General features: G+C 36.7%; 8 protein-coding genes and 1 long non-coding RNA gene across 10 annotated transcripts in view; 7 read left to right on the forward strand and 2 right to left on the reverse strand.

Annotated features, from left to right (window-relative positions):
- Positions 1-949: 949 nt before the first annotated feature.
- On the reverse strand, positions 950-57,427 carry LOC135078556 (MOXD1 homolog 1-like). Its single transcript, XM_063973091.1, has 13 exons — positions 57,242-57,427; positions 27,355-27,825; positions 12,828-12,977; positions 11,657-11,812; positions 9,371-9,683; positions 8,726-8,827; positions 5,686-6,899; positions 5,174-5,290; positions 4,556-4,702; positions 3,990-4,144; positions 3,436-3,536; positions 2,700-2,866; positions 950-1,998 (listed from the first exon to the last, which is right to left on the reverse strand). Exons 2-13 carry the CDS (start codon positions 27,787-27,789, stop codon positions 1,816-1,818), a joined length of 3,240 nt encoding a protein of 1,079 aa, XP_063829161.1. The 5' UTR covers positions 27,790-27,825; positions 57,242-57,427; the 3' UTR covers positions 950-1,815.
- Positions 57,428-69,220: 11,793 nt separating this feature from the next.
- On the forward strand, positions 69,221-70,985 carry LOC135078448 (putative nuclease HARBI1). The gene is made up of 5 exons (XM_063973003.1): positions 69,221-69,738; positions 69,809-70,090; positions 70,244-70,631; positions 70,712-70,845; positions 70,935-70,985. Exons 1-4 carry the CDS (start codon positions 69,484-69,486, stop codon positions 70,840-70,842), a joined length of 1,056 nt encoding a protein of 351 aa, XP_063829073.1. The 5' UTR covers positions 69,221-69,483; the 3' UTR covers positions 70,843-70,845; positions 70,935-70,985.
- A 10,983-nt stretch (positions 70,986-81,968) lies between these two features.
- Positions 81,969-357,606, forward strand: LOC135078629 (uncharacterized). The gene is made up of 6 exons (XM_063973157.1): positions 81,969-82,033; positions 339,372-339,409; positions 350,267-350,383; positions 351,138-351,268; positions 355,055-355,144; positions 357,438-357,606. The coding sequence occupies exons 1-6, from the start codon at positions 82,015-82,017 to the stop codon at positions 357,604-357,606; spliced, it is 564 nt and encodes a 187-aa protein (XP_063829227.1). The 5' UTR covers positions 81,969-82,014.
- LOC135078449 (uncharacterized) lies at positions 303,754-305,026 on the reverse strand. 2 transcript variants are annotated; one of them, XR_010258614.1, is made up of 3 exons: positions 304,951-305,026; positions 304,609-304,705; positions 303,754-304,512 (listed from the first exon to the last, which is right to left on the reverse strand). It is a non-coding gene; the product is annotated as an uncharacterized LOC135078449 (long non-coding RNA). The 2 variants fall into 2 exon arrangements; XR_010258613.1 differs by having other exon boundaries at positions 304,609-304,887.
- A 2,111-nt stretch (positions 357,607-359,717) lies between the features above and the next one.
- Positions 359,718-384,364, forward strand: LOC135078632 (uncharacterized). The gene is made up of 29 exons (XM_063973160.1): positions 359,718-359,731; positions 360,244-360,348; positions 366,629-366,694; positions 367,594-367,723; positions 368,120-368,333; positions 368,492-368,598; positions 368,680-368,819; positions 368,933-369,571; positions 369,644-369,832; positions 370,080-370,220; positions 370,512-370,679; positions 370,771-370,854; positions 370,925-371,075; positions 371,147-371,675; positions 371,783-372,090; positions 372,173-372,382; positions 372,472-372,562; positions 373,883-374,446; positions 374,551-374,677; positions 374,760-374,983; positions 375,055-375,263; positions 375,349-375,531; positions 376,916-377,039; positions 377,286-377,423; positions 377,629-377,775; positions 381,082-381,234; positions 382,988-383,064; positions 383,444-383,620; positions 384,164-384,364. Exons 1-29 carry the CDS (start codon positions 359,718-359,720, stop codon positions 384,362-384,364), a joined length of 5,610 nt encoding a protein of 1,869 aa, XP_063829230.1.
- A 372-nt stretch (positions 384,365-384,736) lies between these two features.
- Positions 384,737-387,779, forward strand: LOC135078633 (uncharacterized). The gene is made up of 5 exons (XM_063973161.1): positions 384,737-384,830; positions 384,955-385,109; positions 386,302-386,488; positions 386,730-386,865; positions 387,669-387,779. Exons 1-5 carry the CDS (start codon positions 384,737-384,739, stop codon positions 387,718-387,720), a joined length of 624 nt encoding a protein of 207 aa, XP_063829231.1. The 3' UTR covers positions 387,721-387,779.
- A 3,597-nt stretch (positions 387,780-391,376) lies between these two features.
- On the forward strand, positions 391,377-427,335 carry LOC135078790 (protein bowel-like). The gene is made up of 3 exons (XM_063973338.1): positions 391,377-391,801; positions 397,826-398,722; positions 425,057-427,335. The coding sequence occupies exons 2-3, from the start codon at positions 397,842-397,844 to the stop codon at positions 426,351-426,353; spliced, it is 2,178 nt and encodes a 725-aa protein (XP_063829408.1). The 5' UTR covers positions 391,377-391,801; positions 397,826-397,841; the 3' UTR covers positions 426,354-427,335.
- Positions 427,336-480,259: 52,924 nt separating this feature from the next.
- On the forward strand, positions 480,260-483,037 carry LOC135078450 (protein odd-skipped-like). The gene is made up of 3 exons (XM_063973004.1): positions 480,260-480,462; positions 480,860-481,454; positions 482,003-483,037. Exons 1-3 carry the CDS (start codon positions 480,360-480,362, stop codon positions 482,391-482,393), a joined length of 1,089 nt encoding a protein of 362 aa, XP_063829074.1. The 5' UTR covers positions 480,260-480,359; the 3' UTR covers positions 482,394-483,037.
- Positions 483,038-571,513: 88,476 nt separating this feature from the next.
- LOC135078451 (protein sister of odd and bowel-like) overlaps positions 571,514-576,716 on the forward strand; it is a 5,242-nt gene continuing 39 nt past the window's right edge. The window contains exons 1-2 of the mRNA XM_063973005.1: positions 571,514-572,658; positions 575,717-576,716. The exon at positions 575,717-576,716 is cut by the window's right edge and continues 39 nt beyond it. Coding sequence (XP_063829075.1) covers positions 571,613-572,658; positions 575,717-576,092 — 1,422 coding nt within the window. The 5' untranslated portion in view covers positions 571,514-571,612 and the 3' untranslated portion in view covers positions 576,093-576,716. The remainder of the gene's footprint in view (positions 572,659-575,716) is intronic.

Consider the following 576,716-nt stretch of genomic DNA (forward strand, 5'->3'; position numbering starts at 1 on the left):
AATTTCATACATTAAGTATTTTATACTTGGTTAACACAAGACGTCTGGACCGTGAAGTGAAGTTAAACAAAAGCTTGTAAAAGTAAGTTCACATATAAAATAATATCAGAAGGAAATCAATTTTTACATTTGAATTTTATTGCTTGAAAATCAATAAACAATTCATGAAATATTAATAGTTCTCAGAAATAAAAAATAATTTATTCTACATATTTGTTTAAGATTGGAAATAGCCAATTTATATTTGACACAATCTACAATACAATTTTATTACATTACATTTTATTGAATATCCATAAATGCTTTTAATTATACTTGAGCCGATATAGCTTACTTATTATTATTTATACACAGCAAAGTATATTATTTTGATTAAGACATTGTCTACATGTAAATGGACATACAAAAATAATCTACAAGATTCATTTTGCAAACTAAATACTTATGCCACCTTACCACAATAGTCAAAAATACTTAATTGATTTTTAACTTTATTTCAAAATCAATTGGTAAAATAAGTTATTTCGTGACAAGTTTCGTATCTTTTTTGCATTATCACTGGGTTGATTATTAATAATTATAAAATTTTCAATAATCATGCAAAGAATGCAAAATAGGGGAAGTAGAATACACTGAATTTTTTGAGTAAGTTTTATGAAGATGAAATATTTTTTTGATTGAATCATGGATTTTGAAGATGAAAGAACTATTATATCCTAAACAGCTGTTTACTTAACATTAGTTATTGCATTGTATTTATTGTTCAAGTTCCTATGAACTTCACTACCTAATGAGACAAGGCGATTTTACAAAGTAGGTAGTTGATTTGGAGACATATCTTTCACTCAAAATTCTGAGCAAATAATAATTTAAATAAAAAAATTGTAGCGTCTTAACCAAAATTCACTGGTCAACTAAGTTATTTCTATAAGTAATCTTTCCTTTAATAAAAAAAAAACACTGGTTTAGCAAATGTATGCTTTGTCTCCTTCTGACAATGTTGATCTATCTAAGATGAAAAGAGACAAACTAAGGCTTTTATTAAATGTTATAAGACTGAAAAATTTTAATGAAAAAGAGGAATAGGGGTTGAGTGACATCTCCAAATCAACGTGCTCACAATATTAACGATATACACCTTAATTAAAAAGGCACACTAATTGCATGCATAGGCTTTGTATAAGCACAACACGTTTCATTCACAACAATATAGTGGTCACTGGAATCCTAAATATCAGTCGAAACGGAAATTTTCTTCGTAAAAAACAATAAAGATACCTACATACCATTATTTGGTACTGATACTAGCCTTAAAGTACTATGAGACATGCCGAAGTAAATGAGCAATAAACCCATAAGTACACAAAATCACAAACACTCTCGTAAAATTCACATACAAAAGTACCTAATTGTAAAAAAAAACTGTCGATAAATTATAGACATTATAACCTTTGGCTCAAAGTCTATAATCAATGTAACACTTGACAGATAACTGCCCGCTAAAACGCTTTTGATCATTTCCAGTAAAATATTTTGTACATTAAAATTATAAGAACGGAATATTTTGCAAACTTATTAGACGTGGCATAATTTGAAATTTTGTTGATTATAAGAACTGTAAATGATCAAAAACTAGACGAAATCTAATTATAAATACACGAACAAATTATGATACATAATTTGGCAAAATAATACTATATCATTCGGACATCGACTGCTCTCTTGATAAGCTCATCATAAACATTCAAAACGAAAAATAAAAACAACATAGAAACTCATTGGTGTACTTTTAAAAAAAGAACGTTTTGTTTTTTATTACCGGGCAACGATGAAGGCGACGCAGATTGTCAAAATGGCGGTTAGCTTGTCGTAGGTGGCGCTAGCGGCGCTTGACTTGGTGACGGAGGGTAGTCTGACGCTTTTGTAATGGCACGACTTTTCAGAGGTTTCGTTGGATATTAGCTCAGTATAGTTTGGATAGTTCTGGATCTGTATTGGCTGTAACAGAAAAAAAAATATTTAAAAATCGGTAACTTCTATAAAGTTTCAGTGACAATAATAAACCTACTGTAACCGCGCACTTTTGCGAATAACTTCAGTTTTTCTTTTACTAGATTATCAGTTTTGAAGACACAGCTGCGCCATCTTAGTTATAATTATGTATGTACCTAGTTAGATTAACTAGTAGTAACTGGAAAAAGATAATAGTCCCGTTAACTCCTTAGCTAAATATGCTTAATTATGGTAATAGTAGGTTCACGAACGGGGGTCAGTTCTACTCTAGTGTTTTTGGAAAGCAGCTAGATACCGGTACCACAAAACCGGAAAATTTTGGGAGACCGGATAATCGGATCATTGTGGAAAGTCTTGAGGGAGTCCTTTGTCCAGCATTGGACTGCTCTAGGTTGAAACGAATGATTTATACAGGGTGTTAGGTAAATGGGTATATGAGCCGACACTAGCCCATGTTAACATGGGCATATAAATGGTATGGTGAAGTCAGTAATTTGATATCATCATTTTATTTTTTTTAATTTTCATACAAAATAAATTTTATAAAATCCGATTTATATGAAAATAAAAATAAATAAAATGAAGATATCAATTTTCTGACTTCACCATACCATTTATATAACCATGTTAACATGGGCTAGTGTCGGCTCATATACCCATTTACCTAACACCCTGTAGAAACTTACCGCGCCCCAAGTGTCGTCCCTCTTCTTACAGAACGTCATGTGGCTCCCTCTGTACAGAGTTTTCTCGATCTGTTCCGTGAGCAGACGCTCCGACCACGGCATTTCGTTCAGATGGGCCATGAACGTCTTGTTGCGGAATTCGAAAGGCTCGCGGATTATTAGCTCTTCTGCAAATAATAATAATAATTTAGGATTAATTTTAGTAATAATTAGGACTGAATACTTCATAATTTTATACAAAGCATAGAGACAAAACTTATAGTGGCAGAGCATCAAGCTAGATGACTGAAAGATTTTGATATAATCTGATATGCTGTTGAATGTACCACTCAGATTGCTGGCAAACCACCTAACTTTGACCGTAACTTTAACGTTATCCGGTGCTTTTTGTATGGAGTTTGACAGATTTTTGACGTTTGTCAAAGTCTCAAACGTCTTTTATAATGTTTGTTATACAGGCTGTTAGGTAAATGGGTATATGAGCCAACACTAGCCTATGTTAAAATATGCATATAAATGGTATGGTGAAGTCAGAAATTTGATATCATCATTTTTTTTTATGTTCATACATAATTAAATTTATAAAATCAGATTTGTATGAAAATTAAAATAATTAAAATGATGATATCGATTTTCTGAATTCACCATACCATTTATATGCATATGTTAACATGGGCTAGTGTCGGCTCATATACCCATTTACCTAACACCCTGTATAATTTTTAACAATACTTACTCATTAACCCAACTCCTTGGTCGTCTCCTTGCATTGCTGCTTCTTCGCTGTACCTCTGCTGCATGTCAATCTCAAGTTGTGGTGGTAGGTTTTCCAAGTTTCTGAAATTGCAAAACACAAATGTAAAGAAACTGCAATTGGGTTTGTTTTTATTTTATACTTATATCAAAGACAAAAAGACATATAAAACAAACTACAGGATAGTGTGTATCACAAAACGAGTGCTATCTCTATTGTGAACAAAGCTGGCACGGTGAGAAGCAAGTCACAGGACTTTATCAAATGCTATAATTTCTACCTATACCACTTCATCGCTCATCAGTTGGCGCCATTAGTGGTCCTCCTGTTACACTAGCCATCTTTAACGCCCGTTTTCACAATTTCACAAACGATGCTTGCTTAAGTAAAGCAGTAAATCTAACGCACAGCGTTGAATACAGCTCTGTGATTGGTTCGTGTGTCATCCTGGGCGTCCACGCGCACTGTGAGACTTCATAGTGATGTTTGTGAATACGGGCGTTAGTCAGTAATGTTAACGGTAAAGATCAACTCACCCTGAAGACAAGAAGATGTTTTCGACCTGCATCATGCTGAGGCCATAGAATTCTTTAACTCCGAAGGTTTCGAAGAATTCCTTGACCGGCGTCATAGAGTAGCAACCTGCCAACTGCGTGCGAGGGTAGTATAGCACGAAGGATAGGCACATTTCCTGAAACAAATAATTTATGATATAGAATATTCAAGGCCTTATAAAAACAGTATGTTACAAAGTCAAGACTCGGCAGTTAGAATTAATTTTATACTTTAATGCACTCTACATTGTGCTAGGCACAAACCTTCCATAGTCTTGTTACTATTTTAATCTCAAATTCAATTCAATTTTAAGAGCCAGCACACAAAAGAAGGGATTATAGAAAAGTTTTAACATCATCGGGTCATTTAGTCTCCACTACAAAAGAACAACCCTCTATAATTTTGTAGAAGATGGCGGATTTAGCCTACACTCCATGCGTTGGTCATATGATTAGGCAAGACCTTTTATTCCTAGCGGTCCTATTCTACTTTGTTGGAACATCATAATCTATACTGATTTATTAATATTAAAAAAACAACTAATTACCTGTGATGCAGAATAACCGCCCAAAATAGGCTTGTCTCTTGATGTGCTGTCGTAAGTACATTCCGTGATCAGTGTGTCACCTTTCTTGAACTTCCTTCCACCAGGCACCACGCGAGATTGTTGGTAGCGAGCATCGTAGGAGTTTTCCTAGAAAACAATATACAAAATTAAAATCAGTCTACAAAAATAAATGTGAAGTAGGCGCCATCTATTGGAAGACACAAAAAGGAATAGGAAACGTAAACAAAATGAAAATCAGTCTCCAAAAATTTAAGTAAGCGCCATCTATTGGAAGACACAAAAAGGAATAGGAAACTAAACAAAATGAAAATCAGTCTCCAAAAATGTAAAGTAAGCGCCATCTATTGGAAGATATAAAAAGGAATATAATCTTAGCGCCATCTAGTAGTACTATTGATAACTGTTACATTGTCTTGATAGCATGCTTTTAAATAAGCGCGTAGTCGTCGCGCACGGTTATGTGATTTTAAATTTTTATTCTAGATGGCGCTAACTAGCGCCTCTGAATATTCCTAGCGCCTAACGCCTAGCGGTTCTGAATAACTATTCAGAATAATATACTGTAACCAAAATTAATATTATTCTGAATTAAAATACCTCTGATATAACTGGTAGTTCCTGTGTTCCTCTGATGTGCTTTAACGCAATTTTCCTCCCTGTTCCGTGAGCGTGGAGTAACACTGACACGATGTTTATTCCTTCTTTTGGCATTGTCTGTAACAATCATAACGAGATTATAGGTGATGTAGGCGTTTGATACCATACCATTTGAAGAGCACATTAATGAAATCCTTTAAGCAGTGGACGTATATTCCAACCCAGGTGATGATTTGAGGCCACCAACCATCTTTGTTTCTCAGATGTACTTACTTATAGCGTCACTAGGGTTTTGGCATCAGCTGTTGTTTGTTACAACTTACTACCCGCGTGTTGCTTAGATCGAACGAAACCAACCATGTTCGTAAAATAGAGATGTGTGTATTAGGACAAATTTAACCTTCACTGGTTGGATTTTTACTGGCGGTAAAGCTGTAGAGAGAATAGTGTGAGTGAATAGTCCCGTAGTACACAATCTAATATGTACTACATAATCTATGTTTGTTACTCACGCTCTCAGTGCACTCCGGGCTGCAGATGCCGACGGTGCGGTACTGGCGCTGCTTGGGCGGGATGACGTGCAGCGCCGACACCCCTATACCGGCGCCTAGCAGCGCCGCGTCATATACTACATAATACATAATGTGTGTTTGTGTACTCACGCTCTCAGTGCACTCCGGGCTGCAGATGCCGACGGTGCGGTACTGGCGCTGCTTGGGCGGGATGACGTGCAGCGCCGACACCCCTATACCGGCGCCTAGCAGCGCCGCGTCATATACTACATAATACATAATGTGTGTTTGTGTACTCACGCTCTCAGTGCACTCCGGGCTGCAGATGCCGACGGTGCGGTACTGGCGCTGCTTGGGCGGGATGACGTGCAGCGCCGACACCCCTATACCGGCGCCTAGCAGCGCCGCGTCATATACTACATAATACATAATGTGTGTTTGTGTACTCACGCTCTCAGTGCACTCCGGGCTGCAGATGCCGACGGTGCGGTACTGGCGCTGCTTGGGCGGGATGACGTGCAGCGCCGACACCCCTATACCGGCGCCTAGCAGCGCCGCGTCATATACTACATAATACATAATGTGTGTTTGTGTACTCACGCTCTCAGTGCACTCCGGGCTGCAGATGCCGACGGTGCGGTACTGGCGCTGCTTGGGCGGGATGACGTGCAGCGCCGACACCCCTATACCGGCGCCTAGCAGCGCCGCGTCATATACTACATAATACATAATGTGTGTTTGTGTACTCACGCTCTCAGTGCACTCCGGGCTGCAGATGCCGACGGTGCGGTACTGGCGCTGCTTGGGCGGGATGACGTGCAGCGCCGACACCCCTATACCGGCGCCTAGCAGCGCCGCGTCATATACTACATAATACATAATGTGTGTTTGTGTACTCACGCTCTCAGTGCACTCCGGGCTGCAGATGCCGACGGTGCGGTACTGGCGCTGCTTGGGCGGGATGACGTGCAGCGCCGACACCCCTATACCGGCGCCTAGCAGCGCCGCGTCATATACTACATAATACATAATGTGTGTTTGTGTACTCACGCTCTCAGTGCACTCCGGGCTGCAGATGCCGACGGTGCGGTACTGGCGCTGCTTGGGCGGGATGACGTGCAGCGCCGACACCCCTATACCGGCGCCTAGCAGCGCCGCATCGTGCTCGCGTATCACCGGTGTGTAGTACACTCGGATGCCTGAGCTGTCGAGCACTGGAGGGAAAGGTTACTTGTTAATAAATAGCACTAAACAAGAAAATGTTCAATTAAAGATACCCTAACTAAATCATTGGTTCAGAAAGTGGAGGCGCAATAACCTTCAAAGGGGGGCGCGGGCCATCTGTGTACTTTAGTTTAAAAATCCTGCAACCGTTGAGAGAATGCATTCCAGAATGCTCGATACGACCAATAAATAATCTTGACTGAAGGAGGGGGCGCGCGGAATTTTTTGTATGGTCGAAAGAGGGCGCGTCTCAAATAAGTTTGGGAACCAATGCTCTAAATAAAGTGGAACATAAAAATATTAATATGCTATTGAAATTCGCATTGAACAACACATGACACCTGCGTGTTATGTTATGATTGCTCAATAAATTACTGTGATACAACATAGAGGTGTATGTATGTACACCACCAAATTAATTTCTACATGTGGGAATTTTTAATTGGTCCATTATGGATATTTTATTGTTCATCGTTTATGTATAACTATGTTAATCTTGGTCTTGGAAAAATACATCAATTTTTTTACCAATGGGTAACACTGTTACACAAAATGGTGTGACTCAACGGGAACAAACGTTAATAAAATACAGTTAAAATATTGGAATAGGTACGATGAGGAAAATATAATTTTGAAAATATTATGCTGTCCTTGGTTTGTGTGAAAGGGGTGCATAGATCCAAGAAAACAGACATGTGTGTATTGAGTGTCATACAAGAAGGCCCTTCCCTCCACGGCATAGAATATTTTTTATCATACTACTTTGACTTGACAGTAAAGTTAGTCTATGCTTCGGTGGCAAATAAAGTAGTACTCAATGATATTATATAAAAACAAAAATCATTGGTAGTACTATTAAATCGGAAACATTGTATCTGGATGCGCCAAAAGAGGATTAGTCGAACAAATAAACTGTAGATCGTATAAACCATGTTTACTGTTTACGACGGTCTAAAAGTTTATGGCATTTTTATTCGTGGATGTAGCAGTTGGTACAATTCGTGTCCACTTAGCAAGACAGCCATATTATGGTTGCCATTTTGTTTTTTACAAACTATAACATTTTACTGTTTTCTCCCAGATACAGCTTAGTAGGAATCAACACTAACTTAACTATCGTAAATCGCAAGGCATGATGTAGTTAAGGGTTTTTGACTAGTTGGGGTAGTGTAAATCCAAACTTGCAACTTCGAATAACTTGTACTAGCTGAGCACCACTCGAAATATCGACGAATTTCGGGACTTTTCACTCTCTAATTGTCATACATTAAATATGGATTTTTAGTCAAATTGATTCAGTAACTCTTTAAATTCTGGCCATAAGCTATTTTGAAGCGACGATAGCCGAACGGTGAAGGTGTCGGACTGGCCGACTCGTGATCCGAGGAACGCGGGTTCGATCCCCGCCGCTCGACTATTGTGGTGAGCCCACTCGTAACACAAGCATATTTAGCTTACCACGAGGGGTTAACGGGATTATTAGTATTTTGCTAATATTCTTAGGGCTGATTTTTCAATCGTCAGATTACTTTTAACTGAAGAATAAGTTTGGCACAATGACAGTTTCAGTATGGGAAATATGTCAAAATGACAAGTTTATTCTTCAGTTAAAAGATAACTGACGATTGAAAAATCGGCCCTTAAAAAAATAACATCTCAGTGGCTGGGTTTTACTACTTCAGAGCATGACACATGAGTGGTGGCCATTTTTGGTTCTAACTACCTTGTACAATCAAACTGTGTGTGTTATTTATTTTTATAAGTTGGAAGTTTGGAACCAAAATAAATGTTTTCTTTCTTTCTTTCTTTTACTAACCTTCATGTAACGCCTGGTTGTCGTAGTGTACCTCCAGCATATAGTAAGACACCCCGCTCCTCTCTCCAACCGGTATGCCGACGTTCTCCGGTAAATACTCCCCTGGAATCGCGGTATTGTTTGGAATTATTACACTGGAATGCGAGGAATTTGCTGCGGTGATAATAGACAGCTTGGTAGTTGATTTCGGTAATGTGGGTTTATATTCCGGTAAGCAGTTAATGAGGTATACATTTACTACAAGTGTGAGCTCAATAATTCACAAAACAATATTTGTGTGATTGTGAATACAACAGTTATAGCTATCTATCAATGAGGATCTATCATTTCATCATCATCATTTTAGTCAAAAGACGTCCATAGCTGAAAATGAGTAGCTCTCCTCTAAAGATGATGCGTAAAAGATCATTGAACAGTAGTTACACACTTCCTAGAAGCATTATAAACAGTTAATTTTTATAAGTGTTAATTATGCCACGCAATATCAATAAAACTTTATAATTGATTTATTAAGTCCCATGATTGTTGAAAGGGAACACAAGGGAAAACGGTGTGTCTACTCGCACTACCATTTCCACAATAACTGTTAAACTACTACTATCCATATTGTACAGCTTTAAGCTGCTTTATAGTTCGCAAACTCACCTTTAGATCCAATAGCCCAAGCCGCTATAGGCGTCACGCAGGTCGCCCACTGACTGGGTCTATTCGGCCCAAAGAACCCATCGCTTTCCGCCCAGTCGTTCCATAGCTGCTTATCAGGGTCCTCCGCGCACTCATATAGCACCATATGGTGTACAGGCGACAGACTATCCTTCTCTATGACCGGCTGTTTGTCTCTGATCGGTCTGCTGTCTATGATTGGTTGGTAGCCGACGATGTGATGCTTTTTAGGTAAGTCAGGAGCTTTGAAGATCTTGCACCAGAATAAAGTGGCCATTACGTGGGGTATCGTCAGCTGGAAATAAAGAAAAGTTACACTAATTAATTGTTGTTAATTTAAATGGCTTTACTATTGTTAGGAAAGAGGCCGAGAGTTAGGAAATCATAAAACTCTTAAAGTAACGTACTCCAACGATCCACATTCATAGGCACGATATAGATCGTTTCATCCACGAAGACGCGCCCCACTATTCTTCCGCTAATGTTTGAGTGTTATCGGTAAACGCTAAATTATCCATGAGTGCACACGCACACTACAATAATGACGCTCGGATTGCTCGGATCAAACTCCCCGCACCCCGTGCTTCCCTCGACCAAACATTGGTGGGACACGTCTTGCATCCACGAAGACGTGTCCCAATAATTTATTCTTCATGTTTGTAAGCTAATGCCACAGATAATATAACTAATACGTAACTTTTTACTCGGTACCACCCTAGCTATCGATTTTGATATTTCCTTTGTTTAGTTTAAAGTTAGCGAAAGTTTAAAGATTGGTTTATCAATGGCCCCGCATAAAAATGCTTGAAAAGTCCAATGTTCCATTTCAGATTGCCATAGTAAAACCTAATTATAATCAAATTAATGTTACAGCTAAGTGAGAAAACATGTCGCAAGTTCCAGGCACGGTGCGACAATATTGGTGCACCTGGATGTAACAAGGTGCACTCAACTAATTGTAATTTATGCATATAGCTCGCAAACGGGAGCGGGGTAATTTGGATTAGCTAGGTCAGTGGTTTCAAACCTTTATTGCACATAACGAGAGAGAAACACACTTTGTTTGTCATTTTTGTTTTTAACCCTCCCGATGATAGTTGTATTGTTGCCTTGCCACCGTATTTAGAATTGTATATGGATGACACAAAAGTTCAAAAGTTATTCATGAAAACTATTTGTTTTATACAGACTGATAAAGGGTTATATCTAAACGAAGACAACAATGTATTTGTTTCTGTTTGCGACTGTAAGTTTCAACCAGGTTTTAACGTGGAGATATGGCTAGATTTCTCGTCTCCTGAATGATATAAAACTAAGCAAGTTTCTCATTTAGAGGGTATGAAACCCGTAGAATAGATTAGAATATAAATTGTTTTTGGCACATAAAATAATTTCGAATGGTAGGTACAATGACAGAACATCAGACTACACATGTTTGTTGCAAAATCGCTTCTATTTTAAGGGCATAAGAGGCCACTATAGTATAGAGCTTGATGTGCCGTCATCTGTATGTCTGTACCTAAGTTCAATAAATATTTGGTGCAGATTGGAAAGCACTGGCTAGGAAGTGGAAAACACACGCAAACAATGATTTGTTGAAAGCTGGCTTATTTACGCTTATCTAACTTGGCATAATGCAGCGCATTTGGATAAGTAACACGATGATACTGCTGCTGGTAATCGCAAAATTGTAATTCACACTATTACATCTTTAAATTGTAGGTACGTAGTCCATTTGAAACTCACTGAACAAAAAACTTGACAATTCAAATCGAAAGCTCAAAAAGCACTCAATCTCTATCGTTGGAAAATAACTAGTAATTCCGATGGATACAGAACTTTAATCCTTGCCTCATCATCATCATCGTCTCAGCCGCCATAAGACGTCCACTGCTGAACATAGGCCTCCTCCAATGCTTTCCATGTTGCCCGGTTAGTAGCGGCCTGCGTCCAGCGCCTTCCTGCTACCTTTATGATGTCGTCGGTCCACCTTGTGGGTGGACGTCCTATTCTTGCCTAATACGTAATAGTAATCTTGTTATGTTCAATGTATTCGACACAGAAAATCCTGCTAACAGAGTTTTAAGTCCTAATAATACTTAGAGGTAATCTGAGCTACCATATTTGCCCTTACCAGTTGGAGCCACTGTAGAGTAAGGTCCAGTCACTCATCAGTGGCTAAGAGAGTGATGCCAAAAGGTGAACGCAAATACGATACCCCAACTCTTCTACTAATAATTTGTGCTACTATCATGTTAAGAAACTTACATTGTTCAGCCTGACATCCCAGTTCATAAGAGGTACTTGAGGTTTGGCCACTGGCTGCAGCAGACGCAATGGCCTGGATCCACTCTTCACATGTTTGGGGAGCTCCCCATCCGAACCCTCGGGACCTAGCGCCCAGAGCACTTGCACTGTGTCTTCCTGTAAAATACGTGAGAAGTAAAAAATATTGTTTAAATAATGATACTAATTTAGGTTGAGCTAGGAATACTAATTTAGGATGAGTGAAGAAATGGGTCGAGATGTCATGGGTCGAATACGGAATAACCAATGATATTATAGAACTATAGATATGTTACGTTCATAGAAATTACGATTTTAATCCGTGCCGAGCTATTCCAAATTGCACACATTGACAAATGTAACTGATAAGTGAAACAAAAGATACGAAATAGCACGCAAATGAAAGAGATAGCTATAGTTTTAACGATTCTGCACTAACTAATCTATGTCCGCAGCGCACGCATCCTTATCGCTCTAACGTCAAAACAAGATCGCTTTCTCTTTCAACTTGAACATGGCGCATGGCGTCTTGATTGTTTGCATAAATAATTGAAAATATAAATACTAAATAATTTTGCATAATCACATGTGGTAAGAGATCCCTTGTATTTTGTTTACTTTAGACTCATAATTGGTACACTTTCGAAACACACGATGGCATTTTTTATTTATTTTGGTAAGAAAACAGGAACTTACGGTGTGGTACGCACGCGATTACGCACGACGCAGGCCACACGAAGACTAAACACAAGACGTCCCAATTGGGACGTATTTGAGTATTCACAGCGCGAGCGCTTATAACATATCTGCTTTTGTTTTTATATAATATCATTGGGAATAACCCTATTTTTCACTTGAAAATGGCAATGCACGTGCAAAGCCAACTACGAAAAAAATATGACAGCAATTACCTAGGTAATACCTATAAAAAAATAAAGGAAAAATGAAACATTGCTCAATCTTTTTTTTCTCTCATAAAAATGCTGGATAAAACATGACTCTTTTCTCATGTCCACTGGGTGAAATGGAAGTAATGCACTGAGAATCTCTAAATAATAAACATAATTTTAAAATGACCACAATAAAGATTATAATAATAACCGACTTAGATAGAAGGACGAGGAAAAAACCAGTTCAGTAAAAAATCACTTACGCCAATAACGAAGTCTTGCTTATCACACGTATCCAGCTGCCTCCTAAATTCGACGGTGGTGTGCGTGTCATTCTGGTACCCCGATATCAGCTCGTAATTTTGCACGTCGTCAGCAACCGCCAGGTCATCGAACTCCGGTCCGTGACAGTCCTGAAAAAAATCAATTTTTAACGTCATCGAAAAAATTACCACCACTATTTCTTGTTGCCGCCGCAGCACAGTCTTTTGTTTTTGTGCCAGGCGCACCTCGCGGTCGTTAAAATATTGTATAAAAAACTAAAAAGGCATTCGATCATTCACGGTCGTCAGTTGTTTTTCGTCACACACCATCGCGCAGCTATTTTGATTTCGCATATCAAAACCGGAGGTTGCGTCTACTTTCAAAATCAAGTGCCTAAAGTAGAATATTTGTTAAAGAATGTAAATAGTTGAAAATTTAAATTTTATTCTTCCTGTTTAAATAAATTAAAAGATAGGTAATTAATTTGTAATTAACAAAACCATTAACAATCGCCTGAACTGAAAAATTCCAAACCTTACCAATTGCAATTGCCACAGAAAAGAAACGATATCATCGTGTCCATATCCCCGTGCCCGTCTTAACAATACCCGACAAAAGATAAATTCTTACCTCCAGAAAAGATTTACCGATACAATGTAGGAGATAAACAAAAGATACCTCTAAACCTCAGGATATACAGCCGCAATAGATCGGAAAACACACGGAACTTAACCTTTCAATAGACGCGATCAACCCCCGAAAAAAGTAAAATACCTTTTTATTTCCGAAGAAAGACTAATGCGAACGAATGCTGACCTTATTTCATCACATTAGGGTGCTATTCTGGAGTAAGTCGAAATACGGCATCGAGTCGACAGATGATCGCGTTAAAATAGAATAGCAGATGTCTTGCAAGAGGTGTGCAATAAAGATAAATAATAATATTATTTTTTGCCGACAGATGTCGCCCGCACGTGCCACGGCACCTGGCCTGTATGATAGGGGGTTACGTACACCAAATGTCAGATGGCAAGAATTTATCTCTGCCCTTTGTTGCTGGTTAGTCGTCAATATCCAGGCAAGGACGAACAGGATATTGTTAAATGTACAAAAGGACTACGGGACACATGTTAGGAGGAACTGACAAAAGCTTGTATAAGATTGATTGGTGAAATTTTTAACTATTCTCGTCTGTAAAAGCTAAAATCTCCCTTTAATCTCAAATTCATTGGAGCAAATTATAATTAAGGATGTCGAAGTTTGGTGCTTACGAAAAAACAAGGTAAGAACCTTTCTTTTTGGGTCAAATCTCCAGAACATCTGATCCGAGGTCGCCCCGGGTCGTATCTGGTAACTCAGTAATCGGCCGCGGTCATCTATAAAAACAGGGCCCTTATAAAGGGACACCCGACCCCAATTTGCACCACTAATCTCGAACGTCTGTTTCACCTTTATTTTGTAACTGGTTTTGGTGCATTTTGACGTAATTAATATTTCTAGACACCTACGAGTAAATGCCGGAGTTTATAAAAAGGTTACACAAAATCGAAAAAAGTCAGATATCAAAATGTTTAATCAATTTCGGAATTAGCTTCCACAGTGCAATTTTATATTCCTAGGATTTCTCCTACTCTTCTTCTTCTTCTTTTCGTGTCGACAATAAACCTACAGTGTCAGCCCAAAACTCCGCCACAAGAGTGGCGTTGTCAGCAGCACTCATCAAATCCTCCTGAGTGCAGTTGCTTGGGCACTCAGGGCACGACATCAGGTGCTTCATCGACTGGGGAACAAAACCGCACCTGCACTCCTACTCTAATTTCACGGCAATTATATTATCACATAGATGCAATGACAGCTTATATAATCAATGATATTAATTAACAAGAAGAAAGTGAATTAGTTAATCCATTAGGAGGAAACGCCTTAGGCTGTGACTAGGACAGATATCACTTCTCAGATTAACGCTCATCCTGTAGTAATGTAGATAACTTGTGATAATGATATAGGTAGGTACTCGTACATAATCATCATCATCAAACGGTGATGAAATTATGAATGGTGAATTGGTGACACTAAAGAGTCTCTACTGCAGAAGCTAGACCCAACTTCCCCAAGGAAACCCTAGGATCGGGTCCACTGAACTACCTACTCTACACTCCCCCATGGGATGAGAAATTTGATGTTCGCATGTTCGTTTGCCCCTAAAGTCGCTTTATCAATGCAATTCGCAGCGTAATAGATCCATGTCTATTGCTCTGGTATATTAATTTCCTAAAACCTATACAACCTTCATTACGAGTCCGAATCGGTAGCAACACCGGCGTGTGGACACTGAATCGCAAATATCATGCAAACTAGATCACTTGCGCATGCTCGGAAACCTAAGCAAAATCATTTACTATAACGTTACATAAGCACCACCATTGTGTGATCTTCAAGTTCAGACGGAAGCATTAAAATTCTTTCTTCGTTCACACAAAAGAATAAGTTTTGAGAATCAACTTGATGGCTGGCGCATGAGAATCGAAACACAATGGGCACCATGTTAAACGCCGGGTTTACCTAGATCAATGTCTGTCACACAATTTTGACCCATAACACTTTGTGATAAAAGCCCAACGCGAAAGGGACCAGATTTTGGCGAATGGTTTGCGTAACACGATAAAATTCCTTTGCACATCATCTTTGTAGGTGTATTGATTGTAATCTCTGTGAAAATCGCGAAGCCTTGGTACAGTAGTTATGTAGCTATGCTTCATACGTACGTCTTTATTAACGTTCTAAGAAACAGAGAATTTTATACCTGCTCTAATAAGAATTTATTCAACAATGTAGAGTCTGTGGTTTCAATCATTTTTTTCTGTGCTATAGCAATTTATTTAACTTATAATACGTATGTCTGATTGATTACTCTAGAATCTAGGTCCGTATTTCTATTCTTAATAGTACCTACCTGCATAGTTACGCAATTTTGCTTACAGGAGTGGTATTTACCAGTCGTAGTCATATTAAAATTCAACCAAGTGTCAAATGTCAAGTTCATTCAAATAAAATACAGCAAAACATGACCATGCATAAAGAAATTCACGTGTGAAATTTATTCATCGCGGACGAATTTTGCATGTCGTTAGTGAAATAAAAATACAACGATGTAGTTTAATAATCAATTAGGATAATATTTAGGATCTACGCAGCAGCAATTTAATCTATGGTTGTTACTTTTTCTTTTAATAATATCAATATTCAAACAGGCAAAAAAGAAGCTAAATCTCAATAGACCAAGGTCGTTATTGCATCCGCATTGTGGACAAAACAAAATAAATCTTTGAAACGACTACGCTATTATTAAAAGATAAATAAAATACAGCTTATCATTTATTTTAGACGTTATTCGATGTTGAATGCTAGTTAAAATATCGCTTACTGATGGTTGCTAATTCATTATTTCTTGTATGACAAGCGCCTAATGGGCCTTTTCAAGGCAGGAATTAATAGGCAATTACCAAGCTATCCTCTTCTTATAGGAGACACCATTGTTGCAAAGAAATGAAAGAGAATTCACAAGAAACATAGCCAGAAATCGAAACACTTAATATTAATAAAACTTTATAATTTCGGAAAAAATTCAACATGACATGCATTTTGGCCATGCTGTGTCCCAGAAGTAATCTATCTATGCTTATCTGCTGTTTGATAAAATTACCCCTAAACCACAGCGCAAGAGATTAAAAGATAAATTTTATTGAACTTGGAAGAACAACACATTGAAATCTCTAATGTAGTTAGGTACTACAAATTCTAATTAGTGATAAGATTCCTTCGAGACGTAGCACAAAGAGCTAACGAAGATCTTATTGGTTTATAATAAGGTCCTCTTTAAGCACACACATAGGGCATAAGTATAGAAATGTGTACTTCTATTTCTATAAATGCAACCTGCCTAAACAAAACAACTGACCGTGAATTCCATCGTTATTACGATTCGCAGTCTACCAAAGTAAATGTTAATGAAGGCAGGTCATCGCACAATGCGCAGGCGTCGTCAACCAACATGGCATAAGGTGTGTTGGGTAATTCATGCTGCAAGGTGCAGAGGACACCTGCATTTAATGCTTGTACAGTCCGGATAGGAAACAATCAACCTTTTTTAGGATTTGAATTAAATATGACAGGGAAAAAAGCCAATTAGAATTTATCAGCGAAAAGTATTTTTACTTCAATTGTCTATTGCGTTAAGTGCATTGTTTAAAGGATAATTAGTGAATAGGCAAATTAACAAATGCCATTTTTTGTCTACCTTATTATGATTATTTTTCATGATATTGCATGCTGATAAAAAAAAATTGCGTGCGAAAATGTTGAAAGCCAAATTTTTACACGCATTTATATTTTTTATGACATTTGCTGTGTGTTTATTTTGTGTAACACAGTGATGATAATGATAAAATGTGACAACTAAACTCATGATGGCTTCACAAAAATCCAGGGGATTACAGACGAACCCTCAATCTAACTGATATGGTATTGGGGGAAGAATAACAAGAAGAAGAAGTTGTTTAGGCAGAATTACAAGTTTACAACTTGCCTTTCTTGTAAGTCAGCAAAATGAGGACTAAGTGACAACTGACAATACAATATTGGGTCTGACTTTAACGAAAATGCTTTAAAATGAGTACGATTGAGATGGAATACCAATTGATTTTAATTTAATTCTGGTCAGACGTATTTATTACAAGTAGGTACCTACTACAAAATTACGTATTCTAAACTATGCTTTGACCACTTAAAACCCTAAGCTTATGTCAGACTTCAATTTGAATTCCATAAACATCAGATAAAAAACGTCTTATGGTATTTGGTTAGAAGAAGAAATACAATCAAATGGAAATCTACTGAAGTTGTGTGTAAGTGTAGTAAAAGGACCAACCAAATCCACTATTTTGAATAATATTGGTATGTTGACTGACTACTATGTTTTTTTGATTAATTTCGTTGCGGGTCCAATGTCAGTTTAACTTTCCCCGCGGGACAAACTTGACCATCACTGGTTGGGTTTTTATTGGCGGTCAAGCTGTAAGTCCTGGCTACACAAGGGTTGCTGAGGTTGCAGCGGTGGGAACGAAAGGTGGGAATAGTCCCTTACTATTGTTATGGATTGCCATGACGTTTTGCCTGCAGTTCTAAAATAGAATGATGATAAAATTATCAAAATTTTCATTAGATTAAGTGACGTATTGACATGAAACAAATCAGAAACAAACCAGTTGCATTGATAATGCCACGTAACAGAATTGAATGTGATATACGAAATACAAATATTTCAACGAATCACGATTCCCCTGGGAACTCTTGTATCAAATTACAACAAACAATGGACTGGGCATCTGTTACAATAACATAGCGTTGGTTTAAATAAATTCTGGGTATCAACTGCGGCCCTCAATTAAGTTATTGGAAATATTATAACTAGAATAAATGGATTATGCGAAACAGTGGATCAGCTAGGGATGTGTCAGAATACTCTGATCTGGAGGTCCAATACAAAAAGTGTGGGCGTACAGTCGCTAACACATCCACTTCGACTAGATTTTATTACAAAACTGCACTTACGGAAACAATTTCAGATGCCACACTGTTTAGCTTCTGCCTTCATCCGTACTGCATCTCGTAAAAAGAAGTCAGTGTGTTAAGGGTAAAACAATTTTTATGGCGATAGCAAACGTCTTTTACAACGATAGATTTTGCAGAATTGGAAAAATGTCTTCAGCAACCAGACACTAACCTTATAAATAAAACCAATGAAACTTTGAAATTAAAGAAACCAGATAACAATTAAAGAACAAAGTTCTAGAATCAAATATACAAAGACAAATATGTTCTCCTTATGCCACAGAAGTCACAAATCACGAAATAAGAAAATAGTTATTATGTCCGTTACGACAAGCATTCACGTCTGTCATCAATCTGTTTTACGTAAGTAGCTGTTGCAGTTGTAGTGTAATAGCATAATGGGACCACCGCCACTTTTCGCGTGGATGTCGTAAAACGCGACTAAGGCACAAACATGGTGTTACATCAGGCCTCCCCAACCCGTCTGGCCGATAAAACGTTGAGGAAAACTTGAGAGTGTAGGCTGAGTCCTTTATTTTCTTCTGTTTGGTATTAGAGAGATGGTCTTGGCTTGATGATAGTGAAGAAACAGAATGAAAACCATTAAAAAAACAACAATTAATGTTCGAATCTTTCTTCCTATATCCTTCCAACCCTATAGTCCACATAGCAAATCTGTTGCCGAATCCGCTCATTATTAACGCGCTCAATCGGCTCATTAGAGGCGAACCAACCTCTGTACGTGACGGACATATCGTCCGCAACGTGTTCGTTCGTTCATTCATTCGTTCAATACACAGCCAGATGTAACTAGACTGAAAAACGGCAATTAATGGGATTTGTGAGCGGTGGATTGTAACTGATTGGGATGGAGTGTCTTACAATGGATCAAATGTGCGCCTCAGTGGATTCGTCACATCAGTAAAGAACTGGTCTTGTGGTTGGAAATAAGATTCTCTCAACCCCGAGATTCTGACATTTTTTTTTAAACAAGAATTGAATAGAATTATGAACTTGGTTGTCCCTTTGATATAAGAAGATTTGGACTCACGGACGGAATTTGTAACTCTACTTGAAGATTAATTCCTTTAAAGATTTGCTAATTATTGAATGAAGTTATTAATACATAATTAATGTTCAATATCCGTAGGAACTACGTAATTTATTAAATAATAAAACAACTAATGAGGTAGATTCCCTTAGGACGTAGACTAGGGAAGACAGGGTTTTTATGGAAGTCGTACAGAATCTCATTGGCACAGCAACAGCGTAGACTTCATCCACACTTTTGTTGTAAAATATTCCCTATTACAATTGACATAAGATGCCACAGTTTAAGGCTTAATATGCAGTGGTGACTCCTAATAAAACGTCTGTCTCTTTGAATAAATTCGAAATAGACAATATCAATCCAATTTGTGAGACATTCTCTGAATTCCCAATCGTTCCGTCCAATCCTTCATTATTAAATTCTTATCCAATCCTGTATTATTTCAAAGATTCAGTTCTAAATTACTGATTCAACAAACGTATCAATTTAAGTGTGTGATACACTGCAGAAGGCTAATTCTGAGTTCATTTAAAATGCCGGTTCACTATAGGAATTTCAAGTAAGTCGACCGAATAAAACGTGATGTGAGTAATGAATTGTTTGAGCCCGATTGATCGAGGGCACTGGAGGGCGAAGGGTCTAAGTCCGAAATCTTTTAGACAATACACGTCCAAAATTAGAAGAAAAACCCACCCACACGCAATGTGTAGATGCTATTCTTTCATTATTTATTTTGTCAATGTCTGTGCCTTGTTTGTTAAATGGTTATGAAATGTGTCCATCAACCGGCAAAGAACATCACCAAAAACCAAAAACAGGGATTACTTTTTTGCTATTAAATTAAAAAATTATTGATTTTTTTGTGGTATACAAATAAACCGAATTAAATAGTACCTACTTACTATCGGCTACAGCAAAATACTTTCGGGATTGGGATTTGGGACCTCTTGGGATCCAAAATTAACCGATTTACAAAACTTTACATAAACTAATCAAATTTAGATTACTTCACGAGATATTTCGGTGGAATGTTCCCTTTTTAACGAATTGCCTAATACCGCCTTAATACAGGGTGTTAACAGCGTTACAGGCTTTAATCAAGTTACATAACCAGTAGTAATTAAATTACAGGAAGAGGAAGCACCTAATTATTCAGCTAATTTTATTCAATTTGAGGCAATAAGGGGTGAGAGGATCGAAGATTAATGTCGCCATTGATTACTGAAAACTTTTACAGAATTCATTAAGGTAGCTGCTGTTAAAAGTGATAAGCTGTTAAGTATTTGGAAATTTTCATTCAGATTTAGCTAGCAATTTTGTTTTGCTGTTTTATGTCTGAGAATAGAATAAAAGAACAAAGTTTTATGTAATGTGTTTTCTAGCTAGTCAACTTAAATCGCCTTCAATGTCTCAACTCAAGTCCGACAACACTAAGTTCGAAGACATAAACTCCCAAGGACGAGGCACTAAAAACAAAAAGCACGTAGTCTCAAAAGTAGAGCTATAAATCTCGAAAATTCCATGACGTAATGGCATCGTTGGAATTTGGGAGCACCATCATATGTTAACATTAGGTTCCGAATGATTACAGCCTAAGGGGAACCGATAGAAATTAATCACTATGCTCAATATGCTATTAAGTAGGGTCTTCGACATCGATATGGGGGAAAAATAAAAACTAGAGCTGTTACAGACAAAGACTAGGTAGGGTCGGTGACTAATCAGTTCAGTATTTCGTAGACGATGACATAAGAATCTTAAAATCAAAGCCATCTAAAAAACTTTTGGAAAAATTAAGAAACAGAGTTTTACATTTCTTGAAAACCCTGTATGAAAGCACACCTAGTGAAGTTCAATCGAGCATTGATTATAGATTGGTCTCACTTCCTGCCCTTAATCAAATTTGAATATTCAAAAGCGTGCAGGGAATAAACACATGAGCTCTAACAAAAAAACAGATCAAGAACAAGAAATATAAGTTTTATTACTTAGATCGTAAAGTCGAGGTTACATGGAATGGACAACAAACCATTGAGAAGAATGAAATTGATAATTAGCCGATCAGATTTAATGTATCTCGCGTGGAAACCCATAACAGATAGAATGTAGAATAGAAGATAATTGTTCCGCTCGGCTACTACTCCATTCATGTCTAAAGGCCATAAAAAGTTATTGGACGGGCAATATATCATTAACAAAATAAGATTTAAAAAGAATTAGACTCAGCAAAAAAGTGTGCATAACTTAATCATCTTGAGAATTGTGTTGGTTTGGTAGCAAAGAAAAAGTTACGGTAAAACAATACAAATGTGTACTTCGTACTAATAAAGATGTGAGCTGGCGCCACCAACAAATTAAAGAATTAAACGATTTATATCTAATTGCTGATCTTACAGATTTGTTAGCAAGGTAAAGTATCCTATTTTTGAATGTATACCTAAGTTAAGCATTACGAGTATTATAATTAATCATAAGTTACACATCGTTCCAACGCGTATCATGAATGAAAGTCTAAAATTAGACGACGACGAGTCAAACTTAAGGCTTAAGGATCTAGGCCATCGTACAAAAGGACTGAACAAGTGAAACAAAAGAAGGTCGCGGGCACCTTTGCCAATTCGTAAGTTCAACAGGTCTTTAAAAGGAAGATGGCGTTCGAACTCAGTCTCGAAATCTCGTAATTTACGCGACAAGATCGATAGTTCACGTAGTCGAGTGAGTCACTACGTGATTGTACTGCGAGGTGCGTACGGCTTCGGTACTGTCAGGCACAAAATTGACTCCCGCATAATTTGCTAAACAAGTCGTCTCGTGGAATACAAATAGTTTCGACGAGGTTATCCCATTTTCAGAGATCGACATGTCGGAATTTGCTGCGGTGTTTGCTGACGTAGCGATTTTGTAATGTCTCGCATCGATCAAATTCGCCAAGTTCATTAATATTATAAATTTTCCACAGTTAGGCAGAGTTTATATGAAAGATAATTCTCATTTGTACCCTCGTAAAGCCACATTACGTCAGTTATTGCCTATAATTTTGCAGACACAAATTAATAGGCGACCCGTGTTTTAGCAAGGGTAAGGTTTAGTATGACAAAAATGTCCCTTTTATCTTTTACGGGTGAGATACTCGAATATAATATCCGACATATACCGAAGAATTCCACATACTCAAGTAAGTTAGACGCGTATTATCAAATTAGGCTCAAACTCAATTCAGGGTTATGATAAAACTTAAATATTTGGACCAATCAGAGGTTTATCTTGAGTGTTAATTCTTAATTAGGCTGAGTTGCACCACCTAACTTTGACTGTAATTATAACGATAACCGGTGTTTTTTGTATGGAGTTTGACAGGATTTTGACGTTTGTCAAAGTTAAAGTAAGAAAGTGCAGCCCATCCTTAGCGTCCTAATACGGGCCGTAGATCCTCATTCATTCATACCGCAGGTATGTAGCGTGTGACGTATTTTATATCCAGGGAAATCACACCATTGGGACTGAAAAGGGGAATATCCATATTTTTGTGCCTCGAGCGGACTTTTAAATCAACTGGCAAAACCAGACCAAGCCAGACAGACCAGACAAGTGAACAAAATCACAGAAATGCAAAATTCTGAAGTAAATTTTAACGTTCATTTATAAACAATGCTTACTTACATCTCTAACTTAACTGTAAGTATTTTCAAATCAACACAAACTAAGTAGGTAGTTAATACAAAACTACTTAGTCCATTACCAACAGCAAAAACTAAAGAAAGGACAAGAAATATTTTTATCATTTCCTTTTTACCACCATTTTCTTTCTTAGCCTCTTCAGTTTAAGCTTCTGTGCGTTTATAGGTAAAATGAAAAACCATTATACACTTAACCTAATTCTTAGAGCAAACTCCTTAGGAATACAGACGTGGGGAGGTATTTACAGACAGTATAATTCTATTATTTTATATTATGTAATCCACAGTAGGCAGCAGCTCTACTGATATTTTTTCGATCAAATGACGTTATTATAATCTACAGGTACATTACGACGAATTTTTTGATTGAATTTCGACTGAATGTGCAATTTAAAGCAAGGATTTAGTTTAAGACTGATTTATTTGTGCTGACCAATTTATTTCGTTGATATGTTAACCGGTTGAAATAAATATTCCGTGTGTGTGGGTTGGTAATTTGTGTGCATATTATGGACGACTATTATTTATTCTGACTGATGCATGTAATGAATGTTTAAAACAAAAACCAAGCCTGGGTTGCACCATCTTCAAATCAGGTCAAAATTCTGCAAAAACTCGATACAAATACCGGTTACAGTTGTAGTTATGATTAAAGTAAGTGAGCTAAGTCCTTAAGATTGGTTATTTCAAAGTATGGCAATACGACAGCCATTGCAAGAATTGAAAAACGACGTAAAAAAACATGGCTTCTCTTCCCGACTGTACTCGGCTAACTAAGCAGGGATTCCGCAAAGGAGTGGTTAACCATTCGTTACCTTGCGCCCGTTCAGGTCTGAATTTATATGGTTTTAAAGAGCTTAATAATGTTCCTGTTTATCCCCCCGGAATAAGGAACACCTCGATACAAAGTACCGCGAGATAACGCAATATTTTTCGACGAGAGCGCGGGAATTAGGTGATGAGTAAAAATTTTACAGGAGAACCTTTTTCACTTTGGATTTTTTTCACAAAATATTTCAAAAATGAAGTTAGGACTCGTTCCAGGAACCAGTAATATTGTAGGATCTCTCAAAACTGGATTGCGTGTTTGAAATTCCAATTACACATTCGAACGGATCGGTTTTTACGGAACACTGCAAACGGCAGGTTCGTGTGTAGATTCATATTAAAACACAATACTAATTAACGACATCCTGTAAAAAGCAGTTCCTGCAAAAAACGGGATGTCTCCATGGGAACAAGCAGTAGGTACCTGTTAACCTCATAGTTCATAGTAATATACCCGTGTAACTAAAGCACCCTTTACCGTTAAACGTGTCAAATATATCCTTGCATCTCATGAATAAGGTCCAGTCCCATTTTTCTGCGAATGTCATTTTGATATGGGTCCAATCCTTTCCATTCAGGCAATAATAAGCTTTATTACGAACGGGACAAAACTACAGTATCCCATTCGGTCGAACGAAACCCATTAAAAGTTCAGTTCGGTACGGGGATAGCAGGATCGGTGGCTTTTGTTTTCGTATCGAAGCTAAACTATCAACACGACTAAGTTGTTATCATTGGGAAACTATAATCTTGTTTGTGAGATACATTACAAATGTAGTTAGTATAAATAGTAAAAGTAGAGATACCTAATTGAGGAGCCATAGGGATTTCGATTGAGGTTCGTAATTTTGGTCAGCATCTTATAAAATAAAGTCATAGAGGTTAAAGGATCACGTAATAATAATATCTCAACCATAACTTTCTAGTTAATGACAGAATGGCGATAAACGAAATACTTTCAATTTCAGCTTAATTAATAAAACGTCAAACGCATTTTAGTTTGTAAATGCTTTATCGATCGATAATTTAATTCAAGGGATCAAGGAATCAGGTCTTAGCAAATTGGAATTCTACTCAATATGACTGACTTAGTAACAATTTATCGTACGTCTACAATATAAGGACCTAAAAAAGGTATCTACTACCACCGACTTCATTCATAGTCGGTTGACAAAAATAAAATTGATATTTACGAAACAAACACTTCAAATGCAGACACGTGTAAGTAAATAAATAAAATCTCCATACAAAAAACACAGTTGACATTCAAATAAATCGTCCCAGGCTATCTATCTTCGTCAGATTACCCGCGCTCGACAAGGACAGAAGGTCGTGCAATAATGAAAATGCTCGGAGGAAAAAAGCTAACAATCTAACATCTAGAATAAACTTAAAGGATTGCGCATTTGTATGCAAATTGGTTGCGGTTTGGGAGCCATTGGTGCAATCTGGTGGTAGAAAAAGGAATTGAACAACTCAACATTTTGTTTTGGCAGTTACATTTAAACTTCTGTAAAGACCTTTTGTTCTTCTTGAATTTCTTAAAGATGTAGTTCAAGAAAGTCGAGTGTTGAAGTACTTGTAAACAATGTTACCTAATATCATTAAAGCTAGCAAAACAACAGTCTTCATTTACTAACAGGGTTCATATAACGAAGGCTATTACGCAACATAATATTACAAGACAAGATAGAAAACTTTTGGTAACGTAACATTTAACATCAAAGCTCCAAAATGAAAAGCAAAGATTATTAGACCTAATTGGAACATTCCACAAATCAAAACCAACCTAACCAATCCAATTATTTAAAACAGTGGTTCCCAACCTTTTCTGGCCCAGGGAGCACTTTGATTCCTTTAGCCTAGGCGCAGACCACACACTTTCAGCTGGCCGATAGTTGGGCCCGATTCAAATTTGTATGAAGAATCGTCCGATACCAAATCGTTGTTATGTGCGCACTTTCATACAGGCCCATATTGATTAACTGCCCGACTAAACTAATCACTTAACTTAAACCCTTTCACACGCGGAAGTCTATCTCTCGCGAAATTTAAAATGGATCGCGGACCATATTCTAACTCCTGCGGACTACCGGTGGTCCGTGGACCAAGGTTGGAAACCCCTGATATAAAACAAGGAGACAATTAAAGTAGACGTCATGGTCCAGTAATTAGGGCGTTGACTGCCACCGAAAACCGCAGAGCATTGTGTCTTGTTATGCCTAACAACACTTGTAGACAATCAGATCTAGTTACCAGTTGAAAGTAGAAAGAATGTGGATGATGTTACAAGAGAATTTAAAGCAAATATTGAATTTCTGAATAGTTTGCTCTGAAGTCAGATGCGTAACGAGTGGAGAACAATTTACGGCTAGCTTATAAAGAAGCAGAAGAAACTGGACAAGTTGACATGACAGTACATTTTCGTTGCAAAGCGGCACCTTTTACAATTTTTATAGGATGCCACAGTGTTTAACTACTAGCTACTAGCTCTGATCCCTGTACTATTAGTTCTGGTACACGAAACCTTTTCTGTAGAACAAAAAATATTTTTGAAGAATCAAATGATACCTTTTTCACTTCCCATATTAAAAAGTATAACATAATACTATACAGATTCAATCACCAAATATTACTCTTGTATCAAAACTTTGGATCTCAGTAGGTAATTACTTAGGTAAATAGTTTGCAATCTCATAACTTTAAGAGGACCTCAATCAAAGTCATAGAAGCGACGTGTATGGTTATTAGGGTATGTAATTAAATTAACCACAATTATGTTAAGTACAAAGACTTAATTTTATGGTTTTGTATGTGCGTTGTCTTAGAAATGAGAAACGAGCAGAAGATTTTTAAATTTTGGAAGTGTTTCCAAAAAAAAGTTAATATTATTTCGCCTTTACATATTATTTGGTCTTGCTCTAATCTCATCAAATTCTACAAGTATGTAACCATCTTTCTATTATGTACTTCAATAGCAATGTTCCAATTAGATACCTATTATCTATTACCTATTTCAGATATTTCACGAACGAAAAGAAACAATATAAATGGAAAGAAAGAAAACGTTATCAATAACGCTAATGCTCATTTCTGTCTGATGCCCAATTAGATGGTTTCGATTGAAGTCTTAATTGAAAGATGAAAGATACGTCTCTAAAAACATCTTTCATTTACAATGAGAATCACGTCAATCAAACGTTGAGAATCGAAACAAAAAAGTAGCATTTGTTCGCAATTTAACAAAACAAAAAAGCAGCGATTTTTCTAGATTTGATCGGATAAAAAATAAAAGACGATCGGGGCCACCCCAAACATCGCTGTGGGAACAAAACAACAGATGTGGCTGATAATACTCACCAGAACCTGAGCGTTGCCATTCCTGTCGTCAACCCAGGCGACTACCAAATCGGCGCCTCTCATGTTTCTTGCCGAGTTGAATCCCAACCCGACGTAACCACGGGTTCTCGCTTCAAGTCTGAAGGTTATACTCGAATCCGAATTCACCCATCGTAGTAACACGTCTCCGTTCTCATCTAACCGCTCCGAATGCGCCCATATCAGACTCGATTCATAGGACTTCGAATCGAATACATCTCGCCGATGCCTCACTCGATACTGATCGATTATTCGGTTCGTTTTTGCCGTCTTCGCCTCTATTTGCACAAGCCGCTGCGCCTGCGAGTTCTGTGTGGGGTTCGATAACTCATTCGGCTGCGTGTGGCGATTTAATCTTGGCAGTTTCGCTTCACTAAACAAGACGGCGCTTAAAGTTAAAAAGATTTGTAGATGCATCTTCTCGTTTTTATTGTCTTTGGATCATAACGGCACCTGAAACAAAAAGAAGGAGGTAATTAGATACTTTCGAACGATTTATTAAATGTGGATAAGACTAACACAAATTGTTAAAGCTTTATTTATTTTTTTCTCGTTTGAGTTGACCGTAAAATATTGCTTTAATTTTCTTTATTGCTCCACACATGTAGTACTTCATCATACATCAATGCTTAAATAAACAAAAACCCATCAGTCTTAACTATGCTAGAAAAAAGTAGCAAGTAATTACAAAGTTTTAATGACACATCAATCATAACATCACGGCTGCTGTCAATTCATTTCTCAACCAGCTCCATTCAAGCTGCTCATCCATAAAAATGCTTCAAATACTGTAGCAACAAGGATGTGGCTAAACAGGTCCATTTCCGGTGTGAACCCTTACTAAGACCATAGACCGTAAAGAACAGCCATACAATTGCTTGTTCACATACTAGCTTCACCATGGTGAATCCAACCATAACTAGGTGACACTACAAAAATAACTCTAAAGTAATATAACGTACAGATTTACTATTGCAAACTTCAAACGCGTAGTTGAAGGAAACAAAACAATTGATATGGTTCATCCATTTACTCTATGCACCACCATAGATCAACTGGCATGTGAATGAAACGTCGTAAACGAGAACTCTAAACAAAACTGAGTCCGAAACTGGTTTGGTCGAGTTCACATCATCCGCAAATATTTTGAAAGTTAGACAAATAGTAGTAGCGCTAATATAATTATCATACTGGCCGTAGTCAGGCGCCATTATAGGATGAGTCAATGGTCCCATAAAACTGGGCAATTTAGAAAATCACCCAATTAGGAAATGTGGGCAAACACCAGTATTTGTTAACGCCAATTCGCTGGTTATACAAAAAGATGTAACATTTCTCAGTGTAGAACGGTTTTGAAACTTCTTGTGTTGTCTTTTGTTTCTGATTTGGTCAGGAGCTTGATTTGAACTATACCTAGCTCTAGTGCATAGCTCAGTACTGCCTGAGGTATGAGAGCGGCACGGGAGGGTGTTTTTTGACGTATGTCAGCGAGACTTCAGATTTGTATGCTCTTGACTTATGGTCCTATGTCCCCTAGATGGGGCAGAGGGCGTCCACAACAGTCCTCCATCTCTTTCGGTCTTCAGCTTCTCGCTTGATCTCGCTCCAGGTCTTGCCGATCTTCTTCGCCTCGTCCGCTACAGTGCGCCGCCAAGTTTGCCTGGGTCGACCACGTTTGCGTTTTCCTTGGGGATTCCAATCCAGAGCCTGCTTAGGGATGTGATCGGGGTCCCTTCGGAGACTGTGGCCAATCCAGTTCCACCTGCGGCGCTTGATCTGCTGGTCGATCGGTTCGTGGCAGCGTTCCAATAGCTCGACGTTGGAGATTTTCTCGGGCCAGTATATGCCGAGAATTCGGCGAAGGCAGCGGTTGATGAAGACCTGGTGACCTTCCACGTTTCACACTATGGGTGTGATTTGTATGCTCGGTCATGTCATAATATGCCAAAATCATCCCTCCCGTACCGCTCCCATACCTCAGGCACTGACTGAGTTAAGTGGTAGAGCTATAACTGTTGTAATTAATTGAAATATGCTTTCGTTCTTCATGAGGAACTTTGAGTCGGATTGAGCCATGTCAGAGGTCTATGGTGCCCACAAAGATACCAAGGTTTTGACTTGTGACCTCGGTTATGATAAGGGTTACATAATATGTCAGAAGAAGGTAGTTCTTGAAAACACATCTCATCATAGCAGATTACATGCCTAGATCAAAATCTGTGAAGCATACCTATTTTGGATTTTATGTTGGTTCCGTTTAGAGTTTTTCTGTCGGACTTTGGCCTTAGTTGTTTCAGAAATTAAATATCAAAAAAGCAAATTATCGATATTATTTTGGCGTGGGCTAACAATGTAAGAATAATTAATCAAATGTATCGTGAAAATGACGAGATACGAGCATCGAAGATTCGTTGATAATAAAGCGGTAATAGGGATGTTTCCTGGGTCAAAAAGCAAGAGTTTTAATTAGTCCGTCAGTTAACTTATCAAAAAATACTCTACACGTATTTTTCACTTTTTCAAACTAATGAAAATTGAAAGAGATAAAGCGCGCCAAAGTTCATAAGAAGAGGCCCGTGACGTCAATGCGTGCATAAAAGTGCCGCACGTTGTGACGTCGTGCGGAACTTCAACGCACCATAACTATGTAATTATTTGTTAGATTGACAAATAAAAATATATGTGTCCAATATTTTTTGATATTAAACATGACGGAATAAAAAATTTTTTTTAGGAAACTAGCCTATTAACATGCTAAATGGTAATAACTTTCGGTAACGGAATCATGTACCTAATTTGGTTTGATAATTGCCTTCGGAATGCTGAAACAATCGTGGTCGGTTCTCATATAAAGTATAATTACGCTTCCAATTTACTGATGTGCCAAATAACTTCCAACTTGATTAACTGGAGTACTTATTTTTTTACTTAGCTTTAGTAATCAAGGAGTATTTAATAAACTTGGAAGGTTACTACTAAACGCCTCATTATGACTTGTCAGAACAGTCAGTCAACCTAACTGGACTACAAAATTTAATCAAACCATCCAAAGAACTCACTGTGAAATTACTTCGTCGAGTTATGTTTCCAAGCGGAAATTTTGTCACAAAAATGAACCAATGGCAGATGTAGAGCATACACTTCTGAAGTTGGGCCTTTGTTCAATTCTATTCCAAAAGAGCGCTCGCATTTAAAAATAGCGGCCCAACTCTACCGAAGGAAGTATGAAAAATAAACGTGAGAATTTCGTTTTGAGCAAAAAGAGTCGGATGCCATCTGTTCCCGGGGGCACTACGGATCGCACACGAAATTTACGACGGAATCTCTGAATAAATCATACCAATACTCTTTACTTACGTCTTTAAGTTAAGACGTCGCGGTCTCAGGGGCTAAATCGGTGCCGATCATAAAAACTTATCCGAAGGCCTGATCTGAACATTAATGCTGAAGATATAACTTCACGTGAGACACTTTCTTTAGGCTTTAGGTGTCACGTACGTTTCTGGAAAGTAGGTATATGAACATTAAACAATTTATTGCCATAAACGGGCATGTCTTTATCTCCACGTTAGAATTCTAATCGAATACTTAAGCAGTACAAGATTAAAGCTGACACTTACTTAAATAACTTTCAAGGAGACCAGTTTATCTTGTTCCATTATAGCTCATTTCCAAACCTTTATATTCCAAGTTCACCATATTAGAAATAGAACGGAAAGGCGTACGTCTCAAAAAACATTGCGGTTTCAACGGCAGAACGAGATAACAGATCATTATCCACTTATAGGGAGGAAGTTGAAACCGCTCTGTAGCGTTATAAATGAATCCAGATATACTTTTACGGTTCAGTTACGTTCATAAAAAAACGGGCAAATTGACACTGGGCTGCCGCTTTCAAATTATAACACTATAGGCTTCCAAAATTACAGACTTTATTTAATAAAGGGAGGCGAAATTAGCTCGTCTGATTTCCACGATTTGATGTTTTATATCAAGAAACAACTAACTAAAACTTCAACAACATACAAACGTGCAATTCTGAGCAAAACTTTCAGAAACTTAGGTAAGGAGTCTTCCTTGAGTGTAGATATAGACAAAAAAATGCCAGCAAACTCGCAGACGGTTCTATTTGTAACGAGCGAACTTACAGAGCGAGTCGGTAGACCACAACAACGCCGAAGAGCCAAAACTCTGCTACACAAAGCCAAATTTGCGTGACGAAACTTGTAAATTAGGTGTGCCTCACATTAGTTGCAATTAGAGCAGACAGAAGTGGGTTGCTATTTATTCATGAGGCAAAAAACTCATTTTTTGCGACAATGATTGTGATGAGAATTTAACTGAAACTACTAGTCAACAATACGATGATGAGTACAATTGCAATATTGAAGATAATCCACTGCTAAATGAAAGTATACATAGAAGGAGATTCGGGTTAATTATATTCGTAGCTGCGGTAAAATTATTTATAATCCAAAATCCACTATCGAAAAAGGTAAATTCCAATCTGCAGAGTTGCAGAGTGCACAAATCTGAACATAAATAGACTAAGATAACAAATTAAAAGCGATTGAAAAACAAAACGGTAAACAAGTGCGGATGATAAGGGCGATGCTAATTGAACGGCAATTTGCATCTGTGGAATTAACGAACGGCCGATTCCCGTTTTGGTCGGCACAAGTGGATATGCATTTTGGAAGCTCATTTTCTGAGGATTTCATTCCAGATTAAATTGCCCCAGCAAATCTTTTAATGAATGCATAATTATTTCTTCCCATCCGTGATAAAAAGCAATCATGGTTTAAATTAAAACTTGAAAGAAATATCTCAATGACTATATTTATGTCATGTGCAATGCAAAGGTAAAAAGTTCTATCAAATAGTCGATTAATTCGTTACAGAACGATGCATCGCCCACAGTCAGTCTCAATTGGCTGATTTTATGAAACCTCCACACTCGACTGGAGGTGTTGGACCAAAAACAATCATAATTGAAATGTTACGACGGCAGTTTTAACAGGTATTAATTAAATGGTATATCACGGGAGTACGACTACAGAGGAAGCGGATCATAGAGTCGATAGACCGTACGTAGAACGGTTTAAAAATATGTACGTTGTTTAATGTGGCATGACAACAAAACCGTATCAATATGCAGAGGCAACGGTCTAACTCTAAGAGATTAATGGCGGAAATTGTTTTGGTTTTAGAGCGGACGTTTTAGAGGCGTAAGCTTTTTGAATAATTGTCGTTACTTTGTAAAGCGATTCCTGGCGGTTTAAAGTTGCTCATGTGAATTTAAATTTCTCACAAAATCATTTTATAACGACCGTATTCACAAACGATGCTTGCTTAAGTGAAGCAGCAAATCAAACGCACAGCGTTGAATAGAGCTCTGCGATTGGTTCGTGTTTCACCCTGTGCGTCCACGCGCACTGTGAGACCTCATAGTAATGTTTGTGAATACGGGCGTAAAACATTTGGGTTAGTACGAAATAAATACCTATTTATTCTTAGGAAATGAGAACTGAGATACTGTAAACATGTTTAAAATGTAACGGTAGGAGCTAATATTGTACTTATCTGTCAACAAAGTGTTAATTGCGATGAGAGATAGAAAAAACTACAAAACTAATTAGAAGCCGATGAGAAAGGTGAAGACAATGGAAGTTTTAAATACCTTTTGACATGCTGTGAAGAGGATTACAAATTAAAATTACTGTGGATACCTAACCTACTGTAGAAACAGTCACATGCGGTAGTTCTCCAGGAAGTTTAAAGTGCTTTATTAGAAGGGGCAACTCGAACAGACTGTGGGTACGATTAAAATCTATTCAACATGGACTAATTGCAGTTGGAAGTCGAGTTATGGGCAAAACCCTAACGTCCATTGTGAACTTAGGAACTTTGTTTGACTTACTGGTATTGCGAAAAGTTAACAAGACCCATGGATCAAAATTCGGAGAATTTTTAAAGTTTAAAAATTAAATAAGCTTTGTAGACACGAAGCAGTAAATTAAGATTTGCATAAGAGCTCGTGAAAGGCCAAGCCTGAAGACGTTAAAGAAATTCTTACATAAATCAGAGATGTTGATCTCATGTTTCAATAAAAATGTTAGCAATCAGTAGACGTGCATCTTATCTTTGAAGTTTAATTAATAAAATTAAACAATTCGGCTTCATTTTTGGCTTGATTAATGTAGAATAGTTCCAAGAATGTTTCAATTTTATTTGATTTCATTGCTTTCAAAATAATAAAGAGACATCTTAGTAGGTTACTTTATTACAGTCGACCGACAGCAAATCACATTCGTTGCAAAATGACATCTATTACAATCACATAAGGTGCCGAAGAACCGCAGTATTTAGCTTGATGTGACGTCGTCACTACTGCCGTATCCGATTTGGATCCTACAAAAATATTCTCACGAAGTTGTTAAACGAGACAAAATTTTAATTTGTGCTGCAGTTTTATTTAATAGTCACAACCGATTGTAAATTTGTAACGGTATTCCGAATTCTACACAGTCATAAACATTTATTTGACAAGGTTCTTGAATATTGGTGCTTCAATGTGTAGGTTGGGTTACAAATATTTTAGAGCAGACCAGTCTTTTTTTCTATTCCAATCTGAATTTGGAAATTCCTGGTGCATTGGACTCAAGTCACTCAAGGCATTCGAAGATTTATGTTTCCTTCCAAAACTGCTTCCTTTATAGGTCTTGTCGAGTTGGACTTAGAGGTGTGTTTTCCAAAGCTATTTATAAACAAATAAGGGTCCAAACCAGACTCAAACTTAGGCATAAACCCAAGCTTGTCATTGCATTGGTCGAACAACAGTGCTTAGACTTCAACTTATTATTAGAAGTAAATATTTGACCGTCATTTTACAATACAGAGCTAAAGACATTAGGCAGCTCTAAACGTTTGATAATGTCAAAGGAACATTTAGACTTCCAGACAAACATGGAGTTATGAACTTCATGGGCTTTTAGGTCTAATGCAGTCTTGCTATTAGACATCTTATAATAAGATGAGTCAAATGACTGAAATGGGTTATTCTAAACAGATGTTAAACTACCGACATAGAAGGGCATCTCACGAATGAAATAAAGGGAACACTGTAAGTGGTCCTCCATCGGAAACGGATCGTTTTCTACATCCTTTTTGCGATACTCGTCGGATGCCCAGATCTTTTTATATCTCAAGTAATTTTCGTATGAGTGATTCAAATATGCTGTAAATAAGTAGACAAATGACAGATTTGAATTTAACGATACTATTTTCCATTAATTATCCATTAAAAATCCGTCCTCTCCCAGTTTAAATTCAGCGAGCACATCTGTTTCAATTTGAATTACAATCATCGTAAAATACGTTAACCAATTCCGCATACAAATACTTGGCAAGCGTTTCTAGACAAATTAGTTTCGCAGCTCTCGAGTCCACACCTGGGGCTGACGTTTGCTGAACTAAGGCCTAGTTCACACAAACGCGGCAAACTATCTGACAGTCACTGACGTTTGTTGAATCAACAAGGCTAAGCACAGGCAGCACATCATTAGCCTATATTTTTATAGCAAAGTCGTCCCTATTACAGTCAGCTACATAGGATTCCACAGTGTTTAGCTTGACGAGCTGTCGTTATCCAAAAACGCGGAGCTTAGGGCAGATTTCAAAGCAGGGCGTGAGTATCTGCAATAGCTGACTTTTGCTGAACTAAGACCAAGTAGGTAGGTACAAACGCGGAATTTAGTGCGGCGGAGTTGAAAGCTGGATAAATATGGTTACTATGCCTATATCGCATTCATTAATGTCCAATTTTGAAACAGTTGAAAGATATTTCGAATAATTTTTGATTGTAATCGACTACTAATAATGCCAAGTTAAAACTTCTTTATCTAGCTAGCCCTGTAATCGGATTAAAAATTCTCCTTCTATACTCTGACTCTGACACAAAACATACAGTGCTTATTCGATGCAGCTTTGTACGTCTTCATCTAGCTTTACAGCTTCTTAGCTTCGCAAGCATGAACACGCCTTTATACCTAGAGGACGTGGTAAATATCAATTCGCTCTGGGTAACCCCAGTGTGTGATCAACATCATTTGGGTTTACGAATCACGATCACTACTTCAGACTTAGTAGGTAGGAGGTACTTACTTCGCGAAACTATTCCAAGTACAGTCGACAGACTCGACAGCAGCAGTCAAATTATTACCATAGTTAACTGAAGATGTATGTTTGCGGCTATATCACTGGACACTTACTTAATACAATCAATTTGCAAATTAATAGCATAACTATAGTACTAATGTGTGTAGAATAACGTCGATTGTGATTTCTGAGTAACCAGCGTTTTGATCGGATTACAATGACAAGTGGATTTATACGATCAACAATTAATACGTGGGAATATCTTGCTTCGTTTCAAACTACAATCATAGCGATTGCATTGTCATCAGTAACTAATGATTGAATACCACTTAGTTTCGATCTTGATTTTTATAAATTAATCGAGAGACGTGTGTTTATTACGCATTAGCGTTGATTGATTACTTTAGCATGAGTTAGTCCTTGAGAAGTCTTAAGAAACTTTAAAGAGGAATTAAAATCAACATACCTACTATGAGTACAACCCTAACAAATAGCATTTCTACGTTCCAATTTCGAATTTCGCTGCATCCCAAGAACCCGAACCGCCACTGATTCACGACCTTGTAAAAAACTCAAATTACACTCAATGAATCGTCTGCCTGATACGACCAATCAAAAAAGGACATTCTTAATTCAAAAATCACGGAGGCAACCGAACGCGCGCCGAACCGGCACGGGAGAGAGCAACGCCCGTGCACCTGTGCCTCACGATCTGGCATTCCACCAGTCTCTCTCGGGATTGCGAATTCGTTCTCTCGAGATCCACGAAATCGATTGGATCAACTCGAGAAACGACATATCGATACAGAAAAAGTATGACCCCAATACCTACAACTACAGACAACATGATGGAAATTAACAGTCGCGTGTTAGAAAACTGGAGCGTTCAAATCTGAATGGATTCCGGCTTCATCATCCATCGCGTGCGATCTCTAACTTTAATGGGAAATTAATGTCTTTTCACTGTACAATTTATAACACCAGCTAAAATTTTATTGAATAGGTAAAATAAAATTCTTTAGCAAATCCCACCGCATCTAATCACTTTTTATGAAAAGCCGATCCACCTAATCTAAACTTCAAAGAGTTTTTTGCAGTTCGGAATTCAAATCGTCGGATGATAATGGCGGATTAAACGTCAAATCGAGACACGGCCCGTCGACACGAATGCATAAAGCCAGATACACACAAAAACATTTGCACTAGCGCGCTCAAGAGGAGTGTTACGAAAGGCGCCGTGGACCGTGAACATTCCACCCGCCAGTGAGCAATGGCTGAACAGACAAAAACGTCAACAATATCTGGGTAAGCTTTCTCCGGATAACAGCAACTTGAACTTGTGAATCTGGTGGCAACAATGATATTACAGAACTATAGATATGTTACGTTCATAGAAATTACGATTTTAATCCGTGCCGAGCTATTCCAAATTGCACACATTGACAAATGTAATTGATAAGTGAAACAAAAGATACGAAATAGCACGCAAATGAAAGAGATAGCTATAGTTTTTAACGATTCTGCACTAACTAATCTATGTCCGCAGCGCACGCATCCTTATCGCTCTAACGTCAAAACAAGATCGCTTTCTCTTTCTTAACTTGAACATGGCGCATGGCGTCTTGATTGTTTGCATAAATAATTGAAAATATAAATACTAAATAATTTTGCATAATCACATGTGGTAAGAGATCCCTTGTATTTTGTTTACTTTAGAGTCATAATTGGTACACTTTCGAAACACACACGATGGCATTTTTTATTTATTTTGGTAAGAACACAGGAACTTACGGTGTGGTACGCACGCGATTGCGCACGACGCAGGCCACACGAAGACTAAACACAAGACGTCCCAATTGGGACGTATTTGAGTATTCACAGCGCGAGCGCTTATAACATATCTGCTTTTGTTTTTATATAATATCATTGGGTGGCAATGACTCTGAATATTAATCCGCGAGTGATGACCCGTACATGGTCAAAGGTAAGGCACATTGAAAGTGCATGCCACTCGAAAACTATTTTCAATATTCAAATCTGATTGATTTGCAACAATGATATTAAAGAACTATAGATATGTTACGTTCATAGAAATTACGATTTTAATCCGTGCCGAGCTATTCCAAATTGCACACATTGACAAATGTAACTGATAAGTGAAACAAAAGATACGAAATAGCACGCAAATGAAAGAGATAGCTATAGTTTTAACGATTCTGCACTAACTAATCTATGTCCGCAGCGCACGCATCCTTATCGCTCTAACGTCAAAACAAGATCGCTTTCTCTTTCTTAACTTGAACATGGCGCATGGCGTCTTGATTGTTTGCATAAATAATTGAAAATATAAATACTAAATAATTTTGCATAATCACATGTGGTAAGAGATCCCTTGTATTTTGTTTACTTAAGAGTCATAATTGGTACACTTTAGAAACACACACGATGGCATTTTTTATTTATTTTGGTAAGAACACAGGAACTTACGGTGTGGTACACGCGATTGCGCACGACGCAGGCCACACGAAGACTAAACACAAGACGTCCCAATTGGGACGTATTTGAGTATTCACAGCGCGAGCGCTTATAACATATCTGCTTTTGTTTTTATATAATATCATTGATTTGCAAACATCGCTGTCTAAATTGAAATTCTGATATGATTTTTAATTTAATATGAAGGTGGACATTAATTTATTAGGCCACTAAAACTTTAACGACATTGATATTATGGCTCCTTTTATTAATATTTAAACAAAAATACGACAGCAAAAAAACATTCGAAAATTAACAACCACTCGCCATATTTCTCTTGAAGAAATTAAATATTCAATACCAGCTTTAAAGTATTGATATTCCTCTATTAATATTTGTGATAGCTTCGTTCTTGAAACGACCGATAAAATCTTGTCTACGAGGAATACACTACAATACTGTTTGGTCTTACGATCCTTCGCATACAAATGACTGAATTCATTGAGCGAATAGCAGTGTGAGAGACTATAGCATTCCCTAACAGCTACATCATTGAGCGAACGTTGGAAGGTTGACAATAGCAATTTTACCGAGAAAATAACTGTAACAAATACTTATAGCACAAGTCTTTTAATATGTCACAACAATTGAAACGCGAGCATTATCATTAATTCTCAAAGTTCAATTCACGACATTATCAATAAAGACACTGCTTAACTAGATGACCTTGCGTCAAAGAACCAAAACCAAAAAAGAAATTAAAGAATTTTAAACAGGTTCAAATATTGACTGATTAAACTGACTCAGCAGTTTCTAATTCCAATTGCCAAAGGACCTAAGGCAATGACACTTAGAAAAAAGAAAATCATTGTCTATCGATCGTTTAACGTGCGTACAACAGCTGCGCGCGCGCACGCGGCTTCTAATCCCTCTTTCTCTACGGCACCGTTACATAGATCAACGGGAACAGACAGGCACGAAAACTGGGGGTAAAATAAGAAGTTGAACCACCAGAAAAAGCTAGCATTATCTGGTATTCAACTCCGTCTCTCTATTTTTTCCAAAATCTACCTAAATGCACACTGCACCAAAATCTACCTAAATGCTCATTTGGAAGTATTTTAGTGCTTCACTCTTCACTTCTTCAGGTCTTTTTTGGATTTATGTAATTGTTGTTTGTAGTACGAGCATCTTTCTTATGTTCTGGCATTTTATAATTTCTCTTAATGACGCTTAAGAGAAATTATAAAATGCCAGAACCTTCGAATTTGTTCTAATCGTCCTCCTTCCAGTTTATTTTTACTTGTTCTTTATTGCCCATAAATACCTTTAATGTCATGCGAAATGTGTTGGCCGTTGTTACCTGACACTGTCATTAATGACATGCCGAGGTTCCGTGGCAAAACGGACACAATGTTTCCGTAATTAAGACCATTCCGACCGCATCAGCGTACCAAGACGGCCTTGTTTCCGATTTGAATCGGTACCGTTGTAAATCGTTTGCCACTCGGAGGGTTAATCGATAAGTGTGAACGATGTACAACAGATCCAATCGGATCCGTCTTCAATTATACTCGTGTCTAAACGTTTCCGTAAACCGGCCTATTTCTATTGCGACTGAATGAGAATTTCGTTACTGGTTGAATGCCAGAATTGCCAGCAAATTCACACGCGGTGAAATGGCTAACTACGACCCATTTTATTACTAAACAAACTCATAGACTTTGCCTTTGAGTTCTGTTCGAAAAGATTGCTGCAAAGCTGTAATTTATAACTAACGATTCTACGAAGTAAATACTAAGCTCTCCTAAAAAGGAGATACAGAACAGATAATATTAAGAGCACATCTATAAAAGACGAAACGAATGCCATAAATAAATTAAAGACACTAAGATATAATTTTTATTCAAAGAAAACAAAATACCACTCCTCGAGTGCCTTTGAGCAATTCTTCTTTTATTTGAAAAATAAATGCAATATTCTAAATTATTCTAGGGTGAGTGCTCACAATTGAAGTTCCAGACTACGGAAATATAAAATAAATTATGTATAATGAAACTTTCGACGCTCAAAGGAAAGCTTTTGCGACTAGGGTTGCTTTACACATAAAAAAAGAAAAATAAACTACTTCTGCTCACATGAAATGAAACCTTTTTGATGCCTCTGTTAGCCCCATGAGAACGAGGTAGGTACAATTAATTAAATATTCAGTTAAAATCCGGTCAGGTTAAACCGGAATAATCCGGATATTTCCAGTCGTCTGGCAACCCTGCCCAAAATGGAACAGGACTGTCATGGCTGGGAATTCTCTTATTTGCCTAATCTAAAATTCTCATTCAGCCTATAGCTGGTATAGCTACCAACAAGACTCGCCGAGCCCAAAATAACATGGCGAATTGTCGAAGAAAGTAAATTAACGTCTACTTTCCCCAATTCCTTAAATTATCTAATGAGTATTTAATGTTGACATGCTTTCTGTAACGGAATGAACATTCGGAAACAGAATGGAAGTTCGTCGCATTAAGGATGGTATTATAACGTTTCAAGTGGGTGCTCCTAGATTTAATTCCTAGATGGAACACAGAAATAAAGAACATTTTGTAATCATTGCAGGTTTGATGGACTTGATTGTCCGAAAAGAAATTATGCTTCCGTGATTCAGAAAGGACGTTTTTTTTAGTGTCAACGAATCATACTAGATAGACGACTTTTTTTTTTTTTTTTTTTTTATCCGCAACGAGGAAGCTCTTGGCCTGTATCTCACCTGATGGTAAGTGATGATCTGGCCGAAGGTGGAAGCGAGCTTCACCCGGAATCCTCAATCACAGAGGAACTGGCTATCTTACCTCCAACTGCCGGAACACAACAATGCTGTTAACATTGTTGTTATGGCGACAGACTTAGATAAGATGGTGGTAGCTAGCCAGGCGGACTTAGAACAAGCCCTACCACCAACCAAACCGAACAGAAAAATCTGCCCCCACTGGGAATCGAACCCGGGACCTCTGCGTCTGAAACAGGTGGTCTTACCACTAGACCACAGAGGCGGTTAGACTATGACTATGTCGACTCATAAACTCTGATATTTGGGGTGTTACCACAGCTGCACAGTTTAACAATTCATACGATGAAAGAAGTTAGAACTAATAAATTGACGATATTAGTGAAGTAAATCCTAATTTAAGTAATTTGGCAACCGAACAAAATCACCTACATTAAAATCTTTCGAACCTTGTCTTATGCCTTTACGACGTTTTATAATCATCACGCAAAATAAAATATACGGTTTATTGCGATCTACCATAAACTTCGAATGTTAACGAGCGTGTATCATAAACTATATATAGCAATTTTGAGCGTACTTTCTACACGGTTATCAATAACGCAAAGTGCAAAGCAAACTTTTCTCGGTCTCATAACATCTGTTTTATTATCTGATAGCCAGTTTGTTTCTATTTTTATGAACCGATGACTGGTTCTTTGACTCATGCGTTACATTCTAGCATTGAGAGGTTTCGATTTAGTGCTGAGAAAATGAAATGATTCTATCGATGAAATTATGATCTCGGAATAATCATCAATGCATTAACCGCCGGGGAATTTCTTCGTGTCCTCTTTCGTAGTCAAATCCTAGTCATACCCTATCCTAAATTTTGAGAAAACTAAAGTGTCTCTTTTCTTCCTTATAACCGGGCAATCTGTGTTTAAAACTTGAATATTTTTTATTAACATTCTAGGTTCATCTTAGCTAAAGAACACAATTAGACGATGGAGAGAAGTTTTCTTTCGTCATATCCTGAGCCTAAATATCGATAATACATATAATTAATTCCGATCTAATCACACCACTACACAACATCCTTTCTTTTTTATCCGCGTTCGACTAATGCAAATGTATAAGTCGATCGTTCATCCCACGTGAATTAGCGTTTCATACAGTTTTTTGTTTCGGCCCGAGCCTTTGATGCATGGCTTGTATGATATCGGATATAGATTTTATCCAGCGATGTGTAAACTGCTTTATTTAGTTTTTCTACGAACAGCCAATAAGTAAAGAATAAAAAGGAAAAAACGGTAGGAAAATAAAATGATTGAAGCTAACAATCCGACTTCAACGGCCATGATTTATGGTATTAAACCCATATTGAGTGAGCTAATTGGTAAGATGTAAGTATTGACTGATTTATGTTGATTATTATTGAGAAATTCTATATTTTGCAGTAGACTAAGTAAGACTTTTTCAAAATGGACCTAGGTACCTACTATGGCTACCATACTTATATGGTAGTACTAACAAAACTGTAATTAGCAAATAGAAGACCAATTGATCAGCGAAAAACTTTACAGGTCACATGTTACAACTTAATTAATAAGGCTAATTAATATTAGACTAAAATTAAAAAGAAATTGTATTAAAACATTTTCACATGGCGAACGTGGGAACTGGGAATATCGATGCAAGAGATGCGATTAATGTGTGAGAAGCGATATCGACGTTTCCTTGCAAAAAACGACCTATGGAAAGCATGCGATCAACACCGGTGTTTCCTTTCTATTTGAAAGATAGGCTAATAAATATGTAATAATATAATTCACAAATATGTATTATTCTAAAGAAAAAGTGAACATTTTGCAAGTTTGTGTGACCTATCCCTTAACATAATTACGTAGGTACATATTTGAAAGTATTTTACCATTGCCAATATTAACGATCATGAGTTACCAGACAATATTCGTATTAGTAAGGCAACTTGTATCCTATAGGACCATCTCAGATCAGAAATTTTCTGAAGTTAGGCATACTCGGTGATCGCAAAAAGGTTTTTCCTATCTTGACGATGACTGACGGGTCGACGGGACAACGTATATTGACTAATATTTATCACAATGAAATAATTTTAATATTCATGATTCACGAATGACATCATTTTTAATTTACCTAAATAACAATCAAGAATTTATCCCCAAAATCGAGCCCTGAGATTTTGTTTATCCAAAAAAAGTCAAAACAAAAGATAACACAATTACACCCGAGAATTAATTTTCGTCCAACGAAAATTAAATCATAACCGGAGCATCTTACAAGTTAATTTCCAATGGCCAGTATAGTTAACCGTTGCAACATATTGTAAGGGAAATGATCCATTCATCGTTACCATTGTGCCGGTACAGATTTCTTGCAGAGTAAAGTGGACTTTAATTTCTGCGTGCTAAGGGTTGGCTTTAAATACCAGTTTTAAGGGTGGTTAATGCATTTCGTAGTGATGTTTGGCACGGGAACGGACGTTAAAAAAGGGGCACGACGGGAACACACCTGTCGGTAGTGTTGCCAGTTTTGAAGAGAGCGGGTGAATGGCGGTTGATACAATGGATTCAATTTTGGAGGTCTTATCCAAGTCTGAAGGTACAGTCGACAGCACATCGGACTAAAGTTTTGCTGAAAAATGGCTCCTATTACAACTGTATAAGATGCCACAGTATTTACCTGGATTTAAGGGGAGTAACGCACTTCAGCAATCTTAGAATCTCCAGACATAACCAAGGTTATTCAGACTATTGAATTTGATTTGGAAATGGATGGAACCAGTTCCAAAATAAGTTGTGCCTGAGAATCACAGCTAGGTAGAGTTTCGGACAGTTCAAGTTTGCCTAAGAAATTTTACCAGCTTTAACAGGTATTTTCACATAATTTCTTCAAGCGAGATAAAATGTAAGACTATGTTGAAATAACATTTCGATTCATAGCTTTAATTTGAATTGCCATTCAATAAAATCAATCACGAACGATAAGGCAGTCAATTAATTAATCTTATAAATAGCGACGCGCCATTAAACCACGACCACTCATCTCTCCAAAACACACCCAAACAGGAAATCGGTGAATAAATTACCAGTAGTCTTTAAACTCCATAAATTATGGGAATCGGTTTAATAGGCGTCACCACATAACTGGCATGTCATTCACATCACATTACAATCGGAACGTTTAGTTACATCATAACCAGTCCGGTGACAGATCAGTCAACAGACCCAACTCCTGCGCATACGTGCGCCTACGTTCAAAAATTTAAAACACCTGCTACGGAAAAGTAAACCGTAACTTTAAAACAATAAGACCGATAAGAGATACCGGTATTATTAAATTTAATGTATAATTAAAGAACAATGTAGTTCTTTTGATGCCTGAATATAATAACATGTCATCTTTTATTGAATACCTCGAGCCTGAGCCACCTGAGCCAACACTCGGAAGAAATTAAATATAAATCATTGAATGACAAAGACAGACAATAGCACAAAATGAGCAATTTGTAGTAATGACTGTGTAGGACGAAATGTTGGTAAATATCACAACGTGAGTCTTTGTACAGAGAACGTTGAAGCATTTGACCTAATTCTGAATCTCATGTCAATTTGACGTAATTGCAATGCAAATAACAATAAAATAAAATTTAATTCATGAATAAACATCGCTTCTGGAACCAAAGTGTAGTTCCAAACTTCGCTAATTGAATGCCTAAATAATATAGCAGACAAACAATGTACGATAAAATGGCCGCTAATTTATTGAACATTTTAGCGAAGCAGATAATTCTGCCGAAGCACTTATTAATCACTATTTACGTTTATTAATTACGCACGTCGGAGCAAATAAAATACACGATAGCAATATCACAGAGCTCACCATAACTCAAGACGTTGTAGAGATTACACATTTCATTGGAGTTCACGATGTACAACAAGAAAAAAATAAGCAAGTGTGCATCATCGAATTAAAGTAAGCTCCGTATACCTAACCTAATGAAATAAGTTTTTTACTGATGCACTTAAAGAAATCATTTTGTATTGAATCTAAGAAAAATAGCGATCAAGATAGTGCCAATAATGATAGCAGTAAAATAATATTAACAGAATTGAGTGAACAGGAGATACAAATTCGAAGGTTCAACCAAAATGCCTACGGCATCCCAAAATGTGCGCGTTCAAAGCATTTGAGCCAGTCGTTTTATCTTGTCAGTTGGAAGCCGGCGCGGGCCCATCATTAAACGAAATCTCAGCAATCATTCATCATCAACATCGATTTGACCAACAGTTAGGCTGCCAGCGAGCGGGGCTCCCGGAGAAGGCAGTTATTAGGTAAAAAAAACTCACATTACCCAAGCTTCTAATTCAAACTTTGAATATTGAAAATTACAATCAAGTTTTACGATATGATAAACTAATTTGATTGCCCTTTACTCTCGGCTTTGTATCAAATTGTTAGAGATTAATCAGACGGTATAATAATGTTGCTCGAATTGCCTGGAGTGATTCCTCTTATAAATCTTCATTAATAACCTCGTTGACCTCTTACACATCCTTTATTTCCCCTTATTTTGCGAAATTAACCTAAATTCGTTTTTGTTTTGGTTCAAAATATTTCTTACTTATTTTTAATAAAATTGCTACTAAGAAAACTGTAATTTTGTTAGTGTCTACAATTACCTACTGGTAGTCCACACGTTATATTTATAGCACATAAGTAGCAGCAATTTTTACGATATCCGTTTAAGTTGAACCATCAATTTGCATATTACAGCTGTACACTTTACCTCTTATTTGGAAATTGGCAGTAGTCGCGTGCGGGTAATTATTGAAGCAAAAAAAAGATGTCTGCCTTTAGCTTCTTAAAAACATTATGCTAAATTGCTAAGTCTTGCGGAGGTTGCAAAAGGTCATGTTAGCGTGAATTTCCATAATTTAGGAAAAAAAAGTCCCGAAAAATCGTCAAGAAAGGGAATACAATTTTCGCTTATCACACACGTCTTTTATTCAATCTCGAGAGACAATTTCTTGTGTCAACTTTGCCGAAAGAAAAATTGATCCCATTCAAACACCATCCGAAGCTACTTTATCGGTAAGACAATATTCAAATTTTCGATAAATCTCAATAAGGAAACTTCAAAAACATACATTTATTCTCGCAAAGAAATCAAAATTGGAAGATAACAAAAGGAAGGAACAAAGTCCATGTTAAAATTAAGCTTAAGCTTCTTACTTTGATGATTTTCAACACGCAAATGCCTTTGGGCAAAAACTGGTAGCCAGTAAAAGTTCTTTTATTTGCCCTAAACACATGTTAAGGATATCCGGTGTTCGGCACATGTCATTAAGTGCGAAACTGCGGGTATTGCATTACTTTTTGCTCAATAAATGGATAGATTATCGAGTATGTAAATAATGTAATAGGGTCTGTTAATAACATGCATGCGTGTAACTGCTCAGCATTTTGAAATACACAATGTTCCATTGGCATTGAAAATATTAATGAACACAAAGACAAAAGTAAAGTGAGTACGAAAGTAAAACACAGAAAAGAAATTTCATGAATTAGTCACCAGTAATACGAGCGTTATAAAGTAGCGTAAATTGAATTAACACAGTTTGATAAAGAAAACATAAATAAAGTGAGAGTCAGAGATCTTTGACCTCATCTATTTGCTAACCGATTGTATACCTGCAACTGATACAAAATTAGTTTCACTTACGAATCGTCGGCCGTTGAATCAGTGTACAGTCATTCAGATAAAGAAACCTGTTAATAACCAGCTTCCTCCTAAAAAGATTAAAACTCGCACGGGATCGAAATTGCTCTTGACTTCGACTCATGTACGTGAGTATTCAGCTGGAGAAATTTCGGTCGTTTCTGTTGCTAATGTAATCTTAAAATCACGTGAGTAATTACAGCAGCAATTCTTTCGTTTACGGCAACATCAGAAGATAAACCGATACTTAAATTCTAAAATGCAACCACATGATCTTAAAATTCACTAAAGATTTTGGAGGAAACAAACTTGTTTTGAACATCTGCTTGAACATTTTTCTAAACTCGTTCAAATATTCACACGGCCAGTTACTTCCTCTAAAGCCGTCATCAATTTCGGTTCCCAGTGGTACGTCAACGCCTAATTAAGCTAATTATTTTAATCCATACAGTTGTATACAGACGACACCCGGCTAACAAATAGCTAATATCAGTCAAGTTCACAACATGAATCGACCGGTCACGACATGTCTTCTTAACTCAAGATGTTATGAAATAAACTGTGCGAGTATGACTCAGTGCCGTCTGACAGTAATGCTGTTCATTACTTGCTAATTTATGAAGCGTATACTCACTAGACTCTCCAATAAGAACAACACTCAAAACATTATGTCGGTTACTACCAAATATGTCTATTTCTTCATAGCGTTTTGCGCCCACGGTATGTTTACGAGTAATTGCACAATCAACAAGCAGTTGTTGATATGCGTTACATTATTCTGCGGCTTAAAGCAAATTACTTGGGCAAATTCCCCTTTCAACATTGAAGGGTTAAGTCATATACGTTTAATAGTAAGCACAGAGCAATCGCAGACCTTGGATACCTACATCTAATTTTCTATACTCGTATAGTCGTGAGAAATAGGTCCCAGTGTAGAATTAAAATACGTTGGCACAAAAGTGGCTATTCAGAGTGGTCGACGGGAATCAGCAATTATAGCCCTTCGCAGACAGAAGGGCCTGGTCCCTTGATATTTTACAACATTAACGTCTGGGTTTTTTCTCAGCTTCCAATTTAGTAGAGCCACACTTAATAGAGGTCGAGCCGGAATGTTTGCAATTTCACCTCCCTGACCCCGCGCTCTCGGCTATTAACTTTATAAGTTTGCTGTAAACAGCTTAATGCGATCCAAAATAGGCAACAAAGGTGTTTCAGAAGTTACTCCAATAAAACGAGCTTTTACGGCCCACAATAAAATCTAAATAACGTTGATTACAGGAGCAGCATTACGAAATAATCGTCGTAAGCGTTTTTGTTCTTGTTTATCGGTTGCATCATTAAATCTTATCTTGGAAATTCCTTTACGATCGGAATAATTTTCGAATATTTTCGTTTTCATGGCATTTGAATCAGTGCCATAGATGGTAGTATAGTTGTCTTTGTTTTGCTAATGAGAGAGCTATAATAGCCGTCTTGCTTGCTCGTTAGATTGGAACTACGGATACAAAATATTCTCGCTGCGTCGTCACAGATCCTTGTTGCCATTAGCACTTCTAGCCACTCCCACGGCATATTTCCAAATACATTCCCTGGGAAAGGTTCTGTTTGATCTGATTTCGTGTTTGACATAGATGCTCCTAATGTAAACCAATTTTTAATGGAAGTGGTTTATGTTATGGAGTGGAAATTAATGCTCTTTGAAATAACTTTGCGTCAACCGACATAAATATGCATATTCATATTTATTATTTGTGATTTTGTCTACAAAACCATGAAGTGTGCATCAAATAGGTAGCATAATTATGGTATTAAGTGTAGACCAATATATTTTCATGAATGAGAGAATTTAATCCTTGTCAATTATTAATTATTAGGCATAAAATGACACCCTTTTGTACTCACCGAATTTTTTCGATCTTGCCCAAATGGAGTTGAGGTATAGTGTGTTTTGCAATTTCAATGTCTCAAAAAGCTAAAATACGTACAGCAAACGTAACTAACAAGAAAAGGAAACGCAAACACAAATGTTTGCTGAAACGAACCTTTGCTGTGCGCCGAGCACCTGACACTTGCAGAATAGATTTGAACTTGTTATTCATCAGTTAAAAGGATAACAATAAGCCGCACTACAGTTCAATGTGACATTACAATCTTTTTGTCAATTGACTTTGTCTGAATAAGAATACCTTTACCTTTATGTTCCTTTCCTTCTATGGAAAAATAATAAAATTGGCTTGAGCTTCAAACTTAAATCACCTCCACCAAATAGGTAGTTCCTTTTGGAATAAATAGCTTATCAAATTGTAATCATAAAATTGTTGATATGAATTAAATTGATACAGTGCAGCTCGTCGTTTCTCAAACTGACAAGATAAAGGATAAAGAATCTGTTCTGAATCCGATAAATAGCAAAGTCAAAAGCTAAAATAAAGTTTAATAAAACGGGTTTCCAGTGTTCCTACATAACTACTAATTTTGTACATAAATAGAACCTATTTGACGCACTCATGCAGATATTCAAAAGCCAACCACTTGCAAATCTAACGCCCGTATTCACAAACATTACTATGAGGTCTCACAGTGCGCGTGGACGCACAGGGTCACACACGAACCAATCACAGAGCTTTATCCAACGCTGTGCGTTCGATTTGCTGCTTCACTTAAGCAGTCATTGTTTGTGAATACGGGCGTTAAACTATGCATAAGAATCACGAAGTTTGAGATCCAGTGAACTTACCTAACAAGCTACATACAACAGGTATTTTCCCATAGGTAATAAAATCCGCGAGTGAGTCGCACTTCCAACGAAATGAGTCATAGACTCTAGGCATGACGACTTAAAAAATAGCGTTGCTTTTCGTAGTTGTTTATGGCCATTGTCTTTGGCTAAGTTAATTGATTCTCAAATGAAAAAAGCTTTTAACTTATCTTGTTAGCGTTGCCAGCCCAGTTCGGTTGAGGTCAGAGCTATGTAGATTTATTTCAGGATTATTCATTGAGTAAGAAATAAAAATGATTGAAATGAAAACTTATTTTTGTTGAGCGTTCGTCTAGAACTCTAGACGAATTTCCATGATGTCCTTAGAGTTTTGATTGGACTTAAAGAAGTCCTTGATTAAAAACGAATGATGTCACAACAACAATATCAGTTTACTTAAGGCCGGGTAGCAGAGAAAATGGCGAAAAAGAGGTTTTCATTTTTCATTTTTGAGGTACTAAACAGTAAAATTAAAGGCTAAGATTTTTATTGGGCATAGTTGAGGATATTTTCTAGGGCTATTAACGGATGGAAACACGATTTGATGAAGTTGACTCGATAGAATATATTCCCAAAGTTACCTCTATTCGTTTTCTATTTATGGTTTTATTTTTAAAATAAGCGATTTGAGGTTCTAAATCTTTTACTAAACTAAAGTTCAGAAATAACTTGAGGGCTTTTAACGGATGAAATTTTTATATTGCGTCTTATTTAGTTACAATGTTAAAAAATGTGGAAAAAATCGTCCATGACGGCTTGGACAATCTCAATCAGTCGCGCGGTGGCGCTTACGGAGGACGGACGCGTGTCAGTTTTTTGGCTGTGACAGTTCGCGATTTGTCAATATTTTTGACAATGATGACTTTGATGAGTCACAGTATAATAATATCAGTGTTACTGGAGAAAGCTTAAATTTTTAATAATTAAGAATTATCAATTTTGTCTACCTATTGAAATTTTAAATCGTTCGCATCCTTTTAAACGAAGACTCTACTCATGATACATAGTACATTCCTCAAATATGAGACAAAACCAGTGAGTTAAAATTACATTTTAATAGTACCTACAACCTACAGTCTAATTTTTTAGAAATCAGCAGAAATGTCATCAAATATGGCCAACTGACATAAAAATATTTTTAGTCTGTGAACTAGTGATGCGACAAAACCTCTCGTTAATCGCGAAGTGAAATGTTGTAGTACTTGCGTATCATCGCCGGGTGATCGTCAAAATACTAAAAATATGCAACAAAGTCGCAACATTGAATGTGAACTGATTATGAAATTTTCGAGAACAGGAAACAAACTGTTTGTGCAGATGTAATCAAAAAACACACTGGACAGTAAAACAATCAATGATATCCGTAAAGTTATTAAACTTCTGTTGCTTGCTGCGTGATTGGTGGATTTTGACATATCTGTCAATGTCATGTCAAAAATAACCAATCATGCAGCATTTGGACCTCGCGTCTACGTATATTTTTCAATCGCGAAAACCCTCATTGAAAGAAGTTTTTTAATTTCTTAAAAATAAACAATGGAACAAAAACAATACGTAAGCATTAATTGCATAAAAAAGTAAAATAATTTCGTTTAAATAAAACCGACTAAAAATTAAACTGACTCCGAAAAAGTAAACACTAAAAGTAGAAAAATAAATTTACGTTATCTCCAATATTGTCGAAGTTATCGCTGGAAAACTAAACAAAGTATCGTATATTTTTTATTTAAAATTAATCAGTAATCGGAATAAGTGAATACTTAAAATAATATCGATTAAATTTACAGATTATTGTCTATGACTCACAGGTTACGGCACTGATGTGTCAGAGACAAGTCATAGACAATATGGAGATAACACATGATTTTAAACGTCAAGTCAATTTGACAAGTCTCACAAATTCTCATCGTCCACGTATTTTGCTAAAATAATTTGTTTCAAAGATTGATTTCAAACTTGTATAAACGTGAAAATAAAGTTGGTTTCATGGGCTTGTTAAATAATGTGTATGATATTATGAACACGTAAGTGATTATGGTGTAATTGTGTATGAAAGTGTTTGTTTACATCTCTGCTGGATTCTAAAAAATCAAGGTATACATACAATCGTCTTACACTCTTTAGAAGAGCACACTGACACAAATAAATAATAAAAAATACTGTCTAAGGTCTGTAGCTAAAGGTCTAAGCTGTAAGATAGAAGAATCTTCTAGCCAAAAAGATGGCAGATGCAGCAGATGTCAACGGATTTAAAACTGGAGTTCATATGACTCCTTGTAGACTTGAGTCTCTAGAGCGTCCCTTCCTCCACCATACGTAAGAATGTTTCAAAAATACTGTCTAAGGTCTGTAGCTAAAGGTCTACGCTGCAAGATGGAAGAATCTTCTACCCAAAAAGATGGCAGATGCAGCAGATGTCAACGGATTTAAAACTGGAGTTGATGTGACTCCTTGTAGACTTGAGTGTCTAGAGCGTCCCTTCCTCCACCATGCGTAAGAATTTTCACAAAAATACTGTCTAAGGTCTGTAGCTAAAGGTCTAAGCCGTAAGATAGAAGAATCTTATAGCCAAAAACATGGCAGATGCAGCAGATATCAACGGATTTAAAACTGGAGTTCATGTGTATCCTTGTAGTTTTGAGTCTCTAGAGCAGTGGTTCTTAACCTTTAAGTCATGAGGGACCATTTTACCAAATTTCTGTCTTGTCAGGGACCACCTCATAATCTGTCAAAACCAGTTTGACTGCAAAACTCAGTTAAAAGTGGTTTTGACCAAGGTGTGCAATTGCACATCGTGGACCACTTGGAATGCCTCCAGGGACCACCAGTGGTCCGCGGACCACCGGTTAAGAACCACTGCTCTAGAGCGTCCCTTCCTCCACCATGCGTAAGAATGTTTCAAAAATACTGTCTAAGGTCTGTAGCTAAAGGTCTACTAAGCTGCAAGATTAAAGAATCTTCTAGCCAATAACTTTAAAACTATAGTATTTGAACGAATTTTGCTATTAGTGGACACATTTCTGGTCACGATGGACTAATTATCTGCTATACTCTCGACTCTCTAAAGCACAAAATTTATAAAAACTCCAGGTAACAGTGTGTGATGCTCATTGCTCATAGTGATTTTCGATACAGAGCCCCGTACATACGTTATACATAAATTATGGAAAGAAAACACCCAGACCAATACAAACAAATATGTATGCAATTTTAGTATGATATTTTTATTTATTAATAAACAAAAAGACTGAACAAAATTGATGCGTGTACTGATTAATGTAATTAACCACATGCAAAGCTTTGTGAATTGCAACAACTATAATTTATTATCCAAGCTCTAAATAATCGCTACTACGAGTAACTGATCATAAAATGTTTTTCCAATCGCTCAAGCTCCCGAGGATAGGTCGGGTGACGTAATCTTGAAATTCTTTTAGCCGGCGCGGAACTTCCGGAAGGTCGGGTGACGCCACGCCTCTTTGAACCGTGTTTACTTTGGCAGTTATATTCTACTCGTATTCGATTCTAAAATATATTCCCAAAAATTTTGAAAGTTGTTTTAATTTGTATCACTTGGATATGATTTGTATTAGAAAGTGCTGTGAGTGTGACGCTTGAACGGAAGGAAGTCAACCTAACCTAACCAACTGCGTATTTCTAAACTGCGTATTTCTATACTGTGTAGCCGCGAGAGCTCTTTGGCGCGCTGTCTTCGGCGAAGTATTGCGCGCGCAGATTTTGACAGCGCGAAATACCTACTTTAGCAGAAATACCAAGCCTTAAGTGCCTACCTATTTATATTCATTGAACAATAAACTCAGTGGTTACGTTGAATTGACGCGATAATAAATAAATAAATAAATAAATATCCTTAGACATTTTACACTGCGCTTCTAGTCCCAAACTAAGCAAAGCTTGTACTATGGGTACTAGACAACGGATATAAACATACTTAAATACTTTTTTTTGTAAATACATACTTATTATACATAGAAAACACCCAGTCCAATACAAACAAATATGTTCATGCACACAAATGTTTGTACTGTGCGGGAATCGAACCCGCTACCTCCGGAATAGTAGTCCGTTTCGAACCACTACACCAAACGGCCGACAAATAATAGAATAATAAGACGATTTTTGTATCATGTTTCTTTGTGCATAGTAAATTAAAACGTGTAGGTAGAAGAGTTATTTCAGGTTTTTTTCTAACTCGATCCCAGGAGACAGGAGTTAAATTGCCAATGATAGGATGAGGGTAAAGAATCGTCCCGTGGTCCCGTCATCCCGTGCCTCAATGTCCCCCCCCCTGGCTTAAGGCCGTCGGCCGTAGTAAAGACAATCTGTAAGTACCTACATGTGGGGATTCTTGGAGTGCTAGTGTGGTTTTGTTCCCCAGTCGACGAAGCACATGATGTGCCTTGCCCTGTGTAGCGTGGTCAAAACAACTGCACGCAGGAAGATATAATGAAGGCTACTGACAACGCCACTCTCGTGGCGGAGTTTTGGGCTGACACTGTGTAGGTTTGTTGTCGACACGACATGAAGAGTGCCGCCTCAACGTACAGCTAAGGTCAGTCTATCCTACCTATAGCATATAGACAGTGGCGGATTAAGAGTATCCGAGGCCTTAAGCACAGAGCCTGTGTAGGCCCTCTATTGCTTAAATGGAAATGGAAGGAATGGAATGGAAGGTATAAAGTATAAAATGAAAGTTCATCAAAATAGAAAGTGTAGTAGGTGAAATGTAAAACTTAAAACATTATTTTCCTTGCCTTAATCAGAGCAAACTCCGAGATTACATCGTCGAAATTTATCCGACGAAGTATGTCTGCCTCAATACACATTAATGCTAAATAATTAAGCTTATCTGGACGGATTTTCGTTCTTTGCGGGTTCACTTTTTCTAATTTTATTTTTTTATGTAACCCTGAATAATGCTTCTGTTTGGAATTTATTGTACCCTTAAGACTCCGCCTTTATCCGAAACTATCCGTAACTTTTGAATCAGTTTCGGTTACGGTTATGGGTATTTTTTTATTTCGGATATCCGATAGTATCGGTTACGGTTACGGATATCCATAACATCCCTGCTTGGTAAGATGGCCCTCTCCGTTCCGCTCATACCTTTTAAAATGGCTTCTCCACCTCACTTAAGCCAGAAACTTGAATTTTGGGCACATTAGAATAATAATATTTAACCAAGGTAGATAAAGTTAAAAACGGGATTATTTCCAAAAAAAACAAAAATTGTCGACAATTACAGCAAGAATTTACCAAGTGTTATACCATTTTGGAATCCTTACTAAATGCGCCAAATTATGACTTCACTTGCCATACTCGCGTAGTACAATTTTTTTTCAGTACAGTCAGTTTAAACTAGGCAAAATTTTTATTTTGAAATTTTTTTTGGAAATAATGTATTTTTTTCATCCAAGCTGGAGCAGCTGGTTTCGTAATTTTGATAACAATTTAGAGAAGCATTATTCAGGGTTACTTAACAAAAAAAAATTTTGGAAATAGTGAAGATTTGTGGCAACACGAGTAAAAAGATCGTCACCGGGAGTAGATTTTCTTGTTTTTTTTTAATGCCTATTACTTTGACAAAATGTTACATAGATTGTTTTTTATATTTTTCTGATAACCAGCATAACTTGCCTCAATACCCAGTTACGGCTTGACGTTGCATTACGGGACATCCTGTATACACAATTATTATTATTTTAATACGGGTATTATTTTATTATGTAGCATCTTTAACCGCTTGAGTCCCAGACGGCATTAATTAATGTCATAACAATTGATTATCTATTGTGTCTAAATTCGCGGGCCTTGAAGGATTAATTTATTATAATTATGTTTATTCAACAAATGATTGCACATTATTATTATTGTTATATATTTATACTAGCTTTTGCCCGCGGTTTCACCCACGTGAAATTTAGTATGTCACAGATCGTCATAAATTATAGCCTATATGTTAATGTGGGTTATAAACAGTAATACTGTAAAGTTTCAACAAAATCCGTTCAGTAGTTTTTGCGTGAAAGAGTAACAGACGTCCAGACATCCAAACATCCAGACATCATGACATCCAAACTTTCGCATTTATAATATTAGTAGGATTTAAACGGCCTTGTTGATATGCAGTTTAGGTTAGTGTCCGTGACTTCCACTCGGCATGGGGCCCACTGAAAACCAGCGTCGTGGCCTTCCCCACCGTGGGCCACGGCATATGCTGAGTGGAATCCCATTGCGATGGGCATCGCTGTTGCGACAGGATAGCACTGCTCACTGCTCAGTTCACTTTTTATTTCCTTGTAATATTTATGTGCCATTTCTGTCTTTTTCTCTGTCATGTATGTGATGTTCATCGTAATAAATTTTTCTTTCTTTCTTTCTTTAAACGCCACTTGTATATTTGGGAAAACGCGCTTTACTTTATCTACACTTCTTCTTCTTCTTCTTCTTTGATTGTTTGGTTGTATTGAATAGGCTCAAAAACTACTGGACCGTTTTTAAAAATTCTTTCACCATTTGAAAGCTACATTACTTACGAGTAACATAGGCTAAATCTCTATAAAATGTAGGTATGAAATGAAACGCCTCCATCCTCTGCTGGCGCGCCAGCAGAGGATGGAGGCCCCTGGAGAACAGGGGCCCCAAGCACGTGCTTGTAGTGCTTATACGTTAATCCGCCACTGCATATAGAAGCCTAACGCGAGGATTGCAACAGTCCAGCCCAACAATAGAAGACGGGCATAAAGGTCCTTGAATGAATTTCTTCTTTCATAGATATGTTTGCATTGGAAACGGATGACTATGTTCAGCAGATATAAGTTATAATTACCTACCTACCTACCAGTACCAGTCTACAATGCACCTAGGATGTAGGTACCTACCTAGGTAGGTACATACCTACTAAAGTCTATAATTTCGTGATGGGCTATTGATAATTGTTGATAATTAGGGCCGCGGCATACAGGCAGGATGTCACAGTTTATCTTATCTAGCTGGGTTCAAGTGGCTTTGTTCTTTCAGTAGGCTTATTCATAAGTTAGGTAAGAAGTAGGTATAGCTAGTTAAAGGTTTATAGGGAATCTTTCTAACTAAAGCTATCTAATGAAACGTAGAACTTAAGTTAGGGAAGTAATGCTACTCGCAAAAGTCGGAACAGCTGTTAGGTATTACCTAGGTAGGTAGGTACCTGCATACCTACCTAACCTATGATTGAAATTCAAAGAATCTCCTACTTATTGAGTGCCTTGTATTTGAGGCTGGGGTCAGATTATAACAAGATATTTCAAGCAGGAAGGAGCTTACTCGTAACTATGTATGTACCTACGAGTACAGCTACTTATTACCTACCTACTTACATAAATTCGATTCCATAATCCCTGCCGTATAGGTCCTACACGGTCACAAAAACAAAAAGGGCCCCTAAAAATAAAAAGGAATAATTTCTAAAAATAAACAGGGTTCCTAAATTGAAAAACTAAATTAAACACAGATTAATTTCTAATTATGTAAGTAGGTAAACACAGTAACATCAGCTGCTTTTCTCTTCTATGGTAAAAGTTCAATGACCGAGATCTTTGCATTAGATTAAATTATTGCACATTACGCTACCTGGTTTTTAAAATTGTTTCAAGGTTTTTCTTCTTTTAGTCATTGTATTTGCACAAGATTGTGCAAGGATGTTAGACAGTTAGACATCTTACGTACAAACAAATCCTCTTTAGACCAATCCTTCCTTCGTGTATTTTGGACGATTGTTCAAAGTTACCAACTTAATTATTCTAAGACAGAAGCCTTTGGAAACAATGCAGCACTAATCACGAAGATAATGAATATCCTAAAAAATAAATAAAAGATCCTGTCGGATAAAATCAGTGCCGGCCGACGGCATGGCATGGCATGCGAAAAAATACAAAACAAAAATACGAATACTCACTGGCAAATTCGTTGCACAAATTATCACACGATATTACAGTCACTAAATCCTCTTTACTTGTCGAAATTAAGTAAAACAAAAGAAGGTTTGGCACTTAAAAGTCACTTGTTTATTTACGTTCGCTCGAGAATTGACAGTTCGTTGAGGTTATAACGCATGCGCAAAGCAACGTTCGCTCCGTGAGTGGCTCGCTCGCGCAAGACTGATTGAAAAATTGAATGAGTTCTCTCTCCAATTGACCGGCCGGCGAGCGAGACTGTACGAACGGTTCGGTCGATGAACGAGTGCGAGGGAAAGAGAGAACGCTCTGTGAATGAATGTGTAAGCGAGAGAAAATACAATCGAGCGATCTCGAATGGTGGTGGTTGGTTTTGGAGTCGATAGGGTAAAAATACGCGTCGATACTTTATTTATTTCATTAAAAGTGTAATTTATCTACCTGCTAAACACTTAAATTAGATTTACATTATTTTCTCAGTTTGATACTCGTACCATACCAACTGTGCTGTTGTTAATGTTCTTGCATTACTACAATAAATTGAAAATGATGATTGAAGTTGGAGGGTTGATGATCTAAAAATAACGGAACACTTAAAAAAGCAATAAGAGGAATCGGAAATTCACGAAGCACACACGAAGTCTGAAATAAAGGCCTTGCACGCACACATGCATTAATCTAGTTTGCGACTGCTTTTAAAACCAAGATATTTTAGACTTTGTGCGATGCCGCTAAAGGTCAAAGTCATTTGTGTTTATTTTAGTATTGCTAAGGTGCGGGGTAGCTCTTTTATTTTCAAACAGGATATCCTGCCCAGGGTTTCCGAGCATACGGTTCATTAGAGGTGACTATAAAAAACCCAGTAGCACGTGTATACTCGGCCAAGTGGGGTTGCTTAGGCAAAAAAACAATAGTGTAGCGCGCGCTTTTTTAGGATGAATGGATTGGTTTTATGCCTAAATTTTAGCCTACCTATTTCTAACTATTCTTGTTGCTCTTAGTGACAATCCTATTATCCTATTGACTGACGCAATGGTGGAATCACAAGGTGGGATAAGAGAGGTCACGTGGTGCCTGAATCCCGATTCAGTTCCCGATAAAATCTGTTTAGAAATCGTTTTCTAAGATAAATAGGTTAAGATGCGGCACGAAAGTAAAAAAAAACCCTTCAAATGTTAACAAAATTCAAAAATTGTTTATTTTTTTATTTTGGTTATTTTTTAATCTGTGTTCTAGAAATCGGTGACATTGCTGACAATATTAGGATGCGGCCAGTGTTAAAAATTTTAAACAAAAATATTCGAATTCGGAACCTATTGTCTGACTTTACTTTTTTATGATTTCACAAAATGGGCCCTCACTCTCGGCGGGCAAACAATGAATTTCTACACCCACTCGAAGGGTAACAAAAAGACTTTGCCCACCACTCGAAACGCAATTATTAGATCTAATGGGATCTGAGAACAAACACTGGGTTCGGCTACTGGTTATTTGGGAATGGATGTTTTGTTTTTTAACTGCTAGAAGATTTTACTTTTTTTTAACTGGGATGTGATGTGCCTAACTTTATCTATCTGTGCATTCATAAAGATCATTAAGAATTTTACTTTTAATAAACAGCAGCTAGGCTACTCCTACGCGCTTCAGCGGGACAGTCCATCAAAAAAAAAAGCTAGGCTACTGTGCATAATAGGATGGTAAATAGGTAGGTAAGTAGGTAGGTATAGGTACCTACCTACCAGTCTTTCAATCTTGATGATTTTTGTTCGTGGTGACCAGAAGAATGGGGACAAGCCTGACTCTCGCATATTCGTCCTTTCCTCTTTTTCCAAACATTTATTTTTATCATTCTTTTGTTTTCCAGCCAGCGACTTAGAACTTTGGTGTGGCCGTGGCGTGGACCTCAAGCTGAATTTACTATGACATCTATGCGGTTGCAATAAGTGTTATTTTGCAACTAAAATGTCGTGCTGCCGTCTACACACGTCTAAGGGTGGTTGCACCATCTTACTTTGACTTTGACAAACGTCAAAAAGCTGTCAAACTCCATACAAAAAGCACCGGTTATCGCCATAGTTACCGTTATAGTTAGGTGGTGCAACTCAGCCTTAGTGCTTACCAAGTAAGCTAATTGGCTAAGTTCTGTAATGTTCTTGATCAAATTCGGCTCTTAGCTCAGTTTGTTGCCACATAGTGACCGAGCTCGTGCAAGTACGTTCGAACAAGGAATAACTTGGAACTTCGTCTACAGACAGTTATTATTATAACCTACTAAGTATCTTAGAAACTAGGAAATTATACGTTACGTAACAAATGACTAAATTCAATTCTATTAATTAAACGTAGCCTAGTTAAAAGTTCTCCCATGCAAAGTGAGCATGAAAATAACGGAAATACATAGGTACGCTTAGGAGATCAGCGTTTATTCAAACCCATATTATGGGAAATAAACGGTCATCTTCATCATTTAATTTTCAGCCATATAGGACATCCACGGCTGAACATAGGCCTCTCCCAATGATTTTCATAATTTCCGGCCTTCCTGCTACCATTATGAGGTCGTCAGTTCAACTTCTAAATGTCCTACAATTAAACGGTAAGCTAGAAAATATCTCAGTAGATGAGTTAATCAAGATACATGCGCATTGCGCACGACTAACAAATTCACTTTTGTGGGTCGTCATCCTCCAAGACTATGTTACACCACCTAACTAACCTAACTTTAATGGTAACTGAATGATACTGATAACTGGTGCTTTTTGCTTTTTGTATGAAGTCTGACAGATTTTTGACGTTTGTTAAAGTTAAAGTAAGATGGTGTAACCCAGCCTAAGTAGGTATTCAAATAGGCAATCTTTGATTCAACACGTCACTGGCTACATCACATAGGTACCTACTTATATTAACCAACCAATTTACGTTAGAACATTTAGATTAAACCTCTTAGCGAAATTGCTTTGCGTTTTCGTCTCCTCTACAACAATCTTCACACGATAATTGCTGAAAGCTGTTATGTGCTAAGGGTACGGCCACACTGTATGAAGTATAATGTATTGGCTGCCATACCATCCATCGGAGAAGCAGCCTCAGGCAGTACAATAAGTAGTTACAATAGGCACTGGGTGCAGGCAGCTACCTACCGACCGGGCGATGTGAAAATCATTATGGAAGACCTATGTTCAGCAGTGGACTTCCTGTGGCTGAAATGATGATGATGATGATGATAAGTAGTTTTCTACTAGGCGTGACTGAAGACGACTTGACACAGTATTTGAGAACTCTGATCTGTGGCCTGTGTCCAATGATATTAGACTACATTATTATTGATTTGTTTTTTGGAACTTTCCTTATATTTCTCATGTTTTTCGTTTTGCCTTGTGTTATAAAATAATGTATGAGTTACACACAGCAACCAGCATCGTGCGTGTGTCCTACCTTTATGTTCTATCTCATTTCAAAGTGCGTGCAGATTGAATGGAGTGTGAAAGGATTACTCGTAAATGGAAAGTACCTACTTACAAACATTACCTCTGTACTAATCAAAGACTTTCAGTAACAGGTTTTTGAAATTGAATTACCTACTCGTACTAAGTAATAAATTAAATTATTTCTAGGATATAGCGCGCCTACAAGGAAATTTCTTTAGGCTGGAATGGCGGGACATACTCTTAAAAGATTAGTAGAGTAAGATTTAAGATCTTTTAAGTATTTAAAGATGTAGGATGTATGTACACATAGGCTAAAGAAATTAAGTAGGTACCTAGGTAAGGTATACCAAATACCAATGTCTTTCTTACGGACCTACTAGGTACTGTGATTATAGTTAGGTACTTTTAAAGCAAAATTAAATAAGACTTCAATTTACTTTCCTTCAAAATACCCCTCTTTGAACTGGTACCTACATAAACTTTTTGGGTAATATAAAACTTGTTTTACTTACTTTACGAGTTGCGATAAAAGTATTTCTTACTGTATCTGCTTATAGCCTCGCCCTTACGGAAACATTATCTCATTACGAAATACCACAGTGGAAGGAGATGTAGTAGCTTTAATGCACTGAAAAATAATAACTGTCCATGTCCAAAAGGACTATGTAAAAAAAAATATTCATTTTGTACAGTATTTTTCCCCTGGACTCGTTAGTTAGCAACTTTATGAGTTCCAAAACTTTAATGAAATAAGTAAGTTTTGTTAACTTTTTTGTGCCTAGCGTCAGCACCTATTAGAGGTGGGCGCCGATATAAAATTGGTCGGCGGCGGCGCGCCGACTTTTTGACTTCGGCGGCGGCGGCGTCGGCGGCGTGACCTTGTTTGACCTTTATTGATTAGGTATTTTTAAAAAATCGGCTTTTTTAGTATCTTTCGCCAAGACAGTATCTTTCGCCAAGACTAATCAGGTGGATTGCAGTTGGTTGGGGTTTGACACGATAGAGCCACTGGGCGCAATGGTTTACCCTAGCAAATTAGCTCTTTTGATCATAGATACTTTGATATTTAAATAGCGGGCTTGGCTGAGATCAGGTTTTCGTGTATTTCCTAAAGGCCAGCGTACCAATGTGCCGATAAAAGTACCCTTAACATGTATTTTTGAACTCTTTGGAGGCACATAGTTAATGTTGGATTAGCTGACTGTCTGTCGAATATTATGTTCAGATCTGTTTTATTTATATTAATATGGTCTTTCCGTGTCATCCTACGGACCAGGTTTTTAATGCAGGTTGATTGCAGTAATGTGTCGAGGTCTAGATTGGCGAGGGGATAAGTTTCGCGTCTTAAATGATAACATGGTGAGACTTCGGGGCTTGCTTACATGCGCCACTTGGTCAGCCAAACATTAGTGGCATTTAGCTGACTTTGCTTTTTATATATAACAGTCTAGCTAGTCGCTTTAAGATCACAGTTACATTTGAGGAAAGCCGCAGCTTTCTGGTGTCTGGGCTACTTTACTAGTAAATGTTATAGAGTACCGGACCAAGTATAGAGTCCTGGGGTACTCTAGCTCTGCAGCTAAAAGAGAAATTTTTGTCAAGGAGTTTGATTTAAAACTGTCTGTCACTGAGATAAGACTCCATTAGCAAGTAGTAGAAGTGTGCTGGAAGGTACTTTTTAATTTCATAGAGTAGTCATTTATGCTAAACCCAGCTGAAGCCGCAGCGAAAGCAGACGTACAGGATTCTTTCTTTTCCAAACATACTGATTATGGTTGGTTTCTGGCAAAATTTATGGTCGGGTATACTATATTACATGGGTCATACTTAGGCATGGGAAAAAACGAGCAAGAATGATCCTTTTCCATAATTTTAACAATACAAATGTCAGATTAATTGAGCGATAGGAGGAGAATTCGTAAGGCGACTTGCCAGCCTTATGGATCATTTCCAAAGTTAAGAGACTTGCAAGATTCTCACTCAGTGTGTCATTGTCAAGACCATGGAGTTCATGGTGATCAGATCAAATACAGGTGCTTTACGAGGGTCTATTTTGGCTATTTCTTTAGCTTAGCCATCTCTCTTAGCGTTCGTTCGTTAATTTCAGTTGAAAGTCGTCCACTGCTGGACAAAGGCCTCCTCAAGGATTTCCACAAATACTGGTCCTGCACCGCTCGCATCCAGGCACCTCCTGTGACCTTCACCAAATCGTCGGTCCACCTAGTGGGAGGCCTGCCCACGCTACGTCTTCAGACTCGTGGTCGCCACTTCAGAACTTTCCTGCCCCAGCGGCCATCAGCTCTACGAGCTATGTGCCCCGCCTACTGCAACTTGATTTTAGCGATTCTGCGGGCTATGTCAGTCACTTTGGTTTTGCGGGTAAGCGGAAACATGTCGGTCAATTCCTCAGATAGTCAGGTACAAAGATGTCCAGAAGCAGCATAATATGAAAAGATGCAAAATGGGTCCTCTCAAATCACAATGGGAAGGTTTGGCTGCACAGCGCCTAGAATGGCGGGAGATTCTGAAGAGGCGAATCCGCGAGTTCAAAGAGCAGCGCACAACTGAACTCGACGCGAAACGCGATGATGTAAATCCCGTCCATCTGCCGCCATTCACTATAATTATGTTGGCGGCGTGCTCAGATACTCTCAATATGCGAAGAGTTTGCCACGAAGATCGGCTATGTAAGCCATCTTCGGACGCACCAGCGCCGCCAAGACAGCTAAGTCGAAGTGTTCACCATGACCGAAATCGGTCGGTTGAATCATCATCATCAGCAGGAATCAAAGACAGGCATAGTTGCAAGTCTCGGATCAAGTCCAATACTTGATCTTATTTTTGGATTGAACTGTGGATTTTTTGGATTATCCGTGTCGTTAGGTTTAAATAAACCGGCTTGTCATATAGCAAAGGTCTGAGATTTTTCTCGTCAGTTCGCACTCATGTATTACCGGACCTAATAGGCGGAGTACACTGAGGGAGATACTTTGTTGCCTTCCAGAGGTTGTGGTTCTTATTTGCATTCCGAGACATACTTGCCAATATCTGTGTGAGTTATTCGCTTAAAGTATAATCCAATACTGTGGGTTGTCTGCCAGACGAAGGCGGCAATTTTTTTCTTGACAGCAAGAGGGACCGGCGCCTCTCGCGATCAATTATTTACTAGACCAAGCAGCAACTTGAATAATGTACTGGATTAACTGTTAATATAGATAGTATTAAGTTATTCAATCTATTTATTAGTATATCAACGGTATTAAGTTCGCCTTGTGTACCAATTTATATGGCATTAAAGAATAAATATTAAAGTTAGTTCTGCGTTCGAAACACAAATCCAGAAAGTACATTATAGGAGAGGAATAAATTGCAAATAGTTGGTACAGTATCAGTATCGGCGCGCCGACAGCTGGTCGTCGGCGGCGGCGGCGTGGAAAAATTCGCGGCGGCGGCGGCGCGCCGGCGTGGCGCCCACCTCTAGCACCTATGCTATGCAAGTAGGTAACTTACCAGAAGTTTGTTTGTATCACCTTTAACTATCAATTACAATAATTTGGATATAAGAAGCATTATTCTTTCACAAAACGCATAAGTCAGAGTTTTTCATACCATTTTACATTTTCAACCCCCAATGCAAGACATTATTGTTGCAAATAAAAAAAAATTGGATACAAGCGCTATTAACTGTAAAAGTTACTCGGAAGCTTAGAGTTACTCTACAAGTACTTACAAAAGTTTTTTTTTAACAATTTGAACTTAGCCTAAGTTGCAACTTGCACCACAGTTGTTATTTTTAACCTAACCGGTGATTTTTATGTGGAGTTGACAAAATTTTTGACATTTGTCAAATAGTCCAGTCATTTAAGCTTAAATTAGGTAAGAATCTCGGAATTCGAGATACCCAGCTGTAAGTCTGTAAATACTTGTATATTGACACCCTAAAAGTTGTCTCAAAACCTACATATGGTAGGGTGTAAGCAACATTAAATTTTAAGGTCAAAGGTCACAAAAATCGTTTTTTTGCGCTTTTTTTGGAAATATCTCATTTCCTATGGGTTTTTTGCTATTTGTATTTATTATCAATATTGTAGAATACAAAATTCTCTTCAAATTTTGTTCAAAAAAAATTTTTATACGGTGAACCGTTTTCGAGATAGAGGGCGGCCGCTAGTACTTATAATAAATCTGTAGAGAGGTCAATTCTGTACATGAAATATATTTTCAAAATAACTATCAGGGGGTGATTAGTGATCGATACTGATGCCAAAAATGCAATCAGTAAAATTTTTGTCTGTCTGTCTGTCCGTCTGTATGTTCCTTATAGAAACAAAAACTAGTCGACGGATTTTAACGAAACTTGGTACAATTATTCTTCATACTCCTAGGCAGGTAATAGTATACTTAGGAATTCCCACGAGAACAGGAATTAGCGGGAAAATACTTTCGTATGAAAAATCTAAACGCTTAACAGAAGTAAGACGCTTGAAATTTGGCATGTAGGTACCTTAGTAAGCTTAAAGTTTAGTTACAACAAGGAATTCCCGAAATTCCCACGGGAATTAGCGGGAAAATCCTTTTGTATGAAAAATCTAAAACGCTTAAGTTGACCTGAAGTGATGCAGTGACCGCGCGCTCTCCGCCCTCTATCTCGAAAACGGTTCACCGTATAAAAAAATTGTTTAAACAAAATTTGTAGAGAATTTAGTATTCTACAATATTGATAATAAATACAAATAGCAAAAAACCCATAGGAAATGAGATATTTCTAAAAAAAGGGCAAAAAAAACGATTTTTGTGACCGTTGACCTTGAAATTTAATAGTTGCTTACACCCTACCATATGTAGGTTTTGAGACAACTTTTAGGGTGTCAATATACACGTATTTACAGACTTACAGCTGGGTATCTCGAATTCCGAGGTGAACTTACTATAATGACTGGACTAAAAGTTTAAGTAAGATGGAGCAAGTAAATTAATAAATAAATCTTTATTAATTTCTTCACAAGTAAGTTGTCAAATACATGTACATAACAATATAACGCATTTTTAAACAATATTACTTATTGTGAAGACTGGTGCTTGATATGGGTTGAGACAACCTGTAATACAAGACAGCCAGCAAGAAGCCAAGCGCGGATCCAGACCTCAAAAAAGTTTGTGGGCACAGTCACTAAAAATGCCCGGACATACATACATGCCTATCGATCTTATCAATAGATCATAATTAAAACAAGCAAATTAGGGTTGTGGGCATGCCCACAGTGCCCACAACAGTGGATCCGCGCCTGCAAGAAGCCTCTTAAACCGAAAATAACGCAATAGAAAGAATGCTTCTAAACTAAACTAACATGGCAATGCAAGAATTAATTAGGTTTTTTTTGTGAGTGAATCTACTTTGTCAACTTATACTGTGGTAATACAGTCATCATCACACCAAACCATAAGTAAATGAACTTGCCAAGGTTACCCGAATTATTTCGCTTTGTTGGAATTATGTAAATTAAAATAGACAATTAGGATTATGGTTGAATGCCAACATTATGCCGCGAGTTTGGTAGAGTCAGTTTTAGCGATATGTAATTAGCTAATTAATTTACTTTATAGTTTTCGGCTTACATTAAATTAATTATTTACGAGTATTACAGGAAATTTTATGTTTGGACGATTTTTATGCGAAATACTAAAATACGGGTTCGTAATAGTATTTTTTTTCAGCATCAATTAAGACGAGAAAACGTGTTGTTGGATATTTTATTAACATGGCCAGTTTTTAATGACACAGTGACAGTTAAGTAAAAAGATAACAATTAATATTAATTACTGGTAAAAAAAACCTTATTAAAAAGTTTACACTGGTTTGTGATGGTTCGTTTCGTATGTAGATTTTGAGGAGACTACCTACAGTCAGAGCAGAAATACGCATACAGTAATGTAATGTAAGTCATCCGAGCACCCAATTCGTTATTTTTAATATCATTCCGCCATTTTTCCCGAATCAGCTGTGCGCCCCGATTCTGCTATAGGTTCGCAAAGGGCCACGTACAGTCAGCAACTGTGATTTAAACTTTAACTAATCGTGCTATTCATCATCATCATCATCTCAGCCATAGGTAGGACGTCCACTGCTGAACGTGGCTGAACATAGGCCTCCCCCAATGCTTTCCATGTTGCCCGGTTGGTAACGGTAGCGGCCTGCCTGCGTCCAGCGCCTTCCTGCTACCTTAATGATGTCGTCGGTCCACCTATTCTATCACGACTTATTATCTACTATACTATACAATACATAAACCACGTGTAACTACTACCTAACAGTGTACTGCACAATTCACGCAAAACTTTCAAAGAATCCGGCCCTGACCCTACGTCACAAAGGTATCTTGTATGAATGAGTTGGAGTTACGGATATCACTTTTTGGACTTGAATACAAATAGGGATGTCACTGGAAGCAAAAATATACCTATATCTATAAATCACTACGAACAAAAATACGTGATTTTGGTGTCTGATCCTACGATATTTTACTTCCTTATACTATTGAAAGTAACTTTTCGTGTCATCTTCGTAAATCTTTTCAGTCGTGATGGAAATCCGGAAAGAAAATGTTTTCAAAGCTTACCTTACTTCGATCCCAAAGGTATGGTTGTTTCGGCCATACCACGAAAAATACATTCAACACACAGTCCTAATGGGGGAGGTAGGAGGAAGTATGGAAGAAACATATTGTAACATCTTCAAAAGTTTAAACCAAATTCCAAGGGGGATTGTAAATACCAATGTAGCTGTCTTAAGATAGTCGACAAGGTAAGTACGTTATCAATCAAAATACAGAAGAAAGTCTAAATAGAGAGAAACATATTCTTGAAAATAATTATGCTTCTTGCACGGTCGGATATTTCTTCCCATTTAAATATCCGAAAGTTTCGTACCGGAGATTTTTACGTCCCTAACTCTGTAGGCAGGTAAAAACGGTCTCATTCAATAGCAGTACAATGAAAGGAATTCTTGATGTCAAGCATATTGTAGTTGTAGAGTTTGTTAAACCGAAATTGGAGTTTGCGACTTTGTAGGTACTTTTCGTTTGATGTTTGTTGTAGCATTGGAACCTGAGGGAACCGTAAGAATACATAATTTAATCGTTCAAATAAATTAATAACATCAAATTGTTTCAAATTACACGCTAATTAAACCTTAGGGGCGTTTACGCTATTAGTTCAGTAGGCTATGTTTTAGCGAGCTTTGCGTGTGCTTTTAACCGAATTTTAAAAAAGGAGGAGGTTCTATGTTCTACCACATCGATTGTATCTAATAGGCACTTACAGGGCAGATATGTACCATCCTAGACTGCATCTCACTTAACACCAGGTGCGATTGCGGTCAAATACCTGCCTTGTCTAGCATAAAAAAAAAAAAAAAAAAAAATCTTATGGGGCATTTGTAAAGAAGAAAGCTGCAATAATACCAATGATTTTATTAATTTAATGTTTACTCCGTGCTAATAGGTCCTTTAAATGTGCAAATAAATAATTTCAAGCACACATTTTGACTGTCCCACGCTGCGTTTTCTAGTACGTGTCCTCCACTCCAGATCCTTGCTGCCCCATCGGCCGTCAGTTCTGCGTACTATATGTGCCCTGCCCATTGCCACTTCAGCGTGGAAGAGTAGGAAGGCCCTGGATGCAGGCCGCTACCAACCGTGCGATGTGGAAGTCGTGCGATGTGGAAGTCATGCCTATGTTCAGCAGTGGACGTCCTATGGCTGAAATGATGATGATGATGATGATTTTGACTGTGCTGCAGCTGTATCTTAGCAAAAAGCACATCAAGGTCAACACAGTGTGTAGTTTATTCTGCAATCGACTGTAGTACTTAGTACTTAGACCCTTATTCAAATCCTTGTTAAGTAGGTAGCTACTACCTAGCTACATCTCATACCGTATGAAGCGTCCCTGTAACATTAATTCATTAAGTCAAACCCTCCTGTATAACCCTAAGGCTGGGTTGCACCATCTTACTTTACTTTGACAAACGTCAAAAATCTGTCAAAGTCCATACAAAAAACACCGTTTATCGTTAATATTACGGTCAAAGTTAGATGGTGCAACCAGGCCTAAGTCAAACCCTCCTGTATAACGCTAAGATTGCTTGCAACCGTTGTCAAGGCGTGAATTGAAGAGAAAATTTAAGCCGAGCTTCAAATAATCCGGTTAATCCGCACACAGTTAATTATTTTGAGCAGCGACACCTACCGGTTTGTCTCTGAGCTGTTGGCAATTTATAACATCTCCATCATGGTTATGGTTTAGTTATAATAATGATATTATTATCACTTTCAGTTATAATGGCGTGTTAAGGGATTCCACGACCACGACTCTATAAAAAAGTTAAAAAACGGAATTAAGTAGGTCTAAATAGTTCTTCTGAATCGGAAGTTCTTAAGTCAGAATGATGACTATAAAATTACCTTGAATTTGTTTTGATGAATCAGAGTAGATAACCAACATGCTTGAACTTTGAATTCCAATTTCAATATAAGTACCTACCTACATACTAGCGGTCTTATTCATAATCATTTTTCACATTTTATCAAATGCTTATTAGAGGTTTATAAAACGTTTGATAAAAATTGTTATTCATAATCGTCATTTAGCGCTAAAATCCTCTTATAACTGTGTGATAAGTTATCGAGAGCTCGGGCCTTGTTTAAAGCTCTAATAAACCTATTTTAACCTAACTTTTATAAATGTCATTTCATATGAATGTCACTTCGTTGGTTTATTTATTCAAAATATCCTTGCTGTGATCCTTGCTTGTGAAAATGAATGCTATAAATGCAATTGTGCATTTAGCCAATAATGCCGACCCAGCGCGACGTAGAAAGCTCTACCGCCAACGAAGCAACCCATTCGATTTGCGGGACCTAAATTTTAAAATAAAATATAGGTTCAATAAGGACACAGTGCGCACCATCATAGATTTGGTGGAAGATGATCTGGTTCAGAGCGCTAGAGGTGGTGGCACGTGTCCTGAACTGCAAGTTTTAGTGGCCATAAGATGTTGGGGACGTCGTGAGGTAAGCACATAAAAGTGTTTTATTTTATCCCTTTGTCGTGGCTGCTATAATTATTTTCATACATTTTCAGGTACAAGATGATGCTGGTGACCTCCATGGCCTAAGTCAGCCGACAGTGAGCCGGATATGCGCCAGAGTCGCGCATGCAATCGCGAATAAGGCAAATTCCTTCATCAAAATGCCTATCACTATAGGAGAGCAGGAAAGAATTAGTGCCAAATTTAGAGCAATTAAAAATTTTCCTGGGGTGATAGGAGCCATAGATTGCACCCACATTAAAATTAAAAAAACCGGAGGTGACATGGCCCAGTACTATATTAATAGAAAAGGCTATTATTCCCTGAATGTTCAGGTAAAATATATTTTGATTTTATACAGTTTACAACAGAGAAAGATTTGTTTTAATAATGTCTATAATTTTTACTTTGTATGATCTAAATTTTAGCAACATTCAACACTATATTATTGGATGGATTACCTACAGGATACTGTTTTTTTATTTTAGGTTGTCTGTGATGCTGACCTCAAAATAATGGATATAGTGGCTAGATGGCGAGGCAGTACACATGACAGTCGAATTTTTATGGAGAGCAATATAAAACAACGATTTGAGGATAGGCAGTTTAGAGGACGCCTTATTGGCGATTCGGGCTACCCTCTTCTGCCATATCTATTTACACCTATTTTAAGGCCTAGTCGTCCAGAAGAAGAAGCATACAATAATGCTCACATCTCAACTAGGAACACTGTTGAAAGGTGTTTTGGGGTGTGGAAGCAGCGGTTCCAATGCCTACTCCATGGCTTACCAGTAAGCCTCCAAAATGGAAAAGCTGTGATCATAGCATTGGCTGTATTACATAATATAGCCATTGATATGAATGACACATTGTTAGGTAAATGTTATCAATTTGACTGTACATAAGGAATACAAATCTTTATGACAAAATGTTGACAAATTCATAATATTTTTCAGAACAACATATGGAGCAGGTCCCTGTAACTCCGCAACTTTCGACGGAGAACAGTGTTCACGACAACCGACCTTCATTGTTGAGGCGTAGGTCGCAGTTGATACTACAAAATTTTATAAATCAACATTTTTGAATGGTACTAAAATACATTTTGATAAATTCCAACGATTTACTTTTATGTAATGTCATTTGAGTTCATGAAAATGTTGTATTTTAATTTTTCAGATACTGTTCCTGGCATCTTAATGAAAATAAAAAGAATATTTGATTGAAAAATACCTGTATTTCAATTTTCAGTCCAATTTGTTACTATCACAAAAACAAAACCTGTAGTTCTCTTTAAAAAAGCAATTATTCTGCAAAAATTCAAAACAAATTACTTTATATCACTAATTTAAGTACAATTAGTTTCAACAAACTTACTTATTAAAAATCACAGTTCAATTCTTTAAAACAAAGAAATTGCTTAAGTATAAACGTTTCTATTCGGAGGTTATCAACCTTCTACATTTAAAACAAAATAACCATAATTTACACTATTATTATAAAGGCGAATGTTTGTGACTAGGCATATGTGTATTTCCTTTATATCACTAATTTAAGTACAATTATTAAACTTACTTACTAAAAATCACAGTTCAATTCTTATAAACAAATAAATTGCTAAAACAGATAGATTATATAGTCTCGAATAACATATAGGCTTCTTTTTATCCTGGAAAAATGCACAGATCCTGTAGGTTACAGAAATAGTAGTCTACGCAGGCGGAGTCGTGGGCAACAGCTAGTTAATAGTAATCTCAAACTCTTATTAAGTTATGACTAGTAAACATATTCATAGCCGTCTAAATATATTGCAGAAACACAATCAAAATGCGGATTGGAACTGCATAAAATACAAATTAAAAACAAACAGAAGTAAGGGAGGAACTAACTTATTATTTAGAATCTGTTAGTACTTGAAAAACTTTAACATCAAAAGACTTATTATTCTTTATTAATGTGAGTGTAATATTTAAGTTTTTCCTGTAATAATTGATGCTCAAGATCCAAGTTTCTCCCTTTCTTCCGTTCGTTTTCCATTTGAACTTCATGCAGTTCAATCCGGCATTTTGATTCTGTTTCTGCAATTTCGGAAATCCTAACTTTGCTTAAATCAATTAAGCCTTCTTTGTTTAACAGTTTCCTTTTTTTTTTTATTGCTGGTGCTTTAAAATTAGGTTTTGCTTTATTTTCTTTTGCCTCTACTTTTTTATTTTCTTTATCTTCCAATATGCCTCTAGTAGTACAAGCATGTGTATCTTCTATTTCTTCATCAAGTACCACCAATTCATATTGGATTTCTTCATTATTTATCAATTCCTGATCTTGCGTATTTTGAGTTGATTCCTCCTCTTGAATGTTAATTAATTCACTTTTATTTGAGTCCGAGTCAAATCTGTTAACATCGACTACAAATTCATTGGGCAACCAAGATGCTATATCATCAGCCCTATCGTCAGGCACTGATAATGGTGGACCACCGCCAGTTTTAATTTGAGCCTGCCTAGCAATGGTCTTGTCTTTCTTCGCACTGATTTTTATGAGGCTCCATTGCGATTTTAACTGGGTAATGGAGCGGTTCATACCAGCGCACATTGAATTAAACCTGAAAAAGAAATGACAGGATTTTGAATTACAGGTAAAGGCAAAATTTTATATTGAAGGCAGAAATCAAAAGATGTACCAACGTTGTTTGTAAATCAGCCCAAGCCGCAACCTTCCGTTTATTCGTGTTAGTGTCTGTATTTTTATTTTCGATTGCATTTACTCTTTCTTTCACCAACTCTTTCAGCAAATACTGAAAAGCAAACACTAGGCGTCAAACATAAATAAAACCATGCTACAAAAATTAGTAGGCACTTTATCAGGCTAAAAATAAGTACTACCTTATCTTCCTCCAACCAGTTTTCTGATCGTTGCCTTTTAGGCGGTCTGTTCTCCTTCGTCATGGACATAATTAGTATCCGATGTAACTAGCCGGGTCGTCGTAAGAGCTTATTGCAGAGTACAGGGTAAGAGGTACAGAATCCAGAACATACAATCCCAAGTTTTATAAAAGTTTGATAAAACTTGGGAGTTGATCGAAAAAACCGAAAACTTTATTAAATTTTCGTGCCAAATGTCAATGTCAGTAAGTAAAACGTCACAGCTGCCAATTTTTTGTTTTTTTTTTCTGCGATTTGTCTATGATTTTACATGGTCCATCAAGTTAAATCACCAAAAAAGCTGTTTTCGTTCATTCTTTTTGTATAGTCTGTGGAAAGAAAATATTAAACTCTGTTTTAGTTATCAAAGGTTTATAAACGATTATGAATAACGTTTTTTATCAGAGGTTTATAAGAGTGTTTTAAGCCTATCAAACGTTTTAGCTAATGTAGGTTTTAAACCTATATTAGCATTTTATTATGAATAAGACCGTAGGAATTTACCTTTTGTCTGTCAGGCCTCATCATGAGTAAAGTGCTAGTGAAAGATGAAAAATACCTAGGTGAATCTGTTGTGCTAGTAAACCTAACACCACATCAAATAAGTAAAGTAAAGTATTGAATATTTTAACAATTGGAAGCATATAATTTATCAAGACGTAATTGTACCCTCGAACCATGTTGATGGACATAGTTTCGATAACGATAATAAATAGGAAGCTGACAAGAATACACAATGATTACGATAGTGAATAGAAAGCACACAAACAAGACAAATTCACAATCAACTCGTTTGATGCGCTTGCGTCTCAATCACGTTTCATAGAGGACATAATCGATCAATCAAAACCAATCAGAGGTTGATGTTAAAAGTCAAGGAAGGAAGATATTATCATAAACGTATAAATATCCTTAGAATAAGTAAGTGTGAGAAACAGACTAAAAGCACATAATAATAATGTAGGTCGTATAGAAGTCACATTTTCGTGGGAAAGCTGCTGTGAAAAATAAATCAGAAATAAAATAATACAGACGACGAAATAGAGTTCAAACACCATACTACAAAGCCAGCTGCATCTACGGGTTCTAATCCCGTTGATGTCATTTAGGTAGGACTAATGTTATGTATTTGTGTTCAATAATGTATGTATCCATTTAAAGTATGTATCTTCATCCTATATACATATCAACTAGTCTCAATCGTGCAAGGTCTACTAAGTCGCCTTTTAGATGGCAAAACTTTCTTTGTTTGATCCCAGTTGGATCATAATTTTTACATTTCCTAATTCGGCTCCGGTCTTACTCTGACAGTCATTCCCACCAATAAGTTAGATAGCCATGGTTAAAGTTACTCTATACATTCTAACGTCACACCAAGTTCAACAATTTCACTCCAAAGTCGCTCTTATTCCGCAGAATTTAAGAGTGATCTCTCATCTACTATGTGCTATTGAGTGTAACTTACCTCGCGTGTACACCATCGTTTCTATCCGTAAATTCTCTCAAAAGATCCACAAGGGATACACGCTAAGTTCCAGCTAATGGATTCTTAACACATGAAGATGGACGGCTTTTTGCCGGAATTAGAGGAAGATATAGTTTTTCTTAGAAAGCAATTGAGGCTAAATAAGTAATTGGATATACTCGTACCTACACCTAAAAAATGTGTTAGGTTAGTTCCTCTTAGTAACTCTAAAATTTCTCATAAGTAAAGCATTCTCATAACCTACTTATAAATAAAGTCAATGAAAGGTTAAGGGCTCGCAACATATCTTTTTATCTTTGCTTAGTAAAAGGGAAAAGATTACGCTGGAGTTTTATGGCAAACCCACAATTTTTCAAGGATTATCTTTGAAAAAGGTTTACCTTCAACAAGATACTACACTCGAAGGATTTTGGTACGGATTACTTTTCTTGTGTTTAAAATATGAATTTTGTGCCTAGAGTTCCCCAAAAGGTAACGGAACCTATTTTTAACATAATGAAATTCTGGCAATATTTAGGACTTTCCGCCCGCGGCTTCGCCCGCGTGGAATTTTGTCTGTCACAGAAAAACTTTATCGCGCGCGTCCCTGTTTCAAAAACCGGGATAAAAACTATCCTATGTTCTTTCCCGGGACTCAAACTATCTCTATGCCAAATTTCATCAAAATCGGTTGCGAGGTTTAAGCGGGAAAGCGTAACAGACAGACAGACAGACAGAGTTACTTTCGCATTTATAATATTAGTTGGGATTAATTAAAACATGATAAATTAACATAATTATGGTGGACAGACGACCACATAAAGGTAACAGGAAGGTAGGCGCTGGATGCAGGCCGTTACCAACCGGTCATCATGGAAACCATTGGGGGAGGCCTATGTCACAATTTGTGCCTATGTCATGCAGTGGACGTCCAATGGCTGAAATGATGATGATGATGAAATGAACATCACTGGCTATAAAGGTTAAAAAAACGGGCAAAAATGTCTCCTCAATATACTATATAAAGAATGACGTAATATTGCAACGCTAAGAAAAATAATGCACTTCGAGGCAACTTACAGTCTCAGTGGGTACAGTAGACGACAAAAGCGAAAACAGTTTTAATTTTTATCCCCAACCAGGAAGGTTCACAGTCCTATAGATGTTTTTTACAATCCTCTTGAGTTACAAAAGGCGAACAAAGAGATTGAATAGCGTAAAGCATCTTCAAACAATAGTTTCAAGTGCTTTTTTTCTGTGTTTGTAAAGATGACACTTTTGAAAAGACCTCCCGACTGCCTTGTGGTTAATGACACTGAAATATCTCTTATAACTTGAGGAATAGAGTTGAAATTACGGTAAACCTTTGTACTTAAAATGCGTAGTGCTCGTAGACTCGTAGAGTGTAATTGTTATCCTTCCTACTCAACTTTGTTTTGTTGAATGAGCCTCAAAGAAAAAAAAATGCGAAACATAAGGTGATTTTCAATAATTCATTTCTTTGTATGTGCTACTTACTAGAAGGGAACTAAGTAATTTATTATGTAGTAGAGAGAGACTAGAGTACAAACTCGAATTAGATAAGTAAATAAGAATAAGTATCAATCTATTTATTTAATATTATTTTCTTTGCTTGCATAGAATAAGTACCAACAAGCATTTAACACGTAACCGGAAAGCGCAGCGTAGAACGTCCACCCACAAGGTGGACCGACGACCTCACAAAGTTAGCAACGCACTGCATGCAGCCCGCTCTACCAACCGGCCGATGTGGAAATCATTGGGAGAGGCTTATGTTCAGCAGTGGACGTCCTATGGCTGAAAGGATGATGATGATGATATGTTTTATTACATTATCTAGTCCTTTTGACTAACAATAGTGACTGAGTTTCTTGCGCTGCTTCTTCTCAGCACTGGCCCATTTATTGTCCTGAAGCAGTGGTAGGGTTAATACTGGGACGTGTAAAAGTGCTTTTTTTAAGCCTATTTACAGAAATAAATGAGTTTTAAAGAGAGTTTTTTTAATGAGTTTTTTTGTATCAGGAATTCAGGATTTTCCTAATATCTTGATGGGATGAGATCCTATAGTTAACGAAGGTTGAAGAGCTCACGAAGGGAAAGGGTTGGTCGTTGTGAGACATTATTATCAATATGCCACGCATAAACTGATTATAAGCACCCGCTTTATTGGTGGTAGAGACGGTTTGATAACTTTGATAAAGGCTCGCTTGTTAGGATGTTATTGAACTAGCTACTGCCCGCTGATAGACTTGCGTTATTCAATAAACACTCAGCTAAACAGAAATAACGTATTATCTTTTACAATAGATTAAACTGCTAAATAACAACGTGTTTGAAATGCCGTTTGAACATTGTATTTTAGGTTTTCATTGAAATTAGTTAGACAACTCTTCAAAATAGTAGGTATGTAGTAGGTAGGATAGTAAGTAAGAACATAAATATCTCACTATACCCATTTTATGTATCCTGTGGTTAGTGTAGTGAACTAACAACAATGGTATTAACGTTATAATTTATTTGATTTAAGAAAAGTGTTACCAGTTTAATTCAAAGACCAGTCACCCCTTAAAAATTAGAGTTGTGCTTTAATTTACATAGAACTAAGGCAAGGTAGAACGTTGTATTATTTTTTCTTTAACTTCCTCCTCTATTCCTATTAGTTACAACTCACTATGCGTACATAGCACAATAAACTACAGCACACAATAAAAAGTTAGGATATCCGGCATCCCGCAGGGCGTAGTTCCCTCGTCCGGGGCTGCTTTATTGTTTGTCTTTCGGATGACATTGAATGATACACTAATTTAAGAGACACAGAGTAAGTTTTGAGGTTAATTTAGTTGGGTAATTTCTAGAAGTTGTAAGTGGTAACTTAATTAGGTACCCACTAGATACAAGGGTCAGTTAGCTCAATGTCAGACAGACTGAATTTTAAACGGTTTTGTTTGTAGGTACCTAAGTCGGTTAATTCAAAAAGTTTAAATAGAATTTCATTAATATTTAACTACCACTAATAGTTGAAATAGCAATACTAATTATGGTTTAAATCGCCAATATTGTCAAACATAAAATTAAATAATCTAACTCGGAGTTATTTTAGTCTGTTTTTAAGTTAAATAAAGTCCAACGCGTAGCAGATTTAGACGTATTCAATCTTAGTTTATATTCTAAATAATAAATAATGAAGATCAAATAACCAAAAGCTTTCATCTATGTTGAAACTACAATTGAATATTGAGATTCGTTCTCTACGCACCTAAGATCCTACAGTAGAAATGACAATCAAAGCGCTGTGCTGTGATTGTTTGCTGTGACAAAAACATCAGGCGTTTTATGTTTTGTTTTCGTTTGCGATCTTTGAACCAGTTGATCCGATCTAGAGTAGAAAACGTTTTAGTTCCTGGTTGTGACGGATTTTAGGTTTTTCTTTCTTAGTTACAGTCCTTGGAAGCCGCGCTCGGACGCACCCTGCATACTAATAAGCCGGACTAAAAGGGGAAATCAATATCTTTTGGCTGAAATCTACTGATTTTCTTTTTTCTTTCCCCTCTGGACCACTTTGTGGCATCTTGAGATAAAACCTGATAAATTATGATGAAAGGGCTTAAAATAGATATGTACCTACTTACTATCCAGAAATACTTATTTCATTACCTTTAAGTAATTAGAAACGCTATTCTACAAATTATTACATTGATGAAAAAATAAAGTAGGTCGACACTTAATTTTTTCGATTCGACAGCACATCAGACTACACATTTTTGATCCAAACTAACTCTTATTGCAACTGCATAAGATGTAATGGTGTTTAGCTTTATGTGCTCGCTACACACCTACTTAATTTTTAAGCAGCTTAATTAATTGATAGAAGTAAGTAGGACCTACTATATCAAAGCAATGCGTAGCTTTACAAATTTACAAAATCCTTAGTATTTTACTCTTGTCCTTGCTTGTGGACATTACGTACATTAAATTCATTCATTTCGTCTTGAATGGGTGACCCGAGGTAGCCCAAGGACGTTTATGGACGCGGCAAATACGCTTGAAACAGGACCTTTTGGATTTTAATAGTTACACAATACTGGGAGATTTGTTGCGCATGGTTAATGCGTAGGCGTTGAAGGTTGTTTGCATTTAGCGTTATTACTTACATTAGGTAGGTTCATTTAGTTTTATTACTACTTTATTACTTTAATTGAATTGATACATAGGTATAGCTCCACCAACGAATTTTCTAAGGTGTCAAATGAAAGCATTATGTTTATACGTGTTATATTTAGCTTGTTTGAATCGTTTAATTGCTGAATAAGCAAAATTCGAAACCTAATTGTTCCTGTGTGTGCTAGCATTATTAATTGAATAATATAAGTGCTTGCTAACGTTCCCGTATGATTTCCCGTAAGACAATATTATCCAGTTTAGTACAGCTTAATAAATATCGGCATGGCTTGGAAATTTCTCATACAGAACCCCAAATATTAAGTATACTCGTAGGAATGGAATGTTTTTAATAAAATTTAAACAACAATTATATTATATTTTCAGTCAAAAACAAAAATAATTTTGTAGTTAAAACGCGTTTACCTTAGTAAAAAGTTTTGTTTCACGGGCAGACGAATTTTAAATATAGTTAATGTTCGCAATTCGTGTAACGTAACTAGCATCCTTAGTGCTGGTTCTGGAAACCTAATTTCTGAGTAGTTTTTTTTGTTCGGACTAAAACTTTTTTTCTTTCGATTTAGAATTTTATTAAGTAGACATGCAAATTATGTAGGAACAGTTCGCAGTAAGTCATGGGAGAAATGACCATAGACTGAAAGACGCAGCGCAAAACTCTCCCTTACGCTATGCTATGAGTTGTGACATTTATGTAAGGGAGAGAAAAGCCACAATCAGCTCCAACTTCCAGCAACTAGCTGTGGACTTACTTATCATGATTTTTCAAGTAATTATTCTACTCATTTCCTAAGTTAGACTTATTCATTATTCATAAGTGCCACTTGTGGTCTAAACTGAATAAATATTTTTGATTTTGATTTTTGATTTTTTATTCGATTTTAGTTTTCGTTCCCATTAGAAATCAAGGCTAACAAAGTCTGAAAATCGTTTTGCCAGTCTGTTTTCGTATTCGGCGACAAGGGCCTCAAGGCCTAGTAGATTTTAACATAACATTTCGTCAAGGTAACTTAATTAATAATATGCAAAAGTGTCCCGAGCAATTTCAGGGATGTTCCTGGAATTGAGGGAAAAGCCGTGAAACTTTTGGCATTTGTTCACTCGGAAAGGCGCATTTTCATGAAGTATTAAATATGTTTCTGGGGAGTCACGATATTTTATGACCTTCTTGGGTCCGAGGGATGTCAAATTTGTTGGATTATGTTCCATGCATCGTAAATAATGTATGATTACATAGCTATGAAGTCGTATGTCCTGAATTGCTGACTGATTAACGCCCGTATTCACAAACGATGCTTGCTTAAGTGAAGCAGCAAATCGAACGCACAGCGTTGAATAGAGCTCTGTGATTGGTTCTGACCCTGTGCGTCCAAGCGCACTGTAAGACCTCATAGTAATTTTTTTGTGAATACGGGCGTAAGTAATCGATCAAATCACGCAAAATTAACACGTTGGGCGCCACGCGGGTAAGCAGTGAGCCTCGGACAATAAAATTTCTATTGTGTCTTCGCAGTCAACAACTTAACATTTCTGAGTGCAAAAAGTTTCATTGATCCATCAGGCAATAATTTTTGAAATGCCACCCTATTGAATTATAAATGTTCCTGGTAAAGCAATTAAAAACTGTCGACTTAAAAAAGAGTAATTAAAAGGACACATAAATATAATCTCATCACATTTTATTATGACATGCACGATTATACGTCAAATAAAGCAAGTAAAACCGCAAGAACAGCTAGTCCCTGTCGTATAAAATGATCGCCCACTTTCGTGGGGAGGCAGTAAAACTATTTATGATTTACATAACACGAGTGTCTCAATATCACCAAAATATCACAGCGAAAATATTCTAGAAATGGCCCAGGTTAGGTTTTATTAGGAAAGTTTTCTACCGTGATACAGATTGATGATAAAGTTATGAAGTTATGTTATGAATCATGTAAATGTACGAGTTTGAGATAATTCCATTAATATTCCATTAGATATTGTGGAAATTCTTGAATAAGACCTACCCCAAAACACATACGTATTATGTATTATGCCAAAATATATTACTTTTAATTAAGATATTTCTAAGCGAGCGAGAGGCAATAGTTTAGGTGACATCTGCAAAGATTACGTCCCCTACATAACCGACTGCAAAAGAAGAGCAATCTTTTTGTTTATAGCAGCAGACGAGCAATGGTCATGATTCCACGCTAAGATCGTTGTATTAAAAAGTGGCAGTCAAGGTAGCAGCCCCACATCCACATTATAAAAAATTTCAGTGCAACGAACCGACTGAAATAAATCAATAGTTTAAAAAACTAAAAACACGCTTTTAATTACTGCACTAAAAGGTAAAAAAGTGCTCGAAAAGACAAATCCAATTAACCCAAACTCGATGCGATTCCGCCGTTTCGTTTAGGAGTTCCTATGGCCACCTTCCAGTCCCATGATCAGACCAGCTCGATGGTATATTGTATTGTCATCTAATCTACATGATTGCCAAGTTTTATGATGACACAAGACTTAGAAGTGCGTGTAATTCAGATTCTTAGATTCCATTACATAGTTAGTTATCTACACGACGACCTAATAAAAGCGTGTTAAAAAAGTACTACACTCTTCTGTTTCAGCCAAATTTTAATGATGATTCTGATTCTGATTCTGACGTCCACTGCTGGATAATGGCTTCCCCCCACAAGGATTTCTACAACGACCAGTAGATATTAAAGGTTCTACAGTTTTCCTTTGCGCTATACCTTTAAGGTCAGAAATGAAGTTCCAAAAATTTGTAACGCAACAGTGGTTTTCCTTATGATCAAGCCTCGGGTGCTCGGGTTAAGGGACAGTCCGCACGATTGCCCTCTTTCTTGCCCCAAATAAAAATGTATACGGACGCGGTCAGTCCATAGATATTTGGACATTTATTTACTTGCCCGTCACATAAATAAACCCTTTGGCTAACCGGCAATGTTCGAAAAAACTCAACGTTTCGCTCCCACATTTATGAAAGAAAACTCAACACAAACGTATACAGATGCAGTGGAAATGGGCGAATTCGAAAGAAAATCGGTTGGCCGCTTAACCTACTTTACAACACTTGAACTGTCCTGAGCATCTGTGAGTTATGTAACCTTCAAATGTCGCAACAGTGCTGCGGAAAAACCAAACGCTCCGCCAAAAAGGAAAACTGAATGACGGACTGTCAAAACCGCGTGTCGTGCGTACACGCAAAATTCTAACAATAAAACTTCTTACCTTAGCCGGCCACGGTCCATTTATAGCTGGCGCAGCACCCCTTTGATGTACTAATTATCCTTGCGAAAATTTCACGGCACACGATTAACAACGCAATTTATTTGCTATTTTTGTTTTTACGCGAGAGGACGAGGCAGATATCGCCCGGGACCGTTGCCATGGCAACGGGGGGCGCTGGCGGCGCGCGCCGCGGCCCACGGCAGAAGAGACCCCGCCACCGCCGCGGAGGCTGCGTCGGGTCGAACCGTCCTGCTTTTAGCGATCCGCTACTTACGTCATGACGATAAACGTCTGACAACTGTCAGTGCAACTCGATACATCGAAACGGTTGTTAGTATAGTGGTAGTGTTGTGTGTGTGAGTGCATCGGATGCGTGCGATGCTGAGGGGAGGGGAGCTGTGACGTCTGGGAGGGGCGGTTTTCACGCTTCATCATGCCTTTCGAGAGAGCAGGTAAGCTTTTCAGCGATGATGCGATGTTTGCGTGCGGCGATTGTTTTCCAGATGTTCAAAGGACGCCATTTGGCAGGGGATTTTGACGTAAGCACCCAATGTTTTGATTTACGAGGCTACACTGAGGGTAGATGTTGCCTAATGGTTTAACATTCAGCTTCATTTCCAGCCAATTGGGCGAGCGTTTTAGTTACAGGCTGTTTCAGGAGTATGATTGTTTATTCATGAATTCAGAACATTGAATATAGATACATTCATGTATAATGGATGTCATCTCACCTACTTACACAGGCATGGTAATGAAAACCAAACACCAATCTACGAGTACTTTTGCATTATTAATTCAGGTTTTCAGCATGAATCACTACAGTTTATCACTAAATTGCTTTGGCCTTGGCTTTGACAGATCTAACAGCCATAAAACTGGATATAGGAGACTCCAGCAATAAATAAAACAGACCCTCATATTATGCAGCTGGGTCGGTTTTATACTCGTATAATACGTACAATAAAAACGGTCGCAGCTGCAATTTAGAGTTAATTCAGACTAAGTGAAGGTCCTAGTTTATACGCGTCTTTATTATTTCATTAACGCTTTATTTTCTAGTACAGTTCCGTTCAAGTTGGAATTCATCATGGGAAATTGGAGGAAGTCATCATCAAGATTATTTTGCTACAGCTTCCCATAATGACATCATCATCATCATTTCAGCCATAGGACGTCCACTGCTGAACATAGGCCTCCCCTAATGCTTTCCACGTTGATCAATTGGTAGCGGCATAATGACACAGAATAAAACAAAGGGAGCTAACCCCTTATTGTTTTATGTCTGTCGAAGAACCTATGAAAGGTGGAGTAAATGAAATGGGTTCTCGAATGGAGACCACGTCTCGGCAAACGTAGGACATCCTTAGGTCGATGGATCGACGACCTCAAGAATGGCTGGATGAAAAACAGGGGAGGTTTTGCTCTCTGAGGTTCCTTGGGGGAGACTCATGTTCATTATTGTACTGCCATAAGCTGATGATAGTGACCATGATTTGATTTGTATAACGGAATAAGGAGGGAAACTAGATACGAAGATTTCTGTCAAATATTAATTACTTCAAGCTTTCAGCATTGCACGTGGTCATTCTGAAACCATTGAAGGTATACTTTAGTCAACTAGATATGTACCATCCTAGACTGCATCCTACTTAACATCAGGTGCGATTGTGGTCAAATACCTGCCTTGTTAAAAAAAAAACTTCACTTGTACCCAGCTGCACGTTTTAGCAGCTCTATATTTATCATGCACACACCCACACAAGCTTCTGTGATGTTGTGGACTTTAAGCCTATTGACTTAAGGATGAGTCGGAGCTTTGACTTTGAGGAAGGGATGAGCTTTAAGCCTACTATCTGAAGCAGGAGCTAAGAAGTAACGTAAGAATATGTAGTATATCGTCAAGATACAAAACTCCAAAATAAACAAGGAATCCTTTTTTTCAATATACCTCTTATAGATAGACTAGCTGTGCCCGCGACTTCGTACGCATGAAAACCCGTTTTCGCAACATTTTTCATTTTTGCTCTGCAATTATTACTCGTAGCGTGATGGTATATAGCCTATAGCCTTCCTCGATAAATGGACTTTCTAACAGTGAATGAATTTTTAAAATCGGACCAGTAGTTTCTGAGATTAGCGCGTTCAAGTAAACAAACAAACAAACTCTTCAGCTTTATAATATTAGTATAGATTGAAACAGCTGATTGCAGTGAGGAGCTTAGTTGGCGTAACAAAGGAAAAGAGACTTAACGACGATTTATGGATGGTTCATCTTGTTTTTCTATCCATATAACAATCCATTTTTTATCATCACGAAGCGAAGAGGGATCACAAAATCTAATAACTATAATTGAGTAAACAAAATGAAAACGTTTGAAGATGTGCTATCTTATGTAGTTTTGTGTGATGTGTTGTCAATTTGTTGATGAGTAACTTAAAGAATTAAAGGCACTATTTCAAATTAGAAACTTTATAGCTAAACTAGCGGCCGCCCGCGACTTCGTACGCGTGAATCCCGTTTTTCCCGCTAATTCCCGTTCCCGTGGGAATTTCGGGAATTCCTTTCTTAGTGCACCTCTACGGTACCTAAGCTACGTCCCTTCCAAATTTCAAGTGCCTACGTTTAGCCGTTTAGGCTGTGCGTTTGTGGGAGACGAATCGAACGTCTCCTCACATTAATTTATCGAAGGTAGATGTATATCAAATTATAAGCGGCATTGAATAAAGAAATATATTTACAATTGACTATATTACAAAAACATAAAAGAAATAAAATTATCAATCCGAATAAAATTAAAAGAGCGAGTCGCAGTGAAGTGTCAAAGTGACGACCTAAAATCTTCTTTTTTATTGCCGGCCAGGAGCGCGCGGCACGGAGCTTCGCGGGCGGACCAATGAGTTTGCATTGTGGCGTACATAGATCGCCACAGTACTCCCCCGCCAGACCGTAACTACGGTCGGTAGAAGTCTGGATACCTCACTATTCTGCCGCTGGAGGTCTGCCTGACATTTTCTTCATTGGCGTCTGGAATCTCGGCCTCTCTTGAATCCTGTGTTGCATATGCTGGCTTAAGCCTGTCTATAGAGACGTTCACCTCCTTTGTGTTGATGTCCAGAGTATAAAACTTTGGTTGTCTCTTGATCACTCTGAATGGACCAGCATATGGAGGCTCCAATGATGTTCTGAGGCGATCTTGCCGGACGAAAACATGCGAACTGGACTGAAGATCTCGTGGAATATAGAAAGATGAAGTGGCATGCCATGAAGTTGGCCGAGGGGTGAGCTTGGCCATGTACGCGCGAAGCCGGGTTGCGTACTGCGTGACATCGGCAGTCTTGTAATCATCCCTCGGGCTCAGGAACTGACCTGGGAGGCGAAGAGTTTCGCCATACACCAACTCAGCAGGGGATGATTGAAGATCCTCTTTAAAAGCGCTTCGCATGCCAAGCAAGACCAACGGAAGAGCTTCATGCCACCGCGAAGGAGCATGGCACATGATCGCCGCCTTGAGTTGTCGATGTAGACGCTCGACGATGCCGTTCGCCGCAGGGTGGTAGGCGGTCGTGCGGAAGTGGTGCGCACCAACCATGGCAGCAAGGGCCTCGAAGAGGTGGCACTCAAATTGACGGCCGCGGTCCGTGGTTATTCGCTCGGGACAGCCAAACCTGGCAATCCAACCCGACATGAGGGCGGCAGCGCAGCTCTCCGCAGTGATGTCCTGAAGTGGGTATGCCTCAGGCCATCGGGTAAATCTGTCGATGACAGTAAGGCAGTATCTGAAATTAGAGGATGGAGTTAACGGCCCAATAATGTCGAGATGAATGTGAGTGAATCGTGAAGATGGTGTGGGAAATGAAGAAAGTGGCGAATGAGTATGACGTGATACTTTACTTTTTTGGCAGCTGATGCATTGCCTAGCCCACTCTCTACAATCTTTGCGAATCCCTGGCCAAACAAAGCGTTGAGAGACCAGTCGCACCGTAGCTGAACTTCCGGGGTGATGAAGATTGTGCAGCATGTCAAAAACTTGTCTTCGGAAGTAAGGAGTGATAAATGGACGTGGAACAGTCATAGAAGTGTCGCAGTAAACAGGTATGTCACTGTACGTGGTTGGTATCTTTTGAAGCTTGAGGGAAGAACCGTGAAGCAGCAGATCTTGCAGTTCAGGGTCATGCTCCTGAGACTGTGCAAGTTTCTGGTAATCCAAAGTTAATGTGATTTCTTCAACCCGGGAGAGAGCATCAGCGACGACGTTTTCAGGGCCAGGAATATATCGAAGATCAGTAGTGAACTGCGCAATAAAATCCAAGTGTCGAAATTGCCTAGGTGAGCACTTATCTTTGGCTTGAGAAAAGGCAAAGGTTAGCGGCTTGTGGTCGGTGAACACTGAAAATGCTCGGGCCTCAACCATGTGCCGAAAGTATTTGATTGCCTCGTACACAGCTAGCAACTCACGGTCGTAAGGGCTATACTTTGTCTGCGAAGGACTTAGCTTGTGCGAGTAGAAAGCCAGAGGCTGCCAACCTTTTCCAGCACGTTGCTGTAGAACTGCTCCAATAGCTGACTCTGAAGCGTCGGTCACTATTGCGAGATCAGCTGTAGGATTGGGATGAGCAAGGAGTGCGGCTTGAGAGAGTGAAGACTTGCAGTTATTGAAAGCCTCTTGCAGCTCGGGTGTCCACTCGACAGGGTGTGTGCCTTTGACCTTCGGACCAGCGAGTAAGGCATTCAACGGTGCTTGAAAACGAGCTGCATTGGGAATGAAGCGACGGTAAAAATTCAACATTCCTAGAAAGCGTCGAAGTTCCTTCACAGTCTTAGGTGGTGAGAAATCTTGAATTGCTTGCACCTTGGTTTCAAGCGGTTTAGTGCCAGCAGCAGACACAGTGTAGCCTAGGAATGTAACCTTGTCCTGTCCAAAAGTACACTTTTTGGTGTTCACCAAAACTCCATAACGCTTCAGACGCTCAAAAAGCTGACGTAGGTGGATTTTGTGCAGTTCTGCTGATGAGGAGAACACCAAAATGTCATCAAGGTACCCATAGCAGAAATCTAGACCTAGAAGGACTTCATCCATAAATCGCTGAAAAGTCTGTGCAGCGTTTCTCAAACCAAAAGTCATAAACGGGAATTCGTACAGGCCGAAAGGTGTTGTGATTGCGGTTTTTGGAATATCGTCAGGATTTACAGGAAGTTGATTGTACGCTTTGACAAGGTCGATCGTAGAAAAGATAGTACAACCCGCAAGCTGGTATGAAAAATCGTGAATGTGGCGAATTGGATATCGGTCCGGGATTGTTCTTGAATTAAGCGCTCTGTAGTCTCCACACGGTCTCCAACCATCGTCCTTCTTCTTCACCAGATGTAGAGCTGATGACCAAGCGCTTTCAGACCGTCTAGCCACACCGCTAGCTACCATGTCCTCGTACTCTTTCTTTGCAATCTGCATACGAACAGGATCGAGACGGCGAACTGCGCTTCTAGTTGCGCAAACCATAACGCAGGCTCTTCGGGCCAGAAGGGCGGTATTCGAATTCCGACTTTAAAAACTTCTTCCGTAGAGTCATTCATTTAGTAAAATAAAAATTATAAAAAATATTCACCGCTTGCAGGAAGCCCCAGCCTTATATAGCAACGTAGTAGATCGTGACGACGAGAAGTAAGCAGGTAAGTCTTCCACGTTGTCAGCAGATTGAAACGTTTTTCTTGCGTCTTCTTGTATACGGGGTCACCAATATGTGGGAGACGAATCGAACGTCTCCTCACATTAATTTATCGAAGGTAGATGTATATCAAATTATAAGCGGCATTGAATAAAGAAATATATTTACAATTGACTATATTAGAAAAACATAAAAGAAATAAAATTATCAATCCGAATAAAATTAAAAGAGCGAGTCGCAGTGAAGTGTCAAAGTGACGACCTAAAATCTTCTTTTTTATTGCCGGCCAGGAGCGCGCGGCACGGAGCTTCGCGGGCGGACCAATGAGTTTGCATTGTGGCGTACATAGATCGCCACACGTTGATCTGTCAGTCAGTCAGTCAGTTTCTCCTTTTATATATTTAGATGAGAAAAAGATTATATTTTGCTGACACAAATCACATATCTTTGAATCAAACCATATGGAAAATACTGAAAATAAATACTTCAGCAGAATTTCATCTATTAGTTACAATGTTTTCCCATCCAATCACTTAAGTGATTGTGTGTAAAAAGTAGACTCGTTGACACGTCCTAGCCCTTGTCAGCTCCACGTGGCTTTAGTAACTAGATTATTTCGTAGGGCTAGCATGAATGAGATTATTTTATCTCCAGTTTGACCTTAATCCGGACAGAGGTGACCCAGGAATGTTGTTTTTGGCATCGACGCAAACTTGTTAGATGATATTGTTTGGATTCGGCCTGGTACTTATTTTCACTTGGCTATGGGTAACTGCCTATTATTCATTCTTCTTTAAACCTACCCCAAGAAGCGTCAAAGATTTCACGGTTTTTGTTTGGCAGCTACTGGCAGTCTTATTTTGCAGGGAATCAGTCCATTTAGCAGGGGGGGTAACATTACGTTTTCTGAGACATCATAATCATAATCATAATCATTTATTTATTGCTTCATAAGTGTACATAGGTGGTGATCTTAAACTTAGTCTCAACTTATGACCCTGTAAGGGTGTTGCAAATCTTGTATCGTAGGTACATTACTAAATATTCTACAATAGTTAGTAATAATTGTTAATATTGATAAATTATAAAATTAATTAGTTTACATAATTTTACATTACAATTAAAATACAATAATGTTTCTCCATACCTATTCATACATAATTTTCATCATCGCATCCTACTCAAATTATAGAACTCCTGAATACTATAAAGACATTTTGATATAAGGAACTCTTTTAGCTTGGCCAAGAATAATGAGTCTTTTTCAATATTTTTTAAATAGGTAGGCAGTTTATTATAGACTACTATGGACATGTGGTAGACTCCTGATCTTACCAGGTGAAGCTTAGTGTCGGGTAATGCTAATCTATCTTTGTATCTTAAGTTACGGGGTGCTGAATATTGTTCTTTTGCTTGAGAGTAAATAATTTTATTCTCTCTGACAAATTTACATAGACCTAGGATATAAATTGATGTTAGTGTTAATATTTTTAGTGATGTGAAGTGCTTTCTACAGCTTTCAGTTTCAGTTATGTTTACTATTATTCTAACACATTTTTTTTTGTAGAATGAAAAGGTCCTTGGCATCTGTGCTATTCCCCCATAGTATCACTCCATAGCTAAGCCAAGCATGCGCATAGGCATAATATGCAGATGTGGCTGTTTTTAGATCTGTGCATTTTTTTAATTCGTAAAGCGCATAAATAAATCTGGATAGCTTAGTCGAAATTTTATTTACATGTGGTTTCCAATTTAAGTAGGTATCAACCTCTACGCCCAGTAGGTTGCATGAATCAACTTCTTCTACGCATTTGCCATTAAATTTACATTTTATTATTAAAGGTTTTTTCTGGTGAGGATGATATTGGATGAGTTTTGTTTTTGAAATGTTTAGTTTAAGATTGTGTTCATTTAACCAGTTCTCAATGTTTTGTAAATTAATATCTATTTTTTGTACTAGTTCCTCGCTGCTACTAGTTGGCACAATAATATTAATATCGTCAGCGTACAAAATACACTTCTCTGTTGTAATTTGTGGCAAATCATTTATGTATATCAAAAATAATATACATCCCAAGACGCTACCTTGAGGTATAGAGCAATTAGTTTTTATTTTTTGTGAATAATATCTACTTAATGTTTTTTTATTACTTTCAAAATACTCAATAGTAACTACTTGTTCCCTATTTTCCAGGTAGGTGGACAACCACTCATGGGCTTTACCCCGTATTCCAATACCAAATAGTTTTTTGAGCAATATCCTATGGTTAACCATATCATAGGCTTTGCTAAGATCAAGCAACAACGAGACTGCATATTTTTTATTATTCAGGATATTGAGAATCTCCTGTATGTAAGCAAAAAGCGCAGTTGTGGTTGATCTTTTCTTTCTAAAACCATTTTGACTATTATGAAAAATTGCGAATTTTTCACAAAAAGAGTTCAGTTGTTTTGCCATTGCTGATTCTAAAATTTTTGAAAACGTGGATTATAAAGCCACTGGACGATACTGGCTAGGTTGAGTCTGCATTTTTGTTTTTGGTATAGGTTTTATTATCGTAGTTTTGAGTAAATTTGGGAAAGTTGCTTCTAGAAATGATTGGTTTATTAAGTCGGTCAATGGTAAAATTAGTTCATCTTTACAATATTATTAGGATAGTCCGTTCCGATTTATTTCAAATCGAGTGGTATCACCGCCAACGCCTATAAAAGAGGCACTCGGCGCATGGGACACTCATTTGCCCGAGCGACTCCGAGCGGTGAGGTTGTTGGATTGGTGATCGGCCCGATTTGCAGTAAGTCGTATCTTTTCATTATTTTTGGTGGTGATTATTTTTGTGTAAATTAGTGGCTGTTTGATTTGATTCCAATTTCTTTGTAAAATCATTATTTTGAGTAAATGTTATTTTAGTTTGTTATTTGTTGTTTTTTTTTAATGCTACCCGCTTCTGGTTCCTAAAATCAGAAGTGGGATAGGCCTGTGCCCACAAGTACGTTTGATTTCTTTGTCAATTATGCGGAATTTGAACAGCCACTAATTTGTTTTTGTTATAATGCCACGATCATCCCGTTCGCGTGAGAGATCGGACTCCAGTGAAACGTCGCGTCGTAAGGCCAGGCGCACTCGTAGCAAATCGCGCCGAGGCCATAGACATAAACACCGCTCGCGGTCGCGTCGTCCTGCGTCCCGTCATGTTAGATCTCGATCGCGTACCCCCGATAACTCGGTGAAACTGGCGTTAGGTTCGATAATTGCGCGATTGAATGCGATCGAGGAGAGTAACGCGAGCATGTCTCAAACCCAGTTTCCAATTGCTCATGCCAGCACACCTCAACATAATAACGACACTTCGTCAGCCAGTGCCACACAAGCCCTGGCAGACGCACTTATTGCAATAAATCGAGTAAAATCACAAAATTACTATGTGTCAAATTTTGATCCTGCCGTTAATGATTTTGAGGTGTGGTGCGATGAGGTGGAGCGAGCTAGGTTAGCTAACCACTGGGAAGATTCAGAGTGTCTGTCGCGCGTTGCTAATTGTTTAAAAGGGGATGCCAAATTATGGCTAAACGAATGGGCTAATAGTGATCGCTCTTGGTCTAATTTTGTGAAAGAATTTAAGTCGCTTTGTCCTCCCAAAATAGACTACGCTCAAACACTTTTCGATGTCATGAATACTTCTTCTGACAAGTTTTCTACTTACGCTGAATACGCACGACGATCACTATTGCGCCTGCGCATAGTTAAAGGTATTAGTGAGGAACTTATGGTTCAAATAGTGATACGCGGTATTAACGATGCGCAAGTGAGGGCTGCGGCTGCGAACGCCAACCTCACGACAGAAAACTTAGTCTCGTTTTTAGCTATTTATGTCAAGCCTGGCTGTAGCAAAGACAATCGACCTTCTCATAATGTTTTTAGAAAACGAAATACCAACCGTAGTGAAAATAAATGTTTTAACTGCGGCTAGACTGGACATATAAACTCAAGCTGCCCTAAAAAGCGTAAGATTCCTGAAACTCAGCCAAAAATAACGTGTAGTTTCTGCAAGAAGCTAGGACATAGGGAGAGTGATTGTTTCGCCAAAGCTCGATCTGAAGGCCAAAATAATAATCAACGCAAAGTCAACTTATGCAAAGAACTTTCTAAGTCAACTAAAAATAATGACGTGTGTACAGCAGTAATACAGGGTATACCGGTAGACGTTTTGATAGATAGCGGGGCTTTGAACGTTTCGTTAATATCTTCGGCGGTTCTTAAACACTTTTCTTGTTCAAAGAAACAAATTCACTGCGTTCTTAAGGGAATAAGTGATAATGAGATTATTGCTCACGAATATGTCACACTCACAGTTGAGTTCAGCAATATCGCTCTGGATATAGATTTTGTGGTAGTACCTGCCTCTTGCATGAATACGCCAATCATTATCGGAACCGACGTCCTAAATAGGGATGGTGTAACTTTTGTGAGGACGAAAGATCAGCAATACTTGACGCATTCATCCAATACGATCTTAAACGTTAACTCTGTTAATATCAAAGAGCCTAATAAGGTCAACACGCCTCTTCAAGGCGAAGAACTGGATTCTTTGATGACCGTAATAAACGATTTCTCTTCGTTTTTGATAACTGGCACGGCTACTACTACGGTAAAAACAGGCAAAATGAAAATAAACTTAACGAGTGAGGTTCCAGTAGCCTATCACCCCTACCGTTTGTCATATCAGGAGAAACTTAAGGTTCGCGATATTGTGAAGGATTTATTGGATAAGAACATAATCAGGGAATCTGACTCCGAGTATGCAAGCCCAATCATTCTGGTAAAAAAGAAGGATGGCACAGACAGGATGTGTGTGGACTTTCGAGCACTCAATCGCATTACTATAAAAGACAGATATCCACTTCCATTGATCGAGGATCACATTGACCGCCTTGGATGCTCCAAATTCTTCACCAGCCTGGACATGGCGTCAGGTTTTCATCAGATACCAATAGATGAAGACTCAATACACAAGACTGGGTTTGTTACTCCGGAGTCACATTATGAGTACGTCAAAATGCCATTCGGACTATGTAATTCACCAACAGTTTACCAACGAATTATCAACAACACGCTTCGAAAGTTGATCGAATCAGGGCACGTCTTAGTATACATTGATGATGTACTTATTCCAAGCATGACAGTTAGTGACGGCTTAGCTTTGTTGCGGGAAGTGTTAACTACTCTTACCGATGCTGGATTTTCGATTAACCTTCAAAAGTGTTCCTTTCTGAGCAGCGAAGTAGAGTACCTAGGTCGCGTTATTAGCCATGGTCAGGTTAGGCCGAGCCCCCGAAAGATTGAAGCGCTTGTAAATGCACCTACTCCGACGAATGTTAAACAAGTGCGTCAATTTTTGGGTCTGGCTGGGTATTTTCGGCGCTACATCAAAGACTATGCGACAAAAACTGCAAGTATCTCACGCCTTACGAAAAAAGACGTCAAATTCACTTGGGGACCTGAACAGGAGGAAGTCCGCCAATATCTTATAACGCAGTTGACGAGTGAGCCAATACTTGCAATTTTTGATCCTAACTTACCGGTCGAGCTGCACACCGACGCGAGTAGTGCCGGATATGGGGCTGTACTAATGCAGGTACACTCTGATGGTAACAAACGCGTGGTAGCTTATTTCAGCAAAGTTACCCAAGGCGCAGAAAGCAGATACCACTCGTACGAGCTCGAGACGTTGGCGGTTGTCAGAGCATTGCAGCATTTTCGGCATTATCTGATCGGCGTAACATTCAAAATCGTAACCGACTGCAATGCCCTGAAAGCCACCGAACGTAAGAAGGATCTGCTTCCGCGGGTTGCTCGCTGGTGGATTTATCTGCAAGATTTTAACTTCACCATCGAATATAGAAAAGGCTCCATGATGGGCCATGCAGATTATTTGAGCAGAAATCTTCCAGCGATGCAAGTCAATCATATTGATCGACCTTTGAATTGGGCACAAATGGCCCAAAACGCCGACAATGAGACCCAGGATTTAATTCAAAAGCTTAGAGATGGGCTCCTTGATTCACGCCGATATGTGTGTCAAAACGATCTCTTGTACTACCGTTATTCACCCGTAGGTGAAGAGTCACGCTTATTATGTTTCGTCCCTAAAGGACATCGCCTGAGCTTGTTACGCATTTTTCATGATGAACATGAACATATTGGAGCGGACAAGACTTTGGATCTCATACTGAAACACTTTTGGTTTCCGGGCCTTAGGCCCTTTGTTCAAAAGTACACCTCACATTGCCTTATCTGCATTTCAAAAAAACGAGTCCCACGAGCTCCTCATCAACCCATTACTTCCTGGGAAAAGTCAGATGTCCCCTTCAATACTGTTCATGTTGATGCGCTAGGGCCGTTGCCGGAATCGAATGGCTACAAGTTTGTCCTAATACTAGTTGACGCATTCACAAAGTTTTGTATGCTTTTCCCAATGTATCGACAAGATACAAATGAACTGAAACGCGTCCTAAATTATGCAATCTCATTGTTTGGTACACCAAAATTGTTAGTTTGTGACCGAGGGCGTATGTTTGAAGCGTCTAGCTTTACTAACTGGATATCCGAATTAGGATGTGACATCCACTACATAACGCCAGAGATGCACCATGCAAATGGTCAAGCTGAGCGGTATGTACGGACCGTCCTCAACCTGATTCGTGTTGAAAGTTATAACAAAGACTCAGCTTGGTCCGAGGCTTTGCGAAAAATTCAGTTAGTTCTTAACATAACTAAACAGAAAACCACTCAAGTTTCAGCATTGTTTTTGTTAATCGGAACTGATACTACCACTCCTGTCATTCGTGCGCTGATCCGTGATGTTGCTGTTGAAAACAACAGCCCCAATCTTCAGGCAATGAGGGAGATCAGTAGGAGCCGAGCCAAGGACCTGCTTAAGAAAAACAAAGATCAGCAGGACTCTCGTGTTAATCGTCATCGGAACCCTCCAAGAGTATTCAGACTGGACGATCAGGTCTTTGTAATTAAATACTCCCAATCAGTTGGAAAGCTTGACTCGGGCATGCGAGGCCCTTACCGCGTGGTCAAGGTCTTACCAAGCGGGCGATACGAGTTAAAGCTTTTAAGCGGCGCGCGTGGCAAGACCACCCAAGCAGCGGCCCAATATATGGTGCCTTGGAAAGGAGAGTGGTGCCCTGAGAGTTGCGCTGCCTTTTTCGAAAGTAAGTTGTGAGACTGTCTAACACTCCTATGTTTCAGCTTGCTTTGTATGGCCGAGTGTGAGCGTGTGTGAGGCGAATGATCACGCTTTGCGCACCGGGCTGAGAGGGTTCATCAGCCAGTGCCATGGGGCATGCATCAGAGATGCTGCCTTGCAGACGTACTTTTTAGTGCGTTGGGGCTTCGGCCTTGCAGACGTACTTTTTAGTGCGTAGGGGCTTCGGCCTTGCAGACGTACTTTTTAGTGCGTAGGGGCTTCGGCCTTGCAGACGTACTTTTCAGTGCGTAGGGGCTTCGGCCTTGCAGACGTACTTTTTAGTGCGTAGGGGCTTCGGCCTTGCAGACGTACTTTTCAGTGCGTAGGGGCTTCGGCCTTGCAGACGTACTTTTTAGTGCGTAGGGGCTTCGGCCTTGCAGACGTACTTTTCAGTGCGTAGGGGCTTCGGCCTTGCAGACGTACTTTTCAGTACGTAGACTGCCTTGCAGTCTTTGTGGTTATTATGGGGTCTGTACGTACAGATAGGAGTATGAGAATGAGTGACACGTGTGTATGGAATTCTTTGGAAGTATGAAGCGTTAGTGCAGTTGACGAAATAGCTAAGCTTGTGTGTATTACTGAAAGAGGGCCTTGTATGTGTGAGGAATGAATGAATAGGCACATGTTGTGAGACTGCTTTGTAAGTCATAATTTATTTTACATCTACAGGCTATGAGGGTGATGATGACGATGTTGAGGCTGGCCCTTCGGCATCCCATGCTGACTCCGAGGGTACACAAGATACGCCTGAGGAGATACTTCGGGCGGATCTCGCGCTGAGTGATGACGATGACCCGGCTGCAGCCGTGTCACCAACTTTCACCGGCTCTTCAGGAGACTCCACGCAAGACACGCCTGAGGACATACTTCGGGCGGATCTCGCGCTGAGTGATGACGATGACCCGGCTGAGGCTGTGTCACCGACTTTCACCAGCTCCTCGAGGAACTCTTCTTGAAGATGCGGCCGGGGACGGCGCACGTTCAGGAGAGGCCGTATTAGGATAGTCCGTTCCGATTTATTTCAAATCGAGTGGTATCACCGCCAACGCCTATAAAAGAGGCACTCGGCGCATGGGACACTCATTTGCCCGAGCGACTCCGAGCGGTGAGGTTGTTGGATTGGTGATCGGCCCGATTTGCAGTAAGTCGTATCTTTTCATTATTTTTGGTGGTGATTATTTTTGTGTAAATTAGTGGCTGTTTGATTTGATTCCAATTTCTTTGTAAAATCATTATTTTGAGTAAATGTTATTTTAGTTTGTTATTTGTTGTTTTTTTTTAATGCTACCCGCTTCTGGTTCCTAAAAATATTTTATTAATTTAGGAGGAAACTCATCAAATCCAAAGCTAGATTTATTTTTTAAGTATTTAATAAGATTTTCTACTTGGAGTGGGCTTACTGGGTTTAAATACATAGTACTGTCATTTGTTGCGATTACGGGCCTACCAATTGGCTCTTTGTCTATTGTTGGATTGGAACCAATTGATGCAAAATATTTATTTAAAATGTTTGCGACCTCATTGGGTTCGTCTGTAGTATTTTTACTATTGTTCTTTTCTAATTTTATATTTTTAATATTTTTATTTACTTGTCTATTTGTTTTTTCCTTTATTACTTGCCACATAGTTTTGGAAATATTATTTGCTTTTCTCATGGTTTTTATGTAATGGTTTCTTTTTGATATTTGGACTACTTTCTTTAATAAATTATCATATTTTTTACAATAAAGGTTAAGAGTAGGATTATTTGCTTTAATTGATAATATTTTTAATAGACGTTTATTTTTACATGAAGTTTTGATGCCTTTTGTTAACCACTGTTTGTTTTTTATCTGAATTTTTACTTTTTTAATTGGTATACATTGGTTTAGAATAGATATAAGTTTTTGATGAAATGCTTCATAGTTTTCATTTATACTTTTGTCTAACTTTAAAATATGCTCCCAGTTGACTGTTTTCAACTCTAATCGAAAAAGTTCCATATTTTTTGCACTAAAAATTCTTTTTGATACATAATAAAAATTACTAGAATTTGTTTGACACTGATTTTTTAGAGTAATGCTTATTGCTTTATGATCAGAAAGACCAAACTCACAAACATTATTTTTAAAATTTGAACAGTCAAAATTAGTAAATAATATATCCAAACACGTAGAGCTTTTGTCGGTAATTCTTGTTGGTTCTTTTACGTTTAGTGTAAAATTATGACTTTTAAAGAGATTCATTATGTCCCTAGACTGTTTATTATCGTTTAAAAAATCCACATTAAGGTCTCCGCCAATAATTATATTTTTATTCGAGTACTTAGACCTTATAATATTCAAAAGTTTCTCAAGCTGCATATTAAAAATCATTACTTCTCTACTACTATTCGGCCAATATATTACAATTAACATAATATTAAGCGTGGGAACATTTACTGCGCTTATTTCTATTATATATTCAATTGACAAGTCTGTTATTTCCTTACATTCATTAGAAGCTATATAATTTTTTAACATCAATTCATGTTTTTTAAACTTTCCCCAAGAAGCGTCAAAGATTTCACGGTTTTTGTTTGGCAGCTACAGTCTTATTTTGCAGGGAATCAGTCCATTTAGCAGGGGGGGTAACATTACGTTTGCTGAGACATCAAACATCAATTTTTGTTTTTAACTTTCCCCAAGAAGTGTCAAAGATCTTTCGCTTTTTCCAGCCACTACAGCCATCTTTGGTTGATCGTCAGTCCATCGAGCAGGGAACGTGAACACTACGTTTACAGAGACATGAAATAAGACGAGTAAATTAAAAAAGAACAGCATTTCCCTGCGTTACTTAATATAACTTATATCATTACTAGCTCCCAATTTTCCGGCTAGGAAAGTTTTCCCGAACTTTTCTCCCACTCCAGCCAGCTCAGCTTTATGTCTTATTTAATGCGCGGAAAAGATAAATTTCCCTCATCCAGTAATGCAGAGAGGTACTCCACTTTGTATGCTCACATTTCAAGAAAGTAGCCCGAGCTGAGGGTAGTTGAATTACGTAACCTCCGGATTTGGATACTGGGTCACTGGACGTAAGGCTTGATAACATCTGTGGTATATTCAAAATGTTCTTGTGGGAATAATTGCTTTGTATCGCCCTTAAAAGGGTTTCGTTTTGAGGTTTCAGTAAGTATTGTTCTTTTAAAACGGTAAAGTATTTTTATCAGAGCATAAAGGTATGTATAGTGTTCAGATACATTCGGAGTGCAGATTAATCAATTAATATTTTTTCAATGTGTTCTTCGTTTAGCCATGATTTGTAACCTATTTATTTATATGTACTTTTATGAATTAAAAATAAAATAATATAACTCGTAAGTAGCACATAATACTTATAACTGAAGTTTAACAATTTTTTAAAGTTGTTTTTTCACAGCTGTTCTGGTAGAATTTTTGATATTTTATTTGATCGTTGGATCGATTCCCGCCTTAGGCAGTTTCATTTTTTCAAGTTGTTTATTTAAAAATTTTATATTGGGTACCTAAGTTAAATACAACATAAGTTCTACATGGTAGTACATGTTGGGGTCGGTAAAGTTCTTAACTTGCTATGACTTTAATCTCAACTAATCTAACGAAAACAAGAGCAAACGATACAAGAGCTTAAAGCTGCTTTGTTCAAAAAGCCAACGTTCCAGGCCCTTTCTGGACATGAACGGAAGGTATTTCGCTGAAACAACTTTTCCCATACAAACATATTTGTTACATACAGGTGAAACGCTAACGTGATGCGACTTTGTAATAAACTTTTGGAACGCGGTCATGGGATTCGACCTGGAACCCTAACTTTTTGCAAGAATCCTGTTGTTTATCCTTTAGTTAATCAATAGGGAAAGCCATAAATCGAGAGAAGCGATGGTATCGATATTACTGTTAAAGTCTTTGTACCATTTTGTCGAATATGTGATACTTAAATCACAAAATACAATGATCTTATTCAAAACGTAGATTAATTACATACAAATTATGTACGTATTGTAAAAATATTTGTTAATATAAAAAAAAGAATTTAGACTCTACTGGGTGCGTTGTCGATTCCATTATTATTTTTAACTTATAAAATAATAATGACAATTATCGTAGAGTATCTTTTGTCCGCAGCTTCACCCGCGTAAAATTTTGCCTGTCACTGAACTTTTATACAACAATTTATAGTTTCACTGTCTGGGGTCACCATTCGATATCTCTACCATCGATATTATTACAACACTATCTAAGACCTTTTCACGTATTTATTGTGTCATGAAATTAAGTGTGCTCGGTTTACCCTCTAATTTATAAATCTTTTCTTCCCTTTACCGGGTAATCCGGGTAATTTCTGCAGGGGCAAAGATTACTTAGTTTCGTTTGCTTGGTAACCGTTCGCCGAAAACTGTGTGACCTTTAGCTTGGTTGAAATCTAATCTAGTTTGGTTCTAATTGAGTCTTGTAAAATGGCGTGGATCTACGTCTATAAATTTGTGAAAATAAATTAGTTTTTCTAACTCTTTCACAGAATGTTAAGAGTTTTTTAATTTTGACTTGACTGTTATTATTATTGTTAAACTCATAAACTCGCCAAAATGTATTCTATCACCACCTTCGCGTTTCTTTTGATAATTTGGTCAAAGTTTTGTAAAAGACTAACTTTCTGCCCGCGGCTTCGCCCGCGTGGAATTTTGTCTGTCACAGAAAAACTTTGTCCCTGTATCAATAACCGGGATAAAAATTATTAACTATCTTCGATGGCTCCTACGTATAAGGGCGAAACTGCCGCTTACGCCTTTTTCCAATTATTTAAGCAATGATTTCACTTTGCTCTAATCTATAACATCAGTAAGAAAAAAATTTTTTTTTTCCATTAGATACAAAATACAATTTTAGGCAAATAGGCGTATGTGCAAAACTACGCCACGTATAAAGCCCAATCATACGATTCGTCAATCTATACGAGTAGTTGCTTACATAAACATATATTTTTTATAATCCAAATCTTAAATAAAGCCATGAAAATATTTAGCAAATTGTTTTATTTATAAATTATGACACATTATATAGTTATTTAATTTTTAGCGTTAAAAGTCGCATCTCAAACTAATTTGAAAATTATAAATAACTTGAAAAAATCGAACTGCCTAAGGCATCGTGGGTTCAATTCCCGCCTTAGGCAATTCGATTTTTTCAAGTTATTTATATTTTTTTAAAATATGACACATTATGTTAAAAGACCTAACTAAATCTCGAGCACAGTATATGGGCGTATTTGCGTTAAAACGTAAAACGGTACATTAAACGACTTTTTCTAACTGATTTATTATTGATATAGCACATGATAACAATTAAAATAATTACATGCATAAATAAAGAGAGTAATCGCTTAAAATATTATATTTACGTTGTCATTTAAGTCTCTTTACGTTGAACAATATACATGAAATTATAGAAATATGCCGACGTAAAAGGGCAATGCGTAAAATCTCAAAATATATAAGAAAAATATAAAAATTGATAACAGCAGTAGCAAAAGCATTACATGTTAAGGCTAAATGTGAAATTTCATTAAATTCGTTTTAGTAGGTCAGAAGATATGACCCAAAAATATGGTTCTGGCCACTAAAATGGCTCTCCTGTAAAATTTACTTTTTTCACTTACGCCAGTATACGTAGGAGCCATCGATTATGTCCTTTCCCGGGACTCAAACTATCTCTATGCCAAACATCAAAATCGGTGGCTTAGGCGTGAAGGTAAGACATACAGACAGACAAAGTTACTCTCGCATTTATAATATTAGTAAAGATAGTATAGATTTCCCTTGTGCTAAACACAAGCTTCTCGATTGTTATTTTAGGCTATCGATCTAGAACGAACCTAGATTCACGACGAACGTCTGCCGGGGGTATTTATAAGGCTCTGCTCCTCAGGGGATCGCGTATTTGAACGCTACAATTTTGATGAAAGCTATACCCCAACACAGCTAGTAACAGAAGAGAAACGCCTGTATGTACTTTTTATACAGACGTGTGTCTCAAGTGAGCGGCATTCGCGCTCGCACTGGGCCACGATTGTTCTAAACATTTTCAACTGCAACGCGACTGGACGACGAACGATCAACAGCTGTTTTGACAATTTGTATCGCGGTGTCATGTCGTTTTGACAGCTAGTTCAAACGAAGTTGTAACGTAGACGGGGCGCAACAGTTAAACGATTCACTTGCTGTGTTTTAGTAATTTTAGTTTAAAAAATGTATGTTTTATGGAAAGTGCATGAATCCGTTGTTTCGTCTTTGTTTGCGCGTGAACTTTACCGCGATACCAAATTGCACTTCTGCTGGAATGATAATGGACAGTATCTGGAGTGTGGACTTGAGATGAAAATTAAATGCAAATGAGTTGGAGACTTACAAATTTAGCGCAATCTGGGCCCTGTACGGCTAGCATGAAAAACTTTCGAATTCGAATCGTTTGCGTATTCGAATCGCCATCAAAAGATTTAATACGAAAACTACAACAGCGCCCTTGTGAACGTGTCGTAAAGTGAACTTAGTATGAGAAATGGTTGCACGAAACTTATTTTTAGAATGAAAATTGTCATTTTATCGTTTAATTATAAGGTTGAGTATCGAATTTTGTCGAATACGCAAACTATTCGTAGACGAAACTTGTTCATGCTAGAGGTACTGGTTTAGACTGGTTCGCGATTATTGGCGATATCGTGTCCGTGAACGTGGTCTATTTGTGCGTTGCATGAACACACTTTGTCTGTAGATCGTCTTCTGCTCCTATCTATTTTGTGGCTGTACAGAGACCACAGCGGGCTTAGAGGCGAGTTTGTTTTAATTATTGTTGTTGATTATGCAAACATCGATCGTGTTGCAAATATTAGTCGGGCGATTCTGCTGTGTATTGACTTAGGGAATTAGATAGCGTATCTATCTGGTTTTGGTTATAACTTGTACTATACAATTTTTTTGAAGAAAAACTTGCTATGAAATTTCATCTGTACCGATTTTTCAAAATAGATACTTGCATAGTAAAAGACATTTAAAAGAGGAGAAGCATAATCATATTGTCTCTTACTGTTCATAAAAACTGACAGTCTCGTAACAATTACACTCAGTATTAATTATGGTAATATAGCATAATAATTGAGGAAAGCCCCAGAAATACAACTCCAGCCAAAAAGAAGGAAGTATCATATACTTGCGAAAAGAAACCTCCTAACTATAATGAACTCGTTTATCTTCCAGACAAGGAAACGGAAAAAGGGGTTAACGCAGTGTTATCGCTCGATATTCGAATATCGATAAATATATTAGTATCGATTGGTATCTCACCAAGTATATCGATAACTGGAAACGTTCTAATACTATTATTACCGGTTTTTACGGAGACAATACCATGTGCACAATTGCTACAGATTGTATTGTCTTCATCAGTTTAAGAGTGAGCCACCATAGATATTTGACATCGCATTATTGGATTGACGGCGTACAGCCGTAAACACATTAGACTTTGCATTTTTTATTGCGAAATTACCCTATTACATCTACGTAAGAAGCCTCTGTGTTTACCTTGATCTGCTCTCGTCTGTACCCTCAAAAACTCGGACTCTTACGTATTTCTTAACGAGTAGATTCAAGCTTGAAATGTCCGTACCAAGCTCTAGATGGGTATTTCTTCGGAGGCAAAATTTTCGATGTCTTTGGGTATAGTTCTGTAACCAACTAACAAAATGGCATGCAATATATTTTTTCGTATAGCTTAGCTATAGCCCTATCTGGCGCAAATTACATTTTTGACATAATTGCTGTCTTTATACAAAATAAAAATATTTGAAGTGTGATTCTCTGATTCATATGGTGTGTCCGTTAGCCATTTTCCGGAACAAAATGGTTGATGTAGCATTTTCCTTTTGATATATCAATATAAATTAAAATTATTTCGAAAGCTAATGAGTTGTCCTTCTACAAAAAAAATGTGTCATAATTTTAATTAAGTTAGTTTGTTCGTAAAAAAATAAATAAGCAGTGTCCGGCATAAAATACTGATTCATATGGCGTGAGCTGTTCTTGATCATAACTGGTCAGGTTTTAATCATGAGAGTCTGGTTTCTGGCGTGGAGGCAAGCCCATCTTGCAACGGATGAGCTAGAAGGCAGACGTGGAGCTGGTTGGCTTAGAACCCGGTGTGACGAAGGCAAATACTTGATTCATCTGTGCTTGGTTCAGGTGGCATGCTGATTACAATGCCTACTTTATAAAATTACATTATTGCATTAAAAATCTAATCTGTCTTTCTTGTGATGCTTTTGGGTTATATGATCATGTAGAAAAGTGACAACACTGTAGTCTGTATGTATGACAAGTTTTGCTCGATTTTAGGCAAAAAACTGATTTATCTGTGCGTGATTCATATGGTCAGGGCCCTATATGAATCATAAAATAAATTAGTTTTTGGTCTTTCAAGCACCAAAAAAGGGTTTTTTAACTAAGAATGACATCCCAGACTGCATCTCACTTAAGACCAGGTGCGATTGCGGTCTTGTTATGAATAAAAAAACATTATCATTTTTATGTTAAGAATAATTTGTGTTTAAACAGTAAATAAGTAGTATATCCGTTAAGCTAGCAACCATAACACAAGCATATTTGTTGCTTATTTTGTAGCTAAATGGCGCTGTATGAAATTGCCCAACGATTTATTTATTTTTATTATTATTTCAGCTACACTTATGGCGTCCATAGCACATAATAATACTGCTGAGCATAGGCCTCCAATGATTTCGAGATTAACTGATTGCCATTGCTACAACCTCTATAAGCTCATCTCACCTTCTTCACCTTGTAGGTGGACGTCTTAACAACAATAGCTTGGATAAGTGATACAGCTCGGTAGAGTCATCTAAAATACCTTAGTGCCATAAGATGAAAGTCTACATCCAGTGTATCAGTGATGACAAATTGTACTGAAAAGCGGCCTCTCACTGTAGGCTTACGAACCACAAAGTTGCATAGTGTACACTGGAGTGGACTATGCTTGTTTTTTTATGCAATCGAATCTGTAATGAGGAGTCCCGTAAACGATCTAAAGTCGCATGGTGGCATAGTCCGATGTTTTAGCAAGCTGAAGTGATAATGGGCAGGACACATAGTATACAGAAATGATGCTATCCCATCACGTTTCTGGAGTGGAAGCTACGTGCCGGAAAGCTCAGTGTAGAACGTCCTCCCACAGGAAGGCGCAGGATGCAGGCCGCTACCAACCGGTCATTATGGAAATCATTGGGAGAGGCTTATGTTCAGTTGAAATGATTATGATGATGACAAAATATTATGGATGTATACTAAAGTTTAAAAAAAATGTTTTGTCGCGAATTATTGTGGAATCGTTGCATTTGTTCATAACAACAGATCATTGTTTTTGTTATAATATGATTATTTTCTTAATTTAGAGCCAATTGTACATAAATATCATAAATTTTGTTTCTATTTTTGATTAATATGTAACAAATTCTGATTCATATGGGCACAAAATATTTGAACGTCGATATCTTGAAAAATACATTACAAAAACGAGTCCCTTATCCAAATATATGTTATTGGGTGTACCTATTTTCATATGAGTCTATGTTACAAACCTAAAATTGAATTTGAAATTTGTCCATATGAATCAGCCGAAGAATGCCATTTCGAAGAAGTGCCCTAGATGCAAGGAGTCCTATTTTTTCCATTTGATCATTGATCTAGAAATCCAATCCAGAATCAAGAGAATTCCCATCCAACCCAGGATTAAAATATTCGTTTCAGTAATCCGTCGACTCGATAAAATTATTAACACTATCGATATTTCGGCACCACTGGGTTAAACGATCCCATCACCAAAAAACAGACTCTATCTTATCAGCAAACCATCGACTCGATAAAACTATAACACCATCGACATTTCGGCACCACTAGGTCGGCCCCTAATACTTTTTGTCATCTCTTAAGTGACGGCAGTTTTCGGTGATCCCTGCTTTTCCAATAGACGGGAAATAAACGAAGCGATCCGATGCTTTATCAAATCAAGCCCAAATGGGGCCCTCAGGGACTGATGAAATGTCAGTCACGTGGAGTAATGGGATTTTAAGACGTATTGCGCTTGAGTAGCTGATTGTGAAACATACGTGAGTGTCAACCGATCAGCATGGAAATCATTGGGGTGGCCTATGTTCAGCAGTGGACGTCCTTTGGCTGAAATGATGATGATGATGATATATTTTGTACACAGTATTATTATATGTCTCTATTATAGAATTTGTGTAATGGGTTTAGGGTTGGGTAGATGGTGTAATAATAAGGAAAATGTTTTTATTTAATTTGTGAAATAAAGAATTTAAGGAGGTTGAATGGCCTTTTGCGCGGAGGAGGAAAATGTCCCAGATGACCTTTAAAAAGACTGGCAAACAATTACGTACCTACTTACTTGAAATAGAAATACTCAAAATACTTTAAAGGGAAATTTTCAGCCAAATGACGTCCATTGCTGGACAAAGGCCTCCCAAGTAAAATGTAAACGAGTGAAATTTTTGCCAGACTACTTACTACCTAAGTACCTGATTAAAATAAGATTTACCTATAATATTATTGAAAATATGAAGATAATACATACGTCCTACATGATGCGTAACATGTTAAAATAATAGGTATCCATTTAACCATTTCAGCACTTGCAAATGAGCACTCCCCGCTCTGACAGTGGGAAATATGCGAAATATTTTTTTATATTTCACTTTCGCGCGGCGTGATAGACAATTTATTGTGGAGTCTGCCCATTAAGTGGCAGCCGCGGAAAATGAGCGTTACATAGAGGGTACAGCGTCATTCAGCAGTCGAGTACAATGTGAAGTATACTTTAGCTTTTTTGACGTGCTTAATTAGACTTGCGATGACCTGAATTGTCATGATACGTTTTTTGTGTTTCTTTTGGAGTTGCGTCTGTACCAATTTTAAAAAAAAGTCAGGGTTGGTGATATTAAGGAATCTAAAATAGAGCACACATTTTCAATAAAAAGTCTTGAAGTGAAGATTATGGGTAACATGTTTAATTTACTAGCGTAGTTTAATTTACTAAGGCTTCCTTTGTTTCTGTGAAAAATGTGATAAATTCATTCTGGAAGACGGTCAAATATTCCATATTTGTGTCAGAAGTATGTTTAAAATTTAAATATGCTCTTCATTATTCAAAATAAAATATATGATAATTATGTCCATTCATATTTTTATAAATTATAAAATAAAATTTAATTTTGCGCTACTATTTAAATGTAGGTAGGTATATGTCTGGTTCATTTTAAAGTCCTCTTTGCATAATCCGCAGATTTACCATTGCACTTCTGCTAGTTTTAGCATAAACCGCTAACCTTCTTTCTGGAAATCTTTGAGAATTTGCGAGTAGACCCTAACTCCACGGATCCAGTTTTATTTAAATAAAGTTTTGAATAGCCGTGTGATAACTTCACAGCTACTAATTTAAATAATTTCAAAGTAAATAAGAGCTTTAACTTTTTTGTAGATTTGTATCGTTCCTAGGCGCAGACCATCGACTTTTAGTCGGCCGATAGTTGAACCCTATTTTAATTTCTATGAAAATCGAATCGGTGTAATTCCATACATTGTACATACGCAGAACTGACGGCCGATGGGGCAGCAAGGTTCTGGAATGTAAGCCGCGTACCGGAAAACGCAGCTTGGGACGTCAACCCACAAGGTGGACCGATGACCTGATAAAGGTAGCAGGAAGGCGCTGGATGCAGGCCGCTACCAACCGTGCGATGTGGAAGTCATTGAGGGAGGCCTATGTTCAGCAGTGGACGTCATATGGCTGAAATGATGATGATGATGAATTCCATAATTATATGCCCATACTGATTAACTGCCCGACTAAATTATCGGCCGACGAAAAATCGGAGGTCTGCACCTAGGCTAGATTATTTATAAATGACCTTATGTTGTTTGCTAATTCGATTTTTTATGTACTTATTCCTATCCTATATTTTATGAATCCTTTCAAGAGGCAAGTTCGATAGTGTAGGTAATAGAGTAAGCTATTTTGAACTGTTGTCTCTGTCTGTAAACAATGTGTCCGGTAAAAGCTCCACAATTTGAACAGGTCAAACATGATTACGCATGCAAGCACCGGAATTTGCAATATTGCTGCAACTACGCCGATGAATATCCGATGAGTGACGTAAATTGACGTGCCGTGACGTTGTGACGTCGTTGACAGAGCCTGTTTTTCATTAATTACTTGGAAGCTTTGTGTTTGATACTTTAACCCAGAACTTTTTAAATGTAATTTGGCATATTTACAGTTTCTTTTATAGGCATCGCAAGAGAACTTGTACCATTTGGTCGTTTTCGTGCCTCTGGGCATATTATTAAAATTGAGAATTGATTATTATGATAAGTTATTTAAGCATGAGATCGTATTCCGTTCTTTATGACTAGGGGTCGTGGTTTAGAGATTTTTCTACGAATCTATTAAGTATTTATATGTACCTAGTAATTTAGATGTCGGATTATCGAGCAGATGGGATCCTATGGTCTTACAGGTGACCTAGTTCTAAGATTCAATTTGATAAAATGTAAATTACAACATTGCTATGTTTGGACATCTTCAAATACATTATTTTGCCAATAGACAAAGTTCTTTACAACACTCATTATAAAAAAAAAAAACCTGATAAAGAAAAAGAAAATGAACATCGCCCGCTGGTTATTTAAGTACAGATGACGGCACAAACAATATAGCACTTTATGCACTTGTAATAGCTACTATATTCCAGCAAAAATGTGTAGTCTGATATGCTCTTGACTGTACTAACGTGTGCATTGCCAGTGTTAACTCAGCCCAACGTAAGTGCAGCTTGCCAGGTCACGTGGAAAAGAAAACTCCTGCCATGTGTGAAAATGCGTTAAAGATTTCCTATTCCTCTCCCTTTACACAGGGTTGTGAAAACGCGCAAATATTGACCGAACTTGGGAATAAATAAATAAATATCCTTGGACAAGCGCAGTGTAAAACACTGCGCTTCTAGTCCCAAACTAAGCAAAGCATGTACTATGGGTACTAGACAACGGATAAAAACATACTTGAATACTTTTTTTTGTAAATACATTCATATTATACATAGAAAACACCCAGTCCAATACAAAAAAAACCGGCCAAGTGCGAGTCGGGCTCGCACACCGAGGGTTCCGCCGTACAAACGTAGCGGTTTACAATTTATGACGTATTAAATCAAATTACTTACTTGATTCCGTTGCGAGTAGTGGCGAATTTCAAAATATGCGGTATGATTATTTTTTATTTATTTATTTTTCCTATATTTGCATTATAGGTAGGTATCTACCTCAGCGTTTTGAATTTTTGCGTTGATTTAGAATTTCTCACAGTTTAGAGGCAATTAGATTTAAGAAGTGTTTGATATGAATTTCAACTTTAATATCTCTACGCGTTCATGTGAAAAAGGGTAGGTAGTAAGTTTATAATTATTAAAAAAATATTTTATGTCATGTAAGCAAAAATAATATTTTAAATTTTATATAACTTCAAATTTATCATTTTCGCAATTTTTCCTTTATTTGTACTATATAACGTTGCTTCGTGCCGAATTTCAAGATTCTGAGTTCACAGGAAGTACCTTGTAGGTTTTGATTCCCTAGCGTGTGATGGAAATTCGTCTAAGGTGTCGGTATAAACTGCTGTATCTTTTGATCGCGTTAACTTAGAAGTTTGATTTTTTTACTTCTTAAAGGGACAATAGATCTAGGTATTTGGTATAAATTTCAATTTGATACCTTTATTCCTTCGTGAGAAATAAGGTAGTAAGTTTCATTTTATTAAAATATTTTTATTATATTATGTAACTAAAAAATGAAATTTTCGCAATTTTTCCTATATTTGCATTATATGACAATGCTTTATGCCAAATTTCAAGATTCTGAGTTTACGGGAAGTATCCTGTAGGTTTTGATTCCTTTGCGAGTGTCGAAAATTTGTTGAAAATATCGACATAATCGGCTGTATCTTTTGATTGGTTTGGCTTAGAAGTTTGATATTTTCACAGCTTAAAGGGACAATAGACCTGAGTATTTCATGTGAATTTCAGCTTGATACGTTCACGCGTTCTTGAGATAAAGGGTCTTGACAGACGGACGGACGGACAACAAAGTGATCCTATAAGGGTTCCGTTTTTTCCTTATGAGGTACGGAACCCTAAAAATATGTTCATGCACACACATGTTTGTACTGTGCGGGAATCGAATCCGCAACCTCCGGAATAGTAGTCCGTTTCGAACCACTACACCAAACGGCCGAGAATAAACATTAATTGTGTGTAATATTATGAAAAAATAATGTACTATTTGTGGTTCCGATAGAGTAGAATAACACCACTCCCACTTTACCCGTGGACGTCGTATGATAAGGGACAAAAATGAGTACATCAGTAGGCCTAGGATGTGCACCGCGATAGCTGTTATCGCGCCATTTTATCGATTTTACGCGATAAGCCCATATATTTGTCGTTTAAAATCATCGATAAGATCCAAGCCCGGCTGGTGCCTAACCCGTCTGCCCAGCGTGAGGAGTTCCAATTAGAAAGAGACGTTCTTCCTGCAGTGGAGACTAAATGACCAGACGACGATGATCCTACTAATATTATAAATGCGAAAGTTTGGATGTCTGGATGTTTGTTACCTACTCTTTCACGCAAAAACTACTGAACGGTTTTGATGAAAACTTTACAGTATTATTGGTTATAGCCCAGAAACTAAATTTCACGCGGGTGAGGCCGCGGGCAAAAGCTAGTGTATAATAAGGAAATACACTTCATGCTTATGAGCATGAGCAAGCAGAAAATTTCTATACTAATATTAAAAATGCATTAGAGCATCAAAAGGTTAGTTTATAGGATAGATTCTAATGGAAAGTCATAAATTCAGCTTTGTTCAGCATTACTGGGAAGTTTACTAGGTCAGCTGAAAAAATGCTCGCCACGTGTGAAAATTCGTTTTAAAATTCTCACTCTTTGTAGGGTTGTCGTGTTTTTCATATTATTAGAGGCGAACCGTTTTGTAAACTAAGTGGAATGTTTTAATGGGGAAACACGAACTTAGTTAACATTTATTGTAGACCTGCTGGCTGCTAAGCTGAAAAGTTGTTAAATAAAACTCTGCCTAACATAGATATCTTCTATTTTGCATTAAAAGTCGGAGTCCGCTTGCAAGCAAGTTATAGCTTAAAGGAAGACAGATGTCGAAGAAAAGTTCTTAGTACTAATAAGTAATGCATTCTTTCATCATTCATTCATAATCTCGTAAGTCATTTTATCTTATCGGTGGACCCATTTCCACTCATTAACCCTTGGATTCAGCCAGCACCTTCAACTTCCGTCCTGATGTTATAGTCAAACCTCGAAGCTCAAGCGCTCCTAGGTTTGACTAGTCAATCCTCAGGATTGACTTGAAGTCTTAGTCAAAGCCCAAATATTTCGGCCTTTGACTAAAGAATATTAGTCAAACCTAGGAGAAACTAATTTGGTCAGTCAAACGTCGAAACCCCATTTAATTAAATCGGGGTTTGACTAGTCAAACCTCAATTAAAACTTTAATCTAAACTATACTTCATTCTGTTATAGAACTTATTGCATAGGCGTTACGTTCGGTTTTCTTTAGGAGAAGGTACTTATTTACTGCGGTTGTTTGTCAGTGTTTCGAGATTGATCTTGAAATTACTACTTTTAGGGTTCTGTACTTTAAATGGTTAAGGGAAAAGCCATTTCCAAAATATTTAGTTAAATACATATTCACTTTAAAAATAAGTCATAAAAAAACCCAAATGTTTAAGGGGGACTTCTATACAGCAAACGTGATTTTTTAACGGCTTCGATATTAATAACGGCAACAGGTGAACGCTTGAAATATTTACATATTTAGTTGCATAATTATTTATTATTTACTTAAAAATAAATCATTAAATTAAAATAAAATAAATGTTTAAGGGGGGCTCCCATACAACAATAAAAAAGTCGTACGGAAACCTCCGTGCGCGAATCCGACTCGAACTTGGTCGGTTTTCTATAATTGCTGCCAGCCTCTGTAACGCCGCGTCTACTCTGTAAAGATAGTGATAATGTGTGTGGAAATAAATAAATAAATAAATACTTTTGACCGAGTCTATCAGTCGCTTCTAGGATTGACTAGGCAAAGCCCGAAACAGATTATTTTCATTTCGACGTTTGACTGAACAGTCAGGAACTTCTAGGATTGACTTAGTCAAAGGCCGAAATTGGAATTTATTTCGGGGTTGGCCCGAAGGCCTTGGTCAAACCTAGGATAGACTAGTTATTCCGCGAAGAGACTGCATATCGACCTTTGACTATGACACTGACATTACTTTCAACATCTTAAATAGAAAAAAAAGTAGTTTTGACAACCCTATAGACCCGTGCATTATTGTAGGTACTTGCCTCGCACTCTACTAATGGTTATCAAGCCCTTTTGTGTTAGCCGACTGCGCCGATCAATCGTGACTTTTCATTATTTCGCTGCAATCGTTGTTCTTACTTAATGGTGTGTGCTTAATGCACTTTGTCACAGTCATTTTGTAAATTATTCGTAGTCTTAAGTCTAGCGTCATTTTGCAGTCTTTTCAGACAATACAGCTATGAATTTGTATTGTGTATTAAACAATTCATCTTAGTTTTACTGTCTGGGATGATGATGACTGCACTAATTTAGCTTTAGTTTTGTCTACGATTGATGATAATAGTATGTAATTACGAGTACAACCCGAGTAGCAAAATCTGGTACTATTAAAGACCGGAGAACGTTTTATTAAGTCTCTATATAATCAAGTAAGCACTTACAACTTTCTTTCCTTTTCACGCAAAAGCTACTGAAGAGATTTTTTAAAATGCATGTGAATTATACCAGAAACTCGTGAGCTAAAATGAATCTTAATCGTTATTTCTTTTTTTAATTAACAATAATCAATATCTCTAAAATTACAGGTTACCCTAATGCGATAGAGTAGATTAATTAGTCTATGTGTTGGTCCTAAAAAGAGGCCACTTTACTGTACTAATTATGTTGATAATACTAATATTATAAAGCTGAAGAGTTTGTTTGTTTGTTTACTTGAACACTTTAATCTCAGGAACTACTGGTCCGATTTGAAAAATTCTTTCAGTATTAAAAAGCCCATTTATCGAGGAAGGCTTCACGCTACGAGTAATAGCAGGCCTGTTCATCTCCGCGAGTTTACACCGAAAACAAAACACGCACGATGGCCCACCTACAGGATACTATTCGACAAGCCCTCACATACGAGCGAACATTGACTCACGCACGCGTGTTCTTGTGTATGATGGAAGATAATAAAGGAAATGGTGTACTAAATACTGTGCAGTATTTAACTGCCTAAATAATAATAAAAACACAGAATTTACTTTTTTAAGTTGCCTCAAGACACTGAGAGGTAAATAAGTGGTTAATATTATTCATGATAATTCATGCTAAATCATGTATTTCCTCCGCCATTTTCCGCAGTTTGGCACCTCACGTCACATCATTTTACCGAAGTCAGCCCTATAGCTTCGGCGCAGTGCCGATCACTGACGTTTGTCAACAAAATGGTGCTTGACTCTTGAGACAGGCTAAATTACACCATATTGTTAATGACATTGAGCATATATTTTTTTAAATACCTTCGCGAAGTAAAACCTGTACGTAGTACTTATTATTATTCTGTGGTAATAGGAACAGAGCAACAATGAAAAATGTTGTGAAAATGGGTTTTCACGCGTACGAAGTCGCGGGCACAGCTAGTGTAATACATAATCGAGAGCGTACTGCCATCGGCTGTCGGATATTCGAACCACTGCCTGCTTATGGCAATTTAAGCTTTATAATCCACTGGATTGTGTCCCTCGTTACTCCACGGATATGTTCGGTGGATTCAAATAAGCGGAAAATTATGATTAATATTCTTCTTTATACGTCCCGTTATTTGTCGAATTCCCAATGTTGTTATTTAATCATCCGTGGAAGCAAAATGGAGCAGCAATGCGGCAAAATGATTAATTATTGATTAATGGAAATACGAGTGTCGCCCACACAAATTGTAGATTGACCGAAATACCATCCCAGGTGTAATATCTGTTTTATATCTACGAAATTTCGATATATTTAAGAAATTTATACCTAACTAGCGGCCGCCCGCGACTTCGTACGCGTAGACTTCGTTTTACCCTCATAGGGGTGGAGTTTCCTAAAATCCGTTCTTAGACTCACTAAGAACGGATTTTAGGAAACTCCAACCTACGTTCTAAAAGGAACCTCCATGCAAAATTTGAGACTCCTAGCACTTGTAGTTTCTGAGATTTCGTGATGAGTGAGTGTGTCACTCAATCAGTGACCTTTCGCTTTTATAAATATAAATAATCGAAGTCAAATATTATGTTGGTATACAAGAAAATATTATTTATTTATTTAAAACTTACATGCACATAACACTGTACAAAAGGCGGACTTAATGCCAGTCGGCATTCTCTTCCAGTCAACCTTAGGGCCAAACTAAGAGTTGTTTTTCAGTTTATGAGGGACCTGAAAATTAATATTACATAGTACCTACATACCTACTTATTAAAGTAAACCCAATCATGGCTTTTAGAGAATTCGGTCACCATCTCAATCATAATTCATGGCATCAAACATGCGAAACCAATCCGGTACAGTCGATGTCTCTACTTCCGGGACCACTTGTGTCGTAGTTCCGTGCATTGGAACCGGAAGTACGCACCTAACGGGTGACGGAATAACCGATTGGCCGACACACTGCTACGAGAGTTCGTAGCTACGATCTCGTAGTCGTGTTTAGGTGTTGAGCACTTATGGGAGCTACGAATACTTAAACTTTGCTAAATTAGTTATTGATTACTGAACTAGTATTCTTTATACTATGCAATTATTGCTAACATTTCAAACAGTATTAGTATGATACATTTAATTATAAATAATAAGTGTATTTACCTCTTTCACCATTTCACAGGTCTACGCTAAAATTTCCTACAAAACCGGTAGCTTTTGTTTCAAACAGATGCAAAAATTCAAATTAGGAATGTAAGTTTAATTCTTTTTCAACAGTTGGCAGTAACGGAGCAACTGAGCTGAATCCTACCGCAGCGCCTACACGCTCCCTGATTGCGCCACTGACCGTTTTATAGGGATGTATAATATACTCTATCGAATCGATAAACAAGCTACACTGTTTATGGATCGCCCTATCGATAGTTTTTTTTCTAGTCGTTAGGATACACTCTATAAACACGTCATCAATAATCCCGAAGCGGTCGCATAATCGCATAATTGATTAATTATTATTTATTGTGTCTTAATTCGCGGGGCTTGAAGGGCTAAGAACTTGATGTGCCGTTGTGCTAGTTAATTAGTTTAGACGCCATAACATTTGACAAGAATGTAGGTTATTTTAACTTTACCAATTTAACACTGAGTTGCACCACCTTATTTTAACCGAATAATAACGATAATCGGAGCTTTTTGTATGGAGTATGACAGATTTTTGACGTTTGTCCAAGTTGAAGTAAGATGGTCAATTCGGTCTAAGAATCTAACTAGTGAATTCAGAAATAGCTATACAAACAAAAACTTGTATTAGTAGGTGTCGAAGGGTTATGTTTCTTAAGTAAGAAGGGTAAAATAGGCATTTATGGGTAGGTACTTATTATTATTAAATAACGGCGTATATCATTTTAACATTTTCAAGTTCCATATCGACTAGAGTAACAACACTACGTCCAACCCAGAGTAAAATAATGTCACCGCTCATTCCACGCTGTATGCCACCGTCTGTCTTATTGCTTACAAAATAAAAGCCACTTCCATGTGTCAAGTGACCGCGCGTGACCCACTAAACTCGGTGGGATGAAAGAAGGGGGTAATAACATCTTCCCTACAATAACAGGGACGAGGAGGCCCTGATTTTTGCAGACTTCGTTTTCTGGATTATGTTATTTTTTCACAGGTTTTGGAAAGTTTTTAGAGTTATACCTACTTAGTTATTCTCTTCTAAATGCGGTAGAAGTACACAGCGAGATACTTACACACAAATAGCTAGGTACTAGTAGAAACTTCAGACAGATTAGTTGTACAAAGGCTTGTTGTAGATTTGAATAATATTATAAATTACTCCACGTATTTGATACGTCTTAATAGGCACGAAGACGAGTACAAAATTATGTAAGTACCTATGTATAATGGGAAAATAGCTCTGTCAATTTTCTATTAATTAGCTTTGCAGTAAAACTATATTCAATGTTTTTTGTTTAATTTCATCAGCATTACAAAACACCAAACGACACAAAAAGCTCATACTTTGCTTTTGTACTCGAAAAATTCCTATCGTGCATCAACAAAGTTCGTACCGCTCGAAACCGTCCGACACTTCCCGAGGTGGCGTGGCCGTTTGAAATTGTTGGTTCAACAAAGTACTGAGAGTGCGAGTGCATGTACAGTCAGCGTCAAATAGTTCGTGACACTCAAAGTAGCCAAAAAGTTCGCAACACGTCTTTGTTACAATTGTAATAAGGTTGTGTTATCAACTTTTTGAAAACTTTGGGTGTTACGGATTTTACGCTGACTGTTTAGGCAACAGCACATCAGACTATAATAATTATTGTTGTTGCAAAATCAACCCTAAAACAACAGAAAAGATTCCACGGTGTTTAGCTTATCGTGTACACATAGATGTATGGAGCGTGAGCTGAGGGTAAATGGATAAAATCAAATGTAACACAAAGTATCAAGGCGTACATGAACAAAAATGTTGTTCACGCAACTCTTTATAGGGCTCCATACCCACCCATAGGGTGCTAATGGGATCCTATTACTTATTATTTATTCGTCTGTCTGCTTATAGCAAAAAAAAACTAAAAAAGTTGTGAGATCGAATGTATGTTAAATGATGATGATGGCATAAATTCATGTTTTAGGCATATGCCAATTTGGTATCGCCACGCAGTTCGTTCTACGTAGCTGTACTTTTTCATGTCGTAAGATCTACGCCTAGCCAAGCACGTGCACGTGGTCTAAGGGTCAAGCAAGGAAGTTTATTAGGTACATCAGTCAAATAGGTACCTCTTCTTCCTCAAATGGGAAAAGAATTTGGGAAAAATGCCTATCATTACTGTCACCTGTCGAAGTGAGAGTTCTAGAGTCCCTAATATAGAGCATGTAACGTGAATTTTAAGGGATTCAATATCTAGTGTTAGTAAATGTAACACGTAGGTAGTCTAATGTATTCTATGCAAATTTTTTTAGGCGCTCAATATAAAAAAGAAATTTTCTGAATAAGAATACAGAAATCTACATAATGAATTCAAATTATTTACACATAGTACGCAGAACTGACGGCCGATAGGCAGCAAGGTTCTGGAGTGGAGGCCACGTACCGGAAAACACAGCGTGGGACGTCCACCCACAAGGTGGACCGACGACCTGATAAAGGTAGCAGGAAGGCGCTGGATGCAGGCCGCTACTAACCGGGTGATGTGGAAGTCATTGGAAGTGGCCTATGTTCAGCAGTGGACGTCAAGATAATGATGATGATGGGGTCCATGACCATCCAGCTTCCAGCATAGACTATCAACCAAAACTGTTGGTTTTCGTGATCAAATACACCAAAAATATGCCACCAAGATATTTTTAGAACTTAAACGTTGCAAATCCCACACCTTTTGCCCGTAAAATTCCCACGGCCCACCCTTTAACAAACAGGTTTTATTTTGACGAGCGCCGGGGCGGCAAACGGCGCTTTTGGATAAACACAGGCCTAAGCAATTATTCTTTTATCTGGCACGAATGTAATTGGTTTGCCATCGCTTTTAGGTTTATTAAATTTGGATTAATAGACCGTTCGCGTTTTGTGGTTCGAGTTTAGCTTTGTAGCGCGTTGCAGGGATTATTACCTGTGCCCGGTAATCTACCGATTTATTTTCCGATTGCCCGTTTCAGCTTTTAGGTATTTACTTTGATTTTGGGAGATTAGTTATGTTAATACTTTGCCAGTATGCTCAGCTTTGTATCGGTCGGCAAAGAGAGTTGAGGCCATCAACATACGCTTCTTCTTCTTGTCGTGTCGACAACAAACCTACACAGCATCGGCCCAGAACTCCGCCACAAGAATGGCGTTGTCAGTAGCCTTCATTAAATCTTCCTGCGTGCAGTTGTTTGGGCACGCAGGGTACGACATCATGTGCTTCGTCGACTGGGGAACAAAACCACACCTACACTCCAAGTTTGGGCCATCCAAGAATCCCCACCTGAACAGATTGTCCTTACTGTGGCCAACCTGCGTCCGAAGTCTATTTACTTCCAGGCATAACATAACATAAGCTAACACCCGTATACATAGGTGAATACAATGAGGTCTTACAGTGCGCGTAGAGGGTGACACACGAACCAATCTCAGAGCTCTATTCAACGCTGTGCGTTCGATTTTCTGCTTCACTTAAGCAAGCATCGTATGTGAATACGGGAGATAGATTTGTAACTATATACGCTGTTTGGGCTGACGTCTTGCATAGTCGGACTAAAGCGCTGTCTGTCTCGCTTTCAGACAATAACAGGAGTTTGGTAGCTAGTGTATTCGATATTTGAACTTGACTGTTTCGTTTATGTTCTGTTTTCAAATATTACATCAGTTTAAATACATGTTTGCCTCAATTTTTGTTGAGCGTCCTATACCAGCGATAAAAACATTTCATTTCTTTCCCAATTTTGTCATGTACGTATTTAGATTTAATAAACTATATTTCGCAGTGGAGTTACAGAAATAGCTCTCCATCCATTTTATGTCGCTTTAACTTTGAAATATAGCCTCTATGACCCAAAGTTAAGTCCTTGAATTTCATTGTGTGTCATAACTTAGAAGAATATTATAAAGTGAATGTGCGCATCTCTTAAGCCATACTACGTTATATAAGGACATTTTAGTTACGTAAAAGTTCCATCTCTTTTTACGAGTAATTTATGATGATAGAAAGTCTTACTAGATAAAATATCCTTTAATATTCAGACTTCATTAAATTATTAATATCTGGTCTAACAAGCGTTGTATGTAAGGTGAAAGAAAAAAGAATATGAATTACCTTTAGGCAGTATGAGAGAGGCGCTGGACGCAAGCCGCTACCAACCGGGCAATGGAAAGCATTGGGGGAGGCCTATGTTCAGCAGTGGATGTCTTGTGGCTGAAATGATGATGATGATGATGATGAGTATGAGAGTGATTTAGAAGCATCTATAAATCTCCAAGGTATAGATGTTACGGCTAAAGATAGGTGTGAACATAAACTTAAGATTAGCCGGCTAAACTTAAGTTTATCTTCGACGAGGTGTTAATGTTAGTTTCTTCTATCTTTAGCCGCCTAGACTTAAGTGTAACCGCAGGCCCTTGGCTAAAAATGTAGAAGTAAATGGAAAAGGAAACAATGTAATAATGTTTACTATTTCGACAGGAAAACTTACTTTTATGTGCCTATGTAGGTATTCAAAATTACAATTATTACAATAACAAAATATTAATCACTTAACACAATATCTAACTAATCATTAAAATAAAATAATAAGGAACCATTTGGTCATTACAGAATCTTCTGTAGGTATTTAAAATTACAAAATAAAACAAAATAAAACTGCACGCGCGTTGTCTCCCCACCGCCCCCTCAAGCCCTCCGCCGGCCTGGCGCGCCCATAGAATACATTTTTAGCCGTTTCGTTTTGGCTAATGTGCACATTAGCCGGCTAAAGATGGAATATCACGACGCAAACTAACATGTTATCGAACTTTAGCTGCTTCTCGAAGATAAACTTAAGTTTAGCCGGCTAATCTTAAGTTTATGTTCACAACTATCTTTAGCCGTAACATAGATATTAATTTCAACTTAGTAAACCTAATTACAGACAAGAAATATTAATTTAAATAATAAGTTATGTAAGGGTTATTCCTTTTCATGTTACGGAACCCTTAACCGACTATAATATCGCCTCACCTTTGATTCTTGCAATACCAATAAAAATATCCAGGAACCAACATAATCCGGCCCCGTTTTAGGGAACCCAATTTAAGCAACCACTATCAGGGGCAAACATCTTTGAGGGACACTTATTTTTGGAACCATCTCACCTTAATTGGAAGGATAATGTTTCTTTGAAATACCGTTGGATGTTGGAAAAAATTCCATTGAATTAGATGTAAATAACCTAACGAATGTTATGAGTGTAAATCGAATGTAAAGAAATGTCTATTTGAAATATTTATAGTAGGTAGTCTCCTACACTATTATTGATTTACAAAGACAAACAAAACCTTTCAAAACATGAAATTATATCTTTCTGTACTCCATACTGCAACGCACACTTATCCGCACCGTAACGTAAACGCCTCGCCTCGCTGTTGACAGCGCGCGAAAGGCAATGGACAGCTCGCGAAAGGCAATACGGCGTTGATCCCTTTCCGAGTTGATAAGTCTGCTATGACCTTAAGGCGATTAGAGTCCTCAATCCGCGCCAAATGGGCATTTTGTAAAGCCTACTCCTCTTTTACTGCTGGACAGAAATAGTTGAAAAAAATATATGTTATACAACAGTTCAAGAACTACATTTGTGACGTTTGAATTTTCGCTACGTCTCTTTGTTTTGGATTAAAAAAATAAATACGGGACATCGATTTTTTTCTTAAATTCCCTACTCCTCCAAAACGGCTATGTTAATTTAAAAGATTTTTGCACGAATAGATTAGGAATTCTTTAATCTTTAAATGACACGTTGCGTTTTTCAATCGAACATTACTTTCATTCATAAATTTTACTTTTGATAAATTCCGAACGTTTTGCTGTTGAGGGGGCCTTCGCGGGGTGCGGGCGGCAGTCGGCCGCTGGCCTTCAGACGGGGAGGTTGTGTCACTCGCTGCAAACTGACATTAGCGATCAAAATGAATTTTTTCTTTGGCTAAGTTGCACCACCTGACGTGACCTAACTTTGACCGTAGCTTTGGCGATAACCGGTGTTTTTTGTATGGAGTTAGACAGACTTTTGACGCTTGTCAAAGTTGAAGTAAGATGGTGCAACCCAGCTTTTGTTCGACAATAGATTTTATGTCAGAATTGTTCATAGAGTACGTGCAGTCAGACGATACAATTGAATTATGACGCGCTCAGGCGCCATTTTCTACCTGAATAGAATCTATTAGTGTAAAAAAACTATAATTGACTCCAAAACAACTGCACTAGATAAATACAAGTAGAAAAAATATTACGTTATTTATTTACTAGGCCTTTGCAATCAGTATCCAAATTAGGAGCTAGTCAGAATCTGTAACTTAATCGATTTACGTGAAGAAAACAATTTATATTTTTCATACTTATTAGAATTAGATTTTCAATATGTTTCTTCGCGAAAATACCACAATTAAAAATAACACCTGTAACGCCCCTGGGTCTGTGGGTGTCTATGGGCGACGGTAATCATTTACCAACAGGTGATCCGTTTGCTCGTTTGCCTCCTGTCACATTAAAAAAAATTAAGATAAAGTGGTATTGAATTGTTCTATAGAGCTTATTAAAAAAATTGGATACTGATTACAAAATTAGCCATTTTCGGAGTCGGTGGCAGCCTACCTTTTGGTGATTCGTTTTGGAGTTGGTTTTAATTTTTAGTGAAATTAATCTATTTCATGCCTTTAGTAGACTAAAGGTACTCAGTAGACCTTGTTGTTGCCACTGAAGGTGCATAGATACTCAGTACATTGATACCATATTTTTCATGTTAAGTGCAAATAAATTTCCCTAAATTACCAAACCATGAAACGTAACTATATTATTAAAAAGTTTCGCAGATAAAAACTGAAATCCTCTTATAAGGTGATTAATTTTAGGAGCATGTCATGAACCCAAAATTATTAGCATACAAGAGCTTGTTTTAAAAAAAATCTTTTTTTTTATGATGGGGAATTTACTGCGGCGTAGTAGCAGAGATTTTCCGTTTGTAGATCGTAATAATTTCGAAGAATAGGGATGTTTCGTGGATAAAGCAAGAAAGTAGCAAGAGTTTGAATTAGTCCGTCGGTGAACTTACCAAAAAAAACTCTAAATGTATTTTTCACTTTTTTAAACTTATGAAAATTTAAAGAGATGAAGCGCACCAAAGTTCAGAAGATGAGGCACATGACGTCAAGGCATGCTTAAAAATGTGGCGATTTGTGTCGTCACGCGGAATTTCATCGCATCATATGTTCGTAATTACTTGTTTAATTGACAAATAAAAATATCCTGTGTCCAATATTTTTTGATAATGTAAAATTGACGGACCAAAAGTCTTTTTTTAAGAAACTAGCCTATTCCTATGGCCACATTCCAGCTCCATCATCAGACCCTGCAGTTTACCTTAGAGAATTGAAGACTCATGATTTTCAAAGTAGCGTACTTACATAACATTAGGTACTTGCTTATACAGGGTGTCCCAAAAACAATGGATAGCCCTTCAACCATCGATAGGCCTCGCCATGGTCTCCCTAACGTCCAATTTTGACCCCCAGTAAAAATATCACCGTTTTCAAGATTTTTAAGTTTTTGTGCATTTTTAGAAAATTGTAATGAAATTATTTAGGTATAATAATAAATAAATACAAATCAAACGAGCCTAAACTCGATGGAATCGTTTAATCCCGGAGTTGCTATGGGGCCACTGGCATTCCAACTCTACCATCAGATCAGCTCCATGTCATCACAATATTGCATTGTCACCCGAATTACATGTATATCCGAAATTGTAACTCAATCAATTGATGAAGGATTTCTAATAAAAAGACAAATACATTTTCAGTTTATTCTTCATAAGTGACACAGAGAGAATGACAATAGACAAAAGCAGAAACATTTGCTTTTTAGGCCATATACAATACTAGGTACTAATGCGTTCCAATAGGGATATGACTGGGTAATGAAATCGAAATTCTATTTAGTCCGTCAGACAGATAATTAGAAAATATTAGACTCATATTTTTTATTTTTTTCCATAATCGAATAATTACAGTATTATATTGAGTTGAAATGTCGCGTGACGTCACATTTGAGTAAAAATTCTACTCAAGCGTGGCGTATCGCGTTCGCGCCATTTTAACTCGATGTAGCACTGTTATTATGTACCTAATTATGAAAGAAAATAAAAAATATGAGTCTAATATTTTCTAAGTATCTGTCTGACGGACAAATAATTGAAATTTTGTCATCTAGCCTAGTTGTCGTCAGGAAGTTGGTCTAACTAATTCAGCTTGCAAGATTCCACCCGAACAAACATTTATGTAATTACCTACATACATCATAAATTGCAAGCTAAATAAAAGCTTGTAATAAAGTCGGGTTTGTTCAAATTTCGAGAACGACTGAACCGACAAAAGCATTAGAAAATTTACGAAAATAAAATAAAATTTTATCCCGTACAAAATTTTCATGGATTTTGTTATTTTTATTCAATACCTTTACGCCTGAGTTAAATGACACCGACATCAAGGTTCATCAATTTAAGTTTAAAATAATAGGCAGTAATGTATGAAGAAAGAGCTTCTATTCTGTATCTACCTATGCCCGTGTATTTTTGATCGGTGTCAAATCGGAGTTTTTGGTGCGGGGTACGCGGGTGTTGCTCGCGGCGTGAAGGTCAAACGCCCAAGGTCATTGAGGACTCTAATCGCCTTAAACGTCACATTTAAACTACATAGTAGTAGAGGTAAGTATTTTACCATACAACGTATCATCATCATCATCATCAACAGCCATTTACAGTCCACTGCTGGACTATGAGCCTCCTCCACTATAGTGGAGGGTTTTGCCATAATCTCCACGCTTGGCAGGCGGGTTGGAGATCGCAGTTTAAGGCGATTAGAGTCCTCAATCCGCGTCAAATGGGCATTTTGTAAAGCCTACTCCTCTTTTACTGCTAGACAGAAATAGTTGAAAAAAATATATGTTATAAAACAGTTCAAGGACTACATTTGTGACGTTTGAATTTTCGCTACGTCTCACGGTGGGCTGATATTAGAGCTTCATAGACTTAGCGTCGCTCAAAAATCAAGTGTCTAATTTTGAAAAAATTAATATGCCAATGTGTTCCTTTATCAAAAAGGAATATTTTATGTTATGTAACGTTTCTTGATAAAGTTATTATTTAATAAGTTATTGACAATTTCCTTTTTTTTTGTATGGAGCTCAACATTTATTTTTATTTTATTCGTTATTCTTAAGCTTTCTTAAGAAATTGACTTTTGTATTATGTAATGCAACATATAAGCTATGTTATCACCAAGTGTCGCATTTCGGAAATCTTCGGAACATTGTCATTTTGGACTTTAAAATAAAAAAAATAAAAAATTTAAATAACTGCCAAATTTTGTAAAAATAACTACGCCAATGTGTTCCTTTGCCAAAAAGAAATATATTATGTTATGTAACTTTTCTTGATAAAGTTATTATTTAATAAGTTATGGACAATAATTACTTTTTTTTTGTATGGAACTCAACATTTATTTTTATTTTATTCGTTATTCTTAAGCTTTCTTAAGAAATTGCTTTTTTTATTATGTAATGCATCATATAAGCTATATTATCACCAAGGGACGAATCCCGGAAACCCTCGGAACATTGTCATTTTCGACTTTAAAATAATAAAAAAAACGAAAAAAAAAAAACTGCAATGTTATGTACTTTCTTCCGTACTACCCTAACGAGGTGGTGTAGTACTTTCTGATTGGAAGTAAATATCTTTTCCGTGAGCAATAATTTTGTATGCTTGCAGGCATATACGTATGTAGAGCTCCATGACGTACGTAGTATAGTTTGGTCTGCGAAACAAAATTTGCGAAAATGATGATTCTAGCGTTTTAGGGCAACTTGTAAGTGCCCAAATGAACGTTCGGTTTGATGTCTCCAGATAAAATGGATAAGGGAAAATAAGGTTTCTAGCTCCACTTTTTACTATCGACTCATTTCTTTTTCAAATTTATGAAGGAGACCCATTTTTTTTATTCAAAACTAGCGGCCGCCCGCGACTTCGTACGCGTGGATCCCGTTTTACTCCCTTCATCTATCTTATGCGGTTTAGATATTTTCATACAAATGTTTTTTCCCGCTAACTCCCGTTCCCGTGGGAATTTTGCAATATCCTGTTGTAACTAAGCTTTAAGTTTACTAAGGTACCTGCATGCCAAATTTCAAGCGTCTTACTTAAGCGGTTTAGATTTTTCATACAAAAGGATTTTCCCGATAACTCCCGTTCCCGTGGGAATTCCTAAGTATACTATAACCTGCCCAGGAGTATGAAGAATAACTGTACCAAGTTTCGTTAAAATCCATCGAGTAGTTCTTGTTTCTATAAGGAACATACAGACAGACAGACAGACAGACAGACAGACGGACAGACAGACAGACAAAAATTTTACTGATTGCATTTTTGGCATCAGTATCGATCACTAATCACCCCCTGATAGTTATTTTGAAAATATATTTCATGTACAGAATTGACCTCTCTACAGATTTATTATAAGTATAGAAGATAAGCTGCATTTAATTATTGTCGACCTATTTTAATGTTATCAATGAAAAAAACTTAATGGACGCGGAAATTGAAAATTTAATAGATCGTAATTCTGGAAGCAAAACAATCTCGTAATAACTGATTCTCACTTGATAGATAGAAAAACAATATCGTTGATAACTGGCAGCTCTACACAAGCAGCGATGTGATATTTGTAAAGACATATCAAAATAAATGAATAATTTAGACGTAATTGCCGTCAAGAAAGGTTTTCAACACCACCAAAAAGTCCACTATAAATGATCAATTTTATCTAGGCTGATACTGAGATAGAAAGCTTTACTTTTGTAGATTCAGAAAGTGGCCTCTTGAGTCTAACCAATAAACTTAACTTCAAACTGGCTTAATTTCCAAAAAACAAATATTATATTTTAGTAACCTTAGTAATCATGTGGATTAGGCCTCCTGGGAACACCACTATAAAAAACGCGCTTAGTTCTTCACCTCGTTAGAGTAGTACGGAAGAAAGTACAAACATTGCAGTTTTCTTTTTCGTTTTTTTTATTTTAAAGTCGAAAATGACAATGTTCCGAGGGTTTCCGGGATTCGTCCCTTGGTGATAATATAGATTATATGATGCATTACATAATAAAAAAAGTAATTTCTTAAGAAAGCTTAAGAATAACGAATAAAATAAAAATAAATGTTAAGCTCCATACAAAAAAAAAGTAATTATTGTCAATAACTTATTAAATAATAACGTTATCAAGAAAAGTTACATAACATAAAATATTTCTTTTTGGCAAAGGAACACATTGGCGTAGGTAGTTATTTTTACAAAATTTTGCAGTTATTTAATTTTTTTATTTTTTTTTATTTTAAAGTCCAAAATGACAATGTTCCGAAGATTTCCGAAATGCGACACTTGGTGATAACATAGCTTATATGTTGCATTACATAATACAAAAGTCAATTTCTTAAGAAAGCTTAAGAATAACGAATAAAATAAAAATAAATGTTGAGCTCCATACAAAAAAAAAAGGAAATTGTCAATAACTTATTAAATAATAACTTTATCAAGAAACGTTACATAACATAAAATATTCCTTTTTGGTAAAGGAACACATTGGCATATTTATTTTTTCAAAATTAGGCACTTGATTTTTGAGCGACGCTAAGTCTATGAAGCTCTAATATCAGCCCACCGTGCGTCTCTTTGTTTTGGATTAAAAAAATAAATACGGGACATCGATTTTTTACTTAAATTCCCTACTCCTCCAAAACGGCTATGTTAATTTAAAAGATTTTTGCACGAATAGATTAGGAATTCTTTAATCTTTAAGTGACACGTTGCGTTTTTCAATCAAACATTACTTTCATTCATAAATTTTACTTTTGATAAATTCCGAACGTTTTGCTGTTGAGGGGGCCTTCGCGGGGTGCGGGCGGCAGTCGGCCGCTGGCCTTCAGACGGGGAGGTTGTGTCACTCGCTGCAAACTGACATTAGCGATCAAAATGAATTTTTTCTTTGACTGAGTTGCACCACCTGACGTGACCTAACTTTGACCTTAGCTTTGGCGATAACCGGTGTTTTTTTGTATGGAGTTTGACAGATTTTTGACTTTTGTCAAATTTAAAATAAGATGGTGCAACCTAGTCTTTGTTTGACAATAGTTTTTATGTCAGAGTTGTTCATAGAGCACGTTCAGTCAGACGATACGATTGAATTAAGGCATGCTCGGACGCTATTATCTACCTAAATAGAATCTATTAGTGTAAAAAATCGACCCCAAAAAAAAAACGGCACTAGATAAGTAAAAGTTGAAAACATATAATTCCGTTATTTATTTACTAGGCCTTTGCAATCAGTACCTATCCAAATTAGGAGCGAGTCAGAATCAGTAACTTAATCGATTTACGTGAAGAAAACAATTTATATTTTTCATACTTACTTAGGCTCGTTGCAAATGGGCCATTTAGAATTAGATTTTCAATATGTTTCTTCGCGAAAATACCATAGTTAAAAAAATAAGATAAAGTGGTATTGATAAATTGTTCTATAGAGCTTATTAAAAAATGTGGATACTGATTACAAATGCCCGTATATCATGATTGATATTTTCGGAGTCGGTGACAGCCTACCTTTTGGTGATTCGTTTTGGAGTTGGTTTTAATTTTTGGTGAAAATTAATTTATTTCATGCCTTTAATAGACTATAGGTAGTCAATAGACCTTGTTGTTGCCACTGAAGGTGCATAGGTACACAGTACATTGATACCATATTTTTCATGTTAAGTGCAAATAAACTTCCCTAAATTACCTAACCATGAAACGTACCTATAGGCTACAATAATTAAAAAGTTTCGTCGATAAAAACTGAAATCCTCATAAAAGATGATAAATGTTTGGAGCATGTCATGAAACTAAAATTATTAGCATACAAAAACTTGTTTAAAAAAAAGGTTTTTTCTTTTAATTTATTTTTTTATTTATGATGCGGAATTTGCTGCGGTGTAGTAGCAAAGATTTTTCGTTATGTAGCTCGTAATAATTTCGAAGAATAGGGATATTTCCTGGGTAAAGCAAGAGTTTGAATTAGTCCGTCGGTCAACTTACCAAAAAAATACTTTAAATATATTTTTCACTTTTTTAAACTTATGAAAATTTAAAGAGATAAAGCGCGCCAAAGTTCAGAAGAGGCACATCACGTTAAGGCGTGCTTAAAATTGTTGCGATTTGTGACGTCACGCGGAATTTCAACGCATCATGTCTTCGTAATTACTTGTTTGTTGACTAATAAAAATATCCCGTGTCCAATATTTTTTGATAGTGTAATTGACGGACTAAAAGTGTTTTTTTAAGAAACTAGCCTATTCCTACGGCCACATTCCAGCTCCATCATCAGACCCTGTTTGCCTTTGAGAATTGAAGTAGGTAGGTACTCGTGATTTTTAAAGTAGCTTACTTACCTACATATTATTACTTACTTATATTTATATAAATAAATAAATACAAATCAAACGAGCCTAAACTCGATGGAATCGTTTAATCCCGGAGTTGCTATGGGGCCACTGGCATTCCAGCTCTATCCTCAGATCGACTCCATGTCATCACAATATTGCATTGTCATCCGAATTACATGTACAGTCACGGAATGAAAAGGTTCGTCAGTTTTCAAATTGATTCCTTCAACGAATCGCGAGCACATATTACCTTTTGAAACTATGTTACAGAATAATCTCGAGTTAGAGAAAATATATTTAACTGTTCGTCAGTAAACTTCAAAATTATTCAGATCAAAGTTGTTTGACGATTCATCTTGTCAAGAAGATTATTATGATTGATAAACTAAAACCTTCTTGTTGGTTCAACAGGCCATTATTATTTCTATTAAATAAAAAAAAACTACATTTTGTGACATTGCACTGATGGGATAGAAAAATAAACAAGCAAAAACCTTATTCGTTAGCAAACGTCATAGTTATTTATTTCAATGTTAGCAGCACTGTTTCTTGCACGGTTATGTTGGCAGGTTTGATTCTTTCAGTACCTAGTGCAAGCGAAAAGCGACACTAAGGTGACGAACCTTTTCATTCCGCGACTGTACATATATCCATAATTTTAACTCAATCAGTTGTTGAAGGATTTCTAATAAAAAGACGAGATTAAACACATTTTCAGTTTATTCTTCATAAGTGACACAAAGAGAATGACAATAGACAAAAGAAGAAACATTTGCTTTTTTAAACCATAGACAATACTACTATGTGTTCCAATACCTACAGTTGTCGTCAGGAAGTTGGTCTAACAAATTCAGCTTGCAAGATTCCACCCGAAGTACCTACATATTACATGTTCAAATTTCGAGAACGGCTGAACCGACAAAAATATTAGAAAATTTACGAAAAAATAAAAAATAAAAATATCCCGTACAAAATGTTCATGGATTGTGTTATTTTTATTAAATACCTTTAAGCATGAGTTAAATGACACCGACATCAAGGTTCATCAATTCAAGTTTAAAATAATAGGCAGTAATGTCATGAAAAAAGAGCTTCTATTCTGTATCTACCTATGCCCGTGTAATTTTGATCGGTGTCAAATCGGAATTTTCGTGCGGGGTGCGCGGGTGTTTCGCGCGGCGTGAAGGTCAAACGCCCAAGGTCATTGAGGACTCTAATCGCCTTAAAAGATTGATGTTTTTCAGAAAGCGCTGCTGCCCGTTCTCCGTTTGATGTGTGGTCCCTTAGTCGCCTCATACTTATACAACGTATGAAAGGCATAATCTATATCCCAACTAATATTATAAATGCGAAAGTAACTCTGTCTGTCTGTCTGTCTGTCTGTCTGTCTGTCTGTCTGTCTGTCTGTCTGTCTGTTACGCTTTCCCGCTTAAACCTCGCAACCGATTTTGATGAAATTTGGCATAGAGATAGTTTGAGTCCCGGGAAAGAACATAGGATAGTTTTTATCCCGGTTTTTGAAACAGGGACGCGCGCGATAAAGTTTTTCTGTGACAGACAAAATTCCACGCGGGCGAAGCCGCGGGCGGAAAGCTAGTACTTATAATAAATCTGTAGAGAGGTCAATTCTGTACATGAAATATATTTTCAAAATAACTGTCAGGGGGTGATTATTAATCGATACTGATGCCAAAAATGCAATCAGTAAAATTTTTGTCTGTCTGTCTGTCTGTCTGTCTGTCTGTCTGTCTGTCTGTATGTTCCTTATAGAAACAAAAACTACTCGACGGATTTTAACGAAACTTGGTACAATTATTCTTCGTACTCCTGGGCAGGTTATAGTATACTTAGGAATTCCCACGGGAACAGGAATTAGCGGGAAAATCCTTTTGTATGAAAAATCTAAACCGCTTAAGTTGGATACTTCAAATTTGGCATGCAGGTATCTTAGTAAACTTAAAGCTTAGTTACAACAGGATATTGCAAAATTCCCACGGGAACGGGAGTTAGAGGGAAAAAACATTTGTATGAAAAAATCTAAACCGCGTAAGACAGATGAAGGGGGTAAAACGGCATCCACGCGTACGAAGTCGCGGGCGGCCGCTAGTCTTCAATAAAATGTAAGTGAGGAAGGTATATTTTTCAATGTTTGTTTTTATATGTAACCAAATCCCTCCATACCGTTTGATATTCCCATATACCTACCCTACGGGACACAATCTACATGTTTATAGGCGATTGTGCGTCGACACTTTGTCATAGTATAAAGTAAACAGCCAGGCTTCTCTGAGCAAACTGTAAAAAGTTATTTTAGTTTTATTTCTAGCCTTTTCTTTCACTTTTGCCTAGTTAGGTGGTGAAAATAGTGTCGAAATTAACTGAAGCATTTACGGAAACCGAATTAACCCCATAATATTTCAAAGTGTTGTTATCACACATTCATTAGATAAAATAATGACTTACATAAGTAAAGGGAGATAGAGTCCAAGAATAACTGAAACAGCACGGTATTATTTTTTAGTTTGTTTAGTTGTTGTATGTATTGTTTAGTTTTCCAGGCATTTTTAAGGGTATTTCCCCCTGTACCAATGATAATGATATTATGATAAGTAGTAGGAGCGTCTTTTGATTCAGCTAGTACACGTAGTATTGTATATTGTATCGTAGTATACATTGCAGTTGCGATAAAGGCCTGCGAGCCTAGAGCAGAAGTCGCTGTAATAATCCATCTATCTAAATTATAACTCAAAGGTGACTGACTGACATAGTGATCTATCAACGCACAGCCCAAACCACTGGACGGATCGAGCTGAAATTTGGCATGCAGGTAGATGTTATGACGTAGGCATCCGCTAAGAAAGGATTTTACGAAACTCCACCCATAAGGGAGTAAAACGGGATCCACGCGTCCAAAGTCGCGGGCAGCCGCTAGTTGCCAATAAAGTTACTTATTATTATTGAAAAAAAAGTTGTCTGTTTAACCCAGGCTGTGGCATGGAGCCATTAGTTGCTCCCACTCGCCCATTGAGCAAAGTGCCGCATTGTGCTATGATTTGGGTTAAATGAGACTTTTTCTCACACACTCCAGAGCTAGTACATAGCAAGCTCGTATAATTACGCAAATCATGCTATTCGCTAGACACTTGAATTTTATTTTATGGAACAAAGGTTAGCGTGTTATGTGCCTCTCTAGTGTTGGATAAAATCGTATATCCCAACTTTTGACTGAGCTAAAAAGTAGTTCTCATATCTGTCAGCAGGGATGACAGATGTCAGTCCAGGTTGATACGTCAGATAAGGTCGCCTTACTTTAATTAGATTATTTTTTCATTTACGAAACTAATCAGATCAGATAAGCTTAGAATTTTGTCTTAAATAATTTACAGACTCTTTCTTCTTCTTGTTCCTCATTGATGAGGATCGCTTTACTTTACTACGGAGACTCTTTACTTGTCTCAAAATGAGTTTCAGAGATTATACAAAGAAATATTAGCAAGTTTTGATTTTGCAACCGACTTAAGCTTTAATTTATTTTCGTGGCATTTACTAAAGAAAACACCTAAACGAAGTTTCATTTACGACCCAATCAATTTTACTGCTAATTGAAAAAATGTCATCAATAGTTCCAACACAGTTTTCTTACGATATTAATCCCGCATTCGGGAAAACTTCGACAAAATGGTTGCCGATGGCATTTTATCACGGACTAATTAATATCGAAGGCTCTCGTGTTGGCAGAAAGCAATAATCTTCGATATTGCCTTATTTTATAACTTTCTTTTATTATTTATTTGTCAATAAATACCATGCAAGGCCAAGTATTAATAAACCTAGGCCCTGATTTATGTTATACGTACTTAAGGTTTCGACAAATAGAACGTGTACTTAGAGCGCTAGTCTGACGTTGCGCTATAGCGCCGAATTGTATTGATAGAATGTAGAACCTGGTGTCAAACTGATAGAGCGTTCCGTACTAGCGTCAGCGCTGTGTTTGTCATAAAATCCATACTCTACGAACACAATTCGGCGCTATAGCGCGACGTCAGGCTAACGTTCTAGCGCGCGCTAGTCACGCGTTCTATTTGGCGAAGTCTTTACGTTGGAACGAATGTACTACTATGATATGCATTAGAGCCTGTGCAAACGTCGACACTTTTTCGTCCAGTTGCTTTCTCTTGACACTGATGCCCGTTTTCACCATCGATCCATAATTCTTAAGTGACCCCTATGGTAACACATAACAGGTATTTTGTTCTACCAACACAAATCGGCGCTATAGCGCGACATCATGCTAACGTTCTAGCGCGCGCTAGTCACGCGTCTATTTGGCGTAGCCTTTACTTTGGAACGAAACTACTACTATGATATGCATTAGAGCCTGTGCAAACGTCGACACTTTTTTATCCAGTTGCTTCCTCTGTCACTGAGTCACCGACTCGGTTTTCTGTGATGCCGACAATGAACGAGCTTATCGCGTAAATCGATAAAATGGCCCGATAAAATCTTATCCCAGCCCGCTTTCTAGGCCTAATGGTTACGTGTCGGTAACATAATTATGTAAATCTATTAATAAATTATACCCTTAATGACTAAGATAGTTCTGCGTACTATTACTATCATCTGGCTATATCCCAATTCACTGCCGAACTTTCTTCATCTACAAAATCCTAAGTAACGAAACCTAATAGGGTCTCATTAGGAGCCAATTCCTGCCGTGGGGAAACGGTAAATAGAATAAGCTAGTTAATTAAGAGTGAGGAACTTGGTGATAGCCGTGAAAGCACAGCTGTGGATCTTTTATAGACACCTAATAAACCTTTTATTTAGGTAACATTGATGAATAAGGTACACACTTCTTTGCCTTAAAATCCTAATAATATCCTACTAATTATAAATGCAAAATCCTACTAATATCCTACTAATATTATAAATTTAATGCAAAAGTTTGGATGTCTGGATGTCTAGATGGATGTTTGTTACTCTTTCACGCAAAAACTACTGAACGGATTTTGATGAAACTTTACAGTATCATAGGGTATTTGACACCACCAATCAATTGACGTACTTTTTAAAACTGTCAAAACGACACTCTCCCATAGATTTTGTACGGCAATACTAGCATGTGACGTCACAATTTTATCAAGTCAATGAAACTACTTTTTTCAATTGTAATGCAACCAAAAATCGTAATTTACAGGTAATTAAAAATTAATTAAGTTTTTAAGACCAGAAAGAAGTGTCTTTTTAAAAAGTTGTGCTTTAGAATTATTGGGAAATGGTGTCAAATACCCAATTCTTTATACCCAGAATAACATAATAGGCTATAATTTAAGACGATCTGTGACAAACTAAATTTCACGCAGGTGAAGCCGCGGGCAAAAGCTAGTTCTCAATAATTCATGAATGTTAGGTTTATTATTAGGCAGGTAGGGCTCATTAGGTTCTATTCAAATCCAATCTCAGTATTATCAAAAACTCCTAATAACCATTGAACTAGCTGGATATGCAACAATACTTCAATAGGTTTAAAATAATGAAAATAAAAATCATTATTTTTTACCAATATTTGGCACTTAAACGTCAAAATAAATATAATAAAAAAGAGGTAGGTAGCCCTTTAGGGGCTCTTTAAATAGAAATCACTTAACAATTTAAAGGTATTTGCAATATTGCGCAATTTTTTGTTATCCCAAATAAAATAAAATAAAATAAAGTAACCAGAAGCTCAGTGCTATAGAATGAATCGTGTACTTAAGAAAAGGTGTTCTGTTCTTTTCTGTTCTGTTTTATTCTATTATATTCTACCAATAAAAAGTAGTTCTTTTGTCGTATGAGCACTGTCTATGAAAATGGAACCTTCATTTGCAAACTCAAACGAGTCCCAAGTGCGCTCATTAACTATGGCGTCCCATTTGTTTGTTCGTTAATTTATTTTGAGTCGGAACGTTAAATAGGTCACAGAGCCATTATTTGAAAATTGCCAACGTTGCAGAAACCTTAAATACACAGAAAATATAGTTTTTGTTCGTACAAAGAGCTGTAAAGGAAAATTTTGTTTAGAATTTTGCGCTGTTAAGTAAGTATGACAATAAATTGGAAAGCTTTCTCGGCGCTTAGGTACATAATATATAAAAGCTTATCAGGCCATATTTTTGATGCAAAATAGTACGACATAAGATGCCACAGTGTTTAACTTAATATGCTGTCGACTTATTGTTACTAACATACATTTTTCTCAGCGTTAAGAATAGATTCTCAAACTAAGGCTGAGTTGCACCACCTTATTTAAACTGTAACAAAAAAATAACTGGTGCTTTTTGTATGGAGTTTGACAGATTTTTGACGTTTGTCAAAGTCAAAGTTAGATGATAGTTGGGCCCGATTCTATTTTGTATGAAGAATCGGCCGATACCAACAATATTGTGCATGCGCACTTCCATGCATGCCTAAGCCCATATTGAGTAACTGCTCGAATAAACTATCGGCCAACTAAAAAAAATTGGTGGTCTGCGGGTAGGCTAAGATGCAACTCAGTCTAAAATAAATAAGTAGTTTGAAAAAATCGAATTGACTAAGAATTGAACCCACGATCTTTCGCTTGCCGAGCGACTGCTGACAGTTAGGTACCATCTTTCCCAATAGTAAAAGATTTTTATGTAGAAAGTGAATTGTCTCTTACTTATGTTGACGATAAAGACAAGAGCCGTAAAATCGACAAAGCGAGAGTTATCGTGTTTCGCTTATTAAATTATTACGTCGCAATAACAGAAGTAGGTCAACACAGGTGATATAACGAGTCATGTGCGACAGCGGCTCTGTCAAACGGTTGGGAGATAGGGCACTTGGGTTTTAGTACCACCTGAAGAATTGGCGGAGTGAGGAGCTTGTACACTTTGAAAAGTTGCGAAAATATGAAGTATTGAGTGCTGTTTTGCTAGTGTGTACTTTTGTCACCGAAACTCTTCGTGATCATGTTTATTATTTATGACTAGCTTTCCGCCTGGAATTTTTCGGTTTTTTATATAACCTATGATACTTAGCAATAATGTGGCTTTTTATTAGTGAAAGATTTTTTAAAATCGGTTCAGTAGATCCCGAGATTACTCCTTACGAATTAACAAACATACAAACACACAAACTTAACCTAAAATCTGAAACGTAATAAAATTAGAGTTTTTTTTAGAGTACCTACAATCTTTTACTACCGAAATTACTCTGTACCTATGGCTTTGGAATATATTTTATGTACTATAGGTACTCTAAAGATGAAGCTTACGGGTAAACATCTGTTTTGCCTGCCCAAAATATTGAAATTGCTAATAATTTATCTAAGCCGTGTCACAGACAGTTCGTCACTAATCCAAGATTTATGACGCCGATCGAACATGCCGATGCAATATAAAGCGTGTGAGGGCTTTAAGAGGTTTCCTAAAGAGAGCTCAGGGGGGATTAAAAGATGATAAAAGACGCGAGTTTCACGCCCCAAGTTTAATTCATATTGAGGAATTTATCGGAGGCTCTGCGTTTTATAACTTTTACCGAACGACGGCGTTTGTAAAAATACAGCAAGAATTTTTCTTTAATGCGACAGTTTTTGAAGGAATTATATCCTATTTTTCCACCTTCTGCTTAACAATTTTTGCCTGAGACGGATCTGTGGACAGTAACTCGCGGCTCCGTTTCATTGGTGTCCGGTGGACACCATCGGGTTTTAGAGGGTAGGCTCCGCCCTTCTGGCACGGAGAGTCCCACATCACTCACTAGTCGTCCCCATCTGCCAGTGAATATGACAGAATAGGCAAAGCATTTCCCGACATAAATGGAGTAGGTGGAGGGATCTGGAAAGACTTTTGCTCAGGAGTGGGACATAGCCATATAAAGTGTATGAGGGATTTAAGAGGGCGGAATTAAAAGATGATAAAAGATGCGAGCTTCACGCCCCAAGTTTAATTCATATTGAGGAATTTATCGGAGGCTCTGCGTTTTATAACTTTTACCGAACGACGGTATTTCAGGCGCTTGTAAAAATATAGCGGACTTTTCCTTTAATGTGACAGTTTCTGAAAGAATTATATCCTAATTTTCTGCCTTTTGTTTAACAATGGTGACGGCATCGAAAAGGTCAGGGACAGCACACAAGACAAGGAAAGAAAATGAGGGATTTAAGGAACTTTTTGCAGCAGCGGGATATAGCACATGGTATATAAAATTAAGAGGAAATTCCAAGGAAGGGACAACCAGTGGGTGTAAATTAGCTCTCAACTGACAATGTAATTTGAAACTTCTCAATAACATTTCAAGAAATATGGTTCAATTTTAAAGGTCAAAACCATTTTACTAGTTGCCGAGTATCTTGTGGACTGTAAATAATCTTATGTCAGACTTGAGCAGCCGTGTTACGGGCGTTTGGCTTGGCACCAGTCCAAAGTCACCCTCAGAAGCACTGACTCATGATATTTTTCTCAAGATTAGGTTGTATAATATCTGCAATGTTTAAAGACATCTGGAAGACACTTATGCACTGTCCCACCTTGTAATAGAACCTAAGACTACCGAAATCTGAAGAATTTCTTTAAACATACCCATTTTCAAGCACCTAATGTAGGTAGTGCACCTAAACTAAGGTATTTCTCGAAGCGCACTCAACAAGTACCTATCTCTATGTATATTAAATTTGAACATTTGCATTGGTGCGCTTCAAGGAACATTTTAGGTGCCATGCCCTAGGGCACGTTCCTACAAATATATCCTGTTTTTGCAGGAACTCTTTTTACAGCTTCCCGTTTTAGTAATTATACGTGTTTTAATATTGACATTCACACGAATATACCATTTGCAGTGTCCCGGAAAAAACAGTGTGTCCTGTTTAATACTGGATCCCATAAAACTGGATTGCTGTGAGAATGGTCCCTTACCCTTATAGGTGCGCTTGAATGGGTGCGCTTCTATCCTCCTAAATTTCACTACAAACGTTATTGTTATTGTTAACCATTTCGTGGTTGCCTAGCTAAAGCCCTTTGTTCGCCGTCTCCTAGAACAATCTAACGCATCATAAACAATGATCAACAACAATAGAACAGAACTAAACTAAACGCCGAATGATTTAGTGTAATTGCAGTGGAACCGTCTAAACGCAAGACGGATGGACGCAATACAATCTGCATTGTATCACAATTGTGCAGTACGTATAGAATACTACCACAAATTAGTAAAGTTCAGTTGCCTTGATACGTTCGTTCGTTTCAGCCAAATGACGTCCACTGTTAGACAAAGGCCTCCTCCAAGGATGTCCGGTCCTGCGCTGCCCGTATCCAGGTAGTACGTGCTCTCTAATTGCTCTCTTTTAAAAGCAAATTAAGCCTAAACACTTCTATAGGATAGTGTGATACGGTTTAGTTAGGCCATACCATATTCCACTAAATATGTTAAGTATGGATTGGTGGAAGAGCGGGTTTAAACTTTAAGGCATATGACCAACGCTATTATCAGATGTTATCAATCTTGTCTGAAGCCTCTAATAATAAGACAATTACGACTATTCGTTCGGTTCAGCCAAATGACATCCACTGCTGGACAAAGGCCTACGACTATTGCCCAGTGATATTAACCAGAATCAATTTTCTGGAGGAGACTCATAGTCCAGCAGTGGACTGTAGAAGGCTTATGATGATAATGAGTCGACAGCAAATTAGATTAAACATTTTGTTATAGTTGCAAAAAGCACCTAATTGCGACTACATAAGACGTGTAGCTTAATGTACCGTTATCTTTACTTCAAATACCTTACCCTGTCTTGTATCACGTAATACGAGTGTGTAGAACTTTAAACGACAAGCCACTGTTTCGAAACGATATTGCAGGCGATGGGAGTAATCCGGATAATTAACTCCGTAACCTTTGAAATTATCTTCGCTGAAGTAAGGCTAAGGCCACATTAATAAAGCTTCAAGTAGTGTTTATGTTTCATATTGTACCTAAGTAGATCTAGATTCTAGATACTTGTAAAAATGAACATTAAAAACCGGACTAGTATCTGAAAAAAGTAGTTGGTATTTAACCATTATCATCGTCAGCAGGACAATTAAATCTTCACTGCACGAGCTACTGAGCTTTCATTTTGCACATACAAATGGAGGATTTGGTCTACACATGTGCAATTGTGAATCCCTTATTCCCGTTTTCACGATCAATCCCTAATTTTTAAGTGACCCCTATGGTAACACATTACAGGAATTTTGTTTTCAAAGGGGTCACTTAGGGGGCATCAGTCACCTTTTATGACATCCGTGGCAAGAGGGGGAGGACTTGTTCTACTTTGCCGGGAACTCACGGCCTAAAAATTACTAGTAAAGATATAAGCTCACTAGCTTCTTAAAAAATAACTCTGAAGAAAATTGCCTATTTGGCAGCTGACCAGTTTCTCGCACTATATTTTCAACACTATGACTACAAATGCTAAGGCAGTTAAAAAGTTTTGGCCCTGAATTTATCAAGGGCAATACAGAACTGGCCTTAACTCGAATCTCCGTCGTAACTGAGGCTGTTAACCGTGAATCCGAAGCGAAGGGAGATTATCCAGACGAATGTGTTTAGAGAATTGCCTTACAGCGTATAAAGTTAATCTGACTGGGTAGACTGAGTGGAAGTAATGAGGTATTTGGTAAAGCACTTGAGATCTTCGTCGAGAATCGCATGACGGTTTTACGAAGTACGCTATAGACAACGAAACAGCAATCGGTTAAGTGGCGGTTTTCTGTTTTTACAGTAGCTGGTATGTCTTTTTTAAACAAGGGTCTAATGCCCGTTTTCACCATCAATCCCTAATTTTTAAGTGACCCATAATAATAATAGATAATAAGGTAATACATAACAGGAATTTTTTTTAGTAGGGGTCACTTAAAAATTAGGGATTGATGGTGAAAACGGGCATGAGTAAAAACACTTTTATAAGTGTAATTTATTTTTAAATCATATTCAAATGACATCACGATATTGTGGTGACTCATTACTTGAATAATTATTTTTAATTGAATTAATTATTATTTTTTTATAGAAAGTTGGATTTTAACAATTCTGGCGATATCATTAGTTTACTGTTAATCATCAATCAAATATCAATTAAGCATACATTTTTGTTTTTTGAGTAGCTCTCGAGCTTATGAAAATTTTAATAACAGTAGAGTAATTAGTATTTCAGCTTAAATTTTCCATTGCGGTCCGTTAAAATCCCGTGTCATTCTGTTTTAATTAAAATTATGACAATGCGGCACGAGTCGATACTTTTTCGAAATTAAAAAAATGGAACGACATATTTTTAAACCATGAGCATTCTTTAATTAATTGGACTGACGTCATGTTCTGTTTGGTTCGTCTTTTATTTTTAAGGACAATGGAACATTTCATTATTTTTATTGGTCTGATAGGTTTTTCCCTCTATACTTCACCCGCGAATTTTGGTCTGTCACAGAAATACTGTGGCTCTTTTTAAAACTGGCAATATCTTTTGTTTTTCACGGTCTTTAACTATTTCTACCTTAAATACCTACTACACCAAAATGTCCAGTAGTTTTTGCACCAAAGTACATCGTGCTCATTTCAAAGAACGCTTGCTGTCTGGTCACTGAATACCCATTTCGGTTTGTCGAAACCAAATTTTTGCTGCAAAACCACTCCCATTGATTATTACGATCAATACTCCAATTGCGAGATTGCATCTGCCGATGTGAGCATCCAAAATATGTACCTTTTTATACTTTTGCATTATTTCTTAAAATAATTTTATCAGAAATTTACATGCTCGATTATTTTGTTTCATATTGGATGAAAAGTCACAAAACTCTTTTATTTTTGCCAGTACGCTTTAAAAACACTTTTACACGTCTCAGAAGATAATGGTTTTCGGAACTGATTTTGTTTGTTCTTTTAAGGTCTCACTGATTTCTTTCAAAGCAGAATAGCAGAAGAGATTCTGCCTGTATTATTTATAACCCCCTAGGTACGTTACTTATTTAATCAAAACGTTAAATGTACGCACATTTTCCGCATAATTTATTCCGAGATGTTTTCGTCTCTTGTGACGGGTCCGTAAAATACCCTCCCATTTTCGTAAGAACCCCTGATCGGGGTCCCGTCGCCTGTCAATGTCGACCCAGTTGGATAACGGATGCATTCAAATTTGTAATACGAAATTCGAAATTCAAATACATAGCTGGGCACCGTTAATCAAATAGTTAACTTCGTTAATCGTTAAACCGTTAATAAAAAAATTAACTTCGTTAAACGTTAAAACGTTACATTTAGCAAGATTTAACGCAAGTTAACGTTAATCGTTAATCCGTTAACCCATTATAATAGAACGAAAAAAATAATTGTATGCAAGGTTCAAATAATTTCGAAAGCTTGTATCGCGCATGGAATTTATTCTTCTTTTTAGCCAGACAGTTTTGACCGTTCCAACTCCTTGCCAGACAGTTTTTTTAGGATAGCTGCCAAAGCCACGATGACCCAAACTTCATAATCCACCAACATTCTAACCTATACAGTGTGAGTCACGTTAAAGTGTACATATGAAAATAGATGAAACTAGACCTATTTTTATCGACAAAAAAGAGGTCAAATTTTTTTTGTGATTTTTTTAAAAAAAATTATAGAATTTTTTTTCTTCCAATTACTTATTGTAAAGAAAACTTAATAACTTTTGAACTAAGCGGTATATCCTGATAAAATAAAAACAGTAATAATCTATATTTATAATAAATCTGTAGAGAGGTCAATTCTGTACATGAAATATATTTTCAAAATAACTATCAGGGGGTGATTAGTGATCGATACTGATGCCAAAAATGCAATCAGTAAAATTTTTGTCTGTCTGTCTGTCTGTCTGTCTGTCTGTCTGTCTGTCTGTCTGTCTGTATGTTCCTTATAGAAACAAAAACTACACGACGGATTTTAACGAAACTTGGTACAATTATTTTTCATACTCCTGGGCAGGTTATAGGCTACTTAGGAATTCCCACGGGAATGGGAATTGGCGGGAAAATCCTTTTGTATGAAAAATCTAAACCGCTTAAGTTAGACGCTTGAAATTTGACATGCAGGTACCTTAGTAAACTCAAAGCTTAGTTACAACAGGATATTGCAAAATTCCCACGGGAACGGGAGTTAGTGGGAAAAAACATTTGTATGAAAAAATCTAAACCGCTTAAGTTAGACGCTTGAAATTTGGCATGCAGGTACCTTAGTAAACTTAAAGCTGAGTTACAACAGGATATTGCAAAATTCCCACGGGAACGGGAGTAAGCGGGAAAAAACATTTGTATGAAAAAATCTAAACCGCGAAAGATAGACTCTTAAAATTTGGCATGCAGGTACCTTAGTAAACTTGAAGCTTAGTTACAACAGGTTATTGCAAAATTCCCACGGGAACGGGAGTTAGCGGGAAAAAACATTTGTATGAAAAAATCTGAACCGCGTAAGATAGATGAATGGGGGGGTAAAACGAGATCCACGCGTACGAAGTCGCGGGCGGCCGCTAGTGCTAAATAACAGGCGATACTAAAAAAATACATAAAATACACATAAAATACTACTTTTTGAAAAAAAATCTGCTTTTCAATTCGTGTTTTTTTGCAAAAAATGCCCAGTAACCGGTGATTTTTATTATTTTGAATTATTCTCTATCGTATTACCTTCGTAATACCAAAAATCGCATGTCTCTATCCCTATCACAACGTTTGCAATGATCGTTTGAACTAAGCCTTTTCGGGCGCGCCATTCAACGCTTCGTTGACAACGAAACTGAAAATGGCTCTAGATTTGTAATTTTGATAAAGACAAGTTAGATTTCAAATAAATACAAAAGATTTCGAAGTAAAATAAGCATTTTAGTTAAAATTAAAATTGTCTCTACCTGTAGCGGAGAATAATGTTGTGGCAGGCCTTTGTTCAAACGATCATAGCAAATGTGACATGCGATTTTTTGTTTTACAAAGTTAATACGATAGAGAATAATACAAAGTAATAAAAACCACCTGTTATAGGGGCATTTTTTGGAGAAATTTATCAAATAACCAAAAAAACACGAATTTAAAAGCAGTTTTTTTTTTCAAAAAGTATCATTTTTTATTATTTGTGGGCATTTTTTGTGTATTTTATGTATTTTTTTATTAGTATTGCCTGTTAATTAGCATTATTACTGTTTTTATTTTATCAGGATATATATACCGCTTAGTTTTACAGTTATTACGTTTTCTTTACAATAAGTAATTGGAACAAAAAAAAATCTATAAAAAATAAAAAAAAATTTAGACCTCTTTTTTGTCGATAAAAATAGGTATAGTTTCATCTATTTTCATACGCTGACAAACTTTCAGCTTTTATAAAATAATGTTGGTCTGGCGTTCACCAGCTCTTAGTCAGTATTTCAATCTCAGAGCCTTGGTTCAATTACAATACAATTTGGCACCAATGTGCTCGAAAAGACAAATCCAACAAACCCAAACTCGTTAATTTTTCACCATTTCGCTTAGAAATTCCTATGGCCACCTCCTGACTGTCTGTATGTATGGCCATCATCAGGACCCTGGACATCATCTAGTACTAAAGTGCTCGAAAAGACAAATCCAACACCCAAATTCGATGCGATTCCGCCGTTTCATTTAGGAGTTCCTATGGCCGCCTCCTGACTCCATCATTAGACCAGCTCAATGGTACCACAACATTGCATTTTCATCGTACTTACATAAGTATACCAAATTGCAGCTCAATCGGTTGAGGAGAACTGGTCTTAAATTCAGTTGCAAGATTTGTCCCACACATACTAACAAGTGAAGTCAATATAAGCAGGCCTGTTTATCTCCGCGAGTTTACTTCGAAAACAAAAAAAGCACGATGGCACCCTACAGGAGTACTATTCGACAAGGCCTCACATACGAGCAAGCATTGACTCACGCACGCGTATTCTTGTGTATGATGGAAAAAAATTAAGAAAATGGTGTACTAGTAAATACTGTGTAGTATTTAACTGTCTAAATAATAATAAAAACACAAAATGTACTTTTTTAAGTTGCCTGAAGACACTGAGAGGTAAATAAGTGGTTAATATTATGCATGATAATTCATGCTTAATCATATAATTATTTCCTCCGCCATTTTCTGGCACCTCACGTCACACATTATTTTACCGAAGTGAGCCTGTGACTCTTGAGACAAGCTAAATTACACCATAATAGTTAATGACATTGAGCATACAGCTCCACGCAACGCGTTTTTCTAGTGTTTTTCAACGTGCATGCTGTATCTTTTTGGTAAATAGTAGGTATTAACGATTAACGGACTTAGGATAATTTAACGGAAGTTAACGAGTCCGTTAACATTTTTTAAAGTTAACTTAAAAGTTAATCCGTTAATAGAAATGTTAACTTCGTTAATTAACGATTAACGGATTAACGAGTTAATGCCCAGCTATGTTCAAATATGACGAACGGAAGTCGAGAGGTATATTTCGATTGTCAAAAATAAACTGGAAATAGCAAAGAGTTTTTAAACAAATAAGGACCTTCGATGACTTTACTTTTTAACCGACTTAAAAAATTGTTGGAGGTTATATGTTCGGTTGTATGTATTTTTTTTCCTAAAAGTAGCTTGATAGTGATCCTAACGAGTGTAAATATCGAGGTCTAATAGCAAATGGATTTTTAATGGTCTTTTCGACTCGCTAGGATTTCTTTTGTGCCGTTAAAACACAAAGGGTACATCGTACTATAGAAGAAAATCCATATTCTGAAGCTTTTCGCAGTCTCAATGATTCCAATTGCAGTGGTCAACCTCTAAGCAGTTTTAGGTTACGGATAATCCTGAAAGATATAGTAAAAATTTTGTTCGTCATTTCGTTCTATTGGTTTTCAGAAGGATTCACTGAGTAATATTTTCTTATTTACCCTAGAAATGGTGGATTATTTCATTTAAGAGCTTTTAATCCGGTAAATCATTCCCTTAACAACTAAGCCCTCTTTTATTTATATTTTTCTTGAATGTTTTCTTGAAACTTTGTATCGGGACAGTATTTTTGTATGGGTTCTTGCTTAGTTATTTAGTAAATTATGTTATCACCATGGTTTATGTCATTAACGTTACTTATTTTATCCAACCACCATTTGGATCAAGAAACATGTTTAAATGAAATCATATTTAGCTGAACAATGTTTCATGTTATGATTAATACGATTTCAAATGTGAAAATAATAAAATGAATGATGAACCAACGGCATAATAAGATTTAGAAAACACAACCAAATACAATAACAATAATCATTTGTCTATTTTCTTTGTGTGTGTTGAGAAAACTCACCAGTGTATAAATGTAACAGAATTTTCCGAATTCAACATCCAACGTTATTAATTCTCAAGGCATTCGCTCAAAACGATACTGGATAAAATAAAATAATGTTTGCGGAGATACGTTCGCTGGGAAACTCGAAACTGAAATATTCCGAGGAAACGGCTATGCTGTAATACACACAGGCCAAATATAACAGCCATGGATTTCGTGATGTTTAAATAAAGGATATATTTATTTACTTAATACTATCTTAATGTTTTGTATACATGAGTCTTATTCAGATAAAAAATAATGCCTCTGTTTCATATTACTGTAGAAGAGTTGTCACAATAATATTCAATTATTTTGGAAATATCAGTGACTATAGGTACTGACACTGTTTGATGATGATCTAGATCTAGAAAAGAATAGAAAAACGACTACTTCAGATATTAATTAATTACATCAATGGTAAATTAAAGTATGGCAAGTTAAACCTCGGTGCATGGCTGCAGGAGCCCCCTAAGACAGCTGACTATTAAAATTCCGCAATGTTAGTCACTAAAAATATAAGATCGATAGTACGAGATGCTTGATAAACGACGATTTTTTTGCAGACCGGTAACTAAATGAGGTAAGGCTTATGACTGTAGTGACTCTTCTTACATTACTATGCCAGGTATAATTAATAAGAAAATGTTTCGCGGAATCGTTTCGGTATATTGAGTCTTTGTTTCCGTTATAATTATTTGGGAAGGGCGTGAGATCATTATATTAATTTGCTATCGTTTTGTTCTGTTTAATCAAGTTTCGCAGCGTTTTGGTACGGGTTCTGTTAAGGCTTTAATTAGTGGAACATTAGACGGTTCTTGATTAGTTTTGTTAATATTCCCTGGTTGTTGTGGGTTGAATTTGTATCTATTTTACGTTAGAATCTAAAATACGGGTTTCTCTGAAACCTATATTAGGCACCAGTCTCTCACATAAAAGATGCCTCAAATAATGTAATATTGTTTTTTTTTTCAAGCAAGGGCGTCCCTAGCTTTTGAGCAAAGGGACAGTCTGTCCCAGGGGGTGGGCAGTCTGGCCCAACGAGGTGCCAGTATTCAGAGATTTTAGGCAGTGTTCGCTGCTTTTAGATAGTACAAAACGTAACTTAGAATTCCAGGTATTTCCAGGTAGGGTTTTTAATAGAATATTACGGTCCACTGTGAGATTGGGAGTGTCACGTGAACGTGCGTAATAAACATTATTAGTGCATACTTTTCAGGACAATAATAAAATTAACAAACAGCTTTTTTGGCTTCACAAAACCCTTATTCCATCTTTTTGCTGATTGCGCGAGAACTCCACCCTTGTAATCGTAACGAATACGTTTACACGTAAACAGACTTACGTATGTAACTTTAATTAAATTCACTTTGATTTGCCGACACATAATAAATGAACCAAACTCGCGTACGAGAACGAGTGATATTTCAAACGAATTTTCGAGCAATTATTCAAATATGACGCTGAAAGTTTTGCGAACTGAATGTAATTTTAATTTTAATGTTGTTAAGGGAATTATTAAATTCTCAAATGCGACGGATTGTGTGGGTGGGTAGTTTAGAAATTATAGAAATGTCAATAATTCGTTCTGTACGATTACATACAAAGTCGCGACTTTGCTTGAACTTTGAACTCTATGAAAGGTCAAAAACTATTATATCAAAAGTTTGATATTTCAATAACATTATTCCAAATGCTGATTTATTGCAGATATTATTTTGATTAAAAATAATTTGTATTCAATGCTGCCTTCAATCTTGGATAAGTTTTTATCTGTTGAAATTCAATCTATAATTAGATACTAACTTTGATTAACTATACTTCTTTCGATTCTAAGCAACTAATAGCAAAGTGTAAGTTACTAACGAACTAAGTAAGAAGTCCCCATAGAACGAGTTTGTCCCGCAAGACGTAATCGCATCAGAGAGGCGACGCGACAAATTGGGACTACATTATGTTGCAATTTTGCAAACTTGGACCTTAAGGCCGGGTAGCAGAGAAAATGGCGAAAATGAGGTTTTCATTTTTCATTTTTGAGGTACTAAACAGTAAAATTAAAGGCTAAGATTTTTATTGGGCATAGTTGAGGATATTTTCTAGGGCTATTAACGGATGGAAACACGATTTGATGAAGTTGACTCGATAGAATATTTTCCCAAAGTTACCTCTATTCGTTTTCTATTTATGGTTTTATTTTTAAAATAAGCGATTTGAGATTCTAAATCTTTTACTAAACTAAAGTTCAGAAATAACTTGAGGGCTTTTAACGGATGAAATTTTTATATTGCGTCTTATTTAGTTACTATGTTAAAAAATGTGGAAAAAATCGTCCATGACGGCTTGGACAATCTCAATCAGTCGCGCGGTGGCGCTTACGGAGGACGGACGCGTGTCAGTTTTATGGCCGTGACAGTTCGCGATTTGTCAATATTTTTGACAATGATGACTTTGATGAGTCACAGTATAATAATATCAGGAGAAAGCGTCGCCAAAATAAAAGAAGAAGAAGAAGTGTTACTGGAGAAAGCTTAAATTTTTGATAATTAAGAATTATCAATTTTGTCTACCTATTGAAATTTAAATCGTTCGCATCCTTTTAAACGAAGACTCTACTCATGATACATAGTACATTCCTCAAATATGAGACAAAACCAATGAGTTAAAATTTCATTTTAATAGTATTGAAACAAACGTAGATTTTTGCAACGACTGTGTTTTATTTCTTTTACATGCTACCATAAACAATATTTAATACATATTTTGTTACAAAGGAGTTCTAATATCAATACCCCCACTTAACAAAATAAACTTATTAAATTTAAACTGTGTTTCATTTAATTATTCATGACAAAACCTATTACATTAGTCAGTTGTAACGCCTAATAAATGAAGAAACCTATAATGCTTACACGACATTATTCCCTTTGTCAACAAGTCAGCAGGCATCTCATTTGAACACAAATATTTAATTTCAATAATCTCATCTTTAATATAATCTCTAATAAAATGATGTCTGACATCAATATGCTTTGACCTATTATGACATTGGTGACTTGTTGCCAAACTTAAAGCACTTTTGTTATCACAATACAAAGTTATTACATCTAACTTGCCTGTGAGCTCATAAATTAAATTCCTTAAATATATAGCCTCTCTAGCAGCCTCCGAGAGCGCCATGTATTCGGCCTCTGTACTGGACAGGGCCACTGTCCTCTGCTTTCTACTTTGCCATGAAATTACAGAGCCAGACATAACAAAGCAGAAACCAGTATAGGATTTCCGATCTAGCATATCACTAGCCCAGTCGGCATCAACGAATCCTACTAACTTTACATTCCCTTTGCTATATTTTAAGTGATACATTTTTGTCTTTTGTAAATACCTGAGAACTCTAATTGCATAATTCCAATGTGTTTCATTATATGCATTGTTGAACTGACTCAAGTAACTGACAGCATAACTTATGTCAGGCCGGGTCAAAACTGCAAGATACATTAAACTTCCTATCAACCTTTGGTAAGGTATAGCAGAAATGCATTTTTCGGATTTTTCTAAATTCAATTTGCACTCAATAGGAGTATCTATAGTTTTACAATCTGACATTTGGAACTTAGACAATAACTGCTCTATATATTGAAGCTGATCTACAGTTATTACATTGTTTTCTCTATCAACATTAACATTCATGCCCAAATATCGTTTGACAGGTCCTAAGTCTTTCAACTTAAATTCTGAACCCAACATTTTTTTTAATTGTTCAGTTTGCAAGCTATTATTAGAAAATATAAGAAAATCATCAACATACAAGCAAATTATGATTTTAACATCATCATCAAATTTTGTAAACAAGCAAGGTTCAAACTTACTAATCTTGAAGCCTATGTTAACTAAACAATCTTTTACTCTTTCATACCATGCTAATGAAGATTGCTTTAGCCCATAAATTGCTCTTTTAAGTTTTAGAACATTACCATTCCCTTCTTTCACAAACCCTTCAGGAATTGACATGTATATATTTTCTTTTAAATAGCCATTTAAAAAAGCGGTTGTTACATCTAAGTGAGTGATGTCCATTCCAATTTGAACACTCATTGCCAACAATAAACGCAATGTAGAATGTCGCACAACAGGTGAAAAGGTGTCCTCATAGTCAATGCCACTCCGCTGAGTAAAACCTTTAGCCACTAACCTTGCGCGATGACGTACATTATTATTACTGTCCACTTTCTTTTTCAGCACCCACTTACATTTCACCAATGTAGCACCATCTGGTAGCTCCGCCAGCTCCCACGCATCATTCTCCTCAAATGACCGCAGCTCCTCCTCCACTGCTCCTTGCCATTGTTTACCTTCTGGACCATTTATGGCTTCCACAAAATCTATCTCCTCCATATCTGCTGTACTGCTAGTGCATAGATTTGTGAAACCATACTTTTGTGGTGGTCTCCTCTGTCTCTTCGGCCTGGTATTTGGAGTCTGAGTAACTGGATTCACACCTGAAGTATTTGTTGCTTCTCCACCATCTGCACTTTCTGAAGATTGTGAGACTGTAGTTACTGTGGTTGGACAGTTCAGGGATTCTTGCTGTTTCACATCCCCCACTGAATCCCTATCCTCTGCACACACCACAGCTTCATCATTATTCAGGACCCAGATATTGTTGGAATCTTCATCTGAATCTGTGAGTCCTGTCTCTCCTTCCATCACAATAATATCTCTGCTGGTGGTTACTGCATTCCTTTTTGGATCATAGATGCGGTATCCTTTCACATTCTCGGAAAATCCCACAAGTATCTGTCTCTCCGCTTTTCTATCCCATTTCAATCTGCGTTCTTTTGAGATGTGGACCATTACGGGACTTCCAAATAAACGAATGTGACTTAAGTCAGGTTTTTTGCCATGCCACGCTTCATATGGTGTCATATTTTTCAAGCTTGAAGTTACACATCTGTTCTTCAAGTAAACAGCTGTGTTAGCTGCTTCAGCCCAGTACTTTTTCTCGAGTTTTGCATCAAACAACATGCACCTGGCCTTTTCAATGATGGTTCTGTTGGCTCTCTCACTCACTCCATTTTGTTCTGGCGAGTAGGCATTCGTTCTTTGATGAACTATCCCATGGGTCTTCAAATAGTTCTCAAATTCTCTACTACAAAACTCACCGCCATTGTCTGTGCGAAGTACTTTTATTTTTCTGTTTTGCTGATTTTCTGCAAATGCTTTGAACTCTTGAAAATACTTGAACACTTCATTCTTACTTTTCATGAAATATATGAATGTCATACGGCTGTAATCATCTATGAACAACACAAAATATCTGGCACCTCCTATGGATTTCGTTTCCATTGCACCACAGACATCTGCATGTACTATCTGTAGAGGTTCTGCACTTGTGTTACTTGAATGAGGAAAAGGTAGTCTCATTTGTTTACCTTCACAACAGGTTATACACTTCTCCTTTGTCATGTCACTAATGGTTGGGTAAGAAAAACCATTGACTAAGCCGTTCTTCATTTTGTTCATGTCACTACCGTTGATATGAGCTAGTCGCCTGTGCCATAACTCTGCGTCTGCTACTGCTGATGCCGCTAATCCACAATCTGCTTCCTTTGTCATAAGCTTGTAGACTCCATTAGTCAATTCTGCAGTTGCAACCAGTACATTTTTCTTGTTTCTGATGTAACAATGGCTTTCATTGAAGTTAACTTTGTTCCCATTGTTAATCAATGCACTTACTGATAGCAAATTTGTAGTTAAACTTGGCACACATAGCACATCTTTGATTGTCACATCGTAGTCATAACTAGTAGTTATCTGTACATCTCCGGAGCACACAACTGGCACTTTCGTATCATTTGCAACAGTTATTTCTGATAAACTTGGAGAAAAATTCGCGTTGTTTATCCAACTCTTGTTAGCTGTCATATGTGCGCTGGCACCAGAGTCAACGTACCATTCAGTTTTATCGTATGTACCATTCAGAAATACCACACTGAATGCATTGGTTTCCTTTTTCTTTAACAACGGACACTGATTTCGATAATGCCCCTCTTGTTTGCATTTGTAACAAGTGATTTTCTTTGTTGATGAATTATTATCTGTCACTGTCTTTGTGTTGACACATGACGGACCTCCATATTTTTTCGGCTTAGTGTTGCCAGCGAAATTTTTGTTTTTCGCTGCAAATGCTGTTCCACTAGTACTGCCTTCAAAGTCACTTGCAACTTCCATGTCGAGCAATTTTGTTTTGATGACATCTGCAGTTATCGAAATCCCCGAATGTTCAATTGCCATGATCATTGGAGTATAACGTTCAGACAATCCTGCCAATAATAATGACCCAACCCATTCATCAGTAATTGTAAAACCCGTGCCATTTAACCGTTGCGCCGTTTCGACTATTTGCGTTATGTAGGTAGCCATTGAGTCGCAATTTTCGAGTCGTATAGATATCAAATGTCGAAGTAGGGTTATTTTCCTTGAGAAACCAGAGTCATCGAACATGGTCTTCAGTGTATTCCATAATTCTGCCGAGCTCTTAGTGTTCTTTATGTGCACGTACAATGCTGGGTCAATCGTCAATATTAGCTTTGCCTTCGTTTTTGCGTCGTCTATTGGCTTTAGTTCAAAGTCATCCGTTGGCTTTATATACATAACCATGCCTTCTAAAACCAGTAGGTTTTCTGCCGCAAAACACCACTCGTCGTAATTCTCCCTGCCTTTCAATTTTGGCACATTTGCAATATAGTTCGTAGCCATTCTGTTTCCGCAAAAATAACGTAACACAATTTATCTATTTTGTACTAAAATAAATCTGATAAAATTGTTTAGGCCCATAACCTATTGAAACAAACGTAGATTTTTGCAACGACTGTGTTTTATTTCTTTTACATGCTACCATAAACAATATTTAATACATATTTTGTTACAAAGGAGTTCTAATATCAATAAATAGTACCTACATACAATCGTCTTACACTCTTTAGAAGAGCACACTGACACAAATAAATAATAAAAAATACTGTCTAAGGTCTGTAGCTAAAGGTCTAAGCTGTAAGATAGAAGAATCTTCTAGCCAAAAAGATGGCAGATGCAGCAGATGTTAACGGATTTAAAACTGGAGTTCATATGACTCCTTGTAGACTTGAGTCTCTAGAGCGTCCCTTCCTCCACCATGCGTAAGAATGTTTCAAAAATACTGTCTAAGGTCTGTAGCTAAAGGTCTAAGCTGCAAGATGGAAGAATCTTCTACCCAAAAAGATGGCAGATGCAGCAGATGTCAACGGATTTAAAACTGGAGTTCATATGACTCCTTGTAGACTTGAGTGTCTAGAGCGTCCCTTCCTCCACCATGCGTAAGAATTTTCAAAAAAATACTGTCTAAGGTCTGTAGCTAAAGGTCTACGCTGCAAGATGGAAGAATTTTCTACCCAAAAAGATGGCAGATGCAGCAGATGTCAACGGATTTAAAACTGGAGTTGATGTGACTCCTTGTAGACTTAAGTGTCTAGAGCGTCCCTTCCTCCACCATGCGTAAGAATTTTCACAAAAATACTGTCTAAGGTCTGTAGCTAAAGGTCTAAGCCGTAAGATAGAAGAATCTTATAGCCAAAAACATGGCAGATGCAGCAGATAACAACGGATTTAAAACTGGAGTTCATGTGTATCCTTGTAGTTTTTAGTCTCTAGAGCAGTGGTCCTTAACCTTTAAGTCATGAGGGACCATTTTACCAAATTTCTGTCTTGTCAGGGACCACCTCATAATCGGTCAAAACCAGTTTGACTGCAAAAATCAGTTAAAAGTGGTTTTGACCAAGGTGTGCAAGTGCACATCGTGGACCACTTGGAATGCCTCCAGGGACCACCAGTGGTCCACGGACCACCGGTTAAGAACCACTGCTCTAGAGCGTCCCTTCCTCCACCATGCGTAAGAATGTTTTAAAAATACTGTATAAGGTCTGTAGCCAAAGGTCTAAGCTGCAAGATAAAAATATAATCTTCTAGCCAATAACTTTAAAAGTATAATTTGAACGAATTTTGCTATTAGTGGACAAATTTCTGCTCACGATGGACTAATTATCTGCTATACTCTCGACTCTCTAAAGCACAACATTTATAAAAATTTTGCTGCGGTAATGCACTCCAGGTAACAGTGTGTGATGCTCATTGCTCATAGTGATTTTCGATACAGAGCCCCGTACATACGTTATACATACATTATGGAAAGAAAACACCCAGACCAATACAAACAAATATGTATGCAATTTTAGTATAATATTTTATTTATTGATAAACAAAAAGACTGAACAAAATTGATGCGTGTACTGATTAATGTAATTAACCACATGCAAAGCTTTGTGAATTGCAACAACTATAATTTATTATCCAAGCTCTAAATAATCGCTACTACGAGTAACTGATCATAAAATGTTTTTCCAATCGCTCAAGCTCCCGAGGATCTACCGATAGGTCGGGTGACGTAATCTTGAAATTCTTTTAGCCGGCGCGGAACTTCCGGAAGGTCGGGTGACGCCACGCCTCTTTGAACCGTGTTTACTTTGGCAGTTATATTCTATATTTATTCGATTCTAAAATATATTCCCAAAATTTTTGAAAGTTGTTTTAATTTGTATCACTTGGATATGATTTGTATTAGAAAGTGCTGTGAGTGTGACGCTTGAACGGAAGGAAGTCAACCTAACCTAACCAACTGCATATTTCTATACTGTGTAGCCGCGAGAGCTCTTTGGCGCGCTGTCTTCGGCGAAGTATTGCGCGCGCAGATTTTGACAGCGCGAAATACCTACTTTAGCAGAAATACCAAGCCTTAATTGGGGGTGTTAGAAATTATACTGCAGCAGGGGAGACCGAGGAGGGGGCTACTCCAACACCCTGATTACGTAGTTTCTGGTCTATCTGTCGCCATCGCTCATGCCGGCAACTTGCTTTGCGTGAGAGAGATGGCAACATTTGAAACGGATAACGTTTTTCGGAGTAAATCCCGCTGAGTCGTTGCGACGGAAACTAAGAAAAGGTCAAGTTAACTAATTTTCTTGACCTAAATTATACTGGTAAAGTAGCCAAAGTACTGAAGTTAGATGTAAGAACAACTGAAAGTCATCAGTGTTTTCAGAAATAATAACCTCACATAAAATAACACATACGTATATCCAATTACTTGTTACGGGTATATTTCTACTATACTTAGAACTGTAGAAATAAGTATATTAATGAGAAATGATTGAAAATGGTACCTGAAATATGCCTACTTAGTAAAATTCAAGTTTGTTTTTAGAGCTCAAATGGAGACCACTCGTATTAACAAACAGCATAAGACTGTCTAAGTGACTTTCACTGCTCCATAGACTGTCCTTGAAGATAGCTGTAACTGATTGCAAATTCAATCAATGGGAGTGTTTGTGGGTCTCCTCGGCCTGGCTTATATCCAGAAGCGAACTGTAAGACGATTGCCTGCTCGATAGATTGACGACCTCAGAAGTTAGCTAGAAGTGGCTGAAAAAAGTAGGAGCGTGCTTTGTGAACCTCCTTGGGAGGCTTACCAACGATGAATTAATGCATGATGATGATAAAATTTAACCGCCTCTGTGGTCTAGGTGGTAAGACCACCTGCTTCAGACGCAGAGGTCCCGGGTTCGATTCCCAGTGGGGGCAGATTTTTCTGTTCGGTTTGGTTGGTGGTAGGGCTTGTTCCAAGTCTGTGTGGCTAGCTACCACCATCTTACCTAAGTCTATCGCCATAACAACAATGTTAACAGCATTGTTGTGTTCCGGCAGTTAGAGATAAGATAGCGAGTTTCTCCGTGGTTGGCCTGATCTGAGAAATACAGGCCAAGAGGTTCCTCGTTGTGGATAAAAAAATCGCCTCCAACACATTAGACATCATGTCTAGTTATAGACAACTAATGCTTCAATAAGGTCGTTACCTATCAAACTTACCAACACTACTAATTAGGGTCCCTCCAAACACATTAATGCCTCCAATTTGTCCCTCGCTGTGATTCGATTACGTCCCCTAGCCGGCACAGAGGGAAACTTGTGGTGAGGATCATTTGCATCGGCATTTGTTTTGCTATGGCAATGGTAACAGGATAGATGGATATACCTATTCATCTACCATGTTACCTAGTAATATAGATTTTGTATCTATATCATACGCTACAAAGTTGAGGCAAATTAAAGCGTGGGAGAGAAAATTATGGAACATACTTGTAAGAGTTTGCCCTCTTTACACTCTATGAAGAAAATCAAGAAAAAATACTCTGTTTTTAAGATGTGCTCGCTTCAATGTGTTACGTCCATTAAAGCGGTTAGTACCTACTCTATGTTGCCCCTATATTAAAGGTCCCCAGTTTTCTTTTAGCTAGAAAACTGTAAGCAACTTTAAACACACTTCATTGCTTAAAAGGACAATGCCAAACATTCGTGCATCTGAGCGTACATCAATAAATTGGTGGTTCAGACATTACATTATACGGAACCACGAAATTGCTTGCCCGACCGGTAAATGTGGAGCTAACAGTGTGCAACATTAATTATTAATGAATTTAGTAAATTCACTTTAGTCGCTGCTTTGGGCACGTGTTGAAAATCTATTTGTGTGTCGAGCTATGTTTAAGCATGTTAAAAACTTTTGTATTGGGCGGAAATTGAACCTGAGACCTCTGGTCAGGTAGGCAAAAATACATTGCATAGAAAATATTACTTACTAGCGGCCGCCCGCGACTTCGTACGCGTGGATCCCGTTTTACCCCCTTAGGGGTAGAGTTTCATAAAATCCTTTCATAGCAGATGCCTACGCAGCTACGTCATAACATCTACCTGCATGCCAAATTTCAGCCCGATTCGTCCAGTGGTTTGGGCTGTGCGTTGATAGATCACTATGTCAGTCAGTCAGTCAGTCGGTCACCTTTGAGTTATACAATGTGTCCGGGCATGTAGTGATCAAACTTTCAAGGGCGAAATCTAGGGACAATTTTATCGATAAAAATACTTCAAATTTGGGGCTTGACTCATTTATCGCAAAATTACAAGGATTTAAGTTTTTAATTTTTAGTTTTCACCTCTTCCTTTAAAAACAAGTGAAAGCGTGGGTAGCTTAACATTAATAAGCAAATATTTTTTATCATGCGATAGCCAATAAAATTATCTTATAGTAGAAGTAGAAAACAGACACAAGTTTCATACATTTTATGGGAGTAAGAATGGATTTAATTAGAAAAATACATGACTTTTTTCACTTCTTTTTCAATTATTTTCCAACACAAGAAAAACCAGGACGTTAAAGTATGTTTTATTTGCATTGTATTATTAGTATTTGAGCTATTTTACAAAACGAATGTAAATTTATTAGTCTACGTCTATTAGTTTTGACGTAATTGTTGAACAAAGATACCCCTTCCCAGCCGGTTCCATACCGCGTCGGAATAGGTTGTGTGATTCTTTCAGGCAGTGCATTTTCGCATGTTAGCAGCGCTATGGAACCGGCTGGGAAGGGGTATCTTTGTTCAACAATTGCGTCGAAAGTAATAGACGTAGGCTAATAAATTTACATTCGTTTTGTAGAATAGCCCAAACACTAATAATGCAATGCAAATAAAACATACCTTAACGACCCGGTTTTTCTTGTGTTGGAAAATAACTGAAAAAGAAGTGATAAAAATCATGTATTTTTCTAATTAAATCCATTCTTACTCCCATAAAATATATGAAACTTGTGTCCGTTTTCTACTTCTACTAAAAGATAATTTTATTGGCTATCACATGATATAAAATATTTGCTTATTAATGTTAAGCTACCCACGCTTTCACTTGTTTTTGAAGGAAGAGGAGAAAACTAAAAATTAAAAACTGAAATCCTTGTGATTTTGCGATAAATGGGTCAAGCCCCAAATTTGAAGTATTTTTATCGATAAAATTGTCCCTAGATTTCGCCCTTAAAGTTTGATCACTACATGCCCGGACACACTGTATATAAGTATATTAGATGATACGAGTATCTAGCTAGCTTACGCCCGCGGCTGCGCTCGTGCGAGTTTTGGTTTGTTGTCACCGATAAAACGCACGCGTGTTCATGTTTTAAAAATCTAGTTTTAAAACTGTCCTGTGATTTCTCTGGGTCTCAAATTATCTTTACGTTCAATTTCATCTAAATCGGTTCAGTGGTTTATGACATTTATAAATTAGATGGGGAGTTATTTACAAAAACAATTACCATGCTCTGGTACTATTTATATTGGAAATTGCCCAAATATTCTGTACCAAATTGGAAATTGATGAAATCTTGTCACAAAGAGGAAAGGAAACAAGACGCGGCTCATGGGCTGTGACGATATTGATAATGTTTACGCTCGAATAAACTTTAGCAACGATAACGTTGTTCCTCCTTGAGTATGCTCAATCAAGTGGTTTTTAGGAGTAATTTCGAATATGCTGCGAACACGTGGAATTTTTGCGAGTTTTATTGTTAGACGGTTTTTATTGTACTGAAATAAAGTAACATTGATTATTTGACGAAATAAATGGTTCATTTCATTTTATGTTGATTTCTCGATACAACGAAATTATTTTAAATAAACAACTTGAAAAAAATCGAACTGATTAAGGCGGGAATCAAACCCATGACTGCGATAACGAACGAAATTTTAGTTTATTTCCCAATTTAAGGGTTATCCCGAAGGCATCGTCAGATTCTTAGGGTAAGTAGAGGTAGGTAGCCTTTCTACCAGAGAGAACCCACTCACTAGCGGTCTTCGTGGTGGATAGACAATTTTATGCATATTCCAGATAAAAAGAATGAGTGTCAAAGTATATATGCATATTTACTCACCCAAAGTTAATTACTTTGGGTGAGTAAATATGCAGATATAGAAATCTTTCGTCAATGCCAACAACTCGGTTGATATCAAACATTGGCACCTACCATACACGCCACTTGGCAATATCAACATACCTTGATTGTTCACCGCAACTGATTTGATTATAGCAAGCTGTAGAGTCCTAGCCAAATCATAACTGCATAATTTTTGTTCAGTTCAACACCTCTTAGGACTTTAGAAAACACGTTAAGAGTAAACATTAGAATTAGTTATTTGATTTTGCTCTATCTTTAAAAAAACTGGATATAAAAGATGTGAACCGAACACATCACCGAAACTCTGAACGAACTTTCTTTATGACAGCTTCACAAATAAGGATATTTCTTAAATTGGTAAGGACATTGATAAACTCTAAGGATGGTTATTCCTTGGCATAGAGCCAAGATTGACCAATCAAGGCACATTAGATTCTATGGATTTATAAAGTTTGATAACAGTGTTTTAATCAAAACATCACAAGAAGTAGATTCTAACATTTATTCAAAAGATTACAGCAAACGAATATTCTCAACTCGCACCAGTTCTTACGAAGTTTTCATAATACTTGTTTATGTCCCGTTCCCCTTTCATTTTCTAATAATAAGGGGAAATCAGAACCTGTTGTCAATTCAAAACAGACATAAAGGTTGTTTAAACGCAAAGACGCTTACGTTACACGATAACTGTGACACTTTCACTGAAGGACGTAATCGTATAATGTCGTCTTAATAAATATTTCAATTAATATAAATAGCTTGTAGCTGCGGCTTCACCCACGTAGATTTCGGAGTAGGTACTTAGCACAGAAAGATATTTTTGGTATGTGGGCTTACCTTGAAATACTCGTAAAATACTTATTTCATTCCATATAGCGTAAATAGGAGAGGCTTATTCCCTACGTGTTAATAAATGAAGGCTATGTGTATAAGTTTAAAAGTCTTTAAAAGTTGCTGTCATTTTAAAACTATTTTAAAAGTCCATTTATTAGTTGCTGTCACATTTCATATTATGTCTTTTGAAGTCTTGTCACACATGGTAGTCAATTCAATTATTACATAATAATATATCGTAAATTAACTCATCCTCATCTTCTTCTTCAATCTTTTTATAGTCGGCCCTCCTCGATCTTCAATGCGCCAAGACAAGTACCTTCATCACCCCACATTATATCTGGAAAATGCAAAACAATACAAGAATACCTTACAATATAACAAACCGTATTTCAAGTAATCCTCATTAAATTTGATAATTAGAATATGTTGTCAATTCAAAACAGGTACAGAGATTGTACAGAACCGCAGGGCGTTTGGGTAACGCGATTATAACTTGCGACACTTCCACCCTTCACTGAAGGGCATAATCGTATCATGCAGAGATGGTGACAAATTGGATGCCGTTGTGTATATTAAAGGGCGTAGCACATTTATCAACCCGGAAAGGGATCGTAACCGTATCAACTCGAGGCGTCAGCATTCCTTGTATGAAACTCCATACTGCAACGCACATTTATCCGCACCGTAAACGCCTCGCCTCGCGATTGACAGCGCGCCAAAGGCGATGACAGCTCGCGAAAGGCGATACGGTGTTGATCTCCTTCTGAGTTGATAATACTGCTATGATCTTAAGGCCGCTTTTCCACTAGAGATGTGCGAGAAAATGAGCGTTGCAAGGATGCAAAGTGAAGCTGTGGTGTGGTGTGAGCGATTTTGCTAAGGAAGTGTGAGCTACAGCAGTGCGTTAAAGCAAAGTGAAGTTTTGAAACGGTGCCCGAATGCGGTGCGAGGATGCGTAGTGGAGCTGTGGAATGGTGTGAGCGAATGGAAGGATGTGTGAGCAAGCTGAGCGGTAGAAGATACGAATCGAAGCTGTAAAGCGATGTCCAGATGAGCGGTGTGGGGATGCATAGTGAGCTCTTTTAAGATAAACAAGAGGGATGCATTGCACCTACCTCTAAATATCGTAAAGTACTGATAAATTCTCGCTCTCATCCCTTGCATACATTCCTTGCTAAACATTCTTAGTACACATCATTCCCCTAAGTTTCGACCAAGAGCTGAGCTGAGTGAGGCTAAGTAAATAAACATAGTGTTTATTAAACCATCCCTCGCTACGCAGTTAGGCTCATCTCTAGTGGAAAAGAAGCCTAAGTTCACTGATATTATAAGTATGTTTTATTTTATTTACTGTATTTATTTATTTATTTGACTATAATATATATTGAAAACCAAATTCAAACAAAATATGATCAAGACTGGTTCAACTTAAAATTATCAAAAAAAAATGCCATCTAATTAAGTTACATAAAAACTCATAAAACTCATTTATTTTTGCAATTAGGCTTTTAAAAAGCACTTTTACAAGTCCCAATATTAACCCTACCACTGCTTCGGGACAATAAATGAACCAGTGCTGAGAAGAAGCAGCGCAAGGAACTCAGTCACTATCAGATAGCATCAATCACCTTTTTTTTTTTTTTTTTTTTTTTTTCGTCAGGAAATGCATGAAATTGCATACCCACTGGCCCGGGGGAACCAGTGGGTTATGTAAGGCTCTCCCTACCAGATGGGCAGGGCCTACTTACTAAAACCTGACGGTGTCCTCCCGAAGTCTTTGGGACGGAGCTGCGAGTTATTGTCCGAGCTAGACGGCCTAGACATTCTTTCGCGGCTCCGCCCCGGACTGTGGCTCGCTCTGTTTGAGCAAGCGACGACTGGCTTCAGGGGAGTAGTACCTCCCCTGGTCTTCGCTAACGGTGCGCGTGAACACATGCGCGCGCCGCCGCCACGGGTCCTCCTTTAGCGGCCACCAAACACCCCCGTGTCTAGTAGCCGAGGACCCTTAAGAGGGGGCATGGAGATGGTAGTGTCTCCTGCGGTGTCCTGGACGTCGGCGACGGTTCGGTGGAGCGTCAGGCGAGGCCTCTCGCTCCCTCTCCGCCGCTTCTTTCTGCGACATGACCTCCTCACAGAAGTGGAGCACCGCATGCCATGCATCTGGGCTCTCTAGCATACGAGGCAGGATGGCCCGTAAGGAGAGATCTTGTCCTACCTGTTCCACGAGGATTTCGCGCTCTGCCACCCAAGCTTGGCACACTTCGAGTGTGTGCTGCGCGGAATCCTCGATGCCCTCTCGACAATGCCAGCAAGTGGCACTTTGCTCCCGTCCTATCCGAAATAGATAGTCGCCGAAACAGCCGTGGCCAGTTAGTATTTGGGTCGCTCTATAAGAGAGACGACCGTGTTGCCGCCGTACCCACTCCTCCAACACCGGATGTATGGCGTTTATGGTACGACGGCCTGATTTACTCTGGGCCAGACGGCGCTTCCATGTCTCTATGGCGACATCTTCATGTCTCGTCCTCTGTGCCTCGACCTCTCTGGGTGCTGGTCGCTGATCCTGAGCTCTTTGGTCTCCTCGCCACTGAAAAACTGCGGCGAGGACCAGGGAGTCGAGATCCCAGGGTAGGGTTCCGGCTAAGGCCAGGGCTGCATCTGTCGAGATGGTGCGGTAACCTCGCACCACTCTTGTTGCCATGAGCCGTTGGACAGCAAGGAGCCTTTTGGCGTTTTCTCCAGGAAGGGCGTCAAACCACACAGGGGCTCCATAAAGGGCCATGGAGCGGACGACGCCCATATATAGCTTCCGGCACAATCTGTCTGGGCCTCCGGTATTGGGGAGCAAGCGACTAAGCGCTCCTGCGGTGGTCACCAATTTCGGTACAAGGCTCTTGAAATGTGCCTGAAATCCCCAGCGGCTGTCTAGTGTCAGGCCAAGGTACCGCATTGAACGTCCTACGGGTATGCAGGTGCCTCCCACGATCAGGTGGGCTCCATCCGGTGGCGCCTGTCGGGCCTTATAAAAACAGATGGCTTCGGATTTTTCAAGCGCTACCTGTAGGCCTAACTCTCTCATCCGTCTAACTACTATTGCTACGCCAGCCGTCGCTCGGCGTGATGCTTCAGCGTAGTCGCCTCCACGGGCTGTCACTAGGGTGTCGTCAGCGTAGCATGTCACGCCGACTCCTGTGATAAGTCGCCCTCGGAGGACCCAGTCAAATCCCAAGTTCCACAAGAGCGGTCCTAAAACTGACCCCTGTGGAACCCCACACGACATACTTTGGCGAAGGAGGCCACGCTGCGTCTGGCAGATGACTTCTCGGTTTGCCAGGTAGTCGGCTACCACTTTCTGCAAGTAGGCAGGCACTCCATGATGGATGAGGGCCTGTCTAATGCATGCCCACGGCAGAGTGTTGAATGCGTTAGCAATATCTAATGATACCGCTAGAAGCACTCCGCCGCGGGCAATTTGCTTCTCTGCAATCTCCTTCACCCGAAGAATGGCGTTAATGGTGGAACGCTCTGCACGGAATCCAAATTGTTGCGGCGAGAGATTGGGCCCCACATTGTCAAGGTGCCGGACAAGACGCGATTGGATGACACGCTCCAAGAGCTTCCCACCCTCGTCTAATAGCACTATAGGTCTATATCCCGATGGCGAATCAGCTGGCCGTCCCGCTTTAGGCAGGAGAACTAGTCTGCCGATCTTCCAGGCCATGGGAAACTTGCCCTGTTCTAGACAGGCACTGAAAAGGCGCCGTAAGCGTTCTCCAAGTGCCACAGACGAGACGACCCACGCTTTTCCGGGGATCCCGTCCGGACCAGGTGCTTTGTTTTTGCTACGCAGCCGTAATATGGCTGCGCCAAGCTCCCCCTCTGATACGGGTACTGGTGCTTCAGTAGAGGCTACTGGGTGGGGCCTCATGGCTGGTGGGGTGTGCTCCGCCCGAGATGGGAACAGGGTGGAGATAACTGAGCCCAGTAACGCCGGCTCCATGATCTCCGTCACTGGTGGCGCCCATGGTCGAAGTTTACCTCTCGCTACGCGGTATGGTCGTCCCCACGGATCACGGTTTAGTGAGTCCAGCATCTCTTTCCGGGCCTGAACTTTGGCTTTTGCGATGGCCACTCTAAGGGCTTTCTTGGCCTGGCGGTAGGTCTCGTAAAGGGTGTCATCTAGTGTAGTATCGCGACGCCGCCTTCGTCGATGATTGGAAGACTCCCGCTGTGCGGCGATAGCGGCTCTGCGCAGTTCTGCAATGTCCTCCGACCACCAATAGACTTGACGTTTGGGGGGAGGCGGGCCAGCCCGGGGCATTGAGGCATCACAGATATCTACCATAGCCTCCCGGAACCATGCCACCTCCCGCTCCACTTCTACCTCTTCCCTGCCAACTGGGCTCCAAGCCTTGACAAGGGCAGCTTCCTTCATCATGTCTCTATCCAGGCTCGTCAGTTTCCAACGCCGGAAAATGTTCGCCCGAGGTGGGCTAGGCGCTAGCGTGCTTGTGTTAGAGGCAGAGACGTCAAAAGTGATATACCGGTGATCCGATAATGACTCTGCCTCCGTCATGACCCTCCAGGCAGTGACCCGATGCGCCACTGTAGGGCTGGCGAATGAAATATCTACTATAGATTCGCCCTGCGGTCGCACGCATGTGGACTCGGTCCCAGTATTAAGAACTGACAACCCTTGTACGACGGCCCAGTCACGCAAGATGGTTCCGCGAACATCCGTCAGCCTTGCGCCCCAAGCCGTGGCTTTGGCATTGAAGTCTCCCGCCACAAGAGAAGGGAGCGAATGCTGTTGAAGGACGACACCCAATCCGTCAAGGTCAGCCTCAAATTCAGCAACACTTCGACTGGGAGGAAAGTAGACTCCCGCCACAAGTAGCTCTCCACACTTGGCGACTACGAAGCCGTCCCCTCGTGCTATTAAATCGGGTTTGTGTGTGCCAGACATTAAAATAGCCACTAACTGGCTTTGGTCAGAAGCCCATTTGTCCACATTAGGTGGGATTGTGTAGGGCTCTGAAATTATAGCCAGATCAATGGACCACTCTACCATATGCTGCATCAGAAGATCTTGTGCCGCGATGCAGTGGTTAATATTCACCTGCAGGACTTTTATGGCCATTTTATTTATCGGTAGTGTCCATTTCCTCCATCGTGCCTAGCTCTGGCGAGGGCATAGAAGCCGGAGTTACACCGGTTCCATCCTTGCCCCTTCCTCGTCGTGTCCTGGGCGGGGAGCAGCTTTTACTCCCCACTTTATGCTCCGAGCCTTTACCCGCCTCTGCGCATAGAGGGCAGAATGGGGTTGCGGAGCAGTCCCTGCTTTTGTGACCGGGTTTACCGCAGCGGTAGCAAAGATTGCTGCGATCCACCTGGGATTGGCATTGTGCGCCAATATGACCTGACCCTAGGCAGCGGTAGCAGCGCTGGGGCTTAGCCGGTAGCACTTTGACCTGAGCTGAAACCCAACCTACCAGCAGTCGACGCTTTGATATTTCGCTTGCCGCTGCCACTGGTACCTTAACTATCGTTGATCCACTTCCAGAAAAGGACTCCCTGATTGGGCCCACTTTGATGACCTCCAGAGTACAGTTGGCCGCTTTCGCGATTGCGGCCGCCACTTCATCCCCTGTAATGGAGTCATCTAGACCTGAGATACGTACATCCACTGTTTTAACAGGCCTAGAGACGCGCACATCCTCCTTGGGGAGCACTTCGCGTAGCTTTTCTGCGAGTGCGTCTGCTTTCTCACCACTAGTGACACCAGGGATTTCCAGTAGTTTCCCCCCGGTTTTCGCTTTCTTGAAGCGGAGTCCGGAAATGCCGAGTTCCTCAATGTTGATTTGGGCTCTTGCGTCCCGGATCAAATGCTCAAAGTTAGTGCCCTTCTCCTTTGCCTCCGGCTGCAAAGTCAACAGTATCGCTGCTGAGCGCGGCGGACGAAGTTTGGGCGTCGCCTTCTGAATACGCGCCCCAAGGCCTGTTGACTGAGCGTCAGTTCTTTGTGGTTGCCCACCTACCTTCTTTTTCCCGCGTTTTACCACCGTGGTCCACCCTTCTTCCATAGACACAGGTGGTGGGGGTAGCGGACGTGGTTCACGCGTGGTCGTTAGCCCTGGGGCTGGAATCGACCGTTTGGCACCTTTCCTCTTTTTGCTTCTCTTTGTCGTTTTAGGAGAAGGAGCAGGCTCAACGGTTGCAGTTCTGGGAGCCGCAGCCGGAGTTTTCTTTGTCACAGTGTTGGGTGCCGCAGCTGCCGCTGTAACCATGGTCACCGTGGCAGGTTTGTCTGCCGGTGTTTTCCTTGGTGCGGGTTTTGGGACGGGAGATTTTCCCGCCGAAGACTGAGTGGCCTTAGTGGGTGGCACCCTTGGCACCGTCCTCTGGGCCGCTTTTGGAGTCGTCAGTGGGGTCGTTGTCGCCGAACTGGACGGAAGGGACGGGAATTCACCATCCTTTTTCCTTCGGTCTGCCGCAAGCGGGGGTCGAAGGCGCTCTTCCGGCATGAGCCGGGGCTGTAGCGCCTCTATCCGCGCATTCATCATGGTTCCGACTTGAACCATAATATCGCGTGTTAGCTCTTCTCTCTCGGGTTGAGTATATGCAGGTGCTGATTGGGTCTCCATATTCCGTTCGTTCAGGATTCGTACTTCCTTACGGAGGTCCTCAAGCTCCTGCTTCATCTTTTTATTGGCCGCTGTCAGCTGCCGTATTTCCTCATTTGGGGTTCGATCTAAGAGTGCCGATATAGCCCCAGCGATGTTTGTGGAGGACTCTTTAAATGTCTTCTTGAAAGGTCCCGATATGTTACCACACTTCTGGTATGCGAAGATAACAGCGTTAGTGCTAGTGCGAATTTGCTCCAGCAGTTCGTCTGTCGTCTGCTCTCTTGCCTTATATTCGGCCTGAGCTCGCATCTGGAGCAATTTTTTGTTCCAGAGCTCTGCCTCTTCATCCGCCTCCACGGATTTTTGGCGCTTGTCCTCCTGCGCCACCAATTCCTTCGCCAGCGCGTCTTCGGCGCGCGCTCCAGTCTTGACCGGCCTGCCTGGTTTCCTCTTAACCGTGGCTGGTCTCTTAGCTCTCGATGACGACTCAGCGGAGTCATATCCTCTTTGCGGCTCTTCGCTTTCCTTAGGTCTTTTAGCTGCTCGTTGCAGCCTTGGCCTCAGTGGAGATCGCGAGCACGCCCGTGAACTAGTGAGTGAGCCAGTCTGTGAGATGGTTCGAGTTATGCTCGATCCAACCGACGCGAACGACACGTCAGACGCATTCCCATCCATGTCAGAGTCATCAATATCAATGCTCTCAGTTTGAACTTTGGAGCGATTCACAAAGAATCGAGACTCCTTGACCTCTTCGTTTTGTACATTATTTACAGAATGTGCACTTTTTACATTTGCGGCATCACCGCCCTCCTTAGTTACACTTCTATTTACATCATTATTTACAAGTGCGGTTCTGCTCTCGGCAGCCCCGCTTCCCTCCTTACATACAGCAATATTTACATTATTTACATTAGACGCAGCAAGCCGCGAAACAGTGGGTGCCCCCCCCAGATACGTAGGGCAGCCCGCGGCCGAAGCCGCGGGGCAGGATTCCCCGGCGTTGCCGGGACCTGCCTGGGGAATTATTCTTTTACCAGCACTGTCCATTTTTTTTATACTACTTACGGGCGCAGCTGCCCCACCATTACTCCCGAGAGAGGTAGCGGCCGGCGCTACTCCGCCGACCATATCGCACCTTTTAGGGCCCGATATTGCACTTCAGCCCCCTCCAGACCTTCGCATCTGAGGGTTTTATAGACTTTTCCTTGTCTTGACCCCGCCTTCCGTAGCCGGGGCCCCCGGCCCTCCTCCGTTGGGGGGTTACGGGTTGCCCGACAGGCCCGCCGAGTTGACGTAACCTGCCGCGCAGGTGAAGAGTCAGCCGCCCGCGTGACAGAACACGCGGACGTTGCCCGGGGTGCACCACGTGGAGGTCCCTCACCATCGCACCCCATAGCATCAATCACCTAAGTTATAAGTTTATTATTTCAAGCTGTATCGACTGAAATTAAACCTGCTTCGTGTGACTAATACGATAGTCGCTAGAAAGGATCCTCCTAATTCCCTTATACGAAGCATTGTCAGGATCGACAATAGTTTCTCTTATAGCATTGTTTCCTCGGGCAAACGAAATAAGGGTATCTGCGGATAATGTGCCCGTGTATAAAGGAAAGCCGATTGTCCCAATCCCACCTCGTCATAATGCCGACTGAACATCGGGGGACTCCGATAAGGTTAAACGTGGAATTCTGATCTTTTTGTACAGAATTTTGGGGAATATATTGTATGGAAGAGATGAGGAAGATACGATAGAAATTAGGAGATCGATAAATGAACTAAAGTCAATGACATAGCCTCCATGTGCCCGACGAATTGACGGAGCAAGTTGAAGTGGCAATAGGTAGGGTACAAGTACGCAGAACTGACGGCTAATGGGGCAGCAAAAGTTCACATACCGGAATGTGCAGCGTATAACGTCCACAAGGTGGACAGACGACGTCATAAACGTTGCAATCAATCGGTTAATCTGTAAATAATTGGAGGCATATTGTTCAGCAGTGGACGTTCTGTGGCTAAAATGATGATGATGAATTATTTCTAGAACTATTTTTAGAATGAAATTAACATACTTACCTACCTGACATTTTTAATCGTAGGATTTTTCTGATATTTTTTACTATAAGTTTCTATTGACATAATTATAATTTTAGAAGAGCACTATGATTTTAATTTATTTACATAAAGTGTCTCAATAAATACAATACGATGTGCAAAATACATAATCAAAACAGTTTACGGTGACAACATTACATATTAAAATTATAGGTTCCTATGCTATGTCAGTTAAGCTCCCAATATAAATTTTTGGTTGGATTCTAAATTAGGTGGTTTATGTGGTTTGGCCATCATCATAAAATTCGTTATTAATAACTAATTTGTATTCAAATTTCAGAGCATTAGCCATTCTACGAAACTAATTAACTACACTTGTAGTTAGGATCATGTTTAATGAAGAGTCCTTTGTCCTAAAAAGTGGAAATTATTTTAATATCAACATGTCCATGTCCACTAATTTAGGGTATAATTTAGCAGTAAATATTGATTATTATAGCTGTGAAGTAGTGGATATGATGGCTAAGAATGGTGGAAGGTGGCTGCTTTTAGATTTGGAATCTTGGAATTTTAGACTCGCGGTAGAAGACTGAACTGGCAATACGTAATATTTGCAAGTTAACTAGGAATAAAATCAAGCCTTTTGAGATTTTTGTGATACCGTGTGAAGTAAGGACTGGTCACTAGTAAAATACACTAAGCATAGACCAGATTAAGAAAGGTAGCGCATGTCCACAATTGTGTAAAAAAAGTGATAACAAAAACAACAACAATTTCCTATCTTCCAACAATACCTTTCTAGGAACTATCCACAATGAATTGCCCTGGTCTAATCCTAGACTGGAACGGTAACCTGGTTGCCATGGCAACCGGAACTAATTACCTATCGATCCTGCGGTGATGGATGCGCTGGCATTCTTTGTGGTGGCTCCCTTGCCCTATTTCCACGAGCAACGAGGTTATCCTAGATTAAATTGGAGGACCCAGTGTTTCAAGCGACATTGCACACTCTGTGTCTGGATTTAATGTTTAGAATTAAATGGAAAGGACCGAGGAGATGCTAGCTTGTTTTAAGGTTGGTGAATTGGAATTGAGACAGTAAATCAATGTTACATACAGTTGGATCTAGAAAGAAAAAGCAGAGCGAACGATCTAATCTTATGTATTTTCAGATAAGTTGGGAATAAAGGATTTGCCACACTGGATGTGTTCTGCGGGCAGCGGTTAGGTCAAAGGGAACGTAGCCCGCATCATCTATGACTCTTTAGAAGAAGGAAACTCCCTCGCGTTAGAAGAAGAAAAACAATTTATAAAGTTGACAAATAAATATATCCCACTCTCGTTGCCCTAATGGAAATTTTCTCAAAAATACTAACGATACTTATAAACTAATAGTGGTATAAGTCCTGCATCTGCATAAACTGTGGCCCCAATAAATGACCCCTGGACCACAAACAAAAAAAATAAAAAACCCTTCAAAACGGGATCCGTACCGCTCCAATTTACCCGGCAATCACGCTGGGGAAAAAATGGATTCGCGCACGCTTTTGTTTTGTGAAAACACACACTAAGAACACAGTTCAGGAGATTTCAGTAGTCTTTTTAACCCACAAAACTGATTAGAAAAATTTTCATCACCATCACCATAGGCCCAAAATAAGCCACTTCCATCTTCTGGCTGACACCTTCTACTTTTACTTTTCGCAAGTCGTCGCTACACCTAGTTGGAGGATGGGTTGTCTTATTTAGTTTGTTGTCTGTTGTTTGTTTTTGTTGTTTATTTGGTTGTTTTTGTTGTCTCATTTCCCTCAAACGGGGAGCAAAACAAGGATCATCCAAAAACAACCAAGTGCTGTAGAAAAATAAAATTGATTGAAGCAATAGATTCCACTAACTTCACTTTAGCCTTCAGGTTCTCTTTTTTGTAGGAGACATATAAAGGGACTATTCCCACCTCTCGTTGGACCCGCAACGAAATTAATCAGAAGAACATAGGAGGAGTTCGAAATTAAGGTTCGACTTCCCTCCATTGCAAAGCGGATGACAGGTGACAAACAAAGGTTTAAAACCTTTAAGTAGGAGACATATCCTAGTGGTTCTGGTAGACAGGGTTCTTACGTTTGCTCTACAGGTTTGTCACAACTCTGCTTATCAGAGAAGTGACCATGAGCGTCCCACCTGTACACCATGGTAAGAATGTCACTTCATACTACTAACCAAGCAAGTCTACCGCAACAATGCTCTACTACGCTAAGAGTCGGGAGGCTGTGAAATTAATGACGTCATAATTTCCGGGTCGTCGGCCAGCGGGGTAGCGATCATCGGACCATTACGTCATGTCGCTTTAAAAGTTGACGCGCTGGCTAGATTGCCGAGCAGGAATAATGATTTAGTTACATTTTTCATGGGTTCACGCGTTCGCTCGTGTGTTATTTTGAAATTATGCCGATCTTTTTGGTATACGAGTATTTCTGTGCTCGATGTTGGGGGCTTATGTAAGAAAGACAATTGTTACGTAAACATATCAATTTCTGATATAAATAGGTACTGTATTTTTGTATTAATGTACCAGTATTTTTAGCTAGCTCAATAGAAAGGTCGTATTGTTTCATCTGAAACTAAATTAAAGTAGAAACAATGTTCATTGTCTAACTGAAGGATAACATAGACGTTCATTGCCCTTTTCTAACATAACATTCTATTTTGTTTCAGGTAACCGACGATATGGAGCAAGTAGTGCGCCAAAGTTTAAGAATATAGGTACATATTGCTAGACTGCGTTTTAGTTGTACTTAGTACAATTCAATTACATCGCACAGCGTTATAGTTTGTTGTACTTTAGTCTATTTGTTGTTAGATCAACATATTTACAGGCAAATATGATATTTCAAACACTTCTAGCGCGATATAAATTACCTACAGCGCCATCTAGCGTTCTCATAACACACTAACAGCACAGGCCGCATATATCAACCGGACACGTGCTCCAAGGATCTCTCTGACCCAGATCTGTCGGCTTTTAATCGCGTTTTGATGCATGCTTTGTCTGCGGCAGAAGAGACATTATTCTGAACAGTTTTTAATGGAAACTCAAGTGGAAAAGGTAATTTGTCGTACCTGAAGGCTAACGACTGGAGGACGACTTTGTTGAATTTGTGCGACGTTATGAATTGAAAAAGGATTTTTACTTGAGAAAATTGCCTATGACGTAGATAGACTCGCGACCTTTACGCTGGAAACACTAAATAAGAGCAAGGTCTTGTTTTAGATATAATATGTATGTATAGACAAGTATGTGGCATTAGTTACTTAACATGCAAATAATAAAGTGATCATTCGTCAAAATTTCATTTGGAAAATGTAATGATTTGAAGTGATCGCTCCCGGTGAATCAGCGCCTTTAAGTATTATAATTATTAATTTACACCTGAAATTCCCACATAATTTTCCTTCTATTGTTAAATCTCAAACGTCAACGTTAGCCAACAGATTTCAATTACAATGACACAAAAATTGGACACAAACGAAGCGATTAAGTAACTAATTCTCTAAGTTGAGGATCTCAAAGGAAACGATGGGAAAATAATGAGAGTAAAAAAATGAGAAATGCCCAAATGCGCAGCTAAAGGAGAAATACAAAGCACTTTAACGAAAAAATGGCATAGAAATGTCTTTGTCTTTGCGGAGTTTCTCTTTTTTTGCTGAGAATATATTTTAATGTTTTTTTTGTTAGCTTTTATTTATGTTGCCTTAGGGAAATTAGGGATCGTTACCCTAGACGTCTTTTTGGTAAATGAAAAGAGTCAAAATACAATAATAATTTATGATTGTGTCAAACGAAAGTTAACTCTATCAATACAGAGTTTCGAATACAATACTTACCTTACTGATAAAAATAAAAAGACATGTACGAAGAAAATTATGGGCAAGGTTCATGAAAGGGTCTACCAAAGGACATTGTCAGAAACCGCCTAAAAAACCGCCCAAAAACATTAACCCATCATAATTATTTTCTATTTTTTTTAATACATTAAGCACCCTTTCATTCTAATGGACACTTAAGCATTGAAAAATTAAATAAATAAGTCTTTTAACGTTTATTCTATAATACTATTACAACTTCCGGACGTTTTGGTGCGTGGCATGGTCTAAAACCTATCAAGTTCCATAATTTTTGCCGATAAAATCTGTACGAGGCATTACCGTACTTTATTGCTGGGAGTCCATGTATAGTGATGTTCCTGCGGCCATCATAGACAATAAAATATCGATTTTGAAAATAAAATAAATCGATTAAACTGCTTTGAAGACTAGATTTGCGTTAAAAGCTAAAAAGATATTGACAGTTTGACACTATTACAAGAAGATATCTAAAGTGTCCAACTGGTCGAAGGTCGTAAATAAAATAAAAATAATTAGGACCATAAACTGATATTCATGGTATCATAACTGTAAAAGTGTCAGAATCCGATGTTGAATCCAATGCCAGTTGAAGTGTGAGAAACATATATATTTTTTTTTTATGTGACAGGAGGCAAATGAGCAGACGGATCACCTGATATCAACCTAGTATAGTTGCCAGTCTCTCATAATCTATGCCAATGAGGGTTTTCGCGATTGAAAAATCCGCCAGATGGCAATACGTAGACGTGAGGTCCAAATGCTGCATGATTGGTTATTTTTGACATGACATTGACAGATATCCACCAATCATGCAGCATTTGGACCTCGCGTCTACGTATTGCCATCTCGCGGATTTTTCAATCGCGAAAACCCTCATTCATAGCACATGTATAATAATAGACCAAATGAACTTTTATAGATTGTGAAAGAGAAGATAAAGATTTTATTATTTTATTAAAATCTTGCCACGAGGTAGTTTTTCAGTAGAAACCAGGATTGGATAATCGCTACAGGCAAGTATCAGAACATTTTATAAATATTTTTAATCGATTATATCCATGTGAATCGTTTTAATAAATTGTCATTTTACTTTTTCAATTAAAACTTTTTCAATCCCTAGTCTTGTCAAACTGTCATAATGTCAACAAATTATAAATGTCACGTCAGTTGACTCAATTTCAGTCTTCTGTGCGTTTATTGTATTTTTATTTCAATGAAATAGTGCTAAAGGGTTAGTACTAAAACTGAAAGCCTTTTTTCAGAAAGAAAACCAATGTGGTGCCCTTATTATTCATGCTGTTTGAAAGTTACAAGTCAGTGATACAGAGTTGCCGACATTATAACTCCGTAGTGATACCATACCAAAGAAGAAGTTTTCCTAAACACTTGTGTTGTTTTTATATGTGATCGAATAAAAAGGATTAATTCTACTGCTCAAATGGAATATCTTATCCCAAGAGACCGAATATAAAAAAAACCTCTCCATAGAAATTATCACCATCACGAGGATGTGAATTTTTTTGAGAATTTGATATTGGTCCTGTAAGAAAAGTAGTTGTATTTCAGTAGTAGAATCAACCCTTCTTGTTTCATCAGCAAGAGTAACTATAAAAACGCCCTGTAGGTAGGTATTATTAAGCTGAAGAGTTTGTTTAGTGTCAAAGACTGTCACACAGTGTAACTTAAATTGGCATATTATGATAATGAACATAAAAACTTAAATAAATATTTATGTTAATATTTTTTCTATTTATTTATTTTCCCAAAGCTTCACAGTGACAGCTGAAACAGCAATACTGTTAACAAAACAGTAAAACTAAACTTGGAACAAACTGTTACAAATATGAGGGGTTTAATATTTTACAAATTAAAATAAAACCGCATGTTGCTTTACTTTCTCGTATAGGTAATAAATGTAATTAATGGCTAGATTATTAATGTTACTTTGGTACCCTCAATAGTGAGGAAATCTTATAAAATGGTAACCCTGATTTTTATTGTCATTCAAGTGCTCTTTCTTCGCATAGGCTTCTGTGATTTGGCCAAGGGCCACACACATTGCGATAACATTATGCGACATTGATTTGACAGCAGCGGAGTGAAGTCTTGCGACTATGCAAAATGATACCTGTAATCGTAGCGCATACAGACATAGACGGGGCGGGGCACATAGCTCGTAGAGCTGATGGCCGCTGGGGCAGGAAAGTTCTTGAGTGGCGACCACGAGCCGAAAGACTTAGCGTGGGCAGGCCTCCCACTAGGTGGACCGACGATCTGGTGAAGGTCGCGGGAGGTGCCTGTATGCGAGCGGTGCAGGATCGGTCTTCGTGGAAATCCTTGGGGGAGGCCTTTGTCCAGCAGTGGACGTCTTTTCGGCTGAAACGAACGAACGAACGATACGTATTACCACTATTTACCAGACATTACTATTTATTGCATACTCGCCGGATTACACGTAGGAGCACGCGCGTAACAGCTTCGGCCTTGCATTATTATAAGATCTTGTTCCGCCCTTTTACGAACTTCCTCCGTGAGGATATCCCCGCCGAATTCTATGATGAACCTATCAAAAGTCATATTCTGCAATGTCAACCCACCACAAGGTGGACCGACGACCTGATAAAGGTAGCGGGAAGGCGCTGGATGCAGGCCGCTACCAACCGTGCGATGTGGAAGTCATTGGGGGAGGCCTATGTTCAGTAGTGGACGTCCTGTGGCTGAAATGATGATGATGATGAAGAAATGAATGAAAATGACAAATCTTCGAACGTGTATAATACCGTGCCAAACTATTGCCGTTTTTGTTGTAAAGATCATGCAGCGCTACTTGCGGATATTATTGGAAAGAAAACTATGTGGGCTCTAGATCTGAAGCCGCTTTAACGAACACGAAGTGCTCATACAATGCGGCGTATTTTCTTCCAGTCTTTAGTCAGGACTTTAGGGGCATTTCACGCGAAGCGGACAGCGAAAATCAAGTCAGGTTTTGGATTTTGTTCATATTTGGATTAAATGTACTGCTATATGACCTGAATGGATGTGCATCATTATAATTTTTTTATGAAGCTTAGTTTATTTTTTATGAGCGTTCAAAAAATTGCTAAAATTTTAGGAACAGATTTTTCAGAGGCTATTACTGCTATTATTACATTTGATTAAAAATAAACTAACTATTGGACTTTTGAGAATAAATAACTGTGTTTCTTACTGTTTACTACAAATTTGAAATTTCTTATTTGTTCACATAGAAAACCGGAAGTAAAGTTTTAAAATCAAATTTTACAAAACTTCGGTATTTTTTAAATTTTTTATTTTTATTTTAAAATATACCTAGTAGTCTATAAATAACATGTGTAAAGTTGTAGAATGGAGTCTGTATTGGTTTTTGATTTAGACGCAGTACAGTGCGAGCGCGCCGCAATGAGCGCCGTACTGGCTATCGACATTTGGCTACTGTATAAAAATTATTTGTTCGAAAATAACTGAAACGTTAATATTGTTGCATGCATACTCTTAAACAATTATAATTTTGACTCGGCGAACTTTGTACCGCCTAAAAACAATGATTGTTGGCATTGAGATGGTATTACGTCGCAGACCACCCATAACTTATTGGATGATATTCTTAAAACATTACCCTTCTTTTTGGGTAGTCGGGATATGTTAGTCCAGGGTGCCAGCTATCTCTATGCCAAATATCATTAAAATCTGATCAGCCGTTCTTTGTTTTATACATAAAACAAAGTCGTGTTAGTTACACGATTTATAAGTCAAGAACGGCTGGGCAGATTTTGATGAAATTTGATATGGAGGTAGCTAGCCAACTACCTAAAAAAGAGGAATAATATTTTTAGTGTATTATTCAATAAGATGTGGATAGTCCGCGACGTAATACGCACCATCTCAATGCCAACAGTCATTGTCTGTTAGACGGTACGAAGTTCGCCGAGTCAAAATTATAATTGTTTAAGAGTATGCATGCAACAATATTAACGTTTCAGTTATTTTTGAACAAATAATTTTTATACAGTAGCCAAATGTCGATAGCCAGTATGGCGCTCATTGCGGCGCGCTCGCACTGTACTGCGTCTAAATCAAAAACCAATACAGACTCCATTCTACAACTTTACACATGTTATTTATAGACTACTAGGTATATTTTAAAATAAAAATAAAAAATTTAAAAAATACCGAAGTTTTGTAAAATTCGATTTTAAAACTTTACTTCCGGTTTTCTATGTGAACAAATAAGAAATTTCAAATTTGTAGTAAACGGTAAGAAACACAGTTATTTATTCTCAAAAGTCCAATAGTTAGTTTATTTTTAATCAAATGTAATAATAGCAGTAATAGCCTCTGAAAAATCTGTTCCTAAAATTTTAGCAATTTTTTGAACGCTCATAAAAAATAAACTAAGCTTCATAAAAAAATTATAATGATGCACATCCATTCAGGTCATATAGCAGTACATTTAATCCAAATATGAACAAAATCCAAAACCTGACTTGATTTTCGCTGTCCGCTTCGCGTGAAATGCCCCTTTAGTCGAATTAAAACCCCGGTTGAACGTGATATAGCCGCACTAGAATACGATGCTTTTTTGCATAATCGCAAGACTTCGTTCCGGTGTCGACCGAATGTTATCATGATGTATGTGGCCCAGGGGTTACCGTAGCCGCTAAGGTTTGAAACTTCTTGCTTAAAAAATTGTAGTCTTTGGCATAGACTACGATGGTAGTCATGGAGATAGGAGTTTGTTATCTCGTGTCAGATGTAAATGGTGAAAAGAAAACTCATGATTCGTGGTATTTTTATGTAATATGTAGGTATTTTATAAAAGTGGAACCCCGAGTGATCTCCAAAACCCATTCTATTATTATATACGATTCGGCTTCGATATCTATAATACAATAGGAGTTTATTTCATGTGTCAGATGACAAGGGTGGAAACAACCTACGATTCATGTTGTTTATTTACGTGCAATATGTGGGCATATTGTAAAAGTGGAATGCCGAGTTGTATTTCTAAAACTTGTTCTATTATTTTATACTATTTGGCTGCGACTCGGCGTGACGACAATACAAAACATTTTTCGCGAATCGGTGTTCATACATTCACACAATACATTAGACGCCATGTTGTCATAAACGACATATTATAAAATCGCTGTGATTTAATATTCTTAATCATTAATTTTATGGCAAGTGTCCATCAGGAATCATTGTTCTTACACACAGAATCGTATTATTTCGCTTTCGGGTAGTAATATGTCAAAATTGTTGGTTCTTTAGGCGAACAATGTATGGAGAACGAACATTGTCCTTTATTGGACGCAATGCAGCACTATTTGTTATACCTACCGGGGAGTTACAAATTTATTATCTCTGTAGGTACGTGCTTATTGTGAACTAGCTATACCTGGGACCTTAGTATATTTGTGCAATTCTACTTAGTATTTAATGATTTATGTGCGACTATATAGAGCTCTTTAATGACAGCTTGACACCTGTCAAGTTAATAGACCCAATAATGAACTGTCCTACCCGTGACATTGGCAGGCGGGCGCCATCGTCAATACCAAATTCGATTCCGATTTTTGCCATGTTGAACGATGGTGGCGCCCCCTGTCAATGAGTTTGGTGGGACAGTTCAGTGTAGCTCGTAGGTAGATTGATGCCGGTGCTAAACCAAGAACTAAGTTAGTTTAGCTTAATTCGCATAGATGTGAAGCCTCACACTCGCACACTCACTGCGGGCGCCCGTCGCACAGTCGCGACAGCAATATAATTACATGCGAGCGATAAGGATGGGTAGCTTGGGGTCATTGGACAAAATTCTACGTGCTCACGGACCAGACTTTAGTAGTTTGCATGCAACTATGGAAAACAACTCTTGGGCTGAAACCGGCATAACAGCGTATTAAACACTTGACATGACTAAGGCTGAGTTGCACCATCTTACTTTGACTTTAAAAAACGTCAAAAATCTGTCAAACTCCATGCAAAAAGCACCGCTTATTCATCATTTAGGTACCGTTAAAGTTAGGTGGTGCAACTCAACCTTACTTAGTGTAAAAGATTACGAGTAGTTACATTAGCACTAACTTTCAATGGGTTTTATTTTATGTTACACAACTGTATACCTAACTAGCTGTCGTTAAAACTACATCAAAGCGAAGATGATGGATTTTCACATTAGACACAGTCTCACCACATTCCAGCGTTTCAATTTGGGCCAGACTGCTTGTAAAATAGTTTTTTCTTACTTCGTAGGTGTTTCTTGAAGCCATTTCTGAAACCATCCATCCATCTGATATAAATTGTTGCAAAGATTTTCTTTGTCATCTACCTACGCAATCCTACACCTACGCAGTGGAGATGAATGGATATACAATTTCCAGTAACTCGTAGCGATAAATGGAAAATGTCTAACTATCCACACCAGCGGGGAAATCTATTTTTGACGGCGTATCAGACTATACATACACATTGTTTATCTAAGAGAAAAGATTTGGTTGTTTGTTTGTATTGTATAGGCTCCAAACTACTTGACCGATTTGAATAATTCTTTCACTATTATAATCTTACATTATCTCTGACGAAGATAGGCTATAGAATATATTCAAAAATATATTTTTATTGGAGGTACGAAGCTCGCCAGGTCAGCTAGTGTGGAAATAAACACGAAAATATACATGGGCATCAAAAATATCTAACTATTTTGTAAGCTAGCAGTGGTAGCTGTGGTAGGCTTAAATGTAAAAAATAATATTGGGGCGTGCTCTAAAATTTTGATGATTTTTTTGAATTCTACGCTGCACTAGAATTGCCAGATTTACCCTTTGGGGATGCGGATTTATTAGTAGTGATTTACGCCCGTATTTACAAACGATGCTTGCTTAAGTGAATCAGCAAATCGAACGCACAGCGTTGAACAGAGCTCTGTGATTGGTTCGTGTGTCACCCTGTGCGTCCGCGCGCACAGTGAGACCTCATAGTAATGTTTGTGAACATTGTGGCATTCGACAGCACGTCACACTACCCCACTATGTATCTAAATTTATGTAAGTCAAAGGTGACTGACATAGTGATCTATCAACGCACAGCCCAAACCACTGGACGAATCGGGCTGAAAGGCATGCAGGTAGATGTTATGACGTAGGCATCCGCTAAGAAAGGATTTTACGAAACTCTACCCCTAAGGGGTAAAACCAGTTCCACGCATACGAAGTCGCGGGCGGCCGCCAGTATGGAAATAGAGGCTGAATTTTAGCCTTACACATAGCAATAGATTAACACTAATCCCCGTGACGTCATGACGCCGATGCGGTAACACGTCAGATTACGCTATTATCTATTTCAATGCGCTCTAATTGCGAGTCGTATAATATGTATGAAAGCGTTACACGTATTTGCGTGAAATTTGAACGCGATGCAGAGAGTATAATTCGCATTAGTTTTCAAATTATTATGGTCGTTATTATACTATCGCATTTTCAAGGCGAGAGTGAATAGGCAATTACAGGGCAGATATGTACCATCCTAGACAACATCAGGGGCGATTGCGGTCAAATACCTGCTTTGTCTTGCATAAAAAAATGTGAAAATTGTTTCTGTTGGAATAACCTTAAAATATCCAAAAACAGGAAGGCATGTTGCAGTTAACACAGTTAATAAATCCTTGTTACTTTTAAGAAGTAGTTAGTTTGTTGATTGGAAGAAAAACTTTAAAGTTAAAATGTTTATCTGAACAATGATTTCTCAACTGTAGTAGGTAAGTATATGGTTTGGTAAATAAAATAACATAACGAAAGAAGAAGAACGACATATTTGCTCTTTATTCAGATTTCAGACGACATAGTACATACAAGCAATGGCGTGGTGATTATGTAGTGGTAATAGGTGCTTTTTGGAACAAAATATGTAATCTTATAATATGCTGTTGACTGTACTATGACTTGATGCATATCGATATAACCCAATTTGATGGTGACCACAGTCTTAAAAGCCTTTCACACCCTCAACAGTTTACTTGCGTTTTACTATCGGCACCTAAAATCAGGAAATATGGGAGTGCAATAAAAATCCAGCACCATTTCCCGTCCCGCACCGAATAGCTAACAGTCTGTGGATTCCTAAATAATCGGTTTGACCTAGATTAAATTCCAGATAGACCTAGCTATAAGCACACATCGAACCCACGACATGGCCAAATTTGAACAGCCAGGTAACGCTGTTAAAAAAGTTACACGCTGTTTCAATCTGATTTTGATTATTTATTGATGTGGATTAAAAAACTGTATTTTATTGTATTTAACTGACAATATTTAATAAGCACATGTGAGCTTTTAGGAAATTTAGGATATTCTAGAAAAACGATTTCAAAGCGATTATACTAGTACAGTCACGGAATGAAAAGGTTCGTCAGTTTTCAAATTGATTCCTTCAACGAATCGCGAGCACATATTACCTTTTGAAACTATGTTACAGAATAATCTCGAGTTAGAGAAAATAATCTTTAACTGTTCGTCAGTAAAGTTCAAAATTATTCAGATCAAAGTTGTTTGACGATTTATCTTGTCAAGAAGATTATTATGATTGATAAACTAAAACCTTCTTGTTGGTTCAACCTGCCATTATTATTTCTTATAAAATAAAAAAAACTATTGTCAATTGGTCAATGTCATCATTGCATTGCACTGATGGGATAGAAAAATATACAAGCAAAACCTTATTCGTTAGCAAACGTCATATTTATTTAAATGTTAGCAGCACTGTTTCTTGCACTGTTATGTTGGCAGGTTTGACTCTACAGTACCTAGTGCAAGCGAAAACCGACACTAAGGTGACGAACCTTTTCATTCCGCGACTGTACATATAGGTACGTGCATTTGGTGTGCGCTTATTTGAAAAATATCTGGGTATAGTACACACATCATCATCATCATTTCATCCATAGGACGTCCACTGCTGAACATAAGTCTCCTCCAATGATTTCCTTAATAACACAAAATAAATACACAACATACTTAATGAATAAGTTGAAAATGAAAAATCATTATTCAGTTTAGTAGACCAAGATTTGGCACTTATGGTCAATTTTGCAATGAAAATATGAAATCTTAAGCGAACTGACCTGTTCGTTTATTCACGGAATTGGAGTGAATTAATATTCAGCTTTGATCATTTCTGAATATTCAGAAGACTTGATTTGAATCGGGCATTTCTGCTTACTGAAGTTATTGCAAAGTTGTTGCATCTTAGTACGAGTACTAGTTTTAAACATGTTAGTTCTATTGATCTGCCGGTGAGGGAAAGATCTAAAAATTTTTACATAAACATAACTGTAAAGGTCAATTCATAAACATCAGTGAAGCCACAGTTCTGTCAACGTGTTCGCTCAGTTCAGTATCAGTGCTTCAGTATTGCGTCAGTGATTCAATTCACACGTCAGTACTTAGTTCACGGAGCTTCGGTGATACGTCCGTGATTGCCGGTCCGTGAATCCGTGACTGAGCGAACACGTTAACGACACTATGACGGAACAATATTATTTTATTTTTAAATAAGTATACTAGTCTCACAATATGTATACGTAACTTGTCATGCTATGGTATGTCATATTGCGATGAGATAAACTATCAAAGTATAGGTCCAAATAAAGCCGAGGTAGGTTTCCATTAAAACAATTCTCGAAACATGTCGCAACAGTACAAAGCGGCCAAAATTCCTTTGCCCCAGTATGTGTTTCACTGTCAGCTTTATTCCCAACCATAAAATCCCCTGAATTGTATCCTACAAAATAGTAGAGAAGCTTATCTTGGCACCACAGTACTGAATCGGCTAAATTTTTTATACGGTTCAGCAATGCCCGAGCCCGTTAGAGGCATATTCCTCCAGTTTGTTCCAGATTATTCTGGTTTATTTCAGATCATTCTGGATTATTCGTACGACACGAAAGTTTTTAACAATTCATTGGCGTGCTTTGTTCATTATACGAAGTAACGTTTGCGAAGCCGGATTATTGGGTATGTTTTCCGTGTGCCATTATCCGAATGTAGGGAAGAGGTGATAATGGTTTGTTTGAATGTAGCAGGTTTAAGTAGATTTTTTAAACCCTCGTGCTAAGCTAAATTGTGCTTGTGTTTCGAGTGGGTTCACCAAAACTGTGATAATAGTCTAGCGACTCAGGGTTCGAACTAGACACCTTTATTTCTTTGGATTTTGGTCCAAAAATGTGTGAAGCATGTCAGGCCTCCTTTTGAAACTTTGATAAAGATAAATTCAGCACCTGATCACAACAGAAAGTGGGCATTATGTTCTAATAAATTACTAAAACCAATGCGTATGCATGTAAAATTTTATATGTTTAAAAACTGAATTTCAGGATTTTAATATGGCTCCGATTTCAGTAGTTATAAATTGCTTACAATAACGTCCTCAGGAGTACTACAAATCAGTGCGAAATAATTTTCTGGGCTTTTATTATTCTGAATATATGAATATTATTTCAAACTGTTGCATATTCATTGAATTCTGCCGAAACGGAGGTGCCTTTAGTAGGTACAAACTTCGTAATTTTGATTGAGAGGGACAATATTTAATTAAGGTAGTATTACACTACTGTAACTAATTTATACATCAGTTACTAGTTTTAAGGTGTGTCTGAAAAGAGGTAAACAAACAGACTTTTTATACATATGGCTGACATATTTTTACCTACTTAACATAACGTCTTAAAAAAATCTTGTTTCTTCTGATAGTCTAGTCATCGCCAATAGAAACCTTCAATTTTGTAAATGTTTAAAACGTTAAAAAACTGTATCGTTGTAGCCAATATGCTGTTGTCATAGTGATATTGACGAGTCAATGTCACACTAGAAACGTCAGAATAGAGCTCGGACGACTCCGCGCACTCTTGTGTTAAGTAATAAATTGTATCTAAAATGAGGTACCTAATAGTGACGTGACGTATAACGTGAAAGTTAATTATCCAGTATTTTATTTACGAAAAAAGATATTACCGATCTTCTAATAGTAAATAGAAATCCAGTCAAAAAGAGATTAATATCTGCATCCTTCATACAAGTATTACTTCATCTTTCATTCCGTTTTAGCAGGAATTGTTTTTCCCAGGATCCCGCATAGTAGTTTACGTGTTTTACGCCCGTATTCACAAACATTACTATAAGGTCTCACAGTGCGCGTGGAGGCATAGGGTGACACACGAACCAATCACAAGAGCTCTGTGATTGGTTCAATGCTGTGCGTTCGATTTGCTGCTTCACTTAAGCAAGCATCGTTTGTGAATACGCCCGTTAATCCGTTTGCACTGCACTCAGGAGGATTGGATGAGTGCTGCTGACAACGCCACTCTTGTGGCGGAGTTTTGGGCTGACACTGTGTAGGTTTGTTGTCGACACAAAAAGAAGAAGAATCCGTTTGCAGTGTCTTGCAAAAAACAAAACCGTTCGAATTTTTTATTCGAATATTATTATGTTTGGTTTGGTTACAAAAATTGCCAGTTTCTATCGGCGCGGACTATATCCCTTTAATTTCGAAGAAGGCATCATTTTATTTGCTTTTTATGTTTTTCATCGCATAGACAGCTGGTGCGAGTGAACCTTTTATCGCCTGGAGACAAAGAACTCGTTATAATAAACTTTGTTTGCTACTACGTGACTGTTCTTAAGATTTATTAATATTGAATACGAAATTTGAAGGTTTTCTTGAAGACAAGTTATATGCATATTTTGTTTACAAAAATGGAATTAATTCTAGCAGTCTTTGTTATAACTATTCAGAGTAACTTGGTAAGCATTTTAACTTAAGAATTAAAATATCGAAGCAATTTTATTGATATAAATTTTAAGCGATTCACATTCAGTCTCACCATTTATGTTTTGGGTTTTATCTGTCTACTCACTAGTAGGTATATCACTCAAGGCCAACTAAACTAAAAACAAAGTACGAGCCTTCGTAGTGGAAAATTGGCCTTCAGATTTAGCCCAATTTTCCACTACGAAGGACTTAGTAACTTTGATCCTGCTATAAAACTTCTGTACTTTGAGGATGGATTAAAACAACAGTTCTTGCTAAAGCTGGTACAAAACAAAAGAAGGCCTGTTTTTGAAGGGTTCGAAATCCGAGTTCGAATGTTACAGATTCGAATATTTTTTTCTTTTAATCGTGATGTTTTTCTTCTTTTTTTTAGTTTATTGTCAAATATAAGGTTTACTTATTTGTTCAAATGCTTTTTTAAATTAATTTTATGAATTGTGAAACTGGCGAATAGTCGATAATTGAAAACCAACGTAAAGAGCATTGAAAGAATAAGTTGCAACGACGAAAAGCAAAAGATTTTGACTGCGATATAAATGAAGATCAAGACTCGATATAATATGAAGCATAGACCAGGGATTTTGATCGGTATATTCATTTAATCTCTAAGTGTGTCTTACACATGGTACGTTTGAACCTTAATTTTGTAATACGTGCCTAACTTCGTATACCTCAAAGGTTTACATTAAATAACTATCTACATAAGACCATATTTAACTAATATAAATCTTCAAAGGCATGTCTTGAGTTTGACTATTTTAGTCTAAATTCATTTAGCAAGTCTAACTCAACTTACTAACTCACCAGTTTTCCCTAAATGGAAAATGTTTAGCACTAAAGAATACTTTATTTCGACGCAGCTATAAACAGAATCGGATCGGAAAGTTTAACAATTTCGCATAAAAGCAATCTGTACCTTACATTTGGCCTAATTTCATCGAAAGATCTGGAAAGTTAAACAAGATATAAATAAAAACAGAATCTTCGGAAGGAACAGAAACTCGTAACTTTGCCCATAAACGCGAACTTGAAATACAACTCTGCTGTAATCTTGATGTTACTGTCTTTGGGTCATTTCTAAGAAAATTTTAAGTTAAAAACCTTCGAAAAAAAAACAACTAATGTTGACAAACTTTTCAACTTAATATATATTTTTATTTATCTTTACTTCTTTACAAAATAACCTACATAAGACAAGATGACACTACGTCTTCTGTCTCTGTGTCTAAAGATCCCCCACTAGGTGGACCGACGATCTAGTGAAGTGAAGTGCCTAGATGCGGGCAGCGCAGGACTGGTCAGTGTAGAAATCCTTGGGCGAGGCATTTGTCCAGCAGTGGAAGCGTCATTTGGCTGAAACGAATGAACGAAGAAACATTATTGTAGACAAACATTTCTTGCTTGCTTTTGAAATTCAGCCAGTCTCTTAAGTATTGGTTTTCGTTCTGTAATATTATACTCATCTCGGTATAAATAAATAAAAATCAAATTTTAGGCTGCTTAAACACAAGTCGGCTCAACAGCTAGGTGGTAACATTTAGCTAATTACAGAGCGCCAGGGCCGGACTCTAAATTAGAAGCCGTCATTAATTGCGAGGGCCCTAATGAGTTGAACGGCGTTATTAGCAGTCGTTATTTTGTACAACGTGCCGTTATTGGACTATCTGAATTTAATGGGTTACATTTTCCAACCATATTCAAATATTATATTATAATTATACCTATCTATACGAAAGTAATTTGGTCTCGTTAACGAATTCCGTTTAATTGTGGCAGATAAGTGGGACTTGGGAGAAGGTTATGCTACATTTTGCCAAAATAATGAATATTTATTTTGTAAGAGGAACTTATAAATAAAGGATATGAAAATGCTTATTGATGTGGTTGAATGGTTTGGAAAGAAGTCAATTGCCCAATTTACTAGCCAGCGTTGTGGGGACAGTGTAGACCAAATTCTTCACTTGCCTTTGTAAATTAGAAAGGGTTGTACTTCTGCCATAGAGACTAAAGGACTAAACGTTGATGAAGTAAAGAGTTACTGTGGCAGATTAAAATCCACAAAGGCTGATGTCATTTTGGATAAAAAAATGAAGCCGCCAAACTTAACAAGTCAGGAAGTCTTCATAAAATAAAGTCATCTACCACTTAACGTTTTAATTTACGATCCAAGAGGCAAAATAGAGGTTGAGGGTTGCATGGGAAATTCGACACCTGCCCACGGGGAGTGCCTTGGAACCGTTGGCATAAACGAAACGTTATTTGTATTTTGACTGCCTTTTTGGAATAGTAACAACTCGATAACGGCGCTCGGGGGAGACACAAAACTTGTTATTTCATAGTACCATGTAAATAACATTCCGTATTCACAACACTATTTGCTGCAGTTAGTATGATAAGGGTTATTTTTTTACAGGGCTGAGTGTGAGTTTACGTCAAACGCGCTCACTAGTGAACGCGTAAAAAAATGACGGATTGTGCAGCGCCTCTGGCGGAAACTTTCAAGAACTAAAACTTTCATATATTTTTAAACGCGCTCAATATAAACTAAAACACACTAGGCCCTCTGGCGCTAAAGTTTTTTCCACTTTGTTCCGTCATGATATTAATCTAAGAAACAGTGATATGGGGACTTAGAACCGGCCTAACCATAACGAATTCTATTAATCCGTTTGTTCGTAAACTTATTACGTTTAAGCCAATAAAGTACCTGCATTTCGATGACTATTATAGAAGTCTAGATTTCACTCAGGAATCGAGTATCTTTTTCTACGAGTGCTGGTAAAATTCGTAATCGGTTCTGTAGTTTACGTAATAAACGGTATTATGTTTAAAGAAAATAGCATGCACAGATTTTTAAACTTTTCATACGTGTGCACGTGCGCAAGACTAACGGCTTCGTACATCGTCTTCAGTGTGCTTACCATGAGTTTACGTTAGGTGTGCTCGCTAGCGACTACGTAAAAAATTGACATATTGTGCAGCGCCTAGCGGCTACTTTCAAGAAACAAAATCTTCATAGATTTTTTTGACGCACTCGCTAGCGAGCACTCCGAACGTAAACTCATGGTAAGCACACAGGAACAAAACTAAATGCAGGATTTGGATTTTGGCTTACACTCTCCAGGCTGGCCAGACGCGTTGGGGTTTGATATTCGCACATTAGGCCTAATATTATTTGGCCCCAAACGCAAAAAGCGAGTACATTTTAAACAGCCTTCCCGTTTTCCCAACGTGCCATTTGCATAATTTGTAGCGCGATGTTTAGTGGTCCGTTTGGTTCCGTTGAAAGCGATTGCTAATTCTCAACGAGTATGTACTGTGAAGGAATGATTCTTATAGGTACCTACTTTTTTCGATTATGGCTTATGTGGTTTGTTTGCGCATATGCGCTTAGAGTCAAAGTTAATGTCAAAATTCCTTTATTTGTATGGACTATTAAAAAAGTGCTAACAAATCGCCAAATATAAAAAAATAAAAGACTAAAAAAACTTTAAAGTTTTGCTCTTAGAGCCTTCACATGTCTCATAATCTTTTTGCCCTACAAGTGCTTCGAGACCAATTTGGCAAGACGTGTAGAGTCAAGTAATCAAGATTCTAATAATCATTTTATTGATGTTTAAAATAGATGGAATAGATAAGAATGAATATTTAGTTAACACACAAAAGCGATAGAAATCTAACAATAACAACACCCACCCCGCTCAGTAGGTATATCGCGCCAACAAAGATCGTGACTGGACACTGATTTTCAACGGGCATTTTTGTCAAGCATTTAAATATTTAATCCTTTTACCTTTTTGCTGTGTCCTTGCCGACTTAAAATTACTCTGATATGGCTGATTTATCACAGGCTGTGGCGCAATGACTTACAGCGTGGGAGGGCCAAGGATATAACACTCATAAACTAGGCATTTTCCCATTCTCCAGGAATTTCTCCCGAGGATCCTCCCCGGAATGGTTTCTGCTATATTTACGCCTCCTGTATCTAATTTATGGGTTAGTGTTCGATTTTATTGTGGCAAAAATGGTTGAGGCTAAAAGAGGTAATAATAATGATTCAATCGGATTTGAACGTGAAAAGATTGGGCTATAATAATTTAATAAATTTAACAGTACAGGCGAAAGCATGTAGACTACAATAATAATTGTTGTTGCAAAATTACACCTTTATAAGATAGAACAGTGTTAAGATTGAATTGTAATTTTTTTGCCATAGCTTTTTTTCCAAAAACCGGGATAAAAATTTAACTTTCTATTTCAATGGGTCTCAAACTATCAACACCGCATTTCATCTAAATCGATTCGGTTAAAGCGTTAAACCGATTCAATTTAAGCTTGGAAGACTAATAAAATGTTCCGGCAGTTAGAGGTAAGATAGCCAGTTCCTCCGTGGATTCCGGCCATTCTGGGTGAAGCTCGCTTCCACCTTCGGCCTTACTTACACTTACCATCAGGTGATATACAGCCAAGAGCTTCCTCGTGTATAAAAAAAAACATCCATCCTGACCAACCTTTTATAAAAATCTTAGTAGGATCATTAGGTATTGTTTTAATGAAACTCTCCATGATGTTAATAATGTCATATTATATCGTATTTCATAAAAATACGCGTCAGTATTACCTATTCACGAATCTCATAACCAAAACCTAGAGAATTGTTTCTGAGTTAGATTTATTTCACTTCGGGGAGTTTCTTCGAAGCGAAGGTGTTTGGGCAATAAACTACATTCTGCGAATTCACTCAGCACTTCGCAAGTCATATGAATTTTTGAAGTAAGCTTATAAATATTTTTTCTCTTTATTAAAAGGGCTTTGACAAAATGATGATACTTTTTTTAAAAGTTTGGTATACTGTTACCAGAGACAATTAAAGATATGGATTTTGATTTTATTAAATAGATTTTTTTTGGGAGAGTGGAATATTTTCTTAGCAATTTTGTACGAGCAAACTGAAAAAAAAAACCGATTACTAGAGACAATAAATTTACAAGAATGATGATGATGATGATAGTTAAAATAATGATACTGGGTTTAGAAAAATACATTAGTTTTATTCCAAAATAGTAGTTATTGACAAACAAAAACTTAATCAAAACTTACATTTTACCTTTTCTACAATAATAATAGCTTACATAGTTAAATCGTGTTATAAGTCATTATCACCTCCTTTCACTGGACCCAATATAATAATTTACCCGTTTTTTGGGGACAAAAATATAACTTTTATTTTATGGTATTCTTTTGATATCTTTTAATTTTTGTGTGGTTGTATCATTCAGATCATCAAAATATACATAGACTAAACAACAAAAAAACATTTCTATAAGACAGTAAACAACTACCGAACACAATAAAGCCAACCGAATTACGAGCCTGCTCCTTTTGTTGAAGTCGGTTAAAAAGGAGCCAACAGCATTCAATTTTATCCAAACAATAAATCCATCCGATTCCATTAACTTAAACAGGTTTAAGAATTGAGATCCAATTATGTGTTTTATTTATTTATCCGTCAGCTTAAACTTAATTTGATTTCGCGGTGACGGCGGCGGGCGATAAAAAGTCGGCAAGTGTGAGTCGGGTAAAAAAGTTGGGATTTTCAAGCTGAAAAAACATAGGTATAAAAGTGAAAATGAGGTTCCTTATTTGCAAATAACTAGGTAATTACCTACTAGGATTAAGGCTTTAGTTTTCGAAGTAGAATTGCATACAAAGAATAGTTTCAATTATTGTTAAATTATTTTCAGGTAATTAAAGATATTGCTCCTCTACATAATTACGGCTATCATATAGGTACGCACTTTCTGTATTTATTACAGTTTAAATAGGATCTGACTGTCTGAAAAGGAAATATGATTGTGTCCTTCAGAAGGTACAAAAATCCATTGCTGATGTTCAAATTCAGGGTTTGTTCAGGAAGCTTAAAACCATCTCAACCAATATGATTTGAAGGCATAAAAGTCCTGAACGAACCCTATTGAATATAAGATACCGATATAATAACAAAAAGGGCCTTCTGAGATTGATTAGACGCTTTGAAAATATTATGATAAAGAACCCCAAAATTCTTTCTACGGCAAAAATTAGCTTTACGTCACCCGGCCATTGACACGTTTCAGCTTTATTTATTATATCCTACAATAGGGAAATCAGCCCATTCTGACGAAATTGGTAAGGAATGGAAGTTTTTATTACTGAAAGTATCTTTACGATGGATGTTTGCAGAAGTGCGATGGAATAAATTGGTTTTACATTGGGTTGAAAGAATACAAAGATTTTAGGTAAGTTTTCGTTGACGTATTCTGTATTTTTCATCGTGGAGAGGATTCGTGATGTAGGTTGAGTTTTTATAATGTTTTTTACGTGCTTACTGTTTGTTTTTTATTATTTAAATTAACGTTTCATGTTTTAATGTAAATTTGTCTTTTTTAACACGACTCTATCAGAGCTCCAAATATACAGAATTATTTAGAGCAGGTGCCTTCTTCTAATTGGTATAACTGGAATTGTAAATTCCAAAATTTATTTGAAATGGTGTTTTGCCAAATATCAGTAGAATAAAATATTTTACGTTAAAGTTTATGAATGTAGACATGTTTTTAGGAAATCATTTTAAAGTTTACACATTTACTTATTTTGTTTTTTGACCTTATTTTAAGAAAACACTTTATCCATTTCACATTTTTCATTTATCCGCGACTTGCACAGTATCTTTTTGTGAAAGAGAAAATAATAGTCTGCAAAAAGGAAAAATATCAAAGAATTCTCTGCCAAAACACCTTCCAGGTAATGGGACGTCATCCAGCGAAAAGCTGCGACTGAAAGGAATAAAAATATTTTCGCTGTTTGCTTGGGAGATAAAGAAAATGTCCTCACTGACATATAACATCGGTGTTTGAACGACAAAAACGCCTAACTAAAGATAGGTTGTATTGGTCGTCAAAGGTTTTTTGTATTATACCAATATTTTCATGAGACTAAGGGCTGATTTTTCAATCGTCAGATATCTTTTGATTGGAGAATAACCTTGTCATTTTGACATATTTCCAATACTGAAACTGTCAATGTGCCAAACTTAATCTTCAGTTAAAAGTTGTCAATGAAGGTTTTCGCGAATGAAAAATCCGCCAGATGGCAATACGTAGACGCGAGGTCCAAATGCTGCATGATTGGTTATTTTTGACATGACATTGACAGATATTATGTCAAAATCCACCAAATCACGCAGCAGTCAGACCCCACATCCACGTCCCGCCATCTACCGGATCTTTCATTCGCGAAAACCCTCATTGGAGATGAATAGGACTTCTATTGAAATAAAAAATGAAAAGGTACTAAATACTTTTGCCTACCTATATTGTATGAAAAATTCCAGAAAATCAAAGAAAAGTAATATGTCAAATTATGCTCCTAGATGTTTATTTCGCACAGACAGATAAACTTCATGGCAGTAAGTAGGTAGGGAAAAGTATTTACATTTAGTATTAATATTTTATTTCAATAGAAGTCCTACTATTCACCTCTAATGGACAACTAAATACAAATAGAATGGTTTCAAATATAATACAATAGAAAGCCTTATTAAAACACAAATGATCACACCATTTGTTATTTCAGATCGACACCATTTTGTATTGTTTAACAAACTCATTGTTTAACGAAATAATTTTCGTTTTCAACAATTCAGCGAAAACAACGTAATTATTTTCAGGAATTGAGTTTGGCGGTGGAGTTGAATACGTTAATGAGTTTATTTTATAGTAGGTACAGTCGACACCACATCGGACAATACATTTTTGTTGTAAAGTACCACTTGTTACAATATGTCACAGCGTTTCGTTTCATATGTCGTTGACAATTTTGTTGGATGTATATTGTATATTTTTAAATATTTTAAGTCTATACAACAATTTATTGTGCTTATGATAAGGCCTTCTAAAAATCCGAGGTATTCCTCGAAACGCACCTTTCAGTGTGCTTACCATGAGTTTACGTTATAGTCTTTTTCACGTAAGATGATCCGTATGACACTTCAAGGTTATCCATATTACGCATACTACATATTATGCAGAATATTTTTGAAAAAATATTTGTATTTTATTAGCAATATAATAAAAAAAAAATTAAGTACTTCTCTTGAAATATATAGTAAAATCTGAGTCTATTGATTATATTTTAATTAAATACGATGTAAAATTATTTTTTATTTAATGTACGCAATGTGTGAAACGGAATAGATTTAGTGCTGGGGTATTTCTTGTATAATAAAATCGATTATTTCCTTGATTCATTAATCGATTGCAATGAATACTTAGTTATTAAAAACATCACAAAAATCAACTATATTTTTCGATTATTGACTTTAATAAACGCATTGAAAATAAATTAATAGTTTTTAATTTAAAGAAACAGAACCAGTACTTTTTAGGAATCGTTTTTTTGAACACGAACCATGAAATTTAAATATTATCAATAAAAAATTGTTACAATAATATTTGTAATTAAAAAAAACATGTTTTTTGTTAAATAACACCTATACAAAATATTTCTCTAAAAGTAGGTTTTACTAACTCTTCGAAAAAAATCGATTGATAAATCGCTATGGTTTAGTTATGTGACATCTCTAAATCTTTCAAACTCGAAACGTCATACGGATCATCTTAGGTGAAAAAGACTATAGGTGTGCTCGCTAGGTACGTCAAAAAAATCTATGAAGATTTTATTTCTTGAAAGTAGCCGCTAGGGGCGCTGCACAATATGTCATACATTTAATGTCATTTTTTTACGAAGTCGCTACACAGCACACTGGTGTGATAACGAAATTAGCATCTTTTTGCAATTTTTGTTTAGGTGTACTACTTACTTTAGGTGCGCTTAAAATGATAATTTTATTTTTTATTTTTTTTTATTTTTTTTTACAGTTCTATAGTGTACATTTTTAATCCTAGGCTGTTATAAAAATTAACATTTAACTGTTTTTAAGCTAATTCGCTTGTTAAAAACTTATAAAATATACATTTTATCTATATTTACGAATCGTAAACTAAATTAAAAATTTATTTATAACAATAAATATTTGCCTATGTAAGCTTTAGTTAAGCATTACATTTGTTAGCATGTTTTTAATTATTGTAATACAATGGAAAAAACCAACAGATAAATTTTGTGGGGGTAATCACAAAAAGCGACCGAACAAAATAGTAAAGGAGGCACGAACGAACGAGCGTTCGTAGGCAAAATATGTAAATGAGCTCGTCAATAGGAACAACCGCCCGCGCAAGCACCCGCACATCAATGCGCGCGCAGCGCACACGATTGTCCGATCTCTGCTAGTTATAATTAGATCGAGAACCGCGCGCGCAGCGCCCGCCCGACGCCCAGCGCTCGCGCCGACCACAGTTGCTATTCATCGTCGCACTCAAGAAATAAGTGATGGGGTAATTTGTATCGATTATATTTGTCGATAAATGATAAGTTTTTCTTTCTAGTCTTACAGATATTATTAATGAGTTTATTTTTACTATTTAAATTTTTATTAATGTAAAAGTTTTTAGATAATTTATAAATGTATTCGTAAAGTGTGGGAAAATTTATTTTTATGTGTAATTTGCGTAGGTTGGTTTTAAAGCGGGTATTGAAAGCAGATTTTAGGGCTTTATTTTGGACAACTTGAAGCTTATTTAAATTTGTAGAACATGTACTGCTCCACACTGGGCATGCGTAGGTGATGCAAGGACGTACCAGTGTGCGATAAATACAAAGTTTGGTCCAGCTGCTAAGGCAAGCTTTTCTGTTCAGGATAGGATACAGAATATTTATGGCTTTTATGCCTTTGAGCCTAAGATTTAAGGTGTTATGGCTCCAATTTAGTGTCCTATCTAAAATAATACCTAGGTATTTAACGGAAAGGCTCCACGGGATCTCGTATCCTTCAATTTTGAGGGTGCGGGAAGGAAGTGAACGTCTTCTTGAAAACATAATTGCTTCCGTTTTGGAAGCATTGATTTTTAATTTCCACTTGTTAAAATAGTTTAATAATAGGACAAGAGATAGTTGGAGCCGGTCAATAATTAGGTCAATGTCTGCGCAGGAAGTAAACGAAGCAGTATCGTCGGCAAAGCAAGCAAGAGTGGTACGCGTTTGTATAGGTATATCGTTCAGGTATAGTAAGAAGAGCTGTGGGCCAAGGATAGAACCTTGCGGCACACCAGCTGGGACTAACTTAGGCTCAGATGATACATTATTTATGTGTACTCTAAAGGAACGGTCGGTTAAGTACGATTTTATGATTTTAATTAATGAAGAAGGGACGTCAATTTTAAACAGTTTATGAATAAGAGCTTCATGCCACACAGTGTCGAAAGCTTTCTCAATATCGAGGAGAAACATGCCAGTCGACTGTTGCAAATTAAGGCAATGAGACACTGATTCAGCCACTCTAGCTAGCTGTTGGGTAGTTGAGTGGGATTCACGAAACCCAAACTGTTCATCAATCAGAATATGCTCAGTGGCCAGTCGAAGGCGGAAATACAAGATTTTCTCGAAAAGTTTGCCCAGACAAGGGAGCAGGCTGATTGGGCGGTAACCAACGGGGTCAGACGGATCCTTGCCGGGCTTGTGAATAGCAATTACTTTGGCTACTTTCCATTGGTTGGGGAAGTAGGCCAAAAGCAAGCAGGCGTTAAAAATTTTGGTCAACAAGACTATACATTTGTGTGGCAAACGTTTGATGAGATGGTTCGAAATTTCATCTGGTCCAGCAGCTTTACGTGCCTTGAGTGTGGATATGCATTTAATTATTTCTTTTGGTCTAACTAACTGAACCGGCGAATCAACCGGAAGATCACTTAGACACTGTAAAGAGGTGTTGACAGCGAGTTGTTCATCGCTGGACCAGTTATGAGTGAGGAGCATATTATTTGAAAAAGTGCTGGCCAAGATATTTGTCTGCTCTTCGACATTAGAACTTAGGTCACCAGCCACCGTTCTGAGAGGAGGAACTGTAAAAGAGTTCGAAGATTTAAGTCCTTTAGCAATGCGCCAAAGGTCGGAGCCGGGATTATCTACCTTTTTTAGCTTACTATTCCACAGTTCATCGCGGTGGTTTTTTTAAGCAGAATTAATTTCCTGTTGCAGGCACTTTATTTCGATGTTGAGGAGTTTACGTATGCTACTATTAGTTTCCTTGGAGGAGTAACGTCGGAGCCGATTTTTATATTTTATTTTTCTTTTGATACATCTTGGTAGCGTGGATTCCCATGGTTTTAGGTTAGTAATTGGGATATGACAATCTCTTGCTGAAATTATAGTATTTTGAAGTTGTGTGATGGTTTGGTCAATATCAACAGCGGATTTAAAAGTCTTGTTGTTTAGGTGCATATTAGCATTTAAATAGCTGCAGTAGCCTTTCCAGTCGGCTTTAGCGAAATTGAGTTTTTGTATGGCCTTACGTTGCAACTTAATATCAATATTTACGATGACAGGTAGGTGGTTTGAGGAGAGTGCATGAAGAGTTTTGACCGATTCTACAGTATGTATATTTTTAGTAAGAAGTAAGTCGGGATTAGTAGGTAAGCTATTTTCATTGTAATGAACAAGTGTTGGCTCGCTGGGGCCGTGAACAATGAGTTCGTTAAATAACATTAAGTTGAAAATTGTTTTGCCATGGGAGTTGGCAGGACCCGGGGACCAGTAAGAATGTCTAGCATTTAAATCGCCCATGATTAGTATCTTATTACCCGAGGAGGTAAGTGCACTAATGTCACTGGAAAGTAAGGTCTTGTTTGGTGATTGGTATACTGAGTAAACAGTGATGTTACCACTAGGCAAGCTGAGAGATATACCTATGACTTCCAAATTTTGAGTGAGTGGGGTAGAAACTAGACTATGTTCTAAGTCAGCTCTGACCAAGATTGCAACACCTTGGCCGGAGCCGTCGGGTCTACCATCAGTTCTATAGCAAGTAAAACCAGGAATCTGGAAGGTTAGTCGTTTGGTTAATCTCGTTTCATTGAGTGCGATAATGTCTACATTGTGGTCACTTACCGCCAAAGCCACAAGTTCAGATCGCTTTTTGTGAACGCCGTCGGCATTCCAGTAAAGAATGCGTAGCTCATTGAACTTAGACATAGTGACCAAGGTGAGACATAATAAGAATAACCTTATCCAAAAAGGTAGTGCATTTAATAAAGTTTTCCTTGAGGTCCTTGACGGCAGTAAGAATTTGGAGCATTTCACTGGTTACCGGATCACTCTGGGTGTTGGCGGAATCTTGACACGGGGGAACAGTTCTTGAGTTCATGCGGGGAAGTTTCAGCACCTCAGGCTGCTTTGATACCTTAGCTGGATGTGAGATGTGTGCCTGGGTGGTAGTAGCGCTCTTGGTGGCCTCCGCGTATGATTTTGCAGGAGTTTTGGAGCTAATAACGGCACTGCGAATTGATTCACGCTTAGATTGAATGCGTTCAAGGTACTTCAGTCGCTCATTACACTGTGAGTAATTGGCTGGGTGATCTTGATTACAGTTGCAGCAACGAACGAACTCAATTGAACCTTTGGTAGGGCACTGCGAGGTAATATGATCGGCGGAACATTTGACACACCTGGCGGGTCTGTTGCAGTTGCGCGAGGCATGGCCAAAGCCTTGGCATCGATAGCATTGGGTGCATTTATTGCCGCTCGGTTTGAAGCGTTCAATCACAATGGCGCAGTTCAATAGGTATTTTATTTGTTTGAACTTCGACATGTCAGTACCGGGCGGAAGTTGAAGGATTATCGGCAGGCATTGAACCGGCTTGCTAAGTTTTATGTGTGTAGCCGTTGCGCCTGGAAACCCTAAGGTCTCCAGTTCATCAACCAGGCAATCGAGAAGGTTATTCGGCAATCCCTTGACAACCACTTTATGTAGCTTTTCATCCTTTCTGGTGAAGGTGTGAAACGATGCGTCTTCTATCAGGAGACCGCTCTTGACTGCCTGATGTCCTGTAGGGGTGTAACATTGTATTTTGACTCTGTTGTTACCCTTATACTCTAGATGATAACTTTTGTCATACTTGTCGATCACGTCTTTGATATATTGATGTGTCCAGTCCTCGCGAAGCTCAATGACAATCGGAGGAACATTTCTGGATTTCATCTTCTTAGAAGCCTTTTTAAAAGGCTCCATTGTTTCATAATCTTGATCAACGGCGAGTTTACTGAAACTGTTACTTGTACTAGTTTCATTATCTGCTGAAGGTCGTTTTGGGACAGCGATTCTCTTCGGGTATCGCCATTCATTAATTTCGTCCCCAGGTCTTTTGGCTGGGTTCGCATCCAAATTCGGGGTCGATGACGAACGTGTGACGAACTTGTCCATTTTATCGATATCGATATCAGCGCATCACTAGGATTGCGGCCGGTAGAAGTACGAATTTTACCGAGTGCGATGCGTGCGATCGTAGCGAGCGACCGAACCGAACTGAAACTGAAAATGATCATTACGAATGGTTTTAACCATTATACTCCCTTAAGGATTCTATACACCAAGCCAGACAGCTTGGTGTCGGCCGCTTTATTTCAAAAGACTCATATCACTCATATCCATGACTTTGGTAATACAACATGTCAAAAGTCGACGTTTATATTCAGCGGGTTGTGTTGAATGCATTAGATAACAAAAACAATACTAACGGATTATAAGTTATAAACTGAAAAAAATAACAGTACGTTTTTAATAATCTACGTTCCACGTTAACTAAAATATAAATACTCGTAGTTGGGTCTCCACAAGTTCTGTGCCAAAACCGCAACGCAAAGCTCGCCGCAACACTTTCTGAAATGGAGGTTGTTGTATGAGATTATGATGATTATTATTTAGGGGTTGTTAATTATGGGATGAACTTGTGAGGTAGGTACTTATTTGTTTTGATTATAAATAAAATGTAGGGTCCATTGCAATATTTATTACAAGTTTTAACTAACTTGTTACATTTAAATCTATGAAAATCTCAGACTTATTTATGTTAAGCCTCGAGTTCAGAGTAATTCTTTTGTTATTCCAAAAACTAAGCTTAATCGCTGCATTTTTATTATTACTTAAAATGATACCGCTTAGATTTTTGTACTGAATTATGCAGTGTAAGTACTTCAAAGTAATCAAATGATTAGTTTTTGGTTAAGAAACGCTTTCAAATAGATTTTCCAAAGTTTTAATAGGCTTCTCACATTTTAAATCACGAATATTATAACAACTTATCATACAACTTTTCAGTCTGTAAAATGATTATTTTATCCTTTAAAGTCTAGGATCCAGACGGCGTCGAGTAATTACTCGCACGCGCTCACACCCTCGTTTAAAGTTGCTCGCTTAATGATCCCTTAAATTTTGTTCACTTCTACTTAGGGTGGGTTGCACCATCTAACTTTAACTTTGACAAACGTCAAAAATCTGTTAAACTCCATACAAAAAACACCGGTTATCGTCATAGTTACGGTCAAAGTTGCTAAAATCAAGTGGCAGTGGGCGGGGCACATAGCTCGTACAGACGATGGCCGTTGGGGCAGAAAAGTTCTCGAGTGGCGACCACGGGCTGGAAGACGTAGCGTGGGCAGGCCTCCTAGGTGGACCGACGATCTGGTAAAGGTCGCGGGAAGAGCCTGGATGCGGGCAGCGCAGGACCGTGCATTGTGGAAAACCTTGGAGGAGGCCTTTGTCCAGCAGTGGACGTCATTTGGCTGAAACGAACTAACGAACGAACGGTCAAAGTTAGGTGGTGCAACTCAGCCTTAGAATTACACTGTGTACAGTCTCACATGTAACAATTAGTTGAGGAATGCAGTTTGTAGCGTGTTAATGATGCTTTGTTTTTCAGCACGGCTTTTGGCAAAATAGAAACTTACCGTAACTTGGATGTCGTGCAAATAAGTAAAGAATCGCATGAGTTTGATATAAGTAAAAACATTTTGAACAGTATCAATAATATTTTAAAATTAAATAAATAAAGGCTTGTCGATGACCGGGCCCTAGCCCAGTCGTTTAAAATGGCGCACATTAGGATACGCGTCGTGGCAAATATGTGGACTTATCACGTAAAATCGATAAAATGTCCCGATAAAAGTTTATCGTGACGCGTATCCTAGGCCTACAGTAGCCTTATTCATGTAACAAAACTTCAACGACAACAAAACACTGAGTTGCGATCCTATCGAGTAATCGTTCTATCAAAATGACTCTTGTGAATACGGATTTAGAACTGTTTTTCAATGGGACGACTTCTGATAGTCAGCGAGATCTTGACTGTCAAAACACGTGAACTATGCCACTGGTTGTGGTGCTGGATGCAAGTCGCTGGGCGCTAGCTATCGGAATCATTGACAACGTACTGTGGCTGAAATGATGATTAACACCTATTACACTCCAAGCCATTGTAGAGTACTTTACATTGCCTAGTTAATATTTAAACAAACTTAAAGATTTATAACATCGTTAAAATGTTTGTAGACCTGTCCCATACAGCCTATAACATAACAATGAGCATCTGAACACTCACCCGTATTTCTAATTATAATAATCATAAAGAGAAAAGGATTTCGAAATTTCGAACGCTACGCTGGTTAGGCATAAATTGAGGGGTCCTACTCTGTAAACTTATTATCGTTGCTCACATAAGTCTTTTGAAAGACAAAATGAGCGAAACCGGTAGTCAGGGCCATCTTTAACCTACTAGGGGCCCTGGGCACTTAAGGATCAAGGGGGGCCTATATCTGTCATCTGGAGAAAGGTCTTTTGAGTAGACAGGGTCGGTCCCTTCGGTCGCGGGGCCCTGGGCACGTGCCCAAAGTGCCCAGTGGAAAAGAGGGGCCTGCCGGTAGGCACTAAGTACTTATCCAAGTATTACTATACTCTGTGAGCATAGATTCTGTTCTGTACCTGGTCAGTATTTTGAAATGGCTATGGGATTTATTAATTCTATGATTGAAATTAAATCTCATGCATCTTTTCGGCACGAGTGTAGTTTATCCACTACACCTATAACGACTACTGTCGATCCCCATCGTCCTCTGGAGTACGAGTATTATGGTGAACCCAAGCATATTTTAGCTTGGCTGGAGGGGTTAACGGCTACTAATTTTGTATTGACATTTAAATACTATTTAAAAATATCCTAGCTGTTTCTCAAACGAAAACGTTTTTCGGAAATGTGAAACCATTACAGGGTAGAGCCCTAAGTCCCAAAGTAATTTATATCAATGACAAATTAAAACAGTCTTAAAAAACTGTAGCATTCAAATGAACACAGTTGAAATTATGAAATCGCTTTTCACGGTAGGGCCCAAGTCTCAGCAATTATGTTGGAGACGTACAGGACGTGTCCCAAAGGAGTAAAGGAGAAACAAAGCGAGATAGCAACACAACGTGCGTGTGAATTATAAAGCAATACGCTGTATATGCGGCGCGGCAATTATTTATTTCTACTTTCATGTGGATTCCGCTCCGAAAGCGGAATACATTTTCGGATAGGCAACCGTTTTATTCAGAAAATCCATTTAGTACACTGAGTATTGGAATTACCGGCTTATTAACGAATGCTTTAGAGCTGAAATTGAGCTGAAGTAAGCTCAATTTCAGGGTTATTCATCATCATTTCAGCCACGAAACGTTTACTTCACCAGTAAGCGTACTGTGGCTGAAATGATGATGAATAATTATTATCTGGGAATCCAACCAAGAGCTTTTGGGTCACTGAGTCGAAAGCGTTGGCATTTTCTGAGTATTTTATGTATGTTTTTAGTATCGCCTGTTATTTAGCATTATTACTGTTTTTATTTTATCAGGATATACCTCTTAGTTTAAAAGTTATTACGTTTTCTTTGCAATAAGTAATCGGAAGAAAAAAAAAACTGTAAAAAGTTTAAAAAAAACTTAAAACTTTTTTGAACTCTTTTTTGTCGTTAAAAATAGGTCTAGTTTCATCTATTTTCATATGTGAACTTTATCGTGACTCACACTGAATCAACAAAGAATTGCCACTGTCGAAGGGCTGATAAAAGAACATAATTTATAAGCTAGCTCACATAAGCCTGTATTTACGTAACTGAAAATTCTTCGCGATCGTTCTAACTCGAACCGGCTTAATGGTGCGAGCTAAAGACAAAAGTGCCCATTTTCAAGTGAGCATACTTAAAGGCTGAAAAACAAGTGTTGGATAAAAATTCAACTCGAGGAAAGTTGCTAATTGAACAACTTGGAGTTCCTGATTCAATGTCTCAAGTAGTTTTACTTTAACAGAGTATTTTTTTGCAGATAGCAAGATGTCTCGGGAAATTTTTAAAGCCTGTTGTGTATTAAAGAAATTGAACCCTGCGTTTGTTTGAAAAAGACATAAAAAGACTATCATCCTGTCTCTAATCCACTATTATGACTAAAAGTGTCATGTTGCTCTATAAGAAAAAGTAAATGTTACTATCAGTTTATTATTTTATTCTTTTCAGGACACTAAAAATCACCATAACTCAGTTTTCACATAAAATAATTAAGTATAATTTATAATTAAAGCACTTTTACATGTCCCAGTATTAACCCTATCACTGATTCGGGACAATAAATGGGCCAGTGCTCAGAAGAATCAGTGCGAGAAACTCAGTCGCTATCGTCAGCCTCTTTTTAGGGGTTTATGAAGTCTTTAAAATACATTTTTGAACAAAGTAGTTATTTGAGATATGGCCACTAACAATTTACAAATAAAATTAAATTCCAGTAAATAAAAATCCAATGAGAGTACATTAATTTGAGCAGCTGACTTATAGTCGCTATCTGGAGAGTCAACGGTCCCATAACGGTTGATGAGTTGAATTCCATTCCTGAGAGGAAAAATACTTGTACCAGAGTAATTTCTTGAGCTAGTGTGTTACTTTTGTTCGATTAAAAGTTTATAGCCATAGTAAAATTAGTTTTCAAATATTTGTTCTACTGTTTGGTACAATATTGTGGACCTGTTACGAAGATTTGTTAAAGTAAGTGATAAATAAGCCGTTACATAAGTAAACTTACTTTAATATATCTTATCACTTACCTACAGTCAATTAGACTTTAGGTAAGTGATAAGATATATTAAAGTAAGTTTACTTACTAAACTCTACGGAGAAGTATTAAATTGAATTATTTTTTTTAATTTCCAGTATAAAAAACTTAGTTAAAAACCTGCGATAAAATCTAATACGTTTCCATTAATTAATTTCATTTGGTACTCCGAATACACTAAACATATTCGTATATTCATTATCCACAGACTACTCGGAATTTCAATCAGCAAAATTTAATTGGTTTCAATTTTTTTCGTGGAAACTTATTTCTTTTGTACTACTTTTTAGAACACAAATATCTACCAGCGAATCTCATCTATCTTAATAGAAAGACTTTATAATTTATTTGTATAATGTAAAAAGTTTTAATGTAAAACCGATCACAGTTTAAATCAACTCTCTGAAAAGGATTCCTATCGCCACTTCAAAATTCAATGAAGTGTCAAGGTCAAGCCAGTATCTGCTCACTTTACTCCAAAAGTCTAAATGAAGTTATGCGTCCAAGTGATCTGTTCGTCTGTAATTTGCGCCTTCGACTTCCAAAGTTTGTTCCGAGTTGAAAATGAAAGTGTTTTCCAAATTATTTGTGAACCAGATTTGGAATTAAATAAAAATATCATTTGGATTCTGGCAAAAGTTTTGCTGAAAACGAATCCTGATTATTTTTTGTTTCCAGACTTAAGTAATTGAAATGTTTTATGTTGATATTTAACAAGAAAGTCACGTCCATACGTCCTCTAGCAGAAAAAAATGGCCAAGCGTAGCTTACCAATTTTCTTCTTGATAGAAAAACGTTTAATCTAGTGATCCTAACTTATTACAATGAACTCTAATGTGGTTGAAGTAGAAGAAAAATATGTTACACTCATTTCTTGATAACATTAAATACATATCTTACAACCTCCACCAAAACTCCATAGGTAGCTAACCAGTCTCACTTCAAATCACAGAAATATACTTGGAATTACAGAGTAAATTTGAAATCTCATCTGACGACAAGCTCGAAAGATTTGTAGCAGAATTTTTGCGTTGCAAACTACTTTAGCATATCCTCGCACGCCGCATATCCACCGCGGTTGAGAGCACCATTAGGAACTAAATCTGTCGCTGTAATGCAGTCTGGGAATGTTTATGATACTTTTTAATAAAAAGGGCTTAGTTTTTAAGTGTGTTTTTTAACTTTATGAAACATTTTTATTGGAGAGATATTTAAGAGTAGAGACCCGGCCGTGCAAAAGTTCACATAAAGTGAGTTAAAAGTCTGCCCAGAACTTCGGTAACGGAGATGTCAAATAAATATTTATTGACTGTATTTCTTTTACTCAGTATTTCTTACACTCTACTCTTCTACTTTGAGTAAGTTTGAGATTTAGTCTTTTAAAGCTAGTGAAAGAAGATGAGCACAAACTAGTGTCACTTTCTATTCTCCAATCAAGCTCTTTAAAGACTCTATCTCCTTCTCAGTTCTTTCTTTTAGTGAGATTAAATTTGAGATGACGTCTTTTAAACCTATTAAAATAGGACACACATCAAGTAACGTCAACCTTTTTTTTTATTTTATTTTATAGCCAGTATTAATTGACTTTACTGAGCATAAATCCGAGCATGTTGGTAGAATTTCAATAGAATTTAATGGTCTCTTAAGTTGTATTTAAACATAAAACGTAGTTTCAGAATACTATTCTAGAAAACTTACTACGTCAATATTACAAATGTCGGTAGGTAAGATTATTCGATCAACGCCACTGGCAACGTGTCGCCTCGTATATCGGGTTTGTACGGAAAATAATAAATTTTCTGATACAGACATATCAATGCGGCGCAATTTGTATGACTTCGGATATATGGTGTTCGACATAGACGTTTATTGAATAGGCTGCCATAACATGTAGATCTGCTTATGGTTATTGAAATTGCTTTGAACGCAGCAACTACCATAAGCGAAAATATAGACACATTTATTTTATCTTCAATTCAACATGAATCACTACATAAAGAGAACTTATTGTAATAAGCCTTTTTCTACCAGTTAACTATTGGGCCAAGCAGAAAAAAACATATGATGCCTTAAATACAAATAAAGGAAAATTCTGCTTCTTCTTAGCACTGGCCCATTTATTGTCCCGAAGCAGTGGTAGGGTTAATACTGGGACGTGTAAAAGTCCTTTTTAAAAGCCTATTTGCAAAAATAAATCTGTTTTATGAGTTTTCTATTCAACGTAGAAATCTTAATATGACAATGTTAAAATGAAAGTAAAGTTAAAAAAGACAAATAGTCCGCATGGCAGAAGGTTTTTTTGAACAATAGAGGTATTCAAATAACTGAAAAAAAAGGAATTTCTATAAATGGTACAACCTGTCCTGTACCTAAGGGCATATTCATCTTACCATGGAGACATAAGTTCTCTAGTTCCAAAGCCTCGTTTCGAGTTTGAGAGCCTATTCCTTTTGAATTTTATTTTATTTTCTAGATAAAACTCAGTATAATCAGTTAAGTGGAACAGCTTATCCTGTACTTTACTCCCGTATGAACGTTATTATTTTGCCACTCTTTTCCTTATAACTGTTAAGAACGAAACAAGGAAATTGACAAAATTGAGGAAGTTTGCTGTAAGAGCGTATAAAACCTTTTTGTTTCTGTTACAATTACTTAACAATGTTATGTAATGTAACTTAGTAAGGATACTTACTACAACATTTAAAATGTCAATGAAATTCAAGGCCTTATTTACATTTTACAAACGCTGCTTGCTTGAGAGAAGCAGCAATTCGAATGCACAGCGTTGAATAGAGCTCTGTGTTTCTGTCTCTGTCTCTGTTGGTTCGTGTTCACCCTGTGCGTCCACGCGCACTGTGAACACTAAGTATTGTGGTGGATTCGGCTACCTAAGTAAACTCCGACAAGCGTTACTTCGACGTTACGTTACCTACTTCGACACTAGTGAATATCGACATGACTTTACTTCGACACTACACTACTCAGACAAAGGAGAATATCCTTTGTCGAAGTCATGTCAGAGTTCAGTTTTTGAGCCGAAATTGCAAAAATTTTAGAGATCATTGTACTTATAAGTTTTCCCCAACTTGAATATTACCCAGCAGGTGCATATTTCGCCAAACAATAAGTAATAATATTAAGACTGCAATATGTCTTAGAAATATTTCTGATAGTAAAACTTTGTGAAAGTCACACATATATTTTTAAGTTCATTGTACACTCTCAGCAAGATATCTCAAGTTTCCTATTCTATACGATAGCGCGTCAAGCTAGACTCTGTGGAATCTTAAGTCAGTTGTAGTAGGGTTGAGATTGCAATAAAAATGTCTGGAAATTTTTGAGTCTGAGCAAAATTGCAACCTTTGTCTCCAAGATTCCTTTGTGAAAGATAAGTGCAAGAAGTCGGAGAATTCTTAAAAGTAATACCGATAACAGAATATAGGAATAGTAATGCAACCCGATAGTAATTGTTCTCTGCAGTTTCAGATCGGTATTGTTTCACTGAAACTGCAGCTGCTATGGACAAACAAAATGTTAAAAGCTAAACAATGAAATTGTATAACTCCAAATACTGTCACTTAGATATTTTCAGCCTAAAACCAAACAAATTTAGGTCGTTGTTAAAACAGTAATTACTTAACTATTTACTGTTTTAACAACGATGGGATATTTAGAGCTTTAATTAATTGCCAAATTATAATACTGTATTTAACTTAGCATCCAAAAAAAAACCTTTTTCTGTTTCTGTTTACTCAATTTCTAAAAACGATACTTATGTAAGAACTATTTGTGAAAACTCTTTTGGCAAATGTGAAGTTTAATTGGTAACTCTATGTGTGTTATAGAATGCTGTTTGTTTTCCTAACAATAAAATAAAAAAAACAGTGTGCAATCTTATGCAGATGAAATAAGCTTGATTTTGCAAGTTTTTATAGCCTAATGTGCTGTTGCCTGTACATATAACTTTTAGGACCAAACATTAAAGTCCTATAGAGACTGATGTAATTTTTCGTAATAACCGCTGCGATACAAGCTTTCTTGCTTAGTGCAGAGACCGCCAGAATAAAATTGTTCATGTGCCATCTTTTAGCAATAAATACTTTTTTACTTTACTTACTTTACTTTTGTTCTAAAACAATACTCTTAAATAACTTGGGATAGACCAAAATAAAAAACTCTTTATTTTCTATAAATTATGTTGTATGGATGAAAACTAAAAACATTTTTCACCTAAAAATCCTTCACGTCAAATACATTTTCATCGCCCGTCCATATTTCGTACGTAAAAAGTTTAAAAAAAATTATAAAACCCTGCTGCCGCAAAATCAATTAAAATTCATCGCCTCTCCGTATTTTGTGAAAAATCTAACCCTGCAAAATTCGTACTTTCGAAGGACGTTACGAGCTCAATAGATCGCCAATATCAATGAGTTTTTTTATAATAGGATCCGAACAAAGTTTCAGCTTCTGGCTGAAGCTATTCGGCCGAAATGTCTTGTATAAAAAAAAACAGTCATAAACTAAACTACATAAAATGACGTTTTTGATAGCCAGAATGCTGACATTAAGAAAGTATATTTTTATAATCAATTAATCAAATAATTTTTAATCCTGTCTGTCATTTTTAGAACAGTTTCGGCTAAATCTAAAAGATGGCCGAAAAATCGGTCTTGTTTGCGACAAAAACCGCGTGCGCGCCGATCTTTTGAACCAAAACATTAGAAATCAATTATGGGTTAACACTTGGCGGTGTAATTATCTTTTTGTATTCGCTCTTTGTGTGGGCGGGACTTTTTGTGTTCAGGGGATAATTCCAAAAAACGTGATCCGAAGTTACGAATGTTGCCATCCCTCTCGAGCAAACCGAGATGCCAGCATGAGCGACGGTGACAGATAGAATCGAAACTACGTAAACAGCGATTCGGAGTAGACGAACTTTCGTCTGAGGATAATGTTTGAAAGTTGAAAGTCGAATGTAAAGGTCGATTCTTTAATTTTATATCCAACTTGGAATTAATTACTCGAGTAATGCCTCTCAAGTAATTAAGTGTTTTAAGTAATTCTAATGCATTGAAATTGTTTAAGTGATTAAGTTGAAGAAGAAACGAATTCGGCAGACTTTAACTTTTGTGATATAATATAAATGTTTTTCGATTGGTTTTGTGTGATTGGATTTTGACTTTGAAATATTCACAGACATGACAGAGAATTCAATAATAGAACAAAATATAGCCAAAAAATATTTACATACCTACCCAATATAACTATAAAAAGAAAAAAATATGAACTCAAAAGAAATGTGAGTCTGGTATGGACATAAAAATAGTATACTAAAACTTACTACGTCAAAAAACCATTAGATACCATTACTACTTAGGGCAAGGAAAGGTTAAGTAATGAATAGAGGTAAAAAGAATATCAAGTTTCAGTCATAAGAGAAGAGACTAATAATAAAATAACTAAATGACAGCATAAAGGACATAGAAGGACACTTTCTTCACATAATATTCTCGATTAACTTTGAAAGCAACACGGTCTAATCCTATTCAAGTACCTTCACACAATAGTTAAGACGAAGCATCGTATTGTACACTGGTTCAGTGATCTCACTTTAAAGAAAAGGTCATGAAAACATGGACAGTCTCAGAGATTTCCAAAGAATAATAGATGTTACCCGTGTGATACCCGGGTTCACTGCTGTTTCATTCATAGCAACAAAATATGTAGATGATTTATTTACATTATACCGTCATACATTTGAATTTGAAATACCTGTCGTTCATATTTTGAAGTAGTTTTTGGAGGAATACTTATCTGCTGTGTCAAATTCGTATACTTAACATAGCGTTGTTCATTGCTTTTTACCTAATACAAGACAAAACAATAAAAGTTTTTATATTTATAATGCCACTTATCTATGTATATTTGAGAACTAAGTGGTCATAGTGGTCGTGCTAAATTCTACATAAAATATATTGTTTCGATAAAATTTACTAAGCTCTGGATCACTTTAGCCCTTGTTGGTAATTTTTTCTATGACAGCTGAGCGCACTACCGTGGTGTCAGTTTTCAACCGACTTCAAAAAAGGAGGAGGTTCTCAATTCGACCCGTATGTTTTTTTTCTATGTTTGTTACGCGATAACTCCGCCAATTATGAACCGATTTGAACAAATCTTTTTTCGGCGTATAGGTAATACCTCAAGGGTGGTCCCATTTAAATTTAATAATAGAAATACAACCCCCAAGGGTGGAAAATTGGGGATGAACTTTTTTATACGCAATATCTCCGCCGATTATAAATCAATTTGAACGATTATTTTTTTGTTGAATAGGTATTATCAAAAGGGTGGTTTCATGCGAATTTGAAGAAAATATTTCATCCCCAAGGGTGGAAAATTGGGGATGAACTTTTTTATACGCAATATTTTTTAAATTTTAGTTTTTTTTGTGATCGCGCATTTGAAGTCGGTTTTATTTTTTTTTAAAAAGTTAATTATAATGAGCCACGTAGACTAACGTTTGGAAAAAAAATGCCAGTGCGCCTACTGTCTACTACCTTCACTGTGGGCGAACTGTTGGATATTTAACGTCTCCTAAATATTTGAGAGACATTAAGATCATTCCTAGAAATCCCCGAATATCCTTTATTCGCCGTCGTCTAATAATCCTTTAATCGTGGTTCTTAACGGGGTCATCTCTTTGGGTTCTTAATTAATGAAACTGCAAACATTGAAACCTTTTCTTTTACGGTTTCTTCTTAAATAAATGCTGTGTCATTTGTTTCAGGTTGGTTAAAATGGGCTGCAATTTTCTTTCTATAGAAAGTCTTTAGAGGAGTTTCACTAGTCCCCGTTTCTTAGTAAGCAATTAATTTTAGTTGGAACTATGAATGTAGGAAAGCGTTGCGCGGGACGTCCACCTACAAGGTGAACCGACTTCATAAAGGTGGCAGGAGCAACATGGAAATCATTGGGGGAGGCCTATGTTCAGCAGTGGCTGAAATGATGATGATGATGATGATATTCAATCAGCATAGGTCAATCAATTAGCTGAAGTAAAAACAATAAAGTTAATTAACAATCATTCTTTAACACCTTCCCAGTGGAGGTACAATTGTCCGAAAACACAAAAACAATTTGACTTTAATCCCCCTGAGAATAAGACACTTTTGCGGTCGCAGTCGTCATTCATTTTAGCTCTTTTTTCTGTTTTTGTTCTAGATAGTGAATTTTATTGCCAACTTGGAGTCTCTTTACGATGAATACGTGACGCTTCTTTTTTGTTTTATATTTCATGGCATAGATAAATAGATGAAAATTATTCTGCGTCATCTTGTAACAAATTGTAGGATTATACTTAAGAACACCGAAGCCGACTCGTTAGAACAATTTTAGAGAAGATATTTTCTAATTAGTTATTGGCCTTCTCAAAGCTGGGTACTGAAGTGTGCAGAATTTTTAATTAGACCAATATTACGAGCTATTAAAACTCTTATTAAGGCAGAGCCTAGAAATTTTTACGACTAAGGCCCAGAACAGACGGTGAAACGCAACTGCAACGAAACTGCAACTTTCTGATGATTCTGATGAATGAAACTGAAGGTTTCAAACTGGTCGCGTCATATTGTGTGGTCTCTCAACGGACGCTATATCAGAAACTTAGATGCAACTCAAAAATAACTAGCAGTTGCAGTTTCGTTGCAGTTGCGTTTCACCGTCTGTTCTGGGCCTAAAAATCGACGGCTACTACTTATTATTTTGTGAACGTTGACTTGATATTAAGTCTAGCCGCACAGACCACCGACTTTTAGTTGGCCGATAGTTGGGTCGGGCTGTTGATCAGTATGGAGATGTATGAAAGTGCGCACATTACACATATTTGGTATCGGGCGATCCCAACTATCGGCCAACTAAAAATCGGTGGTCAGCGCCTAGGCTAAAACACTAAATTTGATACTATTATACGAGATCCTTCATAAAACAGTTCCTGCAATAAACGGGATGTCTCCGTGTAATTTCTATTCAGTTTTGAGAAAGATTGAAACTTAGCTGATTTGTTGTAATAAATTTTTGTATTTTGTTCCCAAATTACGCTTAGCTATTGCTATTTTGGGATGTCAACCTTCAAACGCTCCCGGTCTGGATTCGCCCCCTATTGGCTAGGGGTGATCTATTTATACGCGATCTATAAATATGTAAAAGTTATCCTTATAATGCCTTAGGGCGGGTTCTTTGGGCAGACATAGCTGGAGGCATATGGGAGCTTTTATGGGATACAATAATGTCACGTTTTCGATTGTTACGAAGAAGTTTTTACTGGACAATGTGGTTTTGCTTTTTTATATTCTAAGATCTGTCAGCTATCGTGGTTAGTTAGATACAGTTCGATTCTGAAAAAAGTGCCAGGTTCGATTCCTAGATAAGTATAGGACAAGTTATATGAAAAAACAATTTGTTTTCATTAAGTTTTCTTTATCATTAAAATGGTTATAATAAAAAATAGAATAAAGATATGTAGGTATTTGAAAATTAGGTAGGTAGTTTGCTTAGTACTCTTTTTCAATTCTTGGAGTTTTCTCACCCAGTATTAAAATTATAATCATACTCTAGGTATAAAAAACCTTTCATTAAAACCAAATTAGTTATCTAATAAACTGCCCTATTCTGTCGTTGGTAAGTATATCCAATGATATAAGTAGGTATATCATACGCCTAATAAAGCTTAAGTAAACAAACACCTACACAGGTGAGTGTGTGCGTTATCAGTCCGCCCAGCCATCTGGGCTTGGATTTGGTAGTTACTATTGTTAGCTCAATATACAGGGTGTCCCAAAATTTGCACGTCACACTGACAACAGAGAACTTTTCTATGGAAATGAATAAATAAAATAAAATTGGTCATATCTTAAAACTTATGAAACTTTTCTATGGACATAAGCTTGGTCGATGCGTCTTAGACTCAGCCACCTCCAGTCAGTGTGACGTGCTAATTTGGGACATCCTATAGCTACAGATAAAACCTTAATTATTCAAGCGATTCGAATATTAGGAGACATCTATCGGGATAAAGGTCAATGCGTCCTTTGTATTGAATATTGGTCACAAATAATTGAATTTCTATCTTTGGAGACTCAAGGGACTCTGCCTTTGTGATTTGTGTAAGAGTGTTAAATTTATTTTGACGTAGCTACTTAAAAAGTGAAAAATCTATTAAAACTAGTTTTTTCTAGTCAAGCTCGCATCAATATAATAATAGTTTATTTTGCCAATTAGCTTTTAAAAAGCGCTTTTAGATGTTGTGGGCTATAAATTGTAAGTAATTAAAAATGCTAACAATGGTATCAAAGTTTCTCTTACTGATTATTGCTAGCACCAGCCTACTTTGTTATCCTAAATCAGTAGCTGTCATCATCATCATCATCATAATCATCATTAACCTCCCCAATGCTTTCCATGTTACCCGGTTGGTAGCGGCCGTAGGTGTGGTAAGCAGTAGCTGTGATAGGGTTAAAATTATTCTGAGACGTGTAGCAGAGCTTTTTAAATATAAAAGAGTGCTTTAACTTTTGCACGCCCGTGCTTAATTAAAAGTACCGAGAGCAGAGTTACTTAAAAAAAGTAAAGCTTGATTTACTAAGGCTAAGTTGCAACACCTAACTTTAACGGTAACTATAACGATAACCAGTGTTTTTGAATGGAGTTTGACAGATTTTTAAGTATGTTAATGTTAAAGTAAGATGGTGCAACCCAGCCTAAGACTAAGACTAAGAATTATCTGTTTTTGTTAGGTGTAAGTATAAAAATTCTCAATTTATAAAGAAAATCATATTTTAAGTCGAATAACAATATTATCAGGCCTCCATGTTGGAGTATCAAAGAACTCGACGATTCGCTGAAATTAACATAAATCCAATAAACTCTATTGAATCACGAAACTCGAAGAAATTCAATGTCAACAAACCAAGATAGGGATTATATTTTGTATTCGCTACAATAAGTTTGAGGTACGAGTATTTGTATTATTGAACAGAGCTGGGTAACCTGGGACAGATTGGCAAAGATTGAATTCAAATAACGCTTATACAGGATGGTAACAGTAAGTGATCTCGCTCGATTATTTCTAAACCATACAAGGTATCTAAAATTTTGGCTTAGGTGAGTGCCATGTATGGAAAACCAGATGTATGGAAGCTGGAAATATGGATTTTTTGGATAGATCCAGTTTATTCTGTAACCAATTTATTGATACCGTGTGATAAAGCTCTTGAAGCACTTTCAGGATAAGTTTTTCGATATCTTGTGTAGTTTAGAAATAATCACGTCTTATCGTTTTCACTCAATATATTCGATTTTTTGATTGGGAATGAAACCCTTTACTGATGAGACAAAACTTGATTGTTTAGACGATAATTAGTATTGGATAAACATTTTATTTTAGTAAAACTCTACATTTCCAGAAATCTTTTCGATATTATCTAAATAATTTATGTGCACGTTATTATAACTCGCCCACGGTCGGTGTTTCGCAAAATATTACTGCTTCACTAGAGCTAGGTTAACTAAGCGCCAAAGTTTATGAATAATGCATTTAAATTTTGTACTCTGCGTCTAAAAATAATATTTTTTTTGCGCTTAGTTATTTTTTCTCTAAATTCGTATAGGAGTTCAGCATCATCATCGTCAATTCCAGCCACAGGACGTTTACTGCTGAATATAGAAATCCCCAAATGATTTCCATATTGACTGGTTGGTAGCGGCCTGCATCCTGCTACCTTTATAAGGTCGTAGGTCCACCTTGACGTTCCACGCTGCGTTTTCTGGTACGTGGCCTCCACTCCAAAACCTTGCTACCCCGTCGGCCGTCAGCTCTGCGTACTATGTGCCCTGCCCATTTCCACTTCAGCTTGCTGATTAGCAAGCTGAACTAACTAAACTGAACTAAGACGCAACTCCTTTACGGACTGACAAATCTGTCAGTCCGTCCGAGTTGCGTCTTAAGGCAGGGTACTCACCTGCCATGTAGCACGTAACGTAGCATGTAACGTGTCCAACCTTCAAGTGAGTACGGCTCGTCTATGGTCATGGCGTATCTAGCTGCGAGCTCCCGGATCCTAAAGCGAGTCGCCTTTGTGCTCGCAGTGATACCGCCACTCGGCGGGTCGCTGCGATCTCCCTGCGAACCACGCGCAGCTCGCAGCGGGCTCGTGCCTATGTACTCACTTGATACAGTGTCTGATACATTACATGCTACACGGCTAGATGAGTACCCTGCTTACTAATAATAATAACTACTTAATAAGATGTCTCTACAATTTAGCATTGCGTTGCTCCCCGTTGCATTGTTGTAGACCAACTTGTAGTTGCTGAAGCTAATAAATGACTCGTGAAACTAGAACGTGACTTCTTCGCGAGCTGGTCAGCAAACATGGAGTCAGCATTGGCTTGGTAACAATACAAAGCACGAAGTGTAATATTGTTACACTAGTTGGGAGTTCCAATTCGATGCGGAAGGCAGGCCAACTTGCATTACGTAAAGCTGGTACAGACTGTGAGAGAACAGCCACACCGTCCTTTTGTATAATTAAATAGAAAGCACTTTCGTTCGATTGTCCGTTCTTTTCAGCCAAACAACGTTCGCTGCTGCACAAAGGCTCCCAAGGATTTTTGCAGCTGTCCTGCGCTACCCTCTTCCAAAGATTTTGCCTTGCTATAACTGGTTGTGTTGGGTAATGTCATATAAATTCATTATTATTTTAAATAAGTATTTAAAGGGTCTAAGTCTAAAAACAAACTATAATAATGTTGCTTGAATTTCAGTAGTTAGGTAGTATATATGTTCGGATTTATAAAAAAACTTACTTTGATTTTTCTGCTTCTCTCAAATGTTAGTCAATAAATGTTACGAGTTTCAGTTCAAAATTTCAATTGTGTTAACCGATCTATCTTTGCTTTGCTCTTTTATTATGTAACCACTATAAAATAGGGACTAAAATGTACAAAGCACACCTATCTTATTTCATACTGAAATTCCTACGTGACCCCGTGGTCGCGACAACCGCAGGACGGCGTACTTTGTGAATACTTATCATTTTGTACTGTGGAAAGTGTAATTTGAACCATTTTGTTTATAAAAAGGATAGCAGTTCTCTATTTTACTCGCTAAAATCAGTAATGATTTTATACAGGGTGTAATTTTGAAATGCCACCCGGAGGGTAAGTAATCTTAATAATGTTGATAGAAAATTGTACTCAAAGAAAACATTCCTGTATTTTTGAAAAGAAATAGAACTGCATACAAAGATTTCTTACTGATTCAAGTAGAGACTGAAACTCTTTTACCATCATGATTCAACATTAACTATAATATTTCGTATTTTTATAATATGGCCGTATTATAAAAAATATACTGTGGAAGAGAAGGCATCACTACAGTAAAATTCGTTTATTTTCTTTTAAAGGTTCTGCAAGGCACGTCTTCATATAAAACATTTAATTTTAAATGTTTTTATGAACAATTCTCAGACCAGTCGCAATTTTCATTAGTATTTTCAATATGCACACAATGTCAGTATTCCCAAGGGAGCTTGCTATCTCCAGACTGATTTATTTGTATTCCCAGAGCCCGGGCATTAAACGTATACAAAATGAAACGCGTGCGTGGACTAGTTTTATTTTATCATGTATTTATTCAACTGTTTCATTTTTTATTAGTCGTGAAAAGGAATGTGAGAAATAGTTATTTAATTTTTAGCGTTAAGAGTCGCATCTCAAACTAATTTGAAAATTATAAATAACTTGAAAAAATCGTAACAGCGTATTACACTTGAAAATTTCGACGGGTTCATCCAGTGTCTAAGTAGCTCAGTTGGAAGAGCAGTCGCCCGGCAAGCGGAAGGTCGTGGGTTCAATTCCCGCCTTAGGCTGTTCGATTTTTTCAAGTTATTTATAATTTTCAAAATGTGAGAAATGTCGAGAGAATCCTTCAGATGATTGCTTTAAGAAAATTTGAAGTTTGATGTGTACTTATTGTTATTATTGTCTAACTAAATAAAGCACTGTGATATTCAAAATTGATAAAACATATTTTTTGATGACAACGGATTTATTAGTTGTATAACATCACTATCGGGCCATAGTCTCTTCTCTCTCGTTCTTCTACTCGTAATTATAGGAGCACGACACTAACCACATACAAAAAACAGACCATTAATATGGTTGTAGATATTCTAAGTATTTAGTGTGTATTTAGAAACAGAAGGGGTTTTCTCTAACTTACATAGAGTTATGACTGTATTTGACGTATAATAAATTCATATGTGGCAAACGTAACATCAAAGTCGCTTCAGAAAACGTCACGAGAACCGGGTCAGGCCGAAACCTATGTACAGACGAGGGCATGATAAGCTAACCAATGTGGCTTATGTAGATGTGTTAAGGGTTCATTTTGCAACAGAAATGGTACAGCCTGACGTGCCTCAGTGGACCAAACAGAGGCAGCAAATTGTGAAGTTCTAAATAAGTTACCGTGATGAACGCGTCCGTCATTTTGGTGGAACAGTGGCTTGTTAGCACACGGACGGAGTCAGCGTTAAAATAGTGCTTAAAACGTTGAAGTTGAGTAAACAATAAATTGACAGGCAGATGCAAATAATAATTTACAGCTTTAATAAAACATTCACTATTATACAGTAACTAGCGGTCGCCCGCGACATCGTACGCGTGGATCCCGTTTTACCCCCTTAGGGGTGGAGTTTCGTAAAATCCTTTCTTAGCGTCATAACATCTACCTGCATGCCAAATTTCAGCCCGATCCGTCCAGTGGTTAGATCACTATGTCAGTCAGTCAGTCAGTCAGTCAATTAATAAATGTGCGGATTGATAAAATTAAGTATAGACTCTGAACTGTATTGTATACTCGTAGTCTTATTGTTAAGTAGGTCAGTTGCCAAAATACAGTTAGGTAACACGGCTAGGTAGGCACGTAGGAAGCCTTAAGCACCGCAGGCATCTGATTACAGAGACAGGCCATCTGCAGAACTAGAACACCTTAAACCAATCATTCTACATTGAATGGTATGCCGACAAGTGATTTATTTCTAAATTTCTCTAGTTCTCTAAATAAAGAACCTGCGGGAGGCCTATGTTCAGCAGTGGACGTCATGTGGCTGAAATGATGATGAAATAAAGAATTATCGTAGCAAACTTGACGTAAAAACGCTATCCAAGTTTTTGTTCAAAAAATACAATATTTATGAACTGTTTTTCCAACTTGTTCGCAATCTAATTATTACTGCTTTATAACCTTTATAAAACCTTTAGTTGATGCTCCAAAACACTGTTTTCAGAGTATTTTGAATTCACCCGGAGTATTGGCTTTTCACTCCACTCGGAAAGTTCGCGCTTTAGCTACACTACATTTACCGTTTATTGGAAAATGCACAGTCGGCAATAGTTTGATATCTGTTTTAGTATTATTCAGCATAGCATTGTATTAATATCAAATATTTTCAGCTTGAATAAGCTATTTTGATTTATTGTGAAATGTGCTTTGCCATTGAAGATAATACATATATTTCTACTTTAATTTTCACGTAATGGGACGTCCACCCACAAGGTGGACCGACGACATCATAAAGGTAGCAGGAAAGCGCTGTACGCAGGCTGCTACCAACCGGGCAACATGGAAAGCATTGGGGGAGGCCTATGTTCAGCAGTGGACGTCCTATGGTTGAGATGATGATGATGATGACTTTAATTTTCAAATTTCATTGTTAATATTGTGATACTATAAATAAAACGGTGGCGTATAGGTAGATACAGCTATTTTTCATTTTATTCGACTTGGAGGGTTTATTTAAACCAGGCAAGAGAAAATTAGTGTGATGGGAACAAGTGTGTTAATTACACTAACGTGAACACTAAGTCAATTGACCTGATAAACCATCTTGGCTGAAAATGTATCCAGTAATTTTAAAGGAAATAATATTAATACATTACAAACTGAAATCAAAATGAATATTACAGCTAAAACGCAATTAAAAATCAATGTAAATAAAATCATCAAATAGTAACAAAATTAAATATGAAAGCATTTTAAACCCGTGAAAAGTCCGTATTGACAGTTCACTTGACTCGGAAACTTCTCGCTTTCGCTCCAGCTGCCCTGTTTATCGGATCGGAAACGCAACTGTTACCGGTTATGACGCGGGAAACTCTTTCATTCGAATATTGAATTTAAAGTAATATTTTATTTAATAATATTTCATTGCTTCCTTCAATTCTGAGCGTGTTGAAACAATAATGATAACTCATTTACAGTTTTGATCGCTAAGTTAATTGGTTGAAAAAGTTAATTCAATCATTTGTTGCCAAAAATTGGAACTATAGAATGTATAGACAACAACTATTATGAATAAAATTTATTTATTGAAAACGGTTTACTTGATTTTCGTTGTGGAACCCGCAAAAGACCTATCATCAAATATTTTAGAATTTTTAGGCAGTAAAGTTCAAGCATTCTTTAAAACACTCGTATTGAAAAAATATATACTTTACTCGTAGATATTATTGAGCTTTGCCTGTATAGTCTGAGATATTTAGACAGTTTATATTAAACAAAAGTAGGAGTACATTATCAAATATAGCATAACATTATTCCAGAGATAACACCGTTGTGTCTATTGTTTCAAAACTCATTATATGGTAGTAGTAAATACAATACAATTTTACTACTTCACAAGTACCATTAACATATTAATACTTTAACTACTGGGTAATGTCAGAAATTAATGAGCAACAACAAAAGCGGTGAAAGCGCGAAATATGCACAGTAAATGCTAGTACAAAATACATCTGTCGGCAAACTGTTTTCCAGTTTTAGCACTAACCTTGTATCTGAATTCCCGGTACTGATCCGCTTTGAACGCATTTCGTATGTGCATTTGGGACTTTATTAAAATTGTTTAACAACCGAACGCGTGTTTGCGATGTGCGAAATTGAATATACATGATGTATTTGTGCTATAATTTATAGTATTATGTTGACACTGTTCTATTTCCTTTCATTCCCCTCATTCCACCACATGTAAACGACGATGTTGTGAACTTTTTGGCTACTTTTATTTGGGTGTCACGAACTATTTGACGATGACTGTACAGTCGCGAATCAGAATTAGAGGTGGGCGCCGATATAAAATTGGCCGGCGGCGGCGCGCCGACTTTTTAACCTCGGCGGCGGCGGCGGCGGCGTCGGCGGCGTGACCTTGTTTGACCTTTGTTCATTAGGTATTTTTTTAAATCCGGTTTTTTTAGTATCTGTCGTCAAGACTAATCAGGTGATTTGCAGTTGGTTGGGGTTTGAGCCACTAGACTTCACTAGAGCAATGGTTTACCCTAGTAAATTAGCTCTCTTGATCATAGATATAGGTACTTTGATATTTGGATAGCGGGTTTGACTGAGATCAGGTTCTCGTGTACTTCCTAAAGGCGAGCGAACAATGTGCCGATAAAAGTACCTTTAACATGTATTTTTGAGCTCTTTGGAGGCACATAGTTAATGTTGGATTAGCTGACTGTCGGTGGAATATTATATTCAGTTCTGTTTTATTTATATGTATGGTCTTTCCATGTCATCCTACGGTCTAGGATTTTAATGCAGGTTGATTGCAGCAATGTGTCGAGGTCTAGATTGGCCGGAGGATAAGTTTCACGTCTTAAATGATAATATGGTGAGACTTCGGGGCTTAATTACATGCGCCACTTGGTCAGCCAAGCAGCTGACTTTGCAACAGTCTAGTCACTTTAAGATCACAGTTACATTTGAGGAATGCCGCAGCTTTCTGGTGTCTGGGCTACTTTACTAGTAGATGTTATAGAGTATCGGACCAAGTACAGAGTCCTGGGGTACTCCAGCTCTGCAGCTAAAAATAGAAGATTTTGTCACCGAGTTTAATTTAAAACTGTCTGTCACTGAGATAAGAATCCATCAGCAGGTAGTAGAAGTGTGCTAGAAGGTACTTTTTAATTTCATAGAGTAGTCCTTTATGATAAACCCAGCTGAAGCTGCAGCGAAAGCAGACGTACAGGATTCTTTCTTTTCCAAACATTGTACTGATTATGGTTAGTATGGTTTCTGCCAAAATTTATGGTCGGGTATACTATTATTACATGGGTCATACTTAGGCAAGGGAATAAACGAGCAAGAATGATCCTTTTCCATAATTTTAACAATACAAATGTCAGATTAATTGAGCGATAAGAGAATTCGTTAGGCGACTTGCCAGCCTTATGGATCATTTCCAAAGTTAAGAGACTTGCGAGGTTCTTCTCACTCAGTGTGGTCATTGTCAAGACCATGGACTTCATGGTGATCAGATCAAATGCAAGTGCTTTACGAGGGTCCATTTTGGCTATTTCTTTAGCTTAGCCATCTCTCTTAGCGTTAGTTCTTTCGTTTCAGCCGAAAGACGTCCTGCGCCGCTCGCATCCATGCACTAATTCTTGCGACCTTCCCCAAATCGTCGGTCCACCTAATGGGAGGCCTGCCCACGCTACGTCTTCCGGCTCGTGGTCGCCACTCAAAAACTTTACTACCCCAGCGGCCATCAGCTCTACGAGATATGTGCCCCGCCCACAGCCACTTGATTTTAGCGATTCTGTGGGCTATGTCAGTCACTTTGTCCTCCTGCGTCTTTCGTCCTCAATTAGCGTAGTAGGAATCAATCTAAAATACCCATTTACCAAAATTTCCATTCACGTATATTACAAGTGACCTCAATTAATCAAAGCCTTTGTGCTATTTACTAATCATAATATTCACAAACATTACTATGAGGTCTCACAGTGCGCGTTGACGCACAGGATCATACACGAACCAATCATAGAGCTCTATTTAACGCTGTGCGTTCGATTTGCTGCTTTACTTATGCAAGGACGTTAGGAATGGTACCTTATTTCTGATTTGTACATAAGACTGCATACGTAATTATATCCGCATTAATCATTTTTGTTTGAACTTCCTAACTAGAATCCACTGTTCAAATTTTGGATATCACTTCTCCTTTACCCGGAATTTGCATAATTAATGTGGGTAGGTAAAGGTAACAATCGCAGCTCAAGGGATCAAGGTACACTCACGAGCAAGGAAATGTATCTACCAATAAATTAATGTCTTTGCAATGGTGCCAAAAGGTTTTTTTATGAGCTAGCCTGGTCCGTGAGCACGTAGAATTTCAGCAATAGAATTACGCGCGAGCGATAAGGATGGGTAGCTTGGGGTCATTGGACAAAATTCTACGTGCTCACGGACCAGGCTTTATACACGTACACGTATCTTGTATCTTGCGTTTTCGAAAGCCTTTAATTTTTTGTAAAAGATATTTTAGTACTTCTAATATGGCATGACAATTATAACCATGCATTTTAAAATTTCAAACTTACCACAAATGGTTAGGTATGTAATATTTTTGTTTCGGGATTCAACACAATTACACGACCACCTAACTTAGCCGTTATGACAATTAAAACCACATGAACTTTCACAAATACTTGACCTCAAGATCATACATTTTTGTTTAATTAAGGCCTTGATACGATCACTCAAAACTCATCAGCCTCACTGGTCGTCTTAACTATTTTCTGTAAAATTTTATTTTATTTGATTGTCGTTATTTGGAAAACTTTATTTATCTGATTAATTTTAATCATATTTATTTATGTAATATTTCAATGCTCGCAAATGTACTCCTAGTTTCTACCCTCTGGTGGTGGACTGGGCCCTGAAATTTGTATGAGCTCTTCATTAACTAGTTTGTTTAGTTTAAGCAAGTCCAGTTAACGTGGGCAGAACTGTTGAAAAACTACCGCAGTTTGGTCAGGATTAATCTGTGAGGCATTTTAGTTGTAAAGAAAATAATAAATCACTGAAACTCATTTGCCATTAGAAATATTTCATTGTTCTATCGCTAACGAGTTTTTGATTTGTTACAGGTAATTAAAATACAAAAGCAGCTTGAAGACTAATAAAGTTATCGACATACGTAAGTACCATCGGCAACAGTGTTAACTATCCATTGCCTGTCATGTCGTCTCGTTCTATCGCAAAGAATCATCATTATTTTGATGAGAGCGAGAGCAAAAACGGAAATGGATAGTTAACAGTGTGGCCGTGTATACATACATTATTAGATCCAATTAAAGCAATAAAAAAAAACTTAGATTATGAATGAAATGGGAATTTACTTCGTTCGTTCGTTTCAGCCCAATGATGTCCACTGCTGGACAAAATAATAACAATGCAATGAATTAACCTTTAATAAGTGAATCTTTGAATTTTTGAAGAACAAAGTTTTCCATTCCCTATAACTTGTCATGTCACTTGCATGAACAACTCTGATGTCAGTCTATTATGAGCCGACATTTGAAATAGCTCAAACAGATTAATGCACTTGAAAATGATTCAATGTCATGTCATGTCATGTCATGTCGTTAACTCATCGTCGAGTTAACGTGTCCTGACATTGAATCATCACATGACGCGACCAGTTTGAAATTTTCAGTTCGGTTTCATTCATCAGAATCATCAGAAAGTTGCAGTTTCGTTGCAGTTGCGTTTCACCGTCTGTTCTGGGCCTAAGCCATAGATTTAGAGCCATCTGGATGTAGGCAACGCAGGACCGGTTGTTCGGAATATCATTTGTCCAAAAGTAAACAGAATTCGGTTAAAATTGATGCTCTGTCAGAGGTAATCAATTTTCCGAAAGGGTCGCACAAAAACGACTGCTAGACTTTAGATTAATATGAGTTAATTACAATGACAAATATACAGAGTGGAAAGATAAAAATTAAGTACCTTTCTAAATTAACTTCGCCCACGTTTCCATTTGTTTTTAAAACAACGACTGTTTCTCTTTGACCTTTAGATGTCATATTCCGGGACGTGCACGAATAATAAGCTTCATTCGGAAAAAAATATTGTTTTAGTTATAATAAAGACTTTTAAAACAGTTGAACTCCATCAAGTTACCTCAAAGTATGGGTTATGTTATAAGGGTTTAAAAATGTAATTGCTTTTCATGATCGAGCGAGATGACGTCAAAAAAAGGAAGTTGCCAACTCGCACGTATTCGGGAGTATCGCGTTCGTGAGCCAGTCAGAATAAGATTAAAAAAATAATAATTAAAAAACGTCATTGAGTGGTAGGTTGATATGCTGCCTGTAAACATTAAGTTTACTTTTTCTCAATAATAAGAAACTCATTGTTAGCTATCAATTTAAGGCTCCAATTTGAACGATCTGAACAAAGGTTGGACAATTAATTGAGGCAATTTACATAAAAAGTTTGTACTTAATTAAACCAACGGGTTCTCAATTAAAATAGTATGTTTTTTGCCGACCCTTTTCACGGTCTGTGTCGATTTTTGCAATAATAATTTATGGTTAAACAAACTTACCTTAAGTGAAGTTTGACCGTAATTATACGAGTCGCTGCATCCGAAGAGATTTTCATATTTACCAGGTAGTCCACTTCTCATTGTACTAGGCATCGAACATTTTAGAGCATACAATACAAAAAAGTACTTGTTATGACTCGATATCCGGCGGTAGTGGGGCACGCTTACGTCACACCCCTCCAACCGTCGAGTCGTCATTCATTTCAGAGTATGATTTCGCTAAAGTTAAGTAAGGGTAAGTTAAGTGTAAACTTAGGGGTAGGGCGGGAATGAAAATCTCTTCGGATGCAGCGACTCGTATAATTACGGTCAAACTTCACTTAAGGTAAGTTTGTTTAACCATAAATTATACTTCGTCGCTGCATCCTCGAGATTTTCATATTTACCAGGTAGATGTTTAGAGAGCTTTAGTGAAATCAAAACTATGATAAATACGTTATTTAAATAAATAAGACCTTTATAAAGAATATTTATACATAATAGGTATTATCGTTAAGTAAAGCATTATCAAAATGCGTAGCAGACTAGGTCTTGCTTCAAAATTTAAGAATATAATTCAAGGTAATTTTCTAGATTAGCCTGCTGCTTTTCTTTTAATCGATTCTATGATAACTTTTCAACGATTAGTTGTTGCATGACGGACACTTTGTGCGGAATATAATTTTGGGTTATATCAATATAACTCTCACGTAATGAAAAAATATTCAAATATGTTTAATCTATCCTAGAGGTTCTTGCATTGTGGTAAAATTTCTTCGTAGTTTGAGATTAGTTTTTTAGTATTAGTAAGGATACGAATATAACTTGTTATTCATGTAAACTTGTAAGAAATAATTGTATTTGCTGGAATAATAACTCTGATATTGAAAACAATACTTCAAAGTGCAACTGGGATCGCCCGGGTGCTAAATTATTAGTAAAATCACCGGTAAATGCCAGGTGTCCCATTCTTCATGTAATAAATACTTAATAGTATTCTGATGGTAATTTTCTGCTTCAAATAAAATGTAGCTGTTGTTTGAAATTTTGTTTACACAATAACTATTTTCTATCTGGGGGTCAGATTTTGTACATTGAGCTATGATAATTGAATTTATATCTAGTTTATGATTTTTATTTCCCCAAGAATTAAAACAATTCACTAACGTGAGAGAAGCACAATGTTTAGTAACACTAGCTTTGGATTGGAAACATAATAACCAAACTGAGAACGATAACTTTATATTAACAGAATATAAAATTAAAGATTAACTAAATAAGTGGGTACTTCGCAAAAATTTGCGCGCAATCCGTGAGTATAGCCAGTCAGCGTGCTCAGTCCGACAGAACGTCGGCCGGCACACAAAAGAGGTGGGTTATTCTAACTACGTTCAGGTAATGAAATGTTTTATTAAACGTTTTTGCAGATAAGTGTGTGTGTATATAAGATTGGATAACATTTATTTATTTATATTTTTGCACACAAAACTGTACAGTGGTGGACTTAATGCCAAGTGGCATTCTCTGCCAGTCAACCACAGGTCTAGTAGAGAGACTAAGGCGGGGCAATAAACATGAAAAATAAAATGTATAGATTTTGATATATTACCACTTTTCCTTTGTATATTACTGAGTTTATCTGTCAGTAGCACAAATTGAATTATTTATTTACTATTAAACGCGGTCTTAATAAAAAAATAGTTAAAATAAGCAATTTTAATACATCATGTCAAGACCGATTTCATGTATCGTATATTATAAGTATACGCTTAGAGCAGAGAGCGTTATCTAAAATTGTACTTTGATGTCATTTTTTCTGAAATAAACACTTCATTGCATGCAGAGTTTACCTCTAATTGACTGTGTACGTTATAGATGTTATACTTAGTGTTTTAATAGAGCTTATGCTCTTACTTACTTACACTTACACAAGAACTTATGTTCTTGGTAAAGCAGTAGAATAAATAAATTAATTTATTTATTACTTTACTTTTACTAAGTAAGTAAATAGTACTTAAAAAAATATTATATTTCCTTGTTTTGTCTTATTGTTTGTCAAACCAATTGTGTAGCAGAAATATTCATACATCGCACAGCCTGCTGTCTGTAGCCGATTAACTGTTTCTTAATTATGATGTTATAGGTAAATATATAAATTAAATAAATAATAATATTTGTATTTATTGCTTATCATTTTTTGCGATAGAAAGAAACCGAAGTCACGAGATAATGTACTAACATGAAGTTGGGGCCATTTCCCACACTACATTATTTAGGAATAAATATTCAATTCGTCATTCCTATAGAATGATAGTTTATTGGGTATTGTTAACGTTTGGATTCGTTGTTATGTCGATAATATTTATGGAAATTTACCAGTTTTTTGTTAACTTTGCTAAAAGTAATATGAATAGGTATATTAAGTAATGGGTATCTTAATATCTTGCTTGTGGGATAAGACTCTTTACATAAAGTCATTAATTTAGGCGACTGAACTAAATTCTTTACTCAAGTAAAAGAGATGAACGTAAGTGGTTTACGATTATCGTAGAATTACTCTTCTCAGTTAAACTGGATTTGATATACATATCCAATATTTATGTATAAATTATGTATAACTATGTATTAAAAAATATTGCAGTTCTTAGGTAGACCAAAGTGAAAATGTTTATAAGTTGTTGGCATAAGCTTCTGTTTTGTAACTATGGAATGAAGCTGGTATACTGGTTTAAATTAAACCTTATCACGAGACCAGAATAAAGCGTAGAAAGCGGAAATAATTCGCTGTTGTTTGTTTTGGACGAAATTGCTGTAGCAATCGCTGGTCGTCGCTGCTGTTCATAAGGATGACCGAAACTGAAACTGCTGATGTGTTTTGGCACTCAAAACCTAAAGGTAGGATTACTGCTATTAAATATCTGATGTAATCTTAATAATTTTGGTGTTTTAAATGCCACCGTTCAATAAAGCTGCTGCTCAAAGAATTGCGACAGTTGCACTACTACTGTAGGGTGTTGGTGATGTTTGCGCACGCGCACACATACAGTAACCGGATGGTGTTGAGGAAAAGAAGTGCGTGAACCGGTTACCCCACACAGAGGCAAATATTCGAAAATAATATTTGAACATTTAAATAACATTTTCTTGATTTAGATTAAAGTCCTTATTCCTATTGTAATTTTAATTTAATTTATGGACTTGTATAAAAGTTTTAAATAAATACATCTTATCATTTTGTGTATTTTTCTTTTTTATTACTATTTCTGCGCTTCCTCGGGCAGTTACCTTGAGGGATAAGCCCCCCGTTTTAATTTATTTGCGTAAGAGACACGTGACAACATGTGCAGGTATTTTTAGTCAACTTCTGGATTGACTCGTCCCTCAGTCAATTAGCCAAGATTCGCCCAAGCGTTCAGAATATTATCTCATCTCCAAATTGGAGTGCGTACGTACACCTCAGTTTTACTTTTTAGGCTGACCTAAGCCTTCCAAAATATTATTGGCTAACGGGATAACTTTTCCGTGTCTGATGTTAAAACAATTTACCTATGTAACCTCTATATCCGGTTTTGCTGGTTTATCAGACTGATATTTCCTCCTGTGTTGAATCATCCGATTCTTTTGATATTTCGAATCACTACTCTAGGTAATAGTTATAATATGACCTCAATCGCATCGAGGTTCTTCATAACGATTATGGTATTTCGGTAGTAATCGCATTACTACTCAAGGAAATACATAATTTATATAAGGTCTCGCTGATGGTTTACAGGTTGATTATTCGAAATCATTGTTTTAGTACAATTGAATATAGTTTTTTATTTTATTCAAATAGTTTAAACAAAAAATCTGATAGGTAGGTCCTGTATGTAAATACACCAGCCAAGTAAATTTAGTTACGTTCAATAGTAATTATGATAGCAATGGACGCACTCACCTTACGACACCGTTTTTCGGATGGGGCGACATAGGTCGCGAAGGGCAGTTGCAGAGCAGCTGAACCACGGCGGGGTCCCACCTGGGCGCACGAGAAGACGACGGGGCGGCGGGGCCAGTGGCCACGGCAGGCGCGCCGTGCGGAGGCACGCAGGGAGTTTTTGTTCTTGTGAACTGTATGTCGGTAGTAATCGCATCACTACTCTAAGAAACTCGTATTTGACCTCAATCGCATCGAGGTTCTTTATTAAGATTTTGGTATTTCGGTAGTAATCGCATCACTACTCTTAGGAAATACATAGATTACCTTAATAGCATTAAGGTAAGATTCCATGAACACGGTATGAACTTCATCACAGCACAACTGACATCACAGCACAACTCACATCACAGCACAACTCAGTGTTAAATTAGGATCCAATATATTACGTACCTATGTACGAGCACAGATTGAACATAGTCGAAAACATTTTGCCATTCCTTTTACAGTTGGGTAAAAAACAAAATAATTATTTTAAATATTCCCCAAACTCATCTGCCTCTCGGTCGGTACACTCATGCCAGAGTGGTCGTAGTCATCATTGTGATTCACGATGAGTGATGTTTTTTGCAATACGGCGCGATTCCTCGCAGACTGCAGCTTGCCAGGCACTTTCGTTGGCGGAGCACTTACTTGCGGGCCTTGCGGCCTTGATCCGGTCTCCTGATTCCCCAACAGGTAGCCATTATTATCCTCCAAATGTCGCGTCGCTCTAGACGACGTAATAACTGTATATTTTATCGAAATGTTTACTTTTATGGTCATTTCACATTAAAACACACACGAAGCACACACTTTTTCCAATTTAATTTAATTTAATTTAATTTTTGCGGCACGAACGAGAAATTTCGATGTTACGATGCCCGCACTATCGAAGCGAATGACGACTCGACGGTTGGAGGGGTGTGACGTAAGCGTGCCCCACTACCGCCGGATATCGAGTCATAACAAGTACTTTTTTGTATTGTATGCTCAAAATGTTCGATGCCTAGTACAATGAGAAGTGGACTACCTGGTAAATATGAAAATCTCGAGGATGCAGCGACGAAGTATAATTATTGTTCTACAATGAAAAAAGTTATTGTTCTACTTCTAAATAAATTAAAAATTTTAAATGAAAGGTCTTGCAAAAATGGTTATTTTCGGAGACATTTTATACCGACATGTGAAAATCTAACATTAGTACAGTGTTTTGGCTTATCTATCTGTCCCTACTGGGAAGTGAATCCAAGATCAAGGGAGTCGAACTCGCCATCGATTGTCATGTTGAATTAACTAATGATCGTGGCTATATAGAAACTCTGCGGGGCACATAGCTCGTAGAGACGATAGCCGTTGGGGCAGGAAAGTTCTCGAGTGGCGACCATGAGCCGGAAGATGTAGCGTGGGCAGGCCTCCCACTAGGTGGACCGACGATCTGTTGAAGGTCGCGGGAGGTGCCTGGATGCGAGCGGCGCAGGACCGACCTTTGTCCAGCAGTGGACGTCTTTAGGCTGAAATGAACGAACGAACGATATAGAAACTCGACCAATCACAACTCTATGCCCCAGTTAGATTTTAGAACATTGTTCCTTTTTCAGTATCAGAAATCGAGTCACTTTCAAGGCTTTGATTGTTATAGCAATTCAACCCGTATTCGATCGTCCCCTATGTGACGGTCACAAACGAGTAAACCGTCCAGCCAAAGGACGTGTCAGATGAGAGACTGATAAGAAAAATCTAAAGTAGGTCAGCCACCATCTGACCGCATTGGGCAGAGAGGCTGGAATAGTAGGCTGGTCACAAATGACATACTGCAACCAATTTCCTACAATTGATTTTCAGTCCTTGTACAATGATTTGGACTTCCTAAGCTTTTGGATTCATTATTAATTGTTGTAAGCTGTACCTCTAGCATGAACAATTTTCGTCTTCGAATCGTTTGCGTATTCGATAATATTCGATACTCAATCTTCGAATTAAACGATAACGTGACAATTTTGATTCTCAAAATAAGTTTCGTCCAACCACATCTCATACTAAGTTCACTTTACGACACGTTCACAAGGGCGCTGTTGTAGTTTTCTTACTAAATCTTTTGATGGCGATTCGAGTACGCAAACGATTTGAACTCGAAAGTTTTTCGTGTTAGCCGTACTGATCATCTACTCGTACTTAGTCACAGTTTACGCACAAAATTTTTGGAAACATTTTTTATAAAAAATAAATAAAATCTTATGCCAGAGTTCTCAAAATAAAAGAAAAATAAAAGTAAAATACCTTGATTAATGAATTATGAAAAGTTCCTGTTTATACCTAAGAGCTCTTACACACGAGCAGCACATTGACGACAGCAAAGGCGACCGCAGTCGCCGTCACTTGTCGGCAGCTAGCTGTCGACGTGCCCGCAGCAAGCTGTCGACACGTCGACGTCTGCCGTCGACGAGTCGACAGCTTGCTGCGACGACCGTGTCGGCGTACGTCTTTGTACAGGAGCCAGCCAGTTGAAAATGGATTTCATTGAAGAAACACTGTTTTTGCATTTACCCTTCGTCGTCGACGAAAGAGAAAGAACCGGTCATTGTGGGTTTAAGAAATGTTATTGAATAGAGAACGAGACTACACACACCGACGCCCATGCTCTATTTTTTAATGTTTTATTATGGTAGCCTTCTAAATTCGAGTTCCATATTATTTCATTGTTTTTGACAGCACTAATTTTTTAGCAATTCCGAATCAATTTGTTCGGAACTCATTAGGTGTGCGTGTAAGCTCCTGGACTACTGACAGTTGACCTTCAAAATGGCGGAGGCGGCTAGCTGTCGCCACCTGCCGGCGGCAGCCGCGAACGCGTCGACAGCACGTCGGCAGCATGTCGACAGCTAGCCGTTCGTTCGTGTGTAAGAACCCTAAGGGTTCTTACACACGAACAGCATTTTGCTGTCGACGCATGTAACTGCAGTCGACGTCAGAAGGCGACGGCTAGCTGTCGACATGCTGCCGACGTGCTGTCGACGCGTTCGCGGCTGCCGCCGGCAGGTGGCGACAGCTAGCCGCCTCCGCCATTTTGAAGGTCAACTGTCAGTAGTCCAGGAGCTTACACGCACACCTAATGAGTTCCGAACAAATTGTTTCGGAATTGCTAAAAACACTGTTTGGAGACAACATGATCAACGAGTGTGGCAGAGGAGGGCGACTCCGGCGGCGGACGCGGGTTCAAGAGGTCGAGCCGCGACCTCAGTTTACGGCCGGTGGCGTCTTTCCATTCTATACATAGCCAGAACGCAAGGGTGTGAAACTAATCGAGTATAGTTTGGATATGACTTTTTTTACTAAGCTCCTCCAAACTATACACGACCAGTACGCATACGCTGCGTACTGCTCGCGTATACTTTGTAGTGACTTAGGTCAATTATCTTCCTCCAAAATATACATCGCCAGTACGCATACGGACTAATCATGTATGTATTGTAATAAGTGCGTGATTACAATTTATACGCGAGTAGTTGCATGCTAGTCATTTTGACTTATTGACCTCTCTTTCTATTACATACTAGCTTTCCGCCCGCGGCTTCGCTCGCGTGGAATTTTGTCTGTTACAGAAAAACAATATCGCGCGCGTATTTGCTCACCGTTTAGACCTACCCTGGACTACGACAAACATTTTAAAACCAAAATCAGCTCAATCGGCCCAGCCGTTCTCGAGTTTTAATCAGACTAACGAACATCAATTCATTTTTATTTATATAGATAGATTAATTCATATCTGCGTGTCTACTTTAAACATTGAATCATCTTACGACACGTGTCATTGTTTTGATAAAGGATTTTTTGGTGTTTCTTATTCTGCCATAGAAAATATATTTGTTTTGGGGCTGATATTTCACCTATTAAATACTTAATTAAATACTTTTTTTTGTAAATACATACTTATTATACATAGAAAACACCCAGTCCAATACAAACAAATAATTAATGTTCATGCACACAAATGTTTGTACTGTGCGGGAATCGAACACGCTACCACTTCGAACCACTACACCAAACGGCCGACAATACAAACCTAGCATTTAAAGTCTCGCATAATATTGTATTTAATGCGCGTTGAACTTTCTTCTCTCACTCTCTCTCATATTAATTAAATTGTTATTTAATTTGAAATCTACCTAATCAATTTAATTTCAAAAACCACTTACAATAGTTTTAAAAATCTAGATTTATTATAGATTCAGTAAAATAATAATATTTTATGTAATAATATCAAATAAATGTAATTTTAAATATAGTTCCATATTTTACTGAATTTTACTAAATCAATATCAACTAAACAGACTCTAGTCAAGTGTAAGTGGTGTAGTAGAAACTAATCGAGTATAGTTTGGAGATGACTTTTTTTACTAAGCTCCTCCAAACTATACACGATCAGTACGCAAAATTCGTGTATAGTTTGGAGTCACAGATTTACAAACAGGCACTCCGAAATATACACGAGCAGTTTCCTATGGGTGCGTTCTGGCCATGTATAGAACGGAAAGACGCTCCTTTGTGCTGTCAAAAACAATGAAATAATATGGAACTCGAATTTAGAAGGCTACCATAATAAAACATTAAAAAATAGAGCATGGGCGTCGGTGTGTGTAGTCTCGTTCTCTATTCAATAATATTTCTTAAACCCACAATGACCGGTTCTTTCTCTTTCGTCGACGACGACGGAGTAAATGCAACAACAGTGTTTCTTCAATGAAATCCATTTTCAACTGGCTGGCTCCTGTACAAAGACGTACGCCGACACGGTGGTCGCAGCAAGCTGTCGACTCGTCGACGGCAGACGTCGACGTGTCGACAGCTTGCTGCGGGCACGTCGACGGCTAGCTGCCGACAAGTGACGGCGACTGCGGTCGCCTTTGCTGTCGTCAATGTGCTGCTCGTGTGTAAGAGCTCTAATGAAAAAGTTACTAGCAAGTTTTTGATCATTGCTTAAAGTAAGTTACTTTAAAACTCAATAAGCTATGTCCAACATCTTACACAATAAGTAGTTCTATAATTTATCTAGCTAGGCTAAATTGTAAAGGCTAACTTTAACGAAGTTTCGACATAAGTACGTTTGAAACGCCAAATATTTACAATTTGGCAAATTACAAACCAACTTCAAGTAATTAGTTGCTTAGTTAATTTAGTGCGAGGAATGTTTATCTTACAATCCAGTATCTACCTATTAATGGGAGAACTAATCCCTACTAATATTATAAATGCGAAAGTAATTCTGTATGTCTGTCTATGTCGACTTCACGCCTAAACCACGGAACCGATTTTGATGAAATTTGACATAGAGATAGTTTGAGTCCCGGGAAAGGACATAGGATAGTTTTTATCCCGGTTTTTGAAAACAAAACTTCACGCGTACGAAACCGCGGGCGGAAACCTAATAGTCCTACTAATATTATATTATAATAGGTATTATAAATGCGAAAGTTTGGATGTCTGCATATTTTATTTTATTTATTTTATTTTGTTTTATTCAGAAAACAAACAGCTTACAAATATATAAATTGCATAGATACAGTGTTAAGTGTGTGAGATTTATCTGGATATTTGTTACTCTTTCACGTTAAAACTGCTGAACGGATTTTGATGAAACTTTACACTATTATTATTTATAACCAGAATAACATATAGGCTATAATTTATGACGACATGTTACAAACTAAATTTCACGCGGGTGATGCCGCGGGCAAAAGCTAGTTACGTATAAAACCTTATATTTTGTATCCAGTACGCTAAAGGCTTCATACCTTTTAGGATTTAACTTTTAAAAATTGCATTCCAATCATAATCAACATTCATCTTTGTTCCCCTGACAATCCATTTGAGATATTGCTAGAGCAAATGGAATTCAGGTGTAAAGGTTACTCCGTAAGAATCGTTGTGGGCATCCATCACTATTTGTTGGAGTAAGAAAACATAGGAAAAGTTATATTCCAAAATAGCATCTATTGCAATCACATAAGATGCCATAGCATGTACGAGTAGCTTGATACACTATATTGTTCGCATCCATGCTTTTGTTGGTTTGTGAAAGCCAAGTTTTAGTAAGCCTTATGTTGCATTCATTTCTTCATGATTTATTATGAAATATTAATAATATAAGCAAGAGTCGTTATTATGATATTTTTATTGCTGGATACTTTTGCTATAATATTCGAAACTCGATTATTGAGAAGTAATTAGGTAATTTAGTTAGTGACTGAAAATGTAAAATAATTGAAACAATAATGATCTCTCTGGTTCTAATATTTTTCAGTATAAAAATTCCACAGTGACAAAAGAAGACTTCTAATTTTCTCCCTCACAGTTTTATTTATAGTTCCTCTAGCTCATAATATCTCGTTTCGAAAGAAATTAAATTAACTTGTCAAAATACCCCTGACCATTTCAGTCTAGAGCAGGTGTTTACAGCTGAATTTCATTAACAACACCCACTGTAACTTCGCGTTCAAGTTATTTCACGGTTGGACCCTCGTCATTAAAAGTTGGGACAACGTCAGTTTTCTGTATCGAATTATCATTTCGTTATCATTCTAGGTTGGGGGATCAGCTGGATAATGCTGAGTTATTCGTCCCTGCGAGTTATTGGGAGTTGAGGGCGTATTGAAGGACATAATATCTAAATATCCAAGGATATCTACATCTACACTAATAAATAGAATAGATTTGATTGTTTGTTTGTATTGAATAGGCTCTGAAATTACTGGACTCTTTTAAAAATTCTTTCATCATTAGAATTCGACATTATTTCTGATGAACATAGGCTATACAGCGGTACGAACTTCACTGGGTCAGCTACTATAACCCTTCATTTGCATTTTGGGGGGATCCTGCATCTACAGTGGAGACAAAATATGATATATGGACTTTTCATTAGAAAACATCGACTCCCTTCTACCGCAATTTAAGATACTTATTTATATCTATAAAAGCGAAAGGTCACTGCTGACTCAATCACTCACTCATCACGAAATCTCAGAAACTACAAGCTAGGAGCCTCAAATTTTGTATGGGGGTCCCTTTTAGAACGTAGGTGCTCACTAAGACGGGATTTTGCAAAATTCAACCCTTTAGGGGATAAAACGGGAGCCACGCGTAAGAAGTCGCGAGCGCCCGCTAGTATTCTACTATAATTTGGGTTTACTTATTACAAAGCCTATCGGAAAACTGTGAGGATGGTAGTTCTATTTTAAGCAAAATTGTTCATTTCCCTGGTAATTCCTGGTATAATATCCCTGTGAACTCGTCTAAGTAAGGCATACTCGTACGCTTGTGATGTATATTGTAGGTTCACCACAATAGTCCAGCGGTCGACGAAGGATTGAAATGGCGTTCCTCGAATTTCGATACATCGCTAGGTTATTGTGGCTTCACTCATAGATTACTAATAAGCTACTACATAAGTAACTTTGGTTACATCCTATGTGGTAGCAATAAGTATGGTTTTTGAAGGGTGAAAGATTTTACAGATTTTGTGTTACTTAGGCCCGGTTTTTTGATTCGTAGTTAAAATAACCAATGGTCAAATTTGACAGATGTCAAATGACAAGTGGTTAAATATCAGAAAAAAAAATGTTTTTCGAACAATGGTTAGCCTGACTTTTAGTACATTTTTAAACTATTAGTTAATATTTTGTTAATATTTAACCATTAGTAGCAAAATTTAACAATTTGTTATTTTAACTATGAATCAAAAAACTGGGCCTATTGGCACTCTATTATATAAAACAACGTAACACAATTCTGCCACCTTTCTTTAATTAATTAGAGATATTTCTTTTTCCTTTAAATAATTAGCAAAAATTTAATATTATGTAAGCGGTGTTTACACTCAACATAGTCTAAAACTAAGCAGATTTTGTATTATAGAGATTATGTAAAGTTTAGGTATAGATTGAAAGACGAATTTTATTGCAATTTCTCTAAGGTTCTTTTTTGAATGGATGATCAACTTATTCGTCATGGCAAACTAAAATGTATATTTGTCGCTTTCCTGAACGACTTTCCCACATGAGAGTAATATTAGGGCTCTTAACTGAATCCTTTGAGATATACATACGTCCTCATAAGCAGGCATGTCCATTTCGGAAACTTTGATGGTACAAAATGATGCAGAGTCAAATTAAATTATTTGAACTGTTAGGTCCTTTACACGTCCCGGTTGCCGGCTATCCGGCGCCGGGTACCCGGTGGTGAAGTGTATGGGCATGCCGGATTAATTACGCCGGAACACATGTGAAAGCTACGTACCATGCCCATACACTTCACCACCGGGTACCCGGCGCCGGTTACCCGGCAACCGGGACATGTGAAAAGGGCCTTATTGTAGTTGAGTTTTAATTATTTGAAACTTTCTGAGTCGCAAAATTGTCTTGTTATAATGTTAAAATCTTTTCAGTCAGTTCTATCGGACAATCTGTTGCTGATAAAGATTTTTTGTGTCCCTTCCTGAAATCCCCCGGGTTTATCCTGGGTTAGATAAATCTGACAAGTTATAAACTTATTTGGTGTATTTTAAGCACATTTACACTATAAACCTCTATTTGTGAAATCCTTAGAACCTTTTCTATCCGTCGGGCTATGTTCGTTTACGCGACTTTAGTTCCTTTACGGATCTCCTCATTTCTGATTCGATCTCGTAAAGAAACACCGAGCATAGCCCTCTTCATAGCACGCTGTGCAACTTTGAGCTTCTATATAAGGGTACATAGTACGCAGAACGGGGCAGCAAGGTTCTGGAGTGGAGGCCGCGTACCGGAAAACGCAGCGTAGGACGTCTACCCACAAGGTGGACTGACGACATCTAAAGGTAGCAGGAAGGCGCTGGACGCAGGACGCTACCAACCGGACAACATGGAAAGCATTGGGGGAGGCCTATGTTCAGCAGTGGATATCCTATGGCTGAGATGATGATGATGATGATGATGATGAATTATTTATGATGACCAATAGATAATTCGGTACCTAGTTCGGTTTTATTTTAGAGTAGGTATCATTTGTATCCCAATAATATCTCAGATCAGGTATTCATAATTTCAACAACCCTTATTTTGCATCGTATAATTGTGGTCCGTACTAATTTCCTATTTCGCGGTCCCCATAAATTGGACCCTTATAATGTTCAAACACATAAATTCCCTTCACTGAGGATAATGGGTTCCGTCATATGCAGACACCGTAGTCAAATAATTTTGAACTAAAACTAATTTAATTTGAATTCCGAATGTTGATACATTCCAAGTTACGTCAAAGTTGAAGATACGCCAGCACATCAAACGTGATAGTTGCTTTGACTCCTAACTACTTGGTACATTAAACAGCATATTAGAATATACATTTTTATTGCAAAATGGGATTTATTTACAACTCCATAAGACGCTTCTGTTTACCTTAGCGCTCGTTCTCACGGCAATCCAGTTTTGCGGGATCCAGTAATGCAGGATGTACGAAGAAATTGAACAGAATGAAATTAGTCCAGTAGAATTAGCTTTTAAATCGGAAATAATTCCTACAAAAGATTTTATTGTTTTAATGGCTTCATTGGTTGCCCATTAAGACTCTCCTAAGTTTTCGACTTCGACGGAGTTGTGCTTAAGTGGTGGGGGCCCCCGAAAGGGGCATTTTTTCGGTTTTCCGGTTATACCGCGTAAAGGACTTACCCTATCAAAAAGTGGTCTTCATGACGGTTGAAGGGCACTTAATCCTGCATTGAATAAGACCAAATTCATATGTTTTGGACAAACCGTTCTCGCGCTAAAGTTCGGCAAAGTAGAAAATATACGTATAATTAATGACCCTCTCCACGTCCAATGGTTTGTTACCCACAGGCTTCCAAGTCTTGAAAAGGGCCACCTCAACCAGTGTAACCCTATCAAGGCTTACGAGCTTGATGCGCCTATCCTTGTTCGTCCCAGCCGTTCCTTAACTGCGGTTGCTGCACCTCTTCCTGGCACTCACCTGAACGACTCTGTGTTACCTACTGTGGCTGCCCCTCTTCCTTGTGTCCTCCTGCATGACTACGTTGCCTAGCCGTATGCCTGGTCTAAGGTTGTCTAGGACCCATAGCTTTGCTCAATTTGGGACTAGGAGCGTAGTGTAAAATGTCGAAGGAAGGATATTTATTTATTATTTGCGGAGTGTATAGCGGAGTCTGGTACGTTTTGTTTGATCCACGACTGCCAAATACAAAACTCACTGCCAAGGAAAGGTAAGCTTAAATGGGCAATATGGTACTACTGATGTACCTGTTGCCCCAGCATTCTATTTTTTTTATTTTTTTATTTATTTATTTTTTAGTGAAAAAACGTATTAACGTCTAAAAAAAAATGTTCGCCATTCTAAGGCGAATTAATTGGAATTAATTCATGTTAATCGTGTAGAAATCTCTACGCCAGACGATAAAATATGAATTATGACTAAATATCAAACAAAGTTCAAGAAACAAAAAATAGGTTTATGTCATGTACTGAAACCAAAGCGTCTAACATTTTCTGAGACAATATTAAACCAAGCTCCTACTCCGTGTCTTTATTCAGACACCTTGATTCAGTCAGCTTCAGTATTATGACTGTGATGATTGAATTTTTATAATCATGCTAAGAAAAAATAACAAAATACTAATTCTCAATTTATACTTCATAGAAAGGGAAGAAAGACTCATTCATTATTATGAGTTTGTGGCAGCGTTATCGATTCGTAAAATAATATCGCATTATTTTTTGGTATTATTAAAAAATGTCCTTAATCTAAACTAAAGGTTACAAGTAGTGGTAGTACTGGTAGGTACCTACATAATACATAGTTTATTTTATGTGGTTGATTCGTTCTTTGACTGACCAAAGTCCACTAGTCCGGTTGTTATTACAAGCGGCCCGATTTCTTTTTTGATGCGTCAATAATTTTCTATTACATTGATTACAATGTAATTATTATTGTGTTATATTTATAAAGGCATAGTTATTATCGCTTTAACGCATAATAAGATACTTTGCTTGTCTAAAAGATTTAGCAAGATAAGAAATGATTCAATGTATTTCATGAAGTCGCATCTCTTCTTATGAGAATTCTAACGTTATACATAAATAATTTATACGAACCAATTGTAAAACAGTACATGGAGTTAAAACTGACCTTTTTTTTTTATAGTAAATAAATAATAATAATGATGATGAAGCCTTACTTTGTAAGACTATCAATAGTATTGTTAGCATTAATCATATTACATTGATTAGTAGGTACAAACCTACATAATAATGTTTTTCCAATACAAGAAAAAAATGACGTCATCTTATATACCGATACCGATACAGTTTAAGGAAGCTCTTAGATTTTATCTATTATTCATAGATACAAGCTGGTGAGACGTCATGAATAAAAAAAATAAACTTTGTAAAAATATCAGGGCTAAAGAAAGGCCGCAAAGAGACAAACAAAAATGTTGCCTGTTTGTTCAGATACAAAACAAACATCCGTTAAAATAAGACCATAATTCTATTTGCTTTTCAGTGGCTATCGTGTTTATGTAATAAACATATATTAATAAGTTTCTTTAAACCAAATGAATCTTTTGTTAAAGTTTAATTGCGGTTAAAATATCATCCCTTTTGAAGTGCTTAAACCACATAAACTTTGTTTAGCATCTTATATAAACACTATCTAAGTCCACCATCTAGGAACATTTTTTTTTTTTTATCAAGTGGGTAATCTCAGAATGTACTCGTGTCGACGGATGCGATTAAGATATGATTATGAAAAAAATCATCTGGGTTCGAATCGGGAATCGAATAGGTATCTCGGTACAATAAATTCTGTAACCGGAATATTAGGTACATTGCATTTAAAATAACAATATTTTAAGCGGCCAGCACATACCTGTACATAGATCGCGCGTCGTCTAGGGACGCGGGTTACCTTGGTGTTCTGGTCGGTCTTTAATGGCGCTTCCCGCGTTGCGCTGGCAGCGCTGGGCATGCGGCGGCGGCGGCGCGGCGCTGCGGCGTAAATAACGGCGCCTGCGCTTGTGGAAGGCGGCGTGGTTGCGCCGCGGGCGGGTGATAGGTCTTAGCCCATCATACCATACAGCAGGGCGTAGCTTGTCGGTACGGCCTCTGTATAAAGCCTCGATTCACACAGTTATGCGAACGGCTAAAGCTTAAATTATATATTCAGTGCAGCAGCCTGGATTAGTTGTCATATGAAATAAATACCTCTTTTCCCGTTTTAGAGGATTATAATGAGTTATAGTTGTCGACCGTCGATGTAATTGGTCGACCGACCGGAAATGTAGAAAGATCTTTGTAAGTTTCCAACAAAAAAATGTGAGACTGATAAGTACTCACAATCACAATGTCAGTTAATATGAGTCGTTGCATAGAAAAAACGACATATTGTCATACTTCATATATAAAGTAGGCATTTATTTCCACTTCGACTCGGTTCGGTCAACAAACCGGCCTAAGGTTTATTTAGAATCTTTTATTCTGACCTTATAATAGCAAGTAATGAATCTACATAAATGCACTTTGAATTTTGATCTGATACTTATTTCTTTCTTACTAGAATTTGTATTTAGACCAATATCGATTGGTGTAATGTATAAAAATACGAAACAACAAAATTATTCAGTTACCCTTTGTAGCATTGAACAATGTGTATGGCCACAGGGTCATCGGTCGTTATAAAAGCAGGCGGAGGCTCGACTGGGGCGAGTGCGTCCGCGGCGCCGGGTCATCATGCTCCAAGACGGTTGATGGTTCATAAGGTGTAAGGCCAAGAAGGCAAGCTCTTAATGTGGGTAGTTTCGTACAAACGCAACATTTTTCTGTATGAGCTCATTATGTTCTGTTTTTACGGCTTTTAAAAATGGCCGAAAAGAAGATACTTAACTCGTAAAAGTGAATAATATTACAATACCTGGCTATCTCGGTAGTTAATATCTCGTTTTTACTCGCTAGAGCAAAAAACGGCTACTGGTTAAAAAATAACCGAACATAAAGTGGCTGCTGGTTAATATCTCGTATTAACGCTACTGGTTAAAAAATGACCCGCAAAAATGACCGAATATAAAGTGGTTGCTGGTTAATATCTCGTATTAACTCGCTAGAGCAGAAAATGGCTACTGGGTAACATCTCGCATTACCTCGGAGAAAAAAATGGCTACTGGGTAACATCTCGCATTACCTCGGAGCAAAAGAATGGCTACTGGGTAACATCTCGCATTACCTCGGAGCAAAAAAATGGCTACTGGTTAACATCGCGCGTTAACTTGGAGCTAAAAATGGGTCAAAGTTACGCGTCGTGTCACAACGCTTATAATAAAAATGTACGAGCACTTACACAAAATAGTTGTTACAACCAACCCTGTGTTGGGTCTAATTCTCATCACTACACTGCACAACTTAAAATAATTACGTTTTTTGTCGGTAAAAACGTCCTGGTGACGTCACTTAAGCATTTTTCTTATACTGCGTGCGGTCGTTGCGCGTGCGCACAAAGGAATGAGACCGCTCGGACACCGAGCCCACAGCGTGGTAGGGGTGGGGTTGCCCGCTCTTTTGTTTTTTACTACTACTACGCTGAATATTGTGTGCGGATTGGCTTGTCGTACAGGGGTACTACACGGTAAAATAAATCTCGGAGGCGAAAACAGGATAATTATATTCAGAAATTAATACAATAACGTCAATTTTCTTTCACATTCACCTCAATGGTTTTCCGCTTTCACTGCCGAACCCCAAACTCCAAAAGACCTTCAAAGTAATCTCAATAAAGGATTACGTACAGACGACAGCTCATCACTCTATTCATTTTTGTTGTAATATCACCTCTATTACAAAGATATAAGATGCCAGTGTTTAGCTTGGTGTGCCATCGTCCGTGTTTAAGAGGATCCCGGAGGAGTGGCGTAATTTCCAAAATGACATTCCATTTCGTGACGCGTGGAAACGATTAGCGTTTGAACTCATACAGGAAAATATCCTGTTCTTTTAAGATTTTAGGGATCCCTTAATGTAGTTACGGTATATCCACGGCGTAATAGAAAGTTGTGATTTGGCATAGGTTAATTATGTTGACAATAAAATATTTATTTCACCGTAGTAGAAATAAAAACTTTTACGTTTCCTTAATCACGCATATAGCGAAGTTAATACTTTTACTCTATCAGTCTATAGTATTGGATATTAGAGGTTTGTGAAGGCCATCTTCCTATTCAATTATCTATTTGCGAATTTTTGAATTCTAATCATTTTTATTAAACTCAAAGCCAAAAAAGCTGGTATGTGAAAACAATTATGTTGTGATGATATCAAACGTATTTTAGGGAAAATCTTTAAAACTATGTGAGCTCTAAATTGTTCGTTCAATCGTTCGTTCGTTTCAGCCAAATGAGGCTGGACAAGGGCCTCCCCCAAGGATTTCCATAGCGAGAGCTCCTACACTGCCCACTCTAAATTTTACATTGACAGTAAAAAAATTGGCAATAAACGTGTTGACACCACCAATCAATTGACGTACTTTTTAAAACTGTCAAAAAGAAACTCTCACTTAGATTTTATATGGCACTACAAGCAAGTGACGTCACTATTTTGTCAACTCAATTTAACTCCTTTTTTCAATTACAATGCGACCTTACGTAAGTTACAGGTAATTTAAAATTAATTAAACTTTTAAGACCATAATGAAGTGTCTTTTTAGAAAAGTTGTGATTTCGAATTTTTTGGAAATGTTGTCTAATTGTCTATTACCTGACCCTACACTGCGTGTGGCCCAACACGCATGTCGGTGTTTATTTCTGAAATATCTTATTTCTTCCACAATGCGAGAGATTTCGCTGATCTGTTTCTATGAACCGCATTGTTGTTTATCGTGGCAACATCTGTGTTTTCCCAACAGTTGGGTGTCTCCATTTTTCTTTTCGGACTTAGTTTTGTTCTTGACGATTTTTATTTATTGATCGTAAGGTTTAAATTGACAATGATTTCTTAGTCATATTTACTTTGGTAAGTTTATTTACGTCTTAAATAAAATAAAAATGAATTTATAGCAGACCAATCTCAGTAATAGTTTTTGTTGGATAAGGTAATTAGAAATAAGGAATGACGGACACCTAATAGTGTGATAAGGCTGTTTTATCTAGGGAGATTTACGCCCGTATTCACAAAAGATGCTTGCTTAAGTGAAGCAGCAAATCGAACGCACAGCGTTGAATAGAGCTCTGTGAATGGTTCGTGTGTCACCCTGTGCGTCCACGCGCACTGTGAGACCTCACAGTAATGTTTGTGAATACGGGCGTTAGAATGTCACTATACTATCCAAGGAACAAATTTAATGACAGTAATATTCATGTCATTATTATTGATTTCATTAAGTAATATTGATGTCATTGATACTAATAGTGTCTGGAAGCTTATATTAGTGCCTATGTATGTGAAGAAGACATTCTGGATAGAACTTATGAGCTTCCTAAAAATACTCCCACTGTAAAATTTTTAGCATGTTCCATATTTGCAAAGATACAAAAGCAGTTCAATATTTCAGGAATACACACTGATATTATAATTAAACAGCAGTTAGAAATTAATTAGTGCCGAGTAACATCCCTACATCTCGCTCACCGCTAAACTCTGAACTCTTCATTAAAAGTTGCTCTAAATATCTGCATTATAAATAGTGGTGTGAAACGTAGAGCGTAGAGTTTGGAACTAATCGCACATTCATGTAAGCGAGGTTTTCATGTTTACACAATAGCTTGATTATGAAAAGAATGCGAAATTTGACGTACGTTTTTCTCATGTTATGACGTTTGAGACTTGGTTACAGACTGGTTCATTTACCTTACCTTTCATCATCATCACTTCTGTCTAGAGGTGACCGAGTTTCTTGCGCTTATTCTCAGCACTGACCCATTTATTGGCCCGAAGTAAAAAAGAGTTTAAAGTGATATTGGGACGTTTAAAAGCGCTTTTTAAAAGCCTACTTGCAATAAGTACATAAGGCCGACTCATCCGCCATAATAATAATGTCGTTAATGATTTTAAACCCAACTTGATTGCAATGAAAAATAATACAATTTGAGACTTATGACTTTTTTAGTTCAAATCAATGACATTTTCATATGGAAAGGAAAACCCACCATTTCACAAGTTAGTATCACTTATGACACTTTCTCATTTTCCCATGGAATCAATCCTCAAGTTATGACTTATGAAAGTTCACATTTATGCTGTAATAACTGAAGAGTGTTTCATAATAGTTTAGGTTTTACGACGGTCTTTGATCGCTGGACGCGCGATAAATACTAAGTTATCGCACCGCGAAACTTAGGATGGGTTGCACCGTCTTACTTTAACTTTGACAAACGTTAAAAATCTGTCAAACTCCATACAAAAAACACCGGTTAACGTTATAGTTACAGTTAAAGTTAGGTGGCGCAACTCAGCCTAAGTATTTATTACCGCAGGCGAATTCGCGGTAAAAAAAGGCTAGCTAGAGAAACAATATTACCATTCTTATGAAGTCTAATGATAATAAGGTTAGTAAAGAAAGAAGATAAGCTACAAAAATTTTCCCGTTAACAGTTATTATTAATCTGTGGTTACAAGATGAATAAGATAAGAGCCTTTACAAGCCTTCAAAAATTAACCCTTATCTAGCTGTCAATGTTGTTTTTTGCCAACAATTTAATGCAAAATTCAAAAGTCGCTCTTTATTTTGGGACACCCTTTATTATTACGGCTTCCAAAACCGGCACTATTTTTGAACCGTCAAATATACAGGCTGAAAATGTTTTCAACCTAATCACACATTCATATATTCCCAGTTTATTCACGACTGTACAATGGGCAGAGAAGCCTAGATTAAAATGGCGGACGCAGCTTAAAATAGCTATTTGGGGACTTGAAAAGAGGGCTTAATGGAGCAGCAAGAGGGAACGAGTGTTTGTTTATTTTTTGTTCTGTTTACACGTATCAATGCGAATCGTTGGACTCTAATGCGTTAATTTATCTAACAGAGCATTTAATTGAAAATTGAATTATACCTACGTCATAATTTATTTTGTAAATATTGGTGATAGCCGACCTTTTGGGCATGATTATAGTCGGTTAAGGGTTAACATTCTAGTCGTAGTTTTTTCAAGTAATATTACCGCGTTGCTGAAATATATTCAGAGCAATGCTTTTTGAAAAACTAAAACGCTTAATAATTGAGCCACAAGAAAACCACAAGATAATCACATCAACTAAATGAACTTATGACATTTGAAGTTCAGATTATTATTCTTCTTTATACTTCGTTCGTATAACAATCCTTGAAAAAATATTTACATGAACTCACTGAACTGAAAAGAAATTGTCAAATTATTCCATAAGGCTGCGTGAGTGGGTATTTTCGTGACATCTAATAGAAAGTTTTTGGTCGGGAACATTTTGCGCATTATAAATTCTGATCCTCAAACAAATCTTGGACTGTGAAATATTAGTTTTTGTTACTTAATTAACTCGAACAAAAGCCTCTACAAAATGCTCTGACAATTTAAAATTAGCGGCCATTACTGTCATTCGTTGATGTTCATTATCGTCTTGAAAAATTGGTACCGAAATCTCTAAATACTCGGAAATTACAAGCCTTTGTTGGAGATCACTCCGGCGCCATTGTCTTGGGCTGCCATGAATTCTGAAGGACCATAATCAAGCATTGTATTGGATCCCGAAAGGTAGCTCTTGGAAATAATTGCGGTCGGGAGTGAGTGGCAGCCAGAACAATCGCGAAGTTTCGACGTTGCTGTTGCGATTCTCTATGCCATAGTGCAGATAATTATTTAAATTAATATTCTAAATGCAACAGTAATTTAATCGGATGTTGTCCTACCTATAAATTAAGAATTTACGGGTATATACAAATAAAAGCAATTATAAAATAAAATATTCAGCTATAGTATTGCCACGCCATTGTTTTTAATTTTAGATTTGATAGTTACTGTAAAATACCTAATACGTAGGTACCTTTAAAATCTGGAGAGGACAGAATTGGACCTGGATAAGTAGGGGAAAGTAGTACGAGTTGATCCCCTGGGGTAAGATGATCTTTCGCGATTGTGCTGAAACCACTAACGTCATTTAGTTTCTTTCACTGGTAAAACATAGCTCTGGACACATCCCCGCCTCAGTCAAATCGTAATGGTGGCGTGAGCGATACATCGAATTTGACGAGAAAAAAGAAAAATTGTGTACTTCTGATCTAAAATAGGCATGACTTTGAGCTTATGTTACTTTTATTCAAACAATGTTAAATGTAATTACTGTTGTCGTTAGGCTTTCTATTATGTTTAATTTTAATATTTTGGCCATAAAAACGTAGCCGCGTACTTGTAGATTATTTTAGCAAATATTTAACAAAAAGTGGGACTTGGGTCAAGATGATCCCTTCCTATATGTACGAGATGATCCCTGGGAATTAAAACAAAAAAGTCAATGGAGTAGGTAAAGGGAAGTGAAATAAAAGAAAGAGAACTTCATATAACTCACCTGAGTCTGAAAGAGATGATACTGAGTGGCTGTACTGAACAGAAAAGTTTTCAAGCGATACCAAGGGTGAAGGATGGATAAAATGTTATGCATGTGGAAAATGGTGCCATAAAGCATGTGCTGTGGTAGAGGGTGATGAAGCAGGTGAATTTATTTATGATATATTCAAAACAGCTCCAGCCAAAAAGCGTTTCAATTATTTAAACGCTTTTTAGCAGGTACTAAGAAAGAATCAGTTATTTTCGTTATTTAATTCGTAAATGTTTTTCTTTTCTAACTTTTTAACGATTTGTTCGCATAATTAGGTACTCCGAAAGGAATATAACCGGAAAAGAATAGATCATAGAACAGAATCATAGGGATCATCTTACCCCTACCTGGGGGATCATCTTACCCACAGGGGTGTACAAGATGATCACTTTGTAAGGTTTTGCAAAAAATGAAATATTTTAATGAAACCTCAATTAATTTCTGGTTTTGAGTATAAGGAAAGTTGGATAGATAAATATACTAGTAGCAATCGTCTTTATTTTTGGTTTACCTTGAAAAATATGTATTTTACAGCGTTTCCCGCTTAAGGGGATCATCTCGTACTACTTTCCCCTAGTATTGTATAAGAAGAGGTCTCATAAAAACATGTGAGTGTGACCGAGCTTATCCTAAGGCTTTAAGTAAAATGAAAATAAGGATATACTGAACAAATTCAGTATTTGTGTATGAAGCATTATGTTTTTGTATTCAAGATTTGATTCCTTTTCCTTGTACCATGGCAGCGGATTTTGCTAAGAATGGATAATCCTTCCACACGAGTGTATCGTTTATAATCTTGTTTGTGGTGACATTGTTCTAACTCGATATGTAACATTCAACTCATTACATGTCGCAACAATGTAACTCAAAGTTTTGGATGTCCTGAAAAGAAATAACCGGTCATTCAGTGTCAAAGTCAAAGTCAACATTTCTTTATTTGTAACTATTTAAATAGTACTTACAAATCGTTAAATATTTTTATCCTAAGAAGGCTCTACATGAAGTGACTTATGCTTTGAGTACTTAAAACTAATTTTGATTGCATCAAATGCAATGTTTTTACGTAAATAAGATATTGTCAAAGTTCGTTGGCGTGACCTATAGTAACAATAACTAAGACTTATGTAAGTTAAATAAGTCCAAGTTATTTGCATTACGTAAATATACGTAACAGTAATTAATAGCCTTTTCAGTAGCAAACAAGAAATTTTATCAAACTCTTGTAAGAAAATTTAAGAGCAAACTAACGAAGTTGACTAACTGATACCCTTGATTGTTCTTAACAATTAATTAAAACTTTCTTGCCCAACTTGCCCTTTTAATAAAGTTTTGTAATTCTACCTTATTTATCGATAGCCGTGCTATGCCATAATTGATTGGCAGGAAGAAGGCGCGTATTAAAAAGTGCGTAGTGTTAATCATATAAAATATTAAGGTTAGCAAGGAGGTTTGGATGGAAAATTGTTTAAAGTCCCATTAAACTTTGCAATGTTTAAAGAAAAAAAAATGTAGAGTGTGAAATCACCTCTTAAGATGATTTGAGAAAGTAAAAAGAGACATGCTAAAGTAAAAAAAGTAATGTGGGTACGCTTTAATTTGCCATATCCATAATATTTGAAATAAGTTTCAACCAAAACAATTTTTATCGTCCATCGTCGATTAGCGCCATTTCAAATGTAGTTTACACGTGGAAAATGCGATAAAGATGCGTCAGTTGCCGCCCGTTCAGCCTAGTTCCAGTCACTTTGATATGTGCGGTGCATTACCGTGTTCCATTGTGTGCGCGTCCCGCCAACCGCCTTCCATCATGGCGGCGTCAGTCGTCCGGCGACCGTGGCGGGAAACTGGCGCGCGAATCCGAATTCGATTTTGAAATGTGTTCGAAATTTGTAATTTGAATTTGAGGTGTCGTCTTTTGTCAGTATTTAATATAACTTTTTCGAACTATTTAGTGTTGTAGTGTAGCAATATCGATGTTAGGTGTTTGTGAAACTTTCGTATTACGGTTTTAAAACTTTGTAGTTTATTACTGTTTAAAGCTATTGTAAATAGAAGTGCTTTTACGATTTAAACTTTATTAGGACTTAACTTTAGAAATAACATTTTATGACTAAGCATTTTAGTGAAGTTGCAACTTTTTAGTGGTAGTTTACGAATCTCTAGTGAAGCTTTCATCAGTGTTAAGGTAAGTTATAATTTAATAGTATTTTATAATTTTAAGACTTTCAAACCTGAACAAAGAACGAGATTAATTTTAGACTGACTGCCATACATAATGAATATCATTTGATTCAAATATTTTTGCGTTACCATTTTTAAATCTTATTTCCCGATCTGATTCCCGGCCGGGCAGAAATTGAAATGATGAATTTTAATTTCTGTGACGGGTCTGGGTGTGACTATGTATAATATTTATGTATTAAAAAAAAAAGTATATAAGTAGTATATCCGTTAAGCTAGCACCCATAACACAAGCATTAAGTTGCTTACTTTGGGGCTAGCTGGCGCTGTGTGAAATTGTCCAAAGATTTATTTATTTATTTATTTATTTTATTATTATTTGCTGTGTTTAAAAAATGTAAATTATAAACTTACTGATCTTTAAATAATTAAATTCAACTGCTGAGATTTTGTTGAAGATTTTTTTCAAACCTTAGACTTACGAGTGCCGCAGCAACAGGCTGTTTCTTAAAGAAATTTCTATAACTTACACATTTTTAAATTAAGATAGTTAACTGACATTTTTTTTCCATTTACAAAGGTTTTCATCCACACCAAATTATACCCACAACAGGATTAACTCGACAAATTATCCCGCCATTGTCACCCAACACCTAAGTCTGAAATTTCTGTTTATGCGACTAATTTTTCATACGACCATTAATTGTCATACGCAACACAAAAACACGCTTGCCTTTTGTACGCTCGGATGCGAAAATCTCGTACTGGCTATTTATTTTTATGTTCGCACACCTGCGTAAAATAACTGTACGTCAAAATAACGCTGAAATAACGGAGCAAGTTAATTTTTTTCACCATAATTTGAATAATAACGAGAGCGCCGGAGCTATCGTTTATTTTTATGTGCGACTTAAAAGGAAGGCTCGGGAAGAATAAAACAATAAATTAGGATTGTGCTCATTGGTAATATGTCAACGTTTTCCACCGCAATTAATGTAGCAACAGAAAACGTTTCAAAGATTATGTGAAATGAGTTTTCTCGTTTCCAAGAAAATGTCTTTTAGATGCTCGTAAGTCTTCATATTATAAATGGGAATTTTAGTAAGTCTATTCAGTATATTTTCACGCCAAAACGAATGAATTGTAGTAAAAGGTTTATCCTTGAAAAGGATAAAATCTTATCTTTTGTTGGAAAATCGTTCTATTCTTTTGTTAAGCGGAAAATAGAGGTTGTGAATAAGTAGTTTTGATTTTGTGAGCGTATTTTATACGCTAAAAACTTTGTGCTGACATACAGCTGCTATTGACTATCAAATTAAACAACTTTAAATTCTAACAAAACCTCACAGAAGCTGCATCAATTCCTCCGCAGTTCGACATTATTGAATGTAAATATAGTTTTAACTTAACATGAACTTTACAAAGCTATATTAAACTAAACGCACCAACATCCCTAGCAATATAGGATTGGCAGTCGGGAAATTGCGTTGCTTGTACTGACGGGGAGTTGCCAGCTTATTTATTGTTCAGCTGTTTTACATCACTAGCCGTAAATAGTTCCACGGCGCGTTCGATTTTGGAATAGATTTAAATTTAAAAATTGGAAATTTTCTTTTTTAGACAATGAAAATACACTCGTCGTCAAATAAATCGCACCTCCCGCGACAAGCACTTTGAAACGTATGCATCCCCACTTCCCACCAATATTGACACCATTTAAAAGCCTAGTTCTAAACTTCATTTCATTAAAGGAAAGGTTTTTACCTTAAAAATGTCACTTCTTCAAAAAATAGGTAGTTACGTTTGAGCCAACTTTTATGGCAATAAAACTGTTAAGTTGGGATTAATCGCTATCCATCTGTTAAAGAGGACACGTTTAATCATTATTTGGTTTTATAACCATAAAATTAGGTCTAATTGATCCCAGAGGTGAGCCCAAAGTGAGGTCTTCTTTCAAGTCACATTTATGGTATATGTTAATCTTTTAATCTTAAGAGCATATGACGATTTGTAAGAACTATTTATTAGTCTAAACAAATAAAGAAATTTTGACTTTGACTTTTGACTTTGACTTTTATTAAGAAATTAAATGTGTTTTTCTTTAAGGATATTTATTGGGCTTTCAAATAACACCAATATTGTCGGGGTACCATGATTGTGTCAGAAGAAAATCTTTAAAGTTCGCTTCGCGGAAGGTGCGGTTTATTTGATGTTGAGTGTAGAAATAAGTTTTGCACATGAGAGAAAACTTCTTACGTAATGCTATAAACTAGATGCTGGCATGATTGAAATAATAAAATGGTGTTATTTTTTTACCACATGCCTGATGTTTTTTCTCGCCTGTGCAAAGAAGGGAATGCTAAAGCAGAAAATAGAATGCAAATGTAATAAGTAGCGCTTGACAGTTTCCGATTAACATTATCATCATTGTGAAGCGAAAACAAAAAAACTCTTAAATAAGTTAGTCTTATAAAAGGCGAACGTCTCCAAGAGTGTGTTTTCATCAGAATCAAAACATTTCTATATACGAATACCTACTCGTAGCTTTCGCTCGTGACTTCGCCCGCGAACTTATACAAACAAGTATCTAAATAACTTGATAAGCATTATTTATCTTAAAGCATCTTATTTAAACAAGTATGAATACAAGTTTTGATTAATGTTGTGTTAGTGTGGAACTAATTGGAAGTTAACTGCAGTCGTAAAATAAATAAGCAATGCTATCAACTAAGTTTACTCTGTAAGTTGGTTCACTTTTCGTTTGATTAGGCACTTAACTTGTTGGTTAATGTAAATATTAATTACATTTAACTTGTTTGAAAATGTAAATAATTACAGTTATGTTCTTGGAAATCATGAGTGCTAATAAGCTGGTATTTATCTTTGGAATAATTCTTGTTTTGCTTCGTAGTCATTTTTCATTACGCTAGGTTTTGCTCACGGCTTCGTCTGCATGTTATTTGGTCTGTTACAGAAATATAAACAAATCTGCCTTAGGAATCACTCTATAGATAGATGAAAAAAACTGCTTGCAATTTTATTCCTTACTAGCTGACCCGGCGAACTCTGTTCCGCCTTAAAAGCAATAAATAAGCAAATCTTTCCTTATTTGCTCACCGTTTAGACCTACCCTGGACTACGACAAACATTTTAACACCAAAATCAGCTCAATTGGCCCAGCCGTTCTCGAGTTTTAATCAGACTAACGAACATCAATTCATTTTTATTTATATATATAATATTTTTTGAGTTTATCGCGAAAAGTCATACGCAACGAAGAACTGTCATTATAATATAGTGTTAATAGTGAAAAATCTAAACGTTGAAATAACGGTATCGTTATTTATAGCCAATGAGCTGCTGTCATAGTGACATTGACGTAGTAATGTCAATGTCACACTAGAAACGTCAGAGGAGAGGGACGCTCGCTGACATCTCCACGCGCTTTTGTGCTAAGTGATGAATTGTATTTAAAATGAGGCAATTTATTGTGAAAGTTACGTATTCAGTGTTTTATTATTATGAGAATAGATCTACCGGCCTCTAATAAATAGTATTAGATAGTTATTATGGTACGTATGTGTGTATTATTAATTTGAAAGTTACACCCAATATCTATCCAGGAGACATGACATTAATTAATTAAAATTGACATAGATCCGGATTCATTTGTCTTTATTTGACATCTATCAATTATATTATGTGACAGGGCGAATGCGAAGGCAGAAGTTATGTAATTTATTACTCACTTTTAACGCCCGTATTCACAACCGATGCTTGCTTAAGTGAAGCAGGAAATCGAACGCACAGCATAAATAGAGCTCTATAATTGGTTCGTGTGTGACCCTGACCCGCACAGGGTCACTGTGCGTCCACGCGCACTGTGAGACCTCAGAGCAATCTTTGTGAATACAGGTGTAAGTATAGTTCTGTAAGACTAATATTAGGTACACAATAAACTTAATTGATATAACAAAGTTGAATTATGTTTCTGCCACATCATAAAACGTACAATTTCATATACCCAGCCTGATCGTAAACTATCGTGGTTGGTAGAATAGCTCAAGTTCGAGCTCATAAAAGTTGTGCTTTGCTTGAGTCGTATTTCTAAATCCTAGCTGCTAATATAAGTTGGAGAATGGCAATTGTACAATGAATTTTAAAAGATTTAAAAGAAAATGTTATTACTGCTGTTTTGTAGTTATAGGTCTTAGCTGAAGTCTGAGGTATGGGAGCGGCACCGGAGGACGGGTGACTTTGACATAATAAGACGTGGAAGAGCATATAAATTTTTTAAAGAGAGTCTTCCTGACGTTTGAAGACTTAAAAAAACTTTACCGTCCCGCTCCCTTACCTTAGGCACTGACTCAGCTAAGCGCTAAATATGTATATATAACTTAAAGGTGACTGACTGACTGACTGACATAGTGATCTATCAACGCACAACCCAAACGATTTTACGAAACTCCACCCCTAAGGGGGTAAAACGGGACCCACGCGTACGAAGTCGCGGGCGGCCGCTACTCGTAGTTATCTACTATAAAAGCGAAAGGTCACTGACTGATTGACTCACTCACTCATCACAAAATCTCAGAAACTACAAGTGCTAGGAGTCTCAAATTTTGCATGGGAATTCCTTTTAGAAAGTAGGTGCTCATTAAGACGGTATTTGCAACGGGATCCACGCGTACGAAGTCGCGGGCGGCCGCTAGATAATATTAAAAATATAATACTTTATTACTCCCAAGAGATAATTATGTCCTATCTTCCTATTAAATATAATATTGAGTCATACAGGATGTCTGCACAGGGAAGTGTTATGGTGTCTCGTATTTTTTTATTGTCCTCTGGCTTTATGGTGTATTTCATTTAAGAGTATTCCCGAAAGATAAGTATTTCTGTTATCAAATTGGCGAAACAGTGTGTGATAATATAAAGGTTTATGTCGTCATTATTATACAGGGTGCTAGGGGGAACGATGTAGTTATTTTCTTGTAAAAATAATAAATATATAAATACGTATTTGGTTTACTTATACTTCTTTAGCGTCTATTAGGGTTTTTTGATTCACAAATGCAATTTAATAATGGCAGGGAATTTTAATTTTCATAAAACTTTTCGGCGAATATAAAAGGTCTGAAATAAGCTTTCTCAAGGTCATAGCATTTTTTTAGAAGCGCTTCGAAAGTAACTTCGACTATCACGTAGAAAAATGTTGAATAAAAATATCAAACACTACCCTTCTCATGGATCCATATAAGCGATTTTTTCTTATAAAATATATCATTTCAAAAGGCTTATATCTTTCGCAGAATACAATATTACTTGGAATTCCAAGTAATATTGTATTCGCTCAATTGAGCGAACTTTTGTTGTATTCATTATTAAACAAGGATCAATATCAATACCCACATTTCATCGAAAAATTCGTTGGAAATATTCTCGTATTTATTACAAATATTTATTTGGTTATTCTATATTACGGATACAACCACGTAACTCAATTAACTAGATTTAATGGTGGATTTTTTTTTATATAACTACTACATACACTATATACACATTCCAGGAAACGTACTGGGCTTAACCTTTTCCAGGAATAAAAAATAACCTTATTGCTGTCGTAACTGTGACAAATCTATTATTTTCTATTAATGAGTTGCTAATTGCAAAACTTGTGGGTGGCTAAACCAAATTGGGTATTTTCTCTTTATATTTGAAGGTTTTTAAAATATTAATTAGAAATTTCGTTAAAATTTCCAATTCGGAAAAAACTAAAACAAGACGATGTGTTTCAATTTTTTTTATTGAAAAATTTTGTCCTCAAAAATTTCAACTGATAAGTACTTTTACAAATTAATTCCATATAAAATATGTTTTTAATTCATTAGAAACTCCGTTCCAATAATTGAACCAAAACTATTTAATATTACAACCACGTCTGAAATATTCACTTAACCCTTATCGATGGAAGTCAGAAATTCGTCGGTCGTCCAGCTGGCCAGTATTATTTACTTTAACCCTAAATTTACCGATATAACCCTCCAACTTTTTCAATTAGAGCACGGGGTGGGGATTAAAGCTCTTTTTCGCAAACTCGTAATATTGACCCTGAGATCGCTATTGAAAAACAAACAAGCAAAGTTTTAGAATAGAAGTATATTTTATTTATCTAGGTGCTACATGACACATATTGCTCATATTATTGTCCCTAAGCAGTGATAGAGTTAATAAATGTGTCCACTTTGCATAATCAGTACCTAAGCAATAATTATGGCAGTCTGTAATTAAGTCTTAGATTTGTCTTTATGGTTGTCCTAATAAAAATAAATAAATATAATTCTTCTTCCTAACCTCAATGGGATATATAATGAAAATGTATTCATTTATAAATATTTTCATTTACTTAACAATAAAGTTGTAACATGAATAAATGTATACTAGCAAGAAGGTACTTTGGCTGGTGTTACCTTAATAAGACTTAAATGAAACCTAAGTGAGTCTATCTTATAAAATAAACAACACAATACCTTTATTCAATCTAGTTTATTCACAAGACACGCACAAAAGTGTAAAGAAACCTAACATGCCAATATACACAAATACGTGCGCAAAGTTCTCATAAGGGCCCTTACACATTGCGACTTTTTGCTGAATAAACGCAATCCAGTCTCGATGTAGCATTGACACACACGCGTTACTAAAAGCAGCGACACAGCGATCAGAAGCAGGTCGCGTAGCTGCTGTGATACAGTCGCGATTCTAACGCGATACAGCATCGATGTAAACGCGATACAGTATCGATACAAGCGCAACGATAGGTGCATCGCTACTCACGTACGGCTGCTTCGGTGTAGCAAACACGCGTTTCTATAGATTTAAACATGCATTCATAAGCATGTTTACGCTACAAAATTACATTTTAATCGCTGGAGTCGCGATTCAGTCGCGCGACTGTCAAACGTGCGATTGTATCATTGCTAAAAGTCGCAATGTGTCAGCTCCCTTAGTACCAAGGTCGTAGGGGCAAAGAAAAATATAGGGGTCTTATTTTTCATAGAGCACTTTATGTAGCATAGAGACGACATAAAAAATGCAAAGGAAGGGAAATTGTCAGCGACAATACTTTAGTGTAGTTTAGGTGACTCCTTTATACACTGTTCAAGTGGATAGAAACTACGCGGTGGTTTTATATTGGTTTTATTAAAACTTTAACAGAATTACAAAAGCAATTATGTAGCTACTAGCTTTCCGCCCGCGGCTTCGCCCGCGTGGAATTTTGTCTGTCACAGAAAAACTTTATCGCGCGCGTCCCTGTTTCAAAAACCGGGATAAAAACTATCCTATGTCCTTTCCCGGGGGACTCTAACAATCTCTATGCCAAATTTCATCAAAATCGGTTCAGTGGTTTTGGCGTGAAAGAGAGACAGACAGACAGACAGAGTTACTTTCGCATTTATAATATTAGTATAGATAGTATAGAAAAACTTTGACGTTTTCACAGTTCAGTAATAATGTAATATTATGTTCAGTTAAAATAACTAGCATGATGATACCTAAGTACAGACTGAATAGATGATTTGGTTTAAAGTACCTCAAATTCATTTAAATGGAGCTGAAAATACAAGTAGCTTCCTTACAAGCTGTCGAAGTTCGTGAATCTTTTTCTGAAGAGAAAAAATTACATCCAGCAATAAAGGTGTGCTTTAAAAATCTATTGCTGTACGTTAAGGCGATTAGAGTCCTCAATGACCTTAGGCGTTTGACCTTCACGCCGCGAGCAACACCCGCGTACCCCGCACCAAAAACTCCGATTTGACACCGATCAAAAATACACGGACATAGGTAGATACAGAATAGAAGCTCTTTCTTCATACATTACTGCCTATTATTTTAAACTTAAATTGATGAACCTTGATGTTGGTGTCATTTAACTCAGGCGTAAAGGTATTTAATAAAATAACAAAATCCATGAACATTTTGTACTATATAAATATTATTTTACTTTTCGTAAATTTTCTAATGCATTTGTCGGTTCAGTCGTTCTCGAAATTTGAACAAACCCGACTTTATTACAAGCTTTTATTTAGCTTGCAATTTATGATGTATGTAGGTAATTACATAAATGTTTGTTCTGGTGGAATAGCTAGGCTATGGCTAGATGACAAAATTTCAATTATTTGTCCGCCAGACAGATAATTAGAAAATATTAGACTCATATTTTTTATTTTCTTTCATAATTAAATATTAACAGTGCTACATCGAGTTGAAATGGCGCGATACGCCACGCTTGAGTAGAATTTTTACTCAATGTGACGTCACGCGACATTTCAACTCAATATAATACTGTAATTATTCGATTATGGAAAAAAATTAAAAATATGAGTCTAATATTTTCTAATTATCATCAGTCATCATCCCTATTGGAACGCATTAGTACCTAGTATTGTCTATGGCCTAAAAAAGCAAATGTTTCTGCTTTTGTCTATCACTTATGAAGAATAAACTTAAAATGTATTTGGTTAAGGAAACGAGAAATCTGGGCATCGTTTTTGACGCTGGTTTGCGCTTCGAGAGCCATGTGCTGGGTCTCGTCAGAAGCTGTTTCTATCGACTGAAGATTTTATACAAGGTCCGTAATCTTTTGTCCGAAAAGTCGCGTATCGTACTCTGCGAATCGCTGGTATTGTCACGACTTAATTATGGTGACCTCGTGTACGGGCCACGCCTCTTGAGTAAAACGAAACGCATGATACAACGTGTGCAAAACGCATGTGCCCGTTTTTGCTTTAATATATCTCCACGAACACATGTATCACCGTTTCTAAATAGTGCGTCCATGCTGAATATGGAATCCCGCAGAAGGCTACATATGGCCACCCTTATGTTCGATCTCGTTTCGCTAGAAAGTCCCGACTCCCGAGTACCTGCATGCTAAACTGAGGTTTTCTGATTTCCATAGGCGTTACGGGCCTGGTCTGCCCAGATCTGCCCGTGTACCCCTAGCGATGCACAAGCACAGAACTGTAGGTTTCACAGGCAGTTTCCGCTACCAGGCTACTAAGTGTTGGAACAATATACCACCTCCAATAAGAGCAGCCAAATCAAAGCATGCATTTAAGACTCTGCTTAAATCTGCATTATTGGAGTCGCAAAAACCTGTAACCTGATTGCGCCTTGGTAGTGGTTTCTGATCTGGTCCAGTGGTTTCATGCGTGGTTGTTTTGTTGAACCCTGGCATAATTTGCATTATTTTTATTTTTATATTATTTTTATCAGTGTATTTTCTCCTTTCCTCTTTATCATAAATATCTTAATCTATTTAGTTATATTTATGTACTTAAACTCACCACACCCCAACCGTCACGTTGACGTGTTACGCGCGTTCTTTCGTCCTTAGGCTATAGCTGAAAATCAGTGGTTTGCTTTTAAGTAAACCAATTACTGAGCTATTGCCGTTTTGCATTGCTGCGACACACATTTCTGTATAAAGTGTGTACCTATATTGTATGTCATAATGATTTTTTTTCTTTTTATTTCTGTCTTACCATACCATGTCATATTGTCCTGAGGGTACTATTTTGTCCTACTTTTGGTACTTTCTGTTTGTAATGTGTGTTTTTGTTATGCAACGTTTTATCTATCTATCTATCTATCTTTTTATTAGAAATCCTTCATCAATTGATTGAGTTCAAATTTCGGATATACATGTAATTCGGGTGACAATGCAATATTGTGATGACATGGAGCTGATCTGATGGTAGAGCTGGAATGCCAGTGGCCCCATAGCAACTCCGGGAATAAACGATTCCATCGAGTTTGGGCTCGTTTGATTTGTATTTATTTATTATTATACCTAAATAATTTCATTACAATCTTCTAAAAATGCACAAAAACTTAAAAATCTTGAAAACGGTGATATTTTTACTGGGGTCAAAATTGGACGTTAGGGAGACCATGGCGAGGCCTATCGATGGTTGAAGGGTTATCCATTGTTTTTGGGACACCCTGTATAAGCAAGTACCTAATGTTATGTAAGTAGGTACGCTACTTTGAAAATCATGAGTCTTCAATTCTCTGAGGGAAACTGCAGGGTCTGATGATGGAACTGGAATGTGGCCATAGGAATAGGCTAGTTTCTTTAAAAAAGACTTTTGGTCCGTCAATTTTACATTATCAAAAAATATTGGACACCGGATATTTTTATTTTTCAATTAAACAAGTAATTACGAAGATAATGATGCGATGAAATTCCGCGTGACGACACAAATCGCCACATTTTTAAGCATGCCTTGACGTCATGTGCCTCATCTTCTGAACTTTGGTGCACTTCATCTCTTTAAATTTTCATAAGTTTAAAAAAGTGAAAAATACATTTAGAGTTTTTTTTTTGGTAAGTTCACCGACGGACTTATTCAAACTAATCGATTAAGTTACAGATTCTGACTCGCTCCTAATTTGGATACTGATTGCAAAGGCCTAGTAAATAAATAACGTAATATTTTTTCTACTTGTACCTATTTATCTAGTGCAGTTGTTTTGGAGTCAATTATAGTTTTTTTACACTAATAGATTCTATTTAGGTAGAAAATAGCGTCTGAGCGCGTCATAATTCAATTGTATTGTCTGACTGCACGTACTCTATGAACAATTCTGACATAAAATCTATTGTCGAACAAAAGCTGGGTTGCACCATCTTACTTCAACTTTGACAAGCGTCAAAAGTCTGTCTAACTCCATACAAAAAACACCGGTTATCGCCAAAGCTACGGTCAAAGTTAGGTCACGTCAGGTGGTGCAACTTAGCCAAAGAAAAAATTCATTTTGATCGCTAATGTCAGTTTGCAGCGAGTGACACAACCTCCCCGTCTGAAGGCCAGCGGCCGACTGCCGCCCGCACCCCGCGAAGGCCCCCTCAACAGCAAAACGTTCGGAATTTATCAAAAGTAAAATTTATGAATGAAAGTAATGTTCGATTGAAAAACGCAACGTGTCATTTAAAGATTAAAGAATTCCCAATCTATTCGTGCAAAAATCTTTTAAATTAACATAGCCGTTTTGGAGGAGTAGGGAATTTAAGTAAAAAATCGATGTCCCGTATTTATTTTTTAATCCAAAACAAAGAGACGTAGCGAAAATTCAAACGTCACAAATGTAGTCCTTGAAATGTTGTATAACATATATTTTTTTCAACTATTTCTGTCCAGCAGTAAAAGAGGAGTAGTCTTTACAAAATGCCCATTTGGCGCGGATTGAGGACACTAATCGCCTTAAATCAATATCAGAATTCAAGTAAAGGATTTTTCATTCGATTTCTCCCCAGTTTTACTCAAAACTTTTTCGCTTCTGCTGCTTTTTATTAAATCCGCTACAGAAATTGCTTGTTAGCAGAATAGTTTCAATACTGTCGACACTTTTTCCATGGAAAATTTTCCCGGAAAAATGAGTAATATAATTATTTAAATTCATAATTTGTGCCTGCAAATATTTTATGGGGTTGAAATAAAAAGAGTGATTTACATTCACAATCGCGTCATTTGAAATACTCGAGTAGAGGATCGAGTTATATCGATTTTACGTTCCGAGAGAACTCGATATTTGGAATACAATTCTCGAAACAAGTAATTAAATCGTTAACAGTATCGGCAATAAAGTGCCAACTGTGGTAAATGGGGGTTGAAGTCAAGAATGTAATTAAATTTCAAAGCCCCATTGATTAAAATGTTACGATTCACTTACAGAGCACGAACAATTTAAGTGTATTGATCCATCGAGTGGGGATTTAAGGGATCTTCAAGTGTTCTGGATAGATTTGTAGGGATTGTAATCCCGAATTATCTAATTCACACTTCGATTAAGATTTTGGGGTGATCTTGAATGTTCAATTTGTTTGACTGAGAGCCGCGAGGGTCAGAGCTCTTGTGATTGTAGATAAAATGACCCTTGAGTACAATCGTAAGAATTTGATTAAGGCAATTGACTAAATTGAAAAGTGCTAGTCTCTGGTGCCTAATTGTTTTAAATTACATCCTTAACCTACATAATAATTATGATAATGGTCCCCCCCTCTAAAAATTAAACTGTTGGCTTAAAAAATCTGAAAAAAATTATAATAATAGTGCTTTTGACGAACTTCCAAGGAAAACTATAACGGTTAAGATATATCAGTTAGTTTAAGAGTAATAGTCGTTTAACTCATGTATTATTACTTTTTTTTCGGCGGTAGGCGTTAAAAAAGTACACACGACGCTCCTAGTAAAAATTCGCTTAAAATTAGTAATAATCACTATTATTACCTTATTATAACGCCACTGTGTCTAAAATACGGTAATTTAGACCCACTATCGTTTGTCGCAACTTTTATGGTGTGACACCATCGCAACACTGCACTCCTGTACCGGCTCTCCATCACACTGTCATCACATCGTCGTCATGGCTACACTATCTGACGTGCAACAGCTCCAATCGTCTCTCGAGGCATCGCTACATCAGCGCATGAGCCAGTTCGAGTCGCAGCTCAGGACTTCAGCGGAGCCATCATCGCTTGTTCAGCTGCACGAGGAATTCAAGGCCTTCAAAGAAGTCGTCCACGGTATCTTATTGCTACTACGCAAGCAAATAAGTGAGCTTTCCGGAGTCACGGACACTCTTGAGATGAGGTACCGAAGGAAATGCCTGCTGTTTGGAGGCATACCGGAAGACCCCAAGGAGCAGACCTCTTCGGTGATAGTCGGCATACTGAGGGATCGGTTCGAGATGAGGGACTTGACAGCTTCTCAGTTCTCAGCATGTCACAGGCTAGGAACTGCCTCTAAAGACCGCACACGACCTATCCTGGTTCGCTTCGCTGACCATCCGACAAAGACTGCAGTTTGGAGGAAGAAAACTGCCTTGAAGGGGACTCCTACGGTGTTATCAGAGTTCCTCACACGTAGGAGGCAACAGCTTTTTATAGAAGCACGCAAGCGGTTCGGCATAACAAACTGTTGGACGTTGGATGGCAACATTTACGCCAAGCTGCCCGACGGCACACGTCGGCATATACATAGTGAGGGCGATTTGGATTGTGCCAAGCAGCCAGCGTCAGCAGCCCCAGCGAGAGAGAGCCCCGTGACTACGGAGAAGAGGAACAAGATCGGTTCCACCGCGTCAACGCAACGCTCCAAACGCACGGTCACCAAGCAAATCTCCGGGAAGTGATTACCCCACAATAGTGCGTGCTCACTTGGCTGTCTTTGGAGGTACCTTTACCCACTTTTGCACATTCTAAAATCTCTGTTTACATCACTCACGAACTTTTTAATTTCACAATTTTTCTTTCTAACCTCTTTCTTGCAATATCTGTCAAAGTGTCAATTATGACATTCTTAGCTTCGTTCGGAAATCTACTATTTATTTTTTAATGTTTTTTTTTTTTTTTCTCTATTTTACACTATAGTCTATCCAATATAGCTTGATTAGAATGACAGCTGCCATCAAAAGTAACGACATAACGAGTTATAGGTTTCTGGAACAGCAGAGTAAAAACAATGATGACCTATTGCGTTTCGTTTCACACGATCCCGTAATGCTTATATTTGTTAATTTCTTTTCTTGATTTTTTTTTTGTCTGTTTTTTTTTTCCATACACGGTGTATGTGTGTGGGTCTGGTACCTCCAACCTTAAAAATAGATGTGTTTTTTTAATTAATTTTGTAAGCCGGCAGGCCAAAGTGCTGTGTTTAAATATTTTGATTATTTATCGCTAGTTAGTGCCATATAATATTATATTTATCTTATTTTTATGTATTGTATTTATATATGGATGACGAATCATTTTACTCTGCACATGATTCTCTTTCAACTGAAGATGAATCTTTTCATGACATTCTTACCCTCAAAGATACTCTATCTCATAACTTCTCTAACACTAAGCGATTTCTCAATGTTTGCCACATAAACGCACAAAGTATTCCTTCCCACTACTCTGATCTTCTCGACTCTTTTTCCATCACTAATCTTCATGCTGTCCTCGTTTCTGAGAGCTGGCTCAAACCTTGCCTCGACTCCGCGGCCTACGCTCTTCCAGGTTTCATTCTTATAAGGAATGACCGCACTGGTAAAGGTGGTGGCGGTGTTGCTATCTACCTTCGTAGTGACATCCCATATAGGGTGCTGTGTATGTCACCGTCTCCCTATAGTGCGACGGGCGAGTTTATTTTCATCGAAGTAAACGTGAAGGGCGTCAAGGCTGTCCTTGGGGTGGTGTACTGCCCCCCTGGGGTGGACTACCTCCCCAAGCTCGAGTCTGCTTTAGAACCGATTTCCGCGGATTACATGCATCACTTAATCATGGGCGACTTCAATACCAATCTTCTTGTAAATTCCTCTTCTTCTACCAAACTTACCTCATTGGTCACTTCCTTGAATCTCTCTATCCTTCCGTTACAAGCCACCCACCACAATATTGATTCCCCTGACACCTTACTCGACCTTGTAATCACATCCGCACCTGACAGTATTATTGCGCATGGCCAGTGTCCTGCACCAGGTTTCTCACGACACGATCTTGTTTACGCGAGCTACAGGCTACACACTAGCAAACAGAAACCAGAGACCGTGCTTATGCGTAGTATGTCTAAGGTGGATGCAGACGCCATTAGGCGCGATGCAGCCTCACTCGACTGGGATCAAGTTGTGTCTGCAACAACTATCGATGACAAGGTCGCCGTCTTCAACTCCAATCTACTAACCCTCTACGACGTGCACGCGCCGCTGCGGCTTGTGAAACTTAAACGTCCTCCTGCACCATGGATCTCGAAGGGTGTGCGTATGGCGATGACTCGTCGAGACAGGGCCTTCCACATCTACAAACGTGACCGCTCTGATATCAACTGGAGCAAATACAAAACGGCTAGAAACCGCTGCAATCAAGTGGTGAGATCTGCCAAACGTCGTCACATCCATGACAACATTATCGATGCCTCTTCAGCTGATGTATGGAAGTTTCTCAAAACACTGGGTATCGGTAAAAATCCTACAAAGCTCACCCACTCTTCTTTCTCTGGCGATGACCTCAATACTCATTTTTCCTCTGCTTCCGTACTGGATCCACTCATTAGATCACAAACCATCTCCGAGGTAACTTCCACAGCTCTTTTGGTTCCAGAAGTATTTGTTTTCTCTGCGGTGTCTGGTGATGGGGTCAGGAAAATTATCCACTCCATAAAATCCAAAGCGGTTGGCGTCGATGACATCAGCCGTACCATGATCATTATACTCCTTGAATTCCTACTTCCTTTCATTACTCACATTATAAATTTTTCCCTATCCTCTGGCACATTTCCTCGTATCTGGTGCAAAGCTTTTGTCACCCCTCTTCCCAAAATTCCAAATCCTGCCACATTAAATAACTTTAGGCCCATATCAATACTACCTTTCCTTTCCAAAACCCTGGAGGCAGTTGTTCATTCTCAGCTGTCTAGTCTCATTTTCACCTCAACCTTCTGAGTCCTTTCCAATCCGGTTTCCGTCCGGGTCACAGCACCAGCACCGCATTACTCAAAGTAACGGAAGACATCAGGATGGGAATGGAGCATGGCCAACTTACCTTACTGGTGCTTATCGATTTTTCCAACGCCTTCAACACAGTTGATCATGAAGTCCTCCTATCGATGCTATCCCGTTACAATTTGTCACCGGTTGTTATGGATTGGTTCGCCTCTTACCTCTGCGGGCGCCAACAGGCGGTACGCATTGATAAAACTGTTTCCCACTGGCGTGACCTTCTGACCGGTGTCCCGCAGGGTGGCATACTTTCACCTTTACTTTTCTCAATTTTTATTAACTCTATTACCCACAATATTGGCTCATCTCACCATCTTTACGCCGACGACCTTCAATTGTACCGACATTGTCACCATGATGAAATTGATCAAGCAGTACAGTACATAAATGACGATCTGGAACATATCAGAAAATGGTCGAGTCGTTACGGGGTTGCTGTAAATCCCAACAAATGCCAGGCAATAATTGTGGGTAGCCAGCGTCAACTTCGCCGCTTAAATATGGATGATGTCACCTCTGTCAATTTTGATGGGGTTGATATCCCATACTGCTCGTCCGTCAAAAATCTCGGTCTTTATCTAGATTCTAGCCTCAGCTGGACAACTCAAGTATCTGAGATAAGTCGGAGGGTCATCGCCACATTGCGTTCCCTTTGCAGACTGAAATACTTCCTTCCAATTAAGACCAAAATCTCCCTTGTCCATACCCTTATTCTTCCGGTCATAGATTATGCTGATGTATGTTATCCTGACCTAAACCAAATTCATGTCAATAAGCTAGACCGGCTCCTCAACAACTGTATCCGGTTTATATTCTGCTTGCGCAAATATGACCACATTTCCTCATTCCGGTCTAAGCTTCAATGGTTACCTATACCTTTTCGACGAAAAGTCAGAATCCTTCTAACACTTTTTTCAATCTTAAACAATCCAAATTCTCCTTCTTACCTAAAATCCCAATATACGCTCCTCAGTTCGACTCACTCTCGTCAACTACGTTCCTCTAATACGCTTCTTCTTTCCACTCCTTCTCATCGTACTGGTTTTCTTTCCAACTCTTTTCTTCTACATTCCATTCGTCTTTGGAACGGTCTCCCTGAAAACGTCAGGCAGGCTCCCAGCAAGTCCACCTTTAAATTCCATGTGCGCAAACATTATCTCGCTGGTGTTTCATCTTCATAATTTCTGTTCAACCTCCTTTTTTTCCCATTTTTTTTCCTTCTCTCTTTTTTTTGTCTCCCTTTGTCATCCATCCTATTATTATCCTATGTATGTGTCTATGTATGTATTCATATGTTATTTATGTAATTATATTTTTTTCTAAATTCGTAATTATTCTATACCGCCTACTTTATTCTCAGTTTGGCCCTAAGGTTGACTGGCAGAAAATGCCGAAAGGCATTAAGTCCGCCTTATGTACACCGGTCTATGTGCATATAAGTTTTAAATAAATAAATAAATTATGAAATTTCATACCTAATAAAAAATCCATAAAAAAAAATTAAGGTGACTTTAGATGAAGTAATTGCTAACTTCTGAAATATTTGTGTTAACGACGGACAACTACGGAACCCTACCCTACGGCACGACACGCACCTGGCTATTTTCTTAAAATATACAAACGATTTTATCCTGCATTTATTGAGCAGCTTAAAACCAACCTGCTATAACTAAACCACTAACATTATTTCATGTCATAAGGTTGCCACGGAACTGGAACAATAACTTTATTAATAGCTCCCACGTAGTAACTGTTAAATTGCTATTATATTCCTCCTCTGTTGCCGCTGGTTGCTTTGTCATGAGATAATAGTGGCAATACTTAATTAACTAATTGTACTTGGAGGGTGGAAAATGTAGTACGCAGACTTGCGGTAGACTCGCATCGTACCGCATTTGCACGGTTAATTTTATATGCCTGTATGATTTTTTAAATTGTTTTTTTTTTACATGGGGCCATACTCGTGAAGTAGGAATAGTGTATGATGTGTATACTATATCTAGAACGAACGTTTAAAATAACTGCTTAGCATTCTTTATGAACAAAACATTGACTTCACTACATTCTCTTACGAGTAGAAAAAAGCAAGTCCTCCATTGTGTCTGATCGCGATACACTCAACAATTTTGATTTTTACGAGGTTTTCACCAATAGATAGAGTGACTAATGAGAAAATTTTAGGTATCTTTCTGTAATAGAACGAAGTAGGTTCATGCAGGCAAAGCCGCAGGCATGCAATGATCGCATTAGTGACCTGTGGTGTTTTCATCACAAAATATTGAAGCATTAATTTCTATTTATGTACACACTTATAAGAGGGTGATGCTACTCCACTTATTACATATTGTGGTAATACCAGGCCTCCGTCACTCGCCTATGCCGGCCGAGATAATTACCTACAGCGCGTGACAACTTCAAGTTGCAAATCAGTAGGGGTGTCCACTTTGAAAAAACATCGATGTTTTTTTCGATTCGATATATTGAAACTGTACATCGATTTCTTTCGATGTATTGGAAGAAAACATCGATGTTTTGTATAAATCGAGTACTTTTTTAAGTTTTTTTATAATCCACTAATTTAAGCATTGTCTTATTAAAAAAACCGGCCAAGTGCGAGTCGGACTCGCGCACCGAGGGTTCCGTCCGTATCATTGATTGATTTTTGAAGACCTATCCATAGATACCTTACACGTACGTGTTTGACGAAAAAAAAATTTTGAGTTTCAGTTCTAAGTATGGGGAGCCCCCAATATTTATTATACTTTTTTTTTTTGCATCAAAATCTTAATGCGGTTCACATAATACATCTACTTACCAAGTTTCAACAGTATAGCTCTTACAGTTTCGGAAAAAAACGGCTGTGACATACGGACGGACAGACGGACGGACAGACAGACAGACAGACATGACGAATCTATAAGGGTTCCGTTTTTTGCCATTTGGCTACGGAACCCTAAAAACAGTAAAAGCCATACATGAGAAAAATCTTCATTATATACAAGACATATTAAAGTAAGAACAAAAAAAACATCCGGATTTATTTTTATAAGTTTGTTATATCCTAAGTATTTCCAGTGTTCTTTTGGAAGACTTTGCTAAAACAACAGTTTATTTAAACGTTTGCCTTTCAGCCTATTTCTTTGTTGATTGACACAAACAAACTCGCCAACCGACACGCGTGACGCGACATTGACATAAGTTTTTTTTTATTGTCACTAGAGACACTACTCACTGCACTCGTACGCAGTGTTGCCAACATTTTTAAAATACAAGTTGGGTTGTCCGTATAAGTAAAATTTTAGTGGTCAGACTTGAGTTTTATGAAATTTTAATTGGTTATCATCGATTCGATGTTTTAACACTGAAAACTTAAAAACATCGATACATCGAGTATTTCAATAGCTTTTCAAAACATCGGATCCATTCGATGTATCGCATTGTAAACATCGATGTTTTCAATATATCGATGTATATCGAATATCCCTACAAATCAGTCAGGGCCGCCGCGTGCCTGTGAGCACACGCGTATTTCTATACACGCTCGGACATCATCGTCACAATCAAGGTTTATTGTTCGAACAGCACTGTTATCCTTCTTTAATGAAAAATCGTAATATTTAGGAATAATAATTAACTGAGTAATTTAAATAATTAAAAAAAACTAGACTTTTTAATAATTTTGAAATATTTAAGACAAAAATCTGTAGCAAAAAAATTATTTTAGCTAATATAAACATTAACTTTACTTCACAGTGTCTATTTTCCGACACTACACCTTTTAAAACTGTTTGTCCAATTTCGAATTATCGCAACACTGAAGTTTATTAATAAGTACTTTAGAGATGGTACGATTATACAAACACCACTAGATTAAAGTTTACCAATCGTAAATACAATAAATTATTTTACTTTGCTTATACAACCCTGACGCTTGTGCTGTGAGGTAGATCAATTCTGAACACAAAAAAATTGCGCTCTTGTGAGCGTAGTAGTAAGGTGCGATTTCGAATGCACCATGTGCGTTGGATATTTTGCATTATTATTATTACCGTTAAAATGTCGGCATCTGATCCTACACAAAGGAGTGCAATTTCTGTTGCTACTATTATGTATTCTGTGGTAATACTCGGATCGTAGATACATTTATATTAGACTATAACTACCTACTTACGCGGTATAGTTGCGGTGGTGTATAATATGTAGTTATCATGCAAATGATTAATATAATTTATCGTCCTATTATCTGTATCCATAGAGATATAGAGAGATGCCAACCAATGCGCTGAGTTCTGTTCAGTTTCTGTCGCATCAGAAATTCAAACACACAAAGAAATCAAAATATGTGCTCAATTTCCACTACACACTCAACGTTCAAATATTTTTTAGTACTACTGTCATCATTGCAATGTGTTCTGTTTTTGGGCATAAGTATTGCTGCGACAGCGGCCCGGCCCCGCCCCTTGTCTCGTCTCCATATAGTTTCTATGATCTGTGTCTGTATCTCATCTCTCTATTAATCATATTATTATAATATTTTTTTTTTGATTTGTAATAAAGAAGCAAAGCAAATACTTGTTAGATAGACCAAGGCAATCAAATGCTAGGCTATCGTTTGAAATCTGTTCACACACTCGACCAGAGTAAACATCAATATCGAGTATTGGCAAAGCTTTTCTATGAACAAACAATATTATTTAGGTTGTTAGTAGAGATAAGTATCGTGTGTTTTGATCTATTATTAGAATTACGCCCGTATTCACAAACGATTCTTGCTTAAGTGAAGCAGCAAATCGAACGCACAGCGTTGAATAGAGCTCTGGGATTGGTTCGTATGTCACCCTGTGCGTTCACGCGCACTGTGAAACCTCATGGTAATATTTGTGAATACGGACGTTAGAGACTGTCAAAGTAAAATTCACAAACTGTGAGCTATTGCTATCAATATAATGCAGTTTAAACACCAAACCCCCCGATATGAGTCGTCGACTTTTGACATGTTGTCAAAAGTCATAGAAAGCATCGTCGACATGATTCTTATGAAATAAAGCCGCCAACACCAAGCAACTTCTGGGCTTGGTGTATAGCCGACTTGACTGTTGGTTTTGTTGTTCTCTCTAGTGTAACGCCCGTATTCACAAACATTACTATGAGGTCTCACTGTGCGCGTGGACGCACAGGGTGACACATGAACCAATCATAGAGCTCTATTCAACGCTGCGCGTTTGATTTGCTGCTTCACTTATGCAAGTATCGTTTGTGAATACGGGCGTTAGTCTATTATTGTACAGTGTATCTCTTTAAATTAGACAATTTTATTGCAAAATAGTGCCTAGTGACATAAGATGCCACATTGTGCCATCATCATCATTAGTAAATTGGAAAAAAGTATTCCGTGTTTTGTGAAATAAAGCCGACCATTGCTAAGTATATTAACGAGAGCCATTCCAAAAAACGCGTTTTCCGCTCTGCAACAAACATCAATTTGTCTCTATCAAGCCGACGCGAGGTTTCAACGTAATTTTATACGGACCCACGAGAGAGAAACTTTATGAATTACGCACAGAATATTCAATGTGCTGAACACCACTCCTATCGTGGTTTATTTGTGAAAATGGCTTTCAGAGGAAAATAATACTAGGTTTATTCTTGGGAGAATAGATGAGCGATTGGTTCGTTTGGCGATATCTTTTAAATTGATGGAAATCTTGTTTAGGTGCGTATTACAGAACGAAGCCTAAATATTGATTAAATTTTCTTTTGATTAGTTCAATTTCAATACTTAGACCAATCACAGGACAAAATCTGTGACTGAGATTGAATAAACCGAGATTAGAGTGTTGTTTTTTAAATAAACAGTTAAATCTTTGTGTTATAATTATTATATGTATTGTACTGTAGCTGAAATTATCCAATCATTCCAATATTTGTGTTCTACGGCAAATTGCTCAAGAGTGACAGATGGAAATCATGGATAGGTCAGAGTAGACGCCCAATAATGGCAGAAACTGGTAAAATCATCAATCATTCATCTATAATTGAAGCCGGCCATTGTCAACACTGAATCAATATTTCTGTAGTTCTTTACATGAAAGCCTGACTCAGTAACTTTAAAATAAAATAAGCACATTAAAATCGCTCTAATGCGACGACAACGTCCTTCTTTTGTCTTTTCGTTCTTTTGTTTCGCTGCGGGTTAAAAACAAGTGACTGTTTTTACGTATTTTCAACGTATGTATTATCTTTACATCCCAGTTATTCAAATACGAAATTGCATTCAGACTTCGATCACAAAATGCATCGGAGGTTGTCAGCATATGTATGACTGTGTATCGTAATCTACGTATTTGATATTCGTTCCACGAAAAGTCGCCCGAAGCGATAAACGCTACGTTTCTACGTAGATTTGTCACGCGGCCTCGCGTTAACGATGTACACACATTGAGCATGTTAATTTAAATCCTATCCTAAAACCTGAAGGTTCGGAATGGCCGGGCTTATCCCTGCAAAACAATTCCACATTGGAACTTTAGAGCGATTTGCGCGAACAAAGCGGGCAGGGTCGGGCAGAACCATTGACGTAGGTACAAAGTTTTATTTTTACGGTTTACAGTAAACGAGATGGTGGAATCTATGTGGAAAGGCAAGTGAGGGCATTTTAAAATACGTTTCGATTTTAAGACTAAGGCTGAGTTCCACCACAAAACTTTAACCGTAACTATAACGCTAACCGGTGTGTTTTGTATGGAGTTTGACGTTTGTTAAAGTGAAAGTAAAATGGTGCAATCCACTGCTTATGTGTGGATTTGTTACAATAACGATATGACTATTTGAAACTTTTAAAAGATAATAATTGTGTCGACATTCTAATTAAGTTCTTTGAAAGAGCGATTGGGACAAACACAAACAAAAAAATCTCAATAAATGCTTATGCTAATGCATTCAATTTTGTCTCAATTATCATAAGATGACCTACATCGTAATAAGTGTTACACTTGAAAAGTTTTGATATAGGGTGGGTAGTCGAACAGTGAACCAACCAGATACGCTGAACCACCGCCATATTTCAAAAAGTATGACGTTGCCAGTTCCACCGAACGAGTCACTACGTGTCTCGTGGATGCCCTTCCCCTCTCCCGTAGTGCGCCGGCGACTGTGGCTAAGGTGTGACGTGTGGCTGCGAATTCTTTGTTTCTCGACGACAAAAGATAGTTTTTTTAGTTATGCTTTACGATTTTTGTATTTTTTGCTATTTATATTAAGTACGAAATCTATTTGGTATCAAAATTATTGTAGTTTTATCTGTATAATGAGCACATTCCGTGATGACCATTCCGCGTACTTCTTATTGTTTGTGAACTCATAAGTTGAATAGTGTATGTTTTGAACAGTGAACCAGGTTTTCAAAGTACACAGTGAACCGGTTGACTGTTTTTTTATTTAACCACCAAACGGTTGATTAATTACCTAAAGGCTTTAAGAGGCAATTTTCAGTTATTTTTGTTTAAAGAAGGATTTTTCTTTTCAATTGTGTCTTGTGTTATTTTTGTTTTCTGTGATTTTTTAAATGAAGACTATTTGTTTACCACCAAAAAGGTTGATTATTGATTACTTGAAGGCTTTATTAGACAATGTTTAGTTATTTTTGTTAAAAGAAGCAATTTTTCTTTTCATTTGGGTTTTGTGTGAGTTTCGTTGTTATTTTTGGATTCTGTGATTTTTTATGAAGACTGTTTGTTGAAATAGTCATTTTTATTTCCATTTGATTTTTGTGTTGTAAAAATAAAAGCTGATTATCTAAAATTATGTTGTTTATTTTCCAAAATCATAATTTTTACTCGTAATTAACTTTATGGTTCACTGTTGAAATATGGGTGGTTCAGTGAAAACTACCCGTAGTACACAGTGAGCCAAATTTCTTTTTTTTTTAAAACCTAATTTAAGTTACCTTTTTATTGCTGAGGCTAATTTTAAGCCTAAAAATTAGAAACCTTATTAAATTACCTGACTGATAAGACCATAATGACATTTCTAGCTTCATTTTCCAGCTAATTAGAGCATTTAGAAAAAAGGCCGGTTCACTGTTCAACGATGCACCCTATTTAAGTGCTTACTCATAGTTACGTAGTTTATTGAGCAGAAAGGTGCCCGATAAGTTAAGCTAGCTACTGCCTAGCTCGCATAAATATTTAGGACGACGTTTTTTTTAAGGACTGTTCGTTCATTCGTTTTAGCCGAAAGACGTCCACTGCTGGACAAAGGCCTACCCCAAGGATTTTGCACAAAGACCGGTCCTGCGCCGCTCGCATCCAGGCACCTCCCACGACCCTCACCAGATCGTCGGTCCACCTACGTCTTCCGGCTCGTTAAGGATTGTAAACTCTTGAAAAGGAGGCTGACAATAGTGACTGAGCGCAAGACAATAGGGACAGTGGTGCCAGGTAGAAGCCCAGGCAGTCCGTCGCCAAGCGACGTCAAACCACCGACTGGCAGTAGCCAGTCGAGATGCAGCACGGGCCATGAGCACAAGCTCGACGCCCGAACCGGCCAAGAAGGTCGAAGACCTGTGATGATGATGATGATGAGCGCAAGAAACTCGCGTCGCGCTGCTTCTTTTCAGAACTGGCCCATTTATTGTCCCAGCAGTGGTACGGTTAATACTGGGTGGGACGTGTAAAAGTGTTTTAAAGCTTATTTGCAAAAATAAAGAAGTCAATTCCCTTAGAGTGCAGATTCTTGCGCTTCACTTAAAAGCAAAAATATCAAGGCTTCATTTTTATTAAGTTGCCTTTAACACTAAAAAGATTATTCGATAGAAATTACTTTCTAACCCCTTCAAATATTTTCACAAACTTCGAAACGATGTTTGCTGTTTAATTGGCCAAACTTTTATCATTTTGGCCACCAAAATAAATTTTTAAATGGAAAAAGTTTTGACAAGGTCTGCTATATGCTAATATAGCTTGGTTAGTTGAATTTTGTGGGGAAATAATTGCTACGACGGCTTTAATATTAATGTTTCTTGGCTTGCCGTAGGTCATGTATGACATACAAAGAGTGACAGAGTAGAGATACGTACACATCAGTACATAGTATAAGTACTTCTCTGATAGGTATAGTGACTGTGCGTGTGTGACTGTATTTGCTTGGATGACCACTGCCGCGTCACTGTCACACAATGCAAAGCTGCATAGTTACTAATACTCGTGCATAGCTTCGCACGCCAAGAAGATTTAAAGTTTGTGTAGTCAACCACAAACAATCATGCATACTGTACTTGTGTAGGTTACACCAAATGCGATTTTGTAATGAAAACTGTGGTGACGAGATCACGGGTATTATGAGCAGATTAAAAATGATCTTAAGGTGCGGAATATAATTCCACAGGAAAATCTTTTCATTTTATTTGCGTTTCGTGAGAATAAAAATGTTCAGGCTAATTCATTACCGCGTCTGCAGAAACACGAAATTGAATTTTCCCTTCATTTACACGGCTGGATGTTTTTCCTTCTTTCAATCAGATGTGTATGGTGTTAAGATGAACAAATTCTGCCTCAAAAATGAATATATTTTTGTCTAAATGAGTTTTGTTTTGATGAATGAACTTTATTATACGCATGGGTTCATAATTAGAAGACAAGGAAGGTTAAAGTTTTGATTTGGAAATCTTGATTTTTGTCGGCCTTACATTTGTTTTAATAAAAGTTTCGGCATAAAAAGTGTATAATTTTAAGATTTAAGTGAATTGAGGTCGAAGATTGATTGAAATATTTACTTTTAATTTGGGTCGAAATAAAATTATAAAAATAAAACAGTTTGTTAAAGCATCTAATGTTTCTTGGAGACAGATAAATTGCCTCACTCTGGCCGTTTATCTGTTGGGGAATCTTGGCAGTGTTGTCGAAATTCTAGTTTATCGATACACTCTACGACTTTAAACTATATCTCAAATAAATAGGGATTAATTTTCTATAATGACTCAATAATGAATGATAAACAAAAAGTAGTTGTGGCTGGACTCCATGACTGCACGACACTGGCCACGAAGAAAACTTAATTCTTTTCGACAGCAAAATTTTTTCTTCTATTTTTTTCTCTTGTCTCATCTTTCTAATTTTCACGCAATGCTTTGTCACGACTGAGGTCACGACAGTTTGTAATTAATTATCAAATTATTTATAGGTATTTTTGTTTTGTCGTATTATTATCACTACGAAGCACACAACACTAGTTTCTTTCTTACAAGTTTAGGCCCACAGCTGAGTCACTACACTAAACAATCAACATTATATCGACATTAAACTTCCCCACAACACTACTAGACAGTTCAATTGATCTGTTTTTCTGTCACGATGACGGATTCTCTGTCGCCGTCGAGTAATGCCATCTTCTCGCTTTGATGTGAAGGAATTTATCATTTGATCTCATTTCATCAAAAGAGTAACGTTTTTGTATTACCTACCACTGAATAGAAACGTATGTTTTATAAGTGATTGATAGGATAAGAAATAAGCTTCGAGTTATTGTAAAAAGTAGGTTAGTCTTCAAGTTTTTCTTTAATCAGATAATCTTTTCTCTGTCTGGTTTCCCAGATATTTTTGAAAAATAACTGTCCAATACTGAAAGTTAACTTTTCTAATAGTATATTTATAGATGATGGGATTGATTACCAGGTTGTGTCATAAAGTAATACCCATTGCTCGTTAATTCAATCAGGAAATAGACCAGGGGAGACCGAGGTCAGTTGTAACAAACGAGAGTTCTGACATTGTCGATTTTTTGGAACTTATTAACAGTGCGGGTCTCGCTGATAGCAGAGTAAATACAAAAGAGTACCTAGGTCATCTTCATAGAAACGCACCGAGCGCGGTTTGTATGTGAGCGCGCCAATATACGTATGCGGCGCGCACGCACACACTGACAAAATTCGGCGCAACCACCGCTAATTACCGCTAAATTGAAGATGACCTACTCATTTGTATTTACTCTGCTGATAGTGAATAGGTTTCCAAAAATCTCCCCTACATTCATCCAAGAAACCAAAATTTCCCTAAAGGCAAAGCTCAGTATTCTGTACTACTGATTGCAAGTATTCTCACTACTGAATACCTCCCACACGCTTCCGCTTTTGTTAAGGTAACTGCGGTCTACGTGACTTGGCTGTGTTGCTATAAATATTTATGCTCTTTATTTGGCGGTGCAAAAGGCATTTCAGCTGTTGAATCTTATTTGAATACAGATAAGGTTGATGTAGTTTCGATACAGACCGTAACTTGTTTATAGAGGGAATGATGAACACTGATATATTGTATTATTAATTATGCGTGTTGATTTGGAACTTTATGTGCAGGTAAAAATTCAGTACTCTTTTGTTAGGGACTAGACCGAACACTATGTATCCGCACCTTTTTAAGGCGACAGTGAATAGGCACTTACAGGGCAGATGTGTACCATCCCAGACTGTATTCCATCAGATGCGATTCCGTTCCAATACCTGATCTACATAAAAAAATAAGAAACTTGTCCTAACCTATGCAGTTTAACGGGTATAAGGAATAAATAGCACTGGGTCTGGGGAAGTATACAATATACAAATAAGAAGGTGCTATAAACTTCTATGACTACATTAAGCATGTCATCTAACTTTCGTCTACTTTAAAATTTTACTTCTAATTAAACTGCAATTTTAGATAACAAAGTAAAACTGTAATTTTCAATGTATCACTGTTGGTTTCTATAAAATAAATAAATAAGTAATTGGTATAATCATCCCAACGCTAACATTAAAAACCTTTTCAATTACTCAGTGAATCTTCACTTACATTTCACTTAGTTCATTCGACGCCTCCGTTTACCCAGAAAATGTCTTTATTTTCGTTCAATTTCCTTAGAGAATATTATAACAACAACATAAGTGAAAGTCCACGTAGATAAATTTCTTTGTTGACGGATCTCACTGAGGAGCTGTCACGGCGCATAACCGATGGTCCTGTTTGTATAACGTTTACGAATATACTTTTTGGAAGCTGAAATATTATTATGTTTTTGTTTTCGTAAATTTATTACGTGGCTTTCAGTATACAACTCAGACCTTTAGACATTTCAATTTTGTTCGTAAATACTTTGAAAAAGTACAAAGAGAGACGTAAATTACAGTTTAATGTGAACAAATAAATCCATATGTAGTTTTTTTTCAGGAATCATAAATTATGTAGCTTTATTAGTTTTATGTATTTTATTACTTTTATCATATTACTAGCGACCGCCCGCGAGTTCCTACGCGTGGATCCCGTTTTACCCTCTTAGTGGTGGAGTTTGGTAAAATCCTCTTTTAGCGGATGCCTACGTCATAACATCTCATCAGCCAGTCATCATCCTCAGCCAGCCGTTAACTTGGTCGGACGTGTCAGCGCTATGAAAATATTTGATTTAATTATTCATTACCAATATCGCGACCTACATTCTCGGAACTCGGAAGTGTTCTACTGTGTCGTTCGTTTCTAATTAGACACCAAACTTATAATGTTAAGTGATTCGACATAGTAATATGGAAGGAAGTCCCTTCAACCGGAGCGCGCTCACGCAGCGCAGCCCTCCGCCCACGCCCTCGCAGCGCGCGCCCCCCGCCGCCCCCGCCGAGCACGTCATGGAACCACTCGAAGTGGTGGCCACTTCAGAACTCCAGAACTGGATGAAAAGCATCGAGCAGTGCCTGAATGAGGTGTGCATAATCTCATCGGAAGGAAAACTCAACACTGACCAGAAACTGAGGATTAGTAACCTGTGCAGAAGGGTGAGCCATGGAACATCCCAAATGGCCGTGCAATACCAGTCGCTGAAGCAAAAAGCTATTCAAGCTCACAGTAATGTGCAGGCCCTCAAGGAATACCAAGACCTTTCACAGCAAGTTCAAGACCTCAAAAACATAATTGAAGTGACCTCTAAACCAATCCCGGGAGCAGTCTCCTTTGCTGACATGGTTAGAAAAAGCCCTGACAATTTTATTCAGCCCAAAAATGTAAGTTCAGTGGCGATTTACCCCGCGGATAAAATGAAGTCAAGCGAGAAGACCAAGAACCTAGTGCAGAAAATTATCAAGCCTGAAGAAATGAAATTGCACGTAAGAGGTCTACGGAAGACTAGAAATGGCGGCGTCATCATCAGCACCGACTCAAAAGATGACATTGAAAAGCTGAAGCAATCGGCGCAATTAAAAACCTCTGGCCTTACTATAGACGAGTCCAATAAACGGAAACCCAGGATGATTGTACTCGGAGTTCCTGCTTCTATGCAAGAAACTGAGGTTTTTAAATGCATTTACCATCAAAACTTAGCCGAGAAACTACCAAATACATCATTTGAAGCATTTATGTCATCTGTTAAGCTAAGTCATAAATCAGGTAAGAAAGATGCTGAAACCTGCAATTACGTCATAGAAGTCTCAGCTCAAATAAGAAAGACCTTAATAACAAATGACCGAGTTTTTGTGAATTGGTCCTCGTGCCCTATAAGAGATTTCACTCTGGTGACAAGGTGCTTCAAGTGTCAGCAGTATGGACATGCTGCAAAGACGTGTCGGGAGGCCACCATCACTTGCGGCCACTGCGGAGAAGTGGGTCACGCGCTGAAGGACTGCACGAAAAAGGACGAGCCATCAAAATGTGCGACCTGCTTACACTTCAAAAAGCCCAGCAATCACAAGACAGGTGACACTGAATGCCCTGCTAAAAAACTTGCAGAAACAAGATACATTAACTCCATAGACTATGAAGGCGCTTAAGGGCTACCTGCGAGTTATTTGTGTTATACTTATTATTTATTATTAGATAGGTAGGTTAATTTCTGACTTAGATAGTGTATTCAATTTTGTTCCATTTATAATATTAGTAACTAACTGCAAAATTACCGATCACAGAACTGTTCTACTAACCTTAAAACCGAAATCATTGTACTCGTAAATTATTATTTTTGTTGACACAGACACCTGCATGCCGTATGTAATAGAAAACGCTAAGTAAGCAATATTATGTAGCACAATGTAATCGTAATAAATGATTTTAATTCTTAGATTTTGCTTAATGTGTATAGATTTTAATTTTTAGTATAAACATAATTTGTATGTAAGTGGTTTGTTTATGTATAATATGTATTTTGCTAATGATAGTTAAATAAAGTATCGCTAAGCCTTTATTTCGCCTAAGATACAGGAAAAAAAATCCTAGTTCAGGCACATGTATAATTTTACCTTTTGTAGCATAAGATTAGCCTAGAGTTTAAACTGTCAAATAAGTTATTCAATAAAGAATTTATTTATTTATTTATTATCTACCTGCATGCCAAATTTCAGCCCGATCCGTCCAGTGGTTTTGGCTGTGCGTTGATAGATCACTATGTCAGTCAGTCAGTCACCCTTGAGTTATAATATGTCGCAGTTATCTTACTGATAAAGCCGTAATATAGTTATATTTAGAATATTAGATTATGACTACTTAGTAACTCTGTCTATTTTTTTTCTGAAATATGGTTTCTTAGCAAACTTTACGAGTAAGTTTGTGCACAAAATAATAAATGTACAAAATAGATTATTAAATAGACGTTTTATTAAAACATAAAGTACAATATTCTTGATCCTAAAGAAATGTTTTCAATATACAAAACAGTAAACAGTACGTTATGTTTATATCAGCTAGGAACATTTTCCATCGCACACAATAAGGCCCAAAAGCTTTGTAAATATTGAATGTTGTTACGACGTTGTTTTTCCCTTGGAAATTTCATGGGCGTCAAGTTGCCGGAGAGTATTTTATGGAGGAGATCAATGGTTTGAAAGGATCCATGGTTTTCATGGCCTTTTACGATACTAATATCGTTTTATTGGTTACTTTGAATAGGAATTGTGATTTAAGCTTACTGAAAAATGTGTTTATTTTATTACAACCAAGTACGTTTATTATTCTGTGATTTAATTTTGTACATTTTGTGTAAAATATTAAAGTTTTTGGTACCTAAGGTACAATTACTGCAAGAATTTTAAAGCTAGGCTACTGATTTTGTTTCCATTTTGAATGAACACTATATTATTTCTTTGTTACATTTTATTAGGTGCTTTTCATCTTTGAGCATATTTTCTCGTTTTCTCATTAGAACAAAATAGCACGGCATTTGAAATAAATTATGTATTGATGTCAATTTTTTTAAACATATTTTTTTTTGGTCAGATTATTATGTTATTGTTTTAAGTTCGTTGTCTTGACACTCAGGACATAGATTCTTTGTTATTGTAATTTTATTCAAACCTGTTCAAGACGGGTACCGGCCAATAATTCGGTAATTATTTCCCGGGAGCCCGCATCCCATTACATGGCACCTTACAAAGAGGTTTAATTAAACGTCTTGACGAAGAATTAGCTTTTTGAGAACAGTTGTGGCTTAAGTCAAAAGCTTTTAGCATAACATTCAACTTGTTTGACAACTTATGCTGAGTTGCCACCACCTTATTTTAATCATAACAACCACAATCATCATCATCATCATCATCATCATCATCATCATTATTTCAGCCACAGGACGTCCACTGCTGAACACTTCCACATCGCACGGTTGCTGGTAGCGGCCTGCATCCAGCGCCTTCCTGCTACCTTTGTCAGGTCGTCGGTCCACCTTGTGGGTGGACGTCCCACGCTGCGTTTTCCAGTACGTGGCCTCCACTCCACCACCACAATAACCGGTGCTCTTTATATGGAATTTGAGAGATTTTTCACGTTTGACAAAGTTAAAGTGAGATGGTGCAACTCAACCTTAAACATAGGAAACTATGTATAATGTTTGTCCCAATTCATAAATCACGTGATTTTAAAAGCATTTTTACGTTGATTACGCATTATTGCAGATTTGATTCAAATTACAGAATTTGCTACGGTATTCGTAGTCACTGATGCTACGGTCGTAGTTAGGATGATTTCGTAGTCATCGTAGCCGCTACGAATAGCAACGAAAAATTTGCTATGAAAACTTTGTAGGCTAGGAAGACAGATCCCAACTAATATTAGGGGAGGATGGGGGAATTGCGGACGCGGGGTAAATACGGACTAGCAAGTACCTACTCAATCCCTCCCCCCCGCGGCAGCCCGGTGCTGTCATCTGTTTCTTTCTGCCATTTTAGTGCCATGCAAAAACTTACGACAGCCGGCTGCGCACAGTTTGAAAGGTAGGTAAAATTTAAAAAAATTGTGTATTTTGATCTAATTTTTAGTGTTTTTTAATTTAAGGGACTGGTCTGAATACTAAGTGATGGTAAAAAGTTATATTATTTATTGATAGCTTTGTCAATGAAGTTTGAATCGCCAATGTTTCTTTTTATGGAATGTTTTCATAACCTACAAATTTATCTCTTTGATTTAAAAATACCCAATTGGGTTAATTGCGGACAAGCCTTGCGGGGTAAATACGGACGTCTGCAATTACCCCTAATTCGATAAACTATTTAAAAATTTACCAATAACTGGTACAAACGGGCAGTAAACAAAAAGCATTCCATCATTTTTACCAGCACACCAGAAAAAAAGAATCTAGAAGAAAAGGAACAAAAGAAATCAGACAAGAAAAGAAAAGCCCAAGAAAAACAAAATAAAACTACATCTAATAAGCTAAAAGGATCAAAGGGTGAAATCTAAATTATTTTGAAAATGAAGGAAATATTGATTACTTTTGCATTTATTGTCAGGAAAAGTACTACGTTCATCCACCCGCCGAAGACTGGATTAGGTGTTTAAAGTGTAACAAGTGGGCACATGAGAACTGCACTGCAGGAAGTTCTTCTAAAGGCTTTACTTGTGGTTTTTGTCTGTGATGTGGACCTGTCCGTAATTAACCCAGCGTTAGTCCGAATTTACCCCGAGCGCTGCGGGTAATTACGGACAGACAAGGTTTTGTTTTTGCTAAAAATATTCCATTTGTTGATTGATCTCGTTTAATAAGTATAACTGTTTTTGTAGATGTTTAACTAAAGATTAATAATTAATGAAGAAAATCTGATTATTACTAATAGTACGAATGTTGTGCGTTATTTCCCTTCAGCGTCCGCAATTCCCCCACTCTCCCCTATAAATGCGAAAGTAACTCTGTCTGTCTGTCTGTCTGTTACGCTTTCCCGCTTAAACCTCGCAACCGATTTTGATGAAATTTGGCATAGAGATAGTTTGAGTCCCGGGAAAGAACATAGGATAGTTTTTATCCCGGTTTTTGAAACAGGGACGCGCGCGATAAAGTTTTTCTGTGACAGACAAAATTCCACGCGGGCGAAGCCGCGGGCGGAAAGCTAGTAGTATATAAATCCATAATTAAATACAGTACTTACACCAAAAAGTGTTTACTGTAGCCACTGTAGAGTGTAGATATTAGTAATCAATCATGATGGCCGTTTTTTTTCAACCGATAAGTTCTTAGAACTACCATTTTTTTCTTGTAAAGCCCAACAACTTGTTCCACGGGCAAATTATTTTAGTCAACCAACTTTGTTCTTGTAATATAACAGCCAAGTTTTGTTAGGGCCAATTTTTAACGGTCTTCCTTCCATACATATTTCATTCAGCGACAAAAGTTCGACTAACATCCTAAAAGTTTGCTTAATCATGAAAAATTCCTGAGTTACCTTCGCATAATGTTGTTAGGCACTTTCGTTTAGACGTTCCGGCATGATGAAAATGTGCAATCATGTAAAAAAAGGAAACTGTGAGAAAAATATTTGGCTAAATCTTTTCTGAATAAGTTTTTTAAACAGTTTTATTTAGCATGCCCTATTTATTTATTTGGGTCGAATCTATTAGTAATTGAAAGACCCACTTCCTGTTGACGGATTTACCTGAAAGGTACGCATTTAGTTCTCATGACATTAAAATTTATTTATGTAGATCTCTTTGTGTATTCATATTAATTGTATATTGATTATGCATTTTGTAACCCAACGATGAAATACTATTTATTTGCATAGATAAAAAAAAAACATAGGAGCTTCCTATCGTCTTTTTAACTAAATCGTCTTTTTTTTTTCAAATAGTTCATGACACCCAAAGTACCTAATAAGTTTGCAACACTTCTTTGTTACACTTAAAATTAGGTTGTGTTATCAACTTTTTGGTCTTCTTCTTCTTAGTCGGGCACTCTTGTTGCGCTGATGAGGTCATCTCCGAGGGTAGCTCTCCTGGCGATGTACTTCCATTTCTGATGGTTCCACTTTGGGTATCACCAAGTATTTGACACTGGCTGTATTTAAGAATAAGAATACTTTATTCAGCATAGAATGTAGCTGTATTTGACAGGACGACTTGCCATCTCTTTTGCCTTCTTTTATTTATTTTATTTTATAGTACATTTACTTGGATATTTTCAAATGTAATATTTACACAAACATCACAGATAATTTCAGCAATAAACAAGTGAATACCAATAAGACATCTCCGAAGACACGATCTTGTTTAGTGTTTGCAACTTAACAGACGTACAAACATTGATTTATGAGGGCAATAGATGAGATTAGTTCGCAACTCCCGCGGTGGATCTGGCGGGAACGAAGTGCTGGTAATCCGATTGGGGCAAATAACTTTTTGATTTGGTTCCGCTTTTGGTACTGACTTTGCTTGGTTGATCAAAAACAAGCTCTGGGACTGAAGGAGTTAGTTATACAATCTAAAATATAACTCAAAGGTGACTGACTGACTGACTGACATAGTGATCTATCAACGCACAGCCCAAACCACTGGACGGACCGGGCTGAAATTTGACATGCAGGTAGATGTTATGATGTAGGCATCCGCTAAGAAAGAATTTTACGAAACACCACCCTAAGGGGGTAAAACGGGATCCACGCGTACGAAGTCGCGGGTGGCCGCTAGTTGCACAAATGCCTGTAAAAGTGTCTTGACATACATTTTTCGACAGAGTATTTTGAATATTAGTGAGTTTATGTCTTTATGCGAAAACTACGTCACTACGTGTTAAAAATGATATAAGAAGAATTTAGTCATTACCACGAGGCGTTGTAAGTACTCGTAGGTGTTCAAACTTAATAATTAAATTAGAGAACACAGCTGAAAAGTTAAGCTGTAAGTACACATCATAAAAATGACGCACTTAATTAGACCCGTGATTCTTTATTTTAATGACCTTTTGTCATATTTGATTTGCAATTCTTTCACTCACAAATGAATGTACTTAATTTGAAAAAGAATTCGTCTGTTATATTCGAGAATCAGCATCAAAGGTGGAATTGGTTTGCGCAGAATGTACTCAGAGTTATCGTTATGCTATTTCTATGTTCTGCGAAATATGATTGGTTTCTGCACTTTACGTGGAAATATTACACGTTTGGTATATTATTGAGTCGTTTGATCAAGTCTATAATATTGTCGTCCAAAAAGGTGCCTGTCTCATATATTTATTTGCTTTTGTACCTATTTATAATGTCTGGCTTATGCTAAGGGCTTCTGTAAATCCGGACAATATTTATTTTATAAAAAAAAATTGCGAGACAGTTTTTATACTCTGCGACGAAATTATACGAAAAAGTAATAGATATTTAATATTCTTACTATGAAAGCACTGAGAAATGAAATAGATACAGAGCCTATCTAAGGATTTTGTTCATTTATTAATGAATCCTACTAATATTATAAATGCGAAAGTTTGGATGTCTGGATGTTTGTTACTCTTTCACGCAAAAACTACTGAACGGATTTTGTTGAAACTTTACAGTATTATTTTTTGTAACCCAGATTAACATATAGGCTATAATTTATGCCGATCTGTGATACTAAATGTCACGCGGGTGAAGCCGCAGGCAAAAGCTAATAATATACACGAATATCCTTGGGAAAATGATATTACTGGGATGAAATCCGTGATTTCTGGCGTTGGTGCAAGTTACCCGAGTCTATCTTCGGCCTGATCTCTTTCCTCATTGTGGTCAAAAAGAAAGCTTTCAATCACTACGCCAAATTGTTTTTCAAATAAAAAAGAAGACCCATCCTCCTCGATTGGACGTCGAAACCAATCGTCCGTCTGATTCCATCAAACCCGCACGGATTTGATACAATTTCTTTAAACTTGAGTTGTCAGTGACTCCCCCGGGCGTCCGTCTGTAAGCGGCAATTTGTTGGATGTCTAGCGAACTTCAATGTCTCTAGCAAGATCTAGGTTGAATTGAGAGACGTATCTTGAAACTTTCATGATGGACCTTAATCTGAGACTTTTCAATCTTTAACAATCAGATAATCTATTTGTTGTCTACTAATAATATATTTGTGTCTTCTATGAGATAGGTACTTTTCTTCAAGCTGAAAATTTTGTAACTTCATATACCTAATATGAAGTTTTAAAAAGATAGTCTGCTTACCACTTTTATAAACTGAGAAAAGAAAATTTCACACAGCAATAATTATTTCTGATATCTATAATTTGTATTAATTACATGATTAATCGTTTGAATAACAGATGTTGAACAATATGCAGTGATTGGAGTCTGAAATAGAACACACAAAACGTTTACACTAATTGCAATTTAACCACAAAACATTTTGAAAATGAAATGTTTGTTTACACAATATTATAAACAATCATGCTGAATAATAATGTTTATTTCATATTATTACTAGACTCCTGAGATAACATAAATTTCAAATGCTTTTATTAACTTACAAATATTGAACGTTACATATTGTGACTAAATAAACAAAAATATCCTGATAGCATACCTACAGTAAAATAAACGTATTCAATGAAACAGAGCCTGAGAAATATATGAGGTTATTTGTTGTTTTAGGAGAAACAATATTGTTACTCGGAATATGGTAAGTACAATATTGAGATTTATCAGTGAATCGAATCGAAAGTATTATTTTGGGGCCTCATGATCTGTTATAACAACAACGTCAGAACGTAGTGTTATAATTTACTAGCTAAATCCGCGGTTAGTAAGTACCAACCTTGTAAAAAAACTGTTCAAAGTTATATTTTGTCTTGTCTCCCATTTCTGAGATAATACGTAACCAGGTCCACTGGATCGCAACTGTCAACTCTATATTATAGATCGTTTCATCCACGAAGACACGCCCCACTATTCTTCCGCTAATGTTTGAGTGTTATCGGTACACGCTAAATTAATTATCCATGAGTTCACACGCACACTACAATAATGACGCTCGGATTGCTCGGATCAAACTCCCGGCACCCAGCGCTTCCCTCGACAAAAATTGGTGGGGCGCGTCTTCGTGGATGAAACGAACTATAAGGACTAACCTTGGAAAAAAAGTTATCGTTTGTATAGAACGTACCCAGGACCACTGGATCGCAACTGTCAACTCTATTTATAACTAAGTTAGGTATGAAAGTGCTACCCGATTGTAAAAAAATCACTTTCTAGATTTTACTTTTCAAAAAGAGCTTTTGTTCTTTCTCAGAATGCAATACATATAAATCTTCTAGCCAAAACTTTATCCGCTACTTTCAGGTGGAAAAATGTAACAAACAGATATTTTTGCATTCAGTAGATATAATAAATCTCTCCCGATTAAACCGTCAGGTGCAGTTAACGGTATATTAAATTTATGGATATGAATAATGCTGTTATGAGAGGTACAGAAAATATTATTTTTGTCGAGTAATTGCGTAAAATAAATACCACTTTCATATAGAAGAATAAATTCATATTTTTTCTGCTTTACAAGGTAGTATAAATGATTGGGTAGTTGTATAGAAGGGTCATAAAACTTTGGTGATTTTAAGATGAAGTAATTAATATTGTACAAAACTGTAGTAAGTACGTGTTAGCCAATACCTATCGTCAAAACAACAGAAATTGTTTATCATCACAAAATCCCTTGAATCCCAAGTATTACGAATTTTCATTAATCTCTTATTGTTGCTGAAAATTTAATATTGTCAACGGTCGACCTTCTAAGAGAAATTGAAATTAATTTCGGTACAGCGATGCATGCGGGCCATAATACCCATAATACATGGTGACATCGCTTTAAGCTCGTTTAAATTTTTGAATTCTATTGTTGGGTTTTAACATGGATTAACAAGGTTTTATTATCTTAGGGTCTTTCTACGATAAGCTCGAATTAATTTGTTTCTTTTATTAAAAATACTAGTGGCCGCCCGCGACTTCGTACGCGTGGACCCCGTTTTATCCCCTTAGGGGTTGAATTTTGCAAAATCCCGTCTTAGTAAGCACCTACGTTCTAAAAGGAATCCCCATGCAAAATTTGAGACTCCTAGCACTCTTAGTTTTTGAGATTTCGTGATGAGTGAGTGAGTCAGTGATCTTTCGCTTTTATAGGTAGATTTTATTTGTATTTATTAATCTAAACTAGATGACTGTGTTTAGGCAAAACCACTTGAGACAGACGATTTGTGTCAATGAAAACTCTATTTTATTTTATTGCTGTTGCAAAATCGCACTTATTAGGACTCCTCTCTTATCTTTCCATTACGAAACGAGCCATATTTTACCGTCTCGAGATAACGAAATAAATCGTCGAAATAAGTCATCTTATCAGATGGAAAGTAAGTATCAAATAATTAAGTACTAGCTGACGTACAGGGGGTGTTACATCAGAAATAATAAATGAAAAAGAATTTTTCGAATCGGTCCAGTAGTTCAAAATCTCTATCTATAAAATGTTACTGTAGAAGAAACGCGACAAAATCTTTTTATTTTTATCTCGGAAAAAGATTCGGACCCTTTAAATCCCATTGAAATCGAAACTGTCACAACACTTTATTTCAGCCAGGTCACAATGGCGGCTTATTACCAATGCCCAATATTGGGCGTCCACTGGCACAACAAAACGGAGCCGTGTTTACTCGATTTGTTTACCAAACGGCCGAAAATGAAACGAAACTTTAGCGGGCGGACATAAAACTCATTTTCCATTGCGGTACGATTATAAGTTTTGGAAATGGTGGCACATCGCAAAGAAAACAGCTTATTCATTAAGAGGTACAACAACAGAATTTGTGCTTTCGTCATGATCGTCATCAGCCTTAGGGATCCGTTCCTGGACATTAGTACACAAGGTCATCACGCGCCTTACTTACATAAGTTTAGAAATTGCCATTAAGAACCATTTTACTCCCTACGGTTGCTTCTGCAAGCAATGCAGCAATGTGGCAAACTCTATAATTAATGGTGTATAGGCATACAGCCCTTGGTTCGAATTTGTCTCGATATCTTTTTACTCGTATTTATTACTAGCGGCCGCCCGCGACTTCGTACGCGTGGATCTCGTTTTACCCCCCCCTTCATCTATCTTACGCGGTTCAGATTTTTTCAAACAATTTTTTTTCCCGCTAACTCCCGTTCCCGTGGGAATTTTGCAATATCCTGTTGTAACTAAGCTTTAAGTTTACTAAGGTACCTGCATGACAAACTTCAAGCGTCTATCTTACGCGGTTTAGATTTTTTCATACAAATGTTTTTTCCCGATAACTCCCGTTCCCGTGGGAATTTTGCAATATCCTGTTGTAACTAAGCTTTAAGTTTACAAAGGTACCTGCATGCTAAATTTCAAGAGTCTATCTTACGCGGTTTAGATTTTTTCATACAAATGTTCTTTCCCGCTAACTCCCGTTCCCGTGGGAATTTTGCAATATCCTGTTGTAACTAAGCTTTAAGTTTACTAAGATACCTGCATGCCAAATTTCAAGAGTCTATCTTACGCGGTTTAGATTTTTACATACAAATGTTTTTTCCCGTTAACTCCCGTTCCCGTAGGAATTTTACAATATTCTGTTGTAACTAAGCTTTAAGTTTACTAAGGTACCTGCATGCCAAATTTCAAGCGTCTAACTTAAGCGGTTTAGATTTTTCATACAAATGTTTTTTCCCGCTAACTCCCGTTCCCGTGGGAATTTTGCAATATCCTGTTGTAACTAATCTTTAAGTTTACTAAGGTACTTGCATGCCAAATTTCAAGCGTCTAACTTAAGCGGTTTAGATTTTTCATCCAAAAGGATTTTCCCGCTAATTTCCGTTCCCGTGGGAATTCCTAAGTATCCTATAACCTGCCCAGGAGTATGAAAAATAATTGTACCAAGTTTCGTTAAAATCCGTCGAGTAGTTTTTGTTTCTATAAGGAACATACAGACAGACAGACAGACAGACAGACAAAAATTTTACTAATTGCATTTTTGGCATCAGTATCGATCACTCATCACCCCCTGATAGTTATTTTGAAAATATATTTCATGTACAGAATTGACCTCTCTACAGATTTATTATAAGTATAGATTTTTTAATAATATTTTTAATGATAGAACTGTTTTATTCATACTTCGTATCTGTCCTTAAAATTGAAAGCAAACGCAGACCCGCAAGTGTCGGAAAGTGCCATGGAACGATGAAAACTTTTGGTTCGCGGGACAAGGGCGGAACATGCGGGTAATTAGGCTTTTTAGAAGCTATGAATGCGCTAATTTGTGTTTGATGTTTTAATTACTTGTGGAAACAACGTTGGAACGTTTTCGCTGAATGGTGTTTGATAAATTAAAAAGAGATGAAAATACTTTTTGAAAGAAAAAAATGAATAGGTACCTAGTTATTAATTATTTTTTGCTTGAAGTCTTCTCTCCTCTTCTCCTCGATTAAGTAGGGTTACATACCATAACAGTCAGATAGTCCTAGTCATAATTAATTTTCAGTACAGATTTCTCGTCTAAAGTCTTCCAACTAATCGTTACTGACAAGTTTACTTATAAGCTATGTTTGCCATCAAGCAACAGTAAAATTTTGAAGATTTTTTGTTTGCCTTCTATTAGTAGTTACACTTATTTGCATGCCGTGGCAGCCTTTAAGTAAGGCAACACCACATAATGTTTGATGTATTAAGGTTATATTAGATAAGGTGTATGCTTTGTTGGCTGTCCTTAAAATAAATAAATAAATAAATAAAAATTAATACCATGTCGTTCGACATTATTGCAACATTGCACACTGTGGATACATGATATTAACTCCTATGAAGTTTGTGCTGCAAGTAATCTTTAGAGCGGCACGTGTAAACCTAGCTTTAGGCTACATTTCCAGCGGGATGAGCGCTTTAGAGAGCTTTTCGTAAAGACGTAAGCGACACGAGTGCTATGATAAATGACAATTATTATCGTTACGATTTTTTGTAATACATAAATACTTTTTTAATTAATAAAGCCAATAGGGGTGGAGCAATAAAGAAAAATGTTTTAAAAACCGAAAAATATTATTCGAACTATTTTCACACTAATGTAACTATATTTCTCAACATCAGTGAAAACGCAGCCTTAATTATTATGAAAAAGGGTTAGGTGACCCAGTTACGATAATTTAATGAACATTTAGCATTTTCTTTACTAATTGATTTAGGACAAGGTTTTAAATTAATTCTAGACACGGCGGAGTTTTGAACTTGATTACTTCATGTTCGGATTATAACTTGTGTGGATTTGGAAGGGATAAGACAACACCCAATTATATTTTAACTGTGCTTTTATGGCTTATTTATAATTTGGGATTTATTCTATATTGTATACTCCAATTATAATAACATAATCATACTTGTGAATGTGAGAATGTGATAATAGAAGGATAAGGCTGCCAGATAAGGAAACCAGATATGTGCGAGGAAGGGATGTGTTGGTAAAGAACCAATAGAATCGCTTCATTTACCGAAGCGAGGCATTATCGCACAATATCTCTGGCGGAAACAAGGTTCAATGTTTTTGAAGTAGTTGACACATTGCTTAATGTTCATTTGTTTTATTATTTACCCATTAGTTAGGGTCGTCGCCGCGCAAAGCCGAGACAGTTTAGATAGTTTTGATTTTGATTTTGATTTTTGATTGATCTTCTATTTATTAACTGAGTTCACTCTCCAATGTTACATCTGTGAATCTAGACAAATTAACATTCGTTATCGATATCGACAGATATTCGATAAAATCGGATTCATTATGCATTTGTTAGAAAAACAAAACATGTCAACAGTTCACCTACATCGTCCACAAGCAATAAAGCTAAATATAGATGCAGAGTAAGGCCAAAGGTCACATACATCTGCCCGTTACATTCTGCCTATTTGCACTCTGTAGATCTGTAGTATGTTACACTTTTGGGATGTTATGGATATGTAGTTTCGGTTATGGATACGGTTATGGATATAGGAATAATATTATAATAGTTGTCCAACACAGTTCATTCATGGCCGCACACTTTACATCGAATAAAAAGTAATAAATATTGATACTAAATGGCATTAAAAAGGTAAATCAGGCTGTTATGCCTTTACATAATATAATGCTATACAAAAAACAATTTAAACTGCATCAACCTACATCCGAAACTATCCGAAACTTTTGAATCGGTTACGGTTACGGTTTCGGATATTTTTTTATTTCGGATATCCATAACATCCCTGGTACCTAACTATGTTACATAAGCCTTTATTTCGTTCCCTGCCCCAGAGCAGTGATCACACAATGTCTGCTCTTTGACCCAATTTGAATGACGTCAGCATGCATGGACCGTTAATATAATGTTGGAAACGTGTAGGTCAGGTGAATTTTGCGTGAATTTTACACCATAATTTTATACAGCGCTATCTCGTAGGTACCTACTACCAAACTAAGCCTTTGGTATTCTGGGTATTAAATAGGTAGGTTAAATAGTACTTACATGTTATTAGAATGTACTCTATCATCTAACTAAATGGTCACAAAACTACTATCGATATCGAAATAGATAAATGATATACTTATGGTTACTACTCTGTAAATGAATATCTTTCTGACAATTTATAATGATTTGTGTGACAATTTGAGTACCTAAGTATTTATTAATGAAATGTTTTTTTTCTCTCCCACTGACATAATATTGTATTCTGCTGACATTTTCTGTATGACTTAATTAACTTATAATTATTAATAATTGACTTGTATTTGAATTGTATCATTTATTGTGTTATAGCTTTTTTCTACCTATCAATTTCTTAAAATGTAATTTGACCAATCATGTATCTTACTATTATTGTATGCCCATGCGGCGGAACAGCTGATCTATCATACAAAGGACATCATCCATTTTGGTCCAAAATCAAAAGTGCCGGCCAAAAAATAAAAGTGCTGTATTCTGATAGAATACGTCCGCCTTAGCATTTATTACTATGGCACCAAAGCTGTAGCACCACTGTGCATCGTAGTATTTGAGTTCTAAAAATATATGAAATGACTGACTTTGATCTCATATATTACGACGCACAGTGGTGCTACAGCTTTGGTGTCATAGTAACAAATGCTAAGGCGGACGTATTCTGTCAGAATACAGCACTTTTTTTTTATTTTATTGGCCGACATTTTTGATTTTGAACAAAAAATGTATGAATCGTCGATGAATTTTAGATCTCGAATACTCGACGCACAGTGGTGCTACAGCTTTGGTGCCATAGTAACAAATGCTAAGGCGGACGTATTCTGTCAGAAGACAGCACTTTTTTTTATTGGCCGACACTTTTGATTTTGAACAAAAAATGTATGAATCGTCGATGAATTTTAGATCTCAAATACTCGACGCATAGTGGTGCTACAGCTTTGGTGCCATAGTAACAAATGCTAAGGCGGACGTATTCTGTCAGAATACAGCACTTTTTTTTTATTGGCCGACTCTTTTGATTTTGAACAAAAAATGTATGAATCGTCGATGACTTTTAGATCTCAAATACTCGACGCACAGTGGAGCTACGGCTTTGGTGCCATAGTAACAAATGCTAAGGCAGACGTATTCTGTCAGAATACAGCACTTTTTTTGTTGGCCGGCACTTTTGATTTTGGACCAAAAATATATGAAACGTGGATGATGTCCTTTAATGACCTGACTTATGTACCTGTGATTTCACAATAAACACAATTTGAATTTGAATTTGAATATATCTTAAAACATAACATGTTCCTCGTTAACTTACTTAAAAATATCTCATTTTATCATACATTTTATGAAACCAATACAAACAATACCAACTGACCTAATAACTAGTGTGGAAAAGTGTCCCATAATTATAATAACCGTATCCTTACCATTTATTCCGAAACTGAATTGTCCTAATTGATTAAAAAGTTCACGAGCGATATTTTTTTATTTTCTACTTTAATACTTACGCATGTTACTGGCCATTAAAAAAGCATCTACAGAACAAACCGATGTTTTCTCATTAAATTCCTCCATTCACTTTACGACTAGTCCAATAAAACACGAGAACAGGCGCTGTTAACTGCTCAAAGCCTATCCAATTTACTTTTTAAGGAAGATACTGGCATAAAAAATATTACTTATATAAAAACTGGCCATGTGCAAGTCGGACTTGCGCACGAAGAGTCCCGTACAAACTGGTAAGTGTCTAAATAAATAGTTTCTGAAATTAAGGATTTCGAGCAAAAAAATCACGTTTGTTATATTATTATGGGAGCCCCAAATTGTCTTAAATATTTAATTTTATTCAATTTTTAGTATTTGTTGCTATACCTGCAACAGAAATACATCATCTGTGAAAATTTCAACGCTCACAGTTCATGAGACCTGGTGATATTCACAGACGGTCAGTGAAGTCTTAGTAATAGGGTATCGTTTTTACCCTTTGGGTACGGAACCCTAAAATATACGATGTTTTTTCGTAAGAGGCCGCTTTATGTACTATCATGGTTTAATGAGAACGTTAAAGGATGATGACTCCTTTACTTAAACGCTTGAGGGCCTGGGACTCGAGGAAATTACTTTTGGAATGGAAGAATGAGGAAGAATAAGATGCAAGAAAAGATCCAATAAGCGTTGGTAAACAAAATAATTATGTACCCAATTATATGCCAAGGAAATAGCGTTTTCTTGGCCACAATAAAAACGTCATTAAAGACGAAAAAAATTATCTGTGAGAATATAAAAAAGAAAACCCTGAAACAATTATTTATTATAGGCGTTTTGTTTCACTTGACAAATTCTATTTAAGATTCCTTAAGTTAGATGATGATAATGGATAATAAAAGCCTAAAAATATACTGAATACAATTCCGAAAGCCCTCGACTGTTAATAAAATTATCATAGCTTAATCGAAATTTTTTCGTAAATCTGATTTTGTCTTTGACGAACAAACACAAACATTTCCCGAAATTGCTTTCGTAATATGACAAAATTAAATTGTTCGTAAAAAAGCACGCGTCGGGAATACATAGGATTTCTTTTTAATTTGTTCATGTAATGAGATTAAGGAGAAACTCCAGAAAGTTCCGTTGTTCTTTTATAGGCTTCCATTTTGATCTTGCCGTAGGTTTAATTTTATATCCCTTTGTTATTTATAGTTATTGTTCATAATGAATGAATTTATGACAATTCTGTAAAGGGGTTTAACCCATCAAACACCAAGCGGTCGCAATACCGACTCATTGATCATCTATTGTGTCTCGATTCGAGACACAATGTGAAAAAAATGTAGCCATTCCCAGCTGGGAATGGCTACATTTTTTTATGTGAAAGCATACTTTCACTATTTAGTACTAAAAACAAATAATTCAAAATGGTAGTTCTAAAATTAATCTAAAGGAGACCGTTCTGCTGGCCAGTATCCAACAACTCTAACATCACAATTCACCACAACCACGAGTCTTTGCAAGTTGGTATTTTTTCTAATATCCGATAGCCCAGTTCACACACGAGTACATCACTATTATTCACGATCAACTGCAGTAGTAAACACAACATACGGCCGCAGGGCTGCGTTCACAAACGGCTGAATTTATATGTTTCAGTTCTAGCTGAACAAATAAAATGTGCTATGTATGGCCTTTGTGACAAAGAGTGCTGTATGGAAGTAAAAATTACAATGCCTGTTTGTTCTTATGTTTCTTTAACGATGGTCTTCTGCTTAAGATGTGAGATGAGGGGTTAGAAATACAGAGGAAAATGTTTAACGCTTATAAAAGCTTTTGTTTCAAATATCTTCAAGCTCATCACTTATTTTACTTGCTACAGTTTCTGCCTTCAAGCATAGTCTGTTTTAATATTATACTAGCTGACCAGGCGAACTTCATACCGCTTAATATGTTCATCAGAAATAGTGTAGGAAAGAATTTTTCAAATCGGGCCAGTATTTTCGGACTCTATTCAATATTGCTAGTTTTTTCCACGAGTATTATTGCTATAGCCACACACACTCAGATATTTTTTAATCTTAAATTATTCAGTGCTTAATAAGTTTTATTTATTTATTTAAGTATAGTACACAGCACAATATCAATCTGTTTTAAAATTATTCAAACATATTGGCCAACGGAATAATAACTTTACCATAACATCTGTGATATTGCAGATGCATTAAAATCGGATTGCAGTTGCCTTAACACATGTTTGCGGTTGGCCATCTGTATTGGAAAGTCTGAAGGAACGGGAGCCTACATCGTTTTGGCACCGTGCCTAATAGTGTTCTATGCTGTAGGGCTGCCACTTAATTATTTATTTATTTATTATCAAATATTTACCAACAAAATATCATTTCACATGCATCGTTACATTATAAGAAAGCTAGAATCTAAAAGATATGCCTTTACATGTAAATACAGTTTTGTTATGTTATTAGGCTGAGTTGCACCACCTAACTTTTACCGTAACTATAACGATAACCAGTGATTTTTTATGGAATTTGACAGATTTTTGACGTTTGTTATACACAGTTAAAGTATGCTGATCCAAGCCAGCCTCAGTATTGTTGATATCTGATCAGACTATAAAATATTTGTCTTATGTCAGTTTAATCTATTTTGGGACAAACTTGACATTCACTGGTTGGGTTTTTATTAGTGGACAAGTTGTAAATCCTTGCTACACAGGAGTTGCAGTGCACTGCGATAGTGGGAACGAAAGGTGGGAATAGCCTACTAAAAACATCTTTTGCAATATAGTCTATTACAACTATGTACACGAGATGCTATAGAGTCTGTAGCTTGATCGCCCGTCTGTACGATAAATTTTGTGTAATATTCAATCACGGATTAAAAGCCGATTGGGTTGAGATTAATTTGTGCCTGTTGATATAATCCTATTTCAATATCATACCGGAATATACAATTTCCGATAAGCTCTCTCTGTAGTAGTCTCCTCTGTCACTGTGTAAAGCCTGGTCCGTGAGCACGTAGAATCCCGTCCAATGACCCCAGGCTACCCATCCTTATCGCTCGCGCGTAATTATATTGCTGTCGCGACTGTGCGACGCGCGCCCGCAGTGAGTGTGCGACAGGCTTTAGAATAGACACGACCACGATGCTTCCGGACTTCAAGGTCTAATAACTAAGATAATAAATATCCTAATTCAATATTATTCGTATGGTGTAGTGTCCAGCTAGTTTTGAAATATCTCTAGGACTAATATTGACAATTGAGTTTGCAAACCTAGCAGACCTAAAGAACCGTTATAGGCCATGAATATGGTTATATAGGACTGTTGCAACTGCTTAACGTGCTCTGAGATTAAAATGAAAATCCACACGATAATTTGAAAAAGAAGAAACAATCAGTTAATATTCTTGCATAAAAGTCATATTAGACAATATTTTACTAAAAGATCCCATCTTTACGGCTGTGCTGTATGCGACCTCGTAAAAACATAAAAATCGGCTTTTTAATTTTTTGAGCTGGCAAGCTTAATTTTTTACCACAGGCAACCCTACAAACATAATGCTATTATGCGACGTCACGTCCAACTGCAGGCAGGGTCCGGGGACTTTTTCTCCCAAGATACTGTAGAGATTTTTGCTTTGAACGAAGAAAGTTTTCAGAAAGCAATTAAGAGCAAAAAGCGAATTTTCCAGAAAATATTTTAAGCTCATAATGTCTGGCAAGTTGGAGTGCCATTTATGTAACAGATCTTGATTGGTTAAAGGATTATTTAATAAAGAGTAAGGTGTTACTTTCTTTAAAAAGTGTGAATTTCTTTTTGTACATATTGTTTAATCGGAAAATGAGACTAAAAAGTTGTTTTTTTCATGAAAGTTTAAACCACTTTGATTAGTAATTACTATTTTGTACCTACCTTTAAGAGCCATTTCACATTTTCGTGCAAATTTCTAATATTTTGGAAGCATGAATTACTATCTTAAGCAACACCCAGAGATTATTTAATTACTGCGAAAGATAGTTCAATCCTTGTTGTTGACCAATAATGTAACGGATTTACTAAAACTCTTTTGATTAATTCTCAGTGCCCCATCTCCCACAACCATTTTACGGAAAAATTGCCGCAGACTCAATTTCAAAGTCATGTATCTATTATTTATGCTCGTATAATAAGCTTAAAAATATATAGAAATCATCGGACATATATTCTTGTAGTCCAATAATCAAACGGATTCTTGAATTTCATTACCATTATTGAGTAAAATCTAAAAATATTTTGGCAAATTTTTAAGATTTACGTCACATTTTGATCGTGATTTTTGGTTTTAATACACAGCAATAACAGCAATAAAAGTATCCCAAAATAAAGAATATTCATTGGAGAATTGATTTCCACAGTTATTGTTTAAATATTAGTAACTACTTTGTCAAAAAATTGATGTGAATATCAGTATAAATTACAATGCGGAAGCCGACATTGATTAGTACGGCGCGAGCGCCCGTCAAGGCAGGACCTGTGTCATTTTTCCCGCCATGACGTTTACGTGTGTTCGTGTCATGAAGCGGAGATTTATACGGCGACCAAATACTTTTGATACTATGCCGGGAGGTCCGTTTTGAGTCGGCCGTTTGGTGGTTCGAAACGGACTAATATGCCGAGAGGTCCCGGGTTCGATTCCCGGCCGAGCAGAAATTGAAATGATGAAATTTAATTTCTTTGACGGGACTGGGAGTAACTATGTATTTATGTATGAATTTAATTTAATAAATAAATTATAAAAAAGGTTGTAAGTACATAGTATATCCATTAAGCTAGCACCCTTACACAAGCATATTAGTTGCTTATTTTGGGACTAGATGGCATTGTGAAATTGTCCAAAGATTTGTTTATTTATGTAATGATTTTAGAATGTATATTGTATTTTATACGATTGGTTGCTTATGTTATTGTAACAATTTTAGTAGAATTTAAAAACCCATTATTAAATTTAAATACTTTATTTGACTACTTCCTGGACATGTTACAGATATTAGAATGATTTTGGGCATTAATTTTGTATTGTATTCGATTATCTCATATTCATTGTATAATGTAATTATTTTAGAATTTTTATTGTATACAATTTGGTATTTTAGAAATAAAAATGATCTAAATTCATAATTAGGTATTGCACTTGACTACTTCCGGGGCATGCCATCGATAAGTCGTTTTGAGCGGGTTGACGTTGACGATTGGAAGGGAAAGTTACCTTATCGCTGGCATGCTACCGACAGGCAGTTCGATTTGGGCTTTCAAACAAGATGTACTTATTAGTAAGAAGTAATGTTGAAATTATTATTGTGTATATCAGTGGTGTAGAAATACATACTTGAACAAGTCTTCGATTGGTTTATTTTACATTTATTTATCCGCTTTGAGTTTTGTTTCGTGAAGAAGAAAAAGAACCGTTTTGTTTCGAGAGGGAAGTTTTGTTGTTAAATCAATAGTAATAAAAGAGGAAAGATTTGATTATTTGTTTGTTTGAAGGCAATAGGCTCCGAAAAGAATTTCTTTCACTAAATGTTTCCTATGTTGGCTATAAAATATTTTCAAAAACTTTACTCCAAAATCTTCGATAATTGGTCGTTTAATAAATAAATTAGATAACATATTAATATTTTTTTATTGTTTCCAGTACGATTTCAGTACTAGTTTTTAGAAATTCTATGATTTAACTAAAGTGTTATTTTATGCATAATTTATTAACTTCTAAAATATATTCCCTATTGATAGATGACGTGCTTCGTATTTGGTTAAAAAGGTGTAGAATGTTATTTTGAAGATAACTTGCTTACATAGAGATATAGAAAGATGCTAAGTAATGCGCTGAGTTCGAAACTCAGTGTCAAAGAAATCAAAATATGTGCTCATTATCCACTGCGGTATCAGTAACGTTCGAATAATCTTTAGTAGTATGCAAGCAATGTAAACTGTTTACATTATAACGTCGCTGCTGTCATCATTGCTATCACAAGCAATATGTTCTGTTTTTGGGCATATTGTTGCGACACCGGCTCCGCCCCCTTATCACATTTCCCTTTAGTTTCTGTGATCTGTGCTTGCTTCGAAGTTGATATCAATTAAATATTCCTTAGTGCTTTTGATTTAAATTATTTTTTTTATTTTGACACGTGTTTGAAAAATCAAGAAATAGTCAATAATACAACAAATGAAAACGAAACATTGCATTGCAAGTTGCAATGTTTCAATATTGATGAGGAGATTCCATTGGAAAGTCTGTATTCATTCCTAGGATTCCCCTAACACCATCAAATTCAAGAGAATTCTAGAGAGTGCAGTTTCCCATCTCATGCTTAGGGCCACGGTTTAAAATAGCGTGGTTGCATAGAGCCTGCAACGGGCAACTGCGTGCGCTGCTCATACTAATTTTCGATACAAAAACAAGTGTTGGCTCACGAGTTTTAGCGGAGTTCCATGTGGTAGCGGGAGTAGACTTAAGGGAAATCTATGCTTCTCCGACGGCCAGTTGTAAGTTGTATGCTCCAGAGTGTGCACACAATAGCCTGGTGATTTTAGCACCCGAAGGAAATGTTTCAATTTTGTTGTAGAAAGTTATCATAATTTTGTAAGTATTCAGATATTTAAACATACCTAATAATTTGTAGGTTTTATATTAAAAAATATTATCATATAACAAAATTAATAATTTCTTAGAATAATTTAGTTTTATTAGAACCAGTTTCCACTTCTTCGCGGAAAAAGTCGCGGGCAAAAAGCTAGTATGGAATATGTAGTATTGCCCGCGGCTTTACTCGCGTGAAATTTAGTTTGCTACAGATCGTCATAAATATATTGTTATTCTGGTCGACGCCAGGGATGGATGAGCATCGCTGTCGCTGGCGACAGGGTCTTCTGGTTAAGGGTTCATGACGTAGTTCTCAGGCAAAATGAAATCCACTCATAGAAATTAATAAACTTAGTGTATTCACGAGAATAATTACACACAGCACTAGAGTCGTATCGGAACTGAGTGAACCAACGGTCTTGCGATAGGAACGTCCGACCCGAGTGATAGTTGAACACAAACTGCCTAGTACTGCTGTACTGTACTGTAAAGCTTCATCAAAATTTGTTCAGTAGTTTTTGCGTGAAAGAGTAACAAACATCGAAACATCCATACAAACTTTCGTATTTATAATATTAGTAAGACTTGTAAGAAGAAAGATAGTAAGATGAATTTATTTTAGTTATTTGTTAAATAATAATAATATTTATTTATTTCTTAGCTCTGTCTGATAATGGATCTGGAGGAGTTGCAATGGCCACCTCCATTGCAACTCCATAACAAAACAATAGAACCCTATGGAGTTTGGGCTTGTGTAATTCGCCTTGACGAATACTTCGTCTAGGTAAATGATATCCAGGGTCCGACGATGGAGCTGCAAGGGGGCAGATTTTTTTTCACTGTGTGACTGTCTTTATTTTGTACTTAATATAATATATTTTACATATTATACCTATTCGTGTTTCATTATTAATCGAAATAAGTATAAAAATCTTTAAAAGACTAAATAAACTCTATTAAAATTTTAAATTAATTTATCATGTTTTAATACCTTATTCTACCTTAAAATTAATAACTTATATCAAGTCTTAATACGGTCACGGCTCAAGATTTTTTTGTCCATTTCGGCGTTCTTTTTACTCTTTTGTCGTTGCGTTGACAGTTTGTAGCTAAATTCGCGCGGAATATTTTTGTGAAATGGCTCTTATTTTTGATCAAATTGCAAATGTTTATTTTAACCGTTCAATATTTTAATAAGTGTTTTATTTTGTTACAGGTAAACATACAAAAATGGAAGCGTTCAGCTGGTTAGTCCAGTCCATAGGTATAAAGAATACGACCACGTAGTTTAAATCACATATCGACACAAAAGGTCTTAAAACAATGTGGTATCTATTTCACTTTCTATAAGTAAAAGTTTATGGAACGAAACCTCAAAAATTCTGCTTGTAATTCTTATCCCCTAATATAAATTCCAACTAAAGAAACCAGATGTAAGCCATATTATATGAACGCAGGAATTCATATGGGAAACAAAAAATATGCGGCTTACTTTATGGTTTCAGGATTCATTCCAAAAATATCTTTATAGCGATGGCATAAAGTACACACATGAGAGGTAGCCAAAGACAGTAGTGATGTGAACTAATTCTATCGATGCAACTGTAATGTAACCAATGAAAATAATGTTAAGAGTGTTTGAAAAAAAGTGTCATAGGCATTAGGAACGCGATGTGAAGCGACGCAACGCGACCTAAATAAGTAATTAATGCAACCAATACCTACTTCACTCGAAGGTGTTTTACTTAGGTGATTACGTAGGTCACTAATGCCCGTTTTCACCATCGCATCGATCCCTAGTTTTTAAGTGTCTCCTATGGTAACACATAACAGGAATTTTGTTTTCATAGGGGTCACCTAAAAATTAGGGATGGTGAAAAATAAGAATACGACTTATACGACTACCTAATCTTGATATTTTCGAATCTTGATATTGGCATTGCCTAGCTGCGTTAAGAAAATTAAATCCATTTTTTACCGCCTAGAGCCACCAAACTATCGACAGTATCACATCCTTAGTGATACATTTCGGTGAGTTGAAGATGGCGAACAATCTTTTGTACGGACCCGTAAAAGGGGACACAAAGCTCGCAGTGTAAATTGTGGAATGGCTACTGCAGCGCAGTTTCTTTGCAACGCACTGCAAAGGATACTCAGACTGGAGCCCCGGGCTGCCGTGTTGATGTCTGAAGAGATATGGCTTTGAGTGTACTTGGCTAAGTAATTTCTGGAATTCTTACAAGATAAGATTTACTTTATTTTATCTAGCACTGTAATTTAACCTCTGGTTAACGTTGAAGGTCTGAAGATTGTTTGAGAAGAAGCTTTTTTCATTATCTTGTGTATAGAGTTCCGAAGAATTTATTATAACGTTTTTGAAGAAGATTTAATTAGGTATTAGGAAAATACAAGAAGCATTTTCTGTAAAATATATTCAGAATTGACTGAATACTAAAAATTATACCTGATTAAGTACCTAAATTCTTTAATGGAAAATGTAAGATGAATAGGTAAGTGGTAGATATAAAAAATATTTCTTAGCAATCATTATACTTAATTGAAAGTTGGCTATAGCAGCTTTAACAGCGTATGAACAAACAGACAAGAAGTCATACTAAAACATGTAACTATGAACCATCCGAATAATGCAAATACGCTACATCGCAACAGTAATAATTATACTATCAAGATGAAAAGCCAACAGCGTGCAAAGTAAATTCTTCGTTCGTGGTTCTCCAAGAAATACACTTAAAGTTCACATTCCTGTGTATTTTGCATTGTATTTTAGTTGCAGTGTTGACCTTTCCACTAACAATTAACATTCTAAATGAGCGCACTTTAGTGTAAACAACCAAACAAATGCATTCTCTTTATGTACGTAATTACTTTGTGTTTTCACTGTAAGGCTGAAACTGTAGAAAGAAAATGAAAAATTGCTTATTTACAGTTCCTGTAGTAGTTAAATAGTAAATAACATCCAAAGTAGTTACTATCAAGCGAAAACTTGTGGATCGTTGTCTTGACGCCTTCTCGTATTTACTACACGGCTTTTGATGTTACTCCTTCACACAAAATCTTCTAAACGGATTTTGATAAAACTTAAAAAAAAAAGCTACAGCTTAAATAATAGAAAGAGACTTAACACCACAGTACCAACAAATCATTGTCATCAAGTTATGAGAGAGCAGTATTTTACTGTATTTCAAACAAGAAACGATTCCAAACTTCAAGTTCAAACGAAATATTTCAAAACACTTCGAACGCAGGTGCTACTTCCCAACAATTTACATCTAGCGCCACTCGCTGAGTTTCTTAGCACTTAACTTAAACCATCTCATTTTTCATTATAATCCTCATAATACTTGCCGTATCCATAATATTCTAACAGCCCTGAAGTACTCGTATATGGCTGCCATTGGAGCGAACTTACCTTTGAAGTAAAGTGCCGACTGCAGAAAAAACGGACTAAAAAGCTGAGTTGGCAAAAGACGTGCGTTGTAAGCGTGTAATCAAAGTTTGGGTACGACGTTTCGGTAGTTTGATCGTTTGACTTGTTCGACCATGTGATTTTGAGCAAGGATAAGGGAAGTTTATTTGGAAATCGTTATACTCTTTGACGATAAATCTAAACGTGTGCAAAAGAATTGGCTTTCCGAATTGGTTTCTGGAGTAGGAATCGTTGATTCTTTCTCTTTGAAAATCTTGTTATTATTTTATATGCTGTGTAAGATGTTTTATACAAAAAACTAATACTTACTTAAATACCATATCAGGTTGAAATACTAAAGTTGTCATTACGCCCGATATTACTGAACGTAACAAAGAAAGTATTATAGAATGTTCAACTCTTATCAATTTAAGTAGAGACATTTTAATAACGGGCAGCGTTGTATTGTATAGCAATTGTTTTTCTTCAGTTTCATCATCAGAAACTTTCAACGTTAATAAGTTACATAATGTGTTTTTATTTAGCATTGTTAAGGTACTAACTCGTACCTACTTGTTTACTACTGAAAAGTTGATCATGAGAAACAGTTATTTTGTTGGTAAAGATAGAGTGGTACAAAAGAAAATTACTTACAGCGTTGTTACTTGCAGTATTTCGGTTACCCTCAACCTCCATCACGTCAAAGCCATTCGCGTGCATTTCGTTTACAACTCGAGAACAACGAAACTGTATTGTAGTTTAGAACGAGATAGTGCGTTCACCTCAAATAAAACCAGCGTTCGGGCATTGTGAAGTCAGAGAGACATTGACTTAACCAAATATCGTCTATATTGTGTACTCGGCTGATAAATATCGTCTCAAGTCTTAATAAAAGTGTAAGTGCTCAGTAAAATTTTTGTTTTCAGCAATATTGCGCCTGAATTATGAGTGGATCCTTAAAAATATCAAATGGTGTGAAATATTGTTTTTGAAGCAAAAATTGAGTGAGTTTATTTGTAGTAAAATGTTCTTGAAATGACTGCCTAAAGAATTAAAGATAAAGCTGACAGCACTTATTTCATTGTTGAAAAAAAAATCATCGATTACTACGAATTATAAGTGGCATCTTATTTCGTAGTCTTATTTTTATTGTGATTGCTACCATTGTCTGAAATAATAATTTTGATTATTACTCTTAGACGTTTGACAAAATGTTTAAAAATAAAATGTGAAAGAATCTCTTTTATGACTTTGTAAAGGATTGCAAGATAAGTATAAGAATGTAAGTAACATTGTAACTCATCCTTTTATTGCATTTTACGCCCAAGAGATAGAATGTGTAATCTTGAAACGTTTTCTTTTAAATGTAATGCTGCGGTATTGCTGCAATTGTATATTGTCATAAAATACACTGTTGCAAATGCAGCTTTAAGTGAAGATGGAGAATGTTCAATTTCCACAAATTATTGTACGTCATATTTACGAGTATTTCAGATTCAATCCGGTAGTAACAAAAATACAAAGTTAAAATACTATAGCATTCTTCTACGCAAAACTTGTAACTAAATAAGTTTTTCGTTTGCTACAGAAGAATGTATGTTCATCGACTTTTATTCGAAGAAATACTTAATAACAATTTTTTGTAAGTGTCTTTGAGACATAGCGAAGGGATATCGTAAATTTCTGACAAGCGTCAAGGAATATCTCAATATATCATATTAAAACTAAACATAAAAGGTCCCCGTAGACTATGTCGTCATCATCATCATCATTTCAGCCACAGGATGTCCACTGCTGAACATAGGCCTCCCCCAAAGACTTCCACATCGCACGGTTGGTAGCGGCCTGCATCCAGCGCCTTCCTGCTACCTTTATAAGGGCTATGAAAGAGTATGAAAGTACATTACAACGATTCCTTATAAAAATTAGAAGCCGACCAAACTATGGGCCAATAAAAAGTTTGTAGTCTTCGGGGACTCCAAAGATACCTCTATAATCTGAAGTGTCATGTTCATGTCATATTTCAATTAAATTGAAAACTTTGCTTGAGTGACGTGTGAATATTGCTAACATGATGTAAGTAGTCCCTTATTTTGTGTCGCTGGACAATAGAGTGACCCGTAGTGATTGATGTTGCAAACCGGGAGCGCAAAATGGTTTCCACTAGTGATGGTACTGAGGTTCGATTCCGATTCCGAAAGTTTGGGAATTCCGATTAGTTTTGCACTATCGATTCCGATTTTGGTTCCGATAAATTTCAATCAGAAGTTAGGTGTATCGGAGGTCTATGCATAGTTACGCGGTGGCGACGCCAAGAATAAACGAGTACAGACTACAGGTTAATACAGCTCCACAGATAGTACCTTCCGTTTGTAATTGCACACTAATAAAAAGGTCCGACAGCATGAAATATCTCGGTGTCTTAATTGACGAAAGCTTGTCCTACAAAAAACACATTGCTAGCTTGTCAACTCGAATACGGAAATGCCTCTTTATAATGAAAACTCTACAACACTCAGCACCAAGAAAAATCATATTCCTTGTCTACAAGTCTCTATGTCAATCTCTGATGATATACTGCATTAGAGCCTGGGGAGGAGCTGCAAAAACTGTTATGATCGAACTCGAAAGAGCACAACGTGCAGTACTAAGAGTAATGCTGCATAAGCCTTTTAGATACCGAACCGACCAGCTGTATAAAGAATGTAAAGTCCTCCGAATTCGTCAACTATATATCCTTCGCACTGCAACATCCATGCACAGCACAATCTTGAACTCTGACAAGTATGAAATCCTCAACAAACAACGAGTTTTTAAAGTTCCAACCCCTACCATCCATACTTCTTTTGTAAAACGCCAACCACTGTTCCTCTTTCCCCACATCTATAACACCATTTGCCACCAAGTAGATATCAGAAACACAGTAACAAGCAAAGCTAAACGGTTAATAGAATCCTGGCTTTTAGATTTGGACTATGATCAAACAGAAGAAATCATAAACGCGTCATACTAACTAATAATCTAACACACATTATTCATACACTCACACACACACACACACACACACACACACACACACATATACACACACACACACACACACACGTTCGTACGTTATACTTACTACCATTTTGTATTTTATAATTATAATTAAATAATAATACAATTTCTATCCTATTCTTAGTAGATTTTCTGAAACCAAAGTTATGTTATGTTATTATTACTATTTTAACTAGATTTATATAAACTATATTTAACACATTAAAAGCCTATAACTAGTTTTAACACGTCCGTCCTATCAGACCGATGTCAATACAAAGGTAATTGTTTGAATTGGCCGCTGCGATACAAGCTTTCTAGCTTAGTGCAGAGACCGCCAGAATAAATTGTACATGTGACATCTTTGAGAAATAAATACTTTTTTTTTTTTTTACTTGTTCAGATATTAACCTAACTGTATTTTTTTTTGAAGTAATAAAAATGTAACTGACGATTAATGTGTGTAATTTTACTTTCTTAGACATTTCTCTTCTGCTACCGGTTTCGATTTCGGTTCCGATATAACCACCTCCGCTCCGTAACATCCCTAGTTTCCACAATGATTAATTTATACGTGGCAACTGGCCACATAGACAATTTCAAAATTACTGACCTTCATACATAATCCCTGTTGTGTTGCTATCGAATAGGGTCTATGGAAATTGCTACCTTAATAACGATACATAATCCTGAGGCTTACCCTGGCACGTTTTCGTATCAACTTGTACATTTTCAATGTGTGGTTGGTGGAAATTCATCATAGCCCGATTATGGTCTTTGCGTGTTCATACTCATGTCAAGGGTCGCTTGTTTTAATCATCATCATATTTTGTCAGTGGTGTATAAAGTATTTTACACATCTACGGTTTTTTATTCAAATAATATGCACCTAATATCCTAACAAAACGTCGTATACCTAGGTAGATATTACAAGGTTCGAGACTATATTGATGACAAGGATGCGTGGTCAGTTCAGTCTGCACATATTTGATTGATGTAGATACTCGAATTTGGTTATTCTTACCGTTAGATAATTCCTGGCAATTAGTGGTGACTGAGTTTGTTCCGGCGTTTCTTCTCAGCACTTGTCATATGTTTGTCTCGAAGCGCTGGTAGGGCCCAAAAGATAAGGAGACATGTAAAGTGCCCCATAAGGGCTATTTTGACGTTCATAAGTGCCACTTGTGGTCTAAACTGAATAAATACTTTTGATTTTGATTTTGATAGGTAATTACTTAATCTCAGAGCTGTCTTTTCAAGTCAAAGTCAACACTCTTTAATTTCTAGTAACGCCTCTGTGGTAATGGTGTTAGGAGAGTCAGATTATCTCAACCCAGAGGTTCTAGGTTCGTATATTGTATATTTGTTCCTAGTATGTAAGCGCAAGCTGAGGCAGAAAAGTTCTCAAGTGGCGATCAGATTTGGGTAAATTGCCAATTTGGGTAGGCCCCACGAGGTGGACCGACGATTTGGCGAAGGTCGTGGAAAGTACCTGGTTGTGGGCAGCGTAGGGCCGGTCATTATGGGAATCCTTGGGAGAGGTCTTTGTCCAGCAGTGGAACTTCATGCGTCACGTCGTAGTTTTGGTTGAAACGAACGAACGAACGAACGATGCAAGCTTGAGCCGACCAGATCAGTACCTAATACGGTGCTTCGTAGAGCATGTTGATTGTTGAGCCATGTCAGATACGTAGCCTCATTACGTCTGACAACAGAATTGTGACCACATATAGTAGAAAATTCCAAAGAAGTGCAGACGTTGAATGATCCGGGTCCTGTCAATGGCGATACAATTGCGTTAGCTGTTTCCACTCTCAACAAAGTTGTTTAACAAGTAAGACAAGTTCTAATTGGTGTTCCAGACGGAGTCAGCTGAAGGTAATAGAACTCAGGGGTTAAGTTGTCATTAAAAATAATGAAGATAGGATTTTGTGATATTTTTTCGTGAAAAATGTTTCGGTATTTCTATTATTGAACAAGTACAGATAATTTCATAATAAAAGTGTAGAAACGAGTTCAATGGTTAGCTGTAACCTTTAGGTTACATAAACCTTTAGGTTGTAAAAGGTCAGGCATAAGTAACATTTTATAAAATAACTAACACCCGTATTCACAAACATTACTTTGAGGCCTCATAGTGCGCGTGGATGCACAGGGTCCCAAAAACCTATTCATAGACGATACTTCAGTGGTGACAAGCACTATGCGTCCCTTAGAATGAACGCAAAGCTAAGGTAGCCAGGGAGCTGTATTACGCAACGCATAGTGTCTATTTACGTCAAAATTTTTAGGTTATTCTCGTTTTTGAGGTTTGTTTGCTTTATTTATGGTTGTATTCGATTAATATTATCTTACAATGGATTACAGTAGTGAAGAAGAATTTGATAATTATATCAATGAGCAAAGTAGAATAAGTACCAGAAAAGTGATACGGGATTCCCAAAATCCCTTTGATTATTACAATTCAGACGAATTTAGTTTAGGTTTTCCAATGATGGGGTACTTTTCATACTTTTACCACTGATAAAAGAAGACCTGAGGAAATTATCTGCGAGGAGGCCTTCCAGTGCCACCTACATAATGTATCAGTTGCTAGTGGCAAATAAAACATAAAATTTTTAATAAAGTTTTATTTTCATCAATCTTCAATGTCTAATTTAATTTTATGTATTTGTAAATCATAAAGCTTTTTTTCATGTTCTAACAAATTGTTTTCTCTTTCTATCAATATTTTTTCTCTTTGTAGCCCCAACTCGTGCAAAGCCTGGTCTTGTTGTATATTATTCAATGTGGTGCGTTTGATTCTTGTTTCTGTCTTAATCTTCATTCTTGCTACTACTAATCTTAATTTCTTGATACCTACCTGAAAAGCAAATTATGAATTTAATTCCTTTGAGTATATTCTGCTTAGTTATTCCTCATAAATCTACGTACTATATATTTTAAAAACATTACTTACTAGTGGGTGTTGAGAACGTTTGATTGATTCCTGAGAAAGTTCTTTCATTCTTTGGGTCTTTAAATTATTCCAGCAGCTTTTCAGTTGATGTGTGAGCCTTTGTGAAACATAAAATATGGTTGAGAATTGTAAGCCACTGTTAGAGTTTCCCAGGCTTGCTTCGTCAACTCGATATTTTAGAGAGGATAATAATATGCTTGTCTTCAATAATAGGCCTTTCTCTTATTAAGCTACAATCAGCAGCTCTCTTTCGGAAGAAGAAAACGGCAGCTTTTTTATCTGAAAAATAATGATTGAAACATGATTTTCACTATTATTATTAATCGAAATATTCATACTAACCTGATAGTTGTAGTTTTATCCATATTTATTTATATTATTTAATTCACAAATCCACAAAATAACGACACTTATAAACTGTTGCACCGTTTGAATGACAGGAATGTCATGTCAGTTAGCGGAGTGAAGTGCGTAACATAAGCGAACCAATCACAGAACTCTAATCAACACTCTGATTTTGCATAGTCAAGGGTCGTTTAAGTATTGTTTATGAATTGAAAGGCTTGTCATATGGAACGCATTGAGAAATGTCTCATTTCGCATAGCGTTGCTGCTTTGCATAGGTAAGTATCGTTTGTGAATACGGGTGTAAGTAGCTTTTACAACAGAAAATCTTTTTTACACGGTGATAAAAAACCGAGATAAAAACTGTTTTGAACTGAGTCTCAAACTATCTTTATACAAGTGAATCTGAAGTGGTTATAGAGTAAAATAATTAACTTTAAAAAAAAAAACCGACTTCAAATGCGTGAACACAAAAAAAAAACTAAAAATTAAAAAAAGTTCTACCCTTGGGGGTGAAATATTTTCTTCAAATTCGCATGAAACCACCCTTTTGATAATACCTATTCAACAAAAAAATAATCGTTCAAATTGGTTCATAATCGGCGGAGATATTGCGTATAAAAAAGTTCATCCCCAATTTTCCACCCTTGGGGGTTGTTTTTTCTATTATTAAATTTAAATGGGACCACCCTTGAGGTATTACCTATACGCCGAAAAAAGATTTGTTCAAATCGGTTCATAATTGGCGGAGTTATCGCGTAACAAACATAGAAAAAAAAACATACGGGTCGAATTGAGAACCTCATCCTTTTTTGAAGTCGGTTGAAAAGCAACAAAAATGGTCTCTCTATCGAGTTACTTTCGTGTTTTTAATATTATCATATAAATTATAGTAATTATAGTTTAATCTCGCAACAGCTATTCTCTAAGGAAATAAATACATAAGGGAAGGAACAAACACATAAGGAAATTGTAGTGCTCCATCTTCGTATTTCATTAACGCGCCATTTACCACGCAAATGAATAAAAATAGTTTTACGTCCTCCCATTATTGCAATGCGTGCACTTTCCTAACCACGGACTGTAATTTAGGGCGTGAATCAAGTACAATGCACAGCACATCAGAATGTGTTTTTTGTTTCAAAATCGCTTCTATTACAAGTACTTAGGATGCATCACTTTTAAGCATGACGTACCGTCGCCTGTGCAAAGAACAGCACATCAAACTGTTAATTTTTGGTGCAAAATAGAACCTTATTGCAACTACATAAGAAGTAGTGTTTGATACTTGATGTACCGTCTGTAATTTACGGCTGCAATCTCATTTATTATTGCCAGGCAGAGTTCATTCCGCTAAATATTTTTGTGGTAGTGATGGGCTGGTGTGGTGAGGCGAATACGAATTGCGGAATTGTGTCCGTTTTGGTATATAAATGTACTAAATTCGTACGAAATTTTGTTCATCAGCTAGGCTAGGTACGCACTTAACCTTCACTGGTAGAGTTTTATTGAAGGCCATGTTGTAGATCTTGACTACACCTAGCTACAGAAGTTGCTGAAAACAACCAAAAAGAGGGGAAATACATAGGTCCATTAAATTGTCAATACACCTCTAAGAATTATGTCTCAATTGCGCTAGATTTTTAATACAACTATTTGACATTTTACTACCTACTCAAAATTATCTTCTGTGTCTGAATTAAAGGACAATGTTCGTTCTCCATACATTGTTCGCCTAAAGAACCAACAATTTTGACATATTACTACCCGAAAGCGAAATAATACGATTCTGTGTGTAAGAACAACGATTCCTGATGGACACTTGCCATAAAATTAATGATTAAGAATATTAAATCACAGCGATTTTATAATATGTCGTTTATGACAACATGGCGTCTAATGTATTGTGTGAATGTATGAACACCGATTCGCGAAAAATGTTTTGTATTGTCGTCACGCCGAGTCGCAGCCAAATAGTATAAAATAATAGAACAAGTTTTAGAAATACAACTCGGCATTCCACTTTTACAATATGCCCACATATTGCACGTAAATAAACAACATGAATCGTAGGTTGTTTCCACCCTTGTCATCTGACGCATGAAATAAACTCCTATTGTATTATAGATATCGAAGCCGAATCGTATATAATAATAGAATGGGTTTTGGAGATCACTCGGGGTTCCACTTTTATAAAATACCTACATATTACATAAAAATACCACGAATCATGAGTTTTCTTTTCACCATTTACATCTGACACGAGATAACAAACTCCTATCTCCATGACTACCATCGTAGTCTATGCCAAAGACTACAATATTTTAAGCAAGAAGTTTCAAACCTTAGCGGCTACGGTAACCCCTGGGCCACATACATCATGATAACATTCGGTCGACACCGGAACGTAGTCTTGCGATTATGCAAAAAAGCATCGTATTCTAGTGCGGCTATATCACGTTCAACCGGGGTTTTAATTCGACTAAAGTCCTGACTAAAGACTGGAAGAAAATACGCCGCATTGTATGAGCACTTCGTGTTCGTTAAAGCGGCTTCAGATCTAGAGCCCACATAGTTTTCTTTCCAATAATATCCGCAAGTAGCGCTGCATGATCTTTACAACAAAAACGGCAATAGTTATTAAGGTGCCAAAATTATATGATTACTTTGGCACGGTATTATACACGTTCGAAGATTTGTCATTTTCATTCATTTCTTCATCATCATCATCATTTCAGCCACAGGACGTCCACTACTGAACATAGGCCTCCCCCAATGACTTCCACATCGCACGGTTGGTAGCGGCCTGCATCCAGCGCCTTCCCGCTACCTTTATCAGGTCGTCGGTCCACCTTGTGGTGGGTTGACATTGCAGAATATGACTTTTGATAGGTTCATCATAGAATTCGGCGGGGATATCCTCACGGAGGAAGTTCGTAAAAGGGCGGAACAAGATCTTATAATAATGCAAGGCCGAAGCTGTTACGCGCGTGCTCCTACGTGTAATCCGGCGAGTATGCAATAAATAGTAATGTCTGGTAAATAGTGGTAATACGTATCGTTCGTTCGTTCGTTTCAGCCGAAAAGACGTCCACTGCTGGACAAAGGCCTCCCCCAAGGATTTCCACGAAGACCGATCCTGCACCGCTCGCATACAGGCACCTCCCGCGACCTTCACCAGATCGTCGGTCCACCTAGTGGGAGGCCTGCCCACGCTACGTCTTTCGGCTCGTGGTCGCCACTCAAGAACTTTCCTGCCCCAGCGGCCATCAGCTCTACGAGCTATGTGCCCCGCCCCGTCTATGTCTGTATGCGCTACGATTACAGGGTATCATTTTGCATAGTCGCAAGACTTCACTCCGCTGCTGTCAAATCAATGTCGCATAATGTTATCGCAATGTGTGTGGCCCTTGGCCAAATCACAGAAGCCTATGCGAAGAAAGAGCACTTGAATGACAATAAAAATCAGGGTTACCATTTTATAAGATTTCCTCACTATTGAGGGTAACAAAGTAACATTAATAATCTAGCCATTAATTACATTTATTACCTATACGAGAAAGTAAAGCAACATGCGGTTTTATTTTAATTTGTAAAATATTAAACCCCTCATATTTGTAACAGTTTGTTCCAAGTTTAGTTTTACTGTTTTGTTAACAGTATTGCTGTTTCAGCTGTCACTGTGAAGCTTTGGGAAAATAAATAAATAGAAAAAATATTAACATAAATATTTATTTAAGTTTTTATGTTCATTATCATAATATGCCAATTTAAGTTACACTGTGTGACAGTCTTTGACACTAAACAATCTCTTCAGCTTAATAATACCTACCTACAGGGCGTTTTTATAGTTACTCTTGCTGATGAAACAAGAAGGGTTGATTCTACTACTGAAATACAACTACTTTTCTTACAGGACCAATATCAAATTCTCAAAAAAATTCACATCCTCGTGATGGTGATAATTTCTATGGAGAGGTTTTTTTTATATTCGGTCTCTTGGGATAAGTTATTCCATTTGAGCAGTAGAATTAATCCTTTTTATTCGATCACATATAAAAACAACACAAGTGTTTAGGAAAACTTCTTCTTTGGTATGGTATCACTACGGAGTTATAATGTCGGCAACTCTGTATCACTGACTTGTAACTTTCAAACAGCATGAATAATAAGGGCACCACATTGGTTTTCTTTCTGAAAAAAGGCTTTCAGTTTTAGTACTAACCCTTTAGCACTATTTCATTGAAATAAAAATACAATAAACGCACAGAAGACTGAAATTGAGTCAACTGACGTGACATTTATAATTTGTTGACATTATGACAGTTTGACAAGACTAGGGATTGAAAAAGTTTTAATTGAAAAAGTAAAATGACAATTTATTAAAACGATTCACATGGATATAATCGATTAAAAATATTTATAAAATGTTCTGATACTTGCCTGTAGCGATTATCCAATCCTGGTTTCTACTGAAAAACTACCTCGTGGCAAGATTTTAATAAAATAATAAAATCTTTATCTTCTCTTTCACAATCTATAAAAGTTCATTTGGTCTATTATTATACATGTGCTATGAATGAGGGTTTTCGCGATTGAAAAATCCGCGAGATGGCAATACGTAGACGCGAGGTCCAAATGCTGCATGATTGGTGGATATCTGTCAATGTCATGACAAAAATAACCAATCATGCAGCATTTGGACCTCACGTCTACGTATTGCCATCTGGCGGATTTTTCAATCGCGAAAACCCTCATTGGCATAGATTATGAGAGACTGGCAACTATACTAGGTTGATATCAGGTGATCCGTCTGCTCATTTGCCTCCTGTCACATAAAAAAAAAATATATATGTTTCTCACACTTCAACTGGCATTGGATTCAACATCGGATTCTGACACTTTTACAGTTATGATAACTACCATGAATATCAGTTTATGGTCCTAATTATTTTTATTTTATTTACGACCTTCGACCAGTTGGACACTTTAGATATCTTCTTGTAATAGTGTCAAACTGTCAATATCTTTTTAGCTTTTAACGCAAATCTAGTCTTCAAAGCAGTTTAATCGATTTATTTTATTTTCAAAATCGATATTTTATTGTCTATGATGGCCGCAGGAACATCACTATACATGGACTCCCAGCAATAAAGTACGGTAATGCCTCGTACAGATTTTATCGGCAAAAATTATGGAACTTGATAGGTTTTAGACCATGCCACGCACCAAAACGTCCGGAAGTTGTAATAGTATTATAGAATAAACGTTAAAAGACTTATTTATTTAATTTTTCAATGCTTAAGTGTCCATTAGAATGAAAGGGTGCTTAATGTATTAAAAAAAATAGAAAATAATTATGATGGGTTAATGTTTTTGGGCGGTTTTTTAGGCGGTTTCTGACAATGTCCTTTCAAAAGATATGTTTACATGTTCAGTCTTTAAAATCATTATTTCACCATTAATCGTATTCAAATGTGTGTAAATAAAATTTCCATTCTCCGAATGAAAAAATAATTCACTCCACCCCTATTTGCAGGCCGAAAAAGCCGGTTGGGCAGGAATTCTAGAAAATATTTTGCGGCCGAACTGAGAAATTCCAAATGGAAAATTTCCCGGGCGAACGGGGCATGTTTTAATTAACGAAACTGAAGGCGGTGCATCCGTGAAATGCTGGTCTCTAGGGGCGAGATGTAACACGCCTCGTTTCGACGCACTCTAGACAATTTCTCCGCCTTGCGAAGTTGCGAGTACGTGCTTTAGTGTTATTTTGAAGTATTTTATTTGAATATTGCATATACTTTATCATGCATCTTTTTCTTCTTCTGTGACTTTTACAATTTCATTTAGGGTCGGCTAGCTCTAAACCATCAATACATTCTGTCTTCGGTTGTCTGGTCATAAGTAGGTATCCTAAAAGCCAAAATGTGATATAAGTCTGGTTTTTAAGGAAAAGTAAATGAAAATGACTAGGATGTCTCAATTTTTTTATCGCAGAACAAGGCAGTTTGTTTGACCGCAATCGTACCTAAGGTTATGTAAGATGTTATGTAGGATGGTACATATCTGCCTTGTAAGTGCTTATTCACTGTCGCCTTGCGAACAATAAATATTTCACAATACATACAATAATGATTGGAGAAATGTGATGATACTTCTATTGCCGTTTTCCTATAAATTTCCACGACAAATTAGTCACGTAGGCTAAACGAAGGGAAAGTAACTTTAGCGTTTCGCCTTTGAAAGTTAATTGAACCGAATAAAACAAAACCTTAATTCACTGTTCATTTGATTATCTTGCTATTCTTTACATGTATAACTTTTCATGTTAAGTAAATGTTGTTACCCAACTTTCCACACAAGCCTCCCCAAATGTTGACTTTTAGTGCTTGCATATAAAATATGTACGCTGCGGTCGTACTTACTCAAAATTCCTCAGTTATTTCTGACTTTCAAGGATCAACGCGGTGCGAGTGTGAATTTCAATGGAATTTCGTTTGTCTTTTAAAGTTCTTTGCTCTTTGGATTGCACATTTGCTTAAATGGAATCCGTGGTGTATGTAAATGATAGTTTTGAAATGTCTTTCAGACATGGATCACCCAAAAGGCATTCTCTTAGTCGTCTGACTGTAAATTAATAAAATTGTAATAAACACGCTCCTAATCCATAAAAATGTTAGGTAACTATTAGGTACTAAATTGGTATTAAATGATACCAAAGTTAGAAAAATATAGGTACCAGGATTTGGGAATAATAATTCGTTTTATGAATGTGTCTGATAAGATTTTCATGTATGTCATCTTAATATCTAATCCAATTTCCAAAGCCGCAAGGTGCTATTAAATGATACGTATCAGCAATTTGTCTTCCATACAAATTAGGGCACACCGGTGCTTGTGAAAATTACTAAGCCATTAGCGAGTTTCACAACTAATTAGCACGGTGTATGTAAGTCTTATAGTGTAGGGACACCATAAAAATAATGTAAGAGGACAAATCTCCTGAAATATATTTAGGGCTGATTTTACAATCGTCGGATAACTTTTAACTGAAGAATAAGTTTGGCACATTGACAGTTTCAGTATGAGAAATATGTCAAAATGACATATATAACTTTTAACTGAATAATAAACTTATTATTCAGTTAAAAGTTATCCTACGATGGTAAAATCAGCCCTTAGTAGTCTTTTGTTTATGAACATACGTGCTATGGTTACTTTGTAGAGTATAAAAAGTATATGTCAATAGCAAGTTGGTCAGTAAAAAAATGTATCAACATTAGCAAAAAATCAACATAGACACAACTGAAAAATAATAGGTACGAGATCCACGAACCCCGATAAATGATCGTGATGACACGGCAGATAATTCGATTGTTGCCTACTGTTGTTTCTGTAATTGGCATCTGATGAATGATACATTTGTTGTTATTTTCAGAACACTAGTCATTTCTATATCATCAATAAGCATCCATAATTTTACCTTTAATCAAATAGAATCGACTAAACACACATTAAAACAGTGGCAGACATATAAAGTCATTGGTTAAAAGGTACTTTAAAAAAAAATGTATGTTTAGAAGCTACTAAATACCGACAATAGCATATCAAGCTACACATGTTTGTTGCACAGTTACCTACCTAACTCAAAGGTTACTGACTGACTGACTGACATAGTGATCTATCAACGCACAGCCCAAACCACTGGACGGATCGGGCTGAAATTTGGCATGCAGGTAGATGTTATAACGTAGGCATCCGCTAAGAAAAGATTTTACGAAACTCCATCCCTAAGGGGTTACAACGGGGTCCACGCGTACGAAGTCGCAGGTGGCCGCTAGTTTTAATTCAATTTCAGGTCATAAAGTTCATCTTGACATGTCGTAGTCTGCACAAGTGAGATGGTACTTTAAACGCAAAATAATTAACAGTCACGTTGAGTTGCGGTCGGAAAATAATATCGAAACAGAAACATTAATTTCATATGAAATCGTATCAATTAACGACACCAATGTTGCGGTTAATTAACGGTAGTACAACAATAACGAATAAATTAGGTTTAATTGGAACCAGCTCGTGGAAAAACAATCAGGTGTGTGTTTGATTTTGTGGTGTTTAAAGGTTCGGCCAAACCAACGCGATCAACCGGCGTGCAGCGATGGCGATCAATGCATTAAGGTCTGGTCGCCATCGCTGCACGCCGGCTGATCGCGGTGTGATCGCGTTGGTTTGTCCGAACCCTTATTGATTGTTAGTACGTGGAAATGTTAGTGAAACAAATTATGCCAGTTTTCTATTAGTGTGACGTAAAGGTCGTTTTTAATTATGAGGTCCTTTGTTATTGTTCGCATAGTCTAGATGTTAAAAACAAAGAACACACTAAAAATAGTAGGCAGATTGTAATGCAAGGAGGAACTACAAATTATCGCAGTATTAGTAATAAAAGCTTATTTTATTCAAGTTATTTAGTAATATTTAGGTACATACATTTTTATAATATTCCGTAATTTGTATAGAAACTTAGTAAGAAAAGGGCCGAAAAGAATCATAATCATAATCATTTATTCATTCATAAACATGGGTATTACAGGATGTCACATACAAAATATTCTTAGGTACAGCCATGATTCACCTTTATGGTATATGAATATAAAAAAAGAAGAACAAAGCAAAAACAAATATTGAAAGCAAGCAAAAAATATTTTATTTTGCAACACCATTTTTTATTCGCCAACCAATCGAGCTAAAACTCTGCAATTTGTACAATGTAAAAACAAAGTGCCTCTATTAATCTTAGCCTTGCTCTAGGGCAAAAGTCCGAAGTCGATAAAAGAAAAGTTGGACCAGTCCCACTTCAGAACAAGTGTACAGACACCCTACTCTTGCAAAGTTTGCGAACCAAGGGCAGTTTAAAACTAAGGAAGTTGACGGCACATTTAGTTTATTAATGCGGGACGTAAGTTAGGAATCAATTAATGGGAACCAAGTTTTCATGCATTTTCAGGCGAGATTTTACAGGAAGATTGTTGTGCTTTTACGTCAGTTAACTTTGTGCCTGTAAAGTTACATTACCGATTTGAACAGGTATTTTGTTGATTTTGTCTGCTTAAGTCTGCTTGTAATGTCACTTGATAAATTCCTATCAAGTTAAATTTCAGTTGCCCTGAAAAGGCTTTCGTGCTCGTACAAACAATTTATTTTATTATTACCTTAAAAATGAGGAATTCGAAAAAATCTGTTATAACTATTTTGACTGATTTTAGAAAATCACGCACTCATTTTTAAGGTATAATGTGTGAAAATTCACATGTCACTTTTGCTATCATGCCCAATAGCTCTTTGTCACAAAACCTGTACGAAATCAGTGAATAAAACATAGTTAAGACATTGTATTGTAGTTAAATTATTCAGCGTTCCTTGTCCCACCTAAAAGCATTTCTATCCACCGTAAAAAAAGAATTTCTACCCACCGCAAAAATAAGTATCGCAGGTAAAATCTCTCTTGTAATATCGTTAGTGCCGGCTTTCGATTCAATCTCTCAGTCAGAAGCTTCAAGCCCTTTCAGCGTTATCCCACATCTCTATGAATAGGTCATTGGAGCTTAACTGCGGATATTCTGGATAATTTACGAGAGACCTTTGAAAGAAAGTAGAATTTATGAACTGGTTTTAATTTGCACGGAAACTTTGGTTCGCTGATGTAACGTGAGACTGTGAGACCTCATAGTAATGTTTGTGAATACGGGTCACACACAAACATCACTATCAGGTCTCACAGTGTGCGTCGACTCATAGAGTGACACACGAACCAATCACAGAGCTTTATTCAACGCTGTCCGTTCGATTTGCTGTTTCAGTTAAGCAAGCATCGTTTGTGAATACGGGTGTAAGAGTATTTGTTGCAAAGTCACATTTATTACGACTAGGTAGTTAAGATTCTATAGTTTATCTTGGATATGTCGCATCGCACGTACCTGGATTAAGATTCATATCTTTTTAATATTTTCTTAATTTTTTTAAGCTTTGTCTTTCATCGTATCAGTACTTTAGTTGAACAGGTATTTATCTAGGATATCTTTCTCTACCATGACGTGGTATGTAACAACTAATAAAGTCTATTTAGGTTTTAAGTAATTGTTTTCTTATTTTTCTTTAACGTAAAGTTAGTTCAGTTTCAATTGGACATATTAATAAGTACTATAAGTATTCCATAATTAGTAGGTATGAAGTGTACCATGTTAGCTTTTTAATATTCCGATTGAAGTTAGGTGTGTATGTAAACAAGTTATTTGACCTAACTAAACCAACGATGTTGTAACATTCTGCAACTATTAAACTAATTGTAAACTTCGGTATCCCTTAGGTCCTGAGGTATTGAGCCTGTATAAGGTACACACGACCCAACAAATGAGCTCTACGCTTACAAGACACGACACGCTGTGAGACGGTATCAAGTATCAAACTTATCAAGTCACTGTATACCAAGAAGATGCATTGACTCACTCCTGTAGCGCCGATGTTTACTGTTAAGCCACCAACGTAACACCTACTCATCTCTTGGGAGCACTTAAGATAGATTACTTGAGTTTAACTACTACACTCGCGAGCAAAAGTATGGAATCACTTACATGAAGTTGTTTCCACGCGATCTTGTGTACTAACGAATTTGTTAGTAACAAAAAATGTGGCACCATTTTAAAGATTAAACTTTTAACTTTCATTTGATACCAAATTCATTTAAATCACACCAGTATTTAAAAAGATATCCCGGCTGATGTGAAGAAGTAACGAAAAAGACATGTATCAACTGTTTGATACGTCGCGAGTTGCGGCCTATTTACCCCCTATAAAAGCACGCGTCGGATTTTTTGCTTTCACACGTTGATTCATACACATCTCCGCTTCTTTTGACACTTTACCTGGGATTCTACACCTTCAGAAGCAGCACAAATCGTTGCACTATTGCAAGAAGGGCTCAGCCAGCGGGCTGTCGCACGTCAGCGCCACATAAGCCAGTCCTGGGTTTCGAAAGTTTTAAGACGCTTTCGGGAGACTGGTGGCTTTATCCCGAGACCAAGTTCTGAACAGCGCCGGTGCACATCGCAGAGGGAAAACCGTTTTTTCATGTCAACCTCTCTATGAAATCGTCATTTGACTGGAATCGACGTCCAGCAAGAGCTCAGAAATGTTCGTAGGATAGCTGTTAGTGAGTGGACAGTTCGTCTAAGATATAAGCAATAGAATTTGACTCCAAAAAGGCCTGCCACAGGCTCGAAACTGACGGCAGGTCACCGATAAGCACGCTTTCAATTTGATCGTACACATCTCGATGGGAAGTCGAGCAAGCCACCCCCATAAGCCACTGTTTCAGCGAACCAGCACTGCACAAATCGCTCCCCAAGCCGCCTATAAACCCGAACTCTTCGACTGCTGCATTGCAAACACAGTCTGCATTCATCGGAGAACAGAACTCGCCTCCATTACTCGCCTTCCCATCGAGATGTGTACGAGCAAATTGAAAGCGTGCTTATCGGTGACCTGCCGTCAGTTTCGAGCCTCTGGCAGGCCTTTTTGGAGTCAATTTCTATTGCTTATATCTTAGACGAACTGTCCACTTGCTAACAGCTATCCTACGAACATTTCTGAGCTCTTGCTGGACGTCGATTCCAGTCAAATGACGATTTCACAGAGAGGTTGACATGAAAAAACGGTCTTCCCTCTGCGATGTGCGCCGGCGCTGTTCAGAACTTGGTCTCGGGATAAAGCCACCAGTCTCCCGAAAGCGTCTTAAAACTTTTGAAACCCAGGACTGGCTTATGTGGCGCTGACGTGCGACAGCCCGCTGGCTGAGCCCTTCCTGCAATAGTGCAACGATTTGTGCTGCTTGTGAAGGTGTAGAATCCCAGGTAAAGTGTCAAAAGAAGCGGAGATGTGTATGAATCAACGTGTGAAAGCAAAAAATCCGACGCGTGCTTTTATAGGGGGTAAATAGGCCGCAACTCGCGACGTATCAAACAGTTGATACATGTCTTTTTCGTTACTTCTTCACATCAGCCGGGATATCTTTTTAAATACTGGTGTGATTTAAATGAATTTGGTATCAATTTAAAGATAAAAGTTTAATCTTTAAAATGGTGCCACTTTTTTTGTTACTAACAAATTCGTTAGTACACAAGATCGCGTGGAAACAACTTCATGTAAGCGATTCCATACTTTTGCTCGCGAGTGTATAAGCATAGGTTGTAAAATGGATTTGACACGTTTATTGTTATTGGGAATTTTGGAGATTATATTGAGTATCTATAGGAAGATTTGGAAAATGTAAAATAAAATTGGGAAAATGTTTCAATTGGGGAGTTAGGACATCCGCAAGTATCAAGATTTTTTTCGTAGCAGTTACGAATTATACATATTTGTTGCGTTCTTATTATAACTACGTAAGACACTAATTTGTATTTTTTTATCTTGATGTGCAATTGTCTGTAAATCCCAGTGCAAAAACCAACGATGAGCACTTTCGCGGATAAACGAGCTTAGCTCGATCTTTTTTTCACAAAACCAGAATTCTCACGGAAAATCAATTACGAAAGTGCGGCTATCCAGCAAAAGTGAAGTACAACCTGGTTTATTTTTCGCTTGTTAACGCCAGCGCGCCAATCATTGGCACCTCGCCTCTGGAATCGGCACCGATGCCGGTAAAACTGCCAATTGACTGAGAAAGTCTTAGATTTTCCCCCTATAAAATTTTAACGAGATCTCACTTTTGTTGTTTATAAGTTCCGAAGCGATAGGGCCGAAGTTATTTGATGATATTGCATTTCCTTTTAAAGTTAAGTGAGACTTACTTGACTGCGATCTATCGATAGAAATTATACTAATTTTGAACACGTGCTCGCGTAGTGTTTAGTTTTTGAAGGAAATAAGGAAATTTTTATGTAAAAGGATTGTTAGTTTTAGTAGATATTTATTCTTTTGGATGAATTAGGTCGTATAAGTTTCAAATTTGGCCACAATCTAACCGATGTCATGTGCAGATACATTCTAGCATGGCATATACCTACTCGTATACTAAGCAAGTTGCTCTATTCACTCTGGCTTCAGCAAATGGAATGTCAACAACGTGGAGATGACGCGTAACATGTGTCTTGTTTCCCTAAAGTGGAAGGAGATTGACAGTATACCTATCTACCTTTTGAGATTCTAGATATTGTATTCCGCCAGACTATACCTATTCCCAATAGACTGAAGTCACAGATATTACCGATATTCTTCATTTCACGATAGTTTGATATGCTCTGTACCTACTGTATATTCCATTAGGGCTTATAAATTTTACAAAGGGTCTTACATTCTTTCTCCCAGGTCGTCGGGTTCTAAGAAATTCGGAGAAGAATTAAATGAAAAAGAGTGCTTAAAATTATTTTTTGTATAAGTAATGATCAGAATTAATAACTTCAAAGTACACTAAGATACAAAACAAGATCAGTGTTTTAATTTTACTGCCGCCTTCCATCCATTTTCAAAATATCCTAACTGAAGTGTAACGAAGTCATTTTTTAAAAATTTGTTATCCACGCGGGAATGGAACCCAAGACTGAAGTCATTTTCTCGACATTGTTAATTTGTTTCGTTTCAACCAAATGACGTCCACAGCTGGACAAAGGCCTCCCCAGGAATCTCCATAAAGACCGGTCCTGCGCTGCCCGCATCCAGGTTCTTCCAGCGACCTTCACCAGATCGTCGGTCTATCTAATGGAGGGACTGCCATTGTTAATTATTTAGGTTGTTTCCTACCAATTTTTAAATACCGGGTCAGATTAAAACCCTTAACAGTTTTCTTTCTTGAGAAAAATAACGAGCTAAGTTTTAAAAAATGCGGTCATTTAGTTTTCTTCGTCTTCGACTGAGCTAATAAGTCACGATCGGTCTAATCTAACTCTAGATTTAAATTCTTTACAGACCGTAAAGTGGAGACCCAAACAAAGCAATCACGAATGTAACCAACGAATAAATTTTATTGTTAGAAGAGCTTTTTGGTCCACCTGTGAATAATGTAGGCCCATGAATAAAAGACATAAAGGCGATTTTTTATTGAAACACCCGTGGGTAGGGATGGTTAATTTAGAAATAGGCCGTTTCAGGTTTATTGTGCTGTTTTTCTACCAATTTCCTTAGATACTTGATTGTATCTTGTTTTATTGATAGTAAAGATTTTAGTGCTTTTTTAATTGAAAGTATCATGGGATACGTCTCACAGAAAAGATAATTAAAAGAAATAAAAGCTTGAAAAAAAGCCACCATTTTCTTGCTTTTTCAACATTTTGATTTTATTTGGCTTGGCTACGCTTTTAATTTCAGTATTTTTTTCAATTTTAAACATAAATTGGCAGCCATTAAGTCTTCTGTTACAATTTTTCATTAAAAATTAAAATATTTTATTAAAATAGTAGATTTTCATCGCATTGAAAAAAAGGACGCAATTATTTTCCATACACACCCAATATCTTCTACGGCTTCAGAAAGTATACTTTAAAGGTTATATTTTCCAATATTCGAGGCATTACCATGTCGTAAATATTTATAGGGGAACCGTGTAGAATGAAAATTAAATCACACTCGCACTTGAAGGGATCTCTTTTAGGCTAAGAACTCACGGCGCGATTTTCACTCGCGCCCGCGGCGGCGCGGTTGTGAAATTGCGGTTTTATTTCAAAACTCACGGGAGCGGTTATTTGCGTGGTTATTCTAAGAACTCACGGCGCGATTTCCACCCGCGCCGCGCGCTAAGTCACTGGTACAAAATGGTTTCCCGCCGAGCGGGACCCGATAACAACAGCGCCCGCTGCGGGCGAAAACCGCGTTGTGCATTAGGTTTTACATATTAGTTTTTACATAAGTCTCTGCATTCTACAGAAGCTGCGGGCCCGCAACCGCCGCCGGCGCGGGTGAAAATCGCGCCATGAGTTCTTATCCTTACCCCTCAAGTTCTCAGCAATATTGTCTCCCATGGACAAGCGAATTGGCTGTGTTGAGGCGTAAATGAAGGTTACGGCACAGAGCTTTATTGGGGCAACGAAATCTCTATTTAAGGAAGGTAGGTACTTATTTTTACCCTGGGGTTTTACTGATCAATGACGGATTCTCGTACCTTTTTGGTTTTATCTGGTAAAAAAGGTCCAGGTTTTTAGGAAGGTGTCTTTTATGCCCCAATCGACCCGTTGTGGCATGAGTTTAAGTATTATCTAAATAAATTGATGCTTCAGAAGACAAACCTGCTTATTTACAGATCTAGCAATTTTACAGGAGGGCACTTATTACTTTTAACTTAAAGTATAAATCTTCTGCTGAATCTCAAAATTGTGCAAAGGAATTATTTTTAATTTATTTAATGCAGAACAAGGCAGGTATTTGTCCGCAATTCATCGCAAACCTACATAATTTGTGGATAGTACATGCCCTGTAAGTGTAGTCAGTAAAATAGTAGCTTGGGCTGGGCTTTGGAGAGCCTCCATACTATACGATTAAGTAGGTAGGTCATGTCATGTATCATTAAAGTTTGTCTTTTCTGTAGAATGATTAGTCTTTGTACACGTTTTTCGAATACTCCCAAAAAGTATTTTAGCTAAAATCTTAACGACTGTATTAACATATTCAAATTATGGTCTTGACCTGACCCGAAGCCATTAGGAGTTCAAGTGCTGACCCGAGATTCGTAAACCTTAATTGAATGAGATTATTCTATATTTTATGGGAATATCGTTAACTTCATAAATTTTTAAGATATTCTGAAATACGAGTAAGTCTCATTGGATTTTCTGTACAAAATCATGTAAGTTAATTTTTCTTTCAAATTCGCTTTACAAATCTTATTTAGATTAGGTATAATGTTTGTTTCATATTAGGTAAATAAAAGCCGTAAATGGAAATGTAATTTGTCCAGCTATGAGCAGCGCTCAAATACAATATAGTGTCTAAAGTTGAAGTCGGCACTTGGCACTAATGTTCTATGCAGTATTATTTTAGTAGTAAAATCATCATCATCACTTTCAGCCATAGGACGTCCACTGCTGAATATAGGCCTCCCCCAATGATTTCCACAATGGTTGGTGGCGGCCTGCATCCAGCGCCTTCCCGCTACCCTTATGAGGTCGTAAAATAAATTATAATAATTTACTTTTGGCTATGCTCGGAGTTTCCCTACGTGATCGAATCAGAAATGAGGAGATCCGTAGGAGAACCAGAGTGACTGACATAGCCCGCAGAATCGCTAAAATCAAGTGGCAGTGGGCGGGGCACATAGCTCGTAGCTGATGGCCGCTGGGGCAAGAAAGTTCTTGAGTGGCGACCACGAGCCGGAAGACACAGCATGGACAGGCCTCCCACTAGGTGGACCGACGATCTGGTGAGGGTCGCGGGAGGTACCTGGATGCGAGCGGCGCAGGATCGGTTTTTGTAGAAATCCTTGGGGGAGGCCTTTTTCCAGCTGTGGACGTCTTTCGGCTGAAACGAACGAACGAACGAACGAATTTACTTTTGAGGTCAACTTGCGTTATAATAGAAACAAAATAAAAAAAATCATGAACTTCTAAGATTTGTATATTTATATTTAGCAAGAAGTTGTCTGAAAACTTTTTCCAATATCACTCTTATGCCATTCACCATAAAGATTTCAGCACAACTTTGCCGTCGCATACCCAACCGTGTGATACGGCAGACGTGACTAAAGAATTACAGAGAGTAATCTCAATGGACCTCCAAGGAAGTTACTCGAGTTAATGCTCCCTGAAAGTTGGGGACGTGTCTTAATATTGTAATTGTATAGTTAGTCTGTTCTGTATACAATACTGTACTTTAATTATATACAATATAGTTAACTACTTTTCTACTGAGAAATTGGAGTGGAATAAATAAATAAATATATTATCCTTGGACATTTTACACTGCGCGCTTCTAGTCCCAAACTAAGCAAAGCTTGTACTATGGGTACTAGACAACGAATATATAATATACTTAAATACTTTTTTTTTGTAAATACATACCTACATATTATACATAGAAAACATGAACATGAATGAAACTTATTTGCACGTGGAAATCATATTTTTATATTATGTTGGTAATAGTACACACTAGAATATGGATTCAGGGTAAAATGAACCTTTTTTGCACGTAAAAGTCATATTTTTGACTACGTGTTATGAGATTTTGTTTTTTATGTGAGTTGTGTATTAGCTGAGGAAGTTTCCTCTTTCATAGGTCAATTAATAGTTATTTTCGGACAAACACATTGATTCAAGTCAGCAAAAAAAAAAACTAACCGAATTGAGAACCTCCTCCTTTTGTTAAAGTCGGTTGAAAATATAGATAGAAACGTACCTAGTGTTTGCACCTCTTAAGAGTGATAGCAGTTGCAGTTGCATTATGTGCTTGCTCTTAAATGTAATAATTATTACAGGAAACAAGTAACCATCATCGTTGGCGGGGCAACTTAATGTGAATAAGTAAATGCTAGCAATCATTTCCAAATAACCTGAAATAGTTCTACAATTTTAAGTGAAAAGTGAGTAAAAGGCTATAAAACTGAAACTTGACAAAGCAATCAATTTAAAAATGTATCTGACTTTTAGTTTGTCCAAGAACTTAAGTATCTTCTCGCACTCAAACTTTCTGCTTACATTTTCAGGAAGTTTTCTTCTTAGTTTGTGATACACATCAACTTCAAAGTTTCTTCTTGTTATTTCTACAAAATTGTTGAAGTTACACAAAAATATTGAATCGCAGCGAAGAAATAGTAAAAAGCGAAAGCAGTTATTTCACTGTCAGATAGCAGCCGAAGTTCGAAGCAAAATATAAATACGGGTCCGTAGCGAGGACGCAATATTGCGCTTATTGAAAACTGACTTTTAATATTTTTGTTAGAATGCAAATATTCAGTGTGGGTGTTCCGTTGTTTTATTTGAGTTATTTTATGACTAGAACTGAATTTCTTGTTAATATTTCGCGGTAATGTTTACTGACGCTTGTATCAAAACATAACGTTTTAGCACAGAGCGTTTATAGACGCGTCATCTAAATTTTCAAATCCATACATCTCTCTCACTCATATTAGAAAACTGGATGTGCAATAGAGGCAGATCCTAAAACACGGAGTGGCAAAGCTGATATAAAATATACTCTGGTCTCCGAAAACGGTCAAAATTAGGTCAAATAACCTCCAACTTTATGCCTACGAGCATAATATCCAGGCACCGTTAAATGGGGTCAGATGGTCGATGCGTATTTCATCAAATAACTACATTATTATAGTTTAATATTCATTTATAACTTTTAGTTTTATACAGTGTGACCCATTTGTGTGTGGTCAAACAATAAGGTTAAAATGTAATATTCTTCCCCAAGACAAGGAAGTTTAAATCATCCAAAAAAAATTAACCTTTTCATACAAATTGTCTTCAGCAATCAGTCAATTAGTAAGGGGACATTGTATTATTATTCCTTTGGCAGAAAGTATAGTCTGGAACAACCGCGAACAATGGAGTAAATTGCTTCCTAAAACTGGTATAAAAATTTCTTGCAAACACTTGAAAACACAAAAACCTACCTTAAAAATGAAACGGGCGGGCTTATGCCGTTGGAAAAGAATTTTCTATGTTTGTTTAAACTAAAACGATCAATACGACTTTGACTAAAAGCTGCTGAAACTCCCAACGTTTGACGACTAGCTCTCAACTGAAATAGCGCTTCGCGTTTGCATCAAAGTATTTTCTAGTTTTTTGAAGGATTAACGTAAATAATATGCGTAAGCATCAGCTTAAGTGAGAGTCAGATTAATGATGATTTTGGTGATGATGATGATAATTATGATGTCATAATTATCAAGTCTTGATCAATGTTTTCTCATTGTTTTGCCAGAGCTTAGAGAGGAGTTAGTAGATACCACTGATAAAAATGATTGTGTTGAGGATGGTGAGATAATGATAACAAAGATGATCGACTTTGAGAGCGGATCATCATCGATTTATCTTTTAAGACGTAAGCATCTGCCGATGACAAGCATTTATTGAAAATCAGTGATTGACTCCTAAATCGTTAACTAGTATTAAAAGTGCATTTACCTACTTTCTGTAGATTTGAGAAAGCCTAGGTTTAATAGTAAACATCTGATGGCTGACATGATGATATTACTTTAACGTCATTGAAGCTTTCGCGTTGGAATGCAAGTAGCGAAAACGCAAATTTACACTTTGAAAAGTTTACACAGCAAATATGTCCGCAACACCCCATGGCTTAGGGGACGGTCCCAGCGGAAATTGCAGCACTTCCCCGATTAGTGACACAACCACCGCCTAATGGATCCTTCGTCCAAGTTTGATATACTTACCGGGGAGTAAGTAAGAAAACTTTCGTGGAGAAATATGTGACAGCTGGCCGCTTCAACGATTCCAACTGGGGGTTTAACGGTTGCACTTACATTACGACTTTTCCCTGTTTGTGGTATGTAGGATTTAAAAAGAAAATAGATTTTTTATTTTTGTTTAAATTTCCATTACACTTCAAAATATCCTATCTAAAACATTTCTACAGTAGTACAGAAAAGTTAGCATGCGGCTCGGCAAGCGAAAGTTTGTCATTTCAAGTCCTTTTCTGAGACGGACCCTTTTTTCAAGTTAATACCCTCCTTGTGGCGCATTCGGGTAAAAATCATTTCTGACACAGAAAATTTCCAAATCTACGTCCACGCCAAAGTCTTAACCGCACTACATCGATTGATATCACAAAATTAATCATTACCATCTCGCCTAACTTACCATTTGCACACCCTAAAACACCGTTAAACTCGCACTCAAACTCTGAAATATTGCATGAAGTTGCCAGTTAATCAATTTATCAGGGGCATGAATTACGATTTCCCTACCATATTTCCCATCAACGAATATCCTCCGTCGATGAAGGGGAATCCATCAAGCGATTACGGTATTCGACGAAATTAGTTCTGGGACGGATATTACAAGGCGATGGCAGTTAGTGGCGATAAACAGGATCTATGTTTTGATGAACTGGTTTAAGTTATATGCTTTAGTTTAATGTTTTAGAATTTAGAATGTTTTTGTGACATATTTTGTAATTTGTGAATTTTGACTTCTATTAAATTTTGTAGGATAATGTAATTAATGCCTAGTATTGACGTTGCAATGCCCAAGCAGGGTCCGGAAACCTAAGTATTACCTACAATTTAACATCCAATGTACTAAATGATGCAATGAATAAATTAATCATTAATTATGCCAGTTTCATTCATGACTGAGCTATTTTAATAACTTGTTTTGGCAATGTGATAATTATAAATTAACAGAAAACTGACTTTTAAACAACGTTAAAGATGAACTCATTGAGTTAAAGGGTTCTGTTACTTTATAGTCACAGTCCTTTCAAAAGCATTGATGTTTTTTAACTTGAGAGAAAAATAGTTTTTCTAGGATTTCAGTTCTTAGTTCCAATGACCTACTTGAGCACTTTTTAATGTTGTGAATTGGAATTTTCTCCCTTTAAACTTTTTCTTAGTAACGGATCCGCTGGAAACCCTAGCTGTGCTTCAGCAGGCAAGTTCTTCGAACTGTGCCTGAAGTCTGGAGAGGTATCTTTGAAGAATTTTATACAAGTTGTAGCATCTTGCAATACTTATTTGCTGTAATAAACTACTATAAAATTGAAGCTATTGAATTTATTTTAAAGTAGTTATTCGAGTTTGCAAACCTACGAAAAAAGTTTATTTTTTACTGTCAATGGAGTTGAACTCTTTTCAATAGTTTTTTTCATGAAAATAGCTTTACGATTAGTTATTTGCTATCTGGAGTTAGAATTTAGGACAGAAATACTTTAGTCGAAGATTAATGGATAGAAGAAAACAAAAAAAAAACCTCAACTAAAATAATACCTACTAGGGATTATACGACACTCTGGCTTTATTTTTTTTTAGGAAAATACGACATTTACTCTTCATTGATATTTAAAATTAGTAGGTAAAAGAGTGTAGGTAATTGTGTGTGATAAAATAAAAGTAGAAGGTACACATTACATGGTATTACTTACTTGTCGAAATGAAATATTACCGAAAAGCCTCATATCATGCGGCTGAAATGGGATGGCATCAAATTGCCGAACGTTTCACCGGAGACGTGACTGCAAACCGCGATAGCCGATTGCCGAGCGGTTGTGGGGATGCACAATTAACGAAGAGTGGGTACAATTGGCAACAAAAATGAAAAAAGCCTTTTTAAACAATTTTATATGATTTAGCACTTAATTATGATGACTATGGAAGTAAATATGCAAACGTCGAGCCTCTCCAATCCGTCTAGCCAGGGTGAAGACTTGAAGCTAAATTCTCCATTTGCCCCGGGTAAATTAGAGAAGGTCGTGTCACAGGGCGTGTCGTGTTCTTGATGATGATGGAGATACATTATATATCTCTATACTTTAAGCCCAAATAGAAACGTCTCACTGCTGGGCTCAAACTTCAGGCAAAATATTTTAAGTTTATCAAACTACACCTAACTAACTCATATAAATCTATTTCCATTTATTTTCGGGTCTATGTTTCTCATCCTGACATATTACGAGTGAGAAGGATGAACATATTCGAAAATATTTATGACATTGTAAGGACTTATGGAATATCCCCATTGACATAGGGGTTGGTAATCACCACCCGCCACAAGCAGCTCTATGAAAAATGTCTAAAAAATATCCAACCCTCAAACTATCGAGGTCCGTTTAGAATTTATGATGCCTTCCTTCCATCCCAGGTGTTGCGGACCTATTACGTAACCGTTATTGAAACTAACAACGTACTTACGACCACATTATGTAAAAGCCGTTCAATTTTGAACTCTATTTCTTGGCTTTAAGAACCTGTCGATTATATCGATGATGGATGGTCGCAGGCGGTTGTAGCGCGCTTCAGTTAACGTTATAAAGTTAGTACTTATTTGAACAGTTTATAGTTCTAGGGAGAATATTTACCTAAACAGTCTAGTCTGGAATGCAAATCTAGTGTGTCTGGAAATTATGTTTGCTAACTAGATGGGTGAAAATGTATGCAGTTTAAGATTAAATTCAAACACAAGTCTTTTGACATGACAGCTTAGAATTTTAGTTTAACACTAGCTTTTGCCCGCGGCTTCACCCGCGTGAAATTTTGTTTGTCACAGATCGTCATAAATTTTAGCCTATATGTTATTCTTAGATATAAACAATAATACTGTAAAGTTTCATCAAAATCCGTTTAGTAGTTTCGGCGTGAAAGAGTAACAAACATTCAGACATCCAAACTTTCGCATTTATAATATTAGTAGGAAGTAGGATTAATATCCTACTTCCTATATAACAATGAATCCTACTTCCTACTAATGTAGGAAGTAGGATTCATTGTTACATCAAATAATCACTGTTTATGCTGTAGGTTTCACAACCTGACAAACAATACAAAACCATTTTTACCTAATTTCCTTCACAATCTAGTTCTTATTTTGATTCCAAGAACTAGGTCTTTTTCCCATTACTAGTTAAATTCTTCTGCTTAATAAACTCATCCTAATTAGTTAACTTTTAAACTTTAAACGCAACGGAAAAGTACAAACTCACTCGGATCAGAGAAACTTTTAAATAGACGAGTTCTTTTTACGTTCTTACTACATTTTACAGCTAGCTGACTTCTTACTGCCACTTCTTTCAGGTGCACTACCCTGTGTAACATAAAGCGATAAATAAAGAAAATAAATTAAAATACTTTTTATTGCTTACCACATAAATGACAGAGAAGCAAAAGTTGTAAAAGTAACATCCTGTTAGATCATAATTTGGAGTTAATTTTTGTCACAAGAGAAGTACAAGTTGTAAAAGTATCGTTAAATTAAAAGTTCACATCCTGTTAGATTATTTTGATGTTAATAAGTTTGTGATGAATATACTTGGCGTAAGTGGTATCGCCTAATTTTGAATAACTGTACATTATTCCGTTGAGGGATTTGTTCATACCAATTTTGTTCAAAGCACACTCAAAACCAAATGGCAGCGGTTTAATTTCACTTCCTAGCTATTCAATCAACTCCAAACAACTCCACAAATATCGAAATCCTCTGTGTAGTCGATAAATATTAACTTCGGGCTCAGTTGCGCATTGATTTGCGAATAATCCCCGATTTGGACTAATAACACCAGTGAGCTTTGCGCTTAAACAGAAACTGTTAGTCCGGGCGAGCAGAGAACCAAATATTGTAGTAAACTAAACTGGACTTAGGCATTCTAAAGCGAATGTCTGTTGGGTCTTTTGGTCTGGAGTTTACAAACATTGACAAGCAAGGCGTCTTATTATTGGGACTATTGATTGATTAATTGATTTTTATTGCACGAATTTGGCGGATTCAGCGGTTTCACTTAGCAGTAGACCTATTTGTATAATTTATTGCTTGAATAATACCACGTGACCGCTGTGAAATTTTCCCAAAAAAAATATCTGCAGGTTTTAAAAATTTTAAGCATCCCAAAATATTTATTCAGAGTATTTTTTTAATTTTACGCCTGGCCTACTTTGATTAAAATACGAGTACTTACACCACTAATTTCAGTAATTGGTCACCAATTTCTAAAAAACCTTCAGTTGAAATCTCGCCTTTGTAGCTATTGGAAAAAGGATTGCTGTTACGTTGAAATGGCGTTCCAGTTTCCGTGGAACTATCGATAATCCTTTCTGGGAGTTGGCTGTCAGAGCAATACAATTCCTATACTATTTGTTTGGTACTATCCCATTCCTCTTGGTATTACGTTACGAGTTGCAGTACCCAGATATAAAATCCGGTATAGAGGAAAGTGCTTTTTAGAATATAATGGTGCATTGCATAATTTATGCAATGCATAATAAGGCAGGAATAAAGAATTATTGCCCGACCCACTTTCCTGTTATAATGAAATGAAAATATTAGGACAAAAACAGCACAATAGACTATATTTTTGTTGTAAAATAACACCTATTACAACTATACATAAGATGCCATATCGTTTAGATTGACGTGCCGTTGTCTTTAATGCCCTTGTTCAATGTGCATCGTGGCGCGATATTGCACTCTCCGTTATAAAGAGGGCATTAATAAAAGTTCCATTAGCTCTCACTGACGCTGCATCAGCGATACCATGACACCTTTTGTATCAAAGATATTGCTAATACCTCTAAAATTCAGATTTAGGAGCACCAAAGCACTCTTATACAGCGTAAAACTGCTTAAAGCTGCTAAAAGCGCAATGCAAAATTCTATATCAATATTCAATCACCTATGCTTCTATGATGAACTTAAAAACTACAGAATATTTACAGGCCCTGTAGGGCAACGACATAATTTTCATTCAATTTTTCTATGAACAGAAATTAATAAGTTCATTTTTTACAGAATTTGGTATATTTGTATAGGGCAATAAGTTTAGTCTATTTTTTTTACAGAAATGGTTTAATATTAATTTGAATGGACGAATAATAAAGAATATTAATAAAGAAAAAACAAGATTGAATTTGTTAGAGAATAAAAGACAATCCGGGGAACAAACACCTTTTGATACTAACAAAGCCATCGCAAGAAATTTTGTATTCAGGAGAAACATAATGAGAGGATCTCGGGAAATACTATAAAAGATCCATTATGGTACTTTTGTAAGTAAACCCAACACAATATACCCGCAAAATAACGTCTATTGAATTTAAATTGAGGTATCTCCTTCCAAACAAGAATAACTTTAAGATCATGACTTATGTACTTAGTCTGGGAGGTAATTGGAGTATTGATTGTTTTGGAGTTTGGATGTTCAGACCATTTTGGGAGATTGTTGGTTCCAAGAATAAGTAATGTTTGTGTTACTATAGGATGAATAGAATTCATGATTAAATTACGAATGAATACATTCATTTAGTTACGTAAACTTTTGTTGTTCGCAACTTTCATACACTTACCGTCTTACATAGAAACACTCATAGCTGGATTCAATCTCATACTTAACTCAATAAATACTATATTAATATGCTTGAAATCTTTTGAACTTCCTTTCTGTTAGTTCGTTTCAGCTAAATGACGTCCACTGCTGGACAAAGGCCTCTCCCAAGGATTTCCATAACGACCGGCCCTGCGCTGCTCGCATCCAGGTACTTCCCGCGATATTCACCAGGTCGTCGGTCCACTTAGTGGGGAGCCTGCCTACACTAAGTCTTCCGGCCTGTGGTCACTACTCGACAACTTTTCTGCCCCAACGTACCTCGTTCTGTACGAAAAACGAAGTACGAGTACCTACGTTGGGGCAGAAAGGTAAAAAATGCAATAAAATTAGTTCGGTTACAGATTTGAGAGCATCATCACTGTGAAAGTTCTAAAATACCTTACAAGACAACCTCTCAAATCATTTTCCCGACTGCCCTTTCCACTTTGCAAAGAAATCACACTGTTCGAAGTGAATTTACAAGAAATCCAAGCAGACTGTTTGTGCAAGAGTCGATCCCACCACCAATCGGTGTCACTGGAAAATGTTGTACAATTTTCAACCTTACTACTTTGGCTTATGTGTGGAATGGCTAGCCTTTTTCCGACCCAGTGTAATCACATTTCGTGTAGAGCGGAGGGTGCTAGGAATATAGTGAAATGTATGCGAATCTTATTTAGAATGTTGTTTATAAGCAATTTTGATGGTAAAGTAATAAGCTAGGTGTTTTGCTACGGCATTTGTTAAGTTTTTTGGAGCATACTTACTTATATTATTTCGGATTCGTTTTATGTATTTGAAAATAAGCTTAGCATAACAATAAAGGTGCTCTCTAACTGGGCGCATTCACGATAATGCAAGATTCAACTAAATGTAATGATTGGCCATAAAGATATAGAAAATTTTCTAACTGACTCTTTTTCTTTGCGGTCCAGTGTATTAATTGCACATTTTGTACATAAAAAACTTTAAATTAAATAAAACCGATCATAATGTAAACACCTCGAATGTTGACTACATAAAACCGACTCCAAAAAACATACACTAAAAAGTAGAAAAATAATCACTAAAATTACTTATTTATTAGGACGAATTAATATTTATGTATACCATGATTGATACTTTTGGAGTCGGTGCAGGCAAACTTCACACGTTTCATAATCTTGGCACCGACTCCAAAAGTATCAATCATGGTATACATAAATATTAATTCGTCCTAATAAATAAGTAATTTTAGTGATTATTTTTCTACTTTTTAGTGTATGTTTTTTGGAGTCGGTTTTATTTTTTTTATAAAAATTAACTTATTTCTTGCTTTTTAGTTAACTAATTATTACCTTGGTGTTACCACTGAAGGTAGGCAGTATGTTCTTAATGTCAAGTGTAAAATAATATTCCCTACAAAATACAGGTTACCATATCGGCAACCTAAAAAGACCTTAAACCGTCAGCCCACCTTAAAAACATGAAAGAATACAACTGTTAGGCTATTTGTACCTATAATATTTAAAGAATTATCCTCCAACTCCTAAGCGTTAAGGAGTTGTACCTACCATGACCAGTTCATCGTGATGAGATGATGGCTATCTGATGCAAACACTTGAATAACTTTAGAAACTATACTTATCTATAAAATTAAAAGAATTATCCTCCAACTCCTAAGCATTAAGGAGTTTTACTTTCTATGATCAGCTCATGAATTTGAGATAATGATTTCCATGAGCAAATACTTGAATAACTTAAGAAAATGTTTGAAAAACGATATACGTGCCTACAAAATTTGAGGGTTGCAGTCGATTTCCCTAGGATCCCATCATCAGATCCTGACTTGGTGACAATGGGACCACCTCAGAAGTGTACCCTATCGAACAAAAAAAGAATTTTGAAAATCGGACGGACGGAGTAATCGGTGAACATACATAGAAAAAAAAAAAAAAACATACATACAGTCAAACATATAACCTCCTCCTTTTTTGAAGTCGGTTAAAAAGCAAACATATTTGTAAAGACCTTCCCATTTAAAAATCCAGTCCAGCGAACACTGGAGCAAATAAAGAGTAAGCGCAAATAGAATAAATGACCCAATTTCGGACCGCGTACGAAATGAACGGTTTTTGTTATTTTCGACTAAGCTCAATTTGGATTGTTACTATAATGGGTACCTATTATGAAAACTTACCTACTACTGACTCCGAAAATTAACGGTTTTTCCATTTAGAAAAAGTGTAAGGCTAAGAATTCATGGCGCGATTTTCACCCGTGCCCGCGGCGGTTGCGGGCCCGCAGCTTCTGTAGAATGCAGATACCTACTTATGTAAAAACTAATGCACAACTCACGACGCGGGACGTCGCAGCGGGCGCGGTTGTATGCGGGTCCTGCGGCAACGGCGGGCGACTAGTAGAATCGCGCGGGCCGTGGTAACCGCAGCCGATCCATTTTGTACCAGTGACTTAGACTTCTTAGAATAACCGCTCCCGTGAGTTTTGAAATAAAACCGCAATTCCACAACCGCCGCGGGCGCGGGTGAAAATCGCGCCGTGAGTTCTTTCCCGCGGAAAACCCCGTTTTTATGCAGGAACTGTTTCTTGCAGGATCCCATTTAGAAGTTTACGTATTTTAATGGTTAAGTGGAAGCATAACGGCCTAGAAACAAATTGTATGTAGCTTACATACACAAATAGTACGGCTTCCTAAAAAAGGGAAAAATCTTTTGGGGTAGGTATGTTTAGTGGATGGGAAATGTTGGGCTTTTCCATATTGCTAAGGAAAACAGTGTTTAACAGTAGAATATTAGGAAAAAATACATCACGTGAAAGCGCTTCAAAAGCCTATTTGCAGAAATAAATTACTTACGACTTTCATAGTGTACCGCTGACAACCTCAAGGTCTAGTCTGATAATATATATGATAATAATAGGTCAAAATTACTATATCTTATCGCAAACTATTTCGGTTTCGCAAACAAACCTAATATGTTATCCTTATAACCCTAAAAGCAAGTTAATGTACATTCACTTAACTGCTAACTGCTCCCACTATCCCTTTTAGCGGTACTATGTTACTAAATATACTTAGAGGGAGAAAAACGATGATGGGGTTACATGGTTTTCTTGTTCAATCTTTATGAGAAGTGAATAAGGGGTTTGCTTCTATACTAACGCAACTTTATTTTCTCAGTTAAGAGCGTTTACGTCTAGCGTGGCATGTCAAGTTTAGGTAATTTCGATGCTATTTTTATTCACACTAAAATAATTATGACTGTGTGCGTGTTCTCACGCTCTATAGTCAAACCAAAATACTTTGATCCACCATCGTAAAAGTGTGCTAGGCTGTCAAGTGACAGCTCAAGGAAACTATAAAATCTTCAAATCTTCCAACACCGACTCCATAATTATAAATAATGGTATACATTAGTCCTAATCAATAATAAATACGTAAATTCTTTATCAAATAGTAAATTATCAAAGGTTTTTTACTATTTTGAGAATATTTTATACAGCCTATGTTCAGCAGAAAAAAATTTGAATTTTAATGGTGAGAGATTTTTTCAAATCGATTCTATTCAAAACAAACTTTTCCTGTTTACTATTCTTTTTTTATCCGGAAAATGCATAACATTTCATACCCACCAGCTGCGGGGGCAGCTAGTGGGTTATGTGGGGTTCTTTCTACCAGAAGGTGGGTAGCCCCTACACCCACTAAAAACCTGACTGTTTCTGCCATGATCCATATGAGTGATATGAGGGAACGCGGGACATCGCCATTGGCTGTTGCCTGTAGCATTCGTCCTTAGCCGCCACCAGACACCTCCATGTCTAGCGACCGAGGACTGTTAGGAAGGGACAGTTGGAGACCATAAGCTGTCCTCTTGCGCCCAGGGTGTCGGCGGCGGATAACCGAAGTGTCGGCTGAGGCCTCTCGCTCAGGAGGAGCTTTCCACTGCTTCTTTCTGTGAAAGAACACGTGCACAAAAAGTAAGCACACTATACCATAAGATTATTTGTCTCATCATATATTTTATACTAATGTAGATATTGTTTCCGAAAGCGACCGGGTTCATTCCGTACCTGTACGCTTCATGCGTTCTCTAGCAAAAGCTGAAAATCAGTGTTCTTCCCTTTTGAGGGTAGTGTTTATACTGAGCTCTTTGCTTTTTGCATCGCTGCGGCACACATCACTCTGACGCAGGGAACTATTTGAAACGCTAGTCATCTTTATCTTATGTTGTTTTGTCACTTTTGTTATGTTGCAACTGTTGAAATTATTACTAATCTGTGTAACAAAATACCAGTGGTGTCACCTAGTGTGTTTCTTGACTAACTAACTTTATTTCGATATTGAATTGAATTTCAATAGCAACTATACATAATGTGTGTGTTAAAAGCATTAAAAAAAAGTGTGTTACAACAAATAAACAATTTATCTATCTATCTCACGCCTCTTCCCGATTGGTAGGGAGAGGTCATTTCCAACCGCCGCTCGTTCGCTTAGGCTGGGCACTGTTGGAGCGTGTCAGTCTGCTACGGTGACTCACGTGCCAAGACTGCAGTGTTAACTGACAACCATCTAAAGGCTCTCGGCCTATACGGTGGAGGAATGGCCCGAAGCACCCATGGCCTGGTAGAACCTGGGTCGCCCTTTGTGTGAGGCGATCATGCCGTCGCACCCACTCCTCTAATACAGGCAGAACTGCCTCTATGGTGCGACGTAAAATTTGGCTGACGGCCAGGTGTACCCTTCAGCACTCTAGGGCCTAGATCCTCAAGCCTCTACCTTTTGGTTTCCACCTCTCGTGGTGCACGTACACGTACATTTCCCCTTGGGACCTATGGTCACCTCGCAACTGGCGTCTATTCTCGGTTGTCGACACTAGCTTTGTCGCCACGGAGGATAAATGGCATAAATAATATCGATTGTCACCAGTGGTGACACATACTTTCCCAGTTGTAGCTACAGGCTTTCTCACAACTTATGACAAATTAGAAAAATACATCCCAATTATGCCTAGTGGGGACGTACACAAATATTGACGCAAATGTCATCGTGCATGACATACGTAAAGTAAAAGTCAAGTAAGACAGATGAATACAAATATTATTAATTTTATTTTGAACTAGCGGCCGCCCGCGACTTCGTACGCGTGAACCTCGTTTTACTCCTTAGTTCGTAAAATCTGTTGTTTGATATCATGTTGATAGATGGCGTTCCACGGCTTCCCCCGCATGAATATTTACGAACGTCAAAAACAGTAGTTTGTCCAGCGCTGTAGATTTTAACCAATGACGATAGATTGCGCTTTTTAGACACGTCTTATTTATTTATTGAAATTTATTTGTCACATATCGTAATAAATTATAGCCTATAATTATGTTAATCTGGTTTATAAACAATAATACTGTAAAGTTTCAACAAAATCCGTTCAGTAGTTTTTGAGTGAAAGAGTAACAAACATCCAGACATCCAAACTTTCGCATTTATAATATTAGTAGGATTGTTATACGTCGCCACTAATGACAATATTTTTTTTCCCATTTATCCTCAGTAGGGACATAGTCAGTGTCCACAACCGGGAATAGACGGACTGCGGATTCTATGCGGTATCCACGAATTACCTCAGCCTGTGCCTCAGTGATATCATGCGTTGCGCTTTTTTGAACAGTAGGATGCTCCACGACTACACAGCACTGTGCCATACTCGAGCCCCATATAGGACCATATAACGGCGCGACGCAAAAGTATTGTCAGCGACTCAGTGCACCCGGGCCTCCGAGATTAGGCATCAACCGGCTTAGTGCGCCGGCGGTAGCCAAAAGCTTAGGGGTGAGACGATTCAAGTGGCCCTCAAATGACCACTGTCCAACTAACTACAATCCGAGGTACCTACCGCAAAGATTTTCCGACTGTAATATGTTGTGTATGTTCCCCCTACAACTAGGTGGGACCCTGCTGGCAGAGCATTCCTATTAACTATTCTGTAACCACCTATTTATGGCAAATAAATTATTAGTATTATTCCTCTTTATAATATTAGTATACATACACATAGCTTGTGGTTCCAAATTTTCGTCATTCGTTTTCGTTTCATCGCTAAAAATAACTTAATTTTATTTTTCATTACGTCTGAAATAGAATTTGTAGTAAAAATAGACTGTAATGAAAAATAACAATAAAATATTTTAATTACCACGTGATCGCAAAATCTACCACCAAGATTTTGCGGATACACTATAAAAGTCCAGCTACCTGTCAAAGATCAACGTACGCGTGACACATGTCAGCAGAGCACCGAGCGACGTGACCTCACTCTGGAACGCCTCGAGGCGGACTGAATTTGAACGATTCGTGCGCGGCGTTTTATAGTACTTTTCAAATACTCATAGAAAAAAAATTACAATGAATTATTTTAAATTTCAAAGTAAATATTTTAGATAAGATATTCTTCTATTATATTAAGCTATTTTTGTGTTGAATAAAGGAAGAATATTGGTGAAAAAATCACTTTGATTTTTGGGTATTTCACGTTTTTTTAATTTGTGATTTCTTATTGTAAAATGCTTAAATCTAAAAATTTTCTCAGATAACTATTTGCCCAAGGATCTATGCTATACGATATAAATGTTTGTTAAATCGTTTTCACAGTATTTTTATAAAAATTTCAGCTTGTAAACTGACGCTAAAGTGGAAATTTACAAAACCTGTGTGGACTTATCTTGATAGAATTCTTAAATACTAAACTAATCGCAATATTTTCTCAATTAACTATTTAGACGACGAAATTGCCTAACTATTTATGCCTATAACATATTTGTAGTATTACTGGTTAATGATTGTAACGAGTTGAAAAAGTACTGTTTTTGCGCCAAACGGCGTAAACGCTCTTAATGAATTAATACATTTTGGCTTTTGCCCACGGCTTCGCCCGCGTGAAACAAAATTGATCACAGATCAATAAACTTGGTAAGTACTCGTGTATTATGTTATTCTGATGTAGGTATAAAAAATAATACTTAAGTTACATCAAAATACGTTCAGTAGTTTTTGAGTTACACATCAAACTTTTTTTTCTAAACTCAATTATCCTTTTATCGATTCTATTCTGTCGATTGTAAGAATATTAATTTGAACTAGAAACTGTAATAACAGTACAGACTATCGCCCGTATTTACAAACATTACTATGAGGTCTCACAGTGCGCGTGGACGCTCAGGGTCACACACGAACCAATCGCAGAGCTCTATTCAATGCTGTGCGTTCGATTTGCTGCTTCACTTAAGCAAGCATCGTTTATGAATACGGGCGTATAATTTCAGATAGATAACGGTGCAGACTTTAGTTTTGTAAACCAATTAGCTAATAGGGAAGTCACTTAACTCATTTGAAAACTTTGCCCCAACTAATGTTAAGACTAGAGCATACAGTATATCGCATTACGGGATTATTTATCGTCGACCTACTTCTGCAGAAATGAACTTTGTATCTGCATAATATTGGGTATTCGGCAGTAACACCTCATATGAATATGCACCTTCTGCAATTGGAATAAGATTCATTTTCAAACGGCACTAGCGAAGTAGGTTCCTATTTGCAGTAAGCCGAAGCTGTACATCTTTTACTTAGAGCAAATAGAGCTCTCCTGCGAAATTATAAAGTGCATATTAAATTGGATTTTATCTCGGTCACGTTGCGCTTTTGTTGCTGAAGTGAATTAATATTATAAGACTTAACTACGTATTAGAAGTTAATAATATTGGTTGTGTCTAGCTAATGTTAGAGTAACTTTTGATAAAGTCGTGGAAGCAGCTTTATTTTTTATTTATTAAGGTATACTTACCAACAACATTACGTTATTACACCTTAAACGTTTAGCTGGTTTATAGAATCCTAAGAATTCTAGAACTTAGAAGAAATCCAACTATTATTTAAGTTATTCCATAATTTATCATACGTACCTCTACTAATGATACGAATATTCATTTGAATACTTTTGGCAACATAGTTTTCTACTCACAAAGTTAATCGAAAGACACGCACGAGAAAAAATATTTTTTGATAGATAAATACAACCCAAGCGAACGAATCCGCGAGAAAACTCTAGTTAATCTCTTCAAACACGTTCACGACACTGGGCATAATTATTGCTCATCCCTTACTTCATACGGGATTCGAATCCGCAACTGTAGACGACTGTGTAAGGATGATAATGCAGAAAAGGGAGCAGGGGGCGTAGTGTGCGTTTACGTCAAAAGCATTCGATATCTTCTGCGTTAAAAAAATATATGAATCGCCCGCCATCGCTCGGCCGTCGCCGCCAGTTTCATGCCCGCAAACTTACGAACGTGTTTGTCTTCTCTAAACAATGTTACCAACATGTCACTGCAGCACTGGTTCGCGTCTAAACGACGGAACAGGTAACATTTCTCTCTATCTTTCCTCCATAATTTTCACACCAATTTTCGTATTTAAACAAAATTGTCTGTCTGAATTTTGTGCTCATTGGAATCGTACAAAAGTTGTACGGCTCGTTAAGTTCTTGTTCGCCTCGATGTGAAAAGGTTAATTAAGTAGTAGGTATACGTTTTTCTCAAAGTATTAACTTACTGCCATTCATTTTAGATTTTCCAGTTGCTTCTCCTTATAGCATTTAATTTGTATTTTGATGAGTTTACGCAATGTCGAGTAATTTTCAGAAATACGTTCTCGAAATTTATTTAATTTATGTGAACGTGGAGAAATTTACACTAAATTGTGAGTTGTAAAGCTTTTGATTATTTCGTTGAAGTGTGAAATTATGCTCCTAGAATTGAGTGTCTTAAGAAAATATTAAGTAGGTATTTACTAATTATTGTTGAATTACATGAACTTATTTTATGGAAATAAAATTAATGAACTCACTTAAATTAATATTTTCCACTTATCATCATGCTAAAATTCATCAACTTAATACCTATCGTAGGTACTGCATAGACACCAAATCACAAAATAAAATCATTACGAATTAATTTCTAAAGAGGTTTCATTAGTATGCTGAATGTAATGAAGTGTCGAAATTTTTTCTTTTCTGGCTTCATACTGGCCGCTAACAAATAGCTTATCGACGAAAAGAAAAATACCTACTTGTTTCTATAATTCGCATGTCTTTTGTTTTAGTTATCTGTAAGAATTATTTTACAATGGAAAATATTTTGGTACTTTTTAACTATTTTTATACTTCAAGTAATTTAATTTAAAATGTTTAAAGGTGAATTTATTGGCCCTTAAGTTTTAATCAAAATATCATGTTACTCATTTGTTTCGTAAATGGTAATACGATAGTTTACGAAAATTAAATGATTGTGCAACTTAATGTTCTGTGCTGGAGATAAAAATAAAACTTAATAAAATGTTTTTCATTTGTTTACAGGTGGTGGACCAGGAGACAGTGTATCAGTTTCAGCTCAAGTAAGTTTATTGCTATCTTTCCCTTATATAAGTTAAGTAGGTACGTACTTTTACGTACATAGGAGGGCACATAAAGCCTAACATCATGACCACCTTATGTAGTCATTATAAATGCTAAAAAGTATAATTTGATATTCTGGGTTGATAGGGGTTGATGGTGTAAATAAATGGTGATAAGTAAAAACATTTAAGACCAAAAAAACATCTAACTTTTTTCTAGTAAAACTGTTAACTGTTAACATAGCGGATATTGCAAAAATCCACTCTGTATACAAAAATATCAATCATTACTATGATATACGAGTATGTATGTAAGTATATGATTTTGATTGTATTCGGATGATTGATTCTCGGATATGGATTCTATTCAAGTTTTCGGACTGCATCGTTCAAAGTCAGGCTTTGACGTTGAATAGTGGTCATCGTTTATTTACTGGCATATTTTGGCAGTTCATTGTAGGTATAAATGATATGACATTAATATTCGTGTCTTTGAAAACGGTATCACAGAAATGTAAACACATATTAAACTAATAAACTAAGTGATATTTTAATATGGTAGACCCCCATTTTACTGCGCTTTCTGATCGTAGGAATATCTTTTACTTTACATAACAATAACAATAAAATAAATAGAAAGTATTTATTTCAGATAAATAACTGAGATCCATAACAAACAATATACTCGTATACCTAATATCAATAAGTCATGCTTACAGTGTAGTAGAGTAAATGTTATTTAGTTATATCAATATCAATTTTAGAGTTCTCAAAACAAAAAACGGTTTCATACCTTGTTTAATTTCCAATTCAATGGAAAAAAGGTATAACAATGTTTGCGTATGTACATATTGTACTCTTGCCAGAATATAAAAGATTTGGGGAGAATTTACCCTGTTCAATTCTCAGTCACGTAGGAAACGCTCACGTCCCCAGTCGAGCGGGGATCGCAGTCGGGGTTATCATAATTTAACAACAGGTTTCCCTAAAATTTCCTTGAAGGACCTTCCTTCAAGTTTTTTTTGGAGATTGGTACTATATTATCCAAAGTAGTCCCTTACAAAGGCATAGCTTTCGGGATATTAAGGTGGCGGTACACAGGCCAGTAAAGCGGAATAGTAACCCAGTTCATTCGTTCGTTAGTTTCAGCCAAATGACGTCCACTATACTGGACAAAGGCCTTCCCAAGAATTTCCATAACGACCGGTCCTGCACTGCCTGCATCCAGGTAATACAAGTAACACAGTAGGTAACGACATTTCTATTTAACTGGCCTAATGTAGACACATATTTTATGCAGGCAATAGTGGACACTATCAACTAAAAATATGCGATCAACTCGCTGGCCAGATACAGGCATGCCAGTATAGCGTACGAGTATACCTATGTCATTATAAAAATGTGATCTCTCCAGATTATAACCTACGTAGATAGATTACAATCTAACTAACCTAACCCACTGTTAGTTTACAATTTCACGCGTTGTTTTATAAACTGACGTAGTTCACAATTAGTCATTGGAACGTGTATCGCCACCTTTAGGTGTAATATCAGACAATACGACATATAAAATTATATTGTCAAAGTCAACCGGGATGAAAAGGTCACCAGACAAATACTCGTACATTTGTTATTATTCCAATATTGGCTTCAAAGCTAAGTATACTGTTTTTATTGTCTTCGTTTATTGCTGTAGCAGTTATTAAGACTATTAGTCATATTGTTCTCGTAATTCAATGTTCGCTCATGTATTAAAAACAAAAATAGCATTCGTTCTTTCGTTCGTTTCAGCTAAATGACGTCCACTGCTGAACAAAGCAATATTAGTGCAATATTGCTTAAAAATTAAATTATATCCGTAGGCCTAAGATGTGCGCCGCGATAAACGGTTATCACGCCATTTTATCGATTTTGCCCATACATTTTGGCGTCGATAAAAGTTATCACGGCGCGCATCTTAGGCCTACAGTTCAATGATTTTTGATTAAGATTTGACACGGTGTTTTGACACATTAGTAATCTGTGCTATGACTAATAAAGGTAAAATTTATGAAGCTCTGTAATAAATGTCCTCAAATCTTTTGGGCCCTTTGTCGCTTCGAGTCAAAAATACTCGCATGGCAAGTGCTAAGAAGAAACGCCAGAACAAATTCAGTCATTTCGTGCTTTAAGATTGAATTGTACAGCAGCGTCAAATAGTTCATGACACCCAAAGTAGCCAAAAAGTTCACAACACGTCTTTGTTAAGATTGGAATTAGGTTGTTTTGTCAAGTTTTTGACCACGAACTATTTGACGCTGACTGTATTAAAGATCGTTTCTCTCAAAATATCTCATATATATATTTGTATCTTTGTTGTGTTCATGCTCTGTAACATGTATTTTACTGTTGCATTTCACTCAAAATTGTAACATTACAAAATCATCAGTATATCGCAATATTACACAGCCAGCGCACCTAATTGAAAGTTCCCTTCCCCACGGGTGCAAAAAGCACTAAGCCCATTTAAAATGTGATTTCTCCGTAATGAAATTCCGTCTGAAACATAAAGACTGGAGAAACCCTTTATTTCAAGTCTCCAGGTGTTTGCCCTTATATTTCTGGCGCAAGTAACGAGTGATAACGAAACAAATAAAAATAAATTAATAATGGTAGAGTTATTATTTTTGCTTATCTCTGTATTCTTGTTTAAGCTATGGTTTTCAAAGACAAAGAATATATACCTAGCTACTTAATTCGTTTATAATATGTTAACAATTTTTGCATGAAAGTGACGTAGTAAACAAGACGTCATATCAAAAGTACCAATTGCACAGAAAAAGTGTTATATTTATTTAACCTACGACCTATTTTTTTTCAAACATTTCATGTGTTGTTTAAATGCAGGAATCATTCCTGCAATCCCATACTAAATAACTAAGCAAAGCTTGTACTATATTCAATAAACAACGGATATTGAATAACTCTTTTTTAGTAAATACACACACAATATGATACGTAGAAACATCCAGACTAATACAAATATAGATATGAACACACATATTTGTATTGTGTTGGGATCGAATTCGCGACCTCGGCGTGGTAGCCAATATTGACAGTTTTATATTGACCTCCATAACAATTTGCTCGTGTGTACAGTCACGAACACTGAAATGTAGCACTAAGTGAATTATGTCACGGGATGAAGCACCTGGATGCGGATAGCGTAGGATCGGTCATTATAGAAATCCTTGGGGAGGCCTTTGTTCAGCAGTGGATGTCATGTACCTGAAACGAACGAACGAAAATGATTCCGATATAACTAACTAGCTGACCCGGCGAACTTTGTTCCGCCTTAATGGCAATAAATAACGGGATAAAAAGTATCCTATGTCCTTCTCCTGGCTCTAAACTACCTCCCTGACAATTTTCAGCTAAATCGGTTCAGCCGTTCTTGAGTTATAAGTGGAGTAACTAACACGACTTTCTTTTATATAATAGAAGATAAGGTTTATATTCCAATGAAAATGTATTTTTACACTAATATATTTATAAATATTAAACTCTTGTAGCTTGGCCTAAACGTAATCAGACGATCGTTGAATCCCAATGCTTTTAGGCGTGCATTCATTTTCTACTCAAGATAATCATTATTCTTCGTTATTTTAATTATTCTCTGACAACTCTTTGCGTTATTTGAATTTGAAATAGAATTTGTTTTGGAGACTAATTGGTTTCAATCGGTTTTATTTAATTTGTCTCACGAATCTATATTGAAAATGAAAACGAAACTTTATCTATCTAAGAAATCTAGCATGTCTACACTTAGGTAATTGGATAGCAAACGCCAACGACTTTGTTTGTGCATACTTAATTCTAAAATTCGATCCCCGTTTTTGAGACCACAATTTGCGTTAATTTTAATTTAATTTATCAACTTTTAACTTACGGTACCAAACTCTCCTTTCCCCCTTCACGTCAATTCATTCCAATAAAATACGTTGTAAAGAAAAGTCGCTTTCCGCTGTCTGTCCCTATGTATGCTTAGATCTTTAAAACTACGTAATGGATTTTGAAGCAGTTTTGTTAATAGATAGAGTGATTCAAGAGGAAGGTTTTTATGTATACTTAGCACCAGTGCAAAGCCGGGGCGGGTTCTGATTTCTGAATTTAAGATACTGCCTTTTTACCAGACGCATGCTATTCTTTTGAATACAATATAAAATAAATAAAGTTCTTAAGTATGAAAGTTTATTAAAACCGCATTTTGCAGTTATTTAATTGTATCTCGCGTCTCAGTTTAAAAGCTTTGCCGTGTTCTGCATTCGCTAGTTTCCGAGTGTTCCTGAGATTTAAGAGTTCTTAGCAGATATCTGGACCGCAATGAATGTACTTGAATAGTTGACAGCTATATTTTGTATAGTTTTTGTCTATGGCTTCGCTCGAAGAAAAAAGGAAGATAATAAATATAATTTTGTCATTCAAAATGGCTTTGGGGGAGGCCTTTGTCCAACGGTGGACTTAATTTAGCTGAAACGAGCGAAAATGTGATGCATATTATTATTCATAAATATTCCGCGTCGTACAAAATTATAATTCAGAACGCAATGAGCTGAAAACTATAATTTCCACTCCAGTTCATTTCAAAAAACATTAAATTATTAATTTCATTTCATAGACTTAATAAGTTTTCCATTTATTTCCAGCTGTTTATTTCAAATGAACAGCTCGTCATGAAGCCCGCTGAAGGGAAAATTTCATTTAGATGCGATTGCACTCTGATAACGTCGTGTTAAATGGAAAAGTTTAATAGATTTTTTCCACGACTGTACTTCTGATCTATCTCTGAGATGAATGCGAGAAAGTACCGCCATTTGTATTTTTCCACTGCCCTAGTCTATTTTCAGTCTCTTTTATTATCATAAAATAAACAGCATCTTTTTACATTTTAGCTTTTACACGTATTTTTCTTAAGAAATGAATGGAAGAAAAATTCCGTTATTTTATACGAGAACCAGACTGTAGTAACGAAAGTAACGAAACCATTAAAATGACAAATAAGGTTGAACACTGTCAAACTATTCTTCATATTGCTTGGATGCAATTTTCAATCATTGTTAACCCTCTGAAAAGTCAGGGCAAGGCAATTTTTCTTTTTCGGCCTGACAGGTTCAATTTTCCACTAGGTATTGGTTTTGGTTTGCCGGTCATTTTCGTTTTATAGGAAAAGGCAAATGAAGGTTTACCGTTTGTTTCTAAAAATATACAGCATGTTTGGCGGAAGGTAAGGTCAATACAAGTTCGCCCATTTGATAGTAGCTCATTTAGGGTCAAATGGGCGAACTTGTATTCTTAAAATGACCTTATCTATACACTCACGAAGTTTGTCTAACCTTCCGCCAAACACGCTGTAAGTATATAATTTTAACTAATAATACCTGAAAAATACTTTTGCCATTCAAGTGTCATTAAGGCTGTATGTTCAAGAACCTAAAAGTACACTTAAAGTACCATAATAATATCCAATTAAGCGAATTTTTCAGGACTCGTTTCGTTAAGTGCGTACTTTGTACCCGGTACCTTAATATCGTGGTCCTTAAATTTCTTTTAGAACAAATTTCGGAAGATTAACGACACGCTTCTAATTCTGCCCTCTCGGGCCTTGGTAAATAATTACCGTACCTATTAAGTATGTTAAGTACCATCCCGTGTACAGCATAATAAACGGTTTTAATTCTATGGTGTTAAAGTTGATGGTTGAAGAATCACCAACCACATTCGATATTATGAAAACAAATGACTGCAGAGGGCTGAGTGTGAGTTTTCATCAAACGCACTCACTAGTGAGCCCGTCAAAAAATGTCATTTAATGTATGACGGATTGTACAGCGCCCCTAGCGGGAAACGTTCAAAAACTAAAATTTTCATACATTTTTCACTAGTGAGCGCGTTTGATGTAAACTAACACTCAGCCCACAGATCCTAACCAAACAATATTGGAATAATAATATACTTCACTGTATTTTTTAATGTAAGTGATACTAATGTTACCAAATTAATGTCACCAATTTCTCCCGAAATAAATCTTTGCTTCCGCAATCTATTTCCAAACAGCGCCATCTAGCTCTGTACAAAGTAAATTCACAGTATGAATTTAAAAGCATTATTGATCAACGTATAAATACATATTTCAGTCTGAACTGAACTTGTATTTATTTTTGAAATAGCACAGCCGTTTTGGAGTGTCCGCGCTATTTCAGTCAAGTGTCGGACATTTATGTCACACAGCGCCATTCTCACCATACAGCGAAATTCACGAAGTATTTATATACACCGAAACAGACGTAGTGTACTTTAGCACTCGTAAAAGGAATTTGATGCCGTTTTGCTTCACAACTATTAAAAGCTTTTACTACTTGTTGTTTCGGTTGCATTAAATCTCGAATGCTTTCACGAATCTGAAATGACAAACTTCATACTATAGAGTCTACTTTTATGCTATTCTATAAGTATTACAATAAAATGACGTATGATAGTTTTTTCTTTTCTCTGGTTTTAAATGCTTACTTACGAGTACTTGAATAGTGTTGTTTATACAAAACCAATACTGTGCACATGGCCATAAATATTTTTTGTCACTTTGATTTTGACTTACTTATTTACTTTAAATATCTGAGCAGCAGCAGTTTTTCGTTTAAAGCAATTAGCTTTGTTATCTAACAAATTGAATCTTCCATAGGCTCGTAAAGTTGAAGAATGTAGTGACAGTAACAAACCCGAAATCGAACGCACAGCTTTGAATAGAGCTCTGTGATTGGTTCGTGTGTGACCTTGTGCGTCCACGCACATTGTGAGACCTCATAGTAATGTTTGTGAATACGGGCGACAATCTTGTTGTAATATAACTCTTGAAGTGACTTCTGACGTTAATAGCAATGCTTTAACGTCTGCTGAAGTCGTTTCAAGTTAAACTCAAAAGTCATTAGGTAGACTTCATTATGAAGTTTATCTATCTTAAGACCGCTTTGTTTGTGTCCAACTGCCTTTATAGTTGGAAATCAGGAGGCCATTACTTTTAATTACTCCAAGCTTTTCGCTTTTTATGATGATGAAGGATTAAAATCTGAATAAGTTGTAATATAAAATGAAAATAACAAATATGCTATTTTGATGATTTCCCTCGAATTCTCTGGTACTCTATCATTGGATCCTGATTTAGCTCTTAAGAGAACACTCTCTAGAGTCTAGAGTAAAAAAAGTCAATTGATCCTTAATTGCGGAAAATATTAGTAAAAATATATTGAACGAAAAAGAATCAAAATGCAATCGAAGCTAAACTCATTATTATACCTTTGAAATATAATCGGGTATACTCGTACATTCTGGCATTTATTATCTTATTGCAGGTTAAACCTTGTCAAACCTTGTCAATGTTGCCTGAAATCTACTGGGAGGTCAGATAAAGCCCTCGATCTTAGTCCGGCTTAGTCAAGATGCATTGGGCACCTGGATGTTTGAACAAGTTTGACAAATAGGCTGGCTCGCTGCCAACATTGCCTGGAGTGTAAGGTAAATTATAGGCTTCAAACACAGTGTCACTGGAGAGAATTTATGTACAGTCTGTATTACTAGACTTAAAGTAAGTCCTTGCAAAATGTCTAAGGAAAAGTCATCATTTATTTGCTTACTTGTTCAAATGGGCTCTTTTATAGCACTTTTACACGTCCCGTATTAGGTACTTTAACCCTACCAATGCTTTGGGTAAATAAATAGGGAAAACAAAAAATCATCACAAAAATTGTAACTACGATTAAAAGTGAATTCTAAAATAAAAGAAAAATTACCTTTTTATCTTTTAACGAATGGACGCAAAAAAGCGCTTATGTAAATATCTTGAAATCACAAAAACACTTGATGTCCGATCTTCAAACTCATCTTTCGTAACTGCCAAAGGCTCATTCCGAGTTTCAATTGCAATCGAATTTCCATTCAGCTGAGTTGAGCGTAGGAACGTACCGTTATTATCGATAAGCCAAGTCTAAATGTCGATAGATTATGATAGGTAATAAAATATTGAACGACTTTTAAGATTATCAGAAAAATCTAATCATATTTTTTAAGAATTTGTAGAAAAACATACTCTTCAAGTTTTTTAAGATTTTTAAACTATTAGCTAGACTTCACACACTTAGAAAACAATAATTGTTTTCGTTTAGGTACTTCGTTAGTTCATTCACAGGTGTAAAAACTGTCTTGAAGATTTTCACATGCCATTAATTTCATTAAGATATTTTATGATAATTCACATCGATATCTCTATCGACACTGTTCCTATCTCTAGACGAGTGTCGGTCCAAACGAGAAGACGGCTTGCAATTATTGGCCGAACTTGGACGGATTGTGCCTTTATCGGAGAGGCAATGAAATACGGCCCTTTGTTGCTCGAGATCCTCTTTAGAGTTTGCACTTCTTTCCTTTGAGAAACTAATATAACGGTAGTAAAACAAACTACTTGGCTGCCAAGAAAGTCTGGCGATTGGTTTGGGAAATTAGTGCCACTAAAGAAAAACAAAAGATAGTAAAGACATTACTCACAGTGAACAATGTGAGTCTTACTCAATTTATACGACAGTAAAACTTTCTGTGAATTTATGGTGTAGCACGTCATATGAATAATAGGGTGGAGCACGGTTGTATGGGAAAAAAATTTTTTTTAGTTTCGAAGTTCTAATAGGGGGGGATTTGTGCCTTATATGAAAGTATAAATAACTGTAATTTTTTATCCCATTTAATGAATATCTTCTGCCTCCGCAGTGACTTCAAAATTTTAAAATTTTATTTAAAGTTGAAAGTCGTCTAAGGTGAAATATTGCGCTCTATTTATTAGTAAGAAGGTATTAAATGACAGATAATTTATAGATTAGATATTTACTAAGGTAATATAAAAAGAAATATATACAAGAATTAGATAAATTACTTTAATTATTATGCTTGAAAATCCTTTTCTGATCAAAATTTAGGCATCACGTTTCGCGATTCCAGCTTGACTTTTATTGCACCTTATTAGTGAGTTTCTGGATGCAGTGAGAAATAGAATCTTTGATCGTAATCTTCACAGGTCCCTCAACAGCTTGAGTGAGGTAGAGAAGCCTTAAAACAAAGGGTTGCTCTCACCACCAGATTTGACAATGTGCTGAATTTCTTAGTCAAATAAATATCTCAAAAGCGGCTGTTTGGTTAAGTAAATTAAATAAATATATAAAATAGCATTAAAGTGTATCACTAGTACTTAAAAAATTCTAGGTATTGAAGGGTGACTCGTACTGTGTGACTTTAGTATGCGACGAGCGGCCAGCTCTCTGACATCGTAAGAAGACTGCTATCAGGATACTCGTAATAGCTTTTTCTCCGGGTAACTAGTTCTTTAATCTTTCATAGGGTATCTGGCAGGCCTCTCGAGGCCATAATAATTTTAAACAGATGACGGGTGCCATCTTTGCATGATGGTTTTGTCTTAATCAAAAACCAGGAAGAAGCATAGACTTTAACCACAATAGTAGCCAGAGGTATCAAAATTTCTATTGGATTTTAAGTTACTACAATACAAACGTAGTATTCGGTACGCTCGTGTGATCTAACGGGCATGTTACAATTCACCAGGAGAAATTATTGCGAGATTTTATGAGAATACGCCTAATTACCGCCGAAGCAATTTTATGCAAGTTCTGCTGATCAGTACTCAGATAATTGGCCATTTCTGATCACATTTGTCCTTCAATTTGTTCAAATTTATAGATAGGCAGTTTCTCACATGTTTCCAGAGCTTTTCCAGTAGACTATCTGACAAAGACGCGAGTCGCGAAAAGGGCCAGAAAAATTCTCTTCTCGCGCTCTCTCACGCCCTTATTAAAATTATAAACCCAAAGCCTGGCTTTTTTGTGTATTTTACATTGAAAATATAGCATATCAGTAAACGATTTGTGATAAAAAAATTGTATTTTTATTTAAATATTGCACAGATATGTGGCGCCTAAGTGAGGTCTAAAACCAACTTTTTTTACAAATTCAATGTCGATGCGGAGGCAGTTACTCTAAACCGAATTGATTAATATTTTGCATGTCTTCATTTAAGCCCTAAAGGCACAAAATTTTGACTATTACATTACAGATATCTGAAAAAAAAATTTTCGCTCCACCCTTTGAATAAGGCTAATAAAAGAAAATGTGATGATACAGTGGTTATTAAAATATTCTGAAATATTGCTTTCAGTCAGTGTAACTTTCGTGTTTTTCTTTCAGTTTAAGCAAATAATAATGGTAATTGGTATTGATATTTCAGTAAAAGTCAATTTTAAAATATTCAGACATCTTTCGAAAGTTTATTTTAGTAAATACCTAATTATAACAATGGTTTTACTTATTAACTTGTTAATACATTTTTTTAATTAATTTCAAAGATTTCACATTTCAAAATGCAATTTCATACTTACCGTTCTGGTATCGTCTTATGAAACTCTTAACGTCTGACACGTTTCTTCTTAGTCGTACTCTTGTCAGAGTGGTCCTGGTTGCGCTGACGAGGTACACGGTGGGGTGTTTGATGTCATCTTCGGAGGTAGCTCTCCATTTCTGATGGTTAGAGGCGTCGCGTGTACACTGGACCATGGTGGACTCAGTAGCCTTTGTGATGGCGTCTATCCAGCGGTTTGGCGATCAACCGCGTGATCTCTTCGCGTCTGCGACTGACACGTCATCATCATCATCATCATTTTCAGCCATAGAACGTCCACTGCTGAACATAGGCCTCGCCCAATGATTGTAGACTGACACGTAGTTATTACTAAATTATCGTATTAACACGTATGTTTTCTTCTACAGGCAGATATAGCACATTCGGCCAAAGGCTACGAATCGGAGGATGAGAACGCGAGCAGAAAGCGGCAGAGGGCCATTGAGGAACGGCCAGCCGGAAAGACCACCATGTACTCGAAGCAGGTTAGCTGAATTACCTATATCATCATCATCATCATCATCATTATCATCATCATCATCATCATCATTATCATCATAATCACCATCATTATTATCATCATTGTCAGGGATCATTTGATCTCCAATGATGAACCTCTTAATTTACCAGAGGCATTTGGAGGATTAGGCTTATACACTCCCGAACACGTTGTGTTCATAATATTACGAGATATACTAATTTAATGTAATGTACTACTAGTGTCTGAGTCTTATAGCTTTGAGAAAGTAAAACAAGACCTATTTAATAGACCACAATAATTCACAGTTCCAAAGGAATTGAAGAAAAACATTCTATCATAAAATGAATTTCCTGCAGGTGAGGTCGGCGGCAACACTTAACAACATTCTATTTGATTTCCGTATTTCAGAGTTTTTACTTTTTTTTAAACAAGTGGTGACTGGTGTACGATGTGTTTAGTTATAAAACGAATTTTTTCAAGGAATTTGACTGTTACATGCTAATTGCCGACTAAATTCAGTGGCAAGCATTTTGTTTATTATGGAAAGTAGGTAGACATGCCCATTTAATAAGGGTTTGACCTAATCTTCAGAAATCAATACTGTTTACTAGATAAACGCTACTTTAAAAATAATGATCACTGTAAAAACTAATTTGGAAAACATTTCTTGTGACATTACAAATTTATGCACTCAGGGTCTGTTCTTCACTCTTCCTCAAATTAATGATGTGGTTCACCATAATTTTTCATTGTCCCAGGAATTCCGGGAGCAGTACTGCATCAACAACAAACAGCTGGATCTGCTGGAACTGGAGAAGTCCAAGAAGGAGCGATTCCTCGGATGCCTCTCTCAGTACCATATTGAGAGTCCCTGCTCCAGAGCCAACAGGTAATTTATCATCACTATTCTTTCTTCATTCAGACCTTTCTTTGGCGCATTGGAGAATATTTTTCCACAAAAAGGCTTTATGCTATGTGCTTACTCGTATCAATCAGAAACTCAAACTCAATTTCAAATTTTACCATCAAGTTTAACTAGATCGTTTCCGGGAGCTGAAGAGTGATCTTACATGAGACAAGAAACTATAAACCTGAGTACCTAGGTATATGGTGGTGGCACGATAAAGAGTTTTGACAAAAAGAAGGGCAAGCAAATGAATCTACGGCTAGGTCTTAATAATGAAACATCAATATTAACTAAGCGAATTAAAAAATAAAACGCAGAACAAACAAACAAAAATTGTAAAACAGCGTTTGAAAATCACCTTACATCGATGTGCATCTACAATCAGCCTGTATTCAGTCTCATCTCTTTTATCGATGTCTTCGCTATGATAGACGTGCCCACCTGATTGGATATGCCACACGATCAGTCATCTGCGCGATCCGATTGATAAGATGCTGCTTGAATGCATCGAATAGTCTAAGTTCGGTCCATATGGAGATCAATCGGTGGAACAGATTCCAATCAGGTGAAATGCATAGCCGAGTGGCAATGAATACTCACTACTGACCAATATTCATACAGACTCAATGTACTCCAATCTTAATGCTTGTACACATCATATAACCATTAAAAGCCAAAAGTACTCTGCAGCCTTTGGCTGTGCAAATTGTAGCACTAACCTATTGTGTCCGGATTTCATATTCCAAAAATCGTTATCGAAATGTTTCATTTAAGGTCATTGATGTACGAATATCTCATGATTTAAAGGGAAATGGGTCAAAACGTCGAATAAATCAAATAGTTATCGAATATATCCAACCTACACAGAAGATAGGGTAGAGCCGAAAATATCGTACTTATGATTTATTTAGGAAACGGATGGGTACTTTTTAAGAGCTGCCCAACAGGTTTTCTAGAAATCATCAAGTATCACAAAGTGTTTGATGTAAATTCTGAGAGGTAGATAAAAGGGTTTCTCTCGAGAGATACTTGAGAGGGTCAGAATCTAGACGTGAAGTTTCTAAGAGTTTTAGTTACACACCTTTTATGTCTTTTGTTAGAACATATTGAATACAATCTTATAATGTATGTTTTATCAAAATAAAACCAAAGCAGTAGGCACTTGATGTCTTTAGGACGTCCTTTTTATGGTACGACATTTGAAAAAAGAAATACATTATTTTAAAAAAAAGTCTGAATAAATTAAGTATAAAGATAATCAATTGAACCGTGTGTTTTCAAGCACAAAAATGTATCACTCAAGCACGCCACTTAAGCAAATCCCAAGTTCCAAAGTACATTAGTAGGCACTTGCAAAAATTGCCAGCTTTTAAATTCCCCGTCAAAACGGCGAAGTTGATAGGAGTTTAAAAGTTGTTATCTGGGATTATACCCCACACACGCTAACCGATGTTGGAGTTGCTAATGTTTTGCTCCGCTAAGAAAATAATTCTCTCGAAATGCAGGGTTTGTTTCATACTGACTTTTGGGCACGGCTTTGCCCGCGTGGATATTAGTTCAAGGATTTTTTTCGTTCGTTTCAACCGAATTACATACACTGCTGGACAAAGGCCTCCCCCACGGACGTATTTTCACATTTTTTTTTATACACAACGAGCCCAAATCTCTTGGCCAGTATCTCACCTGATGAAAAGTGATGATCAGGCCAAAGGTGGAAGTGACTGATTCAGTGCTTAGTTTATTTTTACTAGTGCTGAATCGTTACTCGATTTCGAAAATAAAAATAGCCTTAGTTCGTATCTTAGTTACCTTTTATTATTACCTTTAGTATTACCTTTATCACAATGTCTTCCATCATCATCACCTTTTAAATCCTGAATAAAGCTCAATATCAGTATAAAATCAATGATTGCTTACAAACTTATGTATAAGTTTCCTACTTTAATTTGTTTTCCTACGTTATATCCGGATCAAAGCCAAACAGATTATTCTCTTTCCCATTTCTTCCCACTCTACTACAGTCTACAAAACTTATTGCTTACGAAATCAAACCGTGCCCGCCCAGGGATCCCGAGCGGGCAATCTTTGGTACGTGCGTTCCATGCATAACTTACGATCTTTTGCTCAACGAGTGTGTTCGTCAAATATCTGACCCTACCACCTAATAGCGAGCCATATTTTTGTTTATTTACACCTAATTTTCTACCCAATATGCCGGTATCCTTCGTCTGGGAATACAAAAGGGTAGGCCCGTTTATTGATAGCTGACCGTTTGTTATAAAAGTGATAGGGATGGAATAACAATGTTTTGTTTATTTGTTGTTGTACCCGTACGTTTTTTCATGTAAAAATAAGTTAAGTATTAAATTATTGTGGAGGGTTTTGCCATAATCTCCACTATCTATCTATAAATCTATAAATCTATAGTGAAGGAGGCTCATAGTCCAGCAGTGGACTGTAAAGGGCTGATGATGATGATGATGATTAAATTATTGCAGTTTTTAGCCACACTGAAAAAATGTTTGGTAGCTCACTTGTTGTAAACTGAACCAACCCCGTAACTAACATTGAGACCAATACAAATATTATTAGATGAACACCTGAAATACCTACATATAGGTATCAAATAAGGGCTGTCAAAAAGTCTCTATCATCTTTTATAATCCTTAAGTTATACTTAAACTTCCTCTTAAGGGATACTTATTTCCACGTTTTATTGTTCCTAACAAAGATGCACCTTCAATACTCTTTACTGTCTTAAATCGTATCAACATCTTCAATTTCGTCAAGTACCCACCGTTCCTATTCTAACGCAATGAATACGCCCCCTCTAATTCCTACGAATTGGCCTAAGTTGATTTCTACTATAAATGGAATACCCTCACTAAAGGTAAAGGTAACAAATTGGCCGTTTTATTATTCCGTGCCCTTGTAATCGTATTAGGACTCAAGGGATAAAAGACGACGCCGAAATTTTTTCAGCATTTTCATACCAAACTTCTTTATTCTGAAGGCGTGCCTCCCGTAATTTCACCCGATCATATTACAGCAACATGATTTATGGTTTTCAGCTGATTCGCATATTGAAACTCATAAACGTGATGGAGTTGAAGATTTTAGGTGATATTTCTAGTATTTTACTTAATTAGTCTCATGATAATGAGGTGTGAAAAGAAATGGAATGCGATTGGAGATTGTCATTGATGTCATTTGATTTCAACACAGTATTGTCACGGGAGTTTCCATGACGCATGTTGTGATACAATAGCCGTCATCACAGTGCTGATGTCTCTGTCACAGAGCTTTGTATGGAAATATGACCATGGCACTTCGTGACAATAACCGTACTACCTATCGTTTGCAGAGTTAAAGTTCCGCACCTCAAAAGACATACTACTATTTACTCGTATCTTTTCGTTAGAGCCATGTTTGGTACCTTCAAATCTTCGAGGTTTGATTGCCATGATGAACGTTAAACGACTTTTTAACACACCCATAAGATGTTACAGAACGTATCCAGTTCTGTCGTCTGCGGTCAGGTCAAAGTAAACGCAGCCCGCATCATATGAACAACATTGACGGTCTCTATACGAGTATTTTGTATTGATGCGATCTGATAGCGCGGACACGAGCAAAGAACGCAAATTGACAGTTGCGGGCTGCGTTCATTTTACCTGATCAAATGCTAAGGTTGTTCGAAACCCTACGTGCGCAAGCCGACTCGCACTTGACCGTAATTTTATTAATATGATTTAATTTTGTTCACAGAGCATCATTTCTATCCGTGTGTGTCCGTCGTAGAGTGCCCTCGGATGAGAATCTCAACTCCGATTATGCACCAATACAGCGGTATCCCAGGTAAGCATTACAATAATAAAACATAACCCTTTCTAATGATACTGAATAAATATTTCTTCTTCTTCTTCTAAAACACTTCAGTATATAGCCCTTACAACATAGCCCTTTCTAAAATACTCTAGGAAGTTTTCGCAAAACCCCATGGATAAATAAAACAGCTCTTGTTGAAACACTTGAGTAAGTTTACCTATTACCATAGTAAAAGTACCTTTTGATGACGTACTATTTTTTTCTGTAACATTGTAAAATAGTGCCTCTTTAATTTGTAATTTGCGAAAAACGTTCAAAGTAGGTAAAAAAAATAAAAACAAAAGATTTAACTAACTTTCCATTGTAGTATTCCATCAACTTAATTGTTCCAATTACAAAATTAAAGTATCCAAGTTAATTTTTGCTTAACATAAATAATTGAAGTCGTTAAACGAAACTCAAGATCAGTTACAGCTTAATACCAAGTCGTAAATCAGAGAGTACGGCTTATTAATCAGGCGAAATAACTCGACTGAAATCTCTATTCGAGGGTATTGTGATATCGTTCATTAATCTGTTTTAATCTCTATCGATCGAGCATAAACACTGCTAAATGTACGCGGAATAAAGATCTTAATAGATCACATTATACAGGATGGCCAGAGAGTTGATGTTCAAAGCTAAAATTTATATTCCTTACATGAAAGTGTATCTAAATCACCCCCATGTATGTTCTAGTCTACGATTTTGTTTAGTTTAGGAGAAAGAGTTAATTTTGTATTTTTTTCCTTTCATCTATGGTTGGTTTTTAATGTTTTTCTCATTCTGGCGAGCACTTGTACACCACGTTCTAAATCACAAAATTAACTCTATCTCTATCGTATCGTCTAATCGATATCGTAGAACATACCATGAGGGTGATTTCGATACACATTCATGTAAGGAATCTAAATTTTAGCTTTGAACGTCAACTCCCTGGCCACCCTGTATAGCTCATTGTTGTGTAACAAAGTAAACAAGAAGATTAAAGGATCTAATCGGGATCTAAAGAAAATACGGAATATTCTAGGAAGATGGTTTTAGTGGAATAGATAACAATTGTTTTATTTTGTTAGCACTTGTGCCGGTGGTTTTGCCCGCGTTACTTTTGGTTTGTCACATAATGTCTATTTTCATCCATATTTATAGCCTTTGATCATCACCAATAATAATAATGTAAAATTTTAACGGTGAAAGAATTTTCCTAATCTGTCCTATAGTTTCGATGCCTATTTAATACAAACAAACAATAAAATCCTTCCTCTTTATTGTAGGTACTTATAAGTGCAGAAAAGTTAACTATTGCTCAGTTATTAATATTCATTCTAAAACTTTAAATAATACCTACTTGTTGAGCAAACTCGTTTGAATACAGCGAAGAAGATTTATGTTCCAATAAGACACTATTGAAGTGGTTCTATACAGAAACTTCTTAATTTGATCCATTAAAACTTCCAAAGTCATTTTGGCAAGATTATCTTTTGCTAAACTAAGAGTTACAATAGTGATTCTACATCAATGGAAATCTTAATCGATTGGAGTCCTCTTTGGAATTGTATTGATGGCTAATAATAGCTCTGTCTGGGACTAACGTTATAATATACAGACAATAGCGTCTTAAATTGGAACTGGTATTTCTTGCTTTGTTACATATTATACGAACTTTCTCATTTACAAGAGGAATAATACCTCTTTTCTCTTATTTGAACGGTATTTGTACTTTAATAATACTGATTTACCAAAGCAAATTGCCTAGATACTCGACCAACATCTAAAGAAGCTCTCGCTAGATGGTTGGTCGCCGGCGGATAAACTACTTTTAAGTTTTTTTTTGTAAAGTATTTTTATTTTATTTTTTGTAATACATTGTAAAAAATATATTTAAAATTAAGAAAGAACTATAAATAAAGAGACAATAATAAATTTGCCATAGTGCTATATCTTCCAAGCTTAGCCAATCTTAGTGTTATAAAAAACTATCTGGGATCTTCATATTCCATTAAAGAATCTTAAAGCATATAATGGAGCGAGCTTTGGTTTGATCTTTAATAATGTATTCACATATACTCGTAAATTCGCATGTATTACCACCACTTCTAATGCTTCAACCACACCAACGCGAGCAGATCGCCATCGCCGGCGCGATCATAGGGAAATGACAGGTCGCGTGAACTGTCATGGGTCGCGCGACCTGTCATTGGCCTTTGATCGCGCCGATGGCGATCTGCACGTGTTGGTGTGGTTGAAGCTTTAGAACAGCAAGTAAAAGAACAATCTTCTCCAGGTTTGGCCAACCCTCCCCGGCCCCGCCCGAGGTGTGCGCATACGACGCCGATCTGGAGTGTTCATACTTCCGACGGCGGCCGCGGTCCGTGTGCAGCCAACCTGACCCCAAACGCTACACCTGGATGCCAGAGGATGAAGACTTCACCCGGATGGAGTGGCCACAGTAAGTTTAGCACATAACTAAAAATAAAAATAAAAATAAATATACATAAATAGTGGGACGTCCATCCACAAGGTGGACCGACGACGTCATAAAGGTAGCAGGAAAGCGCTGTACGCAGGCCGCTACTAACCGAGTAACATGGAAAGCATTGGGGGAGGCCTATGTTCAGCAGTGGACGTCCTGTGGCTGAGATGATGATGAAATATAGATAAAGAGCACTAAGCGTTTCGATGACTCTTTTATAATGCGTACAGCTAGGGACTGGAATTCGCTGCCTGCTGCTGTCTTTCCTGAACACTATAATCCGGGCCTTTTCAAGGCGAGAGTGAATAGGCACTTACAGGGCAGATATGTACCATCCTAGAATGCATCTCACTTAACATCAGGTGCGATTGCGGTCAAATACCTGCCTTGTCTTACAAAAAAAAAAGTTTTTTGTAAAAAACCGTTAATCCTTTACGGTGAGCCAAATAAATGCTTGTGTTACGAGTGAGTCACCAGAACCACCAGAACAGTCCAGAGGCGAGGTTCCTCGGATCACGAGTCGGACAGTCCGCCAGCTTTACCATTGGGCTATTTGTAGCTTAGTACATTCATTCTTTATTTCTTTTATCAACAAACGTCCACCTATAATAATAGACAAAGGTTTCCCCCAAAGATAATTCTTCGAATCATCGATCTTCCGAGAGAAAATCTTGACGCTCGTGGATTCGTTGTTTTAATGAAAAGACGGATTTTATACAGTTCACCTTCATTATGAATAATTTTTCTATTAACTTTTCTTCTAGTCTTGTTTTTAAGGAAAACTTATTTCTAATACAGGCCGGGCTATTTATTTATTTGGAATCCTTATTTTGATCGTTGTAACGACAGCGGGTATAAAAAAAAACTCATAAAAATTTGCCAATTAATTTAGACTTTCTTTGAACAAATTAATATGGATGTTTCATTATTGTATGAATAATATAGACCGAATGTAGAATACCGAAAAATAATACCTAACTAGATAAAGCATAAGCACAGCGAGCAGATAAAGATTGATACACACCCATTATCACTCGCAGTATCTCCTTTTTATAGGCTTTACGCATCCATTTTACCCCATAAAATGCGTTATCACGGAAATAATAATTTAACCGAATGTTTTTTCCTCGATCTCATATTCAAAATTATATTTTTCATCACAAGATTTGGGGTGAGAATCTTCGGCGCATTTATTTATTTTTAATAAAAATGTCGGGTATAATTTCATTTTATATTAAAAGTATACTATAAATAATAGCAAATAATAAAGAAGTAATAAAGAAGTAAGTCTATCAAAGACAAGCAGAACACTAATAAATTGTCTCTAAAGCCCTTTTCAAACTAAAGGCATTCTAATACCGTAATTAGCTTTAGAGTTTCAGGATTCGAGTTATTTATTAGGACATGGTATATCCATTCTGAAGTTTGACACTCCAATTATATCGCGAAGTTGGGTTCATTCAGCACGCCGTATAATTTTAGTTCTTGGCCTGTTTATGCCAGTAGCTCTAGTCAACTTTGGACAGGTTGATAATTGCGAGTGATTTGATAAATCATTCAAAGATTCGACGTAAACTTTAGTTTTGATAAATCAAGGTTGATAGAATGATAAGTTAGATTAACTGGATTGTTTACTTCGTAGAAGAGTTTGTTTTAAAGCACGTTTGATTTTTATTTTATCGATACGAAAATAATTTATACTCAAATGAATCAATGATCGGGTTCCCATGACCAATAAAATCAAATCGATTTGACTAATTCATTCGATTAACTCAGATGTTCACTTATGGTTTGTGCTTTAGTTTAACTGATCGTAGGTATGAATGTGAATTCAGGGCATGGTAGCAGTTCAGTGGAGGCATTGTGCACAAAGTAACCAATATTTACTTCGTAAACAATTAACAATGCCTTCATGACCTGACCATGCAGACTGGTTGTTATTATAGTGCTTGTTGTTCCAGAAGGCATTGTATAATACCCGAGTATACATATACAGAACAACAAGTTTACATACATTTTATGGGCAAGCTCCAACGTTAATATTGCAGACAAAACATGGGTCAACTGGACTAGTAGCTTTAATTTAAATATATGGATGTAATAATGTACGTAGGTACACTAAAGTAGCCAGAACCTTAATAAAGAGCTAGTAAGACCAAACTAGAATTTATTTCAGCCATAGTTTGTTTTACACGACGCCTATTGACTAGTAGAATCCTCCAGTAAATAACGCAATGAGAAACTATTTGTAGGATATTTTTGGGTAGTCTTGAAGTCTATTTTATCTTTTTTATGCAGCACTGATAAGTTACCTTATATGATTTAAATTACACCTGATGATAAGTGAGATGCCGTCTAGAATGTTATGTACTACCTACATATTTGCCCGTAAGTACCCTTTCCCTCTCGCCTTGAAGAACCCCGGATTATTATAGTGCTTGGAATGACAGCAGGCAGTGAATTCCAATTCATACTTAAAGGTTCAGCCAAACCAACGCATTCACACGCAATCAGCCGGCGTGCAGCGATGGCGATCAATGCATTTACCTGATCGCCATCGCTGCACGCCGGCTGATCGCGTTAGTTTGTCTAAATCTTAATTTAAATTTTGTTCCAGATCGGTAATAGAAGATTCCGCGGGCTGGCCGCAGAACTACAACGCCGACAAAATGGCGTCAGTGAGCCGTGGAGGCTCGCTGCCCAGACCGCCCTCTATTATACCGTAAGTCTATTTAATTATTAGCAATATTAATAAACATTCATTATTATTGTTATTTTTATCAACCACTTTACCCGAGGTGAATGGAGGATTTGGGCTACACTCCCCGGTTGATGTTCGCATGTTATTTGTCCCTTAGTCTCCTCTTACGACATTTACGGGTAGTGTAATGCCCGTTTTCACCATCAATCCCTAGTTTTAAAGTGACCCCTATGAAAACAAAACACCTGATAAGTAGTACCATAGGGGTCACTTAAAAATTAGGGATTGATGGTGAAAACGGGCATAAGTGTCCTATTTTGCACACGGTAAATGCTGTAATGCAGTGGAGACTAAGGCTGGGTTGCATCATCTTACTTTAACTTTGACAAACGTAAAAAATCTATCAAACTCCATACAAAAAACACCGGTTATCGTCAACGTTACGGTCAAACTTCGGTGGTGCAACTCAGCCTTAATGATTTGATGGTGATTTTAGCAAGTACAAGAGTTTGTGAAGTCCGTATTACTCCAAACATTTTGGTCTTATATTATGATCGCGCCGCCATTGTCGTCTCGTATTTATTAGTTAATGTAGTATCCTTAGGGAGCGATATTTCTCACTTTACCAGAATTTATCAAGGATGTTACCCAGGAGTGTATTTTCAGTCATCGAGGAAATGTGTTGAGCCCAGGTATGTGTCTACGATTTTGTTTTAGCAGTCAGTAAAATATTGTAACATTTTCCGATCAGTGAAGATATTATTAAGTGAAGATTTTTTTTTATTACTGTGATTAAAAATTACCCTCTAGTGTTTATTTTTCAATCAAAGCTATCTTGCTTCACAAATGCAGGGAAGAATAAAAATTTATTCGAAATAGGTACTTAATTGCTAAAATACAATAGTACACTGTGTAAGTATACTACCTAAGTACTTAGATTTCTACTGTCCTAATTGAGGTCAATCTATTTCAATCACTACCGTCACAATCTCAATATCTCACTAATGGCATTGATTAATTGCATTAGCTGATTTGATTGAAGTTAATGGGATTTACTTCACTACAGATTGTTTCAATTAATTGTGCTCTAGCAAAAAAATATTATGATTTTGAAATTGTAGCAAGCAACAAGCCTTTTTCTAAGAGACTTTTGTTCAAGGAAGTGTATGAAAATATGAATAAGGTATTTTAAACATTCTAAAGTATGGAATATCGTCTACCCCGCTGGGAATAAATCTCATCTCTACCAACACTCTATTACAGTTTTCTTTTTTCCGTTTTGTGTTTTAGTTCCATTTTTCTTTGCTTTATTTAAGTAATTTTACTTCACTTTACCTAAGTAAATGAAGGAAAATGGTAATTTTAGATTCATCTTTTTTCCATTTTCCCCATTCGAAGGAAGCCTAGGTCGAGGGAAGATGGGAATGCCTCGATTTTTTTGTATTACACTGCACCTCAATAGAGGGTATTTATTTTACAAATAATGTTAAGTATTGTAACCAATGGCGCTATAAAAAATGAGATCGACTTCATTTTGTCGACGAAGAAGCATATATTCAATGATGTCTCTGTGATCAACTCGGTCAAAACAGGAAGCGATCACCGAATGGTAAGAGGCACATTGAATATCAGACCCAAGCTCGAGAGGCGTCGACTGATGAAGTCTACGCTCCGCCCAGCGCCCATCCAACTCCAAAACCCCGAAAGCTTTCAGCTCGAGTTGCAAAATCGTTTCGAATGCCTAGGAGACTGCGAAAATGTGGACGAATACAATGACAGGTTCGTGGAAATTGTCCAAACGACTGGGTCTAAGTTCTTTAAAACCCGTCGTCCAAAAGGAACCAAAAAGATCTCTGACCTCACCAATAAACTTATGGAAGAGAGACGAAACTTGGTTCTGCAGTCCTCTGAAGATGCTGCTCAGTATCGGCGTCTTAACAGACAGATCTCCAAGTCTTTGACTCGCGATCTACGCCAATTTAATACAGATCGTATTAAAGAGGCGATTGAGCGTAACAAAGGCTCTAAAGTGTTCGCTAGGGATCTGTCTGTTGGCCAAAGTCAACTGACCAAGCTGAAGACCGAGGATGGCAGAGACATCTCGTCGGGGCCTGAGTTATTGGAAGAGGTTGAGAAGTTCTACGGACAATTAGACACGAGTGTACGTACACCTGTCACAAATCTAGCCGAAGACCCAAGAGCTAGACTGACCCGACACTACACCGAAGATATCCCGGACGTCAGCCTGTACGAGATTAGAATGGCTCTCAAACAGCTGAAAAACAACAAGGCACCGGGTGATGATGGAATCACGGCTGAGCTTCTGAAAGCAGGCGGAACGCCGGTACTAAAGGCTCTTCAGAGGCTGTTCGATTCCGTCTTACTTGAGGGAAAAACGCCTACGGCATGGCACAGAAGTGTGGTGATACTTTTTTTCAAAAAAGGCGACAAAACCTTGTTGAAAATTATAGACCCATCTCACTTCTGAGCCATGTCTACAAGCTGTTTTCGAGAGTCATCACGAATCGTCTCGCACGCAGGCTCGACGACTTCCAGCCTCCCGAACAAGCCGGTTTCCGAAAAGGCTTTAGTACCATAGACCACATACATACGCTACGGCAGATTATACATAAGACCGAGGAGTATAATCAGCCACTTTGTCTGGCGTTTGTGGACTATGAAAAAGCCTTCGACTCGATCGAGACCTGGGCAGTGCTACAGTCCCTCCAACGGTGCCAAATTGACTATAGATACATCGAAGCGCTGAAGGGCTTGTACGAAAACGCCACAATGTCGGTCCGCCTCCAGGATCAGAACTCGAAACCTATCCAGTTGCAGCGAGGGGTGAGACAGGGAGATGTCATATCTCCGAAACTGTTCACCACCGCCCTGGAAGATGTTTTCAAGCTTCTGGACTGGAGCGGATTCGGCATAAATATCAACGGCGAGTATATCACCCACCTTCGTTTCGCGGACGATATCGTAGTCATGGCTGAGACCGTGGAGGACCTAAACACAATGCTCGATGGCCTCAGTAGAGCCTCTCAACAAGTGGGTCTTAAAATGAACATGGACAAGACAAAAATTATGTCAAATGCCCGTGTTGTACCCACTCCTCTGAAGGTTGGAGACACTACACTCGAAGTTGTTGACAATTATGTATACCTGGGACAAACAGTCCAGTTAGGTAGGTCCAACTTCGAGAAAGAGGTTAATCGTCGAATCCAACTCGGCTGGGCAGCGTTCGGGAAGCTTCGCGAAATTCTCACGTCCGAAATACCGCAGTGTCTCAAGTCAAAAGTATTTGACCCTGGTGTGTGTTGCCAGTGATGGTGTATGGCTCTGAGACGTGGTCGCTTACTATGGGCCTCATAAGAAGGCTCAAGGTCACCCAAAGAGCGATGGAGCGTGCTATGCTCGGAGTTTCCCTGCGTGATCGAATCAGAAATGAGGAGATCCGTAGGAGAACCAGAGTGACTGACATAGCCCGCAGAATCGCTAAAATCAAGTGGCAGTGGGCGGGGCACATAGCTCGAAGAGCTGATGGCCGCTGGGGCAGGAAAGTTCTTGAGTGGCGACCACGAGCTGGAAGACGTAGCGTGGGCAGGCCTCCCACTAGGTGGACCGACGATCTGGTGAAGGTCGCGGGAAGTACCTGGATGCAAGCGGCGCAGGACCGGTCTTTGTGGAAATCCTTGGAGGAGGCCTTTGTCCAGCAGTGGACGTCTTTCGGCTGAAACGAACGAACGTTAAGTATTGTAAGTCTTTTCTTTTGTTTTATTTCTTCGTTATTATGTTTTAATATAGCAGTGTGTACTTAAACAACAAACCTCAGATGTTCGTCAATAATAACGTTTTTCTCGTTAAGCAACGTTTTAACCTATAAGGGCCGATCGCCCCAGGTCACCAGAATAAAGCCACAAAAACAGTTCCAGATATTTTCTTTTTTGTCCAGCAAACCCGCTTAACGACTTCATGCTGACATAGCTATTCGAACATTATCCTCCATTAATTGGTGAATTAATTTCTGGAAAATTCCAAATACATTTGACCCAAAATGGTTTCGTTAGCGGAATCGAATTTCACAATTTTGTTTTGCCAAACGAAAGGTGTGTTTGAATTTCCCAATTAACTTTGTTGCTCACCTCTGTCAAATGTTTTCAATATTTAATTTGTGCTGTTTTGTTGCCTCAAAATTTTTTAATGTTTGATTAGGAGAGCGTGTATTTTTCCAGTTGAATTTTGTTCTTTTAATATTTTTTTTCTATAAGCGGGCAATAAAGCTTTTAGATGACTGTTTTTGTTTAAGAAATGAAATGGAATTAAATGAACTTGAGTCAATAGGGTGCTCTTAAGTAGGAATTAGAAATGTAAGGAAATTAAATGGACTTGAGTCAAGGAATTACAACGTTGTATGAAACGGAAGACCTAACAAAAAGTGATAAATCCGTTTTATAAAACAAACATTGACTATGTCAGACTACCATGAGTAGTTCCAACTTGTCATTCATTATTTTGTTTATTTCCTGTGTTTGGTGGCACTACAACAATAAAGAATAAACATTATTATTATAGACACAATTAGATCTAGCGAACCGAAACTTAAACTAACAGAAATCCATACAATTTCCCGAATCAACTAAGCTTTAGAAGCTTTCAATTACAAATTACGGACAAGTCGGCCCATGATCGGCATTTGTGCGCCCTAATTTGAATCTATATTTAAATCACGTAGCAAAGGGTGGGCTAAGCTTTACACATTTGGCAAATGATGAGAGGGATGAAACATTGTGTAATACTTTGCGGGAAGCTTTCTCAAGCTTTGTTCTAAACTGTTCGTGCAATCACTTGGTGCTCTTTTATTTATTACGTCATCACAAGTTTATATGAATTTGTACAACGAAACGTTTTACGCATCCATTGAGTAATTTATGACGTATAAAATTTTATCAATAACAGAAACACCTAATTGAAAGATAGCTAATAAACTATAGTCGGTATTCCCTGCTCGTCACACTAAAATTTGTCTCCAGTGGGATTCGAACCCACTACGTCAGTATTTCTCTCCAATACTTCTCACCATGAAATTTTCACAATCATTTTCTAACCTTTAGAAGGAGCACTTTGAACCACACGTACACTGAATCTTCAGGCTGGTAGTGTAGTTAAAAAGTCTTAGCAAAAGTATGTCCACCCCCAGAAGTAGCCCTTGACTATGCAATTATCATTTCTGCATAATCAAAAAACCCATCCTAACTACAAAAGCCCAGAATAATATCTGTCCACTAACAATATGCCATCAAAAATAACGTCATCATCTCTATTTGCTAGAACAAATAAAAGTCAGGAGCGTATCCCGCCCTCATTAAAAGGTAATAGGCACAACAGGGTAGAACAATGGCCGCTTCGCTATAATGCAGTTATACCCCCATAAAAACTCACTGCCGGTATGGCACTATTTCCATAAATAGGCACTACAGGTTGGATAGTTGTAGAGGTCGTGAGGGTGAATATTTTAGACTCAGTGTATGGACGAGCAAAGGGATATCTTGTACAGTGTGCATAGACTTAGCTTATTGCCTCTCTAAGTTCGGTATTGTTAGGGTTTAGATCTAGGAACGGAGTGATAGGGCGACACAGGACCGGTCTTTGTGGAATTCCTTGGGGTGGCCTTTGTCCACCAGTGGACGTCATTCGGCTGAAACAAACGAACTGAGTGATATTGCAACTCGCATGGACGAGCAAAGGAATTTGGTGCAGTATGCATAGCTTAGCTCATCGCCTCTCTAAATTATTTTTAGGTTTTAGGTTGGAGTAATTAGGTATAATGACAATTTAATTTCATTCCAAACCGTCTGTTCTTCATTCATTTAAAACTAATAAATATATTTCACCATCGGTTTTACGATAGAGCAACAAAACCCGCCATCAAACGCCACACCCATAAGAGTAATTCATAAAAATGACACGCCATTTGTAAGAACGACCAGGACCACTCCACCTCCATTACACTTATTGTGACTTCCTCTTAGGTCTGCTTTAACTCACTGAAGCATTATGACATGACTGTAATGCTTATCTATTTTCCACGTGGTTTTTAAAAGAAAGACACGAATGAAGGATAGATAGTTCAGTACTATAATCTCGCCAAAACCAACGACATTTTTGGTTGCCGAACCTGAAAGCACAACCATTTAAACATACCTACTCGTAAATGCACAATGTGATCCTAATTCCATCGTCACCTGTACCTGAAGATCTTACTTCTAGATACTTAAAGGATTTGTTTGTACGTTTCCAGCTGTCCTGCGCACACACCGATCCCCCCGCCTCCCCCGCCACCACCTCTGACCATGGCACCTCACAGGTAATATAACTTTAGTAATTAGAACTAGAACAAACTGCTGGCTTATACGAGTACTAATTAGAATTAGAACAAACAGCTGGTTTATTTCCACGCCTTTTTTTAAGTAAATAAATCAGTTAAAAAAAAAGCACAAAAAAAATTGACAGAGCTTATTGCGATCTAGAAGATTGTTGTTAATCCCTTGTGAGAATTTCGCATAGGGAACCCGATAGGCCCCACCAAATGCCGGAATATGGGTACATTTTTTTGTAATTTTCAACTGATTGTGACTTCTGAGGAATATGGGAAGAAAAAAAGATGCGTTTTCCCAGAAATATTCTGCATAATTTGAGCTTAGAACCTTTAGGCCTGAACTGTTAAAACACGTCATTGATTGTATTAATCTTTGATCTCTCAAAAATGGCACAACCACACACGACATACTCGTAGTGCTTTCATCTAACTAAACTAAAAGCCTTTAACTCCTGCACAACCGTTCCGAAATGTTCTCGAATAACGAGGTCACAAGTAAAACTTTAACAGAGAGCAGCGGGCGAGCCGTCTGCATTAGGGCTTCGATCCCCTAATCTAGGAGTTAGCCTATTCAATCCAGGCTTACATTTAGCTGAGAGTTTTTCCTGGAATTATTTTGGGACGCGTTCGTTAATTAACGAATGTAGTTGGGGTTCTAGGTTGATTCTATTCCTACTATTATCGGAATTACTTACTGTAACTGCCCTTTTATTTGAAAGGCAGGAAACAATCATGGATAACTCAATATTGGTAACATGTTCAAAGAATTGCCTTTAGACAGTTTATATGAAGTAGTGTTTACAAAAAGTATTTTTTGCCAAGTAATCGAGAACAAAGCTTCAAAAAGGTCTTGGGAAAATGCATTAAATCTTTTTTAAACTTTCCAGAACAAAACACGTATCGTTTGCTCGTTCACACACATTGACCACGTTCGACGACTCTGTGATGCCCGCCGCGGTCGGAGGCAACCGCTTTCGGAGAGACTGCGAAAGACTGCTCGATGGAAGAACTTTAAAGGTAACAGCCATGATATTTCTAACACGTACGTACGTAACGTAGTATAGTGCGTTATTTGTAAAGTAAGTAGGATGTTTAACAACTCTTTATTTCCTTAAGAAATTAATAGTTTCTGACAACAAGAGATAGGTGTATTGTATTATTTTGATTACATTTTGACCAATGATAATCTGAATTAATGATTTTATTTGCCTTTCGATATATTTTATGGAATCCTGCCTGCTCTAATTTTATGAGTTTACGATCAAATGCCTTTTCAGTGATTAATGACCCATCGGCGAAATACATCATCGATGAAATGGTAATGATGATAAAATGGCTTTCGACGCAATAACTTTCGTATTAGAACCAGGTTTATATGTCGTACTAAATAATTGTGTCTCTTTTCCTTTACAGTCTGAAGCAAAACAACCCTACAACACACTGCCAGTAATGTTCCAACCGTACAGTCCGTATCCTCAATACATGCCGCAAGCGGCTCCCGCGCCCATCCACTACTCGTCGCAAATGACGCAGATGTCTCAAATGCAGCCGCAAATGCCACAAATGCCACAACAAGCAGCCACTCTTCCGAGGTCTTCTGCTGAACAACCTAAAGTTGTTGTGCTTGGTAAGAAATGTTTAAATTAAGTCATTGAAATAAGATTAAAAATTTACTAGGATGTTTACTTCCTGATGATTTAAAATTTAAAACTCTTGACAAATTACTAGATACTGAAACACTTGCAGTTTGAAAATATTTAACTCAATATTTGTTTCGACTTTCAGATAAAAAAGGAGTTATGAGGACTCAAGCAACACAAACAGAAGTTTGTTTAGGAAGAAAACCTTTGCCTCCAAATTATTTGTCGTTAAGTCCTAGAACTATAAAAAGGGTATGTTTCTCAAAATGAATTTATTACCTAATCAATAACAAATAAACGGAACAACAATAATAGGTATCTCTCTCTTTCCAGGTTAAAATGGTAGCAGCAGGTGTTCAAACTAATGGATATACAGTAGGAGCTAGAAGATTAACCAAATCATTCTCTGAAGTAGGTGGAGATAGATTAGCTGGTCGCGACACAACTAGTGAAATCAGTGCTACAGTAGAAAGGTAAGAAAGTAAAAATGTATTTTAGAGCAATAATTTCCTATATTTTCAACATAGATGCATGATTTGTGTTCCCTGTTTGAACCTCTTTCATACCTTGTTCATGTTTTTTTCAGTTTCATTGCCAATGATCACGATAAACTACATAGAACGCAGTCAGAAGAACCACCCAGATCCCCTCGATCCCCAACGTCCATGATGCCTCCCTCACCGCTAATGCAAAGAATGGATTCTGACGAAGTCACTTCATCATCAGTAAAATCCGTCGCCTCATCAAATTTAGATAAATCATCCGAACTAAGCGCATTACAAAGACAGGCCCAAGAATATTTCCAACAAAACTTCCAATTCATTCACGAGAGCGACAGAGATGACACCATCGATGACGACATAGAAACAATAGAGAAAAGCATGGCGTTAAATAGAAGAAATCTGGAATACCTTCAACAAGAAATAGCGAAGCAAGCTAAGACTCAAGACAGGTCGCTCAGGTCAATTTTATCAAAAAGTACTAGTGACGCTTCTCAAAAAACTATCAATTCTCATCCGCTATCAAAAACATCTACATTCCAATCGGAGCCTTCAACAGAAACTTCAGCTACAACCACAGACGACAGTGAAAAGAATGAAAGGGAGATTATAATAGACTTTGAACCTAGGCCTGATGATGAAGCGATACCATTTACAACATTACGCAGAAAAAACAAAAGACCACTGCAAAAGACTCTTTCAGAGGGAGAAATACTATTAGACGTGTAAGTAGTCAACGATAATTTAATAAATTAATAAGTTTTTTTAAACTTTGTCTAACATATTTGTTTTCCTAGAAGGAAAAGCGAAATAAACACAAGCGATGCAAAAGACGCTCCTATCGTCATGTCAACTAGTCAAGAAAACATGGTGAGAGAAGACCGAGAAAGAGAAGCAATTTACAGACAATACATTGATCAAAATTATACGCAAACGCCTATCAAAGACGAAGGAATATTTGGATTCGAGCCCGATGGATCTTTTAGGTAATAAAAATAATAGTGATAAACTTGTTCAAATAGCGATTGACAGCACAGTAGGTACATGGCACAAAATATTCACTGCTGCTATCATTAGGCGAAAATTGAACATAGCTACACATCCACTGAACATTCATAACTGTTACAAACTCACTTTCTAACCAACACGAAAATACTCTTTAGTGGCTCTCTAATTTTCACGACTATACGCCATGCTATCCATCCATGCTCATTCATTTAATTCTCTTCATAGTTCTTCAGACGGAAATGGGCCATATGAAGATTTCCATGAAAAATATATTAGTTACAAGCATGAACCGTTTAGAAATCGAAGCGTTAGCTTTGAGGAACCAACAGAAATTATTAATAAAAGAGCTGAAGTTCCTGAACTCAGGTACGGTTGTCGCGAACACAGACGTATTGGCTTGTGCAATATACCTGCTTTACATGTTTTTGACTTCTATGTGGAATTATTTGTTGTGGAGTTTATTTAATATGTGGTTCCTGACATAATATACGAATCATTTATGATATTTATTAATTAAACTTCTCATGCACAATATTTTACCATTATTCCTTTTTCCTCATTGTTATTGTTGTTGATTTTACGTGTTTAGTTCTGTAACTGTTTTGTTCTGATTACATCAACATTACGTTATATTAAAGCATTTGTAATTTCTTCCAGTACTGCAAAATCAAGTCCTGGATCGCCAGAACCAGCAAGCTTAGATGTTGAAGTGGACCACAAAATAAAAAGAGCTATTATTTCGAGTACTGTTACGACTATTCTTACTCCTTTGGAAAAATCATCGCCGTGTGCATCAAACGAGTCATTGACTGTAGATCATAGCAGGTACTTACATGGTTGAAGTTTTGTTAAGAATATGTAGCTAAGGCTAGTCTTAGTTAAATTGTAATAAATAAATATTGGTATGTACTTTCAGGGATCATTCCGATGGGTTGTGGAACGAATCGCAAACCACAGTTTTACAAGTGGATTCTGGGACTGAAAATGGAACCGTGATAAGGTATAGTCGAATTTGAATGAACAAACGATAATGAATTTTGCATAAATTCTAACCATATTTGTGATTTCAGCTCATCAGATCTCAGCTCTTTAGCAGCATCACCAGGAGCACTGGCTTTACTGACGCCTACATCAAGAAGAAAACAACTTCTGTTATTGCAACATCAGCAGCGATCATCTTTGGATACGGATGCTTTGGATGAAGAATTCGATGCTTCACAAGTATGAAATGTGATTAATAAAATTATTTTTTAGAAGTTATTCTAAATATTAATTTCATGTTATTTTTGCAGAGCCAATCACCTACTTCACCAAGAAATAAACTGGACACTTCAAGTTCTAGTTCAGCACAAGCTCGATCGTCCCTCTCACCACCTGCTGTTGTTCCAAATATTACATTACCTATAACAAAACAACCGACAATATCAAAAAATATATCTCCCATGGGGCCTCAAAAAATCAACCATACACCAGCAATTGCTATCACTCATCCAAGCCTAGATTTAGCAGATGTGCCATTCAAACGAACTCCTAGTTTTATCAATAAGAAAAGAGAAAGAGCTTTGAGCCCATCAAGAAGAAAAGATTTGCAAAAAAGAGCACAGCAAAAAGAACCAAACGGAACTCTTCCTAACCAAATTGTAGAATCTCCTTCTGAACAACCACTCGCTAAAGCTGCTAGCAGTGAAACTAGTTTAGCACGCACAGATTCTGGCAAAATAAATACCACTGATGTTTCCGAAAGCACAACGACCACCGAAGATTATGTAACGGCTAATTCAGACAGTTCAAAGAAAAGTAATTGCAAAAACCCGAATCAGAGTAAGTATTTTTCCTCTTTCTTACTGAAGCAAGTTTATCTTGAATGAATGCCATTGCATCTTGAATCTATACTGTAAATACACTTCTTACTTTCTTGTGTGTTCTAGATCCCGAAAACAATAAAGCACAAGAAGGATCTTCGTTTGAAAGTGCATCGAGTCTTTATTCTTCCACTCGCACAGAAAACATTGCTGAAGATCTAGTAGTACCAAGTTTTTCTCCTCCATTACAAATCAGTGACGACTTCATAGTCCCCGATTTAGTATCACCTCCTTTACCGTTACCAGAAAGATTACCAAGAGCAGCGGTAGAGAAAATTGAAGTAAAAGCAGAAATCAATCCAACACTCGAGTCAATAAGGAGAGATAAGACTGAATTTATAAAAATAAAAGACGATGTTCCCAAAGTTTCTAAGGTATGCACATTTTTTAGAGCTAAATTGATTATTTACCTTAGATATTCTATGATTAAAGATAAAAATAAATATGCATTTACAGATTTCAATGAGAGATATGGTAAGTGGTAAAAGTAGTTCTAGCGGAAGTTACAGTATAGGTGGTTCAAATCCTAACATGACAGAAGAAGACATCGATAAGACTCCCACTGAAAAAACCAAACAGATTTCTGAAAAGATTGAACCGATAACCAAAGCTGATAAAGTTACGAGTCCAATGGTCGAAAAAGAACAACTGGTTCCCAAAATGATGGTAATACTTGCTATTATTATTAATAATATTTATAGTACTTATTGCATTATTAACTGCTTTAATGAAATTAGCCAAAACATGTCTTTCAGGGCTCATTATCTGACGATGAGAGAAGTGTTCATTATTCATCATCAGGGTATTATGAAAGTCCAGTAGAGGATGACGATGATGGAGGTTTGAGTAAGTGCAACTATTTAAATAAATAAGTTTTTATAGCTTTTATGATTAGGGGAAGATGGGTAACAGTGGATCGTGGGTCACAGTGAATCACTTTGCATAACTTTGTATGTATTGCACGCACACACTCACGCGCTTGTGTGTTTGATGACCTAGCGGTGCCCCCCGCGCCTAACTAGTTGCTCGCAGTGTTTCGAAGCGGGAGGCCGCGCGGCGACTATCTCGAGACTAGGAAAGTACGAGAATAAATTTTAAGGTTATTTTTGAACACGTGTTTTAAACATATTAAATTAAATTAGCTGGATTTTTGTCTTAAGGCCTTGCTCTTTAATGTTTATGGTGTTATTTTGTAAATAGATGCTTGTGATATACGCAACAAAAACTTTTTTAAGTTTGTTTTTTTGATGAAGGTATCTTTGGGTTTCACTGAATCATTTTGAATTGGGAAACAGTGGATCGAGATCAAGGGTTGTACCAATTTGATATGGACTTTTCTAGAATAGATCTAGGTACGTTAATTAGTTTTCTTTTCTACTCAGAAGATGTTAAATGTTTGTAGAATAGATCTGCGTTATCTAATATTTTTTTATGTTGATTTTCTACTCATAGGATGTTACTGTTGAGTTTTCTTTATTAAAATTTGAATTTTATGTCAAAGTGGCTAACAAATTGCTTATTATAAAGTGTTCCTTAAGGGTATTTTGACGGATCTAGTCTACCTACTCATAGTTAGTTTATTTCAGTACTTTCAAAGTATAAAATGTTGACCTAATTGAATATTGAATATCTTTGTTCAGTGATTCAATGTGAAGCACTATTTTAGAATTTAATTTTTGTTGTCTTTTTGTTCAAAAACGGTAGTTGCCTAGTTTAATTTACTTTGAGTTTAATTTTTATTTAGAGGGAGTTCTTCATTTGATTTTGACTTGCAACAATAGTGTTGCTCAACTAAAAGTATTATTTGATCTCATTACGCAATAAATAATAAATATTGTGTCTATAATTGGGTTTTATTACTATTATAATAATGATGATCCTGTGTACCCCATATGATCCAGTGTGCCCAACCCACTGATTCACTGTATCCCAAATATGGGTCACAGTGAATCAATCACCACTTTTTAAAAAAACGGTTATATCTCATTAATTTATCGTGTAATATGGCCGTTGACGTTTTTTTTCAATAGACAGATATATTTATAGCTGAATCATTCAAAAACGCAGTACTTATAGCTTAAAATTCCGTAATACAGCCGCTTCGAAAAAAAATGATTCACTGTCCCCCATCTTCCCCTACCTTCAATCAAGCAATTTTATTTTTAGCATACAAGCATTCACAAAAATATAGATCAGCGAGACCAAAAACCTGGTTATCAGATGAGAAAAGAAGAAAAAAGAAAGCGTTCACGTTAGAGTTTTCAAAGTCTTATGATGATTCAGTGTCTACATCACAAGATGATTGGGGTAAGAAAGTAAAAGACCCAGATAGTATTAGCCAAAAATCAGAACGTAGTAGTATATTCAAGCCTACATGTAGTAAATCTCCTCTAGAAGAGAAAGCGCCAGAAGTAAGAAAAAAGAAAACGCACTTTGAAAAAACCAAAAGTGTTCAATCGTCCCCAAGAGAGCCAAAAGACATCGAAAGATCACTAAAAGAAAAGCCTGTAAAAGAAAAAGATCCGGAACCAAAGAGACCTCAAGAAAGAGAACGATACGTGAAAAGGACAAAATTGAAAGCGAAAAGCCCAACACAAAGTAAAGCTAGTGATGGAAACCATGGTTATGGTAGGCCCCATTACGACAGGCGGGAAGCTATGGGTTCAAATATGAAATTACATCTAAATATTCCCACTTCCGATGATTCAAGTGAGCAATATCGAAAAGAAGGTAATTATGATGGTATGGTATAAGTTGTTTGTAATTTACACTACTAATACATATTAAATGCCAAAGTTTAAGTAACTTTATTTTCAAAATGGTTTTTTTTCTAGGTACAGGCAACGGAAATATCTCTCCAAGAAAACACAGGCGGTTGCGAGATAGTCCACGAAGAAAAACGGGTGCTAATTCTAACTCAATAAAGTCTCCTACTTCTGGTAACAACCATTCAGGATACAGGTAAAGCCACATTTCAATAAAATATTATTTTATTTAGATTACAGGCTATTTGTGATATTAAATTCATACTCTATTATTTCAGTTGCAGGCCACGGAGAAAGAGTGGTTCAAATGAAAGCATATCACTACCTGGCAGCTTGCCTCGCAGAAAACAATCAATACCTACAGTTCCTTGTCTTAGTTCCTTAGAAGCGGAAGACATTGAAACCACCAGAACACTCGTTAGTGCCGGATCAAGATTAACTCCTTTGCGATACGTGAAGAGTCCAACAACATCTCCGAGACATCATCGTAAGCAAGATAGAGGTTGTTCCTCGCTTAGATTTAGTATTTTCTCATATAAATGCATTAAAATAACTTCTTCTTTTGTATCGTAGATTGTAAATTCGCAAAAGCAGCATCAGCAGAATCCTTAAGATCAGTTTCACCAGGTTCTGACTCCGTATTTTATTCTGAACAAACAGAACACAGCCTAACAGGAGTCGACGGCGAGGCCAAAGCACATTGCTTACATTGTGGCAAAGAGGTTCATATAGTTACAGCTTCACACGAACAGGACAGAGCTTCAAGGACTTCCCATACAGATGTAAATATTATAATTTTCTTACTGAGTAATTTATTTTAAAATAAAACTTAAAAGTCTCCTTATTCAAAATTCCTTATCTTTTTAGGAATCCTATGCCGATGCACAGCCTGATATTGTCCCAGCACCGGCAGGATTTGCAGATTCCCCTTCTTGTATCAGTTCAAAAAAGCATGCGACTGGAGCTCGCTTATATAAAAAGCTGGATAAAAGATATCGTTCTGAAGACAAATCTAGACACTATCGACATAGGTCTGATGTGCGAGCGAAGGTAATAATATAATTTATCAATATTTTTTATTACGTGTCTTCATGATATTATTTCCTGCGTTGTCAATACTTTTGAACCAAAATTAAGTAATGTAAATATCAGTTTTAACACATCTATTGTTTATATTATCAAAGCCGAACCCCCATTTACAAACACACTTGTATGAGCCAGGCAAATTCAAACAATCTTCAGTTTCGTTATCGCAAACATAATCTTTTGAAAGGCATTCGTTTATGTCCACACACATGCCGAACTGAGAAACCCAAGTAAAACCACGTTTTTCGCAGTTACAAGTTACATTCCACTTATTCGCAATCATATCTCTCAAGTTTTGATTATGCTTTTTGTGCACAATGCATTGCCTGTTGAATTCGTTTGATTTATTTTCATTATAACATGGGTTGTTTGGACTGTCCCGACATTGGTTTTCGTGGCTTATGTGTTTTAATGGACAGCAAGGATCTGGACAGAAGCTATACGTGGCGCATCCAAATGACAGCTTATCATCAGATCTTGGATCGTGGTTTCTGTGACCAAATTCAGTATCCAAGCAATTAGCAAAATTATCACACGTATCTCCAAGCATAGACAAGACAGGTGTTCCCAACATGGTGTACCAACACATGTAATAGGATGCAGTTGTACGCCACTGAAATTTTTCAGTCGGACTATCAAAAGGCAAACTACTTCTTTCTGAATTCAATCTGGATTCCTTACATTCTATATCAAGGTTTTTGACTAACGTTGCGTTGAGGACAGCCCCTTGATTTAAGGCTGTAATTACATCATCGTTTCTACTGAATGGCGCTGTATCTATCACAGATTGCAAATATGTTATGCATTTGTAAAAATCATTTTCGCAATTCTCAAAGACTTTCCAGTGTAATGTCCTCAAAATGGGAGTAGGAAACGCATCATAGTATCCGATCAATTCGTCAGACGGTTTTTCGTGGTAATACCTTTGATCCCATTCGTTAAATTTATAGTTTCGCAAATAATGAGCTATGTTTTTCAAGGCCATTGATATCCACTTTTCGTCGACGTAAACTTGAGACGTGGACTCGATGATTTGATCAGCAGTGAATGATAGTTTTGTTGTAAAATCTATTTCAATGCCAGCATCACTATCATCTTGATTGGTAGAGTCGCTTTTTCTTATGAGTAGAGTAACAAGCTTAAAAATTATCAACAATCGCATTTTAGTTATGGCACCTACAACCAGAGCTTTTTTTAGGTTCCTGTCAAAATATTTGACATTCTGTTTTTAATTGGTCATAGATAATATTTTGGCAAAAATACCTAAATTGAAAACTTTTTGCAATTGTTTATTTCTAATTTGATGAATGATTCACATAGATTCAAAAAGTATATTGATTGGTTCTAGTCCGAAGAACGTGGCAAGGAGGAATATGCCTCTACAGAAAAACCTCAAGACACTCGTATTGCTCGGTCTGCTGGCAATAGCTTGGATAAACTAGCCGGTTCGAGTGCCAGCGTCGATCCTGATGGTAAGATTTTCCTCTAAATAGCTATCTACTTCAGCATAGTTTACTTTCAGAAGAAGTTTTTGGTACCACCACAAATTAATGAAATATATCGAAATAAAGGCTCCTGTTTCAAAAACATACCTAAATTCTCATCCAAAAAATCATTGCCTTTGAGTTTCGTGCAGGAGCACACATCCGTATTTTCACAATAAAATTTACAATTTAGTGCGTAATTGTGGAGTTTGAATTCTTTCAACTATCTACCAGAACATGAAGAGTGCTCGGGCAGTTCTGAAGGTGCTGAAGGTGGCCGGGAAGAGAGAGGAGTATACGCTGCTCCATGGTGGTGTGGAAACTGGATACTGCTCTCAGAGAATGACGATCACTGGACCAGGATTCCACCAGGTAAGTACTCGTAGTATAATAAACATTTCATATTTAAATAAATTCAGAATTTGGTAATGGTAGATGATAATAATAATAAAGTAAGGGTTTATTTATTTATTTATAATCTGCTTGAAGGCTCACAGAAAGTCCAACGCGCCAACAAGTTTTACAATACAGATAATTTATAAAACTATAGTAATTAAATATAAATTTCATTTTTCAGATGTCTTGGAACGAATCGAAAGCAGCAAAGAAGATCCTACAGAGTCAGAAACTGAATTTAACAAAAGATATGTAGCTCTAACACATAGACTTGTACATAGACGCGCTTGCATTGAGTTGAATAGACGGCAAGCAAATAATACATTTGGTAAGTAACATATAAGTATCCTCTCCTATACATAAATAAAACTGGGATAGTGCATGCTGGATGGAAAAAATAATTCTGAGCGGTCGAAACCAGAAAAGTAGTTTATAAGATATATTTTATGTGTGCTTGTACGAGCAGGTAAGTTTGAGAAATCCACTAAGTACATTTTTATTTTACCTTTGTTTTAAATTAAACCTTAGATGCAAAGTTCAATACGCCCTCCATCCATACGACAAGAAAAAAGTACCTACTTAACTATGTATCTGAAATTCAGTAAGTTAATATTATGAATTTATTCTAATTAAATACTTTAGGAAAATACACAAAACAATCGTGTCGAAACAAATTTTAACAGAGAAATTTATAAAAAAAAATAAAACCGACTCCAAAAAACCTACACTAAAACGTAGAAAAATAATTACTAATTACCTACTTATTTATTAGGACGAGTTATTAATATTTATGTAGGTATACCATGATTGATACTTCTGGAGTCGGTGCCAAGATTATGAAACATGTAAAGTTTGCCTGCACCGACTCCAAAAGTATCAATCATGGTATACCTACATAAATATTAATAACTCGTCCTAATAAATAAGTAGGTAATTAGTAATTATTTTTCTACGTTTTAGTGTAGGTTTTTTGGAGTCGGTTTTTTTTTTTTTTTATAAAATTTTACTTATTTCTTGCTTTTTAGTTAACTAATTATTACCTTGATGTTACCACTGAAGGTAGGCAGTACACTGAGATCAAAAAAAATTGGTTCATAATCGGCGGAGATATTGCGTATAAAAAAGTTCATCCCCAATTTTCCACCCTTGGGGATGAAATATTTTCTTCAAATTCGCATGAAACCACCCTTTTGATAATACCTATTCAACAAAAAAATAATCGTTCAAATTGGTTCATAATCGGCGGAGATATTGCGTATAAAAAAGTTCATCCCCAATTTTCCACCCTTGGGGATGAAATATTTTCTTCAAATTCGCATGAAACCACCCTTTTGATAATACCTATTCAACAAAAAAATAATCGTTCAAATTGGTTTATAATCGGCGGAGATATTGCGTATAAAAAAGTTCATCCCCAATTTTCCACCCTTGGGGGTTGTTTTTTTTATTATTAAATTTAAATGGGACCACCCTTGAGGTATTACCTATACGCCGAAAAAAGATTTGTTCAAATCGGTTCATAATTGGCGGAGTTATCGCGTAACAAACATAGAAAAAAAAAAAAAAAAAAAAAAAAAAAAAAAAAAAAAAAGCATAGGGGTCGAATTGAGAACCTCCTCCTTTTTTGAAGTCGGTTGATAAATAATAGTTTACCATGTTATTGAGGTGTGAACCAAAATTATGTGTATTTTATGACAACGTTTATAACCGTCAACAGATTTATGAACAATTTTATTGTTTGTTTACGGTATAAAACTAAATTTTAGTCAAATACAAGTCAGAAAACTCATTTGCATCCAATTATCACTTAAAGTGGTGTAAATTAACGCGCTGTTAAAGTATTTCAACGCCTGGCTGCCCTTCATTTTCGTTATGTTCGTTTCGTCTAATTACGTCATCGGTAACTATGCGCACGTAACTGCTCCACATAGTGACGTGTACTCCTATTTTCGGTACTCCATCTTTAAAATATCATCACCTATTATTTCTGGATTGTCCCAAAATTCTTTCAAATCACACGCATTGATACAATCACCGATACGTGACGTAACGCAAAACTTGTTCAAATTATTTTTGAATTTAATAAGGTCGGCGGAACCTTGATACATCAAATTTAGCTGTTCATTTGATTGATGCTAATGAGAATGGTTTTACTGAATCAGCAATAGTTATTGCTGATAAAAACAGGCGCGGAATAAACGTAACGGACTAAATTTAATTCTGAAACCGCTTTCCACCTCTGTACTCAGTTGTAAAAGACGCGCGACTGCGGCTGGATGATATTTTTACGACTGGCGTGGAGCACGGTCGGGTTTATATTGATTTTGTATCAATAACGTTCTGTTAACATATTGGCGAACGAGTGACGCAATTTTAATACGGTGGAAGCTTAAAATTAGTGACAAAATTAGGTCAGTTACGAAGTTCAAGAGCGTTTAGGACGCATTCGACAACATGGGATTCATGTGTGAGTGTTTCTGTTTTTCTCGATTAGTTCGTCAGTTTATTTTCATCTGTATAATTTTTTGGTTTTCTTTTTTTAGTTAAAGATGTGTTGTCGAATTCTAAGGGCAGTCTCAGACAGAAGTTGGAAGAAATCTTCAAACTTATGCTTGTGGTGTGGTGCCGACAGTGCGAAGTGAACCGGCTAGTTGCTCTAGAGCCATGTGGTAACAATTTAGAAATACTCGTAAATTCTCAGTGAAATAATTATGTTTTATTAACACCGTAATCGATAATATTTCTAAAAAGATAAGCGCTTTTGAAGAATTTCTCATAGAATGACTAAAGCTTCCGATTTTCTTTAACCTCTAGGACACCTTTCCCCAAGGTTACGTGAAATGGCAAATGATCCCATATCATTAGGACATTAGGTTTGTAAACTTTCATTTTGAAAGGCCTATCCAGATCTAAAGGTAACTTACAATATTGATTAAACACGATCAAAGCTTCAGAAAGAATCTGGGCGGTTCTCAAAACTGCAAAGTTTTGGTAAATAAAATGTTGCATGTTACGTACACACAAATTGCACTTACACTAACCCGTAATTACAGCAAACGTACAGTATGAATGAACATACTTTGACAGTTGGACATTTGCCAGACGATTCAGTGAAAGCCATAAGGCAAATATTGCACGTTTCCTACGGCAAGTGTCGGAAGTATGTCAGGGTCGGCTTTTGGAAGTTTATTGTCGTCTCTAGGCCGCTATTTCGCTCTTGAGATAACGAACTGGGTTTCAGGTCAATTTTTATGTAGTGCTCCTATAAAAATAGTGGTGCATGCAAAATAAACATCATAGTCTTTGGGATCAATGTTATCTGACTGAAGTTTTCGTATTCAATATTCAAATAACTAGTACTTTCATCACACCCTATAAATGTGCAGGTAAGTGAAGAAGACTAGGGTGGAGTGTAATTTTTGCCCTTTTTTTTCAAATAGCCCTGCTGATAGTTGTGATTTAATGACTAATGTACTTAATCTTTTACCTCTTCATAAAATTACTCTAACATTTTTTTACAATTAGCGCACAAAATAAACAAATTTTCACAAATTACTTCGTCAACATGTTTCAATACATTAGCTAACATTATTTTGTTGAGAGGTTTATTAAGTTATTTAAATTTTCCTTCCAGAAAGCGACAAAACAGTGGTAGTGAGACGAGGTAACGAGGAGTTCGGATTTAGGATCCACGGCAGCAAGCCCGTAGTGGTCTCGGCTATCGAGCCCGACACGCCGGCGGAGACCTCGGGCCTTGAGGTCGGGGATATAGTTATAGCTGTTAATGGTGAGTTGGCTTTACATTCTGCTGATTTAACGTGCTAATCATCATGTACATTATTCAGTATCTGTAAGGTCTTCATTAATCGTTGATTGAAAATCTAGGGTGTAGACGTTTGGGATATAATGAGTGAGCTTTGTTTTACAGTTTAGTAAATTAGCGAGTTGGTAGAATTTACTATTCTATTTATTTACTGTGTAAACTCTTTACATCGTCACTCAATTTAACGACAGACTCCTTATAACGTCAAAATCTCTTGACTTTTGTTGGTTTAACTTGTGGTATCCTCAAATTAATGACCTCTCTATCTGCCATAAGTGTCGTTACATGTATTGTATAGATGTTACTAATATGTACAGAGTTTAAACTTGATTTTGAACATATTGAAATTCAGAGAGAGCAAGGTTTATGCGTTGCTCTTGATAGATTTTAGGCTATTTATTACGTATCCAATGTGGGTGGTCAATAAAAATCTCGGCAGACATAAACCGTGACGGGACGAGAAGTTCACGTAGCGTGATGACCGCGTGTTATTAGCGTGCCAATCATTATAACAATGTATGGGAGACGCCGCTAAATATCACGGTGTTTGCCTGACAGATTTCTGTGACACGCGATCCACACGTGTCGTGACGGGACTTTATTTTCACTCGCAGTCACGCTTCTGGTGTAGTCTTGTGAAGCCTATAAAATGTTTTTCATAGGATTGTTTCCAGCTTTAATTGGTGATAGGCTTACCTTATTCTACGGGTTGATGATCTAAGCAATGCTATCCCTTCCAACATCATCATTTAAGCTACAGGACGTCCACTGGTGAACATAAGCGACCCCCAATGATTTCCACAATCCTTTCCATATTCAGCTCAAATCTTTTACTGTGGCGGGCCTTATGTTTGTTTTCACCATCAATCCCTAATTTTTAAGTGACACCTATGGTAACAAATAACAGGAATTTTGTTGTCATAGGGTTCACTTAAAAATTAGAGATTGATGGTGAAAACGAGCATTAGTCAATAGAGCTAAGATATTGAAATTGTCTATAGTCTTTTTCACCTAAGATGATCCGTATGACGTTTCGAGTTTGAAAGATTTAGAGATGTCACATAACTTAACCATAGCGATTTATCTATCGATTTTTTTCGAAGAGTTAGTAAAACCTACTTTTAGAGAAATATTTTGTATAGGTGTTATTTAACAAAAAACATGTTTTTTTTTAAATTAAAAATATTATTGTAACAATTTTTTATTGATAATATTCAAATTTCATGGTTCGTGTTCAAAAAAACGATTCCTAAAAAGTACTGGTACTGTTTCCTTAAATCAAAAACTATTAATTTATTTTCAATGCGTTTATTAAAGTCAATAATCGAAAAATATAGTTGATTTTTGTGATGTTTTTAAAATAACTAAGTATTCACTGCAATTGATTAATGAACTGCGGAAATAATCGATTTTATTATACAAGAAATACCCCAGCACTAAATCTATTCCGTTTCACACATTGCGTACATTAAATAAAAAATATTTTTACATCATATTTAATTAAAATATAATCAATAGACTCAGATTTTACTATATATTTCAAGACAAGTAGTTAATTTTTTTTTATTATATTGCTAATAAAATGCAAATATTTTTTCAAAAATATTCTGCATATGCAGTATGCGTAATATGGATAACCTTGAAGTGTCATACGGATCATCTTACGTGAAAAAGACTATAGTAAATCAGAATTTAGATGCTTCATTTTTTTTTTCAGGGATCAATGTTTTAGATAAGACACATTCGGAAGTAGTTAAAATAGCACACTCCGGTTCGGAAATATTGGAATTAGATGTAAGTAAATTTTTTTCTTTGAATTTTCCTAGCGCATGACTGTTAAGGCCTCTCGCCCACGGCGACTTTTTGTAACGATGCAGTAGCGATCTGTCGCGCGTCCTCATCGATACAGTCGCAATGCGGTCGCTAGCTGTGTGCCCTCTTCCACGTAAACGCGCTTCTGTCGCGATGCAAACGCGATCAGTAACCCTCGAGCGATAGCGATAGCTGTAGCGCGTTGGCATCCCTTCTGTAGTGCGTTGCAAATGCGACTAACGCGCGTAAGTAGCGATGCTGTCGCTCGCTTGCGTGGGCGAGGGCCCTTAGATCATATTCCTATTATGTATTATGATTAGACATCCTTAGATCCTATATTTACTGGCTAAAAATACTACAGGTGGCAAGAACATGCGAAGTGGTAGCATCCCTAGCCCACGAAGGTGGTCCGGCTGCCTTATATTCGGGATACTTGTGGAGGGCGGCGCCTCTGAGGCCCCACCATCCTCCAAGATGGACGCGGAGGTGGTTCGTCCTGAAGAGGGACAACTGCTTGTACTATTACAAAACCGATAGCGTGAGTAGTCTACGTTATATTTTTGTTATTAAATTATTATTATTAAGACTTTTCATGTTTTATTTATGTTAAGCTTTTTATACACCATGTACACTGTCTTGTTTGTGGTTCATTAAAAATTCACACATTCTTACAAAAATCGAATAAACCTCTGAAAAATGATTAATGTTAAGATTAAAAATTAGAAGTAACTTAGGTAATAAGTTACTAAGCTTACAAAGATTATCACAAAAATAAATTTATAGGAGCCCTTTTTTAAAAAAAAGTCCTACCAATATTAAGAATCATAACATTATAGTATAAGTATCTAATAATATTATAATCTATATAAGTATCCTAGAACAGTTACGGATTATGACTTATAGTTAATTAATTTCAATACTCATTATTCTTGGTATTTATTATGCGTACATAAAAGCAACCGTATTTTGTTTCAACAGTTTAAGTGGGTGACATCTTTCATTTATAATCCCTAATTATCTTCGGCTGAACTTTAAACACACATTTAACCCGTTTATTTATATCCTCGTATTTATATTCCAGAGCATTCACCCAGTGGGTGCGCTGATGCTAGTGAACTACCAACTGACTGAAGAGGACGCTGGTAGACCGCACGGCTTCAGGCTGCAGCGCGGTGGCGGTACACGACTGCAGTTGGCGGCGGACACTTCGGAAGCGGCCGCTAGGTGGCGCGCGGTGCTGGCTCATGCTATTGATGCTAGCAATCAGGTAGAACATGATTGATTTTAGTATTAATTATCTAGTGAACTATCAACTAACTGAAGAGGACGCTGGTAGACCACACGGCTTCAGGCTGCAGCGCGGTGGCGGTACACGACTGCAGTTGGCGGCGGACACTTCGGAAGCGGCCGCTAGGTGGCGCGCGGTGCTGGCTCATGCTATTGATGCTAGCAATCAGGTAGAACATGATTGATTTTAGTGTTAATTATCTAGTGAACTATCAACTAACTGGAGAGGACACTGGTAGACCGCACGGCTTCAGGCTGCAGCGCGGTGGCGGTACACGACTGCAGTTGGCGGCGGACACTTCGGAAGCGGCCGCTAGGTGGCGCGCGGTGCTGGCTCATGCTATTGATGCTAGCAATCAGGTAGAACATGATTGATTTTAGTATTAATTATCTAGTGAACTATCAACTAATTGAAGAGGACGCTGGTAGACCGCACGGCTTCAGGCTGCAGCGCGGTGGCGGTACGCGACTGCAGTAGGCGGCGGACACTTCGGAAGCGGCCGCTAGGTGGCGCGCGGTGTTGGCTCACGCTATTGATGCTAGCAATCAGGTAGAACATGATTGATTTTAGTGTTAATTATCTAGTGAACTATCAACTAACTGGAGAGGACACTGGTAGACCGCACGGCTTCAGGCTGCAGCGCGGTGGCGGTACACGACTGCAGTTGGCGGCGGACACTTCGGAAGCGGCCGCTAGGTGGCGCGCGGTGCTGGCTCATGCTATTGATGCTAGCAATCAGGTAGAACATGATTGATTTTAGTGTTAATTATCTAGTGAACTATCAACTAACTGGAGAGGACGCTGGTAGACCGCACGGCTTCAGGCTGCAGCGCGGTGGCGGTACACGACTGCAGTTGGCGGCTGACACTTCGGAAGCGGCCGCTAGGTGGCGCGCGGTACTGGCTCATGCTATTGATGCTAGCAATCAGGTAGAACATGATTGATTTTAGTGTTAATTATCTAGTGAACTATCAACTAACTGGAGAGGACGCTGGTAGACCGCACGGCTTCAGGCTGCAGCGCGGTGGCGGTACACGACTGCAGTTGGCGGCGGACACTTCGGAAGCGGCCGCTAGGTGGCGCGCGGTGTTGGCTCACGCTATTGATGCTAGCTATCAGGTAGAACATGATTGATTTTAGTATTAATTATCTAGTGAACTACCAACTGACTGAAGAGGGCACTGGTAGACCGCACGGCTTCAGGCTGCAGCGCGGTGGCGGTACACGACTGCAGTTGGCGGTGGACACTTCGGAAGCGGCCGCTAGGTGACGCGCTGTACTGGCTCACGCAATCAATCAAGCAATCCTACATTTATGGTGAAGCGAGCTTTTTCAATATAAGAACAGTACAAAATGATAAATGAGTGAATTTATCACTAAAAATATTAAATGTACCTATTGATCTCAGTTAGGTGCAATGTTTTAACTCAATTTAGATATTCTTATTTATATTGAATCAAAGTTAACCTGCGCGTCATCTACAGGAAAAACTTTGAACTTAAAGAGCTTCTCACAAAAGTTACAAAAGCTTCCCACAGAGGGCGCGCGTTCTTATTTAAAAACTTTGTCTCGTGTTATTTAAATTGTATAATAGTTTATTAAATGCAAATGCGATTGTTTTAAAATAAATAAAATAAAAATCTTTAGAATACTTATAACATCATTTCTAAAGTGTAACCACATGACGTGTGGCATGCCTCTTAAAAACTGGTATAGATAATTCAACATTATATCGGCAGATGGCGCTGTACTTAAAGCTCTAAAAAGCTCTTTAAGTCTTGATTTTCTCAAAAATGCTTTTTGCAGTCTTATTTTAGATTGAAACAAATAGATACATGTCATTGTGTAGTTGTTTATTTCACGTTTAAGTTACACAGTTTGAGTGATAAATTGCATTACCTACCATGCTAATGTAATTCTTTTCGTTCCAGCGAGACGGCTGGCTCGAAGTGACCATGCGGAATATGAAACTGCCTCCATCCTCCATACCGAGGCCTGACTGCTTCGGATATCTGATGAAACTTGGGTCCAAGTGGAAGTCCTGGGCCAAGCGCTACTGTGTGCTGAAGGACGCCTGCCTCTACTTCTATAATGATGGGAACAGCAAGAGCGCTTTTGGTAAGGATATGAATTAGTTAAAAAAGTTATTGGAGAGCTATAATAATCCGGACTATTCTAATGCTGTAAATGCGAATGAAAATGTAAACGCTTATATTATGGTGTGGTGGTGTGTATCTCACCAGGACGGCTCTGTCTGTATCGAGAGTCGCTTAACAGAAATAACATGTAGCGCAGTGTCGCTGATTTGCGGTCCATCCTTTATAATGATGACAAATACATAAGTAATGTTTGCCCCCAGGCATGGCGTGCCTCCACGGGTACAGGATACAGACGTGCGCGCCGGGCGGCAAGAAGTTCGCGTTCGAAGTGATGCCCACAGAACCCAAGCAGCGACACTTCTACTTCCACACGGAGTCTGAAATGGACAAGAAACGGTATTTATTAATCTCTTTATTCCAATAATAAGGTACTTGATACCACTATTTTAAAACTGGCAAAACGAGACTCTCATAGATTTTGTAGGGCAATACAAGCAAATGATGTCACTATTTAATGAACTCAATTGATTTGTGAATGGTGTCAAATACCCTTAATATTGATTTGTTGGAAGCACACCAATCTTCTACCTACATAAGAGTAGGCGCACACTATTGATTTTTAGTTGGCCGATAGTTGTGCCCGATTTCAAATTGTATGATGAATCGGCCAAATCGAATTGGCGTAGTGTGCCCATACTGATCAACAGCCCGACTAAACTATCGGCCGACGAAAAATCAACGCTGTGCGCCTACTAAGGTAACAATAACCCAACGGTGTCGATGTCAGTCGGCCGATCCAAGGATCAGTAGTTCGAATCCCATCGCCGCTGGTCTATTGTGGTAAACCCACTCCTAACAAAAGCATTATATTTAGCTTAGCTGGACGTGTTAACGGGACTATTAGTGATTTGTGTAATACAATAATCTTTTTTTATAAAAATACTACACATACATAATTATTTCCTTCTGTTTAATTTTATGTAGGTAGAGTCAACCTAACGGGCTTTTTTAACTTTGTCGATGTTTTGGCAACATTTGCCCACTTTTGACATTGTTCATAAGAGATTAGTTCTATTTATGTCCGAAAAGTTCTACTAACTAAACCGAACTAATTTTGAGAATCGGACCCAGATAATAGAAAGTCCGATTATTTGAAAACTAGACCGCCATTGATAAGCATTGTGTTCTTCTCTTTTCAGATGGATGGCAGCGTTGGAATACTCCATAGACCGGTGGATGAAGGCCGGTTGACGACGACATTCTGGTGTCTAAAGAACTATACGATTAATAATAATGGATCATTAAATTTATTTATTACCGTTTTAATTATTTCAAACTTAACTGTCATTCCTTTTTAACACTATCAAGGAGTCTTCAGCAATCGTTACAATAGCAACAAAGTCAACGTGATTTGTTATCAAAATACTTACAGTAACTAAGGCTGAGTTGCACCATGTTACTTTAACTTTGACAAACGTCAAAAATCTGTCAAACTTCATATAAAAAACACCGGTTATCGTTATAGTTTCGGTCAAATTTAGGTGATGTATTAACTCAGCCTAAGATTACCAAAAGAGCTGGTCTATTCCGTTTAGATCCTACAAATTAACTGAGATGTGCTTACTTTACTTACTTTGAAATTATTTGGGTAAAGTTGTTTTTTACATCTGTTCTATTCTTTAAAAAATTTTTTTTCATGTTATGTAACTTTAATACCTAGGTACACCATTTTTTTTAATTTGCCGGGAACGACGAGGGTTAATCTATTGGGAGAAAAAAAAATACTAATCTGTAAAATATCAAACACAGCGTTAAGTAACGGTTTAAGATCCTTAACACGTTCACTGTTCTCGAAACGAAATAAATGTATAAAGACGAGACGCGGTTATATTTTACAAAATAATTCCGAAAATATGATAATACAAAATGTATAAAATATAATTATTATAATCAGATTTATTTACAATTTTTATTCAGTGACTGTTATTCATTGTAATGTACAAGGATGAGACCAGTGGCGGCGTAGCATGGGTTGGCACCCGGGGCGATACACCCCCCCCCCCCCCCCCCCCCCCCCCCCCCGTGATAAGTCGTAAGGCACCCCCTGGTACCCCCCAGGATTTTTTGGGGTTACCTACCGATTCGAAGATTGAAAGACAATCGCACCCCCCCCCCCCCCCCCCCAATCATGACTTAGACCGCAGACTTGCCATGCAGATGTGCCAGTGACCTACTAAGCTGTGAACTTGTGTCACCCCCTGATGCTTGGCACCCGGGGCGGACCGCCCCCACCGCCCCCCCCTTACGCCGCTACTGGATGAGACATTTTGTGATCATAAGGTGACAACGTGATATCCCGTCCTACGTTAGTACCTACCTGCAGACCGTTTTAAAGGTAATAAAATATTTAAATCATCTATGTACGTAGTACTAGGTACAGTTTTATGAAAAGTTGCAAGTTCGAATAATTTATCAGAATATTATAATATTTGTTAAAATTATATTGATTACCAACTTGTATACTTTAACATGACCATAGTTTTATTCGGATTTATTAAAATTATACATTAATATACAAATTATATGAATAAAAGGACGCATCGAAAAATATAACATTATTAAATTTATATAGCTATAAAGCAAAGTTATTCTAAAATAGATTATACAACATTGTATAATTTACATGTTTACGTATCATTACACATAATAAACGATAATACGCCCTTGTTTATACACGCTAAATTCGTGTATGGTCTGGAGTATTCGACGATGAATAAATGTTCGTAGTTTATAATCAATAAATATTTATACCTAATCATAATAAATATTTCATGCATGTTTACTCAAATTATTCAAGATAGAGAATTGGAAAAAATATTTAAAAATATCGAAACATGGTAAGTACTTAATAAATAAACTATGATCGCTACATAACAAAATCTATCGATATTTTTTTCCGAATATTTCATTAAAACGTACCAAATGACAATTGGAATGTTAGTAGTAAGTAATTATCATAACTTATATTAGACATTTTGAAGATTATAATATATAAAAATATAGTAACCAAATAATATTCCTATTATATTATGTAGTAGGTATTATTATCTTAATTTAGTTGTGAAATGTAGGTTTTAGAAGAATAATGATATATCTAAATATTTGATGTGCCATACATGGTGATTACTTTAGTAAGCTGTAGTTAGAGGTTTTTGACTTATTGGTAAAGCACAATTTGTTGTATGAATTTGTCATTTTCATATTTTGTCTGTAACCTCTACATTTTTATACAATAAGCGATATATGTCAGTGTTGTGAATTTTCGTCTAAATGTCTTACAAATACTTTCAAAGTTATTTCATATTTCTTTTGCAATTGTAAATATGTATAATTTAAAAGGGGGTTACAGTTTTTTACTATAATTATATAATAATAAATGTGTATTTTATAGTTTGTGTAAACGTTCAGTAAGTATATTTTCCCCTTTAGAATGTGGTCCATACTAGGTGACTTAAAATTGTGCATTAAAATGATATTAAACAGTGGAATAAAATCCACTTCGACGATTTGTATATAAATAATCATGTAAAAGCTCAAATATATTTAAATGATAAAATAAAAAGACTTGAAGTAAACAGAATCGGTAAAAAGCTTATAGAGTAGCCTTGTATAATAGTGAGTGTTTAAAATATAGGCTATTGGATTTATTATAACATTTGTTTTGATTATTGCAAATTTATAAATGCACGTTGTAAGATTATAATTTATTGTTTATGAATAACATATAGATTTATCGACATTGTAATGTTTAAATAGCTATTAATGTGTTCAGTATATAAAATAATACGACTGTCACATCTTTGAAATATTTATTTAATTTAGATCAAATAATATTGAATTATGTAATAAAGAAATAGTAACTGCGTGGTAAAAAGTAATATATTTATGTGTGTTGTATAATGAAATAAATGTAGAGACAGCTTCAAATTTTACATAATATTTCGTGGGCGATTCCAAATTAATAGTAGAACATCAAGAAGTGTACCTACTTTCTTTTTGAATTTGATTACATATTTGGAGAAACTATAAAGTTGGGTACTAAATATTAGAAAGTCTACATTTATTATTTCAGGGAATTAAAATACGTTCAAAATTTATGTATATCATACTTAGTTAGATAATATTTAAATGTTTAATTTAATTTCAAGCCAAAAACTTGTGTCAAATAATAAATACTCTAATGAAAACACTCATTTTCCATAATTTTCACAGATGTATTTTGTTTTAAACGAGTATGAAATTATAAAATTAAGTCGATTTTTTAATAATATAATGTGACCGTATAATAGATTTCGTTGTAATAAAGAATTAAAAATATTTTTGTGCTTTTATTCATTTTAGCTACTTCCGCTTAAATATTATCTTCTCGCACAACACAATTTACAATTTCACATTACTTTTTGGAATAGACGCGTAGACGTGTAGGTTAACCTTCATATTTATTTATTTTTTAAATTATCGTTATGACTCCCGTTGATAAATACTGTGTTAAACATTATGGTTGTTAAATAAATCTTAAAAAGTTTGATGATTTTACTTTACATATTAAAATTTATCTTTAACTTTATATTACTCCAAAAATCATAGATCAAGTTGAAAAAAAAAATACGAATGTGTCAATGAGTTATCCAAAAACGCCACCAATTAGCGTGTACCAGTGAAATTCACGATCAACTCCACCGGCCGATGTTAATTCACACAACTTATAAGCTACTAACACGAAAAATAAACAATAAAAAGATATCCTTCCCTTTTTTATCGCTCCCAAAGTAAAAACATAGGAGGCTTGCGCGCGGGGAGGGGACACGGGAGCGCTACTGCCTACTGCGTCGGCGCAGTACGCGCGCTCTACTCCCACCAGTCGCGCGCCAACCGCGCACGCGCAGCCTAGTGATACCACCTCAAAAAACAAGTGAAACAAAACTTTGATCAAACGGATTACAGTGAACAAACACTAGTGATTACATGTGACAGTGAGGACAAGTTTAGTGATACTGATACCATATCTTTACACCGCAATAACTTTTTCGCTCCACGGTATCTATTAACTGTTTTATGGGCTGTACAGTACCTCTATTGTTGTGTGCGCTGCCACTAATCTATTCACCTGTCTCGACGCCACCTACTGCGGTTGGACTGTGAAATGTGACAAAAAATTGCAATGAGCATCCACTGTCGGACGGACCCCCCGTTTGTAAACTTTGCGGGATAACTACCTGACTACTGGAGGGTTGGGTGACGTTGGACGATCAATCGGGCAACTGGTCGCCTTGTGAGTTTTCAACAGTTTTTTGTAATGATTTTGGTAATTTAATACAGCGGATGTGGAATAAATTGGGTACGCTGGGTGCGCATCGTCGTAGCTACCTGTTTAACGCCATGTGCTTGATGCTGAGTTATTGTTTTCATCGCAGATGCCACTAAAACAATTCTGGGAATAAAGGGTCTGCGGTTTACTCCATTGTTCCAAAGCTTTACAGGGGCATTTGCTTAACATTTCCTGCCACCGTGTTTCGCAGTAATTATCACGTTAGTTAGTACCATTGTATTCTTGCAAAGGAGATTTATTATGTTAAGGCTTAATTAATCTTTATTTACTTTAGCATAGATGTTACCTTCATTAATTAAAACATTTGTACTAAACTTCTTTTTTTCTTTGATAACATTATTTACATTGTTTAGTTGATGTATTATAATAGCTAACCTTACTTGTCGATTCATAAAACGTTTAAAAGCTATCTCATTTCATTTCTACCTAAACTGTCTGTTCATTAAATATTATGCAAATTCTAAGCATAGCACTCAATCATTTATGTAAATCAAGGCTACTAATTACATATGTACGACCAAAATGAGTCTAAGCTTCTAACGCTTCCAACATAATATTGTGTTTGGGCATAATGGATTTCACGACATCAAAATCATCGAATCCATTTTGATAATAAGCATAGAAATAGCTTCTAATCGATTTGTGGACGATAATCGCATACCTTTTAGTATTACTAACGGAACTACTAACGTACGTACTACAGCAGAAGCGGGTGATTGCGCGGTTACTGAACAAATAGTAGTTAATCTTTACCATCAACTGATAACAGTAATCTAATCATACGTGTTTGAAATGATGGTTATCACCTTGCAGCACAAAAAAGAACGCCGCGTGATATTCCGTATATAAACCTAATTGCTTCTAATAGACATATTGTAACACGCATACTTACTTAGCTCTTGAGATAACGCCACCACAATCAAAACGGCTGATGGAATGCATGTTTACGTCAGAAACTTTATTGTACTTCAATGTAAGTGTCACTAACTCACTACCTACTCAGCTACTCATGGTGAAGCCTCAATTTGAATAAAAACTAGCCATTTCTGTTACACTTTTTGCTTTGAATTGAGAAGCATCGATGGAACATGTCAAATTAAAACAAATCCATATAAAAACTAAGGCAGTTAGGACTGCATCAAGTCACAGATCTGTGCATCAAGCAAAATACTAGTTCTTGCATCTCACGAAGGCGAGTGAGCTTTACTTGTGTGTGTCACGTACATACACATAACGATAGTGTAATGTCTATCAAAACTTTTGAAAAACGAACAGTAGCGAGCCAACAGTCCAACACACATGTAAGCTCACTCGCTTTCCTGACTTGCAACTGCAACAACTATAACTGAAAGTTGAGTTATCTGTATTCTCAGTAGATCCTCAAGTAATGCTTGTTGAACAGTTCTTCTCGTGGCAAGTTACCGCATGACAATTTGAACCTTATTGGGTCATCAATAGAAAACATTTTGAAGTCAGCATAAAGCAAGCTTATACTTAAGATTATCTTTGATAAATTGAGCTTTTAGAGCTAGTTAACTTTCTTAACTTGAGCGTTGAAAATTCTGCTTAGTTTATCTTCATCAGTAGCACACTAAATTCATCAAATATCGACAGATTGTCCAATTTCAAGCTACATCACGTATCTATCAACAGCCAGAGATTAAGACTCTACAAATCCTATGAAAATATTCCCAAACTTTGACAGCTTCAAAATCCCATCATAATGTATTGTGGTGTCCATTTCAATCTTCTTTTCATCTGGTTCACAATAAGACCCAGTTGCAATAACTTTAAATATGACTTTTACCAGGTACATGTTTCTCGTTAGTTGTCCCTTGAGTTACGTGACTCAGATAACGAATTTTGTCTCTGTACTGTCATGTTATTTTGTATTTTCTTTGTGAGAGCGTCGTTCATTATGCCTACGCGCAATCCAGCAACTGTCACTTATTATTTTAATACTTTTAGGGTTTATTACCACACTTATTTAAGTGGATGTCGAAAGAGTTGACTTTTGCCCGTTTTCACCATCAATCTCCAATTTTAAGTGACCCCTATGAAAACAGAAATCCTGTTATGTGTTACCATGAGATTCACTCAAAAATTAGGGATAGATGGTGAAAACGGGCATAAGCGACCAAATTAAACGAACATCTAGCCTCCCCAAACCGTCTAGCCAGCGTGGGGAGACAAATCCTTAATTTTGTCATCATCATCATTTCAGCCACAGGACGTCCACATTGTGCATTGGTACCGATTGGGCGGCCTGCATCCTTGATTTACTTTTGGTAAATTAGAAAAGGCGTGCTCCTACAGCAGACTGGTAAAGCTGATGATGATGTTAAAAATTTTCACAATCGTTGTTCCAATAGTCTCTTTAACTGTTCATCAGGTTGTCATAAACCTAATGAATCTTTAACGATGTGGTAATGCCAAGTGAACTGTTTGAATAATATCAAGATCGCAATGAAATATTCAGTGCTAGGTGGCGGGACTGTGAAAGGGCTGCGTGTTAGCTTTAAGTCAATCTCGATCCATACATTTCAATAACTTAGACCATTTGTGTTGTTTGAAATCTATCGTACGTTGCTCCCTATAGATTCTTGACTGTAGGCTTGTCTGTATCATCTAGTATTTGGCAAAGAATCAAAATGAATTATTTATTGACTTTAAATAGATGGATACTTGGTAAACGTAGATAATTAATGTTACACTAAGATACTTTTACAATTAAATAAGTTAGTCCCGAGTCGGAAGACGTGGCGTGGGCAGGCCTCCCACTAAGTGGACCGACGATCTGGTGAAGGTCGCGGGAGGTGCCTGGATGCAAGCGGCGCAGGAACGGTCTTTGTGGAAATCCTTGGGGGAGGCCTTTGTCCAGCAGTGGACGTCTTTCGGCTGAAAACGAACGAACGAACGAAGTTAGTCCCAAACTACGCAAAGTAGCGTATGAACTTCTATACATATATTTCACAGAAAATACTATAAAACCATGACATCAGTAAAATGCTTGAATCTCAGCTGGTGTTTTACGCAAACAGACATGACGGCTAGAATATAAATATCAGGGAACATGATTCGGATATTTTCATAAATATTAATTGCTCAGTTAACATAAAACTTGATTTATAGCTGATAACGGTACCCTATGTCCGTATTTTGCGCAAACTTCAATAGGAGGTAAAATTACACGCACATGTCTTAGAAATTTTAAAATTTCGAAGCTTTGAAGTATTATTTTAAAAGTTTTATGTTATTGAAATGACCAGTATTACATCTATACGACGATTGCTTACTGCAGCGTCCGCATACATATTCATATCTCTAAATTCTCAAACCAAAGAGAGATAAAAGTAGTTTTACGGCTTTGGAGCAAGTAAGATGGTAGAAACTCGATCAGGCATTACCTTAGAGGGAACGAGATGGGCTGTTAAAGGCTGTACGTGCGAGAGGGAGGGGTAGACAATCAGAAGGCTTTTACGGTAGAGCGGGCAATGTTAGTGAAATGTGGGGCCGCGTTCTTTCGATTGCGCCTGAGTAAATTGAATCTAAGATTAATATTTTGTTCTGCCTTCAACTGACGACTGACTTTTTTAGATGTGGGAGTGATAAATTTAATGTTGATACTAATAATTCATTGGAACTTTAAATCGGACATACTATTCGTGTAACAGTTTAAATAACTAATTGCGTTTTTAATCGCTTTAAGATAAATCATCATGGCTAAAACGCCCGTTCTGATGTGTGTATTATCAAAGAGTTAGCTTTCTCAATTTAGAAATTAATCCTACATAAATATTTGATACACTATTTCAAGAGCACGTGATACGTATACAGCTGTTTCTAAAGCTTAGTTTTAAAAACATATAAAAACGATAATGATAGATCTTTTGGTGGACCCCAAAGACAGTAATAATTATTGAAAGCTAAACCTAAACGTGAAATTTACCTAAATATGAGTGCAGGAAAAATAATGATTAGTTGTTGGTTGTACACCACAACCATGGTATGGAATCCCATACAAACTCCAACGCCGGAAACAACCATAAACCTCGTGAAAACATACGAGGCACATAACTACTCGTAGCTGTGAAGCGAGCCACATTATGGTTTATTGTCCACCGACTAGTGATGGGACAATACTTCGTATCCGAAGGAAATATCTAGTCTTTACAACTTACATAATTATTAGTCTAGGCTACAAGTTTGAAATATAATTGAAGGTTTTGAGGGCTTTGGATGTTTATTTCTGATCAATTAATAGAAGTAAAGATCTGATTCTTATATTGGCTAAAAGAGACACTATTTTTATTTTTAAATATAACCCCAACTTATAACAGACATAGTATGTAATGCTACATAATTTTTATAAAAATCACATCGTATTACGATCAATAATGATCGTCTTTTTTCTCGTCCTTTTATCCTTTCAGTTACAAATTTTTAATCTGCAATAGAATATTCTGATTCTCACTAGTAATAATGTATGTATACCTAAGTTCGGATCTTACCACAGCTGCAAACATACCCTATCACTATCACCCATGATACTCATTTTAGATGGAAATAGTCTGTCCAATCGTAAATCTCGGAATAGCAATCTTTCCAAAGACGTTATTAGTGTTATACAAACACAAAGGGTAACTATGCATTCCATCTCCCTTTTTGCCTATTTACGAGTATATTTTCATTTAACTAAATTCACAGAACAATGGTTAATTTTGATTTAATTTTCTATGCTACTTTTTCTAAAATTGTTTTGACTAAAAAATAAAAATATCAAGTGCGTTTTGGTCTAATAATCTGCTGCATTTCAAATGATTCAAATCGTTTACTTCCTTCTACAATACAGACACAATCAAATAATGTAGGCAGGTATGCTATTTGTTCAATTTCATTGTAGATAAGCTGTAGGTTAGGTTCTAGATTGTTTCTGATAGAGATCTTAAGATAATAAAAATAAAGATATGACTAAAAGTAGGGTAAAATTGTATGAATAACCGATAGTAAATGTGATCGTACCAAATGTCAATAACCACAGAGGAGCTTGTTTGTAAATTTTACCAATCTTGACAATCTATCAGTAGACATAAGCACATTAGGAAACATTAATATAGCATGAGACACATTTCGCTACAACAAACCAGACAAGACACCATTAATACAGTATTTTATGCAGTCGTTGGCCATAACTCAAGTATTGACAATTATCGAGGCGAAATCCGGTCACCATTAACATTTCCAGATACCAGAAGCTTAACAACTGATAAAGCGAATAAACTGTTGAAAGATGCATGAGGCTGGATTTAATCTTTGTAAGTAAGATAGATTGTTTCCTCATAGATGTCCGGAATAGTGAAATCTGTGAATAAAATCTAACAAGTAACAACTTTCCTTAGGTAAAATTATAGACATAGATAGAATCTCCATGTTTTCTTTATGTGCGTTCGTTCGTTTCAGTCAAATGACGTCCACAGCTGGACAAAGGCCTTCTACAACGACCGGTCCTGCACTGCCCGCATCCAGTGTTCATGTTATTCTTGAATTATTTTGTTATGATTAATAGGTATGCAGATCCTGTAGGTTCTGAAGCAATGTCAAATTGATGTACTTAAATGAATGTATTGATACAGCTATAGACTCATAAATTATCACTAGGATATTGATCTGTATCACATAGATATATGTTTATTCATTAGCTACCCGTGAGAAGGAATGTTGCAAGATATTATGCTAATATCAATACTTAATGGTAACAATGCTACTTAATTAGGCATGATTCTCGATCCATAAATCTTAATAATGAACATTATGCTCTCAAAAATAATAGCTGGTCTATTTGTAGAGTTTCTTGTGTATAAATGAATAAATTATTAAAGAGAGTTCTAACAATGTTTTCATAGTCATGTTACCTGATTGGTATTGGCAATGTGTTGCCTCATTGTCTAATTATGTGTTTGTTTTCAGATGATTTACAACCGTGATGTCGGACACCGGTGGAGCAGTAGTATCCCGGGCGTCGACACCACGCCCTGCACAAGATGCTCCTGTAAACGCCCCTCTCAGATCACGTCATGACCAGTTCCTCGCTAGCTCAGCTGAAAGAGCACAACAAAGACCTTCATCCAGTGGCAGAAATGCCAACGGTAACTTCGACTCCCCACCATTACCCTACCGACAAATCACCACTGGTTCCTTATTAACCTCCTCCCATCGGGAAACCTCAGCCTTTGTTCCTGTAGTACCTACTAGATCGATCCACCCTGTAATATATCCAAATGAAATGCACCCAGCATTGATCCCCTCAGAAATCATGGAGCGAGAAAGAATCATGGATAGAGAAAGATCAGACCCCGCGAAAGGATCACCCGAACGAACACCGGGTAACTTTCCAAAACGAAATTCTTTTGACTTGATGGCGATGATGGTCGAGAAAAGAAAAGAGGTGGCATTGAGAGAAGCAGCCGCTGCTATGCTACTTCCTCATCATAGAACGTCTTCGATGGATGGGATGATGTCTGATGGTTCATCCCAGCCACCTATTTATGGCCCACCTGCTGGTTTTCTTGGTGCTCCAGGACCTTCACCTACAACTGCTGGCAGCTTTACTTTTCCTGGAGCGGGATTATTTCAACCGGGGGCTGGTCCTCATCAAATGCATCCACACCTAGATAGACGGTTGCTTCGAGCGCCTGGACGTGCATCAAGACCTAAGAAGCAGTTCATTTGTAAATTTTGTAACCGGCAGTTCACCAAATCCTACAACCTCCTCATCCACGAGCGGACACACACAGACGAGCGGCCTTATTCATGCGACATTTGCGGCAAAGCCTTCAGAAGACAGGACCACTTACGCGACCACAGGTAAGATTCTTATTCACTCGTAATTTATTCACATAGCCCGTAATTACGGAATAAATTGTGCCTGTTGATGGCGTCCGGTTCCTTGCACATTTTAATTTTCCACCACGCTGATCATAGTGTAAACAGGCCTAATTTATATGCACGTAACGAGCAGCCGGTGTAACTCGAGTTGCAGATGGTAAGCCGACTGTAGTCGTATCCGCTCGACTACCTAGAAACGGAATTATTTATAAGTCCCTGGCTTCTTGGAAATCAGTCTATCTTGATTAATAGTAAAAGGTGCTTGTACTTTCAAGCGCGCGAGTCGCTTTAGTTCTTTGGGAAGTTACGGATCTCGAATACACATACTTTGCTGAGCAATAGTGAGCGTTGGTCAGCCATTCTGATTGGAGATAACGCGTGAATGATATATAGCCGTCTCGGTTTGGTTATGACAGTTAAAAATAAGCTGATGGAGGCTCACTAATATCGAGTGCTTATTTAGTTTTGAGATAAGCTTGTGTTCTAGTGCACGTTTGTTTTATCTCCGTCTGAATATAACGGATTATTATTTATTACTTTTGATTTAGTACTTTGATTGCTATTTATTTGACAATTTGTTTATTCAGAATATAAATTCTTCTAAACAAGTAACATTTTAGATTGACATTAAAGATAAAAAATATAATGAACATGAATTTTTACACATTAGCATAGTCAAGTCTAACACCTTAGTTCCCAAAACTGAGCCAGACTAAACAACGTTTAATTAAAATTTCGTAAAAAAGGCTTCACCTAATGACCAGTTATCGAATGAGGTGATTCTGATCAAGTTTGATCCTCGATGCAATCATAAATATCAATTTACTATGCCGAAGAGCGGTTGGCCGAAACCAATACAATGGAAAAAGATACAGTAGGTAAGCTTCACGATCAACGGTCAGGTCAACCCAGTAGAGATTTCTCTCGAAAATGAGAATTGATTATGCACTCCTAGTTTTCTTCTCAATATAAATTCCTCTAATTCATAATAATTAAATTCATAACATTAATTTGGCATATTTTTTACCTACTTCACCAATTACTTCAAAGCAAAAATAATTCCAAAATCGCCTGAAATCTAAATAGCACCTTCATAAAACAAAAATAAAATAAGACATTGATGGTAATCTGCATTGGCTGACTGGCTCTACTTCATGAGCGTTCATTGTGTATTCAATATGTATAATAGTTTGGCTTCGATATAAATTTACATTTGGCTTTCTGAGAACGTGTTCGAAGATTGGAGGATTTAAAAGATAGAGGGTGGGGGAGAGGTTTCAAGTCTTTAAATCTAGAGGTAATTTGAAACTACTACGAAAGTAATTAAAGCTTGTGAACTATTTATAGAAAATCAATCACCTAAAAGCTTTTTATACAGATAAGTTAAAAGTGTAAATCTAGACACGTACCTATTTTATATACATTCTTAAGCAATACACAATGCCAACCAATTAAGTATTTCACATGTTAGTAAAAATGTGAATTCATTTATACAACGCCATGTAGGTGTCACTCATGTAAAATAAAAATAATTTGACTATACAAATAACATAGTAATCAAAACAAAGATAACCATTTCTAACCCATTCTCAAAAACCATAAACTTTAGAACTTGTTTTCAGCAAATTAAACCATGATTCACACGAAGCTTCCTTCTCCACCAAATTCAGTTACTACGCGGCAAAATAATAAAACTAAACATAAAAACTATTTGGTGATTTCTGATGGATCCCACTGAGGTATTCGTCTCACATTAAAGCAAGATTTTTTATGTCCCTCAGTAATTAGTTTAAATTTTGATGACTCACCCGGTTCTATTGGAGTCGGTAATGGAAGATAGAATTGGTACGGCCAGCAAGTTAAGTCCCAAGACCGGTTTTGTTGTAGGAATTGGATGTGGCTATTGGTAGAAATAGTTCAGCATGAGTATTATTCAGGGAGTAGTTTTACTGAAGTTACATTTTTAATACTAATGATAGTATGACCGACGAGGCCTAAAAGCATACGAAACACTAATATGAGAAATTTGTCAATTTTGTCAATTCAAAAAGGATCGAATTTAGAGATTTTTGTAAATAGTCACCTAGTATTCAAATGTAATGTTCTATATCTTACAAATCTGATTTTTATAGAGACAATCATTTTAGGGTAGCTGCCAAAGCCACGATGACCCAAACTTCATTACCCATGTTGGGAGCATACGCTGACAAACTTTCAGCTTTTATAAAATAACGTTCTGGCGTTCACTAACTCTTAGTCTTAGTAGGTTACACTTTGTTATAAAATTCAAACAATCAGTTCCATTGCTGACGCTACCCTGACTGACCAAACCTGTACCTTAGTTTGTAAGGCAATTTATACTTCTCGGTCAGATAGTTTCGCGTTATCATTCTCAAATTGTCGATTGAACGTTCAATGGAGTCGTGACAAAAACTTTTAAGGTTTTTTTCACGCCCGAACGAGTAACTGCAGTAGATAGTCAACTTAAGATCTGGGTATTCTTTATTTCCGAAGACTTAGGGCACATTTTCGCTTGTTGTTTTTCATGTAATTGATCATTGAAAAGGTTTAATAGTACCAGATGAGAACTTTACTATCATACATGATTTGTGAAATAATATATTGAATGTAGAAAATATTCTAAAAAAGTAGATTTAAATTAAAAGGCGCAGACGGCACGCAGGTTAGAACTGTGTAGCATCTTGTGTAGCTCCTATTTCAACTGTTGACTGTACAACGAGTAATACCGTGAATTATTAAATTAATCTTGCTTATTAATAACAGTAGCTTAAGGAAAACATGCAAACAATGTTAAAACCATATATCACAAAAAATCCAGCCGAAGCTACATTGATGAATAATTACGTAAACTAACGTCGTAAGAGGATAAATTATTGTGAAATAACCGAAACAAATGATTCAGTATTTATCAGTAGCATTATTGTTTTGTTCATTGCACTAATAAAACAATGAATGCAATGAACAACAGATGACTACAAACAGTCTAAAGAACAAACTACATGAATAAGTCGACAATACTTGTCTGTCTGTACAGAATCCGTACTAGCACTGGGTGGGACTCTATTATTTATTAAATTTCTGTAGAGTATGAACATTTACGATCAAATGAAGGTATTATTGTAGTAGGTATACTTATTCAATGATTTTAATAAAATACGAGTAAGTTGACTAGTTGGTATTAATATTGATATAGTTTACATCAAAGAATGACCTCTCTTGACATTATTTAACTACATAAAAAATCGCCTCTGCCGTTCGTTTTTCAGAAATTAGTATTAATTTCATACTGTCATTTCTGCATCAATAATTTGCAAGATGTATCGATTAATATGACGTATAAGTCGATACTCGAGGTGCATCAGGTCTGCATAATGCCTGGTTATTATCCTTGCCGTAATTAATACCCAAATAAACCGCCTTCCAGCCCAGGACTTGGTCGGCCATTACGAGTTTCTTCGAAGTTTTAGCAAAAACTGACAATTTGTCAGTGTTATTATTAAAATAATAGCTGAATTGAACGTCCAAATGATACTGTATGGTCATGATGTGATTTTATGAGAGAAATATCACGATTTTGTTATTAAGAACTTGATGTTTTTGTTAAATGCTATTAAGTAACTTGAATCTAAATAGTTTTAGTTAGGTAGATGCGATTGAAATTATTTTTCTTAGGGCTTAGATTTTACAAGTCTGTTCTATGCATGAGATCATTGGTATGCATCAAGTTGTAGGAACCTTTAAAATTACTCATTTTATAAGTTTAAAGCAGATATCTTTATACCATTTGAATTAAAGTCTGACTTAAACCTCTGACTTAAACCTCATTTTATTGAAAGCTTTTAGTGCTCAGATGCTCAATTTGGAGTCTCTCAAAATATCATAAATTTGCCATTTTCAAAGGAGACCTATAATCACCTTATCGGCACAGCGGCTTTCATCTCAGACACTCATTTTGCATGTTTATACAGCTATTATTAAAACATGAATTACGTTATTGAGTTGAAAAATAATACAAAAAACGTATGAATATTTAAAGCAACCATCTTACGTAAATATAAAAAAGTTTTAATGATCACGCCTTATCGTGGTCCGATCGACGAAATCGATGCGTGATCTGAATTTTAAGTCCAAAATTTGAGAGAAGGAATTCGGCACAGTAATGAGCTGATCGGAAGATTCGGTAAAGATATTCAGTGTGTATTAGTTCGGAATAAACGTTTAACTTTTTATAATAATTTACTCCGAAATGTCAAAGCCCTCAGTTTTTATAAAATTCAATTCTAACCCTAAATAATGGCAGAATAAGATTGAAAGCTCATCATAATTCCAAGAAAATTAACCATACTCAAATATTAATCAGTGTCGACAGAATATTTTCGTAAGGTTTTTACATTAAAAATGCCTTTAATCAAGAGGCCGACAAAATTCGTCGTTAATAAAACACCGTCGATGGTCATTTCCCATCAGAATTGAGATGGATATACAACTATAGTTAGTATACACACGCCATAACCTGTAGTACCGGAGATACGAGAATAAGCACATGCGACCGCAGCTTTACCGTAGATACTGAGAGTAGTGTTGGTTGTATAAATTCTATGTCGATATTAGTCAAATGACGAACATACCAGTAAGTATGTACGTTTTACGATAATGATAGAATAGAAAAATGAGGAAATATTATAGCCTTCGTCAATGGTTTTACCTATTTACCAAACCAAACAATTACCTAAAATCTAACTAAACCTATTAAAATTTTGTACAATGTTATTCAAGGGGAAAAGCAAATGAGAATAGCTTTAAAATAAAATGTATCAGTTTGTATTCTTTAGTTACACAAGTGTTCGTAACAAAAACCAGAATCACGATAATAACCAGTAAAAATAATTTCAGTTGAACTATGGAGATCAAAACATCGATATAGCCCCAACACTAAGCTGTAGGAGTACGCACTCCTATCATTAATTTTCTACCTTGCAAGCGAGCAATTTCTTATATGAAAAACTGGTTCATATCATGAGAAACGGGTATTAATGATAACTTGAATCTTTCTCTAGCAGTCCTTTTAAATTGTAACACCTTATCTTATAAACTTCACTGGAATTAATTTAAGTTTAAAAGCGAAGAACTTGTTATACTCGTACTTACGAGTACAATCATCAAAGGTCAGTTAAAGTAGGCACTTACGAGTAAGTACTCCAGTTCTGATACCAGCCTTTCCAAAAGGTAGTTTTAATCATTTATTGGGTTTAATTGATAAAGTTAGAATCTACTATATAAAAATAAGTCGGGTTTTCCTCCCTGACGCTATAACTCCAGAACGCACGAACCGATTTCCACGGTTTTGCATTCGTTGGAAAGGTCTCGGGCTCCGTGAGGTTTATAGCAAAGAATATTCGGGAAAAGGGGGTAAAACGGGATCCACGCGTACGAAGTCGCGGGCGGCCGCTAGTAGTAAATAATAATATTTATGAAAAAGAAAACTACATTTTTATTACTAGAGATAAACTAGCTGCTTTAAATCGATACTTTGTTGAAGATTTGTCTATTCAAGTTATTAATCAAATGGAGGTTGAATATGATTTATTTTTGCATTGAACGTTTTGTCTCGAGGCTCATATGCAATTATGATTACTCCGAGACCACATATAATAGGGTCTGCAGCGACCCACTCGTTCCGATCGCTCAAGGGGCTACAGCAAAAAGGGATATCAAATTAATACTGAATCCATAATAAATCAAAGGAGGCAGGTGCACTGGTCGCGAAGAATTTCGCCTACGGTCAACTTTAGAAATTATCATCCTCGGACCAATTGATCCGAGACGCCGCTGTTTGGACATCGTTTCCGATAATATTAAATTGGAATCTTTGATATTCGGATTGGCTCCTAAATATTTGGATGCCACACGAAATTTTAACACGCACATGTTTTGGGAGCGCTTTTCGTGTGATTACCGAATTATCATCTTTTTTACTTTCAAATTTTTCAAAATCTTTTGTTTTGGCATTTTGAGAATCTCTTGAATTATTTATTCTTATCCGTTGGCCAGTCACGTCATTTCGTTAAAACTCTTGATTGTTATAATCACTGTGTTGGTTTCCTCTACATATGAACGTCCGTTTGAAATGATCGTGACCGACGCTATACAATAATTAGCCACAAACTCCGTACAGTCCATTCGGCGATTTCACAGTTTCTTATTGGCTTTTGAAAGTTGAGCTGAGAGACGTTGCGCAATTTTTTTTCGTGCGCTCGCTCCGGTCCGAAGTTAAGGACGTTTTTATTATCCTTTCGCACCTGTTCGAATACTGTTTGCAATTTAAAGAAATGTAGGAGAAGATAATTTACGAATACCTTACTTTTTCTTCAAGAAAAAATCAAAATAAATTTTAATGTTTAAAAACTTCTGTAAAGCAAGCTAAATGCTTTTGAATGTTAACGTATTTTTTTTTTAATAATATCATCCACTCTCGCTCATATTTATAATATTTTTGTTTGATAGGCTACAGTAGGCTTTGTTACAGCAGAACTAAATATATTGAACATCTTTTTAATATTTCGGATGCTATTATTGTCAAATCAGTGCAGGTAAACGAATTATTTAAATTATACGTTCGGTCGCGTGTTGGTTTGCAAAATACTTTTTTGTCGCATCAGGCCAATTTGGCAGAGCATTGCGTGATTCAGATTCTCTGCTGTTTTGAGTTCCAGCTTTATCATCTTTCTTTGTTTCATTTTGTTTTTGATATTTATCAGCTACAAGTTTTTGAATGTTTCTATCTACATACTTTGCTTAGTATAGGTACTATGCTTATCTACCATCTCATCTAATTCACTTCAAGATGGTAAAATATTTACTTAGCATTCTGAATTCTAAATTAAAGTTCGAGAAAAGTATTACAGTCAAAATCTCATATCGCCAAAGAAGCTACAGTTATTTATATTAAAACATGACAGGCTAATCCGTTCAAGAATTTTATAATCCGCCTCGCACAACCCCGTGAGATATTTCTCTGAAATTCCACGTAATTTTCAATAAATACGAGTTCTTTTCCTTTTTCGACATCATTCGTAAAGTAAGAAACGTTTGAAGCACAGAACAATAAGAAGCTTAACTGTCCATTACATACAAAACGGAGTTCTACTTTACACGGATCCCCAAGAAACAATAAATCTTAAGCTCAAGAGATAAAGTTTAGTTTTATTTGTAGAAGCTGAAATTGCGTTTAAGGCGTGGGTTGACAAAATGTATGCTTATCATCAATTTAGCGTTTGTATGCTACCTAATCCAGTTTTTAAAAGCCATTAAGCTTGTAGTAGCTAGTAAGTTTTTAAATGCTATTATGTAGAAAATTCTGATTAACTTTATTTATTTTGTAGTAGATTAAGCAAAATCGTCCGTATGCAACGATAAGTCTCCTTTTAAAATTATAATTTTAAAATATGTAATGATCTTATCCTCTTTACATGCGTTATGAAATACGGACTTGAAGCTCAAAAATGCTTCTTCAAGAGAACTGGACTTAAAATATTTCCGAGAGATTTCGAGGAGTCGAGCAAATAGTGACCGGTTGGTTCTTCAAACAAACGCAACGTTTTCTCTGGTGGAGCGTGCATCTGAACTTTTTTGAGCCATAATCTCCTTCAAATAGGGTAAATTTTTCTTTGTCGTCTTCAGAAGTACCTCCATGGCCTCTAAAATCCAAGCCAACAGTGCTTGTGTTTACTCGGCATCCTCTAGTGTTTGCCTGTGAATATTTTAATCAATCCGAAGAGTCTTTATTTAAATGCATAGAAAAAATACCGCGTTGTAAAAGTTGTAATGTAGTAAAAAGTTAAGTGTAAAAAGTTTTGTATTACTTGATCTACCAATATTTAGTTCTCTGTCTTCTGTTGAATGGCAAAAAGTATAACAAATCTTTTTTTTTTGTTGTAGCTTTTCATCTTAATTTGAAAAATTCCGTTATGATCCCTTGCTTTGATATTTTGATAAAATAACTTGACGTCTGAACACAAACTTTCCCAAATCATATTAAATTTAAATCCTTTAGCTCTACGTCCACATTTGTCAACCAATTGTTCCACAGCGTGTCCCAAAAAACAGGTTTTGAAAGTATTTCGAGTTAGAGTCCATTGTTATTTATGAACATGGAAGAAAGGTCTCCAAGGCGACTCTGTATGATCATTAATCATACGACGACGTCTACCTCAGATAATATCCAACCTTTGGAGCCTTCGAATAATATTTAAAATACATGACCTTATATTTTTTAGGTTTCTCTGGTAAAAAAACCTTTTACGTATCTTATAGGTACCTGCCTAAGTTCTTCATTGAAGTCAATTTCCAAAACTTGCCTCAAACTTAAGTTTTACTTCAAGTAGAATTTGTTTAATAAACACAAACATCACGTACCTAAAGCACGTATTATTAAAATTTATACACATATTCAATTTGGAATGTCAACTAACAAAAACCATTAACTTACAGATCGAGATAAGGTTTTAATATTTCAGAATGGATGGCATTAAAGTTGTAGAAGTGTATTCGATGTTATCTGTACCAGTGGATAGCTTTCCAAGGGGATTTAAAGCCATACTGGCTATCAACCGGTTGTCCTTGGCGGATGAACCCTTGAGCGTAAGAATGGCCACAGTGTACTAGCAGGGAAAAAGTTATTTACTGCAGACGGTGCTATATTTGGTCGATTTTATCTTGCTATTGATACGGGTCTTGTCTGAAACAATCAATTTAATGTAGATAGTGTTACATATTTTTAGTAATTTAGGAGACGCGATCGAAACACAGATTCAGTGTATGGATTCAGTATGGGAAAATCAAAACTGCTTTAGTAAACTGTAGTGTGTGACTTCTGAATAGTCTATGGTATCTTTAATTTAAAAGAACCAGGCAGTGAAGCTCTTTGAGTTCCAAAAGACGAAACCATAATTGACAGTAGCTTACAAATCTATGAAAAAACCATACGCGGCGATCTAATCCTGTTTACAAAGTGAGTTTTCGGTTGGATTCACTCAAAAAAGACGGCTTAAGAGGGACTGGCCTGTTTCAAAAGAAATAATCACGTTATTTATTACCAAGGCCTGAGACCAACCAACTTTAATCTGTTCTAAGCACGTACAGACCGATTTTATGGAGATTAAGATCGGCTTGAAAACTTTTTCGAACAGCAATAAACATTTATTAGTATCAAAACTAGATTCTAAATTAATGAAAGCAATTACCGACTGGTACTCAGCAATGTTTTTGTAAGTCTCGCCTTTTTGTGTTCTACATAATAATCTTCGGTTTTAATTAGACCGGCTTTTTCAAACACATTATTTACGACATCAATCCAACTTTACGGTTTTATGTAATAAAATTATTGATTGCTGTCAATTTACGCAGTTGTCGTAATCGTTTATCAAGTTCCTATTAAACTAACACTAGACTGAGATCACTTTAAAATATTTGATAAAAAACTGTACAGTATTTTTTTCTTAATTTTTATTTTATGGTGAATTTTCATAAACATTTTTGATGATGAAGATAAAAATAACAGATACCTAAGTATACCTAATAAGAACACGTAAACTAATTGGTTCTATATACATATTTTTATACAGGCTACTTAATAATCTTCTAGAAGCATCGCAACTACTCGTAGTAATAACAAATTTCCTATTAACCAACCAATCAGGCGAGCAAACTATGTTGTAATCATTTCCACATGAAAAGCTCCAATAAAGATGAGATACCACCGATTACACTCAATTACAGACAGCACTAAAAATGGATTTACGATGAAACCGAAATTAACACTCTACCCCGTGGCCTGATAGCACCTACTCATCTCGACTCATAAATCAAAGAGCACAGCAAGAATCGACAAAACAAAATTGTAGCAAGGATTCCAGCTCTAATTGGATTTGTACATAGTGGATCTATCAGTATACATTGATTAATGGTATCGGAGGACTGAAGTATAATTGCCAGCCCGGACCGTCATGAATCAACTGCTAGAGTTATAAATCTGATAATTGGAACTAGTTTTAGAAGCTTGAATAATAACACAATAACGCGGCGGAGAAAGGTAGCCGTAATCTATACGTTTGCTTTGATGTAACACTGGTTACTGTATCCAGTTTAGGTTACAAGTTAGAGAATTTTTTGATTGTGTAATATTTTTACTTGCGGAGATTTTGTTACTAAGTCGTATCTTGAGATGATTTGTAGCAGATTTCTTGTTACTAACTTAAAACTGCGTGTTCACTTGAAAATTATTGTTAGAAACTACATAAAACTAATGTCAAACAACTAATCATAATATCAAGTTTCGGCAGACAGTATGTGAACCGTGAAAAATTGTTTTGGAACTATTCAAGCAAGATCAAAATCAAGATGTTCGGGCGTATGTATCGAATATCATACAATTTTTTGTCGTAAGAATCGTGAGGCGCCATTTTTTTACTTAATCTGAAGCTAGTAATATTGACCTTATGAAAAACGTGGACCAGTGTAGTTAAAATGATGATTTAATTAAATTAATTACTGTTTTCCTAGTTGAAAACATGAAATTGTACGATAAAAACTAAACCTAGTCAAAAAAAATAGCTGTGAACACAAGTAGTATTGATTTTATTATTAATCTGCATTACAGTTTCTTGCGTTTAAATGTCATCTGTGAAAGTCAATGCTCTGATTCAAAAGACACCAACATTTTAAGAACACTCGTTCCTTTTTTCTTTCTGCAAGTTCTAACTTATAAGTCAGTCAAAATAGTCATACTTATTGGACAATGCGATTTCGCTGATGTTGTTTTAGTGTAGATTTTGACCAGTGAACACACCTGTAGCTTCGGCGAAGTCAAGTACGCAGCGCAATGAATGTTTGCGTCAGTCAGAGGTGAAATTGAGTGTGAAGCGGCAGCGGCCAGCCGTCGCTCCCATTACGTCGCTTGGGCTGCGTGTGCGCCGACAAACCGGCTGCGGGCGCGGTACTGTAAGATGCTGGTAGAAAGCCTTCTGGAACAGTATTTGTATATCGTTCAAATACGAGTACCTATAAATTGGTAAAGATTGAGAATGTGTCTTCTGTAACTGAAATAGGTGCTGCTAGATCGCTCTGTCATGTCATGGGAGTATCTTCATCGTTGTCAAGTCATGTGTACTGTTAAAGGAAATAAATAGTACGATACAATGTTTATTATAAGACCAGAGGGAAATTTCAATTACAGAAGATACCTTTTGATAACTGAGTTTGGTGCGAGTAAACATTCCGGTATCAATTTTATGTTAAATTCTCGTTTGAATATTGATTTTAAAAGCAGCGCCGGTGAAGGTATGCCGACTTCATACCACAGCGCGGCTCGGACCAACCTCTTTGCCTCGCTCCATTAGTATTTTCCATTTATTTTTTGTCCACGTACCTGTCCAACTTTTGGGGATTTGACTTTTTATAACGCTGGCCGCGCGACGAATACGAAATTTCTTGGGCACACAACAGAAAATAAATGATGGTGCGTGGAGCTATTCCACGACGTGATCTGTATTTATTTTTAATTAGATTTTTTGGCGTGTCAACTGGAATCAAACCAGTATCCGAAATATAACTGACGTTCCTTGTAATAAAGATCTTGACTAAAGCTACAACCAATTCTTATCTAGCCTCTACCTACAGTCAATTTTAGTCCAGAATAAGCGATATAGATTACTGAGTATTTACTACTGTAGATAAGCCAAGACAGGCGTAGGTAGTCTCAGTACGTCGGAGACCCACCGTCTAGTACGTTAATGAGTCATTGTACTAGCGTACGCTGATTGAAAGCAGCACGCCTACATAGAATCTATTAAACGTGCACAAACGCAGCCCCGGTAATGACCTATTATACTTTGAACCAGACAACCAAGTCTTTTGAAACTTAAAAATTTGAAAGACAATGGAAAAGTTAAAGATCATGACGTTAGAATCATAAATTAAGAGCTGAATTTAGATGAAAATGAATGTGCAAGTATTTTTAAACATCCAATAGAAATCAATATGATTAAAATAAGACAAGTTTAAATATCGAATAGCAAAATTAAAAAGCTCCGTTTATTGACGTCTCATTTCGCTAATCGACTTAGCAAAAAATATTCGTAACTTTGAATGCTAATAGATGGAGAGGTTGCAAATATATTCATGTGGACAACACTTCGGCTCATTAGCATTATGTCATATGCTACATGTAAACGTTCAGCTACTGCCAATACGGGTTCTAATGCTCATATTTTAGTAATATTCACTGCCCAGACTTTATGTTAATTAAGATACAAGTTTGGCTTCGACGTCCACGTGACATTTTCAATTTGGGTTTGATTTTATATTTAATACAGAAATAATATCAGAGTTTACTTTGTGATTTTATGATCATTCGGACTTTATCTGTCAAACTAAAGTTTGAGAGTCCGTTATTAAAGATTTAGAGATTTTAAATCGTTATTGTACAATAAAAACGTTTTAATTACTGGAATTGTAATTACAAATGAGATTATGGTGACGTTTTATGGGACTGTTAAAGTTCCCACAAAGTTAACTCGATTCCTGACCATTCTGATGTTAATGAGTTGAAAGTAAGAGAAGCGTTGGCGTCCGTTCCTACCGACGCCGAGGTATTAGTAGCATAACAATAAATCGACTTAAAGGAGACCAGCTTAGTTGCTTGTAAAGAGATAAAACATTGCGTGGGCACACACGACAACTTGAGCCACAGTTGCTTAAGTACGGCTTTTATGTAGCCTAATACGGCAAAACTTCTTCCGTGGGACACCGAGAAACATTCGAACATACACCTTAAAAACAGCGGGGAGCAGCCATAATTTTAAGACCACAGCCGACTCCCTTGATCGTAACGTAACGATAAAGATTATTAAATCATACAGACTGCTCACCTCAATTGCCTCCGCAATAACTTTAATTTTTAACGATGGTCACCGCAAAAAAATACGCGACAAAATTTTACGGAATGTCGAAAGTGTAACTTAGATCTTAAATAATTTACATAAAAACATGAGCTTTTAGTCTCAATGTATCTTTTAATATAATAAAATCAATAGAAAATGTGGAATGGCCAATAAAATTACATTCTGATGCATCTCGCCTGAAAATCGAATGATTTTGAATAACAAAATCTGCTACTTCATTATACAAATCGCGGGATTATGTTAATACGGACTATTTATAAGCAGTTTTGATTTACTTATATGCCAGTGTGCGCTTGTAACCGTTTCTGAGACTGAATTTATGTTTTATCTTCGGCTACCGTTTTGCATTTGTGTGGGTTTTGCAAATACACCTAAATAATTAAGGATGCGTTATTCGTTATCATAAAATTGGTTTCTTTGTCTTTTCGGTGATATTTATGTTTGGGATTACTTAATTTAATTGCTGTGATGTCATCTCGTCCAGTCAGTTCGATGCCCTGTTTCAGAATGTTGGAAATTAATGTTCTGTTTTTTGTATCCTTATTTATGACCATTTTTGCATCTAATTAGATAAAGTCTAGTGTTCTAATTAAACTTTCTGTTTCTGAGAGGTTTAATTCAAAAGCTTTTTGTATTTGAATGTTATAGAAAGCGATTATTGTTAACGTGTTAATGGTCGTTTTGCGATTAATCTAGGTGATAGGAAGCTTAGATGTGGAGATGGGCTAGGTGGGTCTGGTGGCGGGAGGGGATAGGGCAGTGACCCACGCCGCGGCATTCCAACGCGCGCAGCGGATGGACCTGCTCTCTTTACTATAACGTAGGAAATGTTGGAAAACGGATTACGTTTCATAAAACCAGAACATAATACAAAAAAAATACACGATGGTAGATAAAATTGTTGAAATATTTGCTTAATATTTAAAAAAATACTTAAGTTTATATTCCAATTCCAAAATAATACAAATTTTAATCTAAAGTTTGTCTCAAATTGTAATTAACTCAGTTCTGACTGGATCGAAATGCACAAACCGTTCAGAATATTTCTGACATGATATTCGTTTTGCTGTCACAACGGTTGTACTGTTTGTCAAAAAGAAACGAGGACGTTTTTGAGAACCTGTTCCGAAGCCGGCAAATGTCTGTACGCTTCAATGAACTCCATTATAAAACAAGTGTTTATACCAACATCCTGTGTAGTTTAGCCTCTTTCGGATTCTTTACCAGCCTTTTTATCAATTACTTTTTTATTCTCCGTTCATTTCCTCATTTTCTTGGCGCCAGCTACATTTATTTCTCCAACCATTATCCGACCAGTAACTGTAATGGAAAATATTTTTTAATGTAACCCATTAGCGCCAGTCCACGGTCCTCTCTGTAATTTCGTGTCTCGCTTTTTTTAATCTCGGCTGCGTCCGCGCCATGATGGGATTCTGAGCGACTGTCCATCGCGATCCTTATCTCAAAGTGTAATAAGAAGAGACAGACGTTACTTATATTTTATTTAACGTCAGGATTGATCGAAGTGGCCTGATAAGCCAGCCGAGAAGGAAGATTTGTTTATATCATTAATTATGCGTATTCTTTTTAGTCGTTAAATATTTAAATGTCTCCGTTCTAAAGTGGATCGTTTAATAAAACGTTAAGTGTATCTGCCTCGGTCTTTTTTTCATTTCAAATATCGTTTATTATTTCAATAGACAGACTCACAGTTTTATAGTTCTCAACGGTTTGGAAAGAACGTTCCCAAAGCAACTTTGTAATTGGCTTGTTAATTTTAATCTGGTGTCGGCGGCTTTGATAGGTTAGTAAAGTTGCTTGACTGCTAATTCCGCATCAGTCATCGAGCTTAATCGTGAATAGAAATTTTGGTTTGATTTTGAATATCGTTATTACTATCACTTGTGTCTAAATTACGTTGTTTTTTCTGTTTCTTGAATTTGAGTTAACTGGTTTTAAATAAGAGTCACTTCTAAACTTCCCATGCTTAATAGGTTGCTTAATGTTTTAGGCGATACTTAAAGAATAATAAGAAGTTACCTACAGCGGAGTTTACTGTGTAAGTCACGTGATATAACAGCCTGAGTTATGTGTACTTTGGCGGAACCGGTCCAACTGTCCGTCACAGCAGTGTTTGCGTGTTTCGACTAGCTAGTGGAATCCATTCATGAATATTATGTAGAAATATTAATTTTAATTCTACTAAATACCATCCGCTTATGTTTATTAATTTCAATAAAAAAACGTAACTTTATGAGTAGGATTCAATAAATATGAATTTCTATTTGTTAATTACACTTTTATTCATAACAATCTCACAGTCACAATAGCGCATGCTATTGAAATTATAGCGGTAAAGCTATTTCCTACAATTTTAATGGCACCAATGTCATTCCAAATGTTTCCTAGAGGCAAATTAACCATAAAATCGAACGATAAGGTCAGAGTGCGGTAATTTGCGGAAATGTTTACTGATATAGCAAATATTGAAGCAAAGATAATAGAGAAATACCAATATAATTGTTAGTGCGATTGAAAGAATCGCACACTCGAAAATTGACGTGAATCGGAATCGTAGTCGATATCCGCAGTTACTATAATAGCCCAGTAGAACCAGTCAATCATGTTAGCAATAAACTAAATCTGTGCTATTTCGAAAAGTTTATGTGAGAACCAAAACTTGCCTTGAGGATTCAATGGATGACGTTCACGAAATGAAAACCGACCCTGGGATGTAATGGGAGGAGGGGTCATTACACCTTTTTGTTTATTTTCCATAGAGTAATGATATATTATTTACGTGGGGCATTCTTTGCATGACTGGGAAGGAATCTCAGGAGTCATCATCATTAAGTGAATTCCGTCGCAGACGGCTCATTCAATTACGTTTTTTCGTCACGTTCTTATTGGCAATCTAATAAGGTATTAGGCCTTATATATTTGAGACCATAATAATCAAAATTTTTCGTCTAATAAACGAAGAAGTATTCGAAGTAGTAGTTTTGTACTTTTTTAATGATAGTGAAAAAACATTGCCTCGATTGATGACTTTGCCATTTATCCTTCTGAACAATAATTTAGAAGTTCCTGTCTGATCATTATAATGATTACAATAGGCCGTGTGCAACGCACTTCCTACGTTAATTAACGGTCTGCCTTCACCTCCGTCTATTTCCTTAAAATATCATCAATGGGCATGAAGCTATAATTGCTTCATACACCAGGCAATGTTTTCTAATGTAATTACTTTATAAAGAGTTGCACAAAAAGATAACGTACCTATGTTAATAACGCAATAATGCGATCGCTAGATGAGAACGTTACAGCAATTAAGTTTTCAAATAGCATTTGCGTTGTTATTCACTACACGGTAGCCTAGTCTACATAAACGATTCAGCTGCTGTCTAGATAGATAGTTCAAAAAGCGGAACGCCTAAGCAAAGAATCGGTACAACAACGTCCATTATAAGGATTCATTGAGGGAGATACCTACGTGTCTAGACTATCTAACTACATTACTTTTTTATGATTCTTTAGCAAGTGAGCCCAATTGGTTGACAAATTAAATAGTCCTGATTAAAATCAAGCTACAAATAGATCTGAATGATAAATCGATAAAGTATAACTACTTCTTGATGATGTCGGTTCTTTTGATTTCCATATGGATGCTAGTAACACAATATTGCCGCTGTTAATAATATTAATCGCGGCGATTGGCCACAAAATGCTTTAACGTAATTCGATTCGGCCAAACTGGAACTCTTGCGGAACGGAACCAATGTAACTTGAGCCCCCCATGTCGTCTTTCCTTTCCCTTTTACTGTGAAAAACGGGGACGGAAAGATTTTGCAGAGGCCTCTGAATACTGGTGAGGTGGCAGAGTATGCGTCGTCGTCGGTTTTGCCTTGAGACTTGAAGCTCAAGTTACTCGGATCACGTTCAAGGTGCGCCTGCACAGTTTAGTGATCGCTGACGTTAAAATTCTACGGTTATTACAGCGCTTTGCACACTATTTGAAAGCGATAATCTATACTTAATCTCTTTACTGTACCCCCAGTGAAAAGGGATCTAACTCGACTTGGATCAAAATTGACTTTATAACATAATGTGAATCTCTGAAAAATTAGCTATTTTTGTATCTAATCGGTATGTTTCTACGACGTATAGAAAAGAAAATAATTTTGTGCCAAATGATACAAGTAAGGCTTTGTGAACCAATTTTGAGTTTTCTTTCGTGTATATTGATACATGTCTACTTTTAACAAAGTGTACCGGAGGCTTCTTTCAATTTTTTATTGTGTCAAGAGGTACGACTCGTGTTACTACTTTTTACACGATTGAAGTTGTTCAGATTGAATTTGTGATTAACAATATAAGATGACTCATATTAATATACACAAAAAAACTATGTATTGTTGGTTGGTGAAAAAGAATGTAACTTAATTTATGGCACAAAAAGTAAAAGACAAATGATTATTTATTTTGTGTATAATGATTCAATTAGACTAATACCATTAACCACAAAAGTTTCGTACATGTGTAAAATGTTATCAGTTACTTAGATCAAAAACATTTGAAAATCGCAACTAATGATTTGGTTAATTATTTGGTGTAAAATGATATAACTTAGCCCAATTGTCAGATTAAAGGAAAACATAATGCGTAGTTTATAAATCAAAGAACTTTAGTTAATAGTTTTAATAAATAATGGTTAACATCTACTAGTAAAACATATAATTTAATTCATAGTGCCTAACGTTGTCAATAAAAGTACTTAATAAGTGCATTATAGAATTTACAAGAGCTCCAACTACCAGAACTCTTTATAAACAAAACTCATCACCTTAGACAACAAATTGAAGTGGGCGAGTCATGTCGAGAACAAAATAAAAATGACCTGTATAGCATTCCATCAGTGCAAGAGACTCATTGGTAGTAAATGAGGTCTCAACCCAAAGATAACACATGCTCTACACGTCGGTTATATGGCCCTCTTACACATATTATTATAGATCACTTGTGTGGTGGCACAGAACACAACTATCAACAGCAAGATCAAAACTCCAAAGCCTGCAACGCCTAGTAAGCATAGCGGCCACTAGTTGTATGAGAACCACTCCATCGACATCACTTGAGTACCTTCTAAATCTCAGATCTTTAGACCTCATCATTCAGGAGGAAGCGCAAGCAGCCGCTCTAAGACTTAAAGGTAAGAACGGCATAATTATAGAAGCAAAACAAGGAGACAGGACATTCCACGATCCTGCACAAAACCCTAATAAAAGAAATACCTCTCACCGAGGCACCAATCGGCAGAATTCCCTGTGTTCACTCTTCGACTGAAGATTATAATATCCAGCTTACAGCGGAAACGCAAGATTGCTCTGGAATCAATGAAGTTAGGATATTACACTGACGGCTCCAAAACCCAAAAAGGTACGGGAGCTGGTGTCTTCTCGAATTACCTAAATATACTAAGAATATCAACAACACTAGATAAACACAATACAATTTTCCAAGCAGATTTCAATCAGAGCAGCACAAGCGGTTGCAACCATAGACATCCGAGGTCTGAATATAAAAATAATCTCAGATAGTGCAAGCAATACAAAGCAACTTAATATACTACATTATAATACTTATATTGGAATGCCATGACGCGCTCCTAAGTCATTGCAGATGCAAATGGCGTTACCCTGCACTCCTGAAGTGGATCAAAGGATACAGTAACTTCTTGGGCAACGACGCAGCAGATGAACTGGCCAGAAGGGGATCGTACATGACGGTATTTGGTCCGGAACAATTATAATGCCGATACCATAAGCACATGTGGGTATGTTGTTCGTTGAACAAATGATGAAGTCCGTTCGTTTCAAACGAAATTATTTATTACTTTCCACAATCAATTCACGAAGGAGAAACAGAGCACTTCAGTTATATTCTGTGACACAAGTATAAAGTAAGATTGATCGAAGAAAAAGATCGTTACACAGTTCGTACTACGTAATCAGTTAGCGGTCGTCGCGAGCCGCACGGGTCTCGCGTAGATAGCAAAAGTCGTGACTGGCGCGCTGGGCGGCCTGCGCAGGTAAGTAGCGGTGGAATAGCAAACCGGTTCTCCGACGAGCCGCGCGCCGTAAATATGCAATATCTAACACAATACGCGTAGTCTATTTGTTTGTGTAAGTTATTTATTTAGAATATAATATGTATTAGGTATTTATTTATGTTTGTTATTAAAATATATGTGTAGTGTATTTATGTTACTGTTTATCAAGTGTGTTTGTAAATATATTATAATGCTATTGATATTATCATAATTTATGTAATGTACTATAAATATATAATGTGTTTGTATGTAAATATTATAAATGTTATGTGAGTTCCCCACATCACTCCCCCTCGAGAGACCTTGCCTAAGGTCGATAAAAATCCGGAAAACGGACTTGACGACCAGAGCGCGTTGTTCTAACCGCTGGAGTGGTACTACTGGGTTCTGTGGCTGTTGTGTTACATTGTTCGGTCATGATGTAGGCTGGCTTCAGTCTGTCTACCGAAACTGTGACTTCCTTACCTTTGACACGAATTTTGTAAACCTTTTGTCCTCTGTCTAACACCTCGTATGGGCCTGAGTAAGCTGGTTGTAAAGAACTTCTCAAGGCATCTTCACGGAGAAAGATATGAGAACAAGAGGAAAGGTCTTTGTAAATAAAAACTTTTTTAGTTGAGTGGTTTGATGTGGGTACTGGCTGTAGGTTGTTGGCAAATGATCTGATTCGTGATACGAAATCTGTCAAATCAGGGGTGCATTTGTCAACATTAGAGCCTAAAAATTCCCCTGGTAGTCTTAAGGGCTCACCATAAACAAGTTCTGCCGATGTTGCTTGTAGGTCTTCCTTAAAAGAACTTCGTATGCCAAGTAGTACTATAGGCAACGCTTCGGACCAACTGCTATCACTGTGACACATAATGGCGGCTTTTAGTTGACGATGAAATCTTTCAACTAGGCCATTGCACTGTGGGTGGTATGCAGTGGTTCTGCGGTGTCTGAAACCTAATGTTTTCGACAGTTGTTGAAATGTTGCACTCTCAAATTGCCTCCCACGGTCGGTTACGACGTCGGTAGGGCAGCCGAAACGAGCAACCCATCCAAGGAGGAACGCATTGACCACAGATTCCGCTGTAATGTCGGTAATAGGGACAGCCTCAGCCCATCGTGTAAAACGATCGACCGCTGTCAAACAGTACCGATATTCTCTGGAAGGCGGTAGTGGTCCGATGAGGTCTAAATGTACATATTTAAATCGCGCTGTGGGTAAATCGAGGGTACCTAAAGGTGATTTAACATGTCGATTTACCTTAGTGCGCTGGCAGGCTAAACATGACATAGACCATTCTCGGCAATCTTTCCTTATCTGTGGCCAAACGTATCGCTGGGCTACAAGTTTGGCGCTGGCGTTGGCTCCAGGATGGCAAAGAGTATGCAAACTGTCGAAGATTTGTTTACGCATGGGTTTGGGTACGAATGGCCTGGGGGTTGATGTGCTGACATCGCAGTACAATTCTACGCAACTCCCAGGTATTTTCATTTTCTTTATGCGCAGGGAAGACTCCTCATTGATGTAATGAGATAATTCTGGATCTGACTTCTGCAATTTGGCCAATTTCTCAAAACTTACCGGTTCAGTTACTTCATCTACACGAGAAAGAGTATCAGCTACTGTATTATCTTTCCCGGAGATGTGCTGGATATCTGTAGAAAATTGAGAAATGTAGTCCAGATACCTGTACTGACGCGGAGTGCAGTTGGTTTTGCGTTCACGGAATGCAAAACAGAGAGGTTTGTGGTCCGTGTACATGGTAAATTGAGAAGCCTCGAACCAGTGGCGAAAATATTTTATATTCTCATATATTGCAAGGAGCTCTCGGTCGTATGCTGAGTATTTCTTTTGTGCCGGGCTCAACTTGCGTGAGAAAAATGCTAGTGGTTGCCAATGACCGTTTTGCAACTGTTGTACTACTCCTCCCATGGCTTCATCAGAAGCATCAGTAAACAGTCCGAGTTTAGCCTTGGAGTCCGGGTGAGCTAGCATTGCTGCGTTGCAGAGACTTGACTTGCACTCCTCGAAAGCTCTTATTGCGTCTCCACCCATGACAATCGGTTGAGAGGCTTTGATAGACCCAGTCAGCAAGGCGTTCAGGGGAGATTGGATCTGGGCAGCTTGTGGTATAAATCTCCTATAGAAATTAATCATCCCCAAAAATCGCCTCAACTGCTTGGCTGTCTGAGGTTGTGGAAATTCCTTGATAGCCTGGACCTTACCTTCCAGAGGCCTGGTTCCGTGTTGTGAAATATGGTACCCTAGAAATGTGACTTCGGACGCCCCAAAAACGCATTTCGAAGTGTTGATCACCATACCGTAGTCTCGCATTCTGGAGAAGACCTGTCGGAGGTGATCTTCGTGCTGGGCTTCTGATTTTGAGAAGATGAGGAAATCGTCCAAGTATGGGTAGCAGAATTCTAGGTCTCGGGTCATTTCATCAACAAATCTCTGGAAGGTTTGGCCTGCATTGCGTAAACCAAATGTCATGTATGGAAACTCGAAGAGTCCGAAGGGTGTAGTGATCGCCGTCTTTATGATATCCTCCTCGTGCACTGGCACCTGATTATATGCCTTGACCAAATCAATGGTAGAGAAGACAGTACAACCAGACAGGCTATGAGAGAAATCATGTATGTGGCGTATCGGGTACTTATCTGGTATAGTCCTGGCGTTGAGTAACCTATAGTCACCACAAGGCCTCCAGCCGTTATCTTTTTTAGGAGCCAGGTGTAGTGGTGACGACCATGGCGACTTTGATGGACGAGCTGTGCCGTCTGCCAACATTGCGTCGAACTCAGCCTTTGCAATCCTCAATTTGTCGGGGGCCAACCTGCGGGGTGAACATGACACAGGAGGGCCAGGTGTTGTGCGAATGTGATGTACTGTATTGTGTTTAGGTGTACGCGGTGTGCCTGGTGGTTTGATAATTTCAGGAAATTCAGAAAGCAAATTATGATATCGCGAAGTTCCAGTCACAACTTTTACACTAGGTATTGAGTTATTATTATTAACAATACACGCTACAGTAGTTAAATTAGTTGTACCATCAATTATTCGTTTATTACGTATGTCAACGAGTAAATTAAAATACGACAAAAAATCAACACCAATAATCGCTTTAGTTACGTCAGCTACTACAAATTTCCAATTAAAGTCTCTACGAAGGCCTAAATTGATATTAAATTGTACATAACCATACGTATCTATAGTCGAACCGTTAGCCGCGCACAGTTGGTAGTTGGTCTTCTCACGACGATCACGGAGTGCAGAACGAGGGTAGACGCATAAATCGCTTCCGGTGTCAACGAGAAATTGAACTTTCGATCTGCGGTCCGTTACGAAGAGGCGACCAGTGGAGGGTAGGCAATCTTCAGCCGCCATTACAGATTGCCCTGAGCGTTTCCCGATTTGTAGTCGCATGGCTTCACGCACTTCTTAGCTTGACTGCCGAACTTGAAGTGGTACCAACATTGTGGGAACTTTCTATAGTTGGACTGGGAACGCGTTGATGGAGTCCGCTGTCGATTCTGCTGGTTTGACTGCTGGTTTGACTGCCGGTTACGAGGGCGGGAACGGCCGTGAACATCTGCACTTAAAGAGCTGACCTGCTTTGTTAGTTCCGCTATGCTCCGTGCCATCATTTCTAATGCGGACTGCGTACTCGTAGCGCTGGTGGCTGCTACCTGCGGTGATGATGGCGCGATGTCATGCACTCTGTCAGCTAGGTCTGCCAGTTCGTTAAGAGACAGGCTCATTTGTGATGCAATCACTGTCTGCAGGTTGTTTGGTAATCGGCTCGTCCAAATTGTGCGAAGAAAGTCTTCCGGTATGTTAGGGCCGGCCAAATGCTGCAGATGTCGCAGGAACTGCGAGGGCTTGCGATCACCAAGCTCTTCCGATTGCAAAAGTTGCTTCACTTTCCTTTCACTGGACGTAGATAGCCTCTTGATTAACTCAGATTTTATCTTTTCGTATTTTCCGCTACTCGGTGGTGAAGTGATGATGTCTTCAACTTCGACAGCGAATTGACGATCGAGGTGCGAAAGTACGTAGTAATATTTCGTGTTGTCGTCGGTAATTCTCGCCATCGCAAACTGACCTTCGATTTGTGAAAACCATATTGAGGGTTTTTCAGGCCAAAACGGGGGTATTCTCACGCCAACTCGAAATGTTTCAGGTGCTGGTAACGTATAATTTTGTTGGGGGGTAGTTGCGTCCTCCATTTTATCTTGTTCCGTCGTTATAATACTTGCGTCGAGATATTCTTGATCGCTCATCTAGGATGCTTGAGTCGGGGTCACCAGTTGTGGGTATGTTGTTCGTTGAACAAATGATGAAGTCCGTTCGTTTCAAACGAAATTATTTATTACTTTCCACAATCAATTCACGAAGGAGAAACAGAGCACTTCAGTTATATTCTGTGACACAAGTATAAAGTAAGATTGATCGAAGAAAAAGATCGTTACACAGTTCGTACTACGTAATCAGTTAGCGGTCGTCGCGAGCCGCACGGGTCTCGCGTAGATAGCAAAAGTCGTGACTGGCGCGCTGGGCGGCCTGCGCAGGTAAGTAGCGGTGGAATAGCAAACCGGTTCTCCGACGAGCCGCGCGCCGTAAATATGCAATATCTAACACAATACGCGTAGTCTATTTGTTTGTGTAAGTTATTTATTTAGAATATAATATGTATTAGGTATTTATTTATGTTTGTTATTAAAATATATGTGTAGTGTATTTATGTTACTGTTTATCAAGTGTGTTTGTAAATATATTATAATGCTATTGATATTATCATAATTTATGTAATGTACTATAAATATATAATGTGTTTGTATGTAAATATTATAAATGTTATGTGAGTTCCCCACACACAGATCAAGACCTGGCTGCGCTCCAAAATAGAAAAATAACACCACACAGAATGGAAAGATTGTGAAAGATGTAGGCAAACAAAAGATGCAGTTGTGGATATTATATCGAAAAAGTTAAAGACTCATAAGACTAAACAGGGACAACATCCGCAAGGTCCTAAGTGTAATAACAGGTATGTTAAACAAACACCTACACAGTATAGCTGTACAGACAGCCTGCTGTGCAGAAGATGCATGGAGGCAGAAGAAAAACCACAGCACGTGCACAAGGAGTGCAGAAGCGTAGCAGATCAACAGGCTCAAATTCTCCAATCACCAGGGTCGCTGCAGAAGGCCTGTAGAGACCTAGATAGGCTGCTGCTACCTGGGGGGATCTGGAGCGGTTGGAATAGGAAGATCAAATAGCGCACAATGGTCTAATCAAAAGGTTAAGTGCAATATTCGATTGCCCTGCAAAACTAACTACGTAAGTCCTTATGAATGGATACTATGTATAAAGTAAATAATTATGTAAATGGCATGTGTTGCTGGACTTTATCTGCTTAGCTCGCAAGTATAACATGTCTTGTTAATCATGTCTCTATTGATTTAAGAAGATTCCCGTCTTAGGCAGTTCGATTTTTTCAAGTTATTTATGATTTAAGAAGAGGCTGACAAGGGTGGCTAAATATCTTGCGCTGCTTCTTCTCAGCACTGACCTATTTATGTCCCAAAATAAAAGTAGGGTTCAAGTGATACTAAGACGTGTTAAAGGGCTTTTTAAAAGCCTCTTTGTTGAAAACAAATGCATTTTATGACTTTACTTTTATATTATCCTTCTGTAGCCAAAAAGCAATCAATATAGCTTGACATCATCATCTCTGGTCCAGAGTTTGATTCCTAATAAGGTAATTGTAGAAAACAAACTTTTCTCTGTCTCCTGTCTAATTAGTTGATGTGAAACCATTGTTGTTTCTGGTCTTTATTACCCAATTGCTTCAACTAATACTTACTTTAAAATAGGAGATAATTTATGTGATTTAGGCCGATATCATTCATGGTATATGGTGTAATAATTAATAAAATAGTAGTTTCAGATCAGAATAAACATTTAAGAGTAAATAATTAGAATCCACTCTAAAATTCTAGCCTTATTCCTTTACAATCGCCACTTATATCACTTTACACATAATTATTAGGATACTTAGATCGCTATTATGTTAGTTAGATCAGTTTACACATTTTTTTTCTCATCACAAAATTGGTGTATATTGATATAAGTAGAAATTTTTGGACGATTTACCCTAAATAACCTGAAATAATGATTCCTCATAGTGTATTTACTAATGTTTGTTTTACAACTTTTTCTAAAACTAAAGAAACAAAAAAATATCAACAGAAATGGCGTAAAATGTATCACTTTACACTTGTTAGCGGGTGGTCAATTCAGTGTGGTGTAAAATGATTTATGTCCCATTACATCACTTTACACGAATGTAAAGTTGCCGTGCATGGCGATATAACTGGGTTTTTATTTAATTACGAAAAAACTACATGCTATATTTCCCAAACTGGCACACTGCCTAATTATATCTAACATTACCTTTCACCTAAAAAATATTTCACCAAGTTATCTCTAATAGCGACGAAGCAGGATTTTTTTTAACTTCAAATGCGATTTCCCAAAAATCACCATTTTCGACTTAACTCCGTTTTCACTGGGGGTACAGTTGATCATAATATAATTTCATATGAGTACATAAAGTTACAAGTGCAGCTAGTTATCTTCCTGTAACATAACATACATAATAATTTACACCACCACAGTCCGTTGTCATGTCTACTTTAAATGTATTTACTGGCCGTTGCCCATGACTTCATATCTGATTAAAACTTTTAATTAAATGAACACAAGATCTTGTCAATAGAGTCGAACAAAATAAATTACAATATGCGCAATTAGATTAAAGCCAGCGACTAAATAAAAACTATACACGATACTTAGCTTATGCCTATCGATATTAATTATAAAATAAACATACCTGTAAGAATAATAATTACCTATGTCTGTTGTTTTTAAATCCGTTTTGCCAATCAATGATAAATTACTCTTGAATCCAATCAAAACTTAGTTTCCTTTTTCTACCTTATGGTGCAATGAAACATAATAAATAAATGTTCCTCCTATAAAGATCTACAGAACTTATGCTCCACTCTACTCCGCCCCTCCTCAGACATTTAATTAAACCGCGATATTTTATGGTACGAATCATTAAATTGCTTATGGCCCGCGTTCGCGAAGTAATAACTTATTTACACGTTTATCCCTCTCATACGTTAATAACAATCCTTTATTCAATTTGGCTATCTTTGTTACAGGTACATACATTCAAAAGAGAAACCCTTCAAGTGCACAGAATGCGGGAAAGGATTCTGTCAGTCCAGAACCTTGGCGGTTCACAAAATTCTTCATATGGAAGAATCTCCACACAAATGCCCAGTTTGCAGCCGAAGCTTCAACCAACGTTCCAATTTGAAGACCCATCTGTTGACACACACAGATCACAAGCCGTACAATTGCAACTCTTGCGGAAAAGTCTTTCGCCGAAACTGCGATTTGCGGCGACATGCTCTGACACATGCCGTTGGCGATGTACCCCCAGGAGACGTATTAGATGTCGGAGAAGAAGACATTGGAAGACCTGGATCTCCTATTGAGCCCGGTTACGACGATGAAGACCCGGATATTTCGTCTCCAGAGCATTCACCTGTCAGGCGAGCTCGGTCATCATCTATTGAAAGTATTGGAAGAGAGCAAAGTGAAGAGAGACCGCCGCCAAGAAGGATGTCTCCTTCTCCCGTTGAGCGTACTCATTGTCATCATAATGAGCCCAGAGACCGAGCGAGTCCCTACACCATGCGACCGCAGCAATCGGATAAACATCGCATGCCGTCCGCAGATCCCTATGAAAGGCGGCGTTACACTTCTGATGAAATCATAGAGAAGGAGATGCGTTACGCAGAAATGCCTGAGCAGCAAATTCGACACCCCCAGCTACAGATAAGAAGAGACTTACATCAAGTAGCTCCACCTGATCCTTCTAAGATTGGGCAAATGTCAAGTCCTCCAATCGACCCAGGGCCTTCCAGCATTTATATGACACCGTTTAGAAAAAGAAGTCATCCACCAGACATTGGTGAAAATGTAAGAACCTGTGCAGCTGTTTACAGAAGCCGATCGCCTGAACCAACGAATTTATCTATGCCTCGTCCTCCGATTGGGGGCAGTGAAGTAGTCGTTGGTATACCACCCTCTATGATGGGAATGCCTTCGTATCACAAGTTCGGGTTGCCGTTGCCGCCGCCTCACTCACAAATTGCGTATGGACCGGTGCCTCATAGTATGTTGGGACCACAACAGACTGTTGCTCAAGATTTGATAGTGAAACACGCCCCTCCTAAAGATACTGTACCAAGTACTTCGACAAGCGTGACAAGCTGTAAAGATAGTCCTCAGACTAATGTGAAGGAACACGAGGAAGCTAATTCGTGCTCCATTGCTAACGGAATAAAGAACATTGTTGGTATACAACCAAACACCAACCCCAAGCCAGGAACGAGTCAATCCAGTGGGCCGAAGAAAGGTTTTAGTATAGAAGATATAATGCGACGTTGAGTCGATTATTGTGTGGCTAGAATAGTGGTGGATCATGTCATTTTAAAAAGACGAGTTTGTCGTCTTAGCTAATTGTATTGATGTAGTAATTATTCTCTTGAGAAGTATTATTAGTAAAGTATGTATTGATGTAATGTCATGTAAAATTGTTAGCGCTATGTTTGTACGTATTTGCAATGTGGATTTGGTTTTCGTAAAGATCTCATAAGGTTTGTTTGTGCAGTGTTTTGTTTACCTCCAAATTTTAAAAATTAGTAATATCAAAATTTAGGACTTTTATGTTTATTTTATGTTATTGTTGGATTTTGAATGTAGTTTTTACACAGTATGCTGTCAGTTGAAATCCATCAGTGCTAATTATTTGAATATTGAAAATGTTTTTGATAGATAAGTGCCTTAGTTCTATAGACATTACGACTGTTATTTATTATTTAGGTGCATTAAGTTTAACGGTAAAATAATAAGCTTCATAATAATTTAAGTTTTATTTTAATCGTGATATCGATTGTAAATAATTATTTGTATTGGTCGTTGATCGGATAGTTGTAAGTTTTTTTTTTTTCTGTAAATATACATTGAACCAACAATTTTATTGGATCTTTTTAAATGTCGTCAATTAATTGATACAAAATAATGTCCTTATTACATAATATTTAATCCTACTAATAATTTAACTACAAACCTTCGACTTTCCGATCATCGGTTATGACTTTAAGTACCTATATTTTTGGTTCTATTTCCTTTAAATAGTTTAAGGTATTGAAATTTGTTAACTTATATTTCTTAAAGTAAGTTATTTGTGTATCTCAAGGCAATAATAAATGTATGGTTTTACATTAAAATTAAGAAAGTTTACATTGTTTATTGTAGCAATCAGAAATAAATATTTCTAAATTGTTGACAGTTAAAATTTAATGATAAAAACAGTGGCAGATTTGCTCAGATTTATTTTTAGCAAACATTTTATGTAAAATAATTATTTTTTACTTATAAATAAATTATAATGAAAGACAATCTCACACGTATTTTATTTTGCCCCTGAAAAATTGTCAGTAAAAGCACAGATGGTAAAAGGCTAAAGGCTGTTATTCAACTGGAAAATCAACCCTATTGATATTAATATTAATTAATAATGTGGAAAAGTGTGCTTTAGCTTAGTGAAAATTAAGTAGACAACCTGTCGTATACCATTGTCTAGACTCTAGACATTTATATATTTTTTTTAATAATTATTAATGGTCAGTTGACAGTCAGTTGTCTCTATTAAAAATAGAGTAGGCCACAAAATGTACCTACAGATTTAAAAGATGATAATAATAAAATATCTTCCCTTTTACCAAAATATATAACTTTTGTATTAAAACGTTTTGTTAAATGTGCCTGCCTATACTAATAGAAGACAGACTTACTTTTTTCTACAAAGTTACCATGTTACCGTGTAATTTAATTTCAAAATACTAGAAGTCATATACTTCAAGAAGCAAGACCTTCATATCATTTGCATACAAAATTGAAATAGAGCTTATAGAATCATACTACTACTCCTTTATTGATCGCACGTCTACGAAGAAGGCTCCAGACGTTATCCTAAACAGGGTATTAAGATAAACTACGAGACTAAAAGAATTTTATGGCAAATGACCACGTTTCATAGCGCGGACACCATTACCGACTGTCAAAGAGACTGAATTTCCATCCAAAGAGGAAAGTAAAGCATACTGATGTAGATCAATGTCCATGAAGATTCTTTTAGTAGCTAAGAGCTTGTCAATAAGTAGAATAAAACAATTGAGAAGTAGGTACTAGAGAAGACACATAAATAATTTTCTTTAAAACTATTTTTTATAGTCAACGATGCAGCGATGGAATTTACGACTCCGATGACTACTGTTTTGTTTAACAATGTCTTAGGTACATTTTATCTTAATAATCAAAATCAGGCAGTTTTATCACTGTAGTAGCACATTAGAAGAATATTTTCTTGGTAAGCATCATACAGAATTACACAATTATGCCACAATGTACGCTTGATGCGCCATCTTCCATATAGCCTACAACCAGTAACTTATTAGTATCAGTAATCTGTGCTACAACCAACATAAATGCACGGTGTTGACTTCAGAAGACTAACGCCCATATTCAAAAACATTACTGTGAGGTCTCACAGTGCGCGTGGACGAATAGGGTGACACATGAACCAATCACAGAGATCTATTTAACGCTGTACGTTCGATTTGCTGCTTCACATAAGCAAGCCTCGTTTGTGAATACGGGCGTAATAAAATTAGATGCACACAAATCTTCATTTGTTTCTACAACAAAAAAAAAGACAAAACATTATTTATTTTTAATCTATCCGCCATCAAAAAACCAGTCAGTATTCCGTCCCCAGCATGTTAAAGGTGTTTCTTTTACGACCACAGTTTACGATCCGGCCACCTCTGCCATTCCGACCGCCGCGACAGCTACTCAGGAGTTTATGCAAATCTGTTGCCGCCGAATGAAAAAAAAATAATAAAAATATTTTTACGATCGAATGTCGTTTCTCGATATTTTAATCCGACCGAGATCGAGGTGAAAGTGCTGCGGCTGATATGCGAAATGAGGTAAAGTGCTTTGTTTTAAAATAGCAAGGCCTGATTTTGATTTTTTTTTAAAAATCGTATTATAATAATTATGCTAAATTCATAGTCAGAATAGAAAAAGAAAATAAAATAAAAAGTAATTTATAAAATTGCTCATAATTAATTATTAAATATATTCAATAAAAATAATTTAATTGATTAAAAATTCTATATTTATTGGATATCAACTGACTCACTCATTCATTCAAGTTCTATTACTCACTCGGTCGTTTTTACTTTATTGCAATTCGAGCACCAAACAGTCAGTCGCTATCCAACCTCCGCTGTGAACAGACGTCTCGAGGAAAGTTTGTGAAGTGTTTTAAGGTGTATAGTGGTGGAAATGCTGCTCGAGTATACCCAGGTGAGTTATTTTTATGTACATATTAGTGTTTAAGGTATATTAGTGAATTGTTTTATTTCTGTTGTTCCTGAACTCCTTTTATTACAAAGCATGGAAATTGAAGAAAGAAAATAATGTGTTTATTCAGTATCGCCCATACATATTTTACAACAATAACAGTTACAACAGTCCATAAGTTGAGTTGTTCCTTTTAAGAAAAACTTACATTTACTCATCATCATCATCATCATCTCAGCCACAGGACATCTACTGCTGAACATAGGCCTCCTCCCCCAATTACAAATACAAATACATTTACTCAATAAGTCATTAAAAAAGCTTATTTTCAAAGGTCTACGACTATATGGTTCTTCGTTTCCCACCATATCAATGAAGTTTTAAAATATATTTTTAAATTTTGTCCCTGGGCTACAACACACTCATTTCAATTTAAGCGAGACTAACGTACAATATCGTGCCCACCCCAGGTTGTTGGGCTACCGATTCGAAGATGATGAACAGACTCACTCATGAGCTATGATACCAATCGCACCACCCTAGATACGCCAAGTTAAATAAAGGTCATTGATTCGACTTCCATTAGATTCATGTCAATCGAAACTGGCAAGTTTTGAAAATACCAAATAATTCTAGTTAGAACGTAACATAACGGTTTTCACGTTTCAACCGTAACAGAAGCATCGGTGGCAATCGATTAAGCTCGATTCTGTTTTAAGTGAAATATCCGATTAAATGTGTTGCTGCTCGATCGGACTTAATGCGTAACTGATTGTCTTCTATGTATAGTTTAGTTAGATAGTTTCTCCTTTTATGCTTCGAAGTAAAATTTTTGGTGAGCATGCAAAGTATCACTTAGCTCGAACTACTACTTTACCAGCCTATTTCTTCCCAAGACTTATTTTCAGTGTTCTTTGATTTTCAGGCGGCTTCGAATTGGTGATAGAAATGGAAGACTGTGGCAGATCGGAGATTATGGCAGATTGGTAAGTGAATTAATACATATTATTACCTTTATTGAAATGAAATATTATTTTATTATATTAAAAGACTTGCTGTCATATGTTTAGTGTCACTTACAAAGTCTAGCGATATATCGCAACTTGAGACTTATAATAAATTAAAACTTACAAAAGAGTGCGAATAACAAATCACACGTTTTATTATCTTGCCAAGCACGTATCACTCACCTCACACGTGGAATATTTCACCGAATCGTCTCTATTTCGTGACTGTAGAGACAGTCTCAAGTTCCGATTAATCGTAAATCCAAACCGTGCACTGAATCTAAAAATTCAATGACTATTTGTAATTTTAGTCGAAAAAGTCCTCACTGGGAAACCTGCATGGGTAATCTAAACCACTGTGCGGTACGTGATGAGAAAACTTAGTTAGGCTTTACTTATAAATGTGAACATACCTACGGTCTAAAAGAATGAAGAATAGCATTAAATAGTTCTGCAGACTCCTTTTAGAACTTTAGAGTTTTGGCATTAATTTGTTGTTAGAATTAATAACTCACGATTGACGATATCCACTTGCATAGCTTATAAAAGCTGCAATCATGACGTATACTGTGGTACTAATAATGGTCTTATACAAATAAATATTATTGCTAGATCCAATTTGTAGCGCAGTAATTTCGCTCTACATTAAAATATCGACAGATTAAAATAACGGAGTTCACTTTAAATGGCTTACTTATTAGTGGTATTTTGTATTACAACGAAAAACAACAATCCTACACCAACATTTCACCGAAAAAAGTAAATAGTTTTTTTCAGTTCAATAAATTAATGAAGAGCTTGGGTATTCTCATATTTTATTAAGATTTCATAATCATAAAAATACACTATCGCACTATTGCTGGACATTCTATGGAACCGTGTGTCCATAACATTTAAAGTGCCGACTTAATGCGTACAGAATACATGTCCACTGTCGCAACTGACTCATAATAAGTGAAATAAACTCTTGTTCGCTGGTAGTCGCAATATGTAAAATAAACTTCGGTCGTAACACTTTTGTAACTGTTCCTTGAATGGATGACGTTATGAGAAACTTGTGTGACAGGGTAAATTGACATTAAAATTGTATCGCGCGATGTTAGTCAATTTGATATTTTGTATGCCTAGAATATTTACATTCACATTTGCGTCATTATGTAAAATGAAAAAGAGTTAGTAAAAGTAGTCAAGAAAATGTTAAATTGATCAATATGAGTGTAGGAAAAATCTTCCATTTTCCTCTGGTAAAGTCGAGAGGGTCATACTCCCACTGTGGAGACAAAAATGATGCCTCGAATAAACTACCTTACTGATTAAAAAAAAAGGATTTAAGTTACTTTCTTTTACCACAATAGGAACCACCATTTAACATGGCTAAATGAGATTGAAGTGTCCTCTGAAAAGCACCCACACCACCATAGGATTTTGTGGTATAAGTACCAAAATATTGGTCATAACTATTTATCATTTTCATTGACGTGCACTCTAAAAATCACACATTTTCTTTCATTCCAAAATGAAGTAATTATTTTCTGATTCCCAAATTATAGTAATGTAATAAAATAATTTTGGAGACTGAATCTCTGAAACAGATTCTTTAAAAGCCAATTTTAATAAACATCAAACTGTAAAAGTCGTCTTACGATTTTAAATAGTAAAACAACAATAAAAACCTAAGACAAAAAACCTTTTGTTCATCCGTGGATCCCCAAACTAATCAATAAAACGATCAATAACGAATCTAGCTCCCACTGACTGACTCTGATTGGATGCGTTTGACGCTCTCTTCCTGTGATGTAATTGATAGCAATAAGTAACAGGTGTGCTAGAAAGTTGCCAGGCGAGTGAGGCTGAGAAATATTGCTCTCTATAAAAAAATAATCATTTTAGCTGTTAAAAACATTTTTTATATATTATGATTTTGACAATAATAGGTATTGTCATAGCACTACACACTGTGCAGCTACCTACTACATAAGTAAATACGTAGCATGTCGTATAAAATTTATACGACAATGTATGTTTGAAAATCTTGAACTAAACATGGAAAGGGTTAAAACTTCAAGTTCAAATCGGTATTTGAAACGATTATTAAAATTTAATTTTAACGCATTAAAGCACATAATGTCTCGTTCTCTATGATAATGGCTCCACGAGTACACCACTCTACTGATCGCAGGTAACGCTGAAGTTAATTTTGCTAATAAAAATCAAAATAATCTTTAAATTCAGTGTTTTACTTTCTGATTCGTCCCTAAAAGACCCAAGTGCATCATAAATCCAGCTTTGCGAGTAGTACCTGAAAGTTGCTATTTAAGGAACGCCTAACTAAGTGGTTATAGCACGAGTGGTTATCGGCCCGCTTCGTTATCCGCGATCTGCCGAATGGGCCGGTCGCATTGTCCGCGCGCTGCAACTGTGCTGTGCTGCGACCACATACAGAAGGAACTTAGGAAACTTCAGTAATATTTAATGGTATTCTTTTAATGGTAGTTTTTGATCGTTTTTTTTGAGTCTTTGATCGTCCTGTCATCTAGCATGTTTTGTCAAACCATCGATGACATAAAACTTAAAAGCATAGATTCACATATCAGTGGTTCGATGTGATGGGATGTGATGCAAAGTCTTATTCCAACCACTTTTTTTGTCGCGGAGGAAATGCTTTGCGCGCCGTCATCACTGCCGGGGGACAGGGTGGTGTGTGGTACTCCCGACGCCCTGAAAAGGGCGCTGCTCCATCCTGAAAAGGACGGGGTATACCCTCTAACAGCCCCGGCCTGCTGGCCACCACCTAGGGGAAGAGTGGAACGGTCGTACAACCGCCTTCTCCACCCCCTTCTCCACCTGCGGAGCGATGGGGCGAGAGGATCGTTCTCCCGTATCCAGCGATAGATGACAGACCCCAGCTTCTAGCTCCCAAGGAGGAGTAATGAGATCCTGAGTGCTATTTAAGGAACGCCTAACTAAGTGGTTATAGCACAAGTGGTTATCGGCCCGCTTCGTTATCCGCGATCTGCCGAATGGGCCGGTCGCATTGTACGCGCGCTGCAACTGTGCTGTGCTGGGACCACGTGGAGTGGGAACTTCTGAAATATAATAAAATATTGTATTATCAGAAGTTATCCTTTGTATCTGTTACAGTCAAAACTCATAATCAGTCAAAACCACTTTTGACTGCAAAAATCAGTCAAAAGTGGTTTTGACTGATTATGAGTTTTGACTATAACATATCCACCCACAAAGTGAACTGACGACCTTATAAAGGTAGCAGGAAGGCGCTGGATGCAGACCGCTACCAAGCGATGTGGAAATCATTGGGGGAGGCCTATGTTCAGCTGTGGATGTCCTGTAGCTGAAATGATGATCCCTTATGGACTAATGTGGCACTGGCACTGTTTGGTAAAACCATCAATGGTTTTTTGTGTTAAAGAATAGATTCGCCATATTTACGGACATACAGGATATTGCCGCCTGAAATGATTGTCAAATGACAGGTGGTCGAATCTTAGCTCTTGGTGTGAAATCTTACTACTAGCTGGGCCAGCATTGATTCCCTCGAGGACATGACTGCAATTATGTTTAAGAGTGTTTTTAAAAATAATGCTCAAATAAATTGACTGACTCCGCTATTTCTCACCTGCTACACGGTCCGATGTTGGGCTGGTTCGTCACCGGTCCAGCGCTGGACCTGATAGAAATCGGCTCGTCATGCCCTAAGATAAGGTGAATTCCAAGCCAAAGTAAAAAAAAATTAAAATTAAAATGTACCCAGCCCCGCAGTGATCGTGGCAGCAGTGTTCTCTATGTAGGTACGCATTAGCTGAACGGCACCGGCCACTCCGCCGGAACGCGAGCGGTTACGTACCTGATTGCAGGCTCCCAGGGCTGGCTCGCGCTGTATCCTGTTACAAAGTATGCATTTTATATCAACAAACGTAATGTTTTAATACAATAGTAACGTTACCGTACTGTTACCTTTTTTCACGCTTAGACCACTACACCAATTTAGGTGAAATTTGATAAAGAGACAATATCAAACTTGGCCAAACTTATGGACAACAGCACATCAATTTGAAAATTATAAATACATCAAGCTAAACACTGGCATTTTTTTAGTTTTAATAGAGGATTTAGCAACAAAAATGTATTGTCTGGTTGCCTCCCTCGTCTCCTCACAGACGTGGCGTGACCGCTGTCAATTCGTGTCTAGTCTTTTCAGATTAAACTTAACTTTACTGATATGAAATTGCACATCTGCAAAATATTTGTCACCGTATGTTACAATGACTTGAAGGGGATCAAACCTTGTGCTTAAAATTTAACACAGCTCTGCGTTTAAATGTTACGATTTCGTGTCAATAACTTCAAAAAAAAAACAACACACACTCAAAAAAAAAACTAAACCCCAACCTGTTAACCCTAGCGCCACCGGCCACCCGATACATTCTACCGCCTAATTAAAACGGTCCACGGGACCCTTTATCGCGAAGATACGATTACTGCGGGTTGACACGCAAACTCTCGTTTGTGTCCCCACCTTAGGGTATTTTACCCTAAATTTAGGGTATTTATAAGCTTTTAGGGTAGAAAAAATATTATTTATAATAATTGTCAGGGTAGAATAAATAAATTTTTTAACAATTAAATGTACGTTTAGAAGAAGAAAAATACTGAAATTTCTAGGACTACTATGAATACATTCTATAATGTTTGGAAAACTGTGCAGTAGTTAATAATTAGTTGATAAAAAATAATTTAAGTAACTAATTTATACCGTAATTTATGCGTACCGGAAGGCGCAGCGTGGGACGTCCACGTACAAGGTGGACCGACGACATCGTGAAGGTAGCAGGGAAGCGCTGGATGCAGGCCGCTACCAATCGATCAATGTGGAAAGCATTAGGGGAGGCCTATGTTCAGCAGTGGACGTCCTATGGCTGACATGATGATGATGATGATGAACTAATTTATTGATTTGGTTTATTTAAAAAAAATAGGGAAAAAAATAATAAATTATCTTATTAAGGGTAATGTCGACAACGGTTAGGGTAACAAAAAATCGGAGCTGGCAACACACTCTCGTTTCGTCGGTCCGGTCGATCCGACCGATAACACAACCCGTTCGCCATTTTGAAATTCGAAATTGAATTCTTTCAATTTCACCCGAGATTCGAGATTTATTTTCGTTCGTATATCACCATTGCCAATTAAATATGCTGAAATATTCAGGTCGGTTGCGTAGTGCTAAGTGGTTAAATGTTGGAGTAGAGCGTTGACTTTTAAATCGAATACAAAGGTATAAATAAAATAATATAGCCGTTTTGACTCTACCAATCCATGAAGGATGTAGAGACGACACTAAATCATGCTTAAGCCTACCCGCAGACCACCGATTTTTTGTCGGCCGATAGTTTAGTCGGGCAGTTAATCAGTATGGGCGTGTTTGGAAGTGCGCACATTACACCGATTTGATTTTCATACAGAATAAAATCGAGTCCAACTATCGGCCGATCAAAAATCTTTGGTTTACGCCTAGGCTAAAGCTCTGCTAAATCACAACTATTTTTACTACATAAATGCAAAGCTTTTACAAACATGAAAAGCCATATAAAGCCTAACATTTTCAAAAATATAAAGCCTAAAATGAACAGGATGTAAACTAAAAGCAATACTAGATTTTACCGACTTCAGAATATGGTCTTGATTCAATAAAATGTCTATAATTGCCAAGTACAATAATACTGTCAAGGGAAGTAGACATCAGTATTAACTTATCAAAGCAATAAAGCTATCTAACAGATATTTGCCTTAATTTCCGCTAGCATCTCAATGCTAGCGGAAGCTGTAGTTGGAGCTTTTATAGCTACTAACTCATTAGTAGCTATAAAAGCTCCAACTACAGCTTTTACAAGTTACCAGTAAGAGCTTCCGTGGTCATACACCTGTCATACATTTGCATACCCTAAGGTCTATGAAGTGAATGGCTTAGCCCAGTAATTACTAGGCAAGTAACGTCAGGTGCAAAAGTATGTATTAACTTGCCGATCGCAAAGGTAATTTAAAGATAAAACCCTTTTAAATAGGTGTTTTAAGGTCAATAAAAGTTGGTACGATTATTCTGGTCTAAAATTATGAGGGTAGTAAGTAAGGAATATAATTAATGGTTTTTAATTAGAGCAAAATGGGTAAAAAATCAGCAGGCGCTACTAGTAAATATTATAAATATTTATAAGGTGAATTGGCTTTTTTATAGAGGATTGCCTCTGGACCTGGATTTGCCAATTTACTGTCAAAATATATTATACATAATTATAACCTTAACCGGTTTTTTTTGTATGGAGTTTAACAGACTTTTGACGTCTGTTAAAATTAGTAAGATGGTGCAACCCAGCCGTAGAATACTTGCTAACTTTGTAGTAAGTGACTCATTTAGGTGTCTATCGTTTAAAACTAGTTCTACTTTGATCCCAATTAATATTTACCTATGAATAATACACATTTTACTGGCCATAATAAGTACCCTTTCCATAAAAGCCTTTTACATGCAAGTTTTAAAGAAAGTTTATGACTAATATAACCCAATTTAACCTTGAGTATAGACTTAAAGTTGATTGCTTCACTCAATATTTAAATGAATACTTATTCACTCTACGAGTCTAAATCTCGCTCTAATTTACCTCATCTACCATTACAACCGTTTTCTACTACATCACAAATACAATACCTACAGTATCTGAAGTTCTCTTTGCTTACTTAAATGATAAGTCTTCCAGATAACTTTTCAAACCTTAATAACTCCAGATTAAATGAAGATCTGGATGAGTTATTGTACGAAAATATTCCCTAAGTGTAAGTAATGTACTACGGAACAATATAACTTTAATTGCATTTGGGACTTACAATTTTAATAAGGTTTTATGATTTCTACAGAAAGCACCCAATAATCTATATAGTGGTCTTGCTTTGGATTGACCACTCCATGAAACTTTTAGTAAGTAGGTAGGAATTCCAAACTACAGCTATTTTTCTTTGTAAGAAAATAATTGATCACAAAGCAGTAAAACCTTCAGTTATACCCTAATATCTTCCTGACTGGCCTAAGAATCGATTCCTGACTTTAGGTAGGCAGGTATTTGACCGCAATCGCACCTGGTGTTAAGTGAGATGCAGTCTAGGATGGTATATATTTTATCTGCCCTGTAAGTGCCTATTCACTCTCGCTTTGAATAGGCGATTATAGTGTTCAGGAAATACAGCAGCAGGCAGCGAGTTCCAGTCCCTAGCTGTTCGCATTATAAAAGAGTCGTCGAAACCTTAACGCGTCGAAATACTTGCGGTTTTAAAAGCTTGTAATTGTATTCTTAGGCTGAGTAGCATCACCGTAACTTAAACCGATGTTTTTGTATGGAGTTTGACAAACTTTTGACGTTGGTTACAATTAAAGTGAAATGGTGCAACCCAGGGTTAAATTATATAAATGGAAAAATCAAATTAATAATCAAACGCCAATACCCTCCAGGCCCACTACTCGGTCGCAGCATCGGGTTGCACGGGCGGTATTCAGGCACAGAACCAGTTTGGTTCCCTTTATAGTGCGGACCGCCTGCGCTGCAGCTTGCGTGCGGTGACTACGCTGTTTGAGCAGAATGAGACTGGACCAGAAAAGTGTAATTATGTAGTGTTTTGGTCAAAACGGTAGATAGTGCAGGCAGCTATCAACCAAATGATCTGGAAATCATCGGTGGAGGCAAATGATGATGATGCGGATGACGGTAGATAGTCCCTTAATTTGGTCACATAAGAAGTTCAAGAGCACCAACCTTGGCGCTAATAAGTCATTTATTTTTGAAAATCGGTTTATGAAAAAGGGCCTGAGTTAAGAGTTTAGCCTGGCTTTAAATCACTGGGGTTAAGGTTAACTAATGTAAAATCACTGTGTATTTGTTAATTTAGTTATTATTTATTCATCATAAAGGTAGAGCAAGAAGGCGTTAGCACGCCGCTACCATGTATGGGAATTATTGGGGTAGGCCTATGATCACTAGTGGTAGTACTGTTGTGGATGAAATGATGATGATGAACTTAATTTATATTGCAGGTCTGAGTGAAAACGATTCTATGTTTAGAAAGCTGTCGGTCTGATTGGGACTTGTACCTAATGTTAATGGCAAGAATATACTTACCTCCTCCCCTACATACCTATGCATATAGACAAAGACAAAGAAGTCTAGCTAAAGCTGCAATCAACCAATCAAACTGTCAATGACCACGACTAATCCACTAAGAGTATACGATTTATAAATAAATTGCTTCTAGTTCCTAGATGTTTATTGTCTCGTTACACATCCAAACCCTGGTAATCCTACCGCTGTTCTATACCTATACACTTACAATGAATTGGAACAAGCTATTTCTTGGGCTAGACTTAATGGCGTATCAGGCAGGCTTCTAATTAAAACTGAAATGGAAAGAAATTACTGAAATTGGCTCTTGATGTTACTTATTATGCAATAAATAATGACAATGCAGCATCAAAGCGGCTTAATGTTAATTTAAATTATGCACATAATGAGTCATTTCCTGAAAGTCTTGTGACGGCTTTTTTAGTCCTTGAATAATAAATTGATGATGTAAAGTCATTTTTTGTTGGAGCCAACAACCTTTGGGACATAATATTTTCGAAATGACACGTGCATTATGAAGAAAACTGTAGGTGTAGTACAAAGCGTATTAAATTAGATCAATAATACAATATAGAAACATCGTGGTACTGGCTTTAATAAATAAATAACATACTGTTTTGAGTTTTACTTTTATTTTCGGTATTTTTATGCCCGTTTTCACCATCAATCCCTAATGTAATAAATTTCTGTGACCCATGAAAACAAAATTCCTGTTTTGATACCATAGGGGTCACTTAAAAATTAGGGATTGATGGTGAAAACGAGCATTAGTACCTACTGTGATTAGAATCTCAGAATGACCCATTATCCAAAATTCTAAAACTTGAATCCGTAACACTTTTCATAGAAGTAAATTCAAATAGAATTTAGATTATAGCTCAAACTAAAGTCTACCTATCAAGGTTCTAGATAAATATAATGGAAAGGTACCGCCAACTTCAACAATAGAATAGAATGGCTAAAGCTCGATAACAATAAGATTAAATGGCAACTTCAGTTTCGATACTTCTTAATAGGATTTAGAGTTTCTAAACTTTATCTTAAATTTGAATCACGGCGTCCGATGGTGGATTTCACCAACATTTTTTCCCACAGAAACTTACCACCATACTCGTATTTTGGAAGTGGCTTGATTCTAATCACGAAGCTTATATTTTTTATGAATAATCAAATAAAGTTGGTATAATTTCGTTCCATCCATGAAGACTCGCCCCACCAATTTTTGGTCGAGGGAAGCGCGGGGTGCGGGGAGTTTGATTATTCATCATCATCTCAGCCATAGGACGTCCACTGCTGAACATAGACCTCCCCCAATTCTTTCCATGTTGCCCGGTTGGTAGCGGCCTGCGTCCAGTGCAGTTTGATTATTAGTTTTACAATTTAGATCGCAGATAATATGAACTCCCTTCTCTCTCTGAAAGCTCTCCCAAAATCTCTCTGATTATACTATAGTACTACGTAGATAAAGTTCACGTTAAAAGACCTTGGAAACCTTGAAAACCATTAAGGCAGACTAACTTTGAGACCGAAGTTTTTATAGCCATATAAAATTGATGGATTTGAGTTAAAAATCTTTCATTAAAACAGTTAAAATATTGAAATCTTTGAGACAATCTTTTTCAGTCTGTATCATTCCCTATTTTTATACGAAAAATAACAAATTTCAAAGTGTATTGTCGCGGACTATAATATATCTTATAACTTCCAAAGTTCCTTTTTAGGAAGTATTTTTCCCATTGTTTTACAATGAAATGGAAAACGGACTTGGTATTATCTACTTCTGTGTGTATTTCTGTCTCTTTCATACCACTACACCAAAGAACAACCTGTCTCTGTCCACAAACAATGCCATATAACGTACCACAAAAAGACAACGTAATAGTGATGTGCAATACCATGTCGATAGTTTTATATTTTTTCATCGACAAACTGTGTTCCGGGTTGCAATTTATTATTAATAGTTACAAAATAATCGATGAATTTTGAGAGTTCTTCAATAAGTAAATACTTAATAGGAAAAAGAAAACGCAATACCTAATTAAATGTAAGCACTGACACACAAGAGTTAGATGTAAGTAATAAACAATAAATTATAGATTTACGTATGTTTCATCTTGTTCATTTTTAGCTTGAAAGCTTTTGATAAGTCTTGTTGCGTGGCGCGTGGTAGAGTCGGTTGTCCCAGTATTGAATAATACTGGGACAACCGACCTAATATTGAAGAAGAAGCTGCTAAGAAACCGTAGATAGTATTACTTACCAACTCTTACCAGAAAAATAAACATCCATAATCATCATCAAAAAAATCTAATCAACATGGACATACGTAAAGCACTTTCAAAATATTATTGCCTTAGCTATTTTTTTAAACGAAAAATCGATATCCATACCCCAAAAAAGTATCGACAATCGATCCGGCCTGCACGTGCTACTGCCACAAAAAATATTTTATCGTGCACAGGGCAGCCTAAAAAAACAAACAGCCAGTAAGTCACTCTGGCGGGCGGAGAGAAAAGTTATTATTATTTTTTGTCGCACGCCTTGGCAGCGGCCAGCCGGACCTGTGGTGTTCAAACATTTGAATGTTTGGCCTTAATTTTTAAGTAAAGTTTCTGAAAGATAAAATATTTTTTTGCAAGCTAGGACTGGCAACTAAGAGCTAGTTCCAATTGAAAAGCTTATTTTGTGTTGTATAGTTCATTTATCGTGGAAGGCTAAACGGTGATGACATCACGCTATGATCAATAGCAGCGGAGCATCAAAGGAAAATATTGCAAATATGGGAATAAATACAAACCATTTTCACGCGTAGTCTGGTTCTTCCTGTATATTTTAATCATTAGTAGAGTAAAATTGATTGACAAACGAGTAAAATTGTCCTTCTTCCAAACCATCTTTTTGTTATAATTTTGTAAGTCAACTGTCAAATAAAACCTATCCGTCCCCCGGACACGGCCTGAGCCGAGGTCCGAGCCTACCGTGGCGCCCTCAGGCCGCGTCCGTAGTCCCCTCGATCGGGCCCACTAGAGTGAGCCCACCGTAGGCTGGACTTTGGTCCAACACCGCGGTGGGCAACCCTCTAGTTGGGTTCGCCACTGATCGGGCGCCTTATGCGCTCGATACGGCCTGATCGCGAACGTCGGTCTGCGACCGACGCGGACGAGCCTGGGCTTCGCTCCGCGAAGCCCACACTCGGCCTCGTCGGCACGCGCAACGACGATCGCCAAACGGCTAGAGTACCTTCTGTACTCGCCACTCTGCCCGGTGAAGCTGGAAAAGCTCCTCAAGCTACCAGCGCGCGTCCCTTCAAAAAAAAAAAAAAAAAAAGTCAAATAAAAATAAAAATTTGAATGCACCAATCAATAAGCCAGGTCATCATCGGTTAAAGTGATTTGAAGTGGTTAATTCATAAAAATTAAGTAAAGTTTGAGATACGCTGTCTTCGAGGTATAAGGCGCATATTTAAACTTTTTGAAACCTTATACACTACATCAAACAAATTTCTAGCACTTAAATTATGGGGATATTCCACTAATAAAGTTAAATGTGTATGAGAACTTTAATCCGGTCAATAAACTAAAAAAGGTTTTAATATAATGACGCAAAAGTAAATACTGGCACAAATGAAAAAAAGAATAATACTTAGAAGAGCTATAAAAGAAGATAAAAACAAATGAATTTGATGAAAACAAAAACCAACCAAATATAGTGAAAACAATGTAAGGATAAAGTGATGCATATTGATGAATGTAATTTAGGGCAATTTCAAATCATTTTATTGTTTTATTCAATCCCGTCCACATAATCCAGGGTCGATTGACCGACAGTATAATAAGCGTGACAGATCTCAGGTTGTAAAATTGGGTGAGGAACTTAGTGAAGAGCGCTCTGTTAGTTTTGGAGTTCCCCAGGGCTCCGTCCTTGGCCCTACATTATTTTTAACATATATTAACAGCCTCTGTAACACTGATATACCCAATGCCAAAATTTTAACTTTTGCCGATGATACTGTTATCGTATTCACTGGTTCATCTTGGGAGGATGCACGCCTCTCAGCTGAGAATGGTATGCGCGTGGTCATGGATTGGCTTAGAAACAACCTGCTCACGCTCAATTTGAATAAAACAAAGTATGTAACATTTTCCATATATAAAAATAGACAACCAGGTCCAGATTTCACACTAAAAGCTCACACATGTTCAAGCCATGACGTTCCATGCGACTGCTATACTCTATCAGCCACGGATAGTATCAAGTATCTTGGCATAATCATCGACAAAAACCTCAATTGGAAGCATCACATTGATACTCTTAAGACCCGTATACGTAGACTCATGCCAATTTTCAAGAGGATACGATATCTCAATGATGATAAAACAAATAAACTTGTTTATACTACTTTATGTCAGTCTATAATTTCATATGGTATTTCTGCTTGGGGAGGAGCCAAAAAAACAATTTTAATAAATTTGGAGCGTGCCCAGCGCTCTATTTTGAAAGTGGCTAATTTCAAACCATTTAGATACCCCACAAAAGATCTATATCGGGAGTTGCTGGTTCTAACTGTCAGGCAAATTTTTATAAAATATATTGTCACAAGACAGCACTCTACTCCAACCACGACTGACATATCTCGACGAAGACCGCACAAAATTTACAATGTTCCCATTTGTAATACAAATTTTACCCGATGTTTTTCACACTATCTTGGGCCATTTCTATACAATCGTCTAGGCAAAGAAGTTACACTGAATGACAAAACGAAATACCTGTGTGGAAAGGCAGTAGAAGAGTTCCTTCTTAAAATGGACTACGATGACACTGAAAATATATTATCTATTGTTGTTTAAACATTACCGAATTTATAAGTATATTATATACAAAGCATGTTTTATTATCTTTCCTATTAATACAATATACGTACACACAATTCGAACTTTATCATATATTTATATTTATTAATCTATTAAATTTATTTATCTTTATTTTTAATGTTTTAAATAAATAATTATACACTGGTTGAATGTATTGAACTAAAGTTTCTCTTTTTAAAAGGCATGATCTCAGTATTTTAGATTTACATAATTGTTATTTGTTTACTTATAAAAAAAAAAAAATTAAATTAAAAAAAAAAATGTTTCTACATCTACATACTAATTCATATCTTTAAATAAAAGTCTGATGTCAAGTAACAGAACTATTTACATTCTAGCCATACAGATTATGATCTAAATAGCGAAATAAAATTTATCTGTATTCCGCGCGTATACTGTATTTCGCTAGTTCACGTCATCATGCTCAACGCAGCGACCGGTTTCTCGGCCGAGTCAACACGCACGCTCGCTAATATGGTTCTTATCTGTATGGAGCGAGAATCACTACCTTGCCGTAACACAGTTTTAACTAGTACGGGAGGTAAAGGATTTTAGCCGTATACCCACATATTATTAATGTATTCCATCATAGTTTTTAATCTTAAAAGACTGTATTTATTATTTTTAATTACTTAGATTACTTAAATTGCATTTTAGATTTATAGTTTCTTTCTTGTATAACTACCTACTTACTTTACAAGTATACGACTATTCTGTAAGTCACACTTTGTTGTTGTTGAAATAAATTTATTATTTATTATTTATTATAATTTTGTTGCATAAGGAAAAGTTTTGCTTAAATTTGCGTTTTTGTTTAGCTTTTAATTTTTCAGGGGAAAAACAAAACGTTTTATCAGTAAACATTATAGCTACTGTACTAGAGCCCAAGATGTTTTGTAACAACACATCACTTGCATGAGAATTGGAACTACAATTAAAATTAGTTAGTGCAGACTAATAATTTAAAACAATCCTACTAATATTATAAATGTGAAAGTTTGTATGGTTCTCTGGATGTCAACATGTTTGTTAGGTACTTTTTCACGCAAAAACTGCTGAACGGATTTCGACGAAACTTTACAGTATTATTGTTTATAACCCAGAATAACATATTATTATAGGCTATAATTTATGACGATATGTGACAAACTAAATTTCACGCGGATGAAGCCGTGGGCAACAGCTAGTTACTTATAAAGAAGGTACATACAACTTTCCAGGAATCACGTTAATTACACGTAGATAATACAAAACCTAGCAAGAAGAGCTTTAAACAAGTACTCTTAATTTGTCCAAGGTTCAAATTTTACAAGGAGAAAACGCTTCAAGCACCTACCACATTTTTCTGGAATACTGGATTTTAATTACGAGTGTAATGATTATTTTCTAGCTATGATTTAAGTGTCGTCTAATACGATCTGGATCCTTCAAACTTGAGCAAAAACCAAACAGTTGCTATCACCTCTATCAAAATTGAAAACTCTTTACCAAACACCGCCGATGTTATCATTAATATAAACGACAGCATTTTGTATGGGCTATTAGTATGACAAGTTATCAATCAGCCATCTTGGGGATCACAGAGCATGCGCGATCGACCCCTGCGGGGACACGCCCCGACCCAGTGGGGTGCAGGGTTTGAATCAAGGGGTGATTGTAGGTACAAACCAGGGATGTTAAGGATATGAAGTTTCGGTTATGGATACGGTTACGGATATTAGAAAAATATTATACCGGTTTCGGTTACGGTTACGGAATGAAATAATTTCGGATCATCCAAAAGTTTCGAATAATTTTGGTTACGGATATTAGAATTTTAAAAATGTAAAATTCAATTAGCAAGATGCTGCGCGACCCACATAGCCAATTTATGTAGGTACTATGACGACATCTATGATAAATATAAAACAGGCGGGGATATTGGATGGTGCTAGGGGATGCCAGACAACAAATATATAAAATATTAAGATTTAGACTCCGCATTTATCCGAATCTATCCGAAACTTTTGAATCGGTTACGGTTACGAATATTTTTTTTGTTTCGGATATCCTATAGTTTCGTTAACCATAACATCCCTGGTACAAACCACGGTAAAACAAGCTAAGCTGTGAGTAACTTATGTAGCTGCAATAAGAGCGACTTTGGAACAATAATGTGCAGCTGGAATGCGCTGTCAACTGCTGTACATTAAACTAAGAAGTGATAGGTCTTATTGTGGTTACAGTAGATGCTATTTTGCAATTAAAGTGTGAAGTTATTCTGATGTGGGCGACTGTAGCTGACGGGATGAATTCTGTGCTATGATACCTAACTAAATCCTTTGTTTTTAAACCTTAAAAAAATGCTTATTATTCGGGTGTGTGTTTTGAAATATTACTAATGTAGGTAGATAAAAGATAGAGTAAAATTTTTATAAATAAGGCAAATAATAATTACTAGTTTATTCAATAACGCAAACTAAAAGGAAAGACACATTAGTAATAAAATATAACATATTAAATTAACCTTTATAGACTGTTTGTGTTAGGTACGATATTTTAAAGCCTTAATGCTTATGCTTAAAACCTTAATTCTGATGTAAATAAGTATTTTGTAATCAATTCCTATATAGTGTCAGGTAATTAAAGCACACATAGTCAAAAAATCTGTGGAAGTTATCATAACGACATCACCACAAAGTTAAAATTTACATGCTATTGGTAACTAGTACGGGTCGGAAGACGTAGTGTGAGCAGGCCCCTCACTAGGTATCCCGACGATGGTAAAGGTCGCGGGAAGTACCTGGATGCGGGCGGCGCAGAACTGGTCGTTATGAAAATCCTTGGAGGCGACCTTTGTCCAAAAGTGGACGTCATTTGGCTGAAACAAATGAACGATTGGTAAAGAAGAAAGTCGCAATAAAAACTACACGTGCTAAACCAAACCAAATAGATAAAGCCGCGAGCAAAATCTACCAAAATAAGGTAAATCAAAGCAATCCCATTTAATCAGCGCCTCCCTCAGCAAGGCAAACATTCGTGTGTAATAACCGCCCACGGGTTTTGCTCATCAGTGTACTAATCCGGGCGAGACTACTTAATCAGTTTCATTACAGGTCCGGCCGTGTCGGCAAACATTGACCACAGGGAATGCGAGAACAGCCAGCTCGGTACAAAAATTGCCACCTAATTGGTCTTTCATTTCTTTAATTCCAAGAACGTCCCCTGCTGGACAAAGGCTTCCTCCATGATCGGTCCTGCTCTGTCCGCATCCTGCGACCTTTACTAGATCGGTGGTCTTTCAGTCTTTAATGCTGCATTAATAAGTACTTTCATAAGGCCAACTTAATGCTGCAGGTTGAAATGGCTATGAGTCTCATAAGAAGTACATACCTACTTTTACTTTACTTTTTCAGTAGTGGAATTGGGATGGTTCCTACTAGTGACAATAAATTTTCAGGTAAGGTACTCGTCAATTTATAGAGTAAGGTTATTGGTATTAAACTAACACTGCAGCACTGATCTCTATTAAAAGAGCAAAAAGATAAGAAAAATTTAAAAAAGCGTGTCAAGAAAAACTGAAAATATTCCCAAACTATTCTAAACGTTCCCCACAATATATTCCCTAACTGGCTGTTCTTCCTAAGTTACGTACTACCAAATCGATGTGTTTGCGTAGCTGCGGAGCTGTAGGCTTTATTGGGGAATCGATAGCCAATTTTGACGCAGTACGTGCCAGCACCATCGTATTAGGGCACCGGGGGTGGGTGTCAATACAGAATGACATTAGCACGATGTGTATTCATACGCAGTTAATACGTAAAGCTAGTGCTTGATACCTTTGATAGGGAAAAGGAATTTTTTTAATTATGGCTTTGTAGCTACGGTTTGGTTTCTTTGTAGATAAGAGTGAAACGAAGCGAGAGATTTTACTGAAATCAGTAAAAGCTTGGCTGACTGAAACATCATGCGGACTTTTTGAAAGGAAAGAATTTTTCTAGCGGTCAAATACCTTTTTCTGCATAAAAAAAGTTATTGAAAGATTTTTTTTATACTTTACGGCGTAATCTTTTGATAGGTTACAAAACAAACAACAAGTCAAAGAAAAATAATAAGAATGATGGCAGAATTTAAAAGCTTGCTGCACGCCAGTAGATCAAACATACTTTCTAACCACACGACTACGCAAGCGCTACGTACTCGTATCGAAGCTCTACATTACCTAAAGCTGTATAGATATGCTCTACAACGAAATCTAGCGCATGCACGTGTAACTTATTTCTTTGAAACGATTAAGCTGACGTTCGGATGCTATGGATCGATACAATAATGAAGTACTTTAGGAAGTCCATAGATGGCGCTGTGCGCTAAGAGTGGCTAAATGTAACACAGTAAAAACATTATAAATAGAATTAGATTTAAATCAGATTATGTATTACATACTGCTATTTATACAATAAAAAAATGTGTTGCTGCTAATGTTTCTTTCAATATAGAAAATACATACTACCAGCGCCCTCTGTTTGTTGTAAGAGGAACTCCATACTGGACATCGATTTGAAAAACTGGCGGATCAATAAGTTATATAGTTCCCTTGTTAAAATGTATAGGGTGCTTTAACTGCTATCCAATAATAAAAATAAAAATAATTATATTTAATGTTGAAAATTTTAAATGAAAGAAAAAAGAAAGAGGTCCTTTCGTTTGAACTTTCTTTTGAAGTCTCTCCAGTCTTGCAAGCTCAGGTAGAGTTTCTTTATCTTCTTCTTTTCGTGTTGACAACACGCTGGGCACGACATGTGCTTCATCGACTGGGGAACACTTAGGTTGAGTTGCACCACCTAACTTTGACAGTAACTATAACGATAACCGGTGTTTTTGTATGGGGTTTGACAGATTTTTGACGTTTGTCAAAGTTAAAGTAAGATGGTGTAACACAGCCCTACACTGTTTTTATTAACAGTCATCTTATATTTAAAGCTTTAAAAAGCATCTTAAACTCTTGTTTGCCGTATTTAAATATTTGCAGCGTTTATTTTTGATTTTTCAATCCCAGTTTCCCGCCAATATTGTCCGCCATCCCGCAGATTTGCATGCAGAAGCGCCACTTCAAAGGTACCCGTTGATAACTACCTTTCTATCAAGTTTATTATTGAAAACCCAGCACACAAGCCACATTCAAACATATTTCTAGAAACACAAGGTAGAGTTTCGATTGCGTCTCAATTTCAGCAATCTTGGTGGGAAAACTGAGCGCGTATTTTCCGAAAGTGAGCTTTGAAGCTTAGTTTTAAAGATGCTATTTGAATACAGGTTTTGTTTGATAAATATCTTTCATCTAGAAACTTCAGAGATTGGTTTATCTCAAAAGCGAGTGCTGAGGGGTGGGTTAACACAATTTTGTACCGGTGAATGAGTTTTGGTAGCCGCCAGCCATCTTCTTTCTGTGTTTTAGATTCAAATCAGATGATGAAAACTGGATTGCTGGAATAAAATGTTAAATTAAAAAGCATTTTTCAGGTAATTATGAAATTCGAAGGCTGGGTTGCATCATCTTACTTTAATTTTGAGAAACGTCAAAAATGTCCATACAAAAAACACCGGTTTTCGTTATACATAGGTACGATTAAAGTTCACACGTGCATAATTGTATATTAATACAATTAATGAGAATGGAATAATTACTTACTCGTGTAACTCACGATAGCAGAGCTGGTCAAAATCTAACCAGCCGCTTCAACTTTTGAAAATAACTTTAATAAGTCTAGCAAATATTAATAGTTGTAAGTGCAAACTCCTTAAAAATGTCATTTGTTTTAAAAAATATTTGCAATTTTATTAAGCCATCAAACAAAAAATCCTACACCCTACGTGTCAAATAACGCGATAGAGTCGCAGTGGGTGGCAGTCATAAGCGCTTGGCAGTACGCAGCATCTGTTCTCGCCAAATCTCTGACGCATATATCTAAAACGCAATATAGTAAATACCTATAGTCGACAATTTTTGTTCATAGAGAATTATGCTGTTAGAGACACTGGGTCTTTTTATTGTAGAGTCAGAAAATTAAACTTTTGTTGTATAAAATGGCACACATTACACCAACGTGAGATGCTATAGAGCTTAACTTGACGTGCTGCTGTCTCAACGGTCTTCGGCATTACCAGCTTATTAAATTTATACTTATTCTCATATTATAAAAATAGAACTAAGGATACAATAACAATTAATGAAAAATAAAGAATTTTCGAGTCGATATCCCAAAATTTTGCTTTGATAAAAATCATTAACAATGAAAGTTTTCAAAATACTAAATAATAAATGTAGGTACTGCTTTTATTCTAACCGGGTAAAATAATTTATCTAAATACATTTTCTTAACCTATTTCAACACGGGAGAGTCAAGAGTTCAAAATCAAAACAAACACGCGACTCAGAGATGACTGATCAGTGATCATCACATTTCTAACAACCTGATTCGGTATCATACTAACCAAATAAATCGATAAAGCTATCGCCATAGCAAACACAGTAAAGTACGAGCGACAGGTTCTTACTATAGGAGATTAGCCACATATCGGTTCAAGTAGTTCCTGTCAGAATTGATGAGAGAGCAAATAAATAGCGTTTGATGTCCCATCGTTCCCACACTACTTTTTCTTGATAGGGAATTTGGTGTCAGGTTGTGGGATGAAGATAAGGAAAAAGTAGTAAGAAATTTGCTGCAACTTGCAACTAGGGTTGCTTATCTGGTATATCAAAGGTGACCGAGTTTCTGCCGCCACTTCTTCTCAGCACCAGTCGATTTATGTTGTCCCGAAGTGGTGGTAGGGCAAGCTAATTTTTGAGACGATCAAGCTATATTGGGAGTATTGGGTCGTGCCCTAAAAAGAGCTTACATACTAATAAATAATTAGGATTCAAACTCATGAGCAGTATTACATGAACAGTAATCGGACCTAAGGGAAATCACGAATTCATAAACTGTTCGATTAATTTAGTCTTAAAAGTATCACTGGAATAATTGAACCTATGAGCTTGAGCACAAAGTAATAAGAGTACGATATGGCCTGAAAAGCAAACTTGGCACTTACAAATTAATTTTCTAATGAAGTATGAATTTTCATATTGAACTTATCCTGTAGTTCAAGATGAGCACGCACAAACCAAAAATCTTAATTCGAAAACCGGGCGTCAGTGATCAAATTATAATCTCACATAATAATATCTACAAGGTAGTATCAGTTGCTAGTCATGCAGTAGTCATAGCATTAACAGTGATATTGATTTGTTACAATGCAAAAACAAAGATAAGTCTTGATAAAGGGTCATCCAACGGAAATATTTCCTGAGAATCTGATTGAGGAAAATATTTACGATGTTTTTTCTGACTGAAATCAAAATCTCGTCTAAAATGATGAATCACGAATCATAATGACCAATAGGATTGTCAAAATTACTCGTACACGGTCAAATAGGATTCGTTGAGTGATAGTTCAAATGAAATTACTCGAATTTCAACGATTTTCTTACCGTAAGAACCGTTTTATAAAGTTACTACATAGGTACTTTATTTATAGTTGAGATGAGAATTTGCTAAAAACTATTACTGTGTTTGTTAAAGAACTCTGTTTAAATCTAGTCAAGAAGTTTCCTGCTTGCAAAAATAACTTGAATAATTACATCACATCATACTTCATGTGATAAGTTGTATAAGTTCAATCTACGAGTATCACATAGGCATAATGTAGACATTAAAATAGGCATTTTACAATAGCAAAATAACAATTATATTATTTTTATCATTTACGACAATAATAACTGACGTCATGAATGATGTAAGTTATACGAAGCCGTGACACATTTTCTTTGTCATAAGCCTTAAGGATAACTTTATGATCAATTAGGTTTTACGTTACTTTTGCCAGAAAATGATGTCAAGATATTGATTGGTAGTCATTTATTAGAATCAATTTTAATAATCAGTTCCTTTCTGATAAAATATCTGCAAATGACGAGTGGTGATGACATAATAATTATGGTTTTTGATTACTTACCTACTAAAATTGAAAACGTCATTTTGTATTATTAGCGTTTTTATATACTCGTATTTTTTCTTGTTTAAGTACCTACTGAAATTGAAAGCGTAAGATTCGCTCGCTGTTGCAGAAAATAAACATAAACAAAATATAAAAAAAAGTGAATGCTGCATACATGTTGTTTATGGACTAAAACAGAGCTGAAAAATCGAAGTCTAAGGCTGAGTTGCACCACCTAATTTTAACCGTAACAATAACAAGTACTTTTTGTATGGAGATTGACAGATTTTTAACGTTTGTCAAAGTTAAAGTAAGATGGTGCATTATTATTAACGAAAAATGTATACTTACTACCTATATTTTCACAGCTCTCGATGGATATTTTCTGAACATTATTTCGTACACTTCGTGTCCGCAATAAATTTTAATTTATTTGTGTTATAAGTGTACAGATAACGTGTAAATCTAGTTCAAAACATTTCTCACGATAATTTATCTGTGGATCGGTACAGATTAGCAAGCTTCCACTTGGACGGGTCACCACTTGACCGATAAGTGCCGTTCCCAGGGCTGTCGGTAGCTGGTGTTTGATGGGTTATTGATCTGTTCAAAATATTTGGACGTTTTCAGGGGTAGATAACCTTTTATGGACATATTTTTTACGATTTTAAAACCCTGTCTAAAAAAAACAATACTTAAAAATTTTATCGATAAAAAGAGGCTTCCGGCGACTGGGACCGCAATTAACTAGGACCGCGGTCCCAGTCGCCGGATCCATAAAAAAAATAATTTTCTTCCGGCAACTGGGACCACTCATAGATAACTTTAAAGAAAATATTATTCAATCCAAAATCGGTACAGTACTAAAATCCATGAGTGGTCCCAGTCGCCGGAAGAAAATTATTTAATTTTTACGCATCGGGCGACCGCGGTCCCAGTTAATTACGGTCCCAGTTGACGGAATCCTCGATAAAAATCCTGTCAAAACATTAATGTATGTTTTTATTTTTTACGATTTGCTACATGTTATTGAAAATACAGGCTTTAAGATTACTTTCACGTCAAAATGGTAGTAGGTAGAATATTAAGATGAATGACTCTAGGTAGAACAAAAATATAATAATTTTTATGGAAAAGTTTCAGCGGTCTAATCGCAGGAAAGCGATCTTTTCCATCCAACCCGCATAGGTTAACTGTTATTATAAAATTAATGTAGACCCATAAAAATACTTAACTTTCCTACTTATTTTTATTATGATCCTTTTGTTAAATAAAGTAATTAAAAGACATCAAATCTGACTTAAAACTATTTCCTTCATCTAGAACTGTAGATAGACCATGAACTCAATTACTCTTGTACAGACAAGCACATCAAGCTAAACATTAAGGTATCTTACGCAGTTATGATAAGCGCTATTTTGTAATAACCATGGAAAGTTTGATGTGCTGTCGACCATACAAAAATAAATTCACACGTTATAAAATAAGTAGGCGTATAAAAACGTCGGCTAAGCAAATGTTTGGCGAGATAATGAAATAATTCCGTGATAATTTGACGTGAGAAAGCGTGTGATAATCTTGAGGTAGGTACGAATTTTATTATCCTTATCAATATTCTAGCTCGATCTTTTACGTAACATTTCAGAAGCATAAAATCTTTTCTATTTTATAACACCACAAATTATTAAGTTATTTAGTTTTTTGTAATTTTGAGTTAAATACCAGCACCTTGGATATAGGTAAAGGTTATCGTTCAATTCTGCATTTACAACAATTTACGCCCGTATTCACAAACATTACTATGAGTTCTCACAGTGCGCGAGACCACGAACCAATCACAGAGCTCTATTCAACGCTGCTGTACCTACCACAGATAATATGCTGTACGTTCGATTTGCTGCTTCACTTAGTTCACGGAGTTATTTGAAAACTGTGCAACTGTAACTCTTTGAAGTATTGACCCCAACATTATTTTGTGCAATACCTTCTTTTTTAGTCCTTCAGATTCTCTTGTTATGGTGGTTCTGATATTACCAATGGTGTTTCCACAGCTTCGTATAATAATTATGTAGTTCCAAAGTTTAATTAGGACATACACATTATTATTATGCATACCTATCAGGAGGCACGATAGCTTTCTTAAATCTACACAAACCTACTGAGTCCCGATTTGACCAAACTTTTGTCCGAGAATAACTCCTGGTATAACTGGCACACTGACAGTTTCAGTATGGGAAATATGTCAAAATGACAAGTTAATTCTGAGAACCCATATTTAACTACTCTTGTTTGGTCGAATTCACCCTGAGTTCTGTTAACTACCTAACCAACATAGGACAACATAATTTTATATTGCTAACAGCACCCGTTACAGTAAAGTCCCGTTTTTTGCTCGAGCAATCATTGAATTGCACAATAAAGTTTCAATGTCACTGTAATACATTAACAAAACAATTGCTTTACAGCCCTGTTGTCTATGACGTACATTGGGCAATAGAAGTTACTCTCGTAAAAGACAAAAGAATCTGAACCTTAATGCAAAGGCATTAGGTAGATCTTGGCATAAAAAGAAATCTTGTACAATTTGCGCCGACCGCGGCACGGAGTGGCGTGCTCCATCCACGCGCCAGGGCTGTAAAACAATTTAAAAATATAATGAACAAAATAATATTATACAAAAATGAAGGAATTCTTTACGGATCATAACTGAGGACAATATTTTCGGAAGGTCGGTACAGTCGTACACAGGTTTCTTGTTAAAGACTCTTGTCAATGTTCAAAAATATGTTTTTTGCAACCATTCTAGACCTCATTTACGTTAGTGAAACTATTTTTAACTGCGATAGAACAAAAAAATGGTTAGTACCTATTTAAATGCATTTTATTTGGTGGTAAGTATTGGTTTTATCGAGGTACAATACTCTAAGAATAGTTGAATGCAAATAGTTCAATAGTTTTCCAAGCGGCACGAAAGAAGCAAATATTATTATTTATCATCATCAATGGCAGTCCTCTGCTGGACGAAAGTCTCTTCCAAAGATTACCATCTCCCACTTTCTTCAAAAAACCACAGTCAGCTGTCTTAGAAATTTTCAGCATTTTTATGGCAAAAGATAAAATCATCATCATCCGCTTTAATATAAAATAAAATTTTAGATGGACAAGATAAATAAACGTTTTAGATACCTAACAATGTAGATTCAAAAATTATTGAGGAAGTTCTCCATTTCCCATGTTTCAATAGCAGAAAGCAAGAATGGTATTTTTTGCATACTAAAAAAGATGAACCAATTTTTTGTTATGTGCTCTTATTTATAAGTACACAATAGCTGACTTTCAGTTTTAAAACCACCCCTGTATTGTTAATAGGAGTGTAAATATGTAAAAAAGTATAACAATTAAAAGTGAATTGAAAGTAATAATGGGAACATCTATTTTAAGGAAGTAATTTAGTGGTTAAGGTATAGTCGGTACATTATTATAATAACACTTCTCAGTTAAAAAATCTTCTGCCCATAATAGGAGACTTGGCAGCCTATGTAAGTATAACTTTTCGACGATCAAGACACGCAAGACTAACTGCTTCAGCTAGCTTTTTCACTTCCCGGGCAGTTCTGTAAAAAGTTTTTTCAGGATTTTTTTATTTATTTATGTACTAAATCAGTATTGGCCTTAAGTAAGTAATAATGACTTAGATTTCCCTATTCTCTTCACATCCTTTGTCACCTGTCGAAACTAACAGTAAAAACGGCAAATAACAATAACAATTAATTACAACAACGTAACCATTAACGTTCTGCGTTATTCCCTGTCACACCACCAGCGGGGTGCGCGCGCGCCGTCAATATGACTTAACACGCGTTAAATGTCAAATCAATACAAGCTACAACAAACAGACGGACACATTAACGCTAACAATGAAGACAAAGGAGGCGCTTGTGTCTCAACTATTGTTTACTAAGGAAAACCATTAAAAATTATTGACCGACTCGGAGAAACAAGTATTTTGTGAGCATACTGAGAATTTGAGATGGACATAGATCAGCGATATTTGGCGACGTTTGGGAAAAAATGGCAGTAAAAAATATTATAGAGCTAATTCTACATAGCCGCGATTTGAAAATGTAGCAGAAAAAGTCACAGCAATTAATTTTGCATAGAGCATTAATAAACTTTATGAAAAATCTATTCACGTTGCATTGCATCTAATAAGCGCATAATAAACCTGAAAGTTACGTCATATTATGAGCCACTTTCTTTGAAAGAGTGAAAAGTATAAAGATATGACTTCCCTGAAGCTGTTCATAAAGCTTAGATAGATCATAAGTAGCCCGTATCTAAATAAGATAGCTACATAGCTTGATCTGCTATCGACTGTACCTCTTATAACAAAACTAGCTGTACAACAACCTAGATATGACTAATTTTATCACATTATGACACAATCTGGTTATCAGGTGCCTACCTATAATGTGATTTACATAAACATAAAAGTTCAAGATTTGTGGCAGCAGCTGTAAGTACTAAAAATAATTTATATTCCAAAATTCGTCCTACCGTTTTTACAATGCTGTAAACCAAATCGATTTGAAATCAGTTTTATTACCAAATTCAACAAATAGTTCTTGGTGTTTTTGCTCCAAAAGGGTTTTATAGTTCGATTTACCTAAACACATTTTGTCAATAGGCTACCCTTTGATTTTCAGTTTTACAGTTTGGAGTTCAAGCATTATATTTTGAAACTTAAATCCTAGGAATAAAGACTAGATAAACTCATTTTGGAGGCAAATTTTAAGTTGTGAATCTAAAACAGGGTGTTTTCATGATTGACATTTTATGGGCGACATTTTTTGTCATCAATTCGCGGAACGTTTGTTTCCGTAATAAACCCTTTTAAACAGACGATAGCACATCAAGCTAAACCCTGGCATCTTATGCCTTTGCAATAGGTTCTATTTTGCAACAAAATTGTATAGTCTGATATTATGCTGTTGACTGTATGTACCTACGTATTTACGACACGTTTTGTAAATTTTACTCAAATCGGGTGACAGATGACGAGAATGACGCCGAAGATAACAAAAACTTGCAATAATAAAATGCATTGTGCGCGTATCTACGCTGTGATAATGGGTGTGTCGCTGAGTGCGTGTAGTGACAGATTGTAACGCAACAAATGCTTTAGAAGCCGAGTGCAGTGGTTTGCTTGATGGAAAAAATGCACGCACATGCTAAGGGTACTATAATTTTTCACAAACTTTTCAGGGATATGTTCATCAGACAACGGCACGCCCCTTTAAATATGACTGTATTTTTTGACTTGAGTGAAATCAAACATTGGTAACCCTGTATAGGACCTGTAGTTAAACGTGACATGTGATGTGTTCTACTTAGCTAATTTACTATGAATCTGTTTTAAGTGGGATATATTCCTAAAATTCCTTTTATTTATTACTGGCTGTAACCGCCACTTCGTACGCGTGAAAATAGTCTGAATAGGTAATTTTCTCGTTTTTGCAGCATTTTTCATTGATGCTCCACTCTAAATGGTCGTAGCGTGATTTTATAAAACCTTAAGCCTTCCTTGATAAATGGGCTTTAAATGAAACAAACTTTATAATACTCATATTATGTAAGTAAGTAAGTAAATGAACTTCCTAAAATATGTTCTGTAATGAAACTCCCAAAATTATTTCTAAATACAAATATTAAAAAAGTTTAAACCTATTGCAAAAATAAAACGCTTGACAATAATACTGAACAATAACAACACTTATCGCTAAATGCAAAATTATGTTTTTCTGCATCACTCTACTGGACACTGCATTTTATCAGTTCGATTAGATTAAAACATGTTTTTAAAGCAGGAAAACAAACAGTAGCTAGAAAATAACACAAACACTGCATTATACCTTTATACTTCCAGATCGAAAACCAAATAATTTTCCTACATAATTTGGTAAAATTTTAACTTTATTTTGCACAAAAATAAACAATAGATGAATGATAATAAAACAAAGGTTACAATTACTAGGCCTTATTAGTAGAAATTAATTTTTATGACAACACTGGGAGAGAAAAGTGTAGGTGGTTGGTTTTTTCCTAGACGTCAGATGACTATGGCAGCATAAAGTCTTATACCAGTCATGAAATCAGTATTATTTATAACCCACGCCATATATTTTTAAAAACTAAGCTAAGCATGCTTGTGTTTCGTGTGTGTTTACTACAAGAGTCCAGCTTTCCTCGGCCAGTCCGACCTTCACCTTTTGGCTATCATGGCCTACTTCTATTTGATTCAAATACATATAATAGGGATGATGACTGGGTAATGAAATCGAAATTCTATTTAGTCCGTTAGATATTTAAAAAAATTGGACATATATATTTTAATTTTTTTCATAATCGAATAATTACAGTATTATTGAGTTGAAATGTCGCGTGACGTCACTTTTGAGTAAAAAATCTACTCAAGCGTGACGTAACGCGTCATTTCAACTCGATGTAGCACTGTTATTATTAAATTATGAAAGAAAATAAAAAATATGAGTCTAATAATTTCTAATTATCTGTCTGGACAAATAATTGAAATTTTGTCATCTAGCCTATTCTTCGAGTAAAAGTTGCATAGAACCATATTGGTATTTCAACCCTGACAACCATGGGAAACTTTAGATAACTTCAAAATATTAAAATATCAAGACAGTAAAACCATAACATATCGCAGTCACTTACCGAGGGTGGCAATAACTTCACCCTTACTCAAGTAGCTCTCCGAAACTCCGATCATGGGTACTCAACATTCCTATGGGTAACACATGTCGACACGGCTCTCGAGGCATCTCGCCATTATTTTTATCTTGTGTGACCTCACTTATGATGTTAGATAATACACTTATGAGCAGAGAACCCTCTGGTTTTGTCTTAAAATTAGTTGACAAAATTAAATTCTTAGTTCTGCAACCGACTTCACACGTATGAATTAGCACACAACACAAACACATCATAATGATGCGTTCGTGTATAAACTGTAACATGGGAATACGTCATATTTCATTAAAATCCGATTTTGCGTCAAAGAGTACACGACTATTACCACTTCTTATTCCCACCGCTGAAACTCCTGTGTAGCCATATCTACAGCTTGAAATCAAACCTCCCTCAACTGCAAAACATCAAAAAGTTAGGAACATGTATTTATCTCCTCAAACTCTACAATAATTCCTAGTATACATTACATTAGTGCGTTACGGTTACGTTGCGATGAGTTGATGCGTTTACCTACAGCCAGTTTCAAATCTGCTAAGATCGCGTAGTATTCGGACTACTGAAAGTAAATTCTCAATTTTTTATTTTTACATTACACACCCCAAAACTTGTGTTACACCTTCGTACCAAATAACATTTTACCTACCGTAAACCTGAGAAATAAGTAACTTACTTATTATTTTTTGCTTTACTCATTTATCTTAAGCTCCATCGTTACTTTTCGTGTGCGATAATCGAGTGATAATGTTCACGGGAAAGGTGTTCGTCTTGAGTAGATATTTTTAACGCGCCACTCTCGGGGAAGATATGTTTTAAAGCCAACGATAAACTCGGGGGTTTCTTTATCGGGGTGCACTTTACAAGTTTTTTCGAAACAGCAGCTTTTTGTCCTATTTTTGGTGTAAGTGAACGCCACTTTTGTGATAACTGAAAGATTTGTATAATTTTCTTGACTCTACATCTTTGTCATGAAATACTGAATTTACAATACACCTTTCAGATGAAATAGTGTCTATCCAGTAACGTACATAATATTAGTTGACTGATTGTATGATAAATCTGAAATATTTGTTAGCTTACTATATCATAGATTTTCAATTCATAGACATTATGATATTATTTTCAGCAAAGGATTAGGTAAGACAGCCATATACGCAGACCATCGATTTTTCGTCGGCCGATAGTTTAGTCGGGCAGTTGATCAGTATGTGCATGTATGGAAGTGCGCACATTACACCAATTTGATTTGGCCGATTCTTCATACAATTTAAAATCGGGCCCAACTATCGGCCAACTAAAAATCGGTGGTCTGCGCCTAGTCTTAGGCTGGGTTGCACCAGCTTACTTTAACTTTGACAAACGTCAAAAGTCTGTCAAACTCCATGCAAAATACACCGGTTATCGTAATAGTTACTGTTAAAGTTAGGTCTCAGCCTCAATCTTATGTATCCCAAATCGTTATAAGTTAATTTCTTGTTGTTTTGTCAAATCTAGGTAAGCTATACCTACTTATTTGAAAGAAAAAAAGAACTCAAAAGTCAATTCTTATTTACCTATATTTTCTATCTTGGCAGAATTTGTGCGCCTTCATTATTTAAATTACAAAACGTTCCAAAAACACGTCTATAATTAAAAAATCGCCATATCATTATGTCCTAGGGCGGCAGCTCTATCGATAAGCGTGCCAGATGCCCGGCTGACTGTTGACGGTTGGTCATACGCCCACTGCTCAAGTTACTGTGATATCGATTGACTAATACATTTTAAAATTAAACAAGTATGTATCAAGCCAATGATGACCAAAGCTTTTATGAACACTGGCGAAAGAACACACAAAATGTTTCGTAACATGATTTTTCTCAATAAAAATATGTAACTAATTTATAAATACCAAATAGAGCAACTTATTTATTAATTAATACTGTATACCTAATTAATTAATTGGTTTATAAACATCTATCAAATGTGAAACATCTGGAAACTAATATCACTATTGACTAACTGCAAACCTAGTAATTTGATACTGTAAAATGGGATATGGAAGTATTTTAGATATCCGTGCTTTCACATTATATTATACTCGTATGTTAATACTCAATAGTTTTGGTCAGGTACTTTTATGAAATACAGCGTTGACATAATATGTATTTATTTGGTAAAACTGTTTACACTTTTAGCTGTTTTTTTACTCATAATAAAGGCCATTTTGATTAAATTGAAATGGAAAACATACTCTGATCGTAACTAAGCTACGTTACATTAGCTAGGTAGGTACTCCTCCTTTTTTGTAGAAGGCGTAGAACGTCACATAAAATAAAGTTCAAAATATTCAAACTTACAAATTAAGGAATTGCTCCATCAACTAACAAATTAGTGGTAGCATTCCGAACTTTTTGCAGAAACCAATTTCACGTTCTATTTACCGTTGCAGGATCATCCCAAAATTGATGTTTCGCTGAATTCTGTCGCTTGTATCAAACTAGCTTTTTAGACCTTCCGAAGAAGTTGCTTCTCGGATTTCAATGCGACACACGTGTTTGTTTTTTGATGTGCGTGTGTTCTGTAGTGCTGTAGTTGAAAATTATCATAATTTTATCGATATCGACACTTATAATAACAAGTGGCATGTTGTAACTATCAAGTTACATAGTGGCACGTCTAAAACTGTATGCGGACTCGATCATATAAATATTAGAGTAGAGCTTTAGAATGTACTTTACTTTAGAGTGGATCTAAACGTTTGTGACTTCATGACATATTGAGATTAAACTCCGATTGCTACATCAATTAATTGATGGTATTGTATCAACTGAATTTTAATCTTATTATAATGAATTTGGTTCAATTTAAAACTCTTTGTTGTCTAAAAACATAAAATAGTACAGACGTTATAAAATTCGAAGAAGTATAAAATTATCGATAGTTCGATATAACTAATACACATCACTAGTCCTTGGATTTGTTTTTTGCGATAACTTTGACACAGATTTCGCTAGCTACTGAGATACACTATAAGTACTCGTACATGTGTTAGGCACGTCATGTTTTGCGTCAGAATGTGTCATTATGGACCCTTGATATCGCTAAACGTATCACATGTCGAATTTTCAAGTATTTTAAGTGTTTACTATCTAAATTACATCTTAGTTTGATTTTTGATACTTATGGTCCCATAAATTTCAATTGTTTTTTATTTGCACTTAACATAGCCGATATGGTCTTTGCGTTAAATAATAACATTCTTCATCTGCCAATGTCAATATTGTTCTACAAATAAAAAATAAAAACTTTTGCTTTTTATCTCTCACGCTTTGCACGAGTCCGCTATTCTGTTTCCATTTTATCATTACCATTATGTTTCCACATCTTTGTCGTATAATGAGAATAGAGACTAAACTGTTTTGTTCACGCGCATCACCGACATATTGTCGCCATTGGATCCCTGCCAAGCTACAGTTACAGTCCAATGATCATTCTGGTGAGGATTCTCTCCATGCTTATTCAAATGGTCAAAATACTAAGGCACGCTTACACGCCACGCGCCTTTGTACACCTCTTCACGCTTTTCATACCGCAGTTTGTCACAATTTCGGTTTAAATTTCTGAGAATATGCCCCAAAAGTTTGTAGCATTTCGATTTCAAGGTCCGTTATACAAACTCGAGACGTCTGTCGACAGTTACGCGTTTTTTCCTAGGAGCTTTATGAGAACCAATAAATATTTCAAATGTGGAGCAAATTATTGGAACAAACTTCCATGGTAGTCGATAACTGTTCTTACTTTCAACGGAATGTTCTATTGTGTACTGTTTGTTTGCTCCTTTGTTTCTGGACCAATAAACAGTTTCGCTTTTAAAGGTCGAATATTACAGATGACTAAACAATTTTTTGCTACTGAAGCATATTTTTGTGCAGATTTAGTAAGGACAAATAATTTTAAGAAAACAGTGTAAGAAGCGAAACTTAAAAAGAGAAGCTTAAACAATTACCAAACTGATTTCTAGCTTATAAACTGTGAAACAAGTGACGATATTTATGTGTTCATAGTCATAATTTTCTACGCTGCCCAATTAATTCATTTTTTTTATGTTAGGCAAAAGAGAAGTGTTTCAAGTTCATCATCTCACATATGATCTAATTTAATGATATTTTCTTCAAAACTAAAAATGATAATTAGATCTACAATGTTCAATTACCAGGTACAATGATTAAAACTGTAGGACTTGGGAAATGTATCATACTTTCAAATACCACATCCATCCAAAAAAATAACTGTACTATCTAATTTATGAACCAAAAAGTCGTAATTCAAATAGGTATCTCAAACAATGATCCCAATACAAATGTTATAATAGAAATTGTCTCAGTGAAAGTACCCCTTTTACTGGCCTTCCCGTCTAATGGAGCATTGCAAATGCGACAGAATACACTGCATTTCACTTTTACATCCTAATTACCCTTTCTGCTACAAAAGCTACCCCTTTATTTGGACAAAATAGAATTTATGGTTACACAGTTTCGCGCAAACGGCACAAAAGTTTCACAAACAATTGACCAAGGACGTACCGTTTAAATGCAACTCTTTCTTCTTTAACTCATTTAGCGGTCCCTTTTAACTGTCTTTGAAACCCGTTTGAACAAACGGTCTTAGTTACGGTGAGCTAAAGGGTAAATAGTGGAACATAACAGTTTAGAACAGCGACGAAGAAGTTGTTTGAAGAACGATTTTGAGCGTTAGAGCCAAGTGGAAGGTTCCTAATTGCAATGAGTTTGTTTGGAGCGTTTATTTGATTGTTTTTGTCAAAAATTGCTAACCCTTGCGCGATTTTCGATTTTTATTTCCTTTTATTGCGCAGTTTTTGCGATCGCAAACCCTTTAGTTATAAAATTTATAAAAAACAGTTATTTCTTCATTTGCAAAGCGTAGTTTACAGTTAAGTTTTGTTTGCTAATGTCTGGCTTTTTATTTCGGTTTGAAGGTTTTTAGTGATTCGTAATTACTTTAACAATTGCAAATGAAAGAGTTGCATTAAGAAACAAATTACAAACACAGTTTGCAGAATAAAGGAAAGGCAATGAAACATTAGTTAATTTGTTTCTTGAAAATGTAAAAAATGTTCTGAGAAGTGTACACACTAGTACACAGCAAAAGAAATTGGCATACTAGTAGGTACAGTTTTTTTCAAATGCTTAATACCAAGTCAATGTAAGTATAAGATGTGATGCATCAACAAACATTATATAGGTAACGTGTTTAGTTTGCGACAATATCAGGTTTGAAATTCAAGATTACTAATAATTGGGATAGGTATTATAAACCTATCCGTATACATCACATTTCAACATTACAATAATGAAAAAGTCTGGACCTGTGGGTCTAAAATGACTACATTTATATGTTTTATATGGTTCCTATAGTTTATTCTGGTAAAATCAACGATCCGGAAAAGTTCACGGGAACTTGTTAGCGTGGAAGTGTGGGATTGTTAGTTGTGGAAATCCTTTGAAGAAGCGTTTGTCCAGCAGTGGTCGGCACTAGGTTAGGTCACACAAAATTATGAAACATACATTATCGCTATTTTAGAACCACTGATCTGATGGAGGCATCTTTGGAGTGACATTCTAGATCCTTAATTAATAACATGTAAATGAATAAACAATAAGTTATAGAGCTGGCGATACAATTAGGCATTGTGTGCTGAGTATTAAATAATTGAATATTGAATTAGCGATAAAGCTCCTGGTATTAAAGTATGTTCTTGGTAGAATAATAATTACAAATTAATACTTTATTGACACACAAATTAATTCGAAAGGTAGGAGTTCTCTGTCTCGTGCTAATATATGCCACGTTGCTGATAGTACAATCACAATTTCAGACATTTTAAAATTCGACTGATAACGATGATTTTTTCGAACTATGACGCAGAACTGGCCTAACTGTAGCAAAGTACAACGAGCGCCGTTACCTCGATACAAATTTCCAAAACCTGACTCCTGATTATTGCCCCAACATCCTAACTGCTTCACATAACGGCACTGTTTTGTCTACTATTGTTCAAACTGTAACCTCGTCGGCATTTTCAAAGGGCAAAATTTGACTAACGGAAAGAAAGTAGCTGAGTTATAAAAGTCTATAATAAAACTCCTTACATTTACCGTAAGCATAGAAAAAACAACGTAAGGGCCGAAACATGTGCAAGGAAGAAATGTTATAAGAGCAGTGGAAGGTTGTATAACTATAAAAGTAACGGTAAGAGAAAGAATAGGGTCAAAATCTAAATCGCGATGCTTTCTAATGGATTTGCAAATAAAAACAGTAAAAAAGTTTTTGAAAATGTAGTTTTTAAACTTTTTTATGTTTTTGAGATGAATAGTTTCTCTTTAAGTTGTGTTAAAAGTTCATAACGCTTGGAACTAAACGCTTTTTAATATTGGCCTATTTCAGCTTTCTAAAACATGTTGATAAGAAGGGCCTACATAAAGAATTTGGATTTGATTCAAGTATCAAATCTAAATAATTCTTTATGTAGGCCCTTTTCAGGGTAGGTACTTATACACGTTCTAAACATGTATAGATTTTCCTATTATCACTTCAGGATAATGTTCTAAAATCTATACTTAATTTATAAAGCTGAAGCACAGAATAATAATAAGTACTACGTACAGAAGTTTTACTTCGCAAAGGTATTTAAAAAAAATTATGCTCAATGTCATTAACAATATGGTGTAATTTGGCCTGTCTCAAGAGTCAAGCACCATTTTGTTGACAAACGTCAGTGATCGGCACTGCGCCGAAGCTATAGGGCTGACTTCGGTAAAATGATGTGACGTGAGGTGCCAAACTGCGGAAAATGGCGGAGGAAATACATGATTTAGCATGAATTATCATGAATAATATTAACTACTTATACCTCTCAGTGTCTTGAGGCAACTTAAAAAAGTACATTCTGTGTTTTTATTATTATTTAGACAGTTAAATACTGCACAGCATTTAGTATACCATTTTATTTTCTTCCATCATACACAAGAATACGCGTGCGTGAGTCAATGTTCGCTCGTATGTGAGGCCTTGTCGAATAGTATCCTGTAGGTGGGCCATCGTGCGTGTTTTGTTTTCGATGTAAACTCGTGGAGATGAACAGGCCTGGCTGAAGAGTTTGTTTGTTTGTTTGTTTACTTGAACGCGCTAATCTCAGGAACTATCGGTCCGATTTGAAAAATTCTTTAAGTGTTAGATAGCCCATTTATTATTGAGGAAGGCTATAGGCTATATACCATCACGCTACGAGTAACAGGTGCAAAGCAAAAATGATTTTCACGCGTACGAAGTCGCGGGCACTGCTAGTGTTCTTATTTTGATATCGGCTGGTGTTGAGGAGATGTAGTATAACATATTTAACATACATTACAATACAATAAAGTTTTCTCTTCGTTAGGTGTGTACATCATTCTATACGTCATCATTGTCTAAAGATGCAGCGAAAAGAAAAAAATGGCACGAAAATTTTAAGCAGTTAGTGATGGAAAAATCAAGAGCATACTTAAATGATACTTACCTACTCGTAATGCTTTTATAATACCTATTTTTAAATTAAAGGCAGTGGAAGGAGGTTATACACCCTGCTATCTATAAGTAATCAAAATTTAAAGCTATTGTGTGCCAGTGTGCGATTATCACAATACATAGTTTTTATTATTTCTTAGCATGACATGGTAGCTATTATATCTGAGTGCCTACTTTATAGGTTAATTTGCTAAATGCAAAATTATTACGTAACTAGACTCTCTATCTATCATACGAACTGCATATTTACGTAAACTAATTCTGCAAACGAGTACCTGACAACTTAACGGTGAAATGTAGCTTCAGTTACGTCCAAACATTTTGCGCAATAAAAATTTCTCCTAGCTCTTTATTTTCGCCACCAAACAATAGGAGATATTTTTATTTGAATTTTTACGCAATTTTAGTTTGTTGCGTTGCAAAAGTGTGAGGATAAGATGTCGGATCGCCTTTGCTGTAACGCCGCTAATGGACCCTAGGCAATAGTCCTTTACAATTCGGAAGTATACAATACACTGGAACAGTAGGACCCAATGAGTTTATTGTAGGGAAGAATAGATGTTTACAACCACCTTTGTTACTTCATCCTATTCCATCTTTGAAATTGTTTTAAGGGTGCCGATGGGCGCAGGCCGATTTTTGAAGACTTTTTGCTACACTTTTTCTAGTGCGCCAGTATTAAAGCTTTGGGAGTTATGCAAAATTTTGCAGCTTATCGCTGATTTTTATTGCCTGTTGGTACCTACCTAGTTTTGTTTCGTGGTGGTCTATTGCCTTAGAAATATTTATCAGTTAAAAAAAAACTCATTTTTAATTGGGCCAATAATGTAGAAATTACTTTCCTTCGGCTTCCTTAGTAAAGCAATGTACATTTTTATTCCTTTTTATTTTTTGGACTTTAACTCCGTGAAATAAGCAAAGTTACACTTGTGAATAGCTTTGTGTAATATATTTATATATTTTTTTAAATTAAGAAGTAAGTTTATTCAATTCTGATGATAGACTATTAAGCAATATTAAGTTAACATATTATCTTATTGATACCTAAGGGTATCCATATAGTGTTCATGACGATCGTTATTCAAAGAACATTAATTAAAACTGTAACTACCCTCGTATATTACTTTGTGACTTCCTCCCTGCTTATAAGCGTATAATGGAACTAATTTGTTGTTCAAACAGGGGACCCTTGGAGCTCAAACATGTATCGTCAACATCAATGTGGCGACCCATTAACATTATGCAGTCTTTATTGTCATGAAGTTAGAGTTCAAATTGATCTTTTCTTGGGTTTTCGGATGATTTTGGAAGTGTACAAGCCATAACACCCATACATTTGTCACGTGACGATAGAACGTTTTCTGCTCTTTGTGTACATTGAAAGTACCTACAAAGAGGTGTAAATGACTATCGTGATTTTGTCTGCACGGGACGGATTTATTTTAATTGGCAAGATTTAAGGCCACTTTTAGTAGGTAGTTTAGAGGGAAATATTATGAGAGTGATGATAACTTTTTCTTCTACTTATTAGTAACATTTATAGCGAAACTGAAAATAATTTAGATATTGCAATCCTAGTTAACATACTCTGAAAGATCGATAAGAATCTTTTTTCATTATAGACTCTTTTTACTCGACTACCTACGCCAGAAGGAGGTATTATAGATAACTTAGTTTTCGTCGGTAGCACCTAATTAATTACCTAGATTGATTTCAACTTAACATTTTCGCTTTAAGTTAAAGCGAAAATGTAAGCCTTTAACAGTTTTAATCTTGATCGTCATCTAAATAAGAAGACTATACATAATACAAGATGCAATAATATGTGTAGCTCTATACTTACTCGCATACATTTTATACAAATCCCAAAAAAGATCCCAAACAATTCGAAGACGTAATCACTTTCCCCACAAATCGATTTACGGATCGATTGGAATTTGACTGACGCAAAACCAGCCCAAATGTATGAATAGGCATTTATTTATTCCGCAATTGACAGATCGTTGTAATATCGAACTACTGAACTGCGCAAGCGCTTCAAAAGTGCGATGTGTGGTCCTCGACTTAACAATAGAAGTCAAAATCGCGTGAAATTACGTCATTTTGTATCAAGTGTGTTTAATTTTATGTCGCGAAGTGACAAATGCGGTAGTGAAGTGACGAGCGCATTGAAACTCGTGTGATCGCGTCGATACGGCTTTGGTCGATCGAGCGTGCGCGTGAGTCGTGAGTGTTTTGTTATTACAACTTTTAACAGCAGTTTGTGTGTGAATGAAAAAAATGAGCGACAGTTGCGTTTAGATGTCGGTTGTCGATGTATCGACTTTGTTTATATGAGATTTTTTTTCACGAGCTCGTTTTGAGTCACTTTAACAGTAGGTACTTAGATCGTTTCAGCCAAAGCTTTTGGACAATTCCCTCAAGGATTTCTACAACTATGTACTTTTTATAAATAAACGTAAAAACTTTAACACATTTGCGCAAGAAAATATCGGTTATGTATTTTGTAGGACTCGTGGTCGTGGGATATTTAATTTTGTACTTAAATAGCATTTAGTTAGCAATATTTTTAGATTTTTTTTCTTTCTTTCTTTCTTAAAAATGCCCTAAGTATTTAACAAATAAATTTTATGTACAGTTACAAACAACCCATTAAATTGTTTCAGCAGTTTTAAAAAATAAACTGCAATATCTAAAACTAGTGCAAAAACTTCAACCTGGGTGGTCTTAAGTGGCGTCAAAGCGTGCAACATTTCGGTTTGTATACTTTAACCATCCCATTCTTGTTCTTTGTAATTACAACTTTCTGTTCTATGAGATAGAGTTCAAAATGGTTCGCTTAAGTTGATGTTTTGACGCAGCATCGTAAGCAAATATTGGTTTTAGACTGTCTTTATGAATGAAATTTCCAAACTACAAAATGTTTGAGGTTAGCAACGTGAAAGGGAATTGAAACCAAACTGACGAATCCATTGCTTGTTTGCTTAAGTGAGCAAGTGGCGCTTCTTTCTATGTTTGGTTTCGCTAAATTATTGGATATTTGGATAAATAAACCACGCATATGATATTTTCGACGTAGTTTTCTACAGTCTACAGCCAAATAGTTGCTATTTTATTTTTTCGACATTCAATTCAATCAATTTCAGTCTACAGCATTATCGCCTTAGACTTTGTTTTGAAATCCATTATTTATTTATCAGCGGACTCTACAAACATAGTTACTGTTAAATTTTTGTTCTAATATAGTTCTTATTACAATGGCCTAAGATGCTAGTAGGTTAAGCTTGATGTGCCGTCTGTACATAGACATACTTTCTGTGGTAATCAAAATATACCATCACCTACTGTTTTGATTAGATAGAGACTGATTCTGGGAAATTATTGCATGATTGGGTACAGTCAAAGATAACCTTCGCTTTATTATTATTTCATCTAGATTTTATTTCAGGTAATACCATATTAGGTACTAGCTATTGATCGCAACTGCGTCCAAGTACAGCCTTCGTTAGTTTCAGAAAAATGACATCCACTGCTGGACAAATTATAAACCTTAGTTAAGTAATAATGACTATTTCGATGTACGAGTACCTACATTACATTATAGCTAACTAAGTAAATTTTTCATCTAAATAAGTCCTGTAATTTTCGCGTAAGAGCGGTAACAAACGCTCATCCTTTCGTTCAAAAACTCCGATTTAACCTACACTTAATGTAAATGTCTTTAATAACATAATTTCAGTCTGTCTGGGAAAACCCGAAATACTTTATGAATGGACAATCCCAAAACTAACCAGGTTGGAACGTTTGAAGGCGACGGTTATCAGATAAATGAAATGGTTATGACGGCTCTCAAGTAATTCTTTTAATGAATTCAGGATATTCCCTTTACCTTCGAGAAATATGAGGCGCCACAGGCAGTTAATGACTAAGTTTGATTCATCATCATTTGCCTGTTTTTTTCTAGGTTCATAATATTGATCAACTTGTCAATGATTTGAAAAATATTACCGGTTATATCATCTTCAAAATTTTAGGCAATGACGTCCACTGTTCAACACAGGCTTCCCAATGACTACGAGCGAACTTACAGCTTTGAGCAGTATAACCTCTGAAGTTCGTGTTCATCAGTCAAGCTTTGGTTTGTAAGCAAAGTCCTTACCAAGGCACGATTTAAATCACATAGGTATTTTTGGAATGGAAAATGCATGAGGTATAAGACAATTAAGCGGGACAAAACCGTTCATCAAGAGTACTTAACTATCAAGTTCAACCATCACTCAGGAGCTAAATTAAGATCCTTCATACATATCGCGTACTTGCACTGACATCTATTATCACCCCAGATTATACGTAATGTATCCACGGAACAATACACAGGTAGTCGCGATATCGATTCAGAGTATTTGATAACGAAATAACAGATCAAAGGGCGCCGCCTGCTATCGGACTTCTGAAAGGCCGCACTTACGGTAGCCGTTGATATATTTTATAGCGAGCCGTTTGATGTCGCCGATATGGGCGATAATGTGACAAATTAGTGAATTTTCGTGACAGAATTTCGTTGTACAATCGTTGAATCGATTTGGAATGAAACATGGTGGCTTATCGATGAGGGAATTAATCTTGCTGCCGATCTTCTGGGGTGTTCCCAATACTTTTGTAGTTCTATAAATGTATGAGTAGACGGAAACAGCATCTGTAATTGTTTTTCTTAAATGCTTAACTGGCAAGCGGGAATGTAGCACCTTAAGGTTCGCAATCACCTCATAAGGTAGGTATAGATAAATCATAGACAGATATAGCTGCCGTTGACTGATGTTTTTGTATTTGGGACTGAGTCTATCTTTGACATTGATTTCACCTAATTGATGATGAGATGCAGCGTCAGATGAGACACAGCAACACAGGGCCGATCATGTTAAAAACCTTGAGAGAGACCTTTGTCCTATAAGTGTCATTTTTTCTGAGAAGAAAAGAATTAAGGTGCTCTGCAACGAATGATAACGAGTGGTGAAGGAAATTAGGAATACAAGAAGACGACGACCAAAAGTCGTCATAATTGTTTCAGTCACTGGACGTCCACTGCTGATCTCTCCCAATAATTTCCAGATCAGCTTGTCCAACGCCTTCCTGTAACCTTTACGAGGGCATCTGTCCTACTTGCGGGCGGACGTTAAAATATACTTATAATCGAAAAGAAAAAGCATCTTCAACAATCAAGGCCTATCCATTGGTATCAAGGGCACGCTGTTTGTAATAAATGGTCAATAAGTATGATATTATTCAAGGAAAATCATGCTCTTAACTTTGATATCATAAAAATAGATAATTGCATTGCTAACAACAACAAATGAAGATAATAATGGAACAACTAATCCAGTAGTAAACGATTTGAAATCATGAGCGTTCACTTCAGCGATAAAGTCGGCTGAACAAAGGGAATCCGCCCTGAATGACCTAATTAATCCTGAACGCTAAATCCTTGACAGTGTTATCGTATGAAGACAGTATGGTAAAATAATAGCGATCACTAGTTTATTGTGACAAGCGCTATCGCGCGCGTCTATCAATTTTATATCAAGCCCGTTGGCGATTCATAAGCGAAAAGCGGTTCATTTAAACGCGCTTCATAGCACGTACGACATACGTGTAGCATCATAGCACACTCAGTTTGTGGTTTGCAAGGCTTCATTTTAGGTATCTTACTTTAGAACACGCCAATAACGTCCATCGATTTCGCTAGTACGACTAGCGTACAAAATTTACCAAGATGTAATTTTAGGTGCATCAGCTTTATAGGCAAACATTGAAGAAAATACAACTCTTTTTTTCTGGTGTTACCTTAATTGCGCCATAAAAATATAATAGAAGAGAGAAGCCACCACTATCATTAACATCAACATCATTGTCATCACATGTCGATTGTGCCTCGCGAACCTATGCGCCAGATGGCGATGACGGCTTATGATGCATGAAGCTCTAATGAACTTAATATTACTAAATCGCTACAGCTTATGCCTTGAATGCAGCACACAAACACCGCAGTTAATGTGTCGGCGTTGTAATGTAATGCAGCGCTGCTTAATCAGCGAATTATAAACGCTTTTCAGCCATCACACAATGATAATGTTAGTACAGATATGTGACGAGCATTCTAAATAAACTACCGGCGGCTTTTGCTGAGCTATCGATCAGTTAAGGTTCATTTTTGCACGTCAAATATATGTATAGTCGTCTGGTAGAGTTTAGAAGTGACTATCGGTCTAGGTAATCTGTCGTATTTCGTGGGGATACTTGTCGGGACTATTGAATGAAAGTAGAGAACTTTGAAAACAAAATTGCTAATTTGTTTACTTACCAGTAAATATGGATGACATTATGTAGAACTTGTTAATTAAAAAAATACTCGTATGTAAAAGTAGAGGCCACTTACCGGAAAATATAAAAACACACACATTAGGTGAACTGGCGACCTCATAAAGGTATCAGGAAGGCGCTGCAGCGCTGGATGCAGGCCGCTACCAACTAGGCGATGTGGATTTTATTGGGAGAGCCATAATATTATGTTCAGCAGTTCGGTCTTGTGGCTGAAATGATGATGATAATAATGTAACCTTCTATGATAAACATAACTGACGAACCTTACTGCCACTAGAAGGTATGTCTATGCTCGTAGGTATTGTGAATTTAATATTTGTAATATTTTTCTATCTAAGTACTTATTTTGTTAGTCAAGAGGGGACAATCAGAGATGTGGCAATCCGTGTGCATCATCAGAGTAGATGCTTTGATAACCTTTAGTTAACATTGCAAACTTATATTGATAAGGTAGAAATTGTAACAGAAAAATATCACCACGGATCTTCGTGTAATTTTAGAAGGTTAAATAATTTAGGTCTACCTGTTTTTTTCTAAAATTGAGGTCAAAAGGTCACACATTCAATAGTACTACACCCATGCATGTTTTATAGTTTCAACACTTTCCTGCTTTCTGAAAATTCTCAGAAGAGGTCAAATTGATAACATGTGTTAACAATAGCCATATTTTATGAAATTGGGGCAACAATAGGTTCACATTACTGAAAAATACCAGCTAATGTGACTGCATGACCCCAACACAATAGAGGAACATACATGTCTTTACAAAAGGTCACGCACCCAGGTCATACGAGGTCTTTGTTCATTTTGTTTAATTTTTTCTAGTATTCCACTGATAAGCGTCAGGTAGTTCGGCATTTTCAAAGCAAACGGTGGCAAATAATGCGCTCTAATGCTATTATTTCTATTGTATACAATATTGTAATATTGTTTACACCCGCAGACGGGTATTGTCCATTGTTTTTGTCCGTCGCCGAGTCGGTGCTTTGAGCCGGAGGAAATTGGAGCGATATTGAGCCATTTATTGTAATGGCAGTGTAAACATGAGTAACCTTACCTGTTGGGAACTCGTCGATAAGATACAGCGGACTGGCTGTTTTACTTGCTGAGATTTTAAGTATGAATTAACTAACTTTTTGCCTGCGTCTTCGAACGTGTAAATTTTGATCAAAGTTGCTTGAATAATTCTGATGTCTAAGCTGTTATCAAATCCTAAAAACCCACTGGCCACCATATCTTGCTTCATTAATTGACAATTTTGGGCTGACACTGGTTTATTGTCGACACGAAAAGAAGAAGAAGAAGAAGAATACACAATATTGTGCACTTTATTGAGCGCAGCTTATAGTGAACCTATTGAATAGCTACAATGACAAGTAGAATATACCTAATGCATTTGAATTAACCAGCATTGATGGGTGACAAACAAATCAATCTATTACACATTTTCACGTTTATAAGATCAGCGTTAATTCCAAAAATGTTTACCATTAAAGGTGATAATTAATTAGATCATACTAAGTAGGTACACTAAGTAGGAATTGCATATTATAATTATGAGTCATGGGGTAATGATGATGATACCTGCTCCTTGACTGTGCCTTCTTGACTCTGTTTGGCTTCGATATTTAATTAGTTTAAATAATTTGAAAGCTTTTGATAAAGTAGAGGCAAAAAGTATGAGTGACTTTTAGATTAATATGAGCAATTTCATATAAAATTGAGGTGGAAAAACGGATATTTTAAAAGCATCTAAAAAGTAAAGTCTTAAATAGATAATAATATTATTGTGGACGTGCAAGAACAATAGTTTAACAAAGGTAAACCAACCTAACTTGCGCAAGGGCTTAGCCCAGCAGAATTGTTCCCTTATTACAAAAGAAAAGGCTGAAATTGGCTTACGTCTAATCCTTTCTTTCTCTATCTTCAATATTACCTATGCTTTAGAATTGGCTTAAAATTTAACTTAACTCTCGTAAACTGCAGTCTCACTAGCTAGGAGCATGTAAATAAAACATGGTGTAGCCCAAATATGAGCAATTTGAGCCTAGGTGCAGAGTGCAGACTATCGATTTATTAGTTAGCCGATAGTTGGTTCATCATCATCATCATCATCATTTCAGCCATAGGACGTCCACTGCTGAACATAGGCCTCCCCCAATGCTTTCCATGTTGATCGATTGGCAGCGGTCTGCGTCCAGCGCTTCCCTGCTACCTTTACGATGTCGTCGGTCCACCTTGTAGGTGGACGTCCCACGCTGCGTTTTCCGGTACGCGGCCTCCATTCCAGAACCTTTCTGCCCCATCGGCCGTCAGTTCTGCGTACTATGTGCCCTGCCCATTGCCACTTCAGCTTGCTAATCCGTCGGGCGATAGTTGGTTCAGACTGTTATATTCAGTATGGAGATTTATGAAAGTGCGCACATTACACCGATTTGGTACCGGCCGATCTTCATACAAATTAAAATCGGGCCCAACTATTGGCCAACTAAAAGTCGGTGGTCTGCGTCTGCGGTTAGGCTAACATTCCAAATATAAAGTATGCAAATAAATCACATTGTGATTATCAATTTTTTATTTTTGCTACATTTCTAGTAGAGCTACGAGTATGTTAACATGTACAGACGACTGCACAACAGCCTCCCAATTGTCGTTGCAAATTCGCTTCTATTTCAACTATATAAGACCCCATAGTGTTTACCTTGACGTCATGGTCTATACTATTAAAACTTCAAGTACAGTTAAATTCTTAATCCGTTCTCTTTGAAAACCCACACAATCATCCTCAAAAAATTAAGCATGATAATTGCTGTTATCAGAATGTAAATGAAGAAGTATTTAATTACCGGTTATCATCTCGACATTTTTATTTGTCTGCTGCTATTTTATTATTTATTATATTTGCACTGTAATTAAAATGTAGGCTACTTATAAAATTAGTGTTTTACCAGCCTGGCTCTACGGCGCCGTTTGAGTGGATTTAGTTTCGTCACAAATGCGAATCCACCAAAAGTTTCTTTTTAACTTCTTGTCAGGATTTTTATTACTAGAGTTTAATACATAGGTATCGTAGAAGGTGACATAAGAGAGAAATGTGCAAATCCCCAGCCCATCTGGCAAAGTAGCGTGGGGAGCGTAGACCAAATATTCTGTCTGCCTCTGGAATATAATATTTTACTAATGCCTCTGATAAATTAGACCGGATGATGATGATAATGAGAAGATATAAAATACTGCTTCATCATCTCTCTCAGCCATAGGACGTCCACTGCTGAACATAGGCCTCCCCCAATGCTTTCCATGTTACCCGATTGGTAGCAGCCTGCGTCTAGCGCTTTCCTGCTACCTTTATGATGTCGTCGGTCCACCTTGTGGGTGGACGTCCCACGCTGCGTTTTCCGGTACGCGGTCTCCACTGCAGAACCTTGCTGCCCCATCGGCCGTCAGTTCTGCGTACTGTGTGCCCTGTCCATTGCCACTTCAGCTTGCTAAACCGTCGGGCTATGTCAGCGACATTAGTTCGTTTACGGACTGCTTCATCATCATGAATTTTATTTGGGTATTTATTTGAGTAAAATCATAGTCGTTTTTAATTATATTACAGCAATGTTTATTTGAACAGATCTAAATCGCTATGAATACAGGTTTATCAGAGTGAACATTAGAATTTGTTTGAACAACACTAGGAAGACTTTGACCGCTTTATTCCTAATTGCTGTAATCTTTTGTTTATTGGTACTGTCGTATGGGGAATCCGATTGTAAAAAACTTAGAAGCAATTAGTCTTTATCTGGGCTGTTTTAACTCTAATTAAATAGGTATGACTGTACCACAAACAACGTTATGTCGTAATTTGAACTCTGCTGCTCTGACTTTGGTATATTATGATGTATTAGATTAATCTTATTTGCTAGTGAAGAAAAAATATTTTTTCAGCATTTTCCAAGCTGTCATGACTCTACATTTTTTGTGGCGTACGTGATAGATCTTACAAAAATTTCCATATTTTTCTTACCTGTATTTAAATGTAGGCAAAATAATCAAATTGTTAATTTTACTACAGTAGAAACCCACAACATTCGTCGTCAACATATCTTAAAAATATTATGTCCTTGTCCATACTTATATTATTTTGTGATAGTGAAAATAATATATCACACACACACAATATTTATGTAGTCATAACACTATTGAAAAAAAAAACATTAAAAAATATAAAATGAGATTGCTCAGATGCAAATGCCGTTTAATTCGATTTGTATACTCGTTCAAGCATCAAAGGAACGCAAAACATACATTACCAGATACAATCTTAATCAAGAAACATTTAAAGGGGTGAATAATAGAGTCGATCAACTTTTTAACTCTATTAAGTGGCAATTTTGGTTGCAAATTTTAAATGTTCGCAGTAGTTTGATTCACGACTTTTTTTTTTTTTTTTGGTGTTCCGCAGGGATTGATATTGGGGCCTGTTTTGTTTCTCATGTTTTGAATTCGTAACTAAATGAGTGCTGAATTTAAACCCAATTATAGTTCTTGCATTAATAAATGGTCACAAAAGACCAAAATGAATCATTAACATCATCATCACTTCAGCCAAAGCAAATGGTTATGTCTTAGCACTTGGAGGTAAAATTGCTAGATTCTCGATAGCTTTCGAGAAAAATTTGTTTCCACCTTCAACCTAATCATCACTTTCATTAGATGTGATACAGGCTAAGAGCAATAAAAATCGAATCTCTGCCGAGTAGAATGGGATATTTTATAAGTAAACTAAAATGAAGGAAAAGTTAACAAACAAAACTAAGAGTATACCTATCTTGTCTCGAGTCAGATAAAACACATTGTATTTATACAATGACGTGTTAATCTTCAGCGAAGAATTTATACACAGAAACTGTTTTGAAACAGAAGCTAAAAACCAACAATAAGATAAGGGAAAATTTTGTTTTGACATCAAAATAATATTTTTTAAAAATACCTACATATTGTTTGTATTATTTATGATACAGACTGTAGTTTTATAGTAACTAAGTAATTTGTTCTCTAAGTTCAACACTTAGAGAACTTAGAGTTAACTTTGAATGTTGAAACCACTACCATTTTTCATCATCCATCGATTATTACCGTCACCTACTTAATGACGAATGACAAACGTCATGTAAACATGTCTAACTCGGTTAGCTCATTACCTTCGCATATCACATTACTAACAATGGCCATCATAACAAAGCCATTATGACACTCGTCAACATCTTCTGTCGAATTCGCTAACATTGCTCAATCGACGCAACAAGCTCGGCTAGACTGTACAAAGTATCTACTGGCATATGACCTTAGTTAGTTAATATGCTAACGAAATTTAAACTTAATGACTAGTATGCTAAGGCTTATTTTGGGATGTTCGTATGTGGGTTACAGTCAAGTTTATGTTTGAGTCGGCGCCTTTGAAGTCCCACAAAGGGTACCGCGTCCCCACCTGAGCCATGTTTGCGCGTCTATCCACGCGACATGTAAATCATGCTTGTGGTTTGCCCGTATTCACTAACATTACTATGATGTCTCACAGTGCGCGTGGACGCACAGGGTCACACACGACCAATCACAGAGCTCTATTCAACGCTGTGCGTTCGATTTGCTGCTTTACTTAAGCAAGTATCGTTTGTGAATACGGGTTTTAGAGACTTCGATAGTTGGTTTGATAGTTCAAGTTTGGAAGAGAAACTCGGAGACAGATGCACGTTAGTGCATGATAGAGTTACGTTAGGCAATTTCATTGATTCCATGATCGATTAAAGAAGTGCAGTGTGATCTTGGTGACCTTGATGACCTTAATAAAATAAACGTATTAAAAAAGATGGTTTTCTAGGGTGGTTTTAGTACATTTTTATTGGCACTGAATTTGTGTTAAGCCTAAAATCTGATGGAGCCACTGCTACAATCTTATACTTCAACCATATTTTAGCAAACTTGATTCTTCAGTGTTTGAATTACTCTTGTGTGCATCCTGAAAATGTTAATGGATAGGATTATTCTGAATAATAATCTCTTATTGCATTATGATGGTTGATCCCAGCCCAGACTGATATGAATTTAACTGAAAATTCATGACTTTACTACTTTCAGGCAGGAGGTTATTGAGCAAGTACATTGAGCAAGGCTCTACCTATAAAAAAGTACCCAACACTGACTTGCTTTTTTAAGCAGTCTACTAATACGACAAAGTTCTTCTCTTATTTTGGACAAACCATTTCACTTAATATGATTGTTTTGTTAAGTCTTTATTTCTCTGTTTTAATTTTTTTCTTATTTCCTTTCCTAACGTCTATCTCAGAAAATATGTAATGTGCGACTTAACATCGTAACATATCGAAGTACATACTTCGATTTCATATCGACACATCTTCGACTTCTCTTTTACTCATGGTTGTATCCCAGGGCGAGTGATCGAGGCAGGTAGAGTCAGAATGTCAAGTCCTTTTGTTTAGGATAGGTAAGCCTATTTAGTTTTGCGCAAGCTTTTGTTTTTAATCTGGGGATCCTTTTGTTAGTTATAAAGCCTCTTTGTTTGCAAGATTGTATAAGTCTATTTGCACCGACTATGCCTTTTGTGAGATCATTTTATTTACAGATTAAGTAGTAAATCCCGGTTACAAAGTTGCAAAAGTTCGGTATAGGTTTATGAAGCGTATGTATTTATATTTATCTTTTTCGATTTAGTAATAATCTTACATTGGATAGTTTTACATCTCATTCATTACAATTTACATACAGTCATAAATAGAATGCATTATTTCCTTGAACAGTAGATTGGACTTACGTTAAGTAGCCATGAGTGGTATAAATAAAAAAAAAATATAAAAAATAAAATTTGTTTATTTTATCAGACACTCATTATAGTACATTAAAAATTTTTGGAAGATAACAATTGTTGTTCTGAGTGTGCGATCTGGAGCCTAAACTAGGGTCACCCTGTATTTCAGGCCTCCAGGTCCCCCGGTATAATTACCACTAAGAAATTACTTTCACCTAATTACTAATTAATTAGTTGTGCAATTAAGCGGCTTAACAGATGTAAGTACTTTAACCAGTCACCGAATATCAATTAATCAAAGTCATTAAATTATTGACGCTTTTCTAACGATTGTTTTCGTTGAATTTGATTTTGAAAGTGATTTTTTATTGAGGTAAGTACCAATATAGTTAATATTTCGGTAGTTAGGATTATTTAAATTAAATAAAAATGCCCTATTGAATTCACTAAAATAAAAGAGACAGTATGGTAATGATCATACAAATGATCATAGGGACAATTGATTTTTCTGTGATTATAATCAATATTTGGAATGATTGATCAATGACAGTGTTTTAAATAAATTCTAGTGATACAGTTTTATTGTGTTTTGTTCAATGGTTGGTAGCGTCCAATGACGGGAAGTTTAGGTTTCTGTCTTTAATTTATAGCAAATATTTTGTAATTTTATTAATAACTACTTTATAAACTTCAAAAATTATCTGTTAAATGTGACTCTACAATCTACATAGTTTAGTACCTTTGTTTTTTACAAAATTTACCGAAATATCTGAATTAATATTCCTCCTACATACTAATTAGGTCAATCCATAATAGCTCTACACATCGCCACTTAGAGCTTTCACTGTTTCCAAATCTCTACAATAGCGTCTGGTTCAGCAATACATCGCAAGCAATAGAAATACAAATTACAAAGAGCCCGAACAAAGGCTCCAGTACAAAGACTTGCCTACAAAACGAAATTACGAGAGCAATTCGCTCACCTAATAGCTTCACTAGGGGACGCTGTGTCACCAAAAATTTGCATTGAGTTAGCAAACCGCTCAAAACCAAAACGACTGAAGTTTTATTTTACTAAAGTGACAAAGTTCCATCTGATGCAAAAGTGAAAGAGAACAAGGACTTTGTGCAACTAAACGAATGAGTTCTTAAGTCGATTCGCGATGGTGACCAATCGATTCCGAAGGCAGAGCTCGGTAAGCCCCGCCCACTAGGAGGCGCTTTGCCGCTTAGGGAGCCGATAGTCCGCGGCGCGTTTGATCTTCCCCCTCCCTCGTCGCGCGCGCAGTTCCTAACACCCAACGCACACAAACTCATAACGCTCCGCGCGCTCTCTCAAGCCGGTTGTCAGTCCCCAAACCGGTTTGGAAGTGACAACAGTGATACCAAAGTGCTGTGCCCCAGTGAACGTTTGAATGGATTGTTACGAAGTGGACATGGAAGATAAGCCGTACAGTGTTGATTCTTCGGATGATATCAACATTGAGGAGGAGGAGGAACATATCGAGGATAGCCACAGTAAGTATTTGTTGGCATTTTGTTGTTTTAGTGTTTGAACTTTGGAGTTGTAGATTTGTTATCGTAAACATTGTTACCATTGAAAAGAATGAGTGATTTGGAGCAATATAAAATTCAAGCATAAAGAATTTGCAGTTATATTTTTAATTTATTGCGAAAATCATAGAGATTAGTATGAAATAAAAAGGTAATAAAATAAACATTCGTACTTTTATTATAAACAAGGTGTTAAGCGAATGTAAATAAGAGAGCTGATTTAATTCTTTTAATATTAGGATTTGATACGGATTTGAAGAAAAAGGAGTCACAATAATAACATTAGCTCTTGACAAGATAATTCTATTCATATAGGTACAATATGTGATTGTCCCCTAACAGCAAAATTTTTTCTCCCCAGGCTATCCACCAGACTTCCCGATCGAAGCGTTGGTGAAGCTAGAACGGCCCTCTCCCCCTTTGCCAACCCCACCGCACACGCCCACTGACGACACGCCTCCCGCCGTCGTCATCTCCCGCCACCAACCGGGGTGGACGCCACCCGCACCCCAGCAATACGCTGCCTACCCTCGACCGGCCATGCAGACCCCCTACCCCTACGAGAAAGCCCCAGTACCCACTTATCCGCACCCAGCGATGACGGCCTACGTCCAAGCCCAAGCGCAAGCCCAAGTCGCAACACTACCACCCTCAGCACCCTACCACGCTATGCTCGTCAACCAGTGGATCAGGAACGCTGCTCTCTACCACCATTCTCTAAGATACCCAGGAGTCATGGCGCAAAGAATGCCCGGACGGAACCCGCCACCAATGAGGGCACCAGGCGTCCCCGGTGCGAGACCCAAGAAGCAGTTCATTTGCAAATACTGCAATCGGCAGTTCACCAAGTCTTACAATTTGCTGATCCATGAAAGGACGCATACAGACGAGCGGCCGTATTCATGTGATATTTGCGGGAAGGCGTTTAGAAGACAGGATCACCTTAGAGATCATAGGTAAATATTTTTTCTGCAATAATGATTGTAGGTTTAAATATAACTCATTTCATTGAGTGTGTCATAAAACTTTTTGTTTTTGTCTCGTCAATAACGATAGCCGTATCAGTAATTAGTCTCCTATTTATGGGGTTTCCATTTCGTTTAATGTTACCACTCTAATATCAACAACGTGATTTAGGACGTGTTTCATCGAGCTCCGTTGACGATAAGAAAGTAAAAAAATAAATTAAAAGTGTAAAACTTTTTGTGAGGTCGCGAGGCGGCGGCCGCACGCGTCCTCGACCGGTTTCATTCTTTACGATCACCATATCTGTCTTGCTCCGCCGGCGAACAAATTACACGTTATATTTCTTCGCTTTTACGAGACAAACTTCCTTTTTTTCTCACATTATACCCTGTATACATTATCAGGGTAATGTGGTATTACTTTGAATTTCATTGGCAACGGCTATTCTACTTATTGAGACGTTAAACCTGTTAGGCATCGTCAGTTTCTAATAGTGAAAGTGTGACTTTTATCTAACGTTTGTTTTCTATTTTTCCAGGTATATTCACTCGAAAGAAAAACCTTTCAAGTGCACGGAGTGCGGGAAAGGTTTCTGCCAATCCCGGACTTTGGCAGTGCACAAGATTTTGCACATGGAAGAATCTCCCCACAAGTGTCCGGTGTGCAACAAGAGTTTTAACCAAAGATCGAACTTGAAGACCCATTTGTTGACGCACAGTGATGTGAGCAAGCATCACCTGGACCATCTGGAAGGCTGCCAGGAAGTGTCATCAACCAGTCAGGTCCCTGAGAGTTCTCTGTTGGATCTCTCTCACAAACCTTCACCTCCACCAGCGCAGTACCAGATCTTGGCGAGTCCTCACCAATCCCCTGTAGAAGCACCCAAAAGAACGCTAGGATTTTCAATAGAGGACATTATGAAACGTTAAAACTTTAAGCCTTTTGGATTGTATAAAATAGCTTTTATGATTCGTTACTTCTCTGATGGAATCCGTCGGAATATAGTAGAGAAATGTTTCAAAATCAAAGATCAGTCTTATAGTATTTATTATTATTTACCAAAGATATATCTCATCGACTGACTAGTAGAGTATTCTGTCTCTGTCTTCTTTTGTGTCATTATTTAATTCATAGCATTATTTTGATTGTAATAGTAATTCATCGACCTCTTTGCCAAATTACAATGTACTTCATACGGTACCAAACTACGGAGGCTGGTTACGATTGAACGATCTTTTTCAAGACTAAAAAGACTGATGTTATTGTTTTTATTTTAATTTTTATTGTTATGTTTTTCTAGAGGTTTATTTATTGTGATAGATTTTAAGCCTAAGTTTGTGGTTAACTAAAGTTACCGAAAAGTATTACCTTTGTTTTAAAGTTTCATCCAAATTAGTGTAAGGCTTTTCAGATAATGTTCAAATTGATAGATGTAAAAGTAATTTTAATTTATAATAGCACAATTCGATTTAGTAGTAATATTCTGTACATTCCTGTAAATATTATGATAGCTAATAAGTCGACGAGGCTACTTATAGAAAAATAAAAACAACTAAGAAAATTATGCAAATTATTCTAATCTTTTATTTACCTGGCTTTAAAAAAACAAAAACGAATCAATATTATTCAATGATTCTCTCACATTCTAAACAAATTATCTCTATAGTTACTGTTACCATAATCAACCAAATTATGAAAGTGGAAACTAATATTGCCTAACGCTATAGCGTGCAAGCAATTTTGATCCATAAAGAGAGTGGCCTGTGGCCATTTATGGCGTCATGGTTCGTGCAATACCACCAGAATCTTAAGATAATGTAAGAGCCAAATTAATTATAGGTTTCAATGTTGCGTAAAATTTTAGTAACGCTTAGAACCCGGTACGGGGCGTGTTAAGTTTATTTTTTTATATTTGATTTTGCTTTCATAACGTTGAGCATTTATATTTAACTTTTTTTTAACAAATAATTATTAATGGGTTTGCCCTTTTCACTTCATAATTACGTACTAAGTTTATTCATTTACAAACCTACTGCATTATGTACTAAAATACTGGTTTGTTTATTTCATCACAGAAAAATCAATACATGTCATAAAGTGAGTATTAGCATTCGGTAGCTGAAACTGTACTTTAGGTAGGTACTACTTGTACTGAACACTGTTTTTGGTGCTTATTTACAAAAAATAAAATACACTTTTTCCAAATTTTATTATAAATTATAAATAATGACAGAGTTTTAAATTTAGAAAAAACAGGAATAACTAAATACATACATAGTTAATTGACCCTGGCCCGTAGATTTTACTTATAGAAAATAGTAGTATATTTTACTTATAGTAACCAACGAGAAAAATATAACCAACAATTATTATTATATTTTTAAATAGTGTATATCTTTTTCAATAAATAAATAAATAGGTATATTTATTCATAAACGACTAATATATTCCTTGCATAGTAAAAAATGATTAAGATAATAGGAAAATAGCGCATATTGATTATACTATAATTAGGTAAGTAGTAATTCAAAGTTAAAACCTAATTTTCGATAGTATAAAACATTATAACTTATAAATAAGATTCAAAATCATATTTGGTAAAAGAGTTTAAGTTTTTCATCGAAACTAAATAGTATTATAATAAGAAATAACATATTTACATAAAATACAAACATTCATTAATTAACATCAAACGTAAGATATGATAGTACTCTATGACTCTACTAAGTAATTGAAATAAAAAGTTAATAAATCTTTATATTATGTAAACGAATGGGAAGAGTTTTCAACAAAATGCAATAGACTTAATAGAAACATAGAGCTTAATATTAAAATCAATTAATGCAGTTTAACCCTGCAAAATCCATTATGCGGTACTTATTAGTCCAAGTTGAGAATAATTTGCTTACTAGCGACATCTAGGTGCCACCGTGCGAACTGTAAATTGTCACTTAGTTCAACAGGATGTCGCTACGCGTACCGTATTTGGTCATTGGTGCTTACTTGATTTTCTATTCCTTTACGGTTTTGGAGTTTCTGATAGTTGCTGTTCAGTATAAAGATGACATGTAAAATAATATTGTACATGCTACATTATTATTATCGTTATAAGTATGTACCCATATTTAGGAGGCTCTACATTAATTTATAAGTTTAAAATAGGCGCTACAAAAAGCTGATAATTTCTGAGCTTGCCGTAGTTAGATAGTTCCTTGATTGTTTTTGCGTCATATTAATAGTAATCTTCATTAAATGTTTGTAATAATTACTAACTGTAATAATAAATTAAAAAACAAAATTCAAACATTTTTTGAAGCAAATAGTGAGCTTTAAAATAGCAAAAATTTTAAAGTAACATAAAAGTTAATATAATAAATAAGACTAAGATATTATTATACTAATTTTACTAAGCTTATCTGGAATTCTGTAAGTAAAATATGGTTTAGTATTTTGTTTTTAAACTCTGTAGCATGCGAAAAAAAGCTTAAAATGTAGAGTCTTGGACTAACGATGGAAAACAACACAATTAAGTATTTAGGCCAAAGCCATTGCAATCTTTGAGTATAGATAATAGCTGCGTTTAAGAGCAGACAGCGAAATGGGCCAAAAATCTAACCAATTGTTCGATTCGAAGTAAAACATACCTTGATTGATGATTGAAGCTTACCGCCAATTTGGCAGTCAATGGAAATTGCAATGAATCCACTTTGATTACGCTGAAATCACAGAATCGTTAAAAACGTTGCATTCCCATCACTATTTTTGTAAGCTTACAGATAGCAAAAGGAAATCGGTACAGTAGTCCCGTTTTACCTTGTATCAAGCATAGTTTCTGAAAAATACAGTTTAGACAGTTTTTGCAAATTTCAAACCACTGATTTTCTATTATTATAGAATTTCAGTCTAAATGTACGATTACCCAGCAAAGTTCAAATTCTTAGTATGTAGTGTAAGCCCTTTTCAGGTCCGTACCTGTACGTCCCAAATAATACTCGTAGCTTACACTTATAGCACTCCGGGACAACATACCAACTGGTGCTGAAATACTACATAAAAAGAAGTAAAAATACCGCATGAAAAGCCAAACATGAATAGAGGAAATTCATTTATTCTTGTTTTATCGCATTTGCTATAAACAACTGATCTCAACCCTGATTTTAGACTTCGTGTGCCACTATAAGAAATCCTTCTGACTCAGCCTCAATTTGTACGGGTTCTGTCTGCCTTTGTTCCAATTAAAAGCAATTCATCGAGGATTAAAGTCAAATTTGGAAGAACCAGCGCAATATTTTACGCGTTCCTGGCTGTCAGAGTACGCGCCGGCATCAGTGTTGTTGATTTATGGTGAAATTGATTTGATTTATCGATATTAATACAGGCAGTTCGATTCAATTGGCGTTGATCGATAATTGTTAACGCATCCCTAACGAATATCGTTTCTGTATTTAATTTTGTGATATCAATCATCATTATATGAAATATTAGATCCTACTAAATATTATAAATGCGAAGGTTGTGAGGATGGATACTTGTTATTCTTTCATACAAAAACTACGGAATATTTTTTAAAATGAAATCTAGGAATCGTTTTTAAATTCACGTACCTACCATGGTGTATATCTCATAAAAGATTGTATTTGATTATTATAAATCATTTTAATTACATGAGTACTTTGTGGAAATCCTTGGGGGAGGCCTTTGTCCAGCAGTGGACGTCTTTCGGCTGAAACGAACGAAAGAACGAACATGAGTGTATTAATTTTCTTGTTTCATGGTACAGTCTCGAAAATACAATCGTTGAGAAGCTTAAGTTTTTGCAGCTAGTAATATTCACTAATGAACTTAAATTACCCACTTAGGTAACGTAGTATACCGAAGATGCCTCCAAAAACTAGCGTGGGTGAACAATAGTTATATTTAATGAAGATTGCATATAGCCTGAGGAGCCACATCACGTAACGATCACTGAAGTAGCACACAAAATGCGGCATTATTTAGAGATTTATTACTGTCTAGATGATATAATTGTGTTCTATACTTATTATTCTGACGGTGATTTATGTTTGGCCGCGAGCGGTCCACCGTTTGAAACAAAAGGTGCGTTTTTGGGATACGATTTCGTGATTTATGTAGAGTTAGTCGATTAAAGTTTACTGAGATCGAAGAAGTGGCTTTATGTCAATAAAATATAGAGTCAAATAGTGAAATCATACCAATAAAAAACAGTGCATGCAAGCCCGTCATTGTTCTCTTTAATTTCTCTACCACCTTGTAGTATGTGCACGCGCCACCCTCACACTAACATACAATAATCCTATATATTTGATGTTGCTGTGTAAATGGATACACAATATACTCGCATCGCACAGTATAAACTCTTTCATTGTCAACTCCCGGTCCCCACATTACAACCTGATATGTAGTTTGTTTTCATATAGACTTCATCACTCAAATTCATAATGATTCTTTCTTAGTTTACCATCAACGGCCTCTTTAGGAAACCCATACACGACCTAAAGAAAGAGCCTATCCAAATAATTTGCTTTGTGTTACTTGCGTGAAATATCTATGGTCTTCTTCGGAAATATTGTTCCTTCTATTTCCTTCTGAAAATTTTTGTAGCGCATATGATATTTGAACTTGTCTCGGAAAGTTCCTTTATTGATAGAGTTTCGGCAATCAAGTTGTAGATCTTTTTCCAGATTCAGAGTGGCAGCGATTGGATGTGGACGTAGTAACATCCATTGCATCATTTTGTGTTAAAAATACATTTGATTTTAGAATTTTTAAGAAGATTTATAATTTATGATTATGGAAAGGATGTTTTTAGAAACCTAAAATCCTAATACCTCTAGTTCTCGCCTAAGGCATTATAAACCTTTTTACACACACAGTAACCTAAAATGCCGAGCATTTTCCCCAAAACCACTGGCACACCGCACTCCCGCGGCGCACGCGCCACCCTCACGCGACCTGATTGGCAGCTGTCAATCATCGCCGGCGATTCGACATAATAGGCTTTATTTCGACCAATTACGACCCCAAATTGCATTCGATGAAATGGTAAAACACAAATACAGATGGCTGAAGGCAAATAGGGAGTGAATAGTGAAATTATATGGTAGAAATGCTTTGGAAAAAATATCGCTAGTTTTCTGTGATAGATTTTTATTAAATGAGTAATAAGTACAGTCATTTTATCAGAAGTTACATTATTTCATTACATAAGACATTTTTGTTCTCAGTAAAAAAATATTCCTTTATAAAAAGTTTGATAGCATTTAAAATAATTAACCAAAAATTAAAAACATATCGCACGTCCTCTAAAAGACTGTCACAACATAAAAAAGCGTGTTTCGAGAAAAAACGGTTTTAAGTATTTTTTTGACTTCGTAACAATGTTATGATCACTCGGTAGATGGATTTTTTAATCGTTTTATATGAATTTTATGGACAATTTATTAAACTTACTTGAGAAAATTTTAAGTTAAAAAAAAGGTTGCAAAAATATAGATTTTTCCTTAAATTTATAAAAAATGGCCCATAATATGACACTTTTTTTGATTAGGGTGTTGTAATTTATGTAATAATACAATATATGCAGATGGAATTATTTATTATAATAGCTCTTATAATAAGCTATAATGTTTATAAATCTAATAGGAACATCAAAAAGTCACATAAAAAGTTTTTCCTTAAGCTAAGGTACACATAATCAGTCATATTCATCCAAATTTAAGGTACTCTCGTAGATTTAATCTTAAAATATAAACATGAAATTACAAACTTTTGAAAAAAGAGGCATAAAAATTTGGGATGTGGTTGCTCTCTACCAAACTTAGAAGACCCCTTTTTTAATTTCTTTAAGATTTGGTTTACATTTATAAGCCGGTTTCATTTTAATATTTCTAGCGGACAGTTGCTTTTTTGTGATTTGAACTTCCTGAAACACAGTTTGTTTATATGAGTGTTTAATAAAAACTTTAGAGGGTTCACCTTGAATCACCTTGAAAACTTTTATTTCAGCAGTTTTTAAATTTTTGGCCGTAAAACCCATATCGTCAGCTAAACTTTTCATAGAGAAAAAATCTTTAAAACTCATTTCATTTACATGGTATGGGTTGCCTTTCTTCTTGGCATTGCGTATTATTTGAGCGTACTGGCTGGGGACATAAATTGGTCCAGATCTGAGGTTCTTCTTTATAGATTGTTCAAGCTGTGCTTCAAATTCCAAAAGGAGATGTTTCTGTCTTCCATTATAAGTCAAAATTAAATAACCTGAATTTTACTATAAGCAAACTGGGATCTGATCACACGGAATGCTATCTATGGCATGAAGGTGAAGCTAATCGAGGAGCAGACGAAATCGGAACTTGCGTACTTAATTTCATCGATAAAATTATGAATGATTACTGTGGTTCAGAGCTTGAATTAACTTTTTTTTCGGATAATTGTTGTGGACAACAAAAGAATAGATTTATTTTTTCTATGTATATTTTCGCTTTGATAAAGTATGCCAATATTAAATCAATAACCCACAAATACCTTATAACAGGCCACACCCAGAATGAAGGGGATTCAGTTCATTCCACCATAGAAAAATCTATAAAGAAGAACCTCAGATCTGGACCAATTTATGTCCCCAGCCAGTACGCTCAAATAATACGCAATGCCAAGAAGAAAGGCAACCCATACCATGTAAATGAAATGAGTTTTAAAGATTTTTTCTCTATGAAAAGTTTAGCTGACGATATGGGTTTTAATGCCAAAAATTTAAAAACAGCTGAAATAAAAGTTTTCAAGGTGATTCAAGGTGAACCCTCTTAAGTTTTGATTAAACACTAATATAAACAAACTGTGTTTCAGGAAGTTCAAATCACAAAAAAGCAACTGTCCGCTAGAAATATTAAAATGAAACCGGCTTATAAATGTAAACCAAATCTTAAAGAAAATAACAAAAGGGATCTTCTGAGTTTGGTAGAGAGCAACCACATCCCAAATTTTTATGCCTCTTTTTTTTAAAGTTTGTAATTTCATGTTTATTTAAGATTAAATCTACGAGAGTACCTTAAATTTGGATGGATATGACTGATTATGTGTACCTTAGCTTAAGGAAAAACTTTTTATGTGACTTTTTGATGTTCTTATTAGATTTATAAACATTATAGTTTATTATAAGAGCTATCATAATAATCTGACACAATATAAACACACACACACACACATAATAAACACACGAAACACACTTCGTTACTAAACAGTAAACGAAAAGAAGATTGGATATGTCAGATACAAAACGGCCATAACCTACAATATTACAGAATTCCAAGCACGTATAACTTAAAATATCTAAAACTGGAATGAATAAAAAAGACATAACCTATATCGTGTCTCTTTTTTTAATCAGTTTGCACAAGTTTTTGCTCAATAAAAAGAAAAAAGTGACACAACCTAGAATGCATCTGTTTTGCCTACAAAAAAAAACACAAACTACTGGAAATTTTGAGTAAAACAACGCCATAAACTATAATGTAACACTCTTTTGGATAACATTACGAACTTTTAATAAATAATGAATGCACTACACTGTAGTATTACGTGTTATGACAGTTTTGCACGCATTGTATTTATGCAATTTGAAATTAACTTATCCAAAATACAGCCCCAAGACAGGTTATGACAGTTTTCACGATCACTAATACACGTCCACTCGTCGCAAGTATCTATACGACACTGTTCGTGAGTGAGTCATGCAAATTCCTGCTCCCGTGAAAACTGACACTTGCGCCATCTAGTATCTTTTTTTCATACCACAGATACGGCTGTTTTTTCCATCGATAGGAAATCGAAAGCGGAATAAAACTGCATTTATAACTAAAATCACATTTTTTCTGTGTTATGACAGTTTTTTAGAGGACGTGCGATATCGTTCTTCCGAACTAATTTCCAAATTGCTCTTTATAATTAATTCTGAAAACAACAAAAATCTTCACCAGATAAATGCTCTGATATCCCCAATAATTATCTAGCCTCACCCTTTTTCAAATTTTGTTTGACATGCCTGTGTCAGCAATGAAAACCGTTACCGGAGCGGCCATACTTTTTTCCCTTTCGTCTACTATTGTAACACCTTTATAGTCTTCGTCATAAGGTTCAGAATCGTTTATATTATTGTCTATGTGGTTTAGATTGTCTATGATAGTACCAATTTTAAACGCCTGCTTGTCAATCTCGGGGATATGTTTGACAGCGCGCTAAGGTGTTGTCGGAATTATTTCACCTTGAGGTTTCGAATTTGATGTTTTTACCTTGCATCATTGGTATCATCATCATTATTTATTTTGGAAGACTTATTGGATTTGTGAAATGGCGTTGTTAATTGTAGAGGATTGCCCTTGTACACTTTATGCAAAAAAAATCATTTCTGTCCTTTTTTTCAATGCAATTTAAACTGATTTTAGCCAATAATATTGTCAAAACTTTGAGGTGGTTAATTTTCGCAACTTAATAATAGACAATAATACTTATTTGTAAAATAAACTTTACAAATTATTGACGTGTCGTCTCGTAACGATTGATACAAAATATATCGACACTTTTACGTGACACGTTTTAAGTTCATAGTGAGAGTGCTTAAAATGTCTTTATAGATTTTCATACAGAAAATCTGCGTCTCAATATTGTTAAGATATTGTGGCGTGGACTGCATAATCTTATATGATACTTGGAGTTATAGTCGTAGTTCATCGTTCGTTCACATGCCTAAATTTCAAAAATTCTCGATTTAATAAAACTTAAAAATTTAGGATCACACCATACAAGGATAAAATTAATTATACCAAAAATGACGCAAACTAATGTTTTTGTAGCAAAATTGATCTATACAAATTATCGCATCAGAGTCAATTACGAAACACCTGCTCAGATGTTACGTAATTGTACACCACAATCCGTATTTTGTTACATTTAATTGTTGTAATTATTACATATAAGGTAACCGTTAATTTGGACCTAGCAATTAGATAGATAATAGTGGAGTGATTAAAACGAATTTCAATACAATCTCTTAATCAACCCGTCTTTTAGACTTCTTGGTAACCAGGTAAACCAAAAAATGGTGAATCGATGTTTGAAACAAAGTAAAGGTATAATTATAGAAGATCAAAATGTGAGTTGCACAGTTTGGACCAGTTATTAAATGTCGGGGGCAAATGCGGTTATAATAGTCGACTGAGGTAGAATGATATGGAATAGATGTTTAGCTGTGCCACTAGTGCGTCCATTCATTTGGTAAGTTTTTGTTAAAAAATAAACAAAGAGCAATGAATTACGTCAGATAGGCACTTTTGATATAAAGCTCTTGTAATCTATAAGGCTAGCTGTTAGCTGCATGCAATTTGTATGCAAGTATTTGGCATCGCTAAATTGGATTTGTTTCAAATTAAGTAGTAGGTATACAAGCTCCTTCTTCTGAGCTAACTTTTTCTAACATTTGGTCTTGGATCTCTACTGACCATGCTTTCGGTATCACTTTCTATAGCGCAAATGCTGCAGGACTCTACTATTACAGTTCATACTCTTCTTCTTTAGCAGAGTGAGCTAAATGTGTGCCTAATGACATTATTTAATAATAATGGAAAACATCTGATGTATTTTCATCAAACTTAAATCTCTAAACTGCCAATTCTTAAAAATGTCCTCAACGAATCTCTTATTTTGGTCACCGTGCGTGATTACAGCCCATTTCTGTATTTCTTAGTTACCACATTTTACGATACGTGCCTTCCGTCTTGGACTATATCATTTCGCAAGTAATAGGAATCGTCCCAAAGGACGTTTCATTCATATAATCACTGGTTTGGGACACTTTGACGTGTGGATGAGAGATTTATGATCATATTTTGGAAGCAATGATGACAAATATACGTCAATTCTTTCTTTTTGGTATATTTGTTGAAATTATACGTGCAATTTTGCTGGAATGTAGTCGAAATGAATAGATGACATTATCTAAATACGATTTTAATGTTACTTTCATTTTCAAATTTATTAAACCTTTTTATTGTTGAAAAAAGGAATGTAGGGTTTTTGGCACAAATTATGAGATACATTTTTGAATGCATGTGCCTAATGTTGATGAAAATGTGCAATTATGCTTGATCTCTCTATGTATGACTTTCTTTTAAAGAACAGTTTTTGACCCTAAGATCATTTAGATGGAATAATAAAAAGTATTTCGATTGAATCTAAAGCATAATGACATCTAAAATGTTCATGTTCATTATATCCCATAGATATTCAAACCTATGACCGCAGCTGGCCCAGTTCGATCCAAAAAGTACCAGACCAGGTGGCTGTCTATCATGGTTTACAAAATTCCACTTGATTAGTATACTTATGGAACAAAACTGAATACGATTTTCAGATTTCCCATTTCTACTGTGCTATTAAACAACGAGTTTACATTTTTACAATGTAACATAACAACCGAAATGCAAGCTGTTTGAGACATCATCATCATCATCATTTCAGCCATTCAGCCATCAATCCACTGCTGAACATAGGCCTCCCCCAATGCTTTCCACGTTGATCGATTGGTAGCAGCCTGCGTCCAGCGCTTTCCTGCTACCTTTACGATGTCGTCGGTCCACCTTGTAGGTGTTTGAGACAGCCTCATAATAAATGTAACATTTGAGACCCTTCAGTTCTAAGATTTTACAATGACAAAGTTTTTTCCTTAATAATAATAATAAGCTTCAATACTTATTAACTCTACCAATATCAGACTGTTTAAGTAGGTATACTTCCAAGTAGACCATTGCTGATCCCGACCCATTAAAATGTTGGTAGGCATAGACAGTAAACTAATATCGGCGCCACCACTACCATTCGGCTTCATTGACCACAAAGTCTGACCGCAGACTAATCAAATAACCCGTGTTTAGGCCGTCATTTCCAAAAATGAAGGCCGGGATAGGCCGGGTTATGAGAAAGTTGCAAATCATAAAAAAATTAAGTCAGCTGCCTAACAAAATTTGTCTCTGGGAGACTTGTGAACGTGGTCATGTCTTTAACAATAAGCGTTTGAAGTTGTGGTTTGGGATTATGTTTAGGTATTACTTATTCCAATCATTTATCTAAAAGGTATTAAGTTATTTATTATAACACTAAATTAAATCATTATGATACCTAACCTAACGGTATCTGTCTACATAAGGCCTTTTCTAGAATAAAACCACTTACTTATACATAATATTTGGTTTAACAACTAGTATGTTGTTCAATTTACACATTGAAAAGCTAGAAAAGTAGAGGACACTGATAAGCCAAATCGTAATTATCATGTTTCTACATATTTTCACCTAACGGACCTTCTGTTCTTTTATGATCTATGTCAAAAATATGAGGTGTTTACGTTAAAATTATTGCGTCCTATATTTGCGGGATCCATTTCGACAGACCACCTATTATTAGCAAAGCAATATTTTAGTTTTTGTGCCATTTTGTCAATGGGAAATACGGTTGCCGATTCCACACTTAATTGTGTGTAGTCATTTGTGAAATATACCGATGTGTTGAGGATCAGTGGTTTTGGTATTGAACCGCTTATTAGTTTGAAAAATGCGTTATTATGTAGCTAATATTGAATGAATCGTTTGACAAAAAATGAGGAAAACATTGACAATTTAAGATGAAGAATTAGTAGGTGTAATGGTTGTGCAAGTAGCTTGTGAATATGGTCAAATGTGCAGTTTCAGACGTATTCGGTTTTACTCCGTCCTCGGAGCCCCTCTGAAAGAAAGAAAGAAAAATTGTTAATTTCACAATTCAGCCATTCCTTGATTGTTTTTTCACCATTTTTAAACATTAAGCGAGTTCGTGGAGTGAGAGATCAAACTTAACAAAATTAAATAAATAAATAAAGTGTATCCAGTCTTTCAAGTGGGTGGGTCTTTAAATATTGTAATTAGAAAATACGAAAAAGTTCAATGTCAGTGACTTATGATGCTGAATTTAATCACTTACGGCAACTTTAACTAAAAACAATCTGAAAACATGTACCACTGCTTATTGCGTAATCCTGCATCGTTACCGATGTTAATGACCTCACGTTTATAAGATTAAGTCTTCCCAATATCAAATCCTCATCATCAAGCCCCTCTCGTATGTTACATAATAGAATATGACATAGTAGGCTATGTCCTGTATTACAAAATGAAACAGCAACTACAAAAAATAAGCGCAACAGTTAAAAAGTCGTCCAGGTGGAAAGTTTTTATAAACCACTGATATGAATGTGTCGCTTTTATTAGCAAAACAAGGTATTATGATTAAAGTCTAGGAATAACAAGTAGTAATGTATTATTTTCTAATAAGTACGGCCTAGTGTAGACCATGAACTGTTGATGAGATGACTGTAATTTAACAAATTCAATGTATTTACTGCCTTCTACTCTTCAGCATGTTTTTATAAGTTTTGTACTTACGTTGCGCAGGGGAACCTTCTATAACCGAATGTATTGTGTCATAACGAAGAAGCAGTGACCGAAATGTCACAGATTAATTGCTAAGATTACAACCATAGGTGCTCTTAACTACCGTTTAAGGTAATTTTCTTGTTAAGATAAAAAATAATGCGAGAGCACGTGCTGTTAGTAACGATATGTATCGAGGGGTTAACAAAACACTTTGAAGTCGTGAAGGGGTATGTGTACATAAGAAAGAAACATTTATTACGATGAACATCACACATACATATAAGACATAATTGGTGAGTACAGTTGCGTGTTTTCAGTGTTATTTACTTTAATAATTACTGAAATACATATTAGCATAGCTACAAAAAAGTTAAATGGATTCGTAAATGATAGATATCATCGAAAATCTGGAGCTAATAGCTCTACAATTTGTCACATGCCGAATCCGAACCCGAAACCTCTCATTTACTACTCAAACCAACAAGTCCTTCAAGCAGCTTTAAAAGACCACTCGAAGCATTTGAGTACACTGGTAGTATTTATTTCAAACTTTCAATCTCAATATCGGTTCTATAATGTTATTAATATGTAGAATTATAGCCACTCAAAAAATACACAGAACATTAAAGACGACCTTTGTACAAATTGGTGCACCAAACCAAACAAAACGTAGACTAACAAATACTAAAACCTCCTAGATTGCTTCACCCAAAAACGACTCAAAATCACCTGCCACTAACACCCAAAACATTAAGGCAAAGGTCCCGCACGACTTCGCCTGAAGCCAATTCGGTTATTAGGGATGCGTCGGCGCACCTGTGTGAATATTTCCATAATCCTCCTAATTAGAGGTTTGCAGATCTTCCCAACGGTTGGGCCGTTACTGTGGAGGCAATAAATTGTTCGACATTTGACCCCGCGGAGCAACTTTTTTGGGAATTCGCCCTCGGGTGACGTCCCGGGATGGGAGCGGAGGTACAGAGTAGATGAGCGTGCGGAGGGATATTTTATTTGTTTTAAAGACAACAGGTGTGATTATAGGTAACTAAGATGCACAATAAAAATACACAAAAATTGCGGAGATAAGTTCCAATCTGAACCTTGAAAATGATTAGGAAAATTTAAAGTAATAGTTCTTTTTTTTAAATAAAATTACCCACTTACAGACTTCTATTTTATGGGTAAAGAAATCTTTTCAAATGGTGTATTAAACAAATTATGATGGCAACAATTTCATATCTGGTTTCGTCATAAGCGTCCCACATTCACAGAATACAGTTCCATAGCCTAGTCGTCGTCCATTATTTAACTTAGTTCTCCAGTTTCGAAAGCTAGACGGCTTCACACGAAACTCTGATGATCACATAAATCCGCCCACAGGCGCGCTGCTCGTGGCTAATGTCGGCCATATTTATCGCGAGATCGTCAACCGCGGAGCGCCCCAGGGCTCTCCGCCCGGACCCGCGTGGTTCCCACGTGCCCTGAATGCTCGGATTGCGTGCGACTCCGTCTACCAACCATACTTGTACACATAAAGACTCCGTTCCACCATAAACTACACCACCACCATCATTATTAAATTTAACATCACCAGTATCTCACACATTCTCAGTTTGAATTCCATAACCTGTGGCTTTATTAAGAAACAGTGGACCGTACTGTGTAAGATCACAAACAGATTTGGATGCTGCTGCAGTGGGTCTACCGTTTGCTCCAGGCTAGAGCTTGGTTCTCACCTCCGACTTTTATGACCGTGAGAATTTCGTTCGGAATAACAAAGATTTTGGTAATGATAACGGAATTCTTTTAAGCATATTATTATGTTGCTTGACTCTGGGTCTAGAAAAGGTATAAATAAAAATTGATTTTATTTTTCGGCGACCTTGCTTAATACGAGTATTCGCGATAGCACAAGATTCATCTATCAATCATAGTATCAATTTGTGTTTTTAGTGGAAAATAACAACACTACTATCACAGTATATATTTATCTACTGTGCTACTATACCATTTTTAAACCTCAAGAATGTAATTACGAAGGGATTTGTCTGGCCTAAAAGAATTCCAACATACGTGAAATCCTTTCCCCAGATTCCAATGTTGAGAAAAAGTAAAAACATAATTTGAGTTCGTAATAGCAGCGTTCACGGTAATAACGATACTAAGCCAGAGGTGATTACAAGCGTTTACCGAACCATTCGGTAATCGATCGGTAATATTGGTGGATTGGTAAATTCTGTAATCTTTGGGATAAAATTTAAGGAATCCTCGAACGTCAGCTGGGGTAATAGTATTGTCTGGACTGTCTTCTTTCGGGAATTTTACGGTAAATATAGTGTTTAGCGAAGATATGGTAATGGTACAGCCAACTGGTCGTGACGATAAAAATTCCACAAAGCTTATTTAACAATGTTTTAAGTATGTATTTCGAGCTTACGCTGATGAAGAGAATTAGACATTTTTCATAAGTTTTGATTTGATTATGTATTAGTTCCTATCAAATTAGTAATCAAGGTAGAGTTAAGAAACAAAACTACGCTTTCTGAAAACGATTTACTGTGCCAAATTCAATTTAAAATCGAAGTTTGTTTAATGCCTAATTTTCAAACAATATTAATGAGAATTTAACTTCACCTTGTTTAATCCAAAACCTATTTCGCAGTTTGAAATAATCATTAGCCTCCCAACATCCCTACTTTGTCGGCTCGGATGTTTCGGCCTACCGCCAATTAGAGCCAATTTTCGGCTAGCACAAAGGGTCTGCGTTGTCCTAAAGACCACAGTAATTAAAACAAATAGGGTCAAAAAAGGCCCGGGGCGCCATAGGGCGGTGACCGGCGCGCGTCTCGGCGTCGCCGCAAGCGCAGCCTTTCATTATAATCTTAATCTAATTATTGAATTCGTACAATGTTATGTTTACATTTTTTTTCTAATTTGCCCCACTATACTTAAGAGTGGATGCATAAGCGTTAAATGGCACGTTTAGAGCAATATATCATACAACGAGTCACTGTGAGGCTCGAGGTGGTTCTCACGGGGTTTTTTGGACACTAAGCATTTAGGCTGTGGGTCAGATTATTATATGGTTACAGTTCTGCCTCTAGATGATTGTCACGATTTTATTATCCAGGTATTGGATTCGGCGGCATTTGGGACTCTGTTCTTCAGGCTTGGCCCTACTTAATGTTATGTTTTAAACACAGGGGTCTGTTTGAAAAAAGATCGATCTCATTTTCGATTATGATGTTTTGTATCTAGAAAAAATATGATGTAGCTGTATAGCTAAGTAGGAAATTTTGCCCATTTTCTTTAATATAAAACTGAAGCAAAATAAATTACAAATATTACTACTATACTTACATAGATTATATTTAAGTAATGTTAAACATTATCATTAAAAAATTTAAGTAATAAAAATGTGGTAGGTACATAAATGACAAACGGCACTGCTCCAAATGACAGACCCACTATTATTTACGTAGGTAGATAATTAAAAGTCTGCGCCTGTGTCAAATAAATCAGATAACAGACATATACAAAAACTCATGTTTTTCTTTAAGCATTTTCATGTAAATCCCAACACAAAACCTTGTTCTAGCTGAATACAATTTTAAATTACACGCAACTTATTGACAACTTATTTAAATAGCTCGAATAGCTGAGATGCGTTGCCGCTGGCAATTTGACTTTCTAGCATTATAAGCTCTATTGTCAATGGCATAAGGAGCAAGATGTATGAAGTTCTTGTATGAGTACATCGTGTGATCCCATCCATCACTCGCGGTAACGACCTCTATGCAAAACGCTGACGTCGCAGTCATCCTTAGAGAACTTATAGAGCTGGTAACACCAGTGTGCCAGTAGGTGTTGCGGTGTGATAAATAAAAGTGATAAGAGTTACCAGACATTTTTTTTAAATAAAAACTTAAGTAATACTCAATTACTTTCATAACTAAAACGTCAGTTGCTTAGACTAAATTCGGAAAAACTTTTATCAGAGTAACTGTGTAATAAATCATTCAATAAATTTGTCACCAACCCCTACTCTTCCCACGGGTGTCGTAAGAGGCGACTTAGGGACTACACATCAAACAGAGAACGGGCAGCAGCGCTCTCTGACAATCAATCTTTTATACTGCGATCTCCAACCCGCCTGCCAAGCGTGGGGATTATGGCAAAACCCTCCACTATAGTAGAGGAGGCTCATAGTCCAGTAGTGGACTGTAAAGGGCTGTTGATGATGATGATGAAATCATTAGACTGTAGGAAGACGATTTTCTCCAATTAAAGTTTAAGCTATGATTTTTGTGAATTTCACTGATGCAATTAGCAATAACTTTTAAAAATTAAAAAGGACGCAAGCAAGACCTACCTATTTACAAGTAATATGATGAAATGCATCAGTAGCCATCAACAAAAGAACAAAAAGAAAAGATGCATCAGTGCTAAGATAATGGTGACTTGAGAGACTCTGATTGTATTGCTCTATGAAATAAATTCAGTCTTTATTATTTTTTGCATTAGATATTGTTAAAAATGAATGTATTTTTGGCTAAATATCTCGCCCAAAAATTACGAAAAAAAAGTACATCACAAGAGTATGAGAGAGAGAGAGAGAGAGAGAGAGAGAGAGAGAGTATATAAGTGTAAGTTTTCATAAGTAATTAAATAGTAAAAAGTTTGAGAACCTTATATTGCTGAAAATGCACATTCTTCAATGATCATGTATCAGTGTCATGAAGTAAAAATTAATTAAATTCATATTACGATCGTAGTTGTATCAGCTCTATAGAGGTCCAACTCTAAGTTTTATGATTTCATTTCATAATTTATACATACGCCGGGATCATTATTTACTGTTTCGCCCGGGGACAAGAAAGGGGTCAAAAGATGCCACCAGAAAAAATCACTCCGTAACAGAGCTTTAATGGGATTGCTTTTATGCGTCGAAATAATAAGGGATTGTAATTACGCGCGCTTCGATTTGAAGGCTATTTATTAAGTTTGTCTTATTAATTTTATGTACTACGGTTAATGTGTTTTTGGATTTAAAATGAGTGGAGCATGGGTTAATGTAAGAGTTTAAATAAATATTGGACTTTTAGGTACTATCACAGCGCTTTTTAGGAGATTTAAAATGACTGATCTATGTAAAGTTTCGCAATTTGCATTTTTTTTGTATTGCTCTGGGTCAGTGTCTAATATTTTATACACTACATAGTTAACCCTTACATATTTTTTTTTCATTTATTTACCAAATAAAAAGAATTACAGACAAAATTTGTTTTGACAGCATTCAGGAAACCACTAAGGTTTGTGTTGATGCTGTTGCAGTTCTACATCGATACTTATGGTTACAATAATAATTACAATTAATTTACAATATTTTATGACTTTAATTAATCATCCCGAATCTAAACAATACCCGATATGTTGACATCTCATTTATTTCATATTCAGAAGCAAATGCGTTTTAATTTTATGTTTGATACTAGCTTTCCGCCCGCGGCTTCGCCCGCGTGGAATTTTGTCTGTCACAGAAAAACTTTATCGCGCGCGTCCCTGTTTCAAAAACCGGGATAAAAACTATCCTATGTTCTTTCCCGGGACTCAAACTATCTCTATGCCAAATTTCATCAAAATCGGTTGCGAGGTTTAAGCGGGAAAGCGTAACAGACAGACAGACAGACAGAGTTACTTTCGCATTTATAATATTAGTTGGGATTAATTGGCGTTATATTATTTTTAAATTCCGAGGGTAACTCGTTAAATAATCGCGGTAACAAATACGTCGCTGTGCGCTTGCCGTAGGTATTGTTTGCTCGGCGTGTGCACAGCCGGCGTGTGCATAATTACATTAAACTATGTATTATGAAATAGTTTAAGTATGTATATTGATATTATTATTGTGTCGATTTTGCTACTGTACTGTCAGAAAATTTTCTGATGAATAAGCTGCACATGTTGACGGTTTTTGCATAAAAAATAATATCTCAAAACGGAATTGTTCTTTTGCAGGCGTAAAAATTTGTTCAAAAGTTGAGTATTTAGCTTCGATTTTTTTAAAGTAAGAATACGGAAGAAATACCTCCAAGATGGCATGCGCATAAAAGTAGCGATGAATACACTTTCAAAATTCGAATCGCATTCCTGAAAATTTTCGAAACGAGAACATAAATATTTCAAATGAAGAATGAAGACGGTTGAGGTTGGGCTCATTAATGCTCATTTGGCGGGATATTTACAGGCCAATTATGTTATGGTGTGGCTTATTTATAGTGCGCTGTGCGCTTGATTCATGGCGTCTTAGCGTCGTTACTGTCAAAGCGGGTGTATATTTCAGGGGCAAATATTAAACGTACGTTATTTCCCAGTTAAAACTATTGGGTCCTACCATCGACTCTTGCGCATAAGTGAAAATTGTTTTCGATTATATGAACGTACTTGGATGATGTTTTTCAAAAGGTTCTAAAATACAATTTATGAGTTCAGGGAATCATAGGTTTTGTAACATTGAATATATTTTCTTATTTTATTTAAATAGGTATGTTAAAAAACCGTCCTTTATGCTTAACACCATTCAATTGGTTGTAACGTGGGATTCTTTAAAGATTTGTTGTTTCTGCTTTAATATCACAACGTTTTATTAAAATCCATCATGTAGATTTAAAATAATGGAGTAACTAACACCCATGTATTCTAACAAACTTTCAAGTTTATAAAATTAAAAAATAAAAACTATTGCTGCAAAATAGAAATAAACTTGCCTTTAAGTTATTATGACACCTAAAACTTGAATGATACCACATAATTTAACCAAACCATTTAGAATTTTTAACCGTAAACCACCGTACGAATTATAGTACGGTCCTATGTCGCTTAATCCATAAACTAGTGATTAATAGACCGGCTGGTTACTTAATCCTTTGTGGCAATTTGTCAGCTGTCATTTGCGATAAACAAAGGACAAATGCGCTTGACAGGTACGAAATGTTGTGACAGCGTCAACTCACGATCTGTCTTGGCCAGTCAAGTTTATGATTGGCTGGAATTCTGGCAAATGAAGCGATATGTCATTGTTGATTGAGTTTGTATGTGAAATTATGATGTGCGAGTGATTCACGTTGTTTGTAGATTTAGATTCGGTTAAAAAATTTGAGTGAGTGGTAACTGACATTTGATTTTCAGTTTTTTATGACGTGAAATCTTTCATGTAAAAAAGTGTTGCTTAAGATGTGTCTACTACTTTTTTATCAGACGTGGCAAACCCAAGAACCCAATCGTGTTTTTGATTACCGACACCAAAAACTTTTTAATTGGCGATGAGTACTTATGTGTCAAGTGGAAACAACTTGTTCTACACACAAAAACTGTCCACCTTTTGGCAGAGTTATTTCATGTTGATTAAATATAAAAATAAAATATACACTGGTGGCTTGGATGGGACACAAGACACAAAAGTGTCTCCATTTGCGTAACCTCTTAACACTCGACAGTTTGATATTTGACAATTTGACCATCAAAACATAGTAGGTACTTTACGGTATCATTGCTCAAGCAATCAATGGTGGTATAGTAACCACATAATTTTAAACATTATACTTACTGTTTGTTTAGGTGTACAAAAACAATGTAAATAAAGTTTCCTGTCCGATTAACCTATTGTATACCTACCTAAGCACTGATCAGTACAAGACACGGTGACTTTAGAATGGCAGTCTGAAATCCCCGACATAAGGGTTAAACTGTTGGAATTACCTATTGTTAAGCGCCAAACATTTTACTACAATTTTCACCCTTTCGCGTGTACATTTTTACTTAAATCTAGATAACATCTAGACACGGCAAAGCTCCCGTCACAGCGGCTAGGCCCAGTAACGAGCCCCTCGAACCACATTTCACTGGTCACGCCTCCCACCATCTGATTACTGCCGATTCCAGAATAGATTTAGAATCTAGAGCGGCAACACGCGATTTGTATGTACGAGTAACTGTGGTTTTCTTTCATGGGGTGCTTTTAGTGATATCTAAGTAATATGCTTATTTTTTGTATTTCCTTCTTATAAAAGGTAATTAGACAAGTACCTATACTTACTTAGTAAAGTCGACAAAAATCATTTAGAAATAACTAGACTAGATTCTTTCCTTATTATCTACTTATTCTACTTAGGTAACATAAACTGCATAGGTAAGTGATAATATCCGATGAAAATGTCATGGTTATAAGTCAGTTAATACATATTGTATCAATCCTACTAATATTATAAATGCGAAATTTTGGATGTCTGGATGTTTGTTACTCTTTCAATCAAAAAGTATTGAATGAATTTTGTTGAAACTTTACAGTATTGTTTGTAACGCAAATTAACATATAGGCTATAATTTATGCCGATCTGTGACACTAAATTTCACGCGGGTGGAGCCGCGGGCAAAAGCTAGTAAATATCATATTCCTAAACCCGTAACTTCTAATCCCTTGATTGAAAATTGAAATAAATCTCCGAGTTACATTAACAGAAGAAATGACAGTAATTCGAAACGGTACATAATCCATTGCCTAACGAAATCATCAATACTAAATAAAGAAATCATACGCAGATTGCAGCTAATGACTAATTTCAATGAGCCATGGGAAAGTCCCGTCGAGGAGTCGAACCTGGGTCGTCACGTCCAAATTACAAGCCGGCGTCGGACGTGTACGACAGTAATGTGTGCGCATACGACAATAATCGTGGCACAGTTAAACTGACCTTTTGAGTTGTTTAGTAATGCACGATGGTTGAGCAATCTGAGATAGGGGACAAAAAGTGATGGCGACATACAAAACTAACGCGGGAAAATAATGATACCTTCTAAGGAGGTTTTCACTTTTCTTTTTCTTTGGATTGGCCATCAACAAAAAAATAAAAATAAATGAATGCTCCATCTAAGTATCAATTTAGAAAAAAATACGCAATAGTCATTTGTTTTAACGTCTTGTTTTTTTTTCTTAAAAAATTTTTTTTTTGTTTTCATATTCCTCTGATGTTGAGATTTTGCGATTTATTTCCATTCTTCGATATTCGCAAGAACAACTTTATTTATTAGTCTACCTCAACTCAACAAAATGGTGTTTGTACATAGTGTTCATATTTTACACTGTGTTCTAACCGACACAACATTGTATGTATCACACCCCACGTAGCATGCCAAGCATATGTTCCACCACTATCCACGCAACTGCACGTTACGTTCCCAAGCCTATCACATCATCAATGTGCAAGTGGAAACGGAATACGTAAAGACTGGAATTAGGGTTGCTATGCGTCTGAAATTCCCTGGATTTTAGTGTGGATGGCTTTAGAGGTCCAGGGAGCTTCTACGTAGGGTTCCATTTGTTGTCCGGGCTTAAAATTACTACCGGGCTTACTAATTAAGAGCAAAATATTTGACGATTTGTAAGTACTATTTATTAGTCTAAACAAATAAAGAAATTTTGACTTTGACTTTGACAAGTCTAGAGAATTTGCAACACAGGATACGTTCTGTGGTCTATGGTCAGGTCAAAGTTAACGCAGCCTGCATCATGTTTAAAAAAACATTGTCGGTCAGGGCAATACAATCTGTGGCTATGACCAGGCAATCTGTCAGCAATGCCGTTTACTTTCTTTCCTTGGTCAGATCGTAACAATACCTACAAAACGTATAGAGACCGACAATGTTGTTCATACATATACATGATGCAAGCTGTGTTTAGTTTGACCTGACCGGAGACTGCAGAACGCATTCGGTGTGGAAAATCCTTTAGGCCTATCAAGTTCAAGTTCAAACGTTTATTTGCCATGCCCAGCCGAGCAACGCGACTAAGTCTTAAGTGTTCGAGTTCTGGACTTAAAATGCGGGGGTTTCATGTGTCTTACTCTAGTTCTGGTAGCTAAATTTGACAGCTGGCAACCCTACCTAAAATAAGCATCATCTGATAACAGTGGGTGGGAACGCAAGGCGGGCGAATTCTAAATTCCCGTGAACTAGTTGCAACTTGCGTAGAACATTAACAGAATTATGTAGGCTGATAAGTATTGCGGAATTGCAGTGTTTTCAGAAGGCAAAAAAATGTAAACTAAACGATTTGAATAAACCTATTATGTGGGATTTTTATGCTAGGTTTTATCCTTTTATTTCTTTCTTTGCTAGTCATAACATACCCATCGAATATGACCAGTTTCTGTACCTACCGTCTACGCTCTACAGTACCCTTTTTAAAATCATCACAGTCATCGTCATCATTTCAGCTACAGGACGTTCTGCTGAACATAGGCCTCCCCCAATGACTTGCACATCGCACGGTTGATAGCGGCCTGCTTCCAGCGCCTCCCTGCTACAATTATCAGGTCAATCTTCTTTTTAAAATACAGTTTGATATCTCATTCTCTTTTAGTTATAAAATTCACTAACCATTAGGTAACATATAAGAATTATGGTGGTCTGATTTTTGCGTCGTTAAAGTTCTATTATACATATTATGTATGTTTAAAATAATAAGATTATGGTAAAAAACTATACTAGCTAACTCAAACCACGACAAAAAGTAAAAGAATTCCCGCAATTAAAACACTAATTCCTGAGCCATTTTTTGTCAACAGATAACGTGTTGATAAAAACATTCTGTTCGCGGAGTAAAACAAGCAAGAACACAAAAAAGACACCAACCAAAGACAAATCTCACACATTAATTGCAATTTATTCCTTTCGAAAATTAAATTAAGGGCGTGCTGGGTAAAAAAAAATTAAACAAGTGAAGATCGCGTGTCAGTGTCCAGTTAATAACGGCTACCTTTTACTTGAGCCTTAAGGATATCTCAATCAGGAGTCAATAAATTGATTGCTATAATAAACCTCATTAGTCATTGTGCCCCGTGTTTAAATCACACGAGCACAGTCAAAACGTAACAGTAAGCCATACGTGCATTGTAATTAATTAGATAATGTTCCCTTTAGGTACAATTTTGGGCCCTACGAGTATAAGCTTGTCAGTAATATATTGTTTTAAACTTTCATGGTCACTAACATAATGATTATTACTAAAGGGATTGCTACCATGTACCTTAATTAGTAGCAATCCCGTCAGTAATAATAATTTTGTCAGTAATAGACAGTAGCTTTACCATGAATTAAATTAAACATCATCGCTAAAGTGTGCGTTGAAATTCTATGAAGATTTTATGTCATTTTTCAACTTTTTACACAATCGCTAGCGAGCCTTCTTTATGATAAGCACACTGATACTGTTACTACCTGTCTCAGCGAAATAACCTAGGAGGAAACACTGCTTGACGCTCTACGCGTTTAAGAGGGATCGATTTACAAAATATTTTATTCCTCAAAATAGAGCTCTAAGCAGGAGAAGTTATGTACAGTTTAATGGCTTTTTCTCTACTGCTTTCATGAAACGAATGTTACAACTGTTATACTTGTGCTACACCACGATGTTTCTATCAAAATATTTTATTAGTACATATTGCGTGCTCTGCAGGCTACTTGTGTTAGCACGCAACGTGTTTTTGTGTGGACAACTTGCCCTTTGGGCGGTTGTTTAAAACTTTAAAACAATGTTTTATTTATTTCTCAGCCAGGTTCAATAACATCTGTTGTATTTTATAAGTACAAGAAAAAAATCTTATGACGCTTACGCCATGAATTGACTCTAAGACAATTGGATTTATATTTTGAGATATAACTATTCTATACCATTGTTTACATTAGAAACCATTTAGGAATGTAGAGTTTTAGCTTGGGTTATCACTCTAAGCATAATTTAAATTTAAATAAGTTTATAACAAAAAAGTGTTGTTAACATCCATTCTATATCTCTTCATCTCTCTAAATGTACTGCTTTCAGGCTTTCGATTGCTCTATGATTCAAAATTTCTAATTTCATCTGCGCACTCCCATCATTTTCATTATATCGCAAAATATCAACAATTATCCTTGTTTTTTGTTTTCTCTCCCACAATAAAGATCACATTGATCCAGTAATGGCTACCGATTATCTTTCTCACAGTTCCCTGAGAATTCAATCATACAAACTATTTTAATGGCCCGATTTACAATCAATACGACGTTCCCACTGGAGTACGCTGTCATTAGCTCATAATTTGGACTGGTGGTTTGTTATGGGAGAAAAAACTTTGGATGCGAAACTTAAATAATTACATTGTTGCAGATTTAGCATACGGTTTAAAGAAAGAACGAAAGAAAGAAATAGAATTTATTGGACACAGTAAGCACAAATTATAAACAATAACAACACAAAACGAATATATAAAATAGTGGGCCACTGTGTCAGCATTTATCCTGACATGCTCGTGAGGACATGTCAAGAAACTGGTCTTCCGCGAGAGTTTAAGTAATATTTATAATAAACAAACTTTAATAGAAATTAAAAAATAGCAAAATAAGTAAAGATAGGTGCAGGTAAAGCAATTGGAAGTGATTCAGCTGGTGGGTACTCTACCTTGATCCTAAGTAGAGTTCAATTTGATAGCATAATGTTAAGCAAACAACAATGATGAACAAGGTTTGCAAAGAAATACCTAAACCTGGTATTTACTGCAAATATGAAAAGGTATAGGTAATAAACGATTTAACATTTTCAAAATTACACTTCACTTTTCATTTTACAACGCTATCTTTTTGTTGTCTATGACAATTCACACAGCCAAACTCTTTAATTAAATCTACGAAAAAAAAAACACCCGTGATAGAACCCATGAAAAAATCTGATCCCTACCTTATGATATACTATCAAAGTAACAAATCTGCAACGTTCTATGGCCGACCCAATTCGCAGGCCCGATCCTGTGATGAACCTGGAAAAAATCTGATCCCTACCTTACGATATCACCTATCAAAGTTACAAATCTGCAACGTTCTATGGCCGAACCAAATTCGCGGGCTCGCTGCAGCCATCTCCTTAGACCTGATTAGCGTGGGAAATATTTCGCGGTCGAGTAGTAAAAAGAAAGAATTTCGACCAAATTTGGTCAGACGTATGATTCCACAATGTCGATTATTGTTGGGCGAGTTACTTAAATATTTGTATAGAGCTGATATTTTTGTTTAAATTTGATTAAATTGAGTTGATTTGATTTTTATTTCAAAGATGTAATCTTTACATTATGTAGAAGCACAAGCGGTTGAAGTTTTTGACGCAAATGTGCTCATTATATTGTAAATATAATGATGAGACAAGGGGCCAATTTTAGTAAACATTGAAAGAGAATCAAAGTCAGACTCTCTCGTCCCGTTTTTCTTCAATTCCCAGTTGGGAACCTTGTCTAGGTTAGGTACTTATCACATCAATTTGGTGACGACGACACGACAAGGAATGCTTTAGTTAGAGTCTACGATGAGCAGTCAATTTCTACAGGGTGGAAACGTGATCTCACTCCATTATTTCTAAATTACTGATCCTGAAAGTGCTTCATGAGATCTATCAAACGGTATCAATAATAGGTTACAGAATAAACTGGATCTATCCGAAAATTCGATGTTTTCAGCGTTCATACATTTGGTAAAGCCACATAATATTAAAAACTACGCAAGATATCGTAAAACTGGTTACTGATTCTTAAATTGCTTCACGAGCTCTATCTAACGATATCAGCAATAGGTTACAGTATAAACTGGATCTATCCAAAAATTCAATGTTTCCATTTTCCATACATTTAGTAAAGTAAATTAAAAAAAAAGATGACTACATGACAATGAACAATGAAGAATGTTCACTAATTTTGTTTTTTAGCTTTCCGTATTCTCTGTTAAAAATAAAAAATACACGTGAAAGAATTATTTCGATACGTCAATTAGTTTCCAAGATATTGAATTTTAAAAGTGCGGGCGGCGGCCGGCCCGCCATTTTATGCGCGTGACGTCATATTACAGTGACTGGCTCATATTTGTATGGGTGGAATCTTGCAAGCTGAATTAAGACCCACTTCCAGGCAACCAATTAAGCTGAAATTTCGCAAACACATGTAATTTGGATGACCATGCAATATTATGATGACATGGAGCTGATCTGATGATGGAGCTGGAAGGTGGCCATAGGAACTCTATAATAAAACGACTTAAATGCCTCGAGTTTGGGCTCGTTCGTTTTGTATTGATGAGTATTTTAATTCTATATAGTAATCAGGGTCTAATGATGAAGCTGGAAGGTAATTCGCAATAAAACGACACAATCGCATCAAGTTTGGGTTTGGTTCAATTTTAATTACTGTGATGGGTCTGGGTGTTAATATGTATGATAAGTTTGTATTTACAAAAAAAATGTATTTAAGTATGTTTATATCCGTTTTCTAGTGAGCGGACACTGTGAATGTACGTCACGCGGGGTCACGTGACCGTCGGCGGGACTCAATATTTAAGTGAACTTTGAATGTCTATAAAATCATAACTACTGGGTATTTTTGAATGAAATAAAAACTAATGTATTTGTAAATGTAAAAGCTTAACTGTAACATAGGTTTCAAGTGATTTTGCATACCTAGTAACATTCTCAATTCTGCAATACTTAATTACGTAAAATAATTTATTTTATTATAAATCCCGGTAAAATGGTTTTATCAACTTCATACCGATCCGTCGGCGTAACGATTGCCTTTTTTACCGTCGCGCGGTGCGCACGCGTTGCTCGGTGGGTGTATTTTTTCACGTTTCGCGGCGATTAGAATGGTAAACTCCCATCGTGGCTGCGCTTTATCGTTCCGACTGGCTAAATACACATGTTGGAAGGTCAAGGTTGAACTTTTATGAATATTCATCATCGTCATTAAATTTTAGTCCACTTGATTTTTACTGGAAACGGTCTGTGGGTCCATGCATCCTTTTATTAGGTACAGATTACCAGATTACTTATTATGTTCGTTCGTTCGTTTCAGCCAAATGACGTCCACTGCTGGACAAAGGCCTCCTCCAAGGTTTTCCACAATGCACGGTCCTGCGCTGCCCGCATCCAGGCTCTTCCCGCGACCTTTACGAGATCGTCGGTCCACCTAGTAGGACACACGGTCGGTACACTTATTATGTAGTCTCTACTATATTTGAGAACTATCATCTTCTATAATATAAAAATGAATCGCAAAATGTGTTGGTAAGCGCATAACTCAACAACGCCTGGACCAATTTTACCAATTCTTTTTTTAAAATGTTTGTTGAAGTCCAAGGATGGTTTTTACAGCGAGAAAAGTTTGAATAATTTCCGGGTAAACCCTAAAAAACTCGAAACTTCACCCCTAAGGGTAAAACGGGGTCCACGCGTACGAAGTCGCGGGCGGCCGCTAGTTTTTAATAAAAATATGTTTGCATGAATAAATGGTAATCGTTTTACTGAAAAACAGTTAAAATATTGTGGTTGCGAGTTTGAATCCCTGCAGGAGAAAATTTGAATGTAGATACATACCTCCTGAAAATTAGTACCCGGAGTTATGAAATTAAATGATAGGTCCTTAATTAATAAAGAAGTAATTCAAATGTCATTTTTTTATTACTTAACTCATAATATAATGATTAATATTAGTTAACTATAAAACGAACACTTTGTAAGGAGGTACTTTACTAAACACGTGTTTGGCGGATAGTTTGTATGAGCATTATCTACAATGTGTTAAGGAGAAGCCATTTTGAAGTATCTTCCTCGTAGCAGTCTCAGCACAGCAACTATAGCAAGTCTTCAAACTGCAAGTCAAGTCTAGCAAACGTGTTTCGTCGTTTCATCCAAATGACGTCCACTGCTGGACAAAGGAGGACCAAGGATTTCCATGACGACCGGTCTTGTTAGCTTTAATTGTTTAATGAAGCTGGTAAATATTGTTTTTTGGAGTTATTGATATTCAGGAAATTGTGGATTTTTCAAAGGTGGTTCTTAAACCGTAGCTATGCTTTAACAAAGCTGGGTCACAACCCAGTGCCCTCTCGTGGGCCTGATTGGAATTTATCGCCCTCCTAAAAATACCTTGGTACTTGGCTAGTTGGATTAATTAGATTGGTAATAGCTTAATTTCAAAGCAGAGCTGGTCACATGAAATAGAAACCGGTAAACCATACAGGAAAACGCAGCGTGGGACGCCCACCCTCAAGGTGGACCGACGACATCGTAAAGGTAGCACGAAAGCACTGGACGCAGGCCGCTACCAATCGATCAACATAGAAAGCATTGGGGGAGGCCTTTGTTCAACAGTGGACGTCCTCTGGCTGAAATGATGATGATGACATGAAATAGACTTGCAATTTGGAGAACTAATCCTCAGAAAACTATGGGTTTGTCTTTGAAAGGTTCTTAAACCTTGTAGCTGTGCCTTAACCAAGCTGGGCCGCGACCCAGTGCCCTCTCGTGGGCCTGATTGGAATTTATCGCCCTCCTGCCCTGTAACTTGGCTCGGCGTGCGCGCAGTTGTTCCTTTTGCAGTTCGTAATGGCGAGATTTTGAGCTGGTCACATTTAAAAGAATACCTAGGCATCTTAATTTTGCTCAGTCTAGCGTATAAGATAGGAAACAACCATTTTCTGTACAAATAAAAAAACGTTTCCGAATTTATGGAGACAAATGAAATATGGCAATTAAGAGTAGTTTGATTATTACACGCACTACTAAAAGTACTAATTAGCACAAAGATTCACTGCTTTGTAGAGACTTGAAAGGTTCTAGAAAATCTGTGATTTTGATTTAAGTACCTAGTACATTATTGTTTTAGTGTGTGTGGCTTAATAATATAAAAGCAAAAAAGAAATCATTACACAATAACAGCAACAAAATATTGACAACATACAAAAACGAAATCTCAAAACATCTATGTCTCTAATATTGTATACTAATGAGCACAAGCAATAAATATTACAGTTAAAACGTCATAATTACATTTTTAATGAACGAAATACCTACTCGCATCATTTCATTCATAATGATTACCATCAATCAATATTGTTCCTTAACAACATAACAAAATGGTTACTCTCGAAGCTTATTATGTAAAAAGCTAATCGAAATGCGCTTACTTTAATGTTTTTTTGTGTCCCATTCACTTGCGAAGTTTCATGACGCGCCTCGGGCCACACTTGCTTTCCCACGATATTATTTTATATGAAAAATCAACCCTACATACAACACAACATACAAATAAAAACCCACTCTAACACGTGAAATCTAAAGTCGAAAATACAATGTTGAACTCACGCCTTTAAATCATTTAAAAACAATTACAGTGAAGTCGAGTTACATTCCTCGAAGACACAAATCGTCTTAAGAATTTTAAGAAGTCGCAATCGAGAATGTACTCTACTCCGTTATGATAAAGGCCATCAACTTGTGCTAATGAAGAGATTAGAAGTTTGGTCTTACGTGATTTTTACAGAAAATTCTCTTAGTTCTTTTTGATATAGCACGCGTCAAAACATAAGGCTGTGATTACACTTATGGAATCAATTTCAAAACCTGAAATTGTGCTGTAACTGTAATAAACATCTTAACTTTACTTTATGTCCTGATAGAGACACAAACTAGTCTGAAGTAAAACTTTTTAAAGTCGATTTTTCTTTATTTATTAATGCCAAATACGTCAGTACATAAACAATCTACCAGTGAACCTTCGGACCAAACAGAAAAAAATATTCAAAAAAGCTTCTTTGTTAAAAAACTTTGTCAAAATTCTAATTTAATAAAATCTAATAACATTACAAATTAAGTCAGATAGAATTTTACTTTGAAATAATTGCAAACAACTACATATTCCAAGACAAAAGTGTGAACACGGGTCTACACCGACGCAAGCGCACCGCTCACGACGTCATGTCGCTCGGATTCCACTGTCATGTAGCCGGGACACGACCTCATTGTATCCTGGCTGCATTCTGTAAATGTAAGGGGAATTCAAGTACGAGTAAGTTTAGCACAGTTTTGGTGTACCTACTAGAGACCGATTCCGATTATGCTTTAACATTTGATTTTTTTACTAGGGAAACTTATGTGTAAACTGTAGAGGTTTGATCGTTGAACTGATTTCAGTCTTCAGGTTGATTTCAGTTTGTTAATGAAAATAAATTCGCGCATTTTGTCATAGAAGCTACAAATATTGTCAATTGACCTTTGTTTGTTTAATTTGACTTGGTAGATGTCCATTAATTTATTTTATCGCTAGTAAGTAGTAGTTTTTATTAGCTAGTAGTATTAAATTTGGCATGGTGCTTTAAAACTTAAAAAACTCTCATTAAAACTCATTTATTTCTGTAAATATGCTTAAAAAAAGTACTTTTAGTATTTGGTACTTTTTACACTTTGGGTACCTAACTGCAATATCAGCAGTGATTGTGGGTTTTATTTTTTCACAAAGGATAATATTTTATTCCTAGAACTTATGTGAATTTCATAGTGTACAGAGTACTTATACGTTTATTATTTAGAAGCTCTATGTTGCATAGCTGTGATATAACTTTTACAAAATGCGCTGTTGACATCACGTTTATGAAACCAAACTAATTTAATAACCCAAGCCTTTTGATCAGTAATTATCTCGCGATTTGTAGAGCCAACATAATTTCAACCTAATAGCCAATTCAGGACCTGTCAAATTTAATATTCACAAATAAAATATGACCAGCGAACGTCAGCATTAATAGCATTGACAAAAACACGATAAATTGTCATCGTCGTATAACTTACAAGGCCTTGTTATGATATGTTTTGAACCCTAACCACATTGAAATAAGGAGTACAAGTCATCACGTAGAAGTTTAACTTAACTATGCAAGTTGTTCGAAAGTAAGCCCTATTTAAATACCGATAAAAGTGCAAATGTTGATTGTATCAAGCAAGTTTTGGTGTGAACTTATAAAGCACATAAGTCAGGGGTCGGAGTCAAACGTTCGACAAACTACGCCATTGTAACGCCATTACAAAGCCTTCATATGCACAACCTGTAAAACGTCGTATCTGGCTTTTGTATCTCAGAATAATTGCAGTTTTTCTCACAAAATTTTATTACCTGTCTTTGTCTCAAATTATAAATTCGTAAACATCGCTACTGCAATGAGCAAAGTAAGTTTAAGATTAATTAAATTACACCATGCAATCAACCTCATGAATCCACCATAAAAATCCACAATACAAAAATATTTATTTTAGTTCTCATATTTTTCAGTACAATACAAAACATTTGAATTTTCTTTATCATTTTGAAAAAAAAAAAACATAAACAAACAGTCAAGCGTTGAAAAGTAAATAATATAAAAGAGCACTTTTTAAAATTCATCGATAGAACGCTGTTTCTTTTCCTAACCATAAAATAAACGTATGAATAAAAAAAGTACATATTTGGTGTCATAAATAAATATGTATTTTTGCGCATATTTTAAAATTCATCGATGTTATTTTTTTAGTATTTAAAACGAACATCAGATGAAATTCAAGTAAGATAGGAAAATAATACAAGTCAGCATTATGTTCACTGAGATATTTTTAGCAAAAGTTCGATTTTATTTCCCAATTTCAGTTCTTCTACTGCTAATTTTTTTCTCTAATGAAAAATAGGGCTAACTCCTTTAAAAAATATGTAATCCCAAAATCCCACTTACCCCCGTGTCCTTCTAAAGCGAGCCGTCATTCGTCGGGCGCGCCGACAGCTCGTTGCGTTCGCCCGCAGGCGGCGCGCGCGCCATCTATTGCTCCAGTTACATTACGAGGCTTTAAGGGAAGGCTAGAATCCAGGGAATTCCATAGAAATTGTAATTCTAAATGGATACTGGAGCCATGCCTCCCCAACAACACAACAGCATGGGGAGTTTAGGCATCCTCCATTTGCCTCTGGTGAATTAGAGAAGGTCGTGCTCCTGGAGTGGAAACTGAATGGCCTGATGATGAATGATGATGACTAGAGCCATATTTCTTTGAAGACAACCAGGTTAATTTGAGGACAACTTGACCTTCATCGGTTGGGTTTTTATTGGTGGTCAAGCTGTAGATCCTGGCTATATAGGAGTTGCAGCGGTGGGAACGAGAGGTGCGAATAGTCCCGTAACCAGTGATCTGACAAGGTTAATTAAGCCTGCAATGTGGGTTCTATCGGAGAATGGAACTTAGGACTACTAAATCGAGAGAGTCCAAGTTTTTGCCTAGTCTAGCTCACGGGGTACAACCCAAACGAAGCTTCATAAGAATATGGATAGCTAGTATGAATTTATAGATAAAAGTAGACACGGGACTATTCCCACCTCTCGTTTCCACCCCTGCAACTCCTGAGTAGCCAGAATCTACTGCTTGACCGCCAATAAAAACCAGTTTGTCCCCTATCTTAAAAAAGTAGGTAAAGGCGTTTTTTACAAGGCTTTTTGCAATAAAGAACTTTTCAAACATGTCACATATTTAATTAGGCACTTATGTTAGAAGCCTTATATTTGACCGTTTTCAATTTAAATCCCTTCAAGACCAGAACTTGACCTTAAACAAAACATGTAAACCAACTTAGGCCTATTGCCTAACACGATTTTAGCTGCAATACAACTGTTCAGTCAAATACGTCGGTCGCTGATTTACTGAACACAACGTACTGCTAATGGAAGCTGGTAACATCAATGCTGAATTATTGCTGGTGTTGCCATCTTCGCTGTCATTAAATTTAAATTTAATACATATTAATGGAATTAAGTTATATAAGTGACAGTAATAAGCCGAAAGCTTACACTTATAGGAGAATTTGTGTGCCTCTAGTGCATAACATACCTTTATATTTTAGAACGACCAGGATTAACATTTTCATAAAATGAAATGTTAACAACTGTAATAATAAGGAAATCACTTTGACTGAGTTGCACCATCTTACTTTTACTTTAACAAACGTCAAAAATCTGTCAAACTCCATACAAAAAACACCGGTTACTGTTATAGTTACCGTTAAAGTTAAATAGTGCAATTCAGACAGAATTTTACAGGCTGTTACACGATTTTAGCAATTTTATTCCTTTCATTGCGATTATAATAATATTTTCACTTTTTTGTTAAATAGGCAGTAGTACATTTTTAACCGACTTCAAAAAGGAGGAGGATATGTTAGGCTGTATGTATGTTTTTATTAGTTAAGATTTTTGGAACAAACATTCAAATACAAACTTTTTCGAACATTTCAAATTTACAAAAAGAAATTCCGAAATTCAAGCCCCCAAACGCGTGTAAACCTGCACATTATTTACTACCATGTAAAGGTACAAAGGCCTGAAGATAATCAACAGGAAACCTCATTGTTTTCCTGCCTTATTTGCATACAGCCTATCTGCATCGACATGCATCGGGACATCGCGATCGCATCGACGTTCCGTTTTGCTTCTTTTGCACCGACCATTCAATGTTTTGAAACTTTACTCCGTGAATAGGAACGTCGATGTAGGTCTCTACGATGACGTGTTGATTAGTGCGGGGATCGAGATGTTGGTACCTGATAAGGAATGAGTATCCATATTTATTACCTACTAGCTTTCCGCCCGTGGCTTCGCCCGCGTGGAATTTTTCGGTTTTTTATACAACCTATGACACTCAGCAATAATGTGGCTTTCTATTGGTGAAAGAATTTTTAAAATCGGTTCAGTAGATCCCGAGATTGCCCCTTACAACTAACAAATATACAAACACAAACTTTACCTTAGGTATGTAATGTAAAATTGTATTTTTCTCATTAGTTTTTATTTTATTGAAAACTCAAAAGTTTCTCTCTTCTGTTCTTTCTGTTCTGTTTATCTTATAAAACAACTTATGTAGGTAATAATATTCAAAATGAGCCAAACAGTTCGCAGATATGGTAAAGCTACATGGTATGTGCTTTTAACATAGCCATAAAGTGATTTAATCTATAAAATTGGCCTGGTTTACTTAATAAAAGGCGAATTAAGTAATATTAAGCCCTAAATGACTGGGCAAATTAAATGTACGTTTGCGCGGAACTAGATAGAGCGAGGTGTGGTCTGTGGTTTAGTGATGTGAAATACAGTTTTCATTAAGACCATAATTATAAACAGGTACTTTCTACTTTCTTTCTGTTTTTCAAGAAAATATGTTTTACAATGTAGAGTTGCATTAAATATTTATGAATTTTGACCTGTCGTGGAAAATTGGTTTATACAAATACGTAAATGAGATGTACGTACGTAAATGAACGTAAATGAGATGGTCTCCTGTACGTAAGTTTACATTTTATTAAATACCAATAATAAATCAAGTGAAATAGAGTAGTATACCGGTCATATAGGCGCTACGAGTAATTGGATTACTTTATCAAGGCTTATTAATGCAAAACAGACTCTATCAAAAAATGTTTTAATCATTGGGGTCAACAATCAGTCAGACAACGGATAGGTACCTACTAATTATAAATTTACAATTTGCTGATTAATTGAATTGTAAAACCAACATAGTTAAACACAACTTTGAGGCATTTTTTGTTATAATTTTGAATTAGAATAAAGTTTCAGCCACGTGATTCAGCGCTGTTAGTTTTCACGACGGACTATACCTTCATTTTCATCATCATAATTTCAGCCATAGGACGTTCACTGCTTAACAGAAACCTTTTTTTCTTTCATTTAATTTCAATTAATTTTAATATAATTGCGGTATTATCTCCAAAGTGTCCCCTCACTACAGTCTCGCGTGACCTCTGCCCTCGCCCGCCCGCTCCCCTCGCCGCAAACCTCGCCTAAAGCAATCACGCCCCACACCTTTTTGGTATCGATAAAAAATCGATACCGAAAGGAACCGATATGCGTACGATTCGGTTCTCGTTTTGTTTGCAAATCGAGTTTCGCTGCACATTGATGTGCGCGAGTGTATGCAGATAGACTTGTGCGTGTATGTGTAACTTGTATCTCGATCAAGAAGAGCCAATTTAAATTATTTTTAATTGTTACTCAGTAGAATAGAGAAAAACATAAAATTACATGATTGTCAGGAAACGGTACAGTAATTTGCGTACTCAAATTACCTGCCATAATGTTCGTTAAAGCACCAATTTTTTAAATAAAAAAAGGAATTTTACGCTGTAGTTGGGTAGGTATGTGATGTGACTCGCCTAGGCACCAAATTCTGATCCTTCGTGTCAAGAGTTCAGTTAACTCCTTTAATTTTGCTGGTCTCGTGTCCGTAATTTTTCACTCACAAGTAAGTATTATTAATTTTATTAATTTAATTGATGTTTAATATATTAAATTTATAAATCTTTTATTACAGAGTATTGTCTCCGTGAACCCCCAAAGAATGTGGTATTCAGCCCCAAAATAGTTCAACAATGCCGCATCATGGTAACAAAAAGCCGATAAAAAATAAAAGACAAATATCCAAAGCACGCGTTCAAAAACATGTGTTCATCATTAAGACGCCTTCAAAATAATCGGAATTCCGATCATTATTCTTTCAAAGGCATCGATACTCAGCTTGACTCAATTAAATCTTAATTCGTACAAAGGACTCGATTAATGAAATTAAGTCCGCATTTACTCGGGTTAACCATCAAACTGGTACAATACCTTTAAATAGTAACAATCAACTGAAAGGATGCTCGAGTCAGCTCAACAAAGGGCCTAACAAACCCGGCTTGCCTTACCGTGACTATTAAATTTTAATGACATGATTTATTCGTTGTAAAAAACGGAAAAAAGGGTATGTTACGATCCATTTTTCATATAACGCAGTTGGTAGCAAATGGGCAAATAAAAAATGTTTAACAGGCCGACACTTTATGAAAAACGGTGTCCGACTGCGCGCGGCTTTGTCATCAGGCAAGGAATTTATTCGTGTTCGCCCGAGCCCCGGCTGCGATAAAATATTAAGAATATTCCGTTTTTCTGGATTCGTATTGCGTAAGGTGCGGGGAGAACGAAAGTACGGGTCTGATGTTGTTTGTTTTTGTATGACATCCTAGCATTTTCAGGAAATTTGGTCAAAGATTCTGAAAAACAAATAACCAGTACTAACTAGGATAAAGAAAGTTGACATTGAATTCTAAAGTGAAATAAAAGAAATCGTATTAGCAAGTTTAGATTTTTCAATAGTCATAACTTTTATCCGCAGAATTTTACATTAAACACTAAACTATAACAAATTCTGTCAATATGTGAAGCTTATTCTGTCAATAGTTTATACAAGACACTTGACTAGTAAAAATGTACCCTAAAATATTGATCATCGACTAAACAATTAATCATAATAAAACAGGCAGTTTATAGCCAAAGCTAATAAACATTTAAAAAGTTCAATTGTTTTTAGAAGCTAGAAACTTCAATACTTTATATTATAATTGTTCGTTTAAGTAGGGACAATAACTGAACTGTATCTACTGGTCACTATCATTTTAATTCGGGCCGGGACTTTCGTGCAGCCATACATCCAGAAATAATATTTGGTCATTTTCTTAGTAGTAGCCGTCTCATTTATAATATTTTATAGAAATCAACAAAACAGAACCGAGAACATTAACATGGACGGTACAAAGCTCCGTGCCCCGGTTTTGTATGGCGTTTATTGTAAATTGGTTAGGGTGACCACTTAATATTTTTTATTGTATTGATAGTTGACCAGCATAGCGAATTGTTAGTATCTATTGTAATAATGGTCAGTGTAAGATCAAAGTAAGTTTAGTTATCATAAAACACTATAAAAACTTACATGAGAAATAAAAAAAAGGGTGATTATTATACAGATTGTTCAGCTGTTACTAGAAATTATTAGGAATCGTTCTTCTATTCTTTCACTAGTGTCAATACTTATATTTGTGATAATTTCATATCACAAAACCTCTCCATATCTCCTGTTTCTCTATATCTCTTATTCTCTTATATTTGTTTAATGTAATTGTAATGTAATTGAAAAATTTACTTTAAAATATAAGCTTTGTAATGTGATGAGTTGTCATTTCAATGGTAAGTTTTCACCCTGAAACTATTGAACCATGTTTGATTAGTTTTGGAATTGGATTTGTTATTTTATCCAAAAAGTTTCCGAAAGTCAAACATCAAAATAATTCTCCCAAACAAAATTCACAATCTCCCATTAGTTTTCAAAAACTGCAACGGCCAGACAATAAGTCGCCCCGATACAAACACTTAAAAAAACCTGGCTGAAGTAGCAAAAACTTAATTCTCCAACGTTTACGCTAAATTTGGCAAGGTCATCATGACTTTCGATATTCGGAATACACCCCCATATGTCACCATACATTGTGTGCCTATCAGAATGGCTACCATTGACATTGACAAAGGGTATGGGATAAACTCCATGCTGAACAAAGGCTTTTTTCCAAAACATGAAGTGGTCGAAAAAATTAAATGTAGAATTCATAAGATATACAATATAGGAGCACCTGTTAGTAATTGCCACCTTTGGCGGTGATCCTTTTTGTGATAGCAAAAAATATGAATATTATAGTGATAAAAAGTTGGAGTAGGTTGTCATTAGATGGAATTGTTTCTGGTTTTCTGTGTGACAGCAGGGTTTTGGAGAAAATGTTTATGTCAAGATTTTGAAGCGTCTTGGATACGCTTAACTTTTTATGCCTCTACATAATCAACTCCCTCACAGCACAGCTGGGCAAATGACGTCTCTAAATACCTCTAACCATAGTTTCTTTCCAGTTGCCAGGGTCTTAAATTAATCATTATTGAGTAACAAATCTATGGTCAAACTTTCTCAAAACTCTTGATCCGAAAACAGTAACTGTCACTAAGCTGTGTGTGTAACTTGATTCGTCCGTTCGTTTCAGCCAAATAACGTCCACTGCTGGACTTAAACCTACTGTAACTTGATTACGGAGCTTTAACTGATTAACCATATGTATTATCGCAATGAAATAAATTAAATAAATAATAATTAAAATTAAATGTATATGAAAAATATACGGCGCCATATAACACCGCAACAAAGTTGCGAAGCATTCCTTTCAGCTTATTAAAAGTAACGTTTACTGTTTATTAACAGTGTCATTATTCATTAACATAAGTGACAGCCGCAGTATTTATTTTCTTATTCTTAAGATGTACCTAATGCTAGTTAAGTAAGTATGTAAACTGTACAGCCTAATAATATGTGAGAATCTAATTTGTATAATACCTATTGAAAAGACAAATTGTTTTCTGTAACAGTAACTTTACTCCTTCAGTAATGAGGTTAGATTTGGTTTACTCGTATACATAATAAAGGTAATCCAGTATATGATTAAGTATGGAATTAATAACAATAGGTATGAACAATGCTAACAGGCCCTTAGTTATATATTAAATTTCAGCCTACCCTTTCCAAACCCAATGCATGTAGGTACGTAGCAGATGCTTCTCTACCTTCTTATCACTATCATCTCCATTGTTGCTCAAAACATTAAATATACAATACCTCACAGAACCTCGATACATCTGTCGACACCGGTCAAAGATCACCCAACCTTGGTCCAACCACGACACTAATATTATGTATCTCTATTCAATCGCATTACTTCCATGTTTTGGTTAGGGATGTGTAAGTATCGATAGAATGTTACAGTTATATCAGGATATCGATAAGTTCCCGATCTGGTATGATAGGAAATTCACCGATATCATATTAATTGTATTGAAGCTCGTTATTATTCGTCGTTAACGTCATTATTTATCTTCAATTTGGTATCCTCATGTTAACATCTATTGTTTTCAACGTAATTCATAGTCTTTAGGTAAGTACTATGAATTACATAGAAAACAACAGATAGATACGTAGAAAGAGATCTAGAATATAAATTAAAGTACCTTGCATTGTTTTTCACACTACTGATATGGTGCTTGATGTCATATTTTAGAGACACTCAAGATCTTGCTATGATATTTGAATGGTGTTACTTATCGGCTAGTGATTGCTTAAAACCACGTAACTTAATGGGGTAGGCCCTCAATGTGTTTTCCACGAAGGCGATAAAAGGATAGTTTAAATAAATACACTTACTGTTAAACTCCACCTTGCTATTCTCGATATCGATAGATCATCAACGAACATCACTACATCCATGTTTTAAATCAATCATCAATTTGAATACATTCAGCAGATACATCTGGTATATCTACTAACTTAATAAAAATCATGTATCGTGTGTTTTGATTGAAGGCTGCAGAGATATGAATGGGCAGTCGTTATTGTTTTATTGGCTTAATCAATGTGGTTTTGTCTTTGACTTTTTGTTTTGTACCTTGCATTTGAACATTGCATCGGGGTAGGAACTGAGTGAATTCATTAGTAGGGTCTCAGTGGAAACTTTGTTACAACCCGAGTTAGTCTGACGTCCGTATTCACAAACGCTACTGTGAGGTCTCACAGCGCGCGTGGACGCACAGGGTGATCAATCACAGAGCTCTATTAAACGCTGTGCGTTCGATTTGCTGCTTCACTTAAGCAAGCATCGTTTGTAAATACGGGCGTGAGTGACAGAGTTTAAACACAAAAAATTGAGTTACCATTACGAATATAACAGAAGGTGTGTCAAGCTATGTAGAGTCTTCGCATGGGTTTTAACAAATATAGTAGCAGACTTGAGGAGCCACCATAGACGTCATAGCTCAACCTAAATGTTCTCCAGTGTAAACTGCAAGTAAATCTTTAAGCAAGATATCTCGACCCCTTTTCTCTTGTTAAGGTGGATTCGACCAAACAAGAGTAAATATTAATCTCAGAAAAAACTCGTCATTTTAATATAATTATTTTCCATACTGATACTGTCAATGTGCCTTATACCAGGAGTTATTCTCGGATAAAAGTTTGGTCGAATCGGGCCTTAATAGGACAGTATGATTTTACATTACATGTTTGTCACGAGATAGGAATTATAAATTATGATTTAAGTTAATCGCCTATTTAACCAGCCAACCTTTACGATTATACTGTTTCCATTCAAGATCAAAATGCGAAACTGTTATTTAAAGCTGTTCAACTTTACACACATGTTCAAGCTAGTCTTTCTAACTAATGTCCAGTCTTAACTCAGACCAATCAGCGTGCGCAGCCGGCCGTGTCCCCTCATAAATACGCTACCTATTAAATGGTTTCCATTTTAGTAATCCATTTGCTATGGCTGTTGGTGGACTTACTGTGAAAGGAGGCGACCATACTGCTTGTGATTATTTAACTATTATCATTTCAACATCATTTCAGACACAGGACGTCCACTGCTGAATATAGGCCTCCCCCAATGATTTCCGTATCGCGCGGTTGGTAGCGGCTTGCATCCAGCGCCTTCCTGCTACCTTTATGAGGTCGTCGGTCCACCTTGTGGGTGGACGTCCCACGCTGCATTTTCCGGTACGTGGTCTCCACTCCAGATTGCTACTCCATAGGCCTTCAGTTCTGCGTACTATGTGCCCTTCTCATTGCCACTTTAGCTTGCTAATCCGTCGGATTCTTCGATTCCGCTGTCAGTTTCATCGGCCCTGAAAAAAGTTTCAGGTCGTTATCTGACATGTAAAGCTGACAAATCAATCAGGGACTTTATCAGCAAGTGCCTAATAGAGCAGTTAATTATCTTATTGTCTAATTACCATAGTTCTTCGTACTGTTACTAAAGAAAGAACTACCGAATTTAACATTAAATTGTTTCTTTCTTCACTAGAAAAGTGGAACTCCTAAATTTCTCCTGAAAATTCAATTTTATTGAGGAATCTGCACTTTCTGCTCTCTGAGGCTCTATGTAATAAATAGGTTCCTATTTTTTACTCAAAATTATCGCCGAATGTTTTCAGAATTTTATTGCAATAGGCTTTTATAATAATCCAGATGCTATCCTAATTTACTCGTCTTTACGAGGAAGCATCTTTCTTTATATTACGAAAAAATAGGGTCACTATTTGTATGTGTAGTACTATTTTATTTTTAATTAACTAGTATATTCTTTGACCTACGATATAATGAGCCCTTATTCAGTAACAAGGCACAGTGAGTTACAATCTAGCACTCTGCAGCTGGATTGAGCTCGCACTATAAATACGGCCTATAGATTGACACTGAAAATGTATGCACATTCGAGAGCACATTAAACTATACATTGCTATAGCAAAATATCACTTAGTAAAACTGCATAGGTGCTACGGTGTTAAGCTTGTTATGCCGTTTGTACAGTATATCCCTTATGGAGGTTGTAAGACACTGTGTTAAATGTATAACAGGGTGTGGCCGGGTTGTATTGAATTGGTCTTTTAGTAATTCAGGCTACGTTTTTGGAACAAAAAAATATTTTTGTAACTTTTTAGCGAAACAAATTAAAAAGTAACGTCAGAAAATGAATTATGATTGTTTTTATTTTAACTACAGTAGGTATAGATTTTTCATTCTTTTTTTCTTAGATTTTCAATTTTTATCCGCATAACACGCAAGTTAATGGTTATTATGAGCAAAGATAGAGCTGTAGCTAAATACATGAAAGTTACAATACAACTTATCGATGCGATGTCATCAATCCTGGCACACGTATGCTAGTGTGCATAATACAGATATTCTAAAATCTTTAAGTCGGTAATAGATAAGTAAATGTGTTTCATATTTATGATATTCTAATCGTTCGTTAATCATTTATTTTCCACTGAAGTTTAACACAAACACTAAAATCGTCTATTTAAATCTTATCGTATCCACCCCTATTTACAGTATTTCTTTGTAGTTGCTACAGCCAGAACTGTTTTTGGGCTACAGAATTGGTATAAAAGTAGAAGTTATTTTCGAATTGGTATAAAAGTGCAATTATTGACACAATTATTTATAATAGACATAGAATATGCTCGGTGTTTCTTTACGAGATCGAATCAGAAATGAGGAGATCCGTAAACGAACTAAAGTCGCTGACATAGCCCGACGGATTAGCAAGCTGAAGTGGCAATGGGCAGAGCACATAGTGAGAACACGCAGAACTGACGGCCGATGGGACAGCAAGGTCCTGGAGTGGAGGCCGCGTACCGGAAAACGCAGCGTGAGACGTCCACCCACAAGGTGGACCGACGACATCATAAAGGTAGCAGCATAGCGCTGGACGCAGGCTGCTACCAACCGGGTAACATGGAAAGCATTAGGGGAGGCCTATGTTCAGCAGTGGACGTCCTATGGCTGAGATGATGATGATGATGATGAGACATAGAATAATAGTCGCAAATACCAATACACCACAATCCCATCGCCCAATGTCGAAGCCATAACATATTGCGTTCCCAATTAAGGGAGTACTCCCTGCTGAGCCCTACTGACAGAGGCTCAATTTAAATAGCCGTATCACGATCCGACCCTTTCCTTCATTCCTCACACTGCAAATTACAACCTTAATAATGTAAGAATAAGACGTCTAGTCGCTTGGAAAAGGTATGACCTAAAACTATTAGAGGTGCCCTATGGACTTTCTGCGCGTATTTTCTAGTTGAAGCGACAAAGGATAGGGTAATAGATACTGTTAAATGCATTAGAGGTAAAACAAATGGTCTAAAAGAATATTTAATTTGACTAAATATTTGGAAGTACTAAAACAATGTTCGAAATATTCGTGTCATGATTTAATAACATTGAAGTAACTAATACCTAAACAATTAAGATACTTTTTATTGCAATAATCAGAAAGTAACGCATTTCTAACTGGATTAATTTAGAATTGTTCTTCACAAGCAAAGCTTATTGTAAACTTCTGATACTTTTCTTTTAATTTCCAATCGAATTACTCGTATTTATCACCATTTTTTCAAGAGATTAATAAGTCATCAAAAGTGTAATCTTTAAATTATGCTACATTTCGTAACTTTTATTACCATCTACAGATGACGTGACTGTTCTATTAAAAATGATACATATTAGGTTATCTTCCACGACTTACATATAAATAAATATCAAACAATCTACGACATCATCAAAATCCGTAAATCATTTCCCACGCCTTCCGCTAACTGTGGGCCATTTGTCTTGGCACAGAAATGGCCTATCGCCAACTATGGCGTCGCTTACTGATGGCCCGTGTCAGCTAATTAAAAGTAAACATAATCATAGAGCAACAATGTCGGCCACATCAATATTGATACCAAAGCCTCCTGTCCTAAAAAAAATTCAAGAAGGACCGAGTTTGGTGCCTCCTGTTATAGCATTCTTTATCCATCAACACATCACGTCGTGTAGTTTTTTTGTCATAATTCATAGTTTTTAATTGTAAGTGCTGTGTTTGTGATAAATGTTTTTGAGTAAATGACTGCTCGTATTTGCTTCACATTAAAACAATTCGTTTATTCCCGATGTCCCCCACTATTTGTCCACCACTGGTGGACATCGAGAAAAAAAGTTGCAATGTCCACCAGTGGGGGACAGCGCTACTGAAATCTTCCCGTTGGGCCCTACTGGTGGACACTGAGAAGAAATGTGTTGCTCTGTCCCTCAGTGGTGGACATCGAAACCAAAAAAGTTCCGTTGTCCCCCACTATTATATTTGTGTTCATGAATACAAACATTTTAAGTAAATCTTATACTAATAATTATTATAATACATACATTTTTAAAGCATTTTTATTATAGTTTAAAACAATCCTTAATTTATACTGACGCCCCTAGGAAGTGTGCGTTAATCGGAACGGTTTTGTCATTTTTAATTTTCCAAGTTCATGTTATCACAAATTATTGTGTCGGTAATGTTACTATTCTGCACTTATTATCTGTTCTGTAATAATGTCGGAAATTGCAGGATCTAATTCACTACAAATTGAAAAAGTTTACATAAATAGGAAAAGTGGGAAAGTTCTTTTGCTTGCAGGCCATCAATACACTTTAAAAAGAAAAGCATAAGGCGGTTATCACACTGCGCCGTGCTCCGCCGCGGAGCGCGTGATTTTCATATAAAAAATCACGCGCGCGGACGCTTTGTCAGTGTGAAGTGCCGCGCGTGTTTTCTATACAAACTGAGGTACTTGCATACAATGATTAAATCTGTCGCCCCGCGCTCCGCGGCGGAGCGCGGCGCAGTGTGATAACCGCCTAATAGGTCAACCTTCATATTATTATGTTAAAAAACTGAGAATTATATTTCATACGAATTAAAAATGTTTATTTTTTAATAATCACGAAAACAAAACAAATAGTGGGGGACAACGGAACTTTTTTTGGTTTCGATGTCCACCACTGAGGGACAGAGCAACACATTTCTTCTCAGTGTCCACCAGTAGGGCCCAACGGGAAGATTTCAGTAGCGCTGTCCCCCACTGGTGGACATTGCAACTTTTTTTCTCGATGTCCACCAGTGGTGGACAAATAGTGGGGGACATCGGGAATAAACGAAACAATTTAGTCAAATGAAAATCAAAGAATACCAAATAACGAAGAAATTAACAAAAATAATAATGCAAACTTAGGTTTGGTTCCTTGTTTGATCTTCACTTATAAACTTACTTGCGTCTGAATTATAACCTAAAACTAAAAAACGTAAAATGTTGTAAGCGTACAAAGGTGCATTTTTTGATAATATTTGTTAAAATAAACTGGCTTTAGTGCAAATATGCTGCCAAATCTGTAGCTATGGAAAATGGCATATTCTGGACGCAAGTGGGTTAACTGTTCTCTACCAGCTGTGTCTCAATACATAATATATCGGAGGGCAATCGCAGGAGTCACGGAGACGAGTATGGCCTAGAGCCACGTTTGATGGATAGGAAACACCGATCGCGGACATTTTGGAAAGGCACAGACTATAAATGGAACAGAGAATTTAAAACTCGAAAAATTTACATAGATTAGATATCACTGAAAAAGAAAACGTGTTGTGAAAACTTTATTTTTTAATTTTAAATTAAAATATCGCCACATATTATTTCCTGAAAAAAATATTGTGAAAAATATGTAGAGAATAATATTATTGGTTTTTTTTTAATGAATCTCTGACGCCTAGATTCGATTTTCCTTAACAAAATAATTGATGTTTTCAGTCCATTATTATAATAACACAAATGGCTTATTTTGCCAATGGAAAACAGTTTTCAAAAGAACTCTCTCTCAAACCTCTCTCAAACTCCTCTGTATCTCCATTCATTAGTTTCCTTCATTACGAACATCAATTAATTTCTTTGTTACAATGTGTCAGTCGTAAATTGAGAAGCAAACACTAGTTACAGCTTTTTGTGGCTATTGACTGATACAAACAATGCGTTTGAGAAACGAGCTGTCCATAATACGATGCTTAATGAAGTCTCAAATGGTGTGGTTCTAACTAATAGGAAATGTAATAGATCTGGCAACATCTGATGTGTGATGGGTAACCCACTTCGGGTTCAAACGAATTAATTAGGTTTTTTCTGATTAGGTTCTTTGAGGGTTTTTAGTGGACTTAGAATTAAATAAGGACTTGGTTCATATTAAAACGTTTGTAAAAGTATTTATTTCTTTATTTTTTACATAATTTTACATAAAAAAATTGCTTCAGGTACTTATTTCTAAAGTTAGAAGGGTGATCAAACTAAAACTTTTTTCGAAAATGTTAACTGTTCAAAATCGTCAATAAAATAAAATAATTTGGTATTTTTTGTAATGTAATTATTACAGAATAAAAAAAGTTTTTTTTATGATTCGTTTTTAATGTGCGTTCCAGACACACTTAAACAGTACACTTGTACCATTTTTATAATTTTAAAATTAAAAGTATTCTATGATTAACTTGATTGGTGTTATACCCAGAAACATAAGCAATAATAAGCATCTTCTTCGAATAAACCTCATATTCGTATTTAAGTAGTAAAAACAAATCTGCGTCAACATAAACACGAGCAGCATGACTCGACATCAATTTGGCAGGCTCATTCAAAAAACTCACGAACTATAAGCATTTCGCACGAAATGAGAGATTAAATCATTTCCAATCCCGTGCATCTCATTAAAAAATCGCATAAAAACGCAACTGCAAAAGAAAAATCATTGGTCCTGATTTAAGAGATGCGTATGTCAAAGCGGTAAGTAAATCATGCTCGGTCGTAACCAGAATAATGATTTATACTGAGCAATTAAAAGGCAATTATGGGACAGAGATCCGAAGGGGAATCAATAAAAATGATCCAATCATACCCCTTGGATTGTGGATTCGTCTCGGCTGCCATAAAATATTTTTGGACAATTCTCTTTGCGTGCGCTTCGATAGAATTACGGTCGGGTTGTGTCACGTAAATCACCGTGTTTGAGGTTTTGCGACCCCCATCAAAGGGTCAAAGGATTTGCCAGAGTGGATGCGTTCTGCGGTCAGCGGTCAGCGGTCAGGTCAAAGTGAACGCATCCCGCATCATGTAATGAACAACATGGTCGATCTCTATACACTTTGTATTGATGCGGTCTGACCGTGCGGACCCAAGTAAAGAACGCAATTAGCTGACAGATTGCCTTGTCACGACCGCTGACAAAGACACTCTGGATTTCACACTGGATGCGGGCTGCGTTCACTTTGGCCTGACTGCCCGCAGAACGTACCCAGTGTGGCAAATCCTTAAGACGGGGCACAATATGGTGCTTTTAGTGAAAACGATCGTGTCTTCGAGAATGGAGCCATAAAGTCGTGTGCGACACGACGTGTGTCGACTTCGTGACGATTTACGAAGCATTGTCATATGTTTACCTAAACTTCTGTGTAGACAAACGCGCTCGAGACATCTTTATTAGACAGGTGCATTGCTAGACGTTACCATTATTTACATTTGAGTACTACATACGACATATTATTTAGCTAAGAAAACTAGTAGAAAATGAATAATACTCACATGCGGTAACCCTAATTGATTCGTGTCAAGATTAAAAGAAAACTTTAAACTTTTGCGAAAAGACAATTTTCGTAAACACTTTGAAATTAGAAATATCAAAGGTTAACTAGTTTTGATGTGTGTGATGATACCAAATGAATTAATTCATGAACCCGTAGTTAATCAATTACAAAAACCAACTGCTAAATTGTTTACATTTCCCGTTCAGAAGCGAACCGCACCAAAAAACGGTGATCATTAACAACGAAAAATAATTAAATTTTATAACATCTCCGCCTATTTTTGGCTACCAACACACTCCTGTTCGTATTCTATTAAAACTTAATTAACTTTTTCTCGGGAGTTATAAATTTAAATAAGCTTTTAGACCGAAAAGGTCTCGATTTGTTTTGCTACTTCTAAACGTCACTTGTCCTTATGATAAATGTGTTCTTGGGCCAAGAAAATTGCATTTTGTTTAGTCGAATGCCGACAGAAAGGCATCGTCACGGGTGTTAAGGAACAGCGGACAGCTCGTGAGTTATGAAATAACCTTATGGGCATTTCACAGTGCGTTAAACCAGGGTGATGAACGTTTTGTTCTCCTAATTTTATGGCATCGGATAGGAATTTGCATTTTGTGGTAGGTAGGATGAGCAATCTTGTGAAGATTATAATAAAAATTGCTTATGACATTCATGACACAAAATATACGATAATTAGCTCTTTAACATCATCTCTTCAAGGTCTGTTTCTTCTCAGGTTGGGACAGTATGAAATCCACTAATATGCTTACGGATTCTCCCCATAATTTCTTATAATGCTCAATAACTGTGCTTATGATTATTATCCTAACACTTCACGCTTGCTTTACCAATGCTAAGATCCATAAGCTATCTCCACAAGAGCGATGGCTGGAGATAGCTTATGGATCTTAGCTTTTTTTTTCAAATTAGAATATTAGAAAGCCAGAAAGCTTGATTTCTTTCAGCAATCAAGCCGTATGATGATCATAATGAATGATATTATGGTCATTTTAGACATTTGGTCATTGCTATTAAAAATACCCCTTATTCTCCAGAAACAAATGAACGTCTATAAAGCTGTTCACCTCCAATCCATTAACAGATATAAACACTAAATGTTCTACATTTAGAACAACAAAGCTAAGGAATGCCAGCCACGCAGGACACAGCCTGAGGCGGTCACCGCTCAGCGTATATCCCGCACCATATTTCACAGGCGGACCCGATGGTTTGGGAACACCCGCTGTGCTTCTGAATTAAGTAAAAGCCTTCGAGCTCTTGTTTCTTGATACCTCTAGTTGGGGGTTAGGGTCTGTCCATATATGAGAGTAGGGCAAGATTAAAAATCTGGATCCACGAAGAAACTGGACTGTTCCCACCTCTTTTTCTCACCGCTGCAACTCCTGTGTAGCCAGGATAACCCAACCAGTGAAGGTCATCTTTATCCCGAGGGAAAGTTGAACTGTCATTGGACTCGCAACGAAATTAATGTCCCCTTACCCACGAATAAACAACGCCAAATGAACTTGGCACATTGGATAATACCAGCTCATGTTTACTGATATAAACTCAAGCAATAGAGGTAAAATTGCTGCCGTTCATCAAAGCCGAGAATTTCCTAAACCACGTCAAAGTTTGATTAATCAAATGCCAAAGATCTAGGTGGAAACACCACACAAATAATATTTGCCCATTATTTCTTCAATAGTCCTGAAAGTAGCGGCAGTGTAATGATCTATCATATAATAGATAAAATTTTAGTTAGGATAGTTTAAAATTTTATAGTACCAAATAAATTCTAAGTTGCATTAACCGAGAACTCACCAAAGAGAAATCTCAAGTAACTATAGTCCTATACCTACTCTCAAATTCGCCAAGTATAATCGTATCTCATGCTAACATCAATGTTTGGTACACCTAGTATATATTTGCATGTTTTGTACGTCATTCTTGGTTTAGTGGCGACATTATATTGCAGCTTTGCCACAATCCCAACTCCCAAGCTAGTAGCTTTCTATGTACTAGTGAGTTAGGGCGTGATAGTCAATTTAACCCCTCAGTATCATTTAATTTAAGCCATCAAAAACAAAACACTGTCCCCAGTGTGGGCGCGCCTTACCCCACCTTAATAGATGTCTCGGTCCAATTTACCATTTGACGTGTTTTTAATTTAGCGTCCCCGCCCGCGGCTGCCGGCGGCCGCGCCTAAATAATGTACATATTTTACCAAAATCATACGTTCCCGACGACAGCACATCAAGCTGAGCACTCTGGCATCTTATGCCGTTGGAATAGGTGTTCTTTTGCAACAAAAATGTAAAGCCTTATGTGATGTAGGCAGTACATATTTTACCAAAATCATACGTTGCCGCTCATTACCGCTCATTCGAATACCAGCCCGCTGTTTATGGAACCTGTGACACATTTCTGAGGGTCTCTCGGAGTTGTAAAGTCGATAAGTGCGATGGGTTTGGAATGGAAATGGTAATTGATGTAGAGTTTACTCTATCACCGTTATCTTTTGATATCATTTGAGTTGCGTTGAAGGATAAGCAAAATATAATACGTCTATTCGTTTTAGATGCACTTTGTTTATTAATTCATAAGTCTGGTAGTTTTGACCTCAGTATTTGGTGTCTCAAGTTCTCAACACATATGACTTTTGCCATGGTACCGGTACACCATGAGGTCAGATGAGTTCATCCAATCAACTTTGACCCCAGAACGAAACGCCAAAAAGTAGGTACGTAGCTGGTCCATCGATCAGGAGTAAAAACCCTTTTACTCTATCTTTCGTCAGTTTAATCAGATCAAAAAAAAAAATAGTAGGTATAAAACACAATACATACAGTGTGAGTCACGTTAAAGTGTACATATGAAAATAGATGAAACTAGACCTATTTTTATCGACAAAAAAGAGGTCAAAAATTTTTTGAGATTTTTTTTTTATTTTATATAGAATTTTTTTTCTTCCAATTACTTATTATAAAGAAAACGTAATAACTTTTAAACTAAGTGGTACCTATATCCTGATAAAATAAGAACAGTAATAATGCTAAATAACAGGCAATATTAAAGAAGTACATAAAATACACAAAAAAGGCCAACAAATAATAAAAAATGATACTTTTTGAAAAAAATCTGCTTAAAAATTCGTGTTTTTTTGGTTATTTGATAAATTTATCCCAAAAATGCCCCTATAATCGGTGGTTTTTATTACTTTGTATTATTCTCTATCGTATTACCTTCGTAAAACCAAAAATCGCATGTCTCTGTCCCTATCACAACGTTTTCAATGATCGTTTGAAGAAAGGCCTGCCACAACATTATTCTCATTAATCAATAAGTAATTGGAAGAAAAAAAATTGCATAAAAAATTTAAAAAAATCTCAAAAAATTTTTGAGCTCTTTTTTGTCGATAAAAATAGGTCTAGTTTCATCTATTTTCATATGTACACTTTAACGTGACTCACACTGTATTAAATGTTCGTTGTATTGTCGCAGCCCACATGACTGTGTTTACCGGTACACCGCGGGGTCAGATGGGGTCAGCCGATCAACTTTGCGGTATCAAAATAATAAGCTTCAATCTACATACGTACATTTGTCTATGCCCAGTAAAAAATCTCCAGTTATAACTTGTGATTAAGAATACCTACATAATTCTTTGATATTACTCAGAATGCAAAGGAAGTAAGTAATAACAGATTCTTAAGTTCACAAGCACAGAATAATAATACTGAAAGTACGAGTGATAGAAATATCTATAAATTCACTAAAATGTTTAACTTTATCAGCTCTATCTATGGACTAGAGAATAGGTAGTAGGTATTATGGTCATGATAAGAGCCATCAAAATATATAAAATATGCCAAATACCAGTTCACAATACGAGCATCTCTTTCGTTTTCATCCCAAACTTGACCTGTCACATCTAAAAAACTGCCGGACAGATTTATACTTCCTCTGTGTACAACAAAACATTTCTCAATTTGCCACTATCCATAATTTACAGGCTTCCACAATCGGAACCTGTATTTAATGACTTGCCCGTTGACCAGGTGTAGTATAGTGAATTTGCACATAAATTGTCATAATTCGCTATTACGCTGTCAATCGGCCATTATTTATTTGAGCATAATATTTTATGTCACTTGGGATTGTGGCTAGATCTTTTTTGTTGGGAATTTTAATGCTTAAAGTTAATGAATCGTTAAATGCAGATAACAATTTTCAGTCTTAAAGTACAACAGGTCGTAGACTTATTTCAGTTAAATAAATCAATAGTTTTTAGATTATGTCACTGGGACATCAATAGCAACTCTACGTCTCAAGCCAAATGGCATAGCCTAGGTAATAAAAATTTCAGATGAAGAAAAATTGTCTGTTGAAATGTTTGTAAATATCAAATAGGTACAGTAAATAAATACAGAGCTATTAAATTATGATTAAAAGAAAGACAAACAACAAATAAAGTAACTTTCTACCTAAAAACAAGGAAAATGTTATGTCACAAAATAGTAATTATACTATTAGGCAAATACATATTACTTAAACATAAATATCTTAATCAAGTTACAAAACGCGAAATTATAGAGCTAGGAATAACCGCAAACCTGATGTGGTTATTAGTTGACATTCATAAAAACCTTCTAAAATATTGGAACCGACTTTTAATATCTTCAAAACGGTATTGTTGAAATGTTAAACGTTCCCGTATTATTTATTGCATGTTTCCTTTTAGATATTTTTATGTAAAAATAAGCCATAAAATATTCATATCATAAAATAAAACACGGTTTCTATAATTATGATAGATTAGTTTGCTGTTGATGTTGTTAATCAAAACCAGGTCGCATCTGAGTAGTCGATTCATAATTAATTATTAATTATCATAATCAGCGACACTTTTCCCGTGTTGGTTTTAATTGATAAGGTAACATTAATCATGCTGATGATTATAAACATTATTAGTTTAATGATGGCCCTACCTGTTAACTTCGACTACCTATCAACAATGAAGATTTTAAGGTTAGATACCTTAATGAATGAAGCAATGAACATCATTTTTTTATCCACAATGAAAAAGCTCTTGATCTGGTGGAAAGTGATGATAAGGCGTCAAAACTAGCTTCACAGGGAATCCTCAGAGGAACTGGCTATCTTACCTCTAACTCCCGAAATACAACAGTGCTCTCATTGTTGTTATTACGACAAACTTAGGTAAGATCGTGGTAGCTAGCCAAGACACATCTCTATCGCCAATCAAACCGAGCAATAAATATTGCCCCAACTTGAAATCGAACCCGTAACCTCTGAATCTGAGACATATGGTCTCACCGATAAAACTTAACAACAAATTGTATAATGAGACATTACCTTTCGCACTTCTGACAAAATCACCAAACAATATTAATGTCAACCCGCAACAGTTAATGAGCATTGAATTATTCGTTTGCAGTGCAAACTTAAGCACAAAGGTCCAAACAAACAGCACAAAGACATTCACAAACAAATTTAAATTACCTGTCCTTTGTCAGGCAAACAAGAAAAATGTCGCCGCGCGAAAAAACCGACCTTACATTTCGCAATGCCTCATCACATTTTTATATATCTCCACCCTTTTAAGTTGGAATCACACCAATACATTTGGTGTCTCTGCCTAAAACAAACAATTTGTAATCCTGAATTATGCGCTGCTGAATGCATACATTTAAGAGATATGAATCTATAGAGGCAGGGATGTGCGGTGGCAAAAAAGTGTTCAAGTGTTTTGTCGATGATTTCATTCTGTCCAATCGTTTCGCTCAAATAACTAATCGGCGCATCATCTCTTTTATTAATATCTCTAGAGTTGGAAAGTATTTATTTGAATTTGTGTCCTCAGTTTTCACAATTAAAAGAAACTGGTATTTGTTACCTTATTCAGTTGCATAACGCTTTGTAAAGCTTAATGGTTCAATTACAGTGAAAAAATGTTTTGTTGTTATTACTAGAGTCATGTCTATCGATAACAACATCACTTTTATTAAGCCATCGACTTGAACAAATAAAAACATCGACGTGTCTCCGACCTCTGCAAGATGGCGTGACTATTTGTCACCTGTTCTCGACTCCCGTACAGCGAACATTTTGATTCGCATCACTAGCTGCGCATTAAAATGTCCTTTCCTCATCTTTTGCCAATTTATTTTCAACCTTATGCTTGTAAAATAAAGTTGAATTAAGACTTACATAGTTCTGTACTTAGGATCTTTATGAAAGGTACACAGATTTATTTGTACATACTGCAGCTAAGGACAACGTTGTTCTAACCGCATTGCGATCAATTTGAATTCTTAATTTTTAGAGTTGTGAAAATAAATACAAATTGATAATGAAATGCTCCTCGTATTGTTCTGTGGGAAACAATTCATTGCGAAGATGAAAACTTTGTGGGCATTATGTTATATTAATTTTCTCTTTCTCAATTTTTCTTGATGTTTCACAGACAATATGCCTTATGTCTTACTTTTATGTTCCTGAAGTAGCGGGTCTTCTACTAACGAGCTCAGCCCCTCAGCTATCCAGATGCAGATCTTGCTATCCCTAGACAAGTAGCAAAACTTTACAATTGTAATAAGGAGTATTCCTAGTCCCGTTTATTCCTACCAAATAGATTTTAATCTTGCCACCAGTTTGTTAAAGGCAACAAGCAACCTTAAATACGTTGTTGGAATATGGCTTTGTGTATTGCAGTGCGAATTGATTGTTCCATTGCCCTTTGAGTTGCTATATGGCAAAATGCTAGTCTAACAGTAAACTTAAAACTTTCTCTGGCGCAAACCTATTGTAATACATTTTGATTTACTTTAATATAAGCTACGAACTTATTTGATATAGTTACTTCTTTTTAATTATAGTCATGTTCAACAAAACCAGTTCCATCTCGATTAGTAATAGTAAATGAAGGCATTACAACGACATCAGTATGGATGATGAATAAACATGGCACTGTTATTTATATTCGAATGTCTGTTTCGAGTGACGACTCTATGGCATCGTTATGCGACCGTTATTATTGAAACACCATTAAGCCTACTTCCAACATAATAACACAGTCATATATAACATCTATAGCCATACATGAATAGGAGATCGAAGCTACCTCTCGAATTAAAATTTTAAATTTCGGGAACCAATAACATCTCGATGATATGTGACATTTTTATTCATTATAGATCGCTCGTTTATTAGTCCAATCAACGAGGCGTTTGTAACCCGAATAATTCGTCCGTCAATGAAACTTGGCACCTGGTGAAAGTAGGTAATATAGATCATAGATATGCAAAAATCCAACAAAATTTTTTTTGGGAAGTTATGTTTTTTGACTGAAACATGAAAATCGTTAATAACTCTCTGTGTAAAAATTCTCAGCCTGAAATTCTTTCTGTATACCTACCTATGTACTACTTAGAATATGTATGTAAAAGAATCCAACACTTTTTCGATTTCAGAGATACCTGAAATTTAACTTTTAACATTTTGCACTATAACTTCTACTGAAAAATTGCTCTGCTGATTTTTATTTTTTAATACGCTTTTATATGTTCAAATACATAGCTTTTCACAGTAATCCAATAGATTTTCCTTTACTATGTTATAGTTCTTATTTTTACGTAATTACGTCGTGTGAATAATTGCTCCGTCCATTTTTATACATCTATTGGCCATTTGATAATATATTAAAACAGATTTATCAATAATCCAACAAATTTTCGAACGTTAAATATACTTTTAAGGATATACCGCACGCGGGCAATGTAGTTCGCGGGCTAAAGTCAGCGATACGCTCTTATTACTACTCCCGTAAGGTTGACATTTCAAGTAACAGAAGGTAGACGCGTATCCATAGCGAGTTTTTCACCATACGCCTTAATTTTAAGTATTTGGTTTAATTATGTACTAACATAGCGATTGTAGTAGGTACCTAGATAATCGACATACCTAAATATTAAACAAGCTTATTTAACGTAATTACGTAAATTCTATTTACACTTATTTACCTCTCTTAAAAATAACACTGGGTGATTAAATTTTATCAAAATTACAAACTAAACATGCATTGTCAAAAGTTACATAAAAACATAAAGTTATTATTCCTTCCTTGCAAAAAACGGTTCTGTTTGACATGACGGTGACGGCATCACGCATCTCTTTTTATTACACCAATTTGCTGCTAGTGACATCTCGCTCGCTCAGTCATTTTTTGCTCTATTCTAGCTAGGTAGGTGTAATAAAAAACCTAAACTTTATGCATGTGTTACGGTTAATGTGATAAATTGAAAATTATTAATAATAACCGGTTATTATGAATAATTACCGACAGTCGCGGTAAATGTGATAAATTAATCACATTTAACAGTGATTATTTAATCATTCAACCTTAGTAATAACAAATTTCATAAAATAGAACAACATCTTGTGTACGTGCTTGTGTACAGCCAAACTTTTGAAAGTTTTGATATCAAATATTAATATAATTTGGCATAATGAGTTCGGAATGTTTCTTGCATAATATTACTTTTCCATGATGCCTATAACATAATGTTTTGATTTAAAGTTAAAAATAGGTTAAGGTGCGGCGGGGGTGGCCCTTGGGCCACCCCTAAGCCGCCTATTTAGTTTTATACACACATAAATGACCTCATATTAATCACATTTACCAAATCATGCGGTAGTTATTCATAATAACCGGCGATTATTAATAATTTTCACATTTATCACTTTGACCGTAACACATGCATAAATACAGTGAAATAAAAACTTATCTTAACAAAACACACGTCATAGGTATTCAAAAACCATTTTATAGCCGATATTCAATGAATTTAGTTTCGTATCGCTGAGTATTGCAATTTGAGGGTTCGATTGCTATAATTATTTGCATGTAACATTTTTGGAACTTTACATACTGTTCACGACGACTACGAATTCTTCCCGCAGAGCCCTAATAAACATAAAGAAACCGCAGCAAATACATCGCACACCTAGATCTAAACTGAGACAACTCAAAAAAGGGCATTTTTCAGGAGGTGAAAAAAACGTATTACTACATTTTTTGTTAGGGAAGTTATGAAACTCAGTTTTATTTTGGATTATTGATAGGCTGTGAAATGACCCTGTGTATAAAGTGGGTCAAAAAATCTATCCTTTTTACCTTTAATCGCAGTTTTTTTAGTTGTTACATTTTAGGGGAATGACTTTGTATAAATAATAAAGTACATTTAGACTTGAATCAGTTTTGTCTGGACATTTTGAGATTTGAGTTCTCATTTTCCACTCTAAAAATTTTTATATCGTGCCATTTAACTCCTTTCCGATTTTCGTCTAAAACCAAATTAGTTGCCCACATTTTTTGCAAGATTTTAGTGTCATAAAACTTTGCAAATGTCATCTCTTCCACGTTCTTTGGTCCTCTGTATTTCAAAATTTCAAGATGTGGCTGAGTCCTCTTCCTGCGCTATTAAAGTGGTTTTCATTGAATGTTTCGATATCCTTAATCATCAATTTAGGAATTGTTTGAGAAAACAGTTCTTTTTTAACACGATTTGTATCAGCATAAGAGATATAAATGAAGATTTCATGACATGGTGAACATGATAGGTGTTTAGAGTTTCTTCAGCCACTTTTTCTTAGCATCAGCCGATTGATATGTTTATTTATTATTTATTTACTTATTATAGACCTTATTTCTACATTATTTTTTATTTCTACATTATAAAGAAGGTTTTATCTCTTGTGCAGACAACAGCATATCAGACTATACACTTGTATTACAACTACATTAGTTACTACAGTGTTTAACTGGAAGTGCCGTCGTCTGTACATTGCCATTTCAACTATCTTTACACTGTTCTCTCAAAATATTTAAAAGAAAACGACCTAGCATATTTTTTTCGGAAAATAAAAAAAACATCCACTGTAATTTTTACTTATCCAACAATAGTAAGTTAACTCAAAACACTCTTCTCAAACACAACAGTTGAACAGTTTGAATAAAACTAACTTTATTTAGAAACAGGGATTATCATACTGTACCTGATTTTAGGTGAAACATGCAAAACTACGCGTTCTGTATAGAAAAACATTGAATTGAAATTTGTTCCAACAAAACTACGCCAACTAGAAATTCACAATTTGATTCATCAAAACAAACTCAACTCAAAATAGTAACAAAATATAAGTTACTTTATCAAACAAAACTGGAACAAGTCAAAATGATCTGGTTGACTATTGCAGAACAATTCATCAATACTGTTACTACTCAAATTAACTCATTATATATTTTCTGCTTAACTGTAACAAATCTAAATATCCGCCTTTTCGTTTATTTTAATACGTGCACTCTCTGATACTAGCGAAGGTCAACTGACAAAACGCTTGTTTAGGTGGAAGGGGTTGACAAGCGTTGATTCAACAAAAGTAAGTTATCGCCATCTAGCGGCAAATGGATCAAGGCTTTATTAAACCTGTTATGTTGGAAAGATGCGTATGATAACCGAGTATTTGAATACAAGCATAACTCAAAATTGGCAATTTTTGAGTTGTCTCAGTTTAGATCTAGGTGTGCGACATATCCCACCAAAAACATTCTGTAAAAAACTAGCCAAGTCTCGATGGAGCTGTTGTTTATCTCTAAAAAGTAATTAAATCTAGACAAAGTCGTGCCAAGTCTATGGTTCCTTACTGCGATTTCTTTATTATTTATAGTTAATGTTGTGTGACTTGGCCGTTGAAGGGTACAAAACCAGGTGCTCCATGACACCATTGCACCAGGCTTGATAAAGCTGCGTATTTCAATAATACTTATGTATAGGCGAGCCAGAAACAAACAGACTGACAGACGGCCAAGTCACACAACATTAACTATAAATAATAAAGAAATCGCAGTAAGGAACCATAGACTTGGCACGACTTTGTCTAGATTTAATTACTTTTTAGAGATAAACAACAGCTCCATCGAGACTTGGCTAGTTTTTTACAGAATGTTTTTGGTGGGATTTCACTTCTTTTTGTAGAAAGTGGCATAATTATTTATACGTCGTCGTCTTTTAATATTATCGACATTTTTTTAACGATAAACACAATTTACACAAATAAACTCAAAACGACCTTTAAAATGGTCAACGAATTCAAATCGTTCAAATCGATCAAATTGTTTTAATAACTTAACCTTAGCAAACCTCACGATATAATAAACGAAATCAATAAAATGCAAATTACACAATATTCAACTTAATCGACGGGGGGTCTAGAAAGGAAAAAAATCTGGACAATGCGGTGCAGAAAATCGACGCTCAAAGTGCTAGCGCCATCTAGCGGTGAGCGGTACAGGCGAACACCACGGTGTGTGGCGCTAGTAGTATTGATTATTTATAAATGTGGTGTTACTGCAGATCTTCGATTATCCTAGTTTTTATAGTTTTCCCTTTATGTGGCCATTAAACCCTAACTCTGTACCAAATTTCAGCTCTCTGAGTTTATGGGAAGTACTAGTTCTATTTTGATGATCATCAGTGAGTGAGTGTCATAAATGCGAAACTTTGCTTTCGCTTAACTTCGGAACTAAATGACCTACAGACTTGAAATTTTGGATTTTAAGTATGTGATTATAGCTTACTAGATGACGAAAATTTCTGCGTTCTAGTCTTATCCAGAGGTTTTCAAATAGGGGCCTGAAAATGCGGCGAAATGGTTCCAGTAAAGATGGTACGGCAGTGTTTGCTTCGCGCTCGACTTGGCGGGGGCACTGCCGTGCCCCCAGATATGCACTTATTATAGCTATAGATTGTTATAAATCTTCGGCGCGCGGCAAGTATTTAAAAAGAAAGAGACAGTGCGAGCGCGCAAAGGACAGCGATAGCACGCGCGCCCGCGATAACCGACCGTAGCGCGTAAGAAATAAGGCTCATATCCGGACGCCTTAAAACTTTGTTTACGAGTCCCGCGCGTAGAGCAAGTACTCGCGTCTTCCAGAAAGCGGGCGAACCGTCGATTTTTTAGTTAGTAGGCGAGCTGGAGCGGTATATAAACCGCCGGACCGATTCGTCAATCCCCTATCCGTCCCCCGGACACGGCCTGAGCCGAGGTCCGAGCCTACCGTGGCGCCCTCAGGCCGCGTCCGTAGTCCCCTCGATCGGGCCCACTAGAGTGAGCCCCCCGTAGGCTGGACTTTGGTCCAACACCGCGGTGGGCAACCCTCTAGTTGGGTTCGCCACTGATCGGGCGCCTTATGCGCTCGATACGGCCCGATCGCGAACGTCGGTCTGCGACCGCCGATCCCCAAAAGGCTAGAGTACCACCTTCTGTACTCGCCACTCTGCCCGGTGAAGCTGGAAAAGCTCTTCAAGCTACCAGCGCGCGTCCCTTCAAAAAAAAAAAAGATTCGTCAATCAGTTCCACAATCAGTTTTACACAAGACAGTTCTCCGAACAGATCAAGAGTGAACCTCCTCCGACCGAAGAGCTGCAGGAAGACTTCTCACCGCGATAGAAGAATAGTGATTATATTGACGACTTCAGCATCAAAACCGGACACCGTTATTGCTTCGTGACTTCGAATACGTTGCACCGCGCACCGTATCGACGCCGTCCTTCAACAAAGACGAGTCAACGATCCACCCACCGAACTTCAGTGTGCAACGACTGGAGATACCGTCTACCGGAGTGCCACCGTATACAGTCCTACAGTCTACAGTCCACCGCATCATCGTTTTCACCGCGTCTGTCGACAGCCCACTCCGTGTACCTACTCCGCTCCGATTACCCGGTCCACCCGGTCTTCGTAACCGTTCCGTATATTTTTGTGACCGCATAAATAAACAGTCCTGCACACATACTACCCGTTCGCGCTAAGTTTGCCGGTCCGTGGAATGCGCGTCCCTTCCTCCAACCGCGATTAAACGCAAATAATTAGTGATTAAACGCAATTGAGTGTTTTATTTTACGCAAATACACAACTTTTATCAATATTAATTAAAAAAAATATTTTAAATATAGTTTGCTAAAGTTATAGACGCTTTCCTTCGAGTGACGTCATATCGCCATCAGCGGCAAACTTATCGCGAACGGATAGTAGGAGCGTTTTAAAGCTTCATTTTTCGGAAATAAAACAATTAGTTTATAATGTAACTTGAAAAAATCGAACTGCCTACGGTGGACATCGAACCCACACGACCTTTTGCGCGGTAATTAGATTAGAAAAATATATTTTTTTCCCAAAAAAGTACCTTGTATCAAACGATATCCTTAAATAAATCCACGTAATTTAGTATAGAATTCATTTTCTTAACGGCCATTCTCAGATGAGCTAGTTTTTGCGTGTCCGGGCTGTCAAATCGTTAAAAATGACAAATTAGAGACATGCAAGTATTTTTATATGTTACTTAACAACCCCATCCAGTTGTGCATTAAATGATAGGCCTCTATTTTAAGTATTTGTGACTAAATTAATTTCATGAACCACTGTTCTCTAATTACCGTTACGCGTCCGCACACCGACTTAATGTTAAAAGTTGGCTGTAATTTTTATATCGTATAGATTTGGTTCACTCCATTCAACATTTTAGAGAGTACAAAAGATTGTCTTATGCATAGCAAAATATCTATTCAATAGAACCATTCTGTAAATAATTAGAATTAAAAAACTGCTTGTCCGAGCGAAAGTCCTAATTCCCGTGACGTTTTCTGTTTTTGGGCACACAAGCCTAAATAATAATATTTGACACATCATTTACGCGTGCGGCGCGAGCCCTTAGTTAGTTCTAAGACATGTTAGCAAGTAGACGTCTATTGCGTTGGCGTACAGTCGACGAATTGTGTAAGAGTATAATTACCATATCTTTGGTTTTCAATTTTTCTATTTACCATGTCCTTATTTTTATACTTGATTTTTGAAGGTAGATCCACATTGTTAATTTAAATAGAATCAGTACTTTGGCCTTCATACGTTGTAGTAAGACAGTATTTGCATACGCTGCAGATTTTGGAAATTTTGAAGAAAAACTATCGTTTTATAATTTCCATGTACTAATTACCGTATATTTATAATCACCGTTGTACGAAATTATTACCTACAAATTGCACTCACGATTGAATAAGTATGATGATAAAATATGAAACATACCTAGACTTTCGAATAACAACTTTACGGACTTTTCTTCCAATCTGACATCAAAATCTTGAAAAGCTTTCGTTAGAGTAACCTCCAAATGATTCGATTTCATGACGAATGTTCAGCTTCAGTTGCTGCATGGTTGTTGGATTTTAAAGTATATTTTAACCCCTAAGGTAACCCCACAAAAAGAAGTTAGCTGGAGTGAAATCGGGGCTTCCTGATGGCCAGGAGATGTCACCCCTGCGTGAAACATGTCTCATACCAGATATTTATTTTTATTATTAATATCATTGATATGAACATGTTAAATCATTAATTAATTCTAATATAATCTATCCATATTACCTTTGCCCTAAGAAGATGAGGTTGTCCAACAGTAACACTTACCTGGCGTGATCACATTAAGATCAAAAGGGAACAAATCAACAGACAATGGGACTTTTCAAGACAAGAGTGTATAGGCATTTTGTACCATCCTAGACTGCATCCTAACTGCTTTGTTATGCATAGAAAAAACTTCGTGATATACAATGGATACTGGGCAGAAGAAGCTTGGAGAACAAACTATATTACAAATGCATCCTAAGACCCACGTAGACATATAGCATCGACTTAGCCTCGCAAATGTAGAAATACTTTAACGTTTTCAAAATAAAGTATTAAAAATCATAAGCTGTGCACATTGGTTTACAAAGTCCACTGAAGTGATACCAAACGTCAAAGAGGGTGTAGTAAATTCCTGTAAAGCTTAAAAACAAAGACTAGACCGTCATGAAATCTATTTGCTGCATCCCTTCTTAATTCTGAGAATTCTGCATTCAGGCTCAACTTATTGTAAAAGAATCGAGGTGACAAATCATGGGATATGCAGAGCTGGAACTGTCATTATTACAAATTCAATTTAATCTCATAATGGGTGATGGCTGATCGCAGATTCTATAGATTAAAAAGAGGAAAAATCACTTATATCATTAATTACTTTTTCGATATATGCACATCCGGAACGTCTAATTTGTGAGACCTCCTGATCCATTATTTGTACGTTAAATCGTTTGTACCACATTTCAATCAAATAAATGATGATTAAGATTTTGATCCAGCTAAATGCTCTCATTTGAAATATGACACGTAGCCCCTTCTTGCTGAAACTAAGTGTTCCTGTTATAGCCTCGATTCTTGCATATGTCAATAATATATGTTGATCAATATCTTGATACAATAAATAATAGAAATTAGTGTTTTTCTTTTTGCAAAGGGTTATCAAGTGTACCTACAGTGTTTTTTATGACGCTATATATTTGTATACAAATTTATCAATGCAAGATGTTGTTTTTTTGCTATTTTACATATCTTTTCTAATTACCGTTAGATTAAGTATTAGCCTTATCTAATTACCGTGACCATAAAATTTTTGGATCTCATTTACGCGAAAACCGCTTTGAATAATTTGACGCCTTTACGATTGTTAAATTCGTACTTTTCATGTGTTTTATGTTTAAATGCATTTAAGTCAATAAAGCCAAATTTCAAAAATGATATGGTAATTAGGCTGAGAACGCCTAATCGTGAGAATGACCGTTAAAGTTATTTTTTCCAGAAATAAATGTTGCTTAATACAAAATGGTTCTAATCACTTATTTAAAAAGAGGCTAAATGATTCAAGCGCCATAAACTGAAAATATTAGGTCCAGGAAAGAGCATTGAAGCGACACACAGGCTGTTATCTGTAAGGCTAATTGTATTAACAACCCTCGCTATATTAAAATGATTCAAGCTAGTCAGCTCGTTTCTCGAAATTATTGACATGTATGTATTGGACCAACGATTCAACTAGGTAGGTCCAATTTGGAGAAAGAGGTCAATCATCGAATCCAAGTTGGCTCGGCTGGGCAGCGTTCGGGAAGCTACATAACATATTTTCGTCCAAAATACCTCAATGCCTAAAGACGAAAGTCTTAGACTTGATTACTTCAGTGTATGTTAACAGTGATGACATATTATAGCTCCAAAACGTGGCCATTTATTATAGACCTCACAAAGAAGATAAAAGTTTTACAGAATGGTGGCTAAAACAAAAATATTTTATATTTAAAATATTATGACGGAATAATATTCAGGACAATCAAATAGGACACAAAATAGCTTTTTAAAGTATTTAATATTATTTGGTCCTATAAGGTTATACAGTGCGCATTCCCAGGCATGCATAAGTTTTAGGAGCCAAGCAATTGCGAAATTTTTGTTTATTTTTACTTCCTGCTCTACAAGTTAAACATGTTAACGCCAACGTGGTCGCCCCAAGCAAACTTGGCGGCGCACTGTGGCAGACGAGACGAAAAAGATCGGTTCAAGACCGAACGCGATGGTAAGTCAAGTCTACAAGTTATAAAAAGGCTAACTTAATTGTAGTTCTATATTAGGTACTTATAGGGACCTGAATGGAGCTCTTAGAAGATTAACCATTTTTATTGAAAGTTTTAGTCTTACTTCCTCTTGGATTGAGATATTGGCCAAACCGATCGTCCTATATTCTTCTTCTGTTAAACCAGTGTCTAGTGCGTATTTGGCGGTCAACTTGAGATCCGCCTTTCCCTTCGAAGCACTCAAGAGTGAGCTTGAGCCGAGGACAAATGTCCAATTTGAGAACACTGTCGGGTATTTCTGGATAGGTCACTAACCGTTCCCATCCGCCAAAACAGTAGGACACTGCGTATCTGACTACGCCTCCACAAGCAACGTCAACGCCCCAACGTGACCACGCGCTCTACATTATTGTAACGAAGAAGAAGAAAGGACATTCTGGTGCAATGCAAAAGTGTCGGCCTTATGGCCCTCTCTTCTGCAGTGGAAGTAGAATCTGTTAGTTTGATGCTAGCAATGTAAATAAAGGCTTTTAAAAGCGCTTCTAGACGTCCCAGTATTAATCCTACCACTGCTTCAGGACAATAAATGGGCCAGTGCTGAGAAGAAGCAGCGCAAGAAACTCAGTCACTATAATCGTACGTACATAAGCATTAATGCGAGCTAGGCAGTTTAAAGAATCTAAACAGTTTTATTTTTTATTATAATCATCAATTTTATAGTAGCCCTTTTTCATTAAGCTGTTTTTAATATGTACTTTAAATTTATGAATGGGCAATACCACAACAGTTTGTGGTAATTTATTCAAAAATTCTCGCAATTCAATATCGCCCAAGATGTCGCTTAATGAAAATATAGCCCGTGAACCCTCGAATTGCACCACTCAGCGATACGAAACTAAATTAATTAAATATCGATCATATAATGGTTTTTGTCATGACAATGAATACGTGTGTTTTGTTTTGAAGAGTTTTTTTTTTTTCGTTTTTATTTAACTTTTGCAGTGGCAGTGGGCGGGGCACATAGCTCGTAGAGACGATGGCCGTTGGGGCAGGAAAGTTCTCGAGTGGCGACCACGGGCTGGAAGACGTAGCGTGGGCAGGCCTCCTACTAGGTGGACCGACGATCTGGTAAAGGTCGAGCCTGAATCAAGGGAAGAGCCTGGATGCGGGCAGCGCAGGACCGTTCATTGTGGAAAACCTTGAGGGAGGCCTTTGTCCAGCAGTGGACGTCATTTGGCTGAAACGACGACGACGATTTAACTTTTGACAATGCATGCTTAGTTTGTGATTTTGGTTTTAATCACGTCACAGTGTTTTTAATTTATTATTCAGAAGCGTAAATTAGTGTGGATTACAATAATTATGTATTTGAAGAATAATAACCCCCTTACTAATAAAAAGTTACACAGTTGTTGAACACTGTTTTAAAATGACATTTCCATACTAAACGTCACTTTAAAACACTGTTCAACGAGCGTGTAAGTTTTATTAGTAAGGGGGTAAGTACTTATTTTTAATCGATTTTATAAATGTACTTTCTAAGAATTATTTCATCATAACAGCTATCATTTGCGCATGTCATGGATTATGTTCCCTGTCTGCAACAATTAGTAACTACTACAAACAACTAAAGCCCGGTCGCCGAGTACGTAGAATTTCGTCCAATGACCCATCTTTAGCAACTGTGCAGCATGCGGCCGCAGTGAGTGTGCGAGTGCGACAGCAATACAATTACGCGCGAGTGATAAGGATGGGTTTGTTACTTGAAATGTCAACCTTACGGGAGTAGTAATAAGAGTGTATCGCTGACTTTAGTCCGCGAACTACATTGCCCGCGTGCAGTATATCATTAAAAGTATAGTTAACGTTCGAAAATTTGTTGGATTATTGATAAATCTGTTTTAATATATTATCAAATGGCCAATAGATGTATAAAAATGGACGGAGCAATTATTCACACGACGTAATTACGTAAAAATAAGAACTTTAACATAGTAAAGGAAAATCTATTGGATTACTGTGAAAAGCTATGTATTTGAACATATAAAAGCGTATTAAAAAATAAAAATCAGCAGAGCAATTTTTCAGTAGAAATTATAGTGCAAAATGTTAAAAGTTAAATTTCAGGTATCTCTGAAATCGAAAAAGTGTTGGATTCTTTTACATACATATTCTAAGTAGTACATAGGTACGTATACAGAAAGAATTTCAGGCTGAGAATTTTTACACAGAGAGTTATTAACGATTTTCATGTTTAGGTCAAAAAACATAACTTCCCAAAAAAAATTTTGTTGGATTTTTGCATATCTATGATCTATATTACCTACTTTCACCATGTGCCAAGTTTCATTGACGGATGAATTATTCGGATGTCTCCATACAACGAATCTCCTCGTTGATTGGACTATATGTAGGAAATTGTAATTGCTGTGTTTTCAATTTGTATTAATCCTTTCATTTCAAATTTAAATGATCGCATCTCATTATACAGAATACAGGCGTCCCTCAAGGTACATTACTGTGCCCTTGCTTTAATAATTTTGAAAACTATAAATTAGTACAAGAACACTTAAAAATAGGCCACTTTTAACCTATATAAGGTAAAAATATTCTTAAGAATTAAACTTTACTATTTTATTAACATCAAAGATTTTATAGGCTTTTGTTGTTGTCTATCAAAGTGCATACTTAAACATTACTATCCTATTCGATTACTCAAACAGTTTTATGAATTCAAACATTACTAAAACAACCATGAATCCAGTGCGAATGGGCCAGCGTAGGTGTAGGGTCATTTGGAAAATCAACCATTCCAATAGGCCAAGTAATGAGAGCTCCAATTTATATTTACGAGCAGAGACCTTCGATATCTGACGTTAGAATGGTCGTGTACTTATTAATCTTTAATTGTATAAGCAATGAAATAGAAGGACATAAACTGGAACCTGAAACGATTATGCTATGCATTAGTGTTGACAAGACCAGTATAAACTTGAAAATTAATTATAGTAAAATTGGCTAACGTATAATTGTATTGTACCTAATATAAATGTACACCACGATGAAGACGACCTGGCAGTGGATGAAATTGCAATCATCTGCATGATGAAGATGATGTTGATGATGAATTGATGGAGTAGGTAGTCCCCTCTTTTGTAAATGGATCTGTTTACAAACGCCGAAAGTAATATTTTTGATATTAAGACACTTTTTCGAAATTCGCAAAAAAATAATATCCTGTGTAATACATAGTTGAACTCTCAATCAGATATTCCAAACGAGTAGGTAGCATACTTAACCCCAAGAAATTGATTGAATTAAGCCTAATAGACGTCCGTGAGTGATATCACGGCGTGAGCATTAGGTCCGAATCATAAATAACCAACAGTCAAATCTCGAATTAAGTTGAGTACCGCAAGCAGTACATCATTACTCTTCATAAGACCCGTACTCGTCTAATGATTCCCAAAACTCCGACTACCGAACTAATAAACATCAATCAAAAGCCAAATCGTTATTAAAATGAATCGATCACGGCATTGTCTATAACGAATCTGGATTCATGCAAACAAAAATATTAAAAATTAAAGGGAATAACATTTGACGTGTACCTACTGTGCAATATAAGAAAGAATCGATTAGTCATTATTTGATTTAGTCCGGCGGGCTCCGTAGAACCCTGTGGTGGGACTGCGGGGGGCTACCACGACCAAGCAGCTCAGGTCGTCATCAGGCCAACCTTCGACACTTTATATATGGCTCCAGGGGAAATGGATGACTATGGCTATTTCCATTATAGCACGACGCCCTGACTTGTAAGTTGCTTAGTAAAGAGATAACATACCAATGAAAGCTACTATACGAGTTCTGTTTGATGTAAGACGGAGATGATAGGGAGAAAATTGTTCAACTGATGCATTGTTGAATATTATATTATATTATTATGTTATAGTATTTAAATATTAAAATCAATCATGAAAGTAGCCAAATTCATTCTCCCATGTTAATCCTAGACTTTTACCGGTATCAATTTATAAGAAGGCTCTAGTCATTTCCAATCAATCAATTTGAAATAAGACAACATTAGAAAAGATTTATGCCACAAGCGAAAATAAAATTGCTATTATTAAAATAAGTTGATATATACACTGTATGTTTTATAGGTCATAGTAGGAAACATCGAAACTTTACTGCATGACTCAAACAGAGCGTAGAGGTCTTATCAATGCGAAACTGCTTGCTCATTTGATGATAAGAGCTAATGCTCATGTATTTCAAAGTGCGTAAATGTTAATGGTGTAGATACAGGATGTTAACAAAATATTAAATAAAATAACTCATGTTCCTTCTTCAATGTGAGCTAAGTATGCCAAAGAATGTGAACTTCTGACATGAATTGTTTTTGGCCAAAGAGGACAAAAAATTCGCTAAATAAGTCATTAATCATTATTTGAATATACTTTACAGATTCCGTTGATTTCGGTATCTAGGGGAAAGTAGTACGAGATGATCCCCTTAAGCGGGAATCGCTGTAAAATACATATTTTTCAAGGTAAACCAAAAATAAAGACGATTACTACTAGTATATTTATATATCCAACTTTCCTTATACTCAAAACCAGAAATGAATTGAGGTTTCATTAAAATATTTCATTTTTTGCAAAACCTTACAAAGTGATCATCTTGTACACCCCTGTGGGTAAGATGATCCCCCAGGTAGGGGTAAGATGATCCCTATGATTCTGTTTTATGATCTATTCTTTTCTGGTTATATTCCTTTCGGAGTACCTAATTATGCGAACAAATCGTTCAAAAGTTAGAAAAGAAAAACATTTACGAATTAAATAACGAAAATAACTGATTCTTTCATAGTACCTGCTAAAAAGCGTTTAAATAATTAAAACGCTTTTTGGCTGGAGCTGTGTTGAATATGTCACAAATAAATTCACCTCCTTCATCACCCTCTACCCCAGCACATGCTTTATGGCCCCATTTTCCACATGCATAACATTTTATCCATCCTTCACCCTTGGTATCGCTTGAAAACTTTTCTGTTCAGTACAGCCACTCAGTATCATCTCCTTCAGACTCAGGTGAGTTATATGAAGTTCTCTTTCTTTTATTTCACTTCCCTTTACCTACTCCATTGACTTTTTTGTTTTAATTCCCAGGGATCATCTCGTACATATAGGAAGGGATCATCTTGACCCAAGTCCCACTTTTTGTTATATATTTGGTAAAATAATCTACAAGTACGCGGCTACGTTTTTATGGCCAAAATATTAAAATTAAACATAATAGAAAGCCTAACGACAACAGTAATTACATTAAACATTGTTTGAATAAAAGTAACATAAGCTCAAAGTCATGCCCATTTTAGATCAGAAGTACACAATTTTTCTTTTTTCTCGTCAAATTCGATGTATCGCTCACGCCACCATTACGATTTGACTGAGGCGGGGATGTGTCCAGAGCTATGTTTTACCAGTGAAAGAAACTAAATGACGTTAGTGGTTTCAGCACAATCGCGAAAGATCATCTTACCCCAGGGGATCAACTCGTACTACTTTCCCCTATAATCATCGTGCAAGACATGCTTTTAAAAGAAACAATTAAGAATAATAAAATTATAATAGCCAGCAATCAAGCGAAAGACATTATTCAGGTATAATAAAACGACATCATCAACAACAATATATTTTGATTGAAGTTTTCCATTATGGATTTCCAAGCAAAATACTACCTATTTGAATAAATCATCATTCATGCAATTTACAAAGCATCGTTTGATAGACACTTCGCGAGAGGAGCCTGGACTCAAAGGATGTACGCATTCATTTACTCGTACAGAAGTAATAATCTTCAAGGGGGGCTAATTATGAATAAGCAACCTCAAATAACAAGTAAAAAACACCAGCAATATGAACTCAATGTAACATAATTTAAAGACTTTACATGCTCATTTGTGATTAGTCGGCGCGAAAGGGCAAATCCTTTATTAAGATAGGTAATGAGGTTAAATTCACAACTCAATTCTAAAATGAACGAACTGACTCGAACCTTCAAAGTAATTTATGTTCTAGCAACGAGCATTACAGTACTTATTGATGACGAGGCAATCGGAGTGGCTGACGAAAATGCGGTAGAAAATTAAGTATAAAAAGATTCATCGTTTAATACCGAATCACGTATTATGGACTCACAATGAGTAGTAAATAAAGTTGATATTGTAAGAGATGAGTTTAATGAAAGAAAGAAAGAAGTTAACGATGGATTGTGTGGTAAGTCGGCACCCTGCGGCCGCGGACCCCGACCGCGCCTATCACGGACAAGACATCGATTAGTGATCGACTGAATTCAATTGCATGGCGAGACATGAGTCGATACCGTCGAATCGAGATGAACCGATCGAGATTTACATTGTTACGTTTTTCGAAAATTTGCATTTTAAGAACGTCACGTCAGCGACAATGCTGAGTCATTTGACAAATGAAACGGCGCGATTGTGCCCTTGATATGACGCGTTGACCGTAAGCCCCGTTTTTGTTGTTGTTGTAGCATGATTACTGTCAACCGTAGCGCGTAGTTTTCGATTAAAAATCGACACTGCCTCGTCATCGATCACAATGGTGTCAATTTGTAATTCCCTTTTGGTAAGCAATGATCGAGATATGGATCTCGGATTTTGTCGTTAAACTATTTGAATATTATGTTCTTTATAGCGTCGATTTGCTAAACGGAGCTTTCCATTTGTCTATGTTGTTGTTTTACAGTGTGTAGCTATTTTTGTGTATCACGAAAGTCTCCATCACGCATGCGTCTCACGATCACGTGATATTTCAAGTTTATTGGTTTAAGTCATGACATCACCGTATGTGGTAGGAGCATTGACGGCCATACTTAATATAAAAAATTAAGAGTTTATTTTGACCGCGGCGACGCGTATATCATACGGCGAGTAAATATGAGTGTTTTATCGGTCAGTAGCGGTACATTGTAGTTCTTGATATTTATATAATTAAGTTTATTGTATTGCCTGCAGTGTTTTAGCTGTGGGTTATGTGATTGAGGAGGTTTCTTTTTGTGTCTGACTCTGAATGCATTAGTGGAGTATACGGATGACCTTATGTGCTTAATACTTTGGTTAGAAAGCAAATTGATTTGCCCACGCATATTTGGTTGCAAATGAAAAGTTAGTCCATTGGTTGGTAGATTGGTAGGACCTTTGAACTGAAAAATGTATCTAGAATTTTTCGCCACCCTATGAAGTAGGTACCTAGTAGGTTTTTTGCATTGCCATTCAAGTACCTATCTACTTTCAAATTAATGTGTAATACAAAACAGTGCAGCTATAATCAGTTAAATAATACAAATAGTACGTTAACAACATTAAAATGGGATGATTTTATATTTTCGCATTCCCAACACAGTAGGGCGCTTCTACTAAATCTAATAAAGGAATTTGAATAACACTATTAATAACAACTCAAGCCTTTGTATCATTAATAGTAAGCTTTAGAAGCATAAATGCGGTAGTTCCTTTAATTAACTCCATTTGTTTTGTCGATGTAAAGAAACACTTTTGAGAGCAACAGAAGAATCTTTTAAAAAAAATATTAAAACTATGAATTTATTGCCTTAACAATTTGACATTTGAGTAAAACAAAATATATTTTTTACATTTAATTAAAATGCTAATCACCCAGTTTTACAACAAAAACCTAGGTACCTAATTGACAATGAGCTTTCAACAACAAAGATTCTTAAAATTACAACATCGGAGATTCCAGTTTTTGTACATTTGCAGTGTGAAAAAAATTTTTTTTTAAAACATTCCCAATTTGGAGTACAAAAGTTAATGATCATCAGAGACAGTAATCACGATTCACAGTAATTATAGAGGTCACAGCCGAAGGCTCCAAAAGAAAAACCAAAATGATTTAATAAAATTTAATTTAAAATAAAACTTGTTACAATTAGTTGCTAAGCCTAGTTGACCCTATCGATGTAAGATAAAAAGTAAGTTTAATAAAAATGAAATATTGAAGGAAAACGCGCCGATGACGCGGTAAGTTGCGGTGTCAGCGGTGGCGTGATCGTGCGGCGTCGCCTGACGCTGCTATTCTCTAACTTGACCCACATCTTGGGTTTGGACATTGCTCTTCGGTATGCTTGAATGTAGTAATACTATGACACATAAATTTTGCCAAACTGTTTTCCTACGTCACAATTTACAATGCCTTGATGTAATAATGTGGGTTTATTTTAATATTTTTAAAACATCTTCTGATCCATTCCTAATTACGTGTGCAGATGATTATTTTATGGCAAAGGTCAATAAGAATGTCAATAACTGTCACTCTCACATGACAGAATCGATTACTGTCTTCATAATCGGTTGAAATTTATCACCAACAAAATCGGTCGTGGCAATCATTCGTTCGTTTATTATTATCATTTGTCAAAATTGACAATAAATGGTCACTTTTAATTCGCATTTTAAACGATAGATAAACAAAAAACTGATTTTAAATACTGGAGTCAAGTATTTGACGTAAAAGTTCCAACGTTAGTGTCAATTAATAAAAATGTCTTTTAAAATTTTATTAAAATAACTTTTTCAAAATATACCCAGTGTGTGATTTTTTTTAAAATACACCCAGTCTATTATCGCAGTTATAGGTATCGATTTTGTTTTAAAACTTACTTCTCTACTTATTATGTCCTCATCAAATTAAATTAAATAAAATTCACTGTAATTTGGCTTAACCAATATTTAAAAAAATATTTGTCTATTCTCTCAACTTTAGCTTTTCTGGTCATCATTAAAATGTCCACGATCGGTGATCTTACGTTACCTATCCAAAGTCTACAACCAGTATCGATTCATGTGTCGCCGCCATGTTTTGATCAATCCATGCATGGTAATCGATTTAATTGCTGACGCTTTGGTGCGCCGCGCTGCGCGTGCGATGGGCACTTGTTTTTTAGCGCCAGATTTGGTCAAGGAATCAAATGCGTTATGCTTAGCCGGTTTTGAAGTAAACGGTTGGAGTTTTTTCATTGTTTTAGATTACGGAATTGACCATGACCGCGACTATTTATTTTTCGATTGGCTTCATGTACCTAAAAAGCTGATTTCATTAACTATGGTCGATATTCACTCTTAGAATATACGAGTAATATGACTTAATTAATAGTCTCTGTTCTACTTCTTGTAGGTCTATAATCTTCGATTTGATTATGGTAAATTAGAAAAGGCGCGCTCCTACAGAGACTAATTAATTGACCCCAAACGATGGTGATAATGATGAAAAACTTTTTTTTCGTTTACCTATGAAATATCTTATAGCCAATGTCCGGTACACAAAGCTATTAATTCTGTTAAAAGTCATGCAAAGTTAATGCATCTAATTTATATGAGTTTAGAATCACAACAAAAATTACCAGTCAGATATGGCATTATCAAACCAGAAATAGCACAAAAATCACCTCCAATCAATATCTTCTAAGCCAAAGTAATTAAATAAACAATGACTTAATTGTACAATTAAATCACCGTATCAATGGACGCTACAACAAATCGATGCGCGCGCGATGCTCTCCAGCGGAACGGAGTTAATTGCGCAACAAAACATCAAAAATAAGACATTGCGCTAAGTAATTAGATTAACGCAGCACGTTATTTATATAACGGTGGTTATGGTTCGAGTTTGGATTGGGTTGAGGTGTTATAACCTCTGTAAAAACTGGATAAAAATTACAGAGTTAGAGCTTATCTTTTTGCAAAACAGGATTTTTTCAACTGCATAAGTGCTACAGTGTTCAGCTTCATATTGCTATTCGTAACGTTAATTTAGAGATAAAATTGCTCTAAGATAGCGTAGAAACACGCTGTTATTTTTGCACAGTGAAGTGACAAAAGTTTTTAGAACATTTTTGGTAGCAACTAGCCTCCTCTATAATCTATCGTACAATGAAAAGAGTGTCTACAATGTAACTAGAGTAAGTAAACAAAGCTTTAACAAAAACGTTCAGACACAAGGCAATCAGAAACTTAATCAAGTATAAGTATTTACCTACTCTTATATTTTCCGACGAGTAATAGCAGAAATCTTCCAATTCTGTTAAACCAGTTTACCCTTTTTATGTCTGTTGTATCAACTCTACATATTTTTAGTTGCAGCAACAACTACAACACTAAATTGCACTTTAATCTATGCGAAACAATGTATTATAAATCTGGGATTAGTTTCACCTGAACCCTGTAATGCGGCAATTATTACTTATTGCTGTTCGCTTCTGGTGCGGCCATCTTTTATAATACAGTGTTTTAATTTTCAACTTTAGTGCATTGGCTGAAGGCTTATGCAAGGCCGGTTTGAGGCTGACTGTATAGTACTTGTACTCATCTAAATAAATGAAATCTCTTAGACTAGAAATAGTAAGTATGACTTTTGTGTCAGTGAACTTGTATGTTATGTTCAATGCAAGTCCCCAGTTAGAATTTCTATGACGCGACGGTTAAATTACGAGATATGAAAATTCAGTACTAATCTCATACTTGCTTAACATCTTGTCGATAAAATAGTGTAAAACTCCAAAAATATTAGGATAACTACTTTTAGAGGTTCATTTTATTAATAATAAATCTATGTTTTTTTATAATTAGAGTAATTTAAGCTGTACCTACCTATTTCATCGAAGATACTAATGACATACTGACCTATTAAAACTGGAAACTTGCACAGAAAGTACTAATGTGTCGTAAAAACTTCAAACGAAAGTTTATTTGCTTTCTGCATTTCGCATTATACATTAACGATAATGTCCACACAAATCAACGTTGATCTTTGACGATAAATTACTAATTAAAACAGTAAACGTCAAATCATTTTCGATAATGCGCATGATCATAAATCGCAAACCAAAGATAGTGATGACCATAAATCGGAACGGATGTCGAGACATGTACCGTAACCGTGGGGTTAGTCGATATATCGATATCGAGTAACGCACGTGCTCCCGTCAAATTTACGGACAATAAACTTTATGGGCAATCCAGTGAGAAATATGGTGATGTGCTGACATCGGCTGCCTACGCCTATCGATAGGTAGGGAAAGGTGGACATGTTTGATACGGATTTATTGCTTTGGAAGCAAATTTATGAATATTTCACTGAAGTTAGCTTGAAGGGTCGAAAGGAAAGTAAAAAATAATTAGGGAAAAATGTTTTAAATTCGTAAATATAAATTATTAGTGGTTCCGAATATCTTTTGTGCTGTTTTGAGTGTAAGATTTCGAAAACAAAATCTGACGGTTATTATCCCTTTTAATACTTTACCAACAAATTGAAAAGCTCTAAGGCATTTTTGTTTCAATGTCAAGAATTCACAGGAACACCATTTTCCTTAATAATTCAGATTATTATTTTAAAACGGTATAGAATTTGAGTCACTCCATCTTTAGTAGACTCTTAAACACGCATCTTTACATTCCATATTAAGTTACATCGATATAAAAACCGAATCCACTCAACACTAACCCATGCTCGTGTGTGGTAAAAAACAAATAAAGTGATTCAAGCTTTTATTTACCCAAATGCGGCAGTAAAACATAAAAAATCGTTTTCCACAAAACTTTAATTGTCGGCAATGAAGTAATTAAATATGACAATCGTAAAACACAGCGGACCCCATAAAACATTATAGCCGTGTCGACTCGGGGTCAAATTCGCCTGTAAAATTTTCTGTCGACAACTGAGACAACGCCTTTTTTAACGCTCTTGTATGTTGGATTTGACCTTATACAGCGTATATTGTTTAACAAAACTGTAGAAAAGAACTTTCATACATAAACGTACGAATAATTATAGATAACGCCTGATCTGGTAGCTCTAGTGCCAGACTAACGCACCAGCCCCAGTTGCAGGTTCAAATACTGCTAGGGCACGTATTAGGGTAGAGAACATATTGTATATTTGTTTAAGATTGTTTTCATCTAAATATAGTCCTTACTAGCCTTAGCTTAGCATAAGCTCTGATAAGTCTGAGGCAAATAAATTAATAAATTAATGTTTAACTGTCTAGCTATACATATAAAAACTTTGTAAACCCTTGAAAAAAAGACTGACAGTGACTGAATTGCTTGCGCTGCTACTTCTCGGCACTGATCCATTTATTGCCCCGGAGCACTGGTAGGGTTATAGTAATAGTGAAACGAATTAAAACGCTTTTCATAAGCCTGTTTGCAAGAAATAAATGAGTTTGAGTTTTTCGAACGAAATTTTAGATCGAACGCGATAGAGGTCTTTTGTAGACGCCCTCTGCTCCATCAAGGGGACATAGGACATTAAGTCAGTCTTTTCATTCACTCATTCGAAAATGAGAGTCGTACATTCTTAGAACCAAGCATTGGCACGGGTGTCTCGCAACAAAACACCCGGTCCTAATATGCAGGACCGGTTTATGCAACATGAACTCGGGTCGGAGGTCGCGGCCGTTCCAGAAACGTTTGCCCAAAGCGAATCTTTGAGTTGGGTACTTTTCCGCTTGGGAACAAATACCTTTTTATTGTAGAGAGCACATCAGACTATACTTTTTCGTTACAAAATAGCTCCTATAACAACTACATAAGATCTTAAGTCTTTAGCTTTACGTGCTGTCGTCTGTAGATATTTGCTAGTGTTATGTTTTAAGATGTCTTGATAGATTTACATTCGTCTAACACCAAAGAACTAATGATGCCAGAGAATCAAGATAAAATTAAAGGCAGGCTAATTGGTGATTATGTAGCACTAGAAAACAATGAATTAATGAAAAATGCACCAAAATAAATTAAGTCACAAATAAGTTTATACAATGTTTACTTTGTAGAGACAACAGCAAAATAAAACTTTTTCATTCTGGTGCAATCTATCACTTTATTTGTTTTTTACCACACACGAGCATGGGTTAGTGAATCCACTCAACACTAACCCATGCTCGTGTGTGGTAAAAAACAAATAAAGTGATTCAAGCTTTTATTTACCCAAATGCGGCAGTAAAACATAAAAAATCGTTTTCCACAAAACTTTAATTGTCGGCAATGAAGTAATTAAATATGACAATCGTAAAACACAGCGGACCCCATAAAACATTATAGCCGTGTCGACTCGGGGTCAAATTCGCCTGTAAAATTTTCTGTCGACAACTGAGACAACGCCTTTTTTAACGCTCTTGTATGTTGGATTTGACCTTATACAGCGTATATTGTTTAACAAAACTGTAGAAAAGAACTTTCATACATAAACGTACGAATAATTATAGATAACGCCTGATCTGGTAGCTCTAGTGCCAGACTAACGCACCAGCCCCAGTTGCAGGTTCAAATACTGCTAGGGCACGTATTAGGGTAGAGAACATATTGTATATTTGTTTAAGATTGTTTTCATCTAAATATAGTCCTTACTAGCCTTAGCTTAGCATAAGCTCTGATAAGTCTGAGGCAAATAAATTAATAAATTAATGTTTAACTGTCTAGCTATACATATAAAAACTTTGTAAACCCTTGAAAAAAAGACTGACAGTGACTGAATTGCTTGCGCTGCTACTTCTCGGCACTGATCCATTTATTGCCCCGGAGCACTGGTAGGGTTATAGTAATAGTGAAACGAATTAAAACGCTTTTCATAAGCCTGTTTGCAAGAAATAAATGAGTTTGAGTTTTTCGAACGAAATTTTAGATCGAACGCGATAGAGGTCTTTTGTAGACGCCCTCTGCTCCATCAAGGGGACATAGGACATTAAGTCAGTCTTTTCATTCACTCATTCGAAAATGAGAGTCGTACATTCTTAGAACCAAGCATTGGCACGGGTGTCTCGCAACAAAACACCCGGTCCTAATATGCAGGACCGGTTTATGCAACATGAACTCGGGTCGGAGGTCGCGGCCGTTCCAGAAACGTTTGCCCAAAGCGAATCTTTGAGTTGGGTACTTTTCCGCTTGGGAACAAATACCTTTTTATTGTAGAGAGCACATCAGACTATACTTTTTCGTTACAAAATAGCTCCTATAACAACTACATAAGATCTTAAGTCTTTAGCTTTACGTGCTGTCGTCTGTAGATATTTGCTAGTGTTATGTTTTAAGATGTCTTGATAGATTTACATTCGTCTAACACCAAAGAACTAATGATGCCAGAGAATCAAGATAAAATTAAAGGCAGGCTAATTGGTGATTATGTAGCACTAGAAAACAATGAATTAATGAAAAATGCACCAAAATAAATTAAGTCACAAATAAGTTTATACAATGTTTACTTTGTAGAGACAACAGCAAAATAAAACTTTTTCATTCTGGTGCAATCTATTTCAAGGAAAAATCTCTTAACACGTTGAGTGCGAAACCAGGTCTATAGACCTTGTGTACGTTTCGCTTACCGTGCGGCTAAGAAAATTATAGTCTTCCTTGTCGTGCGAAAGGCATAACTTCAATTGGGTCCGGTGTAGGAAAGTGATGAATATATATCTATGATGTATTCTTAAAATAGAATCCAATGATGTACCTACCTTAATACCAGGTTTTTAGACCTGGTACCGCACGGAAGTAATAAAATGTCTTCACAATGCGAAACCAGGTCGAAGCACCTTGTACCCTACGCACCTGGTACCGCACCCCACGCTAGCTTCGTGCAGCCAGTGTTGCCTCGCATTCGTAAGAAACGCACATGTCGACATGGCGTCAAGAGAAACAAACAAAATCAAAACTGCAAATTGATTATTATTTAATGTGCTACACGATTTATTGCTAATTTGAATAGTTTTTCGTGACAAATATTTGAAGTTGTAACTAAATGTTATTAAATAATATGTTTTCGTTAAATATAGCTTATTTAAGTATTTATGCACGTATGTCTTATTTGTAAAATATTTAGACTAAATTATTAAAACATCTTTGTTTGTTACTTTTTTAAATTTTTATCAAAACTTAATTAAAACTATCGATATTTGTATTTCACATCCCTAGAATACCCACCAGCCTTCCCTACTTCAGTGCGGCACAGGGTGCATAAGCCTTGTATTTTGGATATAGCTATAATTTTTATACTAAACAAGTTATTCACGAACGCCTTCAGGTGTATGTCAATAAATGCATTATTATTAATATCCATAGAAAAAAACACAATATCTATTAACATGAAGCCAAAAATAAAATTAATATATCTTAAATATTACAAGGTCTTTAAGCCTTGTGCCGCCACAACGTAAGTTTTAATACCAGGTTTACCGACCTTGTACCGAAGGAATGGAAAGTATTAGAAAGTTACTGCCGCAGCAAAGGTGTTAACTAAATTCTTATCCCAAAAAACATTGCGAGCTCAAATACTTCTTCTTTTGTTATTCCCCAAATTGTCACATAAAACTCGAGCGCACAACCAAATGACGATCGCGAGCATATCATTGATATTGCAAAAAGGTACGCACAAGACATTGGAAACTGGAAATCATTTGCTACTTTGTAGAAACAACAGAAAGATTAATCTTTAGAAAATTTTGAATTTTGGTTTATCAATATTTTTTTAATCTGCAAAATAATGTCTAATCCCCAAAAAAAGGACCTCAATTAATTTACTCTTTTATTTTCCAAAACTCACATAAAACCTATGAGCACTGTTGCAAAAAGGTTTGGTGTAGTTTTAACTAGCCAAATATTTCAATCGCACACCAGAATATTTTTTACATCGTACTAGTAGAAAGAGCATTAAAATTAGAGCTTAATTTTATTAAAGGTTTATAAGATTTCAATAGTAAGGAACATTTTAAAATTCTAACCCCAAAAAAACACTATCTCAAATATTTTACTCTTTTGTTTTTCCCCAAATCGTCGCATAAAACCAAACGACGATCGAGCGATTGACATTTACAGTTGCAAAAAGGTGCGATCGCAACATTTGTTGCTCGTCGCAGGTATCTGATGCAAATTGTCCATCAAGCGCGCGCGCAGCGTGGGCGAGACGCGGTCACGCACGCGCGGCGAAGCTTTGGGAGATGGCTGGTGTAAAGTATAAGCTTACAACTTACAATTAGTCACTTATTCTTCGAAGAGTGACCCATCTTTCTACCTCCTTTTCATGATGTTAGTGATATTATGTCACTAAGTGGGGCTAATAAAAGTAATATGCCTTAGCCCTTTTCTCGCAAAGACTCGAAATCTTCTTAGTACCTTATAAAGATCAACGAAATCGCTGTCCGATTTAAAAGATGAATTGTTATAATTCGTCATATTAGAGCATATTCCTCTTCTTATAACTTTTGTTTATGTTGAACACCAAAGTTAAAGCTAGGATACGAAGACTAATAAAATCGCTGTCCAAAAATGAAGTACATACGTAGATTATTAAGGTATTAATGATGTAACTACTTCACGTGTCAACGTGTAGATTCTAATCTCTACCAATAGTTTCTATTAATTTTCCAAACGATATTCATCTCTTGTGATTTGAACCATATCTCTCAAAGGACCCATCAAAATGCATTACCGCTTTCTAGGAGTTTATGGTGTACCATGAAGTGTGGGCTATAATGGTTCGCCTCGTTATGATTAAATGGATAATTTCGGGTATCACCTGAAGTATTGCCATGATTACACACCACTTGCGTTTAGATGGGATGTGACACTTATGATGTGACGTTTTGTTTCTTACCTTTAGGATGTCGTGACCGGTCGTTGGAGGTGAGATATTATAATGATTAAATCATTTGGTGTAGTAGTTATAAGTTACTGGCTTGCATTACCTAATAATACTTCTCTAAAAGTATCCTGCAAAAAAAGGGTAGGTACCTTCATAAGAAAGGTTCAATGAAGATTTCGAATACTGACTGGCTCTGAGGTTATTTCCCTCCCCAACCCGTCTGGCCAGAGTGGGGAGTGTAAGCCAAATCCTCCATTTTCCTCTTGTAAATTAGAATGAGTCGTGCTCCTGCAGTGGTGACTAAATGACCTTATGATGATAATGATGATAACTGTGGAAAATCTTCAATTCCATCACAGTGTGTATATTTCTCTCTCTTATTAATGACACTTATATTTGCCACCAGTGGAGGCGAACAACATTTTCGATACTACCCTCGTTTTATCCTCCTCCTTTACTCATCATCATGCTTAAATTATTATGAAAAGCTTCTGCTAAGTGAGGTAATACTGAGACAGTTCGTCCTTCATTTAAATTGATTATTAACAAAATGGATTAACATAAGCTTCACTTTAATACCCACTTTTGAAAATCTTAATCAAGCTCAATCATTAAATGATGATAAATTTTATCATTAACTTGAGGTATACTTAAATAATTTGCTGCAATAGCAAAGCTAGTTTTTGTTTCGCTCAGCATTATTATTCAAAGATCCTGTTCTGCGTAGGAGTATCAAGTTAAATGTCTATAAACGAATCGCGCCCAAACGTAAAATTATTAGCTTATTATTAGGTTCGCGTACAATTACGAACTAACGATTTTGCAGATTAACTCACTGGATATTAATGTCTGCCTATGTGAAATAATTGTAAGGTAACTGTTAGTTTTTGAATGGTTTTTGTAATTGAAAATTTTCAAATTGGGAAAATGGGTTTGTATCATTTTTGTTATGAAATAAAATTATGACCTCCTTATCGTCACTTTATTAGAAACAATGTAACATTACAAATGGGGTTTATAATGTCGATCAATTGAGTAAAGAAAACAAGCTCGCCAATCCTGAAAAAGAATACTTTGTTACTTGGACGATATTATCATCTTTACCGCTCTATTTCTTCGCGCCTTTTACACTTTGTGTAAAGGCTAATAACGAGTATTATCCATTAACAACACAAAAGTCGAACAAGCTCTAATACCCTTTTCCAACGCAGTCTCATGGTCCCAACAGTTATAGATAAATTAATTTCATATCTGGCGCGAGTCGTGCGCGAACGCTGCCCCCGGGCGGCGCGCCGTGAGAAAGCCGTGCCGTACCGAGGTTAGATGCTCTGTCAACACGTGCTGAGATTTGATTTGGTGTGATCGATGTACGTATAGGCAGGTAAAGGGGCACTTACCTTATTGGTTAAGTGAGAAAGCCCTGCCGTACTAAAGTTAGATGCTCTGTCAACACGTGGTAAAGGTAATTTTACCTTATTGATTACGGACTCGTTTAATTTAACCGATTTGCTGAAAGAAGATATTGCCGTGTGGTTCCGGTTGAATAGAAGACATTCCCACTTTTCTCGTGGATTTCGTAGAACAGGCGTACTATTCCTACTCTTTCCATGATTTTCTTAGAATAGGCGACAAAGGGACAATTATTATTATGCAAACATCAGGCTTCCCCAACCCGTTTGTACAGCGTAGGGAGTGTGCCAAATCTTCCATTAAATGGGAGAGAATCGTTCTCCTGCGTAGTGGAAACTAAAGTAGATAAACTGATAATAGAGCTGTTCATTTATTTGCAAGATTGCTAAAATTTAATTGATAGTAACAATCAATTTAATTACCAACACAAACATGTTCTATGACAACAAGGTCCAACTTTGAAACTAAAATAAGTATGATTAATCTGATTTAGGTATTTATCTTTTTTTGTACTTAGAAACCTAGAAATCTTACTAGTATTCCAACTAGGTTTCTTCCCAATCTGATGATTTACAGTCGCCAAACGTGCCTTTAAGAACATACAGTTAGTATGCGTACGAGTAAATTATAGCACGATCAGGTCAGAGGTTGGATCCAACCATCGAGATAAGGCAAGATGTACTACGAAGCTTTATCAGATGGAGGTTGAAAGTTTTGCTCGGTCAAATAATTCATAAAAACTATACGTATAATCTGGTAAAATGGCTTTGGTCTTCATGATTTCAGACAGTAGTTTATACTGCTGCCAAATCCCAGGCTACTGATATTGTGGAGTTATATGGCACCCTTAGGCTGAATTGCACCACCTAACTTTTACCGTAACAATGACGATAACCAGTGTTTTTTGTATGGAGTTTCACAGATTTTTGACGTTTGTCAAAGTTAAAGTAAGATGGTGCAACCTAGCTTTAGTATATTGACATTGATTGTTCACGTAAGAATATAGAACGACAGACGAAATTAGAGATAACAATAGATTTGAATACCTAAATTTTTCAACATCATCGTCATTTCAGCCACAAAACGACCACTACTGAACGGTTCTATATTGGCTCACATAAAATTCTAAATCCTATTCTTTGTCTTACTACCGATTTGTGTTCATAATAATCTCTCTTCATAATTTTATTTTTCATAATTTTTTTATTCATACATTTTTATTACTACCATCGGAGCTCATAACAGTTAGTAATCATAATTTTTTTATCAATACTGTTACTACCAAGAACCATTTAAAATACATAATTTTTATTTTCAGATCTTTTTTTCTTCATAACATTCATTGATCATATTGTTTTAGTTAATAATGTTGTTACTAAGAACATACTTCAACTCATAATGTTGTTCAGAATAATTTACTTTATAACAGACATACTCGTATCTTTAAAAAAATCATATATAATTTAATAGAGTAGATGCATGAAGCATGCAGAGCATGCAGCATGAAAGCAAGCATGCAGCATCCATTCGTATCTCCTCGTCTCCGGCGCTGCGGGATGTGCAGCCCTTCCGCCCTTGCGTAACGAGGCTCAGGCACCCACGCTTGCTTCCGCAGCTTCGGCTTTTTGGATCGCCATCGGCGCCTTCGGCGCCTCGGCGACCAGCCTCAGCCGCTCCAGCTCACCCGGGCGCCTGAGCCTCGTTACAGCGGGCGAGGGCTGCCCTCCCTCCGCGCCTCCGGCTTTTAAATTACACTCTAGGGGTAGGGCAGACAAGACTACGTGGAGTCGGTTTTGCAGCGATTCGTTTCTGTCACGTTAGTTTGGTGGCACAAAATATTGCCTGTTTTGGACCATTTCAAATTAATTTAATGTTAAAATACGATTTAATACGAATATAGACATCATGATTTTCAATAATATGGATAAATACACTTATGAGTAATAAATTTATGAAAACAAATATTAGGATACATCACATTTATGAATATTATAGTTATTTATTCGAATGATTATGAGTTTCGACCATTAGTATAGAAAAATATATGAAAACAAATATTAGTAAAAACTAAGTGTATGATTAGTGATATTATGAATATCAATGATTATGTTTTTAAATATGTAGGTTTTAAATTTTTTATGAAGAATGATCATTATGGTATCAAATTGTATGAGAAATATTTTCGGACCTCCAATGATAGGAATTGAAAAGTTATGTAAGAAAATGCGCTACCCTACTGAACATAACCTATGATTTCCAGAATACATTAAATTAAGACCATTAGGCAAAGCCTTTTAAGGAACTTGTCCATTCAAGAAAAAATAAACATAAACATAAACTCTAACACTCAAACTATTAGACGAGTATCTTCTTTGACTCTATAATTTTCTCCGAAAGCTTACACAAACAAAGCTCCAGACCTAAGGCACGTATCTACAGGTTTCTAAACTCCACAATTAAAGTTAGTTTCATTGTTTCCCATGTCAATTGTTGCAATTCACGCTCTATTGGAGCATGCTCTATCAGTTGGCAGGCTTTTGTTTTTGCCTGGCACCGGAACGTAGGAATTGGGAAAAGTCGTGCAATCAAGTACAATCCACAATAAGGCTACGTTTCCACCAAGGCGGAGCGGAGCAGAGAAGTTTTTTGAATCTATCTCTATCTATTTCAGCCTTTAGGGGGGTTCGCCTTCGAACATAAGCCTCAGGACAGAAGTCGGTGGATTTTTTTGAATAACCAATCAGATTCCATTATTTGCACTTCTCCACTCCTCTCTGCTTTGGTGGAAATGGATCGAGCGGAGGAGAGCGGAGAATTGTTGGGTGCACTTGTTTTTCTATATAATTGTTGACAGCGCGGTGTGTTGTGGAAAAGAGCAGATCGGTGCGGAGATGTGCGGTGTTTCATAGATAGCAATAGACTGACGAAAACTGACTGACTAAAGACTGACTAAAGGTAGCAGGGCAGCCCTGGACGCAGCTCACTACCAATCGATCAACATGGAAAACATTGGGGGAGGCCTATGTTCAGCAGTAGACATCCTATGGCTGAAATGATGATGATGATGAATAGACTGATAGCTGACAGCTCACACATCTCCTCGTCACCGCACCGCTCTTCTCCGCTCCGCTTTGGTGGAAAAAGCCTGCTAGCTTCGCCTCATATCTCTACTCGTCTCCGCACCACTTCGCCTTAGTGGAAACCAGGCTTAAGACTACAATTTTTATTGCAAACTCGACCCTACTACAATTGCATAAGGATCTATAGTTTAGATTGATGTGATGTGCTATAGTTTGTTCCTCAGCATAAATACAACTAATTGCAGACTCCATTGCACATGTTATTGAGAAATCCTGTAATAGTGATTGCGAAATGTGGTGCTATTAACGATAAAAGTTGTACTTAAGTTTTTACTTATCATATTTTTATTTTATTGGAAAATTAGTGAAAGAAAATGGATGGGTGCTCATTTATTAGCACGGATTCGGATCGGATTTTGACGAAAAACTAATTAACTTCTACGCAAGCAAAACTGCAGGATAATCCTGTTAAATTATGCAGTGGATAGAAAAGCTCAACGCAGCTTAAAAGTTAATTTTGACGGCAAAACTTTTCTGAAACTAAAACAAGAACAACACATTCAGTTCACAGCATAATTATCATATCTAAGCTTTTCATGTTAACAAAACAAACAGATTAAATAAAATAATTAACTTTAAAAAAAAAAAACCGACTTCAAATGCGTGAACACAAAAAAAAACTAAAAATTAAAAATATTGCGTATAAAAAAGTTCATCCCCAATTTTCCACCCTTGGGGGTGAAATATTTTCTTCAAATTCGCATGAAACCACCCTTTTGATAATACCTATTCAACAAAAAAATAATCGTTCAAATTGATTTATAATCAGCGGAGATATTGCGTATAAAAAAGTTCATCCCCAATTTTCCACCCTTGGGGGTTGTTTTTTCTATTATTAAATTTAAATGGGACCAACCTTGAGGTATTACCTATACGCCGAAAAAAGATTTGTTCAAATCGGTTCATAATTGGCGGAGTTATCGCGTAACAAACATAGAAAAAAAAAAAAAACATACGGGTCGAATTGAGAACCTCCTCCTTTTTTTTTTGAAGTCGGTTGATTAAACACGTTAAAATTACAAAAGTCAACTACACATCAAGAAGAACACAAGACAAACTTTCTGCTTTTATAAAATAACGTAGGTCTGGCATTCACTAGCTCATACACCCGTATTCACAAACATTACTATAAGGTCTCACAGTGGACGCACAGGGTGACACGCGAACCAATCACAGAGCTCTATTCAACGCTGTGCGTTCGATTTGCTGCTTCACTTAAGCAAGCATCGTTTGTGAATACAGGCGTTAGTCCAAAACGATTTATTCGCACGGTTTATATGAATCAGGAGCAAGGTAAATATCACATCAGACTATATTTTTTGTTGAAAAGTCACCCTTATCAGAACTGTATAAGATGCCACAGTGTTTAGGTCGACGTGCCGTCGCCTGTACAACATTCTGTGATCATTATGATCAGAAAATATTTTAATTGACCAGCTCTCAGGTTATCTTGATCTTAACATATTCATTATTAAGTCGTTAAAGCACATTTGCAATCAAATGCAAGTTAAAAATGGAAGGGACTGCTCTTAAAATTTGGTTCAATAAAGTAATGGTATCATTATTAAACACATTTTATTATTTAATAAGGTCTAAAAGGTTCGCAGCCGCTTAAGAAGTTTTTGTAAATGAAATTATTTTGGAATAAAATGTTAATTTGAAAGGCATTTGCTAGATTTTTTTCTCGTATTTTTTTTTATCTACAACGAGGAAGCTCTTGGCCTGTATCTCACCTGATGGTAAGTGACGATCAGGCCGAAGGTGGAAGCGAGCTTCACCCGGAATCCTCAACCACGGAGGAACTGGCTATCTTACCTCTAACTGCCGAAACAATAATGCTGTTAACATTATTGTTATGGCGACAGACCTAGGTAAGATGGTGGTGGCTAGCCAGGCGGACTTAGAACAAGCCCTACCACCAACCAAACCGAACAGAAAAATCTGCCTCCACTGGGAATCGAACCCGGAACCTCTGCGTCTGAAGCAAGTGGTCTTACCACTAGACCATGCAGAGGCGTATTCGAAAAATAGGTAGTAATTGTTCTAAAAAATACATAATTGTCTTTAACTACGCAAATTAATGTTTTAATGCATAGAAAATATAGTATAGATAGAGTTTTATGAACAAAGAGTTTGGGTAACCTAATAAAGTTTATGTTGCACTTGTTATTTTATAATACGGCGAAGCTTTCTTCCGATGTGTAGACTAAAAATTATTTAGAAGTGACACAAAGTAAAAATTGTTTAATTTTTCATGGAACGTTGATAATACTTAGATCGGTACTTTCGAATTTCAATTGGCTTTTATTTATATTTGGTATGACTTGGCAGTAAAAACCTTGCATTCATTTTTTATACACTAATCGTACCTACGAGTACTTCTAAGTTTATAAGTAAACTCTACTATCCTATCAATACCAAATCTCTAAATCTAGATAAAACCATAATAATAATACCTACTGTGGAATGCTGGGTAATATTTTGTAATTATTAAATTACTTGCTGTGCCCGCGACTTCGTACGTGTGAAAACCCGTTTTCGCAACATTTTTCATTTTTGCTCTGCACCTATTACTCGTAGCGTGATGGTATATAGCCTATAGCCTTACTCATTAAATGGGCTATCTAACACTGAAAGAATTTTTCAAATCGGACCGGTAGTTCCTGAGATTAGCGCGTTCAAGTAAACAAACAAACAAACTCGTCAGCTTTATAATATTAGTATCGATTAAAACTTAATTCTTTGGGTTATTATTGGTCTCAAAACGCTGTCTAGTGTCCAGTCTATAAGACCCCGACATCTACAGTGAACAAACATGAAAAGCGACACAGGTTTGCTTCGGCATTTATTTGGTTAATGTCCACTTTTGTCTCGTACCTTGTTTTTGGTTCTTAACGAGCTCTGCGCAACGCCACTTATAATTTTAATGTCTCTACCCATCGTTCAAACATGAACCCCCCAAAAAGATAGATTAATAGCTAATTTAATAATGATAGTTGTTATTACCTACCTAAAAGGTATCGCTGGGTATTAAAAAAAGTATTACGTATGTTCATATCTGTTGTCTGTTATGTATTTATTTATTTATTTCAAACTTACATGCACATAGTGTTCATAAGCTTTACTTAGTTTGGGACTAGAAGTCGTAATGTAAAATTTCCAAAGATGTTTATTATTACATAATTTATTAAAAAGTGTCATTGATTTGTTGTAGAGCCAATGTGAAAATCTTTGGAGGAGGCCTATGTTCAGCAGTGGACGTCCTGTAGCTGAAATGATGATGATAATGTAGAGCAATCATCAGCGGTGAACTATGACGAGACCTAATAACTTATTTAAAAAAAGTCTCTTGAAACTATACAATTTTGAATAAAATGTATCTTTTTTATATTAGGTAATAATTTCGCTACTCAAATTACCTAATCTGACTAACAAAATTGTTGCCCAAAGTCATATATTATTATACCTAGATACAAGAGCCAACGTCATGTTAAAGCCACCTTAACCTACCATATATCTAAGTAACAGTCTATGCGAACAACTAATTGATTTATCTAATCGAATGATTAATTTATTACATCTATTAAAGAGTCACTCGTATAGAGACATATTAATTACTTTATGCTATGATAAATGGTCATTTATAGTAGGTAAGTGTAGCTAATTGTTACAATTACATCTCGTGAATTGTTAAAAGGATGAAGTTAAATACAAAAATAGATAGTAATGACCGACAAACCACCCTCACCTGTCTAAAAATAGTATATTTACACTGATTGTTGTAAAGCGTGACCCACTGACAAAACAAGCTTAGCGCTTACATTGTTTTCCCATAGACGATTCCATTCAGAATATCATTACACTCCAAAAGGTTTACAAGAGATCTGGCGCAATGCTGTTCTCATGGACGTGTCTGTCGTTAGGGCAGCGTGAGGTGACCATTACTGCGTACAAAGAGTTGCCTAAAATAGAGAGCCTCACAAAAGGCGGGAAGACGGGCGAGCGGCGGGGGCGGGGCGGCCGCCGGCGGGACAAGCTCAGTCGAGCCGCGCCGCACAGCCGCCTCGCACGCCGACGCTCCGCGTGCCCAAGACGCGCACGCGCACGTCCCGCGCCCCACCCCGACACGTGCTCAGTGCCCATGATAACACCCTCAACATGCAAGAGCAAAGTTCATCACGATCCAGCAAGACCACCCTCAACTCACTCGAAAGCGCCATCATCAAACTCAAAAACAACCTACAAATACAAGATACGAAGACAGAAATGAACGGACTGCTCACTGCCGACCCGCCGTCACCGGACACGAAATCTAACCCAAGTAAGAGTCCCACTTCATCATCAACCACAAACATAAACTTATCGATTGCGTCAGCTGCGTTGCTGCAAGAAAACATGCTGCAAAGATCGCTGCAAGGTGTGGTTATATCGTTACAAAATGCAATGATGAATTCCTTGCAACAGGCCGCGTTGTTGCCATCCAACTCCGCGGCGGCCGCGGCGTTGAATTTGCAAGCATTAGAATCTTATTTGACGTTACAACGCTTGACTTCTGTCTCAACTGTGAACACTACTAGCCAACCTAACACCACCGAAAATAGTTCTTCCTCAAAACAAGACATACTAAGGATAGCGACGGCAAGTGCAAAAATAAGCGAAGTAGATGCAACTGATAGTACGTCCAGAGAATTTTCGCCAAAAACGCCGGAGGAGTACCCATTATCTGATGCGATAGCTGCTGAAGATGTGGACCTGTCTGAAGAAGTTGAGGAAGATTTGGCCTTATTGGATAATGAGGATGAGTTTACATTAGAACAGCATTTAGAATCTACGTCAAAAGGCTACGGTTATAGCTCTCAGAATTTAGATAACGGGTATCCGAGTTTATTAATGAATGCAATGTATCAGCAGCAGATGAATGGGAGTCCGTCGCAAGCGCCGTTGTCACCGCAGGCAAATTCCTCGAGTTCTAAGTCGACGAATAGTTCAACGTCGTCGACCGGGAGTAGTATATCAAATAAACAAAAAACAGCTGGCAGTGGCCCGAGGATAAAGAAGCAATTTATCTGCAAGTTCTGTAACCGTCAGTTCACGAAGTCCTACAACCTGTTGATACACGAGCGGACGCATACGGACGAAAGGCCATATTCTTGCGATATCTGTGGAAAAGCTTTCCGACGGCAAGACCATCTACGGGATCACAGGTAAACAAACCTTTATTTAACCTATAATCTATGACTCTATATTTTAAGGTCATTATGGAAATCATTGGGAGATGCCTATGTTCAGCAGGGGACTTCGTAAACTGATGATAGTTAGCTGAACTAAGGCTAAAATGATGATGATACAAGTCTAATAACGGAATAAGCTTTCAACGAATCAATTTAATGCCCCTAATGTGCTTTATCACAAACAATCATCAGTCAAACATTAGCACATGTTTGCCACTTCATCATTATGTAATTATTAATTAATTATGTAAACTCTTACATTTACCTACTTCTAAATGGGAATACTCTTACATTTACTTACTTCTAAATGGGAACAACATACAACATACTGAACTCTGTTGACTTCACAATTTAGGATACAAATCCATGTCAATTTCAGATTTAAAATCAATAAAGACATCATTTTTAAATCCTTAATACCTGTACCCTTCTTAAGCTAAGTTAAGCCTTCATTAATGTCATTTGTTCCTTTGTTATGCTATGTTATGTTTGTTATTTTGCTTTTATAGCAGTCATTAATATACCCTGTCTGCATGTTTAGGTTTTTATATACCTAACGTACTCATTATTATTCAATATTCATTATTTGTGCAATCGTTTTTGTCAAGGATCAGCCTTCATGCATAAAATCTACAGAATCATATTGATATGGCTAATTTTAACACTTTATAGTTTTTTGGGTTGTTGTGTCCGGCCGCCGGTGGCACATAGCGGTCATCAAAGTCTTAAAACTTAAAATGAAGATCCAATCCAAAGAACCAAAGAATTTAAAATGAAGCAATAGTTACAATAAATAAAACAGTATCTATTTACAATAAAGTATCGTGATCAATGTTAATTTCCTAGTAAACATCACCTTAAGCACTTTTTTATTAGATAACCTCCTCAAACCAGTTTTTTGTATAGGAAACATTATCTTCACACTTTGAAAATAGCTAAATCAATCGTGATTAATACCGTATTTTTACCCTGAACGATCGGATCGGATGGCACGGCCCTTAAACCGAAGATAAAATGTTCAAAAACATTCTCAGGGCATCACGATCCTCATTTTTCGATATCAATAAAAGATTTTAGTTGTGGGTTTCAACGCGAAACGTTATGAACTTTTGAATAATGGCGGTGCGCTCAAAAATATTTAAAACAAAAAGGGTTAAGTATGGCCCGAGCAGATGCTAAAAAGATGCTATCGACAAGTCGTTCGTCACGCCCGTAAATATTTCACAAAACCGCCGCTAATCTGAGAAGACGATGTTTTAATTTTGGCTCCAACTCTTTGTTCTTTTTCGTATCTTACATTCCTTTTGATTCCTTCGCAAAAAATGTTACTCGAAATTGTTGCTCTAAACCCGTTAGACCTGTAAACACATTTACCTATCTCGAAGACAATAAATATCTTAATGTTGCTACAACAACGCATAATCTACCATAATCTATTTCTCGAGTTATCTTCGATCCCCACCCAAAAAGAGGTAAAGGTGTTGAATTTTTAACACCTGTCTCTCGGCGATTTCCTTCCAAATCACCGTATCTCTTCGGCAATAAAATAAATTTCGTGTAGACGCTGGAGGGTTAACCGAGCCGGGCCGGCCTGTCGATGTTCAATTGATGTTCGTTGACACCATACATTATAATGGACCGGAGCGAGCCTTCGACGGGTTTTAACAAAGCACGTGTGATCCTGACGCGGGGATTAATATAGATGACAAAAAATACACCTTTGCATGTACAGTCGAGTTTCGAACTGATATTTTTTGTTCCGATCGAGATAATAAGCGTGAATTAATTTGTGACTTTATTATTAAAAGCCATGTTAAACATAGTTAACTCTAGTTATCGATGAATAAGGTTTGTTTAATTAACGAACGGCGTTCTATGTTGGCTCGATTTAGGCCTAAAGTTGCGCGCAATCGACCGAGCGAGCTTTTTAATCACGGTCATCATCTCTAGTTTTAATATTGAAATTATTCTCTCATTCATCATCCCACAACGCTTTATCGTCACCGATCTAACTAATACAAACGATTATTATAGGCATTACGTTACGTTGAACACGTCGTAATTTTCTCTGTGATTTTATTTGTTTATTCGATCCAGGGATAATTTCTTGCCGTTACGATTGCCGTGTTTCTCGTTATGCGTTATTATTGATTACATGTTGTACGGTGTTAATTATACGTTGTACGCCTAAATTCAATTTGAAAGTAGTAGGTCTATGAGTTTGTTGAGATTGAACGAATTGCTTTGCTTTTTATACACGCCTTTTGACCTTTCCAGTAACTTTTACTATAAGTTCAAAGTTGTAAAATTAATCACTTCAAAATTTACATAAACGTGTATAGGTAAAGATAAAAAGTCAACAATAACGAGTAAATCATTCTTTTTTATCCCGTAAAAACCCCGTTCTTCCATCTCCATTTCAGTCTCAGCACTTAAAGCCAATACGAAACTTATAGCCCAGCTGTAAAGTAAAAGGCTCTATCATTTGTTATGCCCACATGCTCTCTGGCGTAAATTAATGATTATGGCAATAAAAACAAGGTTGTACGCCAATTTATTACCAATATCCCGGGGGCGCTTGTTTGTTCCGTGCCAAGGTGTTCGGGACACGCTTCGCTCTGTTTCGGCGCCTGCAGACATGATGTATTTATTGTGCTCACAGCATCCTGAGCTAAATAGGGGAACTCCTTTTACGTCTTTTGCTTTATTGTTTTTGAATTATAGTCAGCTAGCTCGGCTTTGTTTAGTACGGTCGAGTTTGTAGTGGTTGTGATTGAATAGTACGGTAATACGCCTTTGTTGTTTGTTTAGGGCTCATTAATTCTTTTTGGTTAGGGTTATAGGAATTTTAAGTTTTATTGGTCTCTGTCATGTGAGTGTCTTCACTGATAACACATGGTTTCATTTATACACGCATGTGTATGAGCGTATACGACGTTTATATGTCCAAATAATAATAAGTATGTTATTCCTATTAAATGCCGAGTATCTAATAAAATTCTTTTGGTTACAATGATTTTTGTTGTTATAGGTACATCCACTCAAAGGAGAAACCTTTCAAGTGTCTCGAATGCGGTAAGGGCTTCTGTCAATCGAGAACTCTTGCGGTACACAAGATCCTTCACATGGAAGAGTCTCCCCACAAGTGCCCCGTCTGCAGCAGAAGTTTCAACCAAAGGTCGAACTTGAAGACCCACCTCCTAACCCATACAGATATCAAGCCATACAACTGTTCCTCTTGCGGAAAAGTTTTCAGGCGAAACTGTGACTTAAGACGTCATAGCTTAACGCACAATCTCGTTGGCATGTCTTCAGTAAATACGTCCCCAAGTGGGAGCAACGGGAAGAGTCCAAATTTCAACCCAAACTTCCCAATTGATAATGTAGACACGGAAGACGAAAATTAGGTGAGATTAAATAAAGTTTAGTGGCAACCGTTTGAAAAGACTGATAAGCGATTATAAATTGATGCCCTTTAGTTTAAGAAGAGATTATGGGTCATAATTTAATGCAAATGTTTTGTTGTGTCCTAATTCTCCTTTAGCTATATTAACGTTTGAAAAACGTTCGTATTCATCAAAATATTAGAGCCGTAGTATATTTTGGTAAAATATTACATTTTTGTTGAATCTTGTGCCATTGCTTTAGCTTCCTGGTTCAACAGGATATATTATTGTCCTTTACCTTATCCATGATGTGCAAAATGTAAAATATAAAAATATGCTTCATAAAAACGTTTGCGTTTTGTTAGTGACACGTTTTTGACTTTTAGGTTAAGACTTGCAATACAACTCCAGATTTTTTGGATTCTCTACCTAGTATTACTTAGGTTAAGATATTTCTGAAATCTTGTACATTTCTGATCTCATTTATGTAAATATAAATTATGGCTAAGTCAATTAATAAACTGTCCGTCCACCATGAAATTTAGTGTTAAGCTTGTAAAGTAAAAATGTATTTTGTAAAAATATGAACTGTATAGAAAATATAATTGTCTTCCTAGTGTTTTGATAAACATATTCTTGGAAGTG

The sequence above is a fragment of the Ostrinia nubilalis genome, chromosome 15, assembly GCF_963855985.1.
Source record: "Ostrinia nubilalis chromosome 15, ilOstNubi1.1, whole genome shotgun sequence".
Lineage (NCBI taxonomy): Eukaryota > Metazoa > Arthropoda > Insecta > Lepidoptera > Crambidae > Ostrinia > Ostrinia nubilalis.

Excerpts from the sequence above, each read along its gene's own strand:
- LOC135078556 (XM_063973091.1), bottom strand. The coding sequence starts at position 27,789 with ATGCATCTACAAATCTTTTTAACTTTAAGCGCCGTCTTGTTTAGTGAA. Across the intron at positions 8,828-9,370 it reads TTGGGCTATTGGATCTAAAG|GGGAGTATTTACCGGAGAAC; the intron begins GTGAGTTTGCGA and ends CCGCGATTCCAG. Across the intron at positions 1,999-2,699 it reads GGGACGACACTTGGGGCGCG|CCAATACAGATCCAGAACTA; the intron begins GTAAGTTTCTAC and ends TTTCTGTTACAG.
- LOC135078629 (XM_063973157.1), top strand. Across the intron at positions 351,269-355,054 it reads CCCTGCTCCAGAGCCAACAG|AGCATCATTTCTATCCGTGT; the intron begins GTAATTTATCAT and ends TTTTGTTCACAG. Across the intron at positions 355,145-357,437 it reads CCAATACAGCGGTATCCCAG|GTTTGGCCAACCCTCCCCGG; the intron begins GTAAGCATTACA and ends AATCTTCTCCAG.
- LOC135078450 (XM_063973004.1), top strand. The coding sequence starts at position 480,360 with ATGGATTGTTACGAAGTGGACATGGAAGATAAGCCGTACAGTGTTGAT. Across the intron at positions 480,463-480,859 it reads ACATATCGAGGATAGCCACA|GCTATCCACCAGACTTCCCG; the intron begins GTAAGTATTTGT and ends TTTTCTCCCCAG. Across the intron at positions 481,455-482,002 it reads GATCACCTTAGAGATCATAG|GTATATTCACTCGAAAGAAA; the intron begins GTAAATATTTTT and ends CTATTTTTCCAG.
- LOC135078632 (XM_063973160.1), top strand. Across the intron at positions 372,563-373,882 it reads TGACGATGATGGAGGTTTGA|CATACAAGCATTCACAAAAA; the intron begins GTAAGTGCAACT and ends TTTTATTTTTAG. Across the intron at positions 374,447-374,550 it reads TGAGCAATATCGAAAAGAAG|GTACAGGCAACGGAAATATC; the intron begins GTAATTATGATG and ends TTTTTTTTCTAG.
- LOC135078448 (XM_063973003.1), top strand. The coding sequence starts at position 69,484 with ATGAATGCTATAAATGCAATTGTGCATTTAGCCAATAATGCCGACCCA. Across the intron at positions 69,739-69,808 it reads GATGTTGGGGACGTCGTGAG|GTACAAGATGATGCTGGTGA; the intron begins GTAAGCACATAA and ends ATACATTTTCAG. Across the intron at positions 70,632-70,711 it reads TATGAATGACACATTGTTAG|AACAACATATGGAGCAGGTC; the intron begins GTAAATGTTATC and ends AATATTTTTCAG.
- LOC135078790 (XM_063973338.1), top strand. The coding sequence starts at position 397,842 with ATGTCGGACACCGGTGGAGCAGTAGTATCCCGGGCGTCGACACCACGC. Across the intron at positions 398,723-425,056 it reads GACCACTTACGCGACCACAG|GTACATACATTCAAAAGAGA; the intron begins GTAAGATTCTTA and ends TCTTTGTTACAG.
- LOC135078633 (XM_063973161.1), top strand. The coding sequence starts at position 384,737 with ATGATTGATTTTAGTATTAATTATCTAGTGAACTATCAACTAATTGAA. Across the intron at positions 384,831-384,954 it reads CAGGCTGCAGCGCGGTGGCG|TGAACTATCAACTAACTGGA; the intron begins GTACGCGACTGC and ends TTAATTATCTAG. Across the intron at positions 385,110-386,301 it reads CTATTGATGCTAGCAATCAG|CGAGACGGCTGGCTCGAAGT; the intron begins GTAGAACATGAT and ends TTTTCGTTCCAG.